At 36.6% G+C, this 576716-nt stretch overlaps 1 protein-coding gene across 1 annotated transcript; it reads left to right on the top strand.

Annotated features, from left to right (window-relative positions):
- Positions 1–151760: 151760 nt before the first annotated feature.
- Positions 151761–573099, top strand: LOC150084465 (cell adhesion molecule Dscam1-like). Its single transcript, XM_090376247.1, has 28 exons — positions 151761–152171; positions 153366–153689; positions 265227–265388; positions 282112–282258; positions 299518–299811; positions 323000–323269; positions 346969–347379; positions 350863–351024; positions 376532–376822; positions 379829–379948; positions 381301–381306; positions 392735–392908; positions 399858–400005; positions 407430–407578; positions 419357–419488; positions 457469–457645; positions 466533–466603; positions 469997–470234; positions 470366–470464; positions 491574–491759; positions 495764–496057; positions 505698–505868; positions 524780–525006; positions 539023–539083; positions 550901–551021; positions 555673–555791; positions 568460–568580; positions 573054–573099. The coding sequence occupies exons 1-27, from the start codon at positions 152135–152137 to the stop codon at positions 568507–568509; spliced, it is 4641 nt and encodes a 1546-aa protein (XP_090232373.1). The 5' UTR covers positions 151761–152134; the 3' UTR covers positions 568510–568580; positions 573054–573099.
- Positions 573100–576716: the final 3617 nt, after the last annotated feature.

The following is a 576716-nucleotide window of genomic DNA, read 5'->3' as shown; positions in this document are numbered from 1 at the left end:
GCATTTCCTCCAAATAAGTCCATGTGAAATTATTAAATGAGATTATATTTAATAATGTCATTTAATAATTCCACAGCTAATAGAGGTAGAAGGGGGGGGGGGGGTAGTGAATTCTAAGATTCTAGTCGCTGAACCAGTTAATGAATCTGTTTCATTGAATTTCTATAATTTATATTTTAGCAAAATCATTTTGTATGAATGATTCCAAAGATATTCCGAATGAGTGTAAGCAGAAGTGATTTTATTTCACTAACACCCTTTTGTAATCATTGTGAAGATCACTAGTGATGGCCATTGAACTCAACTGAGCTTGAAAAACCTCGATTAGGAAATTAGGAAACACCGATTGGGAACCGTGTAGGTCATACTTCTTAATTTTTGGGATCGCGTTCCTTTATCGGACCATTTTCTTGACAAAACGTTCGGATTGGTTGAAATTTACTTTTACCCTCCTGGAATTTAAGTAAATGAAAACTCGTTTTATTTAATGGTTAAGCTATTAAATTACGTTTAATGACTATAGAGTATTAACAGTAAATTTAATCATCTGTTTTTTGTTTTTTTTTTTACTTCAATTGTATACATGCCATTTAATTTTATTATTTATTTATATTTTTTTTTTATTTTCCCTATATAATCAATAAAAGTAAAAAGGCCAGTGCCTTTTTACTTTTATTGGACCTGAAAATTATCCCCATTCTACAGTTTGTCGTGACATTTTCAAACTCGTTTATTTAACATTCCTTGACAGGTGAAGAATGTAACTTAGTTTTTGTACGTAGAACTCATCGTGGCAGACGATCTACAGGCAAAAGCAACTAAACAACAGGAATCCCACGCAATTTTTTTTCTTGTCGACAAAGAACAGCCTGACCTGTTACTTCTGTGGAGTTCTAATGGAATCCCATTGGGCATGTCCTGGTGTCCGCTTTTGATGGATCACCCAAAGAAAGCAGGCGCTGCCTACTTCTCGTTTATCAACTGGTTGTGTGATGAAAACACGAAGTAACAGCATCGCACTGACTGGTGAGATAGTTTCGAAACCATCGGTGATTTATTCGGCGGCATTAGCGACATTCAATAATTTAAATGTTAATTCAACTTAAGGTCATTGTGAACTGAACGGAAGAAATACATGCAGTTTAGGAATGACATTCTTTTTATTTGGAATTGCATCCTTTTAGTTCCTCAATAATTTTATAATTTTTAAACTGCGTTCCACGTTTTAATCAAATTTCAAATTACTTGCCTTCGAGACCTATGCGCCCTCTCCACACTTTTCTTTTTATTTAGCAGAAATCACTTATTTCTTAGTTCAGTGAATGAAAGACGAGATAGTGTTCTGATTGTAGAGCTCACAGGAAATTAATATTTTTTATAAGAATGCTCTCTAGAGATCGCTACTTGCAAATGGGTTTAAATATCGATTCTTTGTCGGGTTAATCAGGGCGAAAAGCTATGGTAAGTATCAAAGCAGGAAAGGAGCTACTTTTTCGAGGTAGAGGAATTTATTCGATATTACTGAAGAGAGAGGGAACTGATTAAACAGGAAAAGAAATTCGAACTAAAGGAACGGAAGTTGATTATCCCGTATATACTAAGCCTTTCGGATTAGCATATAAATCTTCCAAATTATAGTAAAGTCAGAGAAGGTTGGTTTTAAATTGTCAGATTGATTCCGCATTGTAATTCATTATCAAGCACTGCATTCAGGATGCTGAGAATCAAGCCAGGTTAGAATACTATTAGGATTGTAACGATATTGAGCCTGTTAATTTCGGTAGCAACTATTTCCTAAACAGCAGACCGAACAGTTTCAAAAGGGATTAGAAATGTGAAAGTCAGTAATTACAAGCAAATTCCGGGCTGTTTTCTTTTTAAAAAAACCATTAACGCAATGATTGCCAGTCTTATCCCGGATTAGGGGGAAATTCACTAAAAGATGACAATTAGTGATCGGTTTACAATAATAATAAATCAGTTTTATTAGCATTATTTGCTCGGTATAGCCATCAGATCGAGGGTGGGTATTTGCATTGTATTAGAAAAACAGAGTACTATTTGCAGTGCAATGGACAAATATAGTGAAATTTACAAGTGAAATAATTTATATTGTGAAATTTACAAGTAAACCAATTATTAGTATTAGTGATGGCATGGTGCAAGAAAGCCTATGGCTTATGCTGCCGCAGCCAAAAAAAATCCGAACAAAACAATGATAAAAACAAAAAAAAAGAAATCCTAACAAAACAATGATAAAAACAAAAAAAAAAAAATAATAATAATAATAATTAATAAAAAAAAAAGGAAATTAAACCTATCACCCTATGCGCTTCCCTTACCCAAAAGTATTATCCAGATGACCTTTGAATTTCCCCAAACTGTCGGCCTCTACCACCCATGAAGGCAACTTATTCCTGTAATTTATAACTCGCTGGCTAAAATAAAACTTCCTGCAGTCCAATCTAAACATTCCCCCCCCCATAACTTGAATTTATGTCCCCTAGTTCTAGAATAATTTATAATCTTGAAAATTTCGTCCTCATTCATTTTACCGATGCCTCTCAGAGCCTTAAACACCTCAATCAAATCTCCTCTAAGGTGTCTAGTTTCCAAATTCTGCAACCCACATATTCGAAGTCTTTCTTCATAAGGACGCCCTTTTTGCCGATCTCACCAGGCGAGTTACCCGTCTTTGCACCCTTTCAAAAAGCTCGATGTCTTTCTTTAGGTGCGGTCTCCATACTTGAACATAGTATTCCAATTGTGGTCTAACATAAGCCTTATATAATGGGATTATCACGTCCCTATCTCTACTTGCAAAAGTTCGATAGATCATCGATAGGACACCATGGGCCTTCCTTGCAACCTGTTTACAATACTCAGAGAATTTCATGTCTGACCGTATCGTAACACCCAAGTCCCTTTCCTCCAGCACTGGGTTTAGTTGAACTCCACCAAGTGAATAAGTTTTTTTGGGATTACTGTTTCCCAGGTGTAATACCTTACACTTTGTTGGATTAAAGCATAGCTGTCATTTTTCTGACCATTCCTGAAGTCTATCTAGGTCTCTCTGAAGAAGCTCAGCTTGACAGTGTTCATTAATTACTCTACCAATTTTAACATCATCTGCAAATTTAGACGTCACGCCCTCTATCCCTTCATCAATGTCGTTTATGAAAATTAAAAACAACAGTGGTCCTAATACTGATCTTTCGGGAACCCCACTTCTTACATCAACCCAATCTGAGGAATAGCCATTTATCGCAAACCTCTGCCTCCTGCCCTGAAGCCATCTTTCTATCCATCTAAGAATTTTCCGAGTGATTCCAACCTGTTCCAGCTTATAAAGCAAACGCTCATGTGGGACTGAATCAAAAGCTTTGCTGAAGTCTGAATAAACAATGTCGAAATTATTCCTCAAATCCAGCTCGTGAGTGATCCTTTCGAAATAGCGAACCAGACTTGTTAAACACGATTTTCCCTTTACAAAACCATGCTGAGTATCCTTGAGAATTTCAATTCGATCTAAATGATCCTGAATTCCACCCTTGATCATTGCCTCCATGATTTTCCCTATTACTGAAGTCAGACTAACAGGTCGATAATTTCCAACTTCACTTTTAGAACCGCCCTTATGTATGGGAGGTACATTTGCACTTTTCCAATCCAAGGGAATCTCCATAGAGTCTAGTGATGCTCGCATAATTAGCCTCAATGGTTCAATGCACTCGCTTGCCGCCTCCCTTAAGATTATAGGGTATATTCTATCAACTCCAGGAGCCTTACTGGTCTGTAGGCGCGAAGGTTTTTTTCATTAAATAATCTTGCGAAATTTCAATATCATTAATTACATATTTTTTTAACTTCGCTCCCACAATTTCCCATTGCCAAAAAAGGTTTTTCATTTGTAAATATCGATGCAAAATAACTGAGTTCATCTGCAACGGCAGCTGGTGTATTTAATACTATCCCCTTTCCCTTACGTAAAGGTCCGATCTGGTTTGACCTGCTCTTCTTGGCATTTATATATGTGAAGAATTCTTTATCCCCCCTCTTTGCTAGTGATTTCTCATAAACTGCCTTTGGCTGTCGAACCTTTTCTGTGGCTTTATTACACATCACCTTGTAGCTGTTATAAGCTTCAGTACTTTTTATTGCTCTGTAACCTTTCCATGCCACCTTTTTCTGTTCAAGTAATGTGGCAACTTCACTATTCATCCAACTTGGAACCCTCCCCGTGGAGTATTTTTTTTTTTTTTTTTTTTTTAATGGTATATACGCATTCAAGGCATCTGTGATTAATGTTTTAAAAGCGTACCACAGTTCAAATGTATTCATTTTCTGCACGATATCTACCCAGTTAATAGAGGCCATGTAGTAAAGGCAAAGGAATGGGTTTTAATTTCAGATTAGGAAATTAAAACCCATTCCTTTGCCTTTTACTTCTGCTACCTCTCTCGTCATCATCCACCGTAGAACTCCGTGATCACTTGCTGCTACTGGTTCCTCTACTGTCAGCCCTGTTATGTCATCTGATTCATGTGTGATAATGAGGTCTAGGATATTCTTTTCTCTAGTACTTTCCCTGACATGTTGATACAAATAACAGTCATCTAGTTGATTTAAAAATTGTTCCCCATGTCGAGTTTCCTTCCCATTTACTCCAATCAATTAGAGGCAAATTGAAATCACCGATAATAAGGCATTGACGCTTACTTGCCCATTCCATTTGCATGTAGAGGCTTTTGTCGTAACCTTCACAATCACCTAGTCTGTAGATTACTCCTACTCGCATTATACCTTTGTTTCCAACTATCTCACACCATACAGACTCTATACTATCATGTGAAATATCTGAATCCGGGAAAGCTATCGTCACATTCAGGCTGCTTCTGATAAGAAGCATTACCCCACCACCCCTTCTATCTACCCTATCCTTCCTAAATACATTATACAAGCCGTACTGAAACTCACCATCCCCAATTTACGGGTGGCACCACGTCTCTGTAAGCCCTATTATGTCCACGTTACTTGTTTTAACCAACAGTTCGAATTCGCTCATTTTATTGACGACACTTCTAACGTTACTGTATAAACAATTAAGATTTACTGTTCTAGTATATTTAACAACCCTAACACAACCCTTGAAGTTTTTTAGGCTCTCTTCCCTGATATTAGCTACCCTCTCACGTGAAACGTTTCTGCCCCCAGAACATCTAGATAATATGTCCAGTTGGGGTAACAGATAAGAACTCTTAAGGTATGTGCAAGAGTTACTTTGACCAATATTATCAGATAAACGCGTGTCAATTATAGCTATAAATATGGATATTCGTTTCGTGATTTAACTTAATGTCAGGCTAAATCAGTCTTTTTAGTACATTATTATGATTTGTAACCGTTTATCTACAAAGTTCGCCCTTCGATTTGATTATTCATGAGATTATTGAAATGCTATAGGAGAATCTCAACATGGTAAAGAAAATCATGTCTGTTTAAACCTCTCGATTGCAGTTATTTGTTGGCTGAGAGTGGGAGAACTGTGAGGCGTATAAATCTCTTAATAAATCAATTAAGTGAATCTCTCAATATATATCTTAGTGTACTTGCATCATTTATACACAGCCAATTATAGATTAGCAGGTACCTACCCACTCACCGAAGAAGGGCCATATAGCCCTGAAACGGTGCCATCTTGGGTGGTGGTATCCACCTAGAATAAGTAACAACAGTCTTCTCCTTCAGGTGAAGCGTTACTTATTCGAAGTAGTGCAATGTCGGGGCAACTCGTCGTGAAGGTATTCACGACGAGTATGAGATAAAACTTAAACGATGCCGCTATTGCAAATTTGCTAATCTATAATTGGCTGTGTATAAATGATGCAAGTGCACTAAAATATACATAATCTAACTCTTTCGCAGCTTGAGGCATCAGCCCTTAATGCGTTAGTGAATCCTTAATTAAGTGAATTTAATAAGTAACGAAAAAAACCAGACACCTATTATTATTTTGTCATTATTTTGAATTTTCAGTGTTAAAGAAGACAATCGTCATTCACATATAAATTATATTCTTAAATAAATTTAATGAGAAGTTTTCGCTTCTTTCCGTTAGGACCTTGTGAAATCTGAGAATAATACAGCAAAGTTGAAAGCACAAAATCCGCTGAAATCCTCGAGCAGGTCAGATTTTGTTGCCACCATAGCTAGATTGAACCAGATTGATTCAAATTACAACATTCAGATATTCTTTTCTGATTTATCCAATAAAATGATATGCTTAAAATACTCTTAAAACGAGTTCATTTTCTTTAAATTGCTTATTCTGTTTCTTACAATATGACAAGTTGTCTCTCTTATCATTTTCTTCCAGAAAATCGATAAAATTTAGTAACTGATGTTACATTAATTGACTTAGATCGGTGAAACCAGAACTTTTAAGTGATATGCACAGACTTCTCTTATATTGAACTTATTACTTCCAAAACCTTGAAGCGCCAAATGTAGCTCGTTTAAGTTTCCGACAATTAATACTCGAGTATCTATTTCACAAAGCCTTGCTTCCTTTCTGAAATGATCACCAAACAGACTAGTGCCTCTATGAAAAGCTACACATCTCGTTTGAGATCAGAAAACCTTTTTTTCATAGCATCTCCCATAGGACAAACCGACGGATCTGATGATGAGAACAAATATATAATTTACGAAATAATCTACAATTCAAGCGATATCTTGGTAAATTAATAACTTTAACAGTTTCATTCGGGTTTCTGCAAAATTACGTAATTTTTCCGAACACGAGTGCTTGTCTGAGAATTATAGTGATCTCGACTAATTGGACTTTATTCTTGCCGACAACTTCTGAAATGCGCCCTGCTCGTAATGGTAGCCCCACCAGAATAAAGAATTACATCGTAACCAACTATCCTGTTCGATATAAAGCCGGTCCAATAGCTTTTTTCCAGATGTATTTATTTCTGGATCATTTAATATATTGAACAATAAAATATATTCCGAACCAAGGAACAGAACCAACAATTATTTTATTTTCAATATCATATTGAAAAAATATATTCGATCGAAATACCTTTTATATTTGATTAAAGATCAGACGCATTCGGTATCTGCATTTCTTCTCTGAAATGCTATTATATATCTGAAATGTGGATTGGATTACCAGCTACTGCACCGGATTTTGCAGTATATTAATTTTCTCTGAAAATAAGAAAAGAATATATGTGAATATTCATGGTGTTTCAATGGAAACTTATGCATTTGTAAAGTTCAGTAACACAGAATTCATAGAATTTGTTCACAAGGAATTCCTTAAGGTTACATACTAATTCTTAAGTTTATAAATAAATATTTTTGTAAAATGTTAAATGGATTTGAAAAGTACCTCTAAATATATCATAACAAATTTTACTGGAGGTGGGAAAGAATGGAACTTACCGCGGCATGTTCGTTTCGTTTATATGTAAATAGCATGTAATTACTGAGGAGTGTGTGGCAAGCTGTGCATATTTCTGTAAATTCACCAACGTCCTAATCTTAGTTGGTAACACCTTTGCCCTTTAAATGGAAAGACTAGATTCCCATTATCGATTGCAACAACATTTTCTTGCTTTTCAATTACTGAGCCAGGCGTTAATAATAATATCCATGTAATAGCTGTATCTCAGGTATTAGTATCCTATTATTAATATTAGTTAATATTAATTAATATTATTAATATATTCATTAACAGTAATATCTCAGGCATTATAGTAATATTTCTACTCGCATTTCACAAAAAAAAAAAAAAAAAAAAAAAAAAAACACGCACGCTTTCACACGCGCCAAATTTTCCCTCAAATCCTGCACTAATCTAATCACTCCAGCATAACCAAGAACTATGATATCCGCTTCTTTACCCAACCAAAGTTAATGCAAACTACAAAGTGCACCTATTTTTGATTGCATCTTTCATTTGCATCGGACTATTTTATATGTGAGATCCTAGCAGCGACATCTAGAGCTACACATTTCCTTGTATTAGTTAATTCTCTTTCGTGTCTTCTTTATTGTTACACGTAGCGAACCTCAGTGTTTTGTAGCATCGATTTTCTTTATAAAGTTCTCGGACTACACTAATTTGTGTGGACGACACCCTGTGCTTCTCTAATTAATCGCATCGCATTAATGAATTTTTTGCGCTGGATGGTTCTGTTGAATTGCTCGATGCATTTATTTATATCGATCTGCATTGAAAATGAAAAATTATAAACTAAAAGCAGTGTTAAATTATAAACTAAAAACTAGAACATAGTTTTATTTTTCTCTTTTAATGTCGAATCCAGTCAAATGAATAATATGACAGAAATTATGTTCTAAGCTGTGACAAGAAATAAGCGTTATTTTATTTTCTCTCAAGAAAAGATTAAAGGTGGACACTGTTTTGTTCGCATGAACTCACCTATGTCTAAAGCAGAACAAGCTGAAAAAAAAACGCTGATATTAAAGAACAGTTGTACATATTTCCACCGATGAAGATTCTGTAATCTTGAATAAGCGGCGAGTCTAAAATGAGATCGTAATTTTCGACATCAGAACACTCGAAAATCTACCACGAGAAATCGAGAGCAAGCTTGTTTCATCACGCGAGGGCGATTAATTTCACTATAAAAGGATGCGTTGTGGGAGAATGTGATGCAATTTGAGAATATATTATTACATCAAGGATTTCAGACGATAAAAATGGCCGAAATGATTATTCCTAAGCGTGGCACAAGTGTTTCCTGTATGTGACATGTGGGGCATTTTTCATTATTAATGCCGAACGGAGATTGCTGGTTTGAAAAACACGAAGTTGCAAGGCAGGTGAACTTCGGTCATATTAAATTTTAGTGTCTAACAAAATTGCATAATACTCTTGCACACATAAATTTAAAAATATACGAAGAGTATCACGAAGTAGTTCTGGAATTGATCAAACTCCGTATGTTACGGAACAATACAATTTAAAGACTGAACGGCTCATTGATAAAATACGAATTAGATATTAAAAAAAAAAAAAAATCACTGTTTTAACCATGTAGCGTTTGTGCCTCGCAGGTACTAATATGTGAATTCATGTTTTTATTTTTGAGAGTACAGCTGGTATGTTGGCAGCTTGCCGTTATATTATTTATTTATTATTATTTTTTTTAACATGGTGATGCTCTCACTTTAAAAACGCTTCGGCGTTTTAATGGATTTGTTAAACAAAGCGTGTATCTAGCGGACAGATGTTCGAGTCCTAACGAAATGATAGTGCATCTTTTTTTTTTTTTTTTTTTTTTTTTTTACTCATAGAGTAGCCCAAACACGTTTTAATAGTTCAGCTGTGCCTTCGTAATACAGCGTCTGACGAGGAATATTTATAAAGGCCTTAATTTCAAACCCATCGACCTCAGGGGGAAGTTACTACCGTCTTCACAAGTGACTGAGTTATCAGATGAAGATGCAAGATTATTTCATTTCGCAACAAATTAGCTTCATTTTCTGAAACTAATCCCTCATGGTTTGAGCTTTCCTAACTAATATAAACAGTGCATACCAAGCTTAACGCCTATTTCGCTAGCGTTACAACCAGGGCGCGACATTTTCACGCCATCTCTGAACTGCCTCATGTATTTGTGACTGCAAGTAAAAGTATATATATATAAAAAATAGCTCATTTACAAAGTCCCTATATATTTTTGTCCAGTCGAATTGGCGACAAACAACCTGTGGGAAAATTCTGTTGTGAAAAGAGGTAAATGGTATTTAGAGCTATCCCAATAAATTAAACAGAAGATAAATGATTCTTTAATTAAGAGAAATACATAATTATTATCAAGTAAAAATTTTAATAAAAGTGAAAAAGATGGCACTTATGTGGCTTTATTTCGCTAAACTTTTTATTATTTTATTATTATTATTATTTTTTTTGAAAACCAGGGTATATTAGTAGGATTTCAGAAGATCTTTTTAGCCGAGAATATGGCATTCAGGTTTTAACTAATATTATGACAGTTTTTTTTTTTTTTTTTTTCAAGAATACAATAGTGATTCTTTTTTTTTTTTTTTTAATTCGCATTAGGCAAGTGCACAGTTAGATATAATCAGCTGCTTAAACATCAGTTTACTCCGCTGGTGTTGTTTTAAAGTCAAGTTATTGGAAACAGCTGGTGATTCGTACGAAGTTCAACTGAAAGCTGCGTAGCTGTGATTATTGATGTATCTGTAATGTTTTGCTAGCAGAGCCATTCGCTTATTGAGAGAAAACATTCGGCGGTTGGGATGAAAAACGATGCTTAGCCTCTTCCCAAGAGCAGGGCTCAAAAGCCAATGGAACACGCATTTCATTATGCGCCAAGTGCTATTCCTAAAATATTTCTCTTTGAAGTGTATAGTTCCCGTCCCGTTTTAATTTGACTTAATCTCGTATAAGAACTTAGCTAATTTATTCCTTTTTTTTTTTAATTTCCACCGGTGTATCTTACGCATTAAACACTGCTTTACAGTTAGCGAGAGAAATATTTTAGGAATAGCATCATCATATCATATTATGATATGATGATGCTATTCCTAAAATATTTGCTTTACCAGCAATTGGTATTTTTCTTTGGGTACTTTTTCTATGTCTGATCCACAGTTATTATGTATTCCAAGAATACTTTTCCTTCGTTTTCATATTGCTGTACGTGGTGCAGCCAAAATCCTGTTCTGAAACGTTGAGACATTTGGGAATTCACTTTCTACACTGCAGTTTGTCATGGATGTGTAGACGCTCCTAATATTCTTATCATATCTTCAGCTTCGTACACCGATCCATCCTGATGTTTTTGTTGCCAACAGCATTAGGGCGGATTGGCGTTTCAAAATGGAAACGCAAGACCGATACGATATTACGGTGCACATAGGATACACATGTATGTAGACATGTATAATATCTTGTGTAGGACAGCACCTGAACGTTAGTTGATCTCCGCTTTGGTACACTGTGATGGATACAGAACTCTGTAAAAGGCCAGAAATGTGTGCAGTGTGTGTGTTATGTTTAGTTGTTTCTGGCCTCTTTGTCACCAGGCAGGCGATCACCTGGAAAGCCTGCCCAATGTTGGTCTACACCACGGGGAGGTGAGCCACAACTGCGCATGTGCTGTGACGGACCTCGACTAGCTCATGGGTCTATTATTCCCTGTGTGTACTGTATTGCACAAATCCCGCACCCACCAGAGGTAGTGCTATACCGGTGGGTGCACATACGGCTGGAATGTGCCGGCTTCGCTTTCGGATTGTGCTATCCTGAAACACTACCAGACTCATGGACGGACCATGAATATAAACGCCGTGCTGTAAGACTAACAATAAAAAATATAATAAACACTAATAATAAAAGAATAAAGATACAAATCAGAAATAATTATAAAGAAAGACAATAAAATAAAAGAACATATACAAAAATGTAGAAAAGAAAGTAGCTTAGCAATGTGCTTTCCTCCTCACGTAGATAACTATCCAGTTGTCGAATAAAATTGCCCAAGCAGTAAGGCTGAACTAAGATCCAAGAAGTCGTTTCCTTCGTTTTCATATTCCAGTAATCAACAACTCGCTAGCTAAAAGAACTTCCTGCAGTCCAATCTAAACCTCTTCTCCCGCAATTTGAATCAATGGTTTGTTTGATATTTTGGAATCATTTATAACAGTAAAATTTCACTTTCATCCATTTTACTTCCCCCTCTCAGAACCTTATAGATCACAGTCAGATCTCCTCTATGGTGCCTGGTTGCCAAACTCTGTAACCCACATAAGTACTGCCACCTGCCTATATTGAGCATGTTGTTAATTACATCGAAAATTAAATAGGAAATGTTATTAATACAGTACGTAGTCTATACTGTATATAGGTACTATGGCAGGAACTATTAATGAACTGTAATAGTGTACGCAAAATGAATAAGAACGACACATTGGTACAAAAAGGAGGAAAGTCCGATCTAGAGCAACAGCGCATAGTTGGGGCTGATTCATATGTGAAATCTCGTGGGAATAGGCTGTCACAACAATGTAGTCGAAGGATTTAAGGTGGGCTCTATAAACCTTATTGGTGCGTTAGGTTTGCTCTCCTACTTAGGCATTGATTGAGATGCATAAAAGAGCTGGCATCAAGTGCGTTTGGATAGTAAAGGTGATAAATGTAGATTTAAGGTTTTTCTTGACTCTTCATCTGCATTAGTGGCCCCTCAGTTTCTGTCCTCCATAAGTATGTTGGGCTTTTGAGCAGGAAAAAAAATTAGATTTAGAATGTATAGTATGTAGGGATGGGATAACGGGTTCAAATGGACAAAATGATTATAGTTGATTCCTTGCATGCGCATGGCAGAGTAAAAAGATCAAACGGATGGAACGATACTAGGGATACTATGTTTACAGCTTGCGTTTCCTTAAAAGCACATCCTCTTGTGGAATATAGAATTACGGAGAGTGCAAACAAGTTCTCATTTAACGATAGTGGTAATAATGAAGCAGAAGTAGGATGTGAAAAATCTGATAAATCAGAACTAACAGGCGGGATCTATTGAAACAGATTCCATTCCATTGAATCAGGATCATATGCCTCAGTTTTACACGAAGCGGAGACAGGAATGTGAATAGTCTGCGAAATCAGAACTAACAGAATCTAAACCTATTACATCAGATATTGCTGCATTGGAATTACGGTCGCATGATTTGGTTTTACAGTGTTTTGACTGGATCTAATGAACTGAAGTCTATTGTCGATTTACCGAAACCGATCGATGTATTTCTTGACAGGTGCTCATCTGCCTGGCAGGGGTGGTCTCTAACTGAGCTTGCTCCTCGCTGAAGTGATTTTTGTTATGCGTAGAAAGAATTAAGATTTAAGGGAATGGACAATGGGCTTAAAATGAAACATCTTAGAACTAATAGTATTAAGCTGGATCTTATTGCAGTTTTACATTCGCTGAATTCTATGTACATTGAATATGGACATATTTTAGAAGAGTTAAAGTGCCTGAACATAATGCTCTACCGTATGATAATTCACTGGATTCTAAGGATTTATATGCTCTTCCTCTGAATAGGTGTATTGAGTACATTGCACGATAATATGTTAGTTTTCTTGAATAGTGCTGAATTTGATGCGAGCAGTTACATGTATAATGGTTTGTTGAGCAGATAGAACTTACTGATGTGGTTTCCCTCTCGGTTGTTCCAATTTGAGAGGAATCGTAACTTAGACAGTGCGCACGATCAACACGTAAATTGTGTGAATGGTAATATAAATCTGCGTTCTGAAGGCGAAATAGGATATTCCATGCGCAAATTGGATATTAAAAACTTTCAGAGCTTAGAGCTGGTGCAAGCAGATGTAAAATGCAGACCGACTATTCAAAACTGCTTGCAACTCAAGCTGGACAACAATCCTTGGTTAAAAAGACATATTCAATCATGGTGGCTTCATCTTCTACAATGGCTGTGGACAGATTTCTGCAACGTGTTTGAGGCTCAAAGATTCCATTAAATCGCGTTTAGAGTGCCTGGAGCATTCCAATGAGATTCTTCCTGATTCTTTAAAGAAGTGCAAGACAATTCTTCGTCGCATTCTGTTCGAAGCATTTTTGTCCATCGTTCCAGAAGGAGCTACAGTTGTTCAGAAGCGGAACAGACACTTTAGTTTTTGCTTTAGGATGCATGGACCTACTGATTTGCTGATGCTTCTGTTCTGCTGAATTCGTTTACCTCCCCTACTTCTTTCTTCTTCTGCTCTTTTCTCTTTCCTGTTCTTTTCTTTATTTTGTATTATCAGTACGAAAATAGTGGATCCCTGGCTGCTTCCACGTGCCAGGGATGGTAACCAACCAGTGGCAGTGTATGCTTGATATCTGTACATTATTGTAAATAGGTGGGCGGGGTTGCCTGGAAAGCCGGCTGGGACCGTCTAGTCTAATGAATAAAAAAAGTTTAAAAAATATCCTTCTTAAATACATTGTGCAGACCATAGTGAAACTCATCATCCCATGTTTCTAGGTGAAACCACATTTCTGTTAGCCCAGTTATGTCCGCTTTAGTTGTCCCAAGCTTTCGAGCCCCTTTATTTTTGATAAATTTCACTTCCCCCCCCCCAAGTTCCAGAACTAATGCAAATAAACAGCTTTGACCTATAATTTAGCTGTTGTTCTTATTTGGTTTTTAGGAGCATTAGCAACTAAGGCCATATTACTCCGGGAATATGCCGTGGTCATTCCCTGACCTTTCCGTATATGGTGGTGACGGGTTCCAACCCCGGTCTAATCAAGAAGCGTGTGCTACGCACTGCTGCTCCTTCCCACCCGGCTACGGAGGCGCCCTATAATTTAGCAAAGAATATACATACTTTTATAAATTAATGTATACGTCAATACATATAATCTCAAAGAAATAAAATACGAATATCAGAAATAAATGAAAATCGCTTCATATCTGGATTAGTAGGATTGGTTTGTCCATATTTCGATTAAAAAAAAAGTACTTCATGAAAAGAAGTGTTCCCCGGGAGGGGGAGCGTGCCCCACACTTTCGAAACCCAAGGAGTGGATCCCTGGCTGTCTCCACGTGCCAGAGATGGTAACCATTAAACATCTCATCAGACAGAGAATAAACTGCCCAACCATTAATATCCGTACACCTCACCGGTGGCCTGGTCCTATTTAATAATCACGTGCCAGAAACATCTATGTGCTCATAGGCCTTCGGGAAGACAGCAGTACGATTGTTAATGCAAAGTCGATAGAATTAACAGACTTCAGGGCCGAATGATAGCAATGTGCTACACAAGCAGTCGGTCTGTAATCGACATTTCATGGTCGGTGATTGGTAAGAGAACTGGTGCTGAAACCATTAGGAAACGACCCGGAAAATTTCTGAAGCTGACGAAGAATCGTTCCCTGGGAACGCAGGTCGACATTGTCGCAGTTGACACAAGCCCTCAGCGAGACGAGTGGGACACGTGTTAGCACCAGTACTTCTATGACCTAACCAAGAAATCGAATTCGCTCATTTAATTGACAACACTCCTGACATTACTGTAGAGAGTTCAGACTAAGCGTTCTTCTATATTTCACTGTCTGGCATATTCCTTGTGGTTATTTAAGCTTGTTTCCCTACCATGAACATTTCATTCATTTGAAACATTCCTTTCGACTATCATTATGAATCATGACAACATGCAACTTTTCCTTTGAAGTGATTCGAAAATCAAAATTTGACTTCGCTTTTACCTACAGTACTGTATAGTCTGGGTGTTGCCTCGTCTGATTATTACCTTTTGGACTTGCCCAAAAAGATTAACTGAGAGCCGATTTTAAAATAATGAAGGGCGAAAAACGGTGAATACTTGACTTCAGACGAAACTGGATGCGTTCTACTAAGACAGAATCAAGACGACAGCGGATAGATGTAATAAATGTTTGGAGAAGCAAGAAGATTACGTCTAGATGGAATTCAGAAATAAATTGCAAAATAATAACTTCGCTATAGGCACGAACGTGGTAATATCACTTAAACTTAAGAAAACAGTAAAGCGGTAACAAATTCAGCAAATTTCATGTAGAATAACACCTTTACAAGTTCAACCTTATCTTCAACAGGAATATACTGTATTTGTTACTTGGTTTAGTGTTTTCTTTTATGAATAATTTTCATTTACTTTTTGATGTTCCTTCGCATAAGGTTAATGTGAGAGAAGTTTGTCATGAAAACATCTTGATTTTAGTAACAGCTACATAAATTGCGTTTAATTTAAAAGCATTGTATGTATCTAGTCATAACCTGAATTAAAATAATTTAATTTCCTAACTAACTTGTTTGAATTGTTACATAAAAGTATTTCTTCTCCTTTTGAAAGCGTTCGTAGGTTTGCTGCATAAACAAACTCATTCATTTTAGTATTTTAGGAGGATGCTCATCATTTATTTCCTTTGAATATGCTGATCTTTTTATTTCGTCTAAATCGGATCTCGCTCATCACCGAAGATGCATTACTCTACGTCGGTCGATAATACTATGACAAACAGATTGCTTTCTTGTAAGTTATAGTCGTATAGAAATGTTCTGATTACCTCAATGCATTTTACATGAAAATAGTTTTCTTCTGTTATATTGTCCTTCAGGGTGCAGATAGTAAATAGGCCGGTCTGTACTTATACGATAGTCGAGTAGACCACCCTATTATACATTATTGAAGTTCAATGCTGCCTTGTACATTTTGCGTTCTTTAATTTCCTCAATCGTGTTTCTTTGATAACATTTACAATCTTAGAAATTCGAAGTTTTTTTTTTGGAAAGAAATCCCGTTGAATGAATGATTTTTTTTTTCCTTTGGCACAATATATTGAACAAATCCATCCCATTTTATTTCATTTCTAATATTATTTATATACCTAACTATTGCATTGTTTTCCGCATATTTAATTATTTTTAAAGTTATGATTGAAATACGTTGGAAGGTTTACGCTTTATTTATTTATTATTTTTTTTAACTTTTTAATAGTTGAACCGTGCACAGTTGGAACGATCTCTGTCGCTTTGTACCTCGTTAATTGTATTCTCCGAAAGGACCAAAATTATTCAGATAATCTAAATTGTAAACTGCATAAATACTCGTTTTTCAACATTTATGAAAATAATAATGAAATTTGTCATCTTTAGTCTCGATATTCTTGAATTAAACACCGAGTTTAACTCAAGTTTAATACACTTGAGTTAAACACCGAGATCTTTCAGATCCGTTGACTTTTACGAATAAATCCGTGTAATTTTAAAATGCTACCCAGACACCAGCTTTTTCACGCTGTACACCTTTTTAATTTCGTAAAGTAGAGCAAAAACATGTAAAATGTTTGAAAAATTTCCACTTCCTTTAACCTGTATTCCCAAAGTAACTTTTTTGACTAATAATTCTTCGTAGATCGTGTTTACTCTTTTTCTTCTTTCCACAGAGCTTCCGTAGTAAAAGTCACATTTTCCACATCATTTCGCGTTGTACTTGTGTGTGTGTTTGGCGACACGCCAGCTACAAAAGGTTTAATAACCGATAGTTTACTTTTCTTCCAGGAGGAGAAGTAGATGTTTTACATTACCCTTCTGCATACTTGAAAAAAAAAAATAAGAGAAATGGATTAATTTTTCATCTACTCATGCAGTTCGTATTTTCGTTTAGACACGGGAATTTCAGAAGCCGTTTGGCGTCTTTTCTTAACGTCTTTCCTTTTCTTTGGACAGTCTGCCCAATGGGGATACTACTATTTTTTCTTAATGATTTTCTTCAAATTTAATGAGATGCGATGTAGAATTTTGATATCCGAAATTTTTCGCTATATAGTTATTTTAAATGGAATTTTTCTGTCATCTCCTTTTCATGAATATGAATAAACGTAAATAGATTATAAATACTAGTATTAGTGAACAAAAAAAGAATGACATCGCGGGGCCACAAGGTATAATAAATTTTCTTCGAAAACTGTTTGATGGACACGCCTTAGGTGTCTCGGGAACTTAATGTCTGGATCATCTTTTGTTCGTTTGCTATGTTGGATGTTTTCATATAGGATGGTTTTTTTTTTCTTTCAGGCGTTTTTTTTTTTTTTTTTTTGAAGTACTAACAACAATTTTATATTATTGTAGCGATACCAGAGCCTATTGCTCATATCCTTATCGTGTATTTCTCTGTAAAGGTGTTCCCATGTTGATTTTCATGTTGTGCGAGTTGAAAAGCCCCACGTCCTCCACCTGCAATCTAAGTATAGCCCCGATTGAAGAGAACTCTAGACGTTCCTTCATTATTCGACGGAAATCGAATCTAGACCTCTCAGAACTGGTGGCAAACAGCAATGTATCTTTCTGAATAGTCTTCCACGGAAGACTAAAGGCAGTCGATTCCGAAGTGATTAAATAGTCTGTCCACCTGGTGGATTCTTGTGAGATTGAATGTATCTGATGTCTTGATTTATTTAATGTTTATCTGATGTCTTGATTTATTTGATGTTTATCTGATGTCTTGATTTATTTCAAGATATGAGCTTACGAGTATGTGTCACTTTAGCCACTTTGATTCATAGTTTTCACTGGTTTGATTTTGAGGTTTTGAATGGAAAGTCGAGTTTTTGAGGGCATTATCTAAAGGTACAAAATCCTGTGGAATTTCTTGACTTCGGATTGAGGGGCACGCATCGAGATTTCATAACAGGGCATCGCATGTAGTTTATAGTATAATTATTTATTTATTAATTTTTTTGATACTTTTCGATTAATTTTCTTTTTTTTTTATGATTAGATATTTCGTATAACATGGGCATAAAATTTGTACCAAACACAATACCTGAAGAAGAAAGAATCAGCCGGTGAGGGGGATAGAATAGTTATCATTATCTTGTATGGGATCTACTGTTGGCACACTAACACAGTTCAGGCCAGGAATGTCCCCCGAAAGCATCTTCATTGTCGGATTTGTGAGTTTCATCTCAATAATCTGTGTTTCAAGCAGAGGAAGATTGAAGGTCGTGGCTAAAGCAGTTATGTTTCTCCGAGTTGTGAAATATCATTTTGCGGAAACTCAACGGATGAGCCACAATTGTGTATTCCACGGACCACAACGATATGCACTGTTTTACAAATACATTTGTGAATAATGTGTAAGTCCTTTTTGGCTCGCCATCGAAGACGTTTGGTATGTAACGCCCAATGATAGTGATGAAATTCGAATTGGATCACTATCATCGAGTGCAAAGTCTTCAGCACCTGAGGAATAGTTACGAAATGAGTAGCTTAGACTTGTAGAGGTATCTATAAAAGTCCGCTAAGGTGTCATTGCTGATAAGTGTCAGATGTTTTCAATGTATGCTAAGTAATTCACTGGCTACAGTTAATTCGACGGTGTTGGCGATCAAGGCTTATTCCTCTAGTATATATATTTTTTTCATTCTTCTAATGAATTCACTGTGACGATCATAGTAATCGCTAATAGTTACTCACGAACATGGCTTAGGAACACGAATTGCGCGCCAAATAAACTAAGGCTATGAGGTATCACTATGCGAGTATTGTGTGTAGTAAAAATAGCAGAGGCTTCTTTTTAATAACTCGCCTCACTATCTTTTTGGGTTAAATGATCATAAAAATATAAATAAAAGAATTAAAACCCACCAGAAGTATTACGTTAGTTCAAAAACCCGACCTTTATCATCCGAAAATGCATTCCAGATGAAAAAATATCCTTCCTTGTTTTTAAAACCTAAATAAAACTGATTGTGAACTAAACTTTATTTCTTTAACTACGTACTCTGGAAGAGACTACGCCATTTAAGATCTTATTGCAATAAGAAAAACTACTGCTTTTTGAGTTTTAGCTTATTTTCAATTGTTGTTTACTGGAGAAAATAGAATGGTGGATTTACGCAATTGTTAAAGATTCGTTGCGTAATTTATATTTATTATTAAGATAACTGTACTATTTAATTTTTTTGTGGGGGGGGGGGGTATGCACTACTTTTACATGCGTGAAAAGTTCGGTTTGTCCTCTTTCATTTGTAAAACTTTGTGATAATATGCGTGTGTGGTTGATGCATCAGTACGACCGTATTGCACAGATGCTGATTCAATATATTTTGCTTGGCAGGTATCCTCCAAATTTGTCACACAGACAATGTTTAAGTCATTTATTTCACAGTGAACTTCAATGGAATTTATAAAAAAAAAAAAAAAAAAAAGTCAGTTTTTGAATAACATGAAAATATAATTTTTTTATCTGTATATGACGGAAAATGGCCTTAATTTTGTTTGCCCTGGAACCGCGGTAAGGTAGGGTTATCGTTTTGTTGTAGTGTTTAATAATGGGACGAAATTCTGTACTAAAATTCTGTACTAATTCTGTACGTATTGTAGATAACGGTCTAAATCGTCTTTTGACGCATAATATTTCATTGCACTGTGTATTTGTGTTTTTAGAACAGTATTTTTAACGCGATAGGGACAATGAGAACTATGAGGAATGAACTAGCTTGAATGAGTAGGTTTCTACAAATAAAAATAAAGTTTTCTTGTCTTTCAATGGTTGAGTTTTAAAAAATACACTATTTTCTTCTATTTTAGATGTGTGTATTTATCTGGGATGGAATGTGTTGAACTATTTTTTATTTTTATTTATTATTTTTTTAATCAGTGAAAGCTTTAATCAGTGGTGAATGATTCACCACATCCGTAGAATGGGCAAACGTCGTTCCTAAACACCGATATTTACCAGTGGCATTTATTACCACTGTTAAATTAAAAAAAAAAAAAAAAAATATATATATATATATATATATATAGAATATCATTAGAAAAAGTAAATCAATCCAATAATAAGAATACCATCAAGGACTTAAGAAAACGCAAAAAAAAAAAAAAAAAAAAAAAAAAAATTATTATTATTATTATCGCTTTTTACCGACAATCTAGATGACTTCAACTGGGGCCAACCACCCAGAATGAAGGCAAAAAACGACAAGAAGTTCTCTGTTTCTGTGATGATCAATATATGCTAAGTAATTTAAATCTAAACCAAATATAAACCAGTATAGGCCGAACATAAATCGAATATAAATAAATCGAATGAAGATAATTAATTAAGAAAAATTTTGAAATATTAGAATCAAAGGTAAGAAATATAAGTAAAATATAAATGTAAGCATATATTAATCATCGTTGACCCGACAGAGAACGTAATTTAAGGATTAAAACAAGATTAAATATATAATACATACTACATATTGACCGTATCTAGGACATAATGTAATAGTCGTCAAAATAATATGTGGTGCCCCCTATGTGATGGATACGGTAAAAATAAATAATTAAATTAAATTAACGCATAGAGAAACATGTAGATAGTAAGAAGAAAAACTAAAGGAGTAGGAATAATAGAACCTGAACTCCACAAAGGCGAAAATTAGTGGTATAGATAAGAAATAGTTTCTCCTACGTCCTCGGATTGCCCTAATAATTTCGGAGAAATAAAAATAAAGAGTGTAGGACAGCTTAAAGGCATTACAAGATATAAGTTGTGGCTCGGGTATGCCCGGGATCGCAAACCCGTTCCTATAGTAGGACCCTGAGCTGAATTTGCATGTTATCTCAGCGTGAATTTAAGTAAATTAAATGAATTTAACTATATGTATTAAAAAAAAAAAAAAATGATACACTGTAATTTGCAAGCCGGTGGGTACAAGTTTTCTACGCCGTAAGACACCAAGAATGCAAAGTGTATCCTATTTACATATATACATGGCACTAAATATAACGATTTTATTGAAAATTATATTGAAACGATAGGTTCAGAAAACAAATTTTTGAAATTAATTATGCTAATTGCTTTCCTGAAGTGATAATTGCTAATTGCTTTCCTGAAGTCGTTTTTCTAGTTTTTCTTCTTACTATCTGCATGTTTCTCTTTGCGTTAATTTAATTTAATTATTTATTTTTACCGTATCCATCACATAGGGGGCACCACATATTATTTTGACGACTATTACATTATGTCCTAGATACGGTCAAATGTAGTATGTATTATATATTTAATCTTGTTTTAATCCTTAAATTACGTTCTCTGTCGGGTCAACGATGATTAATATATGCTTACATTTATATTTTACTTATATTTCTTACCTTTGATTCTAATATTTCAAAATTTTTCTTAATTAATTATCTTCATTCGATTTATTTATATTCGATTTATGTTCGGCCTATACTGGTTTATATTTGGTTTAGATTTAAATTACTTAGCATATATTGATCATCACAGAAACAGAGAACTTCTTGTCGTTTTTTGCCTTCATTCTGGGTGGTTGGCCCCAGTTGAAGTCATCTAGATTGTCGGTAAAAAGCGATAATAATAATAATAATTTTTTTTTTTTTTTTTTTTTTTTTTGCGTTTTCTTAAGTCCTTGATGGTATTCTTATTATTGGATTGATTTACTTTTTCTAATGATATTCTGTAGACATTGTGGGTGTATTGCATGATTGCTTGCAACTGCATTAACCCATAAATATTAGTTATTGTCTTTTAACTTTCTTGCTTTGCTTTATTTCTTGCTTTCCTTTTATAACTATTAATATATATATATATATATATATATATATATATATCTCAGCCCGTGTACACTCCACTAGGTTTCTATATTATTTCTTGTAATTAATGTCTATAATACTGTGCGTCATTTGAACCAAGTAAATGCTCTTGGCTGAATGTTTTGAACAGCAGACAGACCAGCATTCTCTGACTATTCTTCCATAACCCGTGCTTATGCTGGAATTGAGTTCCTGAGGGCCTCTCTCCAAAATTTTAGCCTATTTGGAAATAGAAGGTACAGATCACGTTTGTGTTATTTCTTGGGCTTATTTTACACCTGATGCTAGTAAAAGATTTTTCAACATACCAAATAAATTAATTCTTAAAAATGTGATTTTATAATTTAAAATAATTAATGCAGATGGCACTTAGAAAAAAAATACAACTTTAAGCAGTTTTATGAATTTTAGCTAAAATATTTACTATAGTGTAAATTGATATATTACTTGAAAAGAACTGTGCTAACAACTGCCTTTCAGTAGCACAGTTTTTTTTACAGAAAAAAAAAATGGTAATTTTTGCCTCTATACGATTCTCAGGCGCCGATATTTTTGTATGCTTCTGTGATGTAACGCTTGATCAGCCTTGGCCGATTTAGAAAAGTTAAACACTTGGTTACTAACCATACGTCTTTACCACTTGACTTTCAGCATGCCTTCCATAAAATAGTTATTTTCAGAGTTTTCTATTCTTCCTTCTAGTATTTTCTTTGGACTTGCTCGCACCCTTAAAACCATTTGCTCTCGTATTTGCAGATCTGAAAGTTGGAGAGAATGTCACACGATAGCAGCATAAACAAATAGCTAGCAAACGTGTTATCTATATAGATTAGACAACTCCGCGAGAGGGTCATGCAAAAATATCATTCTAAAGACTGCAACAGCAATAACAGCACAAGTGCAGAATGAATATTTCATGCTGCGCAAAGCCTTGTGCGATTATGTTCTGCTATCTGAAAAATATGCACTTAGCCTGAGTGCGTCTGGAAAGAACAAACGATGCATGAGATTATTACGAGGTATCACATTCGCAGCGAAGGTCGATTCAATTTCATTTTTCTGATAATTCTCAATAAAATCTTGTACGGTAAAACCACGTTATCTTCTGCAAGTTTCTCAAAAGAACTTGAAAGGAAACCAGCCCCAATGGAAATTCCATTAATATTAAAAATACAGAGTAATGTCCCTTGTTAGTCTAGATTAAAATCAAACTGAAGTGTTTTGCACCTAGGAAAAACGATCACCCCCCTCAACTCTCCCACATAACTTATCTTTCACGTGCAGTGTCGTCATCAGTTTTTCTTTGAATTGTACTGCAGATAGTCCTTTCTATTTAAATGAGTGTTTCGGGCACCACGTTTCCTTTATTTGTAGAACAGCGACACCACAATGACAACTGTTTCGACAGCACTGTCTTTTATTAGAACTAGCAATGTTTTCCTAAGCGTAAATTTCTGAAATTTAGTTATTTGGATATTTTAAACAGTGTGGTAAGGAAATTAACGACATCAGAAGCATTGCTTTTATTTATACATTTAATAACTTGAAAAAAAATATATTTATTTATTTTTTTATTTCATTTCCAATTTAGCGAAATTAATTATGAAGTTCTCTTCATATTTTTCTAACCTCACGTGACTTTATTATAACGTTTTAATAATAAAGAAGTTGTTAGCAAAGTTACAGTAATAAGGCCACTTTTTCTAGAGACCCTGAATAAAATTGCCTTTACAATATCATAGATCTCCTCGGTTAGAGGTGTGGGTGAGAGCTTCCCCGCAACTGATATAACGTTTCGTTACTTAGATTAAGGCCTAGCTATTTTGTTATGCAAGAATCTTGAGAGGAAGTCGTGCTTGATCATTCTGTTAAGATTACTATATGTAGTCATCAAACAGTTGAATCCAGATAACAATTTTGACATTGTTTATCTTTATATAGCAAAAGCATTACTTTAAATCTTTTAATATTGGCTCTCATGGATGTCTGCTATATAAAATAGAAATTGCAGTTATTGGTAATATCCCACGCTGAATCGCAGGCGGGATAAAAGGTTGTCATAAATGATCACTCTTCAGAGTGGACCAGCGTAACAAGTCTGGTCCTTCAGGGATTGACGTTGGGTCTCCTATTTCTAATTTTCATAAATGAAATTGACGAGGGTGTATACAAAGTAAACTGTCAAAGTTTGCTAATGAATTGAAAGTGGTTAACAATTCCGGCCAGATCATGTTGCTTCAAAAGGTCTTGGATCAGTTAAATGTGTAGTCCGAAAAATGACAGCTTATAAATGTAAGGCTAGAGATTTGAGGAACAGAAATGACACATAAGCTAGGCGAAAGAAGCTAAAAGTGGTTCAAGACGAAAAAGAATTAATTGTTATCATTCAGTCTGTTATGAAATTTTCTATGCAGTGTAAACAGGTGACTGGGAAAGCACAGGGCGTTCTGTCCATAGTTTATGGTCCTTTGATAGTAAGGAGGAGATCATTATCCCTCTATACAAGGTTAGACCACATTTTAAGTATCATAATCAAGCCTAGCCGTACCTGAGGAAAAAAAAATTAAAAATATGAAAATCGCTACACATGTGAACAACAGCTTATAATGCTAGTTGTAAAACGTTGTCTGCAACGTTTTACAACTAGCATTGTAAAAGGGGGGAAATCTGATTCAGGTGCACTACGAACGGTTGAGTAAAATGAATCAAAATGGTCTGCTCTCCCTCGTACGCGAGACATGAACCAGTGGCAAATTTAAAATCTTGGGAAATAACCAAAGACTAGACTAATCAAGTTCACATATAGGTAGCAGGTAGTCGAAACATTGGAATAAATTGCCTTAAAATGTGTGGGAAGGAATTTTTGCTAATGCAGGAAAAGTCCGCATCCTTGCATTTGGCCTTACTAATACCATTCTGCTTTCAACTTATTTAGTTTTCTCAAGTAATGTAGCCATCCTTTTATCAGGTATGGTAAGGTTGATTAGATTACTCTGTTCCCAGAAAGTATAACAGGACTGGGTGGCAAAATTTCCCCACTTTAACACAATTTTCCCAGCTGTTTGTAGTCAGTCTTTTGAATGTCCCCTTCCTATTAGGAGATATTTCCAGTGTAATAACACGTTCTCATTCTTTGATATTTTATAACCATCTTCCATCATAATGTCCTCCTCGGTCGCCCTCTTCTTCACGATCTTTCTGTTTGCCCTGCGTAATTCTTTCCATTCTATTTCCTGCTGAAAGCCTCGAAATATGTTTTGCACCTAGGCAAAAGACCTTACATGTCAACCAACACTGCGGTTGGTATCTCCTCTTTACTTTGCTCAAACACATTACACTGTGCAGCATAGCAGGACTCGCTATCGATCTATAAAACATTCTTGTAGGTTTCACTGTCACCTTTCGGTCGCACAATACCACACCTACTTCATACACTCAGAACGCTCGTCGCTAGCAATCAGTATGTATAATCACCGTCTTCCCCAAACTGCGTGGAAAAGACCCGAGTTGGAATCCCGTCAAAGACGCGAGGAATTTTTATGCGTCGTATTCACAATGTGGCCAAGTTAGTCGGCCTCAGGAAGGAAGGGGCAGCATTTTTTCCCCCCTGGAAACTCGGGTTTTCGTCCCGCAAACAGTAAATTGATCACAGAACACGTGCAATTTACTAACATTATTATTATCAGTTTATTAATCAAACACCCCTGTACAGAAGTTATCTAGGAGGGTGTGTCATACATACATCGAACATAACTTATTAGATAGGTACACATATAGTTACATATGTGTAGCTATAGTGTAACACATGTGTTACATATGTGTAGCTACATACAATAAAATATCAGAAAATACATAAATAAATAAGAATAACTACAGTCATTTTACACCTGAATTGAATGTCATAATCATTCTTCTGAACGGAATATCGTCAGTCTTATAAGAGTCTTTTGAAGACACTATAAAACATGCATTTCAGTTTTTGGTTTCATGGGCTTTTGAAGTATACGTGGTAATATGGCCTAAGTTCCCGATGCGTCCAAAATAACAAAAGCATTCACTCAGATCTAGTTTTTATCGTTATCCTCATCACTTCTTCAGAAATGAAGTTAGCACCTGAATCTAGCCAGTCTTAGTTTCTGTTGAATCTGCTCTGCTGAGAAACCATCGCCCACTGCTTAAAATGCTGAGCACTGCACGCCCCGACTGGTGAAATCATTATAAATTTCTTCGTTAAGTTTTAGCAAGATTTTACAGCGAGATCTCATTTACGCTTCACTGCCATAATCCCAGATTTCTTTCGATCTTAGTTACTTGGACCGTCTTATTGTAACTTCTATAAAGTTACGATAAGAATGGCGATTATGTTATTGTATCGTAGTTTTTTCACCAACGAAGTTATGACGTGTTTCTTTACAGTTAACACAGTTTTATGATTTGTTATACTCTTTTCTAATACGTTAGGAAATAATATTATTCAAGTGTGTTATCTTTATTTCCTTTTTGTTTTGCTCAGGATTTTAATTTAGTATTTTTAAGGGATTTCATAAATTATGCACCGTATTGTTTTAGGGAAAAAATGTTTAATGAGTTTTGAAACTACTTATTTCATTTGCATTCTAGCCTAACAAAGTAAAGATTACGTTATTTATTAGTTCCTTTATGTGGAGGCACGTCTTGCAGAGATTGCAGATAGAGCGCATTTCATGTTATAAAGATTAGTTCTATCGATTTTCTTTTAATTTTTGTTCCAATATCCACACTTATCGATTTTATGCTGCTCTGCTAACACTTGATATTGGCAGATAGTAGAAGATAAGATAACTGATGCTTTGCTTTACTTCTATTGGTCAGAAGCTTCCAAGTAACTTTAATTACGATCAGTAAATAAAGTATCTCTGTTGGCACGACAACCTTCCTTGAGGAGAAGAAAGCAGTGCCTCCCAACTTTCCGTTCATGCGATTCTTCAAACGCAGTCAGTCTTATTCCTTTCACAAACATTCATCTCTCTTATGTGGGCGTGTATTAAGATTCCATAAAAACGACCTTGTTTTTCCTCATATCTGTAAATGAGCTGTTCAGTTTAAAAGATTACCTAAAGGAAATTTGTATGGTAAACACAATAACAGATTCCCAATGGTTCAGATGCTACATTATCGAATTGGTAAGGCTTAGTGCATAATCTAACGATACTCCGTATTTCTAATTAGTGTTAGTCAGAAAGTGCTTAGGAAATAATCCCTTTTCCCTAGTTGTTAGAGGATCAGTTACAATGTGGAGTACCTAATTGTGTTTCGACATGCAGTAAATCAACTGGACATTATTCTAAGCGGAAAGCAAGTATTTTTCAAATAATAACTTTGCACTAGTATCGGTGCACGAATTATTATTATTAATATCCATATGATAAAAAGAAAAAAATAAGTTCCCGAGTAACCCTGAGAGAGAGAGAGAGAGAGAGAGAGAGAGAGAGAGAGAGAGAGAGAGAGAGAGAGAGAGAGAGAGAGAGAGAGAGAGAGAGAGAGAGAGAGAGAGAGAGAGAGAGTCAAAAGTAGAAGGGAATCACCAAGAAAGAGAAGAATGATGATATCCAGCTCAGGACCCTGGGTGTGCTAAGCCCATACTCATCAGATGTGAGCCCCCAGGGTATGTAAAATCTTTTCCAAAAATAAATTATAATTAACGCTTTAATAAAATACCGAATTATGTGGAATAAGTATAGAATTTCGCTTACAGGTCGATTTTCATTGAAATATGTCTTTCCAGACGGAATCATATATAATTTAACTTTCATGAAAATTCTCAACACTTTAATCATAATCATTTAAATGATAACTAGGGGACTTCGCCCCCTGCTCGCTGCGCTCGTTTCTTTTGATAAAATAAAATAAAAAAATTACAGAAACTTTCGACACTGTCTGTTCCTCAGCTATGAATACATAAATACGTTACATATGGAAATCAAGAATTGCACCGCGTGGTCATGCTACATAAAGCGCGTGCACGAGGTTTATCTAGCATGATTATACTAAAACAGAAGCTTGTTTTACCATAGTAAAAGCTTCTGTTAGGTATTCGCATCTTTCTCCCATTGGCTGACTTAATATCACTAGGAGGAAAATTATTTTAATGTATAGAAAGATTTAAAACCATAAGTTAATTAGCATTTATTATGTAAAAGAGATTGAAATTATACTATTTTTATTGTATTTTGCTGGAGAACCACTGAATTCAGTGTCTCGTCACAGACGTAATATCAATAGCCAGATAATTCCTAATACTGTTTGCAACTGAGTGGTATGACGTAGTAGAAGACAAAAGAGAAACGCCAATCAGTAAGCGGAGTTATAATTCGCTTAATTTGAAATGAAAACTTGTACGTTTAGTTCACTTAAAGCCGAAAATGCTGCTGGACCAGTTTGAACGGAATTGGTACAATGAAATCACTCTACGGACTTTGGAATGCGAAACACGGGGGAGAGAGAAAGAGGGCGCTTTTTGGGAATGTAATCATTCATCAGTGTGCATTAAAAACTTTTATCCATTCCTAATATTTTTTTAAATATACTTAAACCAGTTCATTGTTACTCAGATATATAGTTGTCTGCTTTTCTTAAGGATGGCTTTTACAGGTTTTAATGAAATTATACATAATCACTTTATAGCAAAAGGAATTTGTTCTGTTATATTCGTCTAGTAAATAAATCAACAATAAAAACAACATATAAATAAAATTTTAAAAATACAAATATGTTCAAATAAGCACGGAATCTATGCGTTCCATAGTTGCTTGTGCGATAGTGCCGATATTCTTACTGAATCTTGTTCTGTATTCATAAAGCTGTTGCGAGGTCTTAAAGTTCTTTTCCAGTCGACTGAACCACCATCTAAACAGATAAAGAAACCGAAATGTGGATATCTAGTGCACGCGGAAGAAATACGTTGATTGCCTTCGGCGACGCATACAATGAAGGTCGTTAAGTGACCAAATTGAAACAACTAAAATAACTCATATAATATCAGCCAACGGTTGGTAAAGGGTTTTTTTTTTTTTTTTTAATTCTCCTTGATAAGAAACTGAATATGTTAAATTACATTACGATTTTATGATAATAAATACGCTATTTAATGGCGAGTTTCCTCTCGGGGCTATAGTAAGCAGATTTAAAGATTTATCCAACAGAAAACTAATTTTGTCGCTGACATACAATCAATTATCACTGAATTATGACCACACCATCCATAATCGACTGTGAAACATAGCTGGCCTTATAAAAAAGCCGAACAGCTTCCTACGCTAGAGCGCAGTGGTGATTTGCATCTGGCCGTGCATGTCAAAGTGAGAAAGTAGCAATTATGGGATGTAGTAAAGATATCAAAAAGGACAGAGTTGCGAGAGCTCATGCGTCTTGTGCGTCCATATCGGAAACGGCACGTCTTGTCGGTTGCTCCTGGCCTAGTGTAGTTATGGCGGACAAAGAATGGTGTCAAACCACCTCCCGCCGACAGAACTGTAAAGGATTACGTAAGGCGGATATTCGCGGCGAACCAAAGTTGCAGCGGAGTGTTGCGCTCAACGGCAGGTCACTGTGCGACAGCTGACATCGTAATACCATATGGGGGAATGCAAGAACAATATCCGAAATAACGATGCACCGCACAATCAGAAGTATGGGATTATATTGTGCTTATATTCAAGTGACATTTCACTACTCGGGACGGAACATTCTCTCCACTAAAACGTCTGTTAGTCTACTTTTTAAAGTGATCTGAACGTTTAAACAGCCCTTTAATGGAGACCGTACGTTTTGTTGCCATTTTATTAGGTACACCTACCTAGTAGCGTGTTGAGCCTCCTTTAGCCTTCAAAACTGCCTGAATTTGTCTAGGCATGGATTGAACATGATGCTGAAAACGTTGTGCACGAATGGAGTACCATGCAGACATGAGTGTGTCACGCAGTTCCTTGAGATTCGACGGAGGTGTAGCTAACCTGCAGCGAACAGCCCTTTCCAGCTCATCCCAAAAATGCTCAATAGGATTGAGATCCAGGAACTAAAATTCCTGGAACCATTCCGTAGTGATTCGGGCTTTGTGCACCGGCGTCTCGAAGTAACTATTTGACTGCGGATAAACTGGCAACATGAACGGATGCACTTGGTCAGCAACGTTGTTTTGGTACTATGTGGCATTCAGACGTGAATCTCTTGGTATCAGTGGACCCAACGTGTGTCAAAAGATTCCCCGCACAATGACTGCCCCACCGCCTTGCACAGTCGTCGTCAGACATGACGGGTCCATGGATTCATGGACCATTCGCCAAATTCTGAGCCTTCCATCAACACGATGTACCAGGAATTTCGACTCATCAGACCATGCAACTGTTTTACGATCCTCGATAGTCCGGTGCTGGTGTTGCTGTGCCCACAAGAGGCGTGCCATCTTGTTTTTCGTTTATAATAAAGGTACGCAAGTGACTGTCGGCTGTTGTAGCCCATTCGCGACAAAGTGCGACTAGTGGTCCGTTGCGATATTTTGTTATGTGCACCAAAGTTGTATTCTGACGTGACGTGCGGCATTGTGGCCGGTATGTTTGCTAGCACAATTCTAGCCATGCTCCTCTGACCTCTTACATCAACAAGGAAGTATCCTGCTTCTTTAGAAGTACTTTCTGTAGAAGTATCCTGCTTCTACAGAAAGTACTTCTAATGAAGAAAAATCTGATAATCCCCCTATGCCTCTCCTTAAAGAAATGAACTGTTCTAAACTGACGGATTCAAATACTAGCGATAACTTGGAGTGTACGGCCGAAGACACTATGCTATCTACTACAGAAATAGATCCCAAGCTTAATGTCCCCAAGACTACAAACACCGAAATTGGAAACCCGACCTGTGAGGATGTTCACTCAGCATACGAAGCCATGTCAAAACTAAAAAAAAAAACATCGTCGGCTTTTTAACGCGTGATTCGAACAAAGTGACTAAGTCAGCTATTAACTTCATTCTAGACAAGTGGGTCAACTTGATGACTATAGCCACTGCCATCCTAATCGAAAATGAGCGTCCAAAGGTTCGTTCAGACGAACTACAAACACGTGGAAACCTTTATGGCAATTTCATGAAAAACGCAAATGCGAAACAAGTTTCTCCTCCTTTTGCACAGATTCTTAAAAAAGATATTTCTTCTGCCTCTACTAACCAAAGATATCACAGTTCTATCACTGTCCATAATGAAACTACATACATTGATTATCCTTCAAAGGAAAAGCAGAACCTGTTAATACTGAGAGCTTGCGACCAATGCAAGCTAAATACAAGTCAGGAAATTAAAGACACTGAAACATTAAAACATGTAAAAAGTAGTGAGCTTCATCACTCCAAATGTTGTTCCATGGCCAAATGATATCCATTCTCATTCGCGCCAGAAATTGAAGTGCGTATGTGAAGCGAATATCTGCATCACCATGCTTTAGTTGCAGTAGTATGTGCATCTTGTAAGGATAGTACCGCAACACCTGACGCATTACTAGCTTACTGTTGAATACGGCATGTCCACTTCACGAGAAACAGCTGGCACACTTGGGCTACCACATGGAGATTGACTTGATAAATCCACGATAGCCATAGCCACATCTTCAACACAAGAGGAGTCCACTCGTTTTCGACCTCTACCTGGTTGAATACCAAGATGTCCTGTCGCTTCAAATTTTGCAATCATTTTGCGACAGCACAAACACTCATAGGTCCAGGTGGGTCTTATGCGCTTCTGACGCCGAAATTCTCTTATAGCCTACAGCAACTACCTGCATAGTTGCTGTTCTGATAGTACAGCTTCACTAATAGCGCCTTTTCCCGCAACGTCGTTGGCATTGCTGCGTAGTGCAGGCCAAACATCTACAGTATGATTTTGAAGAGACTGCTTTGCTTTTATACAGTGCAGTAGAGCTGAGCAGTGGCGCTGTGACAATAACTTGCGATTATGAAAATAACGTAAGCTATTTGCATAATCGTAACTAAGATAGTTACGCGCCATACAGTGACAAATTTTGTAACTATTTTTTTCAATTAATGGCGAGCGCATTCTTTATTGTACCTGTTGTCCAAATTTCTCTTCAGTACAAGCCTTAGAACTCGCTCCAGAGCCCTCTACATAGGGATACTTTAATTTTAACAACCCTGTATATATATTTTGGATATTTCGTTTATTACGTCTTATATATTCTTAACTGAAATATTTTGCTATATTGCTTAACTGAAAAATTTTTCGAGAATGATATCTCTTCTAGTAAAATAGCTGTCCTGTGGTGAAAATCCTCTACTAAACTGATAACTAAATAAATTTTCTATTTATACTCAGGGTCACCACATACGTTCAAGTTCACAAGGTAGAGAAAAAGACCGCATTTAGCCGTCACATGAGATTGACCTACGGTCATTCAAACATGTGTGCTTCTGTACCATCGCGCTTGAATACTCAGCTACGGTCGCATCGGGAACCCTAAAGCTTAAATAGCACTGTAAGATGTAGCTCTTACAAATATAATATAAATATCTATTTAGCTAAAATAAATCCAGGAAGGGCTATGGAAAGGTAGTATTAAGTTTACAAATAGTAAGTATTAAGATAGTATATTTAGTTTTAATGTAAATAAGGTTAAAGTTTGAAGAAACACTGGATTTGTGGATGGGAAAGTTATATACGTGTGTGTATAAATAGTGGCTAAATGGAAACAAGTAATTTCGAGTAATATAAAAGAGCGAACAGGGATAGCAGTCAGCACTAGGAAGGGGGTGCCGTTTGCGAACAGGCGAATAAAGGATTGCTGAGGGCAAGAACAATAGGACTGTGAAACTGGATTATGAAGCGCCTCTTTTGATCTAAGCCTAAGATAGTTTCATTGGAAAGAATTTAATCGAAATGTTTAATCCGAAAAAAAAAATCACCTTTAAAAACCACAGTCGTGACTTATAAGATGTCTTTGCACAAAAATAAATACCCTTCCTCCCAATACGGTATACAAAAATATCAAACAACCATGGCAATGAATAATTAAGTCCGACACTGATGTATGCTGCCCTCAAACATAATTTCCAAGCAAAGTTTTAGCCAAGTCCGTTTATCAATTAAAAACTTTTTAAAAATTCTTCAATAAAACGTCGTACTACTAATATTTCGCTGTACGTAAACATTATGCCATTCGGAGAGATAGTGAAAAATAACATAACAGTGAAAGTTCGGAGGAACTTGGGACTTCGAAATGATGGCTCTGTTTTCTCAGAGGGCTGCTTGTTATCTCTCGTAAATAACGTCGCTGTGAACTTAATGATACCACTTTATCTTCATTACTAAAGGTTTTCGTATCTCACCGAGAGAGAGAGCCGGTAGCTGTATGTCTGCTTCAAAGAAAGCATATATCTTAACCATTGTTAAATAGAACTGATTAGATGTGTTAGTCGAAATCTTAGGTGTTTACTGTTTCCGTCATCAGAAAAGAGCATGCTTATTTATGCAGCATTAAAACATTTAGCGAAGGAAATAAGGGACTGTCGTGTAGGTATTATCAGAAAGCAAATCCATAACAGCATCACGAGAAGAGACTAAAAATCATCAGCCAAAAAAATAGTGGTTCGCTCAGTCCTCCGATGTCAAGAAGGGCAAACAACGCTGTTGAAGGGATTTTCAAAATGATCTAAGCGAACACTCCTTACAAGGAGCGCTGATATATTTAACGCATAACCAAATAAAGCTTTTTATTAATGTAATTTCTGTGCATGCTACATTTGACTTTTTTTTTTCTCTTTGTTTAGTCATTAACTAAATTAAATTTTTAAAAATTCTGTTAGAAACGAAAAACTAGAAAACGCTCAAAAAAAAAAAAAAAAAAAAAAAAAGCAGCAATTATTTGAGTCTTCTGGAGGACAGCAAAACAGAAACGATGTGGTATCACACTAAGAGTTATTGAGCGTTAAATAAATATCACATTAAAACAGGTATACCCATTCAGTATTCTAAGTAGAGACGGCTTCATTTTTTTAGAATTATTTTCGCAACCTCCACATTGCACGTGACTTGTCTAATCGAGATTATCATTCTTATATATGAAATACAAGTTAAGACAGTTGATTTGTTTAAATAGGAAGCTTATTTATTTAAACACATTTCACTACGTCAATCTGATCAATAAATAATATAAAATGTACTGTTTGGGGCATTAATTGTATGGTGTGTGAAGATATACTTGAGAGGAATTACAATCTTAATGTGCAAATGAGCAAAAATTCTCGTAAGTTATGCTTAACTACTTAGTTTAATTAACTAATTTCTTCTGAGTCCAGACATATCACGACTGCTGAACCCTGTAAGGGTTAGAGAATGTAACTAGAATGGTTCTATGCATGTGTCCAAATAGGTTCTGAAAACCTTGAGTATTGCGTGTTTAAATTAATTTAGTTTAAGGAATTTGTGCTGATGTAACTATTACATTTCAATCAACTAATTACTTAAACATAGTGAAGTGTTACTTATTCGAGGTAGTGCAATATCATGGCAACTCGTTGTGAAGGTATTCACAATATGAGATATGGTTAATGATGCAAATTTATATCTATTTAAGTAGTTGGCTGTGTACTGAAATGATGCAATTGCACTAATTTTTACATTAAACATGATTTACATTAGTCTGTGTTCATTTCTACATTAAGTAATAAATTGTAATTACAGTAATTTTAAAGTGCCTATTAATTTGACTTCAACTTACTAAATACCTTAAGGGTTATCTCTTCTAAAACCTTACTAAGATTTCGACTCGATTCTGAAGCTCCTAGCCGACCGGGCTAGCCGAGTGGGTAAAGTACCTGCCCGGCAACCCAAAGGTCGCGGGTTCGATTCCCGCCTCGGGCTTGGATCAAAGTACTGCAAAAACCTTGGGAGGTGCAATATGGCCACAGAAGCCGATGCGCCAACAACTACCAAATCAAAAATCAATCTGAAGCTCCTGTTTACAAGACAGTGTCTTGAACCCCTAAACAAGAACCCGCTAGGTATTGCGCCAGGAGCATTCCATATAATTTGAACTGATGGAGTCTTTATACAGAGTTCCGCGATCCTCCGTTGCGTCTTAAGAGGAACGTTTTCGCCCGAGCTATGCTGTCAAGATCAAATGCAAATATCCAGTCATCAATATTTCTGGTTTGCGAAATGTATGTTGTATGCACCAAAATGGCAAAATCTGTACAGAAATTGTCTAACATTCAATCGACCAGCAGTTATACAACTTCAAAAATTCTCTCTTTGACATCGGGATTGTACAAAGCCATCTCCTTTTCTCTGACGTTCCAGAGTGCAATATTTCCATCTTGTGACTTACATTTCCAAATGTGGAGGAAACGATGGCCCTCTTTTAGAAAAGCATGCAGCTCAGTTTCCTCATTACTCTCAGATATACACAGATGTATCCAAAATTGATTTCAAAGTTGGAACTGCAGCAGTTTCTCCAGCTCTACCGTTTCTCAAGAACTTCCAAGAGAATGCAGTATTTATACCACCTCTATGCAGTATAGATGGGCATAAACCAAATACAGCTTGAATACTTTTTACTTTGTCTTATATTAGTCTTTTTGTGTAATCTTTTCTCTATAGCAGGGAGCTTCTAGTCTACACCTTTTCATGCAACATTTCAAACCACACTCCAATGGACTTCCAAAAAAAACCCAAATCGTTAAATGTTGCTATATTCGTGGGAAATCAAGGGAGATTTAGCAGAGTAATCGTGCAGCTAAGGATACAACTTTTTTTTTTCAATCTTCAGAGTTCCATACAGCAATTACTAGCTCATTATAAAAATAGTTACAAAGAGCAATGGCAACGGATCTTGCACGATCAAACCTTCAACAAGCTATTTCAAACTAAACAAGTCCTTCAACTCTGGAAATAAAATATTAATTTAAATAGATATGAAAAAGTAATCCTTACCCGACTTCGAAACTGATACACTCCTTTGACTTATTCTGTCTGTTCAAATCAGTAGTCCATCACAGTGCATCAACTGCCAAGTATCATTCTTTGTCCGGCAAGTACCTCTTGACTGTCCACTTTTCTCAAGAGAGATCCTGACCGACTTCCATTTATCTTATAGAACTCATGATCCACGTCGTACAGTTAATTTTAGGTAATAGGTACAAAGTAGCTAACGTTTTTCTCTCTCTTTCTGCTATTGATAAAGTATTACAATTAATATTGAACACGACTACAAGAAATTCATAGATTATTTCTAGATGAATCACTGCGCAAATACCGTCAAGAATCTAATTTACCAGCAGACATCAATAATTCAGCCTATTCATAATTAGTGGCGCAACACAGCCCCAGCAGCAGTTGAAAAACCTCTAAATAACAAGTGCAAAGATTTTTGGCATCGAGAAATAATTATTACGTGCATCATTAAGGTCATCGCAAATTATGTACAGCGTTGTACCTGGACCACCCTTGGTTACAGAACAGAAATATGGCCAGGTTCTCACAAGCCAAATATACAAAATCCCTGCTCTCTCGAATATGGTGTCCTAAGATACATCGCAAATTAATTTTTCTTCGCAATATCCTGGAAGCGAATATACCAAAACCTCAAGCCCTTGTATCTTCTAACAAAACAGGTGAATATATTGTTTGTAATTCTGTTGTGTAAACTGCTCTGAAGTGATTGTCTTGCCCAATATCATAACATCAATCACTGAAACACCTTACAGAGAAAATGCGAGATCCGGAAAATTTCACATCACAAAATTGGACTCCAACAATGGGGCCGATTATTTTCCAACTCAACACTTCAACTAATTAATGAAATATAATCATTTACTAGAAATTTCACTAGCAAAGCCCATAGAATTGAAATCGTCGACCAAATCCAAAGCTGCTTTACGGTTAAGCCCTCACATCCTAAGCCTTGACTTGATAAACCTGTCAACCAAATGTGAGTTTCATGCGAAATGGAAATAAATTGCCAACGTGCATAGGTCAGGAGATTCGGAAACTTGCTAACTTGCAGATGATCATTTTTCCTTTCTTTAATACGTCGCAGAATTGTATTAAATCTTATTTTAAAATGTAGCTACGTATAAAATATTCCTTTAAATTCTCTATGTATGTACCAAATATTGATTCATTCGTTACTTTTGCTATTCATGTTTCTGGTATTCGTTGTTTGTGTGTTCATGTTTTATTTATTTCTTACCCTAGCTACTAAACCACAATGGACTTATCTGTGTCCTCAACAATAAATGATTATATTTATCCAGTTAGACCATCCAAAGACTAATTACATTCCAGATGACCATTTCAGTCAGTCTTCTTATTATTCAATAGTAATTCTCCTAATAGAGAAGTGCTACGTATTTTTATATAATACTGGGAAGACCCGTTTCTCGCAGTTCTTTTGCCATTCTGGAAAGTTACATATCATTTTGACGTCAGGAAAGGAGTTTAAGGTAATGATTTCCAGACAATGGGTAGAAAACAGTTCCTACTAAAGAAAATGACTAAGTAATAAACCGAAGCAGACCAAGATAGGCAACCGTTTAATCACCTATACCTACTCTATTCCCAAGACATTTGTAGTCTGTGACAATCAAGCATTACCTTTACCATTCATAAGTATTATTATTTAAAGAAATTGATTTCCTTGGTAGAGCATTCTACAGAACATAAAGACAAAAGCATATCACAGCATAAAACAAAAATTTTTAATTTAATGAATTCACTAGTAGATGTTAGTTCATATTCAAATCAAGATAACTTATAATTCGAGGTATTTGCTTTGCATAAAATTTTGTCAAAGCTGAAAAATCTGATCTGTATATGATTTCTTTAATAACAGCTGATATTATTGTTTTTTTATTCTTTTAATGCATCAGACTCATCCAGTGTTGGGAGCTGTTTGGTAATTGCATATGACAATAAGAATAAACAGAAAGAATGTTTGTCCGTTTGTATTTGGAACTCCACAGACAATATTAACGTATATTGTAGTAGATTCATCGAAATATTTGTTTTTCGTCCTGCCTGTGCATTTTAAGTTTTGAAAATCATTGGCTTTTTCAATCAAATGCAGAAAGGTACTGCAATACGTCCTTCCTTTAATGGCAAGTATTAATTAAGTCTGTGCAGCTGTCAGTTGTTACACATTTTAAATGGGGAAGAGTAATTAGGCTCTACATCTCCACTCCGGCAAAATTTTACATCTTTGGATCCAATTAGTAAAGAAAAGTAAAATGTGTGAAGCTAGCCCTAAAAGTTTTTAATGAGAGTACTGTTGTTGATTTTGAAATTTGCTCACGGCTGGATAAAAGTTTTCTTAATTGGAAAGACAACTTCTAACATAATGACAAAATGATGAGATATCATAAATTGGGCCCTTCTACGAGAAAGGAGTACATTTAAGGAACTCTGATAACAAACATTTTGAGTGAGTAGATGAATGATGAAATGGTTATTTTCTTTAAGAGTTTAAGAATGAATAATGAAAGGATTACTTTCCTCACATAAATCAAAATATGAAGATACAGTGTACTTCATTTGTATTTATTAAAAATATAGCCACTGTTATTCTAAATATAAATACTGTATATGTTATCCAAAAATGGTGCATATGATTTATTTAATACGAAAGTTACAAATAATCTCAGCATTATTAGTACACGAGTACAAAATCCAATATGAATGAGAATCATGTAGTTTTGTTTTGTTTTTTTTTCTTACTAAACTTCAAGGTAGAAATTTATTATGTCTTTTGTATTAACATTAATACTGAATTGAGAGATAAAAGATGAAATAAAGTGAGGAAATTTAATTATCAATTTAACGAGTAAAAGGAGTGTAAGACACCATATATGGTAGCTCATGTAAAAAAAATATATTGAGAAGCACTTCGATTTGATGTTTTAATTTAGAAAGGTGAACCAACATAAAGATTATCAGTGTTATTGATATTTAACATTTATTTTAAGTCAAAACTTACGCCAAGTTAACCTGATCAATTAAATCGAGGTTTGGAATCGATTGACAAATGTGCAGAAAATTTGCTAAAGTCTGAAATTAGGGCTCTTAAAGCGTCATCTGTATTTCAAGACAATGCTCTTACCAATGACTCTAAATTCCCTGTTTTCAGATAAGTTATTCCTGACAAGATTGATCGCTTTCAAACACTGGGTGTAGGTCGCATTTATAACTGCATGCTTTGTTCTCAATATTCCAAAGTTACCAACAGAAATAAGAGATACAAGATAGCAGCAACTGTCAGATTTCTTAGCAGTATCATTGCCTACTGAAGTATGGAATCCTCTGGCGTGCCACAATAATCATAACCCTATCTCTCAGACAGATTGGTTTCAAATTATATGACAATCCGGTTAAAAATCTTGACTTGGTAGTTTACGATTTGCAAAAAGGACAACTTACTCTATTTAATTAATGATATACAGGAGTACTTTCGTTACATCAGAGTCAGTCGGTATTCTATGACCTACTTGTATTTACCTATGAAGCACAAATTGTCTGTTGCTACCTCATCGCAGTTAAAGTTTAGCTGTCTTTTGAGCATCGAAGTCTGACATGGGTTCACTTTCATCATTGCCATCTCACGCTCTTCTATGTCTTAGTTGAGCTCCTTTATATTGCCTTTTTCAGATATGATTTGTTTTTCCAATTCTTCTCTTCTGCTTGGGAGGTTCCTGTACGTGCTTCCGAAAAGCACTAAGCAGAAACTTGATAATTCCTCTAGTTGATAAAATCCGTTCATTACGCAGATCCGTTACTTATTGCAAGCTCTTTGGCACTCAGGTCCGAAAATTTATATTTAGCTATTTTCGGAAAAAATGCAATTTGGAGAAAAGAAACAGAGAGAACTATTCCGTATATTAATGTAGCGATATCGCTTAAATTAATGAGTACCATTCTTAATAAGTTTTTTTGTAATTTGACTGCTTGAGTTTTTCCATTTGGCAACGTAATTTAAATTTATATTGCTTAATAGTTTGTGTTGTTTAATTAATATATATTTTCTGTAATTCCTTCTGACAGCGGCCGTACAAGATATGTTGTTAAGGGTAACTGATTTATGACTTTACTCGGTGCACTGATGTATAAACTATTTAAGAAAAATGATTATTCTTTTTTGAACTGGTGTTTCGTGTTTCAGTGTGCTGTTTAAACTTTCTCAACTTCTAAAGAATAAGAATCCCTACTTTCACAAATTTGTAAACACATTCCACTTTTGAAATACATATGTGTAAATAATTAGATGGTAGTTTTACCTGATACTGTCAAGACACAAAAAAGGTTTGTTTTTTTTAACATACTTTATTTTGATAACGGAAATACTTTTAGTTCGGTCCGGGTAGGACCTTTTGATTGGTTGCTTTCCCAGTTTAGAATAACATAATATCTAATGCTTCCACAGCGTGTAAAAAGCCAACTTATTATTGAACTCATGGTAATAAGCTTTAATAATTTAGAATGAAGTTAGTAATAATTTAGTAATGAGAATTTAATAGTGAGTATAATGATTAAACAATTGATCAGTTATTTATTTCTAAGTTAGGTTGTCATTTCACCAAATTTATATTAAATTATATTCGTGTAACTTGTCAACCGAATGTTTCATTCACTGGCAATACCGACTTTAGATTATTCTAGTGTCAGGATAATTTATCTGACATTGGCCAATTGCAGAGTTAATCATAAAAAAAAAAAACAATTAGTAAGTAAGTACCTGTATTAAGATTGAATTTATTAACAACGTTTAAGATTAGTGGTGGTTTCATTCTGTTTGACTGGGATACTGCTGAATAATTAACTTCGAAGAATACTGAAATATACATCTGAAACTTAATATTTAGGCAGATTATATTACGCACCATGTGCTTCCATTCGTTTTGTGTTATGAAGTGCTGTTTCATCTCCGACTGTCCAATGTCACGTCACTAGTAATAGTGAAAATTCAAATCGTTTTGTTCTTTGGTCTGGAGTCTACCTCTGGCGTAACTATTTAGCATTAGTATTAGTAGAGGCATATTATGCAAGAAAGCAAGCTTATGCGGCATCAGCCAAAAAAAAAATAAAAAAAACACTCCCATTTCACCCCTCCGTTTGTTCCAAATACCTGTCCAGCTGAGCCTTAAATTTATTTTAACCCGCCTTTAACCCGCTGGTTAAAGGCAAATTTCCGCACATCTATTCTACATCTGTCTTTCCTCACTTTGAATTTATGCCCTCTCAGGTGATTATTCTGAGCAATAGGAAGAATCCCATCGGCAGTGAACATGCTCAAACCATTCGAGGCTTTATACACCTCAATCAGATCACCTCACCGGTGCCTAGTCTCCAGACACTGTAATTTGCAAAACTTAAGCCTTTCTTCGTAAGAGCAACCCTTTGTTCCATTCACTAATCTTGTTGCCCTTCTCTGTACTCGTTCCAGCATCTCTACATCCTTCTTGAAATGAGGCCTCCAGACCTGTATACAGTAATCAAGGTGTGGCCTGACCATTGCCTTATGCAAGGGAATAATCACCTCCTTATCCCTGCTAGAAAAATTCCTGGTTTTCATTGACAAGACACCATGAGCTACTCTTGCAGCCCGTCTGCACTGCTCAGAGAAATTCATATCTGCCTGCACAATTACCCCCACGTCCTTTTCATTCTCTATAACTGTCAGTGTAGTACCACAAATTTGATACATTGCTCTGGGGTTGCTGTTTTCCGTATATAGTACTTTACATTTGTGAATGTTAAATTTCATTTGCCACCTCTCAGCCCATCTGCTCAACCTTTTCAGATCCTACTGCAGCAGCATAGCGTCAGTAGTTTCCTTAACAACCCTGCCAACCTTTGTATCGTCTGAAAACTTGGACATTAAGCTTGATATACCATCATCAATATCATTTATAAATACAGAAAACAATAATGGACCCAACACTGAACTCTGACAGACTCCACTAATAACATTAGTCCACGATGAGCAGTGTCATTGATTACCACTCTGTCTTCTCCCCCTCAACCATCCCTTTATCCATTGCAGCAATTTGTCTCCAGTGCCACACTGCTCCAATTTGTGCAGCAGTCTTCCATGTGCAACAGTATCAAAAGCCTTTCTAAGATCCAAATATATAATACCAAAGTTATTGCCTGCATCCAGTTCTTTTGTGACTGCATCATAGTATCCAATCAAATTGGTCAGGCAAGACTTTCCCTTAAGAAAACCATGCTGTGTCCGAGCTATAACTAAAGTCTTGTCTAGATGATCCTGCAGTGCTTCTTTAACCAGTGCCTCCATTAATTTTCGTGGGACAGAAGTTAAACTCACAGGTCTATAATTACTTGTGTCAGCCTTTGATCCTCCTTTGTGAATTGGGGTCATATTTGCGCATCTCCAGTCTATGGGTACCTCCCCTGAGTCCAAAGAAGCACTCATAATTATGGCTAAGGGTTTGCTTACTTCCTTTGCTGCCTCCTTTAATATAACTGGATAGATCTCATCCACCCAGGGCGCCTTTTTTATGTTTATCCTCAACAATTTCTCCTCCACTTTCCTCTCAGTTATTACAAAATCATCTAACTCGCTGCCAGAGTTCACTTCACCTCTGGTATTCCCCTTCCTGAATAACTCCATGTGTGAATGTAGATACAAAATACTCGTTTAGTTTGTTAGCCACCTGGCAGGATCCTCAACTGTTGAGCCATCAATATCCAGTGGATCAATCTGATTCATCCCTTTCCTTCTAGAGTTTACATAGCTAAAACTCTTTTCTGTTTTTCTTTGCATCCTTTGCGAAGGATTTCTCATAATCTGCCTTTGCCTGCCTAATCTCTTTTGTGACTTGGTTACAGTCAGCTTATATCTATCATAGGCTTCCATGTCACCCATTAATTTCTATGTATTCCATGCATTTGTATTCTCTGCCATATGTCTCATTAGTTCATCTGACATCCATTTAGGCCTAAACCTTGAACAATATTTCTTAGTTGGTATGTAAAGCCTAGTAGCTTCCGAGATAAGTTCTTTGAATGCTTCCCATTTTGAATTTGCTGTTGGTAACATCATCAGTTGGTCCCACTGTATAGAATTTTCGAGGGAGTGGAGTTTATTGAACAGTTGTGCAAAGGAGCTAAGACCCTTAAGTGTCCATATACACCGTCTGTAAACTGTGGGCATTCCCTTCCAGTGTTTTTTTTTAACTAACGCAGTTGTAAAATTAAAATACTTTTTTAAAGTTTCTTGTCTTTCCAACGAGAAGCAATGTACTTTAGCTCATTCAGTGGGAATTGTATGTTGGCCTTTCTTCTTATGTGGAAAATGCCTCCCCTCCGTTTTCTTGGACAGTTCAGTAAATTTATATATCTACCATACCTCATTCTTCTTCATATACATAAATTGTTGCTGGCACGTACACACACAACCGGCAATGAACAGTTCATAGCTGGCGCCTCCTTAGCCAGGTGGGAAGGAGCAACAGTGCGTAGCACACGCTTCTTGATTAGACCGGGGTTCGAGCCCGTCGCCACCAAATACGGAGGATGCGGAAAGGTCAGGGAATGATCACCGCATATCCCGGAGCAATATGGCCTTAGCTGCTAATGCTCCTAAAAACCAAACAACCAACAAACAGTTCATAGCTAATAGAACTTTTACTACTGTTTATTTCTGTTGCTGAAATGACATTCATAGCGTACATTTGATTTACGTTCTTTCGATTTGATATATATATATATATTTCATTTTAAAAAAAAGTATAAACAGATTATAACCTAAGTATTTCAATTTACTAGAGCCCAATTAGTAAACCAACTCCTTTTTTTAAAGTTTTTGTTATTCTGACTGAAAATGAAAACTATTAAAACAATAGTAAGTCTACTATCTGGTGATATACCCAATACTTTATATTTGGTGACAGGTGTTGCTCAATGCCAATAATTCTAAATAGCTCATTACTATAATGGAAAATCCAAAACAGGGGAATGGTAGACTTTCCAACCATATGCGTTACCTTAAAAATAAACAGTCTCCATATTACTCTATCGCAATATTTTTACAAGTGTATCAGGTGTAGTGTACTACATATTAGGCAAGTAATTAACGAGAAGGTTTCTGGCATTGTGTTCCCAAGAAAATTTATTTTATTTCCGTGCGTGACGCACGGAAATAAAATAAATTTATTTGTTTTATTTAATAAAATTACGGAAATAAAATAAATAAAACAAAAACGTTTTGTGACTGATCAGGTGACAAACGATCGACGATTTGCTGGCCCCTGATCTAGGACGAAATCCTCGTTTTTGAAACGTAAATAATAAGAGCCTAGGATGTGCACGCACGTTGTTAAATGGCGTTCGTTAGGAAACGCACATTTTTTGCACGAGTCTTTATTTTAAAACCGTATAAAATAAAAATTCATTAAATTTAAGCGAAGCTATATATCCTTACTGAAGGTTAAATGATAATCTAGGTGCATTCCTCATAATGCAACTTCTCTTGTTAATTTTTATTACTTTTAACTCTTCGTTCTGTCAGGTTAAATATCAATGTGCCATTCAATCATCATTTTTATTTTCCCCTCCTACATAATCACGCAAGCTGAAAGAGAATAAACACACAGACCTCCAAAAACTCGAGTAAAGAATGATAAATAGATCCAAAAGATATGATAAAAGATTATCTGTGCACGCTTTCAGAAGTAGAATATCTGCGGGAATTCTTTTGGATTGCAGACTACGAGACTTCACCTTTATATGGATATTGTGGGAATTCTATTTAGAATAACGGTTCATAATAAGAATGAGTAAACATTTGTGAATATATTTTCTGTTATGAAACACTGGGGGTGTCACTGTATTTATATTATATATAAATGTTGTCGTTTCAGCGTGGGTAAGAACAAATATGAATTGCATCTAGGCCAACTTTTACGCTGGAAATTACTTTTACTTGCATATATCATTCAAAATTTCGTTCCTTGTGATACCAGTAAACTGTAATGGAAGTTTTCTTAAGGAGATGCTCCGTTCCCTTGACGAAATGAACTGTTCATCAATATTCCTTGCTGTAGTTTCTTATATATATAATGGAGGAAAGAACTGTAAAATATGAAAGGGTGATTACGATAATGAGAAGTGGGTTACTCGCCCAATTTGCTTTACAATATGTATTTCTCTACGACCTCCGTTTCGGCCATTTGCACAGTCGGCCTCTCTTTTATTAACTGGTGGACTCTTCGGGGTAAATAATAGTCGGAAAATAATTTATGAAGCAGTTCCAGAGCCTCCCTTAACTTGACAGGTAATGAATTATTCCCCAATTTTATACCTACAACGCTAAAATATATTAGGAAACGTTACACATGGTAATGTAGATCGATTTATTTTCACTATCGTACACGAAAAGTTTAATTACTATTTAGGATCCTTGATATTCTATATTTGTATTCAGTTGATATCCATTGGACTATTTATTTGATTTAAACACGCTTCATTTTGTGCAATAGAACGTTGGGAAATTTTGATATAAATTTAATTGAATTTAATATGAAATTCCCAAATGAAATAAGTAATTAGTCACATTATAATTCATTTCTCTAACAGTATTAAAATAACTTATTTGGGCCAGTTGAATATACATATGCAACTACAATATTTTTAATTGCAAGAATAGAAAGACCACAAAATTCTCAATGTGCACGATGTGCACCAGATATTACGGCATCAAACCTTGAAGCCAATATAAATCGAATAATCTGACAAATTATAATCAGTTAAAATATTGTTTTCCCATGCATTTGCAGAAGATGCATATAATTAAGGCGTTTTTCAACACGTTTCTCGCAAGTCGTTCCTGATTTTGGGCCCCGAGTGCCAAGCGATTTTTCTCTGCGACTCATAAAGTGAGCCTTGAAAGCGATATAGTTCTATTTTTGTTGTGCGATTTTCTTCTGTTTTGTTCACTTAAAGTGGTTCTTTGATTAAAACGTCTTACGTAAGAACCCAGAAAGGGAATCTACCTTTCTTTTTTAATATTTATATTAAATACTAACTTACTCTACTAACCTTAATAACCGCTTGGTCACTGGTGGCACTGCTCCTGTCTCCACGTGGCGGGGCCGGTAATCTGGGAGAAGAAAGTCCTCCCAGGGCTAAAACGAGTAAACATGAACACGAATGACTTCCCACGATTAGAGCCAAAGAGTTCTGAACATGAAAACCACGAAACTGATCATGACTTCTCATTGTCGAAAAGATTAAAAAATGATGCAAACAAGCAGCTTACTCCAGCTTTCGTGATCATCCATTCTCTGTCTTCACAACCTGTCAGCAAGCTCTCCCCTTTCATCATACGACGATGCCTTGAAAATGCAGCAGCAGCTCCAAAAATGGTGAAACGTCTTCAGTCTGGTGACTTGCTAATACAGACCTCTCACCCAACACACTCTGCCCTCCTGTTAAAACTTACATCTTTAAGTGGAATTCCAATTCAAGTCACTCCACATAACACCCTGAATTCTTCTAAGGGAGTGATCAGTGAATGGGACCTATTGAACGTTTCCGAGGAAGAAATAATCCAGGAACTAAAGAATCAAAATGTAACTCCGGCCAAGAGAATCATGATACGAAAAGACGGCACCTTAGTCCCAACACGTAGCATAATTTTAACCTTTAGTTCACCGAATCTACCATCCTCAGTCAAAGCAGGCTATTTAAACTGTCGTGTTCGGCCATTTATCCCGAACCCTCTGAGATGCTACAAATGTCAGAAATTTGGCCACTCCCAGACAGCATGCCGTGGAGATGCAACATGTCCAAACTGCGGTTGCAAAACTCATACTCAATCTGAATGCAAGGCACAAATTCCGCAGTGTCCTAATTGCAAGATAAATCATCCAGCTTACTCCAAAGATCATGATCTTTGGAAATTAGGAAAAAAATACAGAAATACAAGACTGAAAATAAAGTATCTTTTCAAGAAGCTAGACGACAAGTAAAATCAAGCATTCCAAAAACCAATTACGCTTCGGCTACCCACAGTCACAAATCAGTAGCATGTCAGACAGAAGTGTCAGTCTCTCCCGACAAATCGATCGCCGACTGGGCTCGATCAGTACTTTCGACTCAGCCTACATCTTAATCACAGTTAGTGGACCAAAGTAATAATAACCCACTCACAGTTCCAACTCAAAACCTAACCCACAGTAAAGTGGCAGAAAAATTGCATAAATCAGATCCTGTGGAGGTGAAACAATCAACAAGCATGGATACTGGATGATATGCCCAACCAAGAAGATTTTCTTGAATTACATGCAGATGGAGATATGGATGATAAAAATGATTCAGGACGCCCTAATTTTCCCAGAAAAGAAAAATCTGGGAAAATTAAACCTGAAATTAAATCTAAACCTGACCGTTATAAACAACACATGCACAAAAAGCAGACAGATTCATCTTCCTCTTACAAAACCAAATAATGTAACATATTATCCAATGGAACTGTAGAGGTCTTCGCAGTAACATAGATGATATACATGAATTAATTCATCACTATAAACCTTTTGCAATGTGCTTGCAAGAAACTAATTTGACATCTCTGGTCTCAGTTTCAATCAAAAATTACACTGTATTCAGGCAAGACAGGGCTGACTCCAATAACGCTCATGGAGGAGTAGCGATACTCGTGGATTCAAGCATCCTCGCCAGACGTATTCCAGTACAAACATCCTTAGAAGCCGTTGCTACGCGTGTTGTTAATGGTATTACTCTGACATTGGTTTCCATTTATCTTCCGCCTAATCAGCAATATACTATTCAGGAACTTGAAGATCTTGTTATGCAGTTACCATCTCCGTTTTGTTTACTAAGAGACTTTAATGCACATCACCCATTATGGGTTCCCGCACCTCAGACAGACGAGGTAAGCTTATCGAAATGCTGATCGATAGACAGAATTTAACATTACTGAACCATGGGTCTCCTACATATGTGCATCTCCCTACGGGCTCAACACCTGCAATAGACCTTTCCATTTGTTCCCCAATCCTCTTTCCAAGTATAGATTGGATATCTCTGAATGATCCTTATAGTAGCGACCATTATCCGTTAATTTACAAAATTCAAACATCCTATTCCTTTCGAACAGAAAGTACAATTAAATGGAAATTTTCAAAGGCTGACTGGGTAAAATACAGATCGCACATCTCATTTGACAACGATATCTTATTAACTATAAACGGCTCAGAGCTAAAGCTCGCTATATCAGATGCGAAGCAAGAAAAGAAACTTGGATTAAATTCGCCTCATCAGTTAATAAAAATACTGATATCAGATTAATCTGGAAAAAAATAAAATGTTTGAACAGTAAATTTCCACCTCTATCCACCCCACTACTAAACTGGAATGGACAAGAGCTCTCTAATCCCACAGATATATCAAATGCACTAGGAATTGTGTTTTCCCTGTTGTCTTCTTCTAACGCTTATGATCAGTCATTTCAAAAACGTAAAACAGTTGTAGAGAAATCCAGACTGAATTACACTGACAATTCTGCTTTATCTTACAATCAACCATTTATCATGCTTGAGCTACAGCAATCACTTACCAACTCAAGAAACAGTGCTCCTGGCCCTGATGGGGGATATGTTATGTAATGCTCCGAAATCTGGATCAAAGATCACTCTCTTCGCTGCTCATATTTTATGATCGATTTTTTTCTGAACATACCTTCCCAGGCTCCTGGAGTCATTCTTATGTACTACCGATTGCAAAACCCGGTAAAGATCATTGTGTTCCTCAAAATTACAGACCGATAACCCTTACCAGCTGTCTCAGCAAAACTCTCGAGAAAATGATATATCGCTGTCTCACTTGGTTCCTCGATTCCCAAAACTTGATAAATAACAACCAATTTGAATTCCGGAAAAACCGATCTTCATTGGATCTCATGATCAAAGCCGAGACAAATATCAGAAATGCTTTCATCAAAAAGGAACATCTCGTCATGGTCTGTCTTGACGTTGAGAAAGCCTTTGACACGACGTGGCGTTTTGGCATCTTAAAGGATCTACATTCTCTTGGCCTGAGAGGTAGTTTACCATATTTTATCCAAAATTTCCTTCAATGGAGATCCTTTCAAGTTCGTTATCGAGGAAACCTCTCTAAAATCTTTATCCAAGAAGAAGGAATTCCACAAGGGTCTGTTCTCAGCGCTACTTTGTTTTCAATGAGAATGAATCATATAATTGAACTCATTCCGAAAACTGTGGATTCATATCTTTTCGCAGACGATCTCTCAATTTCCTGTCATTCTCAAAACATGCATTACATTGAACGCCAACTTCAAATATCAATGAATCGCATCCTGACATGGATGACACAAAATGGTTATAGACTATCCAGCCAGAAATCTATTGCCATTCACTTCTATTCCAGACGCAATATGCATCCTGAACCCGAGCCCCACTTGAATAACCATCCTCTTCCCATAGCTAATTGTATTCGTCTACTAGGATTTTAAAAACTGAACATACTCAGTCTTATCAGCCACAACATGCGGAACAGATCGTTACAGCCTGCTTCATTTATATAGAACCATAATCAGATCACGACTGGACTACGGCGCGCCTGTTTTCGACTCTGCTAGGGAGAGTGCTTTATCTCGCCTCAACCCTATTCAGCTCTCAGAACATCTCCGGTGCAAAGTTTGTATGTTGAAGCTCATGAACCTCCCCTAAATATCAGGAGAAAGATGCTGCTGCTGAACTATGCAACCAAGATCCAAAGCCAGATGATTCATCCTAATTGGTCAATACTTTATAATCCACAGTTTATGACCGTCTATAGAAACAAACCACAGACAGTTCAGCCTGCTGGTATTAGGCTAAAACAACTAGCAGAAGATTGGGATATACGCTTCAATAAAATCTTACAAGATCCTATAGATCCCGACCCTCCATGATCTGTCATCATGCCATCTTGTGACAATTATTACCACCAGTGGGGTAAACACTCTATCAGATATTAACATTTAATAACTACACACAGCGCATACTCAACTTTATCCTGACTTCGCTAAAATTTATACAGATGGATCGAAGTCTGAGAGTGGAACAGGCGCAGCAGTAGTACTCCATGATACTATCATTCCTCTATCTCTCCCAACAGAGTGCAGTAGTTACACGACTGAATTATATGCCATAAAGCTTGCTATAGAAAATATTTATTTTCCATGTGTCAATTCAAAAGAGCTTAATATACACAGACTCGCAGAGTTCCTTATTAGCCTTGCAAAACAACTCCCCATCTACTCACCCTCTATTAAAGCTCATTAGAACAGAGTTGATATGTCTGAGAGAGCATCAACAAAAGGTTATTTTCTGCTGGATACCTGCATACTGGAATACCAGGAAATGAAATTGCGGATGATGCTGCTGCCAAACATCCATCGAGAACAGCCCCAACGAATTCCCTAGTACCACCGTTCGCAGATTATAAAATGAAGATCCGAAGTATATGTAAGGTCGGTGGACTCTACAATGGCAAGCGCAAAATCATAATAAACTTTTCCAAATTAAACCTGTACCAAAATTATGGGCTTCCAGCCTCATTGCAAGCAGACAAGAAGTAGTGATTCTAGCCAGAGCCAGAATCGGCCATACTCATTTAACTCATCTGTTCCTCCTGTCAGGGAATGATCCTCCTCAGTGTAACCATTGTCAAACGCCATTCACAGTCAAACACATACTTCTGGAATGTACTCTTTATAATAATATTCGACTAGTGTCATTCAGTTCTCTGGTAAGCTTAAAGGAACCTTTGTCACTTAGCCATATCATAGGCGAAAAATCAAATCTCGCAGAATTCTTCTCCTTCCTAAAACGAATAGGGCTGTATAGCCGTTTCTAACTGCTTTTACATGAACCAACACGGGCAGTATGAACCACTTTTCTAAGTGCAATATGGCCTAGGTAGCCATTGCACTTAAAATCAAATCCCATCAACAACAACAATCCTGGTTTCGACCTACTGGTATCTGCTATTCAAAATCAGTTAACATAAAATACCTTATAATCGTCCTCATTAAAAAAATATCAGAATTTCAGTCTGTTTCATGAACTGGAAACGAACTGCAATACAAAATGCAAAGGGAGACGAAGTGAACGAATAATACTCATCGAAAGGAAATATTTTTATTACGGCTTTCCGATATCTTTCTTCCGCACCAGGATTTTATTTCACAAATGTTCCAAATGAGGCTGGAACATAAGCTTTATTATCTGAATTCATCCATGAATTTCTTAGCTGAGCAAATATGCAATTAAGATTCATCCTTGCATATTGAAAGAACAAAATAAGCATATTTTCCAAGTATAGTAATAAATATTACAATAATATAATAGAATTTAAGTTTTAAATTATTTTATGCTGTTTTTTTTTTTTTTTTTTGAGGAGTGCGACTATTGGGATAAGAATTTTCTTGAATATATGACGTCAGTAAAGGAAAATGTTTTCCAGTACATGAATTAAATTTACGCCGTAGAGGCCAAATGATTTCGAAATTTTTGATACTGATGCCGAATGACGTAGTGCTAGTCTTTTAAGATAGACGCAGTTACACAAATGTACACTGGTGTGCAAAATTTAAGGACCAGTCACGTTTTCACCTGTAGCTTCTCATAGGAGTGGCCTGGATATGGGAAGGGCATACCAAAGGAACCTCGTGAGGTACAGAAATGATGAAGGAAACAACACCGACACGACAACAGAAACAAAACGGTACAGAGGGACTTTGTTCAAAAATGACAACATAACACTGCCTGCCGTGACAGATGGCATCACTGCCAAAGATGGAACAAAGGAAAGAGGTGGTCCTCAGTAGAAGATATGGCCACCCCTAATGTCGATTCAGGCTTTGCACCGCCTGTCAATACTTAGAACAATGTTGTTGATAATTTCTTGCGGTAACATTGTCCATTCCTCTGTCAGCGCCATCATCAGCTGGTGAACATTTTCTGGTGTGTGTGGACGTACCTCTAGGCGTCTTCCCAGAACGTCCAATATGTGTTCGATGGGATTTAGATCGCTGGAACACGCAGGCCAATCCATACGAACAATATCCTCACTTTCCAAAAGCATGCCACAGCTGCAGGGCGATGAGGTGTGACGTTATCATCCATAAACACGAACTCGGGGCCAATGGCGCCTCGGAACAGACGCACATGGTGAAGGATTACCTCAGTACAGTAGCACCGGTTACAGTACCACCTTCTAGTATCTGTAGTTGTGTACGTCCATCCAAGATAATGCGGCGCCTCCGTAGCCGAGTGGGCAGGAGCAGCAGTGCATAGCACACGCTTCTTGATTAGAGTTCGGTTCGAGCCCGTGATCACCAAATACGGAGGATGCGGAAAGGTCAGGGAATGACCCCCGCATATCCCGGAGCAATATGGCCTTAGTTGCTAATGCTCCTAAAAACCAAATAACAAACAAACGCAAACGAAGCTAGTGCCTCCCCACTCGAGACCACCTCAACCGCCATATCGATCCCTTTCAGTGATGTTTATGGGGTGATACTGTGTGCCAACCTCCCGCCAGATTAGCTGACGTCCAGAATCGCTGCTGAGACTGAATCTACTCTCATCAGTAAAGAATACCTTAAGTAAAGATTTTATGGTTGTAACCTTTAGAAATAGTGTTGGTCCTTAAGTTTGCACACCAGTGTATGTAGGAAATTTGTTCGAACGAGCACGGTTAGTCGGTTTGGGAAGATATATGGCGTGTGGTTTCCTTGTCGGCGTTTTTGTATTTTTGCAGATGTTTGTTCAGTAAGCCAGCAAAGCGAATTTAGTGAGCTTCTTGGAAAGACTTTCTCAAGGGGCCACAAGAAAATTTGCTCCTAGAAGCTATTTGTAACATCTTTATACATGCAATATGAAAACAGTTCTCTTCAAAGAACACGAACAACATACCTACGCCTCTACCCCTTCGGGCCTTGGAAAAGTGATTGATTACTAACTGAAACAGTTAGTAATTGTGTATGTCCATATAGCTTCCCGAATGCAAAGACAAAGATGCACACGATTTCGGAACGTTGCGGCGGTTGCTTTAAAACTTACGAAACATTTTGACTGTACGTACTGCTCAGGTGCTTATTGTTTCACAAACGCTTGATACAAGTGGCGGCCACCGGCTAATATTACATATCGTTATTAATAAATAAATAATCGATGCAAAGAACGATATCACCAATATTTCCGGAAAAAAAAAACCTAAATTCTCTTTCGATCTCAACCTTAGTTTTCTGACAGTGTACAAAGCTGAAATCTGCTTTATCATAAAATATTGCTCTGATATTTGGAGTTGTGCCATTAAAACCTTTATCAAACTGCTAGGCTCTATTCAAAAGAATGAAGTCAGCTAATTAACGACCAGTCTCTTACGAATTCTCTCCTCTCTCTATTACATAAACGTTCAGTTTCCGATGTTTGTCATTTATACGGGCATTATTCTTTGGAAATGGGCCCTGGATTTCCATCGTATTCTTCCAGACCATCCGAATACATAACTCCAAACTCGCTGAATTAACCTCTCATTTCTTCGCCACCCTAGTGGTTTATGTGTGTGTGTTTAGAGAACTTTCATTTATCCCGAAAATTAGTCTAGAGATATTCAAGTCTATTGCCGACAAGGAAAAATTCAATCCACACTCGATACTATAGATAATGATACCTTACCTCTTTGGATCACCATAAAGGAAATTCTGTTTAAGTCAAACTTATTTACTGTTGGAATAAATTATCAACCAATCTTGTAGAACTAGAGAACTTATATGAATTTAAGGGTTTGGCAGATATCTAGATGAACTGATACCAGTTGACTTGGATGGATAATTGTAGATACCTTTTTATTTAGCATTAGAGGCATTTGATGCAAGAAAGCAAGCTTATGCAGCATCAGCCAAAAAAAAAAAAAACCCACTTCCACTTCACCCCTCTGTTCGTTCAAAATACCTGTCCAGCTGAGCCTTAAACTTATTTAGGCTACCAACCTCCACCACAAGGAACAGACTTCCATCCCTTGTGGTGGAGGTTGATAGCCTAAATAAGTTTAAGGCTCAGCTGGACAGGTATTTTGAACGAACAGAGGGGTGAAGTGGAAGTGGGTTTTTTTTTTTTTTTTTTGGCTGATGCTGCATAAGCTTGCTTTCTTGCATCAAATGCCTCTACTAATGCTAAATAAAACGGTATCTACAATTATCCATCCAATTCAACTGGTATCAGTTCATCTAGATATCTGCCAAACCCTTAAATTCATATAAGTTCTCTAGTTCTACAAGATTGGTTGATAATTTATTCCAACAGTAAATAAGTTTGACTTAAACAGAATTTTGTCATGTTTAATATGCAATTATTATTATTTTTAAATTTAAGTGCATTTCCTCCAATTTTTATCATCTCTGAAATAAAAAAGAAAACAGATAACCCATTCTTCAACTCGGTTCTTAATTCTATAAATAACATATCCGCACGCAGATGTTTGTTTGGCGTAGAGATTATGCAACCCACAAAACTGAATTACTGTATACTGAATGTACAAGGATATTGATGCTCTCTCTAATTCCAATTGCTGCACTTCGCAGCGCTTTTCTCAGCTGATGCACATCCTGCTTTTAAAGAAGGCTGCAAACCTGCACCAGTATACAGTATCCAAGGTGCAACCTTAATGATGATGATCTTAATTCAATGTTTAAAGAAAATGACAATAATAAAGAGAAAAATTAAGCTCAGAAACCTATACGGTATCCACTGAAAGGACAGAATTCACGGAAAACTTGGTTCCTGGGCGACGCACGCTATCACTCCTCTCGCTAGTGCACGAACTGACCTCTTGGCAGGTATATAGGTTCACTGCATTGACGTAGACAATGATGCGATGTCAGTATTATTATTTTTATTATTATTATTATTATTATTATTATCTGTTTATTTCCATAAGGAAACCACCCCGGGACGGCAAAGTGCCAGGAGGGTGCTAAGTACATATCAGGGTACGAGATACTACGTGCAGTGGGTTACATATACTGAACACGTAGTCTCGTCCCGAAATATTATATACACATTTTATGTTTAATACATACAGTATTTACACATTTATGATTGTGTACAAACATTATACAGCTCATATATTTACAATTCATTAATAATTCCACATATAACTTACATATTAACATAACTGTTACAGAAGGTATATTTTTACAGTCAACAGATTATTATTGTTCTTAAAGCAGAAAGCTTCACTTTTATTCACAATTCTTTAGTACTTTGCGGCCGATTCATATTTCGGTAAGTCTGTACGAATCCTGGAAGATCTCTTTCCGGTATGTTGCATCCTCACACAGTTTTTCGGCATCTATCTGTAGTGAGTTAAATATTCTCGCTGCATTTGATGGGAAGAATCTTTGCAGGCTACTAAGATTGTTCAGGACTGAACGCAGTGGATTATTTAGTTCTCCGCAACGTCTAGCAGTGGCACGCGGTTTAACTAGAATATTATCCAGGACTGGAGCATCCACTCTGCCTGTGAGCATTTGTGCGAGAGTGTGTATGTTCCTGTTAATTGTCCGCTGCATCCAGGGTGTGATGTTAAGGTTTGAGTAGAGAATGGCCCTTGAGATAGTAAAAGGGTGGCCAGCAACTCTGTTAAGCCATCGCAAGAACCAGTACTCGATCCCAAGGACGGACTTATAATGTGAATCTGGAGCTGAAGACCAGATTTGCGAGGCATACATTGCAATTGGCAGGACACACATTAAAATGTACTTGGTCGCTAGCTGAGGATCCCTAATTCCTACCAGTTCCTGCCTAGTAGCCCATAAAGCGGCGAATATTTTTGTCTTCATATGGGCGAAGTGTTGAGCAAAGGTGAGTCTGTCATCCCACTTAAGACCCAGGTCCAGGTGAGAGTGCACTTTTTCCACACTAGACCCGTTCACAGAGATTGAGATGTCATTTTTATTCTGCTTGTAACTTATGGTCATTTGGGCAGACTTCTGTGCATTAATACGGAGCCCGATGCAATGTATGGATAAATTTGCGATGTATGGATTTGCGAATTTGCGATGTATGCGATGTATGGATAAATGCCGTGAGTTAACCAACTTTGAAAGATGGATGATAGTCGGTGCCCGATGCATGCATTACTCTATCGCGCAGGTAGCACAGAAATTGCATTATCCACGTTCGACAGTATCAAGAGTGTATCGGGAATACGCCATTTCCCGAATAACATCTCATCATGGGCGGAGAAAGGTAGTGGACGAACGTGGCCGTCGACGTCTGTCTCGCATTGTTTCAGCCAACCGGAGAGCGACAGTGGCACAAATCAACGAGAGCAATGCCAAAAAATGTCTCCACCATGACCATCAGGCCATCATTAGCCGCAATAATAAATAAATAAATAAATAAATTTTCTGTTTATACTCCGGGACGACCAAACGGTCAGAGGAGTTCACAAGATAGAATATAAGAAACAGCACCGTATTCAGCAGTCACGGGTTTGAACCCCGGTCACTCAAGGCACGTGTACGTATGCACCCGCGCGCCTGACCACTAGGCTACGGCGGCATAGATTATGGGAGCTGCCGACCCACCAGAGTACCATTGATAACACCACCACACAGGACCCTACGCCTCAACTGGAGAAAGAACAGTGGCACTGGACCTTGGATGATTGGAGACGGGTCTCCTGACCCGATGGGTCCCGTTTCTAGCTATTTCGAGCAGACGAGAGGGTGCGTATCTGGCAGAAACCGCACGAAGCTATGTACCCATCATGTCAACAAGGAACTGTTCGGGCAGGTAGACGGTGGGTAATGGTCTGGGCGTGTTCAACTGACACACATTGGGCCCGCTGGTACATCTAGCCCCATCTCTGAACGGTCGAGGTTGTGTCCATCCTTGCAGACAATCTGCATCCCTTCAGGGTCATCGTGTATTCACAGGGCAATGGAATCTTCCAGCAGGACAATGCGCCTCCCCACAGCCGTGGTGACTAGACTATGTTTCGAAGAGCATTCAGCAGATTTTACTACCATGGAATGGCCTCCCGTTTCCCGGACAGGAACTCCGTGGAGCATATTTGGTATGCTGTGGAAAGGTCCGTTCGAGCTTTTGATCCTCCACCCAGGAATGCGATGCAATTATGGACAGCTTTGCAGCAAGCATGGATAGAAATACTTGTAGAAGACTTTCGCGAACTAATGGACTCAATGTCACGCCTCCTTGTGACTGCCCTTAATCAGGTGAAAGGTGGGCATACCGGTTACTAGGTAAGTATCCCATGATTTCTGTCCACTCAGTGTATATACTGACCTAATATCTGATAATTTGGTGAAACTTTATTACTGGTGAATATCGAAAGAAATAAGGTTTTATCAAGTTTATAGATATCGTAAAGTTCCTTACGTTCGTTACTCCCCAAATAATAAAATAATTACGGATTACTATTTCTCAAATGTGGAACTTTACGGGTTACAGCATTATAACTGCTGCTATTCTGCAGAACAAAAAAGTATTTATGTAACATTTTGATAATAGAGAGAGAGAAAAAAAGGTAAGACAGTGGAGAATTAAACGGGAATGCTTTGTACATCCACTGCATAATTTTAAATGTGTGAGAGACGTGAAAAGTTAAGGATAAATCCCATTTTTGTGGAATTAATACTTTATCTTTATTGATTGTCGTAATAGAAATAACCAAATTTAAAGCCGTCGGCTAGGAAGCCCAAATATTTTTCAGTAATCTCACATAATCTTGTTAAAAGTCTAGAGGAATGGAGAGCTGAAAACCAGTATTTTCCGATCTTTTTTATATCACCCTTAATGCAAAATCGATCAATGTTAAAAAAGGAAAAAAATAATAATAATCCCGGTGTGAAAACGTACTAAAATTCTTCATCTCTATAACAGGATTTAAGACAACAGAAAGAAAGAAAAAAAAAATCATTGCTATCTAGCTGTGAAATCATATGAAATTAAATGCAAGCTTATTGGTTGCTTCCAACTTGACCGAAATCAATCACCCTAATATGTTAAAATAATAAGAAATAGAAAATACATGCGGATATAGACCCAGTTGGTTGAATAATTTTTAGAGTTGTGCACATTATACTTTTTAAATCTATTATCTAGTTATACTTCTCAAAAAAAAAAAAAAAAAAAAAGACGGCTATTCGAATATAAGTATCTCTGTATATCAGAAACCCTAACTCAATTACGATACCAAATTACCGAAAATATCAGGTCAAATGGATTTACAAACATTACAAAATACAATGAATGGATTGCAGTAATTTCATTTCAGAACTTAATTTAGCTAAAATCAACAATTTTTATAATTTTTAAATTTAAAAATGGAAAAAAATTGAATCTCATTCTGAAGTAAGCTTTCCAGATAGTTCAAGATAACTGAATTATGACCCCATCGCTATTATTGATCGTCCTGGTTTGAACTTACCCCTTAAAAGCGAAGCTTTATCGAACTATTAAGGCTTCCTCGATGGAAACACTTAACCATCGTCCTAAGATGACGGGTGACTGCCGGACTGATAGATGATAGGATCTCACCTGCGTTAGGCGTGCTACACAATTTAGCCTTAAAACTAGCATGGATTCTAAGGAATAACCACACCGTAATAAATAAACCATAAAATATGACCGTAAGATAATATTATGAGAGTAACACGCGGTGACAGCATCACATTTAAATCTTTACCTTAAATTTAAGGGAAAATATATTGATCTCTTAGAAAGATGAACTTCAGAAATATTTTGCACGAGACGAAAACCATCCTGTGGAAAATATGACATGGAAAGTAATTTGTATTTAAGGGGTATGTCTTAATTGATTAATCGATCAGTTTGTTTTATACAAGTTACAAAAACACCACTCTTAAATTTAATTACCATAATTTTTGATTTGGTTTCTTTGATTTTTATTTATTTTTTTTTCTGCAAAAAAAGTGAAGTTAAATACATTTTTATTATAAAATAAAATGGTAGAAGATTTTTATAATGTTTTAATTTTATTTCATATTACAGACCGGTACACAATACGTATAACGTAGAAATATTTCTAAAATACTTGTAATTTATAAAAATTAAAGGTTACGTGTCCGATATCCTCATCGAAATAGTCCCATTAGCGAATCGAACTATGAATTTATTCTGCTACGTAGTAATATTTTATAACTATTGTCGCTTCAAGAGTGGCGTTTTTATTAATCATTCTTCAAATTGTTATGATTAAGTTTTGTTGGAATATGCTGTTCTCTTATGAACTAGTGCTGGCGTTCCGTCTGTGCGGCAATATTAAAATGTTTTATTAATGCGAAGGGAAAACCGTTGCCTACAAGGAGACATAGATTGACGTCAGACTGCAACGAGGGCTGATGTATATTTAAGTGATGCACGTGCACTTAATTTCCTAAATCCAAATGAAAAGTTACATTTCATACAGTGACATATAATATTACTGTGATCTCTTAATTCGTAAACATTATTTTAAAATCTTAATGCATATGCAGATAAGGCAAACGGTGCGCTTAAGTTGAAAATTACATTGGATACGTGGATTCAACGTAATTTTTAGCAACGATTTTCGTCAAGAATTAGCTTTCCGTTTCTGTATATTCGCTTGCCATATAATAAAATTTAAATTCCATAAATATAATGTAAAACGAATAAAGATGATGCTACTCCTACAACCATTTTTTTAAAAGAATTACCTTTTTATATTAATTTCACGTAATACCATATTTTATTTTAAATCATTTATGTTCAAAATTAATTTCATTTTTAATTATAATGAGCTTTTAAGCTAAGATTCTAATTTTTAAAGGTTTAGTCTTGTTAGCTAAGTGATTAAAATTTCGTGTCAGGCGGAGTGATAATCAGCATGTACACGGATTCCTCACCAACCGTTGTGGTTGAAACATTTCTGAAAAACTTGCGGAATTTTGGCCAAACCTCGGTTATTGATGATTCAATGAATAATAATTATGCCTATCAGATAGTAAACTATGCTTATAAAATGTATTTAAGCTGGCCTTGATATTGCAGTACTCTAAATAAACAGCACTGCTCCAATGGAGAAGTATATCACATTTTATTTAAAGTGTATGCTACTACTTAGACCCAGGCTTCATTCCTCTTTGGGAACTCATCTGTGGGCAGGTAGTCATTGTAAAGACTCGGACAGTCAATTAAGAGATATGTTTTTCTCTAAGTATCTTTGAGCAATCATAGTTTTATAATAGCTGGGTACAAAGAGAGACCAAATTACTTTTCCATTTATACAATAAATTCGAATTTTTTAATAAAAATATAAAAATATTTTCATATTTTTAAGATAAAATACTTTCAAGAGTACAGTATTTAATACACAACAATATTAATCTGCAATTATTTTACCATAAGGTAAAATAATTGAAAATTAATATTGTTGTGTATTAAATACTGTACTTTTGAAAGTCTTGACAAAAACCGGTCCAAAATATGTATTTCAGATCAATCATTGGAATGCATAACGACTTTTCACGGATTATTTCAGTTTCGCATTTTTGCGAGTTCCGTTAATCCAATGTATGAAATTAAACAACAACAAAAAAAATAATAATAAATAAATAAATCGATCATGCATATTTATATTGAATTCAACTTTCTTTTTGTGCTATAATAAAAGGAAATAAAATTTTTCATCATAATATTTACTTGACGTTTTAGTAATTTTGTGCAAAAAAAATAATCTGGACCTTGATGGGGTACAATTTTATTAACGAGCTGAGAAGAAAATTAATTGATTAACTCTGATGTGTATGGTACTGATTAACTGATTAGTGTATCACTGAGAGAGCAGAACGTAAATAAATCCTGAAACTGTGCCGTGCTGTACGCAGTATCAAGGCGAATTTACAGAGGTGCACTGATAACGTTGCACCACAGTGCTACAAGACCGCTGGAGGCACCCGGAACAACGCAGTTACCGTTGATCCAGAGCTACAGCAGCCTAATTTTTAAGCCCTTTAAAAATATGTGTAACAGGGGTCCCAGACTACTAAAGTCCGCATTGTCCACTAGGTGCTCGTAGGTAGTGCAGTGATTATAATCACCATCCTCTCACATAAGTGGAAAAGGCTTTGACTCAAAATCTTGTCAGTGACTCGAGTAATTTTTATGGATGGACTTCTTTTGCAACGTGGCTGAGTTAGTTTGTCTGAGGTGAGGTTCGTGTGGATTTTTCGTCCAGCAAGCTGACGAAGAATACCTGTAGTACACTGATGTCTCTTTTCCTTAGTTGCTTTGGCTTTAAACACGCAGGTTATCGCCCATTATACCGCCCAAGTGATCTACGCGAGGTGGAAAGAATAATAATAATGTTTTTATTCTCATTAATCAAAATTTGTTTAATGACCGAGTAAAAAAAAAAAACAACCGAAAACTGTAGATTGCAAAATTTTGGTGTACAGAATATTAAACCGTCTTCTCTCAAATCCGTCCTTGCGAAGGGGTTCCTGTTTACATAGATGGTATAAAGTCTGTATTTTAGGCTTTGATCATCATTTAATATTAGCCATCTTTGAATCATAAGTAGCTTATTTTCTAACTATACATTGATAATAAAGTGTTATATTATGAATTCGTGTTTTTTTTTACTGCTAAATACGCAGTAACAATATTTTTGTTATATAATTTCAATAAATTCTACCAAGTTTTTGTCACAAGTTTCAACAGGTAAATGAGGCTCCTTTGCGAGATTTCGTCTGAATCCACAAGGATAAGGGTAGAATTGGAGATTTTATTTTATTAACAACAAGATACACAACAGGTAACCATTAACAGTGTATCTGAAAGCATAATAATGAACACAATGGATAACAATAATATGAAATCCAACAGGAAGATAAACATTGATATAGATTTAAAAATTAAAATCATATGTACAAAAGAGGATTTCATTAAGTTAAGTTAACCGGTAAAATAAATAATAAATTGATTAGTTAGAGAATAGAAAAAATATTTAAAAAACAATAATAAACTACAATAATTAAATGAGAGCTAGTCACTTCTCTTGATGAAGAGGTACTCCTCTTCATCAAGAGAAGAGGCAAACTTGTGGATAGAGTTCATCAGTGATTGGGAGTTGTCAAAGAAGTGAATGACAGAGTCATGTGCTGATTCTGTTCAGTGGACAGAACTTCATAAAGTCCGTAGTGGTAGAGTCAAGGCGAAACAGTGTAAGGTTCCTAACTTGTCTACAAGGAGCATTGGAGTTGATTTTACTAAGGATATCAGATGCTTCGTAAGTTCCAGTGATTACTTTGGCTAGAAGGGTGATGTCAGCAATAACTCTTTTGGTGCACAGAGGCCTCAGATGAAAGTAATCACATAGCGATTCATATTATGCTCAGTGATAAAATAGAGGATTATGGAACGTAAGGTAACGGACAAAATTTTTTTGGACTGCTTCAATTTTGTTAATTAAAGTTTTCGTGTGAGGATTCCAGATGGGTGAGCTGAATTCAAGGATTGGGAGAATTATGGTTTATAAAGGATGACAGCATATCTGTAGTTTTTGAACTTCTAGGTGTTCCGTTTAATAAATTCCAGTGTTTTGAATGTTTTGCTGGTGATTTTAAGGACATGGGCATCGAATTTAGCACTGCTGGAGAAGAGAATCCTCAAGTCGTTAACTTGGTCACACCTTTCGATGATCATAGAGTTAATAGCGTACTCCGTATTTACTTTGCACTTCGAGGGGTTAGTAGACAATCCATTCAGAGATAGCCACAGAGAGAATTTGAGGGTGAATTGAAGCTGTTGAGAATCCGTTGTCTCCTTCACTGCTGAGTAGATCTTAAGATCATCTGCATAGAGAGAAACTTGAACATTGGAGGTGCAGATGAAAGAAGGAAGATCATTTATGAAAACAATGAAAAGTAGAGGACCTAGGGGAGAGCCTTGAGGTACTCCACTTAGTGGTATAAAACGGTCTGAGTTCACTTGATTGATGATAACGCTCAAGGAACGATGCGTAATATGAAGCCATGAAGGCAAATGGTCACGGATACCATATAGCTTAAGTTTTTCCATAAGTTGTTCGTGCGGGACTTGATCAAATGCCTTAGATATATCTGTGTAGACTGCATCAACTTGAAGGTTGATGCAGTCTACACAGATATATCTAAGGACTTCAGAGGTGTATTGCCAGAAAGGAAGCAAATTTGTGACTACTGACTTTTCACTGTTGGTTCTGATCAATGAAAGGCCTGAAGAATTCGAAGAGATGTTTGTTTACTGCTGTGTCGAACAGTTTAGCCAGACTGTTTTGCAACGCTATGGGTCTGTAATCAGTTATATCATTTTTATCGCCTTTCTTGAAAACTGGAAATATATTGACCTGCTTAAAGTGCTTAGGATACTTCCCCTGCCTGAGAGACAAGTTGAAGATACGTAGTATGAGGGGTTTTAAGGTAGCGACAATCATTTTCAAATATAAGCTAGGAATGTTATCTGGTCCTCTAGTATAGTCATTTCTCGTGCTTTTTAATGCTGACTTTAAATCTTAATCTGTGATAAAGATGTTGATGAGAATATCATGTTTAACAGGTGTACAGTCAGGAAATGAGAAAGTCTCAATGTATCGTTTGTTTGGATTCTGGAAAAAATGTTTGCCAAACTCTTGAGCATAGATGAATATGCTCAACCTATAAGGATAAAATTCAAGAATATTTTGAACAATACTCCTTGAGAATATTGATTAATTATATCACCGCTCCCAGGATTTCCAACTTGGGGGACAACCATGTCACCTTTTTAAATAGGAGTAATCCATATCTCATTTAAAGGGCTCTTTTGCCATTTCACTCTACCTTCAGGGACTGACATTCTCTCACTGTCACTCCATAGAACGCATTACTGGTTATGAATTAATCTCATATTGGAGTTGTAGAAATTTACAGATACACCTTGGCGATCTCAATAAGAAATATTTTGCCTCCATTGTTGAATACGTTTATCTTGAAGTAGTATGCAAGTTGTGATATGCATAGCATGTTTCGTTGCATGTTCGCAAAGTTTCGTTGTAAAAAAAAATGAACTTTTACATAACCTGTATTCTTGATCTCCATAGCAAATATTTCTGTAGTGTAGCCTACAATACTTTACAGTGCAGAAATGTGAACATCAGCCTCTGCGATTTCACTACAACATCCACAGTCAGCTGAATCCTTGTTATTGACATAGCTACTATACAAACATGGGCTCCAGCCGATGCTATGTACCTCGGATATAATAAAAGCTTTCTCATATATATATATATATACACACACACACACACACACACACACATACACACTCGGTGATCACTGAATTGTGACCACCCCATTCGCAATGGACTATGCCGCATAGCTCGCAGTATAAAAAGGCGAACAGCATTGTAGGGAAGAGCAGTGGTTATTTGCATGTGGTTGTGCAATTCAAAGTGATAAAGTAGTAGTTATGGGACGTAGTAATGAAATCACGGACTTTCAAAAGGCATGATTATGGAACCTCATGAGTCGGGTGCTTCCAAATCGCAAACAGCACATTTTGTCGTTTGCTGATGTCCCGCTGTGGTTAATGTTTGTGTGTCTGTCAGCGGTAACAGCGGTCCCCCACAAAAGGTGAACAAAGAATGGTGCCGAATGAGTCAAACCTTCCGCCTACAGAACTGTAAACGATTACGCAAGGTAGATGTTGAAGGGTGCAGCACGTTGTACGGGCTCAACGGGATGTCGCTGTGCAACAGTTTACGTCACAATGCAATATGGGGAATGCAAGAAAAATATCCCAAATGATGATGTTCTGCACCCTCAGATATATGGGATTCCACAGCAGACGACGACAACGACCCAAGAGACACCCTCTCCTCAGCGTTCATCATCGTCCACGGCGAATGCTGTGGTGTCGAAGACACGCTTGTTAGACCCTGGAGGACTGGGAATGGGCACACTGGTCGGATGAGTCCAAATACCTGGTGCAATAAGCTGACGGACGCTTTCATGTGTTGCGAAAACAACACGAGTGCATGGACGCATTGTACAATGAAATGGTTTTCGTGTGTGAGAACAACGTGGAATAAGATGATCCTTGCATTTCTGTACGCTGCAGCGGATACTTCCATTCCAATATTTTGTGAGTAAAACGGAGAACTTCTCTTCAGCTGCGGCAACCATGACGGAAGAAGACAGGTGAAATTATTCAAGAGGGCTAATGCAAGGACTTTTTCACTAACCATTTTTCTTGGCAGAGATCAAATCCACGTTATATAAACTATAGAATTTCAATATCCTATGATGGAGCGGCACATGAAGTGCAAAATTTCAGTGTATTATAATGGAGCATTTGTAATTATATGTACAATATGTAAATAGCGGCGTGGGTGCCAGGAAAGACTGCTGGGACCGCCTAATACAATAAATAAATAAATAAATAAAATATGCATGCTGCCCACTATCCCGGCAGTTGGCGAAGGTTGCTTGATATGGGGCTTGTTTTCTGAAAAGAACTAAGAGGGCTCTTGGTGGACCAACATTTCACTAGTGAGGTCTACCGGCAGCTCTTATGAGATTATGTGCACCCTGCCATGTTGCATTGGCGCCTCTGTAGCCAGGTGGGAAGGAGCAACAGTGCGTAGCACACGCTTCTTGATTAAACCGGGGTTCGAGCCCGTCACCACCAAATACGGAGGATGCGGAAAGGTCAGGGAATGATCACCGCATATTCCGGGAGCAATATGGCCTTAGTTGCTAATGCTCCTAAAAACCAAATAACCAACCATGTTGCATTTTTTCTGAAACAGAACGGGGATCTTCCAAGACGTTGCGTTGTCGGACCCGCACTCTGCACAAGTAGTTTGAGGAACACAGTGAAGATATCATCCATCTTGATTGGCCTCCAAATTCACTTGACCTCAATTCAATTGAACACTTGTGAGATGTTCTGGAACGGGAACTGAGGAGTATAGAGACGTGTAACCGTCATCTATTTCGACACTGTGTAAAGACTTGCAGGCAGCTTAGCTGCAGATCCCTACGGACATTTTTAGATATCTAGTGGAGTCAATGGCTAGGAGAGTAGCGGCTATATATATATACTGCGAAGTGATATTCAAATAACATAGTGTTGTTTGATATAGAAATATATACATACTGTATTGGTTGTACAGAAAAAAAATATATATCTATTTCTGTACAACGATATATATGCGCCCGCCTGTGCCTGTATATTGTGTGTGTATACAGTATTACTTTACAGTAATAACGATTTATTTGTAATAGAAGTTAACGGTTGGCAATCATGTTAAAATGTACAAGGTGTTGCTTCGCATATCACTGTTCACGCGTGCTGATGGGAAAATATCGATAGTTGAGCAGTATACCTGCAATACTGCATCTTGTTTGATTTCCTAATAATATTTAATGACGTCTGATGGATAGGGTGCTGTATTTTGTTTTTATGCAAAATATGGAATTGTTAATGAGATTATTAAATAATAAACAAGTATATACTTTTGAAAGTAAAATATAATCATAGATTATTGTTTTAATGGAACCATCGAATGAAATTAAAAGGAAATCTAAAATATATACAAAAGTTCATAAATGCTGATTATATTTAAACAGCACTTTCAGCTTGGTATTTTCTAGGGTTTTTTTTTTTTATTTTTAAAAGTGTTAATAGCATGACTGTTACGCGAAATGCTGATTGCGTGTTCCACACCTCCGAATTGTTTTGTTATTCGATGTAGTAGGACATAGCGTGAGTACAACGATGGCAATATTCCTTTTTTTTTTTCACCTGACTATTGATGTTTTATAACAGTTTCTGTTTGTTTGTCCGCGACGTCAAGATTTTATAAGCTGGAAAACGATTTTTATCTTTTTCTGTCAATTAATTTCTCAATTAATTAAAATATTCTTCTGAGTTATTAGCAATCTATATGAAATGCATCAGACAATTCCTGTGTTAATTCTGGTGGTGGTGCTCACCAGAATTAACAGAGGGATTCTCTGATGGAAAATGAACTCAAGGTCTGGATTTTTATGGACATGAGTACATTTTACCTCATTGAAGGTTCGTAACAATATTGGCGCATCCACCAATCTTTTTTTAACATTGTGCTTACAGATATACATCGGATACTTCGCTCTTCGACATTGCTAAATATTGTTGCCCAGAACTATTTCCTGGATTGTTACCAACAAGTTTTAGGAATTCTAGAAAAACAAAACAATATAATGATCGCTGACAAAATATGACAGAAAACTACGCAAGTTTTACTTTCGAAGTCCGCGTACGCTTCGGTTTTCAATAATACCATGCAAAGTGAAGTTGACGTGTACTGCATTCACATATTCAGAAATTTGTGAAGCCAAATGTGGAATTACGAGTAGGAAGGAAAGGAATAAATCCGAGGTGCGCATATTTTTTGGCCAATAAGGAGTCGGCTAGGTAAGTAGAAATGTTTAAGGAAGAGGTATAGCAAGGTAGACGTGGCTTATATGTCAGCTCCATCCAAGAACATTGTTGCATGCTTTTTTCTCCTGCAAGAGTTGTGTGTTGTTTTTTTTTCCTCCCTTGAAACTCTGAGTTTCCGGGAGAAAAAAAAAAAACTCTTGCCTCAGACGACTAACTCATCCACTTCGTGAAAAAAGACCCAAAAAATTTCCTTGCGTCACTGACGCGATTCGAACTCGGGTCTTTCCCACCTGGTATGCGATGATTATAGAGAACGATGATTATGCCAACTGTGCTGGAACTGCACATCAAAAACATACGCTGATATCGATTATAGAAAATAATGGAAAAGACAACTCTATCCGCTCCAGGAGGATAATTACAGCACACTAGTGACTCGGCGGCAATGGATATACATTAATGTACTAAAAGCAAATTTGATCAAATGCCAGTGACGCGAGGAATTTTTTTTTTTTTTTTTTTTTTCCCAAAACTTCAGTTAGCTGGTCTCAGGACAGGGGAGTATGTTTTTTTTATTTTTTCTTCCCCTCTTTCCCGGAAACTCAGGTTTTTCGTCCAGCAAACAAGCAAATCGACTGCAGAACACCTACAACTAACAGACATAATATGCACGGTGCAATGTTCTAAATCGCTCATGTGCTTGAAATAGTACATTTTATGGACACTTTTTTTCCCATAGATCTCTTGTAGCAAACGTTGGTCTGCTGTTCAATCCGGATCTCCATTAATTATGTCATTTTTTATATTTTTGTTTGAGCTATTTTCGTTTTTTCTTTCAGTATATTAGTTAACAGCAGCTCGTGTGTAATTCAGATTCCTTTGTCAAGTATTCACAAATTACTTCACTGTATTAATTAAGGAATTATTAATTTTTAATACTTGAACTTACCCAATCTAACAACAGAGGAGTTTTAAAAATTGATTGTAAATTGAAAAACCATTTTATGTCCAAATTTTATGGGGTTAAGAGGTATATTTTTCAAGAAATGCTTAAATTAATATATAATAAGCAATGTTTGAATAACTAAAGGAATTCAGTTTGGATTATAACTAAACGTCTGAAGTAGAGTTAGTCGTAAATAGTTAAATATTAAATTAAATTTGAGGTTCCTATTTTCATGCAATCATAATTCATGATCGAATAGCGTAGCGTTTGTTGTTTCTATTTTGGGCTTACAATTTCTCCTTAAAATAACAGTAAAAAGTGACTTTTAATTCATTATTTTAATTAAAGTTTCCTATTTCTTACCTATGGTTTGTTTTGCAGGAAGATGTTGAGCTTTTAATGGGGGCGTTCTTAGTCATCACCTACAAAATACGAGCCTATAGCAGGAGATTAGGATTCATCGACGTTATGATTTAGGTAAGCACTTAGTATGGAATGCATTTAGATTACCTTCCACTAATTTTATTATTTTACACATGACTTTCTCTCCAGACTTCTGAAAACAACAACAAAAAAGCAGTTGATTCTTTTTTCATCTACTTCCTCCATTTCAGCCAAGAAATGTTCGCAAGGAATGGGAAGTTCTTATTATTATTGCTAATGATTCATTTCTTTTTACTGCGAAGTACTTAAATAATTTAAGCAGAATTTCAGATGTTGGGTAAAACTCTATCTTTGTTAAGAAAAAGTAGCCCTTTTTTTTTTTCTTTCATCGTTACGACGATTTATCTTCACGAAAGGTGGTTGCGCCAAGTTGACTTGGATGATTCATTAGGAAGAATTTCAGTAACATGGAAATGTTAGTTGAAGAAACATACGTACTTCGTTATTTATTTTTCTTTTAGTTGTGCTCTTCTGTTTTTTCTTTTAAAAGTTTTGCGCATACGCTGTTTTAATAATTAAAATTTCTAAGATACATTTCAATTATCCGGGACCATTATTAATGTTTTAAATCAAACATGTATGCAGTTTCAGAAGTAATTTTATGCCCGGAGGGGTATTTTTACTGAATGAATTGCCAATTGATGCTAATGATGCGCAAGCCTGTATGCTCTACTTTGTTCAAATTATGCAGGATTATAGATCATCTAAATTAATTTTATGCATAATTAAATTAATAGTACTTAGCAGATAAGTAGTCAGTTCAACAAAAATATGTACTATCTTTAGGCATTAATTTATGTATTAGTTTAACAAATAATTTTAGCGTTCTCAAAACCTAAACCTAACTGCTAAATTGGTACTAGTAAAAATGTGGAAGGAAGATTTATTTAAAAGGTATGTGTACATTTTCTCTGTATCAATATTAGCTATTCGGTGCAATTAATTTTTATCACCGTAAGAAAGTATCTGACAGCTTATTAATTTTCTTGAAATGTTTAAAGTCATAATCCCAAAATTAATCTGACTATATAACTCCCAAAATTAGTCTTTTGGCTATATATGCAGATAACAGTTCAAGTGTTTGCTGATTCTGATCTACGTAACGTCATAAATACTTTGTTTTGCTCTTTTATCCGACAAGATCATTTTAGTGACTAAGCAAAGAATAGTTAGCCTACCGGATATCTCTTCTTTTGTGCAAGTGCGCAGTGCATTTCTGCGACTGTCCTCTGGTAAATTGTATGTTAAAATTCCTTGAATTACGTGGGAATAATATTTCTGCTAATTAGATCTGAAATGTCATTTCAGATTACATTTTCACAATTAACAGAAATTGAATTACTACACAGCCGTTGTGGTTACTATTATTTCAAATAAGCAATTTGGATTATTGCTACGTAACAACCTTATTCAACCTAACACAAATATTAATTTATCATCAAAATATGAAACAGTTGCAACTAATCGCTTAATACTCTCTTCCGTTCCAACAGCCTTCCATGGTAAATTGTAAATAAAAGCTGTTTATAGGTAACATAGATCATAAATTAATCTGTTCTTCCCAGCAGACACTGGCTCTAACAATCAGCCTCCGTGTTGTTTTGCATTAAAATAGCACCAAATGAGATCTTCTTCATAATATCTGTTCTTCTCTTTTGATTTGCGAGCTGCTATCTCAGTTGCACAGTCTGTATTACTAAAAGTATTATTGTTGCCGTGGTATATTTACTTTTTTCACGTAACACTGAAAGTATTTTTGACAAAAAGAATACTTTCAGTGATGCACTGAAAGAAATAATAATAACATATATCTTGATTACATAAAAAGCACAGCTTCGATTTCTGCCTTCGATATCATTTCAATTTGATTCGAGTGTGGATCTTCTATTTTTAATTTTGCTGACGATAATTATATTACACTTAAGTTTTTAAAATGAGCTCTCTGCAGAACAACCCAATGGTAGAATAGTTTTCCTTTTCTTCCGGCTGCTTAAATGTTGATTCGCAGGTCATTCTGCAGTCCATAATGTAAGAAACTTTCCGTTTATACTCCGGTACTAGCTCTAGGTTAGAGTAGTTTACAGTTAATTAACTGTATTCAGCAGAATGGTGGTCTTTATGGACGGTGGTCTTCATGAAACATGCGCTATTGCTTTCCCGCCCTTGACCACTTTGTATCTGAAACCCAAAAAAATTAAAATTGCCTCTGATTTCTGGTAAAAATATGTTTTACTTATATTTTCTTCCAGATAATCAAAACACAATTTCATAATCCCACTAGGATTTCCCATTTGAAATACCCAGCAAACATATTAGACAAACTTACCATTTTGCCTGACTGACAACTTTGTCTTGTCAACTTCCATAATTAAAGTGTAATTAATAGTTGCCTGTTAAGATACCTCAGATCAAAATTCATCTGTTTTTTTTTTTAACCAACAGCCCCGTTCTCTTACTTTCTTGTTAATTTAAATTACAGTAGAACCAAATGGAATGATCTTTCTGATTCCTGTCCCTCTTTACCTTGATTAAACTGATGTCTCGTATCTCGTCTTAATAATAACACAGATCGCAACTTCCACATAATTTTTCTTAAAATAAACCTATGTCATTCATGAATATTCGGTATCGAAAAAACTGTTTTCTCTTTCGTTATTTTATTTCAATTTAGAAGATTAGTACAAATCATACCTTAAATAGAATACTGCTCTGAGATACCTCACCGACTCTCCTCAGCCGTGTTACTAAAGAAGAGTCGAGTTAATTAATGTTCACCAGGCGATATTTTCATAAGTATTTTCTTTCGAACTGGTATTTGTAATTTCACCATTATCTCTTTTTATTAGACCAATTAGAACTCTTATAGAAACCAGTTATCATCCGTTATTTGTTTAATTGTCAACCAAATGTGCGAATAATTCATTCCCTCCACTTAAAAAAAAGTGAACTTTTTATTGGTAACCATTCCTGTGTAAATATTCAGCTATTCAAAAAGAAACATTTAAAACTTAAAAACGAGACGTAGTTCCGACTTTGATTAACGGAAAATAAGACAAATTCTATGCAACGTATTAATTGATACGTAAATTTAATTTCTGATATCTTTTGAAAATAAGACCTGACATTTTAAGAGAACTTATTTGTGGCTTTGAAATCATAGAAAACTTGACCGTAATTTGTATTTTTCTTAACAGTATTCGTATTATACGTAATCTTAATTTTATATTCTCTTTAACCATTCTATGAAATTAAATTTTTTTGGGGAGTTTAAACATTTTGCTTCCTTTTCTTAAATTATCTATTTTCATAAAAAAAAACCTTCTTATACAATACAGTATCGTGTGTTGCATGTAATATTTATGCTGATGTTAAATTCGTTATTTAAAGTTATACATAGGGTAGTACAATAGAGAATCGCGTTATCAATTGAACCGTGCATTTCGTCTTTTGAGGATATGCAATTTTTTGGTTAATCGTCTAAGATAACTCGGATCGGTACCAAAATGAGTCTTTCAATAGCGATATCTATTATTAAATAATAATTATGTATAATGAGAATGAAATCAACAAACTGTAATCACTTTACATAATTACTTTTCCAGAGAAATGAAAGAAATATTCGCGGGTGCGTTTATCTAGTTGAAAGTTGAGCAGAATGGTTTCAGAAAACTATTTCAAGTATTAAAGTGCTTGCTAACCTGTCCTTAAGAAGCACTTGTCTTTTTCGCAATAATAAGTGTAAGAAAATTAGATCCACTGGGTTTTAAGGGGCAGAAATTAGTTAATTTAGATTTCGCACAATGATGTTAATAATGCGTGCATTGATGCATGAATCATTATGCGTAAAATGCAGTTATTGTTCTCTTAAGTAGTACATTTAAACTTAATTGAATTGTTTAGCAAGTATTTGAGCTCTTTATTAAGTTGCAACTGAATGACAAGTTCGCACAAAGAGGAAACGATAATAAAACGAAGTAATGCAAGTTTATTGGATTATGTCTTTTTGATGCAAGAGTTTTATTATGATACGTTTTTGTAATTACTTATTGAATGACTTTTTTTTTCATATTTCGTGATAATTATATTCTGCTCGCAATGCGCTAGTCAATATTCGCTCTTAAAAACATCGTTTAGACAGAAAATTAAAATAATTTTTGAATATCCAAAGCGAATTTGAATATTCAAATTTTTGAATATCCAAATATATCTCAGCAAATATACTGTAAACGAACTTGTACTTCCTTCATTTATAATTGTTTCCGTTCAAAATATACATCCGTGAATTCACTTAGAATTGAACCATAGCATGAGAAGTGGTAATTTACCACATTGAAGAGAACAGCAGGAAAATTTTATTTTCCAGAATAAGCATAAGTGTAAAAATAGAACTTTGCGTGCCCGAACAGAGCAAGTACATCTTAGTAAATATAAACAAACTCCTACCTTCCTCAATTCATGTTGCTTAACAATAGAGAGATTTATCTCGATTTTTTTTTTTCTGTAACGTAATTTAAAATATGATAAAACAAATGGGTTCTAGACAAAGTAAGCTGGGCACGCGAACCCCTGCATCCCTACTTTGAGTTTTTAAAATAAAAAAATACTTAAAGAAATAAATTCACCATAACCTTTCCTGAGTTCAAAATATCCATTCGTAAATTTTTCAGCGATTTTTTTCAAATCAAACAGGAGTATTCGCAATAAATAAGCTTCATTCGCCTTGTCCTATTACCGCCATTGTAATAATTTTGATGATGTGTCTAATTATATTCTTTTTTGCCAATCCCCAAAACTGTGATATCTACAATGCTAAGTTTACTCGCCTGTCGTAGAGATAATCCTTTTTAGAGAATTCTCAACTAAGCCTAATAAGTTTCTGCTAATAAATGAATTTTCCTGTAGCAGGTCAATTATATGGCGTACTTTTTGTTTGTGGCGGCTCTAAACCAAAATCTTACTTATCAAGCTTGAATTATAAAACAAACTTATATATATAAACAGACAACAGCTTCAAATTATATCTGCATGTGTCTGTCCTGCTGTTGGTATTAATTGTAATTGTATACCAGTGATGTTTGTGCGGGTCAAGTTTTCGGGAAACGGTTGTAACTAAGAAACAGAAGCCATTTCGGAAATGGAATTACTATATTACGATTTGCTAGAATTCCTGATTGTCCTGAGTTATAACCTTAATACCGAGAGTACGTTCTGACGCTGCTCAGAAGCAGGTCATCCTGTTGTCAATATTGTTACACATCATGAAATTCCTGTTGACCAAATTCCCTGAAGGCACTTTGAAATAGCTGCTCTCGCATTGTCCAATTGTGCAGGTAGCTGTATTGTAGGCACTTAGTTTTATGTCGATAAGTTGCTTAAAATTGCAAACGGATTTTGTACAGAACGAATTCTGTATGTTAATACAGTAATATAACGATGAAAGATTTGCAAAAAGGTTTTCGACAGAACAGGATGCAAACTTTTCTATAAGAGAAGATATTCTGCGTGCTGTAAAAATTGGTAATGCTTTTGATTATTCATTTTGATTATTTTAATTAAATAAGATGAGCTCGCTGAGCCCTTCCTTGTACATAAAATTTGAAGGCAGTTCATTATATGATGTAGAAACTGAAATCCTCGATGATTTCTCCATTTGTGGATCAAACAGAATCATGCCATAAATTTATGTTAAAACGTCACTTAACAATCGCTAAGATTAATTTAAAATTACTGTATTGACGAGAATTATTATTATTGAAGTTGAGGAGAATTAAAAATTCATAAATATCCACATCAACTACAGTTTTAAAGGAGTCAGTTTCCTGTCCGTTGAATGCAAACGTAAGCAGGATGGTCTATACTTTATCAAGGAAAAAAAAGGTTCGAAACAAGATTGTATGAATAGGTGTGGGTGAAAAAAATACGTTAGTTGAAGAAACATTTATGTAGATTATAAAAGTTAATACTTGAATTCCGTGTCAGATTAACCTGGTTCAGAATAATGGTGCTACTATGAAAAACACACGACATTATGCTGCTTATTAATGATATTTATAAATATTATTATATAAATAAATAGCATGTAACGGTATTTTTTTCCTTTTTGCCAATTAATTTCATTTATAATGTAAAACTCCTGGCAATGTCGCCGTGTTGAGTATTATTGTTTCTAGTACATGTCCTGTACTTATTAGCAATAAAGAATTTATTTATATTTAAATAATCATCATTTTATATTTTTTTTCTGTAATTTTATAGACTTACTGAACATTTAAACAAAACGTAATGAATTGGTATTGGAAGGCAAAAAGAAAGAATTAAAGTTAGAAAGCAGATGAAACGAGCTTATAGCGAATGGCATGCTTATCAATTTTAAAACAGTTCTTAATATAGTCCTCACATGTTCCACAAAGCAGGTATAATTGCCGCCCTTCCACAACAGGTGGAAACAGTCCCAGTTCGAATCCCGTAATGACACAAGCTTTTGTAGGCGAGAGTGCAGTTTTATGATACACAATCGTTTGGTTCAAACCGCGTAAATGCTAAATACAGTTAATGAATGCATTGTTAAAGTAATTAATTCATTATTATTAATACTTTATTAATATGTTGTTTAAGTAATAAATTAAAGTAATCGCTTCATAGAATAAAAATGCATGGGATGAATATAAATTATCCACTGAAAATAAATAACAGTAGTCTTCTCTACTAGAGAAGCGTTATTTATTTGAAGTAGTGCAATACCAGCTATCTCGTTGTGAAGGCATCCACAATATGAAATACTATTAAAACGATGCCTTTTACACTAATTAGTTCAAATTTATGGGTAAACTATGGCGTATCTACACCAATATTATATAGTTAATATAAATTATCAGGTGACACAGAAGCTTATGGCAGGTATAAACTGGTCTGAAATCAAGTCATAAAGGAGGTGAGACAAGCGAGGGCAGATTACGAGAAATCTTTGGCGAAGGATGCAAGGAAAACAGCAAATACTTTTTTTACTTATGCAACCATTGAAAGAAGGGATGAATCAAATTTGTCCACTTGATATCGATGGTTCGACTGCTGATGCCTGCTCAGGTTACTGACAAACTGAATGAGTATTTTGCGTCTACATTCACACATGAGGAATTCTTTAGGGAAGGGGATGCCAGAAGTTTATCAAACTCTAGCAGAGCTGAATGATTGTAATAACTGTGAGTAAAGTGAAATGGAAATTTAAGTTAATCATAAGAGAGGGATCTGGGGTTGATGGGGTCTAGCCAGTTATATTAAGTGAGTCAGTGAAGGAAGTAAGCAAACCATTCATCATAATTATGAGGGCATCCTTGGATTCAGGGGAGGTCCCCACTTACTGGAGATGTGCGAATGTATCCCCAATTAACAAAGGTAGAGCAAAGAGTGACACGGGTAATTACAGACTTCTTAATTTAACTTCTCTTCCAGGGAAAATAATGGAGTCTGTGGTAAAAGAATAATGCAGGATCATCTAGACAAGGCTGCAATTGTACTTCAGACACAGCATGGGTTTGTTAAGGAAAAATCTTGTCTAACTAATTTTATTGGATAATACGATGTGATCACAAAGGAACTGGATGCAAAAAATAATTTGAATATCATATACTTGGAATTTAGGAAAGCTTTTGATACTGTTGCAAAATTGGAGCAGTATGGCATTAAGGACAAGTTGCTGCTAAGGATAAAGGGATGGTCGAGCCAGAGAAGTAGGAGTGGTAATCAATGGACATTGCTCTTCGTAGACTAATGTATTTGTAGAGTGCCCCCCCCCCCGGATTCCATGCCGGCATTTGTTGTTTTCTATATTTATCGATGAAAGCATATCAGGTTTAATGTCCAAGTGTACAGATGATACAAAGCTTGGTAAATGACATGAATGATGGTATGCTACTGCAACAAGATGTAGAATTGACATTTTGACAAACATTGACAAATGCATATGGGTAGATGGAGTAACTTAGCAACTATATGGTGCTATACTGAGGGTAGTGGAAAATGAAAAAAACCTGGGGGTAATTGTGCAGTCGGATATGAGGTTCTCTGAGCAATAGAGACGGGCTGCCAGGATAGCTCATGGGATCTTGCCAATGATATACAGGAACTGCGTTAGCAGGGTTAAGGAGGAGATTATCCCCTTGCAGAAGACAATGGTAAGATTACACCTAGAGTACTGCATACAGGTTTGGAGTCCTCATTTTAGTAACGATTGTAGAGCTACTGAAATGAGTGCAGGATAGGGCAACGAGGTGGTGAGAAGAATAAAGGGGGTTCTCTTACCAGGAAAAGCTTCTGTTCTGCAAATCGTTGCGTTTGGAGACTAGGCAAATGCGAGGCGATCTGATTGGAGTGTTTAAGGCTTTGAAGGGATTGAGAAAGCTCAATGCTGATGGGGATTCTTCCTCTTGCCCAGACTACACACATATATGAGGGAGCACAAATTCAAATTGAGAAAGGACGGTTGCAGAATAAATGTGCGGCAGTTTACCTTTAGCCAGGGAGTTTTGTTTGCTGGAACAAACTTCCATCTGTTGTTGTGGAAGTTGTTAATTGAATTCAGTAATGAACTAGACAAACTATTGGAAGGAACGAATAATAGGTGAAATGGGAGGTGACTTTTTTATGATGCTACATAAGCTTTCTTTCTTGCATCATTTGTCATTGTTAATGCTAATTGCAAACTCCACTGACTGAAGTAGTCTTGCTGAAACAAAGAACTTAACTTTATATATATTTTTTTAAAATTTGGATAGAATTAGTTGTAAAGGCTTTTAATTGGAGAAAGAGTATGTTAATTATTTATTGCAATCTGAAATTTAAAAAAAATATATGAAACTTAGTGCAGTAAAATTAAAATATTAGTTTCTTAATTTATATTCAACCTTGAGAATAAGTTTAAAGGAGCTGTATTAGGTTGTTTTTGTTGAAATGGGGATTAACGACACAAGGGCTACTTGAGGCCAAATTGTGTCTGTTCATTGTTTTTTTATAGGAAACATAAGTTGTATTAGGGAGTATTGAATTATATAAAGGATGTTCCATCTAACTTTATATCAATTAAATCGTTGTTCGAAGGGATTAAGGAGTGTCAATTTGGTACTTCCCCAAATTTTTGAAGCGTTTTACATAACAGAACGTAAATGAAATCAAGTTGAATACATCAAATTGTGTTTAATCATTATTAGTCATTGTTTTAAATATAACTGGCATATATAATTCTCGATTTATGTGCTTGCCAGCTCTATGGTATTATAAAGGCAGAAAGACAAAAAATAGATAGTGATTGAGTCCCCTAATAATGCATCAATTTAGAGAAATATTAGAAAGCAGGAAGTTGCTAGGCAGTGAGAGTCTGCATACTAAATTAAAATGTACTGCTTTCGATATTTACTTGTCGTCCTTTTGTTCTTTCTTATTAATAATTAAATAATGTAAGTTTTTTTCTGTAATTATAGGAAATATTTTGCATTTTAAGGTAACGTTCTTATCCTAAATGTTAATTTCCACTGTATTATATTCAGAGCAAGATTGATAAGTAACGAATATGGTTTCAGGAGATACCAAAATTGTTTCGCTTCAATAATTTATTTAAACAATAAATATAGGAAAGTAATTATAAATTATTTTTAATTCTTGAAATATATATGGAAAAAAAATTTAACACTTATTAAGAATGTCCCTAAAATTAATTAGAATATAACGTTCGGTGAAATTTCTGTTGAGTACCGAACTTATATCAGTCTGGAGATACTGCAAAAGAATAAATTATGGTATATTTAACAAATTAATCAATAATTAATTATTCTTTAGGTAGATTTGCACGTTAGTTTTAAAAAAATAAATAAATTTAGTCGTTTTTCATTAGTTTGCAGTAGTGGATGGACTAAATTGGGACCTTACAGAAACAGCATGTCATTGTTTTGCACATACACTTATTTATTTTCATTAACTTCCAGCTTCATTGAGGGACGGAATTTTATCTAATCCCTTAGATAAGAAGACACATTTAAAGTTTAACAATACAATACTGTTTCCTCGATTAGCGTTTTTTCAAATCGTTATTGCCATCCTGCGCAAAGAAGCAGTACCAAAGCATCTTTCATCACCAGCAATCCTCTCAACACTAAGTTATCAAAAATAATTGATATGCATTTCTTATTTAATTAAACTTTAACAAAATGAAAATATCGGCAGGCATTAAAAAGTAAATAAAATATAAGTACATGTGAAAATTCTCCTACATAGATTTTTGTGTAAATAAGGATTAATTAAGAAGAGTAGTTTAGTTTATTCGGAAAATACGAGCACAAAATCCTGAATTTGCCGTACTTAAAATTTCAGTGTTTAGTCCACCTTTGACACCACAGATAATAACTAGCATTAAATACCTTTCCTTCGTCCTTCGCATTTTATTTTTCTGAACCTTTAATCATGGGAGAAATTTAATCTTAATTTATTTCCTTTTTATAGTGGGCATCAAGTCGGCTTCATTCGGAACTCGCATGCATCTGTTTATGGTGAAAAGTTTTAGTACATTTGTCAGATGGCACTGAACTTCATATATTTTTGTCCACCTTTTCTTGACCAAGTCTAGAAATTTCAGTTTCATCATTCCTTGTTCAGAGTTTGGGGACTAAAATCAAATTATTGAACACCCGAATAAATTTTAGACTTCAGTGGTTTCGTGAAAGAATATCAGTTCCAAATTTTAAACATTCGCATAGAAAATTCTCTATACATAACAATTGGCAAGTCAGAAATAAGTGGATGTGTCATTCACGCGTAGAGAAGGATGGTGAAAGGTAATGAGAATGACGCGAATAGAAATTTTGGTAAACAAAAGATTTTTGTGTTGAATTTAGTTCAATACCGCGATATGCTTTTCACACTAGGCGTAGAAAGAGCGATGTTCAAAATTCAACACTGCTACTGTCCTGAAAATGATCATGCCTCTAACAGGAGCCAAATACCTTCATTAAGGTTTAGGGAGATTCTAAACATAACCGTTATTTTGCTTAAAAAGTACCAGAAATGGGAAAAATATTTAATAATTTTAAAGTTATATCTATTGTAATCAATACATGGGATAGAACCTTATACAAGATTTTTTTTTTATTCCGTTACAAAAAGGGCTGCTTCGAATCCAAGGGATTTTCGATGGTTCCATAGTCAATGCAATAAAACTTGTTTGTACACCACTCCTTTTATTTCTGGTGAACTCTGTATCCATTCGCCATATTCTGATTCGGTTTATATTTGTATATTTGTTTATATTTGTTTATATTTGTATAGCATGCAAAATAAATTGCTGAACATTTTTTGAACTAGGTGCAATCTTATAAGGGAGACAGTATTTAGAAATAAACTATTGTCAAGGGTGTGTACGGTTTTGAAAACATACTTAGATATGAAATATAACTACGGAGTGAGCACTTAATTCTCGAAATTAGTTTATATCAATTTAAACGGATATTCTTAATAGAATATGCATTTTGCTTGATTTCAGTTAATCATAAATTTCAACTATAAAAAATTATGTTATTTCTCTAAACCAGTTCACAAATGGAAAGAAGAGCCAATTTATCAACTATCACAAAAGAATTACAGTGTATCCACGTAATTGCGGAAATTTAACGTCCAACTGCGGTTAAAATTCTCCAGTTTTGTAATAAACTTTGCAACAAGCAGGTAGCTCAGCGAGCAGCTGAGCTACATGCTTGTTGCAAAGGTAGCTTGTTCCAACTCAGCGAGCAGCTGCAAGAGTTTATGAAAAATATATTAACACAGTTGCATATTCATTAAATAAGGAGAGTTACATTTTACAATTCAAAGCCCCCCATTATACATAATAAACAAATTTATTCCAATATCTTCATGAAAGCGATTTTGCCTTTCGTGAGACTGAACTAACACCGTTAGTAAGAGAAATAATAAGTTATTACTCTATCAGGAGTTACAGATTAATAAGTATTTATATATTATTGTAACCTATCTACACGAATAATGCAATAATTTTGTATTAAATGTTTTGCTATTCTTCTTGCGAAAAAATTTAAACAATACCTAAGCACCCCGTCAAAAAATTATTCACCTGTGTAATTTAATGTGCAATCCCTCCTTCAGCACGAATCAGTTAAAAATGTGCTTTTGTTGGCAGGAATTCAACTAGAAACCCTTAAACAGTTTACCTATATTATGCCATTCCGTAAACAATCATTAAAGTTTCGTGAATGCTGTTGTAGTGGTTTCACTTTCCGTTAAACATAGTCCCATATAAGATATAGTCTCTATAAGATTTAAACCTGATGATTTCTCGTATCATTTTAAAAAGGTAAAGATATTGTAAACCAGAAAGTTGTCATCCTGGAATACAGGAGTACCGAAATCATGAGTATCCCTTAAATGTATGTTCAGCAACGACTACAACCTGATTATCCAAAATATTTCTATAGCCAGCCTGATTCATCCGAGTTGGCATATTCAGAAGAGAACAGTTCATAACAAGCTTAGAAGGTATACATGCTCACATATGTTATATATCCTAAATTGTGTTATAGCCCAAATGATCCTATTGAGTACAAAGACGAGCTGTGCAAAGAAATAGAATGATCACAGTGCATTGATGTGGGATTTACTTAAAGATGTAACTACCATCAAGAGTAAAGGAAAGGATTTTTATTTTCTTAAAGGTGGTGAAGAGAGTGGTCTCAAAAAGATTTTTAAATTCTGTAGAGTGGGACCAACTGATGAAGTTACTAACGGCTACCCCTAAACGGGAACCATTCAAGGGAATAATCATTGATACTACTAGGCTCGTCATACTAACTAAGAAATACTGTTCAAAGCTTGGTCCATTTAGGTCCAAGCTTTGAACAGTATTTCTTAGTTAGTATGACGAGCCTAGTAGTTTCTATGTTTATTCCCTTGAATGGTTCCCATTTAGAGATAGCCGTTAGTTTCATGTAAATTACCAGATGATACAGAAGCCTGTGGAAGATACATAAACTAGTAACTATATAATATCGGTGTTTAGATACACCATAAACACTCTTAAAAAACTACAAAGTAGTTGTTGTGGGCATCATTTGCTCTTTCTCATATTGTGCTCTGCCTTCACGACGAGTTGCCATGATACTGCGCTACCTCAAATAAGTAACGCTTCACTAATAGAGAAGACTATTGTTACTTATTCTCAGTGAGTACCACCACCCAGACATGTTTCAAGGCTATTTGTATATGTGTGGGATAATAGCTCTACTATCCACTTGTCCCTATTAGACTTAGAAAGCAAAAAAGGTAGAGGGAAAGTAATAGTAGGAGTGGAAGAGGAAAAAGAAACATGTAGAAGAATGAAAGGGACTAACTCCTTCAACTCACACCACTCAAAAACTCATAAACTCCTCGAATAGGTAACGCTTCCCCAGTAGAGAAGACTGTTGTTACCCATTCTCGGAAACTCCGTGAACACCAGGCTCCCCAGACATGTTTCAAGGCTATTGGCCTATCATCAGTGGGTGGGCAGGTACCCTAGTATTGCAGATATGACGACCCAGTTGTGAAGTTAATCGCACAATATGATAGATGCCAAAAGGTGTATAAGATAATATTTATCTTATACACCTTTTATCTTTATTTATTTATCTTTAATCTAATATTTATCTTTAAATATTATCTTATATTTAAAGCCCACCCACCCACTGATGATAGGCCAATAGCCTTGAAACATGTCTGGGGAGCCTGGTGTTCACGGAGTTTCCGAGAATGGGTAACAACAGTCTTCTCTACTGGGGAAGCGTTACCTATTCGAGGAGTTTGAGTTTTTGAGTGGTGTGAGTTGAAGGAGTTAGTCCCTTTCATTCTTCTACATGTTTCTGTTTCCTCTTCCACTCCTATTATTACTTTCCCTCTACCTTTTTTGCTTTCTAAGTCTAATAGGGACAAGTGGATAGTAGAGCTATTATCCCACACATATACAAATAGCCTTGAAACATGTCTGGGTGGTGGTACTCACTGAGAATAAGTAACAATAGTCTTCTCTATTAGTGAAGCGTTACTTATTTGAGGTAGTGCAGTATCATGGCAACTCGTCGTGAAGGCAGAGCACAATATGAGAAAGAGCAAATGATGCCCACAACAACTACTTTGTAGTTTTTTAAGAGTGTTTATGGTGTATCTAAACACCGACATTATAAAGATATTAAAGTCTTAAAGTATTATGCCAAGTGCATTTAATTATTTTAAATAAACTAGTAACGAATGGGCCTGGTGTACTGGGGTCCATGGTTGAGAAAATAAAATAGATACGTACAATGATAACCCAGTTTAATGTAATACAGTATAATAAAATATATAATAATAAGTAGCAGGTCTGCTACTTATTATTATATATTTTATTATATTACATTAAACTGGGTTATCATTGTACGTATCTATTTTTTTTCTCATACATAAACTAGTCTGGAACAAGTCACATAGGAAGTTAGGCAAGCTAAGGAAGATTTAGAAATATTTGACAAAGGATGCAAAGAAAAACAGTAAAGGCGTCTTTACTTATGGGAGAAATTGGATGGATTACTAGAAAGGAAATGAATTACATTGACCTACTTGATGTTTATGGTTCAACTTTTCATGATCCTGCTCAGGTTGCTGACAAACTGAATAAGTATTTTGCATCTACACATTCACACATGAGGAATTCATTAGAGAAGTGGATGCGAGTAGTTTATAAAACTCTAACAAGGAGCTAATAACTGAGAGGAAAGCGAAAGAGAAATTTCTGAAGTTAAACTAAAATAAGAAAGGAACCTAGGGTGGTGGGATCTGGTCAATTATATCAAGGGAAGCAGCAAAAGAGGTAAGCAAATTGTCAGCCACAATTATAAGAACATTCTTGGATTCAGGGAAAGTCCCCGTGGACTGGATATGTGCAAATGTGTCCCAAATTCACAAAGGGGGAATCAAAGGGTGACATTAATAATTACAGACCTGTATGCTTAAATTCTGTTACAGGGAAAATGATGGGATCAGTGGTGAAGTAATGCAGGAACGTATAGACAGGAGTGCAGTTATACTTCTTTAGTTATACATAGTTTAGTTATACGTATTATTATTATTATTATTATTAATGGCCATATGGTACAAGGAAGCCTGAGGCTTATGCTGCACCAGCGAAAAAAAAAAAAAAAAAAATTCCCAAGTTACCCCCTGAGAGAGAGAGAGAGAGAGAGAGAGAGAGAAGTAGAAAGGAATCACCAAGAATATAGACAGGAGTGCAGTTATACTCAAGGGAGAAAATCTTGTGCGACGAATTTGATTAGATACTATGATGCAGTCACAAAGGAACTGAATGCAAAAAATATTTTAATATCATACTTGGATTTCAGGAAAGCTTTTGATACTGTTGTACATACATTGTGAAAGACTACTGTACGAAATGGAATGGGGCCGAGTGGTATTACGAGCAAGTGACTGCTATGTGGATAAAGGGATAGTTTATTGGGAGAAGACAACTGGTAACCCATGCATCAAGATTATATATCTATTCATCATATATGAAATGGCAAATGTTAATACAGTTCAATAGTGTTATACACTTACTATATTTCCAGTTCTTGGTTATATAAGGACCATATCTCAGGTGGTGGTGTAAAACCCTTATGATTTCTTTGATTATTTTCCACCTTAAAAATGGCAAGCCGTCCTTAGAACCCACACACACACACTCTCTCTCTCTCTCTCTCTCTCTCTCTCTGAGTTGTTGCCATGATGCTATAGATAAAAACAAATTTTTGCGATCAATCACTTTTCAGCACATTGAAACCGTTTCTGTTATTAAAAATTACTATGTTAAACGTTAAATTGAAGTGGCATGACTGCCATTTAAAACTGAAATAATGACAATTCTGTACTTCTCTTTCTTTCAGTTATGATTGCATCTGTGGCATTAGAAAAACCAGTTTAAAAAAAAAATTCATGGTACTCAAAGATACTTTGAAGATTTCAGTCTTGGAATTAAATTTACGGTGCACGATAATGTAAAAATGCATCCTATTTTAACTCCTAAATATGATAGGTAGGATTACGTTTGATACTGGAGGACTTTTTTTCATGAAAACATTGCACATGCAATTATATTTCAATTAATTCTCAAGTATGATAAAAATTATCGCATTTCATCTGACATTACAACTGACAATTCGAATATCACAAAAATGAATGAAGAAAAAAAAAATCTTTAATTATTGTAAGCTGAAAATAATGAGAGCAGAAAACCTGATTACGCTTCCAAGGCTGTTAACGAAACAGACAGCAATCAAAACCAATAAGTGTACTTTCTCAGTTAAAATAAAAAAAACTAATAAAACTAAAACTACTGCAATTATGCATTTTAATGGATTTACATAATGGATGAACTGAAAATAGGAACGTTAACTTAAATAGTCCAAACTTTCCCTAATTATTCTTATAAAAAATTTGGTTAATTTTAGATTAGGTTCAAGCTAGAGCTTTTTTTTTTCATAATATTTTTTTAAAGTTTGTTAGCTGATAAAAACTGTTATTAAAAAATGCCTACCTGAGACGCATTTAGTTCAGTCATTTATAACGGACTGTACTTCGAAGAATGAGTGTATCAATACGTTTGAAATGTTCAGCTCTAGCTTTCCTAAAGTAGTTGGTTAACAAAATGTAATTGACCGTATTTTTGACATAACAGTAGTACATCAAGAGCAACAAACTCCTTAGGGTGTTACTTAATTATTGTGCATATTTGTTAGCATTATCCCAGAATCACTGAATGATTCGAGGAAGCATTCTGCCATTTGCCAAATCAGTAATTTTTTTTACCATCGCAGAAAAATGACGTCCAATTACGTTTTCACCTCACTATACTTTTCTCCCTGGCCGTCTTGTGTGGTAATTTATTCCACTTATCTATATCAGGCTGCCCAAAGATAAATTACATGAAATTCAGCCTTCTCTTATTCCCTGATATTTTATATCTGTGTTCCCTGGTGGTTGTCTCAAATATCAGTGAAATAGTGATGCCTAACCAGTGATTCGAGTCATCTAGTTGAATGACCCCTATCATTGATCGCAGCCACATTTCCTAATTGTCATTGCGAATATCGACAGGCGACACACCATTGCTCTATTTTCTGAAAACTTACCAGATCCAATTACGTACATCTTAAGCTTCAAAGTATATGAATAAATCCAACAAGTTTGCCAACCGTTCGGGTTGCAAACTTGTTGGATTTTTGCCAGTTGCAGATTTTTTCTTGTAGATAGAAGTGGTAGATTGACTATCACTTAGTGTTGAAAACTTCTGATCTTTTTCAGCCTGGTTCTTAGTTCGTTATAACTGTTTTCCATGATACTCACTGTAGATGCTGGTATATCCCGATTAAGTGAATGTTAGCATTAAAATTCGAAAAGGTAACGAAAAGGTTACCTTTTCGTTACCTTACCACGAAAAGTGAAAAATCATTTTGTTTTTACTCATTTAATATTAAAAAAATGTTAATGTTAAGCCTAAGCCAAACAATCCCACTTTAAAATGATTACTGAATATCACAAAGATGGTGGGTTGAAACTTCATATTGCTTTAAACTTGGAGAACATCTACTGCAGAGTAATTGACCCATGCGAATATGTGAAACTGAAGACAATCCGATTTTTGAGAGGAGGAGATCACCTGACAACATTAAATCTAACTCCGTTATATATATTTATATATAATTTGCTTGTGTTCGTTCCTCTGTCCGTGACGCTCTTTGAACTTGAATAATTCAATGACTACACGCGATTTTGATCTGATTTCTTTTACAAAAGGTTTTATTTAGCAATAAAACTGAAATAAAAAAAAATTCCAATCGATTTTTAAATCCCAAGAATTGATTTAATTCCCAGTGAAAGTAACTTGCCACTTTCTTTGAAGAAAAGAATGTCTTAGCTTTCATCGTCACAATCAACAAAGCTCACGGTCAGACTTTGAAACAAAGTTGGAAAGTCCGATCGTGAGATTTGTTGCGAGATATGGAGTTTTGATTCCTGGACATCTTTACTTAGAAGTTTTCAGTTCGTGATAATTTTCGTGCAATAATTGCAATTTTTTTAAAGGATGATATAGTTATACATGTAAAAAATTATCAAATTGCATTTTTAGTCATTTTATTACCCGAGTCCATCCCACTGACAACTGAAGCTAGTAGCGAAGAGAGCCGAGGGAGAACTTACTTTGATATTAATCTTTACTTCTCAGAAAAAATGGCGAAATATTCTCCAAGCATATTTCAGTTGAGAAGGAATTTGATCCTGCTGCCGTACATCTTGAAATATATATTTTTTCTTTATTTAAAGAAGGCGGTCGCAGCCATCATTCCTGGCAACCCCACCATCTATCCCAATGAGCACAACATAGTGGGAGTGCTGTGGCTCGGGGGTAAACTGAGGGGGCGATTCTCCAATGCATTACAGCCTAAAAAAATGTGCAACTTCTGAAATGTTTGCAGATCGTCTAGAACAAGAGATGCTTCAACTTGGTGTTCTGATGGGAGTCTGAAGCGTAGGAAAGATGCTTTCTAAGGAATTAAAATTGGGCCTGTCAAGCTATCGACTGCCAAACTGAACACTAGAGCTCACCTTTGTGCTTCAGATATCACAGCGGCAATCTCAGTGAAACGGAAAATATGTTGTGCAATAAGACCAGGGCATGTCTGCCAGGGGAAAAAGTAGATGATGCTGTAGAGTAGATATCATTTTGCTGTAGCAGAGAAGATTTTTCATACATTAAGAATCTGCGGGTAAAAGATGCACTGGGTGGCAGAGAACATAGTGTTGAATTTAATTAAAGACAACTACTGTCAAAGGTAAAGAGAAAGGCTTTTGCTTTAGTAAGAGTGACTTGACAAATCCATGCTGAAATCGCAGCATGGATTTGTCAAGGGACGATCTTATCTAACCAATCTGATAGGTTATTATTATGCAGTTACCAAGGAACTGGAGGCAAAAAATAATTTTGACATTATATGCTTGGATTTCAAGAAGACTTTTGATACTGCTGTACAAACTGAAGAAATGTGGAATTAAGGACAAGTAACTGCTAAATTGTGATCATAAGCCATGATCCCAAAGAATTAGAGGAAAATCTGAATCAATTATGCTGAGTTAGTAAGGATTTCGGACTTAAGATGAATATGGCTAAAACAAAAGTAATGATGAACAAGTATGCCACAGAAAGGAATATAATTATTGAAGGCGCAGAAATTTAAAAGGTGGATTCATATACCTATCTAGGACAAGTCATTAGTTATAATGATAAGTGGTTGGAAGGCAAGAGAAGTTCGGATGGAGATCATTCAGGAAATATAGTCATATACTGAGAATTAATATCCCAATTTGTCTGAAACATAAAATAATGAACCAATCTATACATCTCACCATGATGTATGGAAGTGAAACTTGGGCACTCACCAAAAGAATGGAAGAGAGGCTGGAAACTACACAGCGAAGAATGGAGCGAATTATATTAGGAATCAGACTGTTAGATAAGAATGGATTAGGCAGCAAACACAAAGGACATTCTTTTCAAAACTAAAGAACTTAAATGGACTTGGGCAGCTCATATAGCTCGAAGACATGATGAGAGATTAACTAAAAAAATAACAGGATGGTACTCAAGAGGAGCTAAAAGAAAATCTAGAAGACACGGAGATGGATAGATAATTCACGAATTCGTGGGTAGTAAATGGATGGCCATTGCACAAAACAGAAGCAGAAACTGTAAAGTTGCTAGAGAGGCCTTCATCCTGCAGTTGGATTGAAAACGGCTAATAATGATGATGATGAACTGCTACGGATAATGGGATGGTTAAGTGGGAGAAGACAGAGTGGTTATCAATGGGCACTACTCTTCGTTGACTAATATTATTAGTTGAGTTCCCTAAAGTTCAGTGGGTACATTGTTTTCAATATTTATCAATGATAATGATGAAGGTATATCAGGTTAATATCTATGTTTGCATAATATACAAAGGTTTCAGCATGGTTAATGACAATCATCAGGGTGAGGTCCTGCAACAAGATCTAGGAAAATTGAGTCGATGGGATGAGAAATAGCACTTGAAGTTTAACGTTGACAAATGCAAGGTAGCAGTAACCCCAGAGTAACTTATCAATTGAGTGGTACTATACTCAGGGTAGTAAAGAAGAAGAAAGACCTGGGGTAATTGAGCAGTCAGACCTGAAGTTCTCTGAGCAGTGCAGACATGTGTCTGAAGAGTTCATGGGGGTTTTGTCAATGATATACAGAAATTTTGCTAGCAGGGAATAAGGAGGTGATTATTCCTTTGTATAAGGCCATGGTTAAGCCATATCTTGAGTTACTGCATACAGGTCTGTAGGCCTCTCTATAGGAAGGATTTAGTTCTCGAGGTGAAACGAGTGCAGATAAAGGCAACCAAATTGGCGAAGGGAACGAAAGGGGATGCTTTTACCTATAAAGGCTTCAGTTCTGCAAATTGCAGCGTTTCGAGACCAGGCACTAGCGGGAATATCTGATGTAAGTGTTTAAAGCCTTGAATGTTAATGTTATTCTTCCACTTGCTGGGACTTCACACGAGGGGGCATAAATTGAAGTTGAGGAAGGGTGGTTGAAAGAAAGATGTGCAGAAGCTTGCCTTCATCCAGCGGGTGGTTGACTGTTGGAACAGGCTTCCATCTGTTGTTGTGTAAGTGGATAGGTTGAATAAATTCAAAGGAGAACTAGACAAATTATTGGAAGTCACGGATAACCGGACTGTTTTTTTTTTTTTTTTTTGGTGGGGGGCTGATGCTTCCTATAAGCTTGCATTATTTGCCACTGCACAGGTAATTTATAACATAGCATATACTACTGCTAGTTGGTTTATTATTCCTGGCACATCGAGACGGCCAAGATCGACTGCCAGCGTGCTGATAACATAATTCAAAGTATTTTATTAAACTTTTGCAGGCTTCAGGGTTTCCCCTATCCGCCGTGCTAATAACATAATATCCTCAGTTTGGTGGGTATATTAGTTCATATTTCAATAAAACAGCATATACATTATCAATATAATACCCCCAGTTTGGAGATATGCCAGTTAATTAGTTCATATATCAATTAAACAGCTGTGTCACACTAAAGCTCATCATGAATCTGCTGGTCTTGATTAGAGAAGAAGTCTCTTTCACGAATAAGTATTTAACTGCTTCATCTCACCGCAGAAATTCGACTTTGAATGCTCTACATAAAATCACAATCAGGATAAGTCAATAACTTTGTTACCACAATAGCAAAACTAGCTTATGTACCCATCACATAGTAATGATGAAGCTGTAATCAAGAATAGCACTACTCGGGAAATGGAATCCAATACATATTCAAGTTCATGCGGTAATAGAATGAACAGGGGATGTAGCATTCCCTGTTCATTCTGTTCTAGCATCCTTCCATTAACTACTAAAGAATACGCAGCTCAGTAGCACACCAGTCCGAACTAACATCTTCAAGAATCAAAGCAACGATTCGCTATTCAAATCTTTCAGAGCATCGTGCATTATTAATTAAAAATGATTCAAGGAATCAGATTAGAGAGAGAGAATCTTTATTGCAAAAACATTTGGTCGTAGCTGGTTAAAAAAGTGTTGCAATTTCTCTTCACGGCCAAAAGGCCAGGGGTTTACCGATAAGAGGAATTAAATAACATAAGACATTAAAGAATAAAACAAGATGACATTAAATAATAGAGGGCGCCGTTAATTTCCATAAGACATTAAGGTAATGAGAACTGGCATTAAACAAATGACATTACAAAGATGGCATACCATGAGATTTATAACATTAAACTTAAATAAACCAAATGACAACTGATGCACATACGATTTATATTAGTGATTATTGTCCTCACAGTTCATGGGAGAGAGCAGCAAGAGCAGTGTCAGGCTCATTTTCCGTTATGCTCATTAGTTAATTCACAGGGATCTCCAAGTGATGAAGGGTATGCTGTCTTTTCACCTGCACATTCCCTCTAATAATTTTTCTAGCCCCTCCTTAAATTTATTCAGACTATTCACAAACTATTCATCAGTAATGTTCCAACAATGAAATACTCTGTCCAAAATAAATTTACGCACCCATGTCGCAACCGTCATTTTGAGGTTAAATTTATGCCCCCTTGTGTGTGTGTGTGTGTCGTCCGAGCAACAGCTAGGATGCCATTAACATTTAATTTACTCAATCCATTTACGTTCCTCTACTCTTCAATCAGTTTCCCCCTAAGGTTCCTAGTTCCAAGACTGCAATTTGTAGAAATTGAATCTTTCTTCTTAAGGGTTCAGTTTTGTGTCCCTTACTTAATATTACTGCTCTTCTTTCTTCCTAAAATGGGGCCTCCGGTCTTCAATCACAGCAATGTCCCTGTCGTAAACATTCATGTATATCATTGAAACCCCATGAACTGTTCGAGCAACCTGTCTGCACCGTTCAAAGAACTTCATGTTGGACTGTGGAATTACGTCCTCTACACTACATCTGTCCTTATTAGAGAATATATTTCCGGTTTCCCTTATGATTGGATCTCTTAGTAACACAACCTGCTCTTAATTAGAACATTCTGTAATGGATGATTTAGTTCTAGAGCTGGATTCAGGAGACATCGCCCTGTATAGAATTAGACTAGACACTTGATTTCTCTAGTTTGATTTTGCTTTAGATATCAACTGTTCTCCTTAGAGGCCTAAGAGCACATCAAGTTGTTCTGCACTCTCTACACCTAGCATAAATGAATTACCATCATCTATGGGATGCATACGTACAACACATTGAGAGTACAAACAAAAATGGCGGAATTCACAGATAAACTACTGCTGATGGTTCTTTCATCAGTAATGACATTTTGACATGTAATGCTTACCTTTTATAGTTGAAGCCATATTTATCTTTAAACAGAAAACAAGAAAAAATATGGGAATAGAGCCCCAAGAATTAAATTGAAAGTACACAGTTATTACAACATACTGATGAAAATTAAAATTATACGAGTTATATCAAGATAAGTACATTTATTTATGAGTCGCTTATTCAAACATTAGTTGCAAAATATTCCACATTGCGATGCATAACATCGTGTCTAAAAGTGGTGTTGTGCAGCACTTACGAAATCATCATGCGCAGTAAAATTAGAAATTAAATTTGTGTTGGGTATTAAACAATTATGCTTATCATTTAAATTTTATAAGGGTAGCAATGCATAGAACTATTTCGCCAGGTTCTGTCACTCCATACTGAGCAACACGATCACTAGGTTTATCGTAGTTGGGAGGGGAGGCGATATGGTCACTGGATGTTATGAGCTGCATATCATGAAGAATGCTTGGTCCTCTTCTGCCACTGCAGGATATCAGCAAACGATAAATAATACGTTTATGTATGTCGCAGTTGAAGAAGAATCTGCACAAGAACCAAAATTAGACGTACATTCGAGGAGAAACATTTTTGTATATTTGTCGCCCAATTTTCATTCAGTCTAACAGTTGGCTTCCAAGTGATCTAGAAGCAAGTATAGTCTTTCTTTACAGCACATTCATCGGGTAATTCATGTTAATGGTGTAAGTGCGCCTCAGAAGTGAAGGATGAGGTCCAAAGCCCATCTGCAATAAACAATCGCACACTACCATCGACCATGTGACACAAAAAACACCTTTTGTAACCGCTTAATTGTGTTTGGATCCTTTAATAATAAAAATATTTTAATACCTTTAGTATTTTAATACCTATTGATTTTGCTCTCCCTTCAAACATACAGTGTGTGAGTACTGTAGTATAATGCCTGGGTTCGACGGACATGAATTTCCCCACTGGAGGCTCCGATTTTTAATTACGGAAACGTGCATGTTAACCGATGGAAGAATATGTACAATTTGGAAACAATGTTTCTTCGTGATCTTATATTCTGGGGTGCTTTTACTACCATATTTAACCCGAATTCCTTTCGTTAAAAATGTCACCTCTTAAAAAAACTTACTGATGCTTTCCCACTATTCATTTGCCCCAAATTTCTGTATGTTTTGATTATTGAATTATTTAAGAAAAATGTTGTGTACAAATAAAAGTACATGAATAAAATGACCGAGATCACTCAATTCCAAAAATGTCAATTTTTGGTGGACTCAAGTTTAGCAGAGGCTTCGTTGACTAAAACTGCTGATTTAGTGTATCCACAGGAACAGTGTGGAAAGTGATGCCTACATTCACAAAGTGCTGAAAAACAAAATCTGATAGGCAGAATTGTGACAGAAAATTGAAGCTGACTGAAAGAGACTGTAGGACACTGAACAGGATTGTAGAACGAAAACATAAAAATACTACCTCAAAAATAACTGCAGAGTTATTTATGGCAGAGCGGCTAATGCCAAGTCACTCGTTACTGATGATAAAGCCAGAAAGAGGATGCAACAGCGTAAGGAACAAAAAAAATTGGACACTTGATGATTGGAAACGTTAGTTTCACATGAATTAGCATCCACACTTTTTCCAACATCAGGGAGAGTTAACGTTTGGTGAATGCCAAAGGAAGTGCATCATCCATCCTGACTGTTGTGCAACGCCAGACAAGTAAGTGGATCAACAATGGTTTAGACAGTAATATCTTTATTATTCAACTTCATCCCATGGCGAAACATTGTTACCCACAAATGATGCCATATTTCAAGATGATAATGCTCTAATGCACACAGCCAGATGTGTTCAATCATGGTTTTGAGGAGCATGAAACTGAGAGTTGGAACAATCACCAGACTTAAACGTTATTGAGCCACCTTGGGCATATTTGGAGATGAGAGTGAAAAAACATATTTCCTCCACCTTCGTTGCTCGCGGAGCTTGAAACGTTTCTGCGTGAAAAATAGTACAATATTCCTCTAAAAATAGTTCAAGATTTATTTGATTTATTCCATACAGAATACAAGCTATTTTAAAAGAAAAGGATGGCCCAACACCATATAAAAGAGAATACCTGTAACTATAACAGGTGTTTCCTTTATTTTGCGCATCCCTGTATATATTAGATCCAGTAAATTATATATTCACTTCCTCAATAAGTGAACTAAATATCGACTAAATCATCGAAACTGCTGAAAAATGTTATTGATATAACAGCACAACTAATTTGGAATTTTCTGTATGGGCATTAATTTTTCTTTAGTTGCTTTTTTCATTGCCTTTTTAATGATCCTTGTGGCTGAAACATTACTGTTGTTCGAATAGCGCGCTTCGTTCTGTAAATCTCAATTGAATTGTAACGGCATTTCAGAGGGGGTGGTGGCTAGAAATGGTTAAGCATACATATACCTTGAACCTAAAGACGATTAAAATGCTTAGGACAACTCGTTCAGTTGCATACATTAGAGGATCAAGAAAGCATACGAGAGAAAAATCACTAGAAAGCATTTACGAAGTTGTAAGATATGCTTGAAAGTAACCAAAGGAATTGGTTAATTTCAAGCCAACAAGCAGGGAAAGAGGAGTGGAATCAGTTATTGCTGTGCAGTAAATTTTCAAATGTTCATCAGATGTTTCCAGAAAACTAAATAGGAATTAGAGCTCTGTGAACATTGCTTTCGAGGATTGATGATTGCCAGTTTTGTTGCATATCATTATCTAATCTCGTATGTTTCACGCTGGTTAAATAGGCATATATGATCTAAAAATGAGGGACCAATACAGTTGGCGTGGGACTTGGTTATTTAGTCCGGATTGACTCATTGTATCTGAACTTCGTTACGATAAAATAGCAAAGAGAAACTTAAATCCTTATACTGTGTTGTTCCAAATATTCAGCAACAGGTAAATACTGATGAAACTGTTTATATATATGATGGTGTCTGCAGTACTTCTTGATTAAATTTCCAGGTTCCGCTCATCGTTTGGTTGAAATAAGTAATATTCAAATTTAATGCCTGCCGACAGTAAATAATTACATTTGAACGTTCAGAATGAGTTGCCATTTTCTGCATAATGCTTAGAATTAGTTATTGGTGCATATATATGGATGGATTGAAAAGACAATTTTCAGTTTCTGTAATTAATATGTATGTGCATGTTGACATCTGAGTAACATTAATATTAGTAGTAGCAACTAATGCATGGAAACAGAGCTTTTATTTCAACAGCATAAGAATGATGTGTGTAAACATGTAAGCTACGTATGTTGTTGTTTTTTTAATTTCATATGTTTGTTTAATTCAATATGAAGACTCATTAAAAATTTGGATGGAGTATTCAGGGAATTGACATTACGGTTTGAGTTTCTCAGGTGGAGGGTCATAACTGAATGGCCACTCATAATTCTTAGAGCTGACATTTTGGTGCGCATAGCTGACAACTTTTGACTTTCGAAAAGCTGGAGATTGAGTGCTTGTAGGCAAAAGGAAAACAGAAGATTCTTTCCAAAAGAGGGGAGAAAAACGGAACATTTTTTTTTATTCTGCACTAGAAATTAAATTTCACTGACAAAATACACATTTTAAATGACAGCAATAGTTTTGTTTAACAGCTTAGTATTCTTTTAAACATCACCCTGCCTCACATTTTTCTTTCTTTAGATTTCTGTTTGTATTGTCTGTTATGGTATCAACTGATAATGATTGCTTCAAGAAAGATTTAGGCTCTAGTTGTTATTGCTTTTTTTTTTTTTTTTTGGCAATAATGGCCATAATACGCGGAGCAGACTTTGGACATCTGCAGAAATGTTGGATCAAAGTTTTGTTTGTAAAAATGGCACTGCTGTTCACACTAGTGCTGTTCACACAATTTTTTTCATTTTCGGCTGGCACTGAAATAAAACCCAAACAAACAGCTGTTCGCACTTTGCTGTCAATAGCATTTCCAAAATTACACAAGAAAGAGAAGGCTGAATACCCCCGCTTTCCTTTGTTTTCACCTGGTGAAATATTCGCTGACACTCAGCATTTCTATGAATAATTATAAAAATGCCAAGAATGACTTGAGATAATTTATCTTTCATCCATTACCAAAGACTACTGTACGTAGTTTATTTCTTCTTGCATAATAGCATCTAACAGATTCTCATTGGAATTGCTAGAACTGATCCTTAAATATCTATTTCTTTATCCTCAATTATATTTGAGAAATACTGTAAACTTTTTTTGTGAAATCGTTTAGTTTCAGTTCGTTTCAAAAAACCTATTCTCCGAATAGCGTTACTGGATGACGAATTGATTCTCCAAATGTCATTATACATTTAAATGGTTTCCACTGAAATATAAACGTGGTCTGTATCTGAAAACAGATTGGGAAACACCGTTGTATACAATTTAGCCGCATTTCCTGTAAGTTTCTCTATATTCCAGCTTAACATAAATGTATTCGTCGCTCGTTGTAAACCTACGAGAAATCCTGTGTACTTGACGCGGTTTATGCTGTACGCATTCTGGCCACATGCTTTCATTTTATACGCCCTAATAAAATGAAATTGCTATATTTCTTATAGGTCCTAGCATGTTCAAACGGCGTTGGTTGTGCACCACCTGTAATACAAATTTTATCTGTAACATATCTCGAATGGCTTAGTGCCTGTCCCGGTTAGGTTTAGTTTTTGATTTTCGTTAATCGACCATTAAACGTAAAAATAAATTTATTTTCTTAACTCGAATTCTGAAATTTTTAGGAATTCCAAATATAAAGTAATGCATGAAAATATCTCTTTTTTCCATCTGCCTTAAGCAAATTTTCTTTAACTGACGAAATGTTAAATAATAACGGTAATTAAAAACATACATACTAAAAAGCAATTCCCTGTCACTCGAAAGTAACGCAAATGAAATACAAAAAAGAGAACTTGCTACGAAACCGTATTCTCAATATGTAATGTTAGTAAGGAAGAAAATTAACTTATAAATGGCCCATTTTTATTTTACGTTAATAACAATTCAAAGATATGAAATGATGAAAAAATAGGGAACTCGTACTTGAGGGAGAGAAATGCAGAAAAGATGATAAAGGTTAAAAAAAAAGTTTCAAAATTTGACTTAAAAATTTATTGACTTTTATTTTTCTATAAAAAAACTTATCGCATTTTTATTTCCTGTGCTCTCCTTTAATGTAATTTTCCTCTGATAGTAATATCCATGAATTATCATATTTCCTAATTTTCGGCAACTGTTCTTATCTTTGTCTACTTCTTTTAGGAGTTGTGAAATCTTTGTCTCCTTCATATCAGATGGAGCAGATTGATCAGATAGTGACGTAATTAATCATCAGTTTTTGTTTAAATTTTTTAAAAGTTGAACCCAAATCCGATAATTTAATAACAGAATTCGTAATTTTTCGTGTACCATAGAGCTTGTCTTTTGGAAATTAGTATTTTATTAATGTAATTCTTCCATCCAGTAATATAAATGATTTTTGGAATAAGTGTCTTTATTCTTGCTTTACTCATTTTCTTACACTTTTCGCAAGTCATATTAACCAAAGTTGTTCACCAAGAATAATTAAACAAAGCGAATAAAACATTTTAATCCAGAGCTCCAATAACGTAGGACAGTAAAATCGTAAAAAATTAGCTACGGAAACCATTATGCACCACAAATACATCAAGAGGAAACAGTTTTATGCTAATGTAGCTTGAAAAGATGAGGTGAAATACTTGTTACAGCCTTAAATTCACCTTGACAACGTTTCTGGATTCTTGTTACCAGGCTGACGAAATTGCAGCTGTAGAGGTCTAAATCACTTATCACACCTAACACATCATTTTTTAATTAGAAATTTTATTTAGGAAAGCTACTCATATTATAGGTTTATGCTAACTATTTCTCTCATTTCCAATTCGATTACCCAAATTCTTAATACGTAACATCGCTCATCATAGCTTCAGCCTACCTCTCTGGTACCTCTTCTCTATTGACTGTGTCTTGTTGGATAATATTAACACGTTCTTCACTAACATCGCCTATATTTGGTATGAAAATAATCCAATTGAAGTGCAACTAGTGAAGTTTGATTGAAATTCTGCATCTAATTTTGTCGTAATTTTCAATCCATTTGTCAACTAGTTATTAGTAATTTTCATTAAGTGTTACCAAGAGGCTTGTGTTACCTAGAAGAAATCACTACAGGACGAAATGACTGCCGGGCATTTTGCTCACTATCAGTCATTTTATCTTCCAGTTCTTGTGAAGCCAACATCTGCTGAACTTTGAACCACTGAACATAGCACCTTTCGCTTCGGCATCCGACAATTTCGTAAACATGAATTGTTGTATGCTTGAAGATGTCACCTTGAGTACTCAATGCTTTAACAAATTATTTAACTAGTCCAAGCTTATTATCGAGTGGTGGAAGCATTGGTGTTTCTTGTAACCAAGGATTGTTTGCTACATTGTCGCCAGGCTATAAATCGGTTCTAGCAGACCAATTTGTTCTCCTGTAGTGTTGGTCCCTTTCTATCGCAGAGGATAGCTTAGTGATATCATCTTGCAAATCCGAAGAAATTCCACCACTTTAAGTCCTCAGACATCTTATTTTACAGACGTCCTCATAGACATCTTGCTGTATAGGAATCAAAAGAGATATGAAATGATAATATAAATGGATCAGTTTCAATTTTTACATTTTATACAAGGGTAAAGATATGACGGAGTAATATCCCCCCCCCCAATAAAAGTCCGGAACTGTGATTCGTTTATATAACTGATACCGTTATGTAACTGAAATCGTAGTTACCAACTTTTGCATGTGTTGGTCCCTTAAATATATAATCTTTTATAAGTACTAAACATAACCTAAAGTTTATAATTTAAAAGTTGTATAAAAGTTTATTTCATACTTGTCAATGCCTTCTGTACAACTCATGGATTCCTTTCCCTGTAACATACCCATTAACGAACTCATTTATTGTTAATGGATCGCAAACGAAGATTTTTCACTGATTATGACATTTACACTGATTACATGACATTATTTATATTGTATTCTTCAATAAAAGTAAAATCGGTTATTGCTAAAGCTTCTTTAGCAGAACAATTCACTAAGAGAAAATGGCCGATTTTTCCTTGTAGTTATGAAGTTCGAGCCCTCTATTTAGATTTGTGTGTTTCACTATTCAATAGAAACTGGATCGAGTATCCATATGGTGGAAATGATTATACTAAACCTTTGGCTTCTTCTGTAATCAGTTCGCTTACTTGCACAAAGATATAACCCTGCCGACCATCTCGGACATCAATTAACGATCTAACCGGCAGTGATTGTCTGTAGCTGTACCGAGTTTTACTTTGTGAAGTCCTTTAAAAAAAATAACCGAAAAAACATGTAATTGACCCTTTTGGTTTAATTTTCTTTAACACTAATCCGAATCTAACGGCACAGAATGATGTCATATATACTCTTCATAGTAAAATGGCAGTTTTTTACTGTATCTAAAAAGAGTGATAGAAAGAATCTGGAGCTTACAATAAAGTATGGTGGATTCACTTAAAGGTTAATAAAAAGTTAACCATTTCGTTTTTTTTTTTTTTTTTAATTCTGGCTATGCGTTCAATGTTAACCAATTTATTTATTTGTTCTGCTTATAGGATAAAAATAAATAAAATGTTGAATATGCCATGCCTACTATCAGCATTAGTAGCAGGAGTATTTCCCAATTTTAAATCAATCAACGATAATACCACAACTCAAATCTAACTGATATTTAATTCTCTTTTAATAAACAGGTAATGGTTATACCGTTAATAATTAACTGTGTTCTACTAAACAGTAGTGTTTGGTGAATTTGAAGGTTGGGAAAAGAGAAAATACATCTTCGTTTATCAAGGAAGAAGATGACTTAATTTTAATAACGTTCATCCACTGAGTTATTCGACATTCATTAATTCAAACTGTGAATGGATGTCGTCTAACTGAGGCGTATGTTCATATTGTTTTGGAGGAACGGTTTGGAATTGCATAATTTAATTCAGAACAACAATGTTAAGAAAAATCTACAAAACAGTGTTAAGAAACATGCTCCAATTTGTACAGCAACCTTGTCAACGATATATAGGAATTTTTCTAGCAGGGATAAGGAGGTGATTATCCCCTTGTCAACGGTCAGGCCACACCTTGAGTACTGCATACAAGTATGGAGGCCTCATTTTAGGAAGGATGTAGAGCTGCTGGAACGAGTACAGAGAAAGGTAACAAGATTAATGAATGGAACATAGGGTTGCTCTTATGAAGAAAGGCTTAAGTTTTGCAAATTACTGTCTGGAGACTAGATGGAACAAACTTCGATCTGTCGTTGTGGAAGTTGATAGCTTAAATGAATCCAAGTCAGAACTAGACAAACATTGGAGAGAATGGATGGGTGAAATGAGAAGTTTTTGTTTTTTTTCTGATGCTGTATAAGCTTGCATTTATATGCCTCTACTAATGCTAATCTTTAGAAAAGATATAGCATATATAAGTTAATGTGTATTCACGTGAGTTCATAAGAGAGAAAACATCAATTAAGCTGACTATCCAAATTTCGATAGATAAGAAGTTTCTGGAACCTATTACAGACCAGCAGCTGGAATTGTATTTCAGCTGCTGGCGTGTATGGATTCTGCTAGCAGATTTGTAAATTTCACGGAGTCAGCAGCTATTTAGAAGAAAAGTGAAGAAAACCCATTTTTTTATTCAAATGAACCAGTATTTGTAATATGCTTATGCCAAGAAGTACTGAAATTCAGGTTTTAACCTAGTACAAATCTCTTTAAGAAATCTGAGTTTTGTTAATGAGCATGAAAACAGCAGAATCCTTTTTTCGCTTCAAATAAGACAGGTCTGGATTTTAGTTTAAGATTGAAGTTAAATATAATTTCCAACCCATTGGTGATAAACATTTATGCAATCTATGAGGAATGTCGAGACGTTGTAGCTGTTTACGCAGAGAAGGTTTTATCAAGCTAGAAAGTAGAATGTAATGCACTGTCAACAGTAAAGTTATGGATAATTTCCAGTTAATATAAGATCATTAATACACAGGAGGGGAGAGTAGGTGAAAGAACAGAGCCTTAACTAACTACAGCATAAGAAGTTAGAAAACCGTGTCAGATTCCATCAAATGCAGTGAGAATTTAAAGAGACTAAGGCGCATTTAGGGCTAGAGCCTCAAGCTGCGAACAAATTTAGACTATGTATATAAAGTGCTTAGCATCATAATACACAGCCATTTCTGAATAAACAGAAAATTTTTAAGGTGGCATCGTTTTAGGTTATATCTCATATTGTGAATGCCTTCACAACGAGTTGCCATGATATTGCACTACTTCGAATAAGTAACGCTTCACCTAAGGAGAAGACTAGTGTTACTTATTCTCAGATAGGTACCACCACCCAGACAGCACTGTTTCAGGGCTATTTGGCCCTTCGTCAGTGAGTGGGTAGGTACCCAAGTGATGCAATGATGGCAAAAACAGTTATGAAGTATAGCTCCACAACAGTGCTGTCTGGGTGGTGGTACCTATCTGAGAATAAGTAACACTAGTCTTCTCCTTAGGTGAAGCGTTACTTATTCGAAGTAGTGCAATATCATGGCAACTCGTTGTGAAGGCATTCACAATATGAGATATAACCTAAAACGATGCCACCTTAAAAATTTTCTGTTTATTCAGAAATGGCTGTGTATTATGATGCTAAGCACTTTATATACATAGTCTGAATTTAAAGAGAGAAACTGACTCTCTAACCACAACAAAAAGAGACCTTAGAATGGGAGCCTGTTTAAAAAAAACATAGGCTAAATTTGATGAAAGGTCTCAAACATGTCTACGGCAAGATTGTACACCAGCTGATCAAGATGTCGTCTAATCGTAAGCAATAGTTTTGGTCCTGTGAATTACATAGCAACCGGTCTGCGAAAGCTGTGTCCTGGAAATGTAAGCAAACTTAGTGAGTTCAGTATTGCGTCTCCGCTGATTCACAGCAGATGATCCTAAGTAAATCGATGCTGTGTTACTAGTATGTGATGGCAGCATACCAACAGTTTCAAGAACCTCGAACGTTTTTTTTTTTAATTTATAGTACATTAATTTGTTTACTTAAAATGTGGCCTTGCAGAATAAGGTTGTGAGGAGGTAACATGAATTTAAAAGAAAGGAAATTTATCACGCTAGAGTACCCTCAACCAAATTTACTTTTACGTAAACAAATTGATTTAAATTAAATTAATTTAAGTAAACAAATTAAACTTTTCATGAACTGCTATATTATAAGGTTTATGCCATGGTTACATTTAAGTGTGGCTTCAGTCTTGTACTTATCCACGTTTGTGAATAAGCATCTTTAACAAGCTCTTCATTTAACGAAATTGTCCTTTAAATTCTTGATAGTTTTTGTACTTTTTACCAGGTATATGTGCAAAGTATCTTTAAAAATGAACAAGCAAGTATTTGCAGGTCACTCACTTCAAACTAATAGCTTATTATAGATTCTTATTACCACAATTCACACACGACATACCCACAGGATTTAACATACAAGTAGTATTGCTTTCAATACGATCTCTCTGGGCCCTTTGAGAAGATGGGAACTTCGTCACTCTCTTCTCGGGAGAACAACACGGTTTCTAAAGAGCAGTTCTGTAATTACAAATCTAAATTTGTCCTTAAAATGTGTTACTGAAGTAGCCGACAGAGTCCAGCAAGTAATTTTCATTTGTGATTTGCAAAGTGCCTCTGATAATGATATAGTCATAATGTTTTAATCAGTAAACTGTGCATCTGTGGAATCCAGCACCGTACACTAACTAGGAATCTTCCCAGAATCCTCCCTGTAGTCGCCATATATTGGGCATAGTAATCAATCTTTCCCTCCACCCACTAGCAAAGTTTTCTGGCTGCTCTCAGGGAGACCAACAGTATCTCTTGAACACATTGCTTTGACTTGATTTTCATACCTACATTTTAATATGTATATAATAATTTTAATGGTATAAGTAGCCCTTTTGAACCTATTCCACTGGACGTCTGAGAATGGACTCCAATTAACGCAGTTGCTAAGTGCTCAAGCTATCGCTTTCTTCTTCTTTCCAGGGAACAACTGACTCTTATTATTTTGGCTTAAACGAGTACAAATTACAGTCTGAAGCATATGAACCATTAGTAAGCCGAAAAAATATTTTCTCACCTAGTTTATCAGACCGTCAGAGTTACAACCCATACTTCCTTTACTCACACCTGTATGCTAGCTAGGACAACAAAAACGAGATCTGGTTTCATGTAACAGCACATATGCAAGATATTAATTATTCGAAGTGATTCACCTCCATTACCGCAGTGAACTCTTTCTTCCCCCCCCCTCCCATTTATTTAGTGAGTTTGATCAACGACTTAGAGTGATCGGTGTAACCTGCTCAACAGGATATCATTGGATTATAAGATTTAATAATATTGACTCCCCCCTTTTTTTCATTGAAAAGCATTATTTATTGAAATGTACGTGGTATTATTCTGTCTTTCTCCTCCTCTACTGTGACGTATTAATCTCTCACTCTCTCTCAGTCAAAGGCATGATATTAACTTATAAAAGCCTTTTCATATATACTATAATACTGGTGGATAAGATTAAGGTATAGGCGTTTACACATTTTCAAAATCTAACAAATTTTGCATTTTCGATTAACTAACTGTTGCAATGATACATTTGCAATCGTTCACATATGCAAACGTGGGTAATGATAAATACACAGTGGCCCTTGGTTTGGTTACTCAGATGAATACCGGATGATATTTTTGCTCCGCTCCTGTGTCATTTCCCCGATTGCTCTGAATCACTCAGATACTCTGAGTGATTCAGATACTCTGAGTGATTCAGATACTCTGAATATCTGAATCACTCAGATACTCTGAGTGATTCAGAGCAACCAGCAGAATTAAAGCCGTGAATCACATGTGGAAGTAGGAAGGTCTCGTCGGGGGGGGGGGGGGGGGAATTGGTCGGCAAAATAAAAAAATATTCTTTCGCTTCCTGTTCAAATTCAGTGATTGTTGTAGATTTGACATTTCTGAATTCAGATATAATAACCATATGGCTATATAACACCCATGGGGTTCAAGCCCATGATTGCTAAATACGGACGATCTGCCAACCCGCACTGGACTAGTGTGGCCGATTATAACCATTTCCATCAACATGAATTGTCGAGGAAGCTTCCATCCTGCAGTGGATTGATAATGGCTGCAGTTTTTTTTAAGCCGATGACAGACAGAAGGTGCAAGCTTTTTCACAGAAGGTGCACGGTTTTTCAGCCCACCCAATATGAAATTCGGCCTATAATCACACATGTATAGAGACAACACATGACAGTATGACCTAAAGTTGCTGCTGTATACCATAAAAACAACCACCTGTATTGCAGTTTTGTCATTTATACTCCACCAATCAGTGTCAAATCACACGAGTTTACCATTTCACAGAGCGATTTAGATTTGAGTTTCCGAACAGTTACCAAATTGTTAAAGAAAAGGCATTCCTTTTAATACGATTAAAATCAAAAGAGACTACGTTACTAAAGACAAATTGGACGTTTTTCGTGAAAATATGGAATATAGTCATTTCTCACGTTATAACATTACAGAAATATTTGTAAATCATCTGTTTGTATGCATAATTCTATCATAATTCGCTGTTTCCTATTTTAACTTCTCAGTTTTTCTAATAATTTCATCCATAATAAAAGTGCAGGGATAGATTTATGAATCATTTTGCCTTTTTTACTTTATGTAATTGGGACATTTTTAGATAATGTGTTTTCACTTTTGACTAGTGTTAAAATTGCAAACACTATAATTTTCCGTATCAAATTTTTCTTTATTCTAATAAGGTTTTAACGTATGTTTCTTAGCACTAGTAGTGCCATATTTATGCAAGAAACCAAGCTTATATAGCATCAGCAAAAAAAAAAAAAAATTCTTTTGAAGAAATACAGTGACACTATAAAAGCCAGAAGAGTGTTGCATATGACGTGTTCTGTTGGGTTTTGTTATGCTAAGACTTTTAGCCCTGGTGGAACCTTACGTTGCCCGTACACACCGGTAGGAGGTAGCCAGACTGCCCATTATTCTCCGGCTGGTCTCTTCCAGGGTCGCCTGACCTTCCTGGATGGAGACCAAGTTAAAAAAAAAAAAAAAAAAAAAAAAAACAGACAGAGAATGTGTGAGCAGTACAGAGTGTAACACAAGAGGGAGATGTATATGAAGGCAGCCCCTAGTTAAAAGTGAACATAAACTCCACTAGGCGAAAAAGGAAAGCGAATAACGCTAGGGAGGGGGAAGAAAAGGCACACTTCGGGGATCCTCGGTATGATTGCCTTTGGTGTGAATTTAAGCCAGGGATCCTATCCAGTCCAGAGACTTGGTTAGCAACATCCCACCCTAGGAAACAGGGTTAGCAGAGATAAGACGATACAGTGAGAGGCAGGTCCAAGGGCGAGGATAGTTCGGTAGGTGTACATTCAGGTGAGTCAGATCAAGAAACTTTTCGGTAAGCTTTCATCGCCGTTGTTTTGGTTTGATGTGCGAGCGAGCAGGGTTTCTCTCCGTTCAAAAATATTCTGCGCAGAACGGGAGAAGGTTTTCTAGCGATGTATATCATTGATGTAGATATACACGTATCCTCGATGGATACCTTAAATTTCTGTAAAAAGGGTGCATCGGTGATCCTCGTAGCTGGGGCAATTATAAACGATGTGGTTCCAGTTTTAAGGCTGGCCATAGTGACAGAGTGGATCCTGAATGATTCCCATTGATTCTAATTTATCCTTGAAGCAGCCGTGACCACCGGTTATCAAGAATGTAGTGTGGAGATCAAGAGAGAAGCAAGACGGATATTTGGGGAAGACTTGGCTGATGTTTGGAATAATTTTTTTTTTTTTTTTTTTTTTGGCATTTCGTAGTTTCGAGCCATCGGTTTTGCAAGGTCTGTTTGTGGTACAGCGAAAGGCGCTTTTTCTCTGCTTTGGTATCGTTGCCGGAGTTGCAGGTGCATCCCAGGAAGGAAGCAGGAAGACCCTTCGATAGATGTTAGTGGAGTGGCTGATGTGTGACCAGATCCAAGGGAAGAACACCGGGGTACTAACCGTGCAGTAATCACGTGCGATTATTAGCATGATGGATCTCTGTATCGATGCTAGATTTCTCTGGGTACTGATTATTATTGTGCAAGTGTACCAGATCCCAGCTGCATAAGCCACCAGCGGAGTGGAGAGAGCCTTGTATAAGAGGGCAAGAGAGCGGTTGTTCAGTCCCCGACCCCTACTACTAACACGAACTTCCAGAGCTGTATAATTCCTGACTTTGTGTATTGTTGTTGTTCATCAGTTTATTCAACAAACACCCCTGTACAGAAATTATCTAGGAGGGTGGCTCATACATACATCCAACTAAACTTATTAGAGTGTAACATAGGATAAAATATCAGCAAATACATAAGATATATAAATATAGAGTAAAAATTATATAGACATAGAAATCATACATTCGTAGAAAAATTACAAAATTACAAAACAATATACATACATAGAAAAATGACATCGTCATTTACACTACGAATTGGTCCTCATTGTCATTCCCTGAACAAGAGGAATACCCTCAGTCCTAAAAGAGTATTTTGGAAATATAATACATCGTTCATTTAAGATTTTTATGAGTTCCAGGGCACTTGAAGTCTTTCTTGAATTACATTCTTCATCATATTTGTAGTTCCGTATACAGATCCGCTGCAATGAGATTCCTGTAATTTTTCTCATGGCAGTACCTGTCCGGGTCTATTTTGAGGTCTCTAAAGAACTCCAGAGTATTGGCAGGAAACATCCGCCTTAATCCGTCCATGTTATCGAGAACGCTTCGGAGACTATGAAGGTTGTGGAAGCGGGCTCCAGGGCGGGGCCTTACTACAAGATTTTCAATTTGAGGGGCATCTAAACTCCCAGTCATAAATTGTGCCAGAGTGCAGATGTTTCGTATTATGATCATCTGAATCCACGGAACTGTGTTCAAGTTTGCGTACAGTATGGATTTCGAAATTGTGAAGGGCTTGCCGGCAATCCTATTTAACCACCGGAGCAACCAGTATTCCAGGCTGAGAAAATTCCTAATATAAGTATTTGGAGCAGAGGACCAAATTGTCGAAGCATATAAGGATATAGGAACGATACATCTTTGGATATATTGGGTCACTAGTTGCTGGTTTCGAATCACAGTTATTTCCTGTCGTATAGCCCATACGGCAGCAAGAGTTTTTGATCTCGTGTTCTGAAAGTGCCTTTGGAAGGTAAAGCCTTCGTCCCACGTCACTCCTAGGTCGGTGTAAGAGTTGACTTTTTTTAACCTGTGCTCCATTAATAGATAATCTGATTTGATTTTTTATCTTCTTATTAGTTATTGTCATTTGTGCTGACTTGTCTGAATTTAGCCATAAACCGTTTTGGCGTAGGTATGTCTCCAGTTCATACAGCTTAGCGTTGGCATGGAAATTGACGTCGGACACCAGAGATCCTTCGTTAGAGACAACAAAATATTTTGTATCATCGGCGTAGGAAATAAAATTCTGATTCCGTGCCAGAAAAGATTCCAGGGCGGCACAGAACAGCAAAGCTGATAAGACACCTCCCTGAGGGATGTCCCAAGTGAGGGCGAATTCTGCACGGAATTCTTGGTGTTGTACAATTAGGTGCCTTGGCTTCAAAATGGTCTTGATGATCTGTAATAGTTTGCCCTCAATGCGGAAACAAACATGTTTTCAAGTGCAGGTAACGACACATTATCGAAAGTTGCCTTTATATCAAGGAATATGATGTCAATTTCGGCTTTTTCATTTAATGCGTGCTGCATTCTGAAGAGCGTCTCCAACAGATTAGTAGTAGTGGATCCTCTAGGTACTACGGTATGGAGATGCCTGTGCGCAAAACACTGTTAAAGCAGGAAGGATGACTTTTTTCAAAAAGTTTTAAAAGAGAACAACTGATGGATATAGGTCGAAAGTCTGAAGAGGCCTTAGGGTTCTTCTTTTTTGGCACCGGCCGCACAAAGTAGTGATTCCATCTGTTGGGGAGGACTCTCACGATGTTTTGGAAAATGTGCAACAGCACATCAACAATATAGGCACTGCATATTTTTAAAATAAAGATAGGAAACCGTCGGGGTCGATCGTAGATTTGGTAGGCAAGGAATTAATGGCATTAATTGAGATCTTCTCTAGCAATAGTGACTGTGGATAAAGCATTCTCACAAACGCCTCCTCTGGTGTAAGTAGTGATGAGGTCGGAAGGACAGTTTATAGTCTCCAATGACTCTAAGGTGCTTTAACTGGGTAACTAGCTTTATCGTAGAACTGTGGTCTGGTTGGCCCTAGTTCACCTTTAAGCCGGATGGATTGAGTTTTGTTCGCAGTTGGTCCCACTGTATAGAATTTTTAAAAGCCAAACGGCTTTAAATTCTATACAATTCTATACTATGGTTTGAGCCAACCATAGCCACCTTTACGAAAGCAAAAACCCTTACCTTTATCCCTGATGGTAGTTACATCTTTAAATAAACCCTACATCATTACACTGTAATCACTGCCACCTAGTGGTTCCTTTATCTGCAGATTCTTAATGCATGAATAATCACTGCTGATAATGAGATGAAGTGTATTACTCCCTTTGGTTGCTTCTCGAACATGCTGTAGAAAACAGTCATCCAATAAAGTCCTCCAATCTGAATAGTAAAAATCCTCTATTACAAGACATTCTGATTTACTGGCCTACTCTATTTCTCTGTACAGTTATTAATTATACCAATCAGCGTCATTAAGCCTATAACACACTCCTACTTTCATTTTTGCTTTCATTTATCACACCAAACTGATTCAACATTGCACTAGCCGTCGAAGTCAACTAAATTCACAGCCTTAGATTTTCTTTGCGAACTAACAGCATAACACCTCCTCCCTTCTTATCCTGTCTGTTATTTGTTATTGTTATTTGTTTTTAGGAGCATTAGCAACTAAGGCCATATTGCTCCGTGGATATGCGGTGGTCATTCCCTGACCTTTCCGCATCCTCTGTATTTGGTGGCTCGAACCCCGGTCTAATCAAGAAGCGTGTGTTACGCACTGCTACTCCTGCCCACTTGGCTACGGAGGCGCCCCCTGTCTGTCCTTTCTGTACATATTGTACTCCTCAAATTCTAAATTCCTTATATCTGTGTGAAACCACGTCTCGGATATCCCAACAATATCTGCTTTTGATATCCTGATTAGCACGTCATTGATATATTGGTATTCTGGCATTGATATATTGGTAAAGTTAATGCTGTAAGTAATTACTGTAGAATTCGTGTTCGATTTTGGTACTAAGGGGCTCATTAGTTCCTTAAGATTTTATATGCTTCATAATCTTATTCCTTTTGTTTGTTTGGAAATATGTTGTGTAGATTTTCTTCTTGTCTTCAGTCATTTATTTTATCTCCTAATCACAATTTCCAATTTCTGCTTTTACTGTTTTCTTGATGTTTTTATTCTTAATTCTTTTTTGCTGCTTCTGTTGTTTTTCAACCTACTCCATCTTTCTTAAAAATCACTTTCATTCTCTTCTTGTGTTTATACCTTTTTGGCCAATCTATTTTTAATACAGTATTTTTGTTGTCATCATTGAACAGTTCTCATCTGAATTTTACAGTAATATTTTTATTTGTATCTTAAATTTTTAGCGGTCTGGTGATTAAATCTAATTATGCCCCTAATTTAGAAGGGTGTGATCACTTCCAATTTATGTTGCCTGCTATACTTTTATACGAAATAATTTCCTTTGGTTGTTATGTTTCTTTTAGTTATCAGATAATCAGTTGATATGATGCATTGCCTCGAGTATTCTGGAGTTCAACTTTGTGGGCGAAGAACGTGTTCTTAATCCAAAGTTCGTTTTCGCACAAAACTACAGTAAGATCTCCATTCTTGTGTCTTGTCTCTTCACTGAATTTTTATAGATTCCAGGTATGGGCATATCACCAGTTCATGTCCCAGCAATTATAATATGTTCTTTTTCATTTTATCTGTTATTAAGTATTTACTTTTGTCTATCATTTCTTGCAGGTTCATAATATAGTTTTTCTATTTCACATTGTAGTTTTCTTCCTTCTGGAGCATTGACGCTAATAACATCCTTTGGCAATCCTTTTCTTAAATACTATTACTTTTTTTTTTAAAAACACATGCATATTCAACTATAGTTTCTTTTAAACTTTCGTGAATGAAAATTCCAACACTTTCCTTACCATGTTCAGTCGTTCACCCTATCCATCTTTATATTTCTAAATGTTTTTCCCTTTTTTCTTTGTTTTCAAGACTGCAGAAATCTTTATTTTATATTTTTAAAGTACTGATGTGTTTCCTTGCCATTAACTGCTGGCCGCCATAGCTGAGGGGCCAAAGGTATGTGGGCTTGAGCTGACCACGGATCAAACATGTGTAACTGTTGAAATACATTTCTGTTCATGTACTCATTTTGTGAACTCCTGTGACCACTGTGGCCGTCTCGGAGGATGAATAGAATTTCGTTTTAGCGGCCACTGTAGTCAAGTGCGAGGATAGAGAAGTTCACCTATTTGAGTGTGACAGTAATTCAAGCCCCACACACTATTGAATACAGTGATAGTCTTGTATTTCTCTATTTTGAAATCTTACATGGTCGCACTGGAGTGTAAACAGAATTTATCTATCATCATTTCATCTGACATTTACCCAGTTTTTTTTTTCATCCTATATTCCGTTTCTATTTTCCAGTTTGTATCAGATAGTCTACTATCTTGCTGTTCTTCTGATTGGATCTTTGAGTATTTAAGATTCTATATCGTAGAGGTAGGTTACTGGCCCTTCTTTGATGAATAATAATAAAGACATAATTTTGTGCTGCAATTTCAGCTGAAATTTTATTGGTAATGGTTTCTTTTTCTTAGTTTATCTAAGAAAAAAGAGTCCGAGGAAAAGGAAACCAAAACTGAAAAGTGACAGCAAGGGTGGCTTGAAGAATCAAGTCATAGCTGTAAAACTCTTGGAAAGGAGAAGATTGACGACGGTGGGGAGAATAAGATTAGTGTAAAGCAAATAACTGACGAGGATTGGGAGAATGTTGTGTTTGAGGTAGCGTTTGAGAACAGCCACCTTTCTGCTACAGATCGTGCTTGTGATGAGTTAGATCACAAGCTGTTGACTTTTAGGTGGAGCATAGTTATAGAAATAACCAAACGAGATATTTTAGAAAATACTCCTCATTACAGGGCAAATGAAATGACGTGCACTGCCAAAACCTCAACACTAGAAGTATGATAAGATGGAAACTGTTTCACACAAGTGAGTCGTGGCGTTAGAGCGAGTGCAACGGAATGCGGAAATGAATATGAAACTCGTGCAAGATGAGAGCTGCATATCATGCGATAGTAAATTGGAATCTTATTTTGTTGTTGGGGAATAACTCTCACTGGAAGACAAAACATCACAATTTCAGGTTCTACTCGTGTAGTTGGTAGTAAACCTGACTTTGTACAGAATGAAAACAATCCAGAGTCGGACGATATCACTCAAGGAGTAGCACATGAACACACAAATCGGGATTTTTGCAATCGCGTAGAGGCGAATCAGGACCAAATTGAGGGTATTCCTACGTTTAAACATGGCCAAGTTTTGTTTATGCTCTGTGACGGAGGTCACTGGACTGCTTCGCGGTAGCATACAGCAATTTATTTCTATTTGATGAAGGAAATAGACTAAATCGCAGGGCTGTAGCAGAAATCCCTTCAAGGTGAACTTGAAAACACGGCAATTGAACTGAGAGCGCATAATGAGTGCCTGAAGGAAAAAGCGTCGTGTTTGGAGCGAATGGTTGAGAAACATCAAACTCAAATAAGAGAATTATAGAGAGGGCGATCAGCGGAACAAAATGAATTGCGGTTTACAAAGGCATAGTGATGCGTCCTTTATAGTGATGTGGTCAAGGGCTTTGGGAACAATACTATTAAAAAGAATCCTGGGACAAATTCAGGAGACAATACTCTAGAAAATAATTATCTATTGAGGAACAAGGAGATAAATTGCCCATGCTCTTGTTATTAAGACTTAGGATCATTGTCACCTTAAATGTTCAGAAAGCTGTCAGCAAAGCGTTGACAATATGATAAAGTTTATAAAAATAACGTAAGGTGAATAAACGGCGGAGAATGATATCGTTTTGGAGTTAGAAAATGAAGATGACATTGGTCCGATGAAACAGAATGAGAAAATAAAGCGGGGATTCTCTTTACAAAACCAAGAAGACCAGGACCAAAATTAAGTCTATGATGTGGAAGAGACTTAAATAAGGACTATTTCAAATGACCTCTACGAATGCAAGTTAAGTTACATGAAGGTGACAAAGCTGAAAATGGAAAGCGAAATGTTAATCCCCTTCAACAACTTTAATAAAGTTAAAACAGGTAGAAATTGGGTAATGGAGGTGTCAGGGCGTGTCTACAACTATTTATTACGTTAAGTATGGATATACGTAGCAATAATGTGCTACAGAGTAAATCCATTTCATCTCGTACCCATCTGCATCAATTGCCAATCATTCGGGAACACTTAGAAAACATGTAGACGTCGTTAACCCGTCTGCAGTCATTGCACTAAGAAGGGGACATTCATACCGTAACTGGCCTAATATTCGCAAACCGCCCTAATGTGCGAATTGTATATCGAGGGAGAATTGATCTAGCCACTCGGTTAGAGGTAAAAACTGTCCGGAATATGAAAAGACGCGGAAACTTATAATTGAACGGATTACTCCTTATACAATAATGCATCAGTGGAATAAACCTATGATTGGACTTAGGAAGATGCAGCATATTGGTTTAATCTCAATCTCCATGCAACTTACCTTATGGCTGGGCATGGTTCCTTTTTGAAAAGTTAAGGGAATTTGGTATCACCGAGAGTTCTCTATATACTTGCGTATTCTCGAAAGGTTGGAACCATGTTTTCTGTGAATGTGTTGAGCCTTGTGACTTGAGGGGACAATTAATCAAAGAAGCTCCTAAGTTCCAATCCCTTACTCCTGAATGTGAATAACTGTTTGTTCAGTACAAAAGCAGATTTTACGCACTTCGAAAATTTTCAGTCCAACTATTCAGAAAAAGGAGGATCGTGTTGCAGTTGGAGAAGCATGAGTCAGATACTGAATGACAGTTAAAAAGGACTTGAAAGGGTCATGACACATTAGAACTGATTATTATTATAGTAGACAGGGTGGACGCAGGATGAGTGGTACCGTTCTCATTATGGGTGGGAGTCTACCCTGCGAACTACGGCTTCTAAGGAACCTCATGATACATTCTACAGATGCCTCTTTCACTAAGAAGTGCTTCAAAGCAGTTGTTGAGGAGATGGTTGACGTTTTTTCGGACATACATCCATCGGAGAAATTGAGGTTCCAGTGGAGGGTTACACCATCACGATGAGCCTGTTGGATTGCATTGTGTGTTTACTTCCTCGATGGATGATGCTGTGGTGTTATTGTGATTCCAGTGACTGTACGTGGAGACTGATTGAGGTATTCCCCTCTACTCTTAACTGTTGTACTGTTGGTACTGTTCAAGTTTGAGGAAAAGTTGACTTCTTCATTGTGACCATAATTCCTGGTTTAGACCTATACCTCCTGGATTGGACTTCTCATTTTGATATTTTAATATTGGAACTACAAGTGTCAATTGAATCCTTGGAGATCATCACAACCTTATGTTGATACTTTATCGTGTCTAATACCTTCATGGTATTGCATTATGATATGGACATTACATTGAGAACGAATTGATCCTCTACGAAGTATCTGAGTTAATTGTACAGAATTGTAAGTAGATTGCGGGGTTGCCAGGAAAGATGGCCAAACCACATTTTACAATAATAAAAAATAAAGTGTGGACGTCAGTCCAGAAAGCACTGTATTGTATGGTTAAAAAAAATAAAAAGTTTCAACCTCCATATGAGACCTGCTCGGCGTCGGTGGCTCAGACTATCTCTGAGAGAATCATTATGTTTTGCTTGTATTAATCTTGAAGGAAGAATTTTAGCATTAGTAGAGGCATTTGATGCAAGAAAGCAAGCTTATGCAGCATCAGCCAAAAAAAAATAAAGTAAAAAAAATAAATAAAAAATACCACTTCCACTTCACCCCTCTGTTCGTTCGAAATACCTGTCCAGCTGAGCCTTAAACTTATTTAGGCTATCAACTTCCACGACAAGGGATGGAAGTCTGTTCCACCTACCAACCACCCGCTGGCTAAAGGCAAATTTCCGCACATCTATCCTACATCTGTCTTTCCTCAATTTGAACTTATGCCCTCTCAGGTGATTATTCTGAGCAAGAGGAAGAATCCCATCAGCATTGAGCATGTTCAAACCATTCAAGGCTTTGTACATCTCTATCAGATCTCCTCGCTGTTGCCTAGTCTCCAGACACTGTAATTCGCAAAACTTAAGCCTTTCTACGTAAGAGCACCCCTTTGTTCCATTCACTAATCTTTTTGCTCTTCTCTGTACTCGTTCCAGCAGCTCTACATCCTCCTTGAAATGAGTCCTCCAGGCCTAGAGTACTGTATACAGTACTCTAGGTGTGGCCTGACCATTGCCTTATACAAGGGAATAATCACTTCCTTATCCCTGCTAGAAAAATTCCTATATATCATTGACAATACACCAAGAGCTACTCTTGCAGCCCGTCTGCACTGGTCAGAGAACTTCATATCTGCCTGCACAACCACCCCCAGGTCCCTTTCATTCTCTACCACTGTCAGTGTAGTACCACAGAGTTGATACGTTGCTCTGGGGTTGCTGTTTCCCGTATGTAGTACTTTACATTTGTCGATGTTAAACTTCATTTGCCACCTCTCAGCCCATCTGCTCAACCTTTCCAGATCCTGTTGCAGCAGTATACTATCAGTAGTGTCCTTGACAACCCTGCCAACCTTCGTATCGTCTGCAAACTTGGACATTAAGCTTGATATACCATCATCAATATCATTTATAAATACAGAGAACAATAAAGGACCCAATACTGAACCCTGAGGGACTCCACTAATAACATTAGTCCACGATGAGCAGTGTCCATTGATTACTACTCTCTGCCTTCTTCTCCTCAACCACCCCTTTATCCATAGCAGCAATTTGCCTCCAATGCCACATTGCTCCAATTTGTGCAGCAGTTTTCTATGTGCAACAGTATCAAAAGCCTTTCTAAGATCCAAGTATATAATATCAAAATTATTCCCTGCATCCAGTTCTTTTGTGACTGCATCATAGTATCCAATCAAATTGGTCAGGCAAGACTTCCCCTTAACAAAACCATGCTGTGTCCGAGCTATAACTGAAGTCTTGTCTAGATGATCCTGCAGTGCTTCTTTAACCAGTGCCTCCATTAATTTTCCGGGAACAGAAGTTAAACTCACAGGTCTATAATTACTTGTGTCAGCCTTTGATCCTCCCTTGTGAATTGGGGTCACATTTGCACATCTCCAGTCCATGGGTACCTCCCCTGAGTCCAAGGAAGCTCTCATAATTATGGCTAAGGGTTTGCTTACTTCCTTTGCTGCCTCCTTTAATATAACTGGATAGATTCCATCCACCCCAGGTGCCTTTCTTGTGTTCATCTTCAACAATTTCTCCTCCACTTTACTCTCAGTTATTATGGTGTATTCAACTCTAGCTTACTGCTAGAGTTGAATATACCTCTGGCATTCCCCTCGCTGAATAACTCCCCATGTGTGAATGTCGATGCAAAATATTCATTTAGTTTGTTAGCTACCTGAGCAGGGTCATCAACAGTTGACCCATCGATATCAAGTGGACCAATCTGATTCATCCCCTTCCTTCTAGAGTTTACATAAGTAAAGAACTCTTTGCTGTTTTTCTTTGCATCCCTTGCCAAGGATCTCTCGTAATCTGCCTTCGCCTGCCTAACCTTCTTTGTAACTTGGTTACAGATCAACTTGTATCTATCATAGGCTTCTGTGTCACGTGTTAATTTGTATGTATCCCATGCATTTTTATTCTCTGCCATATGTCTCATTAGTTCATCTGTCATCCACTTAGGCCTAAACCTTGAACAATATTTCTTAGTTGGTATGTAAAGCCTAGTAGCTTGCAAGATAAGTTCTTTGAATGCTTCCCATTTTGAATTTGCTGTTGGTAACATCATCAGTTGGTCCCACTGTATAGAATTTAAATACTGTCTCAGTCCATCGTAGTCACCTTTACGAAAGTAATACCCCTTCCCTTTACCCCTTCCCTTTACCCCTAATGGTAGTTACTTCTTTGAGTAACTCCCACTTCAGAACACTGTGATCACTGCGACCTAGTGGTTCATTTATCTGCAGATTCTTAATGCATGAAGAATCACTGCTGATAATCAAATCAAGAGTATTACTCCCTCTAGTTGCCTCCCGAACATGCTGATGTAGAAAATAATCATCCGATAAATCCACAAAAGCCTTGCTAGTGTGTGAATGATCAGCCCCCAAATTTCAGTCAATATCTGGGAAATTAAAATCCCCCATTATAAGACTCTCTGATTTACTGGCCCACTCTATTTCTCTGTACAGTTTCTTATTATACTCATCAGAGTCATTAAGTTTATAGCACACTCCTACTCTCAATTTTGATCTCCCAATGCTTATGTCACACCAAACTGACTCGACACTGCACTGTCCAGCGATGTCGATTGGCTTCACTTCCTTGGATTTTATGTGTTTCTTAACTAATAGCATAACCCCTCCTCCCTTCCTTTCCTATGTATCCTTGTTGTACACATTGTACTCCCCAAATTCCAGTTCTGCATTCCTTATATCTGTGTGACACCACGTCTCTGAAATCCAAACAATATCTGCCTTTGATGTTTTGAGCAATAACTCAAATTCATCAAATTTATTTACTAAACTCCTAGCATTGGTGTACACGCAAGTATACATGCACCTGCTCTTCCTCTTAGCCACCCTAACACAACCCATGTGTTTACTTGTACCCCCATGATTCCCAGCAGTCTCTGTAATATCCTGCATCTTATTTTCCAGGCTGCTGCTCATTCCAATAGAAGCAGTGCAAGAATCACTTTCACCTCTGCCAGTGGCTACTGTTAATCTATTATTCCTTGTATCCCCCCAATCTAGCAGTTTTCCGACCCACCTAACACTGCCTCGATAGCATCAGCAAACATTCTTGCACCCTTTCTATTTAAGTGTATCCCATCCCTGTAGAAGCAGTCTCTCCTGTTAACAAGTACAGACCAGGCTGAAAAAAATTGAACCCCTTGAGCCCTGCACAATCTTTCCATGGCCGAATTGATCGACAGGGCTCTCATCATATACTCCCTCCTATCGTGTGTGGGCAGAATTGCAGACACTTTCAAATTCAACCCTAATTCACGGCTTTTTTTTTCATCAGTGACCTGTACTTGTTAAGTAATTCCGCCAGTCTCCTACTCTTAATATCATTAGTAGTTAAATTTTGTTGTGTAGGTAAAATGGTTCTTGTAAGGCAAAAACGCCAGTAGGTTTTTCAATAGTAATTTGGCGAAGTTCGTCCGCTACGAATCTTGCTTTATGTGAGTACGCCAATTTGAACGTTGTTAACTGTTAATACAAAAGGAGACTGAGTTAAAAGTTTTATATGGTGTATCTCGTAGCTGGTGTGATTCTTAGTATTTTCCAAGGCTTTTAAATATTTTGAACGAGTCGGATCTCTTATTTAGTGCATAAATCGGTTTTTTTTTTTTTTTTTTTTTTAACTTTACAAATGCAATACTGAGGTCGTCGTTACTTTTTGGGACAATAAATAAATATTCATTTATTGCAAATACAACAAGCCCATCACAGCACATGGCTAGCTAGGCGCAGGTAATAACACCAAGGGAATGACATAAAATAATCGAATATATGTACATAGCAGATTTCATACAGACATTAACAATGACTAGAAATTATAGTTACGAGTTAAAAAAGAATTTTCAGAACAGGATATTTGGCTTTCAGTTGCAGTTACTGGGTTGGATTATTTTTCTTCATTTTAACGGAGATCTGACTCCTGTAGGCTTCAGAGTTGATTAACCTGTTGCAATCAATGTTGTGATGATTTACGAGGTGAATGTTATGCCCTGTTTAGCGCGCCGGCACGATGAACTTTGTCAATAGTTGAGTTGTATATTCATAACTAATGCAAGGGTTGCACTTGGTTACAACAGCTCTTGGTAATACTTTATATGCTACCATTGGCCGAGTTTGTCAGTTTTCAGTGGGGTTCGCATGCTTTCTTCCCGGTCTCCTTTTCTGGAAACTCCGATTTTTCATCCTGTGAGACAAGTATACATCTGATCTGAAATACAGAATTTGTGGCCGTGACATAGTCCTACTTCAGTGTTTCCTGCCACAACCAGCAGTTACAACCTTAACGGCTTTTTAAACTATAAAATGGAAAAAAAAACCAACGGTTACGGTAACACGAAACAGTTTTAATACGTCTTTATATTTTTATGTTTATAACGATTTTTTTTATTTTGAGGAAAATTATTTTTTATGAAAGCTTTGAATATTATCGTACTTATTTTTAAATAAACTACGACAATATTCAAATATTAAAATAAATATACTCAATGTTATACTTTATATTAAAATAATATAATTAATCTAACTGACGCGCTGATATCTTGCTGATATACGGCGTGAATTAACTTTATGGTTTCCCGATTGTAAAAATTAGAAAGTTAATTCAATTGTCAAGTTAATCGAGCAGAAGCATTATTTCATGTTCATAAAACATTTAGGATTTTCAAATTATGGAGTTAAAACTGGAGCAAAATATCACAACCTGAATATTTACATTAATTACAAATATTAAATAATCAATAAAATATTATTTGATATTCAGTCTTTAAATATAAAATTATTTGCCAAAGCTGAATTGGAATGGAATTCCTTATGCCCTTATCCTTGCACGAGTCGCCGCTTTCTGATTGCGCATCAATCATTTGACGCTGATGGTCAAGTGGGATTGATGCCACTACTCTTTACTAAGCATGTTTGCTCAAAAAAAAAAAAAAAAAAAAACGCATTCCTTCCAAGAGAATGAACTGCCGTTAAACACGTTGTCCCGGAATGTGTCCAATGTAAATTAAACGTTGGTTGTATATATTTATGATATATCGAGAAAAAGAATGTTTTTCCCCCCTGTTATCTTACAACTCGCGGCTATAAAACTGCCAAAATCAGGAAACAAAAGCCTGACCGTACATGTTTACAATGTATGAAACAGCCTGTGCATTTTTTTGCAATATATTTCAAACTGTAGGTTGAAGAAAATTCACAACAGCATTATTTAAAAGAGCCATTTAGAGGTAAAGAGCATGAGCAGTGTTACAGTTGTATAAATTTATTATAATCTTTGTGTCCAAGAAATGAATAACCTTTGCGCACATTTACTGCACCGTTTCAGGTATTCTCTAGGCAACCAACTTACTTCCTAACGCAAGGTACCCATCCAGGAATTTCATGATAAATGAAAGGACTTAGATGCAACGAAGACGCTGCCAAGACGTCTGAAATCCAGCAGTAATCACCCCAGCGACAGCTCTTCTTTTCTCCGGCACTATTACGGAGGAGAAGGCTTAGTGGTACAGAGGTTCCGTCTGACGCTTGGCAGGCGAATGTGTTACAGGGATTAAAGAATGGGCTAAATAAAGAAGTACAAGCCCAAGGTTCGATAAACGACACCTGCTGTTTGTTCGGAACAATATACCACCGGGCTTCACTTCTCTGTTTATCTCTCGTTCTATCATTCTGTGTGTTTGCATTTATTGATCCCATGCCCTGTCCTTTGCTGTTCAGTGATACATGGTTGAAATCGAGACAGTTTTCTTTCTTATGTTGAAGAAATCTTACCTGGAATAAAAGTCAGTTTTCATCAGTAGGCGAGATCTTTATTTAATCCGGAGATTATGTTTTGATTAACTTACATTCTTATTGGATAATATAAATCTGAAATAAACAAATCAGAGTAATCATACATAGATTTTATTCTTAATGGTTGAGATTGTTATAACTGTTTTTAAAATTAATATTCGTATTAATGCATAATAACGGGGATCAAACAGCATAATTCAATCTTTCTATGGACATATTTCAGTTAAAAATTTCAATTTCTTTTAATTCTTCAAACAGATCGAAGGTACAAGGCAACAGATTTGAATTGTCCTTCAGCATTTATACAAATTTGTTGTCTCATTTTTCATTAGGGCCGTGTGTGGTTTAAGTCGAAGGTCTGACGCAGACAAGTGGCAGTAATATATTCTTTAAATACAAAATTTGTACCTGCTATAAATATCCTTACATATAACAAGTGTTTGGTGGATTGCATGAGCGGTATACGTTCGATTGATGAATTCAAATTGAGGTTATGGAAATAATGCTGCAACTAACTCTTTTTAAAAGTATAGTAGCACAATGAAATGAATGTCCTGATGCCCTCGGAGAGTATTTTTAAATGAATAATTCTTCTTCGTGCCTTGGTCGATTTGGACTTCGCATTTCAAAGTTCCGAAAATTCAGGAAATCATGGGTAGGTTTCAAAATGAGCGTTTCAAAATGAGTTCTGCGCAACCTTGGGGTTCTATATGCTTTTTAATAAGAGGGAAGCAGGATTCGAAATGAAAAATTTTACAAAATGGAACGCTCTTGAACGAAATCCCATATTTTTAATAATCAAGTACACATGATGAATCGTAAAGGCGTTCCAATGTCTTCCCCATTCATTTAAATCCAGCTGAAAGATGATTTTACGATTTTTTTTTTGTTTTTTATGTGTGCATCGAATTTAATGGGCCGTTCCTCCCCCACACCAATTCTTCCTTTGTAAATAAAAGTTTCTAAATGCATTTCTACAATCTTCATTTTATTTCTTTTCCTGCAACATGTTATTTTTGACTTACTTTATTATGCATTTATTTATTTATGTTATGATTTTTCAACGTCTTCCTGGAAATCCTATGTTTTTGCGATGCAAATGAAAGTGCTCTACAAATTACCTTTATTTTTTAATTTAATTTGCACCCATGCATTTCTGTTTTTAAATATATTACGGTCCAGCGGTTAAAAAAATAAATTAAATCTGGAGTAAAGGACAGTGCGTTTTTATTCTGGCTCAATAAGCCGTTATCGTCAAAACAAAAAAAATGCCTTGGTTGTTCTTTCCTCGGTGCCCTCATGGATAGCGCAATAGCGATGACCGTGGCTCCTCTCCACCGTGCTGAAGAGGTCATTAAAAAAAGTATAAGTTCCACCCCGTATCGACAAGATACAATATTTATGTATCTGTTAAAAAAAACATCGGTCGAATTTAATAGTCCTTTTTTTTTCTCCCCAATTCTCGCTTTGAAAATAAGTTTCTAAATTCATTCCTACAATCCTGGCCTCGAGTGCCAAGCGATAGTGATAAGCGATTTTCTTACTGTGATTATAGAGTGCTCTCTAAAGTGATAGTTTTGATTCTTTTCTAGTGTGCTTATTCTTTTGTTTACTTGAAGTAGTTCTGCACTTTAGAGGTTAGAGGTAAGAATCAATAAAGTAAATTCACCTTTCTTTTCTTAGTCTTTATATTTATTATTAACCAACGCTACTAATTTAAACAACCGGTTGGTCACTGGTGGCACAGCTCTCCTTCCTCCACGTGGTTGGGCCTGTAACCTGGGGGATAAACCAACCCTCAGGGCTAAAAGGAGCAGAAATGGAAACAAATGACTCTCCACGTTTAGAGCCAAAGAGCTCTCAACCAGCCGACCGGGCTAGCCGGGTGGGTAAAGTTCCTGTCTGGCAACCCGAAGGTCGCGGGTTCAAATCCCGCCTCGGGCTTCGATCAAAGTCTTGCAAAAAACCTTGGGAGGTGCACTATGGCCACAGAAGCTGATGCGCCAACAACTTCCAAAAAAAAAAAAAAAAAAAAAAACTCTCAACCAATTGACAACCATGACACTGACCATGACTTCTCTCTCTCGAAGAGAATGAAAAAAGACACTGGCAGATAGACAGGAATTACCAGCATTCCTGATAATACATTCTCTGTCAACACAACCTCTGAGCAAGCTCTCTCCGTTAATCATTCAGAGATGCCTCGAACATGCCACCGGTACACCAGAAATGGTGAAACGCCTCCAATCTGGAGATTTATTGATAGAGACCACCACCAATCATCGACACTCTGAACTATTATTATGTCTGATATCCTTGAGTGGAATCCCAGTTCAAATCACACCACATAGCATCCTCAATTCTTCAAAGGGAGTGATAACTAAATGGGATTTATTGAACGTTCCTGAAGATGAAATAGTCCAGGAACTTAAAGATCAAAAAGGATCATGATCCGAAAAGATGGCAGTTTAGTCCCTACCCAGAGTATAATTTTAACTTTCAGTTCTCCAAACGTATCAGCTTCAGTCAAGGCAGGATATTTAAACTGTCGCGTTCGGCCATATATCCCGAACCCCCCTGAGATGTTTTAAATTCCAGTAATTTGGCCATTCTCAGAGAGCATGCTGTGGAAACGCAACGCATGCAAACTGTGGGTGTAAAACTCATACACAAACAGAATGTAAGGCACAATGTCCTCATTGCAAAGGCAACCATCCGGCATACTCCAAAGACTGTGACCTCTGGAAGTTGGGGGGAAAAATACAAACATATAAAATTTAAAATAAAGTTTCCTACCAAGAGGCAAGAAAAGTAAAATTAAGTACACCAAAATGCACTTATGCTTCTGTCACTTATAGTCACCATTCAGTAGCATGGACACTTCAGACGGAAGTGTCCATCCATCCAGAAACATCGATCTCAGACTGGGCTCGATCAGTCCTCTCGATCTAGTATCCATCTCCACCAAAGGTAGTAGAACAATGCAGTAATGCACCTCTGACCGTTCCATCCCAGAGACTTCCCCATTGTCAAGCAGCGAGGAATTTGCAAAAATCAGATCCAGTTAAAATGAAGCAATATCACCTATCAAGCATGGACACAGATGATACCACCAACTCATAAGATCTGCTTGAAATACATGCAGATGGTGATATATGGAAGAAAGCAATGACTCAGGACGCCCAAATTTTTCAAAAAAAAAAAAAGAAAAATCAAAACTCGACAGATATAAACAACAACTCACAAAAAGCAGACAGACTCTTCTTCTGCTCACAAACCCAAATAATGGAACAAATCATGTAATGGAATTTCAGTGGTTTTCACAGCAATATTGATGATATCGATGAACTAATTCACCGTTACAATCATGTTACCATATGCTTACAAGAAACGGATTTAACAACAAAAATATCCGTTTTCGTCAAAAATTATACTTTCTTCAGACAATATCGATCTTATACTAACAGCCCCAATGGAGGAGTAGCCGTACTTGTGGACTCACGAGTCCCTTCCAGATGCACTCCATTGCAAACACAATTGTAAACTGTTGCCACACGTGTTTATTAGGAGATTTTAATGGACATCATACATTATGGGGTTCTCCGGTCGCAGACTTACGTAGTGAGCTTAATGAAATGCTACTTGACAGAGAATTTGACACTATTGAATACTGGCTTACCCACTTACATCCATTTTTCTACTGGGTCAACCAGTGCAACAGATCTCTCAATTTGCTCTCCGATCCTCTTCCTAACTATAGAGTGGGCAGTACATGACAATCCTCTAAATCTGTAATATTCAAACCACCCATTCCAAACAAACTCAAACAAAAACAAAACGGAAAATTTCCAAAAAAACTGGACATAATTTACCAGCCATTTATCATTTGATGATGACATCAGAATCTTCTGCTATTAACACTGTCACCGATCATATCACAATGCATATACTAACAGCTGCAATAGCCACCATCCGACAGTCTCAAATAAGAAACGATCGAAATACCAATCACTGGAGGAATGGTGATTGTAACAAAGCGAAAGGAGAATAAAATGCAGCATGGAACACATTGGAATAAAATGCAGCATGGAATATCCCACCACTGCCAACCTTATTAACTTCAAGCGACTGAGAGCCAAAGCTCTTTATGAAGGCGAAAAAAGACTCATGGATAAAATTTGGCTCCTCAATCAACAAAGATACCGATACCTGAATAATCTGGGATAACAAAATAAAGAAGCTAAACGGTAAATAGCATATGTTACCTTCTATCATTGTTAATTGGAATGGGAAGGAGATCTCATCCGCTGAGTAAATTGCCAATGTCTTAGGAGAACGGTGTTATATGAACTGTCCGCCTCAACTGCATATCAACCGTCTTTTCAAAAAATTAAAGCTGTCGCTGAGAAAAGGAAACTGAACTTCAAAGCTACATGTTCTTTACCCTATAACCAACCACTCACAATATCTGAACTGGAAGAATCTATATATACCTCAAGAAATAGCTCTCCAAACTGATGGAATCTACAACGTAATGCTTCAACACCTCAATCAGAAAGCACTATCTTCACTGCTAAACTTTTACAATAGGATATTCTCCGACCATATTTTCCCCACTTCCTGGCTACATTCTTATGTAATAGCCATACCTAAACCTGGAAAAGATCATTCGATTCCTAACTAGACCAATTTCCCTAAGGTGCCTCCGTAGCCAGGTGGGAAGGAGCAGCAGTGCGTAGCACACGCTTCTTGATTAGACCGGGGTTCGAGCCCGTCACCACCAAATACTGAAGATGCGGAAAGGTAAGGGAATGACCACCGCATATCCCGGAGCAATATGGCCTTAGTTGCTAATGCTCCTAAAAACCAAATAACAAACAAACAATTTCTCTAACCAGCTGCCTGAGTAAGACTTTGGGAAAAATGTTCACCGTCGACTCACCTGGTACCTTGAATCCCAAAACATAATCAGTTTGGCTTTCGGAAGAATAGATCTTCTCTAGACCTCATGACAAAAGCCGAATCAAACATAAGAAATGCATTCGTCAGAAATCAACATCTCGTCATGATATGCCTCGATATAGAAAAGGCATTTGATACGATATGGCGTGTTAAGAGCTCTCCATTCTATTCATATGAGAGGCCATTTACCGTATTTTATTCAAAGCTTCCTTCGGCACAAGTCTTTCCAAGGTAGGCTTTATGTCAAATATACATACAAGAGGGAGTCCCACAAGGCTTTGTTCTTAGCGCCACTCTGTTTGCAATAAGAAAAAACAACATCACAAATAGCATTCTAAACATCGTCAATGCGTATCTCTATGGAGATAATATCCTGCCATTCCCAGAATATGAACTATATTGAGAGGAATCTACAAATATCCATTAGTAAAATTGAATTATGGATGGCACAAAATGGATACAAACTGTCAAGCCACAAATCTACAGCCATACATTTCTGCACCAAGCGCAGAATGCATCCTGAACCTGAGTTGCACTTGGCCAACCATCCTCTACCAATTGTGAACAGTATTCACCTCCTAGGGCTAATTTTTGATAAGAAATTAAACTTCCAGGAGGAGCACATCAAATATCGAAGTACCACTTGCACAAAGAAAATGAATATACTCCGGATTATATCTAGTACATCTTGGGGTGCAGATCGTTATACTCTGCTCCACTTATATAAGTCCAAATTAGATCTCGACTAGATTACGGAGCACCTGTATATGACTCAGCTAGGGAGAACACCTTTGCCCATCGAACATTCTTCTCTTAGGATAGCCCTAGGTGCATACAGAACATCACCAGTTCAAAGTCTTTGTTCCGGCTCACGAACCTCCACTTAGCATCAGAAGAAAGATGTTAATGAACACCTCAGTTAAAATTAAAAGCCTGCCTACTCACCCTATTAAGCCACTACTGCATGATCCACAGTTGAAAACTCAATATGCAAATAAACCCAGAAGAATTCGGCCTATTGGTATCAGACTGCGGAATCTAACAGAAATCTGGAAAATTCAGCTTGATAATATCCTCAAAGAATCAAAAGATCCAGCTTCCCCGTGGACTCCCTTCACACTTTCTTCTGATGAATACTTTGAGCAATGGAGTAGTGGTTCTATAGCAAATATTAACATCCAGCAACTGCATTTTGCTCATACACAAAAGTAACCCCACTTTACCAAGATCTGTACTGATGGTTCAAAGTCTGACAATCGGGTGGGTACACTGCTGTCTTCCCTAATGCTACTACAGTATTTCAATTTCACTTCAAGCGGAATGCAGAGGTTATACTGCTGAGCTCCATGCCATTAAGCTTGCTTTGAAAAACAACTCACTGCTATCAATAAATAAAAGCTTAATATATGCTGATTCACAGAGTGCTCTTTTAGCTATGAAAAACACTTCCTCACTTAACAATCCTTTGTTAAAGCTCATAAGACATAAGGTGATGTCTACATGAGCATCGGCAAACTTATCTTCTCTTGGATCACTGGCCACAGTGGTATTCCAGGAAATGAATGTGCAGATGATGCTGTAAAGCATCCTTCCAACATAACCTCAACAAATGATCTAGTCCCATATCCTGATTATGTATACAATATACGAAGAACTTCTATGGAACAATGGACACTTCTGTGGAAAACTCAAACAAATAACAAGCTATTTCAAATGAAATCTGAACCACAATTAATGGACTTCTAGCCTTCGTAAAAATAGAAAAGATGAAGTAATCTTAGCCAGAACTCGAATAGATCACACTCACCTCACACATCTATATCTGCTTACAGGAAATGATCCTCTTCAGTGAATACACTGCTTGCAACCACTTACAGAATAAACATATACTTCTTCTAGCTTGTTCAACAGCGCCCGACGAACGTCTTTTAGTTTGATTTCAGATCAACAACAATCTTCCTCTCTTAATAGCATCATAGGAAAAGAAGCAAATCTCTCTGAATTCTTTCACTATTTAAAACAAATTCAAATATATGACCGTTTATAACTGCTGCCCAAGCAGTTTTTTTATGTAAAGTCAATTTATTTGAGAGGTGCGATATGGTACTTGCTGCATAAAACACCTCAACAAACAGAACTTACAATCCTCATTTTATTTCTTCTACTATAACATGTTGTTTTTGACTTATTGTACTAAAACTCTATATTTGTACTTAATTTGTAAAAATTTACATTTATTCTATGAAAATTCAAACATGTTTCACCTAAATATAAAATATTTTACGGGTATTGAATTAATGATAATTACATGTGCAGAGTAAAAATGAGTACAACTGCATTATCATCTAGCAATTCCTAAACTTATGAACTATGCATACTATGAATTATTTGTACAAAAATGAAAGCGTTTTGAATTTAACTTTTGTTTTTTTTTTTTTTTAATATCTCTCAAAGTGGTCTACATTATTATGCCGTTTTGAGGGCAAGCCTCTCTAGTTACCAACTCAAGTGTCATGGTACCACTTGTAGAACCTAATATTTTCTACTAGCAGAGGTGAACAATCTTTGGTGTAAAATTATTTACAAAACTTCTCTAAGATACACAAGACTGGTAACTGAGGCTTGTCACATATCTTTCCGTGCATGAAAGCTGGAGTTGCTACCTGTGAGTTAGAAACACTGATGCAACTAATATTCAGGTCTCACTTGTGAATCAAATGGATCGAATTTCGCAAAATACTGTGGCAACCATATCCTCTGCTTGCGCTTTTACGATAGTAGGACTATAAACAACTCTGAGTGTACCAGATTTTCGAGGTGCGGCGTCCACATCACACAGAGCAATCGCCACTTCGAGCTTTCAATAGGCAACGTCCTCTGTGTCACCAGGCAATACTAGCTTGCGAATGGCTCATAAACCTGTTCAGTAGCACCACATTGCTTATTTTGAAGGCTTTACGTTGTGAAAAACCTAAGTTTATTCTCCAGAGAAAAACTTCACAAACTCTCCCATCCATCTCTTTCCCAAGTAGTGTGAATACAGAAATCGCTGTTAAGACTACATTATGTCAACGAGCTGAATATATTTTTGCTGTGTATGCCGTATCCAAAAATGTCTTTAATTAATACAACGTATTCCCTTCTGCTTTTAATTTATCTACTCGGTGCATTATAAATAATAAAACAAAAGTTTATTTGAGAAAATATATTTATCCCAAAAACTGCCTAATTTATACATATACATATTCTCTGTTTATATACATATATACATATGGAATATATACATATTCTCTGTTTCAAACCTGTGATATCTCTTGTAATGTGTGCAAAGGGTCATTTAATTTTTCTGATGGAGTCACAATTATTGGTTAATTCATACACCACTCACCTCAGGTGCCCGTATTATTAAACCTACGATTCATTTTGCTTTAAAGATGGTACTTGTACATATATTCCATCTGATAATCCATGTCAGATACTTCCTAATCTGAAATCTCCTCTGGCTTAACTTCCCTTTATCCCATTCTCTAAAATTCATGTGTTGTGTCTGCCTTTTCCGAACTCTACATAACGCTTTGAACTTTGGACTTTCTTTCGTTGAAAGTCGACTTTTTCCAGTGTATACTTCCTAACAGGTAGATAATTTTACTTGGTGATTTAAATGTTTGGAATCCCAGCTGACTTCATTTTTTTTTTTTTTTTAGTTAAATGTACCCAGCTGGTCTCCAATAGTGTCTCTCCCTCCACCCCTTTGGCCTTTCTTAGCCTCGTGTCGCGTCGCATTTCAAGAATGCGAAATGGGAGGGTCTTTGTTGTTATGTTACGTTGTTATTTAGGAGCATTAGCAACTAAGGCCATATTGCTCTGGGGATATGCGGTGGTGATTCCCTGACCTTTCCGCATCCTCCGTATTTGGTGGTCACTGGCTCGAACCCCGGTTTAATCAAGAAGCTTGTGCTACGCACTGCCGCTTCTGCCCACCTGGCTACGGAGGCGCCCTTTTGGTGGATCATTGTGATTTCTCTCTTTTTCTCCTCCTTGGCTGGAAAACTATTTTTAATATTCCTGATCTAATGTTTCCTCATTGTATCAGCGAAATTGTTCTTGTAGAGACGAAAGTTTTTAATTCACATTCCACCACATCACACAATCTTGTCCTTCGGTTTTACAATAAACACATTAAGACTGTTTAAGATAAAAATGCAGCATATAACAGTTGTCTGTACCCAAATATACAGCTTCATTTTCCACCTAAACCGAAGCGCTCATCTGTTCTAAAACAATTGTCAATCGATCAAAATTCAATTTTTAACCGGCTAAGGGTAGAACACTTCCTTCTTGTCCATGTGGTAGTTGTCTTCTGGTATCTACCAAAGACATTGGGCTCAAACTTCTGTCCATCTGTACTTCCACCTCTGTTATAAACAATGGTTCTATAACATCCTCAGCTAAAAATAAAACTGACTAATTAGCATTAGAACTTTTTTTTCCAACTTTTGTACGATAATCTTGTTAAATCACCTGCTACCATATCAAACACTCTCCACTCGATGCTTCTCTGGTAGAAGAATGTTAAGAATTCTTAACAATTTTTATATGCCAATAAAGCTTCGAGTCCTGATGACATTTCTTCACTTGATCTCCAGGCTGTGCTCATGGGCTTAACCCATACTTGTGTCACCTTTCATACACTTTATTAATCCACTGGCGTTTTCTCTTCTGCGTAGAAATTTGCTCGCATCCAGCGAGTTCCTAAAAAGGATGACAGGTTCCTCCCTTTCAGTTAATCTCCCATGCACTTATCTCTGATCTTTTGAAGTAATGGAGAGATACATCAACCGCCAACTTTTCACTATCTCTAAATCTTCTCATTAATGATCTCTACTATGGATTCCATCTGTGCCCAATCACTGGTGACACATTGGCAGACATTAATCTATTTGGATAAATTCGTTAGAGAAATATGGTGAAATTCAAGATGTTGATCTTGGCACCTCTAAGGCCGAAAGGTCTTCTAAAGGTCGTGATTTGTGAAAATGGCTTCGAAACACGCTCCCATCTTATGAATTGCCATCTGTTTCTTTTTTTTTCCATTCATAACTTTAACTAGTTTTCTCTGACCACTTTTTGCCGATGAAGGTAGATGGCTCTGTCTTCTAACTTCCCAACTAATGATGATGTTCCCGAAAGGTTCAGTTTCTTTTCCTGCTCTTTTCTTTTTACATATTAACGACCTTCCACTGACCAAAAATACTTCCTTTTATACCGTTTTACAGGTAATTCCCCCAATGGGACGAAAATCTTCCTGAAACTCAGTCCTGCCTTAATTATTGCAAAAAGAAAAAATCTACTACTACATTCTCATCTTTGATGATACTCAGATTTCCAGACAACATGACATATCTCTATTGTGGATTACCCTGACTCAGAAACTGAGTTCTCATTTTCGCTCTCCAGTTACTTTGTTTCTAAACAGCTACTGATTCTGTACAAATCACCCCTACCATTAAATATTATCCCAAGTAACAGGTGTTTTTCCCCAAATTTTCTCAAGCTTCTAAGACTGTTCAAAAGAGGTATCGGATTAATTTATGACTTGTCTCTTACGAAATCTCTCCACTCTGTCACATAGAAGTTCAGTTTCTCCTGCATTCCTTTTCTACAGATACTTCCATGGACACAGTTCTTTTGAATTGGAATGTAATTTCTCAGTTCTTTTCCAAACCAACCTCCGTTCATTGATCAATTCCAAACTCATAGAATCAACTTTTTTCTCTTCCTTAATTAATCCCTTTTACCTTTCTCTGTTCTCTGCAACAACCTTTGCTCACATACATTTGCTGTAAATTACAATCTATAGAAATCCATGTCTACCGTCAACAAGTATGTTCTGTCTATTCAGTCTTTAATCCAACCACGATCCTAAGTACCATGGGTTTAAATACTTTAGGGTTTCATAACTAAAAAAAAAAAATACTTTACATTATTTTTCCTATTATATCTAGCGGGAAAGATAGAAATGTTTCACCATAGGTCAGGGATTCTTAACTTTTTGTGCGGTCGCCTTCATTCGCCTTTTTCACCTCACCTTCTTTTATCCTACTTTTAAAAATTTTAAATGAAATATATATGATCAAATTATTCAATTTTGGAACAGCCGTGTTATTTTAAACCATATGCTGTAAGATTAGGTGTAAGGACACTTCTCCTTGTCATAGCTGACATTACAAACTGAAAATATTTACTTTATGATCAGCTAATTGAAAGACGTACTACTATACAGAAACTTAGGTAAGCTAATTAAAGAAAAAAGGTACTCTCATCTTTATAGCAGCATTATGTTTTTTTCCAAGGAACTCTGGTGTTTATCTGTCTAGCTGAAGCTTGTTTGTTTTTCTGGTTGTAGGATTTTAGACGCGTCAGCGACTTAGGCCATACTGCATCGTATATACAATTATTACGTCTATAAATTGCATGTGTTCTCTGGTCAAATTGCCTGTTTATCAGACGAAAACCAAAGTTAAGTTTCGGGAGAAAAAGCCACGCTACCTTCGCTTAAAACCAGCTAATTCAGCCACGTTGTGGAAAAGCTCCATAAAAATTCCTGACATCATCGATTTGGTTTCAACTAAGGTCTTTCCAACGCAGTATGGGAAGAACGGCGATTATACAAATTTGTATAAACTGTGCTACCGCGAGAGCCTTTAGCTCAGCAAGCGAATCATAGGATATACGCAATTTATAGACAATATACTGAGCTTAATAGGTATAGTTATCTTGCCGCTGATCAAGTGTTATCAGATAGTGGACAATGCAAAATTAAGTCGATTTTGGGTCGTCAGCATGCAGTTGTAATTCGTGAACAATTAACGTTGACATGATGCGGGTGTTACCACGGTTCTGTTAACAGAACCGTGGTAATACCCGGAAGTATGGAATGATGAGTTTCTCTATGTAATTACAATGTATTCACAAAAGTTATAAAAGATAAACGGTTGGTGGGGTCATGCTTATCAAAAGCAGTCTGAGCGCGACAAAATAGTAGAAATCTTTATTGCAATAATAATAATAATGGTAATACAATGGATACATTGCAATAAGCCCTTCACGGCCACAAGGCCAGGGGTTAACAGTGATATTACAATATGTAAGAAAGGAAATTAATAAATTAAATATAAAATACATATATGAACGAATCAAAAGTAAATGGAGCTCAACACTCAAAGTATAACACAATTATAAACATCACAATGAACAGATAATATACAGGTGGAAAATTACAAGGCTCGTTGGTAAGCCATCCTCATGTCGCATTTCTGGATTGCGGCGTTAAGGCGAGCTTCAAGGAGCAGAATCAGGGACGGGGAAGTACAATTTAAGGATGCGGCGTCTATACTCCTTATCACTAGAAAACTTATTAAGGTCAGCATCCAAAGACTGGGCACATGGAAGTAGCTGATATGGCAGAAACCTATCGGATAGGTGGAGACGGCTGAGATGTGGGCATAGAGCTGGAGTCGCTCTGAGGGAAGGCTGAGGGACTCTCCAAGAGCACAGGTCCCAGAATGATGGTGCCGAGATCTTTCCAGTAATCATTTTTACAGTTGTGGTAAGGCATTTCACCTTAATCAGCGTGGGAAGCCTGTGAATTTTTATCAAACTGGCCATTTCAGTTGTCCTTAACTGTGGAGGAAGTTTATGTTTGTTTATGACCCATTTTAAGAGCCAAAACTCAGTAGAAAAGAGTGGTCGAATTGTGCTAGGGGCGGCAGATGCCCATACTTCTGCAGCATATAGAAGCGGAGAGTATACCGTGCTTTTTATATATCTTCTGGTGATCGTTACTTCATTAATGTAATGCAAATGCTGTTTGGCCATCCATCGGAGTCGAGCTGCCTGGGTGAGCAGCTTTTCCATGTGGTTACCAAAGCAGAGCTTAGGATCAAAAACAACCCCCAAATCAGTATGTTTCTTGACGATGGGAATAGGGGAATTGCATAGTATTGGCTGAATATAGGAAGGCGTTTTCTTTAACGAGAATATCATAAATTCAGACTTTTCTGGATGTATTTTTAGTCCAAACTGGTTGAGGTAGTTTGCAAATTCCAGAAGTATATTGTTAATTGATGCTGTTATCACAAGAAGATCATCATGTGGAGAAATCAGTGTGAGGAGCTTCATATCATCAGCATAGCATAGAGTATCATGCCTGGACTCAACAAGCGGCGAGATGAGCGCTGTAAATAAGAGGCCGGATAAGACACCACCCTGTGGCACACCTGAAGAGACACATCGCTCGTATGTTTGGCCGTGGACAGTAAGCCGAATTATTCTATTTTGAAGGAGTGAGGTGAGGAACTGTAGGGTGTCTCCCTTGATTTGATAATGGTCTGAAAGTAGCTTCAGCATTGCAGGAACATTTATTGAGTCAAATGCTGCTTCGAGGTCTACATAAGTGACTGCAAGCTCTGCATGAGATTCAAACGCAGAGAGGATAGAGCTGGTGGTGGCTAAGAGATTAGTCACAGTGGATCTATAAGGAAGAGAGTAGTGGATTTGATGAGGCTGATGTGGAAGAAGTTGTTTAGTTAAAATGGGGAGAAGTATCTTCTCTAGGAGTTTTAGAAGACTTGAGGCATTGGAGATTGGCCGGTAGTGCTTAAGAAGAGTAGGTGATTGAATTTTTGGTATAGGCTTCACAAGGTAGATGTTCCATTGCTGGGGAAAGAAATTACTTGACAAAATAGCATTAAAAATAGTTTGAAGGGGACCCAAAATGTATGAGCTAAGACATTTAATAATGAATTGGGGTATTTCATCTGCACCTGCCTTAGCAGAAGCCGGTGTAGAATTTATGGCAGAAATAAGCTGTTCCCTGGAAATTGATACTGCAGAAAGCGTGTCGGGGGGGATTTCAGTTGTTGGTGTCTCAAGATGAGGACATTGTTCCGAGTTCGAGGCAAATCTGGATATAAAGTCTAGCCACTGGTTAGGTTCAAGTTTTTGTGGGAAATCAGAAGGCCGTTCAAAGTAGGGGGTTTTTCCTCTACGAAGGGTGGTGTCCATATAATTCTTAATTGCTTGAGATTTCAGCCTGTTGAATGTTGCACGGGATCTAGAGTAGGCTATCCTGTCTTGAACACTTTGCGACTGCTTCCACATTTTGTGGAGTTGCTGTTTTAATTTGAAGCTCATATTAAGATGGGGAGTCCACCATGCTCTGGACCGAGGCATAATAGAAATTCTCTTTGATGCTGCAAATGTCGCAATCGTCTTAAGCCAATTAGTAAGCAGATTTACTGCAATTTCAAGATCACAGTTTTCAAGGACTGACCACGGGATGGCAGAGGCAGCCTCAACACATTTAGCAATGCTCAAAAATCTGGGACTAACTATTACTCTGGTGTTAATTGAATTCACAACATTGAAGTTTGGAGCAGGTATCTGTAAAATAACAATAATTGGCTTGTGGTCCGAATTAAAATAAGTCTCTGGCATGTAATCAGGTGTGCAAGGAAAAGAAGCAAGGATGAGATCTAGTTGATTGTTACCTCTGGTCGGGAGGTCATTAATCATTTGTAACCCAGTACAAGATAGGTTTGACAGGAGCATTTGCTGAAGGTTAGCTAGTTGGGGAGGAAGATTAAAGTCTCCACAGACAAAGTGCAAAGCTGAAGGATGAAGCTGGTTAATGATCCAGTTTGATATTTCATGGATGGCGTCATATGAAGGTGCTGGGGGTATATATATGGCAATTACATCTATAAGAACGCTATTGTAGCTGAGAGTAACAGCGAGAGCTTCATATGCTGTTGTTTTGCTAGATACTTGATGAACTAGTGAGGCCTGTGAGCTCTTAAAGAAAATGGCAACGCCGCCTCCTCTTTGGTCAACTCTGGAAGTAAACGCTGATTTATACCCAGCTGGAGTACAAGATGTGAAAAATTCTTGGTCTTTATCAAGCCAGGTTTCTGTAACACAGAGAATATCGATATCACTAGCGAGCAAGATTTGATCAATGATATCCAGTTTGTTGCGGAGGCTTCTAACATTCTGGTACAAGACTCTGATTATGCAAGTTTTTTGGATCTTTTTAAGGCATGTGTCTCTAATATTTTTATTCAAGGCAGGCTTTCTAGTTTGTCGATTCGTGACCCACGTTGGGATGAGCATTCCCGAACTGTTATTTATTGGTGGTTGAAGGCTGATGGTACCAATTTTTTGATGCCGCTGTTTGTCACCACTTGTATAATTTTGAATTATGCTGCGCACATTTTGAGAAATTGCCCGGAATGTGGGGCATTCATGCTTGTTCCCTTTCAGCGTTGATTGCTATCGAGGAGGGTGAATTTTCGAATTTACGCGTGCTGGTATATTGTGAGTCAGAAGTAAAGTTAAAAAGAAAGTGGGAGTAATCTGCAGACCAGAACATTATGATGAGAGTGAACGAACAAGCGTAAATCGTCCATTAATGTAAACCGTCTTATCACGGCGATTTCAATTTCCCACTAATTATCGGAATCAAGTTTTTTTTGCTCAGGGTGAAACTCACTATGAGGAACGAAACCTTTAAGTCAACTAGATTACTGTTATTTTTATAAGGATGTTAAGGAAAATACAAGGGGAAAAGATTATCCTAGATTTCATCATTACTCATGAACCAGATGATAATCATAGGGCTGTCAATACTGGGGCCATTAGCAGGAAGTGATCATGGAGTTCTATGTTGGTTGATGATGAGAGAGGTTAACAGTTGTTAAAGGCAAATGATTGGGTTTTGGTTTCAGGAAAGGAGATTGTCAGGTAAAGGTGCTACATGACTTCTATCAACTAGGAATCAGCTCACATTGCGTACATCCTATGATTATTACATTATAATTATACTATACTTTTAAAGATATAGTCACAGAAATCTTGAATGCGTGTATACCATTAATCAAATACATCATGAGGAGGATTCCAAGATTAATGAATTAGTTAGTTTAATAGAGCATCAACGGCTAGTATGGAAAATTTGCTAAGTGTAAAACGTACTGACGACTTAAATAGCCACAAATTGATCTGTAATGGTATTAGAAAAGGTTAGGCTGACTAGGAGAGCGGGGATGAGGAGTTTTCACCTATGTGAACACAAAGTAGAGAAAAACAAGTCAGATTGGACCATTGTGTAATGGGTGTGGTAAAGCCTTAAATAATACAGCCGATGTTGCGGATGAATTGAACAGATACTTTGCATCGTTATATACAAAAGAAAGACCCTTCATGGTGAGGAGAAACTGTGTGAGTGAAGCTTGTAAGCATTAAATTTGTGATATTGAAATTTTAGTTACTGTGTATTAGAAAAACGAGCCTAAATATGCCATCAACTTTAGGCGAGAATCTCCTAAAGTTGATGGCATATAGTAATTTGAATGAAGTCGCAAGGAAGTGCACTTGAACCATTAAGGTTGATCATTACGACGTCACTGGACTCAAGAGATTCCCTTGGATTGGAAAAGTGCCAAAGTATCACAAATACATAACAGCGGTTCTAAGGGTGAAGTGGGTAACTACCGACCCTTCGCTTTTGCTGCAGAGGTAGGAAAAATCATGGCAATGATCAAGAGTGTATTACAGAATCATTTAGATAGAAATGGAATTCCGAAGGAGAAAGAGCATGGTTTATCAGGTTGGGTATTTTGACAGTCACTCATGAGCTGGATGTAAGAAATAATTTCAATAATGTGCAATTTGGTTTCCGCAAAGCATTTGAATCTGTACTGCAAGACATGTTACTGTATAAGCTGAAACATGCTGGAATCACGGGGAAATTTTTAGATGGCTCGAAGGATGTCTGTAGGGTAGGAGGCAGTGGGATTTGCTCAATTGTTATTCTTCGGATTGGGCTAACTTAAGAAGTAGGGTTCCTTTCCCAACGAACGGTGCTGCCACTACAGCTTCTTTTGATTTTTCTAAATTACATCGATGGAAGGAGCAATCAAAATTTGCAAATGAGATCGTTAGGGTAATTAATGATCAGCGCAAACCTAGGGCTTAGACTTATGCTGCACTAGCCAAACTTCTTAAAGGCGACTTAGACTATAATGATGGCCATAAACATTTTTCTATGTTTTAATGCAGCCAAATGCAAGAGCTACACTCTTGGAGAATCGAAACCCCAAAATAAATTTCACATTTGGGGAGGGGGAGTTAACTAAAAATATAAGTTCTAAGAACTTAAATAAAAAAAAATATAAAAATACAAGAAAAATGAATTTGGAGCCTTGAGAACTGTAGACAAGCGGCGAGGAATACCCATGGTGTCCAGTCAGTGATTTATCGACCTTATGGAGACAGGGAGGTCATAATCCCACTGTGTAAGGGTACACTTGGAATACCATATTCAAGTATGGAGACCGCACCTGCAAAGACATCGAATTTGTTAAAAGGGTCCAGATGATCAAGGCGCTTGGTGAGGTTGACAAAGGGCTCCATATGAGGAAAGACTTAGAATTGTGGGCTACAGAGCTTGGAACGTATTATTTATTATTTTTTTTATTTGGCTAGTACAGCATAAGTCTAGGCCCCTAGGGCTTCCTTGCACTGTATTACGGCTTATATGAAAAGAAAATTCATACAAAATTATATTTAAGGATTATTATATTATATATCGACCAAAATCATGTGGACTTGTTTATTCTGAAACTTCTTGACTAATGAATAACTGAGTACCCCTAAGTTTTATTTCTTCAGCCGCACTTAATTTTAATTTATTTATAAAATGGCGCCTCCGCAGCCAGGTGGGCAGGAGCAGCAGTGCGTAGCACACGCTTCTTGACAGACCGGGGTTCGAGCCCGTGACCACCAAATACGGAGGATGCGGAAAGGTCAGAGAATGACCACCGCATATCCCCGGAACAATATGGCCTTAGTTGCTAATGCTCCTAAAAACCAAATAACAAACAAACAAACAATTAAAAAAAAAAAGTAAAATAATAATACATAACTAAACTTCAACATAGGAGTAATGCGTTTTGAAATAAGAATTAACGCACTATAATTATAACACGGTATATAAATACATATCAGAAATTAAGACCAAAATGAACTTTCAAAAAAAGGAATAATTTGAATTTAAAGTCGCATAGATATTACAAAACGTTATGTACTATTTTTTATTTATGAGCTTTAATTAAAGCAAGTTCAATTCGTAACAGTTCTGTGGACGTTTATGGCGAATGTGTTCTTCAGAACAGGGAGTACAGAAATATAGCGGTTATGCAGCTGTAGTTTGGAGTGGCTCACCATGCTAGCACGCTGCTATAGTAATGTCAGTGAATGTTGAAACTATGAATTAATTAGCAGAGTGCATCTACTTGGCTTTTTTTGGCTTTGGAGAATTCCCTGCAAGCTGTTTGCGATCCTGACTGTTAACCTTGTTAAGAAGTCATCTCCACTTTCAGGCACTATTTTCTTCGTCTCCAACTAGAACTCTAAACGCTCAGGATTTTTTCTCTCTCTCTCCGCTGACATCAGCATCCTTGAGACCAATGTCGCACAGACACGGCTTGTGGCAAGTGGTCGTGCATATATGATTACTCTAGTATGAATACTATCCATAGTTAATACTCATAATTATCAGAAAAATCTCTTAAAGTCATGAGGCACGCATTATTTACTGTAACAGCATCCTCACTGATAGCACGGTGGTTACAAATGTTGCTCTCCCGCACCACACAGAAAAGGTATTTTTTATTTTATTTTTTTTAATACATAGTGGGTAAGTTGGTCGGCGAAGGTTGCCCGATTTCATCTCTCGGAAACTTGGTTGTATATCCCAGCAAACAAACAAATATAACAAGTTACAGGCTTCATGCACTAATCCTTAATTCCCAGGCACTCGAACTGTAGCAGTAGCAGCATGATATTTAATTTGGCTACGGCAAGGCATTTGAGCACTTGAACAACTAGCGTTGGTTATTGTCTCGCGACCTTCACATTGTTTAAATCACTGTCTAGACGTGTACTATAGGAAGAAATTCCTCCAATCATCGATTCCCGGAGATGACTGGAGGAATTTCTAAGCCCTCAAGTTGTGTAGCATCACTGTCAATAAAGGTGAATAACTTAAAGTTCATTCATCTTTTTTATATTTCCTGAGAACTCTGATCTCAACCATTCGAAACCATGGTGTTGTCAATCCTATTGCCATTCATTATGTAGTTATATTCAAAATAATTTTGTTTTTCTGTATGATATTTAAAATAGTTTAACTGTACTCCATTATTTTACTAACTTCCTCGTCGTTTTTAATGAAATAATTACTTTTAGTCGACAATATTTGGCAGATGATCTTTTCTCAACTAAGCTTTTCTTTTTGGAAATAGGATGAGAATTTTTACAGCCCATGACAATATCAGCAGTCAAATAGCTTAATCTGACTTGGCTAGAAATTTTAGGGGATTGCTTGTGATGTTTGATATTGTTATAAGAGTTCCAACATTCATGAATTTTTGAATTACTTCAATATATTTTATAATAAATAGAAGGTAAACTTTCTAATATATTTTTGAAGAGTATAGGTAACATAGCATATATCTCGACATCGGTTTAAACAGATGCTTATCTTGTCGTTATATAAATACGTAAATGTGTAAAGATATGCAATGCAACGATATATTCAGTACAAGATAATAACAGTAGTACCTGAGTCGAAGTTAAATTGCAGCGAAGCAGAAAAGCGCTACAAACACAAAGTATGTAGTAAAAAATGAATTAAGCGCGTTTTCTTATTATGAAGAACAAACAACAACTTGTTTAATCTAGATATAAAAGAGTAACTGTAGATATTAGGGATTAACAATATTTCCGATAGGCGAGCAAGTTTGGAACAAGGACGAATTCGCCTGGTAACATATCGAAAGTACTGGGATTATTCACGCTGAATTGGAGAAGTTCCATCATGTGTTGAAAAGGACATTCTTAATTATGATATCGCAACCACTGAAGTAAGGGAAAGTTCACCCAGCCATGATGTGCCTAATTAGTGAGGCACGCACCTGCATAACTAATTACTCAAACTAACGCAACAAATCATCAGAGAACATTTTGCATTGTACTGTAAACCTGAATGCTGCATTTCTGTATTATACGCCGACCATTTCAACTATTAATTAGTGATTCTGTAGTCAAGGGTAGCAACCGAACAAAACTTAATTTTTCAGTCCCGCTATCATAAATTTGATAATATTCCTCATTTTATGCAAAAATATCTTGCGACCCAAGAACCTCTTCTCTACTCTTCTCGTAAGCTTCTCCTCTTCTCGCTTGCCGATCACGGAAATCTTCAGGAACGTAATCGTAGCGACCGGTGAATTTGTTTGTGTTCTTAATATCTCTTAAGTAGTTTATGTACTAGTACATATTCGTTCCTCTTCGATACGGCCATAATGGCTAAGGTGGTGAGCTGTTGCACACTTTCATTATACTGCTTCGGTATACGAAACCCTCATCACTGTACTTATTCCTCTTTGTAATAGCAATTTCATAGTCAGCTTTCACATATGAGTCCCTGGTCAACTGCCAGTTGAAGTGATTTATATTTGCCGTAGTGTTCTTGGTCGGCTGATATTTATACTCGTTCAATGACATTTTTTTTTTTTTTAATTTGTTAATTCATCTGTTCTTCGGTTATTCATTTGGATAAAGCCTTAACAGAAACTTTGTAAAATTATATTAAAATTATAATATATTCAAGCTAGATAATGTATGTAGTGCGTTATGTTTCAGTTTTGTTACTTGAATAAACTGAAGTTTTATTATAATTAATAGAAGTCAAAATTTATAAGTTGTTTTCACTTCACTCACTGCATACATTTAATAATAACCATAAAGCAATTCTCCCACAACGTTTAATGATAACCACAAAGCAATTCTCCCACAACGTTTAATAATATTCTTACTTGTTTCCTGGATGATTTTTACAAATTGAAATGCAACATGTATTTCCCGGATCTGCTACGATTTGCTCGAATCAGTTCGGCGAGTGAAGGAGGAATTCTTAGACGACTTCAACTTGGTCGGACTGTAGCTAGGTTATCTCAGGTAGAGAGAATCGGATTTTCAGCCGACCAACATGCAAATCAGCCTGTCAATAAAACGTGAGAAAACGATGTGATCTAGCGTGCTATGAACAATGTAATCGATTCGCCAAAATTTGTCCATTTAATAGCAACACTGGATTCAATTACTTACAGCTAAACAACACGTCAGAGGAAACGGAGTAGTGTGCATTAAACACAGTTAAGGTATATGTGACGATGATACTGATTAATACTGTAGTCCGCGATTTCTAGTCATTATAGGTTACTAAATCAATATTTAAAATACAAGAGCTTCTCATTAATCAGTATCACAAAGTTTTAATTATATCTTTAACGTGATAATTTTTGATATTATTACTATTTAGATCATTATTGAAAACAAGTAAATCACAGAATTTTGAGCATTCTTCCTGGGAGGTTAGTTATTAGATTTAATTAATACGTAAGCTGCTCTCAGTGATAAGATTTTTTTTCCATTTTCCGTTCATTTCATCCAATTTTTTTTTTAGCAATAGTAGAAGATAAGAAAAGGAATACCCACAGCTGGGTGTGATGTATTTATATAGATATGTTTCTTTATATAAACAACGAGAACATATGAAATCGTTAACTCCCCCACACACACACTCATTCAAAATTGCTTAAAATATCCTGATTGAGAATTACTTTCGTGCCATAACGTGGTGTTTTCTCAGCTTAGTGACAAAAGTAATTAAGTTATTTCCAAGAAGTAACTCAGTTATCCTTTGGACAACTGCTTATTAATTGCACATTAAAAGTTTACCTAGCTGTCATGTTCAGCTCATTATTTTCCAATCTTCTAATTGCATCAGTTTTATTTAAGGTTTACCCTTTCAGTATTTTTATCTTAATTCTTATGCGCAGGATTTAATTGGTCCAAAATGCCACTTTTCTAGCCATCTCAACAAGAAACATATCAACCACACTCCAATGCAATCACAAACAAATTCCGTGCCCACACAGGTGTACCATCAACAGTGGAACCAAGGGTATTCCCATTATACCATCTTTTGAAATATCTGATGGTCACAAGAGTCACATTATTATCTCTAATAATAAATTCTGTAAGGTTTTAATCTGAATAATTGCTTCTGCACCAGTTTTGCTCAAGATCTCCTTAGGATAGTATTGATTATTAAAGAAACATGTATACTTTCTATCCCGGTGCTTGAAAGGAACAGCCTTTAACTACCACCGCGTAGCCATCCCCTTCTCACATCTTTCTTAGAAAGGTATAATTTTGGGATTTTTTTTTTAAATCGATGGAATATTAATATTTATCTTCACCGTCATTTTTCAGCCCTGCAAACTACGTACAAAATAAAATCCCGCAACGCTGTATTCCTAAGAGACAGATGAAATAGAGTACAAACAAATAAATTTTAAAATCAAAATAAGAAATTACAACCCAACGTTTGTGCAATGTACAGAACAATGTAATAAACTTTCTCCATTATCCTAATGATTTTTCTAATAGATTGCTTTTTAATATCCTTAAACATCGTTTTCAACTCGGAAACACCTTTTGGTTAGAACGATTACCTGGTAAACCTTTATTAGAATCAGCCAGTTTTGACTGATGGATATAAAACATTAAATCAGTGCATGTTTTCACTCTTCTACTAATAGAAAGAGAAATGTACAACACCTCCAACATTTATCAAAATGAAGTACTTAAATTGCGCCGTACGAATTCATATACTAAACCCTCTGAGGTGATTTATATGCCAAATTATGGTCACTCAAACGACCAGTAGCGGTACACCTGCCTGTGTGATATGCGGCTCAAAAGATCACAGCTCCTAAATCTGTGTAGAGTAATGCCCCCACATATTTCCGGTGATGCCAATGCTAGAAGCAGGAAAAATACATCCAGAAACGTCATGGGGATTTGAATATATATATACACTGGTGTGCAAAACTTAATGACCAACACTATTTCTAAAGGTCACAACCAAAAAATCAAACGAAACAGCCTGTGGAGATTTGCATAACTGTGGCCGTTCAGTAGAAAGCTGGTGCGCATGCAAAAATTTGAATCGTGATGAGAGGGCTCAAATAAACAGATAAAAGCAGCACTTCAGTAGTTATGTGCAAATTACCGAATGGTGAGCACGATTGTTACAGACTTTCGATTGGTTTTATACAGTGCTACAGACAACGAAATGGCCAGTATACAACATCTGGATGACTTTAGCCGGGCTCGAATAATTGGGAAGGTCGAAGTGCGCGGAGTGTGGCTGCAGAGTTCGGTATCGCCCATAGCATCGTCTCACGTGCGTGGTTGGCTTTCAGAACGACAGGTACAGCTGTTCGAAGGAACAGTGGTGGTCGTCCACGAAAAACAACGCCCGTGATGGCCGCTATATACTCCTACAGGCCAAGAGGGGCCGACACCAGACAATAGGATCCATTGCAAACTAGCCGCACAGGAGGCAAGATATCGCAGTTTACTGTGACCAGGCGACAAACAGTCCACAAACGTGGACTGTTTGCCCGACGGCCAGTACGCTGTGTCCCTTTAACATTTTCCCATCTGTGACACCGTTTACAGTGGTGCATCGAATACAAGGACTGGAGAGCAACGCAATGGGGTAAGCTACTCTTTACTGATTAGAGTAGATTCAATTTCAGCAGCGATTCTGGATGTCAGCTAATCTGACGAGAGTTTGGCACACGGTATCACCCCGCAAACATCACTGAAAGGGATCGATATGGCAGTCGAGGTGTTCTCGTCAGGGGAGGCGTTCTCTTGGATGGACGTACACAACTCCAGATACTGTGCGTCTGTTCCGAGGTGCCATTGGCCCCAAGTTCGTGTTTATGGATGATAACGCCACACCCCGATCGCGCTGCAGCTGTTGATATGCTTTTGGAAAGTGAGGACATTATTCGTATGGATTGGCTTGCACGTTCCACCGATCTAAATCCCATCGCAAACATATACGGGACGCTCTGGGGAGAGCTTAACGGCACATCCACACCCACCAGAAAATGCTCACCAGCTGAAGACGATGCTGACAGAGGAATGGACGATGTTACCGCAAGAACTTATCAACAACATTGTTCTAAGTATGGACAGGTGGTGCAAAGCCTGCTTCGACATTAGGGGTGGCCATAACTCCTACTAAGGACCCCCTCTTCCCTTTGTTCTATCTTCGGCAGTGATGCATCTGTGTCATGGCAGCCAGTGCTATGTTGCCATTTTTGAATAAAGTCCCTCTGTACTGTTTTGTTTCCGTTGTTACGTCGGTGTTGTTTCCTTCATTTCTGTTCCTCACTAATTTCCTTTGGTATTCTTTTCCCATATCCAGGCCACTCCTATGAGAAGTTACAGGTGAAAACCCGACTAGTCCTGGCGCCTCCGTAGCCAGGTGGGCAGGAGCAGCAGTGCGTAGCACACGCTTCTTGATTAGAGCGGGGTTCGAGCCTGTGACCACCAAATACGGAGGATGCGGATAGGTCAGGGAATGACCACCGCATATCCCCGGAGTAATATGGCCTTAGTTGCTAATGCTCCTAAAACCCAAATAACAACAACAACGATTACTTCTTTGAGGTCCCCGTCGATGGCTATGCAAACACAGCGTACTTCCAGAACTACGTGCGCCCAGTTGGTAGCAAATTTCTATACCACTGGGACACACTAATAACTATACACCAACAGAATCAATTGCTCTTCATTCACGACAGCTACTGAATCCTAAACACATGGTAAAAAAATAAGACCAAGCAGTAGTTATACCTCCATCAATTACAAGTACTCCCTCTGTCTCGACATAAATCAGCAAGGAGAAATCTCTGAACTGTTTTGGTTAGGAAGAAATGGACGTATTAGATAAAGAATCAGCAGAGGCGCCAGTCCTGAAACTCGTTGTGCAGCAAGATACGGATACAGGCCGTCGTTCCGAGGTAAAAAAAAAATATGAAGCAGACAAATCAAAAGGCCATCGAAATTTGACAGAAGAATCCACCCAACCTAAATAATGGCGAAGTTGTATGGTGGAAATATTCGTGAACTACGTCGTGATATGAATGAGGTCAAAGCTTCCTTATACGATTATGAGCCAGGCTGCCAACTCTTAACGTCTTTTTATGTATACTTACAGGGGAGGCATAAAATCAATCGAAAACATGTCATATGAAACTATTAGATGAAACACCACATGGAAGATTTGCTATTGTTATATGAAACACAGGAATATTATAAATTTCAGTGATTGCCTAATTTGTAACAGTTTGTGGTAGGCAGGTCACCAGCTCTTGACTTGATTGCTCTTGACTTTTCCCTTTTGGAACAATGAGAAACAAACTTCGTTGCATGAAGAACAGTGGAAATGGGAGATGGAAAGCAGTAGGTTACTTCTTATATTACAGAAAAGTTAAAATATAAAAATTTCTTTGATTTGTGCCACCTTTCGATGAGCTGTACAGTTATACTATACAGCTCTTTGAAAGGTGGAATAAATCAACGATTTTGTTTAAAATTAAAACAAATACTTTACACTATATTAAGAATCACAAGACAATTATTCTTTATTCTCTTCACGCAGTATTCAAAGTAAAAATAGTGCATCACCGAAAGTATGTTTTACAGGAGTGTAGATTCATGCGTAAAGCAATCTTGTTGCTTTAAAAATTGAAGGCCCTCCCAACTAAAATCAAGTTGTCTGTATAGCGAGTAAACTCTGGGAAAAAATCAAACATTTACGCTTTTCCGCACTTTTTGTCCCATTGAATGGTATGAAGAGACCATCCCTTTTGTTTTGTAAATGTGTTGGCTGAAACCACTAGATGACCTTAATTTACGTTACACCATTAAAACAGAATTTTAAGGAAAAAATGAGACAAGGAATATTAGGGTCATGATGGGGTACTAAACCATCAGAATCACGAAAAACGAACGTGTTTTATATTCAGTCTGCGTTATAATATAAAGGTGATCGCCCATAAAAAAAAAGTCTTAATATGTAGCATCAGATAGCAGAAGAGTATTGTGAAAGGCTGAGCTACTAACCTCCCAAAAGAGAAGTTCACCTGCCTACCTATGGGGAGAAGCAAGATAATCGCCCTTATGCGTTTCTCTTCTTACTGTCTCATCGAAGCAAGTGACAAGTGCTAGTGATTATTTATGCCTCAGAAACACATTGTGACCCTCTGATAAGCGGATATGGCGCCTTCCAGTTTGTGGTGACTCATTATCGCGGAAATATATGTTCCCCATAGTCTCCGTAATACGGTGCTATATTTCATTGCCTTGCGATGAATACACGAGCATATGTGCTCTGTATATAAATGCACTTCTCTGTGCAGTCGAAATGATGCCTGTGTTCTTGAAGAAAGATGATCGCATACAATACATCAAAAGTTTCAAACGGAGGAGCAGAATAATTCTGTATTTTTAATGGACAAATAGAATGTGTGCGTTCCATTATTAACAGTAATCGCTGTAGTTTTACCTCCTCTGCTCTTATATGGCCGAATTGGGGAAGAAACATACGAAATTTATTTAACAACAAACTTCCGGTTGTTATTAAAGTTAAGAAGCATAAAATAGTTTTCATATAAAAACTTTATATGAAACCTTGAAAGAAAATTTAACGATAAAAGTTAGGATAATTGCATACAACATTTATATCAATTTTCCGTTTCCGTCAACATTTATATCAATTTTCCGTTTCCGTCAACATTTAATGGCAACATTTTTATATTTTATTTTAAAATATGCTCACTTCATGGTTTATTTTCTTGCTGTCCTATTCCAATTTGGTTTTCCGCATATTCATCGATTTTCTACACAAAACTTGAGTTTCCATTAGTGTACAATGGAAGGCTTCAGGCACTTCATGGTTTATCCTTTTAGATAAATGAAGCATTTTACGCCTACTCTTCTCTAGGCGGAAAAAAAGTCAAAGAAGTATTCGCTACTCAGAGGTCATTCATTATGCATTTCAGTTTACCCCATTCTCATGTGATTGAACAACCAGATTTCAAATATCACCGGTACAGTATGCATTGTCATTCCCACCGAAGCGGAACTTATGAATAATAAAGCTTATTTCCATTCACTCATCAAATCACTCATCACGCCCAGCTGACTTAGATCGGAAAGGTACGAAACTGAATTCTGAACAGAAAGAAATATTAAGACAGATGATTTCGTTAGAAATGCATGAATTGTTTAATAATAAAATTGATATAAACTAGTTAAATTATATATATATATATATATATATATATATATATATAGTATGCATGAATAGGAAATGTAAAGAAAAAGGAAAAACAGGAATTTCACCTGAATGCGCAAAGCTGCAAAAACAGGATACAAAAGTATATGGATGAAATTAGAAAGAATTAATAGAAAATACAAAAATTCTTTCTAATTTCATCTATATATATATAGATATAATATATGCAAACGGACTACATGCGATAAATATAAACAATAAAAGTAGGGTTTAATAGTGGATGATGGAATCCGTACAAATGGAATTGCGAGTGGATCTGATTCATCGGTTCTGATTGGATTTTATTACAGATGATCTTCAGATATGGAAATTCAGGGCAATGCATCTGTAATGCTACTAAATAACACTGACTCGAATCTACAAAACGCGTTTATTATAGACAGGGCACACTGAAAATCCGGAGGAGTAGAGGGTATTGTTAGGATATTTGGGATTATTATATAGCGTTATAATCACAATGACTAGATCCAGGTTTTATTCGGCCTGCAGCATCTGAGTAAGAATAAACCTGTTTTCATGTCTGAAATCACAATTTGTCGGCCATAAAGATAGAGAGGGGCAGTTCCACTAGCAAATGACCCAAGCTTCAGATGGTCTGATTTCGCAGATACTCGTGTTGACGATAATGACCTAGCTAAGTCATTCCGGATGTGAATACTCTACGGCATATGCTGTTCACAAATTAAATTTGAAACTCTGTGGGGAACCTGAGCTCATGCGCCATCCATTTTGGTGTTATTTTAATGAATGCTATCCACTTTGTCAGGTGGAGAATATTTAAATATATACGCACTTTAGAGAACTCTGTATTCATGCCGCGTACCCGTTAACATTAAACATTACAACCCATTAATTGCCAATCGTAGAAAAAATTATTCCTATCTTTCACGCTCGGAAAAATCCTTTCCTTATTTTTAAATTATATTTAGTGATATTTTTGTTAGAAAGCTGAGATTTAATTGTTACATGGATATACTTTCCAGTCGTGCAGTATGTCTTAAGTGAAATAAGACAGCATCTACATCTATTGCGGATAAAGTCACAACAATTATACAGTATTCACTGAATATACCCACCTGATTTATGCAGCAAAGATCTGGACGTCAGTAGCACCCACGATTAATGTTTCTGGCTCCTCAACTGTGAAAACCGGAAACATGGGATCCCACTCCTCGTCCATACCACAGCTATGACCTTGGAAATCCATAGCCTCCTCTCCCTCATTCTTTAGATTTTTATTAAAAAAAAAAGTTATTTTAAAAGGTCAGTAATGTATTTTTATACATAACTTTACAAATAAATAAAGAAAAATTAGCGGAAATAACTTTCACTAAAAAGAAAATAAAGAACCACATTCCTGCCATAATAAATGCTTCTGAAACCAGGAAGGTTTCTCATCACAAAGATCTCGTGTTAACATGGGACAAAAACCTAGCATTCCTCCCTCATTTCATGGACTCAAGAAACAAGTACTTCTCTGCCATGTGGGCCATTCGGAAAGGTTTTGTAATGCAAATTTAATCGTTCAGTATGTCCACAAATGTATCGTCCCACTTATGTACGCATCAGTGATTTAGTCATCTTCCCCTCCCTCCTACCTGAAACTCTTGGATAATGCCATAATAAATGCTTCTGAAACCAGGAAGGTTTCTCATCACAAAGATCTCGTGTTAACATGGGACAAAAACCTAGCATTCCTCCCTCATTTCATGGACTCAAGAAACAAGTACTTCTCTGCCATGTGGGCCATTCGGAAAGGTTTTGTAATGCAAATTTAATCGTTCAGTATGTCCACAAATGTATCGTCCCACTTATTATGTACGCATCAGTGATTTAGTCATCTTCCCCTCCCTCCTACCTGAAACTCTTGGATTAGAATACTGGTACCTGCGATAGTTGACCTCGGCCACGAGGAAGCCCTTCACAATCTCCAAGGCGGTACTGTTCTCAAATTTGAACATCCCACCGTGGAAACATTCCATCGTTAAACGGAATATTATAACCCTTATTCAGCTGTTTACGCACACTTTGGATGCCCACGGCATTGACAACATCTTATGCGACAGGAAAAGAAGAGACCAAAATTACAACTTTATACAGAAACGTACTTCAAAGCCTAACATGTATTTCATACATGTTCCCCTCCATTGTCATCAATTTCTGCGACATCCTTCAAAGAGACTTGAAAGTAAAATGTTTTGAATACAGAAAACAAATCCTAGTCGAAACCCTCTCTGCGGTTCAATTATGACGCAGCACGAGCGATTGCATGGTTGATTACCACTACAAACCAGAAACCCCACGTCGTCTACTGACAGGGTTAACTCGGAATGCTGTTTTCTTCCTGGGATGTGCCAATGTCCACTTTTTGTGATGGAGTTCAAAATGGACCTCAGACTTTTTCCTACTAATCGCATTCATCAATTTCTGTTCATTTTTATATAATTAATTTGATCTAATTTACTGTTGTTGTTATACATTTATTTTTCTTTTGTTTGTTCGCATAAATCTCATATTTTATTATTGTTATACACTTAATTATTTACTAATGATTATAAGACTGAAGATCAATACTCGTAGAGTATTTATCTTCAGTCTTATAATCAGTATTGTAATTACTGACTTGTCAGTAATGTAAACGCCCACTAGCACTATATTGTCTAGGGGTGAGATTATAATCTCCAACTGAATAAATAAATAAATAATAAAACTTTACAGTATTTTTAAAACTGATAAGATATGGCAAAAGCCACAGACAAAAATTTCTTCATTGTATATTCCTCCAGTTTTTTTTTTTGGGTTTTTTTTAAATTCGATATGGTGGAAATTTAACTCAATGTTTCAAAAGCCTAATTGAATAATCTAAGATACTTATGTTGAATTCCCTAATTATAAATTAAAAGTAATGAGCAAAATGCAATACATTTTATGGAAAATAATACATTGAGAATAAGCTATAAACGAGATTTACCATTTAAGTAGACTTTCAGTAAATTTTATTATGATCCGTGTCTGTTTATTTCCTTTTTATACAGCTATTGATTTAATCATGAGAACATTGCTGGTTATTTTCATATTTAACGTTATTTTAGAAGTAACTAATGCTTTTTTCGCCAGCTTTAAAACACATGTGAAACAACTGTCTATAATGTTTGTTGAAAATATAAATAGTTTCTCTTTAAATGAAGACTGAAGTAATTAAATAATTCGCCTAGGACAATAGGAATTCATAAAACAAATGTGTCGTCAACTTAGAACAGGAATTAAAAAACTGCAAGTTTCGAAATAAACTGTAAAAAGAAATATACTATAAAAAGACTCAACTTTTTATAGAAAATAATTTGCATAAGAAAAGTAGCATTCACAGAATAAGACGAGAGCTGGACTACGAGTATTTATCAATCGGCATTGCAGCCACATCTTTATCAAACATTGAAGACGAATGTGCTAAATAGTGTTGCTTGATAAAGATGTGCTAAAATGCTCATTGATAAATACTTGCCATTGCTTAAATAACATATCCGCAAAATTACAGATAATGTTTACAAAATATGCTTTTACGAAAGATGTTTTTACGTTTCACATTTTATCGTGAAATGAGAGAAAATCTGAAAGCTAAAAATATTCTAAAAAGGAGCTGAAAATTAACTTTATCGTGTCATATTTCTCAAAAAAAAAAGAGGTAAAAATAAGACCTGCAGAAAGGGAAAATAACTAAACTAAAAGGATTGAAATACGTTTTGTTTTCTAAAATATCGAATTACCTATAAAAATCAACCCGATGGTTTCTTTTTTTTTTTGAAATATATATAAAAACGATACAAGACTGCGCTTACTTTTTATCTCTACGCATAAATATATTTATTATTTAATAAAAATTCGATACCCTCCTCGTCTTCGTTACTTTTTTTTTCCCCCTCGTGCTCTGCTCCAACTGAGACAAAGCTGCATTCGTTTCCATGGCAATAAGGACGTCTTGATTACTTGGTGATATCTCTATGCAAGTGAAAAAAAAAAAAAAAAAAAAAAAAAAGCAAACTTCACTCGAATGAGCAAAGTGTCGTTAGCACAAAAAAAAAAAAAAAGAAAAAGGGTAATTCTGCAGTTCTTTTAAGTAAAAGCGAGGGAGAGTGCATTGTGCCACGGGTCGTGTAAAGCATGTAGTGCGCGCATTTCTTATGACATCTTCGCTCCCGTGTACTCTGGGAAAATTTGAATTTCCCGTTTTATTTTGCCAGGACGTGTGACAGACACAGGCCAATAAGCTGTGACACGTGCGGTTTCTCCGCTAGCAGAGCGATGAGATCTTTGTTAGGTAGTTCACATGACCGATATTTGTGCATTTTTACCGTGACGTAACAACGGAATGCCCTATCGAGGCCAGAAAATGTAAGACACAGATAGAGAGAAGCGCAGTTCGAGGGAAGTCGGATCACAGTGCGGAAGAGTGCCGCGCTAGACGGACCGCAAGAATATATTGACCACACATCTCCCGTGCGCCTCTCTCTCTCTCGAAACGTGACGAGGTTTCTGAAAGCCTGTCTGCGAAAGCTTTGTTTGCTCTAGCTTCGATTCGCTGTTGTGACCCGAATACGAAGTTGATCTTAAAAGGCTACTTAAACACCCTGTCACCACGGATAGAAGGCACTGTTTTCTTAGAGCGGTACAGACAACGGGAGGCAGCAATGAGTGTCTTGGTCTTATTCCTGATCACTATCGGAGGTAAGCGCGTTGTAATCTAATCTAACTGATTATAACTTGTGTGAGAGCCAAAACCTTTTCCTCTGTAGTTGTGATGTGAAGCGTATTTTAAAGAGCGGAGATTTATGATCACGTCTTAAACAGTAAATGAGGTTTGAACGTAATAGCGTATTAAGTTGTAATATTGCAGTTGGAGAGCGTCGAGTTAAGGGCGAGTTTTCTGTTATCATTTCTCGGAAATTGCACGTGGTTTTAGGATGACTCGTAGCGAGCTTGAAGGGGCGCAGTAAGCTGTGCGATGCATTTTGCATTGTTATTCTTTTATATGTACGCAGCCAGTTAACTAATGAATATAATTGCTAATAACAATTTAAAATAAATACTAGAATCTGCTTCACTTTGTGAAAGAATTGGTGATTATTTATTTAGATATTAGATACTTAGTAAGTCAGGAACTTTCAGAGGACAATAAGCAAAAATCTACAGCTGTTCCCGAAGAAAAAATTCTGATTGTTTTAAATATGTCTTTAATCTAGTTTGAAGCACATCTGCATGGATTGTTTAAATCAATATTTTTCGCTTCTGTTTTTTTATGTCATTTTGGTATTATTAAAAACGCATTTCATGGTTGTTATTGAGCATCAAAATATTGTAAAAAAATTGCGGAATTAAATGTGGAATATATTTTAGTATAAAATGCCAGTTAGAAAACTTTAGCGTGTTAAAATTAAACTAGTTGCTATATTTAGTTACTACTATTTTAAACATTAAGTATTATTCACCTCTGGCAATACGCATTACTTTAAGAACGGAATATAGTCAAATTTCTTACTGTTAACTCTGTTTAATATCAATACTTACGTAGAGTTACGCTATTTATAATTATAACCGTCTATAATTTGAATGACCACAACACATGTTCTAAATTTTCTAACTTAGCTATTAATGTAATGATTTTTCTAAATGTTTGCATATTTACTGTATATTATTATAGTGGGTTGTATTGTTGAAAAATGCTGCCTTTTTGCATTGAGGCATTGTTTTTTTTTCTGTGAATTCGTTAAATGAAATTCATCAGAATATGAAAAGTCCCTTCTTCCCCCCCCCCCAGGTCTACAGTTTTAAATGTAATTTAATTATGCTAAAAACTGATCTTCGCAGCGTGATCTTTATTTTTTTTAACCGCTTAACTGTCGGTTTTTTTTCTTCTTGCAGCAAAATGCAGAGGGGAAGACGATACAACTAGTCTGTCTTTCATTCAGGAACCTCCAGTTAGTGTGGACTTTACGAACACCACAGGGACTGTGATTCCATGTAGAGCCGGTGGAAATCCCTTGCCAACAATTTCGTGGATTACTCAAGAAAACGAGGTTGTGACTGATGTTTCTTCACTTAGGTACGTTCGAAATGACGGCTCTCTGGTCTTTCTGCCATTTCAAGCGGACGCCTACCGCCCCGATGTACACGCTACTGTCTATCGTTGTGTTGCGTCAAGCACGTTGGGATCTATTGGTAGCAGAGACGTGCATGTGAGAGCAGGTGAGTAATTACATATACCTGTCTGTGTGTGGATTTCGTATATTAAAGTAACGTGTATTTCCTTAACCATTTATTTTCCAAAGGAATCTCTGAACAGTATACTTATTGCTTCGGAGGAATGGCACAAAAATACTTACTGAAGATAAAGACATGTCTATTTTTATGTTATTGGAAGTGCCGGCGCTTCTTAAAACATAAAATTCGGGCCGTAATAACTCACGTAAATATCTGACAGAGACGATCGTTTTGTTTTTACGAAGAAGTGATCAATTCCTTTGGTAACAAGGGCAAATATTGGATATCTGACATTGTTATCAGACTCAGTATAGCGAGAAATTCCAATATACTATGGCCGCTACCTCCAGTAGCAGAAAAGCTGTACGAGCGAAGCTTTATAAGCAAACCTGAATTGTAGACATCAAATATCTATAAACAACCCTTTAAACATCACTTTTCAGTCGGAAGAAAGTGATATTTCATTTTTGTTTTTTTTTTTTGTTTTTTTTTTTAAATTCTATATGAACTTCTACGGATCAACTGCTTAAAGGTTTTTCTACTTCAGTGGTTCTCCGCATATCATCTCTGCTACTGTTAAAGCCAATATTTTTAAAAAGAATGGTAATGGTTATAAAAACTCAACCGAAGTGTTTGCGATATGTTTAAAGCTACTTTCGAACGTACCTTAGATGTCTAAATCTCACTATTATTCACGTGGTTGTCATAACTGGATGTTATGTGGCCGTTTTATTCTTCTCACATAGAGCTAGGAAGATTCAAGGTACGTGACCATTAGAAAGATGCCATCGACACGTGACTGTTTTATACTATATTTATATTTAAGCATGAAAAAGACTTACGATGGCAACAACTATTTTTATACCTCAAAAATGGGGACCAGCGGTAACTGTAAATTGGACCGGCCAAAGGGAAGGCTGAACTAGATGTTGAAGGGGTCGATAACTGAACTGAAATAGAATTTTAGTAGAAATGCTAAAATTTCAATTATGAATTGACTTTAAATACCAAAAATATGAAACTATTAAATAAAATAAAACTAGAGGTTGCAGACTTCTCTTTTTCTTTCGTAAAGATTCTACCTTTCCGATTGCCAACTACATGTTTTGTAGATGTTGTTGGCGCGCCTTCTGCTTATCTTTGTGCATAGAGAAAACTTCACTATACCAAAATACGCCATATTCTTTGTCACTGTGGGCTACTCAAGATGGATAAATTTAGTACCAGCATAAGCAACCACCTAAAATTCCTGTCAGTGTCATTGCCTGAATCACACGATGATTCCATCAGTTTGTTGAGTTGGAAAATTATGCACTTCTGCGCTATACTGTCATTCCATCAAGTCTAGAAACTTTAATCTCTTTGGTGAGTGTTTGAGAACTACTGATATCTGTACCAATTACATTAAAGAATAAGTAAGTGTTTGGTGTTAACGGAGATTGCTATTTCTCTGAATTTTCGAGCATGAATATGATAATTTTATGTTTAGTTCTGATATTAATGCATTAGGATGGTAAGAAGACAATATAAAATTTGTCCATTTCATAAATTGGTTTATGTAATGAAAACTAATTTAAAGGGAAAACTAATTTAAAGGGTATACTATCGATTTTGGGGGAACAGCCATTTACTCTGTTACCGTATGACATACATACACCCTAGAGGAGTGTCACAATAGTAGTTTACGCGTTTCCGGATATGTGATTTAGTATATCGCGAAAAATAAAATTTTTTAAAATGAATACATTTACAGTTGTTGATAAAACCAGAAGAGAGAGTAATACATGCACACTGACGGAAGAGCATAATGGAATTGATGCTTCGTTTATATATGTCATCACATTACAAAATATAAAAAAGCACTGTGGCAGGAGAATACTTTTCCTGATCGCATGCCATATTTCGATATCTGGAAATATTTCCCAAGTGAGTTTTGGTTCACATTTGTTAAATCGTTTGATCATAGCTACGACCATCTAATAACAAAACATCCTACCTCGTACCAATATTTATGTTTAATTGACAGAAGCTGCACAATGTTTTTGAGTAACTCAGAAAGAATTTTACACGAAGCCTCTTCATACATATCTTGTGAAAGGACTTTTCCACAAAACAAAATAAACTCCACTAATCGATTGGCCTGTCAAAATTCCCAGCGAGGAAATTAAGATCTGGTTGGGTTAACCAGGACCTTGTTGTTCTCGGGAATTTTTGGTGTATTCGTTACTGAGGCCATAGTGCTCCAGCTGCTATAGTACTTTCGTCCATACAGTTTATTATTATGTACGTGTGTGGTCATCGGCCGATTTGCGTATTCTGACTAAAAAAAAAAACTAAGAATAACCCGGTGTGGTGGGGGGAACTTTATTCCCTTCGCCTAAATTGATCAATACCGAAAGGAGGAGAAGAAAAGGGGAAGAACTGCATTATCCCTATATCCGATTGATACTTTCAACTAAAATTGCTACACAATGAATAAGTTCTTTATGAAATCCCATTCTGAAATCGAAAGTAGGACATATCGTAGTTTTATTTAGTTTTTTGTTTTTTTTTTTTTTTTTTTTGCAATAAGACCACACAGTTAGAGGACACACAATTTACAAACTTGGTGGTGAAGAGAAATTACCAATAATCTGTTACTTTTCGAGGATGCAGGAAAATTTCTCTTGTGTGGTTGTCACTGATCAATCATAAAAAAACACCACCGCCATATCAGAATAGAATTATAAATAGTGATACTTATTATTACTATGGATTTATAATAATTAAAAGTTTATATCTTTTCTTGAAAATATTAAAAGAATACTTCTGTATACTTGCAATGTAAAAAAAAAAAGTGTGAAATTGATTCTGTTATTCTTAGTTGTTAAATTTCCTTAGAAAGCATCTTATTAATTTCTTAAGGGAATACATTGTGATTTACCTAGGCGTAAAAATCCAGCGACAGAATACGCAGGGGACAACTTTTCGATGGAACATAATATATTGCATTAAACCCCATTTTATATTAAAAAAATACGTCATATGTGCATTACTATAAAACTACAATATAACAAAATTATTTGAATATGCAGTGCTGTTTATGTCATGACAGAATAGAAAAGAAATTGTATCAGCCAGAAAGGTTTAATTAAATCAGCAGAAACGAAACAAACGATGACAACAAATACGTTTAATATTTGCTAGCGTAGTTTAAAATTGTATGGCATATTCGTGGAGAGGAAACAAATAAATCTACTGTGAATGCCAAATCCAGTAAAAAATTAACGTATGGATTTGAAAATGGCCGTGATGTTTTAAAATAATTCGAAGAACTCAGAATTGTATATGAAATGACATCAAAATAAGCGGCGACTGTCCACACAGAGCTGGAATGAAGGCTTGCCTTCAAAATAACTTATAAAGGATGAAAAAAATATATTGCACCTTCTGGAAAACACAATAGGAACTTGTTAGATTGCAAAATCATGAATACGTCACGAAATATTTAAAATTAGGATAGAGTACTGAGATGGCGGAACCGGATTTAGAGACAAGTTGTTTATCACTTTAGCCAATAATTTGCTCATGGTTACCAGTTTGATTAGAGGAAAGATGGATGTACCTGAAATTAATGAGATAATTTAATGCCGAGTCGCTGGAAATAGAATTCGCACAAGCTTACTGTACCTATTGAATAATATGTTCCCTGGAAACACACTAATTTCTTTAAACATCCTGTGAAATAACCCGGTCAATAAAGTATATTTAAAAAAGCCTTGGAAACCACCTTCTTGAAAACCAGCTTGTAATGATATAACTGAATACTAAAGACAACTCTGCTAAAGCAAAGTTGAGTACAGTACAATGCAGTGTGATAATACTGAAAGAGAACAAACATACTGTAAACAGTAAACGTAGAACACAGTCGAAATAGGTTTTGGTAATTGAAAAAATATTACTGTAATTGATATATTTTGAGTGCAAGCGCTGATTATATTTATATTTTCCATGCTACGCGCTGCACATATGACGGTATTCGAGTGGTCAGTGTGTAAAATATAAATAAATATGCATTTATGGCAAATACAGAAAGCTCATCACAGCACTAGGCTAGGGGCATAAATTCAGTACAAAGGAGATAAATATTAAACAAATACATAGCAGAATTTATATATACATTAACAATGTACATGAATTATAATGATAATATATATATATACACACAAACACATAAATCGCAAAATATCACATCTGGCTCTCGGATGCAGTTACTGTATACTTAGGGCAAGGAATTTCTTGATGGTAACTTAAGCAGCACCGGACCAGATTTCGGATGCTTAAGCCAGAATGGGTAGGATGCATCTCTGAACATAATTTTTTTTTAATCTTGAATCGCTGCTGTCTTGTTTTATTAGCCATTTTGCTTTTTTTGTCAAAGCCAACTCCTAGGTCTCGTGAGCATATACATTTGGAATTGAAATATCTGCAATTTTAATTTCTATGTGGTTTGCTTTTTTCTGTAAGGAATAAGTTATTTGAGCAGATTTGTTTGCATTTATAGTCAGATTGAGATTCTTCATATACTTGATGTTTCCACACATCGGTATATTCGCATCATGGCTAACCTTGGAAACGTCATCACAGGATTTGGAAATAATAAACAACTTTAAATCATTGGAATAAGCCAGCAGGTTTGGATATTCTTGTAGATGTGGTTCTAGAGATGCTAAAAATATAGTACTAGAGAGAACACCTCCTTGAGGAATGGCTGTTGTAGTTGTGACGAGAATATTATTGGTATTAATGGGGAAGAGGAGATGTCTGTGATTTAGACTGTACTGTAGATATGATATAACCATTGTGTCAATGAGGAAACGATTTTTTAGTATTTCAATGGCTTTCTTGTGATCAATGTTGTCGAAAGCACCTTTGATGTCTAAGTAAAAGACATCACATTGTGCTTCATCCTGAAACAGTTTGGATGCGCAGAATGATGCTTGTTGTTGTTGTGGAACGCCCTCTAGGACCAAAATGCATGTTGACAGGTGCATTAGCGAAGATCGCATCCTGAAGATATGGCAGCATGGTCTTATCAATTAACTATATGTAGATTTGCATCGCGTAATACGGTAATATTCTTTTAGTCTATAATTTAAGCTTCTCTGTCTCCATCGTCCTGAGCAAATGAGCGAAAGTATAAAAAAAAAATGTAATTTGAACTTTTTAGGCCAGCATCAACACCTGCTGGCGGATAAATTGTATACGTACTGAATAACTGGTTATTGAAACTGTATACAATTGTAACTAGTGCACAAAAACTGCATAAATTGTCTTTAACCAGAGTCCAGATAACAAATATAAGTGCTTTTCGCTTTCTATTTCCGTTTCCATCATTCTTTTAGAAACCCAGTTTCAACGGAACTCCAATATACAGGGTGACTATAAAGTATTCTCCTGACTATGAAGCTCCATTAAAATTTTATTGTAAGAGATATTGTAAAACGGTTTGCTGCACTTAATAAACCAACTCGAAGATTTCTTTATTACACAACACCTTTGGTAGTACGCAAAATTTCATTACTGTAGCCGATGTCATTCCAAGCATCACCTGAGAAATGAAAGTCACCTCCTGTCTGTTCGATCTGATCTGGTCTTTTAACTCTGTGACGTTAACTTTTTTGCATACACCTTGTCATTTTACGTAGCCGCATACAAAGAAATCCAAAGAGGTGATATCCAGGGGCCATGGAATGGGACATTCCCGGCTGATCCCTCGATTAGGAATTTGAATTTTTTTTTTTTTTTTTTTTTATGGAAGATATCGTGCACATACAAGCTGCACTGTAGTGGTGCCCCATCTTGCTGATAAAACACATGCGGCTGCATATTTTCTGGCTGAGGTACAGAATACAATTCGAGCATATCTAAGCAATTTTCGGAGTGCACGGTGTTTTCGTGGAAGAAAAATGGCCCAATCGCCTGACTGAACAATAGTGCCCACTACACGTTTACCCTGGGACTATCACGATCTGAGTGGGGATTATCAGATCCCCATATGTGAAAATTGTGTCTGATAACTTTACATGTGGTGGAATGTCGCTTAATCACAGAAAACGATATTTTCCAGAAAGTTCTCATCTTCACCTATACGGTTGAGAATGTGAACAGTGAAGTCCTCTCGTTTTTTTGCCGTATGGCATAATTTCTAGGACGATTTGCATGAAGTTTCAATCTTTTGCGAATCACCTTGTGCATTGTTGCCTGCAGTATTTACAGCTGAAGTATTACCTAGTGGATAGTTTGTAGTACTTCGGTTAAACACTTATTGAATTTCCGAAATTATATCTACAGATACACTAGTCCTACATGCTCCTTTATTCTGCAGCACACTGCTGGTTTCTTGAAACTGTTTAAAGAAACCGGCAGTGTTCATCAATTGATGATTCCGTAGGTGGATCTTTCTGGAATTCCATTGAAAACGTCTTCTTACAATCAATACAGATTTGTACCCCACAACTATAACACGGACATTACTTTCTCCTGCACTGCCGCCATTTTATTGCTGTACTATCGCAGTGCTTGTTGGGATGAAGATGACACCCGTATGAGAAAAAATTCATTTAGTTGCTTTGATAACTGAAGCAAAGTATTTTAATCGCGCTTCATAATCATGTGAAAAATTTATTGGCACCCTGTGTGTACTCCAATTTATATACTATATATATATATATATATATATATATATATATATATTGTAGTACACACGCACATGTATATATAACAGTAATATATATTCATACATTAATTAAATAAAAAATATCCGTAACGGAACATTTTTGGAAACACTACACTTGGATCCTTTGGAGTACCTCAGAGTTTCGCGGAACATAGTTTTTGAAGTGAAACTTCTTTAGGCGCGCTCCGGGCAATTTTCACATGGGAATAACTTGCGCTCTTGGATTGACAAAAAACGAAACGAAAATGCGAGAGTAGTCATAAGTAAACGTATTACAGGCACTCTGAACAGGCAACTATCGTACTAGACTAAATGCTCCGTTCCCTTGTGATCACCAAAGTTAAGCAGCGTTAGACCTGGTTAGTAATTTGGAGGGTAACCATCTGGGAATACCCGGCCTTTCTTTTGTTAACCTGTGGAAAATATTCTTCCGAATTTCACGTTTCACTGAATTTTGTCAATTGGTAAGGTAATAAGTGTAAATCTGTGCTATGTATCTTTACTTTTATAGCCTGCGGATAATATATCTCCTATTTTTGCTTATTAGAATTGCCGTTAATAGAATTAAAATTCAATTCCTAAACGTGATCACAGTGACCGGCGTTTACTACATATCGTATAGTGAACGGTATTTTTTTTTTATGGAGTGTCCATCGTAAACTGATTTATTATTATTATCATCAGCCATATGGTGCAAGGAAGTCTGAGGCTTATGCTGCACCAGCAAAAAAAAAAAAAAAAAAAAAAAAAAATTCTGAGTTACCCAGAGAGAGAGAGAGAGAGGTGTCACCAAGAAAGAGAAGAATGATGATATTCAGCTGAGGACTCTGGTTGTACCAAGCCATAAGCACCAGATGTTGAGCCCCTATAAATTAGAGATCCACTGCAGTGAGCGTTGTAAGGCGTATAGCGCACTTACATGTGCAATGAGTCCGTGGACTGACAAAAATCGCTAAGAATATACGTCACGAAATAATTCATCCCACCACGATCGTACCCCTCCGTACCAGGCATGAGCGACGCATGACCCAATCAGTACCCCTACTGATTGCGTCATGTTATTTCTTTCGTCATTCTCCACCGTATTTAATAAGAACAAAAAGCCGGAGAAGGTCCATTCACATCTTCAGAGCCTTACATCTCCCCAGAAATGTTAAAGTTAATTTGGAAGAAGTCATGGAAGTTGATACTGCAAATGAAAACGAATCAGTCCTCGAAGCCCAGTCGTAAACGAAAAGCGAAGAAGCCAAAACCGACTGCCAGAAATACTCCATCAAATCGTTCAACCTGTAGCGGGCGTAATGCACAGCAGGGGCAGCAACAGGATTTTAAAAAATACTGAAGCATCCACGCACATTCCTGGATAATGATTTCGGTTCAGTCTGTTCCGTGTGGGATCGGCTTTGGTTCAAGAACGATGTGAAGATTGTAGCAGCTCGAGGTGACGCTCTTCTTCAAACAGTATTTCCAAATGAGGATGTAACCACCTGATCTTTGAGCAAATCTTCTGCTTAATGGATGCCGTATCCCATTTAGTTTTTTTATGCAAAATTCAAAAGAAAATGAATGGGCAAGGTCTGCGATTGTAGCCACAAATAAGGTTTAAAAACTAGCAATAGCAGGTGCAATGAATCCATTTTTAGCTTCATCGGGCGAATTACTCTTCGTACTGAGAAATTACCAAATTTGAAACAGTTAAATATATAAATGAACGCACTTGTATAGCACACTCTGGTGTATACACTCAGATCATTGATGTACGCAGTAAAAAGATGGGGAAGATTTGTTGCGAGACAGATAAATATGAAATTTTCAGAAGTTTCGGTGGTAATTATTATAAGCTGCGACAGTACGATGGACTTGTGTACTTTCTTAAGATAGTTCGCATGGCCTCAGCATATTTTGACGTCGAAAGGAGCATGATACAATGTGTATATTTGTGATTCTATAGGATACGAGGAACACAGGACTACTTAGACATCTACCCAAGTGCGTACAAAACTTCGTTTGTAAAAACCTACCTATCAAGAACTTATAAACAAAAGAAAGGAGTGCTGCAGTGATAGTCTTGATATGAATCTTGATAGCCACATAGTTTGCTCTCAGTATCAATAACATCACTCATAACTTTTCACCCACAATGTCAAATGCAATGCATGGGAATTATTTCAATATATCCTCCCGAAAAAAATAAAAAAAAAAAAAAAAACAATTACAATGTACATCAACAATATTAATACATGGGCCCAAAAATGGATTTAGAATCGTGCATAAGACAATTTGCAAACCTCTGAGAAAAAAAAAATTCTACAACACAAAGACAATCCCAACCATCTAATCCAGTACTAAATCAGACAGCAGGTAATCGACGTAGGAAAAAAGAAAAAGCATGTTTTTTTTTTTCCTGAATTCCAGAATCAGGAATATCACGAAATTAAATAGCCGACAGAACAACAAAAATAGCTATAAACTTATCAGAGAGACAGTTCTCTTAATACCGTCTAGTCATTACAAATCAGTAAAAAAAAAAAGTCATAGTCATAATCAGCGTCCAACAACTGTTGCAAACCCACACGAATCAATCTTTTTCAGATAAAACCAAAAATAAAATTGAACGCTAGGCGACTAGCTCTCGAAAAGTTAAGTATTAATCTTTTTTTACGAGACTGAGGGTTGGTCATATTTGTATCACACATGCCTTCTTGCTAAACTGAAGGTCCCTATGGTTCCAGAGCTGTAAAACAGTCTAACCAATTAAGCGCATATTAGTGGAACGCTCAGCATACGAAGGCAAAGAAAAATGATCTTTGCTTTCTGCTACAGAGAACACCACAATGCATGATACTAAAAAATATTCTGGACAGTTGAGAACTAACATAACAGATTTCATACACCAAAATCAATTTATATCAAAATGTAATTTTATTGTCTATAGGCTACAAAATTCCGTTGGATACAGATGTATTTTATATATATATATTGGATATTTCCATATTGGATCCGATTTTAGCTTTAGTAAGTAATGAAAAGAATCATCTTCAAAAGAATCACATACAGACGCCTTATCCTAATACGCCTATAAATTATTAAAAAGTCATTACACTAACAATTTCTTCCTGAACTCAACTGCTGAAATCTGACCCTTCTCTTTAGGTAAAACACTCGCATTGTTTACATAATTACGAGATATCTGAAATAAGTTGCTTGTTTGTGCAAACAATTCAGGCTCATTATCTTTTCTGAAAGGCGCGTATGCTACATCTATCGAAATAACTATATGGCGTGATAAGTTTCAATGTTGGCGGACTGCCATTAAATTGCGTATTATCAAAATTATGTGAGTGAATCGCATTGAAATCTGCTGACAGAATATCACTTCCGAGCTTCCCTATGTATTACCGAGTGCTCTGAATGCATTCATTCATGATGATGAAAGGACACTACACAAATCGTAGCGGACGTGGTTGAGAAGGTAATTGGAAAAAAGTTATTAAATCACGATTTTTTTTACTCATTGTTATGTAAATACTTCGCATATGGCATGCTTATTATTATCTTTATTTTATTCTAAGAGACACCCACTTACGGCTATAGACTAGGGGGAGGGTGCACATTCAGATATACAAATATAAGTTTTTAAAATAATTAAATGCACATGGCATAATACTTTAAGAGTTTAGTATCTATATAATATCGGTGTTTAGATACACCATAGACACTCTTAAAAAAACTACTTTGTAGTTTTTTTAAGAGCCTACCCACTGATGATAGGCCAATAGCCTTGAAACATGTCTGGGTGGTGGTACTCACTGAGAATAAGTAACAATAGTCTTCTCTATTAGTGAAGCGTTACTTATTCGAGGTAGTGCAGTATCATGGCAACTCGTCGTGAAGGCAGAGCACAATATGAGAAAGAGCAAATGATGCCCACAACAACTACTTTGTAGTTTTTTTAAGAGTGTCTATGGTGTATCTAAACACCGATATTATACAAATATAAGTTATACATATAATTATCCACTTATAATCTATACATATCATAAAAATACTATGTCTTAATAAGTTATACAAATTATACATTGTCTAATTACATTATATATAGCATTGCCTTATTTATATATGACAGGCAGATAGATAGCATAAGCATAATCTGTACGTTTACAAGAAATAAAAAAAAAAAATGTAAAGAATGTTCACATCTACACGACTTATTAACAAAAAGATAACAGGAGTGCCAAGTTGGATGCTATATTCCTGCCGAAACTTTTATGCCATTTGTTCTGTCAGTATAGCTTCACTCTTCGAAGTAGCGGCATCCATAATGATTTAGCACGTTTAAAAATAACAAGCAGGCCCAACGTAGCCTGGAAGAGAGTGCACATGCGTTTGAATGGACCGTGGTTCAGTCTCGCTTGACTGTTAACGATTGCAATCTCCGTCGAAATAAGTTATAAACTCCTCGGGCCTAGCGATCGTGCCCCTCAATACGAAGAGAATATATACGCCTCAAAGTAGCCGGGCGGTTAATATGGAAGTGAAGCACGTGTTCAAGTTTAACTTTTAAGAGTACATTCGACTACTAAATACGAGTAATGGTCGAATTCGTTGTGAAAGTGATTAGTTGTAAACTGCTCTTCGGTTGTCTCGCACAGTTGCGGTCCTTAGTAGACCTGTACAAGCGTTCCTGCGCAGGAACGCTTGTACAGGTCTACTGGAGTGCGTAGATGATAAAACTGCACAGTTATTTTGACCTGCACAGGCGACTGGAGGAAATATGAAAAATCATTCGATTTGCCTGAAACGGAGTGGCCTGTGCAGGCGAAACGGAGCGTGTGTAGTGACGTGGCAGGCGCACTGCCAGATTAGGGGATTTCCCTATTCGACTATCATTAATAATTCCATAAATTCTATGAAAAAAAATTCACTATTAATTTTGTCGCCGATTAATAAAAAATCTTCCTGGATTAGAAGTAAATTTTAACTTTGAATATCAGAGTGTCAATAAATATAATTTATAATAACAGCAATAATAAAATTCATTACTATATTATTTTATTAAATTTTAATAAATCTGGGAGATTTTTCTGAGAATTTCGCTAAAATTATTGTCGAAAATTTAAGATCTTCGTAACTTCTTCCAGTTGCAAGAAATCTCAGAGTTGCAGTTAATCTCTCGTGCGATGAAATGGCCAGCCTCATAACAGTATCGTTTTTTTTTTTTTTTTTTTTTTAATTACTGGAGTAACTAATGAAAGAAGCTCTAAATAAGTTTCTTCATTCATCCACAAATAATTATGCCAATCTTTAGGGGCCAACTGCAATTTACTTAACAAGTTCACGTGTGAATAAACTTCTTTTTTTTTTTTTTCAACCATTCTTTGCACAATATATTACGTTTTATTTTACGTTTAAAACTCTTCGTTGCAAATATTAAACCAACTATTGCTAAAACGTCGTCTGTCGATGCCATGGTCAGCCGACTGAATGAATGGTGACAGGTGTGGATGCACTATGGGCGTCCGGTAGACCCGTACACGCGTGCCTGCGTAGGCGTAACTGACAGGTTTACCTGAACGCGGTAGCGGCCTTAATCCAGCAACGGTGCTACCCTACTGCTTAATTTTGCTGCTTTCAATAAAAAGTATAATGCAGTTGCAAAACAAAAGTCAGAGGACGTGCAGTAATGAACCAGTATCTATTAATGATCTCTACTTTTGATCTTCAAAATGGATCAAGCAAACTAAATGCTGATGACATTCTTCCTCTTTTCAATTTAAACATCAATTTAAATTGAGAAAGGCAGATGTGTGAAAGTGTTCCTTTAGCTAGAATTGATTGCCAAAATAACTTTTCTAGTGTTGTGTTCCTTGAAAGTGGGTAGGTTGAATAAATTTACGGAATAGACAAATTGTTGGAAGGAATGGACAGAAGTAGATAGTTTTTTTTTTCCTTTTTGCCGATACTGTATAAGTTTGCTTCTTTGCGTCATTTGACGCTACTTAAAAAAAAAATCTAAGTTAGAAATGTGTAACCACGAGAGAAAATATTCTTTCTTTGCTCAGTTAAGTTTTCCTAATTGAAGGACGTGAGTTATGACTTTTCTTGCCGCAATGCCCTTTCAGGTGCTCAGAAAATGTTCTAGTTCCATATAACACATACATCTGTGACGAATGTGGCCAAAAATTGTGTTCCGCGGAATCGCACGTTATCAGCGATATTATTTCATTAAAGATACTGTAATACGTTTATGGATATAAATGTAATTTGCTTCAGACGTCTGGGTTACATTGAACCGAAACTACTGCACTAATAATAATAATTACATGCTGCTACGAAAACCCATGTGGAATTCTAAAGAGATTACATACTTCTCTACAATTAAAAATAATTAGGGCGGACGGATGACAACTGCAAGGACAGTGATAGATGTTGCAAGCTACTATATGAACTTTGTGTTTATCGTCCAAGCTGATTACGAAGAATTTCGATAGCAATCCACGTCTAATACAATTATGATTTGTCTAGCTGAAAGGAAACAACAGTAGTCTCCTGATATGAAATTAAAGAAAAACATTTTCTCGTAAAATATTAGAAAAGATTTTGGCTTAATAATGCTGTTGTTAAAGAGAAAACGTAGACAGTAGTCTTGATCATAGAATCCATGATGATTATTTCATTACTTATATCAACTAGTATAATACGTTGTACAATATTTTTAAACAAATGACTGCTTAGAGATATACATTCCACTAATCCAGATTGCTTTGTATTTAATAAATATTTGAATAACGAATTTTTCTTTTATAATTTTTTATCTCATTTGAAAAGTTCCAGTTGACAAAATTTATTTTAAACTCGCAACAAGATTACTTAAAGTAATAGAAATAAACATTCATATGATTGAGCAGCCATTAAGCGCATAAAATTAAATTCACAAATGGAAATATACAGTGGTAATGTGAAGTAACTGATTTATCTTGAGATATTTAATATACCGAAACAATTTTGGTCCGAAATCTCTCATTTGAAACAGAAATATAAATACGAAAGAGAGTAGGCAGAACTGATTAGTCAGAGCCAATATTCGGTCCTATGAAAAAAAAAAAAAAAAAAAAAAAACACCGACCTTATCAGCAAATAGTCGTTAAGTCCCAGGCTGATACATAACTCATCAAGAATATTTGATGTTCAGCGAGGTAAAAACGCTCTCCTGCGCTCAGTACGATTTACTGAAGATAACAGAAGTACATGGTGCATAAATAAATCTCATCATAATTGAAACGTACCGTGGCTTACAGAATGAAAGCGCATTTATTGAAAGTACCTAGAAGTAACAGTTATCTAAATGTAATTAAATGAAAGCCCTAGAATGAAGAGGAAATTTATATAATAAAGGATATTTATTACTGCGAGTTGATACATTTTATTTGTGCAGAATCGAGTATGAAAGAAATGACGCTCCAGATTATTACATATTTTGCTGCTCAAAGAGCAAAAAATAAATTGTTAAAACTTAGGAAAAGATCACGTAAACATGGTTAATTCCAACAAATAGAATTCCATCTAAATATTAGCAGATCTTAAATCCCGTTTTATATATAAACAAGGAATTTTTTAATAAAATACACTTATTTCGTAAGGCATCTTTTAAGACTGAGATTTCATTTTCTCCCCCTGGGTTTCAATGGATTTTCAGAACAAATGAGCAGATATTCCATTTCAACAGCGGAATGATATTGATTCGCAATACTACCCAGCCCAATTATTGTACCCTTAAAAAGAAGCGTTTTAATCAACTTAGTTCGATGCGTTATAGGCGAAACCTCTAGTAAAGTTTCTATCGCGAGACTACAACATTCAACTTTCCTTCTAATGTTTAAATAATATTGCAGAACTGTGAAAACTTTGTTCTAGAAAGCAAAGTTATAAAAGTTTTTCTGTGTTTGTTCGGGCATCATTTCATACGGCTGAACTTCGTATGGCTTATTTCACGTGTAATCAAGAAAAGAAACCGACGCGAAGTCAAATCAAGTCGCAGTAAATCTTGACAGTACACCAAGCAATTTCCTCGATGACGTAAAATGGAAATTTCTACTCATATTTGATACGTCCTGCCGCTTTGGGAGAGAGGAAATATTTCTCTCTCTTTTGTATATATAACAAGACTTTCACTAAGTTGTGAAATTTTATTCATGAAGCTTGAGTTTCGGTTGCGACTACTCATGATTTAGATTCTGGTTTACTTCAACTTATCCCGTACTGAAGAGGGAGATGGAAGGAAATCATCGCAGGAATACAGATAACATTTTGAATTAGTAAACCCAGTAAATTGTAAAAAAAAGTTAAAAGTAATGCGCTCATTTTATTACATTCCAGTGGCGTTCGATTTTATTTACCTAAATTAATTGAAATTTTACAGTTTCTATTATTAATAGAAGGGAAAAGTAAATAGTGTGTTAAGTAATACATAAAACCACAGTAATTCTTTTTGATACAACTGCATATGTGTACCTCAAATAACTCATTTGACGTTTTTTTGTTAAGTGAACATTACCTGTAGCTTAATAAAAAAAATTAATAATAATTCTATACATTTCACGAATCTTCTCTGATTAATTTAACAAATAGCAAAAAATTTACATTTTTTTTTTTTATTGATAACAAAGAACGACCTCTACAAAAGACGCAATTACTTTATGCACTATGCTTAAACCGATATATATATATTTTTTATTCTGAGCATCTATCATATTACCCATTCATTCCTGTAAATTGTGAATTCCATTCACATCATTACAAACATAATGTACAGCGCTTCAAATTTTTAAAGTGAATATTCATCTATTGAATTTGTATATGATTTTGTATTTGAATCCATATATATATGAACACACAATTTTTTTCATACCTAACGTGATATTTATTAAAAAATAATAATAAAATAATAATTTTCTGTTTATACTCCGGAACGACCACACAGTCAGAGGAGTTCACAAGGTAGAAAGAATACAAGAAACATCACCGTATTCAGCAGTCACGGGCTTGAACAATTGCTAATTTCTATTTAAAGTATTGAAAGGAAGCAAAGTTAAAAAATATAATAATTGCAAATTTCTATTTAATAGTAGTAGTAGTGTGAGAGAGCAAGGAAGCAAAATTTATACAGCATCAGCTAAAACACAATTCACATTATGAGAATAGCGTTTAAAGGTGAAATCATTTAATTAGTTACTTGGTATCCTCAAAATTAAAACTTCCTTGCGTTCAGGCTTCCTTCGTGGCAGACAGGCTTAAGTTCATTTTTTTAGCCCTCTGATCTTTTTCTTTCCGTGGCGGACTGGCATTCTTTCTTTTCTTGGCTCACATCTCTTCACAACCCTATACACAAGTGTAGTCTCTTACACGACATAACTTCGTAGGTACAGCTTTCAATTACTTTAGCAGGAACGCCGATCACTCTATTACTGCCTTCCGATGTCCTACAAGGCTTCTTCTCTCTTCTTGGCTCACATATCTGCACAACTGGCCATTTCTCAACGTGCCGGATCATAAGACTCAAGTGTAGGCTCTTACTCGACAAAACTTCGGAGATACAGCTAGCGATTATGTTGCCAAGGACGCCGATTACCATATCTTCCGATGCCAGACAAGGCTTTCTTTTTCTCACGTTTTTTTTGTTTTTTTTTTTCTTCATCTTTCTACCACGAGATGTGGTAGAAACTCCGACCACCAAAAAGCCTACTTCAACCCGGAAACTCACGACCTTACCCCTTAGGCCACAGAAGTCAGATACAGTGGTCAATTGCTCCCCCCCTCCGAACATTTCTTTTTCCCTCAAGTTTGGAACGTGCCTGCCCAAGGGCTCGCAATCAATCCCCATACTCAGTTTAATTTTTCATTCCTTCCTATTTGCTAAACCATCTCACTACAGCCGTCTCCCTAGCGCACAACTCAACCCTTCTCTAGAAATTTCTTTTTTTTTTTTTTTTTTTTTTTCACACGGCAGTATGGCCCTCTCATGTTTGCCGGTCACCTCCAAAACACTGTTTCGTGTTCAAACCTCTGCTAAATATGGCCAACTTCCCAAAATATCAGCCGCCCTGACGCCGTTTTCCTTTAACGCAAACACTGCACTTTCCATTTCCTGTTTATTTCCTGACAGTGGCTTAGATCAAAAGAGACTCTTCGTAATCCAGTTTCACAGTCCTATTGTTCTTGCCCTCAGAAACCCTTTTCTCCAATGGCACCCCTTCTCTAGTGCTGACCGCTGTCCCCTTACTCGAAATTACTTGTTTCCATTCAGCCGCTATTTAACATATGCGTCTATAACTTTCCCATCCCCAAATCCAGTGTTTCTTCAAACTTTTTTAGGATTCTTAAGAAAAATTTTGAGCAAAGCTCTTTTCCACGATCTAGGTAATTCATCACTTCGTAGGCACGAATTAAACAAAATTAATATTCAAGCTTGTACAATTTCCTACACTCTTTTAATAACTACTTCTCTTCTATCATTCCCAAGCGCATGGATTTTATTGCGCATTCGACCTCTTCCAGAGAGAACGGAGCCTCTTCAATCAATCCTTGTGTAATTAGAATTTAAATGTACAATGTCAATTTGTTCCGGTGACATATTAGTCTTGATGTATAATTACATCTAATATTCTATCTATAGTAGAAGACCAAGGTAGGGTCTTTGACCTTCCGCAGTTTTTGACAGAAGTGAAAACCTCCCCTGTGGAATCTTTTTGGTCAAAAGCTTGTAAATAAGTCCCCAGGGATCACTATTTCCCTGGGTGCTAATTAAACTCTCCCAAGAAGCTCTTTTTTGTTTGCGAATCTCATTATCATAATTTCGTCTTGGTCTTGCTAGTATCTACTTTGTAAAACCATCGATTCAACTACGATGGCTTTCTCTTCTCCCTGTGGAATTCTACTCATTCTGTTAAGCTGTTTTAAATCAGTTAATGTAAAAGACTACCATAGAACATGATATGGTTTGCGCTTTCTAAATTTCATTGAGGCTTCACAAGCCTGTATAATAGTGTTCTGCATAAATTCAACTTGATATTCCAAAGGAAGAGATTCAATAATACCCATCTATTCAGGAGTAAACGTTTCTTTTATTACCTTGTCAAAGACCTGCCACTTTGCAGACCTAGTATGAAAACGAGGCACATCAATAGTATTACGATCTAGAACGAGAAACATCTCTCATAGTAAACTTGATAGCGTTATGGTCACTTGTTACCCAATCAGTTTTAACCTGCCAATCAGAGATCCTTTGGGCCAATGATAGTGTTGCCAAGGAGACATCTATAAATGATTGTCGACGTGTGGTAACAAAAGTCGGTGGATGTCCATGTGTGTTAAGAATTTTTAGACGATGTGACTTGGTTACTTCCTCCAAAAGTTACCCATTTTAAATTTGTTCGTTGAGCATTCCACAATGTTCACCACTGCAGGGTAAATCAGCTGGAGAAACCCTTGTGATATCATTCTGGGTTGCCATGGTTGGATTATTTGTTCAGGTTGTTCGATTTTGGACATTGGTTGATCCTGTAAAGCTCTCACGGCGGAATCAATATAGTTCACAAATGGTTGAATAGAATCATTGTTGGGCGCATTGACAGCATATCGACATAAGATAAAACTTCCCGAATCAGCCTTCAACGCAGGCACAGACTGCGTGCGCAGAGCAAAGACTTGAAATCCGATTAACAGTTAAATTAGGGTCAGCGATGACAATAGTTGCCGAAATTATCCTTCTTGCATTACCGCCAGGAGCGGATTAAGGTCGGTTGAGACCCCAGGCGCAGACGAAAATATTGGGTCCCTTAAAAAAAAAAGAGAGAGACAGGGAAAATAAAAATACATGTTAACCATTTTTTAAAATAAATAAAAAATATTATGTACTATTAATGTTTTATTTCAAATAAATTTGAATATAATATATGTATAATAATTAATAATAACATAATAATAATCACAAAGTTTTGAACTAATATGTTCAACTAATGTTGGAGTTTTGCGTGGGCCCTTCAGAAGTCGGGGCCCAGGGCGCGCGCCCGGTGCTCCCGCCGTTAAATCCGCCTCTGATTACCGCCAGTACCAGTAATGTCCGGATTAGATTGTAAGACTCTATATCGCATAGGTAAACTTTTTACTAATCCCTTATAGGAGTAAGGTTCCTGTGAGACCATGATATGAATAGAGTGATCAAGAACAATTGTGGTCAGGTCATTCATAACTGCAATCGCACGTTGACGGTTAAGTTGGACAAAATTTTATTGTTTTAAATTTGTAGTGCTTGTGTTGGAACTGATTGAAGGCGTATTATTCATAACTAGTTTTAGATCTGATAATCTTCAACGCTTTTATATATTCTTGGCATTTAGAACCTTCATATAAATGAGCATAGTTCTTTTTCCTCCGCTTACAGTTCGGACAGGCGCCTCCGTAGCCAGGTGGGAAGGAGCAGCAGTGCGTAGCACACGCTTCTTGATTAGACCGGGGTTCGAGCCCGTCACCACCAAATACGGAGGATGCGGAAAGGTCAAGGAATGACCACCGCATATCCCGGAGCAATATGGTCTTAGTTGCTAATACTCCTAAAAACTAATTAACTAACTAACTAACAGTTCGGACATTCTGGGGGTTTGTCTTGATTCTGGCAATCTGCAATATTGCCAACCTGAACAACCGCAGTGACCACACGTTTGAGCTTCTTGGACACACGTCCTAGCTGAATGGCCGTATCCATTCAGCTAGGATGTTCAGAAAAGCTTTCCTAATATCCCTGCAGACCTCGAATATCCAATTTACCGTTGACCGATTTGGTTTAGGACGTGTTCAAAACCTAGGTTTTACTTGCGCCTGTACCACCTCTGAGGTAAATCGATAATCCCAAAAATTTTTGTGAAATAAATCATCTAATACATGTATATCTTCAATTTTAACCTCCTTGTGTATGTCATACATAACAATTGTGGGACCTAGTTTCTTGGGTGTCTCAGATTTGAGACCACAATCTTGCAATTTTGAACACTTTCTTATCAAGATTCTGCAAAATTGAAGTCTCAATAAGTATCCCATTAGATCGAATCTTTCTTATGTATTTGATTTTTACATCCTCGATGTCCGACGCCAATTTGGTTTTAACCTCCTGCCTAACCTCTTCGCTGGTGGTAAAGGCACTGCCCTCCCGAGCCTTAATAAGTATAATATGTTGCTGTGGCACAGCTTCACTGATCCAGTGAAGTCTGTGCCAGTCCTCGGCGTAGCAACATGTGATGGAGTGTAGATTTTTGCTGCTTGTGCGTATGAGAAATTAGGAGCAGCCAAGGTAGTTCGCAAAGACACTGAAGATCTACCTAGAATTCCTTGTATCTTGCTCAGTTGGTGTTCTCTTTCTCAAGTTTGGCATTTAGCCGCTCCTTTCATTCTCCATGATAACTTTGGTTAATTATTGCTCCATTGCTGTCCAAGTTGTTTGTGATAACCGTCTTGGTCAGTCTACCACGTTAGAAATAATCTTAAACAAATGTCAATGTAATGCAAAAACTTGGTCTTTACATGATCCAAGATATTGCAATGTCGGAAATTGGTCTAATTCAGCGGTTCCCTTCCTTTTGACTCCCGAACCACTTTCAATGAAATATTTTTTTTTATCGCGAACCCCTTTCAACATAATATTTTTAATGCAAACCACTAAGCCTATATTCTCTGAAATCGTATAATATTTCTGAATTTTTATTATAAAATATTTCCAGTACTACGTTTTTATAAGTGACATTACATAATAATAAATATTATCATTAAATATTATTTATAGTTTGTAAAGCAGTTATTAATAAATCCAAACTATATTTCGAACAGGCTAAGAATAGAAAACTTGCTTTTAGTCCAAATGGTAGCTGAGCATTCTGGTCTCTGCCAAAGCATTTGGCCGCAATTTTTGCCCATCTGTTCCCACCTCTGACAAAACCATCAGCCACATCAGCCAAAAACAAAGCTGACCTGCTAGAATCCTATTTTCCTTCCAACTCATGTATTGAGCACACTCCATTTTATGCCTCCAGTGGGCTTCCGTCAAAAGGATGTCAGAAGGATTTTGATGAATCTGATGCTAACAAAACTCCAGGTGCTGTTGGCATTTCTCCACTTGTTCTCTAAACCTGCGCTCCTGAACTTACCCCTGTTTTGTGTCGTCTTTTTTCACTTTCTTATTCCTATTATTACTACTATTATTTTACTAACTTTCTTATTCCAAAGGTGTTTTCTTCTGCTTGGAAATTTGCTCATATCCAGCCAGTTCCTAAAAAGGGAGACATCCCTTCCATCCAATTATCGTCCCATTGCAATTACTTCTCTTTCTAAAGTAATGGAGAAATCAATGAACCGCCAACTCTTAAACTACCTTGAAACCTTCCGTCTGATCAACGATCGCCAGTATGGATTCCGTCAGTGTCGTTCCACTGGTGATATTCTTTCTTATGTTACCCATCTATTGAAAAAGTCAGTGAAAAAGTTAGGTGAAACTCAAACAATTTCTCTTGACATTTCAAAGGTTTCGGTCGTGTTTGGCAAGAAGGCCTTCTAAATAAGCTTCCATCCTCTGATTTGCCAGCTGTTCTTTGTAACGGGGTATCCAGTTTTCTTTCTAACCGCTCACTGCAGATGATGATAGACGGCTCTATCTTCTAACTTGTCCACTAATGCTGGTATTCCCCAAGGTTCAGTCCTTTCTCCTGCTCTTTTCTCTTGTATATTAAAGACCTTCTTCCATTGATCGGAAATTCTATGCATAGTTTTGCTGTCGATAGCTCATTGCATTCCAACTTCCAGTTTGAGAAACCTTGCCCTGCTCGAACAGCTTCAACTTCTCGAGTATCCACTGACAAATCCTTAAATGCTGATCTCCAGATAATTGTACAGTAGGGCAAAGATAACTTAATTTCAATCCTTCTAAAACTCAGTCCTGTCTTATATCTCGCAAAAAGGATTCTTCTGCTCCTATACTTATCTTCGATGACGCTACGATTTCTGGGCAAGATCTTGGGGATTACCCTGACTTCTAATCTCTCTTGGCATAAAGCACATTCAAATATTGCTTCCTCTGCATCTAATAAACTGGGTTTTCTCTTTCGCTCTCGGCGTTACTTTTCTTCCAAACAGCTGTTCACTCTGTACAAATCACAAATTCTCCCTACCATGGAACATTGTTCCCACATCTGGAGTGGTGCCCCCAAAACCTCGCTCATGCTTCTAGATTTCATTCAAAAGAGGGCAGTTAGGCTAATTTATGTCTCATTTCTCGCAGTCTCTCCACTCTGTCTCATAGACTTTCTGTCGCATGCCTTTTTTATAGATACTTGCATGGGCACTGTTCTTCTGAATTGGCTTCTATAATTCCTGTTCTCTCTTTCAAAGCAGTACGAACACGTGCCGCAACCAGTCAACATCATTTTGCTGTCCAAGTTCAAACTCACAGAACCAAATTTTAACGTTTCTCGTTTATTCTTTCAACTGCCGTTTTCTTGAACAACCTTCCGTCATGCGTATTTCCTGAAAATTGCAATCTACAGAAGTTCATGTTTAATGTCAACAAGTATTTTCTTTCAACTTTTCAACCCATTCACGATACTTAGTACTGTAAGATCTAAAAAAAAAGTATGTATACATAACAATGGTCCTTGAGAACGAAAAAAAAAAATAGTATGGAAAACATATTTAACATTGTATACTGTAAGATAGTAAACTAATTATAAGGAATTATGTGAGATGTGGTTTCTTTCTTTGGCAATTTTTACTTTTTATTTAATTTTATTTTACTTTATTGTTTATTATTAGTAATATTTTGTAGTTTACAATTGTAAATCTAAGCAAGCGCCATTACAGAATTTTTATTGCGAACCACCGGTTGGAAACCGGTGGTTCGCATCTAATGTATCTACAGAGTCTGTGACTGTTATAGCATCCAGGGAATCCTGAGACCGAGTTGAAATCATGTTCGAGACCTAGTTGATATCACTGGGGTTCAATCCGGGCAACTCCACCCTAGGAACGCCCAATTCTGAGGAAAAATCTGTGTCCTGAACAACTTATGAATGTAATGGTGGAATATTGTCCACCAAATTGTCTAAATCATCTGAATCCATTTTATTCTTATTGTTCGTCTAATTTTAAGATTTTTAACATTTTCTTCTGGATTTTTATTTCTAAGCTGAAATAAACAATTACCTAAATCTAAGGCGGCGCTGTGTTCCAAACTGGCAAAGTTCAGTTTTCCCTCCAACTCTTTTGGAGTGAAGAAGCTATGACAGCCATAATACTCAACCTAATAAACATAATTAAAAATAATATTTACAACGTTCACTGATATTTTCTCAATGGTTCAACCAATTTTGAAACCCAATATACGACAAGAAAGAGAAAATTATTCTTTCTGTGGTGTTTTATATTTCTTTTTCTACTGGACAGTCAGGGGTTTGTAACAATCCTAAGTTTGAAATAATATTTATTCAAATGCTGTCAACCATTACAAACAGTATAATAATGGCTGCCCTATGTAAACCCATGGAAGAAGTTTTCCTTTGTAGTCTATGGCACAATGTTTGTTTTCAATAACGTTCAGAAAACCACAAATCAAATTTCTTACTAATCCCTGCTAGAATCGCGGTGAAACCTACCTCTATGTACTCGCCATCCCTAAAGAGATCCAATGGTATCCTATTTGCAAAATTAATCCAAGCGTATCCATAGTAATAAGCGCACAATATTAGGAGCACTATATTAACATATATAAGAAAGCCAACGGGCGCTCTTAGCTAAGGACATTTCGTAATCTGTTTAAGCATGTCTAATCTCCTGGTTAACTTTATTACAGGCCAATTTATATTTGCTGTTGTATTTAGGGTCCGCTGACAATTTATAATTATCCCGTGCGTCTTTATTCTACAACACTCATCAACTTTTTCTGTTATCCATTTTGATCTGTACCTTAAAAAATGGATGAATTTTGATTTTAATGGCGCAAAGACGACGAAGGTTATAATGTGCAAGGACAACCTCTTAAAAAATACACCTGTTGGTAAACATTACAACAAATACGGTGGGTTGATTCAGCCTTTTGATAACGATTTTGACATTAATCCTGCTTGTGACGTATGGCAGCAATGTAATTTTTTTTCCCACAGGCACAGTCCCAAACCTTATGAACAGTTGTAGAAGTTGTTTTAATGTCGACATGCCTCGAAAATTGGACCCATGGTTGGAAGATTACATAACCGCACTTTCCGAAGAAGACTACAGTTATGCGAAAATTATTGATAGGTGCAAGTCGAAAAATTTTAGTCCATTGAAGTTCGGTATCCATAAGGTTTTGAATGGTAAGGGAAAATTCCGCAAAGTTTCTGCAAGTGGACGGAAAACACCGAAGAAACTGCAACCTGCTCTAAGTCGAACGAGGAAGGTAGTACGAAAAGTGCAGTCGCTCGTTGTCGGTGAAAATCCAAACACCCAAAGAGCTATAGTATCACGTGTGAGAACATCCCAGTCAACCGTTTGTCGCATAATCAACGAAAATTTGCAACTGGAGAAGAAGCACAAGGCCCTCGTACACCACCTTGGAGCAAGGCACGTTGCAGAGCGGCGGATCAATGTTCGAAAACTCTACGAAAAATATTTGGGAGCTGAAAGGTGTAGATTCGTAGCAACATTGGACGAAGCGTGGATGTACCTCTCCTATTGCAAAAAAAAAATTTGGGCAATTTATTACCGTACACAGGATGACAAGGAATTTCCAACATGGGCGCATTAGTGCACGGAAAGTTTTGGCCGAGGTTTTATGGTTGTAGCCGGTTTTTGTTATAATGACGAATTTGAGTTGCGTAGAGTCGCTAAAAACGTGAAAGTCAACTCAGTGTATTACCAGACTGAAGTTCTACAGCTGTTGTTTGAACGTGAAATACCCACATTGTACAGTTCTGACGCTGAAAAAGTGGCGCCTCCGTAGCCAGGTGGGCAGGAGCAGCAGTGCGTAGCACACGCTTCTTGTTTAGACCGGGGTTCGAGCCCGTGACTACCAAATACGGAGGTTGCGGAAAGGTCAGCGAATGACCACCGCATATCCCCGGTGCAATATGGTCTTAGTTGCTAATGCTCCTAAAAACCAAACAACAAGCTGAAAAGGTCTTGGTGCACCAGAATAAGGCATCCAGCCACAGTCACGTTCCACTCGTGCTTTTTTGCTTAGAATGGAAGCGGTGACAGGTATTCGTTCAATCCTGTTTGAAGATATACCTGTTAATCACCTGACGCTGCACCCATTCGGACTTTTGAAAAGAGCTCTTGGAAACCGCCGCCTCAGAACTGTTGAAAGTTTGTGGAAAGTCTGCCAGCAGGAACGGGACAAGATTGACTTGGCAGTTTTGCACCCGACTTTACTTCAATAGAAATTGTGATGCCGTGCTGATAGTTCATGAGCAGGGAAAACAAATAGAACAAAACCGGTGATGGCGGCTCGGAGTAGTTTTAAAGGATTGTCAATATTGTTATCAAAAGGCTGAATCAACTCTCCGTAAACCTGCTGGTCCTTAAACATTTCCATTCAGTATTTGTATTTGCTTATATAACCACCGAAGTTCCACCGAAAAAAAAACTTATAGAACTAAGACTATTTTAAGCCCCCTTGCAGAAACAGGAACTCACCCTCTTGAGTGCATTTACTTGTTTAAATAGAGATCACTTCAGTCTCTTATTATGATCACTCTTCGCCGATGGTTGCATTTTTTAAGATTCTCAATATCTGATGGATCGTTACTTGACACCGAAGTCGAGAATATTTCTTTCCCATGTTAATCTAAAAAAGCAGTCATCCACCTCTGAAATCCCTGACCAAACCACAGATATGAAAATCTTGAATAAATAAAATCTGGTAATTATATATTTTGATTTGTTTGTTTATTCTATTGTCCTGTAAAAATTCCATTAAATAATCGCAATCGTCTCTCCTATAACTAACTCCCCTCATATTTGTTTCCCAGTGCTTATATTGCACCATAGTGGTTCAATATAATTATAAACTGGATATGCTGTAATTTATATGCTTGAAAATTAAAATGGCACCTTCTGATATTCCTATGGTATTTGCATTTGTTGACTTAACTACCACCTCAAATTCATAATATTAATGTACAAACACTTGAGGGCCCTCATTTTAATTTTCGTTGCAACTGACACATCCCATATAGTTGCTACAGAACGTATATAACACGTCCCATTTATTCCTTTCTCCAGTAATTTCACTTCCCAATTTAACTCCCATTAATTTAAGACAGCATTGCTTTCGGTACATTTTTCCACCATCAGAAAACTCTTTTCTGAGGCATTATGCGAAAACTCTTCAGGTTTACAAGCTTAAATTTTGCCTGTGTCATCAGATAATCGTATACCGTTCACCAGTTTCCCTGACTTCAAGTCTTCTCGATGATATTGACAAAGAGACCTTTCTACCAGCCGACTATGTTCAAGTGTATTTCGTCTCTACAAAATAGTCCTACTTACTATTTAAGGCCATTCTAAAAATAGTGTTCTCTACAAAACTCTTGCAGAGTTCCCTTAAGTCCTGAGTTAATCCACGAGATATTATCCAGTTACCATGTGTTGGTCAAAACTGCAAACATTTATTCTGATCAAACTCACGGCATTTATTCAACATATCATTGGTTCTTGTGCAATTAATGATATTAGTTCCCACATGAATAATAATGTTCTCTTTACTTCCCTTAAAACTAAATACCTGTATACTAAATATATATATATTAAAACTAAATACCTGTATACTATACATATATATGTTACTAAGTTTAATGGGGGTTTTTTTTTCTGAAATAGGAATAGTTGTCGGTTGTTGTTGTTATTTGGTTTTTAGGAGCTTTAGCAACTAAGGCCATATTGCTCCGGAATATGCAGTGGTCATTCCTTGACCTTTCCGCATCCTCCGTATTTGGTGGTGACGGGCTCGAACCCCGGTCTAATCAAGAAGCGTGTTGCTCCTTCCCACCTGGCTACGGAGGTGCCTAGTTGTCGGTGTGAATTGTATATTTAAACTTTGTTGTTGATACAAACAACTGACTTGATAAAAGAGAATTCAGCCCTTAATTTTCAAGATGTCCCTGAACCTATCGCTTCAATTACCCTTAATAACTTCTTGAGTTTTTAAACTATGTTTAGCTGGAGAGATAATTGATTTCCTTCTACTTATATCTTCTGATTATCCATGCTAAATTAGGCTTCCAGTTCGATATCACACGTCTAATTGCGTTTTGATTAACTTCTCAAGTTCATTGTAATTACCTTAAACTTAATAAAAACTCTTTCTTCTTTCAGTTTTCCCAGCTGATTATGTACGTTTAGTGCTGGAATGAATGAGGTCACTGGTCTCACTGGTCTTTGTCAAGTAACAAATAATGCGCGATTAACGTAAAATATCTTTTTTGAACTGAAATAATGTATGTTTGGGAATACACTTTTAAATAGAGCTTTATTCTTTTGAAATAAATTGGTAGAAAATGTTTTATTCTATTGTTTGTTCATATTCTTTATGATTTTGCTTGAATTGTTATTCATATTGCTATTGCTTTTGGAAATAATCAGTCGTTTCTTTGTTCTGGTAAGGACCATAATATGAGACAAGACCCGAATGATGCACTAGTGGAACCCTAAGAAAATCCGCAGAAAATTAAAATATTCTTGCACGTCTGGCTTTCATACAAATGTGATTATTTTTGTGAATCCATCCTTACAATCTCTATCATTTTAAATCCCATTTAATGCTGCAAAGATGCGTGTATAGTTGTACTGTACTTCTTTAATTGTACTTTGGAAGTCGTTCCCAAAAGACAAGGTCCAAGAAGACGTCTCCCAACCTGTCTAGTTATATAATAGTAGTTTAGTTAAAGTTTTAAATTGCATGCAATTTACCACTTGTATTTTAATTTAATTTTTGGCAAACGTTCCTCCTTCGCAAGAGAAATTCGACTATGAGGGAGGCTACAAAACTTTCCTCCTCTTTGTATCGCTAGTATCTGTTTCCCCATAAAATTCTGGTGAGTGAATGCGTAGCCCGAGTGGTCAAGAGAGGGAGTGCAGTAGCACTCGCTCTTTGAGTAGATCTGGGTTCATGCCCCTGACTGCTAAATACGGTCGATCTGCCAAGTCGCACTGAATCAGCGTGGCACATTATGGTCCATTTCCCAGAACATAAATCGTTGAGGAGGCTCCCATCCTGCAGTGAATTGATGGCTGCAGTTTACCTTTTTTTTTACCCCCCCCTTAAATCATTAGTCATACTTTGAATTTTACTGAACTAATGATGAAAGTTTACTCGTTTCAAATACTAGATCTTTTAAACTTATGAAGTGTGCAGCAAATTTAATCAAGCAATAACGCCTGATTATTTCGGAAATTACAAAAAATATTTAACCGTTGACTAAAATATTTTTTATCGACGTGAATTAATAATAGCAGATTCCGAGACCAAATGGTGAGATAAAAGTTTACAATCTTACTTTAATTTATTAATCTATTCTGTGAATATGTATTTAAAATAACTTTGCTTGATTACGCCTGTAGGCGAAATGGCCAGAAATACTATTCTAATTCTTGTGTTCTTTTCTGCACATAAAGTGTTCTGTATTAAAAATAAATGCGCTTCTAATCATACTTAGAATTTTACTAAGAATATTATCGAATATTTTCACATGGTATAATTTTGTTCGTTTATTTTCCGTTAATATGTTTTGTTATTTATTACTTATTCAAAATATTTAACCTAAAATAATATACTATACCTCTGCTAATGAGTTTTTGCTATGAATCAAAAAATGGTATATTTTTAAATTCATTCTCTAGGTTCTGTTTTCGCAATATTCTTCGTCTATCTTTTCCTCTTAGAAGAAAAGAACACTTATTATTTTGCACATCGACGATACATACTTCTAAACAGAAATAATCTATTGCGGGACTTAATGTAATGAGAGGTTATGGGCTGTTACTATGTTACTATGTCTTCAGGGAGGATGTGATAGAACCCATAATTAAATAGTATGAAATTTTATTCTCTAAACTAAACGCATAATACATATATGCACAACAGCATAATACCAATAGTTATTTGTACACAAGAATACTTTGGTTTGTAATAATGTTTAAACGGCCGCTAGAAATTTCACACTAAAGAAAACTAAAAAAAATTGTTCAAACAAAAAAAAAATGTCTCTTAAATATATATACTTAAATAAATGTGAACTCATTCTTGCTTGGTGACTTAATTTCTGTTCATTTAGATGACTAAAAAGTATGTACCAAAAGCTTTTATGGAATTGTTCTTCTGTAAAAGTCGTTATATTCTGGGCGTAATAACTGAATCCACTTGGCTCAATCCTACGGAAATGTAGTAAGGCGCCCATGAAGTATTTTTGATCACAGTCAGTTTATTCATGTCCTAGTTTCCGCGCTGAGAATTAAATATAAAACGATCCGTTAAATGCATTATTGATATATTTATAATTAGAAAATAAACTGTTCTGCCCATTTGCTCATTCTAATAACATCTTAAGATTACATGTAAATTAGTGCAAGTTCATCATTTCTATACGCAGCCAACTACTAACAACTAGGAAATGACATCATTTAAGTACATCTCATATTGTGAATACCTTCACAACGAGTTACTATGATATTGGATTACCTCGAATAAGTAACCATTCACCAGTGGAGAAGACTACTGTTACTTACTCTCGGCGGATACCAACAGCCAGACGGCACCGTTTCGGAGCTTGTAAAAACAAAATAAAAATAATTAATAATAAAATAAGCGGTGAAATCTGTACTTCCCAGAAGGTAACGTAACCCAGCAACCTTTCTTCGTGTCATGTTTTTGGGTCCTTTTCTTCTGAAGTTGCCGATCGATATGCAGTATAAATATTGCCTTAATCCCCCTCCACCTTATGTTTACATTTCCTTTATCATTTTAGCTTGGTGTATGAAGGTTGTATTTGGTGAGGTTGTCTCTTACATCGCAGTTTTATTGCTTCTTTTGGATAAACCTTGGAGGTTACCTCTAAGTTTACTGCGAGACTAATACAGTTTATTAAAACTACGAGCCTTGCTGCTGTGAAAAAGATTATCAGATTATGCCTGAAAATGAGTAAAGAAGTCCTCTATTCAACTGAACTGCTCTGAATCCACTGCAGGCATTGCGTGGATAGGGAGGGGCGAACTTTTGCATCAAGCGGTATGAGAAAACCGATCATGACGTTAAATTCACGAAAGAAAGGGTTTGAACTGCTGTAATATTAACTTTACAAACTCTGTGTCAGCTGTCTCCATTAATATCAACTGCAACAACTCTTTGTATCAATATAGAAGCAAATATGAAACTGGAATAAAGCAGAATTGTATATCCATAAATCAAATTATTCTAATTATTGTGAAATTGGAAACTCCGGTTTGAGTGAGTTTTAACAGAAATATTGAAGTTATCTGGAGGAACATTGCAAGACTTTTGTGCAGAAAACGATACTTCTCGATGCCTACTTAAACCGCTGTGTGTATACAATTGGTGCGCTGTCTAATGAAATGACGAGTTAATAACAAAGGGTGTGTGCCGAGAAAGCGAAGGATGATGTAACATAATATATCAGAGAAAGCTTGTCAGGTGATTGAATAATGGTTAGCATCAGAGAATCTGGTAAGAAGAGAGGTTATATGGACGTCAAAATTATTAATCAATAAAGTTACTACTGAAATGCAAAGTATCTCATTACAGAATAACAGCAGTTTGAAGCTCATCAGCCTAAAACTATGAAGCGGAAGAATAAGTTATCATATTTTATTCTCATAGTACTTCTAATTTATCCAAATGGACAATGTAGAGCATATCACGTTTACCTTTCAAGCCTGAAGTTTGATACATGCTAATGAAAATTAATAAAAGCTATAGTAATCACAACTGGTTCCTCATAATCACTAGAAGTCTAAAGATACTTCGTAGGGGGTTTGCAGAATCGTTGTCCTACTTAAAGTTTAGTGAATAGTTAAACGCGGATTTTTATTTCTAAATATTGGTTGTTTCAGTTTGATTTATTTGTAGTTTATTTTTGTTTTACATTTTCCGATTTGCTGGGATACACTGAGTAATAGTATTCGAGATACTTTTATTTCGATCCTCCATGTCAAAATAAGGTTGCTACATTATTCAACAAGTTAAAAGAAATTAAAAGTAGTGGTTATTAGTTCATTAGTGTTCATTCAACGTTTGGGATTAAGTTTAAAAGTATTCACTCTATAGAAAGTTGATTACACTTCACAGTTACAAACAATACGCATTGCAATAAAAACAAAAGAAATGAGATCTATAATATACAGTTATAATAATTGTATTGTTCACTCAATTCCTGTATCCCACTAATGTTTAAGCATTGGCAGTTTATTTGATGGGAGAATAATAGAACATATTAATAAACCGCCTTCTATGGAAGGCGGCATAAAATGAAATGTAAATGAAATACAGTTTATTTTTACGAAAATTCGGAATTCTGTTTTAATCAGACAAAGCATCATAGTGTCAGCAAACAACTTATGTAGTTAACTCTTGTCACATTTTATAAATACATAAGTTTTAGAGTATTTAACTTATATGATGCTTGAGGTGAAGCACAGAACATTCTGATAACATTACACTGAATAATGATTGAAATTTAAAATTGAAATAAAAAATAAACATGTTCAGAATATGCAAGAAAGAGTTGAGTAATTGTTGAAATTCTTTCAGATTTTGAAATTTGAAGGAAGGGAAACTATAATTTCGTATCTTAGTATTTATTGAATTTTCGTTTTGCATGATCGGAATAGCTTAATATTTTTTTTTTTGAAATTTTAAATTTCAATCATTATTTAGTTTAATTTTATTAGTATATCATTAAATTAAGCTAAATCATTATTTAGTTTAATTTTGTATAAGATAAGTATGCGAACATTTTCCTCTTAAAAAAAAAAAAATATATATATATATATATATATATGTAGATTAGCTACGATTTTTCTTGGTTGACTGACGTAAGGATGTCCTCTATGATAAAAATGGGAATTCGAATTCTTGCTAAATACCGTGGATGCACCAGGACAAAGAAGGCTCTTAAGCTTTCTTTTGTTTCAACTCTCTACAGATAAAGAAGGATGCGTTTTTTAATTGACGAATACATTTCTTTTTCTTTTAAGGGGGAAGAATAAATGCTACCAAAGCTTTACATTATATTTTAAGGCCTTGCAAATCAGGTTTGCTGCCATCTTCGTTGCAGGTATATCATATCATATTTGGAGAGATAGAGTATAGAAATTAACTTACGATATCCGTAAGGATGAACTTGCATTTCAAATATGGGAGGAGCTGTTGAACTTGTGCAGTGAAGGCGAAGTCTTAAGTAAGGGCAGTAAGAAAATCTTTGTCACACTTGAATGCCTTACGTGGTATTTTGTCGTATGTGTTATAATAGTTAATTACTATGATAAAACTGGTACTTGACTGATGGGAATAGCGTAACTATCCGTTAATCTAGTTTGGCAATAATTACTAATACTTTGCTATTCGCTATACTTTTTAAGCCTGTCATCTATTGAAGTGAACCACAAAGGCAAATATATGTTATCATATTCTTCATGCCATTGTATGATATTTTTTTAATTATTATGTTGACGGCTTCCATGCGTAACTGAGACTCTTATAAATGTATTATGTCTGTACAAGTGTGTGAACCGGCCAATATGCATATTGCGTGGGCTGAAAAAAAAAACTTAACTCAAGGGAGAACCCTATTCCCTCCGCTTCAGATCAGCTAAATACAGCCTCGATCGGAGACGACTTCAGATATTTCACCAGTGATCCACCAGAATGGAACACGCACCTTCTTTTCCAAACGAGTGGCAAAACCAGTATACTGTCACGGAGGACTACAGCGTATGAAATATGGGCTATCAGCAAATATTATTTATATATTGTGAGGTGAATTAGTTTAGTTCCCTAGGTTTACAAACTAATTTATTGACGCCTGAAAATGGGGGCGCCTACGTAGCCAGGTGGGAAGGAGCAGCAGTGCGTAGCACACGCTTCTTGATTAGACCGGGGTTCGAGCCCGTCACCACCAAATACGGAGGATGCGGAAAGGTCATTCAGGGAATGACCACCGCATATCCCGGAGCAATATGGCCTTAGTTGCTAATGCTCCTAAAAACCAAATAATAACAACAATAACAATAACCTGAAAATGGGATTTTATTTTCTATCGTGCTTGATTAAATTCATCCCCAAATGGTTTCTGGAACTTTTTGATAAATGAAAGTTCAGTCCATTAAAATAACATTACAATTGACAAGAAAATGCACTAAGAAAATATGCTGCTGGCCATGCTCCGGGCGCTGCAGGACAGTGTCTGCTGCTCTGCAAGTCCTTGCTGGAGTCTTACCACTAGACCTGCATGTCATCTTCAAAGGACTATGCTATCGTCCAAAGCACACAATTCCTGGCGAGATTCTCGTGCAACTTGGAATCTGGAATGAACTTATCAGTGTATGGCAATCACGATGGTATTCCAGTACTACTGGTCAAGTCACCCGCTCTTTTGTTCCTGTAATTACCTTCACTCTCAACAAGAACGTCCGCCAATGGTTTTCTCCCAGCTTAATAACATCGTATATGCTTACTGGGCACGGCTCCATAAACTCCAAACTATTTCAATTTGGCTTGTCCGACACCAATCTCTGCTTGTGTGGTGCTGAGGAAACCTGGACGCACATTCTGTATCGCTGCAGCCTGTACCATGACGACAGATCTACTACAAACTGCTGTCAACAACTTCTCTGAAGGAAATGAAATGGCACTGACTGAAAATTCTCAATCGGTCTCAGCTCTAAAACAATTCTGCCCTGCTGTTTTCACCAAAAGAAAGCAACTTTTCTCAAATCTATCAACAACAAGGAACCAACCCAACACCTGTAATGTCTATCGATATCTCTTAAAACTGATATCACCTGCCATCTCCTTTTTTTTTTTAGCTGGTCCCCCAGTTTGGGCAGCTGTGGGTACGGGATTAGTTAGCACCCACTGGTATAGCACTCCCACCAGAGGGTGCGGTTTTCGTTCTTCCTAGGACAGAAAAAGACTGCTCTCTTGTGATTCCTGTGCCACAATTTATACTGATGTGATTTGCATTGTAAACCCGTACAGGTTTGTTACACTTATGACAGTGTAATTAACATGATTATGTATATAATTGTATATCTATGTATGTCATTGTGTATAATATGTATGTACATAGCGGATTTTCCAGTTTCTGGGTAGGGGCCGCTTGTTGTTTTTGTTAATAAAGAATGACTTTATACTTCTCACACAAACCTACACCAATCACATTTCTGGCCCTTTTACAGTTGATTCTGTTCTTCACAGCGATACGAGGGGCATTTGTACAGATGCTCTATGTACCGCCCTTTATATATACACATGTCCAATTACTTTAGAGCACATTCATCTGATCCTGAGTATCCGTTTTTCTTTTTTTTTTCCAAACTTATTCAAATAGTTTAATGAACTATCGGAATCCACCAAAGGAAAAAAGGTTCAATGAATTCAAATAGTGCATGCATTCGAATCCAAAGAGGTCTTCAATTTGAATAAAAGCTGCTCCCCACTCCTCCTGCACTCTGTCATAATTATATGGTATCCACTTGTCTTAGAAGTCTTTTGCCCTTCTTATACATTTAATAGCTTTTTATTGCTAATGCCATTCTTTGCATAGTTTTTTACTTCAGTTTTAAATGGTATCATTTTCAGAACACGTTAATGGCAAATTTGATTTGAACAGTGTCATTCTTATTGAGGAAAATATAAACGCTACCTTGCGTTATTATATTTAGCATTCCGTATTTCTATTTCTTCCGTACCTTTGTTCCATCCTAAATCTGCTTTGTTCCATCCTTTTTTGCCTACCACCTGACACTTTCATTGCTGATCAGCGTAGCGTTCTGGGAGTTAACCACCGAGATTCTGTGCCTGTTTGCTTGGCACAAGCTTATCCAACTGATTAAATAGTGCCACGCGAAGCGATGTTCGAATATTCCGTCTGTTTTGCTCTTTGGCTTTCATTAAATACAGAGTATAGGAGATTTAAGACTCCTCGTGTGGAAAGAAAAGGAGCAGCCTCCAAAAGGCGGGTTAAGTTGTATCACTTTTCAAATAGATACCATCTGCTATCACTTATTATACCATATTCTCTTCTTTCCGACTCATAAGCTGTTTGCTTTCATTTTATTGTGTTTTCTACTAATTTATTTCCACTCCTCTGATCACTGTAAGACGGTATACAGGAATTACTGGATTCTACACTGATTCCAAATAGCATCAGTAGCGCTGGTTAAATTATAAATGTCGGGGTCTTCTCGACCTACATCTAAATGGAAGTATTGAAATTAACTCCAGTTATTAATACATTTCGGCCCATTGTGCATATCACCATATTTACTATGTAACAACGCCATTAATAGCGTGTGCTTCAGAATGCATTCTAAAGTAAAATCACACCCACATTCGCACTGCACCCTACATTGAAGGAATTATTTTAATTATTCCTTTGCTCTGTAAAGTAGGCAGTGTATAACTAGAAATTTTAATGACTTCTTATTCTCCAGTAGCTGATTCTCTGGTGAACGGTTTTTGACAAGGATTTGACAAGTTTTTAGTAACTTATTTACCTAATCCTTACAAACAACTTCCTTTGCACAAGGCATTATAAACTTCTCAATAGCCAATGCCTCTTTGGTTATGCTGTGCAAATAGGTATTTGAAAAGCCGCTTCAGCGTTGCCTGATTGCTAACAGATCTTCCTAATTTGTAGTACAGTTTAAATTAGTCTTTATTTTCATTTTTTATTAGTTGATGACGCTGTGGATTTTGATTGGGCTGACAATTATTTATGACCTTGACTGTCTTCTGTAAACTACAGTATACTCTCAGCTTTTATATGTTGCAGAGGTATTAGCATCCCTGCCCCTAGCACAATCAAGCCACTTTTTATGCTGAGTTTTGGCTCTTAAAATGGGCCATAAACAAACAAACTTCCTGCACAGCTAAGGACAACTGAAATGGCGAGTTTGATTCAAATTCATAGGCTCCCCACGCTGATTAGGTTCCTGCCTTTTTAGTTACTTTCATATGCCCAGTCCTTGGATGCTGACCTTAATAAGTTCACTTGTGATAGGGAATACAAACGCCACATCCTTGAATTGTACTTCCCTGTGTCTGATCCATCTCCTCGAAGCTCGTCTTAATGCCGCAAGCCAACGATACCATCTGATATGAAGACAGCACACTAACTTTTCAGTATAACAGTGAGTAATGATGAACTACTTCTGTTAAGTGCAAAGAAAATTGCTTGTCTTATATTACTACACGAAGTTATTTGTTTCTGCCAATACATTCTTTATATATATATATATATATATTTATTTTTTTTTTTATGAAAACCCCAAACACGAAAGGTATCAAAATCCTTAGTACTTAGTACCGTGCATGGGTTGAAGGAGAAGTATGGGGGGGGGGGGGGGATGCCGGAAACTTTGCTCCAGAGACTAAACATGGGTTTCACCACTTCAAGCCTCCAATAAGCAAAGTGGTGGTATTTCACCGGTTGATGAACTGTAAATAACTGCATTATACTTTGTTTTGAGCTGTACTTCCACATGTATTTCGTTCTGTTTGATAATAAGTGCACTCAAAATCCTGAAAAGTGCAGGAACTGTATTTAGAGTGAAAAAATCTTGGGTGGCTGTTGACTGTCCTGTAAAAATAATGCAAAAATGGGCCGATTTTTCTATGAAAAAACCTTTTTGCAGAGACAACATGACCTCGATTATGAGCGCTAGATGGATTTCATTACTAGGATTTTCTGGATTACGATCCTGCCTCAGCATATCTCATCACATCCCCTCAACACAATCAGGAATAAACGGTAAGAGATCCTGAAAGCAGTGAATGCTCTTCAACTAGCAGCCATCTTTGGAGTGGTTAGTGTACTCAGTTCGTTATTTAATATTTAAGCTTGTTCATTCTGGATGTATTTACATCGATAACGAATAGAGCATTGGAAACGCATTATTTCACATATCTTTGGTCAAGCCCTTTCCCCAGAAACAACCAGTCAAGACAACCAGGACTACAGTCCCATTTTTGAAAATTCCAGTCTACTAAAACTTCTCAAGAAAGTACTACTGCCAGCTGTCTCGTCTAAAATCATGAAGCCTTAACCTCCACAGATAGATTACGCCAGCGACTTCCAAAGTACTGGAGTATAAGGACCCCTTGAAAAATCAAAAAAAAAAAAAAAAAAAAAATTGTGTGTGTGTGTGTCAGCGACACTGGGTTTTCTGTAAAGAAAATTTAAAAATTTATGTGTGCAACGACTCAACTTTATTCTTATATTACATAGATATATACACCGATGAACCAAAACATTATGACCACCTACCTAATATGATGTTGGTCCGCTACGTGCAGCCAAAATAACTCGTAACCGGCGAGGCATGGACGCTACAAGATTTGTAAATGTCTTTTTGTATGCAGCAGATCGCTTAACTCATGTAACGTCCATGGGTGAGACGCCGCAGATCGGAGTTGCTGGTACAACGCAAACCACAGATGCTCGATGGGATTGATGTCTGGGAAATTTGGAGGCCAGGGCAATCCCGTACGTTCCGCACCCTACTGAAGTCCTAAATCCAACCCACATTTCGAAAATCTGACTGCAATTCACAAAAAATTCCAGATTCTGAGGTGTGTAAGACGGGTGTTAGCACAATATTTAAGACACATTTATTTATAAAAATTTACAAACTTTGATGAACATTATATACTAAACTTCTTTATTGCTGCTAAATACGGTACATGTACTAGTGACAATAATTCTCATCACGGCGACATGGCCAGGAGTTTTACATTATATATGTCGGTAGCCATATGTGATTAATTGGCAAAAATTACAGTTACATGGGAAATTGAGTTGCACAAAATTAAACATGTAAAAATTAAATTATAATAATAGGAAAATATAAAGAGGAATTGAACGTCGTAACCCAGTTTGGAGGAATTTATCCCAGTCCCACAGATGTAATCCACTCGAGGAGCATGTGACGGTATTTGTAGTCGGTAGCCATTTTCTGTAAGTTGACTCCAAGACGGAGCAGTGCCTGAATTTTAGGAAGTGCCTGGGCAGGTAGGAACTGACTACACAGTTTCAACCGGTTGTATTTGAGAAGTAGTGTGGGGTCTGGCCTCAAGAATGGCATAGGATTGTGCCACTGACAGAAATCCCAGAGGATTGGGGCGTTTATCACTCCTGTGTACATTTTTTACTGAAGTCATTAAACGCCGGTTGTCAATTAACCTCGGGAGCCTGGATACACTTAGCTATTCTGCCATGTCAGTTGTTCTCAACTGAGGGGGTCGGCGATGCTTATTTGTGGCGCACTTCAGGGTCCAGTATTCACACAAGAACACCGGTTTCTGAGGTGAGGGCGACGCAGATGCCAAAATTTCAGCAGCATATAAAATAACCGGATAAACAGTGGTTTGAAGATATCTGGTAGTGGTTGCGGCATCGTTGGAATGAAATAAGTGTAGCTTTGTTCTCTAGCGTAGGGTGTTAAATCGCTTCCGGAGGTATTCTGCGTTAACATTAAATTTCAGCTTCGGATCAAAATAGACACCAAGATCCTTATGGCAGGTAACCACTGGGATGAGAGTACCCAAAACTGATGGTTGAATTACTTTTGGTTGTTGTTTCAATGAGTAAATCATTATTGCAGATTTTGAAGGGCTAAGGTTTAATCCAAACATCTTCAAGTAAGTTGCAAGAGCGCTCAAGTTCCCTGTGATTGAAGAAACATAAACGAAACAAATAATTCATACAAGCATACCAATTTCCATATATTTGAACCATACTACAGTACAATACACTACCTCTTTCTCATCAACTATTCTCAATTTGCAAATTAATAACATGAGTTTGAATCAGTTGTGTGCTACTTAATATGAATACCCAATGATTACTCAATCATTCTCTGCCATTGCCAATCTTTATCACTATCATCAGTAAAACTCATTTTAACTCTTATTACTTTATTAGATCTCTTAGCTTTTAACCCAAGAAATTTATTACAACTAGTATCCTTTTACATCAGTAATGTTTACTACAAATAACTCATTCTACCTTAATTACTGTCTAGTTATAATCTTAGTCATCACTCTTTACTCTTGAGGTTTCTCTATTAATAAAATTTCTTTCTCTTTGCACCTCAGCTGGTATGTTATCTTGTGTTGGGACCTGGCCTAAATTAATGACATAGGTTAACATATCCTTACAATACTACTCCTATAAATGTAATTTCTTAATTCATTCATTTATACTATTACTTGCTTTTTATTATCCCTCTATCACCCTTACATTATTTCATAATCATTAACATTCATAAATTATCTCAACCTTAGTAACTAAATTGCCTAATACAACAGGAATGTTCCTTTTTAAAAAGGACTATCACCCAATTCCTTGCAGAGCTAGGTTGAGCCATTGAGTTCAGGATTCAAGAAAAAAAACAGGAACAGATTTACATTCCGAAATGGCCGCTATTTCCAATTACCTTGTGCTCAGGCGTCCTTCATGGCAGACGGGTTTTCTTCCATTTCTTGGGCATACTGCCTTCCGATGAAGGACCAGACTTTCTTTCTTGCACGTTAACCTTAAACTTCACCATCGCCATCACTGCCTGGTCCGATGCCGGACCAGACTTTCTTTCCCTCACAATTCTTTTTTCTTTTTCATCTTGCTACCACGAGATGTGAACTCTGACCACCAAAAATTCTACTCCCACTTCAACCCGCAAACTCACGACCCTTTCGACCACAGAAGTCAAATACAGAATCGACACTTTCTCAAATTACTCTTCCCACAAGGACTTCAACCAATTCCCATCTGCTTAATTTTTCATTCCTTCCTATTTGCTAAAACAGCTCACTCCAGCTGTCTCCCTAGCGCACAAACCAAACCCTTCTCTAGAATTTTTTTTTTTTTTTTCACACGGAATTATGACCCTTTCATGTTTGTCGGTAACCACCAAAACATTCATTTTTGTTTTCACACCTTCTCTCTAAATATGGCCAACTTATCCAAAATTCAGTCATCCTGACGGCTTTTTCGTTTGACGCGAACACTGGACGTCCATTGTTTTCCTGTTTACTTTCTAACGGTGCTTTAGATCAAATGAGATGCTTCGTATTCCCGTTTCACGGTCCTATAGTTCTTGCCCTCAGCAACCTTTTCATACCTGTTCTGAAATGGCACCCTCTACCTAGCCTTGCTGTCCCTGTTTGCTCTCTTGTATTATTTAAATTACTTTTTTTACCTTTAGCCGCTATCTTATTTCACACGTCTAAATCTGTCCATTCCTAAATATAGTGTTTCTTCAAACTTTAACCATATTTACATTAACACTAAATATCCAATCTTAATATTTACTATCTTTAAATTAATACTCGGGCATTAATGCTAATTTTCACTTTCCATCACCCTTCCTGGATTTATTTTAGCTAAAACAAATATTTCTATTTTAATTTATAAGATCTACATCGTACAGCGATGTAGATCTTACGTATTCTGCTGAAAGACGGCACCGCCAGAGGGGAAGACCGTTGCCATGAATGGGTGTACCTGGTCGGCAATGATGTTTAGGTAAAAGTGTGAAGTGTATTTAGGATCAAACGGTTCCAGGGCTTTCCTCCATCTCTGCGTAGTTTGCATTGTACAGTGATACAGCACTCTGTAAAGGCCGCAGATTTAAAAGTGTATGGATAATGTTTAAGTGTGGTGTTTTGTACTGTTGTTCCTCTGGCCATTTAGCCGCCAAACCTCTGCTGAGGCCCGACGTTGCAACTTCGGGTTCCAATTAACCTTACACCTTCTCTTACTGTTGTTCCTCTGGCCATTTAGCTGCCAAACCTCTGCTGAGGCCCGACGTTGCAACTTCGGGCCTCAGCAGAGCCCACTCTTTCCCCGTGGAAGCACATCAGGTACCCAATATTCTAAGTTCACTATGGCAGGTCCTGCCACCTAGTTTCCTGAGATATCAGTGGCTAGGACCTAAAAAAATGATATTTGTTATATGCTCGATTGCGGGGGGGACAGCACTAGATGTAAACGAGGCCGAGTAGTTGTGAACCACCCCACGTCAAAATTTAACCCCAAACCGTTTGGTTTGGGGCTAAATTTTGACTTGGGGTGGTACGATTGGTTGCAGGTAGAGAGGGGGGAGACTGAAGTCTGGGAGGAGAAAGGTAGGAAGAATAGGGTCAATAGTGGAGACAACCCCAGTGAAAATCAGTGTGGCATGCTCATGCCCCACCAGAGGAAAAATAGGGGGGGTGGCGGGAGGGGATGGGACCTCCCCTTCACCGGGTGGCAGGAAAGTGGTGAGCCCAGCAAGGGAGCCGGCTCAGGAGGTCGCCAATATGGCACAAAGCAGCATGTATACTGCACGTTGCATTAAAAATGAAGTTATTCTTCACTGCTGCCATTTGCAGAGAGTAAATGGCAAATGGCATTTACGGAGAGTAAACTCTTCATGGTATCTTGATCAGTTGTTGCCAGGCAGAGTCTAGATTCCGCTCTTGACTGGTTGTTAAGTTGTACACAGTTTTGTGAGGTGGTGATGTCATTTGGTGCGGCTGCCAATTGTGGAAAGTTCTCTCCATTGCGATTTGGTAAGGTTCTTTCCAGCCGGGTCTATGTTTGGCTCTTTATCTAGTTTACAAATATTCGTAATACTGTTTGTTGGTCAGCACTTGCTAGATAACATCGTCGTCAGTGTTTGTCACGCCTAGGTTAGTATGAAGGCATGTATCTGTGTTTTAGTCAGTTCAGGTTGTCAGTGAGGTGATTTCCCTCTGTTTTTTTTCAGGTAGTTTAGTATCATCCTTCGAGCAGTCTTGCAGGAAGGAGAGTATTTGGGCTGATTTTTCACTGCTTATGATTGAAGCTCTAGAAGGTTCTTCTTCTGCAGAAGATGACTTGCACGTACTTCGTCGGCGCCTTCTAGCTGTGTTCCTCCTCTAGTAATTGGTGCTTCTGGTTGAGTGACACATATTGTATTTCTGTAATCAAGCGGCAGCGTAGATCCTAATAATTCGCAGTGGTGCATCAGATGCTCCCATGTTTGTCTGTCCACAGTGACAGAGCGGTTTATTACTGAGGCTGAAGTAAGTCACTTTTGGAGGGTGGCCAGTGAGCAGACAGGCGAGCAGTAATCTTGGTGATAGCCAGTGTTGGTATTTTGGGTATATTACATGAATCTGTAGTATAAATTTCCGAACTATTGAGCCCTTTGTAAAGTTCTCTCAGCGTGTTTGCCTGATTTGCTGTACGTGTGTAATTAGCCTCTTTTTCTTTGATTTCATCTGTCAAGACTATTGTAAAATTTTTGCAGGTGGCAGTTGTGCCCATGGAGAGGAGGCGGAGAAGACCACAACGGATTATTTCCAGGACCCCACGAGTGCTTGAAGTGCATAGGTGTTTACCGTGTTGCAAGCTCTGAGATGGTAAGGATGTAGCGGTTTGTTGCTATAGTTGCTTTGTGGTACGATACTCCCTCTGCATATAAGTCAATTGGCAGAAAGACAGCTTTGTTTTAGAGGGCGAGAGTTTTCTTTCTTAGGCTCCATTCTTTATGGGTGACTCTTGCAAAGAGAGATGAGTACTTCCTGATTTTGTTGCATATATAGTTGATATTGGACGTGAAAGATAGGTGCATGTCTAAGATGATACCAAGGTGTTTAAGCTCAGTTTTTAGCTTGATCGTGGTGCCCTGAACTTTTATTAGTGGAAGTCTCCTGATGTCTAGATCTCTCTCGAAGTAATATGGAGTTTGTTTTTGTTGGGCAAATCAAAATCATTGTTAAATGATTTTAGATTGCCCATTTTTGCAGAATGGTGAGCACCTGGTTTGCGGTGGTTTCTAGCTGGGTCCTGTTGTCTTCAGCGAGCATCAGAATAAGGTCATCGACATACGCTTCAGACTTTACGTCCCCAAGGTCTAGATTTAGGAAGCCATCCAGGACCACGTTCCATAGGTGCAGGCCCAGGATGGAGCCTTGTCGGCATCCTCTGTGGACTGGTCTGGATATGGAGCTGTACAGGGGTTCAACTCTGAGTGATCTGTTGTTCAGGTAGGTTCTGATGAGCCTACCAGGCTAGTCGGGTGGGTAAAATGCCTGCCTGGCAACCCAAAAGTCGTGGGTTCGAATCCCGCCTTGTGCTTCGATCAAAGTACTGCAAAAACCTTGGGAGGTGCATTATGGCCACAGAAGCTGATGCGCCAACAACTAGCCAAAAAAAAAAAAAGGTGCTGATGCACTTATAAAAGTTGGTTGGCAGGTTAGCCTCCCGGAATCTGCCGAGGATGCTTGGCCACCATAGGGTGTCAAACGTCCCAGCAAAATCGACCGCGATGATGAGGAAATATTTCCTGTTTGTTGTTGTAGCAGTTCCGATGATGTTTTATAGGGCATCCTTGTTGAGTATCCCTTGCAAAAGCCAAACTGGTTTGGAGATTGTAATCCTGAGTTTGCATAGTATTGCTCGATTCTGTTTTTCAGGAGATATTCTAGAAGTTTGCTGAGCAGAGTTAAGAGCACTATGGTAGAAGCCCGGGAGGTAATGTGGCTTAGTTGGGTTTTTGAGTACCTGTCGAAGTGTTGTCTCCCTCCAGGTGTGGGGGAAGTAACCATCTTTTAATGGTGTTAGGTAGGTGGTAGACGTCAGAATGCCCGTCACATGGATGACTGGACCCAGGGTATCCCAGCAGAACTTTGCCAAAAGCATGACACCGTCACCACTAGCTTGTTTTTTTCCCATGGTGCATCTAGGTGCCATCACTTCTCCAGGTAAACGACGCACGCGTACCTGGCCATCCACATAGTGCAACAGGAAACGTGATTCATTGGACCAGACAACCTTCTTCCAATCACTCAAGGTCCAGTTTCCATGCTCGCGTGCCAATTGGAGGCACTGTATCCGGTGAACTGTGGTTAGCATGGGCACTCGGAGCGGCCTGTGGCTACACAGCTCAATTTTCAGGAGGGTTCGATGTGCTGTGACACAGTACTCCCGTCACCAGCATTCCAGCAAGTTGTGCCACAGTCGCCCTTCTGTTGCCACATACCATCCGGGAGAGCCTTTGCTCACCTCGAGCATTGATGAGCATGGTCATCAGACACCTTGCTGGTGGTTCGTGGGTCTTCCTTCCTCGGACCACTTTCGATAAGTACTAACCACGGATGACCGTTAGTATCCCACCAGCCGTGCTGTTTCGGATTTACTCTGACCCAGTCGTCTGGCCATTACAATTTGGCCTTTGTCAAACTCTAAGTCCGCTGCCTTTCCCATTTGAAGAACAAGCGTAACACTGATTAATGGATGCCGCCTCCGTAGCCAGGTGGGAAGGAACAGCAGTGCGTAGCACACACTTCTTGATTAGACCGGGGTTCGAGCCCGTCACCACCAAATACGGAGGATGCGGCAAGGTCAAGGGAATGACCACCGCATATTCCCAGAACAATATGGCCTTAGTTGCTAATGCTCCTAAAAACCAAATAACAAACAATAACAAACTGATTAATGGAGCTCACTATCAGATTTTTTTATACCTTGTCCTGATCCGTGCACGCATCGGCAGTTTCTTCAATTTACATAACGACTCTCTGGTTATAATGTTTTGGCTCATTAGTGTATAATAATAATTTATGATCAGTTTACTAGACATAGTACGGATAATTTGAAATATGTATGCAAATAAAACTAAAAAATATATAAAAAAATAAAATAAATTACATATATAAAAATATATATACCAAAGATTCGCTTCAGTCTGCAAATAACAGAACAACTCTGCAAGCTGTTTTCTTTTAAGCTGACTGCATCAACGATTCATAAGCTCCTAAGTGTAAAAACGCCCGCTAGTGGTGGGAACTGAATGCGCTCTGTTAGGAAGCGACTTGTATTCATACTAATCGTATCGAAAATAAATAATGTTATATAAAGCTCGTTGTGATTCTATCATAATATTTTTCGGAAAATAAACGCATACGCCGACCCCAGCTTGAGAAACGCTGGACTACGCGATCACAGGAAAATCAACCACCACTAACTTTGTTGTAACTACCAATACTGTACTGCCGGCATTTCATCAATAATGCGAGCTTGCATTTACTTTACCTTGATCTTCATGCTGTCTGCGATGCCATGAACATTCAATCTCTTCTATAGACGGTGAAGTTTTTCATGGTTACCTGTTATGATTCCTGAAACCCTTCTTATGAAGAGGGCAATCATAGCAAAGAACAAAACCATCCAGTGCATACTAACTATACTGGGCCCCGAAGATAGGCTTCTGTTTGGCACTTTATTCTCAGTAGCAATAATTCTATTTGTGAGGTCGTCCTTGCATCTTAACTTATGCTGACCACTTAAAAAAATATTTACTACCATAAGTCTCAATGAAGCAGAGTCTAATAATGTATCATCAATACTGAACACAAGCTCAAAATATCTCAATATCTACCTTTCACAGTTCAGCCTAAAGATCAATCCTAAAAATCAACTCAAATTGCAATGTTCTACAATCTTAAATTATTTTATTGAAGACTGTTCCACTAGGAATATAAACAGTCATACTGATCTTGGAATGATCTTTCACACTAAATTACCATTCCATCTAAAAAAGGGATTCCCTCAAAGAATGAACCGCTGCAGGTGGCTCTTCAAGAACCAGCTCCCTCATGTCAACAGCTGCAAATTTGTACGAAACTACCCCTGCACTAGCATGTACACAGCTATACTGCCCAGAAATCGCCAATCACCCTAAAGAAGATCTGTGCTGTGGAGTACTGGATTCCCTCATGGGCAACAGTGAAACGTAAGTAGTCATCACGGAAAACTAACAATGCAAAAATAAAATCAATGTGAATGATTCGGCCGAAGCAAACTAAAGAACAACGATTTAGTATTCACTGAAAAAATGCTCTCAGGAACCAATAGTGATCCTAACATATAGAACTTCTGTTCCTGCCGTATCGCTCCTCCCCAACGCTTTAAGCAGAAACAAACAGACTTGTGCTTTTTGACCGATTTCTGCCTGCGCAACATCGTAATAGAATTCAGCAGTTGGATTGCGACTTCCGTGTGTTTTTCTCCAAAGTGTAGGAGGTCTATCCCTTATGAGGACACAGAAGACTAAACGAATTTTTTTCATCTAAATTTTCTTGTTTATCTCCCCTTCCGACTATAATGGGGTGTACAGATATAACCTTTCAGTTGAATAGCCTGTACTTCTAACCAAATAAACCACCTCTCCTTGTGTAATTCACAGAGCATAATAATTATATTTTCAGCTATAGACCATATTTGGCTTTTTCATTAAGTATAAGGATCAAAAATTCAATAACTTTCTGGACTTCTCCCTATCCAGCAGGATGGTTAATGTGCAATAATCAGGGTATGCAATTGAAGTTTAACATCAACAAGTGGAAGGTACTACATGTGGTTAGACGTGTGGTTAATCCCAGAATAATGTAACAACTGGTTTCATACAACGTTGAGGGTAGTGGAGAATGAAAAAACCCAGGTGCAGTAGGCATGAAGTTTTCTGAGAGTGTAGACAAGCTGCCTGGACTGTTCATGGGATTTTGTCAATGACATACAGAGATTAGGAGCTGATTATTACGTTCTATAAGTCAATTTTAATACCACATCCTGAGTACTTCATAAAAAATCTGGACTACTGATTTTAGGAAGGATGTTGATATGTTGGAACGGGTGCAGAGAGTAGTAACAAGAGAACAAGCACAGAGAAGGCAACGAGATTGGTGTTGGGAACAAATGGGTTCTCTTACCAAGAAAGGCTTCAGTACTGCAAATTGCAGCGTCTGGAGACTAAATACCTGCAAGGAGATCTGATTGAGGAGTTTAAGGCTTTGAATGGATTAAGTAAGTTAAATTCTGATGAAATCTTTCTTCTTACTCAGACTATGCAGTGGAGGGGGAAAATTGAGGAAGGTTAGTTGCAGGATAGATGTGCGAGTAGTGTTAATTGTCGGAACATTGATGTTGTGGAAGTGTAAGATATAAAATCTTACAAGAAAATATTTTATACACAGGAGAGATTAATTAAAAGTAAAGCTTCTGATATAACAATGTGGGGCGGCGAAACCTTACCAGTCACAAATATTATTTAAGATAATGGGTCACTCGCTAGGGATTAAATTAGACAAGGTTACAAGAAGGGATGGGCAAGCTTGAGAAAGGGTAGTAGCAGACGGGTTACGCTTCAACTCCCAGCACACGGGAATAAACAAAAACAACGGGAACGGGTAGCAGCCGCTGTTGGTGTATATGTGTGAAAGGGGTAATAGCTCTGGAAAACAATAGTGCAGTGTACCGTATTGTCAGAACATTCCTTTGATTGGTAACACACGGAGACGAGACGGGAAGTGGACACTTGACAAATGTACGGATTAGAATTAAAACTGGCGTCTGGCTGCCGGTGATAGCAAGTTTTGGGATCTTGTGGAGTAAAGGTGCTAAAAGTATAACCAGAGAGTGGTGGAAATGGCGGCAGACTTCAAAGCGGCAGTCTGCCTGGGAAATTTACAAATTTATTAAAATAAGAGGTTGGATCGAGCACGAAAGGGACAGCATGGGAAAGGATAACATGGGCAAATAGGGCAGAGAGAAAGATTTGATAAAATGAGAAGATTGGTTAAGACCCAGAACGAAGGGCGGTCCGTAATGAAAGAAACAAAATGGGAGAGAGTGGGACACAGAGTTGAGTTTTTGGACGGTGTTAGGGAAAAAATGAGTTAGAAAGGGAGACAAAGTTGAGATATTTGTCGGTGTTAGTGAAAATGGTTTAGTGCGAGACAAAGTTAAGATGGAGTAGTAAGTTGTGTAGGGTTAGATAAGTCCTGTCCTGTCAGCCAGTTGAGAAAGACCTGACAAAGTTAAGATGGAGTAGTGAAGGGTTAGATAAGTTTAAGTATAGTCAGTAACTTAAGAAAAGTTAGATGAGTTTCATGATAGAAGAGAACAGTCGAGTAATCCGTCATAGGAAGGCAAGGGTAGGGGCCCGTATGCAAATGAGTGAAGTGTAAGGAGAAATAAGCCTTGTCCGTAATCGGAAGGTAGTGAAAGTGACCAGCGTGAAAATAAGTAGTGTAAGGAGAGAAATAACCCTAGTCCATCATCTGGAGGCAGTGATAAAGGCCAAGGAAAGAAATAACTGTAGTCCATCATCTGAAGGCAGTGATAAATGCGCAGATAAGTGAGCTGAAAAGGTAAAGTTGTAATCCCGAGCCCGCCAGAATAGCTGAACCGAAGGCTAAGTAGCAGTATCGAAGACCAGCCCATAAATTCCTAAGAGACTCAGTGATGCCCTATCCAGATGTAGACTACAGCCCATTGAGAAACGAAAAGCCCTAAAATGAATGCCCTTGGCAAAAGATGATGACAGTCCCAAACAAGGAGCGGAAGGCCCAAAGCAGAGAAGTCCGATTCGTAAAATTAAGTAAGTGACTAGTTATAGTATTCTCCCTCACAAGTAAAGGACTGTAGGAAACCTGGCATCCAATTAAGGAGAACGTTTAGAATGATACTGTGAGATTTATATATGTACAAAATATATACCTAACGTAGAGATGTTAGATAATAGTTGTAGTTTGACAGGTATAACTACATAAATTGAGAAAAGAACTAAAGGGGAGGAAACGGGTGCTTAATGATAGTTATCGTTTTGATTAATGTATGTAGAAAGGTGAAGGAGAGAAATTTGATATGTGTTATTAGTTATTGTCTAACATATATGTATGATAAATTTTGGAAGGGAAGGGTAGAGAAATACAGAGAAAAGAATAGCCTTCTGAATGTAGCTAACCCTTGGGACAAGCATTAGTCCAGAAATTGATGTTAAATGTACGATTTATCTTGATTAGAGAAAGTTTGTGAAATTATATTCTCCAAGGCAGAAAGGGGCTCTAAATAAATCAGAAGTTAAGAGTGAAATTCCTAAATCAAGTTATAAGGTAAGAATTTGACTTACATAGGAGAAAGGGTGTTAACTAAACCTCTTAAGTATTTATTGTTCATGTGTGAAGAAGGAAGAAACTATACCAAGTTTTCTGTAAGGATATTAAGTTTGTTGTGTAGAAAGAAATAACCCTTCTGGTGTAAACCCAATGTACTAAATTGCATATATATCTGATGCTACATAGGCAAATTTGAATAATATTAGTATGTGCTTGAGTTTTGATCACTTTATCATGTTGTATATATATATATGTAAATAAACTATGTTATTTATTAATTAGTAAGTTTGTCATTCTTGAACACTCAGCCTTTCCGAAGGGAATGATATACTAATTTTTAAAGTTCCATTGAACTTGAATTCTCCTGTGAATCCAAAGTCAGATGTGTAAGTGGCGGTATAAGATAAAAGGTCTATATATCTATTAGGGAACAAAACACAGAATATTTAATATTAATATTAAATAAATTCACAAAAAAAAGAAGTAAAGACATTTTTCCAACCCCCCCCCCCCCACAGAAGTGAATATTTAATTAAATGTAAGGATAGTAGAAAAATTTTTAAAGGGGTCGGACAGGTGATGTGGGAAATAATATATTTTTTTTCTCTTCTGATGCAATATAGGCCTGCTTTCTTACATCATATTCCACTACTAACACTATCCAAAAAGAAAATTTGCCTTAATGAAAATTAAGTGGATATCGTGTACCTTGATTATTATCAAAATAGTTATGTGAAATTTACTTTTACAAGTTATTATTACATTTTCTATTATTTTCTACAAGTTATTATTACTCTCTGCTTCGCTGTATATTTTCCGATTACATTTCAACATAACTGTAAGCCCATTGAGTTTTTTGTTCATGAAATCCTTTAATGTAGACCGTAACACATTTACGCGTTGGAATCTGCAACGAGTAGTTTCAGTCACTATAGACATTTCACAAGTGGATGGTCCTTCTTCAGCTTTATTTCGAGTCGCTGTCCAGCAGTAATTAGCAATAAACCAAAATCTAATTTCCTATAGAGGACAACTTAATAATTCGCGCTACCTCTGAATATTTGGATTTCAAGAAAGTTTCGTTGGTTAAGAAAGAAGCAGCATGAATTTTAAAATAGCTGGAAAAACATCTAACAGTAACACAAACAAATCCGTGCCGGTGACTTTCTCGAAAGAAATAACGTTGACAGACATCCCTGTGTGCATTAGAGTATCAATTATTAAAGAATGTCATGCATCGTAGAGCAGTAGGATACGCTTCGAATACATGGAGACGATATACTACGCTTCCGAGTTTGTCTATAAAACAAGAAGCCATCAGGTGTTGGGAGCGTGGATCCTCTCTTCAATATTCCAAGAAATGTGTCGTTCCTATAGTAGGGTAAGCTTCATCACCTAATCGAATATCTGAAGTGCGACCTAAGTCTGGAAAATCGTGTAATGAGATAGCTAAACTGGGCCGCTTGCAACCAGAATTCTAGGATATTGATATTTTGGCATAGCTAAATTGGGTTTCTAGGAAATTAGGACATAAAAAAACCTGAGCACATTACACTTTACAGGTTTCAAATGTTGAACCTTAATCTTGTAATCCAACTTGCTATCCGTATGCTGTATTCCCCGATAATAGACAACGCCATCACAACGGCTAGGCGAAGACAGGAAGATACTGCTGCTCTGAACTGGGAGCTGCATCGCTGGCACTTTCCTAATTAACATAAATGGCCTTCACAACAACCCAAAAACTGATTCTAAGAAGTTATACTGTGGCAGAAGTTGTAAAGTTGGAACTGAATTAATATTGTTTTCAGTAATCGAGCTGCACTGATTGAAAAGAGCTGGTATTCAACGAACAGTAGGCGTTTGGAAATATATGGAAACCACAACAGGCCAGCAGGGCTCAACATGACAGAAAACATGTGGGTAGTAACCAATGTACTCATAATATTCCTTAATTACTACTTGCATTGTCGCTTGAGTCTAATTAATTCATTGAGCTCCCAAGGTATCACCAATTCACAATGAAAAAGAAAAAACCACACGCAGAATAATACGGTGCATGAGTCTGCATGTAGTTGAATACCGTTCATTAGTAAATAATAGTGTTATTTACAACAATTATTTTTGTTCACTTTGTACGCAGTTATAGTAACTTGCCTTCTATTTATTAAGTGAATACTATATGCAACATGCGCCATTATGCTGTTAGCAAGCAGCGCAAGGTTATGGGATTCTCCTTTTTATAGGCATTATACACTGGGGGGAGGGGTAATTACAATACACTTTGCCTATACAATTATGAAAATAATTCAAGATAAATGTAAAAAAAATAATGTGGCGGATATGCTACATAAGTAAAGGTACAAGACTCATTTATCAAATTAATTAAAACTGTTTTAATGAAAAACTAGTAAATGAAAGCTTTTCTTAAAGTTTATTTGATTGGCATTACATATTTCACAAGGTGTGGGTTGTAAGTTCTATACTTTCTCATATCTCTCCTGGATACATAATATTCGTCGAAAATGAAATTATTCATCTCAGATTTCTGAGTGGCATCGTATCTCAATAAGACCAACTACATCACTGTTAGCTAACTTGACTGAAAGATTATACTCATTTAACTTGTTTATAATAATCCTAGCATCGTATGGACTAAATTAGTTTGCACTTTTTTGTTTTTACACCATGTTACACCAATTTTAGTTACTTAAGTGTTTTTAACGTGTGGTCTTCGACGGTTTATGTTAACACACAAGAACTCTTCGAGAAGATGGAAGTGTAATTTTGTTCCAAGCTACTGACCTGAATCAATCGTGTGCCTTACTTACCTCACTTCCTCCTGAACTGACAGTTCCTTGAAACCTTAAGGAGTCGTCAATGGCATTAGGAAATACCCACGCATCTCCTCTGTTTAAGAGAAATGCCATATTTACAAAATTATTACGTCTACCATTTAAGGTCGGCTGTGCTGAGAAATCCCACCCCACCTCCAGTTAGCCCTGTAGCATCCCTTAAGCCTAGAGTTAGACAAGGCTTTCATCCAATGACACCAATATGTTCCCTGTTTCCCTTATAAGTCTATCCCAATTAAAACTACCTCCAGCGGAACCAGAACATTGTGTACAGATTAATCCATTTGTTGCCTCGGATTCAGGAATAAGTTTCCCGTGATAATATTAACTACTTCAGTCTCAGATGAGCACATAAATTGAATTTTCTTCAAGAAATCCACACAGTTCCTCAGAGAATCGATCATGTCTGGGAGTATATCGAATTTTGAATTCAGTTGCTCGCACTGCCGACAGCTTGCACAAAGAAATTATTCTCTCTCTCTCTCTCGTAGCAAAAGCACCGCACACATGAATACATGAGTGCAAGATAAATGGCTAGCTCACAAGACAATCACCGCTTGCAATTCTGCCATAAGATAATTAACCATTTTGGTTAATTACCTTATGCATAATAACATATGTATAATACATTAAACATTACAATATATGTATATATAATGTATATTAAAATATATGTATAATACATTATTACGTAATTACCATGTACATATACGTTATCATTCGAGTTTATTCTGTAATGTATATTATTGAAAACTGATACCGTTCAGTACATTAAAATTGTACAAGAAAATTCTTACTTACGACTAAGTATTTCCAATCAAAATGAACAGCGGATATAGGTAAGATGATTTAGTTTATTGCCAAAATGAACTAACCTTGTGATTAGGACTTCTGAAACTGTCTATTATAATTTAGAACACTATAACTGACTACACTGAGTGGACAGAAATCATGGGATGCCTAGTTAGTAACGGGTAGGCTCACCTTTCGCCCGGATAAGGGCAGTCGCATGACGAGGCATTGAGTCCACTAGTTCACGAAAGCGTTCCACAGGTATTTCTATCCATGCTTGCTGCACCGCTGTCAAAAATCCCGTCTCATTCCTGGATGGAAGATCCAAAGCTCTAACGGACCTTTCCATAGATCTCAAATATGCTCCACGGGGAGGCCATTCCCTGCTGGTAAAATCTGCGGAATGCTCTTCAAACCATGTTCTAGTCACCACAGCTCTGTAGGGAGGCGCATTGTCCTGCTGAAAAAGTCCATTGTTCCGTGGGTGCACGATGATCATGAAGGGATGCAGATGGTCTGCAAGGATGAACACCTAACCTGGACCGTTCAGAGATGCGTCTAGACGTACCAGAGGTCCCAACGTGTGCCAGTTGAACACGCCCCAGACCATTACCCACCGTCTACCTGTACCTGCCTGAACAGTTCCTTGTTGACATGACGGGTGCACAGCTTCGTGCGGTTTCTGCCAGATACGCACCCTCCCCTCCCCTCAAAATAACTGGAAACGGGACTCGTCAGACCAGGAGAGACGCGTCTCCAATCATCCAAGGTCCAGTGCCGATGTTCTTTCGTCCAGTTATGGCGTAGAGTCCTGTGTCATGGTGTTCGCAATAGACTCTGGTAAGTCGGCGACTCCCATAACTTATTGCGGCTAATGATCGCCTGATGGTCTTGTTGGAGACGTTTCTGGCACCTCCCTCGTCGAAGTCTGTAGTGATTTGTGCCACTGTCGCTCTCCAGTTGGCTGAAACAATGCGAGACAGATGTCGACGGCCACGTTCATCCACCACCTTTCTCTGCCCACAGCGCTGTCAACGATGAGATGTTATTCCCGAAACGGTGTATGCCCGAAACAGTCTTGATACTGTCGAACGGGAATAGTGCAATTTCTGTGCCACCTCCACGATAGAGTAACCCATGAGTCGGACACCCACTATCATCCCTCTTTCAAAGTCTGTTAACTTATGATGGTTATCCATACTGACATCGAATTACCGTCTACGCGAATGCAATGTACCTATGCATAAATACCTGCCAAGCGGTGGGTTCGTCCACTATCGAAAGAGGTCACTGCGTCGCATTTCCCAGGAACCCTGTATCCCACGAATTACAAGTTACGAAATTCTTTCCGAAATATCCATAACAAACAATGCGGGTTTGGGCAAGGCTTGAAAGGGCGTAGCAGACGGATAAGGTGATATAGAGAAAGTGTCGAGGAGGGTACGAGAAAATCTAAGTAAGCGAAAATTATAAGAAAAAGAACAAAAATTGGATTTCGACATGTATTGAGGGGAGGGAGAGTATTTTAAGCGATGCAACTGAAGTGAAAGTGACGTGCAGGAGACCAAGGAGAAGAAGGAAAATTAAAATGTTGCATAATTTGATAGATGCTGATGAATATCGTGGGCTGAAGAAGTAGGCTAGAGAGGGAGTGAGATGCAGCTGAGTTCTGACTGTCGTGGATCTGCCAGATTTTCGCAAAAAGTTCTATTAGTCGTTACTAGTGACATTGATCCGCCACCTGCAACTGGGACATGCAACAGTGTAATAAAAAGCTGGCTTGGCTATCGAATCATTTGTGAGTGACACTAGGAATTAGAATAGTTAATCATTAAAGGAAACTACTGGGGAAACCCTATTCACCACCATTCAGTTTGACTAACTTTTGGCTATGCAACTTTCGAATAACGTCTACATTGATCACAGTGACAACACATGAAAGTAAGAGCTTCACGCCATGCTATGTGTTGCCATGTGATGTTTTACAATGAAAACTTGCCTCTACTCTTGCATACCACGAGAACAACAGATGTATACGCATTCTGTAATACCTATATACGTTTTACGTTCATCTAGCATAGTAGCTATCATCATTCTCATATTTTCTCCATTTCCCAATGAACCTTTATTCGATATATTTCATACAGTGGTCGATTCATCGATTTTGGGGAGGGGGATTCTTTATGGAACCCGAGAATATCCTGGCCTAAACACACATCCGCAATGATGTTTGCTTTATCCTATTTTGCATCCTTGTAATGATATACTTATCAAATATGAATGCTTTTTATCAATATATTCTCTGTACTGTACTGATCTGTTGGAGTAAGTGAAGTTTATTGCCGGATTTCTCCTAAGTAGTGCGAATCAGTTTGCTAGAGTGGAAATGAAATATAAGAGCAAACGATTTTATTATTATTTCTTTTTTATGTCAGAATTGAATCCTTCGTGACAGTGGTTTCATCCCTTTCCACCGATAGAGAAGTCTGAATGAGAGTCCCATAGAATGGAGGAATTTTTAAATGCTTCTTCAATCGGATATACGGTTAACCAATCTCATGGGGAGGTAGTATGGTTTCCCCTTGAGTTATTCAGTGTTTTTTTAGCCCGCATAATATTCAAATCAACTCGTGAACACACTGCGTTCAGACATAATACAAAACGGCGCAATATATATAGCAGTGACCCTGATCCATAATTCATGTTATTGTAATTCAGTCTTATCTAATCTAATTCTTAATTTCTTCCCCCTATAGCATATAACTTCTCTATTGCATTATTCTTGATGATTTTATATATATAGTCGCTGATGCACCTAAAACTCAAAAAGAAGTGTCAAGCTTTTAAGCCTTTTTAGGTTCCGAAAATATAGCAACACATTGATGTCCCATTACTTCTGAACGTTTCTCATACTGTGGCTTTTCGAAACCAATAAGTGACTTGATTTTAAATCATTTGTACAAAGATGCTTCCATTGGGAAAAATGGTAATAGCCGTTGAGAGGTCATCATTACGTTACTTCTACCGTTTTATCAAATCACGAAACTAATTCGTGGAAACCAGATAAAGTACGTAATTCAGCCGATAAACAAAACTTTTTAGTTTCATTAAAAAAAGTTTGTTTACTTTGATTTTGAAAAGATGAAAAAGTTTTTACCAATCAACATTCTTTAGCAGTCTACAAAAGCTTTTAAATCCATTTCTATTAAGATGTGTTAAATAATTAATCGCTACACAACCATAATTATATTTATTATCACTTATCAGTTTTAATATAATTCATTCCAATTAAACAGTGCTGCTCCGAGTTATATATAAATTTTTGTTACCTTTCCAAAATCCGATTTCTCAAGTAAAATTTGGCATCTCGTCCACTTACTTGGAATTGTGGTATTTTCAGTTTACGTAATCCCATAAATGGTACAAATAAAAGCATTGATAAGTATGTATGCAGTACACCAGACCTGTATACCTTATCTTGAGTACCGCATACAGATCTGGAGGCCTCACTTTAGGAAGGATGTGGAGCTGCTGGAGCGAGTACAGAGAAGGGCAGCGAGATTGGTGATGGGAACAAAGGGGTGCTCTCACCAAGAAAGGTTTTAGTTGTGCAAATTGCATCGTCTGGAGACTAGGCACCTGCGAGTTGATCAGGGTGAGATGAGATGTCTAAGGCTTTGAATGGATTGCTCAATTTTGCTCAGACTACACACATGGTGGGGGTGGGGGCACAAATTCAAATTGAATTCTCTATTTTCCTAGACGAATGCTATTATATAACTACCAAAAGAGCAGGGAACGGATAGTAAATGTTCCACGATGGTATGATTAGGTCAGTTCGAACTAATGTTGGTACAGTTTAGCCTATTAATATTATAGAATATATAAAACAATAGAGAAAACGATAGGAATAGGCATGGATTACTCAGCTTTTGTTGAAATATTTTTAGTGTGTGTTTTTCTCAGGTGCTCTTCTCTTATCTAAATATTTTCAGAAAATCAAGGGACTTGCTCCCTTACGATATTTTTTTAGAAAGCAGTAGAAATAAATCTATAAGCACGTTTGGCATATTTTCCCTTTCTTTTCTACCAGAACAGCTGCATATTAAAGACTGTCAACTTTTTTTTTTTTTTTTTTTTAAGTGTAATGAAAAATACGAATGAGTCCTTTGAGACATAGAAGTTAAAGATATCTTTCCAAGACTACCGTTAGGAAAGAGTCAGAGCATATGTGCATGGCGTGTCTTTGCTCTACTAACAGAATGATCAAACCGCATGTTCATAGCTCAGCAGGGAATTCCTTTGAGAAGCAATGTCGCAGTATCACAGGATTTATTATAACCTTACTCTCGTGTTATTATTTCATGGTATCTTTATGGCTGTGGACAGAGCAAAGCTTAATCACATCAAACATAAAAAGTCAGCCAGCACAGCCTGTAGTACATAAAGGGGATACAGCATACCATTGAACATACATATTGCTTGCTTAAAAAGATTGGCATGTTACTACAATTTTGACATTTATAACACAGGAATTTTTCATTTCCTGAGAGTTACTACAATATTTATTCAATTATTAGTTCGTCTTTAAGAATTTCGATTTTTTATTGTAAAGATTTTTTTAGCAAATAGTTTTTTTTTTTTTTTTATATGTTAAGGGTCGAACTTCCATATTGCACAGCACACTCGGAGAAAAAATATTTATGATTCTGCTATTGCATGAACAGATTAGGCATTACGGTCGCCTTTCGACATTGATTTAGTTTCTTCTTCTGCAGATAATAATTGTTCTTATTTGTTGTATGACTCATGGCTGCAATGCACTAAAGATATTCGGAATATTTTCATCCTGCTTTCCAGAAACGGAAATTAGCTTATGCAATCACTTCGTTTATGTGCCCGACACCTCCACCACTCGATAAATTACTATTTCACGTCCGATTCATAAGAGGTTTATGGCATATGTGTGAGGATCTTTTGATGCTTTTGATGTGAGGATGCTTTTGATATTATTTAACAGAATGAATGTTAAGTGTTTCATCAGTCCATGTGGATACTTCTCTTTGAGACACCCAGAACGAAGAACCGTTTTTTATTTTTAAACTCTCAATTTTTTGTAAATTTATTTTCTGAGTTGTAATTTATTTATCCCCTCTAGCTTGCACGCCGTACAAGGGGCGATTGTAATTATCAGTAATTCAAGAAAATGGGTTTTCTATGTGGCAACCACCGTATTTCAAGATGGTGGGTCGCAGTGAAAAATTCTTATATATTTCAGGATCCTCACACATATGCCATAAACCTCTTATGAATCGGACGTGAAATAGTAATTTATCGAATGTCAAGCAAATAAGCCTCTCAATATCTTTCCCCTCTCCTCCTTGTATTGTCTAGTTAAACGAAGGAATAGATATAAATCCGATGTAAAACGGATTCGGAGTTTTGACTTCAGTAATTCATTCTTTTGCTTAAGATGTAGTTTCTTGTCATATCATTAAAATTTGTTTAGGATGACACTTCAACTTCCATATCTCATTGCACGTACGCCAATAGAAATAACATTCGATTCGATTTTTTCATGTGTCCATTTACAAAATATGTGCATTTTTACACGAATTCGTCAAATTTATGCAGAAAATAATGTTTATTTTTATTTACCAAGCACTACAGGATATAAATTAGGTACTTAGATCAATATATCAGTAAACCTATATCCTGTCTTAAGAGTTTCAAATTCATGTAGAAAGAATGTCAGTCTTTGAAGAAAACATGAAATTATCCCTGCAAATTGCTTTATCTTTCCAACTCATCTGAACCTGGCGCGTCTCTCCATTTATTTTCTGTAAGATGACCCAGTGGAGGGGGGGGTCAAAACTTTTCCTTCTTTGGCATTAATTGGGGGTGGGGCTTTTGTGTGAAATACAATAATATATTTTCATATATTATATATATTGTCTAGTGACGCAGATATAAAGAAAAAACGAATTGAAAATAAAAAGTCGCATTAAAATTGAGAATACTTAAATAAATAAATACGTATGTCCAGTAAAAAAAATTTAATACACATTTAATTATAAACGGTTTGTAGCTTTCAAGGCTAACGGACCTCTTTGCCAGCAAATACTAATAGAATGGAGACGTTAGAAACAAACCTTGCTGAGACTGACCATTTATCTGGTCAGTCTCAGCAAGGCGAATCGATCTGTCGTGCTCTGCAAGGCGGTCTTGAAGGCGTCTCGAGGTCTCCCCTATGTTGCGGCTGTTACAATCTTTGTAGATTGTGCGGTATCCTACACCGCTGCGCAAGAGAGGGCCGACTGGAGTCTTCACGCTGGAAACCAGAGTGAAATATAAAATTTCAAGGATAAAAAAAATTAACTATTTTTCTTAGGGAATAACGAAATACATGTATAATCTTTATAAATTTAGGCAACATTTTAATAATAATGGATTATGCAGAAATTCAATCAGTTTCTCTAACGTAATAATATTGAAGGTATTAATATTAAATTTAATAATATTAAAGCTCGCTGCTTCGTTTTTGCCGCAATTGTAACTTAGCATGCAGATGACGAGCTGTATAACTAGTTATGAGGGCGGCGAAAAACTTTGGAGTTCAATCTATTATTTATAAATAAATAAATATTCATTTGTTGCAAATACAGCAAGCCCATCACAGCACTAGGCTAGGAGCATAAATTCAGTACAAAGGAGACAAATATAAAAACAAATACATAGCATATTTTATATATACATTAACAATGAATATGAATTATAATGATAAAAAAAATATATATACATATATATTGGAGAACATCACATTTGGTTCTCGGAGGCAGTTATTGGGTTGCAGGCAGGTAGCTGTTTTTATTTCTCACCATTTGATTGGAAATCTGACTCCTGTAGGCTTCAGATTTGAGAAACTCTTGCAATCAATGTCGTGATAATTTATGAGGTGAAGGGATGCATTAGGAAAATCCTCTCCATTTGTTTTAGTCTGGAGAGTTTGGATTTGAATTGTTATTGGTTTCGTGAATTTCCTCTGATGGTGGGAGCTATGATGGCTAAGTTTAGTGAATCGCTTGCAGAGGTGATTAACTTTGCAAGAAGAATGACTCCAGACTCGTTGATCATCTGTTGCAGCGACTTTGTTTTTAAGTTTTCATAAAGCTGTTGCCTGCATATTGTATGGGGAAAATGAAGTTTACTGTTCAGCCATCTAAGAACCCAATACTCTAGGGCGAGGAATTTCTGGTCTGGTCAAGGACCAGACCAGATTTCGGAGGCAGAATGACAGAATGGGAAAAATTTCGGAGGCAGAATGGGAAAAATGCATCTCTGAACATGGTTTATGACTGTTTTTTCTATCTTGAATCGCTGCTATTTCTTGCTTGATTAGCCATTTTGCTTTTTAAATTTTTTTAGCAACATATAAAAAAGTAAAGTGCAGCCATTATCAACCCACTGCAGGATGGAAGCCTCCTCAACAATTCATGCTGAGGGAAATGGACCATAATCTGCCACGCTGGTCCAATGCGGGTTGGCAGATCGACCGTATTCAGCAGTCAGGGGCTTGAACCCCGGTCTACTCAAAGAGCGTGTGCTACTGCACTCCCGCTCCTGCCCACTCGGCTACGGAGGCCGTCTATAGCAACATATACATAGTGAGAATTAAAGGAAAGAATTTTGTCAAAAACAACTCCTAGGTCTTTGTGAGCATATACATTTGGAATTGAAACATCTGCAATTTTAATTTCTATGTGGTTTGGTTGTTTCTGTAAGGAATAAGTTATTTGAGCAGCTCTGGTTGCATTTACAGTCAGATTGAGATTCTTCAGACAATTGATGATTCCGCGCATCGGTAAATTCGCATCATGGCTAACCTTGGAAATGTCATCACAAGATTTGGAAATAATAAACAACTTTGTAGAGATGCTGAAAATATAGTACTGGAGAGAACACCTCCTTCAGGAATGCCTGTTGTGGTTGTGACGAGAATATTATTGGTATTAATCATATATGATTTTTTTAGTATTTCAATGGCTTTCTTGTGATCAATGTTGTCGAAAGCACCTTTGATATCTAAGTAAAAGACAATCGCATTGTGCTTTATCTTGAAACGCAGTTTGGATGCGCACAATGGTGTCAGCTAGGCTTGTTGTTGTTGTGGAGCGTCCTCTAGGACCAAAATGCAAGTTGACAGCTGCATTAGCGAAGATCGCATCCTGAAATATGGCAGAATGATCTTATCAATAATTTTAGCGATTACTGACGCTACAGCAATTGGACGATAGCTTATATGGTTATTACTACTAGCCTGTTTTGGAATCAGGGTAATTCTAAAAGTGTTCCATAGTCTTGGAAGGAATATCTAGGAAATGCGCCTGGAAATAACATGAACTAAAGAATCAATGATGAATGCACTGGACATTTTAATAATAAAACAAGGGATGCCGTCAGGGCCTTCACAACTATCAATTCGTAATTGGTTAATAATTTTCTGAACTGCATTGTTTGTTTACAAACTGCTTGATTATCAGGGCTTGACTCGGAAGCATTTTATGTTCGCACGCTATTTGTGTGTTTATAAGAATTGAATTTTTTAAATCTGTTTTACATATGTTCAGTGCAGATGTCAAAATTGCATGTTTCCATATTGAATTTTATCCATTCCAAAGCCTGGTCATGCTGCAAAGTAGCTCTTGTTTTTGAAGAAAGTGCTCTTTTATTATGCTTGAGCCTGACCATTAAATGACTTTTGTACGCTTGATTTTTTTTGAGCTGAAACAATGCTCTACTCTTTTTATACTTTATGTATGTTGATGAAGTGCCGTGCTTCTTCCACTGCCTGTGGTGTTTTTGTTTCCTTTTAAAGTATGGTTTTACATGGGATTTGAACCACGGTTTGGATCGAAAAGGAAGTCTTACGAGTTTGAATGCCAACTCTGTTTTTAATTGATTCAACCATTTTATTAGTAGAAAACGTTGTGTCCTGAATAGGAATATTTTTGAGAGAATGCCATGGGAAATATTTCAAGATCTATTAAAACTTTTCTTTTTGAAGGAATTTAATTGATTATATTCTTCCGGTGATTTCCAGAGGGGGCGAGGATTCACACAACAAATTGCTGCTTTCTGTTCTATACTTTTGTGGTCATATCTAAATGCAAAGTTGCTGCTACTTTTTCTTGAAGTTGAAGATTAGAGTAAACAAGATCAAGCGCTTGATTACCTCTTGTAACAGGGATGTTGATTTTTTTACCTCCTAGAAGTAATGAGTCGGACAGCAACTTCATTTGTAAATTATATTTGGGCAAGGGGAGATTAAAATTGCCCATTATAATTATGTTAGATTGAGACTTATGAACAGTGGTGATCCAGGTTATTACTTCTTTAATAATATCATCAGTAGGTCCAGGCGTAATATAAATATTATACATTTGAAGCAGTGAATCTTTAACTTAGATCAGAAGAGAAATTCCTTCAAAGTTGTAGGAACAGGAGTTGCAGATGTTAATAACTTTAATGTTGGATTTTAAAATAATTGCTGACCCTCCACCTCTTCGATTAAACCTAGATGTCATGTATGGCGTGTAGTTGAGTTTTTTCCGGCAGTATGAAAACATTCTGAAGAGGTTCCTGCATCCATGTTTCTACTAAACAAATTATGTCATGAGATTCTTGAACCAAAAGTGCTATAAGCATAAACAGTTTATTTTTTACACATCTTACATTCTGAAGAAAAACGCTGAGATGACATAGGTGTTAGAAGGATGTTTGCAAGTATTAGGAAGAAGGATTCATGGACTATGATGCGAACCCAGACTGGTATTCTCTAGCTACGCAGACGATTCAACAGATTGAGAGTTAGACGTTAACTTCTCACTAGAGTTGTTGAAAGAACCTAGAATAGTTCCATAAAATGGCATGACGAGTAGACCATTCGGCCAGATATCAAACTTTAGATACTTTTGAAGGTTACAATCCTTTAGCCCAATTCTGAAGGATGCATATGTTTGTTTTTATCTTGAAAGCACTGTTCTAATAGTAAAAAGATCAGCTCTAATAGTTGCCGATCCATCTGCTGAAAGGTAGTATTGGGATCTAATCTGCTATCAAAAATATTATTACTTCTAAACATCGGACGATTTCTAATTTTAATACAAGACTGCATATTTCTTGTTTCTATTATGCTACCATATCTTTTTTTTTCCTCAGGGAACCTTGAAACTTGGGGAGTTTGAAGGCAAGCTATTATGGGTAGGCAATTCAGGATTAGGATCAGATGGTTCATTTTGACACTACACGTACATACTGCCAGGTTTCTGTTGATTGCTAATTGTGGTGGGTATCAGTTGCATGCCTGTGTCAACAATACGTTTCGAGGATAGACGATTCTGCCCTCGGAGAGAATGAGTGATAGAACTAGATTTGATACATGGCGCTGATGTTGATTCTGGAACAAATTCTTCAGCACCTGGACAGAGGACTGGATCTGCAGCAACTTGATGAACATAAGAATGGCGAGGTATTGGAGGGCTCTCAACCATTACCTTTATGTCAAGAAGTATATGGTAGAATTTACATTGTTGATCTTCTATTCGAAAAAGATGCATGCGGTTTAATATCATCATTCTCTCTAAATTGTTTTCTCAGCATTTGTTCCGGGGTAATCCAATCTGCCCGATACTTATCTAAGGAACATGTCTGTGCACAATTTTACAAAAATGTCATTTAAAAAGCACTTATAAATTACTATAAAGCAGGAGTTAAATTACAGACGTCTAACACCTAGGCCACCTAGCGATATATTTACATATATAAATAACATTTCTAAATTCAGGTGTTCAAAAGTTCAGTTTGTGAAATACAAACAAATAATAATAGACAAAGTCAGAGAACATATTTTCATGTATGGCAGTTTTAAATGCATCCTTGTACAAGTCCGTATGAATATCTTTTAATGTACTTCTAAAATAAAGACTTTCTCAAGGATAAAAAAAAATCAAACTATTTTTTCTTAGGGAATACATGTATAATCTTTATAAATTTACGCAACATTTTAATAATGGATTGTGGAAAAATTCAATCAATTTCTCTAACGCCATAATATTAAAGCTCGCTGTTTCGTTTTTGCCGCAATTGTAACTTAGCATGCAGATGACGAGCTGTATGACTAGTTATGAGGGCGGCGAAAAACTTTGGAGTCCACTCTATTATTTATAAATAAATAAATAAATATTCATTTATTGCAAATACAGCAAGCCCATCAGCACTAGGCTAGGGACATAAATTCAGTATAAAGGAGACAAATATAAAAACAAATACATAGCATATTCTATATATACATTAACAATGAATATGAATTATAATGATAAAAATATATTGCAGAACATCGCATTTGGCTGTCGGATGCAGTTACTGGGTTACAGGCAGGCAGCTATTTTTTTTTTTTTTTTTTTTTTTTTTTTCTCATCAAAACTTTGGAGTTCAATCTATTATTTATAGGCTTCAGTAACTTACTGCTGTTGGAAGAGATTAATCATGCATTTACTCAAAGCATACATTTTTTCTAGCTGAATTTACATTGGGCATTTTCAGTCTCTCTTCGCCCTCAGCTGGCCTAAAGTGGCCTTAAACTGGTCATCGACTCACAAGCGCCACATGGCCAGCCATATAGCTGTAATTTTTAAGAGCAGTTGGTATTAAATTATGCAGGTTACTGAATAAACGATAGCACTAAAAGAGAGAAATGTTACGCTGCTCTTTTTTTATTTTATTTTATATATTATTGTTATTTTTATTTGTTTTTTTTTTGTCGCATGTGCCGAATTGTAAAGTGTCGAATTTACAATTTCCCGTATTTGCTATACTTTCAGAAAGAGAGAGGCTCATTTTTAAATTAATTGATTGTAGCACAGAGACTAGACGTGTTTGCGCCTAAAGCAAGACATCGAGGTGTTCACACTTGTAAATAAACAACACTGCGCCAAAAGCGGTTTCATTGCTTTCCTTTGGCCGTGTCCCGCTATCGCGCCTTGATTCTGATTATCTTTCACTTGGTAACAGTTAAGGTGAGTGTAACATGTAAACTAATCTGCATTCATTTTTCGTCGTTTATAATTTTATGCGCCTGAGCTTTTTCAATGTGATTTTCTCTTCGCTGCTGACGGCCATTTGATTCACTGTGCTGAACTGAAAACCACTTCCGCTAGTAAGATATGCTTTAATGACTTGGTTAAAACTTACTGATTGTGAAGATAATATTAGCTTTTGCGGGCTGTTGCAGATAAGAACTTATGAATATATAAACTCGGCCATTCTACTTCTACCAAAAATTTAATAGCATAGTGGCAGTATGTAGTGCAAAGTGCCTTAAGGAATTAAATAATTTGCACTTATTTCAGTTTCCCTTTCTGTTGCTAATGTGTGATCCCAAATGGCTAATCCACACTCACTGCACCGATTGTTCATGCGATAGATTCAGTTGCCTACGAACAGGCAGTTGCCATAGAGTGTATGTAATTCAATAGTCTTGATTATATGACGAAATGATTCAGTGATGCTGTCTTTGATTTCCGCATCGCAAATGAGAACTTAGTCCTCTTGAGACATAGTAATAATTAAAGGGGACCAAGCTGACGGATAGAAAAGGTGATGAAATATACAGTAAACTAATTTAGAGGTAAGCCAGACGTGCTTGTTTACGATGAAAGTTGTTCTTTAGTTGGAGGCAGCATCGTATCTTAAGCTCTTTCCATCATTGGACTCATTACAAGAGTGGCACAAGAGGTCATTGCCCGTTCTGGCCAGTGGGTAGTGTAATGGCCACCCCTTTCGATTAGCCTAGGGAGGTTCGAGTTCGATTCATTGTTAGCTGTTTCAAACAGAACACAATTGTTCTTTATGAACAGCCTGTACAATATTCTCTTCAATTTAATTAAATGGATACTTAAGTATCGCCTTTGAAGAAGGATAAGAAAAGGAGGGAGTCTGCCTACTGTTTGCTTATAAAGAGCGGCCAATCGTTTAATACTCCGTGAAGTACTATTTAGCTATCCCCGTTTTTATTGGTGTTTCCAAATTAAGTACATCGAAACTGAATTTCTTCTGGAATCTTGTAAACAGGTGCTGGAAATAGACTATTCCTTCAACCCCCAAATTCCAGAGCTATTGTAACAGCCTATAATGGAGTTATTGGAAGTTGGATCTGTAAGACTAAATAAATAATAAAATTTTTGTATTTTTGAAATTTTAAACAGACAGGGTTAGGCAAATTGCTGATGTTTCCACAGTTGTTTGTTTGAGGTAGAGCGCGGATTGGCTGCCAATAGGGGGGGGGGGGCAGTTCATACTAAAACAGAACAATAGAAGTGTCAGTTGGAGACGGTTCTGTTTACTTGTAAATATAACTGACGCAGCACACAGGTATGGCCGTAAAGATAAGTTGGGAAGGAAAAAGGCACCATCCCAAAATTGCTCCTTAAAATTAAGTGCATGAATCAAGAAAATGCGTAGTTACGGCAAAGATGAAGGGAAAATAAGAGTTAAGAATTGACTGCGAAGAGAAAACGCCCTGCCAGAAACAGTCTGTGCTTAGGGGAGAAAATCAGCTGTGACTCTGGTAAGGGAAGACATCTTAAAGTTCGGTAGATACAAAGTGATGCAGTTGTAAACTGACTTTGCGGCGCCGTTATAAACTGAAGGGCGGCTAGGTCGGGCGAAGAGCGTAGATTAAGGGATTAAAAGAGAGTGGCCATTAAGTAAAGTAACTGATGGCAGCAGCTCCGAAAAGAACATGGGTATTTCTGTGGAAAGATGGCTTGTTCATACAGAAAGTTCCCAAGACAAAGAGGAAACACCATAGCGAATAAAAATGAAGAAAGAGAAATTGATGGTGATTGGTCAAGGAAAGGAAGTAGAGGGATGTACAAAAAAGGAGAACCACAGAGAGGGGAGAGTGAGCCAGATTTTTGGAGGTGTGTGAGAGATTTTTTGGGGGACGGAGATTTTTTGGAAATGGGAGTGAGAACAAGGCCAGTGCAATTTACTCGGTAATTAATAAAAGTAAAGCGATGGGAAAGGTTAAGAAACAAAATGTTATGAGAAGTGCAAGTGCTTAGGTGTAAAGTGTGGAGAAGCGAAGATAGTTGCTAGAAAGTCTAAATGAATGGCTAGAGGAGTGTTCCAGAAACAAAAGCCTTGTATTAAAGGAGAGAACCAGCGAAGAATGGTCCAGAGCGACTCCAGAGATGTACGCCTAGTGGACCAGTAAGCCAGACCAATGAAGACAACCGCTTGAAAGAAATCAAGAGCCAGGAACCCTATCAAGGCAGTGGGAAGAAAGGTAAAGAGAAAGTAAGTCCTGGAATTTTGATTATGTTAACTGATAGGCAATGAATAGGACTGTTAGGTCGAGGTGAACTACTTTATTTAAAAAAAAGGGGAACAGTGGTAGATAGTGAGTGTGAGATAGTAAGTTATCTAGCTGATGTAAAAGCATGTGTTGTGGGGGGTGGAATTTAAAGGATGATTGTTTACATTTTATTATTGTTTTTATTTTTATTTCGTTTTTGTTCCCTATTATGTGTTTGGCCACTTTATTCTTATTTCCCCCACTTACGCATCTGACTTTACTTCCTAGGAGAATTGCAGATTCAAGGGAACTTCTCTGTTATTTATAATTCCCTTCGGAAAGGCTGAGTGTTCAGGAATAACAACTCACAAATTAACAAACAACAAAGTTTATTTACATATATATATATACAACATAATATACAATTGAATAAAAAACATGTAATATGCATACAAGGTTAAGTCAAGGATACCTTGCATGTATTATTCTTATATTAACAATTAATATGCTATTTTCATCATTATAATCTGTGTTCTCGCCATTCTGTTACAATACACTAAAGACTAATCTTAACTTTCCTAAAGTCTCTATTTGTTATTAGTCTTTCAGTTAGATCAACAATTCTCTATTAATACAAACACTATATTCAATTATCTATCCTTAGAATATTCAAATATTCTCATATAAAATTTACTATATTCAATTATCTATCTTTAGAACATTCCAAGATTCTCACTATAAATTTTATTATCCTTCTAACATATTATAATCATTTGAACAACTATTTAATCTATTACTTATCTTTCGTTTCTCTTGCATTTTACAATAACCTTTTTGAATTAATTAAACTCTGTTAGTATATATAATTTACTTCAGAGATAATTTATCAATCAATTTACTTCTAGTGCTATCCTTTTTTCATTAATTAATCACTATACTGTTTCACTTACAGTAATTACTATTATCCTTTTTCTTTCCTTTGCTTTCCGGGGCGGTTCCAAGCTTTCCTGGCTCTCAGGGTACCTTCTGGGGATCTCTTTCATCAGCTACACATGAATTTGCTACAGATGATTTTTTAGGAACTCTTTGCTGCACTGGGATTGGCGTTCTTTCTCCACCTTATTAAAACCTATCACAAGGAAAACTCATAGGGCATCTCACACTAACTCCTACTCCTCTCCACTTTATTAAAACTTATCACAAGGAAAAACTCATAGGGTGCTACCCTCGTTTTTCCGCTCCACCTATTAAGAACTTTTTCAAGAAGAAAACTTCCCCAGGGCGCTACCCTTCTCCTTTCCCACCACGTCCAAACACTCAACTGTTAACTCACACATATTTCCTACTACAACAAAACCCACAACTGTCCATGTTACTAACTCATTTTATTTATCTCGACGAAAATCTCGATTGCTGTGTCCGCTGACTATTTCATTTTCCCTATCACCAACAAAACTCAACTTAGAATCCCACTAACCCATTTTCATAAAACTCACATAAACTCAACTGTGGTTTCTCTCCAGTTTTCCTGCTCACTCACTTTTTGTTCATCTCAATTTCTGTACTGCCTACATATGTCATTTACGTCCAGTTTTCAGTTTATCCAATCTTACTCATTTTATCAACTTCCACTCTCTTCTTATTCGCTAATTTTTATCTTTCTCACTCTGATTTCTTGTTGCTCGATCTAACTTCTTATTTTAAGAAATTTGTAAAATTTCTCAGGCTGTCAGTACCTTTGAAGTCAGCCGCTAATAGTTATACTGTAGCAGACTAATTTCCCACGATCTAAAAACTTGCCATCACCGACAGCCAGAGCCAGACTTCCATCTAATTCCCAGCATTGTTCCGTATTTTACTGTCCAGGTGTAACCGATTAAAGAAATGTCCCGACAGCACATGGTCCACCGCGCTATTGTTTACCAGAGTTGACACCTTTTTCTCATAACAGTTGCAACCAGTTTCCATTGTTTTGGATGCTCCTGTGCGCTGGGAACAGAAGTACACCCCTTCCTTGCCATTAGCCTTTGTCAAGCTTAACGCTGACCTTCATAAACGTTGTCTAATTTAATCCTTGCCAGTGACCTTAGTAATATTCTTAACTTGTAATGTTCCGCTCCCCATATTGCCATAATATAAGTTTTACTTTAAATAAATCTCACTCTTCCACAAAATATTATATTTGTAAGATTTTACATCTTACAGTGTGAAGTAATGTATTTGATGTTATTGTCATTAACAAATAGTGCTCTATAATGTAATTGTGTGTGTGCGTGTGTGGATTGCGAAGCACTTCTAAGAGGTTGATTAAAACAGGGGATAACAATATACCATATGCATGTGGAAGAAAGGATAGAAAAAATATAAGATAATTATACATGTATGTGGAAGTAGAGATTATATGAGAGATTATCCATATGTATTACTGTGAAGGAGCATGAATTGAATGATGGTATATGCTAGTTAATTTAGTATTTTCTATTGCTCATATTTTTTAGATGGTTATAAATGCATGGGAAGGAAAGAAGTATATGAGAGCATTATGATTATACAGAGTAGAAGAAAGGAGTGGGTGATTGAATATTTTAGATTAATTTAGTTTGTATATTCCATATGATTCTAACAGAGCAATAAACTTTGTTGATAATAAAAATGTATCATCATTCAAAAGAAATACACACCGGCCTTGTTCTGGTTGGGAGAAAATAAAAGAAAACTTCCTAATCGGGAATCTTCTGATACTAGGTAAATGAAAGGTAAATAAAATAATTCAGCGGTCAGATAGCTTGTGCACTTTGGAGAATTTGAGGTACCAGATGTTCTTCTTAAAAAATTATAACAACCCCAATTTGGGTTCCAAAGTATAGGGGTATTAGAAAAGCTAAAAATTAAAAAAAAAAACTCGATTCCCACAGGTCTATCTCTTTTAAATAGAGCGGCCACCTAATTCTGGAAAATCATTTCCAACTCCTGATTTAAAAATTACCGTATGCAAAAAATTAAAAAGATTTTGAGGCATTATACGTTCATTTGGTCAATTTCAAAAAGAGGGGGCTATTTCGGGTGGGAAACTATTTTATTTTAGTTCTTTCTTTCTTTCTTTTTCTTTTTTTTTTATTAAACCATGCTTTCTTTCCGAGGTTTTCAATCTGTTCCATTTTTTTTATAGTTCGAGCAGTGGAATTTTACACTATAATGTAATGGTGTTGGCTAACTCTGTAATAAAATTGCAATGTACAGTAATATTCCGTTGATTATTTATACATAGGTTTTTCTTTAAAAAGGCGCATTTCTGAGTAACAAATCGTATATGTACCTTGTACGCACGAAAGATGTTTTATGTGTAAACGACTTTGACGACACTAAATTTCAAACAGCTAGAATCGAAGTCATGAACGATGCAATTTATTCTCACGCCCGCTACTTATTCTACCGAATCAATGTTGGTCGTGATAAATCGGATAAATACGCCTGCTACTTACTCTGCCGAATCAACGTTTTCAAGTGGTTAGGTCAATAGCCTAATTACCCATTTGATTGCAGCCATTTGTTGAATAGTATAATTGCAACAATACAAGTACTGTATTTGTATTGTTACAATCATGTTGCTCGCTCTGTCATGCTTTGTCGCAAATTACATATGCAGCGCTAACGAGATCTGCAAGAAACGACAGTATCCACGCATAATACGCTATCGAAACTGACTTGGCTCAGGATCTCAACGAGTACAAGCTCGAGATGGTAACGCTGCACATTTCATTTCCCAATGGGGAAATAAAGATACCGTCAGAGATGAAATATATCAAGATCTACGATGACAATGAAGAGCTCATACTAGATCGTAAATTGTATGAATCGGACTTGAACATTCGCAAAACGATTAAAATATATAAGACGATGTGTCAACACAACGACGACGGTGACTCTGATGAAGCATGCGGTAATGACCTGCATAGCACTGTAACGCGACTGCGAGAAGAAGAACCCTTTCGTTCGTACAATCATCCAAACAGCAAGATGAATGTGGATCTGAAGCTCGCCATGCTCAACCGACTCAGCGCAAATGCAAAGAAACGCGAAAACTATGACCAACGAGGACTTCTGCAACTTAATGAGGATGGTCAATGACAAGCAAAAGAATCTACTCATACATGTAATTTGGAGTCTGTTATCTTCCAATCGCGAGCTGATTCAAATATTCTTGACCGGCCCAGCTGGTTGCGAAAAAACGTTTATGATTCACTTCTTGATGGAAATACACAACCACTTCAGCAATACGGACGGATATTATAACGTCTACATTACACGCGCTTCAACTGGTAAGGCTGAAGAGCATATAATTTAAAAATCTTGGATGTGCTCAGAAGCTGGTTTATGCCAGCTCTGAGCACATCCAAGCTCACCTCCCCTGATTCTTTGCGCGATCTCCTCTCCCGACTCCGTTTTTCTTTGTTATGAAACGAAAATTACGTCAAATCATGACATATTGGTTTTACTACTGTCCGAAATTTAACAGGTGCCACTAAAAGATGTTTAAACAACCAAAAGACACACGTAAGTAGTGAAATAACACTATTAGTTTACTGGGTATTGAACTATGTTCTCATAAACATTAGTTGTTAAAAAATACTACTTAAAGGAGGTTTGATCCGCACTCAACTACAAGTGATCTATTAAACGACGTTTCAACCGGACTTTAAGGATTGTTATCAAGGCTGTTGAACTTCCATTACTAACTTCAATTCGAAATGCATAATTAAAGTATATGACGATCCGGATGATCAGTCCTTCTTGCCTGAGTGAATTTATCAGTTGCCATCTCCTTGGAAATGCATAGGTTGTTTTTGAGGATTTTCTTGTATTGACTAATTTTGATCATATTGCACTGTGTGATAGCTATGATATCTGCGATTTAAGCAGAGCTCCGATTGAAGTGGCCTTGAAGCTTCCATCCAGTCTCCTACGGGATTCAAACTCAGACGCCATCGAACGAATTCCAAGTGGATGAAAATGAATTCGAATCCCATAAATAGCGGAAGTCGCTCGTTAACATATCATCAATCAAGGTCGAAGTCCTAGATTTCTCCTCAGAATTTTCTCCTGTTTTTTTCATCCTATAAATACAAAACCGGCCATAATATGTGAACGATATAAGGGATACATTTCATTTGCCTTGGCACTCACCCAAAGAAGCCTATACGGAGGTGATTAGTACCATTAAATTTAAATATACAAACTGTTTTAAATATAGCTATTTGAATTTATTTAAACTAAAAACTGTTATTATTTAGGAGAAAATTAATCGCTGTTTACTAATAAAATCTCTCACAAAGAGCCATATGAACTATACTTTGTCTTCATGTCTAGTAAAGCATCAACCACCTTTCTATATAGGCGTTCCTTTTTCTAACACGGCATCTGACAGCTAAGACCAAACTGATGACAAAGAAATGTACGATATTATTAAGTGTCGTCCACGACTGCATAAATTGATGGGCCTGTTCCTTGGGGAATACTTGGCTCTCCCAGTAATATGTTTTGGCAAAAACCCACCACTATTATTCATATTTTAAAGATAGCGTAGTGGTTTTATTACACGGTTCTCGTCAATTCATAATTTACTTCCTGAAATCAGATTAATGGCTTTATCTCATATCTTTATCAATGGCTTTGTCCTGTGGAGACATTGCGATATGCAGGCCTCCTCTGCCAATGCGGATCCCACTTAAGATCTACATATCAAAGTGCAAGTTATTTTTCACAAAAGAGTAGGGAGATAAATGGAGTCAGACAACAATAGTTCCTCGACAACAGATTCCAGAAATACCTCCCAGTTCTCTAATATTTAAACGGAAGAATGCCAGAAATTCAGATAAAACGAGATGGAAAGGACATATTTTAAGCAGCAACTTCTGAAAAGGAATCAGAAGTCAGGTCTCCATTGAAAATTTTACGTATTCACAAAGTCTTGACGTGAGTTTGGTGTAAGATGAACTTTATTAAAATGAAATTTACTGGACAATTAGCTAACAGAGAAATAGAGAATAGTGGAATAATTGTTTGCTTCTTATCCCTTTCTCCTCCATATCCAGAGCACAATAAAAATGATTTATTCAAATGTAAGCACAACCTCTTATTAGATTTCCTCACATACCAGCATGTTGGGAAGGCTGTGTTATAAACCGAAGAATGCACCACATCGTGGTGCTTTCTTGAGTTTATAATACGACGCGCACTCCGCAGAATAGCTATTTATACCCGTAATATAGCCTCAGAATCCCTCTCTTTTCACAATGGCGTTCCGTAGGTTATTTATGAAGAATGCATCATCAATATGCGTATACCAAAATAGATTTACTGACGTCATCCAGGCTAGTTATCGTCATTTGCTTCACGAACCTTTCAAATGCATCCGAATTATGACAGATTTTAAAACGCATCATAAACTTCTTATAGCGTAGAAGACTAGACAGTACCTAATATCAGTTCTTTCTTTTGCTCTCGCTGTACCAATGACCTAGAAATATATATTTAAACCTTATGTGAAGATCACTTGAAAAATAAAAGATATCTGTATATTTTCTAAAAAAAATTCATCATTCTGTAAATGAAGTCAGTTAGTATTTACAGAATCAGTTTGACAATTTAAATTAGTAATTAATTTGCACAAAGACTGGTTGGGGAACACTTGCTATTATCGAGTATCCTACTTTTTCACAATGTATTTAATTTTGATTTGGTTTCAAAATAATTTTGTTTGTTCAGTAAAAGCGGGATAATTGAGTCTTGCTATAATATGCTGATGTACAATAACCATTGAGTATTACCACAATATGCTGAAATATGGTATGGAGCAGAGCTTCACACTAAATATCTTATTAAATTCTTTCCAGTTGAACCGGGCGGAAATAGAATATGTTGCCATATACACTATCCCTAAATACAATTGCAGTTTAAGTAAATTTTCTTCACTTTTCTCCCTTCCCATATTTTTTGATTCAAATCGAAAAATAAGAAAATATATAAATACTCATTTCACTTCCAATAATGCAGAAAAGACTCAAGGTCATATAGCTATGAGCAGAAAGACAAAATCGAACTTAAACAGTAACATTGTTCCACAGGAGTTCGTTTGCTGGACATAATTCTTCAAATGGAAATTAAGGCAATCAACTCTTACTATTATTCATCATTCAATGTGTAAAATAAAGTTTCCGGGCAAGTTCATTTACTAATATTGATGTTCCAGAAAACAGCTGTGTTTTACATGATCGACTAGTGGTTTATATATTAGGACAACAATCTCGTGTTCTCAAGATCTATTCTGAAACGTGGAGAATAGATTCGCAACATCAAAATCGGCGTTGTGTTTATTCATTCTAAAATCCTCCAATTAGTTAGACCTCAGAATGTCGCAGAACTATGGCTCTTTTACTATAAGACTGGTGGTGTGTGTAACGTGTAGAAAGAGAATGGCTAAGAGGCAAGGATGATTAAACAAAACATGGTTTATTAACTATAGCATACAAACAGGTGTAAAATAAAATGGTTATATACTTTTATATAATTATTATAAGAGCTCTATCTCTTATCAGAAGGTATACAAACGATACAAGGCTAATGATACATGTGTATAAACATGTCTGTGTTCTTCATGTGATCTTCAGTTGGCACTGCTGCCCGTACTCTCTGAAGCCAACAATCATCCTGCAGTTCGAGTATCTGGGTGCATGTGTAAGTGTACTATACAGGTTTAACAGTCATAACTTATGGTATTCCATTAATACAAATGGATCTTGCTATTCTTAAACTAATTTCTAAGTGTTGTAAAATAGATGCTACCTTAGTGAGTGTTCCTATGAGGAGGGTTGTTTGTCAGTGGACTCTATTAAATAAAGAGTTATGTATTAACGTCCGACACTTTCATTCTATTAACTATCGTGTTGCAAATATAGGGTGAAACTTACCAGAACAAACTTCGCAATGTTCAGGAATAGACGTCTAGGAACAGGAGCCAGCAGCAAAAGATTCTCAAGACGTTTTTACGAAATAGTCTCAAGAAAAAGAAGTGCTTCGCTCAGGACAAGACTCTTAATCTCTCTCTGTATCTTTCTCCCTCTTCCTGATCTTTACGTTCTGTCCGTCCGTCCTTCTCACCGTCCGTTTTCTCTTTTTCTCCGATCTCCATATATATATATATATGTCCTCCCTTTTAGAGTTTCCAATGCTTCTGTTGGTCAAAAGGCTAATTTCGTGGGGAAAAGAAAATCCCAGGGACCGTTATTTTGGAGACCTGACGCAGTAAAAAATGGAATTTATGAGGAGAAAGAGGGACTTCATCTGCATGGGGTGGAATTTCCAGACTGCCCAGCGATAGACACTAGATCTAAAGTCCGTTCGTTCCTACTCAAGGAATTTCCAGACAACAATCACCCCGTAGTTATAAGGTTCAGATTTCGCCCTGAAGTATGCTTCTTAATTGACATTACTCTCTTTTCTCCGACGAAAGTCATATACTTTCTCACCGTTTTTATAAATATTATATCCACGATGTTCATCCGATCCAATCGAGTAACGATCTCTTGCTGTGAATCAGTCGGACTCATAAAGATGGAATAGTGTTTCAACTGCTGTTTTTCCTAGCGCGGCTTCAACGGGCGTATGCTAAAAAAAAGAGTCTTCTACATGGAGTGAATATCACTACAAGTAACATAGTGGCAAACGTATAAGGTGTCTTGGTGAAGTAACAGCCCTCAAAGGCAAATGAAAAGAAAAATGAAGACATTTTTACAATATATCGGTTGTTCTTCTTTTTGAAAATGAAACAGAAAGACAAGAAACAGTTGGGACATGCTTGTGTAAGAAAGGGGATTATCAGTGCAATAAAATTAAAATTCAAAATTATCATTTAACGGTACCAAAGCTTATCGCTCATATCTTTAAGGCTAGGAATCAACTGCCGACTTTAATCGAGCAACTGTTTAGTTCCTTGGATGACAGGCATTGTCTTATGTGAGAGTGCACAGAGTGACTTTTTTTTTTTTCTGGAAGCTAAAAGGATACGACGTGTTCTATCGGTGTGACAACGTAATTGCATGAAATGGGTTGCACATGTTGGAATATATTCACGCGCACTGGTGTTCAAAGCTCGCTGCGTATATAGTGGTGTTTATATCACAAAGCCATCCCTGTTGTAATTATTTTGTGAGATGGAAAGAAGACCAGCTCTGTATAAAAAATAATAAAAAAAAATAAATAGAAACTAATTCGGAAAATTTTTGAATAATGTTCCTGAATAGTAACTTATTTTAGAGTAATAATTTTAAGTAAAAATAAAATTTGTTTCGTGCAAAACAAAGTAAAGCCCATACAATTCGTGTGTTATAAATAACCGATGTTGGTTGTACTGTACTTTACACAATATATGCGAAAGCACCTTAGAAGGAAGGGACTCTGAAATCTTAAGTGTGGGAGAAATGTGGCCCACTAATTAGTCATCAAGTCTCTCTCCTTCACTTTAGGTTTGAGTTAAGCTGTTGGGGGTGGGGCAGTTATCATCTAGAATCTAACCTTGCATACTGCCCTGATCTGACAATAGGATTTTGTGTTCCTAACGTTTTACTTGGAACTTAGTAGAAACATAAGGAAGCAGTTCTTTCAATCGGGTTAAAATGGTATTAATTAAAGCTCAATACATGGATTTTAACCTGTTAATTATTTTCTTTTAAAGCATCTAGATCTGGGAGATTGTAAAATGGCTTTCCCATTATAACACAACGCGACCTGAGATCTGACATATACATATATTTTTAAAAAGTAGCATGCGTTACTACAGACCAAATTTCAGTTCCATGTGTTAAAAATGGTTAAGGTTGAAACACACTATCACTTCACGTGATTTCACTGTTTAGTGAAAACTGTGAAATCGGTCGTAGGAGACACATTCACGTCACGTTACATATGTATTGTTCTCTTTGGGAAAACTGAATTGCTACAGTTCATCCTCTTCTTCAGATTTTGAAGAAGATTTAGAAAGTTTTTAGTTTACAGTTAGGGTTCAGTACCGTTCGAAAAATAGTGACCAATGTGTGCTTGTGACGCCATTTGTCATAAGTTAGAACACAAAATGCCAGAACCAAGCGAAAGAGTTTTGAAAAAAATCAGCAGCTAAATACAAGAAACTACGGAATTTTACAAATTTTATTGCCGACATAGATGGAAAACATAAATATTCAGCGCCCAATTAATGCAAGCTCAACCTTTTACAATTATAAGAGAACTCATTCTGTAGTGCTGTTAGCACTTGTAAATCCTGAATATAAATCCAGCCATATGAACCTACATCAATTTATGTAGGTTCATATGGCAAAAATAGCGATGGAAATGTTTTTTCAAACTCAAACTTTGGAAAAAAACGAATCGAATCTATGTTCCTGCTGCAACTCCATTATTTGAAAATCGTGAGCCACGGTGGCATGTTATTGTACGAGATGAAGCATTTGCATTATAAACGTACTTGCTTCGGCCCTATAGCCGACATAATTCAGGACGAGATGAGGCTAAGAAAATTTTCAATTATCGATTGTCCAAGAGCTAGACGAGTAGTAGAAAATGTTTTTGGGCATTCTAACTGCTCGTTAGAGATTATTTCGTAGGCCTTCCAAAGGTACGGCCTCAAACAGGTGACAAGGTGGTGCTTGTTGCGTGCTGCCTTCACAATATGTTATGCAAAGAAAGTGAAATGCCTGCCGAAAAAGAACATTTACCACTTAATTCTATCACTCACCTACAGGCGCAATTTGCCTCATTAGTGTTTTTATTAAGAAGTACCCCTTGTGCCTGTCATTATGCATTCAGTATAAGTGATCTATAGATGAGATTGCGTTTTAGCATTAATTCGTGTACCCGTGGGATATATTTCCCGCCGAGACAATATTTGCATGATTATTTGATTGTTTCCAGAGGTGGAGAGTGTTAAGTAACTCTACTCCCACTGATAGTGACTGAGATCTATCGATTTTCGACTTGATTAATTAAGGAGACAAATTCTAAGAAAATACAGTACTGTTCCTAATTAAACATTGCAAATTAATGCGTATCATTATAATACTGAAAAAAATATATAAATGGCATTGGCACTAACCATGCTGGCGCTTTCAGGAAAGTATAATTAACACGCAAAAGAAACTGTGCAACCTAGAATCTGCTTAGCATCTCCCTTTCATTTGTATCTGATTACATAGTCACCCTTGTGATGTTCGCCAGTGTTTATTACCTAGACAACTGCGTATTTTTTTTTTTATTCATGAAGTTTTCTACTTTCTTTAAAATACTTTTCGCTCGCATCTAATTATGGAAAGGACAGACTAAACCCCTTGTCTAACAGAATGAACCACATTTTAACAGACAGGTACTGTCTGATGTCCTTAGTTATCAAGTTTCTTGTCATGAGGGGTCTAACAAAGAAGATAAAGCATGTTGTTCGTGTTTCTTGTATTCCCTATACCTTATTGGTACACTTTTATATCGTCAAAAAAAAAAAAAAAAAAAAAGTTTTAAAATTTATGCGCTATGGGGCAGTTAGCTTAAAATGGATTTATCATCCTCGAAGTCTTTTATCCTAATTGTTCTGAATATTATCAACAAGATCGCGTAATAGCTTTTATTCTTTAAGTTGATAACATTTAAGTAAAAATAGCGGTCTGCCTTCTTCATTATCAAACTAGCAAAGAAATGTTTCTTTCATTCTTATATTGCTCGCTCGCTCTTATTCTGAATTTTGACCTCTAAATTAGGAAATATGTTCAAAAGCTCAGATATGTGCTTAAAAAGTTCTCATCACCCTCAGTTTTCAAATATCGTAGGTTAATGACCGAAAACCAAAACCTGTAGTTGGTTTAATCATCTTTTCCATCTATTTTTTTTTTTTTTTTTTTTTCTGGAACATTTATGAGATTTTCAGAGCTTTCAAGAAGATTTCGGAACGTTCTGGAATATTGTTACGTGCTGAAGAAAGGTCGGGATGTTTTTCTGTAAAGTTCTAGAACTTTCGATGGAATTCTTTAGAAACATTGTGAGCGTCTAGAAACTTGTCTATTGGCATATATACGAGTGGTTTCAGCACAAAGCAAGCATTTTCGTATTTCAAAAAGTGTTTCAGACACCGAGTGGCAAACAAAATGAATAAGTATTTTAGCGAATTAGTGTTTGTAAACAAGTGTTGTGCGCATTAGTGTAAATTGTGAACTGTGTTTAAATTAGAAATAAAAATCTGAAATTTCTTGATTGTGTTCTTTTGCGCGCGTACTTCAACCGTACATGAAATATGTCGCGTTCTTGCCGAAATAAGCCTGAAAGCTTTTGCTACATTTGTGGATAAGTAGTATTAAAATCGCAGCCGAAGCCACTGTCACCAATTGTGAGAAAAGCCTATAAACTCTATTTTGGATGTGAAGTCGGAGATCAAGATAAAGTATGGGCACCAAAGATTTCTTGTAGCCCATGTTCAAGAACATAAAGAGGTTGCCTCTGAGGTAGTCATAAATCTTTGCCTTTTGCTGTTCCAGTGATATGGCGAGAACTACCAGACTACAAAAACCATTGTTACTTTTGCCTGTCCAATATTTCTGTTTTTTCTAGGAAATCTAAACATAGAGTAGAGTAGAGTATTCCAACATACCTTATGCTACAAGGCCAGTTCCTCACGATGATGCAATGCCAAGGCCACCAGAAACTAATGGATTTGACTCTGATTCAGGATCGGAAAAGGAGTCTCCAGAAGATGCAGAAGGCAAAACGAGTGCAGATCCAAACTTTTCAATTCTTGATACTACAAAACCGCATCTAATCACTCAAGCGGAATTGAACGATTTGGTCAGAGATTTTTATCTCTCCAAAACCAAGGCTCGATTACTGATCACAGCTTTAGCAGTGGAATCTTCTTGAAAAGGGTGTAAAGGTGTCTTTCTACAGGAAGAGGCAATCTAACATAACGACCTATTACTCTATGTATGGTTCTTTTTGGTTTTTTGTAACAATGTCCAGGAATTAATGAAAGAGTTACATCTGGAGCATGTCGTCCCCGAGCAGTGAAGGCTTTTCATTGATTCATCGAAGGTCAGTTTGAAACTCCACAATGGAAATAAGTATCTATCTATCTATCTATCTATACCACTGCCCCATGCAATTCACGTGAAGAAATCGTACGAGAACCTACAGGTTCTTGTTGTGAAAAAAAATATGCTATCAAGAAAAAAAAAAAAAAAAAAATACAATATCTGTGCCGACCTAAAAGTGGTAGCTTTGCTGACTGGGTTGCTAGGTGGATGCACTAAATACTGTTTTTTTTTTTTTTTTTAAGGGAGTGGAACAGCCGAGAGGAGGATTGCCACTACATGATAAAAAAAAAAAAAAAAAAAAAAATGGCCAGACCGTTGAGAAACTACACTACGCCAGAAAATTGTTGCACATCCTCATTTGGTGATAAGTCAAAAATCGATTTACCCCATTGCACATCATGTAGGTTTGATAAAAAAAATATTTGTGACCGCAATGGACAAAAAAGAAAAAAAGGAGGATTTCTCTATTTGAGGCCAAAAGTTTCCTTGATTCGGTGAGACCAAGATAAGAGGAAAATTTTGGTGGTCCTCAAATCAAACTGCTATTCTGTAGCATATAATCTATTCCGAGACCATATGCTACAGAAATAAGAGCCTGGGAGGCATTCCGAAATGTCTGCCGGAACTTTTTAGGCAATGAGAAATCACAAATTTACAGTGAAATTGTGGATTAGCTATCCACAATGTACAGAGAGTGGGGATGCAACATGTCGTTACAGCTTCATTTCCTACATTCCCATTTAGACTTTTTTTCCTGAAAATTTGGGAGCGGTCTCTGATAAACACAGCGAAATGTTTCAGGATATTGGGAAATAGATATCAGCAAAAATGGAGTCCAAATATGTTGGCAGACTACTGTTGGAATCTCCTACAGGAGTCACCAATTGACCATTATAAAAGGCAAAAAAAGACACAATAAATGTTTTTGTTATGAGATAAACATTTTGGTAAATATAATACGGTTAATAGACCCATTGTTCAAAATTTATTACTATATGTAACATTTTCTTAAAATATATGAAATCTTTTTTTACTAGAAACCCTAGTTTTTGACTTTAATTCCTTCTTCCTTAAACTTGGTGGGGTGAGTGTATAGCAATATGTTTGTCATATTTGAACTCAGCAACGTCAAATCTACAATAATCACTTTGAATTTTAAAAGGGTGCGATTTTTTTCCCCCAACTAGTGATATCAATCGTCATAGTGGTTAATGAGTTCTCCCCAAATATGAGGAATCTCAAAAGGCTCTAGCATTCAAGTAATTTCCTTTAAATGTTTCCGTCAACAACCATAACAAAAGTGAAGTGCCCATGAATTATCTCAGTCGTCCATAAGCATTACAAACTATGCTTCTTACGCATTGATGAAATTTAGTGCTGTCTTGTGCTTGACCTGTCGATTAGTGTAATATTCCCATACATAGGACTGTGGAAAGAACTTAAGTCTTAACAATTTGCAACCAAATAAAATTGCATTTTATATACATTTCTGTTCTCCATGAGATATCACTCAGCGGTGGCCTTGTCACTCATTGAGAGATATATATGGTCCTGTCCCGTTGAAGGCTGCAGGAATGCTTAAAGGCCTCTTCACTCCGAGCTGCAGTTATCCGATCTCAGGCCGAAGAAAAAGGATTTTCAACCAGCACGGCATGCAAATAGGTTAGTGAACACACTCGTAGAGACATTATTATACGGTAAAAAAAAGTATGCGCCGGAGTGCCATAAAAGCTAATGCACAATGACCTAAGTAGCCGACAGACGAAAAATTATTTGTGTAACAAACAGAAAACTTGTTAAACATATAAATGTGTAAATGGTTTCGAATATTGTGGCTTTACGGAAAACCAGAGTCAAAATAGTGCGCAAATTAAATGAAACCAACAGAACGAATTTGTTATTACATAGTGTAATATATCTCTAGTCTTTAGCCTATAAAAATCACAATTATAATCCTATATATAAAATTTTAGCTTACCGTCTTTATACCTAAGTTGTAAAATAAAACTTGTAATGAGTTTTGCTGTAAATTAAGTACTGATCATTCATTTACGTTATTCTTTGCGACGCTTGAACATTTTGAATTTTTATGATTTCTTATGTGGCATCCTTTGAGTGCTTTCAAATAGCCTCCACTGTAGAAAACGTCTATCTGTTTTTATATTCTCCAATAAATTATTTCTTTGTTTTAAATTAGTGGGTCAGTCAAATTATTGTGGCTGGTCGCCTGTTCATCCATGCAGGATCATAGTTGCTGACTAACTATTGATGAAATTTGTTTAACTATCACTGGAATATCCGAAAAAAAAATTAAAAAACCGTGGGTAAGTATATCACTGCAGGAATTCGCCATAAATTCCAAAAAAAGATGACCGATTTGTATTATTTCTTTTTTTTTCAGATTGGATGAAACCAAAAGAAATGGCGCAAAATACTCAATTACGTTTTGATGAAAGAAAGGCGATTCTTGAATGGCTGGATATTTGAAAATGTCGTAGAGGTTCAGCGTGCATGGGAAAGACAATATGGAACAAGGGCACCTACTCGTCTAACAGTAACTGCCAATATCAATAAGACACGCAATGGGAGGAAAAGGACATCAAGAAGTATCGAAAACATTGAAGCTGTCAGGAATGCATATGAACGTTCACCACAGTCTCGTCAACAGCAGTGTTCACGAGAACTGCAAATAAGTCTATCGATTGTTATAGAAATCTGAAAATAAATTTGAAACCTTTTATACCTCGATTACTGCATGCTATAGAAAGATGACCTAGATCGACGAAAACAATTTTGTGAGTAGTATTGTCATAAAAATGGTGGAATCGACGCTTTGAGAACGCAATTGTATGGTCATACGAAGCCATGGGTACGTGAATCGTCACAACTGCGTTTTCTGGGAAAGTGAAAATCCTCACCTCACCTCAGGCAGATGTTATCCTGCTAGGAATAACTGTGTTGGAGGAAAATACCCTCTCACGGGATTATCGGATATTACAGATTCAATGGCACTGGGGAGACTTATCTTGGAATGTTAAGGAATTATGCAGTAACCCAATATTAGAAGCAGCATGTTTTCAGGCTGGTGCACCGTCATATTTCCATATTGCCCTCTGTGACTTATCTGGACAGGAAATTTTATGAACAGATAGTTCGCAGTGGGGTGGGAGGAGGTGCTTTTGAATATTCTCCAAAGCCTCCGGACTCTTGGATTTTTTTTTTTTTTTGCATGTGGAAACCTTAAAGATAAATTGCGCTCAAAACATTGGAGGATTCTGCGAATGGCGATACAGTAGAAAGCATGCAGAGTTTCAACTGACTTGTGTACCGCTGTATGTAGGAGTGTTGAAAAAAAAAAAAAAAAAGATATGGATTATGCATACGTGCCTAATGGCATTTTGAACATCTTAAATTAGTTTTCTTTTTGCCTTTGTTTTCTATTTAAAGTAATAGAAACCAGACATGATTAATTTTTTTTTTAAATAAAGTATTTAAATAAACATTACTCGGAAAAATTAACAGAAAACGTAGAAAACTCGTCGCTTCCTGCGATGAAGCGGGACAAAATTTGGTACGGTGGTGTGCAATACCAAATTGAGCGAGTAACTTCGGACAGGTAAAAGGGGCATTTATAGAAGTTGTATAAGAATTACCAAAAAGGTCACATTACAAAAATCGATACAAGATGCTCGAAAACATGGTTACATGACATCAGTGGGGGTATGATCCCCTCCAACGGCTAAACAGGCCTGACAGTGGCGAACCATGCTCGATATAAGGGTATAAGATTCTGCAGCAAGAAATCCCATTCTTCCACCAGTGCAGACCGTAGCTCACCATGTAACCGAAGAATTCACTGTCGGCGTGCAATGCGATGCCCAAGGGTGCCCCACACATGTTCGATCGGATTTGAGTCTGATGATCGTGCTGGCCACGGCGGTCGTTTGATATCTTCAGTTTAAAGATATTCCTCCACCACTTGAGTAGGGGCGTTATTGTGCATGAAGAGAAAATCTTGGCGAATTGCACTCCTAAAATGTCGCACATAGCGTTCTAGGGTCTGTTCTCTATACCTCTGTGCCCCTAAAAAAACATGGAGAGGTTCATCTCATTAATCCATTGATCATTTTTCCGCCGCACACGAGAACACCGCCTCCACCTTATGTGTCACTTTCTCTGATGTTAGAAGGATGGTACCGCACTCCTCGTTGTGTACGGATGAAATAACGTCTACAATCTGTTTGCAGGCTAAAACGGGACTCACAAGAGAACAGAACTGCACCTTATTTGTCAGGGCTCTTAGTCACATGCTCATGGCACAAGTTTCGACGAGCTCGTCTGCTCTATTTGGGTTTAATCGGATACAAATGAGTAGAGTCAATTTGTATTGAGACTTCATAACACAATCCATTTGGAAATGTTTTCACCTGTGGTCGCAGCAACCTCAAGAGACAGTTGATGACAGGACATCATAGTGTTCCGTCTTGCTGTAAGAGCAAGACGGAACACTATGATGAACCGGAACAGATAGCGGTCTGTTCTGGTTGACGTGGCCTTCGGGTGATAATGGCGAGTTCTTTTTGTAACGGTTCCTGTCCCTTGAAACTGCTTCCATTGTGTTGAGACGACACTGCGTGGCACATTAAGTCAAAGTGCCACCTCCGCCAGCGACTGCCAGGCTTCAAGTCGTCCAACCGCCACCATCTCAAAGAATCGTCTAAACGACGATGATTTGCCATTCTGAGTACTGGAGATGTGGCTATTTCACTGAGCAAGCCAAAAAACTGGAATTAAGTGATTTGGTCGCAACCCTTGTTTTTATTATTCATAGGCATGAATAATTTGCATAATGTATAGCTATGTAAGGTGGTAGCTCGATTTCTATTGAATACTCAAAATTTGCATGCCAGGATGCCTATTATATCAAATATTCACCTTCGGGGACACTGTTCACAATAAAATATGCATGAAAAATATTTGGTTCTGTTAATTTTGTCGAGCAGTGTATTATCAGATCACAAATTACAGATTGTTAAAGTATGTGTACATAATTCTGGCTCATCTTGTATTTAGACCTCTTTGCAAATTTCCTTTGTAAAGAATAAAATAAACAAAGCCCTAACTTATTTTACCAGATACTGAACTATAACAGAGTTTGAATTTATAAACAAGTTATTTCTATTTTTCCATTTCCAAGCATCTTGAAAGAATTCATCAAACCCTCAAGAGAGAGGTACTCATGTACATTATATAAAGAGCGTCCCTCTTATGAAAAGAGATGAATGATTTTTGTACGCAGGACCCGTATATTTCGATATTGAAGCCTTTCTTTAAATTCAGATAATGTTGCTTAATGGAGTTCCTGATAGTTTTAATGGTCAAGAAGATGGGACTGAAAGTCTTAGGAAATCCGAAGAAAGCTATCGGATTTCCATTAGAGACCTCACGTGGAGATGGGAGCGTTTCTTTACATTTTCCTTATATTCGTAATGGACTTGACATGCAGTCTATTCTTGAATCCTTTCTTAGTTTTTTTTTTTTTTTAATTCTTCTTTTTGAAAGGTTAGAAGAGCGTAGAGAATTTTATATTCCCAGTTTCGCTTTCGCAGATTTCCCTAAATACTCTTACTCGGTTATTCTGACAGCACGCGTAGATCATGTGGAAAGATCAGTGGTCGAAAACCGCAAACGTGGTTGTAATTAAGATAACTTCATTGCGAAAGTAATGTAAGAAAACAGTGTAATAACTTGTATTTAAAATATAGAGCATACTGATTCGCATCTCAGTACACGCGTGTACTGAGATGTATTCAGCGTACATTAAATATGACCTCTGCATTTAAAGCTGTGAATATTTCTTTTCCGCTTATCATTTTGGTGATACATTCGCGTTTTGTAATCCAGGGGTCATACGTGTAAGCTTTTCAATAAGTTTTTCGTTGCTGTATACTTTTTTTAATTTCTGCAATTTCATTTATTCCAGTGTGTGTGGGCACGGACAGGCGCGCGCTTAATTGCAGTATGTGAATTGCATGTAATTTGACAGTTAAACTAAATAATAATAAAGATGTATATCTTGACTAGGCCCAATACCAAAACAACTGAACTGAACTGAACGACTATAATGTTAGCATCATCATTAAGTATAGAGAGGAGATATTCGAAAGAAAGGAATATTAATTGTATTGGAAAACAGTGATAAGTTATGTAGTGCTGCATATAGCAATTGGCAGGATATCTGAAAGGGAAAGGAAATATCAGTTAATTACAATAAAACAATAAATAATCACGTGAAAATAAGGGGCACATATACTAAATGGTAATATTCATATTGTACTTAGGTTAACTATGGTAAAACTTTTAAATATATATATATATATATATATACTACCATTAAATATTGACAAAAGTTAAATTATAATAAAATAAATAAATAAATAATTGGGCATTCATTAGAGGCAGCGACTCGCAATTCCTCCATAAGAAGCCGAAATATATTTTAAATTAAATAAAACATAAGCCAGTAGTATGGCAAAAACTGTAAAGCGAAAATTAACATAAAAATAATCAAATAAACGAACGAACGGAAAAGAAGAACAAAAGTTAGACATAAATAATAGCCCAGAAACCCCTATATAATTTCGAACTTTAAATCCAATTAACATGACGTATATAAAATTTAGAATAATGCCAATTACATTTAATTTAGCGGTTCGCCCCCCCTCCCCGAGAGGTACCTGTTCCAAAAGACGTGAAATCTCAACAAAAAAGGGAGTTGAAAGAACTACTAAAAGATAACAAAATCAGATTAAATTAAAATAAAATAAAATAGACTGACCATTATGTCCCATATTGACAGAGGACCACGAGGACAATAATGGTCATGGAATCGCTGCATTTCAATCGCTATACAAATCGTCGCAATGGTGAAAAGATCGAAGTACCAAATCATCCTTCCTCCTCCGATCGAGCTCCCAATGCAGAGGATTTGCACGGCGGTGGTCCTTTATGCAGCGAAAAATAAATTATAGAACAGACAGCACTCTAAAGCAGAGCCACACCACTGACATACTATAAGCTGAATCAGCTTATATAGAAGATTCCATGACCATTATTGGCCTCGTGGTCCCCTGTCGATATGGGGCATAATGGTCAGTCTATTTTATTTTATTTTAATTTATTCTGATTTTGTTATCTTTTAGTAGTTCCTTCAACCCCCTTTTTTGGTGGGATTTCACGTCTTTTGGAACTGGTACCTCTCGGGGGGGGGGGGGGGAACCGCTAAATTAAATGTAATTGGCATTATTCTAAATTTTATATACGTCATGTTAAATGGATTTAAAGTTCGAAATTATATAGGGGTTTCTGGGCTATTATTTATGTCTAACTTTTATTCTTCTTTTCCGTTCGTTCGTTTATTTGATTATTTTTATATAATTACTTACATTAGTAATTATATATATATATATATAAATATATATATATAATTACTAATGTAAGAATATAATTGGTACTATACAGGTACTCAAAGTGTGTTAAAATATTGGCATAAAAGTACTAAGCGGACCAAAAGAATACCCTATAAATAAACCGACCTATAAAATAATGCGGCCCGAAAATACGCAAATCAGCCTCAGAACACTCTAGTAAATTCATAAGATACAGGATAACAATCAGAAACAGATAGCCTTGCTAATTATTGGTGGGATATATTGAATGATGTTAGCCCTCGAAAAAGTGCTATTCAATGTATCCGATTATCAATAATTAGCTACATAATCATTATTTTATATTTTTATTTTATCGCTAATTATATGTTTATTTATAGGGTATAGCAAATCCGTAAATCCATACAAATAACGAAGGCTTATTTTTCTCCTTCGCAACTGTTATTCATATGGATTTACGGAGAACACCATTTTTAATAAATATATTTTTTACCAAGTTAACTGCTGTACATTATGAATATCAACATTTAGTAATCGTGTACTCGGTACTTTTTACTGTTATTCCAAAATAATTACTATTCCTTTCTTTCAAACAATTCTTTTTCAACAAGAAAAATAATGGTCGTATGGCAAGATAACTTTACCTAAACTGATTATACAGAAACAATGGTTAAATCAGTCCCGTTTCATATCACGAAATAAACTTAAGAATGCAACTTTTTATCAAAAATGGTTATGACCTCCGTGGGAATTGAGTAAGTTCCGTATTCCTCCGCTAGTTACTCGTTTATGCAAGACTCGGTTCGAATCTCGTCGACGCCCGGTTGAATATCTAAACGCTTCTTCAGTTAAAGTAAAGTCAGTCGATTTTAGGGGGTGGGAATACGGTTCTCTCTGCCCGAAAATACGCAAATCAGCCTCAGAACACTCTAGTAAATTCATAAGATACAGGAATTCACGGCAAGGCGTTAGTAATTTCAACAATTACGTGATAATTTGCATCATTCTTAACATCAATTTAAATAGTCACTTTTTTTTTTTTTTTTTTATTCTGCACAAGAAGATATACGTAGACTTGGTACTGGTTATAAATTGATCAAACACTAATGCTAAGATGAAATCTTCATCTTAGCATTAGTGTTTGATTTCTAACGTTACTTTAATTAACGCTAACCATCAGAGTTAGTGATTAGAGGTGTAAAATTTGCAAACAAGAAAGTTGAGCGGTTCTTGTTAGTTCGCAAGCATAAAAGTATGGAAATAATTCAGCATCGAAACTTAAATTCTAACTTATTCGATTTCAATTTCAGCCAGCATATTTTTTGTTTGTTCCTTTGTTATATCGCCGTATGATAATTTCGTAGGATCTAATATAGAATGCAGTTTAGCGTACGTATTAAATTGAAAGCGAAGTAACTATTCCAACAATATTTCAGATTACAGTGTCGTGCAAACTGTATTTCATTATAACTACTACTTTAGTAGTTGCCATGATTAAAATTAATTACGGTTTTGTTAAATAGCTATTGCTTATAACAGTTATTAAATATATATATATATATATATATATATACACACACACACAATACTTTATATTAAATCCTTACTATAAATCATATTTGAACTGATGTTGTTGATGGATTCAATAAGTACTTCGCATCGGTCTTTGCTGGCTGAGGTGAGATTGTGCGAGTGACGCTGAGACATCCGAAATTAGTAACCGAAACTATCGAGCCTAAAAGCAAGCAAGGCTCCTGAAGTAGCCCGTGACCACCAAATACGGGGGATGCGGAAAGGTCAGGGAATGACCACCGCATATCCCCGGAGCAATATGGCCTTAGTTGCTAATGCTCCTAAAACCCAAATAACAACAACAGCTCCTGAAGTTGGTGTATACAAGTAACTTTGCGGAACGAGGTCAGAGTTTATTGAACAATTGAGGTTAATTATGAAAGCATCTTTGGATTGGAGAAGCGCCAACTTATCGCCAGTACATAAAAGCGGTTCTAAGAGTGAAATTGATAACTACAGGACGGGTTAGTCTGATTTCAGTGGTAGGGAAAAATTTTAGAAGCTATGGCTCCAATCCAGGGACATTTAGATAGAAAAGGCATTCTGAAGTACAGAGGGGAAAATGTTAAGAGAAATTCATGTTTGACTAACCTGATAAGCTATTTTCGCATAGTTACTCATGAACTAGATGTAGGTAACAATTTCGATATAGTTTATTTGGATTTTAGCAAGACATTTGATTCAGTTCATGATGAGAGGTTTCTGTATAAGCTGGAACATGTTGGGATTACTGGAAAAAGATTCTAAGATGGATTGCGATTAATAGATATTCTTCAGATTGGTGTAATGTCAGAAGTGGGGTCAAATGCGGATCGTTTCTTGGATCACTGTTATTTCTGATTTTCATAAACAACATCGACGAAAGAATAAATGGCGTGATGTCAAAGTTTGTAGACGACGTAAACATTGCGAGAGTCGTTAATGATCAGTGCTAAGCAGTGTTCCTTCAGAATGACTTGAGAAGGTTTCAAGAATGGTCAGAAAAGTACAGCTGTCTTTTAATGCAGCAAAATGCAAATTTGGGGAATAGCAACCCCAAAATAACTTGTACTCTTGTTAGGGTTGAATTAAATAGGGTAGAGGAAGAAAGGGATCTGGGAATTACGATACGAACAATATAAACTTTCTTGAGAATTGTAAACAGACTGCCAGGAAAGTCCGTGTCCTATCGATGATTTATGGAACAATATCCTATAAAGATAGGGAGGTCGTAATCCCACTGTATAAGACAATTGTAAGACCGCATTTGGAATCTGAAAAAAAATATATATTAAAAAGTCAAAAGACGAGCAATTCTCATGGTGAGATCGGCAAAAGGGCGACAATACGAGGAAAGACTTCGATTATGGGAGTGCAGAGAGTGATAACGAGGAACCTTAGTGGGGATCTGATTGAGGTTTATAGGGTTCTGGCAGGGTTTAGAAAATGAATGAAGGCGGAATTTTCATTGTAGTAAAGAATTACAGACATAGGAGCCATAAATTCAAATTACAGGGGAAGAGGTTTAGACAATTGTAAAAAGTTTTCCTTTAGCCAGGCGATTTGTTGATTATGGAAAAAAGTTTGTTTTCGCAGGTAGTGAAGGCTGATAGTTTGAAGAAATTTTAAAGGCCTATCGGATACCTAACTACGTGAAAAGAAAAGCGCATAATTTTTTATTTTCTTATCTACTCTTTTTGGCCGTTGCCTGTGGTTTCCTTGCACTATACGGCTAATACTAATTCAAAATTATAAGTAAACAATTATCATCATGCATAATAAGTAATCTAACATAAATAATATACATATTTATTCAAAGTGGAAAGCTATTTCAAAGTCATCATCATTGTTCTGCAATGCTGCTGACTTTGATGATGGCAACACCATATTTCTCAATCCTCAGCCTTCTTTGTCATTTCCAAAAATTCAATGCTCCCTCTCACTTCATCTATCATAGTTTTTCTCCATCTACCTCTAGGCTTCTTCCCCTCAAATTTTCCCTCCATTACATCCTTCATTAGCCCTTCACCTCGCCAATATATATCTAATACAATTTCTCTTCTGTTCTCTGGTTATCAGTCAACCATTTCTTCTCACCCACCCTTCTTAAATTTCCTTATTTCTAAATTCATGGATTCAGCTTATGTTTTCCAACCTCCTCCATACCCACACCTCAGTGCTTTCAGCAATCTTTCAGGATCTTTCATTCTCAGTGTCCACATCTCTGCTTCATAAAGCTTAATACCACACATCGTACCAATCTTTTCCTTAAACTAGTTCCTAATCTCCCACATATTCTTTGCTTTTCAAATTTTTTTACCATTGCTATTCTATTCTTCTGCTGCTCCTTTGCCCATTAGACCTCCCAAATACTCGCTCGCTGTATATACTCACTCAGCTGTTCTATTCTCTCTCTTCCTATTTCTATTCCCACTGTCATAACTTTTTTTTTCTAAATATTTATTCTCATTTGCAAGTCTAAACTTTCCTTTTGCGTAAAAACCACTTTCTGCAATCCTTCCTCAAAATCTGCCACCAGCGTCATGTTATCTATAAATCTAACACTTTCAAGAACTTTTTCCCCATTTCACCCTATACAGTTCTCCCCATTCATATTTTCTCTACTAAACGAGCCCCTTTAGCCATTTTTCCTATATATATATATATATATATATATATAAATACAAACATAGGGTGTCTCAAAAATACATGGCATAACTTCAGGGATGAGTTCCTGATATGTATACAATAAAAATATTTTATATCAACATAGTTCCGGAAATGGTTGGTTTCCGAGTTTTGAAGGTCTGTCTATGACACTTAACTGTTCACATCACCTTATAGTAATTGTTCAAAATGTCTACCTTCTGCTTGAATACAGGCCTCACATCGACGTCTCATGGACTTGCGAAGACGATGCCAAACTCCTGGCATCGTCTTAATTTGTTAATCAGTAGATTATTAATTCAAGATTATTGACTATTGCAATGCGACTCTAGATGTTGAGCTGCAAAACGTAGGCAATTTATTTCAACAATTCGAAGGTCTGTGGGTAATTGGACAAAATCTCTCAAAATCAAATGAAACTGCATCTCAATAGAGTTTCAAACAACCCGCAGCGTAAAACATTACAGAATCGACAGGTTTTTTTCTTTTTTTTTTTGTATTATTAATTCTGTAATATCTTTATCGATTCGGCGTTTTGAATCTTGCACAAAATCTTCAACTTGTTTAGAATCCTATGGACCTTTCAGGATTTGACAGATGAACAAATAAAAGCCTCAGCACAAAAATTACAACAGAAATATACTAAGGATATTTCACACGAAATGCGCAATGAACTGGTTTTTATGAAGAAAATTTACACAACAAACTTTAGTTCAAAAACAACTCCAGAGAACTTGCTACAAAACATAGAAACTAATCTGAGTTGTTTCCAAATTTCTCTATAACTCTTGGAATATTTTTGAGTTAACCCCCCCCCCCTCTTTTGCTTCTGCTGAAAGAACTTTTAGCATCATGAAGAGAGGAATTTTAACATATGATAAAGGAATTTTTCAAATATAATAAAGGAATTTTTCCAATATAATAAAGGAAGTTGCAAAAAGTAGAACCCTAAAACATTTTTAAAATAATTTAATTCCTTTCAAATTTTGATTCGGGTAATGTTATTCGGTTCGTCAAATTATTTCTCAAATAAATGCAAATTAAATGGAAATTGTGAGGTATTGTAGTAAAAAAAAAAAATATATATATATATATATATATATTATTAATGTGGCCCTACATTTGTGACTGTCACGGGCCCACCTCTTCCTATCATTACACTTTCAGTGAACCTCTTCGTACCCTAACTGTTACTTTTTGAATTCATTATAATTTGTACTAATTATTCTTCTGGTCTTCCAGTTCACTACTGTACAGTTTCTAAACTGTACATTACTGAATACCTTTCCAGGATATTCAGTAATGTTATCCAATCTACCAGATCAAAAGCCTTCTCTAAATCTATACAACATATGCATTGTTTCCTTCCAGATATCTTTCTGTCAACATTCTCATCACACCCATTGCATCCATTGTTCCCCTACTACAATCAAAGTGCCCTCCCACATTTTTCCTCCTTCCTTCCTTATTATTATATAATCATCCTTCTATTTAATATTCTTAGCTTTATCTTTGCTGAATGTGATAACAAACGGGTAGTTCTTTTAAATTTTTTTACATTTCACTGCATGGATTTTCTTTTTGCCGTAGTCTAAAATATTTTGTTCGTTTATCCCATTCTCATACCTACATACTTCTGTTAATTCCCTTAAGTCCACTTTCCCCCAGTAATCCTATAAACTCCACTGGACTTCCATCTGTATCTATTGCTTTACTTCCTTTCATTTTCTTTAGTCCTGCCTGAGGTAACCTATAATTATTACATACTACACCCATTTCTCTGGTTTTCTTAGTACCTTCCCATTCCTTCCCTCTATAACAGCCTAGCTTCACCCGTTTTTCTCCATGCTCACGTTCCTTATTCGCTCATATATTAAATCATTTTCTAATCCTTACCAATACTTCTGATTCCTTATAAACCTGTCCCACTATCCCTCCTTTATTTTATATCTTAAGCTTCTAAGCTTATTGTTAATCTTTTTTTATATCTCATCCTGCTTGTCTTCGGTATTAGCCTTCTTCATTTCCTCCTTTCTGCATTTCTCTTATATCCTCTGTCACCCGTGGTTTCCTAGATCTTCCTCCCTAAATTGAAATACTTCACTTTTTATATTAAAATAATCAAAAAATTTTAGTTTAAATCAGTTAATAAAAAAATAAGAATAACAGTTTTAGAAATATGTTTTTTTTTGTTTTTTTTTTAACTTTTTTAAAACAATACATGTGCCAGTCGTTTAACTGGAAAGCCTGAGTCCTTATCTGTAGCAAACCACTAAGTTACTATTTTTAGGATATTGAGCTGCTATATTTCGCTTCTGGTACACGATCCATCCATGTACTCCGAAAGAGCTAAGTTCGGGAAGGAGAGGGCGCTGAATATTTCTAGTATTTTCTTTATATTCGTAAAACTCACTAATGTACTTTCACAAAACCGACAGAAAGTAACCTCAGAATTTGTGTATTGGTTACTGATGTGAAAGAAATGACAAGAAAACCCAACCAAGTAAATAAAAGTAACTTTAGACTACATAGTGTTTCGTTTCTAACAAAATACGGAAGATACCCTCCAGCAATGAGAGCACAACAATACAAATGGCCCTCAGTCCCCAGCAGCTTTCACTCTCCCTCTTACGGCAGCGAGAGGATCAGAGTGGAAGCAGAGGGTGCTAAGAATCTCTGGGTACGACCAGGCTGCCATGCACGGAAATTGAACTTGGCCTGTTATAACGTACGATCACTCATCGGTGAAGACAGGATATTAGAGCTGGAAAAGGAATTAGAAAATGTGAATTGGAATATCATCGGTTTGGCTGAAACAAGAAGAAGAAATGAATCACTTATAAGTTTATCAAGTGGAAATCTGTTGTACACCAATGGAAACAGTGAAAGGAGTGAAGGTGGAGTTGGGTTTCTGGTCCATAAAGATTTTAAAAACATTTTGGAATTCAAAAGTACATCACCAAGGGTGTCAAGACTAATACTCAAGATTTCTAAGAGGTACAAGCTAAAGATTATAATGATTTATGCACCAACATCGAGCCATGATGATGAAGAGGTTGAAGAAATGTACACTGAAATTGAGTCTTCTAGATGAGCAGAAAACCCACTACACTATTATTATGGGGGACTTCAATGCTAAGGTTGGAAAGAGGCAAAACAGCGCAGAAAGAGGAACTATAGGAAATTTTGGAATTGGTGAAAGAAATAAAAGAGGTGAAAGACTTGTGGAATTTGCAGAATCTCAAGGAATGTCAGTAATGAACACTTTTTTCAAGAAAAGGGTGAACAGAAAGTGGACATGGAAGAGTCCAAATGGATTAACAACTAATGAAATCGACTTCATCCTCACTAACAGAAGATATATTGTGAATGATGTTACCGTCCTGAATAAGGTAAATGTTGGAAGTGATCACAGAATGGTAAGATGTACGCTTGATATAGATGTAGGAAAGGAAAGGAAAAAACTGACTCGAGTAAATAATACAAAGGTCTTTGAAATAGCAGAGGAGGAGAAAAAGCAGTATGTACTGGAACTTAAGAACAAGTTTGAGCTTCTGCAGACTGCTCAGGACCAAGATATCGACGAGGAATATTACAACTTTCTGAAAGTGATAAAGCCCAAGAAACCTATAGGGAAACAGAAATCCAAAGAAGAAAAAATTAGTCAAGAAACACTTGTCATGATGAACCAAAGACGACAAATGAAGAGCAAGAAAAACACTGACAGGGTGAAAATTGAGTATACTGAGTTATGCAAAGCCATTAGGAAGAGACTCAGAGAGGACATAAGAAGATTTAACACAAGAAAAGTAGAACAAGCATTAAGGGAAAACAAAGGATTTAAATCAGCAGCCATGAGCAGTAATACAGCAAGACAAATGATACTGAAACTGAAGAATAGCGATGGTGTACTTATAAACAGCAGAGAAGGCATAATTCAAATAGCAGAAGACTACTATAGAGAATTATACAAGGAGCAAGGGAATGATAACAGCAGTGGGGAAGATGGATTGCAAAGTAGCAACACATACGATATACCCGATATTCTTCCTGATGAGGTAGAACATGCATTGAAGAAAAAGAAGAATCGGAAAGCCCCGGGGGAAGATGAAGTTACTGTAGAGTTGTTAAAATTGGGAGGAAGAGACATAACACAAAAACTGGCAAGGCTCTTCACAAAGTGCATTAGAAAAGGTGTGATGCCTAATCAGTGGAATAATGCAATCATAGTTTTGCTGCATAAGAAAGGAGATAAATCAGAAATTGGAAATTATAGACCAATTAGCTTGTTATCCCATATCTACAAGTTGTTCACAAGGGTCATTACTAACAGATTAGAAAGAATACTTGATGAGAATCAACCGAAAGAGCAAGCTGGCTTTAGGACAGGATTCTCAACTATGGATCACCTTCACGTAATATCACAGCTAATGGAGAAAGCAAATGAATATAAAACACCATTATGCCTGGCTTTTGTGGATTATGAAAAGGCATTTGACTCCATACAGCATAAGGCAATGTTTCGGGCACTGGAAAGACAAGGCATAGATACTCCATATATTATGATTTTGAAGAAAATATATGAGAGTGCTACATCCTTTATTAGACTAGACAAAGACAGTAGCAAATTTAAAATCGAGAAAGGAGTTCGACAAGGAGACACAATATCTCCGAAGCTGTTTACTGCTGCCCTTGAGGAAGCTTTCAGAAGATTAGACTGGTCGCAGAAAGGAGTCAATGTGAACGGAGAGTACCTAAACCATTTACGATTTGCAGATGACATTGTGGTCATAAGCCACGATCCCAAAGAATTAGAGGAACATCTTAATCAGTTATGCACAGTCAGTAAGGATTTTGGACTAAAGATGAATATGGCTAAAACAAAAGTAATGATGAACAAGTATGCCACGGAAAGGGAAATAATGATTGAAGGAGCAGTAATTGAAAAGGTGGAGTCATATACTTATCTGGGACAAGTTATTAGCTGTAATAATGATAAATGGCTGGAAGTCAAGAGAAGAATAAATTTTGGATGGATAGCATTCAGGAAATATAGTCACATACTGAAGAGCAATATCCCAGTTTGTCTGAAACGTAAAATAATGAATCAATGTATACTCCCCACCATGACTTATGGTAGTGAAACTTGGGCACTCACCAAAAGAATGGAAGAGAAGCTAAGAACTACACAGCGAAGAATGGAACGAATTATATTGGGAATCAGACTGTTAGATAAGAAGAGAAACACATGGATTAGGCAGCAAACTCAAGTAAAGGACATTCGTATCAAAACTAAAGAACTAAAATGGTCTTGGGCAGGATACATAGCTCGAAGACATGATGACAGATGGACTAAGAAAATAACAGAATGGTACCCAAGAGGAGCTAGAAGAAAACCCGGAAGACAAAGGCGGAGATGGATACATGAAATTCATGAGTTTTTGAGTAGTAAATGGATGGCCAGTGCTCAAAACAGAAGGAACTGGAAAGTTGCTGGAGAGGCCTTCATCCTGCAGTGGATTGAAAATGGCTGATGATGATTCAAGATAACTCAAAACATTAAGTTAGAGGTTCGTCAGCCACTATAGCTATTTCTTGCTGGCCATAAGGATTCGACACGTTATTGAAGGCCTTCAGTACAACAGTTGAAATAACCATAAAGTCTCTCCCCTCGGAGTTACCAGGAGAAGGCTGTGGACAATATCCAAGGAAATGCAATATCACATTTTCAATGTGGATATGTGCTGACTTAATAACAATGTTTTACGCGAGGATGCCCGACTTTTAAATGTAATTGTAACTTTCATCTCTTTGAATACCATTATTGCATTGAGTCAAATATAAAAATAGCTATCCCGCACCCACTCCACCCATGGGATAGAATTGGACCTCACATTTTAGTAGGAAATTACTAGTTTGAATAAATCATATAACCCAAGTAATTTCTAAGTCTATTTTGAAAAAAAAAAAAAAAAAACTTCACATGAATTCCTCAAAAGAATATGTAGTTAAATCCTGCTTAATATTTTAATTTTTAAAAAATTTAAAACGATAAAATGTCTCTGAATCTTGCGGATTTGCACCTATCAAATTCCAGATGAAAGAGATCAATCATTTTAGCATCAAGAGATTGTGGTGTTTTGTCTCATGCGTCATTGTCTGCCAATATGGGAAACAAACCTGTAGATTATAGTGTATATTTGTCCTCTTACTTTGTTTTACATTGAATATACGGAAAATTATCGCATTGCATACGCTTTAGTGTACATACAGTCTTTAAATTTATGAATTCTGTTCTGTTTTTTCACGTATCTATATTGTTTTCGCCATGATAGATCATTCAGCGTAGTCTTAAGACTTCAAGAAGCGGGTCAACAGCCTCTTCATTGCAAAATATATCCTTCCACAATAATTGTTGTCTAAAGCTGCATATGTGGTCCCCTGTTCATAAATGAACAGCTATTATACAGTATACCAGTATTTAGTTACCTTTTATATATATTGCAGCATCTGGTCTCAGCTTACTTTTGTGCAACGCTTTTGCGAATTAGATGGTCTTACAAGATTTTTCCTGCACCAACGCCTTATAAATCCGTAATGTACAAAACTTACTGAAAACTAGTAAGACACAGCGGAAGCAGACAATGTACGAGATTTAAGCAATATCCTGGATTTTAGCTAGTTGCCTCCTGCAGATTTTTGGAAACTCTGCTTTCCGATATCCGCACCCTTCGTTGTATATATACTGAGTGATCACTGATCACTTAATTATGACCTCCTACCTAATACCGTGTTGGGCCACATTCTGAATGGATAACAGCTGCTGTTTGCCTACAAATTTACTCAACTACAGGGCTGAAGACTTCCATAGGGATATGCTGCCTGCAAGGCTTTTTTCAACTTCGGAATAGATTACAGTTGTGTATCTATACGCCTCACTACCTGTTGGAAAACAACCTACAGGTGTTCAATTGGTTGGGGTCAGACAAATTTTGAGGCCAATCACGATGGGTGATATCTTAAGTGGTTCGTTGAGACTTTTCAAGAAGTGGGTCAACAGCCTCTTCATTGCAAAATGGACATCGGGCCTGCACGGGGCATTATCAGCTTGGAAGATCCTGTTTCTGTCCTTAAAAAAATGAAACATGGCAGGGCGCATATCACCTAAAAGCTGCCGATAGATTTCACCACTGAAATGTTGTTCCATACGCACCAGCGGTCGTAGTTCTTGCCACAAAAACATGCCACATATTAAGCAACCACTGCACCTGGATAATGGGCGAACACGAAGGTTTCTTTCGGCGTGTTGTACCAGATATTTGGATTCATCCGACCAGCACACTTATTTCCAGTGTTCCAGTGTTCAATCAGCGTGCTGACACCACAGCATTCGCTGTAGACTATGATCAACGGTGAGGGGAGGGAGTCTCTTGCCGAGGGGGGTCGTCGTCGTCTGTTGTGAAAACCCATTCTTCTGAGGATGCGGCGCATCGTCATTTGGAATATTTTTCTTGCATTCCCTATTATTGTATTGCGATGTCAACTGTCACACAGTGATCTGCAGTAGAGCCCATACAAGCGCTGAACCCTTCGCTCACCACGAACATGCACCTTGCGTAATCCTTTAAAATTCTGTCATTGGGAGGTAGTTTGACCCGTTCGACACCATTCTTTGTACATCTTAACCACAGTGGGCCTTGAGCAACCGACAAGACGTGCCGTTTCCGATATGGAAGCACTTGACGCACGCGCTCCCACAATCATGCCCTTTTGAAACTCCGTGATATCTTTACTACGTCCCATGACTACTACTTTATCACTTTGACTTGTACGATCAGATTCAAATATCCAATGTTACCGATGCTGTTCGGCTTTTTATACTGAGCTATGCGGATGGGATAGTCATTCAGTGATCACTGAGGGTAAATATATCCCAGTTCATCATTGTCTTATACAGGGTTATTCAAAATGAAGTCCGGGATTTGAAATGTTTGAATTCGACCATTTTTCTGGTTTCCTGGTCGAATTTCCAACAATGAATGATGGAGACATTTCAACAGCAGCAGCCAAGTTTCAGAAGATTTACTCAGATGACATCGAGCCTGGGTTTGAAATGTTTGAAACCCTGGACTTCATTTTGAATTGTATAAGTAGAATGATTGACCTTTTCTAAGAGATACATCTCACGCTGCCTTAATTCAGCTGAATAATCAGCACAATAGCATATCGCCATAGAATCGGTTTGGATGCATAAAACTTCTACCGGCCGTTAAGTTGGCAGGTTAAAACTGACGTCATGTATCTGTACTTTGGTATCCATAAACTTATATCAGTCACACGAAACCCTTGACAATTAAATAAGTTAATTTTGTGGGGGGGAAATTTTCGTCTTGATTATTGGACGTCATGGCGGTTGTGCAGAAAATATTTTCTGCGCAATTATTTTCATATTTTCATAAATATAAAATGATCAAATGTAGTGCATGAAACCTTTGTGATGAAATGCTTGCAAACATTCTTTATTTTATATAATTAATTTTAATTATAAAATTAAAATTGTATAAAATTAATGTTAATATCTCGTTTTACGAGCTTTAAGTATAATGAATAAGAATATTTGACATCATATATTGATTCACAAACGGAAACTCGATATCATGAACTTAGGCACTTTTTTTTTTTTTTTTTTTTTTTTTCGTAAAATGCATGTTACTGTTATGGTATTTTAATTTCTTGTTAGCTGAGCACTTGAAGTTTTTCCCTGATAACTTGATAAGTATTGTAAAAGCACAGCTTTATGCCAACCAAGATATTTCAGTAAAGAAATGTAACAGAAATTCCCAAATCCGGCATGTTCATTTCCAGAATGAAACTGCATGGACAGTTTTATCCCTTATTTACTATTTTGTATACGATTCACGATAATTAAAACATTTATACCAAGTAATATTTAATAAATAAGCATGTTACTAGAATAGGGAATTTTTTATCATTGCTGAATCATTAAAATTATGTTCTAAGTACTTGTCGGTTTAAATGTGAATACAAACAAGTCCACATTTCAAAATATAAGTGCACTGTACCAATGAAATCAAATTTATTTGCATTTTTTTCACATCATAACACTCTAAATATGAAAACCGACACACTGTTATATTCGTACTCCTCAGAACTCATACAAATGAAAAAAAACATTAACAAAACTATTTTTTCGCAAAATCAGAATGCAGTCAAATTCTCTGAGGACCAAGTGGAGAGTGTAACCAAACGCCAGAGTAATCAAAGGTAATCTAAGAATTTTGAAGTGCAAAGAAACAGGTTTAAGTCGCAAAAATAACCTTTTCTTGGCGGAGTAAATATTGATCTGTTGTTTGTAATCGGAAACTTTTTCGACGTGCAAACTGCTTTTTCTCCATTGCAGCGAACAACATAGTATGAACTCAGTAATGTAGTTTTAACTCTTTAAAACGCTACTGGACCTTGACCAATCCTGATACTGCATTAGTTCCGTAAGTATAGTTGTTTGTACCTTGAGATAGATTTTACTACTGTAGGAAATCGCATTTTCGTGCGTTAAGAATTATCTGCTAAGAAGTTATTCTCACGCCTTCCAGCAAAACCATGTGTTTCTAGCTGCCTTTTTGTTTTTTGGACCCTCTATGACTTTTCATTTGGATCAAGTAAGAAGCCTCTCTGCTTCATTCTCTGACTTTTTTAAAGTCACATACGAAAGAGCGCTCTCAGCTGTGACATCTGGTATTCAGATGTCACAGCAGAGAGCTTGATGCCTGTCTTGTGATAGTCTGTAACGATCTCGTTTTTTTTTTTGTTCGATTAACCCCTCGTTCTTTCTTATCATCCACTTCTACATCTTTCTTTTGTCGCACTTCTTCACTGAAACAAATGAATTTGAAGCTTCACTTGAATATTTTACATAACTCTTATCCAAAACCATATAGTTTCCTCTCCAGTTAGTCAAATAAATACAGTACTGTACTTTGATCTGCTGTAATCCTCTCTCTTCAAACTGAAGTTCTCACCTTTTCCTATGACCACAGAAATCTGTTTTTACACTGTATTTTTACATTGTGATCTCCTGTCCACATTGTATTATAAACAAATAAGATGAGTTGTTTTAAGACATGTTATAGAAATTTATAAACCAGACAGAAATTGCGAATTTATATTTTAACATCATTTTAAAGGTTCTTGAAGAGAATATTGCTCTTTCACCACGTGTCGATTAGACGGATCATTTATTCTCATGACTTCTGACCATAATGAAATTATTCTTCTCCCTCTCTCTGGATAGCACAATTTCACCATTAGTCCTATTATACCAGTATTTGATTAAACAATGCAATACTTATACTATTTATTTACAATAATCCTGCATTACTATATAGGCAAATTATTATTCTTTTGGCTTTTTACAACTCTAATACATCCCTTTTAGTTGCCTAAACACGTTTTTCCGACGGTACATGGCTGGTTGTGGTATTTTGCACCTATTTCAGTGTTTCGGTTTGTGTATAAAGTAATTACAGATCGAACAGATACTCACAGGAAGGGTGCAAGTGTTATTTTGGCTAATATCACTATCCTACCTCATTCCTGTGACTCTTCACAATTAGTAGTATCTCTGAACCTTTAAATCCACCTCAATGACATTAAAACTCTTGAACCACTTCTGCTCAAAGGAATTCCACCTTTACAGAATTAATTTCTATTAAATAGGTGTAGTATTTGCAGGTCTCCAACTTCCACTAATGGGAAGAAATGAGCGTGGTTAAAAAACTTGGAAAGCCGCTCAAAACATTTCTCTAGTCCCATTACAACTATCAATCCGCCTCTGCAGCAGAAGTTTCAAATTACACTTGACGCCTTTTGACTAACAGTAAAAAAACCTGAACTGTATTATCCTTGTGATATAATGCGATTCAGTTTCTAATATTTTGGCGTGATTAGTGCAAAGGCCAATCGTCAAGTCTTTTAATCAGTTTTTATATATAGGTGAAACTCTGCTAAACTGTATTATAATTGAATTATATGTGTTGTAACTTATCTCTGTTATAATTTGGGGATACACATAATAAATTTATTATAATTTAGATATATATATGTAATAATATTTTTTATAATTCAGATATACACAATATTTACTTATAAAACAGATTTTGAGAACAACACTGGTGTAATAAAAAGAATATACGTACTCATAATTGTTTCAATGTGAAGGCTTTTGTTTTCATAAATTTGCAGTTTAAAAGCAACCGAAATCTAAGAACTCACCTTTGAGTTAATAAAGGAAAAATTCATTGTTTCTCAAAGGTGAAAGGTAATAGCTAAATCAATAACAAAATTTCAATTTCGTTAAATGCATATACAGTATAGCATACGGGTATCCTTCAACGTATTCTGTGCACCTGCCGTCATCCAAATTTTACATCTCAGCGAAAGTACACGTTTAACAATCTGTGCTATCATTAAGCCATAATTATTGAATATTTAATATGGACAATAAACTGTAACTCTCCAAGCACCAAATAGTTTTGCATAAAAAATAAGGGAAGAACATAAACAAATAAGATGAGTTATTTTAAGACGTTTTAGGAATTTATAAACCAGACAGAAATTGCGAATTTATATTTTAACATTGTTTTAAAGGTTCCTGAAGAGAGTCATCTCTCTTTCACCATGTGGCGATTAGAGGGATCATTTATTCTCATGTTTCAGCATTGGTTGTAACAAATAAAATGTACTTTCTTGAGAGCTTCGGGAAATCTTCTGTTTTCTTGATCTCTTTTTCTCGATAGAAGCGACACTATGATGCACTGTTCGCCCATGAATTTTTCAACGACGGCGATGTTCCGATACGGAGAAGTGGAAAGAAACACATAAAGGCGCTTGAAATACAACTTTTCTATATGCTTGTTCCTTTATCAGAGAAATGACACTTAAATTGTGGCCATCGATGTGGAGTGAGTAAAGGGCAGAAGAAAAATGACTTCCGCAGAAAGCGAAAAAACTTGTCCGCGGATTTTATATTTACGCAGCACTCCAGACTGCCGTTGTAAGCTTCGGATAGAAATTAATTCTGTGTATGTGGCCTAAGCAGAAAAGAGGGTTTTTTTTTTTTCTTCAAATAAATCGTTTATGCAATTTATGCATTAATACTAATTCCATATTAGTTTTAATATGTCATATAACAATAAACGTAATTTTCATACGAGCATCACTAGCGATCCTTCCATAAATCTCCCAATACATTTCACCAACATTTACTTGGAACAGTGCTTATGAAATTCTTTCGGAGAGCCTGACTAAAATGAAGCGATTTGCATATATAACTTCACTATTTTGTATTCCATTCACCGAAAATATTTTTCGCCTCACATTTTGTACACCTACATTATTATGAAGTGGCATTGCAATCCATATTAAGCCCATCTCATTTAACCTAGAAAACAGCAACAAAACGTATTTTATTAAAATAATAAACTTAATTCTTGAGATATATGCTATTCATAAGTAATAAATTCTACGAATGTTTTATTCTTTATGAATAAAAAATACATGACACAACTTTCTTAAGTATTTCTTAGGAATAAATATAATTATTTATAATCTTATTTGTGAATCATTATTCATTACTAACATTCTGTAAAAAATTTAAAATACATTTTTTTCTTTCGCTGTCAACTTCCCTCTCCCAATCACTGGAATGAATTTAGAAGACGAAATTGTATCGAGATTACTTACCCCAACGTGGTTCCTTTATTTTAAACAACTTCCACGTTGTTTCATCATGACATTTCTATTCAAAGTCATATATTTATACGACTACATTCTCTTATAATAGTTCTGTGTTGTCTTCTGACATTTTAAGTTCATAAAGCATCAGGCTGAATATATGAAATATTTTGACTGGACCTTCAGTTTAGAGCACTTTTTTTAGAGACTATACAGTACTAACAATCCGTACGAATAATCTGTCAGGAATAATAATCCCATTTATCAACATGCAGCCTTAAAGAGGTTGATTTCGCCAAAGTTCTAATCAGAATTACTGCCGGCCATTTTTTTTCTGCGAAATGTGCTGAAACGAGCTTTTCTTTTTTTTCATATAAATGGTAGTCATTTACGAAGAAATAAATGAAAGTCACTGTCTACTCTGCCCCCTTCTCCTTGGAGATCTATGGGTCTGCCTCATATTTTTTTCCTCCTTGAAAGGACCTTTTATCCATTTCAAAGCAATCAGTTCCACACTAGAGAAATATCTAATATTTAGCCCATTCCGTTTCTAATACTAAAATCTGTGATCACCAACAAATCCCCCCCCCTTGGCTAAAGGCAAACTTCCGCACATCTTGAACCGTTCTTCCTCAATTTAAATTTGTCCCCCCTCTTGTTTGGTCTGAGTAAGAGGAAGATTCCATCAATATTAAGAATCCATCATTCAAAGCCTTACATCTTAAGAATTAATATTTAGCCCATTCCATTTTTATATTAAATCCTATGGGTCACCAACAAATTTCCCCCCCTCCAAAAAAAGGTGCTATCAGGTAGCTAGTCTCTAAAAAAAGCTGCCATTTGCCTTTGTTGGTAGGAGCGCCTCCTGTATTCTGCTGACCATTCGCGTTGCCCTTCTCTGTACTCATTCCAGCAGCTTCACGTCCTTAAAAATGAGGCCTGCAGTATGCAGTACTCAAAATTCGTCCTGAGCAAAATTCCTGTAAAATCATTGATTACCATCATTGTATACCATGGGAGAAATTCATTCGCCCATGGGCTGTCTTGGCAGCCTGTCTTCTTTTCTCAGAAAACTTCATATCTGACTGCACAGTTACCCTCAGTTCTTTTTCATTTTCCACTATCCTGAGTGTAGTTCCACGCAGTTGATACGTTACTCTGGGGTTACTGCGACCTCTATCAATGTTAAACTTCAGTTGCCATTTCTTAGCCCATCTGCCTAACTTTTCTAGATCCATCATATTGCAGTAGCATCTGCCATTACAGTCATTAACCACCCTGCCAACCTTTGTATCATCTGCAAATTTCGATATTAAAGCTGACATGCCTTCATCAATATCACTGATAAATTTAGAAAACAACAATGAGCCCAAAACAAAATCCTGGAAAATGGCGATTGTTCTGTATTTTTAGAAAAAGAATATCTTTATTGCAAACATTCAGTTGCAAATCTAAAAAAAAATGATTGGTGATGCCAATGCCCTTCACGGCGAGAAGGCCAGTGGTTTTCAAAATAACAGATCCGTTTTAATTTATTTTAATGAAATTATAATAAGTTCACCATAATAAATAATTAAAATTATACTAATAATGAAAATTACAGAGAGAAGTTATTAACTGCAAATAAAAAAATGCAGGCACAACTTAAAAATGGTATAATAAGTACCTAGGTGGGAAACTCAAAAATCTTTCCCTCTTTCCTGTCACATAAAACTTGAGAAGTAGGTATCGCTTTGCTTTCCAGGTTCACTTAGCGTGACTGGAATCTCAGGGAAAGGACCCTGCAATTACTTTAGAAGGTGGTATTGCAGAACCTTATCTTACTACAAATAGCTCGTGTCCGTCTAGCAACTGCGGGACAAACTTTATTTGGACCTACATATCTAATAGTGTGACCTCTCCAATGCAGCTAACAAAAATATTCCCGCTAAAGTCTTTGAAATGCTCCCAACCTCAACACGAGAAAAGAGAAGAATATGGAGTGAATTGGAGCTCAATTGGTAAAACAGATTGGAGGAAAACGATACTAGAAATGTTACTGGTGGGAGGGAAATTCATTCCTCCAGTGAATTTTGTTTGATAAACCCGAGTGAAATGGTTCTACCCTAATCTACACACAATTTTTCAAATTACCGTTCATAGCCCACCAAACAGAAAACTAGGCAACTTAGACATTTCTGATAAACGTTTTGTACCTGTGGTGAAGAGGATGACTGAAATCACTCTGTATCATTGCCCAATTTATGTGTATCTACGATATCAATTAAATCTGCAACTTGGTGCGTCAACAGTTGTACCAGAAACAAGAATTCAACAGCAAAGGAAACTTTGGAAAGCTCTCTTCAGTTTGCTTAAATGCCGTCTTTCTTCTAACAAAAAACAATTAGCGACTAATGCATAAGTATCCCCCCCTTACAGGGGAGGAACCAACGTGACTGCTGCTACATTTTCTTCTATAGCAGCGTTTCCCAAAGTGGGATCCGCGGACCCGTGGAGGTCCGTAGAACAGTTTCAGGGAGTCCGCGAAACGTTCAGAAGGTAACGTTTCTTCTTAAAAAATATACTGATGAATCACAACGAACTTCGTCATAGAACATTACTTACTTTCGATAAGATTATTGTATCTAATTGTATGCATATTTCAAATTATTCATTCTATGAATAGCAGATCGATGATAAATAAAGTTATTATTATGTATCTGTATAAAAATAAGAATAAAGTTGAGTTGTTTCACACATTAAACTTTGAATTTTCTTTTTAGAAAACCCAGTGTTCATACTGGGTTTTCTCTTTTGAATGGGACCACAAACTTGTTTTGATTTTTGAAGGGGTCCGTAAATCTCAATCGTTTGGGAACCGCTGTTCTATAGGAACAATGCAACACACCCAACGAACTTTTCCTCTTCAACCCCTGGAACAACGCCAAGCGTTTCCCAAGAGGGAAACGCATGGGAAACCTCAAAGGTAAAGGTACCTAATAAAGTGCCACTCAATGTAGGTTAACCACTCAGGATAAGAAGAGGCGCAAGTTGAGTACTGATGAACAGAGTGCTGTACCGTACAGTTTCGAATGCCAAATTTATACAGTTCAGAAGGCACACATATTTTAATTAAATGACAATTTCAGTTGGTTTTGCGTTTTCAGAATGATTTGGCTTGATAAATATAGTAATACTGCACTGTACTTAAGATAATGCGCTTGATACAATTTGCCTGGTTATTTTCACCAAACTAAACTTTGCATCCATAAAGAGAGCGAGATATCAATTATTTTATTGTTTTTTAAGTGGATATACCCCATTTTAACAAAACTATTCCGAGACCAAATGTTAAATTTCCTCTGTATTTTAATGCGTTTCATTTGTTTTTTAGAGGATTTCTGCTCTGAATTCTTGCCGTTCACCATTGAATCTCGAGTTGATTAATATTTTTTGATGAATTGTAAATTGGATAATTTTAGTGAAAATAAAATGTAAATGAAAAGAAAATCTTGTAGTGATTGGATTTTTTTAATAAATAATAAACTCTCTCTAGTTAAATGTCTTTATTTTCAGTTTTGGCAATAACGAATCAGTGACTGTATTGCTCTACAGAGAGCAAATGACAAAACCAGTTATGGAATTATTTCTCACGCATTATTTCCCCTCTTAATTGCTTTTAAGTAACTTTTATTGTGTTCCACAGAAAGAGAAATGATCGCCGTTGGGGATTTGCATAATGAATTAAAAAAAATGTAATACGAAATGTTAAATAGTTGCTAATAATGTTTTGTTTTTAAATTAGATGGCTGCGTGTAAAAATGAATGTTATTTTATATAGCGAATAAAAAGAAATGAAAAGCAATATGATAAAATGTTATTAAAGTATTGAAAGTGTTCTAGTATCATGTATTTTAATGAGTTTTACTTCTAAATAATCACAATTTCTGAATATGGTTATTTTATACAATTTGTTTAGCATAATTAAGAATAAATATTTACAAATTAGCCGTTAGAGATAGCTTGCAAATAATCTGGACTGCATACTGAAAGATCAGAGTCAAGTAATTTTATTATGCAGTTATTCAGCCTTCAGTTATGTTTTAAGGGTGTATTTTTAACTGCTCATAAAAATGAACATTTTTTGGAACAATGTAGTCAAATTTATTATTTATTCCTTTTTGTTTAAAACGGTGTGGTCTCGATTTAATAACGAATATTGCATTTAAAAGAACTATCAAAAGTTTTCTCATTTGAAATGCTGATACGCTGATGGCCAAAAAAGCTCTTGCAAACTTACCCTTTCTTTAGATGGTCTCTTCTTTAATCTGAATGGATTTACAGGATCTTCTTTTCGCTTGAAAACTCTGAGCGAAAATAAAAATGAGTTGGAACGACTTATACACTGGAGGTAAGAAAATTGCTTCCTACTAAGAAACGGAAATCGAAGCGTCTTTCTTTCACTCATTCTTCCGGACCAGAGAGGTCGTGTTGCTCGAGCTAAATGTTTACGATAACAAATTAAAGGCTTCACGTCTGTTAAAGGAAAATGCGAAAGTTAGTTTCGCTGTCAGTTTCTCTCATAAACCCAAATTATAAAAAAGAAAATCACAGAAAAAAATCATAAATATATTCTGATAAATATTTATTACTTGGCGCAAGTCGGAGTGCGCAATTCTTTTCTGTACCAGAGGTAATTTAATAGCAGAGGTCAGATGTGACCTTACTGCATACATTTTGTATTAAATGAAAAATATAGTTTCCGCTGTTATAAATAGCAATCTTTCAGTTTATAATTAATGTTATAGCAAAAATTCGTACCAAAGCATTTGAGAAGGGTATTAAATTGCCTACGTATTTTTATGCAAAAAGGAAAATGTGTTAACGAGTCAGATAATCTAATCTTGCGAATTTCTTATACTTGTAAAAAAAATACTTGTTTTATTATTTGGAAATCAGTATTTCTTTCTTTAAAATGCCTTTGCTATCAATATAAATGATAATAATAAATGAATAAATTCAAATTTCGAATTGTTACTTTAACGGCGCCAGAACTCGCAGCTCGTATTTTCTCTGTAGAAGTGCACGTTCAATAACTCAAGGAGGGGGGAACCGTGATGATTTAAGTTTGGTAAAATGTTTTATTGATTATTAGGATGTACACAACTTTGTTCACAATCCAAATTTAAACAACGAGTTTCCTAGGACTCCATAATAAGAGTAACTTTATATCATTCCTCGTATAGGACTGATACTAATTTCTGTAATTAGTGCATAACACTTTTTGGCGCCTCCGTAGCCAGGTGGGAAGGAGCAGCACACGCTTCTTGATTAGACCGGGGTTCGAGCCCGTCACCACCAAATACGGAGAATGTGGAAGGTCAGGAATGACCACCGCATATTCACCGAGCAATATGGCCTTAGTTGCTAATGCTCCTAAAAAAAAAACCAAATAACCAAACCAAGCATAACACTTCAAACAGTAACCCACCAAGTTTCGTGCGTTAGCCCGTAGACAAATTAGCCATTAGAAACAGCTTGAAAATAAAATGCACTGCGTACTAAAATATTAGAGGCAAGTAATTTTATTATCCAGTTATTCAGCCTTCATATTTTAATTTAAATATGTATTTAAGTAAAGTCTTTTCAGTAAAGTCTTCTTTTAATTACCTGTCCTGGATTCAACAAAATTGTGTGAATGAGAAAAGATGGGCAAAATCAGTCGCCGTGAATTCAACCAATGTTGGGAAGAAAAAAAAAAAAAAAAAAAAAAACACGGACTAAAGCCAAAAGTAATTAATGAGAATATAGTTCCATTGGGCGAGAATGCCCCTTCGTATTCCGCAATTAAAAAGTGGATGGCAGAATTTAAACGAGGGAGGGCCTAGAGATGATGACCAATGCCGTGGAACACCTTCGACATCCGCCACTCCAAAAGTTGTTGACAGTGTGCATGATCTGGTGATGAGTGATCGATTAGTGACAGTTCGGTACATTGCCAGCATCTCATCTGGACTTGTGTACCACTTAATTAATAACAAAGGTTCTCGCAATTAAAAAGATTTCAGCATGATGGGTTCCAAAGTTATTAACAAGATTAAAAACGCACAAGAGTTGTGAAGTCAAGTGAACATTTGCATAGTTTCAAACAGGTCCAGCAAGGTTTGAGACCATGTATGAGACGCGGGAACATCAGTTTCAGCCAGAGACAAACGAGCAGTCCAAACAGGTAAACAGTTCTCTCCCTTCAAAGAAAGCCAATTTGATTCGTTCTTTTTGCAAAGCGATAGCATTATATATATATATAGCGTTTGCGTGAAAACATCAAAGACAAACGCCGAGAAAATACTGAGAAAAGCAGTATTGTTCCACCAGGACATCGCAACTGTTCACAAGTCTACCATTGCCACAGCGGCACTGTATGAATGTTCGAAATCTTGTACCATCCCCATATTCTCCAAATCTAGCATTATCATTTCAAAAATGCATTCTTGAAGGCCCAAGAGAAAATTTTCTTCGCAGCTGGAATCAACGCATTTCAGCATCGGTGGCAAAAAGTGGTTTGACTCCAAAGGGGACTATGTTGAAAAGTAACATATTACCAGAGTTCTGAAATGCACTCTTCATACTCAAGCCACGAACTTTTCAGACACTCCTCGTATCTTGAAATGAGATAAAAACAACAAACATGAGAGCACTACCAATTGCCCTGTGTTTACATTCTGAATCCAACGCAAGTTTCACTTTTAGTTTAGTCCGTTAATTTTGCTTCGAAAGTTTTCGTTTTTTTATGATTGAGTATAAGATGTATTCACTTGTTGTAAAATTACAAGTGAGCGAATTTGAAATGGAGCAATATTTTGGAGTTTAGATAGAAATATCAACAGAAATAATGAAATAAAATGCAATCATTTATTCATTAATGACTTAATTATTTAATGTTGAAATTATTTACACATTTTATATAAAGCAATGGCCCAATAATCATTAGCATTTTATTGATAACATCATTTCTGCGAAATTTTATAATGATATTACTTCTCTTTATTTTAGTTGTCTTGCAACATTATGATATCAGAGTACTCGACGAGTTTGTTTTAAGGGGAAATATTGCTGTTCTGCACTGCCAGATCCCAAGTTACGTTAGTGAATATGTGAAAGTAACATCGTGGGAAAGAAGTGATGGTTTTGTTATTACTCCAGGAACAATAAGTGGTAATTCTTTAAAAATGTGCAATCTTTTATTTTTTATTAAGGAAGGTAGTTGATCTAAATTTACTTACATATAATTGTCTTAACATACAAATATGAATTTTAGTGACACTTTTATTTCATTATCAAATTAATGTTGGACAAATGACGAAGGGAAAGTGAGACTGACAGCCAACTTTGACTCGTTAAGCAACTGATTGCGTTTTATCAAGTATGAATGCGAAGATACAGCTATCGAACTAGAGCGAATGTGATGAAAGATGGTGGTGGGGGGGAAATTCAAGAAGTATAGTCAATATCCCTATAATCACCCCATATAAGGAGGAAACAAACAGGTTTGGTCAGTCAAACTTATGAGAGAGAGAGGGTGGGGACATCCTTATGGCAGCGTAGTTGGATAAATGTTATAGGCGTAGCAATATGCACGTTGCAATAGCCCATCACTGAACTTTGTTCAGAGACTAGCATTTCAATATGGAATGTCCCCTTTAACTTAAAAAAAAAAAAAAAAAAAAAACGAAATAAATTAAAACTAGAGAATACGGTAAAGTAATATATGAAAGAAAGAAAGGTTAGATGGCAACTGTAAAATCTGACGGATTCAGATATGAGTCTTTATCATGCGCATCGGCCTGAATTTACGGAGCCTAGAGGACCTGTTCAGTAAAACTCGGATACAAGGAGCAGTGCTAGGCAGTTATTCGACCAAACTGCATTCAGAAACGTTTGGTGCACGAACCTTGCAACAAATTAACTGAGGATATAAGTGATGAACATCTTGCCCTCAGCCGGCGATCACGGGATATTCTTCGTCTAGGTACTCAATCCTGACCAAACCTACTGAAGTCAACATCCATATTGTGGACCCACGACAACAGCTGTTTTGGTCGAAGAGGTGAAGGCGTACTTGAAGAGGAAAAGTTTTAGAGCTAACTAGATAGGTTCTCTGGGATCCATCGGGCACAATTACCCCAGACGGAGAAAGGAGACTAGCAAGAAGTTCGCAGTTAACAGTAGTCGCCTTTCTTCGGAAGAACATTTAAGTATAATTCGTTTAAATCCGGCGAGGCAGAGTTTCAGGGACCCGTTGAAATTTTAAACCGGCACAGTCAACAATATGAAAGTTTCAGAGAAATGGCAGAGTAAATTTAAATAATCAAAAGCAAAATTAAGGGCCACAAACAACAGAACGAATCTCACTACTACCTATCTTCCTACTACCTTCACCTTAAGGGAAACTCAGTCAGTTAAGAATTATTATAATCTTCCCAATTACTCGCCTCTGTCTTTACATTGCGATAGAATGTACTGTCTTTACATTCTATCGCAAGGCGTGAATTTTATCATTTCTTTGCGGCCTAATACAACCCATGAGTGGTAGACGTTTTTGACATTGCAGATATTATGCTGTTTGACAGCAAACCATAGTTCCGTCTTTTCGACTGCGTTACTGTACAAAATGTTTATCTCCCTGTGAGCAGAGAGAGAAAAAAAAAATATGCTACACATTAAAATCCCTTTCATTAACAGGAAATTACTCTCTGCTTCAGACGTTACGAGACATGTGCTTTCTGTTTCATGGAAATAGTAAAGAAAGCAACTCAATATTATTTAGGAATTTATGAGACCTTACACAGGATAAGATTAAATTAGCTTCGCTTTGTGTTGTATTCTATCCAAGTCAAATTAATAAAGTCTGCCTGATTCTTAGATGAGCCTCTCCTGATTTTTCTCTTTTGGAGGGATGCACAAAGTTTTTCCTACAGATCTATATACTTCTAACGAAGTACTGTCGTAGCTGTTGCTCTTAATTTTAATTATCTCATTGGAGCGTGAAGAGATCAAAAGTTATATAAAGCTTATTTTGTTTTTCTCATAGATCACCAACAATTCGAGTTTTACTGTTTTTAACAATATTTTACAGTATCATGAAGCACTTTAAATTATATACTACTCTGCCAAAAATATTCTGCTATCAGAAGGAATTATTTTTTGCTTTCAGCCCTATATTTAAAAATATAAATAAGACAATTTTGTTAATAATTTTCTGTTTAATTAAACTGTATAAAGTTATTTATCAGCAATATTAAAAACTTTATCGAACACTTGCCCCAATGATCTCAGATATACTTTGCTGCTAATGCTATAATGCGGTTTGATTATATGGTTATAACTAAGTATCTTGATTGTAAACACGTTTATAGATTACTAAATGTGTATTTTACAGAACATTAATTACGTTTCTTACTGCTATGTATTTTTGGATTGTAGACTCTACGATGTAGAGTACTACTGTTGACAGTTTTTCAAATAAAAGTTTGCATAAGAATAAGAAAGCCTTATTGATGTCAGTATGTTTACTAAAAGAATGCAATAGATTTGATTTTATCGGTATCTATAAAAAAAAGTATAATAATCGCTGTTGCTACAATTAGATTTTCACATTACAGCTATCAGTGGAAGTTAGCTTTCCTGGAGAACATCTACGCATTCAGATTTAAGGAGTCTACAGGAATTCTTTTTTAAAAAAAAATCAATATAGCGTGATATATCATACTCTCTATGCCTCTCCTTGAAATTTTGGGACTTTTATTAAGTAGAGTAATGCATAGAATAATGCTTAAAAATGAAAGTAAATAAATACTTAAAGAATATTAAAATGTTGTGTATACGATAATACTAGAGCAGAACATTTGCAATCCATTCAGTTGTACAATTCCGTGAGGAGTTCCTAGGAACATAAAATTCATGTAGTTAAAATGTGAACTGCAAATATCGGGTAGTTCATCTATGATTGATAGTCTCTTTTTATTCCAGATAGCATGTTTTTCATTTGCATAAAAGCGAAAACTGCATACTACATAAATTGTTTGAAGTTGTTTAGGATTGTTTTAAGGAATAGTTTCGTTGTAGAAACCCATCTGTATTCCTTTGGTTGTAGAGTAGATATAAATAAATCACCGCATCACAGTAGATTGGATGCGTATGTTCTGTAAAATTCGAAAATCCTGTATATTCTGGATTAAACAACCGTACTTCAGTGGTAGAGTTTACTGTTTGGAAAGCGCACTTAATGTAGTCGCATGTTTCCCTTATTGCCGAATTATACAAATATACATGAGGTATCGCAATCTTCTCACGCAAGGGTACCATTATCTTCTGTGTTACTGGCGAGCTACATGGTGCTGGAAGAATAGATATTGCACTTCGAAATGACCTCTTTCACAAGCAGAAAGAAAATTGATTTGGGAATTTCTTGAAACTTGGGTATTTATTATTGTCGCTAGTCAGCTATCTATCGATAAGAATTTCACTTTCGAATAACAAATGGGTCACTAGAAATTATACAGTTTGTTGTAAAAATCCAGTACTTTGTTTTTGTGATGTCACTATATTAGAACAGGAAATTCTCATGTATTGCTATGAATATCATATTCTTTACATATAATTTAATGCTGCACTTTTATTAACTGCTGTTTCAATCTTAAAGATTGGAGCAGCAGCTAACTACAACTTATACAACGTAACAACAAAAAATATATGAAGTTTTTAATAAATATTTCTCCTATATAAAAAGGTACGTTAAACAAATTTTTATCACGGTTGTTGCGCTACATATCCATTCCAATGTTCCTGAATGCCTTTATGAAGGTACATATTTTTGGACGTTATAAAATGCTACTCTGAATGGCGTGTGTACTGTATTTCGATGGAGAAAGAATTTTTATGGTTTCTGTATATATTTAATGGTTTTTCGAAATGTATTGAATTATTGCTCCATAGCTTAGCTGGATTAGTCTCCTGATAAGCAACTAACATAAACCTTTCTTCCTAAGATAAAGTTTTTCATTCATCACTAGGATACTGTGGCGTAGCAGGCACCTATAAAAGTTGTAGAAATTGTTCTGCAACAGTTCCTAAATATTCTGTGTAATATCGATAAAAACATTAAAACCTATGTTAAAAAGTAACTACAACCTTATAAACTAAAAATTATAGTAAGATACACACACAATTCTACCAGTCTGCGTAGTAAAGTGGTCATTAAGTCTCACTAAATCGACATTAAAGCTATTTTCAAATTGTTCATTAAAATAACAGTGAAAAAAACTTCTGCAGCCTTCCAATGCACAGAATTCATTTAATGTAATCTTCTGGCTGATCTGATTAGTAACCTGCTTAATACAGTTAATTGTATTAAGCAAGTTACCAATGTGTTTTCCCTCTTTTCTTTTAAGAGTGGGCAATCTAAATGACATTGCCCTCTTTGAAAAGGTTGAACACATTTAGCGGATTTGATTCAGCCTTGTGAGAAAAGAAACGAAAAAATAACTATTCATGTAAAAGTTACAAATAGCTACTAATTAAATAAATCCTAATATTAACAATGCCTAAAATAAGATAAAAATATTAATTTAGCACGTCAAATTAGGAAGATAACTACAATGAAACCCAATCCTACCGTTTTCAAAAATTAATGCATTAGAGATTTGAATATTTGGTGTAACCCAAGCAGTTGCTCTTGACATGTTTGAGTCTATTGATAATAGAATTTGGCGTAAAGGTTTTCTAAACAAGCTTTCATCTTATGCGTCGCCGATTTTATTTTCCCAATTGGATATCCAGTTTTCTCCCTGATCGTTCGCTTCGACTGATGACAGATGAATCTCGGTCTTCGACAACTTTACGCACTAATGCTGGTGTTCCACAAGATTTATTTCTTTTTCCTACTCTGTTCCTCTTGTATATTAATGAACTTCTTCCAATGACTGGAAACGCAATCCATAGTTTTCTTGATGATACCACATTGCATTCCACCTTCCAGTTTCAGAGATCCTTATCCTGCACATGCAGCCGCCTCAACCTCTCGAATAACCACCACCAATTCACGCTGATCTCCAGAATTCTCCAATGGGGCAAAGAAACCTTAGTTAACTTCAGTTTTCCGAAAACACGCACTCGAGTATGCAAGGGGAAACGTCTCCACTGCCCCTGTCGTCACCTTAGATGACACTCAGATTTCTAGAAGGGTCATATCGCTGTCACGAATTATCCTAGAATTCTAATCTCTCTTGGTATAACTAGGAAATCACAAATATTGCTTCCTCTGCATAAAAACGGAGTTTCTTTTTCAGTCATAGTTTCACTTGTTTCTAAACAGCTACCTACACTCTACGAATCTGCTTCTACCATGGAATACTGTTTCTATACTGGAGTGATGCCCCAAAACTTCTCTCAGGAATCTTGACTCTATTCTAAGGACGGCACTCAGATTAATTAATGAACTGTGTCTTACAAAGTTTTCTGCTGCATTCCTTTCTATGGATATTTCCATGGGTACTGTTTCTGTATATAGTTTATTATTATAAATCATAAAATTACTTAATAAATATGATATATACACACAGAGTATTATAAAATGACAGCTATCATGAGGCTCAAGAGCACTGCTTCCGATTTCTATTCTGCAGCAGCATGTAGAAGATTTCTACATTGCGATCTGCTATATGTTCCAGGAAAAAAGAAAGGAGCCCACCGTAACTCCTTGTGCGCACTTTTTTATACCATACACAAATTCGTTACTAGGGCACAAGTATGGATGTACCACATCACTTCTGAGAAATTTTTAAATTTACAGTGTTTATTTTGTTGAAAATTTCGCCTCGTACTTTCTCTCTGAGGTACAAAGAAAGGTATACAGATATTAAAAATGCGGTTTTCCGAATTTTTAATATCTAGACATCTATAACAGCATCCAGAGAAATCTTACAAAACTACAAAATTTAACTTCACAAAACAAATGAAGGATCCTTTTCTGAGGTCTACTGTTTCCTATGGTTTAACACACTGGACTTACAAATGTTTACAGTCTACATTTACATCTGAGGGCTATAAAAATTAAGAGATACATTTACAGATCTGTGCATAACAGATCTTTAAATCACCAGTATTCAGCGAATCAGATAAAGAATCCCTACACTTTGTATTGAATTCTTTTTTTGAACGGATTGCAACTCGTGAAACGTTCATTATTAACTTGTAAGATCTGCCATACTGCTATATTCCAGATGATGGTACGGTAACTTTAGAACGTTTCTAAAGTTACTCTTATTTGGAACTCCATGCTCCTATTAAAGCCCATTTCACTGATTTAATAAAAGTATAAATTACAATTTAATAATTGCGAATTAACCTAATGGTTTTCTTTAAGTTAACATATTCGACGCAACCAAACTTCCTTGTAACTTTCAAGGGGAATTATTGTACAAACTGATAAACTTTAAGTGGGTGTTATTTGGTATACCTTACTTATGTAATTAAATGCTTCAACAAAAGCTCCTATAATGAAATCTCTCTCCAATCTCTCATTTTTATTTTCCTTTTTATATTTCAGTTTTCCAACTGTGTAATATTCCAAAATCATTTTTGAAAATTACACAGTTGCTAAGAGAGATCACGCTTCTCTTTCAAAGGAGGCCCGTGCCTTTCGTCAAGCTATTTGAAATCTCAAGATATTCATGTCCATTTTTCTTCTGTTGCCACATAGTGTTCGAATTATCACTTGGAGCTTTCCTTCTCATCTGCAATCAGTTTGTTACTCTGACATTTTGAGAATCTTTTCGTTTCGCTGTTTTTTGTTCCCTGTGTGAGTGAGAAATTAGTGCCGAGTGCAACACAGTTACAACATTTTTCATGTTGTAACAAGACAGGCAGTTATCATGAACACCTGTTAGGACAGAAAGCATATTTAATGACTTACATTCCACGGGTTATGTTGATGGAACAATACAGAAAGCAGTTTATTCATGTACAACTAATCGATTTTTTTCTGCGAAGCACGATTAAATCATTTTACATACGGCACAAAAGCAATTAATCTGAGTTATCAAAAAATAGAATTTGGACAGCTCAATCACCAGCATTCTCTACAATGGCACAAACAGACGATTTACTTGTAACTGTTTCTACTGTTATAAAAGATAAGCTTTCCTGTCAGAGTAACCTGTCTTCCTTGTCTCCCACGCACGTTTCTTATTTGAATCACAATCCGTATATGATTAGCAATATGCTGAAATTTCAAAAATGAAGAGAACATTTTCGTAATAAATAAATAATCATTTTGTCACTGAAAAGTGCGGACAAGCCCTTAAAGACCCTGAAGGCTACGAGCAATAAGTTACTATCAACGAAATGGTTATTTAAGGTAACTTTGATATATTGGATACTGGCTGATGGGGTAGATTATTTACTAGTGCAAGTTCTAAGTTTTTCATTTCTTTCTGTTGATGATGTGCTTTATGCTGTTTATGAGCACCTCGGAAATTCTGTTTATAAGCATGCCAATGATTTGTTTTCAATATGCTTTGCTGCTTAGGTACTTAAAACAGTCAATCTTGAAGTTATACTTTATAAGCGCTGAGCCTGTCCATTTATTCTTGCGATATGTCTTCTTAAAAGAAGATAACTACATAAATTATGCATAGCAGGAGCATAGGAACATTTGACTGATATCTGGTGTGTTGATTGTATTGTTGTGTGGCATGAAACTTTTGTTTCGAAGATGATGCCAAGTTAATGTAAGATGCGACATATTTTTGTCTTGTCGGCTCCTGTGTTATTATTCATTTGTAGGCAATTTAAGATTTAACTGTTTATTTATTTACCTGTCAAATTTGAGTTGGCTTGCAGTTTTGTGTGAAAAACCTCTTGTTGCAGTTGCCTGGTATATCTAGGCTTGTGATTTTATATCATAATTTTAATGTTTTGACTGAATAAGTTAGGTTTTTGTTATTAATGTGTTAAGCACCAAAACCAAAAAAGGGTACCAGGCGTCAGTATTTTGTATCTGTAATTGAGTATTCTTCGGTAAGTTTGCTAGACGAGAAACCCGAATTTAAGGGAGAAAAATCCATACAGCCCTCACCTGAGACAGATTAACCTAGCCGTGTTGTGAAAAAAGTCCATTAATTACTCTTGCCAAGCTTCAGAGTCAATTTTTTGCACACCTGATATGGGAAGACTGGTATAACCTCTATGCCACTCACGAGGTTTAAGTAACGAGTTTGTTTTTTTCATATTCTGCAACTGTTTTAGACACAGTACATATTTATTTTTTTTATGAAAACCCAAGCACGAGAGATATTAGAACCTATAGTAATTAATACTGCACAACAGTTGAAGGTTGAGAAGATGAAAGAAGATACTTGTTGCCATTAGACTTGAATTTCTGTAGATTGTAAATTTCAGGAAATAGGTATGAAGGGAAGTTGAAGGAATAAATCAGGAAGAAGAAAATTTGGGTCTGTGACTTTGAAGTTGGACAATAAAAGGATGTTGACTGGATGTGACACGTCTTAGATCTGCTTTGGAAGAGGGAGCGGGAATTATAGAAGCCAGTTCAGAAGAACAGTTGTTGTTCATTTTGGCGCAAGGGCTGCTTAGACCATTTGCGCTAATCAGTGATATGAAAGTTATCATTGGTGACTATTATGGAAACAGTCAAAGACGATAATATAATTTTATTCGTTTAAGAAAGCAGAATACCTCTAAGGGATTAGCATCGTTGCCTATGATATGAGAGAGTTTTAAAAGTTCTTTTAGATTTGGAAGGAAGCTGAATAAGCACTGCCGAGAATGTTTGTACAGAGTGCATTCAACAAGAATGTGCTTCATTGTGAGCTGATGGTTGCATTAAAAACACTGTGGCTGATCATTTCCTGTGAGGATAAATAGGTGAGTAAACTGGCTGTGACCGATTCGTGCTCTGGCTAAGATTATTTCTTCCTTTCTGTTAGTACGGAAACTAGAGGTCCATAATTGTGGTTCTGGTTTTATTTGCAATAACTTATTATCCGTTTGAGCTTGCCATAGAAGTGTCCATTGTTCCTTCGTATCATAGAGTTTATCATAGGTCTGCAATCAACATATGGAACACAAAAATCTGAAGATGCTGGGTTAGATGGATGTTTCGCGGCATAGTCTGCGCATTCGTTTCCTGGGATCCATCACAGAAGAACAGTGCCCATGGAAGTATTTATAGGAAAGGCATGCGGCAGAAATAGAACGTCTAGGATACTGAGTGCGGAGAGGACTCTGTTAGAGATGTGTCATTAATTATCCTAACTGCCCTCTTTTGAACAGAATATAGAAGCCCGTGAGACAGGTTCTGTGGGTACCGCCCCAGATGTAGAAAGAATATTCCATGGTAGGGCGGATTTGCAGAGAGTGAACAGCTGTTTGGAAGAAAACTAACGCCGAGAGCGAAAGAGAGAACCCAACTTTTAGATGCCGATGAAGCAGTATTTGTAATGTGCTTATGCCAAGAGAGATTAGAACCCAATAGAGATATATGATCTTGGCCAGAAATCAGAGTGTCATCGAAGATGAGCAGATGAATCTTTTTTTCTTTTGTGAGATATAAGACAGGACTAAGTTTTAGAAGGATTTAAATCTACTAAATTGTCTTTGCCCCACTGAAGAATTATCTGGAGATCAGCATTTAAGGAATTGGTAGTGGTATATTCATTAAGTTGAAGCTGTTTGTGCAGGACAAGGTTTTTCTCAAACTGGAAGGTGGAATGCAATGTGCTATCATTAGCAAAACTATACATAGGATTTACGGTCGATGGAAGAATGTCGCTAATATACTAGAGGAAAAGAGTGGGAGAAGAACTTAACCTTGGGGACACCAGAATTAGTGGAGAAGTTAGAGGGTAGAGTGCCATCTACCATGACCCTCAATGAGCGGTGAGAGAGAAAGCTGGATACCCGATTACAAAAAAACAGTTTGCAAACTTTAAGATGGAAGCTTATTTAGAAGAACCTTATGCCAAACACGATCAAAAGCCTTTAAAATGTCAAGAGCAACTGCTTAAGTTTCACCAAACGTTTCCATTGAATTTGTCCATAGATGGGTAACATAAGCTGTGATGTAACTGGTGATGGGTAACATCACCAGTGGATCAACACTGACTGACGGAATCATTCTGGCGATCCTTGATAAGATGGAAGGTTTCTAGATAGTTTGAGTTGGTGGTTAATTGAGTTCTCCATTCATTTAGAAAGAATAGCATTAGTAAAATAATGAGAAGTATACCTCAATATAGTGCGTAGAACACTTCCGTATGATACCCTCCAGAAATTAAAACGAAAAAATCGACACCTTACGGTACATTAGAGTAAAATATAAATAATTAATCAATTTAACACAATTCAAAACAATTAAAAATCGAATTAACGCAATTAAAAGAATCTAACGAAAATATTCAAAACGATTTTCCTTCCTGAAGCTGACAACGCTTTTCGACCGTATGTCGTGATCACAGGAATGAAAATTACCGAATCGGGTTAAACCTGATACTTAAATAGAGATTATTTGTCTTCGCGCATGCGCGTAAAGGTCCACGCATCGGAGATCAATGTTCGGCGGCCATATTTTATCTCCGATGCGTGGAATAAGAAAGTGAAAAATGGCGACAGAGAACTGTATTACGCTCAGTAGCACAGGTTTTGAGAACAAATGGCGAAATACCATCAGAACCTGCAGATTCTCTCGAAGGTTTTCGAAATCCTTCTGACATTCTTTTGACAGAAGACAAGAGGAAGCATTGAATAGAGTGTATTAGGAATGGTAGGAGGTGGTTTACCAAGATCATCAATACACTAGTTAGAAGAAAAGTAAGGTACTATCAAGTCAGTTTTGTCGTTGGCTGAGCACTTCCTCGTTCATTTCACAAATACCCCAATGATAACGTTAGTTGAAGAAGAGCAGCGCTCATTAATAACCACCCTCTGTCTTCTGCCACCCTACCATCCCTTTGTTCAGAGCAGTAACTTAACCTTAATACCACATTGCTGCAATTTATACAGCAGCCTTTTGTATGCAATAGTATCAAAAGCTTCACTTAAATCTAAGTAGATATGTAAAAATTTATTTTTGCACCCATTTACTTTGTTATTTGGCGCCTCCGTACCCAGGTGGGAAGGAGCAGCAGCAACAGTGCGTAGCACACGTTTCTTGATTAGACCGGGGTTCGAGCCCGTCACCACCAAATACGGAGGATGCGGAAAGGTCAGGGAATGACCACCACATATACCGGAGCAATATGGCCTTAATTGCTAATGCTCCTAAAAAAACAAAATAACAAAACCAAACTTTGTTATTTCTTCATAATAGCTAATTAAATTGGCCAGACAAGATATGCACCCAAAAAAAAAAAACATCCAGCCATATAACTGCATTTCTCTCAAGGTTGCCCTTTATTACTTAATTATCAATTAACTTTACTGTTTTTCCAGGTTGTGGGGCGCAATATGTCTGTAAATTGCATGTGTTCTGTGATCAGTTTGTTGGAAGGAAAACCGAGTTAAAAAAAAGAAAAGCATTCTACCCTAGCCTGAGATGGACTAACTCAGCTACCTTGTGGAAAAGCCCATAAAAATTACTCGCGTAAATTATGGGATTCGAACTCGGGTCTTTTCCACCGGGTGTGAGGAGGACGGTGAGTATACCAACCGTGCTACCCACGAAGGCTTTTCACTGGAACCGAACGCGAAAAAATTTGTGTTCGAAAGGCGACTCATTAAATGAGCATGCGCAATTTTAACTTTCGGCTGTTATACTGAGTGAGGCAGCATTTGTCAGTTTTACTGACAATTTTACTGAATAGTTAGTCAAGTTTTTAATTTCAGATTTGGATATTTGGCATATACCAAAGGATATTTGGCATATCCCATATTTTCAGCTGTGAAAATTAGAGGCATTAAAAAAGCAAAATTCGACAATTTCGTTAATGCAAATAATCTTTCTGTGTGCGATATCTTAAATTTGGTTTTGAACATTAATCTTCCTCATCCCCACCTGTGCTTTCTTCTCTGCTTGCATTATGATAACTTCGCTTTTATCTTGGCTTATCCCGGTATTCTTATGTTAATTTAGAACCCATATTTCGAAAACTGCCCCCGCTGAATATGACTGCTTGTATATACCCATTTGAAATGGTCATTTGTCACCGAAAGGCTATTAGTCAAGGTATCATGGATGCCTTCTCAGAGGTCGAAAGGAGTTAATGCTGCGTGTTTTTATTCATAAGTTTTCTAATAAATTTTCTCCCTTTCATTTTATTGATATCAATTTTCATCATTAAAAAAATTTAACGTACAGCGTTTTATAGTTACTTTCAAAGTGTTAGTTCAATATTCCCTGGTGAAAGTAATGTTTGAAAGTTGCTAACATTCATATAAAGATCTGGTTGACATATTAACATGTTCTCATGAAAATAATCGGTCCAATTTACTTTGTAGATTTTTCTAATTAAAATGGCTTTATTTTGCACAATTTCATGTTAAGTGCCATAGCGGTGTCCTAATAGAAAATAATTTGAGATAGTTGTGATACCGGAGACTCTGGCCTCCATCCACATTCTGGGACGAGTTTCAGTTTTGACATAATGCTTCAGGAATCGTACTGATACAGGTTTATTTAGTAAATGCATATCTTCGAGTGACCATGTAATAATCTTGGTAGCGTTTGTTTCAACAGTTTCACCTGTCTAACGTTAATTTGGCGAACAGTTTAGTTTAAGTACAAATTAAAAACAATAGGGACCTCTACATTTCATAGATTGCATATTAATGTGAGCGTATTACGTTTCGATGCACACTATCCCAATTCTTTTGTTAATAATTATTGTTCATCGAAGGAAGAACGTTTATCTGATCCGTTGCTAAGAAAATTTATCCCATGCATAATTGGGTACAGTGTCGATATTTCATTAATACGATTTCACTATGGTGATACCTTAAACAAGTTATTTCTAACAGGTGTCTTCAGGTCTGCCACAGTGTCGACCACTTTTTTCTTTCTACACTACCACTAACCGTCACCCAAGTAAGAGTAAGGCGTTTTTCAGCAGTTTCCTTACAGCGTAAAGTCCGATGGATGAAAATAAACAAAATGCGTTTAATATTTCTTGCAATGCACTTACTTGCCTTTGTTCGAAATAAAATTATTCAATTACGTCGAGTGATCGCAAACCTCAGATACGCATTCTGTACTACCAATAGTTATCTATTTAACTTTTAATATTGCGAAGTATGTATACTAACATATAAAAAATTAATCCAAGAAAAGTTAAGATGATTTTGTGTAAGTACTCCTGTTTCATAGACATTTCAATCTGTTCTTGTCAGAATTTGCAGGCGAATATAAATTTCCTAAAGCATTTGAAGCGCAAAAAAATTGCAGTCGATATTGAGAGAAACTTAAAATCTCCATAAACACTGTACCCATGAGAATATAGATTTTAATGTATAGCTAAGTGTATTTATTAATATTGCATAGCAAATCCTGGAAAAAATCAATATAAATCCATGCATATAAAATAAATCTTTTTCCTGTATACTGCTGTTACCTATGTGACTAATATCCTGTCAGAATTCGTAAGTAGTATCAGGCACTTGATTGATGATCTAAAGCGATTTGACTGATGTATTTTTCTATATAATTCTTCAAACTGACACCGATTCAGCAGTGGTAATGCTTTCTTAGAAGTAAATCTTTTAGTTAACCGGTAGCTTTAGAATAGACGAGGCTATTTCAGAAACATTATACAATTGTGAGTAGTATGATGCACTCATTTTTTCATTGCCTGGCATCTACTTTCTTTCTTAATGTATTTATAAGACCATTATTATGAAGAGATATTTTATACAGCGAAGCACAATGGTTTTCAATAATATAAAAAAGTTACTGTACAGGTTTTATAGAAAATTTTATATTTTATGCTACTTATAGTAATTTTATAGTGTTATCTGTTAATCTTAAAAAAAGGAGAAGGATTATTTTAGGAACGATTAGAATTATCACTTGATATTAGACGTCTTTGGACTCCGTTCACCTTTTGAGTTATGAAAATCTGATAAGTATGTAAATACCCACAGTTTACAACCTTAATTTTAAAATGAACATGATACAGATGTGAAATTGATATGACAGTTGAGAAATAATACCCACGATAGTTAATGACCCAACATTTAGTACAGAAAAATAACAAAAAACAAATTTTGCCCCTAAATAATCGAACCATTTTGTTATTACCCTACGCTAAGCATTTGCATAAGAAGCTTTACTTTGCACTAATGCTCAAGATGGATATTTAACTTTTCAAGAACTGAAAAGTTACTAATAACTTACTAAAACAGTAGCATAATGCAAATTAATAATCTACTTGTATTTCTTTTATCCAGATAAACACACTATTCATGTCTATAAATACTCTATCTGTATAAGTCTATAAATACCTTTATTGGCCTCTCTGGTTAAGGTTGAATGTGTCGCTTATTTTTATTTATTTATTCGTAAATGCTACAAGATATATTCACTTTCCATCATCTTTATGGTTTTAGATTTCTTTTATAATATTTCTCAGTTATCGTTTTTAACTTATAGTAGTAATAAGTTCAGAGTAAATAATATATTTTATCTACTATAATATTACATAATGTAATATAATTATAAAATATTTTTAAATTACAGAGAATGTCCTTAGAAATTCCAATTCTCTCTCTCTCTCTCTCTCCATAAACCTTGGACCTCAAAATACCAATATCTGTTTTTTCATATGCAGACTGTCTTCATTTATGACAGAATGGAATACAGTCTATCCATTCCATTCTGTCATAAATGAATATAAATAAGAGACCTAAGAAGTTCGATGGAAACTTAAAGCTTTAAAGAAAACATTTGTTTGTTTATTAACTGTTAGCAGCCTTATGCGACTAAATCTTGTATGTTCTTCTCTAAATGAATAATTATTTGGGAAACCGCATTGTAATCCAAAAAAAAAAAATCTATCTATGCGTAATTATTTCTCAGTATTCATCATTTCTTTCGCAATGGGTAGCCGAGGTGTTTCGGTGCATTCAACTTCCTCTTCTGTAACAAAAGTTTCACTGAAACAAACTCGCATTTTCTCCTCCAGCTTCACCTGCACGTACGTTGTTCAAGATCTCTGTTATCAATAAAGGTGATGTCTGGACTTCACTTTCAGTTCACTCCGCAAAAAAAAAAAAAAACCGTAGTTCGGTACATTAATTTCAGTTATTGCTCTGTTCCAGCAAATCAGTTGTTCGTTTTTTCTCTCTCTTCGAGATCATAAATATACTTCATGTCAAGGAAGGAAAAAAAAATACACATACGCTTTATCATAAGTATATGATTTTGAAATTCGTTTTGTATAAAAATATTATCATAGAAGGAAATGCATATATTTTTCAAGGGATATAGAAAATAAAAGTTCAGATGAAATATTGCAACGGTGAAAAGCATTAGTCGTATTCCAAGAAGCGAACAATCATTAAAATAATTAAGTAAATATTAAAAGCATCTTGTTCAAGAAGTACTCTGAGTCATTTCCTATTTTTCACATTCTACCTTGCACAAATAACTGTAGAAAGTTGTTCAACGCATATATTAAGAAGGAACGTGTTAGGTCACATCACTCGTCGGATATTTAAAGTACGTAGTGGAAAGAAAAGGGGCTACTTACTGGCCGTATACACTCGATCATGCACAACTGTCTAGTCTTCAAAAAATTAAAAAATTATGAATTAATGACTCCATGAGTTAATTAATGTTTTGAAAGCGCGCTACTTGATGTGAGGCGCCTCCGTAGCCAGGTGAGAAGGAGCAGCAGTGCGTAGCAGGCGCTTCTTGATTAGACCGGGGTTCGAGCCCGTCACCACCAAATACGGAGGATGCGGAAAGGTCAGGGAATGACCACCGCATATACTGGAGCAATATGGCCTTAGTTGCTAATGCTCCTAAAAACCAAATAACAAACAACAAGCTACTTGATGTAAAACAAGTAAAAGTTTCATCTCCTTATCAGAAAACCTCTTTCCAACGTTGTATATAAAATGTGCTTAACCGAAATATTTTAAATACAGTCTACAGTTTGCTTTTATAAGTTAACCACTAGATAATCATTGTAAGAAGTTTGAACTATTTGATGTGTGGTACAAAATCCCAACATATGATCATATGGAAACCTTCTGAATTAGAAATGCTGATTCCAATTTTTGTTTTACCAAATTTACTGATGAACTGAAGTCCAATCATTACAGGATCCTATATAAGCTTTAATTTAGAGTCCAACGTACTAGAGAGAGCTGCAAATTTGCAGTTTATTTCTATAAGAGGAGAACTTTTACTGACTTCGGAGAATTAGATTTACATTAAAAAGAAAGTTTTTTTCGCTTTTAACTAAGTAATGATTTATCTTCCGAGCTGTACTTTCATTTTACTCTTGCTATCCAAATTCTTATTTTAATGGTGCCTCCGTGGGCAGGAGCAGCAGTGCGTAGCACACTTCTTGATTAGACCGGGGTTCGAGCCCGTGCTCACAAAATACGGAGGGTGCGGAAAGGTCAGGGAATGACCACCGCATATCCCCGGAGCATTATGGCCTTAGTTGCTAATGCTCCTAAAAACCAAATAACAATCTTATTTTAATCAGCTTGGTACTCCACCAAACACCAGTCACACCAAGTATTACAGCAAGTCGTAAAACTGTATTTACTACAAAGTTGTCATCTAATATATTAGTGAAATATTTCAGCTAAATCACTTAAAATGATCTTCTACTATAACATAGCTGCTAATTTTGATATGATCACTTAGATTGGCTGCCAGATATTTTTTATATAAAAATGATATTCTCTCCAGGGAAGTACGGAATTCTAGACACCGGTGACCTCTACATTCATGATGTATTGGAACGAGATAGTGCGTACACTTTCCGATGTCATACGGAAAACAAGCTTTCTAAGGAAAAGAGAACCAGTTCTAATTTTTCCAAATTGTTTGTTACAGGTGAGTAACTCTTCTGATTTCAAAATAGTCAAGCATACAGAATTTAAAAGCAAGAAAAGAATATGTAAATCTCAGAGCAAAAGTTCAGTTTTTGTTGTTTTAATTAAACTGAAAAGTAACTTCCCATTATCTCTGTGTGTCTCTAATATGTTATTTTCTTAGAACAACTTTAACATTTTTTTGTTTAATACATTGAATTCTGGGAGGTTGATAAATAATTGTTCCTTTTCCCTTCCTTCACCTGATTATACTCTTATCAGTGTATAACAAATTGGCATATTCGCTACTGTCACAACATAATGTGAACGAGAAATCTTAATTAACAGAAACAGCAAAGCTTTAAACAAGAAGAATCATAATAATAAAAAAAAAGTTAATGGAAACTACAATGACATTAGCCAAGGTGACACAACTTATTCAAGGAAGCGTTGCCTATGTGGAAATTCCTAAAACCCTTGCATTTCTACGAAAACAGCAAAACGACCAGAGGTATCCCAATGCAGTTGATAAAGACAGAATCAACAAAGACAAGCCCTTAAATAAGTTAGCCTGATAACCAAGAAACAAAGTAACCGAAAAGACGAAATCTAATTTCCATGGAAACCGGAGCCAACCTATAGCTATGCATCGTATATTATCGGAAATATGCGATATAAAAATCTATTAACTAAAATTAAAATACACTACAGAATTAATGTCAGGTAATAAAGGTATATTTAAAAACTAAACACAAGGAAAATTCAAAAGACAGAAAAAGGAAATTAACTTAAACTAAATTTCCTGCATACTACTACTAATAATAAAATATATTCTTTTATAAATAAATATTAATAAAAAATAAATAAAAATTTTATTATTTTATAAATAAAACGTATGTATAGCTTAGCTTAATTTTCAGCACTCACCGCTTAGCTGGTGGAGAATTTTACCACATACGTAGTGGTTATAGAATTCTAATAACTTACAGGGATTATGGGTTTAAAACTAAGTTATGGGCTATAAAAAATTTTTTAAGAAAGGAAAGTGCACCTTCCATTCTATGGTTGCCTAATTAAATTAAATTAAATTAAATTAAATGAAGAAAAATGGAAGCTAATAGTCGCGCACGAGCGACTTTCGAAATTCCTCGTCTTCAGTTAGCTATAGTGGGGGGGAAGAGGGATCGAAATTCGTCTTCAGTTAGCTATAGTGGGGGGGGAATAAAATATATGCGACTTTCATTCCCATTTGTTGAGCAGTTCTCAATCGTTAATAATTATGCTTCTTTTCTTGGGACGTTTTCAGCTTAGGAATTTAATTCCCGGATATACCAGAGTAAATCGTTTACCTTCATAGTGGAGTGGTTAAGGAAGAATTGGTTTTCTTCCCATAATTTTTCTTGTTTCTTCATTCGTTTAACATCAAATTAAGTTTGGCTTTTGCAAGCTTACCTTTAAAGTAGCATTTCTCTCTCTTCCTGCATACTATGAATTAATACCTCATTTTCCTTAGACGACGGCGCATGTCTGCCGAACACAGCCGTTACATCTTTCTGGGTTGAAATTTCTATAATATTCTATGAATTATTTAGGAGGCAAGGAACTGTAGGTTCTTATCGCACAAAACAGGTAAACCGACTATAGAATATACCCAATTTTCATGTATAATACGTTTCCTCATGATGAATGGATATATTTAATGTTTCCTACGTAATATATTCACTTTTCTCTATATTCTGAAAAGATATATTTAAAATTATAATATACGTAGCTTTCATTCAGTAAACTTTAATATTACCAAGTGTTAAGTTTCTAGGCACTTATTCTAAATAGTTCAGAACAACAACAGGGGCTCGGCACACCCTGCGTCCTGAGCTGAATATCATCTTTCTTGGTGACTCTTCTCTCTCTCTGGGTAATTCATATTTTTTTTTTTTTTTTTTTTTTTTTTTTTTTTGGCAGGTGCAGCATAAGCCTCGGGCTTCCTTGCGCCGTATGGCTAATGATAATAAATCATAAAAGTAATGTTATTACAATACGGACTGTACATTTGCCTGATTCACAGTTGTAGGATATACAAGTTCGTCAACATTTCTTGTTTGGATTACCATAAATGAAATATAGAATACTTCAACGCTTCATTACGAGAGCACGTATACACATGCAGTTTTTTTTTTTTTTTTTTTTTTTCCATTTCTATTAAAAAGTGGCCCCTATCCAGAAACTGGATCCGCTACACACACCTTAGCTATTCCAGTAGATACAGATAACAGAGTGTACTAAAATGAAATGCTGAAAAGACTCTTCAGCTGAATTTTAATCCAGCTGAACATCTTTAAGAGAGGTACTCTATCTAACGAATACAGTACCTCTCTTATAGATGCTAATTTTATTACTGCTTGCCTCCGAAAATTATCGAGGAAACATTCGATAAATTAATTATGTTAATATGTATTCTTAGGTGTCACAATATTCCTAACGTCCTCCGAGGATTTCACCACTCTTAACTTTCTTTTCCTCATATGCTCCGACTAGATTCAGTTCCACCTCCAGGCAGATCATACCAAAATGGAAGGAGGGAAATGCTTATTTTATAAAGATATTTCTATCATATCAACAATAAGAATAGTGTTTGTTTAGTAAAACATTTTAAAGAATGTTTTTGACAAAAGCTAAACTTAAAAGTGTAAAAGGCACGATGTAAGAATATATAGGATGATTTATAAGAATGTTGCCACTGTAATAAAGTGTGTTTAGGGTGGAAAGGCACCAGGGGTTTCCCCCATCTCCGCGTAGTTTACATTGTGGTGTGATACAGTTCACTGTAAAGGCCAGAGATTTAAAAGTATATAGATCTTGAGGTGTGTGATGTCGTGTACCAGTGTTTTTCTGGCCATTTAGCCGGCAGACCCCTGCTGAGGCCCGACGTTGCCCACACTTCGCCCCGTGGAGGCAGACCAGGTACCCAGTTGTTGTAGTTTACTCTGGCAGGTCCTGCCACCTAGTTTCCTGAGATTTCAGTGGCTAGTTTCCTAAAAAAAAAAAAAAAAAATATGAACTGTAATTCTTTTTATACGCAATTGCACATATAATTCGAATAAGAAAAAGTGTCGCCACTCAATGTGTGAACTATTAGCATCAATACACCTTTCAAATCGCTAGATTGTGGCATTTAATACAGCTGCGCACATTTCATCCGGAATATTGTCGATAACATGGAAAGTCTATCCTTTAAATCATTGAGATTACGAGTTTTTGCTCATATACCTATCCTTGATCATACCCCACAAACAAAAATCACATGGAGCAAGGCCAGACGACCTTGGGAGCCAGATGCAGCACTATCAATAATCCATCGACGTCCAAAAGTGGTGTCCAGGCGGTGTCGGCAAAATGTGAAGGAGTGGTGTCCTGATTCAAATATTCCTGCGCAAACATGCAGAGGTCGTTCATTAGCGGCATTTTCTTGCAACATGTTGAGGTAATTATCAGCATTCACTGTGTCTGCCTAGAAGTACGATCCAATCACTTACTTGCAAATAACACTGGACTAAACGTTCACCTTGGGTGATGCCCTCAATTCATCTACATAATGAGGGTTTTCTAGTCCCTAAATGACACTTTTGTCGGTACACTTTCTAACAGACAAGTAAATTTTGCTCATCTAAGAAGGCAATGTTACGTCAGTGTTTTGTATTTAAAAGAAAAATTCTTACCACTTCACACGATTCATTTTATCGTCTTTTATAGAGTGAATGAAGAATTTGTATGTGATATTACGGCACAAGCGTAATTCCTCAGCTACAATTGCCCTTGCTGTCGTATACGACAAATCTGTTTCAGGCCTTAGTGGATTTTGTAAATGTTTCGAACAGTGGCCGTCTTTGACAACCGCTGCGTGGGGTATCAACTACAGCTCCAGTGGACACAAACGTTTTGCTGATTCTACGAATAGTATGTGGGAAGCCTTCTCAAAGTTAGTCGCAAATATCCTCTGCACCCTTGTAGGAGATAAGTAAATTCAACCTAAATTCAAAGGTCATCTGGATAGTACCTTCGGGTCAGGGAAGGGCATAGGATGATAGGTTTAATTTCCTTTTCTTTTATTAATTATTATTATTTATTTATTATTATTTTTTTATCATTGTTTTATTCGTTTTTTTTTTTTTTTTTTTTGGCTGGTGCAGCATGAGCCATAGGCTTTCTTGCACCATGCGGCCATTACTAATACTAGAAAATAACTAGTGTGCCACCGGTGCAAGTATTCACTGCATGCTGTTTAACTTGTGCTGCATTTCTGAAATGGTAATTTGCAGTAAGCATAGGAGAACGTGCAACTTGCCAGTAAGGCCGTTTATATCCATCCGAGACACTCGGAATGAAGGCACATTTTTTATAATTAATACTTGTTGCATTGTTTGTAAACAGCTCTCTACTGTGTTAGCGTGTATTTTTAATTAATTTCTAATAAAAATAATTATAATAAATATAGATATTAGAATTTTATGTTATTAAGTTCTGTTTAAACTCTGGCATGCCCGCAGAGGAGTTTACACTTATCCATTTTGACAAGAATATGATAATAATAATAAAATTATTTATTCATAGAAATGTAGGACACGATTCCCGCTACAGGCAACCAGAGGAATCTTACAATTAACTGGACACATTACATTCAGTATATACAAAACTACGTGGGTACACAGCGAATACGTAGTGCAATATACACAGCTAATATTGCAATAAACGTATTTTATAGTTATTATAATAGATTGATTATACAGAGCTTATATTCCATTACAGTACATGGATTTTATAGTTATTATATACAAGCTGAAACACATTGAGGCAGTCTGGAGACTTTCAATGGGAGTTATTCCGCTGACAATTGCAGAAATGCTGACTGCACTTCATTATGGATTTGCGCTTTTCTTCTCTGTAGACAGAATCTCTGGACCACACATCCAAATCAATGTTTGCGGAGTTCAGCGCGCCGATGATGCTGTTCGGAAAGTGCCGCTTGAAGGTCGAGAGCTTCTGCAGGTTAGAACAGAGCACTGGACGGTTTCTGAGGATCTACCAGGGATTTTCCATCCTACGATTTCCCAGATATTAACGAAGTCAAGAGCAGCCGAGCACAGATTAAGGGCCATTGTGAGCTTCCTCGCATATGCCAGGTGCTGGGCCGGGGTCTATTTCAGATTTACGCGGGGCTGTGATTTTGATAGGTGAGCCCACTTGTTGGCCCACTTCAGAACCCAGAATTCCAGACACCAGAGTATCTTCAGGCTTGATATAGGAGCAGCCGACCAAACTTGAATACCATAACTGATGATAGAACTAAACAGTAGAGGGGAAATTTTCTGACTGTTTCCTTGTTGTGCGCTCTACAGAAATCAAGTTTCATACCCCAGAAAGCCCGTAATGCTCTTGAACGCAGTTGCTAGATTTGTTCCTTATACGTTAGATTTTCGTCCATTACCACTCCTAAGAGTTTTACGGAATGAGTGGCGACGAGAACATGCCCCGCAATGGAGGGCTGCAGAGAGGCTGCTGGATTGAGGTCTGCTTGTACTCTAGGTGAGAAGATGATATATTTGGATTTTTCAGGGTTTATTTTAAGCCCAAAATAGGTAGCGTACTCACAGAAAGAGGAGAGATATTTGTTCAGGATGATAGAATTCGATAATTTCTCTGCCTGGTCTGGTGAGGTGTTAGATGGGCTTGAGAGGTAGCATACAATGTCGTCGGTGTAGGCAATAAACTCAGATATTTCATTCATTAGCGGAATAAATATCGCTAAAAAAGCAGTGCCGACAACGATTCACCTTGCGGTTTACCGACTTCCACCTGTTTTGTGATGCAGTTATTCCCTTGCTGGAAGGAAAGGCACCTCTTGGTCAGCAAATTTCTGAGGAACTTCGAGACATTACCCGTGTAACCGTAGTACCTCTCCAGGAGGCACATAAGTGGCTTAACTTGCACTGAGCCAAAGGCCGCTTTCAGATCAAGAAAAACAGAATGCATAACATAGCCTTGCTCCCAGGCTTGAAGGGTTTTCAAATTCAGAGCCTGTATGCATGTTATCGGCGATCTTTGTGAGAGCGCGTAATGTGTATGCTGAGGTCTCTTTAGGCGCCTCCGTAGCCAGGTGGAGAGGAGCAGTAGTGCGTAGAACACGCTTCTTGATTAGACCGGGGTTCGAGCCCGTGACCACCAAATACAGAGGATACGAAAAGGTCAAGGAATGATCACCGCATATCCCCGGAGCAATATGGCCTTAGTTGCTAATGCTCCTAAAAAACCAAACAACAACAACAACTGAGGTCTCGGAAAGGATCTGATTGGCAACCACTTTAAACAAGCACTTCTCCAGGCATTTGAGAAAAGGAGGAGATTGAAATAGGCCTATAATCAGCAGCAGAGGTCGGATTTTGCACCTTTGGAATTGGGATGACTCCCTGTTGTAAAATTCTGTTAAACAACTTTGTCAGCTCATCGCTGATGAAGTAGGAGGCAGCTTTAAGGCAAAAGGTGGGAATAGAGTCACTTCCCATTGATTTCTTATTGGACAGGACATTGATGGCTTTGATTAGCTCCTCTTCGCCAATTGTCACGTTAGTGAGATTAGTTATGTCGTAGTGTGCACTGTTCCAGGGGGAATCCGCACCTGCACTGTCTGTTTTGACGAACCGGGTTACATGATCGCACCATTCGGCCAGGTCTAACGATTCTGCTGACCGGATGTGATTGGCCGACGAGGATCGCTGGCCACACGCTGTCCTCTTCTCCATGAACGAGTTTATAGCCTGCTTCTTGGTTTTCTGGAAACTGTATCTGGTTATTGACTACGCTGAGTATGAACTTTCTGTGGGTGATCTCTTGAATTCGGCATGTAGCCGTTGTTTTCTTTAAACTGGTGCATAAGGATGCTGGATCACCACGGCTTCGAGTGTGGGCAGATGACGGAAACTCTTGACTTGGCCACTCTAGCAATGAAAGACAACCATTTCTGAAGCCAAAACGCAGCTTCCTCTATATCGATTACACTGAGAGTTCGCCAGAGGTAGCGCCTATAGAGATCCATTGCTGTTTCAATTTTTAGGTATTTTGGATCATATACAGCTTTCCTGTTTTTTTTCAATCGAGTTCGATTGGTTTGGTTGGTTATAGCATTCTTTCAACAGGATGAGAGAAGCTTCAATTGGCCTGTGGTCGGAGGGAAATGCCGAATTAGAACTGATTACAGCTTCAACGCTACCATGGCTGGAAAAGATTCTCTGTAATGTGGCTTCTCCATGAGAGGCGGGGGGGGGGGGAACACAGATGCAATGGATGTTGAGACTCGACAGATCCGAAATTAACTGATTGAGGAGCTTTGATGCAGCTGTCAGGGGCAGGGTGAAGTCTCCGAGAATTATTACTTTCTGGTTGCACTTGATAGAGGTCAGTAGCCAAGAAGAAAAATTAGTAATGCATTGGTCTGCAACCGGTGGAGGTAAGTAAACTGCACATACTAGCAACTGTAGTCCATCGCCTAGATAGTAGCCTAATGCAGCCTCAAAATCGTTACCAGAGTATGCACAAGCTTTGATCAGAGGGAACTGTTGCCTTTGGCAGATTAAGACTCCCCCCCTCCTTTCCTATCTTTCTTGTTCTCCAGAATAGATTGATAACCGATGTTGGTGGCGATATGTCCATTTCATCCCGAAGCCAGGTTTCAATAAGGATAAAGTCATAATCCGCACTTAGAACAAGCTCAGGGCACTGAGCTTGTTCTTCAGGCTCCTGATGTTCTGCATGAAGAATTTCACATGTTTATCGTTGACTGGCTTGATCTAGCTTAAGTTTCTAGGGTTCCTTTCCCTGAGGATGGTGGCTGATTGGAGGTGGATTCCTCTTGAGCAGGGTGAAGCACTAGGACCCATCCTACTTGTAATGTGCACTTGTATCTGGTTATCACACTTGACGAGATGATTGCAGGATTTAGTCAGCACAGTGGCTGTTCTTCTTTCATCAGATTGAAAGGTACAGTCTGGTTTGCTACCTAGCTATGCAGAGAGATGCACCCTGTCCACCTCTGGTCTCGAGATAGCATGTACCCCTGCCTGCACATTATGGTCGCAGAAAGATCGCATCACCAGGAGACCTGCAGGCCAGATATCTGTGTTTAGATGCCTTTCTATATTGGGATCGTTGATCTTGATCCGGAAAGAGGCATAGCTTGGCTGCCTGGTGGGAACCCTGATGGTGGGGGTACCGGGTATGTCTAGCTGCTTCAGAAGGGTTTCAATTTGTTCCACCATTGTTTCCGGGGATAGACGACTTATAAATATGCTGGATGGTTTAGACCTCCTTTCCTCTACGTTGCACGATTTTAATACCTAGTGGGTTAGCATTAGAACCAATAACTGCATCACGATTCTGATCTGCTCGGCTGACAAAGGTTTCTTTACTAAGACTGGCCTTGACTTGCTTTGGAGGCACATTACTTCTGCTTACTGCTGATTTCTTCCCCCCATGTTTTCGCAATTTCCGGAGCAGGGAATGAAGGCGAAAGGATTTGTGTGGGGTGGCAATGAAGGTCCTTAATTTATATATATATATGTGTTTGTAAATATGTCATTACTCTTCTTTGAAGTTTATTTTGAATATGTATGATAATAATGCTTTATTAAATATTTCTTATTTGTTCTGTTCCCTTATAACTATAGACCTCTATTCCTTACACCCCCACGTACACATCTGACTTTACTTCCTAGGAGAATTCCAGATTCGTGGGAACTTCTCAATTGTGTATAATCGGAAAGGCTGAGTGTTCAGGAATTACAAACAACACACACATTAATATATAACATGACAAAGTTTATTTACACTTATATTTATACAACATAATATACAATTGAATAAAAAAACATATAATATGCATACAAGGTTAAGTCAAGGATACCTTGCATATATTATTCTTATATTAACAATCAATATGCTATTTTCATCATTATACTCTGTGTTCTCGCCATTCTGTTACAATACACTGAAGACCAATCTTAACTTTCCTAAAGTCTCTATTTGTTATTAGTCTTTCAGTTGGACCAACAATTTTTCTTTAATACAAACACTATATTCCATTATCTATCCTTAGAACATTCAAGATTCTCACTATAAACTTTATTATCCTTCTAACATATTATAATCATTTGAACAACAATTTAATCTATTACTTATCTTTCGTTTCTCTTGCATTTTACAATAACCTTCTTGAATTAATTAAACTCTGTTACTATATATATATAATTTACTTAAGAGATAATTTATCTATCAAGTTCCTTCTAGTGCTATCTCTGTTTTTCATTAATTAATCACTATACTGTTTCACTAACAGTCCTTGTTAACTTACAGTACTTAATAATATATCGCCTACTTCTATCTTTTTTCTTTTCGTTTCCGGGGAGGTTCCAAGCTTTCCTGGCTCTCAGGGTACCTTCTGGGGATCTCTTTCATCAGCTATACCTGAATTTGCTACAGATGATTTTTAGGAACTCTTTGCTGCACTGGGACTGGCGTTCTTTCTCCACCTTATTCGGGCTACCATCCATTCGCTGCTTCCTTCCTTCTCATAGAGCTATTAATTTCGCATTTTCGCTCCTTTCTCTCGAGCTACTGATTCTGCGGATTTCGTTCCCTTTCTCTCCACTTTATTAAAACTTATCACAAGGAAAAACTCATAGAGCATCTCACACTAACTCCTTCTCCACTCCACTTTATTAAAACTTATCACAAGGAAAAACTCATAGGGTGCTACCCTCGTTTTTCCGCTCCACGTATTAAGAACTCTTTCAAGAAGAAAACTTCCCACGGCGCTACACTACTCTTTTCCCACCACGACCAAACACTCCACTGTTAACTGACACATATTTCCTACCACAACAGAACCCTCAACTGTCCATGTTACTAACTCATTTTACTTATCTCGACGAAAATCTCGACTGCTGTGTCCGCTGACTCTTTCATTTTCCCTAGCACCAACAAAAACTCAACTTAGAATCCCACTAACTCATTTTCCTCAACACCCACATAACTCAACTCGGGGATCTGTGTCTGCCACTCACATTTTCTAACACGACAAAAACTCAACTGTCCGTCCTAACTCACTTTCCCAAACACCGACGAGAATCTAAACTTTGTCTCCCCCTAACTCATTTCCATAAACACCCACATAACTCAACTCGGGGATCTGTCTGCTCTCCACCTTATTAAAAACACCTTCTCAAAAAAGACACCTCACAGACTCACTTTTTGTTCATCTCAATTTCTGTACCACCTACATATGTCAAAATCGCCCTATTTTTCAGTTTAACCAATTTTACTCATTTTATCAACTTTCTCTCTCTTCTTATTTGCCCATTTTATTTTCTCAAGCTGATTCCTTGTTGTTCGATCTAACTTCTTATTTTAATAATTTGTAAACTTTCTCAGGCTGTCTGTACCTTTGAAGTCAGCTGCTTATAGTTATACTGTAGCAGACTAATTTCCCACGATCTAAAAACTTGCCATCACCGACAGCACATGGTCCACCGCGCCATTGTTTTCCAGAGTTGACACCTTCTACTAATAGCAGTAGCTACTGGTTTCTATTGTTTTGGTTTGCCTGTGTGAGCTGAGAGTCGGAGGGTACCTAGCTTGCTAATAGCTTTTCACTTACCGCTCCCCTTGTATAGACGTTGTCTAATTTAATCCCTTGGGTGATCTTAGTAATATTCTTGACGTATGGTTTTGCTCCCCCATATTGCCATATTATAAGTTTTACTTTAAACTAATCTCCCTCCTCCACAAAATATTATATTTGTAAGATTTTACATTTTACAGATAACTGCTCTGTTGGGGGAACGCACGATGCGAGGAGTCAGAAATAATTTGTTTCTAGTGTACAACATTTTGCATAGGTAAGGAGTCTATATCCTGGATGGGCTTACTGATGGATCCAGCAGCAAGGACACATAATGGTGCATAGAATGTTGTAGGTCTTCCAACCTATGTATTGACTCTCTTAGGGTTGTATTATCTGTGCAGAGTTTTCTCAGAATATTTTCAAATAAGGTAAACCTCTCGCCCATTTTACTACAATTCTGACACATGCACTTCTCATGCTTCTCTAGGACCTGATCAGTTTGCGCCTGAGCGTCTCGGCGTATTAGAACTGTGGCGTAGTCGGACACGCTTGCATTAGTAGAGGCATATGATGCAAGAAAGCAAACTTATGCAGCATCAGCCAAAAAAAAAAAAAAAACTTCCACTTCTCCCCTCCGTTCGTCGAAATACCTGTCCAGCTGAGCCTTAAATTTATTTAGGCTATCAACTTCCACAACAAGGGATGGAAATCTGTTCCACCAACCAACTACCCGCTGGCTAAAGGCAAATTTCCGCACATCTATCCTACAGCTGTCTTTCCTCAATTTGAATTTATGCCCTCTCAGGTGATTATTCTGAGCAAGAGGTAGAATCCCATCAGCATTGAGCATGCTCAAACCATTCAAGGCTTTATACACCTCTAGCAGATCACCTCGCCGGTGCCTAGTCTCCAGACACTGTAATTTGCAAAACTTAAGCCTTTGTTCTATTCACTAATCTTGTTGCCCTTCTCTGTACTCGTTCCAGCAGCTCTACATCCGTCTTGAATTGAGGCCTCCAGACCTGTACACAGTACTCAAGCTGTGGCCTAACCATTGCCTTATACAAGGGAATAATCACCTCCTTATCCCTGCTAGAAAAATTCCTGTATATCATTGACAAGACACCATGAGCTACTCTTGCAGCCCGTCTGCACTGCTCAGAGAACTTCATATCTGCCTGCACAATTACCCTCAGGTCCTTTTCATTCTCTATCACTGTCAGTGTAGTACGACAGAGTTGATACGTTGCTCTGGGTTGCTGTTTCTCTTATGTAGTACTTTACATTTGTCAATATTAAACTTCATTTGTCACCTCTCAGCCCATCTGCTTAACCTTTCCAGATCCTGTTGCAGCTCCTTGCTGTTTTCCTTTGCATCCTTTGCCAAAGATTTCTCATAATCTGCCTTTGCCTGCCTAACCTCCTTTGTGACTTGATTACAGACTGGTTTATACCTGCCATAGGCTTCTGTACCACCTGATACTTTTTATGTCCTTAACAACCCTGCCAATCTTTGTATCGTCTGCAAACATGGACATTAAGCTTGATATACCATTAGCAATGTTATTTATAAATACAGAAAACAATAATGGACCCAACACTGAAAACCTGAGGGAATCCACTAATAACATTCGTCCACGATCAGCAGTGTCCATTGATTACCACTCTGTCTTCTCCCCCTCAACCACCCCTTTATCCAGAGCAGCAATTTGCCTCCAATGTCACACTGCTCCAATTTGTGTAGCAGTCTGCCATGTTCAACAGTATCAAAAGCCTTTCTAAAGTCCAAGTATATAATATCAAAGTTATTCCCTGTATCCAGTTCTTTTGTGACTGCATCATAGTATCCAATCAAATTGGTCAGGCAACACTTTCTCTTAACAAAACCATGCTGTGTCCGAGCTATAACTGAAGTCTTGTCTAGATGATCCTGCAGTGCTTCTTTAACCAGAGCCTCCATTAATTTTCCTGGAATAGGGTCACCTAATTGCATTAGGGGACCTGCAGTCAACTTCGCTGGAGTAGCCCGCTGGCGATGGATGTGGGGAGGGGGAGACGCCTTGCCTTTGATTCAGTGGCGTTCACTTTGTGCCCACGGCATGCAGGACATTGCCATCGTGATCGCCTCTTGGCTGAGGCGCGAGCTAAGTTTTTTTAAAAGACAACAGGTCTCACAAAAACAAGCCTACACTAAGTTTTTTTAAAAGACAACAGGTCTCACAAAAACAAGCCTACTGGAGCCACTGCACTTGATCCAGCAACTTGCGAATTGTGAGCATTTTCTGCACGTTTCAGATTTCTTCTGCACCATGTCGAAGGGTATAGTAAGGCCTAACTTCGTGGAAAGAATAAAAGTTTAGAATACAGTACTTACTTTATGACGTATGCTGAGAGACACTTCACCCTACGAAGAGATTATAACCCCTTCCTGACCTTCGCAGTGGTCGCAGACGGTAAAGACGGTAATGAGTAAGCAAATTCTTCCAAGCTATAGGAATGGCGAGCTTCCGCAGCAGTAAGTGCCTGATTCGATTTAACCAACAAGATTGTTAGAATGTACAGAACTTGAAGATTTTGACCTCGGAAGACATAAAAACACTTGCCCTTTGCCCTGGTACGTGTGTAAAACTAATTATTAACTTATATTTAAAAACACAACCGATTATTAGGAGCACTTGAACCAACTATGCCGAGTTCGCGGACTATGCGAACTCGGCAACGACTATGCCGAGTTCGCGCACGCGCATCATGATCGTTAATTGTATTTAGTAATCACATGGGCTTAAACCACAGTCAACTCAAACGCTTTTACTACTGCACTAGCGCATCTGTAGCGAGGTGGGAAGGAGCAGCAATGCATAGCACACGCTTCTTGATTAGACCGGGGTTCGAGCCCGTCACCACCAAATACGGAGGATGCGGAAAGGTCAGGGAATGACCACCGCATATCCCCTGAGCAATATGGCCTTAGTTGCTAATGCTCCTAAAAACTAAATAACAAACAACAATAAACACTACTCCACTCTAGCCTAGAGCTGGCCATTCGGCTACATCAGGCCTTTTATGGCTGTATACAAGTGTACATAACTTCTCGATTTGAATCTGGAGGGCACTGGGGAGGTGCAAAACCGAGGGTCCGGATATGCATAATATTTTTAACATAATTTCTTATTGTGATCTCTGAAAACATTAAAATGAATATATATTTTCTAGTTAAACGGCCTCCTCAAAACATATACCATTTGGACGATCTCTAGATTCGACAGCTCCGTTTAACCGCCAAATAAAATCTCTCCTTGTGGCCACCATACAGTTCAAGGGCATGGAAAGATGCTTCTGATGCGGCCGTTTGGAGCAGAGATAATTGAACGCCCTAACATAGGGCGTTCTACTTGCTAGGCAATAGAATAAGCTTCTCTCCTCCCTTCCCATCTTCTTTCTGTAATAGCATGTCTAGTAAGAGGTTATTGTGAAGTTAGACAGTTGAACTGGGAAAATTAAAGTAGCCGCCATAAGAGATATACTAAGAAAACGTAAGGGCCCGTTTTCTGCAGAATAAGACATAATGGATACTGTGAGATGTAAAATCCTACCTTTTTTGGATTTCGAATTGAGATTTAAAGTGATACCCTCTTAATTGAGAATATCGATTTGCAAGCCCTTGACGAAGGGCTTGCAAATCGTGTGAACAAGTTGAAAGTGATTTACTGACTTAGTCAAAATAATCGTTTCTTTCTGCATGTTTACAATCGATCTGGTACAGACCAGTGTATGGTGAATACAATGTGAGGCAGGGGATTCAGCAAACAAGCAGCGCAGGATGGCATTCTTGTCATGGTCTGGGGGAGTCTTCCTGGCCTGTTATCCAAGCAAAAGTATCATCTGACATTTGTTGACTATTGTTTTTGATGATGCTCTCAGTTTCCTACATGTTCAGTATGTGAAAGAAAAGGCTAAATTGTTCCTGAGCCGAATCAAACAGATAACAAGACAAGACTGGGGTCTTAGAGGTCAAACCTTACGACTTCACTATAATTGTGTGTTTTTGTCGATAATTTCTTATGGAGCTGGTGCATGGGGCTTTAGAGCCAATAAAGTTGCTGTAGTAAAGCAACTGTTACAAGCGCAGAGGGCTTCCCTCCTGACCATGTCAAGAGCTTGTCGAACTACCTCCACCATGGCTCTTCAGGTTTTGCTTGGGAAACTACCTGTCCATTTTGAAGTTCAGTACCGCTACCTTAAGTATCACCTTTTGAAGAAAATACCATTGACCTATGATAACATCCAATTAGATCTAAGTGCTCCCATTAAGACTGAAGACAAGATTAAGGCAAATTTTTATTGCAAAATAGCAGCAGGAGTGGTCTTCATCTGATATTGGTGCAGTCACAAGGGACTTTCTGCCTGTAGCAAGTGAAATTAAAAAGGAGGAGTTAAAGTGGTTTTCGCCGGGCTTATATGGTATGTTTATATTAACTGGCCACGGAAGTATAAATAGTAAACTTCACAAACTTTGACTTTCACCAACAACATCTTGTTTGTGTAGCCAGGAAGAAACTGTTAACCATATTCTTCATCAATGTCATTATTATAACGATCTTCGACGTGACCTATTTAGTGTAGTTCCTAACTTGGACTCCAGCAACAATAAAATTCTGGTTGAGTCTCAGACAGCTTTTAACGCTATGAATGTGTTTGCTTCTCGTGCATTTAAAAGAAGAACCGAAATTAGGTCCTAGTTTTACTGTTCCTGCGATTTCTTGGATCCTTTATTGGATTAGGAAAGAAATATCTCTCATTTTTGATTGGATTCTATATTTGCAACTGATTAGTATCATTAAGTGCTACACTATACTTTCCTGGATTTTATAATAGACTTGTTCTTGATGTGGAACTGTTTTCAGCAGAATAGGTATTTATTGTATAAGGAATTTTGCTCTACTCATCGAGATACTATTTGGCCTTTAGCGTTTCATAGTTTTTGGAATTAATATTTCTTTGTGAGTGAATACCACTGTGACATTTCATATTACAGACTTTTCCTAGTAACTCTGTTATTAACTATCTTGGACGATTATCTTAGACTTTTTGGGCTCTCTTAGAGTTTGTATTTAGGCAAGAACTTTTTAAAACATAATTTTGAACCCTCCCTAATGTGATCTCATCTAGGATTTGGACATGTATATTATTTTTGCGTTAACCCTGAGACAATTTTATTTATTGGGCCAGGTTATGGTACTACCCTGGCATTACATTGGACGAATCTGTACATAGTGTATATTCTGCTGTGTTCCTGAAGAAGAGAGGATATTGCACATAGTGTCTTTCTGTGGAGCTTTTCAGAATTCGTGGAATTTGCTTTCACTGTGTTTTTTGTTAGAAGATCAATTATTTCTTCAACAACTGAAGACGTTCTGCCTACAAGGGGTTAGGCAAACTGTAAATTAAGATGTTTTGCTGATCCTAGTTCCTAGGATGGGATTTTCCATGAGATAGGTCTCCATGGTTAGAGAAGTTAGTCCACTTCTTCCTACTTTATTCTTGCTTTACTTCTTCTCACTTCTAACTATTGGAGAGTCCATCTGTTGATTCTCCTCTATTCTGTCCATTTACCTCCCCAGATCCCAGACTTCTCCCTCTGTATTCCTCTTCATTCTCTTTTTCGGGCACTCTCAGGTGTTATGCCCTGGGCTTGCCCAGCAGGAGATAATTGATCCTGGCCGCCTCCACGTGGCGGGGATGGGGGGGTGAGACGTAGTGACCAGGTGTTACTGCTTCTTACCTGCTAAGAGCCAGGCACCGGCCGATAACATAACAACAGAACACATCATAACACTTACACGTCCAACACACTGCATACAATTGGCCGGTTTTGGCATAAGCTTCAACACAAGAAGTACAATAGCGGCTTATGGGGGAAACCCTGGGATCCGCCACAACAACACATGAATATCCCTGAATATCCCCCCTGTGAAATCTTGCGGAGATGGGGGGAACCCCTGGTTCCTCTGTACCTTAAACACTTTACATCTGACTATTGTTAGAACAAGTGCAGTTGGCGTTCCTCTTGTATTCAGAGGCGCCTCCGTAGCCAGGTGGGAAGGAGCAGCAGTGCGTAGCACACTCTTCTTGATTAGACCGGGGTTCGAGCCCGTCACCACCAAATATGGAGGATGCGGAAAGGTCAGGGAATGACCACCGCATATCCCGGAGCAATATGGCCTTAGTTGCTAATGCTCCTAAAAACCAAATAACAACAACATCTTGTATTCAGACAACACAGCACACCATACCAGAAAATAAACTTGTGCTGGTATAGTTTACAGAACGGAATATTTGACTCTCCTCCCTTGCTCTGCTAAATGACTCAGATGTTATACTCGCCGAGCATCAATGAGATGAACTGTGCCACGTTTGTGGTATTTTTGGGAAACTCTGCAGGCAGTGCCATTTCAGATACGTTTAGTAATTCTCTGATCTCCATGCCACTCTGTTGGATCCCTTAGCCTTGTCACATTCGCATGGTATTCGTATGTCAATGATTACTCTGCCTATTTTTTAAATTAATTTTTCGTCATATTGACATGATGCTTTCTGTTCGTGCTTTTATAGCTCCTGATGTGTCCCAACCGCCAAGAATTACAAGAAGAAGTGGACGAAGGATAACTAGCGAAAAGGAACAAGTCACGCTAGTGTGCATCGCTCAAGGATACCCAGTGCCAACCTATAGATGGTACAAAATGCAAGACACCCTTTTGATTCTACCAGAAAATGATCAACGTGTTAGGCCAAATGATGGTATTCTGTTCATTCAGAGCGTCGTGAGGTCGGACAGTGGAAAATATGTTTGCGTCGTTGGTAACAATATTGGGGAGGACAAAGCCACCAATGAGCTAATTGTTGAAGGTAAGAATTTTACTATTAAATTATCGTAATAGCTCTTTAAGGTATATTTTCTCAAGCTCGAGACTTGATAGTTAATACAGAACACCTAGTAAACGGTTATAAAATGATGACTATTGTTCAATCATTAGTAAACCTATTGTCATTCCCATACAGTTGTTTCGGTGTTTCTTGTCACTTTGTAACTAAGTTGCTAATCATAACAGAAGACCAGTAATTAAAACACTGTCTTAAACATCTTTTATACAAATTGGACACAACCATTTGACCCCAGGTAAACAGCAAAATCTCATTGAAAATAAAAAGGGGAGGGAGAACATATCAAACCGAAATCATTAAAGACAGTGTAGTCGCCTGATTTTAGTGCTCTTCGTTTTTAGGTATTTCTATTAAGCTTTTCTGTAAAGTTTAATTAATAATTTAGTATGGTTGGATTCATCATTAAGAGCTGAACAAGAGGATATATCACTCAAATACTGGATTTGCACAGGTAATATATTATTTGTATTGTAAGATGAAAATAGGGCGTTCTACTAGCTGAGCACATTAATTACCAACAACAACAATAACTTTCAGGATATATCGCTGTCGGGATAAACCCCTTGGGATTAACCACGTGTGCTGGCTACGTAAGTAGACAACTAAGAAGCAAGGCGAGCGCTCCAAGTAATCTTAAGACAACGCAGCAAGCAATAATGGTCAAACAATGCACCACCCACAGTTGGCACAATAATCCCTTAATCACCGAGAACACTAAGTACTGGAAAGTTTTAAAGTGCACTATGATGCGCAAATTATGGGGCGCGACACCCAAAAGGGGTCGCGGCAATTTTTAAATAAAATTAGTTATTGTGTACATAAAAGCTTAGAAAAACTTGTTGGCATTACTTTTTAAATACTGTATGTGTAGAGACCTTACTACTCGAACGAAGTCTGAGATACGAATTAACCTTATTGCCACTCTATTTTTTTAGGTTGGTTTCACGTGTGATGCAGGTGGCTTTCTTAATTATTTTCCTTGTGGGTAAACGCCTTAATTTGATCCCTGGCTATATTATTATTATTATTATTATTATTATTATCAGTTTATTTCCTAAGAAACCTTGGGTCATCCCGGGACGGCTCTGTGCCAGAAGGATGTGAATACAGACTAAGGTGCGAGGAACACAATGTACAATAAACAAGGGTACATTCGTGCTCGACCCGAGACTTTTACAGGGTTAAATAAACAATAATGTAAAAAATATACAGTAATATACATGATTACATGAAAACAGAAAGTCTTTGCCATATACAAATAGGCAAGTTAAAAAAAAAAAAAAAAAAAGGCTGTCCAGGAGAAGGGGAGTATTATAAGTTCATAATCTGGTAACAGTTCTTGAGGGTTTCCTTCCTGTAGGGCTTGTCTTCACAGAACCTATCAGGGTGGATCCTAAATATATGAACACACAGAAAGCAGTTGACTAGTGTGACTTCTCAGTACTACTCAAATGCTGAACCGTAATCCTTTTAGCTCTTAATTCGTTTTTTCTACAGCAAAAACTTCTTAAATTGCCCAAAGGCCAGAGGTACGAATATGCGGCGGCAGTAAATAGCAAGTCTGTTGCACGTACGCTTTATTCTGCTTCATAATTCGGTGCTTTCACGTCAACTTGGATGCGTTTTTCATTCTTCTGCTACTTTTTATATTATCGTTGTTTTTTAGAAGAAAAACATTTTACCATGGACAATTGGGTAATCAGAACAAAACGGTCGAGGAGCGACGACAATTATGTTGCTACAGATACTTCAGAAGCTGAAAGAGTAAATGTATCATGAAAATTTGGACACCAACATTATTTCAAGTGTAGTGCAATCACCAATTTCTGGTAGAGAGCCATCATATTTCAAATCAAAAAGAATAGAAAATATTAAGAGGAGTTTTTTTTTTTAAGTACGGCTTCACTTAGTGTTTTTGATGATGAGCAACATCCTTTATGAGTAATATGTTACGAAAAACTGGCTAAAGAAAACATAAAACCTATTAAATGAAAAAGACGCTTACATACGAAACATCCAGAGATAATGAAAAATACTGAATCCTTTTCAAAAAAACAATCCGACAACCATACAAGGTCTGAAATCTTTCATGAAGTAACATAAGCTTTAAAAGAGAATCGTTGGAATTTTCATACCGTATTTAATAAAAAAAAAAAAATTAAATCACATCTATTGCTGAATCTCTTCTTCACCCTGCTGCTATAAAAATGATTTCAATTATGCATGGAGAAAAGTATAGTAACAATTTAAATACAATTCCTCTTTCCAGTGACAGTCTTGCAGCGTATTGCAGTTATCGCGAGTAACAAAATTCAGTTTATTAAATCGATTGAGAGAAAGTGTGCAATTTTTTCAATAGAGTTAGATGAATTCAGAGAAATTTAAAATCTTGTTAATTTTAACTTTAAATTTAAACTTATTGTATACGTGAGATACTGCTAGGAGGGATACTTTTAGAGAATTTTCTATTTTGCAAAGCTTTGGAAGGAAGAACGATGGGCGAGAAGATTTTTGATGTTATAAATATTTTCTTTCAAACAAATAATTTAATGTGGAACAATTGCTTTGCGATTTGTACTGATGGTGCGGCTGCATTAAAAATATAAAATAAAGGTTTAGAAGGCAAGTAAAGGAAATTGCTCCAAATATAGTTTTGAATCATTGCATTCTACAGTACATAGGAAAGCATTAGTAGCAAAGGAAATGCAAACGGATTTTCACGAAGTATTAAAAACCGCGATAAGTGTGATCAACTTTATTAAAAAGTAGAAGCTTAAACAACAGACTTCTCACAATGCCCCTCGACGTGGGCACCTGTACGTGGTGAGGAGACCTCCCAGTGACGCTGCTGGACTTCCAGAATAGCATCACTGGGATCCGGCGTGTTTGCCGTGCGCTGCGACCCGTGGAAATTCGGAAAGGGGGATCCTGGAGGGGCCCAGCTTCAATACACCACTTTGGCCCCTGCTTCGACAAGACGGGTGGTCCTGGAAGGCCCGGCTAGGATCAATCGGCTAGTACGCTCGCCTGCGAGGGTCAACCGTGTCAATGCCACGCCCCTACCCGCATGGTCCGAGGGACAGGATTCAGGCTGGCGGCGGTGCGGGTATAGTGTCTGGGTAGCCCTGGCGTTCCACTCCCGAGCGCTTTTATTGCATGCCGGGTAGTGGGCGTCCCTTTGGGCTCCGTGGTGGGTGGGGAGCCCGGGCACTGAACAATATAAAAAACTCAATGAATCCTGATAAACTTATCTCTTCAGGGGCCCCAACCCGGTCCCTATCTGCAAACAGAGACGAAGACACAGATAGTATTATTAGTACAAAGAGGCAGCGAACTGAAGTACCATCGGGGCCTGTTCCAAGGTTCCTAATTATACACTCCACCGGGGAAAAACCGATTGGTAAAATGTCGCCCTTTTTTTATTCAAAAAGGGTTAGATGGATTAGCAGGTTCACCCAAATCAGTTAAGAGGCTTCGTTCTGGGGCTCTCTTGATTGAATCTAAAAATGACAGGCAATCAGAACATCTCCTCCGAGTAACATCAATCGGAGGAATACCTATAACAGTGACACCACACAGAACACTCAATTCATCGAGAGGTATCATTTCGGAGTGGGACCTTCTCGACGTAACCGAGGAGGAAATCTGCTCCGAATTAAAACCATAGGGAGTTATTGCCGTCAAGAGAATTACTGCCCGAAGGCATGGAAAAATTGTTAAAACCAGGAGCGTTATCCTGACTTTTAACTCTCCTAAACCTCCTGACGATATTAAAGCTGGATACATCAATTGTTCAGTGCGTCCATACATTCCGAACCCTTTACGGTGTTTTAAATGCCAGAAGTCCTTGCATGCGCTCGATGCGGTGCGAAGGACCACGAAACAACAGCATGTTCAGCCGCAAAACCCACCTGTATTAACTGTGAAGGCGAACACCCGGCCTACTCACGAGCATGCCAGAGGTGGAAAGAACAAAAAGAAATTCAACGGCTGAAAGCAGAGCTAAATATATCATACCAGGAGGCAAGGAAATCGGTGAAACCCCTGAATATCAACAAACCTACCTACACCCAGAAGGTAGCAGGGAGATGTTCCGCCGGAACTCAGACGGACATGACCATTCCTCCAAAGGAGTCTTTCACTCCCATCGCGCGTTATCTCTTAAGTTCTCAAAAACCTGCACAGAAAAACCAATCAGCTGCCACTCCTATATCAGTACCTCCTAATGCTCCACAAGTAACAAAGGTAATTATGAAAGAAAAGAATAAGATAGGAGAAGGCTCGCCTACTACCCAAGAAAACATGGATGTCGAGCAGAAGGAGGTACCCGAAGATTCAGTCTTGGAACTCTTTGCGGAGGAAGAAATGGACACGGGACAGCGTTCATTCTTCCACAAAAAAGATAAACCTATGACTGATAAAAGTAAGCCCTTAGCACCTCGGAAGCCGCCTGATGGACCCACCAAGCCAAAATAATGGCTAAATTCCTACAATGGAATTGTCGTTTATTCCGGCGAAATATTGATGACATCAAGGCCCTCCTGCAAAAGCACGAGGCAGTTTGCTTTTGCTTGCAGGAGACGTATCTAAAGGCAAATGATGATCCCACCATGCACAACATCACAATTTTTCGAAAGGACAAAATTGCTGATGGCTCTGCCCATGGGGGAGTGGCTATCCTTGTGGGTAACCAGACTCCAGTGCAGCCCTTGCTAATTACAACTACCATAGAAGCTGTTGCAATTCGCCTTACGGTGGGATTTTTGCCACCTGGGATTTGCCACCTGGGACTGACATCTCCCAGGAAGACCTTGATGATCTTCTAACGCAGTTGCCTCCCCCTTTCTTACTTCTCGGGGTTTTAACGGACATAACACCCTGTGGGTTAGTGCTAACATCAACGGAAGGGGACCAGTCATAGAGCGTATGCTCAATGACAATGACCTTTCCCTTCTAAATACTGGAACAAACACCTTCTTCCACATGCCTACCCGTACTTTTTCTGCCATTGATCTTTCTATCTGCTCCCCTTCTCTACTCCCTTCACTCACTTGGGAAGTGGAGGAGAATACATACGGAAGTGATCACTTCCCTGTGATAACCTTGTTACACAGTGGGAGCCCATGTCTTCCTTTTAGGTTACCACGGTGGAAGTTTGATCACGGTGATTGGAATGCCTTCCAACATCAGGCAAATTTCGACCTCAGTACAGTCAGTCGGGAGCCTATCAGTGACGCAGTAAAGTACATCACAGAAATCATTGTCCAAGCAGCTGCTAATGCTGTCCCAAAAACATCTGCCCGGTTTCCACCATTTCCCAAACCTTGGTGGAATTTACAATGCATAACAGCAAAAAAGGCTCAAAACAAAGCGTGGGGGATATTTCGCCGATATCCTACCACGAACAACCTTATAGCCTTCAAACGTGCACGAGGCAAAGCACGCTATATCCGTCGTCAGAGTCAAAAGGAATCGTGGATCCATTTTACATCATCTATTAACCAGTCTACCAACTCTAAGGTAGTCTGGGATAAAATCCGGAAAATGAAGGGGAAATATACATCCCACCCTTCTTCAATCCTAGATTATAATGGTTGCACTATTGCAGATCCAACTGCAATAGCCAATGCTCTTGGGGAAACATTCTCTAACATCTCCGCAACATCCTCGTACTCCCCAGAGTTCCTGTTCCTGAAACATAAACTGGAAAAACAAGCACTTAATTTTAAGTCCAAGGGCCTCTATCCCTACAACGGGGCGTTCACTATAGAGGAACTGAAAAGATCTCTCACTCTTTCCAAAGCAAGTGCTTTTGGACCAGATGGCATCCATTATGAAATGATTAAACATCTTTCACCAAAATCTATGGATTGTCTGCTCCTTCTGTATAATAGAATCTTTATTGAAGGGCAGTTTCCGGGCTCCTGGCGAAAGGCAATCGTTCTTGCCTTTCCTAAGCCAGGAAAGATCCAAAAGTCACCACCAATTATCGTCCTATTGCTCTGACTAGCTGTCTGTGCAAAATCCTGGAGAGAATGGTTAATTCTCGTTTAATATGGTATTTAGAATCAAATGACCTTCTCTCCAGCATCCAATGCGGCTTCCGAAGGAACCGGTCCACTTTGGACCATCTTATTAGATTGGAAGCATCCATCCGGGATGCTTTCTTAAATCGCGAACACTTGGTGTCGGTGTTCTTTGACATGGAGAAAGCGTATGACACAACTTGGAAATTTGGCATCTTAAAAGATCTGCATAGCCTTGGTCTTAGGGGCAACTCCCAATTTTTATTAAAAACTTTTTAGCCAATCGATCTTTCCAAGTTCGCGTGGTATCCTGGCTCTCTCCTTCCTTCAGTCAAGAGGAGGGAGTACCACAAGGATCAGTATTATGTGTCATGCTTTTCGCCATCAAAATAAATTCAATCACAGAACAACTTCCTCCAACTGTAAACAGTGCCCTCTATGTTGATGACTTTAGCATTTTTTGTCAGTCGTGCAACATGAGGGTTATTGAAAGACAACTGCAGAAAGCCATTGATAATCTGAATTCCTGGGCACTTGCTAATGGCTTCAGGTTCTTGCCGGAGAAGACCGTTTGCGTACACTTTTGTCGTAAGCGTAATCTTCATCCTGAACCCGAATTAAGGCTCGGACAATATGTTATTCCAGTAGCAGCGAACATAAAATTCTTGAGACTCATATTCGATAAAAAAACTGACCTTTTTGGATCATATCCGTCAACTCCGCACAAAGTGCACACGTGGGCTTAATATTCTCTGCTCGCTCTCCTCTACATCTTGGGGAGCAGACCGATGTATCCTTCTTCGGCTTTACCGTGCACTTGTGCGATCCAAACTAGATTATGGGTCCCAGGTATATTCCTCAGCCAGAGACAGTGTCCTGCGATGGCTGGACCCCGTCCATCATCAGGCCCTACGTATTGCTACTGGAGCATATTGCACATCTCCTGTCCAGAGCTTATACGTCGAAGCAAACGAACCACCGTTATCGCTTCGACGTAAGCAGTTGTCTTTAAAGTACGCTGTAAAAGTGAAATCCCTGCCAGATCATTCTACGTGGCCATTCGTTTTTGAGCCACGATGGGAAAATTTATACAATACCCGCAAGATTGCCAATCGTCCTTTTGGTATTCGTCTCCAAGAGCTACTCAAAGAACTTAATATCAAGGTAGACAAGGTTGCCCAAACACCAAAGCAACCCTTTCCACCCTGGCATGCTCATGTCCCGGCATGTGACTTGTCTCTTAGAAATTGGGGAAAGTCGGACACTCCATCATCTGTCTACCTGCAGCTTCATTCAGCACACCGAACTGAATATTCCGACTTCGCGCCAGTCTACACAGACGGTTCGAAGTCGGAATCATATGTGGGATCTGCTGCTGTCTTTACAGACAGCACTACATCGGAGCAGGTTCCCTCTGAATGCAGCATATTTACTGCAGAGCTGCAGGCTATAGAGTTAGCCTTGGATCACATTAGTGAATGCCAATACCAACGGTTCATTTTATATTCCGACTCTCTCAGCATGTTACAGGCCTTAATATATGTGAGATATAATCCTCATCCAGTTCTGTCTAGTATCCAGCAGAAGATTCACTTCCTCCGTGAACGTGAATATGATATCCGCTTCTGCTGGATTCCCAGCCACATTGGGATTACCGGAAATGATTTGGCTGACACCGCAGCCAAATCAGCAATTCCCAATTGATCAGAAAAACATTCTCTGATCAATTGGGAATTGCTGATCATTCTGACCAAAAAATCAGAAAATACATTCCCCAATGGCAGGATTCGTGAATAGACAGACTGCGAATAAATTATATCGTATAAAGCCTGTTATTGAACCGTGGCAGTCTAGTCTGCGCAGGAAACGTAAGGAGGAAGTTGTTCTTGCCTGGACCCGCATAGGACATAGTCATTTGACACATTCTTTTTGCTGAGGGCTGATGACCCTCCTATGTGTGTGTCCTGTGGCACAATTTTATCAATTAGACACCTTTTAATTGACTGTCCAGATTTTAGCAATATCCGTCTTACCGCTTTTAACCATCTGACTGAGCCGTATACACTCAGTCAGATTTTATCCGACAATGACAACGTGTCAGCTGTTTTTAGCTATTTTAAATCAATAAAAGTTTTTAATTGTATTTAATTTATGTTATTGTTACGTCTTTATTGATTTATTTTTTATAATAATCTTTGTTATTATATATCTGGACATGGGGGCCTTACTAATTAGGTCACCGAGAATTTAAATTTTTTTAAATATTACCTAGTCTTGGCGCATTATAGCCTCAGTTGCTAATGCGCCAAAAAAAAAATCCAAACAAACAAACAAACAAACATCTCACAATGCTTTGTAATTAAATGGGATGAAACGCTTCTTCTTATATACGATAGTGGTCGTTGTCCAGTCGTCAAGTGTTGTTGTGACGTCTTTTTGATCTCAAACACGAAGCTTTATTGTTTTAATCGGATAAAAATCAGAACCTTGCTCAATTGTTTACAAATTAAAAATGGCTTGGAAAACTCAGTTCCCTTGCTGATATATTTGTAAAACTTAATTTAGGTCTTCAAGAACAGGGAACAAATATATTAATACTCAGTGATAAAATATAAACTTTCCAAGGGAAGCTTAATCTTTGGAAAAATGAATTTGAGCGTAATAATACTGAAAATTTCCCATGTTTTTCTGATTTTGTTATATTTGACAATGATATTGACATTTTACAATTATTGATATCATTGCCACCCACCTAACAATGCTAATTAAGAATTTTTTCAAATGATTTCATGTATCTCCTGGAAAAAAAATTATTGGATTCGGGATCCCTTTACTTTTGATATTTCTTCATGTCCCAGAATTGCCATTGAACAAAAGGAAGATCTTATCGACCTGTAGTCTGACGAAGTATTACGTGGTCTTGTCAAAATTACTTGTGAAAAATTTTGGCTTTTTCTTCGAGAGGAGTATCCAGAAATATCGAAAATGCGATACAAACATTGCTACCTTTCAGGTCTATATATTTCTGTGCGGTTGTTTTCTCAACATCAACAGCTATAAAAACAAAAAAGCGTTCCTGACTTGATCCAGATGTCATGGGAGATGACATTTGGCGCACTTTCAAATATTGCACCAAATATTATCGGTTATCCAGGCTCGTCCTTCTCATTGTTTTGTTTTGTTTTGTTTTGTAATTGTTCGCTTTTTATTGTTTTGCAATCTTAATTGAAGAATAAGAATTTGATCAGTATTCGAATAAAATTTTCTCCTACATAATTTATGAAATGACATTTTTCTTCTCTGGTCATCAGGGTTTACATTGAAGGATCAAGAAATCATACCGGGTCAATTAAAATGTAAAATTTGTGGAGATAATAAAGAAACGATTATTAAATGCATTTAATGCCTCGGGCTGATCTGTAATTTAATTCTTGTACCAAAATAAACCTTACTGAATTGCCCATTGCTAAAAGAAAGCTTTTTATTTGTGATCAGTGTAAAGAAAATACAAAACAACTTCCTGTAAAGCGCCAGACGAAGCTCGGATTCAAGAACCACAAAATAAACATCCTGGAAGTCTAACGGATATCGATTCTGATACTCCTGAGAGTGATCACACGTTTGAAATAATTTCATAAATGAATGAAGAAATGAACGAATCACTGGATGATGATAATAATTTTACACAAGTCCCGCTGAGCACTCAAGATTACTTAGACCTAGTCCTATCCGGCCGGATAGGACTAGGATTAGGAAATCAGTATGCATTCTCTGAATAAAAGCATGCAAACTGAAAGTTTAAGCAATGCCGGGAGTAATCAAGCACAGCTAATATCAAATACAGAATTCTCGAACACAAGAAAAGCCCCTGAACAACTCTCAGCAGCAATGGAAAATATTGCTTTGAATTCTGACGGACGTTCCAGAAAATCTATTACTATTAATATATTTTTTTTCCACAGATATATCTAAGGCATTTGATAAAGTACCGCAGGAACAACTTCCGGAAAAATTTAAGCTGTGTGGTTTCCGTAACTCTGCTTTCACGGCTACGGAGCTATATTACGCATCGTTCCTTGAGCGTTATCATCAATCAAGTGAACTCAGACCATTTTATACCAATAAGTGGAGTACCTTAAGGCTCACCCCTAGGTTCTCTACTTTTCATGGTTATCATAAATGATCTTCCTTCTTTCCTCTGCACCTCCAATGTTCAAGTGCAGATGATCTTAATATGTACTCAGCAGTGAAGAAAATTACCGATTCTCAGCAGTTTCAATGCGTCCTCAATAAATTTTCCCTGTGGCTATCTCTGAATGTCTTGTCTGCTAACCCCTCGAAGTATAAAGTAATCTCTTTCTCATCCTGTAGATCTCCCAACTAATAAATACGGAGTACACTATTAACTCTGTGACCAAGTTAACGACTTGTGGATTCTCTTCTCCAGCAGTGCTAAATTTGATGCCCATGTCCTTTAAATCACCAGCAAAGCATTCAAAACACTGGGATTTATCAAACGGAACACCTATAAGTTCAAAAACTACAGATATGCTGTTATCCTTTATAAAACTATTGTTCTGCCAAACATTGAATTCGGCTCACCAATCTGGAATCATCACACAAAGAGTATAATTAACAGAAGACTATAATACAAAGACTACTATAATAATTAGAGGATAATAATTAACAAAATTTAAGCAGTCCAAAAAAATTTTGTCCGTTACCTTACGTTCCGTAATCCTTCTTTTATCGGACAGTGTACTATGAATCGCTGTGTGATTACTTTTACTGAGGCCCTTTGCACTAGAAAGGTTATTTGCTGACGTCACCCTTCTAGCCAAAATAATCACAGAACTTATGAAGCATCTGATATCCTTAGGAAAATCAACTTCAATGCTCCTTGTAGACACATAAGGAACCTTACATTCTTTCGCCTTGACTCTGCTACCATTGACTTCATGAAGTTCAGTCCATTGAACAGGATCAGCAAATCGTCAAATGACTCTCTCATTGACTTTTTTGACAACTCCGATCACTGATGAACTCCATTCACAAGTTTGCCTCTTCTCTTGAACTGCAAATTGACTAGCTCTCATCTGATTATTTGTAGTTTGCTAGTATTATTTGTTTTACTATTTTCTATTATCTAATTAATTTATTTATTATTCGTTTTACCAGTAACTTAACGCATACCGCACCGCTTTTGTACATATGATTTTACACACACATAGGTTAGTGAAAAAGCATCATTTTTACGTAGCCAACTACCAAAGTAGTTAAATTAATTAATTAAATTGGCATCGTTTTGGTTATATCTCATATTGTGAATACCTTCACAACGAGTTGCCATGGTATTGCACTGGGTGGTGGTATCCGCTGAGAATAAATAGCAGTAGTCTTCTCCACTAGTGAAGTGTTATTTATTCGAGGTAGTACAATACAGTGGCAACTCGTTGTGAAGGCATTCACAATATGAGATATAACCAAAACGATGCCAATTTAATTAATTAATTTAATTAATTAAATTGGCAACGGCATTGGCAAAGCCATATACTTTGGTATATGGCTACGTTAATATGATGCTTTTGCACTAACCTACATGTTAGTCATTCTACCTCGTAGCATGTCAGGCCTTTACCCTCATATATTTTATAACATATAATTTTAATATTTGAATCTATATCAATGTTTATCTTATTGTTGGATTCATTATTGTTATCAACTCTGTTCATTTTTCTGCTCTCAGATGCACTGCTAGTGGTTACCTGTTGTCCCTTGTTATTAATAAAATAAAAAAAAAACAAATTAGAATAACTTAAAAATCTAAAACCAAAACTAAAACCTTAACGAAGCAGTAATATACGTCATTGTTCAGAAAGAGCTCTTTCCCCCCCCACCCTGTTTACTTTTGATGATATTTTGCAGTTTACCTGGAGTCAAATGGTTGTGCCCAGTTTGTATAAAAGTAGATGCCTCAAATAGTCTTCTTTTTATATACTCGTTTTATACTTACCTCCTCACTGACAATTTGACAAGAAACTCCTAAACATGTGTGGAAGTGGAAATAAGTTTACGTATGGTTAGCCAATAGTCATCTTTCTATAGCCTGGCTCATTTTCAGCGGGTTTCGAACTTGATGTTACGCCCAATGTGTATACTTTTAGTTGACAAACAGCACTTTATGCATTTTATTTAAATAAATTTTCGTATGAAGTTTGGTTTTTCAGATGAATGTTAAAACAATTATAGGAGAAAATAACTGTAGTTTTATAATAATGGTGTAGCAGTGTATAATATTAATAAATATAGATCTATGCATTATGTTGTAGAATTTTATGTATTTCTGTTTTGTTAGTGAGGATGCTCCAGTTACTTTAATTAAGAATTTAAGACAGAATCAATTTACTACTTAAAGATGTTCCTACAAATTTTCCTATTTATACTGTTTTATCTAATTTGTTACTATGTTACAAAATTGTATGTTGTGCCAATTTTCCCCTTTATTTAATTTACTCTTATGAACAAGGCAAACAATGACTTCTATAAGCCACCGTCGCATTTCATTACGATGTACACCTTCTATCTAAGCGGATGTTTAGGGATGATACTATTAAATGTTTAAATTTGATAAGAACGAAAAATAAATAAAGAAACAAGTATTCTAAAAAAATCCACTTTTCAGTTTACCTAATTGTAGAATAACACAAACCATTCAGGAGGTGCATGCTGTATTGCTACGGCACGGCGGTTAAACGCTACCGTTGGTAATGTAATGTCCGATTTCGTAAACGAACTCAGTCAACCATGACATGCTCCTTGGTTTAGGGCAGTTGTTGTGAGATCCGGTCTCTTTGTCATACCAGTGTTCCGATAAACTCGAGCTGCAAGACGATCCAAATAAAACTGTGCTTTAGGATTTTATTTGTTAACATTGTCTTAAAGGCGAATTTTCCTTCCCTTTTATTTTCTTTTGTTCTGAACTCCCATCTATGCTATGGAGTTGGTAAAATTTAGGGGTAATATTTCTAAAATTTTGTTCCTATAATTTTTTCAGGTGGAGGATTAGGGCTTACGGCCTATTCCACTAATGTAGTGAATAGGCCATAGGACCTAATCATACGGTGCAGCAGCTTAATTTTTCAGTGGATTTATTAATAAACGTATGAATTGCTATTATCAGAAATTGACAGGCATCGCTGGTTCAAAATGAATTCGAATATTCGTATATTCGAATTCATTATTACGAATAATATTCATTGTATAATTACGAATATTATTAGTAGTAGATTTAATAGTGACATGTGTTACGTTAAAAAGTTCATACATCCATCAAGTTTAATTTTATATTACTTAAATTTAAATATATTATGTCCTTCAGGTAAATTGATAGTAAAATTGGCTTAAATGATAGTCATAAATGTAAAAAAAAAATAAATAAATGAATTCTAAGAGTTGTAATTCAATTCTGAGAGTTTAGTGATATCACAGAACTCACATCGAAGTGCATTTTAAACTGGCTTAAATTATAAATTGGCTAAAATAACATTTCAGATTTAAAGTAGGATGTTCTGGTAAACAATCTAATTTTAAACGTTAGGATCAGAGTGCATAAGTTAAATATATTATTTTTAATATAGTATATTATTTTTCTTAGCCGTTTTGTTGCATCGGCTTCTCAGAGTTTATTCTAATTTATTACTATGAGAACTCACAAGATGTCTTTTTCAATGAAACGATTTGGGCGTCACTGCCCACATAGGATAAGCTCCCACCTATAATTATAACGGTACATCCCGCGCCAACCTGTCGAAATATTGAAATCGGTTCTAATGATCAGCCAACCTTGTTGTTTCCCGATCCGATCAGCCACAAGATTTCATCACACGATGCAACAATTAATTTCCTTGCTCCTCTATTTGTGACAAGATTAACCGTCTTCGAAATACCTGAACATCAAATTCTGGGAAGGATTTGAAATCTGTCTGTTTCTGCCAGAAGTTGTTCACATCCAGAATTCAACCTATGTAGATTCGACTACCCTGCTGTCAATTCCTGCCTAGGATCAGAGTACTCATAACAGTCATATAATATGTCACCAAGTTTCATATTTCCCACAGACGCAGGAAGAACAGTCCACAATACCTAACTCATGTAACTTTGCAAAAATGATCCATGTCCTGTCAAGAAGGTGGTGTGTGAATTTGGACTAAACTATCTGGACCAAGATATACCATTAATATTTACAAGCTGTTGTTGTTATTTGGTTTTTAGGAGTATTAGCAACTAAGGCCATATTGCTCCGAGGATATGCGGTGGTCATTCCCTGACCTTTCCGCATCCTCCGTATTTGGTGGTCACAGGCTCGAACCCCGGTCTAATCAAGAAGCGTGTGCTACGCATTGCCGCTCCTGCCCACCTGGCTACGGAGGCGCCCTATATTTACAAGCAGATGGAATTTATTTGCAATGTGACCCGTAGTACTATCATTTCAGGCGTCTCCGTAGCCAGGTGGGCAGGAGCAGTGCGTAGCACACGCTTCTTGATTAGACCGGGGTTCGAGTCCGTGACCACCAAATACGGAGGATGCGGAAAGGTCAGGGAATGACCACCGTATATCGTCGGAGCAATATGGCCTTAGTTGCTAATGCTCCTAAAACCCAAATAACAAACAACAAACTATCATTTCATCTCTCCTGTCATTTACCAACCAAGAGAGCCCAGATATGGTTCTCTTCTTTATCACCACTCAAGGACATTCCATGAGTTCTTGCTTCCTTTTCCCCCTCTAGTGATGTCCTTTCAAGATCTCCACTCGGAGCCCACATTTTTCAAAGTTTATATAAGTGACCTTCGAAGTTACGTAACCACGCGACAACTGCACCTGGCACCTTTTGCTGACTTTGATAAATTGTAGTACTCTACCATCTTGAATTCCGCAAATCAACTATAACTTCAGCATTATGTAAACATTACATCAGTGGACAGTTTCGAATGGCTTATCTGTTAATCCTTCAAAGAGCCAATTCATTTTCTACTGAACTTCCAGAAGATCAAGTCCCAAACTAAACCACGAGTGCTCCTTCAATTAGCCCCAAATTCAAAAGTGTAATCACGTTAACTACTGTAGGCGTTATTTATTATTATTATTATTTTTTTTTTTTTTTGGTAGATATTGCTTGTTACTGGCTGAACAAATGCAAGTCACACAAGCATTACCGTGTAATGTCTACTGTTTTACTTTATTTTAAATCTGTTAGGACAGGGAACACTCCATGTCCTTTCAGTATACAGAGTAGGGTGAAACAAAATTTACTCCCGAGACACGTTAATATCAAAGAACATTTTAATATAATACTATTGTTAGGTCTAAATCATACATATCACCTTATAAGACAAAATACTCATCAGTTAACACATTCACATAAAGTACAGTCTCCCTGAGTAACATGAACATTTCTACCTCTACACTTTGCAAGCGGGGTATTCACAGTTATTAAAAATTACTAGTACATACCAAATACAATTCAAACTGCATATCCTGGAAAAACACCTGCAATCTCAATATTAAACACTTCTCTTTAAAGAGTTAATATTTTATCCTTTACAATAGTCTTATGAACACATTATTTCTCGGGGACACTAAATGCCTTCAGGGAGTTCCAGTTTAAAATTCAGAGCGGAGGACATTATAAAGGAAAATAAAGGAATAAAAGTTCCTCCCAAATTAATCTGTCCTGGATATCACCGCTCGCCTCTGATGTTATAGGATCTTATTTTCATGTTCCTTTTCCTCGAAAACCCTTTCTCAAGCAACCTTCGGCTTTGTTTCCCAGCTAGCCTGGCGCCTCCGTAGCCAGGTGGGAAGGAGCAGCAGTGCGCAGCACACGCTTCTTGATTAGACCGGGGTACGAGCCCGTTACCACCAAATACGGAGGATGCGGAAAGGTCAAGGAATGACCACCGCATATCCCGGAGCAATATGGCCTTAGTTGCTAATGCTCCTAAAAACCAACAAAACAACCCAGCTAGCCGTTTTCCCTTCCTCACAATTTTTAAGCCACTACTCAAAAAAACTTCCACACGTACAACCCTATACACAACTCCTTCACTACATACCACGCGACACCTCTACACAACGAAAAAAGGCAAAAGACACCTCAAATTCGTGCCCTTGTCCTTATATATCTCTACACCGTTCCCTTCCCCCCCCCCCTCCTTAATTTTCTCTAATCGTTTTTCGAGGAAAGCGGTCTTGACCTACTCTGGGTCAAAGTTCTCTTTCTTTGCTGGGAATTTCTCCTTGCCTTTACGCACCTTCTTAAATCATTTATTACCCGTTCCTGTTTTTAATCAATTAAATATTTCCTAAATCAAACTGTAATCGGATATAATATTCCAATGTTATATGTATATATATATATTTATTTTTTTTTTCCATTACTACTAAGTCCAAGATTATACTACCTTGACATCCCAGTTTTCTAGACGGTGCTACCATTCAAAGCAACAATCATTCCCATCCTGGAGTTCGGATCAGTAGAGTGTAAAGGAATGAGTATGCCAAAATCAGTTCAACAGTTGAACGAAATTCTATAATGTACTTTGCTTCCAGAAATCCAATCTCTTACCTCACACAGCCTTGTATGAATCACTCTGCCTACGATGCATCATTTCTCTCATAAGTTCGACACAGACTTTTCTGATAATCCTACAGAGGGTTATAAAGAATACTGTGAATACTGTTATAAAGAATACTGCTAGTGAAGCATATGAACTTCGGTAGCTTTTTTTTTTAACCCTGATAAATCCTGTACAATTTACCTAAAGTTATTTATTGTTATTATCTGTCATTGTGTTGCAGTTATTGCATATGCACTATAATTGAATCCTCTGTTGCGCATGGCTTGTAAACAACAACAAAAAAAATGCGATTATCAAAGTTGGCCATTATGAACTTGTAGTAAATCTTCGCTACCAATAAACGCTCCTTTCGAATCAGATAACAAAGAGGTTAACATCATCACCGAATAACAAACGATATCACATTTACTCTGCTTAAACTTAACTAATAGTCCACCATTGTGCGAGAGTACTTTACATCTTGCGTCAGCTGGCGAAAAAGCAGATTACCTAACAATGAGATGGCACACCACCATCGATAGCATATACATTAGCGGTATTAAAACTTTCTTGCAAAGAATTCTTCCCGCATGCGACAATATACACTGCGATTTACTTAAGTAACTTCGAGAGAAGAGCCTTCTTTACATCCGAAGGCTTCATTACCGCCGGCATGCACAAGTGCAACCAACGTGAAAAACACTATCGCAGATTCTTTATTTAAAAAAGAGCGAAAACGGATTTGAAAGTAAAAAAAGAAAGTTGGTCTTTGTAAACAGTGTGTTCGGCAGAGAATATACTTAAAACGATTATAATTTCGCTTGTCGTTAACGTTACAGCATGGTATATTTTTAAAGTTACTTGTCCGTTTTGTAAAAATATTTAGCTCACATAAACTAAGTGTCTCCCCACCGGGTTGTCTTTTTTTATGAATTTTAGTTAGTATTAGTCCTGGCAAATGACAGCAAACTTATGAAGCATGAGAAAAGGGGGAAAATGTTCCCACTTCTCTTCTTCATCCCCTCTAATAATTAAAATTTGTCTGGTTCTTTCTTGTTTTCAATTTATTCAAACAACCAACTTGCACAACAACAGTTGTAATTTCGTTCCCACTATCAACTACCCGCTGGCTGAAGGCTAACTTCCGCATATCCATCCTGCAACCATTCTTTCTCAGTTTGAATTTCTACCCCCATCATGTGCAGTCTGAGCAAGAGAAAAGAAATTGCCATCGGACTGAGCTTGCTCAACCCATTCAAAGCATTAAACACCTCGGTCAAATCACCTGGTCGGTGCCTCGTCTCCAGACGCTGCGATTTGCAGAGCTTGAACCCTTTTGTTCCCTCACCAATCACCAGTGTGGGGAAGAGAGTGTGGTACAACACTCTCTACCCTTCATGACAGCCTTTCTCACATTTTCATAGAATGCTGTCCAAAAATACCGACGCCAAAGTGTGATGAAAGCTTTAATGACCCTCATCAGAGCAGCCGTTTTATGGTAATTTTCTGACGGTTGCATTTGAATGCGTAATAAATGTAATAAAACACTTGCAAGAGAGTAAAACTGCATGGCTACGATATTATCATTAGTGTGAATTACTTCTGGGAACGAAAGTAGTGAAGTTAATTTAGTATATCTCCTTTTAGAGATCAGAATATTTAGTTGAGTGTAATAGGGTTGTACAGTATCATGACTTTAGTGCCACATTTTAATCTTAATTGTGTTAATTAGGTAAATTGTTTAGTACTGTATATGTTAGCTAATCAAACCAGTTAGCCCAACAATAACAAGTTACAATAAGGGGTACTGCAAGCTAATCTTAGTAATTGTCAGGAGTCTGTGTGACAGCCTTACCTGCGATTGGAAGTGTATCTTTGAAATTAATTGGTTGGAAGTTTGAATGCTTTGCGCGTTGAAAGATTAGTTTGGATAGGTCACGTTTTTGTTTTATCTCAGCTAAGTTGCTTAACCGTTCATTAGATTATGTAACGCTTGGTTGTTTAATATAGTTAGGGAAGGACATTACGTGTTTTTCCATTATGATTAATTACTGCATTTAATAACCACTCATATACCACGGGAAATTAATAAGATAGTTTATTAAGCCAAACGCCCACTATACATTTAAGGTGACGTTTCAAGCATCTTACCGATACCCATCATCAGACCATGCTGTTAGGGGTAGAAAAATAGAGGTGGGTTACAAATTTGAATTATATTACAATTATTATTAATTGGGAATTTCAAGTCTAAGATATTATATTTGAATTACCGGTATAACGGAATACAGATATTAAATTAAGTAAATCCAAAAATACATAAAGATTAAATTCTTAACCTGCTGACACACTCCTACTTGCCGATGTTGCCAGAAACCTCATTTGCATAAAGGCAAGGGATGCTGCCAACTGATGGTAGCACCCCTGTTTTTGTATTTAATTAATTTAATATCTGTTTTCTATTTTATAACGGTAATTCAACCTTAATATTTTAGGCTTAAAATTCCCAATTAATAATTATTGTAATATAATTGAAATTTGCAACCCTTTCTTTTTTTTCTACCCCTAACAGCATGGTTTGATAATTGGTATCGGTAAAACGCCACCTAAAATATATAGTGGTTTGGACGATTAGCTTAATAAACTGTATTAATAATTTCACATGTTATATGAGTGGTTATTAAATATAGTAATTAAGCTCGGTTGCTTTATTTTTGCATTAAATTGGATACGTGTTTTGTTCCCCTCAAATAATCAAATCTTTTATTAAGCATAGTAAGGTTTCAGCATTGTTTAGAAAATGTGCTACGATGAAATTCATAACACGTCACAAGTGAAGCATGATATCCGTGCTCAGACTTTCATCCAGTCAGGTTCGTTATAACCACTTCCTATTTTTAATACTTAATTGGTTGAATGTTTATGTTGCAGTACGCGGATTATTCAAGAAGTCTGAATTATCCTCGAAACGCTGACGTGTGACACCAACATGATCAGAAATCACATGGCGTAGACAAGTTTAAAAGGCGGCAACAGTAATTTTTGAAGTGTACGTGAATGAGAAACTTTATTAAGCTGGACAGAGAAGTGTAAGTGAGTGCTGCAGGTGTTCTGAGCTTTTGGATTGAAATTGTACAACGTGGCGAGCAAATAATGCTTCCCTGACTGCAAAAGCATTTGAGTAAAGTACATTACCCTATCTTACTGTGGCTAGCTGTGTGGGTCAAGTCCTTTCGATTGGATGGAAAAATGATTGTGCATGGCAAACTCTGTGCATTGGTCCGTCTATTAATGTGCAGCTCATTATTCCGATAGTGTTGTTAATAGGCGACGTACAGTGTGGAAAATGACTGTTCAAACTTTGATAATTTCCTCAAGTTTTCGCAATTACTCAGGGGTCAATGCTTTCTGACAACAGATATTGCAAGTGCCCTCGCGACTATAAGATCGCTTTGTGTGCACGTGTGATAGCTATATTTCTACTACATTTATTAACAACGCTCTTATAATGAAAGTTATTAAAGTATTAAGCCAGAAAGAGTTTCATTATTTCACTTAGTTTTACTCCTATTCAGTGTACCGTGTAAAGACGGTTTATATTTAAAGACTAGTTTACACTGCAGGTATTTGCAATATTGGTTTGCCTTCAAAGAAGTAAAATTGCAATTTCTTTTCTCCCTGCTTCATCAGAGGCTTAAAAGATTTTCTTGTGATTTTCCGAAGTCTAACGATGTATTTAATGAAAATTTCATATTACCTTCGAAAGTGGATAAATCTCTTGCTAAACGAGGTTCAGGGAGAAGCTTGTGGGAATAAATATTTTCAGTTACCTGAGAGCTAGGGTGAGTTCTGAAGCTGTTATATTATAATGGCTTGTACGTGCCTGTGCAATATTTATCGAAATCAATCGCGATCTTGTTTACAGTTTTGTATTCTTTACAGGTAACATTTTAGTGCTACAGCTTCTTTTCTAATTTACCGTCTAGGGCGTTATTAGACGTCGTTTTGCTCCTTCTGTTATATATTCTTTGTATTTATTTAAGATTCCCCTGAGTTAGACCTGCGTGTCCTGAGCTTCAAAAGAAGTGTAAAATCCTTTGCATAGATTGTGTTTTCACATTTTAAGCCCCAGGGTGTTGTCAAGTTCAGATCTTGAGACGTAAGTGAGTGAAGCATCCCACAGTTAGGTATCAGAAGACCAGCAAATATTCGCGCGTAGTAGGCTTTTGATATGAGATTTGGCGCTCGAATAGTTTGGGTTATCGTTGTTATTTTGATACTCTTAATATTTTCCTGTAACATTTTGCTATACTAGTATTGATTTGCTTCATGTGCTCTCTTGGGTTCTTCCGCAATTCTTCTCTTGACAACAGATCTCCAATTCGATTTCCTGTTGCTCTTTCTTCAAATCTGTACTCGGGTAATATAACTATGGATGTGCTTTACAGTCAGAAACTGAAATGTTGCATGTTAGTGATCTTATTATTCGTAGTTTTTATCGAAAAAAGTATTTAAGACTTGGAAATAATATCAATCCATAATAATAAAATGATAATGACAAAAGTTAAATGTTTAAGGTATATCTTATTATTTCCGGATAATATAGATCATTATTTTTATTGTAACTCCAGCTACTACTGGCTTTAAATAAAAGCAGCATTGCATATTCATGTTGTATACTAGTCGGATTACTTGCCGCATTTATCCGATACGATAACTTCTTGGTTTACACCCTGAATGCCGGGTCTTCACACTTTGGCAATTACTTCCATTTCCCCCTCCTTTGCTGTTTATACCATAAATATAAAGCATTTTTACGCACAGTCTCATGGACTGTGAAAAGAGAATTAATATTATTAGTGACACTTTAATAGTCGCATTTAAAATCCATAACCAAAGGTTCAGTTTTCTTTATTCTGGAACTATCAGAAGAAATAATTGACCTGCTTTTAGTATTATTTCTCGACGTTACCCAGAATGTCATACCAGTAAAACGTGCAAATCGTTTTGTTCAGCTGATTTTCTGTTTTTCCTCCCAGATAAAATAACACAATGGCCTCTCATATAATTCATGTATTAATGTTCCATAGTTCCTTTGCCTCTTTTCTTATTGCAGCGCGTGTAAGATCTGCTGCGTTGTGCACATTCGGTGGAACTGATATGGATATAACTTTAGCCTGTCCTTTCCCCATACGTCTTTATGCTTTTAATATTGTTTCCCCATTAAATTCTGGTTTTAGAAGTTTTTGTTAACAAGAAATTTCCTTAAGCAAGAAACTTAATCAAGATTGGTTTCATTCTGTAATTTGAACTGGGTTTGAATTGTACATAACTTTTGAGAACACAGTCTTACGTATACAAACGAAATTCTTGTCCTAATTTTCAACAAAATCATTTCACGTCTTAATTCGACTCGGCCTTCCACAACTGCACTCTATCGGATTGCCTAAAAAAGACAGCCTTGTTAGAGAACCATCTTCTCAAAACTTAATTACGTCAACAGTGGACTCAGTTGGCAACATTAATAAACAGATTATAATATTATTGAACTCTGTAATGCAGGCATGTACAATACCTGCATATAGTAGCCTACTCTAGACTTATTTATTCATTCACATGTTCTGTCAAAATAATAGTGATATTCAAACAAGGTGAGGATTGCTGTGAACTGCTTAAGTAATATTCCCATGTGACATAAAAGCCGACACTATTTGATATTTATATGGCGTCACGCTACTTTTATGAAGGAAAGTAACTTCCCATTATTAAAAAAAAAGTTTAATCGGACAGGAATAAAACACCCAAACATCCTTAGTTCCCTACACAGCAAAACATCACTTGGAAATTTTCTACAATGCGTAATTTAATGGCGGCTGGATTCAGTGAAACATCACTGCCGCTGGTAATTTGCAGTTTTTGAAATACATTGGTTCGAACTTAACTTTACCAACAATGCATATTAGTGAATGAGTACTTTTCCAAAATTGAGTTTGTTTTCCTCTCCATGAGAGTATAGTAGTTTCGGCACTTGTCACTCGTTTGGAAGAGGTGTGAGTTCGATTCCCGTCGATTACGTGAGGAATTTCTTAAGTTGTCAGCAATCGAGGCTGTAGTTAGGCGATCTCAGGAGGAAGGAGTAGAGCCCTAGATGATAATTTTTGCTTGGCAGCCTTTAACATAATAAAATACATATTTTTATCTTTCTCATTTTCCTTTTGCTCGCGCACATTAAAAGTAAATAACTGTTGTACTTTGAAAATATTTTTTACTAGTTTAGAAAGCCGTTTTTATATGTTGGCAACAAAAGTTTAATTTGCATTAATTAAGTTCGCGGTGATCGTGTTACAAAACATTTGAACTTTTCTTTTTCGTATTTATGAAATTTATAATCAAATGATTAATAATTGGAATTCTCTTCCACAGTTCATCAAAAGCATGAGATAGTATTAACTACATTACATAAAAATTGTATTTTATTATTTCAAATGATGTTATCTGTTTTACAGAGTTGTTGAACATCACAATCAGCCCCAGCGAGTTACGAACAGAGGTTGGGAGAGCAGCAACTTTCAATTGTTCGGTCAGTGGAGGTCATGTGGGATCTCTTGCATGGAAAAAAGATATGCACTTTTTATCTCCTAGTTCCAGGCTCAGCTTTCCGACTCCTACTGTCCTGCACATTCGTCAAGTAAAGCGACAAGATGCGGGAATATATCAGTGCTTTGTATACAGGGATCTGCAGTCTGCTCAGGCCTCATCCCGACTAATTACCGGAGGTACGTGTGACCAATACAGTATATTGTTTACGATGATTAGCAAACATTCTTGTTACCATCATTTGATTGGGTTAACCAGTTTGTAACTTTTACAGCAAGGGTACTACTGGATTCCTATTAGCGCAATTTAAATCTTCAAAGCTACCGATTCGTCAGTAAGACTGTATTATTCCCATTAATCACTTCTAGTGTTTTCTTTTGTTTAGTATATTAAAAATAATTAGACAGAACTACTATAAAATATGCGTTTTGTATGAATTTTGACGCATGCTTACATTAATGATTTTCTAATTGACATATTTGTATCTTTATATTTTAATGGAACAACTTAGATTTTTATTTATTTTATTTTTTTATTAATATTAGGAAGGTTCAAGTAATGAATTTTGTGAAATTAAAACGCCATACTTGTGGGAATTAATAAACTAATGCGTTAGTTTATTAATTCCCACAAGTATGTAGCTGATCGCCTGTTCTCAAATATACCATATAACTAACCAGCAAGTTGGCCTACTTTGCTGGTGGACAATATGCGACGAGATCACGCAAGTGGGAGCAAACTCAACCCTCCGAACGGGATTCTATTTTGACTTGCCCTATAGATAATTTTGGATAGACTCAAAAGGTGGTTTCAATATGACAATACTGAGTCTCAGAGGCCGTTAACTGGGCGTGCTCAGTTATGTTAAGATTTCCTAATAAATAATAATTTTGGTCAGCTAAGCTGATTTAACTTACTCCTGATGTCCAAAGGGTTCTTAATCTTTAAATAATGAGATTCAGTCTTGTAGTATAGAGCGAATATTATTATTCGTAGAACACTTTGTTTGCTACACAACGTTTCATATCATACACTGCGCGTGGATTATTTCTGATTATCTCATCATCTGACATACCCCTAAATAAAATAGTCACAGGTTTAAATCGCGCCAGAGGTAACGAAAACTTTCACAGGGAAGATCAGGGAATTTATTTTAGAGTACGCCGTTTATAAATGTTTCCTTAAAAAAATAAAAATATCCAACGCCATTTCTGCTGTCTGTGTCATCTTGTTGGAACGAAGCTTCAGTAATATCAACTTCATTACCCACGAGTAAAGGAATAAAACCATTTTCGAAAATATCGAATTATGTGAAAAGCGACACGTTAGCGATGCCGCAGCGTGCTTCGACAATTGTATCAAGGAAGGGAATAAAAGCAAATGCAAAATAATGTCAAGAGTATTGCCAATAAAATGGATGAATCTCAGTTACTGATTAAGGATGGATGCTCATGTAATAAGGCTAGCTGGAACTTTGTGTCATATTTGATATATGAGAAGATGAGTTTAATTTTGGGACGTGCGCTGAATATAGAGAGGGTGGGCAGAAACAAGAGGAGGAAGTTATCCTTTCTATAAGAAGTAGCATGAGAGTGATACTCGTAATATCGTATTTTGATTTGCAACAATTTCATGAGAGCATAGAATATGCTCGATGTGAAATAATCAAGTGATAAAGGAAAGTTGATAGTTGGCGTGCTACAGACGGCATGATAGCGATAAGATTCTGTGTAACGTGAATAGGCAAGCTTATTATTTAAACTTATAATTTCAGCTTATTGAAATTATAAGTTGATTGAAAATCAAAAAAAAATCATTGATTGAAAATCAAAATCATGGGCTTAACCTTTGAAATAAATTTTTAGTCATGGTAGTGACTTATATGTATTAAAGTGTCACGAATATCCTGTTACCGTAATCACTAGCCAGTTGAGTGATATTACAAATATGACTGTACAAGAACCATTAGCGTAGAGTGGCTATAGTGTCCTGAAGTGAAGAGTAGCATTTTGGTAGCCATAAGAAAAGCCAAAAGTTTTAATTTTAGGAAAGGGGATTGGTAAATCAAAAGAGCCTATTAGAGTCAATAAATTGTGTAAAAGGAAAAGCGTGTGAAAGTATAGTTGAAATTCTTGACAACCATGAGTGCACTCATTTCACTAAGGAGGTAAGTACCACACGTGGAAGCCAAGATGGATTGATTTAACAAATCAAGTGGAATAAACCGAATTTGTCAATAATGTTCGTCCGGATTTCCACTACATCGGGTGCGCGTATGGCTAGACACCCAGCACGTCCTTCATGCTTGTGGTTTTGTTGGCATGTTACGTAAAATGAATTCTAAACAATATTTAATTTTTTACATAATTTCCATTTTTGTAATACTCTTTCACAATGAAAACTTTCTGACACATATATTGTCATTACGTTTGGTTTTAAAGCTGCCAACATAAATTCCACATGAACTTAGTGTCTTTAAAGTTTCTATTCCGAGAATCCAGTTATTAGAAAAATAGTGCGAGCCAAAATTCAGGTCCTGTGCTTAATATGATGTGAAAAAATTACTGAACTTCACTTAATGACCTGAGCTAAACATCCATTTCGAGAGCACCACGTGGTGAGTACAAGTAAACCTATCGCGTTGCGGAACAAAAGCTTGGCCAGGTCACTAAGTGATTTAATATGTTTACGAGATGACAGACATCAGCCGTAGCGCATTATTCACATGTCAGTCAAAAAAAAAAAAAAAAATTGAATATTGCGGGTAAATTAATTTTTAGAGAATATAAATCGTAATAAGTAAACGACTATCTACTTAAAAAGATGTATAATTCATGTACTTGGGTTCAAAATGTCCGCCATTTTGGGCCTCACAAAAACTGTAGTTTTTTTATGATGTTTTGACAAAGAAACATTCCTAATTACTGACAGTGATTCCCATCCTGGGATAATTAGATGCTGAACATCCACGGTGCTTAACATGTAAACTCTTTCTTTGACGTGCCCCCAGCTCACAGAAAATAAATTAAAGGCAAATCTGATTTAACACATTCAGAAAAACGCTCATTGATGGTACTATAAGCAGTGATTTTTTTTTTTTTTTGTATCGGAAAAATACGGGTGATTATTAGCAGAGTGAGAGATTGTAGGAGGGGAGGGGAGAAGAGCGTCCTACATGAAAAATACATCTTTTAAATTTACTTTGATTGGAGTAGTTGAACTTCATTAATTTTAACATGGCCAGCTAGCTTCCATCTGTGACCACCGTGTCAACAAAAAAGAACGGGTCAAAAATATCTAATGGTCCATAAACGGGCAATTACGCCTATTTACTAAATGAGATAACGGAGTAATTTGAATGAGGACTCATCAGACCATACAGTTTGGCCATTCTTGGCTATTTTTTGCAGTTTATTTGTATGTTTCTGCACAATCTGGGATCAGCATCATCTTCATCAAGGGCTTGTACAAATGTTTGATGAAAAATTTTAAAAACCTTTATAATCATGAGACTAATCTTGAAAATTTCTAGCCCGAGAAATTGGCTTCTTTGTGACTTTCTGGAACTTTCTCCAAAGTTTTTTTTTTTTTTTTGGCGAAGGTAAAGAAAGCCTGCACGAGAAGCACGCAAATGTTCGATGAAATTTACCGGTAAAAGTACTTTGCCGTAACGGCATTTGTATTGTTGCTCGCTCAGTAAACATACAGTGGGTGTTATCGGTCTGGAGTAGAAGTTGAAACCCTCTCGAAGTGGAGGAGGTTATTTTTTCTTGTCTTCAGCGGCAACCCATCTGGCTAATTGCGCTAGGTGATCTAATACAAATGATAAAATTACTGGTACGCCAAATTTATAAATATTTATATTTATTCTTAAACATATTTTGTGAATACTGACAGTTGTTATTAAAATGGTTCGATGAATAAAAAATGCCAACCTTGTACTTAACAAAATTACATTACTTATAGCGTATTATAAATTATAGTCTATTCCTTTCTGGACAACCCCCCCCCCCCCACACCACTACTTTCCGTGTTCAAACTTTATTTGCATGATAAGTTTGCACTGAGAATAGGCAGCCAATAATCTTATAGCCGTATACACCTTCCTGTTCAGTTTTAGACTTGGCTAGTACCATCTTCAGGGCATGTCTCTAATATGAGCTCACATTAGGGACAACATAAATAAATAAAACATCGGAAAGGCCGATTATAACGAAAATGGTAGCCAATATCAGTTCTAAATAATATTATTATATTTTTATAAGTGATACTTTTCACATCCAACTGGCTTTCCAGCTATATCAAAAATGCATCTTTTAATTGGAACATGTGATTTTTCGTGACTACTGAATAGTCAGTGTTAAGGTTAGGCGACTGCTATGCGTTGCATCAGACGGTATATTCAGACTGCAGAGGCTAGGAGAATATATAACATAATAATGGGACTCCAGTGTAAATTAAGCCGATATTGTTTTCCTTGTACTTTCTAAAGAATAGGCTTTTTAAATCTAACACATTCTTCCCGTCTCTAGCACTCCTCTAGTCCACGATATCCATCAGACTATAAGATCATCCTGTATTCTAATCCTTCTGTTTCCTCTTTGTCTTTTTCCCATTATTTACGTTTCCCTTAATAACCTTGCCAGTTTTTCCTTCTTTTCCTAATAGCTTTATCGTTATTCGATTTTCTCCTACTCTTCTCGATACCTTTTCATTTCTAATCATAGCTGCCCATTTCGCCATATCAAGCCTCCTCCACACCCACATTTTCCAAGATTCACTTCTAATATCCTTCATTTTTAGTACCTATATCTCAGCCCCATGAATCGTGACACTCCATACAAAACATTTATGTAACAATTTCCTTAACTTTACATCCATTCTCTGTGTAAACACCTGCTTCCTCTTCCAAAATGCTATCCTATCCATTGCAAATCTGGTTCTAACTTTGACTATGTGGGGGGGGGGAAGGATATTAACACTTTCATGAATTTCCATTATGATATCTTCTCAAATGTATCATCAATTTTTCTTTGGGATCACACTCAATTTCCACATTCAACTTTCTTATACAATCCTTCCTTCTTATATAGCAATATTAATCACAAAACCTCCTCTGGCTAAATTACCATGATACAATTGAAACCATCCTATTAACTAGCTTTATCATAATTATCTGGTTCATACCAGCACTAAATAAAAAAAACTTTCTGACTTGGTCACCATAGTACAACTGGATTATCATATATGACAGTATTTACTTTAATTATCCCTTTTAATTTTCCCGTCTATATGAGCTACTTTACTTCTATTCATTCATATGTAATTTGACCATCTCCATATATTCTCCGTTCATTACTATGTTCTAACACCACAACTATACTCATCTACATGTACATACATATATCTTAAGTGTATAATTCCCCAATATGACCTTCCCCTATAATTCTCTTATTATTCCCTATAGTCCTTATAATTTAAAGAGTGCTTATGTTAACTTGGCACTTACTTCTAATTTCTGGCGGGATGTCTCCGTTAGGGCCTTCTATCTTTTCCTCATTCACGGCTGCTATCTTCTGCCATCCAGCGCAATATCTTATGGCTTCCAGGGGAATATGTACGGCATTCAGGACTGCTACTCAGCTTTCGGGATCTGCTACTCTTCCTGTCAGAACCGCTACTTTCTGTTCCGGGGTTGCTACTCTGCCTTTACGGGCTATTTCAGGGTATTATCGCCTTCCTCGATGGACTTGGTCATCTAAGTGAATATTCTTCTCTCATTCTCACTGTTTACTGAACTCCCCTTAATTACCCCTTACACGTTCATCCCTTAATTTCTCACTCCCTTACATTTCCGATAACCTCACTTCGACTATTTCCGTCGACTATCTCCTCACTATATTTCACTCAACTCACATTTTTTTCCTGATAAATTCCCATTTTTTCCGCGCTCTCTCTCTTTTAGTTCCCCTAACTCTACACTGTCCCCTCAAGCCTGGCACGCCTTCCCCAAGGATTCCAACCAATCCTCCCCCTACTGTCTAAATTTACGTTCCGTTTCATTTGCTAACACCTTTCTCCCAGGCTGTCTCCCTAGCGCGCAAACCAACCTCTTTTTCGAAAATTCTTATTTTGTTCTCACTGGCAGCATGACCCTTTGATGTCCACCGGCAACCTCCACAAACACTCATTTTATTTTCTCACCTTTCTTTCTAACAGTATCCGAAACTCAGATATCAGTCAGCCTGACGCCTCTTAACTTGAAACGAACACTGGACGAGCACTCCCTTCCTGTTTTGGTCTGACAGCGTTACAGATCAAAGGAGGCGCTTTGTCTAATCCCGTCTCCCGTCCTATTGTTTGTTCTCAAGCAACCCTTTTCACGCCTATTCTCAAATGGCACCCCCCTTTACATAGTCATGCTGTCCCTGTTTGCTCTCTTATATTATGGGAATTGATAGTTTATCCCTTTGCTACCATTCGTAATTCTCACGCTTAAATTATCCCATCTCTAAATCTAACCTTCTATTTTAATCTTACTTTGAAAAAACAAAAACAAATATTTTTATTATAATTAATTTATAAGATTCTACATCTTACAACTACTACTCTCATCGTTCGACTTGGCAAACTGCCAATATATCTGTATTTATTCTTTTGTAATATTCTTTTATCATCAGTTTTAATAATTCTTTCATTTTCAGCTACCAAAATAATTTTAGTTTTATCAGAATTTATTTTCATCTCACGACTTCCATTAGGTCATCCTAACAAAATCTGTTTTCCCCATTTCCTCTGTATGAGATAGTTGTGACATGTCATCTTCAAATCTCACTATCTAATCCCCTATCTTTATATACATAGTCTGTTTTTTTGTCGAGATAAGCTATAATCCTATATCCAATGGATTTAAAAAAAAAAAACGTTTTTTAATTTCTCTTACACCCAAAAGTTATGAGGAAGATTGTACAAGAAGGTATAAACTTAATTCTTAAGTTGCGTGCACACTTAGTAAAATGAACAGGTACTGCCTTATTCGTTTATAAATAATGTAGTGCCTAAGGTTAATTTTTAACTAGTAAAAAAGATAGAATTAGAGGAAGATAAACCAATATCACTGGCCTCTAGCTCTTTCCTGAAAACTATTTTTTCTTGAAAACACATCGTTGAAGATTTTTAACGCCATATGACAGCGGTAATACTGTTTCTAATAAAAAGAAAGTGGACATGTTTTTTTATCTTACGTGTGGTGGCTCCTGATATCACAATGATGATTCTGTGAAGTTGTGTGAAATGGCCAGAAATGAGAATAGCGTTTTGTTTGTTCAGTTGTTTATGGCCACTTTCCTATCAAGAAACTTCTACTAAGCAGGTAAGACCAATGAGATCTGGCACTCGTAAGAAGGCAGAGGTTTAATTTATAATTTGTGTATCAGTCCGATGTCCAACAAAACGACTTAGCCTTAAGAGAGCTATGCCCAGTGATTAAATGTACGTCTTAGGGGGAACGTAATATTAGGAATGGGATTTTTTAGGATTTTTTTTTCTAGGTTCAATTATTCATTATTAAAATTCAATTATTCATTGAATTTGCAATAAAGTTAATTCCAACAGCGAGTGTTTACTGTCCTGATATCAATGTATTTATGTTCATAAACTGAGAAGGAATATTTTTCTTATTTTTAATCGAGATTTTTAAAAGTATGCAGTGATCTCTTTCTCTATATCTATCTTCGTGCAGAAAGTCATTGCTTAATGTGAGATGCAAAGATTGTTTTCTCGCTAAATTACGGAAACTATAATGGAAGAGAATTTAGTAACTCCTTTGAGCATATAAATATTTTTAAATACATATTTTACAAACAAGCAATTTAATCCCTGAAACGGATGTTTATTTTCAGTCTAGACGGTCTACACTAACGTATTTCATGATATTACGTTTGCTCGCATTTAGAGATGAAAATCGGGCTATTTTAACCGAAGAGGTAATTCAAAAATAAATGTAATTTTTCACTAAACGATAATGCAATTGTAACGAAATAAAAGTTTTGTTTTTTTTTAATACTGGCAATGCGTGAAATCTCTCCTTCCTACATAACCCAATTAGGTGGTTGGCGTTGCAAAGTAAATTTTATCTGCACTATGTAAAACTGTCATATGCATTAATATTGGATAACATAATGAGATTAAATTACTAATCCTAAGCAAAAAACTAGAGCGGTAGCCATTTTAACCAATAACAGACTGTCATTACCCATTATAAAATTAGAAGACAATATGGAACCACCTTCATGTTACCTTCCATTTGTTACCCATATATTACTAGTTTCATATTTTAATATAATGCGTATAGTAAAGTAATATCTCAATAATAATTTAGGAATAATCGCTCTCTAGGTGACTCTTTTCCTTTACTATCAAACGATTAAGAAATTATAGTAGCCTGGTAATTCGCTGTACTGCGATGCATGAAAATGTTTACTCGCTGCTTTCATTTTGCAAGTAAGATTCTGATTGTAATTCTGCTGATTTTGCAAGTATCTATTCATTTAAACGGTTTTGGTAATTAAATAGCCTGATCTCCTTTTTACAAGATCCGTCCATTTTACTAATTTGACTCCGTAAAACAGCTTTGCTTTATAAAGGTACCAAATGGTCCGCCAGTTATTAAAAAAATAATAAATAAATACGTGCAAATATAGCAGTATTACGTGACGACTTAGTTTCTCAGTTTCTGTATAAAATTGCGAACTGTATAGAACTGTTTACTTTTTTTTTTGCCTACGCCTGGAATAAAGGCTATTTTAAATGAATGATAAATTTATACCCAAGAAACGAAGCTTTACCTGTAGAGTACATCAGATTTTGAAGCATTCAATTACAAGTTAATAGAGGACCAATGACTTTGTATTAGTGTTTTGCAATCTAAAACTGAAATCAGTGATTGAGAACGATTTCATGAACCAGTGTAAAGAATTGCTGTTATTGCTTCACTGTAAGATTGTATTGCGAATACCGTTGTTATTGAACTTAGTTAAAACCACGCCTATTCATTGTCGATAAACATAAAATTGGATTGGATTTCTCAACGGTCACACTTATTGTGGTCGTCCAATATCCACACTTAAGCTTTTCCTTGGGGCTTTTGAGCAGGAAAATCTCTAACCGTCCCTACAAGATGCATTTCTTAATAAGGAAATCCGAAATAAATGAGACTATTGAATGATGGTCGGCAGTTATCTTTTTCAGCGGCAAGAAGTTAACCAACGTATAAGTTTATTGGATATTCTGCATGTAACTGGCATCCGCCAAGAATAAGTTGTGAAGGGTTACTTATTCGAGCTAGTGCAATATCAGGCAACTCATTGTGAAGGTATTCACAATATGAGATATACTTAAATATGCCACTTTGTAACTGCTTAGTAGTTCGATGCGTGTAGACGTGATGCCATTGCACAAGGGAAAAAATGTTAGGACAAGAGAAATTAAAACTTTCATTTAATTGTGAATAGAATTACTCGCAGGCGTCTGTGTTTGCGCCTCAAGCTGTTGCGTAATTTTGCTGTCCAAATATCAGCAGGAAGCAATGAATCCTCTTAATTAAATATACTTGTATGTTTCTACTAATTTATCGAATAATAATTAATCAAACTTATCCAACTTCTCATGGATCGGTCTGATTTCGCTTTAATCAAAAGCAAGTACGCTCTCTGGGGGTTGGGAATGGCGAATCCAATTGAAAACTTGTAAGAAGGAAACTGCATTGAACAAACGGGTTCAAAACGCAGTAAATTTTACAGTTTATGAAAATTATGAAGTTAAAATAGACACATGCGCAAGTATGTATGTGTGTATAATTGCGTTCGTTGTTCAATAAAATTTTTTTTTTTTTGATTGAATTTCATTATAGTTGAGGTCAAAAGGAATAAGGAAGAGTTTACTATAATTTTAGTGAAAATGATGAAAAGCATGCTGCAGTATTAACTTTCATTTATAAGGTATATTCGGGTCAAATGGCACCTGGGGTTTCTCCCATCTCCGCGTATGCACATTGTATCGGAAACAGAACACTGTCAAGCCAGAGATTTAAAAGTGTGTGGATCGTGGGTTGTGTACGATGTTGTGCCCATTGTTCCTCTGGCTTATTGGCCGCCGGGCCCCTATTGGGAACCGACGTTGCCCATGGCTAGCCAGGTGTTACAAGTAAGTGATAATACTCTGGCAGGTCCTGCCACCTACTTTCCTGGGATTTCAGTGGCAAGAACCTAAAAAAAAAAAAAAAAAAAAAAAAGGTTGAAGCGATCGCGGTTGATTTAGGTAAGGTTTTGTTAAAGAGCGCTGTGAGGGGTTGTACGCTGAAAAACAAGTTCTGGGAGCCTAAAATGTCAGGCAAAATTTTGTTGTAATTTAAGTTTGGACGTGTGGGACGAACGCTGTGTAAAATAAAGTATTGGGAGGGAAGGCTGAAGACTGGGGGTTGTAGTAGGAAGAAGGGGGTCGATAGTGAAGGTGAACCCCGTTTTTTTTTTTTTTTTTTTTTTTTCTTCAGTGGGGCATGCCCATATGAAAATTTGGGGAAGCGAGAAGAGAGGTACCTCTCCTCCCGCCCGGGGCAGTTGGAAGGAAAGATCCACTCAAGGGAGAGCGGATTAAGAATCGCTAAGAGGCCGTCTCTATATAAAGGCCACCATAGTAATCCATGTCCAGGTTTTGTCCATTTGGGGGGGGGGGGACTTGGAAATCCCGTCCGAGAGTCGATAGTAGTGAGGTTAGGTTCGGAGATAGTCCAGTGTTCCATGGGAAAAACAAAATTCTGTACTTGGATCCATTGCTGGAGTTTTCGTTGGTGGAGTGGGCCATTTGTTCCTTCAGGAGCAGAGATCCTGTCTGTGCCTTCCTTTGGGACAAAGTCCCACCTTTGCTTTCATATTGTGATTTTTAAAATGGTTTATTGTTTAGTCTTTGGAGGAGAGACCAGAGGGAGCCCATCCCTGCATGTTTGACATCAGACACCAGTAGACGTTTGTCTGTTCCGTTGTGACGTTCATGGGATTAGGGGTCCCATGTTAGGGTCCTCGTATATGGAGAGTCCTTTGTGTTGGTATTCACTGTTGGTATTGTGCTCTGTCCTCAGTTCTGATGCACTGTGGTAATATAAGCCAAGATTATGGCGGTGGGGAGGGTCCTTAATAAACACAAATACTGTTAAAACATTTAATATTCTTTTAATCTTTATTTAAATAATAATAATTTAATTTTAATCTCATTCACAGACTTGACAAAAGCTTATGACTTCATAGACATTCCTAAAATGAAATAGAAATCATTGAAATGTAGAATAAGGAAGGGATAAATCAGATGTATACGTATACATCATAACAGAAATAGACCTTTCCTGTTGCTGTTGCTCCTATCGTTTTGGCTGCCGACTCTTGTAAGATGTAGTTAATCTGTTTTTACCTTGCAGGTATTCGCAATTTATTCCATTGTAATTACACTTGACAGGGCTATCAAATACGCTTGCCTATATTTCATTATGGTGCGGAGTATTTCTGCTATAACTAGTAGTGTACATAATCCGATTAATTAATAACTTTTTCGTTCTTTTTAGATGTTCAGTTTTATCAATACTGCCTCATATCAGTAACTGTTTTATACCCTAGGAATACCGCCCTAAAATGTAGGTACATTAACAATATATATTCCGCATCTTATAAATAATTTCAATATCCGTTTAATTTTTGAGTTTCGTTATTGTTGATTTTGTAATTTACATATTTTACAGAAAAATTTCCAAAGAATAAGCAATATTCACTTTGTTAATTCCTTATTTATTTTAAAAAATACAAGCAGTAATTTAACCTTTTGTTAACCGCCGTATCCATCTTTCTCCTTAAGAAAATATTGCACCCATTTTTTTTTTTTTCTGCCTTATTTTCATAATCCTCGTACGTGTCAGTCGAAAGGTTGGTATTTTGTTCCTTCTATTCTTTGTGCACATTCGCTCTCCTGTCAGAGAACTCCTTAGTGATATTAAAAGATGGTTTCATTACTGAATTTCGCAGCTGTCAGTGTTTAGTTTATCAACTAAATCGTCTTGTTTGAAATTTAATAATATTAACAATATGAAATTAAATTGAATTTAGCTAATAAAGAAACATGTATTCTAAACTGTTGAACATTATCGTACATTTCAACCTTACTACCGTGTCATCTCTGATCAGCTTGCTAGTATTTAAGTGTATTAAGATTACTTGATCAAGTTCTTGAACCACTGATGTGAGAGGTTGAGGTAAAATCTGATTTTTCTTTGTTTCTTCCTTAATATGGTAAGCTCTTTATCTGTAATCTTTAAAAACTGTAGGAGTCATCTGCGCTTTCTTGTTGTGCCAAGTACGGCTTTGCCTAAACACCTTTCTTTTTTACGCAATTGTAATATCCCTCAGCTTAACTCGTAAGCGTTTAATTTAATTTGTAAATTTCTTTTCGCTTAAAATATAAGTCTTGAATTATCAATACGAAGATCATTTCTTCATTCTTTAAGTTTCTGGACAAATTCTACAATGCATTTTTTAGTTTTTCTCTTCATATTTTTGTAGTATTAGCATGCACAGCTTTTAGATTAACGGCAAAGAATTCAAAACGCCAAGTTATCGCAGCCTCTAAATGTTTGTCATCAGTTAGTGAATACAAGTACAGTATATACAATGCAAACAGCCCACTTCAACTGCCAATCGAAAAGCTCCTTTTTGTGTTTGCCTTCAACCTCAAAAAATTAAAAATACTGATTGGTTAATACGCCACATTTCACAGATGCATACTAGTTATCCATACTCTCAACTCATGCTCACTGTAGTCACTTTACTAAGTTCGTAACCACATTGAATACAAAAAAGAAGTTACTGATGAGATTTTAGACTAGGTCTCACGCGTTTCTTTCCATGAAATATTATGAACACATTATATATTGTCCTTCATTGGCGTCCAAATGTTACAATAACACAGGAGTGTACAGAGACTGTCTCCGCTGTACTAGAAGAATTCGATTAGTTAAATTGAGTACAAGTAACCTAGCAGCGCATTTTTTCGTATTGTTTTAAAATTTGAAAACAGTGGCTAGTTTCAAATAAAGGAATTTCGCTTAAATTGTTACCTTGAGCCAAAATTGTCAAGTCGAGCAAGTCAAGGGAGTACATTATTGATTATCGTGGTTTCAAGCAATTTATGTGATGAGGCTCCTTAAGAAAAGTCCGAAGTTCATGAATTAATGATTTTCTATTAGAAGCCCTTGCGTTGTTTTACCAAACGCCCGAAAAGAAGTCACTGTCACAAAGAGGGCATCCGTTGTTGTTGGCGGCTAACCACCAACTTGGCCAAATAGATAGGAGTTTCATGCATTAACAGAAAACGCTTGATTAATCATTTATCTCCGTCTGGTCATTGATAAGATTTAAGACAGATGTAGCCAATATGCCACAGCGCTTGCTTTCTTCTGAGAAATAAAAGAAGGAAAAATAGCTATGGTTATCGGATACGATGATCCATTTCAAGAGAACAGTCCTGTTGCAATCAGTTATCCTAAGATGGTCTGTATAGGCAACAAAGTTTTACCGCCCTTATAGATATCCAGAAGCTGAACAAAGTCCACTGATGTAGAGCCCCTGTGGGAACAACACGAGGAAATACGATTGCCGTCATTCTATTCGGAAATGTAGCAGCTGGCTAATTGGGTACAGACAAGTGGCTTCGACATGAAAAGGATTCTCTTAAAACAAACACAAAATAATTATATTCATCAGCTTTTTTTTCCACTTTTTCTATTAAACTGTGTTTTGTTAACAATGCTCTTTATATTAATTTGATTATCACGGTTCGTTATTTTACAAGAAATAGCTTTTTACTGAAAATGAATGCAAGTTCCAGAATGTGATACAGTTTACAACGATAATAATCGCGGTGTAACATAGAATAGAATATTTAATTACAGCATGATATACATACAATTAGTCCCTTCATGACAATGGTGGTGCCAGGGGTTTACAATACATATTTACAAAAGAGATACACATGAGACAAACATATGTTATATCAGATTATTGGAAGGCAATAAAGCACAGTTCTACATTTTCAGTTCAAGGATTCCCTTCCTGTATTTTTTATTGTTGAACACTTCTTAGGGCGCCTCCGTAGCCAGGTGGACAGGAGCAGCAGTGAGTAGCACACGCTTCTTGATTAGACCGGGGTTCGAGCCCGTGACCACCAAATACGGAGGATGCGGAAAGGTCAGGGAATGACCACTGCATATCACTGGAGCAATATGGCCTTAGTTGCTAATGCTCCTAAAAACCAAATAACAACAATCACTTCTTTGAGGTCCCTGTCGATGGCTTGCGGTGAGGGCAGCATTTGCTTTGGCAGGAATCTGCCGGTTAGTACTAGCCGGTTATGGTTTGCTAGCAGATGTGCTGAAGACCGGCGATAAGGGGGAGGAATGCGCCAAGAGCAGTGATCCCAGACGTTCGTGTCTGTAATTTTACCTGTGGCCATCTTGATGGTGAACAGCAGCCTTCTTTCCCCGATGTTGGATCAGAGCCTGTGCAGTTGAAGGGCATCTGCTAACTGCGTTGATCTTGAGAACTGTGGGTGGTGAAGTTTGGCGTTAGCCCATTTTAGAAGCCAGAATTCGGCAGAGAATATCCTTTTAATGTTGTATTCGGCAGCCGAGGCCCATATCTCCGAAGCATACAGTATTGTCGGGTATAGGTTTGATACGATGTATCTTTTTACCAGGTGTGGGTCGGTGGTGTGGAGCAGCTGTTGTTTGGCAACCCAGCCTAGTGAATTCAGCCTCGACTGTATGATATGATCGTTGAAAGATAGTTTGGAGTCGAAAACGACCCCCAGATCTCTGTGCGTTTGAACTTGGAACTGAGGAGCCGTTAAGCGCAGGCTCCAACGTTGTTGGGTTGCCCTTTAGTGAATAAATGATTTGTGCCGATTTTAGGGGGTAGTATTTGATAGTTACGTTTGTTATGGTGACATAACAAACGTAACTATCAAATGTTATTGTCGTCAATAAAATGAGCGAATTCGAACTGCTGGTTAAAACAAGTAACGCGGACATAATAGGGCTTACAGAGACGTGGTGCCACCCGGAAATTGGCGATGATGAGTTTCAGTACGGCTTGTATAATGTATTTAGGAAGGATAGGTTAGATAGAAGGGGTGGTGGGGTAATGCTTCTTATCAGAAGCAGCCTGAGTGCGACGATAGCTTTCCCGGATTCAGACGTTTCACATGCTAGTACAGAGTCTGTATGGTGTGAGATAGTTGGAAACAAAGGTATAATGCGAGTAGGAGTAATCTACAGACCAGGTGATTGTGAAGATTATGACAAAAGCCTCTACATGCAAATGGAATGGGCAAGTAAGCGTCAATGCCTTATTATGGGTGATTTCAATCTGCCTCTAATTGATTGGAGTAAATGGGAAGGAAACTCGACATGGGGAACAAAATTTTTAAATCAACTAGATGACTGTTATTTGTATCAACATGTCAGGGAAAGTACTAGAGAAAAGAATATCCTAGACCTCATCATCACACATGAATCAGATGACATAACAGGGCTGACAGTAGAGGAACCAGTAGCAGGAAGTGATCACGGAGTTCTACGGTGGATGATGACGAGAGAGGAAGCAGAAGTAAAAGGCAAAGGAATGGGTTTTAATTTCAGAAAAGGAAATTACGATGCCTTAAGGTACTACATGGCCTCTATTAACTGGGTAGATATCGCGCAGAGAATGAATACAATTGAACTGTGGTACGCTTTTAAAACATTAATCACAGATGCCTTGAATGCGTATATACCATTAAAAAAATACTCCACGAGAAGGGTTCCAAGTTGGATGAATAGTGAAGTTGCCACATTACTTGAGCAGAAAAAGGTGGCATGGAAAAGTTACAGAGCAATAAAAAGTACTGAAGCCTATAACAGCTACAAGGTGATGTGTAATAGAGCCACAGAAAAGGTTCGACAGGCAAAGGCAGTTTATGAGAAATCACTAGCAAACAGAGCAAAGAGGGGGGATAAAGAATTCTTCACATATATAAATGCCAAGAAGAGCAGGACAAACCAGATCGGACCTTTATGTAAGGGAAAGGGGATAGTAATAAATACACCAGCTGCCGTTGCAGATGAACTCAACAGTTATTTTGCATCGATATTTACAAATGAAAAGCCTTTTGTGGCAAAGGGAAATTGTGGGAGCGAAGTTAAAAAATATGTAATTAATGATATTGAAATTTCGCAAGATTATTTAATGAAAAAACTTTCGAGCCTACAGACCAGTAAGGCTCCTGGAGTTGATGGAATATACCCTATAATCTTAAGAGAGGCGGCAAGCGAGTGCATTGAACCATTGAGGCTAATTATGCGAGCATCATTAGACTCTGGGGAGATTCCCTTGGATTGGAAAAGTGCAAATGTATCTCCCATACATAAGGGTGGCTCTAAAAGTGAAGTTGGAAATTATCGACCTGTCAGTCTGACTTCACTTCAGTAGTAGGGAAAATCATGGAGGCAATGATCAAGGGTGGAATTCAGGATCATTTGGATCGAATTGAAATTCTCAAGGATACTCAGCATGGTTTCGTAAAGGGAAAATCATGTTTAACAAATCTGGTTCGCTATTTCGAAAGGGTCACTCACGAGCTGGATTTAGGGAATAATTTCGACATTGTTTATTTAGATTTCAGCAAAGCTTTTGACTCAGTCCCACATGAGCGGTTGCTTTATAAGCTGGAACAGGTTGGAATCACTGGGAAAATCCTTAGATGGATAGAAGGATGGCTTCAGGGCAGGAGGCAGAGGGTTGTGATAAATGGCTATTCCTCAGATTGGGTTGATGTAAGAAGTGGGGTTCCCCAAGGATCAGTATTAGGACCACTGTTGTTTTTAATTTTCATAAACGACATTGATGAAGGGATAGAGGGCGTGATGTCTAAATTTGCAGATGATGTTAAAATTGGTAGAGTAGTTAATGATCACTGTCAAGCTGAGCTTCTTCAGAGAGACCTAGATAGACTTCAGGAATGGTCAGAAAAATGGCAGCTGTGCTTTAATCCAACAAAGTGTAAGGTATTACACCTGGGAAACAGTAATCCCAAAATAACTTATTCACTTGGTGGAGTTCAACTAAAGCCAGTACTGGAGGAAAGGGACTTGGGTGTTACGATACGGTCAGACATGAAATTCTCTGAGCATTGTAAACAGGTTGCAAGGAAGGCCCATGGTGTCCTATCAATGATCTATCGAACTTTTGCAAGTAGAGATAGGGACGTGATAATCCCATTATATAAGGCTTATGTTAGACCACACTTGGAATACTGTGTTCAAGTATGGAGACCGCACCTGAAGAAAGACATCGAGCTTCTTGAAAGGGTGCAAAGAAGGGTAACTCGCCTGGTGAGATCGGCAAAAGGGCGTCCTTATGAAGAAAGACTTCGAATATGTGGGTTGCAGAGTTTGGAAACTAGACACCTTAGAGGAGATTTGATTGAGGTGTTTAAGGCTCTGAGAGGCATCAGTAAAATGAATGAGGACAAAATTTTCAAGATTACAAATGATGCTAGAACTAGGGGACATAAATTCAAGTTACGGGGGGAAATGTTTAGATTGGATTGCAGGAAGTTCTATTTTAGCCAGCGAGTTATAAATTACTGGAATAAGTTGCCTTCATGGGTGGCAGAGGCCGACAGTTTGGGGAAATTCAAAGGTCATCTGGATAGTACTTTCGGGTAAGGGAAGCACATAGGATGATAGGTTTAATTTCCTTTTTATTTATTTTTTATTTTATTAATTATTATTATTTAGTTATTTATTTATTTATTTATTTTTTTGTTTTTATCATTGTTTTGTTCGAATTTATATATTTTTTTATTTATTTATTTATTTATTTTTTTTTTTTTTTGGCTGGTGCAGCATAAGCCATAGGCTTTCTTGCACCATGCGGCCGTTACTAATACTAATACTAATAAACGTTATCGAAAGTTTAAGCCTCTGTGAAATGACCCGTACGTTGAATAATGAACAGGGGTATTTATTTTTATTTGAAATGGTGCTGCAGGTCGTTGTTATTTGTGTCTGAATACGAGAATGAAGCATTTTGTGGAAAACTTAGTTTCTCTTTGCTATGTTCACAACGCCTCCGTAGCCGAGTGGGCAAGAGCGGGAGTGCAGTAGCACACGCTCTTTGAGTAGACCGGGGTTCAAGCCCCTGACTGCTGAATACGGTCGATCTGCCAACCCGCACTGGACCAGCGTGGCAGATTATGGTCCATTTCCCTCAGCATGAATTGTTGAGGAGGCTTCCATCCTGCAGTGGGTTGATAATGGCTGCACTTTACTTTTTTTTACTTTTTATGTTCACAACTGGGGATTTTCCCAACCCTAAGTTTAAACGAAGCTAGACACCAGTAACCTTACACAAGTATAACATAAAACATAACGCTGCAAGACTAAATTTGACGTGTGGCTAGTAAAGCTTGAAACATTAAAAACATAAGACAATTTATAAAAAATTAGAAATTAGAACAAATACTAATGGATAACGTGTTATTAATGAATGCAACAGAGTTATTGAATGTAATGAGAGAAAAGTTTGTATTTTTATAGGCATGTGCATCAAGAACTTTACGAGAGAAAATAAATATCTAGGTCACATCGCAAACATCTCTCATTCACGTGTAACAAAATCTTAGCAGGTCAGGCTTCCGAGATAAATATATTAGCATATAGACAGAAAACATGCATTAAAAGCTAGGGTCGTGCGTTTTCATAACGCACTCGTAAGCCCCAACTGCAGATAGCTTTTGACGATGGAGAAGACCGGAAACTGGTAACTACGACTACACGGGGGCCTGATCAGTGGCGGCTGGCTATAAAGTGCCATTGAGCCATGGCACTGTCACAATAACATTGAAAAATGTAAATGCAGTTTTGCATTTATTACTGATTTATAATTATTTTGTTTATTTCATATTCTTTATATTTGAAGAACGAATGAACATGCCTAAGTAAGACTAGCTCGAGATTCTAAACTTTTGTTAGTGTTTATTCGTAATGAATAAGGTCATTCATTAAAATAAAATCTTTTTTTCGCTATAGACAAATACTGTTCTAAAGAAAACAAAATTATATCATTATTATTTTATTTTGACACTACCAGTTGAAATGATAGTATAATCACAAAATATGTACTTGATGCAAGGAATTTTATCATTTTGTGGAAGAGTCTTAACACTCAGTTATGTTGAGTTGTCTTTTCTATTTTTATAAATGACTTTTTCCAACTCTATTTTTAAATCAGCTGTTATTAGTTCAAATACCCTTTAAAAATATCATAATGGTGCCTACCCTTAGTCAACGGTGATCACGGTTATAACGCCTAATACAGATGTTTAATATGGAGAATTATCAACTCCTGACAGCCACTGAACTCTTTCAATGGATCCTCATAAGTTTATCTGAATAATGATAAGGCATTGTACTACTAAATGCCACTGCTCTACATGATCTGATTTCAGAACATTTCATGTTCTGAGAGGAGACAACGCAATCCCAGTTCGTGTACCTTAAGCGTCCTGGGCATGTTCACTTGAATTCAGATATCTGATGGGATACCCCATTCTAAGAATATATTCCGATACCGTCTTTGGACCAGTCGCGACTCCAAAGGTGGTCTTCTCATCAGCAAGCCAGACTACAAACTCCTCTGACCGTTTGGTCGTCCCGGAGTATAAACAGAAAATTTATTATTTATTTATTACCATCAGATGGGAATAGAATATACACCGTGATTAGTCTGATACTGCCCCCCCCAAAACACACACATTCCTGAAACATTCAGTATATGGATTGCCCTGAAACTGTCATTAGTGTAGCTGCTGAATGCTACAGAGTACGTAGCCTCGCCGCCATCTTTTTATTATTATTATTATTAAAATCAGTTTATTTCCCAAGAAACCTTGGGTCACCCCGGGACGGCTCTGTGCCAGAAGGGTGTGAATACAGACTAAGGTGCGAGGAACACAATATACAATAAACAAGGGTACATTCGTGCTCAACCCGAGACTTTTACAGGGTTAAATAAACAATAATGTACAAAATATACAGTAATATACATGATTACATGAAAACAGAAAGTCTTTGCCATATACAAATAGGCAAGTTAAAAATAAAAAAAATAAAAAATAATAAAAAAAAAAGTCTGTCCAGGAGAAGGGGAGTATTATAAGTTCATAATCTGGTAACAGTTCTTGAGGATTTCCTTCCTGTAGGGCTTGTCTTCACAGTATCTATCAGGGTGGATCCTAAATTTATTGAAGATCCGAAGACAATTGGCTGGAAACATGTTCCTCAGGGAATCAATGTTTGACAGAGTAAGACGTAGAGGGAGACAGGAGTCGGGGTGCTTCCCTCTTGCCCTCCTCGGGCCAGAGATTAATGCGGATACTGATGGAGCATCAATTCGCCTCGTTATAAGCCGTGCAAGCGTGAGAACATTTTTTGTCATGATGATATGTCTCCAAGGAGGGTCTCCCAGGATCTTCCTGTAGCGTCTCACTCTTAGGAAAATATAGCTGTTATCCTGAGCTATCAATTGGTGAACTTGACTTCGCCCAATGCTATCTTAACTTTGAAATTGCAGTTCTTGATGCATTAAGGCTCTAGCGATCTTAGATACGTTGCTGTACTGCGGTAGATAAGAAATTTGTGGTATTGTTGTAGCGCAGAGAGAGAGAAAATCTTTCATTGTCCCACCTTCAATTGTGACATTAACAAATTAAATGAAATAACATCAAGTGACACAAGACATTAATAAGACGACACAATGACTTCCATACCGGCATTAGGGTACATAAAAATTATATTAAATAAATACTGGTGTAACGTAACATTTAGATTAAATTAACAAAATGACACTTAAGTCTCGATTTTCGTCTTCGCAACTTGTGGGAGATAACAGCATGAACAGAGGCAGTTGATGCACACACACGCTGCCTCCTTTCCCGGTATTCTCAGTAATTAATCAGAGCATTAAAGTGGCGAGTGCAGTGCATGTTGGCTTGGATGCCACGGGAGAAGGTTTTTCATTTTGCAGACTGTCCGGACAGTCACTGAGTATTCGAGGGAAGCTGGGGTGAATTTGCATGTTGCTAGATTGCTTCCAGGACGCCCTCTGTCTATGCTGAGTGATTCGAGGGCATGGGATGCGTGGGATCCAGAATCCTCTTCCTATAGTGTCGGTTAACAGCAAATTTCTCTAAGTCGGCATCGACGCCCTGGATTCTTCCGAGCATCTGGTAGGTTAGGAAGCGATCTGATAAGTGGAGGCGTGAGTGAAGAGGGCAAATTGGTGGGGTGGCTCGGAGCTGGGCAGGTGGAATCCTCCAGCCATAGAGATCCCAGAATGAAGATGTGATAAGACCAGACCGGCCAGCATCTTTATCGTGATTACCAGTCTCCTTTGTTCAATGAGAGAGGGCAGTCTGGGAATTCCCAGGGCCAGGGCCATTTCAGTCGTATGGGCTTGGGGTGATATCCTGTGTTTGTAATTACCCATTTGAGGAGCCAGTACTCTGCTGCCCAGATGGATTTGTGTTCGTGGGTACTGCCGACGCCAGATTTCTGCTGCATCAAGTTGCGAGGGGTATATGATGGTCCTGACATATTTTGTTGCAGTAACCTTGTCTGAGACGTAATGAAGGTGCTGCTTCGCTCTCCATTTCAGGTGCGCCGCTCGTCTGATGAGTTTTTTGATATGATGGTTAAATGTCAGCTTTGTATCAAAAACAACTCCCAAATCTAAATTATGTGAAAGAGAAAGTATGGATACTGCATCAATATTTGGCGAGATGGTTGTGGGCTCTTTCTTCAAGGAGTAGAACATGCACGTAGACTTTGCTGGGTTGATATTAAGGCTAAATTGTTTGAGGTAGCCTACTAGTGCGAGGAGCACACTGTTAATTTCCTCTTTGATCATATTTGGGTCTGCATTTGTTTGGATTGTGGTCAGCATTTTTAAATCGTCAGCATAAGAAAATATATTTGGTCTCTGGATTATAAAAGGGGAGATAATGGCAGTAAAGAGGAGGTTGAAGAGGACTCCCCCTTGTAGTACTCCTGTAGATATTTGCTTAGTATAGCTTTTGTCAAAATTATGGAGTATGATTGTATGGTTCTGAAGGAGTGATGAGAGGAAATGCAATGCAATGTCACCTATGGAGTAGTGGTCTTCAAGAAGTCGTAGGAGGGCAGGTACTTGAACGGCATCAAATGGTGCTTCGATGTAGGTTATAATGAGTTCTTCTTTCCTCTCAAAAGCTGTAAGGATGTTGTGGGTGGTGGCAAGGAGATTGGTAATGGTGGACCTGTTTGGTAGTGATGAATGAATTTGGGGTGGAGCATCTGGAAGTATGTGAGCTGTTAGAGTTGGCAATAGGGTCGTTTATAGTAGTTTCAGGAGACGTGAGGAATTGGAGAGGGGTCTGAAGTGTTTAATGATGGCGTTCTTATTTTCAGGTGCGGCCTTACCAAATAGACATTCCATTGATGGGGAAAGGTGTGTTTGGTTAGTACTGCATACTCGTATAGCCTTCTCGATTTGTAAAAAAAAAATGTTAAAATCGTATTCTGAAATCATATTCGGATTTGCTATATTAAACGGATTTCGAGCAGTACTGTATATATTTTTTTAATATTCTATTTTGTCAGTTTATTATATATACTCCGATTGCGTACTAAACACAATTAGGACGCTCCATACTCAATTATGATTATTTGTAATTAGGTATGATAATTACAAAATGCATAAATTGAGGAACTTCACTATAATTTAACAAATATATTAATCTTATTATAATATTATACTGCATTTATTCCTATTAACTTAAAGTGCTATTTTTCGAATCCAGTTTATAATATAAAATATATGCGAAGACAAAACATTAACACACTTTGAGCATGTACTATTCATTTTAAATTATTCATCCACTGTTTTAAATACATTCGATTCAAGGACGACTTTAGACCAATATTTTTTAACCTTTATTGAGTAGTAGAACGCTTTGGAAATGAGTTACAAATTGGAGGAACACCGTATATCGATTTTTATTTAGCGGAACAGTTTGGAGAACACCAGTTGAATAAATTACAACCTGTAACATAAGTTTTTAATAGCCTGGCCTCGGGTCATTACAGCTTGTGCTGTCTTTTATATTTAATCTGCTTCTCGCTTTCAGCTGGATTTTTCCTGAACATTTCACGCAGTACTAATATAATTTTAATAAGTTTACAGTTATTTGCTTTTACCAAACATTTTACAAAAAAACCTTTTTTACAAAACATTTTAATTTACAACCTCTTCAGCATTAAAACTTATCAAATTAAAATATTTTAACCTAAAGCTAAATTTTAATTACCAGAGTTTTCCTTGCCTACCTTAATTAATAACGCTGGCTTTGTTTTTGTTTTTCAGCCCTTTAAGCATAAATTAATTAAATATTTTATAATTAATATATATTACTGTAAAGGAAGACACTTCTGCTTCTGCACACAAACCCCTCCTTCACGATAATAATTAACACTCCTCTGAGTCTCTTGACCGTGAGACCGTCCAGGATATAAACATAAAATTTATTTTTATCTTTTTTTACACCTTTTTAACCCATCATATAATATATATTTCTAAAGTATGAATGTATAATTGTCAATATTTAAAACAATAAGCAGAATTGCGATTATGGGGAAGTTAATTGTTCTTAATGTTTGCGAGATTCTCTGGCGTATGCATTCATTTTTGTTTTATTTCTTTTGCAGATCTCCATCCAGAAATAAAACTATCATTTGTCGAGAAAACTGTTCACCCAGGTGCATTTGTATCCTTTATGTGTATTGCTAATGGCAGCCCTTCCCCAAAAGTTACTTGGATGTTAGATCGCTTATGGAAACTGTCCACCAGACCAGGATTGTCTATTAGCAGTTACAACACTGACGATGGTGACGTAAGGAGTTACGCAAATTTCTCCTCAGTGGATGTTCGTGATAGTGGAGTATACAGCTGCACTGCAACTAATTACGTTGGAAAAGCAGCACATTCCCGTCGTCTGAATGTTTTTGGACAACTGTATATCCGCACCCTCAGCGATCAATCGGCGTTAGCAGGAGAGAGTTTTGGAATTCAGTGCCCTTTCGGTGGATATCCATTCCATAGCATTCTGTGGAAGAAAGGTATAGACATTCAAATAGTTCCTTGAGCAACCAAACGCTCAAACTAAGTAATATAATATAAATAGCATTCCTCGGTTACTAAATGTTGTGAGTTTTATCTTAGGCATTTAAATACAGCTTACCAAGGTGGTCAGTAGTCCTTCACTTTTTACTTTTATTCAGCCCGAGACCGTGATCTCCGAACAATATGCTCATGAGGCATACATTAGGATACAAAGTGTGGGAAGGAAAGGGGTGTAATTAAGCAATTTTATTTATCAATAAAATTGCTTAATTACATAAATTAATTGCTCAATATTGCCCCGAAGGTGGCAACTGTTGTCTATACATATGTTAAGTCATCTAAAGTTTACTATTGCAAACAAATGTGCCCATTAACTTCATATCTTAAAACATCCAAAAACTTATCTTTTAACTGTGTACAATTATTACTTTAACTCTTAATTCCTTGTAGTCCTAAAATACCCATACTTGTTATTCTTCATTTTCATAACTCATTTCTGCTCATATTACCTCTATACACATTTCATTCACATAGTAGTAATCAACATTACATTGTTACGGTGGCTGAAATCCTCAGGAATTTCAATAACTTTCTCCTCCATGCTTTTTCTTGCATCTTCTAACTCATTGCGCCCCTAATCACCCAGCGAAGTCTTGCCGCCTTCTGTATGGTAGGACAGTGCCTTTCCACCCTTGGCTCAAAGGGAGCTTCCTTTTGTGCACCCCAGTGAGCTGCAGGAAAGCTGCGTCTTCAGGTTTGCGAACAACTCAAATTTTTGTAAGAAAAAAATTCGGTTCAGTTCTGGATTCGCAATGGCTCTTTCCCTAAAACAAATAAAATACAACTACAAGACCTAAGTTTAGATTATTATAAAAGTGTATAAATCACAGATTAGTCTAGGCAAATTTACAACACACTTACACATGGACAGTTGTACTAATAGTTTCATGTACATAATCATTCACAGTTATATTCGACACTATTATCTCGCATGAAGGAAGACAATTCCTAACGCATTATGATCTTAATTCTGAAACATTTCGGTAGGATGTAACTGATGCTATAGGTGGCAAGGCCTTGTTCTTCACCATCACAAAATGCGAGAGACCTGGACACTCAAAGTAAAAGGAGGGAGAATATAACTTATTTTAGACTGACTAGAAATAAATTTGGTAATACATTACGCTTACTAATTTGTTCCTATCACTAAATAAAGATTTCTTTAATTAGTTAGTTTTAAATTATTAGAATAAGGTTAGTTTTTTTTTTTTTTTTTTTTTTTTTTTGATAAATTCGTCAACACTAGATTAACGGCATAGTGAGTGAGTTATCAGTAACCAATCAGTGTGAATAACGTTAATATACAACATTAAGAAATATAAATAAAACTACGGTCTCAGTTGCTGATGATTCAAAAGGGCAATTATAGGATTTCCCGTATACGTTCATCCCGATTTAATTGCATTCTTTCCATTTGCATTATCACCGGTATTCACTCTGCTATACTTCCGATCATAGCACTAAATCGAGTGAACTCGCCGCAAATTTGCTTCATCTCCCGTCGTCCTATTCCGACTTGCTCACAGCGACTTCGGTAGGTCACCGGATAAAAAGGATCTGCCTCCGGAGAGCGCGAACATGCGGCCTTCCCAATGCATAGGCTCCTTATGGATTCTTCTTCTCTCTCTCTGTCTCTCGTGTACCACCTTTCAAATACGAAGATTTTGTTGATTAAGGTGGACACATCGTTGGGATCCAACCATTTAACTGATGCTTTAATTTATGAGCAGCTAGTGAGCTTAGGTGACAGCCAGTTTCCAGATGATGATGTATTGTTCTTTTCCGAACTGTAGATTTTATTCCTTTACGAGGCAATTCTGGACAGTATTTTAAAAGCTAACTGAGAGTACTCCACAAGGGTCAAGCGGCTCATACAGTGGCCCAGCGAAGTTGCCCACACTTTGAAATGTACGATGCAGTTTTCGAAGCCTTTTTATACTAAGAAAAATGAAACAAGTTAAGACAGACAATTTTTATGGTTAAATACGCACCGATTTGCTTAATAATTAAAATAAATCGCATTTATTGAAAGAATAATCGAAATCGAAATTCGTTCACCGAATTTTAATTCCCTCGACGTCAAGGATCTTGACAATATTATTCACACTCCAGTATTTTGAGCATTATACATCGATTTGGCCAGTTCTGTTCCTAATTTTATCTGGGGATTTTAACAGTTATGTCTTTCCGGAGCATTTCCTGGAACTCAGAACAAAGCCTTTCCCTTCACGACAGAATTCTACACATGTTCCATTACATCTCTCTCTCTCTCTCTCTCTCTCTCTCTCAGTTGAGTAATAAGCTTCACTCCTAGCTAGCACGCTTACATCACTCCTGCAGTACACTGCTCTCCAAACACCTTCCATCACTTTTCGCTCGCCATATTCATTTTTCGTGCAAAAATACTTATTTTCCCTTCGAACTTCTTCCCTCCTCCTAGTTATAATTTAATCCAGTCACACCATTATTTCTCAAAAAAACTCCATATTCCCATACGACAGCGAATTTTAATGTAATCTCAATCTTTGTTCCCTTCATCGGCTTCCTTCAACCCTCCAGGTGAAACTGTCTCTGAAACAGCTAAATTCCAAATGCATTACCCAAACCACCTTAAGTGGCGGCGTTCTAAAGTAGTAGCGTATGTTAAGATTGTCCTGCTGCCTAACATCCTTAAGTGCTTTTTAACTTGTACATTCTTAACCTTATTCTTCCCACTCTTAAGATTTTAAACTTCTCCATTCCGTTTCTTGTTAGTTGTTTATTTCATAAATTTAATCCTAACGTTACTTTTCCACACCTACCCCATACAGGGTTTATTTCTCTTATTTATTAAGTACAATACAATACAATCAATCTTTCCTTTATTTTTATAGATATACATATATTGACTAAGAGTAATATCTGAAAGACCGTCTTACAAAACAAATAGTTAACAAGTATACAATTTAAACATAGCTAATAATAGTTTACATTCACAAGAAGAAACACTGCTGATTATATGGATATTGACCATAAGAAAGATTATAATAATATGTTTATTTTAATGATAAGTTTATAATATGAGGGTATTCCTAGACGAATTAAAACGATAACAGTTTTATTCCTTCTAAAATGAAATATGATTGATTTTCCCTCATCTTAGAATTTTAAGAACTCGATTGTTTTTATTCTCCCAGTTTCATTAGTTACCCTCCCCTCGTTGGCTGATATTTAAATGTACTTAGCCAAACTCTAGCTGAATCTCTTTTTTCTATTGAATTAATAACATTTATTCAAGTAGAATGTATTTAACCATGCATCAAAAGAATTTTTATAATGTATGAGCATTTTGAAATTCATTATTTAATATATATATATATATATATATATATATATATATATATTTCAATTCTATTATCTGATGTACATTATTCTTGCAGATGGAAGACGGTTACCGCTTAATCAACGTCATAAAGTTTTCCCGAATGGAACTATGGTGATTTTTAACGTTCAAAGGTCTCAAGACGATGGGCAGTACACATGTGAAGTGCTCAATACTCAAGGAATGTCCGTCCAGCGTACATTCAAGATAATAGTGAGAGGTTTGAATAGCTCGCATTGCACCGTTACAAATGTTTTAAAATAGCTTGAGAATTTAAATCCTTAGAACTGAATACCAAAATAATAGTCACGCTACTTTAAGAGTATAACCGTTTAATTTTAGTTTAATTATTGTTATTTATAGCAAATAAAATTATGTGCAGCTATCTTTTTTAAACAATTCTATGGTTCATTTCATACTGGATTATCAACACAGATGTTGCACGTTCTCTTATTGACCTCCAGAAATAAATACTTTGAGAGTGCCTGTATTCCGGTTTTGCTTTGCTAGGAGGAGAAAATTGACACAAACTGTTTGCAAATTGGAATAGTCAAGATTTTATTAAAATGACTAAAATGAAAACAAGAGCAAAAAATTAAATTTTACGTAGAGTACTGAGATCACATTTTATTTAACACAAGGTAAAATCAAGTTCATAGATAGGAAGTGCACTTGAGAGTTACAATTTTAGCATTTATTTAAAAATGATAAATGTGCCCTTGTAGTCGGTTGACGTTGGCTGTAGCTGTTCAATGCGCAAGTTCAAAATATGTTCAGAATTTAGTTGTGCGTTAAAAAAAGAATTAAATTAATAAATTACAGAACTGTATGATATTTTTGAAAGTCTAAATACAAAAGAAACAAACGTGGCTAATTCTTGATCTGCTTAACTGTATATACATAATATAAAATATTTTGTATAATATTGAAGATAATATAGAAGGAAATTCAAGCAGACAATACCAAGCTGGATTTAAAGAAACGCATGTGATATAAATATATATAAAAAAATATATATATATATATACATAAAACTTATCGTTGTCTACCCACAATCTAGATGACTTCAACTGGGACCAACCACCCAGACTGAAGGCAAAAAACGACAAGGAGTTCTCTTCTGTAATGATCAATATCTGCTAATATATATAAAAATACATAAAGTAATTTTAATCTAAACCAATTAAAGGTAGTTAAATTTTTTTTGAATCAAAAGGAAGATATTATAAATGTAAGCATATATTGAACATCGTTGACCCGACAGAGAACGTAATTTAATAATTAAAATAAAGTATAAATTAAAATAAAGTATAAAAATTAAAGTAAAGTATAAGGCATATCTACCGTATCCGGGACATAATGTAACAACTAGTCGTTATGAAATAATAATCCGTCTAGTGAGTATATAAAAATAAATAAATAATTAATTAAAGTTAAGTTAACGCAAAGAGAAACATGCAGATAGTAAGAAGAATAAAAACTAATAGAGTTTATATATATATATATAAACTCTATTAGTTAACTTAACTTTAATTAATTAATTAATTATTTATTTATTTTTATATACTCACTAGACGGATTATTATTTCATAACGACTAGTTGTTACATTATGTCCTGGATACTGTAGATATGCCTTGTACTTTACATTTATTATTAAATTACGTTCTCTGTCAGGTCAACGATGTTCAATACATGCTTACATTTATAATATCTTCCTTTAATTGGTTTAGATTCAATGGACCCAGCTGAATTAATCTAGATTGTGGGTAGACAACGATAAGTTTTATGTGTGTGTGTATATATATATATATATATATATATATATTTATATTTATATCCCTTGCGTTTCTTTAAATCCAGCTTGGTATTGACCGCTTGAATTACCTTCTATATTATTATCTTCAATATTATACAAAATATTTTATACAGATTATGGTCGTAATGCATAATTGCTCCAGCAACTTCATTGGCCCATAAGTATTAGTTACAGCTTGTTACAATTTATTAACTTTCTTTCCATATATATATATATATGTGTAAAAGAAACCCTTGCGTTATGAAGGTTTTCAAAATATTATGCAAATACCAACAAAAATTATAACTAACAGGTATGAACTCAGTATGAGTCGCTGTTACGGAGTTCGAAAGAGACATACATGATTATCGGTTGTTCGCATTGGTGTGCACTAACGCAGACTGTTTCGGGTCCATGTGAAAAAAGTGAAGACTGGTGGTGATTGAACAGTTTGAGATTGAATCCAGTAAGGGGGCGGGAACTGACAGATGGAGAGAGGTAAAGCTAAAAAAAAGGTAGTTATATTAACCGGAAAGATGTCCTTTGTGAGAGTATAGTGGTTTCACCACGTGTAACTCGTTTGCAGAGGTTTGGGACTGAATTCCGCCGGCGACTTCAGGAATGTTTAAAAGCCACTTTAGTCCATCGTAAGCGGGCAGAATAGGATTTTTCAGTCTGTGCAGAGATAAGACATCGACGCAATATCACCTAAGCAGCTAATGCGCCATGAAACCCACAAGATTATACAAACTGACATCGAAACTACAGATGTCAATAGCACCGTTGATAGATGCGGTTCACTATTCATATTAAGTTGCATGGGCCTGGTTTTCATGGTAGTGTTGCATATTAAGTTGCATATGCCTGGTTTTCATGGTAGTGTTGCATCTTAAGTCTAACATAGTCTCAACAAGACAATTCAAAACGGAGTGGTACGCTGTTTATCATTCGTAAATTCTAGAATACCGAAAGAGGCCTTGTGTAGCACGCAATAGCAGTGGGACAGGCGGAATACTTATTTATTACACCCAAGTAGCATCTTTAGTGTGCAACATGATAGAAAACTAAAATATTCATTTCAGATGACTATATTGTAAACATTTTAAGTATTGTAAATAATAATCATGGGAAATGAACATTGGCTGTTTCTTCTTTAAAGAACCTGTGTTAAAAATGCATTTATTTTTAACCGTATTGGTACATTCTTAGAGAGCACAAGGGCCTCATACTTTTTTGCTGCACTGTATCTGTCATACGATATTTACCTCGCCGGAGAAGGCAGAATTACTTTCGCTTTCGCATGGGAGCAGAGCCGCACCCACGAAATTCCAAAACCACCGTCCGACGCCTGCCGTACGTTATTTACTCGTTCGGAGCGGGCAAGCGTATTGTTGACGAAAAACAGGGGAGTTAGATTTTCGGAGAACACTACTAGTATTGTGTTTGATTCAGGCATCAGCAGAGTGTTTATTATTTCATAGTTTCTTGTGTCGGAGTAGACGATTTTATGTCCGTTTTGGCTTTTGTGCGAACCTCATACAAACATGTAATTCTTTCAACGACTTTCATAAATCGGATTTTCGGTTGAGTCTGAACGCTGTAAAAATACAGTTCCCCAGATGTTTTTCCGCTTGACGAAACTAACTAGAAGGGAAATAGGGGGGAAGGAAGTTCGGTTAACAGTTAGGGTGTGGGAATAGTTGAAGTCGGAGTTCGAGGTAGTTGGAGCCGAGCCTTGGACAGTGAGAGTTGGTCGGTGAAAGAGCTGTGACTTGTAAGGGCAGTTAGCGGAGTTTGAGTTAGGATTTTGTTAAGATAGAGAGCCGTCGCAATGATAATCTTTTTTAGATTGTGAAGAAAATATTCTTAAGAAGGGGAAACGAAAAGTCGGAAGAAGAAGAAGGCAAAAAACTCGTTAATGAGATATAGGAAGGAATCGAGATGAACTACTGTCCGGTAACTACAGTTCCTGAGGCGATGCTGAATTATTCGGGTAAGTTAACCCTCGTTATTTAATTATAAACAGAACTTAATTGCGCTAAGTCGAACATACTTCCATCCCCCCCTTTTATATATTTTTTATGTGCTTAAAGACATCGATCCTCACGCACACTCATACTTTGATGAGAGTTTTGTTATTTTACTTAGCATTTCATATTTAATAGATACTGTAACTTGTACATGAATACCGGACGTTATTTAATTAGAATTAATTATAATTAAATATTAAAACTGAATAATCCTAATTAACATTAAAACTGAATATTATAATTAAATAGTAAGACTGAATATTAATCATGGCCTACAATCTTACATGTTCCACCAATGTGGTGTAATATTCGTCAGCTACGCGATGTATGAACGCACTTTGGCTGTCGATTGTTCATGAAGAACATAACAATTTGCAAACCCACACCATTATTAATTAATCCGTTGGTTACCTAAATATGTAAAGGTATAAAAGCTCAAGGCTATTTTACTAAAGACTTATACACTGTTTTGTCTAACTGTATTTTGTAACGATTTAGTATGTTTAATAAACCATGTTTTGTTTGCTAATTTTTGCCTATTGATTACTCTCTGATGACACATGATTTCTTTGAATGGATTACTGATAAAGAACTGTTAAGGCGGCGCTTTTGATTCTAATCAAATAGAAAGGAGTCAAAGGTGAAAATAATCACAACGCGATCTTGATGTTGCAGATTTGCTCAACGTCCATCTGAGTAAGTTTTTAGAACACGGGATTTGTCCTAACTAACTACTAGACGATTACATGAAAGCCAGGGTTCTCCGGATATAAATATTAGTGTAACTCTTGCAAAGAACATTTATTCCTAACTGACACATCACACCATAACTGAGAATTGTTGGTACACTAGCAAGTTTATACTACAACGGAGAAAAGACCTGCGCAACACTGTTGCCAATTGTGACCAGGATGAAGTGCGTCCTTGCGGGATGAAAAACCCGATTTATATGAATGCCCGTAAATGATTCTGATGGTTGTAGACTGAGGAAAGTACTTCTAATAGAAAGGATTGGGACAGCACTGATTTTTGTGTGTACAGAGACTAGTCATAGGCATTTTTTTTTACAGCAGTACAAATAACACAGACGTCTCCAGGAACACTCATTTGAACAACAGGCAGCAACTTGTAATGTTTTAAACTAGAAAATTTATCAAAAATTAAGATTAAAATGAGTTGCTACATGTTGTAACACCTTTTGCTTTAGAATTGCTGATTATTAACAATATATTTCTGTTTCAGCTCAACGGAAAGGTAGGTTTTACACCATTTTGGGGGACATTAATTTTACACAGACACTAATTAAGTCAAAATGGAGGGACAGAGCCCACAAACCTCAGGTATAGAAAATTCTGTTCCACCTTTTGGAACCCAGGAGACACAACCCCCTCCCGAAATGGGCAGACCTTATTTGGCAAATATTGCTGGTTATTTGGGATTAGTGCCAGTTTTCTCCGGCAAAGTAGATGAAGGTCCGTCTGTTCAATATTTTTTTGAAATGCTAGAAAGTGTAGGACAATTAGCACTCTGGGGAAATTGCGAATTAATAGCTGTCTGTAAGTCCAAAGTTCGCTCTCTTGCTGCAGAATTCCTCGCAAATTCTGTAGACTTACGTAAAGAAAAAGATTATAGTGTGTTTAAAAATGCATTTTTGGCTCAGTTCGAAAAAACGGAACCTAGTGTGACATGTCTACATAATTTTTCACATGCTGTACAATTGCCTAATGAGACCGTAGCAAATTTTGCTACGAGGGTTAAAAATTTGGCCCGTTTAGCGTTTCAAACGCAAAGTGAGTCGCCAGAGGCATTATCAATATTAGATCAGGCAATGCTGGCTCAATTTCTCAGGGGCGTTTCAAATAAGATCAGGAGGCTGGTCCTTTCACAAAATCCTCTCACCTTCACACAAGCAATTACAGTGGCGAAACGAGAGGAAACCAACGAGCTTATTACAGAAACAAAACACAGGTCAATTAATGGCATGTATTGTCAGAATAACAGTGATGGAGAAATATGGGACCAACAAGAAAACTATCTTAAAGAAATCATTAAGCCATTACAGGACCAGATAAAAGACCTACAGCAATTGCTACATACACTAGCTGTAAATAATATTACACATAATAATTTAAAAACACAAAGCGCAGATAATAACAGGTATCATCCAAGCCAAAGTTTTAATACGGAAACTTATGCATTCCCCCCTTTCTGCGATCGCGTAGCGTTCCCCATAAGGCACTCACAGTCAGGAAGGGCGCTGCTAGGAGACGCTACGAATGAGGTCAACGACCACGAGTACCGACGCTATGGAGAACCGAATTATGACCGGAAGCATGGGTTACCGAATCACATAGACGCTAGGGAGCAGGGACAGAATCGTTTTGCTGGCTGCGGCCGTTCAAGCAATCGCCGGCCGGCACTGAATTTTTCTCCTTCTCGGCATGATTGGCGCTCGACGCGCGAATACACTGCAGTGCCAAAAAATGGGACAGCCTATGTTAATGGAAAGAGCAGTAATTTTAATAGAAATAGAGATACATTAACAGATAAAATCTATAATAACAATCGAAATAGGGATAATATGAGCTCATTTACAAGGGAAAGAAGGGGAACACCCAGAGATGAATGTACCTTTGATCAAACTCAGCACAGATCTATTTTGGGAAGATCACCAAATCATGTAGACTATAGGCAAAATGGGGAGAGGTATTTATGACAAAGAAGGAACATGGTGCGAAACGGAAGGAACTTCCAACGCAATAAAACCGCTTCCCCTCGCCAGAATTTCCATAGATTCGATAAATCTTATGCCTATCAGAGAAATATACAACATGGGGTGTATATATTAAATAATGATGCCAAACTGCCGCTAATTAATGGGTACGTTCAAGGCATCCCAGCCAAGTTTTTGGTGGACACGGGAGCAAGTGTATCGCTTTTAAGCACAGACTTATTTAAAAAAATTAGGCATGATAGCTCCTTGAATCCCAGACGTCCAGATTTAACTGTAACTGGAGTCTCAGGTTATGTGGTTCCAATACATACAGAAATTACAGTAAATTTTAAGTTAGATCAGGCGACTTTTCGGGATAAGATTTTGGTAGCTTCAGGAAATTTTAAGGACCAGTACGATGTAATCTTAGGATTAAATATTTTAAGGCGATTTTCGTTTACATTAGACTTGGGTAAGGGAATTATACACTCTGCCCCTTTGAACATTTGCTTAAGGGAAGAGGGTAGCGAGGAGCAAGGCGTAAGAGACCAGTATTTGAATTTAAAACCATCGGTAGCTAAATTAACTTCCAAACATTTGATCCCCGCCTCATCAGAAAAAGTAGTAACGGCTGTTTGTAACCATCTTGCTGCTTCTGCCGAACAGTTAGTGTTGACAGAACCTAACTCTAACTTAGGTCGTGATGACCTAGCAGTCAAATGCTCAATAGACAGATTAGGTCCAGATGGCAGAGTGTCTGTTCTTGTAGCCAATCTGACTAATGAAACCCTCCACCTTCCCAAAGGGATGAATATTGCTAGTCTTGAGGGTGTTAGGGATAATACAGTTGTTTTTACAGGTGAGGAAGCTAATGAGAAAACTACAGCTCCGGTGACTTTGCAAGACTTTGACCTCGATCACTTGACAGATGATCAAAGGCATAAACTGTCCGATTTGTTATATGAGTATAGAGATATTTTCGCTAAATCACTAGCTCAGTTAGGAAACTCGAAGGTGTTAAAGCATAGGATTAGACTGACTGATAATGTACCGGTGAAGCAGACAGCCTATAGAATTCCATATTTGTTAAAAGATGAAGTTCGAAGGCAGGTAAATGAACTATTGGAATCAAACATCATACAACCAAGCCATTCCCCATATGCAGCGCCAATAGTTCTAGTCAAAAAGCCTGATTCGAGTTATAAGATATGCGTGGACTTTCGAAAATTAAATGCTAAAATTCTTTCTGATAATTATTCTCTCCCTAATGTCAGTGAAGTACTCCATCATCTCGCACAAGCGCGTTATTTTACTTCTCTTGATTTAAGAAGTGGATTCCAGCAAATTGAGGTGCACCCAGGTGATCGTCACAAAACTGCCTTCACTACTGGAGAATCCTTATGAGTTTTCTCGATTACCGCATGGATTAAAGAATGGATTTTCGTCGCTCTTGAAAGCCTTATCATTAGTGCTTCATGGACTCGGAGAAGAATCGATTTTCGCTTACCTTGAACACATAATTATTGCATCGCCCAACCTTAATGAGCATCTCTTGAAGCTGCAAAAGGTTTTCCAGCGTCTGAGAGAATACGACCTTAAGCTAAAACCTAAGAAATGTGAGTTCCTAAAAGAACAATTAAAATACCTTGGGCATTTAATCAATTCTGAAGGTATTCGTCCCGATCCAGACCAGGTGGCTGCTGTTCGAGATGCAGTTCCCCCAAGAACTGCGAAACAAGTGCGATCTTTTCTAGGAATGGCAGGATTTTACAGGAAATTTATTCCAAATTTTTCAGAGATTGCGAGACCTCTAACAAATTTGACGAAGAAAGAAACACCATTCGTCTGGAACAGCTCAACGCAGCAGGCTTTTGACCAGTTAAAGACTGTTCTGACCACCCCACCTTTGTTGGTCTACCCTGACTTTTCCCGACCTTTCGTGGTATCTGCTGATGCATCTTCATATTGTGTCGCAGCATGCTTAGAAGTACAGATAGATGAGAATTCTAGACAGCCAGTAGCTTATGCGTCTAGACTGTTAAAAAAGTCAGAATTGAACTACAGTACTACTGAGAAAGAAGCCTTGGCTATAATCTTTGCAGTCATGCAATTTAAACCTTTTCTAGTGTCAAATCACTTTACACTAATAACTGATCATCAACCATTGAGTTTTTTGCTTAATTTAAAGAACCCATCGCCTAGATTAGCCCGCTGGAGCATGTTGTTGCAAGAATACGATTTTCAAATTGTCTACCGCCCTGGTCGAGTTCATTCAAATGCAGATTTCCTTTCTAGACCTGTGTTAGAGGAAGATGAGTCACAGAAAAAGCACAGGAAACAAAGAAATATGAAGGTAGTCGCTCCAATATCAACAGAGGCAAATCAGGAACCAGTGATTTTTCCTCAAAATCAAACCAGAACTTTGATCAAAACTCTACAGAGAGAAGATCCGATCTTGCGGAAATTAATCGAAGCGCTAGAAGGAACACTCCAGGCATCAACAAGAGTGCCAGATTCCTTTTATATGAGTAATGATGGATTATTGTACCACTATACTCTGTCTGGCTCTGGAAACACCCGAGAAGACCCAAATGAACAGTTAGTCGTTCCAGAAGGTCTAAAGGGGGAAATTTTAAAATCATGCCATGACGATTTACTTTCTGGAGGCCATTTAGGGTTACAGAAGACACTGGAAAAAGTTAAAAGGGACTTTTTCTGGTCAGGCATGTACGCAGACATCCGGAATTATCTTGAATCTTGCCCATCTTGCATGGAACGAAAAGGTTATAATCCTAAAGCTAAAGCGGCTCTGATGAGAGTCCCAGTCGAAAACGCCCCTTGGGTGAGGGTGTCTTTAGATATTTTGGGACCTCTCCCAATGACACTGAAAGGAAACAAGTATTTGCTGTTGGCAGTTGACAACTTTACTCGTTATGCCGAAGTGGTCCCACTGCAGACTCAAAAAGCGGATGAAGTTGCTACAGCCTTTATTAATAATGTAATCGCTAGGCATGGAATTCCTAAGTACATTCTTACAGACCAAGGCACAAATTTCATGTCTTCATTGTTACAACAAGTGTGTGAGAAGTTGAACATTCACCAAATTCATACGTCCCGATATCATCCTCAAACAAATGCCAAAGTAGAACGTTTAAATCGCACCTTAGCAAATATTTTGTCACATGTCATAAATGAGGCTCAAACAGACTGGGACGAAATGACACCACTGGCGATAGCTGTGTACCATGCAGCAACCCATAGTGCTACTCAGGAATCGCCCAATTTCTTAATCTATGGTAGAGATTTAGTGTTACCATCTGACCTATGGAATGGAAAAACCAGACGGAGCTATGCCTCGTTAGAAAACTACTCAGAACAAATGTGTGCACGTCTCCAAAGGACTTATGAGATTGTGTCTCAACATTTGGAAGAGGCTGTACAGAAACAAGAAGAATGCAGAACTGCTGTGGCAGTAGATAAAAATATTCGTGTTGGAAGTTTAGTTTACCTGTTCACACCTAAGATAAAGACAGGTACTACGAAGAAACTGGCCCGATTAAGCTCAGGTCCATACCGGGTAATTAATCAAACCTCTTTGGTCAATTATGAAATACAAAACCTGTATAACCCAAAGGACAGGCAGATAGTGCATGTGGATCGGTTGACAAAGTTTGTCGATCGGAAAGTTTTTCCCGAGCTTAGAATAGAAGAGGAAGAAGAGCCCGAAGATAATGAATCACTGGATCAAACATGTACAGAGACAGTGCCGAAGGAAACTTGGATCTTTGATGAGCCCATATTAGAAGAATGTGCGTTGATTCCACCAATACACCCCAGACCTGTGAGACTACAACCAGATAGAACGGTGAGTTTGCCTGTATCAATCCCATTGTCTTCTCTCCCATCGAGGAATCAGTGGAGGACAGAGCCGTCTGGAAGTTCAGATAGAATTACACAGGTACCCACCCAGTCTCACACATACAACTTACGTAGCCGTGTGACTCACCCCCCTCCTGTGGTGTCTAGTATCTCTCCACCACAAAATGAAGTGGTGCCCGAGTCAGTTCCAGTTAGAAGAGATGAGGCAGAACAAAATTATCCTACCATAGGAACAGAGAATCAGAGGAGTGAACCTCCAGATCAAAATAGTGAAGAACAGAGAACTGCAGACCCAGATGAACAGCCAAGTATGGTGGATAGGACCTTTCAGTGGATGCTAGGAGCGCCACTGGCAGCGAGGTTAAACCGAAGAGTTGAAGGCGAAGGATTTGATTGGGCGGGTGCACTTAGAGATGCTTGGAGAGATTAAGAAAAAAAAAAAAAAGAGAGAAATTGTAAGATAGAAACCCTGAAGAATGAAAGAGCAGTGTGGGAGGAGGCTCACTATTGTGTTTCCTCTGTCTTGAAGGAACAGGACAATTTTTCTTTGTTGGAACAGGAGAGGCACATGAGAGTGACATTTCTTTTCTGTATTTATATGTAGTGTAATTGGCAGGCCTTATGTATATGTCAGAGGCTAGCAGCCGAATCGTATTGGCTAGCAGAGTTGGATCGTAGATTGTTAGGAACCCACCAGTTATTTTCTACAGAATGTGTTTGATGCCACCAATGTAAACGTGGATCAGGTTAGACACAGTGGGACATGTGTTGACTGGTGAGCAAGCCCAGTTTTCACCATATGGAAAAGGTTACCTTAATGAGAAAAAAAAAGGGGATAAGCGAAGTTATGGCAAACAAAGGATCAAAGAACGTAACCATAGAGGTGAAGATATTGATCATTTTTGTTGGATTCTGGCAGTATGTTTTATCAGCAGTTGTGTAAATGGATGGAGCAACAAGCACAGAGTATTGAATGATGATGGTGGAAACACAGGAAAGAGAAAAAAAAAAACCTAAATTCCATGTGAAGTAAGAATCATTATCCGAAAAAAAAAGAAAAAGGGGAGTAAAAGGAGATTAGCACTACAGCTTCTGATCAAATATGACCAGTGATGGAATATTTCTATTGAACAGACATTATTATTTTTTTTTGCACAAACATATCAAGTTTATAAAATTATACAGGATTAAATGCAGAGAGGAAGGGTGCATTTTGTCTAGGGCATGGCCAGTAAGCCCCTGGTTACTTTTGTTTTCTCTCTCTCTCATTGCATAGCTAAAATTTAAGTTCAGGTGATTGGATCCAGAGAAAAAAAAAAATCATATTTGGTTCTTTCATTTTGGGGACGAGGTGAAGCAATTGTCCTGGGAACGGCTGGTTCCACCCAGGTACTACTTGTTTTGTCTTTTTCCTGAAGAAAAGACTAAAGGAAAAGAAGGTAACATCTGAATTTCAAGGTCTACACTTGGGATCCATCTCCCTGTGCTATTTTGGAAAAAAAAAAAAAAACAAAACACCTCTCAGTTTTACTCTCAGATAAGGATGTGAAACAACACGAATCAGATTTCTAGTTCCATAATTAAATTTTTTTTTCAAATAAAGTTTACCTACTATTGAGAACTCCATCATGGATGAAATTAAGGGAGTGATTGATATCATATGAATGTAGATAAGTCAATATAGAACAAACACATAGTTAATATCAACTATAATGAAAAGGAAATGGAAACAAGTCTGCTGAGTATTGTACTCATGTTCGTGCCTTCAAGATTCTAGACTGCTGACGAATAAAACACTGTGTTAATTAGGAAAATCAGGGGCGATTTTTCAAAATAAGAGAATGGTTTCTAAGTTTTTTTTGGGATGGGAATCTTGTTAGTTTTCCGTGCATGACATGTGTTGTTTTGCAAATAAATTGAGTGATTCGTTTCTGAAATGAAATGTAAGGAAATCGAGAAAGTGACATTTGAGGTTGTGAGTGAGAACAGGAAGTGTGAATGAAATGAGTAAATGAGAAGTGTAAATGATCTAAGATATCCCTCTTCTGTGATTCAAAATAATACGAGAAGACGTAAATGAAACAAATCTTTTGACTGAAAGGGAAGAGTGAGGAGAGAAAGAGTGAATAAATGGAATTATTCTCCTTGCTTGTGTTTTTTTTTCTCTCTTCCCACTTGCAGTTACATCAACATTATTAGTCAGGAATGTGTTAAATTTTGTGACCAAACTGAGAGCCTTCCTCCTCACACGGATGCTGTGACTGTGGAGAGCTATGGCATACAAAGATGTGGGCCAAGTTGTTGTCCATGCAAAACCATTGAAGACCTTGGTGCTCAGTCGGCCCAAGAAAACCCCGGCAGATTGTTAATCATCCCCTTCAACAACAGGTTGTTTGTTGATATCCTGTGGTTTAGAGGTGAAGAAGATGCACCCTCAGCAAAGGAGATTCTCATAAATTGGATGTGACAATCAGTACATGGTTTCAGTTCAAGAGCAAGGAGCTCTCAACTTCTTGACCCTCTGGGTCATGGATCGACCTGATTGCTATGCCGTGCTAGTCAATTCTCACCAAAGGGGTTGAAAAGCACAATTCCTACAGGAGACCCTTCCCTTTAGAACAGTAGTAGACATAAGGGACTTCTCCTTGCCCAGATAAGGAACTATTACCATTACCAAGAGACAACCCTTTCTTGTGTCCTTGGAAACGCTTGGTGGAGCACTGTGCAGTGCACTCAACCAATACCTCCATTCAGTAGCTTGAGTTTAAAGGACTAGTGAAGTTGGAGAAGGCTACTGACCAGATTGAATGTTGAGATAAATAAGGACTGATATATTACTGTCAGATGTTCATGTTGAACAATTACATAATATGTTTTCATAATAATCACAGTTTGTAACCAGTTTATGTTACTGCAGTATTGAATTATCATGTATGTAATCTTAGCTCTATATATATATATTAGACATATATAACCATTGAATGTCAGACATTAGTATTGTACAATTTCTGAACAGGTGTAGAAGTGACTGACAGAAGTGCAACATCTGTCAGAAGTATTTATGCACTGATTATTATTATACTGCATAAATAGTTATATAATCTCAGGTACAATTACTTATCAATTACTTATCAATTAATCTAATACCTTACTCTTTATTTCTTTTATATTTTTGTGGATGTAGCCATTGTAATTGTTGGTTCCTTAAGCATTTTTTTTTGTATTAAACCCTGACTATGTATTGTAAGGGATGGCTAATCTACGTTCAATTTAGCTTAAATATATAATTACACAAAGGTTGAAATAACATTATATATACAATGTACTGTCTTGGTTGTTAATTGTCATAGATGTGAATTCTGTTTTGTGTTAGATATACATCATATTTTGTAAACAATATTAGAAACAAGGACAGATATTAATACTTTTGTACTTCTATTTGTTTCATGTCATGTTACTGCATCGAATGGTGATGGATGTCACACATCACCTACATCCTTCATGTTCCAGAGGAGATGAACTCTTACCGATTCTTCAGATAATGAAAGATAGTTTCTCCAATACGACAGAACTTTGATGGTCCAGAACCAACAATAGTGAACAAAAAGAACATCCTACAGCACAATCAATAAACAGAAATGAGTAAAACCAAGAGACACTGTCATAATTCTCCAAGAACACTTACCACTTTTTACTGTGTTAATTTTTTTTTGCTGCAAAGATTGTTGTTGTTGTCTCTCCAACCAGGTAAGGTTGTCATGTGCAAAAGTGTAAAAACATGAACAGTAATTATCCTCAGACAACAATATTTATGTATTGTACACTATGTGTTGAACACATTGTTATATTTGACACCTTTTGTTTAATTTAGGTTAATTTGATTATGTAAGAGGAAAGATGTCTGATTTTCCCCCCCTAAAGGCCCCATGCTCAATCTTTGAGTTTGTGTAATGCTTTAAATTTTGAGCATGTGAAATTTTCTTTTCACTTGCGCAAAATCTACTGGTGGCGCGGAGGGGTGTTAAAAATGCATTTATTTTTAACCGTATTGGTACATTCTTAGAGAGCACAAGGGCCTCATACTTTTTTGCTGCACTGTATCTGTCATACGATATTTACCTCGCCGGAGAAGGCAGAATTACTTTCGCTTTCGCATGGGAGCAGAGCCGCACCCACGAAATTCCAAAACCACCGTCCGACGCCTGCCGTACGTTATTTACTCGTTCGGAGCGGGCAAGCGTATTGTTGACGAAAAACAGGGGAGTTAGATTTTCGGAGAACACTACTAGTATTGTGTTTGATTCAGGCATCAGCAGAGTGTTTATTATTTCATAGTTTCTTGTGTCGGAGTAGACGATTTTATGTCCGTTTTGGCTTTTGTGCGAACCTCATACAAACATGTAATTCTTTCAACGACTTTCATAAATCGGATTTTCGGTTGAGTCTGAACGCTGTAAAAATACAGTTCCCCAGATGTTTTTCCGCTTGACGAAACTAACTAGAAGGGAAATAGGGGGGAAGGAAGTTCGGTTAACAGTTAGGGTGTGGGAATAGTTGAAGTCGGAGTTCGAGGTAGTTGGAGCCGAGCCTTGGACAGTGAGAGTTGGTCGGTGAAAGAGCTGTGACTTGTAAGGGCAGTTAGCGGAGTTTGAGTTAGGATTTTGTTAAGATAGAGAGCCGTCGCAATGATAATCTTTTTTAGATTGTGAAGAAAATATTCTTAAGAAGGGGAAACGAAAAGTCGGAAGAAGAAGAAGGCAAAAAACTCGTTAATGAGATATAGGAAGGAATCGAGATGAACTACTGTCCGGTAACTACAGTTCCTGAGGCGATGCTGAATTATTCGGGTAAGTTAACCCTCGTTATTTAATTATAAACAGAACTTAATTGCGCTAAGTCGAACATACTTCCATCCCCCCCTTTTATATATTTTTTATGTGCTTAAAGACATCGATCCTCACGCACACTCATACTTTGATGAGAGTTTTGTTATTTTACTTAGCATTTCATATTTAATAGATACTGTAACTTGTACATGAATACCGGACGTTATTTAATTAGAATTAATTATAATTAAATATTAAAACTGAATAATCCTAATTAACATTAAAACTGAATATTATAATTAAATAGTAAGACTGAATATTAATCATGGCCTACAATCTTACATGTTCCACCAATGTGGTGTAATATTCGTCAGCTACGCGATGTATGAACGCACTTTGGCTGTCGATTGTTCATGAAGAACATAACAATTTGCAAACCCACACCATTATTAATTAATCCGTTGGTTACCTAAATATGTAAAGGTATAAAAGCTCAAGGCTATTTTACTAAAGACTTATACACTGTTTTGTCTAACTGTATTTTGTAACGATTTAGTATGTTTAATAAACCATGTTTTGTTTGCTAATTTTTGCCTATTGATTACTCTCTGATGACACATGATTTCTTTGAATGGATTACTGATAAAGAACTGTTAAGGCGGCGCTTTTGATTCTAATCAAATAGAAAGGAGTCAAAGGTGAAAATAATCACAACGCGATCTTGATGTTGCAGATTTGCTCAACGTCCATCTGAGTAAGTTTTTAGAACACGGGATTTGTCCTAACTAACTACTAGACGATTACATGAAAGCCAGGGTTCTCCGGATATAAATATTAGTGTAACTCTTGCAAAGAACATTTATTCCTAACTGACACATCACACCATAACTGAGAATTGTTGGTACACTAGCAAGTTTATACTACAACGGAGAAAAGACCTGTGCAACACCTGTTTATCTTGATCCTGTGATATATATATAGCTTCGGCCACTTGAGGTCAATGATAGATTTAATTCTTTTATATCTGGACTCAAATTTCACTCTAATGCTAAAAAGGAGACTTTCAATAACATCATGCCGATTCCCCTACCTTTCCGATTTGAAAAACATTTCAAAATTTATCACCTGCTAAAAATAGACACAAAAATCTATCCTGCAAATGGCTTTTTAATATTACAGTAAGTAACAAAATCTGAGGGCTAGTGTTCTTTAACCTATTTCATTTTCTAAGCAATCTTGATTATAACGCTCTCAAATTTATGACAGAAAGAGGTAGGTGCAAAGTTTATTCGGCCTGAGTACCGCAGAAATAATCATTACGGATTGAGCGATTAAAGCACAAAATATTTTCGCCCATTGAGTAACGAATGAAAGAATTGTTGACACAATTTCAGACTTCAAATATTTTATTGTCACCTTCCAGGCAGGTGTGATCACTTGCGGTGGCTGTTGTGATGTATCAGCGTACTTATTACTGATGATATCCAATTTTTATGATGATGAGGCGCCTCCGTAGCCAGGTGGGAAGGAGCAGCAGTGTGTAGCACACGCTTCTTGATTAGACCGTGGTTCGAGCCAAATACGGATAAGGCGGAAAGATCAGGGAATGACCACCGCATATACCCGGAGCAATATGGTCTTAGTTGCTAATGCTCCAAATAACAACAACAATTCAATTTCCAATTTTTATGAAATCAAGCTAGTATATACGAGGGTGGTTCAATAAAGAATCGCCCTGACCTAGCTGCAGAGGTACTAGTCTGTTGATTCTTGGCACAGGTTTTAGTCCTCTACATAGCCACCATGCAGATTTACACATTTTTCCCATCGATGGATGAGGCTACGGATACCGTTTTTTTTTTTTGTAGAAGTGGTGATGTTGGCCTTTGAACCATGACTCTGTTGCAGAAATGAATGTCTCGTCGTCAGGGAAGTGGATCCTCCGAAGAAATTATTTGAGGGACGGAAACAAGAAGTTCAATGGTGCAAGATTGGTTGAGTAGGCTGGGTGGGGCAGTATATCCACATGTGGCCGCTTGTGTTGTTGAAATTTCAGAAGTGTGAACTGGAGCATTGTCTTGAAGCATTCTTACACCTTTAGACAGCATACCACGCCTACATGTTTTGATTTTCTCCCGTAATTTTGTGAGTAAGTTGGCATAATAGGCACCTGTAATTTTTCTATCTTTCGGCAGGTAATCAGTCATTATTACGCCTTTCTCATCCCAAAACACTGTCAGCAAGACCTTTCCTGCTGACCCTTTGGACCCTTGCCTTCTTGGGGTGGGGGGGACATGATATCGCCATTCCATGGACTGCTTTTTTACTTTCAGGGTTGAAATGGTGTATCCGACTTTCATCCTGAGTGATTAGACGAGAGAAAAAATCTTTTTCATTTTTTGGCACAGGGCTAGCAACTCTTGTGATTTCTGTTGTCGATCAGCTTTCTGGAAACGAGTCAATAATCGGGGAATCCATCTTGCACTCAATTTCCGTAAATGAAGTTGGTCATGAAGGACTGTTTCAACAGAGCCCACACTAATCTTCACCTCCTGGGACAATTCACGCACAGATATCCGGCGATCTTCCATGATTAACGACTCCACTTTTCTGATCGTGCTGTCATCAATGGCTAAATGGAGACGATCTGGAATGAGATCAGATTCTACCGATGTCAGACCACAGTGCCAGTGCTTCACAATCCCATAGAATGGGGCTTCATCCTTATATACAGTAGTCATCTCCTCTTGGATTTCTTTAGGAGATATACCCTTAAAGAACAGATACCGGATTAGAGCTCTGGCTTCAACTTTGTCCATGGTGCTACTTCGTCACACGTTAAGCTCTGTAAGAGAAAAACAAATTAGGACACAGGGCTGAACTTTTACACCTTTAGTACAGAGATATGTATGATGCTACACACAAAATATCATGACTCTGCGATATGTGGAAGTAGGTGAGGGCGATTATTTATTTTTTTTATCTTTACTTTGTTTCTTTTTTAAATAGAAAATTTTAATACAGTATATTTCAGTGGTTACTTAGAACAGTGGTGTAAATGTTGCCACCAAATCCCACAGTTTTGGGGCTGGCTTCAGAAAACGAAACATATCGTTAAAATGCTAATTAACTCATTTAAAACTTTTACATTGGCCCAAAAAATATCGTACTGGCCCGATGATTTAAGATTAACATTTTGAGATTGGCAGAAGTCCACAATTGTCTTCCAGAGAAAAAGATAGTTGGGATGCATTGATTTATTTACAATAAGAAATTATTGTATCTCTGCGAAATTCAAAATTCGAAATTTCTTTAAAATATTTAATTATAAAAAAAAAAAAGGAAAGAAAGAATAGTTCGGTTACAAAATCTTTAAAAGTCACCACTTGTCAACTTATATTTGTACTGAAACTTAATATAAGCTCATTGACTTGCTCCGCAAATCCGGACGAAAAAGAAAATTTCGAAGTCCAAAAGACTCCATTTCGGTATCCTTCCTGCTTCTTTCTGACATAGAAATTTCAATTTCTCTCCCAAGTGAAAAAATTGATTGAACGTTTCCTCAGCCTACGTACCGTACTTCCGAATGATAAAGAACATTGCCGTAAGCTGCTTCGATCGAAACGAGAAATTCTTTAAATTGTCTCTGATTCAATCCGTTCCATCGTTTGAAGTTTAAGACTGATATTACTCTTTCCATTTCTTCAAAATGGAATATATTTTGAAGAAATTATTAAGGTCTGTTGGCGAATAATGCAAAACAGCAGTAATTGTTTCTTCGTTTTAGTTTCCTGCATTTTATCGTTAATTTTCCCAGTTAAACTTGTATCATTCCACATGCTCATGCTGACTGGAATACAGTCAGCATGAGCTGATTTGAGTATTAATTTTCTTGAACATTCAAATATTGTAGTGTGCTTTATATTATGGTAATATATAACACCATATTCATTCAGGAGACAATGAACGTTACAGTGTATACATGAAAGGTGTTTCATCCAGGAAGCATCGTTGAAATCTCAAAAACATCACTCGGTTTCCACCATTTCCAAAATGATGGAGCACAGTGTGTGTGCACAGAAAGAAATACATAAAACAAGGCTTTGTGGATATTCTGAAGACATTCCTCTGCCAGGAATATTATAGTCTTTAAAGGATCAGATACAAATGAAACGAAAAAAGTCCGCAAATATGAAGAAAATTATCTTAAACTGGGACTGGCGATGAGATAGAGCCTATTCCATTATGTATGATTTGTTAGGAAACATTCAAATGAACACTTTTGGCATCTACTACTGTCGAAAAATTCTACAGGAAAAACTTGTAGAATTCTTCAACAGTAGGTGCAAAGATCTCTAAAACTTCCAGACAATAATGTGGTGTGTAACAGAAGGTGAAAGTATGAAAGTTTTTGAAGCCTCATATGGTGTGGCGCTCTCAATAAGATGTAGAAATGATTGGCGAGACATTAGTAAAACCTGCAGCCAAAATAATGCAGCGCAAGTGATGATGGGATACAAACAAGCTAAGCTATAGATCGTGTTCCCCTCTCGAATAACACCTGTAGATTGTAGAATCCTAGATATGGCCGAAAATATAAAGCAGATATTGTTACGAGTTCGACAGAGCCGTTGCTACGCAATGCAACCTGATGAATCCACTGATATTGTCAATTTTGCTAATCATTTATTGTTTGTCAGATACAAGCTAAATAACGAAGTCCAAGATGACATTTTGTAACACATGCAACGGGGAAAGTTATTTTAAAGTTATTGATGGCTTTATCGAAGACAATGACTTGGATTGGAGACGCTGTGTTGGAATAAGCACGGATGGCGCAAGAGCTATTGGTTCGAAGAATAAAGTTGTACGTATTCAAGCTGTTGCTCCAGATGCAAAATTCACACATTATTTTTACATAGGGGAGCACTCGCCGCCCAGAACACGCATGCATGCAGATCTAAAAAAAAAAAAAAAAAAAAAAGTGCTTGATGAAGCTGTTAATTACCAATTTTGTGAAAATGCCCGGTCTTTTTCTCAGCTGAGAAAAAAGGCGGGCATTTTGTGATGAGATGCGAAATGACCATACACGACTCCTATTTCACGCTGAAGAGTGATGGTTTTCGTGAGGAAAAGTTCTCAATCGTCTGTTTGAGCTGCGAGAACGTAATTTTTTTAGACGAAACCTTTAACCTGCCGTATACATGACTGTAACTGACTATGTAAATTAGCACTGCAGGTATCTTTGCTCACTTTAACAATCTCTATCAATCCTTGAAAAGGAAACTCATATTTATATTCCATGTTCAAGAAAAATTAAGCGCCATGATCACAACATTGAAACTGTGGCATAAACGTCTTAGGGCCACTACAAACCTTCAGGTAAACCTGTTAGGTATGCCTGTACAGGTCTACTGGACGCCCGTGGTGCATCCACACGCTCCGGTAAGCCCTGTCACCATTCATTCAATGGGCTGACCATGGCAATATTTGCAACGAAATGTTTTAAAGGTAAAATAAAACGTGTGTATGGTACAAAGAATGGTTGAAAAACAAAGTTTATTCGCATGTCAACTCATTAAGTGAATTGCAGTAATTCTCAGAAAAATCCGCCAGATTTATTAAAATTTAATAAAATAATATAGTAATGAATTTTATTTTTGCTGTTATAAATTATATTTATTGACACTGTTATATTAAAAGTTAAAATTTACTTCTAATCCAAGCAAATTTTTTATTAATCGGCGACAAAATTAATAGTAAATATTTTTTCATAGAATTGAAGTAATTATTATCGATAGTCGAATAGGGAAATCCCCCAATCTGGCAGTGCGCCTGCCACGTCGCTACACACGCTCCGGTTTGCCTGCACAGGCCACCCCTGTTCAAGAAAATCGAATGAGTTTTCTTATTTCCTCCGGTCGCCTGTGCAGGTCAAAATAACTGTGCAGTTTTATCATCTACACGCTCCGGTAGACCTGAACAGGCGTGCTTGCGCAGGCATACCTGAAGGTGTGTAGCGGCCATTAGTCGTGGTGAATTAGATTCCTTTTCATGACTTCATAATAAATTTGGCTAACGAACTTGATAGCGATGTGTTGGAAACGGTGAAACAACATTTCGAAAGTTTGCAAAAAGATCTTTTAAGTATTTTCCTGAATCGCACAGCGCCTTTGAATGGAAAAGGAACTCATTCATTATCGTTGTTAAAACATTGCCAATAACCACTCAAATTCAGAAGAAAAACAGCTGACTTCAAATGGCTTTCTGAAAACCAAGTTTGAGCAGAATACACCGATATTATTTTGGTTGGTTGTTAGTTCTGAATATCTAGATCTATCGGACAAAACTGTTAAGCATCGTTTGCCCTTCCCCACTTCGTATTTTTGCGAAGTCTGTTTCTCTGCTCTGATTGGCCTAAAAAAAAAAAAAAAAAAAAAACGAAACCGTCTTATTAAAGTGGAGCCCCATCCACCATGCAAATCATAAACATCGACCCAGATATCCCCTCACTAGTATCTGATCACAAACATTTCCATCCCTCCCATTTCCTACTGAAAATTTCAATACCAAAATAGTAAGTATTAACATGAGAACTTTAATTTCAGAATGGTATGAATCCACCATATTTTTCTACGCTGTCATGTTAGAATGTGTGTGTTGATTTTTATTATTGCTTCCATTTTTTAAATTATTATTTCTGTATGTATATAGTATCTATGTATAGCTGTTATTATATAGTAATAAATGAGGACCATATATTGCACTATATTTGCTGTAGTCTAGATAAAATAGTATTATTAAAATTACCCTCAAATTATCTGTACCCGAGAAGGAGTATGCGATTATTGGAAACATTCGCTGAGGCATCTGCTGAAATGCACAACTCCACTAATTTCGGTCTTTAAACAAAAATATGAACAGCCATTAAAACATTCCCGAAAACGGCCATTCACTTTCAGGAACTTAAAAAAGTGTAGCTCCCCTCCGCCAGGTGGGTGCCATTGGATCAGACAATCTCTTATAATATAATTAAGTACTTAAATCAAAATCTATAAATTAACTGTTTTTATTGTGTCAAAATAAATAAACAAATTACAGTTATGAAAATAGGCTTCGTCGGCATTTGGATCACGTTAACCAAGTGAAACCAAAAACGTAAAGAAATCAAATAAATTCCAAGTTTAAAATTAATAAAATTCGTGTTCTTCACTCAGTGAAGAAGCGAAAGCATTATAACCATTACGAGGCGCCCTTCTGTACATAACATATCCTTTTTAAATAAAATCCATGACGTATATATTTTATTACCGAAAGAAACACTTTTTGCAACATTTTCATTCTCGTTATTCAACAAAATAAAATATTTTGGCTCAATTGTTATCCTAATTGTTCACTAGATGGCACCACATTTATAGCTGCTATGTAAAATATACTTCAGACAAATCATAATTAAATTTCTTGAAATTATGCTCCTTACTGTAATTACCCAACTTTTCGAACATCTCACATACATCAACCTGTGAAAAGTATAGTAACAGGTATAAATTGAAAACAAAACGTGTATTTCATCGAAACTGTAATGAAATTTTGGACCCCAACCGTTTTAATGTGTAGCAGACAGCTAAATTTCGCATTTAAAATCATTATTTAACTCCAGAATTGGAGAGTTTCACGTTTTTTCTTGTCATGATATTTATTTGGTCATTTAAAATACGCTCTGTGCAATTTACAGCCTTAAAAAATAATGCGCTAAATTCACTCTCATGTGTTAAATGTGAAAATGGCAATTCTAAATTTCAAAAGGTTTTGAGGAAATCTAGTTACAAATTTGCCTCAGTTAGTACATTGTCATTTTGAAAAATATCTAACAAAGTTAAATTCGTAAAATTCATTCTTGAAGCTTCATTTTAAGATAAAAAAATAAAATAAACAGTGGGTGGGGTAACCGGAACATCTTTTTTCTTTAACAGCACCGTACACGATAATTAAACAAAACCATTCTCCTCTTGTATAGGATTTAATAGCTAGGATAATTACATGTGTTTTCCTTAAGCGTTTTTGGAACATATAAAATAGGTGGGACCGATTTCGTGAATTTTCTCGTATCGGTTGAATATAATTACGAGATTATGAATTTTGGTCATATTTGCTGGTGTTAAGGGATTTTCACAAACGGTTTTAGTCCAAAACGCCTGAAAACGTAGCTCGCATCACGAGGCTACCATGAAATTTCATTTTTGAAGAGATTCTTCATATCTTAAATTCGATTTAAGGCATTAGTATCAGTAGTGACAAGTGGTGCAAGAAAGCCAGCTTATACAGCATCAGCTAAAAAAAAAAAAAACTTCCCATATCACCTGTTCATCCTCTCTAACAGTTTGTTTAGTTATGCCGTGAATTTATGCAAACTACCTACTACTAAAACAGCAGATGAAAGTTTGTTTTAACAATTAACTGGCCGCTGGCTGATGACAAAATTGCGCATATTTATCTTGCTGCTATTCTTCTTCAATGACTTTATGCTCCTTTGACTTTATGCGTAGCCTGAATAAGAGGAAGGATTCTATCAGCTTATTCAATCCATTCAGAGTCTTCACAATAAATCTTTTCGCAGGTCTTCAGATGCCGCAATTTGCAGAACTGAGCCTTTCTTTGTAAAACCATCCTTTTGTTGACTTCACCAATCTCGCTGCCCTCCTGGGCACTTCTTCCAGGAACACTACATCTTTCCTGAAATGAGGTCTCCAGACAAGTGCATTACTCAAGAACCATTGTCTTATACAACGGAATAATCACCACCTTACCCCTGGTAACAAAATTCCTGTATATCATTGACAAAACCCCATGAGCTTCTCTAGGCAGCCTGTCTGTACTGCTCAGAGAACTGCATATCTCATTGCGCATTTACCCCAGCTCTTTTTCATTCTCCACTACCCTCAGTGTGGTACCTCGCATTTGGTACATTTGAAAGAAAAAATGGGATTACTGCTATCCATATGCAGTACCTTGTATTTGTCAATGTTAAACTTCAATTTCCACTTCTCAGCCCATCTGCCTAATTCATCTACATCTTGTTGCAGTCGCATACCCCGATTACTCTCATTAACCACCCTGCCAACTTATTTCGTATCATCTGAAAACTTAAACATTGGGACTGATATGCTTTTATCACTATCATTAAAAAAATACCAAAAACAACAATGGGAACAACACTCAACCCCGGGAACTCCACTAATAACATATGTCCAAGAACAGCAGTGCCCATTGAAAACTGTCTTATGTGCAACAGTATCAAAAGCTTTTCTGAAATATAGGTATATATGATATCAAATTTTTTTGCATCTAAGTTTTACTGTTTCACTGTGTCATAGTATGCAGAGTATGAGGGCAACTCTAGGCTCCTTGGAAGAAAATCCTAACGTTCATTCTTCCATGAACCATTCTTAACATTAATTCTTGTTTCGCGTTGGTTACTATTTTATGTGGAGATTATACATACATGTTATGTTACTATTTTAAAGGTCACTGGAACCTTTCGCTCATATCCGTCTTTGTCTGTAGGAAGGTGTGTTCACGGAGAAACCCTACCCTTTTTACCTGAGATTTACTAACAGCAGCTTCAATTGAAAGGTTCTAGAAATCACTGCAATCACCGACTGGATCCGAGCCTCTCTTGCAACGAGTGGCAGACTTGTCGGGACTGTACAGTACTGATTTACCATAATAGAGTGCTTCATATTAACTGTGTTGCTATTGACGTCCATTCTGTGGATGCGCGGACATCAAAGTAATCGCCATCTTCATGATATTGTGATTCCAGTTTGAGAATTATTTTGCATATGTGAGCTTTACATTGTAATATCATCCTCGATGATCAGAATATTATTATCCAGTGACACATATCTGTATAATGATATGCACCGAAACCTAACCAGAAATTTTTCCAGTGAGCGCAACTCTGTGGAAGTTCATCTGATCTCCACACTGAGACAGTATAAGATGCTACTGCTTTCTCTCCTTGTCCAAGCGCACCTTTAAATCTGGGCTTATTGTATATTTAGTCGATTTACTTCGCTAATATTTGAAAAAAAAAACTAAAAGATAAAAATCCAACATTTATCTTCACTTGTTTCTGTTTGTATATCGATTCATTAATTTTCTAATTAATATTCAACCTCGCTGTCCTTGTTATTTTTAGGGATTCTTGTATTTTTCTACACCGTGCTGCAAAAGGCAGAACGAATATAGCTACATCGTTATAAATTTACATTGCACCTATAAACTTTAGATATTGAAGAATATTCCCTTCATATATAGGAAAAAAGAGTAAATCTGTGTTTACTGTATTTAAAACTACTTTCATCATGAATTGGTAAAGTTATCACAACTATAGAGTTCCTCTTAAATTTCAAGGATGATATATTTACAGCTGTTGTTTATAGTCACGAATTAATCTTCAGTATTCTGTCAATTATTTTAGCTGGTCCAAAGATTGCCCCTTTTACTTTCCAAGATGATTTACACGAAGGAATGAGAACTGCTGTAACTTGCATCGTGGTTGCTGGTGATGGTCCTTTAACCACAAAGTGGCTGAAAGATGGAAGGCAACTCTCCGAGCAAGACAAAGAAATTTCCATAATTTATGACGAAGCTGGTTTCATTTCCACAATGACCATCAAGACGCTTGCATATCGTCATAACGGTAACTATTCTTGCGTGTCCACTAACGACGTAGCCACAGGATCCTTCAGTGCTTCACTAACTGTGAAAGGTAAGATGGCTGATTTTAAATGCAAATTAATCCTAACTCAAGAAGTATTCCCACATTCGGTAATTAATCAACTGATTATTACACTAGTTGGAAATTAAAAGTATAAGCATATGTGTTATTATTAGCCATATGGTGCAATATTTACCTCCACAATGTTATATATGTAAAACGATTCAAAGAAAATTTCTCTGTACAGTCAGTACTTTTAATTAGTTTATTTTGTTATCACTTTTAGCTTAGTGTTTTATCCCACACTGAATCCAAATCGACATATGGGGACTCACTTTTACAGATATAAATTAGGGGAAAAAATTACAACCATATGAACCGAAGCACTAGAAAAAAGTAGTCGAGCCAATTAATTGAAAACCAAAACCATCTTGGCACTTTTGAGTTTTCTCCCGCATCGCCTACTCATAAATGTACAGTCCTCTCACATAGTTCTTTTTTTTTTCCGACTCCCATAATAGTAAATCAAGAATAGCTATTATGGGTAGGGTATGCATAAATAATATTAGAAAAGCAAATAATCCTGAATTTTTTTTTTTTTTTTTTTGTACTCCGGAAGAATGACCTAATTTTGGCTGGTTATCAAATTTCAAACAAAAATTTCGAATTCGGCTACTTCAGCGATCCTCTCCATCTTGGCTATGTATTTGCGTATGATGCAACCTAGAATTACTGCAACGCACTTCCACTATAATGACAAGAATTCGTGTTGAAAGTAAATGGTTTTTCATTAATACATTTTTCGCCGCATATTGCAGAGATTCTGCCCATTCTTCCTCCACTGTTAAATTTAACTGAATAAATGAGTTGAAAACAGATCTTTATGGTCTGTTGGTCTTAACAGTAATCCTTTTTTGCTCTCCAATAATTTCTGATGTATCATAACCTCTGCGATAAAGTTATCTGACGTTTGTTCCCTCTGACTCCGTTAAATAAAATAATTTTAATCCATAAAAATAAAAACTGTTATGACAAAAGTCATTCATTATTTATATTGCTGTTATTATTACAAGGGATGATTCTTTAGTTGGGTAACTTTTTTGCTGTAAATCGGACATATATAGATACAGCAAAGTGAAATTCGATTTATAGTTGTTTTGTACATTTATTTAAACGGCCGTTCACTAAAGGTACTGAAAAAAATATATTCTCCTATCCTCAGATAGGGACATAAGCAATCGGTGTCATAGGTTCTATACAGCAAGCTGAAATATTATTTTTTTTTCTGTTTATACTCCGGGACGACCAAACGGTCAGAGGATTTCACAAGACAGACAGAATACAAGAAACAGCATATTACATATCTTATGTAATGACATTAACATACTCCATATTTTTGTGCCATAATTTCTTCAGAGTTCTGCGATTGTTTATGAAAACTTGATTTCTCAAGAAATAAGTCAGGCAGTCTGATTGGTGTTGTTGCGCCCACAGTTCGTCCAAAATTATTCGGTCTACGAAAGAAATTCTGCCATTAGCAGAGAAGAAACATCCTATTCAAAGTAGCCTTCAAACAAATGACAAAGGTAGTAACATCCTATTCAAAGTAGCCTTCAAATGTAGCTCTTCGAAGATGACAACGTAGCTTAGCGATTACTATCTTCTTAAAAACATAGTCTCCTTAATGTAGTAGCGTGACACCAAGCCCAGAACCCAATCTTTTTCTAACGCAGTAGCTTCTCCTACAGTATATGCGTATTTTCGGTTGTTCATATACGCTTGTTTTGACTATTGGCGAATCCATTTAGATGAAACCAAGCCACATGTTAAAAGTACCCCATCGAAAATGTCCAACCCAAGAAGCGTGTCTTTTAAGTTCTAATTTAGATGGGCTATTCGCTTTCTTTTATGGAATTCTTTACTTAAGTTTCCATAATGCACTGGATAATTAAAGAAAATACATGAACTAAGTTCTGGTTAATAATATAATACCTATCACGGCGTGGTATTATATATCATACCAGGCAAAAAAAATGTTCTGTTCATACTTCGCCACGACTACTTAATTTAGAGACGTTTACATCCTCTCAACCAATTAGATATAATTGAATTATATCTAATTGGTTGAGAGGATCTAACGTCTCTTGTATGCCCTTGTCTGGCGTCCCGCCTACTCTTGAAATCCATGTGCTAACCTTATCGCAGAAACGGCAGCATATGGATTTCAAGAGTAGGCGGGACGCCAGACAAGGGCATACAGGAGATAAGTTAGATCCTCGCAACCAATTATATATAATTTAATGCACACTACGTAGAGACATCTGGGGTGGGAAGCAGGTACAGGCTTTGAACAATGGAATGAGATGATTCTTGAATAACAACATTGGCGCATATCCGCTTACAGTCAGCGTTCAGCTTGTGAAAGAATTCCGCGGTGTTGAGGGAACATTCTTTCAAGGCACTTTAGTCTGAATACTTAGGACTGAGGATGCCAGTTATTATTCTTGAGTGATGTAGGACTCATTTGGCGTGATAGCATCTTTGTAATTCTTAGGACTTCAATCCTTGAGAGTAGCCTAGCGAGAGTGACAATGCTTGTTTTGATCAGATGAATCTGCCAACGAGTACATTCAGGAAGATGTGAAGGAGGCTCCTGGAGATGGAAAAATGCTTTCCCAGAATGCGGTTGAGTTACTGCAAGATACAGGAGTATTCTGAAAGTCCAACTTAAAAAATGCCTTGTACATTATACCTCATAGGTATTATTTGCCATGTACTGTTCTCTCCAAACGGTGAAAAAATTTAAGTTCTTATATAAATATTATAGGATGTTACGCTAAATGAAACTAATGTTTTGTAAACCCCTGGCACCACCATGCCGTGACGGGACTAATTGTATGTCTATCATTGCTGCATTTAAAGATTCTATTCTATTCTATAATGTGCAAATATAAATTGATTAAATTATCACTAAAACAAGTTAGTAGATTATCAATTATTTAATAGTATCGAAATGTAATTTTAATATTGCGTATTATATTTCATTTGATGTTTCAGTTCCTCCAAGATGGTTGATAGAACCAAAAGACACATCTGCGGTAGCGGGAAGGCAAGCAGTGATCGACTGCCAAGCAGAAGGTGTGCCCCAACCTACTGTACGTTGGAAAGTTGCAACAGGTGAAAATTATCAACATTTTCGATTTATTCAACATCAGACACTTGTATTCTTGGAAATTAACCATAAAAATACCTTCTTTCCATGGACATTTAAACAATTTTTGAAAATTTTAGTGTACTTGTAGAAATTTATGAAAATAACTGTGAAAATGATTTTTATGATAACTTATAAAAATAACTTTGCGATTCTTCTTGAACAGGGAGATGTGATATTTTCTGGTTTTTATATACTCTAAAGGCTGCAGTAACACTATTGCTGTTCTTGTAATAAAGTTCAATTAATGCAAATAATTATTATAATAAGTTATGAATTTAACTTTGAATTTGTAGAAAAGCCCTTATAAATACTATTTTAGTCATGGATGCTGCTTCTTAAATTACATTAAATTGCCTTGGTTATAAGACATGTAGACATAGATGGTAATAATAATAATAAGCAAGTTAAAAATACTACAAAACATTAACTGGACACTTACCATTAACAGACTTGGGTAATCTCAAAATTTTATTTAAAAATAAAATCCATTCTTCGGTTTTTATTTGTTGAAAATAAATTAATAACTTAGTTCTACCTACGGTTAAACTTTAATGTTGAAAACGATTTCGTGTTTTTATTCGTTTATTGAAATGATTATTGGAAATAAAGGATGAGTATACTATATGTGGGATCTGTTAATAAAAATATTCATTTCGTTGCATTGTTCTTCGCAAAATTTCATAACTCCGTTGACTGTATATTTAGATTTTAAAAAAACTGGGGGTGCTGCAGTTACGCAGTGCCTACCAACGAGCCGCCCCTGGTCAGGAATGAACTGCTGCTGCGAAATGAAAAACGAGAAGAACCACAGCTGGCGGTATTCGCTATATGTGTAGCAAAAGTTATAGCCATACGTATAGTATTCGTTATACGTAGCATTCTTACGTTTGGAACTTCAGGCAACCCCCGTATAACACGATACTTACAACAAGGAATCAATTTTTAAATTGCGCCACAACGGGTATTTAAATAGGACGGCTTCGCTCTAACACGGTAAGAGAATTGCGGCAAACCTTGCATAACACGGTATTTTTAAATTTTTATGTTGGGTGTAAATAAATTTTTCAACATTTTCATTCTTTGTGAATCTCCGCTGTTGTTGACTCGCTAGTCGTCAAGCAAAAAAAAAAAAAAAAAAAAATTCGGCGAATCACCGTGTTAGGTTCTGTGCTATTGCACTTGTGCTTGTTTGAGACCATAAAAATTTGACTTCGAAGCGTGCAGTTCGTTACTTTTAAAGTTTTTGTAAGGTTATTTTGGTTTTCATTTGATCGTTTATAAATTTTTCCGGGTATTATAAAACTTTGATCTTAAGAACCGTGTTGGAATTATTTCTTTGTTGTGAATTTAATTCCAGCCCTAAATTATAAGCCTAAGGAAAGTAAATAAGCACAACCCAAAAGACACTTTATTTCTCTAGAATCAAATATGCAAATTTTGGATCGTCTTGAAAAGGTAGCATAGGTTGTCAAAAGCTTAAATTTAATTGAAGTAACAATCCGGACCATGAAAAATTAACAGAAAACTATAACTGCTGTTGCTGCAGGATCTTTCATTTCCGCAAATATGGCAGCTCGTCCACAAGCACCTATAATTGAGAAAATGGAAAAAGCACTCAGTATTTGGATTGACGATAGCAGCAAAAACGGATCCCATTAGACAGCAATGTAATTAAACAAAAGGCACTAAAAATTTATAACCATTTAAAAGAAAATCGAGAATCTTCTGTTAATCCATAGTTTGTTGGCAGTAAAGGTTGGTTTCGGAGATTTTAAAAACCGCTTCTCGTTACATGGCATAAGGTGCCTCCGTGGGCAGGAGCAGCAGTGCGTAGTGTGTGTGTGTGGGGGGGGGGATAATGGAGAAGTTCTTATTTTATATATACATATTTCTTTACTTTTCTTTAAATTTTATTTTGAATAAGTATAATAATAATGCTTTATTAAATATTTCTTATTTGTTCTGTTCCCTTATAACTATATAGACCTCTATTCCTTACACCCCCACGTACACATCTGACTTTGCTTCACAGGAGAATTCCAGATTCATGGGAACTTCTCAATTGTGTATAATTCCCTTCGGAAAGGCTGAGTGTTCAGGAATGTCAAAAGCACACGTTAATAAACAACAAAGTTTATTTACATATATATATATACAACATAATATACAATTGAATAAAAAACGGGTAATATGCATACAAGGTTAAGTCAAGGATACCTTGCATAAATTATTCTTATTCCTGTTTCCCTTCACTAACTAGCTAATCTGAGTTGACCACTTCATTCTTCTTGCCCTAACTAACTAACTAACACTTATATTAACAATCAATATGCTACTTTCATCATTATACTCTGTGTTCTCACCATTCTGTTACAGTACACTGAAGACCAATCATAACTTTCCTAAAGTCTCTATTTGTTATTAGTCTTTCAGATGAACCAACAATTCTTCATCAGTTATCTATCCCTAAACCATATTCAAAGTTTCTTATATAAACCTATTATCTGTCCTTAAAACATAATCAAACTTATTATATAAACCTTACTACCCTTCTAACATATTATAATCATTTGAACAACAATTTAATCTATTACTCATCCTTCGTTTTCCTTTTATTTTACAATAACTTTTTTTAATTAATCACTATACTGTTTCACTAACAGTCCTTGTTAACTTACAGTACTTAATAATATCTCACCTACTTCTATCTTTTTTCTTTACTTTCCGGGGAGGTTCCAAGCTTTCCATTTGCCTCTCTGAGGATCTCCTTCATCTGCTACACCTGCATTTTCTACAGATAATTTTTTGGAACTCTTTGCTGCACTGGGACTGGCGTTCTTTCTCCACCTTATTCGGGCTACCATCTATTCGCTGCTTCCTTCCTTCTCATCGAGCTACTAATTCCGCATTTTCGCTCCTTCTCTCGAGTTACTAATTCTGCGGATTTCGCTCCCTTTTTCTCCACCTTATTAAAACCTATCACAAGGAAAACTCATAGGGCATCTCACACTAACTCCTTCTCCACTCCACTTTATTAAAACTTATCACAAGGAAAAACTCATAGGGTGCTACCCTCGTTTTCCCGCTCCACCTATTAAGAATTCTTTCAAGAGGAAAACTTCCCAGGGCGCAACCCTTCTCTTTCCACCTTGACCAAACACTCCACTGTTAACTGACACATATTTCCTACCACAACAGAACCCTCAACTGTCCATGTTACTAACTCATTTTACTTATATCGACGAAAATCTCGACTGCTTTGTCCGCTGACTATTTCATTTTCCCTAGCACCAACAAAAAACTCAACTTAGAATCTCACTAACCCATTTCCATAAACACCCACATGAATCTCAACTTTGGGTTCTGACTCTTCTCACACATAAATAAAAACTTCAACTGTGTTCTTTACTATCCCATTTTCCGAAACACCGACAAGAATCTCAACTTTGGGTTCTGACTCTACTCACATTTTATAACACGACAAAAAACACTCAACTGTCTGTCCTAACTCATTTTCCCAAACGCCGACGAGAATCTAAACTTTGTCTTCCCCTAACTCATTTTCATAAACACCCACATGAATCTCAACTTTGGGTTCTGACTTTAACTCATCTTCGCAAAACACTCCCAAATTCTCAACTGTGTGTCCTCTCTCTCTCCCTGTTCACTCGCTTTTTTTCATCTCAATTACGTGCCGCCCCTTTGTCTCAGGGTCACCCTTGTTCTGAGTCTTAACCAATCTTTCTCATTTTATCAACTTCCACTCTCTTCTTATTTGCCCGTTTTTTTTTCTCAAGCTGATTCCTTATTGCTCTATCTAACTTCTTATTTTAAGAAGTTTGTAAAATTTCTCAGGCTGTCTGTACCTTTGAAGTCAGTCGCTTATAGTTATACTTTAGCAGACTAATTTCCCACGATCTATAAAACTTGCCATCACTGCCAGCCAGACTTAAATCTAATTCCCAGCATTTGTTCCGTTTTTACTGCCTGTCTCATCTCCAGTTGTCACCGATTAAAGAAATGTCCCGACAGCACATGGTCCTCCGCGCCATTGTTTACTAGAGTTAACACCTTCTACTAATAGCAGTAGCTACTCGTTTCTATTGTTTTGGTTTGTCTGTGTGAGCTGGGAGTCGAAGCCTACCTAGGTTGCTAATAGCTTTTCACTTACCGCACCCCTTGTATAGACGTTGTCTAATTTAATCCCTTGCGAGTGACCTTAGTAATATTCTTGACTTCTAGGGTTTCGCTCCCCCATATTGCCATATTATAAGTTTTACTTTAAATAAATCTCACTTTTCTATAAAATAATATATTTGTAAGATTTTACATCTGACAGTAGCACACGCTTCTTGATTAGACCGGGGTTCGAGCCCGTGATTACTGGTAGAAAAAGAGGCTGGCGAAACGGATTTGATGGAAATGGCATCGGAGGAAATTGTAATAAATGGTTGAGATTCTCATATCATAAAATGGCCAATACCTGTATGGTAATAATACAAAATTAATTCAATAATTTTAAAGATATCATTGAACCTAGCTTGTAAAGGTTCAACACATCAAGTTACACGTACAGTAAGTTCTGGTTCGCTTTCCAATGAAACTGGGATAGAATTAAGATTGAATATTGTTGAATGTGAAAAAGAAATTCCAAATGGCGTTGGATAACAAAGTTTTTTTTGGCTTACAATGCAAAAATGAGAGAATACAATTTTTATTTTCTTTCAATGAAAGGACAGCTAGTTGACCCTCAAGTGATTTTCAATACTGGGGATACCAAAGACTACAAACATAATTTTTAGTATTCCTATCATCCATTAGTGCAACTGCTCGTACAACTCCAATTTCATCTGTTTGATTAATCCAGAATGATGAATATGCATACATATCTTCTGAAACTTTTGTCCAAACACGTAGCTGAACTATCGTATTAGACACTATTTTTTCTTGCATTGTTTCTTTTAGTTATGTTAATTTTCTTTCAGAAAAAGAAGCTGCATCTTTAGAACCAAAGATATCATTACTTGAAAAACCATACTTAACCTTGAATACCTTCTTTCATATAACACCATCATAAACAAGACTAATACAGCAATCATAACTAAACTCAGCTGAATATATTTCTTCATCTTGGAATTTAGATTTTACAAACCAGGTTAGCTTTTGGTATAGCTATCACTGCTCCTTGTACCAGACATATTAAACGAGTACCCATTTCCAATGATATGACACAGATTCTCAGCTAATGTTCTAAAATATCAATGCTTTCAAGTACAGCCCATTGCAAAATTGTTTTAAAGTCACGCTTTCGTCAAATTGTCTTGAATTTACTAAATAAGTTGCTAAAAACAGTGTAAGCATCGTTCTAATACATTTTGAAAACAATATTTTTACCAATTGAGGCATCGGAGATAAACCAAATCAATTCAGAGGATGATAGCGCAGATGATTCTGAAGGTCCAAATTTTGTGGTAAAAGAATGCGGGAAGACAAACTTAGCCGAGCAATTAGAATCTTATTTCTTGACTGCATATTCTTCCACAGAAAAGAGCACAAAGTTCAAAAGGGAGATTCAAAAATGCTTAGCTCCATACCATAAAATTTACAAAGATCTATCAAGCGAAAGAAAACAAAGCCAGATTATTGATTTTTTAAAGAGAGCACACGAATTCTAGATGCTGCAGAAGAAAGTTCAGAAGGTGAAGATATTCTGTAACAGAGAAAACATTCTCGTTTGATTGTGCTTAGCAGCGGTAGAAAATTAAATGAATGTACATTATGTGACATATATGTATCACAGTTTGTAAGACGTCTGTTCAGTTATTATTATTTTTAATGAAAATCGAGTTTCAGACTGTTATAATAAAATGGTGTATTTTTGTTAGCTTTTATAACATAACCCACCGTGTGTGTGTTTGTGTGTGTGTCCTGATATGAAGGGTGGCTCCTAGACATAAGCCCATCTCCACCTATTAGAGAGAGAGAGAGAGAGAGAGATAATGAGAGATAATCTTTAATGCCCTTCACGGCCAAAAAGCCAGGGGTTTACATTTTTACAGCCTCCCGAAACTTCCGGGAAAATAGAACAATTAATTTACAAAAACAGGTAATTTTACAAATGAAAACATATTTTGATACAAAGGAGAGAACTCCTTACGAGAGTTAGGTCTGATAGGTCTGATTGAGCTGGCTTAACATCGAGATAAGAGCACCAGCTCAATCAGACAGGAACGGATGCAAGGTACACATGTCATTGCTGATTAGTCCTACTAGACATAATTTTTTTCCTGTAAGTCCGGTCAACAGCGAATTTGTTCGGTTCGACGTCAAGTGCCTGGGTTTGCTTGAACATCTGCTGAGGGAGGAACCTGTCCGAGAGATGGAGTCGCGCTGAGCTATTACTCCTGTAATAGCTCAGAACCTTTGCAGAACAGGCCTGAAAAAAGAGTATTATGTAAGGCCATTTCGCCATCAGGGACTAACCAACACCTGGATCAACCGTTCTCTGTATTTGCTATAATGCACAAATCCCGAACCTACCGGATGTAGTGCTATACTGGTAGGTGCCAGCAATCCTGCCCTCAAGGCTTCCCAGACTTGGAGGCCAGCGAAAAATAAATAAATAAAATTTTAAAAAATTCCAACTAGGAACAATGTATACTTGTTGAAACAAAAGCAACATTATACAATTATTTACATGTAAATAGCAAATACATACATACACTTAGAATGACATTAACATTTAGATTATCTCCACTTTGGATATCCAGGAGCGGAAGATCAACTCGCACTGTAAACCAAAAACATCCTAGGAAGATGACGGTACATGAAGCGTTCTGCGGTCAAATGTGCAGCACTTCCATTAATTGGGATCCTGCAATCGATTTCTTAACTCCTGTCTTCTTTAAGAAACTTTGACTGAGAATTCCTGAAGCGAAGCAAAGCAAAGATGTCCCACCTCTGAACCAAGACAGCTAAATTATTCTCCGTGAGGTTTGGTAACCTATTTAATAATTTCTGCCTGTCTGAAGTATACAGTCCGCATTCAAGGATGACATGCCTTCAAGATTCAACCTCACCGCACGAACAGTAGGACTCGGGTTCTAATCCTCTTCCAAATAGTTTGGTCCTTAAGCCATGTCCAGTGATTAAGTAACTCGTGGCCATGGTGGGAGCAAACCAAGAAGACACCCTCTTATCTACTGCAAAGCTTACGGCTGGAATGAACCCTCTTGTAATGGTTCCATACTCACTCAGATCCCAACTTTGCTGCCAGCAATTCACAAACTCACCCCAAATTCTACGTTTTTTCTTCTTCGTGTTATTATTTGGATTAGAGGTGATATTCAGTATTTGTAACGGCCTTTCCTTCTTTAAGTTATATACAATACCTCGGAAAATAATGTGTAAATCCAAGGGGATGGTACCTGCAATAACCTGTAAGGCATTTGTCGACACTGTCCTGGGAGCGCGTATAACTGTAAGCAGCATTGTACGTTGCTGGAACAGAAGATTAGCTTTAGTTGTAACCTTGGTAGCAGCTGCAAACCAAATACCAGCACCATAAACTACAATGGGAAGAATTATCATCTTGTAGTACAATTCCAGAGTTTTTTTTGGATAAACCCCATTCCTTGTGGGAAATTCTAACAACTGCAGCTACGAACTTTTTGATTTTTTTCATTGATTTTAGTGACATCTACATGAAACATAAGATAATCATCTAAAGTTAAACCCAAATACTTGGTGTTCTGTACATATGGAATTTGAGTACTATACAGGGTTAACTTTGGCGGCCTTCCATAATCGAAATGGTGTTTAAACACCATGAAATTGGTCTTGGTGACAAAAATCTTTAGTTTATTTTAACCCGCCAATGCCACTAAATTATTCAAAACTGACTGAATTTTTTGTTCGAGAATTTGTCTTGATCCTCCCTGCACTGCCACCACCGAGTCATCTGCATATGCAACTTTGATGGACTCATCGCTATCCTTCTTGAGCCACTGGTCTAGCACTGCATTCTAGAAGAGAGGTCCCAAGACTGAACCCGAGGGCATCCTCTTGGAACGGTAGTTGTGTATGATAAATGCTTTGCACATACTTTAATATGTCGGTGCTTAAAGTAGTACTGGTCCCATATAACACGATTTCGCACTACACGAGATCTTGTAAGAGCCTAACTATAGTACCATAGTGTTAGGGTCAGGTGCCACTTGTGGTTTCCCACATTTACGCCATACGTACGCTGTGAAGAAATACAGTACTACTGTAAATGCCAGAAAAGTGTTGTGCATTGAATGTGTAGTAATATTGGATTGTGTCCTGGTATTTGGCCGCAGGGCCCCTGGTAAGACCCCACGTTGCCCGCACACACCACTAGGAAGGTAGGCAGGCTGCTCATTATTCTCTGACAGCTCTCCGTCAGAGTCGCCTGAGTGTCTTGAACGGAGACCAATTGAAAAAAAAAATAAGGTAGAGTGCGGTAGTACAGGGTGTACGGAAGAAGAGGGGGATGAAAATAAACGTAAGGGGATGTAGGTGAAGGCATCCCCTAAATTGATGGTGGAGCGTTGGCCCCACCAGGCGAAAAGGGTGATAACCCCAGAAGGGTAGCAAAGCCACGCAGCTAGAGTGCAGAGTGTGATCGACATTTGGCGGTCGAGTGGTATAGACTACCTGAACCTACCCAGCCATGTGGCTGGGTTAGCAGGTAATCCTACCCTGGATGTTCAAGAGTTACCAAGTCGATGTTGGTAAAAAGTTCGAGTAGAGATTTTATTTACGATTTGGGCAAGTCCAGGCACAGGACTTTGTACCTTGGGTTGGTTGTAGAGTCCTGCGCCTAGCAAAGTGGTTCTATGCTCATTCCGTTAGTAATTTGTAGTATTGTTCTTCAGAAATGAACAGGTGCTCTTGACTTTGAGGTATTGCTGGAGTTTGGTTTGTAGTATTCCTTGAAGATAAATTGGACTGTTATAAAGAAGATGGTCCCAATCTTCAATTTCTCCACGTATACAGTAGGGATTATTCATGATTCCCAGTGTAGTCAACTTATGATTTATAGAGCCATGTCCAGTTATAATGTATATACAGTAGATGCCTGGAGAGAACCAAGGCGGCGACTTTGGATAAAAACGTTCGATGTCTGGGATGAATTTCTTAGTTATTAGGCCCTTTTCCGGCTCTCCCCATCATGTCTGCCAGATTTGTAGTAGCATGGCAGCTAGTTTCTTCTTTTCTTGCTTACAGTCATTGTGGGTGTCGATAGTATGTCCAAAGATGGTAACTGGGATGCCCCTTTGACAAGCAGTAGTGCAATACTCGAGGGATAACCTCCAAGTCAAGGGGGGAGGACACCCGCCAGAACATGGAGGGTCGGAAAGCTTACTGTGCAGCAGGCCCCTGGTAATGGTGAGCAAGATACTTCGCTAAATTGTTTCTAGTTTGCGTGCATTGCGAACAGTTATTGCTCTATGGTACCAAATCCCGGATCCGTATGTAATAGCAGGGAAGAATATAACTACGGGGGGGTTACCTGTAATAATTCTACCAATGATAGGAACTGATTCTGATTCCATTGATTTCGGTTCCAAAATGAATCGCTTTGAAACAACACGTCCGGTATGTCGCTGTCGTAGCATCGTGACTTGCAAACAAAAGGGTTTTGCTAGTCACAATATGTTCATAATCATCTCAATGGGTGAGAAATAAAGTGTATGTGTAGGCGAAAGAACGATGGAACATGTGTAGAGCCTATCAATAATTCATGTACGATGATGATGCCCGCCAGACGCATTTCCTACACTTTCCCTCCACTAGCTGAAATTAGCAATGAGCAAATGTCACATGAGTCGTGCTACGAATGCTTTAGTTCTACAGTCTACAACTGGGAAAGTGTACCGGTCTCACGAATTGGTTTACGTTTTGCATAGCGATGACATGTGCTTTGTTTCCAACGCTGCAGTGCATTGTATCACTGAACCGTTGGCCTATCACCAACGGTTCTAAACTTGATCATGTGTTGAACGAGGTTAAGTGGGGTATAAGACTTGTAGATCTACCACTGGGTACTGTGGAACTCTCGCCTAGAAAAATAGCTGGCTATATTTTTCTTGGTGTTTTATAATCTGGAAGCATCCATGCTTTCGTGTGTTCGCATCTTTGCCTTCGCCTGAAGAAATCCAGTATGCCATTAGGTGGAGAGTCATATATCAGTTCCCACCAATTGTACAATACATACGACACAAAATTTGTAGAAGGAATATATATATATATATCGCTTAGGTATGCTGCCCAAATTTTCCAACTGCTAATTGTTGCCAGCACTCGTTTACGCAGTTCACCTCGCATGACCACCATATTGGACATTCTTTATTAATTTTTGTATGTACTAACGGTTTTCGACTAAAGAAAGACACCTATGCCGGAAAACTATCAATGTATGTTTATTTTATCTATCTTAAAGTTTAATAAACTGTTCTAAGTTTTAAGAAGTGTCAAAATGGCTGAATAGTGTGTAAGAACTTTGAGAAAATGTAGAAGAAATGCTATTGAAACATTAGAGGAGAGATCTAAGAGGCCGAAACTAGACTCTACGGAGACGGACAGAAAACATTGAAGAAAGAGAAGCAAGATTGGAAATGAGAAGACGCCGTTGGGCTAGTCAAATAGAAGTACGTACCGGATGCGAATAATCAACAAGCTGTAATTAATGTGGAAGAACATGGCATAGGAAATGTGTTACAACTGTGAGTATTGCAATGCAAAATATTGGCGACGTGAGTTAAACACATCAAATAAATACACTAAATGCTGTCATGATGGAAAGGTTTCACTTTACCCACTGTCTGAGACACCTACTCTATTACGAGAGCTGCTTACAGTGGATACACGCGAAGCAATTAAACAGAGAACATATACGAGAATACAACTCGGCAATGGCGTTCGCATCAATGGGCGCAGGGATTAAATCGCCGCCTGGAATTGGCCCATACTGTTTTAGAATACACGGCGAGATTTACCATTTGGTCTCATCGCTATATCCAAACAAGGAAAATAAGCCAGGATATGGATAACTTTATGTTTTCGATTAGGCTGAAGTAACAATAAAACTGCTTGAAAAATAATCAAACCAAGGTTGTATGGCCGAATTAATGCAATAATTGGACGAGTCGGTTAAGAGACGATATAATGCATATCCAAAACGGAGGTTGCTGCAATATTTGTTGGAGAACACGGGAAACCATATGCAAATAGAGACATAAGCATATATCTTACCGGTGACTGCCGTAAAATTATATCACCGCTAAACAAGAATGGTGAAGGCCGAAGGATCTAGATTAAACTATTTATGCCATAATCAGAAAGATTGCGTATGTTATGCACATCTAGTTTTAAATAAAATGTTAAAGTAATTAATTGTGTTATAATCCAAATGTATAAACACCAGCTACGTATTTGAGCCGTAGAATAATTAAACACTACGCAATTCACATAAATGCTACAAAATATATTTTACTGCCATTCTTCATAAGGGAAATGTATGCAAAACCCTCTTGTATAACAGTTTTTTGGGAAAATAAAAACTTATACCAAAATTTTCTTCTGCAACGAAAGTGATTAACTGACTTTGTAGTGTTGTTCCTCTACGAAGGAACAAAAATAATTGCTCAATTAACCAGAATAACTTTCCTGCATGTACTGCCCATTACTAATCAATTTACATTTCTCATAATTATTCCAGCCCTACTTAAGTTTAAAGAAATTTAAGTTTTTTTTTTGCTTATCAAACAAGTTGCAGTAGCTTTTTCTCGTTTATCTCACGTCTTCCAGTTTTTCCTTGCATATTTAGATATGCAGAGTGGGTTGCAATTTATTCTCCAACAGAAAAAAATATCAAAGTTTTAGTCTCAGGGTTTCTAAGTAGTTTTCAAAATAGTTTAATCCTAGCTTATAAAACTCGTACAACTTCGCGATTTAAAATACTTTAATCGCGCCTCTGAGAATTAAAAAGCGATTTAAAGAATCATTATGTTTTATGTCCAGAGTGTGAAAACTTTCAGTTATTTCTAGTTTTAAAATAGCGATATATGAATCACAAAACTTAAAGTAAATGCACGGGCAATAAAACATTCCACATATTCAAAGTATAAATACATGTATCCACGTACTAGCTTGCAACTAGACTTAAACAGGTGCTCTTGTTTGGCAGAAAACACTTTCGAATAATAGTATATCGAACTCAGTACTACTCATTGTTGATTGAAGACTTTTCAATTAAGAAAAATTTCCCATTGATTTATTATACCCATTTCTTTGTTATTTTTTAGCAAGGGGTGGGGTGGAGAAACAGAAGTTAATTAATGAAGCTTCTAGTAATGCAATGCCAATTTCAAATTAACTGTTTGTTATCAGCTTGATTTATAACAAGCATCCCTGTACATCTTTATTTATATTAAATAACATTCTATCTATGGATTGATAGAAAGTTATTTAATATAAATAAAGTACCAATTATGCACATTTTTAACTTCTGACTTGCATCCAGCAGCTGAAATAGAAGCTCACTTATTAGTTCCTTTGCAATTTTAAAACTGTTATATCGATACTACTTAATTCTTTCGAAAGGTTTGCATTTTTCATCAAATCAAATGAATTGAGCCATATGCATTAAATTTCTTTATGATATTTCCATTGATAAATGTTTTAATTGTGAATTTTTAAAATTAACTGTAATGAATTTTTAGGTTCTACACCAGAACAGTACAAGACAATTGTGAGTAGTTCTCGCATCCATATCCTTGTTAACGGCTCCTTAATAATTAGAAGTATAGAGGAATTCGATGGAGGATATTATCTTTGTGAAGCGAGCAATAGTGTTGGAGCAGGCCTTAGCACTGTCGTCACACTGAGCGTACAAAGTAAGCCTTATTTATTTTTTATTATTATTGTGCTTTATTTTCTTATTTTAAATATATTCATACACAAAAGTTAAACGTTAAATTTATACGTTTTTAGGAATCACTAGCTGTCGAGATCTCATTAAAATTGTTTAAACGCCTGTAGATAAACTCAAAAGAAAAAAAAGAAAGAAAGAAATACAGGAAATGTGCATACAATAAAATAATGACTCATGAAAATCGTACAACTTTCGAATGATGAATAGTGTTATATTAGGTATTGTCAAGAAGATTTTCAGGAAGATACCATCATCTCTGAAGCAAGATTTATCACACATAAAGCATCTCACACACCCTCCACAGTGTTTAGATCTTGGATTCCGACAGCTCAATCCTAAGATATCTTCGCTTTCCCAAAATTCACCAATCAACGGAGCATTGTGTAAAATGACTTCTCTAAAATGTAATTAAGGACCACTCTTATCGAGCGGTCTAGATCTGCCTTCGATATGGGTTTAGTACTCCGTACAAGTTTGACGTGCCGATATTTTTCCCTTATGTTAGGTTATCAGCGTTGTTTTCCAGTCGTAAACGTGTCACCTTCAGGGGTACACTTTCGGACACTTGCAATTGTATATCTGTTTCCAAATGTGGTTGCCCCATCCCAATCACTGATAATAGTTCAGATGGTATCTCCTTGCTAAGTTGCACAGCCCTATAAAAGAAACCTATAAAATAAATATATATCATTCTCTGCCTAGCACGAATAAAAATGAACAATACCGTTCAATCAGGGATGTTAAATTTATATGTTGCTGGCTTGTTATACAAATTTTATGTTAAAAGAGCACGAGGAAATTTATATTTGATATTTCTCCATATGAACGAGTAAATAAATATTCATTTATTGCAAATACAGCAAGCCCATCACAGCACATGGTAAGGGGCAGGTAAAAATACAAAGGAAATGACATAAAATAATCGAGTATATGTACATAGCAGATTTTATATAGATATTAACAATGGCTAGGAATTTTAGTTATGAATTTAAAAAAATTTCAGAACAGTACATTTGGCTTTCAGTTGCAATTACTGGATTGGATTATTTTTCTTCGTTTTATCGGAGATCTGACTCCTGTAGGCTTCAGAGTTGATTAACCTGTTGCAATCAATTCTGTCCATTTGTTTGAGCCTGAAGAGGTTGGATTTGAATCGCTGGTTTCTTGAATTTTCCCTGTTGGGGGCAGCTATTATATTGACTAAGTTTGGTGAATCGCATGCAGAGGTGATTAACTTCGCAAGAAGCATGACTCCAGACTCGTTGATCATCTGTTGCAGAGGCTTTGTTTTTAGGTTTTTATAAAGCTGTTGCCTGGATATTGTATGGGGAAAACGAAGCTTACTATTGAGCCATCTAAGAACCCAATATTCTAGGTCAAGGAATTTATTGACGGTTACTTGAGGAGCACCAGACCAGATTTCGGAAGCATAGGACAGAATGGGAAAGATGCATCTTTGAACATGCTTAATGACTGTTTTTCTGTCTTGAATCGCTGCTGTTTCTTGTTTGATTAACCATTTTGATTTTTGAATTTTTTGAGCAACATATAAATAGTGGGCATTAAAGGAGAGATTTTTATCAAAAACAACTCCAAGGTCTTTGTGAGCGTAAACATTTGGGATTGGGACATCTGCAATTTTTATTTCTATGTGGTTGGGTTGTTTCTGAAGGGAATAAGTAATTTGAGCAGATTTGCTTGCATTTATATTCATATTGAGATCTTTCAGGTACTCGATGATTTCACAAATCTGTGAATTCGCATCATTGATAACTTTGCGAATATCATCACTGGCTTTGGAGATTATAAATAACTTTAAATGATCGGCATATGCCAGTAGATTTGGATTTTCTTGGAGAAGTGGTTGAAGAGATGCTGAAAATATCGTACTGGAGAGAACGGCTCCTTGGGGAATGCCTGTTGAGGTTGCGACGAGAATATTGTCAGTACTAGTGGAGAAAAGGAGAAGTCTGCGTTTTAGGCTGTATTGAAGATAGGAAATAATCATTGTGTCAACGAGAAAATTATTTTTTAGTATTTGAAAAGCTTTTTTGAGATCGATGTTGTCGAAAGCACCTTTGATGTCAAAATAAAATACATCGCATTGTGCCTTATCTTGAAACGCAGTTTGGATGCGTACAATGGTGTCAGCTAGGCTTGTTGTTGTGGAGCGCCCTCTATGATCAAAATGCATATTGACAGGTGCATTAGCGAAGATTGCATGTTGAAGATATGGGAGCATGATTTTTTTTCAATAATTTTAGTAATTATTGACGAAACAGCAATTGGTCGATGGCCGGGATGTATATTCCGCTGTCTTGAAACTGAAAATCATAACTTTAAACATTTGCTAAAGTGTGTTGTTTTTTGTTTTTCTGTGGTTTACCATATTACAAGTCGAGCAAAAATGAATAAACGAAAACCAGTAAGCTGCACACCGTAATTGTGTTTCATTCAATATGGAACGGTGCATAGTCCATTCGAAGTAATATTTACGTGCTGCTTCAGATAGACACGATCCCCAAAGGGAAATGCAGTATGAGACACGAACTGGTGTAAATGCATTACAAGAGAAAGAATGGTCATCTTGACTAATGCAGACCTCAGAACTATATGAATAATAATAGATTGATTGAGTTATTTGGTTGGCTGTGTACAAGAAGACACAGTTATTTAGCCTAAACTAAAATGCTGAACGAATCCTCACACGAAGTCACTTGGAATGAAAAAGGGAGCACGCATTTAAACTAAGAGGGAATAATTGTAGGGTAATGACTGAAAATTTTCTTTTAATGAAAAAGTGATATTTGGAATAAACAAACAACCAGTCTTGTGGAAGTAGGGAGCTTATCTAAATTTAAAGGAGGATTGGACAAACTTAAAAGATACAGTGAAATTAATTGACAGTATAGTAAGAGCACTGGTTACTTTTTTCTTCTTGGAAAAGGGTATAAAATGTTAATTCCTTGCATCAATTTAGTAATGATACTTGGTTATACTTCTCTAAGCATTTCGAGGAATAAAAAAATAAGGAAAATTATGATCGATTTATTTAACTTTTAATTGTCAGAAAAGAAGTATTGAAAGCTGGTGGTTGTAAAATTTTAATATTCTTGCTTTTTAATCGTAAAACTCTTAGTTGTTTTAAATTGTTTTTAGTCCTTGAGGATGTCACAGACATTCTCTCAGATATGCCAGACAAGCTGCACTGGCTACCTGGGAGTCTAAAACGCTGATGGAACTGATATTCGGGTGACATTCAAGTCAAGTAGACCCAATTTCGGCGAAGTCCGGATGGTCTGTGGCAGCCAAATCCTCTGCTTGCACCTTCACGATGGTGGGAGTGTTGGTAATCCTGGGTATAACCTCCATACACAAGCACACTGTGGGTGAATACCCAGATATGAGCCAACGTAAGCAGGAGTCGAGGTGTGGCGCCCACACCACATGGAGGAATGCCGCCCTTCTGTGTTACCAGGCAATACTAGGTGGTAGAAGACTCTCATTAACCGGTGCAATACCACCACTTTGCTTATTTGGAGGCTTGAAGTGGTGGAACCTATGTTTAGTCTCCAGAGCTAAGTTCCGGTCAACTCTTCCCCATCTCCACTATCATACAGTATGACTGATGCCTTTTGAGGTTATGATGAACATCGTGACGAGATCCAATCTTCCTTACATTTCGAGGGTACAGCTCTAAAACGGTATTCGCAGGCCGGCCAATAGTTAGTACACCAGACCAAACCTATTGGTAATTCCTCTCTTTGCAACTCGACTTTCTCCATCCAACTTTCCTAACAGTGAGGTAATTTTCCTTGGTGATTTTAATATTCACAATTGCAGCTGCTTTCCGTTTTCTAGTCACACCGACCCAGCTGGTCTAGATGCTGAAGCTTTTGCAATTTCTAATGACTTGTACAGATTGTACTTTAACCTACGGCGCCTCCGTAGCCAGGTGAGCAGGAGCAACAGTGCATAGCACACGCTTCTTGATTAGACCTGGGTTCGAGCCCGTGACCACCAAATACGGAGGATGCCGAAAGGTCAGGAATGACCACCGCATATACCCGGAGCAATATGGCCTTAGTTGCTAATGCTCCTAAAAACCAAATAACAACAACTTTAACCTACAAGAATCCCTGACAATACTAACCATACAGCCAACACGCTTGATCTTTTTCTCACAAACAACCGTTCTAAGTATACGGTCAAAGGGAGTGGTCCTTTAGGTACCTCAGATCACAACTTGGTGATTGTCTCTTCTCCAATGGAGCCTTTATCTCATGACTATTCCCAAACTCGTATTGTTTGCCCTTACAAGAATGCAAAATTGGATGACCAGCAGATTTCTTTTTATTGGTCGGACTACTGTTTCAAAACTTATGATGTCAACATTTGCTCTGATCGTGTCAGCGATATTATTCTTGTAGGAATGGAATCCCATATTCCAAACTCCACTTTAAAATCTCGTCCTTTATCTAAACCTTGGTTTTCCAATAAATGTGCTAAGTCTGTTCAAGAGACGAACATTGCATATCGTAATTGGCTTGTTTCCAATTCTTAAGATTCATTTTCTGACTACACCAAAGCTCGCAACAATTGCAAAGCAGTCATTAATCAGTCCAAACTAGATTTTTACCAGGCTAAGAATAAAAAGCTTGTTTCTTGCCTAATGGTAGCCGAGCATTCTGGTCTCTTGCCAAAGCTATAGGCCGCAACTTTTGCCCATCTCTACTCCCACCTCTGTCAAAACCAGATGGTTCTGTTGTCACTTCAACCAAGGATAAAGCTGATCTGCTAGCAGCCCATTTTTCTTCCAACCCACGTATTAATGATTTCGGTAAAACACCTCCCACCATTCCCAACACGTTCCATTCAATGCCTCCTGTGGTCTTCCGTCTAAAGAATGTCAAAAGAATTTTGATAAATCTCGATGATAAGAAAGCTCCAGGTCCTGATGGTATTTCTCCGCTTGTTCTCAAAACCTGTGCTCCTGAACTTACTCCTGTTCTCTGCCGCCTTTTTTCACTTTCTTATTCCAAAGGTGTTTTTCCTTCTGCTTGTAAATTTGCTCATATCCAGCCAGTTCCTAAAAACGGTGACAAGTCACTCTCATCCAATTATCGTTGTTGTTGTTATTTGGTTTTTAGGAGCATTAGCAACTAAGGTCATATTGTTCCGGGGATACGCGGTGGTCATTCCCTGACCTTTCCGCATCCTCCGTATTTGGAGGTCACGGTCTCGAACCCCGGTCTAATCAAGAAGCGTGTGCTACGCACTGCTGCTCCTTCCCACCTGGCTACGGAGGCGCCTCATCATCATAAAAATTGGATATCATCAGTAATAAGTACGGTGATACATCACAACAGCCACCGCTGTTGTGATGTATCACTCGCTATTTCGGCAGAAGTAGCAAGGTGGGCTTACGGTTTGCCAACTGTTTTTTGTAATTAGTTATCCAGTTTTCTCTCTGATCGCTCACTGAGGGTGCTGGTAGATGGCTCTCTGTCTTCTAACTTCTCCACTACTACTGGTAACCCCCAAGGTTCAGTTCTTTCCCCCACTCTTTTCCTCTTGTATATTGATGACCTTCTTCCATTGACTGGAAATCCTATCCATAGTTTTGCCGATGATAGCACATTGCATTTCGCTTTCCATTTTGAAAATCCTTGCCCTGCTGAATCAGCTTCAACTTCTCGAATATCCGCCACCAATTCCTCCTTAAATGCCGATCTCCAGGTAATTCTCCAGTGGGGCAAAGACAACTTAGTTGATTTCAATCCTTCTAAAACTCAGTCTTGTCTTATATCTAGCAAAAAGGATTCTTCTATTCCTATGCTTATCTTTGGTGACACTCCGATTTCTGGTCAAAATGATATATCTCTTTTGGGGATTACCCTGACTTGTAATCTCTCTTGGCACAAGCACATTACAAATATTGCTTCTTCTGCATCTAAAAAACTTGGTTTTCTCTTTTGCTTTCGGCGTTACTTTTCTTACAAACAGCTGTTCACTCTGTATAAATCGCAAATCCGCCCTACCATGGAATATTGTTCCCACAGCTGGGGTGTGCCCCCAAAATCTCTCCGAGACTTTTTGATTCCGTTCAGAAGAGGGCGGTTTGGTTAATTAATGACTCATCTTTAACAAAGTCTCTCCGCTCTCTATCTCATAGACGTACTGTTTCTGCTGCATGCCTTTTCTACAGATACTTCCATGGGCACTGTTCTTGTGAATTGGCTGTTCTTATATAATTTCCGCGCTCTCTTTTAAAACAGTCCGAACACGTACCGCCACCAGCCAACTCCCATTTACTGTCCAACTTCAAATTCACAGAACCAACTTTTCATCGTCCTCGTTTATTCATTTAACTGCCTTTTCTGGAATAACTTTCCTTCTTACGTATTTCCTGAAAATTACAGTCTACAGAAGTTCAAGTATAATGTCAACAAATATCTTCGGATTGTGTTATGATCGTATCTATTCCTAATTAGGTCTGAAGTTACAGATGTAGGCATTGTTATTTCTGCTTTAACAACAGTATTATTCTTGCTATTTTATGTCAATCACTAATCTGCGACTCTTCATGTGCATGCTTGAAGAATATGACAAGAACGGCTTAATTTATTCTATGAATAGACCTGTAGTGCTCTATGATATAGTGCTGATGTTTCTCATTGATTTGAGAAATGATTGCTTAAGCTTATTAAGATTAAATAATGTGAATATTCAACAAAGAAAAGCTTAAGTACTTCACGAAATGAAATATGTAGTTTAATGAAATATTTGATTTCATTTAGACCAAAAATAAGAGATGGTATTAAGTGTATTCATTCAATTCACAGTAAGTTTTGGTTAATATCTTTTTCTCTCTCTCTCTCTTTTTTGATAAACTAAATTTTCTGTTTCAGGTGGACCACAGTTCGAAACTAAATTCAGAGTGGAAACCGCGAAAAAAGGTGGTAAACACATCACGAGATGCAAAGCGAAAGGAGACAAGCCAATATCATTTTCATGGAAGAAAAACGGTGCTTTGATTGATTCGACTCTAGATTCAAGGTAAGATTGAGAACTCCTGTTTTACAAGAATAGAAAAAGTATCGAATTTACTGCGAAATTTCGAAATATTGTTTTAAGCGTGTTCTGATTTTCTGTTGATGGTTCTTCAAAAAAGGAGGGAAGGGTGTTTTTCCAGAACTGAATGGGTGGAAAATTCAGATGCTTTTGATCATTTTGCAGATGCGGACGTTGTCAAGCTATCAAATTAGGCAGACCGCCAAAGAATAATGGACACGGTATTTCATACTGATCTTGTGTACGCCGATAAAAGCTACCTTCGCGGGGCATCGAGCCACAATATTTCGAGATTTTAGTATTTCAGATGGGGATACTTTATGCAACAAGGTGAAATATCCTTGTAATACTAATAATAAATGATAAATAATAATAAATATACTAGGCTACGTTGGTCTTCAACTCATCAGAACAGCTAGTAATGTTAATGATAATATGTCTAAAAAGTTTCCAAATAACATCTAATTTCACCATACCGAATTTGTACAATATTGAAATCAAGACCTTTTCTGTGCGAAAACAGCTATTATCTTTTATGTACTTTAAAAAAAAAAAGTTTTTTTTTTGCTTAGTTGTTTTGCATGTTTTTTCCCTTACGCTGTGTTCTAAAGCCGCCAAAGAATCTCCCTGTTGCAGCAGTCCTCTCGCATAGATGCAATTCTAAGAGTGTCTAGCACTTCCATCACAGCTGTATTTGATGGATCAGTAGCAGCTTCTTCCTCTTTTGTTTCATATTTCTTGTTTCTAAGTTAGACGCCTATTTCATTGGTATTGGCGCAGGAATACTAGATTAAAGAGTAGCTTTCTCTTACCCGTTCCTGTCCAGTTGCACGTAACGATGGCTGTTATTCTTTCTTTGCTCACCTGGGCTCCATATAGTTTTTTATTTGAGAGCACGAGACCATAGGTCGGGAGGTCACGGTAATAGACTCCAGTTTCATCTAAATTATAGATGTCCTTTGTATTGCTCATGGCTGTTAGGCCAAACATTGCGTAACCATGCTGCCCTGACTTTGCCAAGGTTTTTTTTTTTTTTTTTTTTTTTTTTTCCTACTGAATCATTTGGCGCTGAAACTATCGATGAATTCACTGTATTGTCGATTAAATGTTTCTTGCATATCCAGTTAGGCAAGGAATAAAGCTTTTGTTTTTTCGAGGAACAGTAGTCCGGAAATTGACGTGCTTAGGTGTATCAACGAAATAGGCTTCGTCGATATCTTCTCTGGTTGATTATCCTTGTAATTTCCTGCTCGGATTAGCAATTTCCTATAAACTGATCCATGAGTGCTTCCGGAATTGTTTTGATTCGCGACACTTTCGACTGGGTCCTTCTGTTTTTGTGATATCACTAGGTAAAGATAAAATGTTTAAAATGTGTTTTAACTTGTGCATTGAGTGTTCTTTATTCAAGGAAGTGCAACTGACTATAAGCTACAGGCAGCTGCTTTACAACACAACCTTGTTACAACATGTACTTATAACGTGGAAACATTATATATTACATTGTATTCGTGTCTATGTGTGGGAAGCATTTTCAAGAACCAGCAAATTGGAAAACTGTTGGTTAGTGTATACTGTAATTAAAAACATAGAAAAATTAAGCGTTGTCTATCTTTAGAGAAAAATTTAGCCAGTACGTTCGTAAAAGTAAAAATATACATTGACTGCAAAATGTAGCATAAATGTTGTCTTGAATGTGAAGAATAAAGAAAAAACATATTTTTCGAAAAACAACTATTTAATTTTTAAATATACCGTAATTAACCATTTTTAACGCTATTTAATTAACCGTTACAAAATGCGTTAGAATATGCGAAATTCGGCTCAGTTGGGAATTCGAAAAAGCGTTACGCAATTAACCGGACAAATTTGTAATAGGAACATGACAAACGGTTTTCGAATTTAACCCTTTATCGGGCACGTTAGAAGCATAATATTAGCAGCACGCTGGTTGACATTTTCCACCATTGCTATGTTTGGAATAAAGGCACAGTTCAAATAATTCGGAATTGTTCACATTTTTCCTTTATTTTCAAGCTATTGTGAAATCTATTTTTTATATAGAAAGTACTAAAACGTGGGTTTACTGTGTGTCTGCGGTACCCACGCATATACACAGACATATATATATATATATCCTTTACAGCAGCAGAACAGCAAATAACGTCGAACTGATTAAAATTAAACAACAAAAAAGGCTGTGGAAAATCCAGGGTTATTTTTCTTAAATACTGAGCGTTCTTTTTTTTTTTTTTTTTTCTCTGAAAGATATCCGTAAACCAAAGAAATGCTCCATTAAGGAGGTTGATTCTATACTATGGGTTCTATTTAATAACGCATAAAGTAGTTTCATGTTTAGTAATGCGCATAATGAGCTTCACTTTATTGTCGTTATAAAAATGGCTTCGAGAATGCTGCTGATAAATAATATGTAAATATGTAACTCATAACTTGCATATTTATATTCTACTTTACAAAGAATTGCATGATCACTCTCTCGAACATGTCTGCTTAATAAATATTAAAAAGATATCTTAATAATAAATTCAACCAGCAGGTGTTCACGCCATGTAATGAGTACATTATTGGTGGATTCCCTTTTCTGGAATTCTCTAAATCGCCCAACTTAATTCATTTGAAAGAAAATTCTTCTTGGATAATATCTATCATATTAATTGCAATATCTGTAATGTAATTGTATTCTATGTAACAGCTATGGTTTCTCTTGTAATTCATCCATAATTTCTGTGTTCCGAAATTGATCTGTAAACTATTGTATATACTTCACGGCTGAAAAAAATTAACAGAACAGAATGTTTTATATGAATATTTTATAATTAAAAATTTAACGTGTATCAGAAGGCGAATATTTGATCTAATAGGCATGCAAATTACGACTATCCAATGGAAAGCAATCTACCACCTTACAGAGCTGCACATTACACAAATTATTCAGTCCATAAAATAAAAAAAAATAAAAAAACAGGCTGCGACCACACCACTTTTTTCCTGTGTTTTTTTTTTTTTTTTTTTTTGCTTGCTCAGTGGGATAGCCACATGTCCAGTAATCAGGATGGCAAGTCATCGTCGTTTAGACTCTAACCATCTCTGGTTCAGGTTTGATTAAATAAAATAATAAAAATTACTCGGGCCTTTCCCTCCACACAGCTCCATTATATTTCCAAACCGCTTGATTCACCTCCCTACTCGCATTTGTGAAGCCATGGTTAAATATTTTGATGATACAGTCGAGTTCATAGCCACAGTGTCGACCTGGAAGCTGCATCGAACAAAGTGAACATCAAAACCCATTAAATTATTAGTAGGGCACTGTCACATATGTCGAGGTGCTAAGCCAACTACATTCTCAAGCGGTTTACTAAAGCGAGAGTGACATGTTCAAGAGAATATATCCATTCGACCGTTATTGAATATATAGTAATTTTTTTTAACTGTAACAACAACATAATTATATTTGATAAAGTACGCCTCAAAATTCGCTTTATTTTTCAAGTGACTCGAGCCCAAAAAGGTTGAGAACAACCATTCGAGTGCGTGACTCAGAAGTGTCACGTACCGTCACAACTCAGACTACTGAACATGGCAGGACGATCAGCATAACCGGGTCACTTTGCTAATCAACAGAACATTATGATTATTATAAAACTCTTGGTAATCATCATCAGGCTGCTAACATTTGGATTGTTTTAAATCATCCTGTTTATATTGTCAGAAATGTCGGTATAGCTGCTGCCACTCATTTCAACCGTAAAAACACAACGCGATGGCATAGTGTTTTGTGCAAGGCACCACATACGGTGGTACTTTGCAGAATTACAGAATCTCTGTAAAAGCCAGAGTGTGGTGTCTGGTTTGTGACAGAGTAGTTCTGTCTCTGGCTGCTTGGCCGCAGGGTCCCTAAGGGTACCCCGCGTTGCCCGCTACCACCACTGGGAGGTGACCCAGGCTGGCCTCCGCCAGGGTTGCCTGAGCTTCCTGACGGAGACCAAGTAATAAAAATAAAATAAAAATAAAATAAATAAAATAATAGATAAAAAAAAAAGAGAGCTAGAAGAGAGGATTAAAAGGGGAATGAATTTTGGTGGATTGACGGGAGAATTAATCCACCCTAGTTTAGGCGAAGTATAGGAAAGGGTGTGGGTTTAAAAGTTACAGGAGACAGGCGCCCCTTTGTAATTGCCAATGGCATACGGCCTGTAGAACCCACACCTAGATCGGTGCCAGCAGTATATCCTACCCATTTCGGGTTTGCAATGCCTTTTAAATCCCGCACTCCGAGGAGTACCAGCATCTTGCACCTTGGATGGTGCCTGCAATAAATGCTACCCTATTCGGGTTAGCATGGTCATGTTTGTGTTTTTCTGGGGGGGATAGAGAGTTATCACACACCGGTCTGGTTTAGTTCTTGGGCTCTGAGTTCTGCAATCTTAGCTCGTCTAAGTGCAAATGTTTCCTGCGCGTAGGTGGTTAATGCCTTATAGATACCTTCTTCGAGTATCGGGCGCCTCCGTAGCCAGGTGGGAAGAAGCAGCAGTGCGTAACACACGCTTCTTGATTAGACCGTGGTTCGAGCCCGTCACCACCAAATACTGAGGATGCGGAAAGATCAGGGAATGATCACCACATATTCTCGGAGCAATATGACCTTAGTTGCTAATGCTCCTAAAAACCAAATAACAACAACAACTTCGAGTATCAGAGTGAATTCTTGATTGCGATGGTTCCTTTGTATTGTGGTGAGGAATTTAAGCCTAATTTTGTCGTAGCTGGGGCACTCATACATGAGGTGCCCCCAGGACTCCTCTTCGTCGCAGTGGCAACGTGGATCATTCTCGATTCCCATGGCCGTCAGTTTTTGTTGGAAAGATCCATGCCCGATGATGATAAAGATCGCATGCAGGCCAGGCGAAAACCAGGATGGAGGTTCTGGTGAGTTGAACTTATAGATGGAAGGAATCGTTTTGTGATGCCATATCCCTTGTAGATGTTGGATTATCCGTTGTCTTTCCTGCCTGGGGCCGTTTGTGGTGTCAAGTTGAAAATGAAGAAATTGGGCTGGAACTCCCTTCCTTAAATGATAAAAAAGTTCTTTGTTAACCACTTCTAAGTATAGTGGCTGGTATCCAGTTAATACCTGCAGAGCAAGGATGCTGACAATGCGGCACGCCCTGCAAATTGAAAGGAGCATGAACCTCTGGATTGAATCCAGCTTACGTTTGTTTCTTGCTAGGATGGCTTTTCGGCACCATAACAGAAAATTGGCACGTATACCGCTTGGTAGATGAGAGTAAGGGCCTTGTGTTTCAACCCCAGTCTGCCCTGCTGACCCGCTTTATCATAGCAGTGTACCTTTGAATTTTGTTGGCTAGATACTTTAGGTGGTGGTGGAAGGTAAGCCCCGAGTCTAAGAAGATACCTAGCAGCTTGACTTCAGTGTGCAGTCGTATGGGTGTAAAGTTTAATTTTATTGTAGGCGGTGTTGTGATTTGTAGCCTGCCTTTAAGGACTATGGATTTTGTTTTCCTTCCTGAAATGGTAAGGTTGTACAGGACTGCACAGTTCTGGAGTTTCACCAGTGCTCCATTTTCCATTGTCTCCAGGGTTGCCATGGTATTAGCACATACCAAAAGGACAAGATAGTCCGCGAAGACCAAGGGCAGAACTGGTCCAGGACAATAGACCAGAGAAACGGTCCAAGCCCTGCGGACAGCCTCGATCGATGTACCTAGTCACTGTCTGGAATCTAATGGTAACTTGGACTTTTCTACCTTAAGCTGTTGTATAGGTTGTTAGAAATATTTGATTGCCGAAGCCTCAGAAGAACACTGGGCCACCATAGTCAATCAAAGGCCCCAGCGAAGTCTACCATGATTGCAAGGGAAGGGAGTACTTAAAGGCTGTGTGGGTTGCTTGAGTGATTAATCTGTTGATGGCATCTTCTGTGCTGCAACCTGCTTTGAATCCAAATTGCTTGTCACCTGAAAGTTTTTGTTCTTCATGTTTGGTGGTTAAGCTAAATAGGAGTAGGCGTTCTTGTAACTTGGCCATTACAGAGAGCAAGGCAATCGGGCGGTAGGAGGTTGGAATAATTTGTGGTGTCTTGTCGGAAATTTTCAATATAAATTTCAGGGTTGCAGTTTTCCAGGATGTTGGAAAGGTGCCTTCTGTCAGGCATCTACGCGATGGACTGTGTACTTGCAGAATTTCTGTTTTATACTATCATATACGATCATATTCCCTATCTGAGAAGAAAAAAATTAAATGGTGGGGGAATGCGCCAATTAATTTTTTAATGAGCAAAAAACATAACGGGCAAAAATTTCCATTATTTATTTTATGTATGCCCTTCCTTGGTAATGAATGATCAAGCTAACCAATGGTAAGGTTTGTTGGAGTAATATTTCATTTAATCATAAAATTAACGTATGCGCTAGTGCCACGGCATCACTTCTGAGGTACTTAAATTATTTGATCAACAAAGTTTGAATATATTGTACACAATGCATCTCATATTGTAAAATAAGCCCGGAACATGCACTGGAAAGCGTTCATTTCTCCCCTCTGAGATCTATTAATTTCAATCTCGAGTGATAAGTTTCTTAAAAATCCTCTATTCACCTGTCAGGATTTCAATCAAGACCTCTACGAACACGTGACGACTGGCATGTTTAGAGTATCAAAGAAAACATTCTCGGCACTGGCCCGATTTTATATATGTAGGGTGTGACCGTCATCTGCTTCCTATAAATGGAGAAGGAAAGTGATTTACTACGCATATACAGAAGTTAATAAATAAAGCATGCGTTATTACCAAATATTATTACAACCGTTTTCGATACGTTTAAAGTCCATACGGTCATCACAGATATTCGCGATAGCTGCAACCATTAAAATAGATATATTTAAATGAATTACATAAATCAGCCGTAGTGGTTCCACCCAAATTAAAAATAAAGCCCTTTTTAATATATTTTATATTTTAATAATAATATTTTAATAATATAATGTCATCAAAGTTATTGTTAGCTTGCTGTAGAGCAGTTTATATTAATAGTTATTCAAGTTGGCTCCCTGATTGTTATTATATTTATTCGTTTCTTTTTACCAATTTGGTTTTCTTTCCTCGTAATGGCAATTTAGTTATTTTATCGAAGTAATCAGAGAGTACTCTAAGGTCTTTAATGAAAAATCATAGACAGCAACGTCATTTTAAATAAAGAAATTCTTAATTTAATCGGATAATAGATGAGAGGGAGCATCATAACAAGTTTTATACTAGAAGTTGAAATATGCCAATAGATTCCAATATTTCTAAAGAAGCAATTATCTTAATCCTCAGATAAATTGGAAAGAAACCACATAAAATAACAATTGTCTCTTACAACCAGGTATTCGCTTACTAAAGAAGAAATTGAGGATGGCGAAATTGCTAAGTTAACAATCGACAAAGTAGAGAGAAGAGACTCCTCGTTGTACAGCTGTGTGGCAAAAAATAATTATGGAGGAGATGTGTTGAATATTCAGCTTACAGTCCAAGGTAAGATGATTTAATAATTATGTTCGCAAACTCAAAATTGATTTAAAATTTATTTTGCTGCTTCTAAATTATACCTTAAACTAGCACCTACCTCTTGAAACCGTTTTCATAATTGCTCTCCTTTTAATAAATACTCCCTCCTTTCCATCATGGTTAAATTGCTTTTCACGTATAAAACTTCCCTGGTATCCCATTAATCCAATATTAGGAAACTTCGAAACTTAAAGGACTTTAAAAAGTACTTTGTGAAGTAAAGGACAACTGTGTAACAGAATCTCTTTAAGCGTTTACAGTATGTTTATTTATTTTTCTTACATTTTTTTACAATCTATAAGAAATTTAGAACAGCATTTCCCAACCTGTGGTTTGCATTTTTTAAGTGATGCGAGGAAATTTCTGATAGGTGCGCAAAAGTCATAAAGGGAAAAAAATAGTATTATATCCTTTATATATTAAATTTAGTATCTGTTTACATTTCCTTATTAAACGTTAGTTTTATTTAACCCTGGAAATCAGAAAGCATTCTAATTAGATTTTGATATCCGAAATTTGCTTTTTGAGTCCTATCTGGCACAGAAGTAAATATCTTAGACAGTTAAGTACAGCATACCTAAGCAAATTGACGTATTCTAAACGGTTAGAAGTCAAATCGTCAAAGTATTCGTTTTAGTGGCAACAGAAAATTAATTATCTAATATCAGCGAACTGCAGAAAGAAAGCAGATACATCTTGCATCAAAAATTACGCCTTAGTTTTCTTCTACGAGTGTTGTTTTCTGTGATGCGTTATTATGCATTCGTAGTGTGCAGTTTATTATGCATTCGTAGTGTGACTGGGCGTCAACTTGTCCGAGACGAGGAAGCTGTCCATCGTTCCATCGGAATGGTCCCAGGACCGAACCCTGCGGGCAGCCCCGGTGGATGCTTCTAGAGAGGGTCTGATAGGACGCATACGTTACTATGGATCTGTTAGATATGTAGTTCTGTAACCTCTGGTAGATGTTGCTTTAATGATTTGCCTCTCTAAGTCTGACCAGGACGCTCGACCACCAAAGGGAGTCAAACGCACCGGCGAAGTCTACAGAAATCACGAAGTATTTCTGTAGACTTCGCCGTTGCAGTTCTCAACCTGCTCAGGAAGTGCTTGTGGGCGTCTACGGCAGAGTGAACCCTTCGAAAGCCGAACTGGTTGGGCGTCGTTAGTCCTGCAGTATTGTAGTGGTGTTGGAGACGAGCATGCAATAGGCTTGCTGACCACCGATAGCAAAGCCTATAAGAGTCTGGGAGGATAGGTGGTTTGGAAGGATTTTTTAGGATAAGTTTGATATTGGCGACCTTCCATGGTATTGTAAAAGCTCCTGCCTGGAGGCATTTGTAAAGATTTAGCATCAGGTCAGGGGCGTGTTCCACTGTCTTTTTAACAAGTTCCGGTTCTAGCAGATCCGGTCCTGGGCATTTATTTCCTCTGATAGTTGATGCTTCTGCAATTAGCTCCTCCTTGGTCGCTGCCAAGTTTCCTGCTTGCAGTGACGTATCTGCACGGTGTAGGCATTTCTTGCCCCTCTCTACTGCTCCCGTAGGGCCTCCACTTCTGCAAACGGCCAAGATCTTCTGGCCCTTTTAAATGCCTTGCGTTGGATCTGGGTCTCCTTTCTAAGGTGCTGCAGGAATCAAAAACTCCGCTCTGTTATACTTATTTCGGATGTTTTTATTTGTATTCTGAAATGAGTCCAAATCTTTGGATTGCTCGCCACTACGCCTGCGAGAATGAAAGCAACAGCCCTCTGTTCGAACTTCCGGCCATTGCGCTTTGCACTCAATCTTTAAACTTTTTTTCAAAGACAGTTACAATTGTACCCGGTTTGAATTCACAGCCAGTGTCATTGCAAAGTTCCACATTTTTTTAAATAGCAGTCTATATAAGTTATTTCCTTTTTATCGTGCAGCAAAGAAAATAAAAGTGGCATGTTAATGGCCGTTGAAGTAGCCATATACGGCATACTGGAAAGAGCTGGCTAAAACGCGTGCACTGTAATCGAATCTCCCGTCCATATATACAATTTCGGCTTTGCAAAAAACATTTAAATTATACTTGCACGTAAAAATTGTTCACGGCATTAACCACAAGAAAAGCCTTGGTTTTATTTTCGTTTCTTGTAGTAGGTTGTTGTACGCTTGTCAAATCCTTCTTACGACGTTCATTGTATATATTTCTTTTCACGTATTTTAAGTCCATTGTTTATAAGTCAATATATATTCATCAAGAGTTGCGGATGACGTAAAACCGCATATGTATCCAAAGCCGTAATAATTTTTTTTATACTTCATAACCATGATACTTTTGTTTTATCTCCATGTTTCATATTTATTTCTGGTCCAGAATGACGGACTTTTCTTTGTATATCTGGCCCAAACCATTTCACTTCGTCAATCTGAATTTACGTACTCACACGTTCTGTACTCACATACAGGAATAAAAGAAGTGGGGGGGTAGGAATGTGACTATTCTACAATCAGTCTATCCTCACCCTTAAGAACATCATATCCAGTAAATCAGATGATTACGAGGAGCCCTACGCATTGCTTAAATTGAGGTCCATTTCCATTGAAGTCATTGTCGTCTACATCTCTTAATCCTACACCAGAAACAATGCAAGAGGTGACCAACTGAATCCTCCACCACCACCACACTTCATCAGCGAAATGCAGTGCTGACCAGACGCAACTTCCACTATCAATGGAATGTTTATCTTTTAAGGCCAAATCCGAAAATAAGAACGCCATCATTGGAGAAACGCTTCAGACACATGTCCATTTCCTCCTGTCTCATGAAACTACAAGAAAGGATCCTCCTTCCAACTCTAATAACTCACATACTTCCAGATACTCCACCACAAATTCATAGGTCCACCATTACCAATCTCCTTTGCCACCACCCACAGCATCCTTACAGCATTTGAGAGAAAGGAAGAATTCTTCATAACCCTACCTCGACATCGAAGCAGCTTTTGATGCCGTTCAAGTACCTGCCCTCCACCGACTGATTGAAGACCACTACTGAAGAGGCGAGAATGCATTGCACTTCCTCTCATCACTCCTTCTCAACCGTACTATCATACTCCATTATTTAAAAAAAAAAAAAAAAAAAAAAAAACCTATTCCAAACTAATATCTACAGGCGTACCAAAAGGAGAGTCATCTCTGGCCAACTCTTTACTGCCATTATCTCCCATTTTATAAGCAAGAGATTTGATGTCTTACGTGGATGATTTAAAAATACGGACCACCATCCAAGCGAACGCAGACCCCCTCTAGGATCACAGAGGAAATTAACAGTGTGCTCCTCGCACTAGCGGGCAACCTGAAACAATTTGGCCTTACCATTAACCCAGCAAAGTATAAGTGCATGCTCTACTGCTTGAAGAAAAAAACAATCATCTTACCCAACATCAATGGAGTTTTCATCCCAACTGTTCCATATCATTTATATTTAGGGATTGACTTTGACACAACTGAGATTTAACCACCGTATTGACAAACTCATCAGTCGTGCAGCTCACCTGAAATGGAGAGCTAAACAACATCTGCATTACGTCTCAGACAGAGTTACAGCAAAAAAATATGTCAGGACCATTATATACTTCCCGCTACTTTATGCAGCTGAAATCTGGGCGTCAGCAGCACCTACGATCAAAAAACCAATTTGGGCAGCTGAATATTGGCTCTTCAAATGGGTAACCTACAAGCATAGGTTACCATCCCATGTTCATAAGACTGAAATGGCCCAGGCCCCGCCGCCTCCGTAGCCAGGTGGGCAGGAGCAGCAGTGCGTAGCACACGCTGCTTGATTAGACCGGGGTTCGAGCCCGTGCCCACCAAATATGGAGGATGGGGTGGGTGGCTCAGAGCCACCCCAACTATTTTCCCTTTTCATTCACGCCTCCACTTAGATCGTTTCCTATCATACCAGATGCTCTGACGAATCCAGAGCATCAATGCTCTAAAACTTGCTGTCAACCGAAGATAAAGATGTGGGATACTACATCTGCCAATCGCCAAAACCCTTAACTAAAACAGGGGATGGCTACCTCAGGAGACGTGGCGCCATCATCTCTTGACAAAGCGTTACAACCAACCGCAACCGTCTAGACAGAAGAGAAACTGCCGCGGTTGCGCCCAGTAAGGAATAATCTACGTTGGTCCATACAGTATGCACAAGGAAACGCCTTCCTTCTTCACATCCAAAGACAGCATACCCTTCATCATCACTTGGAGATCCCTGTGAATTAACTAATGAGCATAATGGAAAATGAGCCTGGCTCAGCTCTTGCTGCTTTCTCCCATGAACTTTGAGGACAATAGTCACTACTGTAAATCGTATAGGTATCAGTTCTCATTTGATTTATTTAAGTTTAATGTTCTAAATTTCATCGTACGCCCTTTTCGAAATGTAATTTGTTTAATGCCAGTTCTTTGTCACCTTAATGTCTTATGTAATTAAAGGCACCCTCTATCATTTAATGTCATCTTGTTCTGTTCTTTAACGGCTTATGTTATTTAATGTTTTTTAGTACCTCTTATCTGTAAAGTCCTGACCTTTTTTGTCGTGAATGGAAAGTTCAACACCATTTAACCTTGTAACCAGTTACAATCAAATGTTGTTGCAATAAAGATTCCCTCTCTCTGAATTAATGGCCTGGTCAAGCAAAAGCCAATTTCCTACAACTACGCAGTTGCACTCATGCGCGGTTGATGGATGACTTCTAGCGAGTGTGTCACCAATACCAGGTAACTTGCCTTTGATGTTTTTGCACTTGACCTTTTGCCGTTACATATTGTGAACCTCATTGGCGCGTTAATTTCTGAAATGGCCAAAATACCTCAAGTTGTGATTGCAGTCAAAAGCAAAAGAAGATTTCACTCAAAATGCATGCGCTTCCGTAATTTTTTGAGCATTCACGATCAGGAGCTCACAAGATAGAATATAGGAAACAGCAACATATTTAGTAGTCGTAGCACAAACTTTTAATCCTCGCCCCTGATCACTCGGCAGCGACGGCATATGATCGCTCTTAGCAGCGTAATCGATATCAAATTTAATTTGGGACTAAATACAAGAGGAAAAGAAACTGCTCTGCGGTTTCTATACGATCAATTTCCGAATTGCAAGATTTTAATGCAAATTTCGACAACCTAACCTTAATATAATAACACTGTTGTGTACAGTTATGTTACAAAAAATAGAGGCACAATATGGCCTTAGCAGCCCTTGTGCCATTAAACAACATACCAACAGAAAAAAAAAATAATAAAATAGCTAAAGTATGAAGCGAAAATAAAACAAAGTTGGCGAACTTCGAATAGCTGTCTAATATTTAGACAGCTATTCGTCTAAATACGAATGCAGATGCATTAACTATATGATAGTAATAGCAATATAGTGCAAGGAAGCCCCAGGCATTTGCTGCACTGGCCGGGGAAAAAAACTGAGTAGATAATAAAATACAAATCATTTGCTTCTCTCTTCACATAGGTAACTACCCATTTGACCTTAGAATGTATTCAAACTCTCAGCCACAATTACCTGTGAAAGAAACCTGTTCCAGCAATTAATGACTCGCTGGCTGAAAGTTCCCTCAGCATGAATTGTCGAGGAGGCTTCCATCCTGCAGTGGGTTGATAATGGCTGCAGTTTTTTTTTCTTTTTGGCTAAAAGTAAACTTCCACAATCTAGTCTAAACATTTTCCCCTGTAATTTCAATTTGTGCCCTCTGAGTGCTGGAATTCTCTAATACCGGTGAAAATTCCAGCTTCATTCGTTGTACTAGCTCCTGTCAGAGTCTTATAAACCTCAATCAGATCATCTCTGAGGTGTGTAGTTGCCAAGCTCTGTAGCTCGCATATTCGGAGTCTTTCCTCATATGGTCGCCATTTTGCCGAGCTCACCATGCGAGTTGCCCCTTCATGAAGTACAATCTCTTCAACACAGTATTCCAAATGTGATCTTACAATTGCCTTGTACAGTGGGATTATGACCTCCATATCTCTACAGGAAAATGTTCGATAAATCATCGATAGAGAACACCATGAGCTCTCCTAGCTGCCTGTTTACACTGCTCAGAAAACTTCATATCTGTCCATATTATAACTCCCAGATCCCTTTCTTCCTCTACTGTTTTTAATTCAACCTCACCAAATGTAACTAGAATTTATTTTTGGGTTGTTGTTCCTCAAGTGCATTTCGACCTTGCATTTCGCTGCATTAAAACGTAGCTGCCACCTTTCTGACCATTCTTTCAATCTGATCAAGTTATCCTGTAGGAGCGTTGTAGCCACCGCAGCGTGGTTTGCAGTGGCTACACGTAAATGGATCTGTCTTGAACTACAGACTTTGTCGATTGTAGTTTTTTTTTCCCTCTTCTGGCACTTAGCTTCATTTGGAATTCAGTTAGCGTAGAAGGTTTTTTTTTTTAATATCGGATTGTGCGTTCAAATAATTACATCTGATTGGACATGGTATTGTTTAATCGTTTTAATTTAATTTTATTAATAATTTCATTTTATTCATACTGCTTTAGTAAGAAGCTTGTGTAAATTAATATGAAATTCCTTCTGTTCTACACCTTTTTTTAATAAATTTCTAAAATATTGAAAAATTCATTAGGCACGGTGTTGCAAAAAAATTGACACCCCAAATTGCATGAAGTAGATTTTTGCTTTCTTTTTTCTTCTCTTTGGAGACATGTTTATTTATTTAATTTGGATTTCTGATCTTCCAGTTTGCAGTATTTTTCCTTGCATACCCCCACAATTGAAGTCATATTATCATATTAGTGAATTTCTTTTATGCTGATAACTTATAATTTAAGAATGACTGTATATTAAACCTTGGGATATATGAGATGGTCATTGAACAGTTATCCTTAGAGAAAATTTACACGACAGTCGCTAAATGTCATACGAATTCTAATACAGTCAAAATATTAACTGGAACAATTCTGCTCCAAATTTTTGCGCGATGGAATATTACAAAATCTCACCTTAGACTGATAGAAATTAAAATCTGATAACCTAATCATTTTAGCGAAGGAGTTTCTCCTTTATGACATTTTTAATGTCGTCTTGGCCGTCGACACTGTCTTCAGTGTGCCCTACGATACTAAACTGAGTCCACTTATACTCGAACTATTCGCCTTAATCTCTCCAAATAACTGATGAGGGACAATTGAATAGTTGCCCCTCATCAGTTATTATATTGGAAAAATTAACCACGAAGGATGCTAGTGCATGAGATAACCCAGTACTGGAGGGGACGGTTTCAAATAGGTATCTCAATCAAGAACATTAAGGTGTTTTAAGGTCTTTGTTAAATACACATTTTTATAGTGATACTATGAAATACTAAACATTTGATATTTATAATGTGTGTTAAATGCAAAAACTTTGGAAGGTGCATTATGGCCACAGAAGCTGATGCACTAACAAAAAAAAAAAAAAAAAAAAAAAAGTGTGTTTTGACTATGAAACATTAAAACATTGATATTTTGTACATGATTTAATTCTATTATATTTTCCTATATTTGCATATTTACTATGTGATTCACGAAATATTCAATTCCTATGAAATAATTAAAGCTTTGATATTTTGCTGTGAAGTTTATCCTTTAGTAGATTGCGGAGTCGATATACAGTAATTAAATATTCACACAGCAAACCCGTATGTATCTCTGCCTGAACCGCTGGTTCTGTAAATAGTCACCGATCATGGCTTTCCTCTGGACGGAAGGGCCAGACACTTAACAGATGAGTTTAGAAAACCTTTTCCACCCTAAGGAGTTCTGAAACAAGGTTATATTTGCATTTATAGTCTCTCTATCTATGCAGAGATGCAATTTCACTAACTCAGGTATAGAGATCAGAAGTATTAATTGTGGTACAGGAACCAGAAGACAGCAGTCTTTTTTTCTGTACTAGGAAGAACGAAAACCGCACCCACTGGAGGTAGTGCTGTACCAATGGGTGTTAGCTAATCCTGTATCCACAGCTGTCCAAACTGGGGTACTTGCTTAAAAAAAAAGTAGATGGCAGGCGATATCAGTTTTAAGAAATATCGATAGACATTGCAGGTGTTGGGTTGGTTCCTTGTTGTTGATATGTTGATAAACTTGAGAAGAGTTGCTTTCTTTTAGTGAAAACAGCAGAGCAAAAACTGTTGTAGAGCTGAGAACGATTGAGAATTTTCAGTCAGCGCCACTTCATTTCCTTCAGAGAAGTTGCTGACAGCAGCTTGTAGTGTAGATCTGTTATCGTGGTACAGGCTCCAGAGATAAAGAATGTGCGTCCAGGTTTCCTCAACACCACACAAGCAAAGATTGGTGTCAGACAAGCCAAATTGAAATAGTTTGAAGTTGATGGAGCCGTGCCCAGTAAGTATATACGATGTTGTTAGGCTGGGAGAAAACCATTGCCGGACGTTCTTGTTGAGAGGGAAGGTAACTGCAGGAACAAAAGAGCTGGTGACTTGACCAGTAGTACTGGAATCCCATCGTGATTGCCACACACTGATAAGTTCATTCCAGATTTTCCGTTTCTCGTCTTTGATGTTAGCAGTTAAGTTGCATGAGATGCCGAGAATCTCGCCGGGAACTCCCTGCTTTAGACGATAGCATAGTCCTTTGAAGATTACATGCAGGTCTAGTGGTAAGACTCCAGCAAAGACCTGCAGAGGACACTGTCCAGCAGGCCCGGAGCATGGCAAGCAGCATAATCCGTTGAATGGAGATGAGCTTGGAACGGAGTTTAACGTTGACGGCTCTATGAAACCAGACTCCCGAAGCATATGTTGTTATTGGTACGAATACTGCTGTATAATATAATAAGAGAGTCTTCCCATTTAGTCCCCAGTCCGATTTGAAAATTCGGATAACTGCTGCAGTGAACTTCTTAATCTTCGAGGCGAGGTGATTAATATGAGAGGAGAAGGTTAACCTGTCATCTACAATTACGCCAAGATGATGTTTTAATTCAGGAACAAAAGGGATTTGCTTTCCGTCTATCTTTATATTTGGAGGTCTTCTGTAATCTAACTAGTTCTTAAAAGCCATCAGTTTTGTTTTTGTAGCAGATATTCGCAGTTTATGTATACTTGACCACTTGATTAGCTCAGAAAGAGTTATATTGGCTGATTGTTCTAGTTGAAGACGCGATCGACCTGGAATTAGAAGAACCAAATCATAGGCGAAGGCAGAGATATTGTCAGGTTTTTGCGTGAACCAGCTGTTCAAAACTATGTTCCAGAAGAGGGGTCCCATAACTGATCCCTGGGGGCATCCTCTTGAGATGGTCCTTGAGAGAGACTGCTGTTTTGAGATTACTTGAATGAGCCTATTTTGGAAGTAGCTTCTAATAACTTGGAACAGTTGCTGAGAGCACTTGGCTTTGGTAAGACGATTGAGAGCGCTCTCCCATCAGAGGGAATCCAAAGCTCCCTCGAAGTCAATGAATATGGTCATTTCACTAACTCAGGTATAAATATCTGTGATTTATTAATCTTATTGATTCTCACAATTAATCTTTCCTATCTTGTGCGCACAACTCATGCTTTTTTTTACAACGCTGTTATATTCTACCCATGATAAATCCTTCTAAGAAGTACACACTCCAAACCAGGTAAATGAAATCCAACAAAAGTAAAGATCGTGACGAGACTATTATCTGTTCTGATTTCGAAATGCAACACTCAACAGAGGACGAAACTTGGACTCAAATCAAAAATAACATCTCCAGAATATTAACTGTAATATCTTCGAGTGCATGTTTCGAACTTACATGCTGCATTATTGTTTCAACTCTCATGATGGTCATTTGCAGCCTCTTCATCTACATCTTATTTCATTTTAGTCATACCGTTATTTAATGCAAACCGAAATTGGTTGGCTCGTAGAAAAATCCAGCAATTTTTACCAATCCGATTTTCGTTCAGAGGAATCACTAGTTGCATTCTTTTGGGGAGTACCATTTCTATTCCCTTCGGAAACCCGAACAATTCGTCAAGATTTTTTTTTTTTTTAAGTATCCTTTCTCAGCATTGCGTACTCAGGGTATAAACATCATTTTATAAACATTTTATAAAGTTTATAAACATTCATCACTTTCTCGTATGCATGCTGAGAAAGTGATGAATGTTTATAAATAAAAATGAATATTTCTTTATAGAAAAATTCTAAAACAAGGTGTTCTCACCCCAAAAAAAAAAAAAAAAAAAACAATACACTTAGTACACAGGATCATTGATATTATTGTTGTAAACTTGTAATGAGCCAGGTATACAGGCTCATTAGTTTGAAGGTTAAGGTTGCAAATATCCCTTAACTCTTTCTTCTAATCCGAATGAATTTTCAATAATTTTGGGTATTCAGTACCATTTCTAGTACTGGGTGCCTCATATTGTCTGCATACCTTGATTATAGTGGAAGCCTTGAAATCAATGAATAATGATCAAATTCTGCTTACAATATTCTGTCTTAAATGAAACCTGAGAAAGAATACAGAAACGAGGGATCATTCCTTTAATTAAGGTATGAAAGTAAACAAATACATCCATATTAATTCTTGCTAATTAATCATTTCAGACCGAGAGAAAACACAAGTGCAGTATAGTGATTTAACATTATAGTAATCGAACAAATGCTTGCTTCGATTTTTCTTTTTGTTGTTTGACACACACACGCGCGCGCGTCTGATTTTAACACATCACGTATATAAAAAATATTGGAAATGTTAGGTTATTGATGTATTTATACTGTATAATGACGCTGTTTCTCTTCTTTTCGAAATGATTTGATTGACGAAAATCAAAAGTAATTGCTGTTGTGCCTGATGTAGCCGAATGGTTGAAGAACTAGAGTGCACACGCTCTTTAAGCGGATCGTGGCTCAAAGACCGCATTACTGATAAATACGATTAACGATTGTGTTCATGATTTGCTGTAAACTCCTCTGGCCTGGTGGTTGTTCCGGAATATAAACACGAACATTTTAATATCAGTTAGAATGTAATGAAACCAAAATATATGTAAGACTATTAATTTTCAATGTGAATTATGTGGAACATTTATGATTAGAAAATGATAGTGGGCGAGGTTTAGTCCACTACATGATAGACAGTTTGCAACTGTTTTCATTATCAGTTAATCTTGGAGAATCATTTGAAGGAGACATTTAATTTATGTTCAATTGGAATTTCAATGGTCGTGTTTGTTCTGACTGGTGTGAAAATAAGATAAAAGGTCCATAAAATGGCAATGCGATTATCGAATAAACTATTATCCCTGGCCACGAAACAATAAGGCAGTCTCCTAGACAATATAATGTAAAATCTATAATTTCATACCATTTTTGGCAATTTCAAATGTATTTCTTATATCACTTGCCATGGGATGGATGCATTAGGAAGAAGACAGTTGCTTTGAGATTTATAAATTGCACGATGCTTTACCAAATGGTTGTAATTATCATTATCTTCTTTTTTTTTTTTTTAGATAAATCGTGAATTAACTCACCTTCTGCTGGCACTTTCATGAGGTTCACCAAATCCCATTATTTATAAAATCGAAATAGCTGCAATATTGAGAATTATTAAGAAAACAACTCTTTCTAGACTAATGGCTCCTTTGAAGAAGTAATTTGGGTTTAACCATTTTATGTATTTTGAATTAATGTGATTTTTATTAAAATTTTGTTTATCTTAAAATTAACTAATTCTGATTTCGCAATTGCAGATGTACCTGATCCACCAGAACATATTGAAGTCCAAGAAGTTACTAGTAGATCAGTAAAATTTTCATGGTCACTTCCATTTACGGGAAATTCTCCGATAACTGAATTTACTCTACATTGGCGAAGAGCCGAAGGTTAGTGTTTATATTTTCTCATATATAGTTACAATAATGTCCGTACGGATTGAAATATTGCCTTTTCCGTTTGCCCCAGGAAATCAGTGAAAATTTCTCTTTCATTCATTTTACTACCCTCCCTCTCAGAGCCTTATACACCTTGATCACGTCTTTAAATTGTTTGGTTGCCAAACTCTGTAGTCCACATAATCGAAGTCTTCCCTCGCACTGTCGCCGTTTTGCAGATCTCACCATGCGAATTGCCCACTTTTGGACGCTTTCAAGGAGCTCAATGTCTTTTTTTTTTTTTTTATATCAGGTCTCCAACCTTGGACACTAGTTTAAATTACTCGAGAACGACCACATTTGCCCACTGCATCATAAATTGATTGATTTCTCTGGTCCTGTTTTTCCAGACGAAAAACCAGAGTTTACTGGAGAAAAACCCTGCCATTTTCGCCTGAGACACCGAATCAGCCACGAGTGAAGAAATGCCCCTATGTTCTTGGTGTCATTGACGGAATTAGAATCCGTGCTTTTTCCACCAGATTGGGGAGGACGGTGATTATAATCACTGTGCTACTGAAGATTCAAAGGGGTGATAATTTTGGGGTCTAACGGCACGAGAGATTTACCCCATCACCGCCCTTTGTACCGATATAAAGATTATCTCCCTTATTGAATTGTGTCGCCTTTTTTGGGACTACATACGCAAAATAAATAATTTCTTTCGCCTTCCAGTATTATTTATTCGCCTCCCAAAAAAGGTTTAATTAGTTAATTTTGACTGCTGTAAAAACATTGGTAAATTCATGGCATATGCCTACTATTTGTGCAAGTTGCCCAATTAAAAACGAAATAAAATGCAGAAGATAATCATAGCGAGTCAATATTTATTTTACTCTTTAGGTGTGTTTGCAAATGCGGAACCGTATTAACTTCAACGTATCCGTTCGCATGTAAGAACTTTCACTTGGAATTTAACGTTGCTGACCCACTTCAAATTTCATTAGAATTGAAGATATGGAAATCCAATAGTTTTTATATATTTTTTGCGTTTTTTTTATTCATTCATTCACTCATTAACTGTTATATTCAACGGACTTTTATTAAATTTCACATGGTCGTGCAAATAAGGCGTGCGCTGAATGCGATGCGCCCAGGTCCCCAAATATGGCAGCAACAAAATAAAGGGGGTATGGCCCCACTGGACCGATAATGCACCCGATCCCCCAAATATCATTGCACCCTGAAATTCAATAACGCATCTTTTTAGAATTCTATAAGAATAAATGAACTAAAATACTTATTTTAAGAAAAAAATCTAAAGGCAATGAATGGTACCTGAATGCGCACATTACCTGACCCGCGTTTGTTTTGAGCTAGCAGATCAATATTTTTGGTCTTAATTAAGCATTTCATGAGTATTTAATATTTTCTTCATTCTGAACTATTTATTTAAACGAAGCGCTTTACACACTGATGGATGTTTCCATTGAAGCGGGTTTAAACAGATTTATAAGACGTTTAAAACAAATCTTGTTAATGGAACATTTTGCTTTTAAATAACCATGCATAAATTAACAGAACACCAGCGCTAAATGCTAATTCTCTATACTACAACGCGACCATGATTGCCCTTGGGGCAAATGCTAATCTATATGACAAAAGAAAGGAAGTAGTTAGGAACAGCCAATGCACAACCAAGAATTGTAGCAGCTCGCGTTTAATCCCTGAAGATAACACAGTGCGATTTACTGACGTAGTTAAAGCAGATTACCTTATTAGATGATTAACATGGAGTATTCAACAAGTTAATTGAATTGCCTTGCTTAAGTGTTTCTTTAAACTTTTATTAGAATTCCCGCTTAAATATTTATAAAGATTATTGTACTAAGAAATTTACAAAATCACAAATATATGTGGATGCCCGTTTATACAGCATTTTATTTGTGTGCATATAATGGCAAGTTGAAGCTAACATTTACTTTCATTTTATGAAAACGGTTTTCTCCCTTTTGAATCCACAACCAGGGAGAAAACAGTTTTAACAACTCCAGGCTAGGCTCTCGGGGGTGTGTGTGTGGGATGGAAATGATTAGCGAGAAGAACATTGAGAAATCTACCACAAATTATTAAATTTGTTTGTTAAGACAACAAACAAATTTAATAAACACACACATTAGTATACACATGTTACTGAATGGAATATGTACACCAATTACATAAATTATACCACCTTTAAATATCTCTTTACATTCACACAAAATTCTCTCTCCGTTTAGCTACATATCATCAGTATTCAGATATCAGAATATAAAAGAAATGTCTCCTGACAGTCCTTATAGTAAAGTCTTGTGCAGTTTTCTTATTGGCTGTTTCACTCAAAAACTACACTAGCTTTAATTCTCATATACATAGTTATATTTATTTTCATACATAAATATGAGTATATCTATCATGGTGCAAGTGTATCATTAAATTTATACATCGCAATTAATCAGAAATAATTATTGTTGTACCAGTATAAACAATAGCTGACCAGGCTAGTCCCCTGTATAAATTTGGCGCATTTCAAATTGTAACTATAATTCTATATGTTAATTATAATTTAGTTAATTAAGAAGTGTTTTCTTTGATTTCCCCATTTCAGAAATCTCCCTTAATTATCACGCAAACAGTAAAAATGAACGATCATGTATGCATAATCTTAAAGATTTTTTTTAATTTTTCTCGATAAAAATTTGTTTGAATTTCTCGCGTGAATTCTGCACACTTACCGAAGCGAATCGAGTTAGAGCGAGAAGTGAGCATCATGCATAGTGCTTTGCTCCGAAGGTGCCTCTATACTTGAATGCTGCGTTGTTATCGAGAAGAAAAAAGAAAAAAAAAAAAAAAAAAATATATATATATATATATACAGTATATCGCAAGCGTTTCTTAGTATAAGAAACATAACCCCAAGGTTTGCAACAATCACTACCTTTCTTTAATGTGATTTGCATCTACTAACAAAAATTCAAGCAATTTCGTGTATTGGATCCGTAATCCACATTGGGAACATGAAAAACTGATGCCACCACAATGAGATTTCGATAAAAAATAAAGAAGTCTGCGTTTTGGGCAAAAATATTGGTACAGCACGTTTTTTGTAATGTATATTTTCCTGAAATTTCAAGATATTTTCTTGAAAATATCTTGAAAAACTGGTATCGAGCAAACTTCGCACTCATCGTTGTGCACGAAAAAGAAAAACGAATTTTTTTTGAAATTTGTATTGATGTACTTCAATATTTCCTTGATAAGCATTTGATGTAATCACAAAATTTCAAGGGAAAATTCTTTTTTTTTTGTTATGACAGACGCCAAAAAAAATATCAATTCATCAAGTGTCTTATACTGCTGTGACTGTTAGGAAGGCTTTATTTCATGTTCTAAGCTGCAATAAAAAGAAATATCCTGTTGAAAAATCGATTTAATTTTTTTCTCCAATTAAAAAAAAAACATTTAATATGGGAACTATAACTTGAGAAACGGTTGTTTCACACAGTGAATGCTGTCTAGATGTCCGTAATTACCGCTTATCAACTTTTTTTTACTGCACACTACCTTCAGATCACTTGCCAATGTACTCTTTGGGAATATTGGAAGTACTTGTATTATCATCTACTAAAAGCAGAAAACGTTCTCCACTCCCACATAATTACGAATTACTTTTAATAAAAGAAAGGATTACTATTGGCTGTTTTCCCTCGCAAGGAACCTCCCGGATTTATTGCTTCTGTGCAATGCAAGAACTAAGTGAGGCAGTCCCGGATTTATCAAAAAAGCCGTTAAAGAAAAGAAAATGTGCATTTAGCCAGGAATTGGAAAAAAGAATTTCCCTTCGTAAATACCATTCATTGACGTTCAGTGCAACAAATGCAATGGTGTGTATCTTCTCTATTTGAAATGGGAAGGAATGATATCCAAAGACACGTTGCTTCAGATAAGCATAAAGGGCATGAATTTTGCCGCTTCCTCTTCTAGATTGTTCTAAATTGCTCAAAACTTGTTGTGTTTGCCAGGAACAAACGCTCCAACTGAAAAGGTGCTTTCATTAATAAGCTCTGAGTAAGCTTTGGACATCAGAAAAAACAGTAATGAAGATGGATACAGTAAACGTTGTATCCACATTGACTTAAGCAATAATTCTACATTGATAAAACAAATCCATTTGGCTCAAAATCATTGATATTTTTAAATGTACGATTTTATTGATTCGTTATTAGATTATTTTTTTTATTCAACCAACTTGAATAAACGGTTTTCTAATTTGACTTACAATTTCTGAATATATTTATACTACAACTATCTCTAAGTATTGCAATTAGTACAATTTCTGTGTACTCTCTTTGTTCTAAGCAGTTACATGCGTTAGTGTCCTTTTAAGGAAAGTGTCCATGTCCTGCATTAGCCTCTTAAGAAATTATAATATGTCCCGCATTGGCTACTTAAAAATCTGGCTGCTGTAAGTGTATTGGATATTTTCAAAGAGGTAGGTTTTCCTGTTTAATAAATAATGATAAAAAGTTGCTTATCAGTGATGTTGAACGGGGGGGAAATGATGTCAGCATCCCATAATGACAGCGACTTTTCTGAAGAACTTTTTTAACACCACAGCAGCACTGAAATGGAAGGCAGTAAGGCAATGACGCTAGTGAGGAAACACGGATGTTTATATTTTATGGGATAAAACCACTGTACTGAGAAGTTGCCCCTCATTAGTTTTTATATTGGAGAAATTAACCACAAAAGATGCCAGTGCAGGAGAGCCTAGTTGAGGGTAATTAAGCTTCATGGGTCTAATTAGTCCCAGTGGGAAGAGAGTGATTAAGTTGTGGGATAACTCAGTACCGGAGGTGATGGTTTCAAATAGGTATCTCAATCAAGAACATTAAGATGTGTTAAGGTATTTGTTAAATACACATTTTTATAGTGATACTGTGAAATATTAAACATTTGATATTTGTAATGTGTGTTTTCACTATGAAATATTAAAACATCCATATTTTGTGCATGATTTAATTCTCTTAAATATTCCTATCCTTGCATATTTACTGTGTGATTTATCCTTCGAAATATTCAATTACCATGAAGTAATTAAACCTGTGATATTATGCTGTGAAGTAATTAATTAATCCTTTGATATTATACTGAAATAATAATTATCTACGTAATATACTTACAACACTTTATTCTCAACTCATGCAGTGTATTTTACAGTGTGTCGAAATATTCATTTACCTGATATTTCATTCTATTAAATTTTCCAATACTTGTATATTTTCTGTATGTGATTTATCCTTTGAAATATTATATTACTTATTACGAAGTACACATATGATATTATATTGTGAAGTAATTAGTACTTGGATATTACACCGAAACAATAATTATCTATGTAATATGCTTACTACAAAATTCTTAACCAATGTAGTATATTTTACTGTGTAAAATGAAATTACCTGATATTTGATACTATGAAGTATATCAATACTTGTATATTTTACTAGGTCTAATTTTATCCTATTAAATTTTCCTTTCAATATCCAATTATTTCATATGAAATAGTTATCGATGATAACTATTTGATAGGTGTGTAAACTTTATTAATTCTATACAGTAACAATTCATTCCATGTTAATTCTTAAATTTTTATTCACTTTAATCTTAAAGTGGATTTTTTAAAAATATATTAATGGGTCAATAACCACACAAATTCAAACTAAAGTCTTTTGTTGAAATCGACTCCTATTTTACACGCTTAGAGACTTGAGTTGTTTGCCCATTTCTTATTTAGATTCCTCTCAGTTGGTCTGTAAAATGCAATTCTTTTGGTTTTTTCCATGTTTCGTTTCTGTTATTATTTTGCCAATCTAAAGTTGCATGACTGTTTTCTGTTTCTACTCTTAATTCTGAGATTATCAGTAAAATCTCTCTTGCTCTGCCCTTGATAATTTTCAATACTATGAAACAATAATTATCTAAGTAATAATACACAGACAACATGTCTAATGTAGAACTAGACTTCATTGTATATTTAATATGTTGACAGATGACAACATGTATGACAAAGTGTTTGTTTTGTTTGTATAAGTACATTGAAAAGTTCAAAAACATTGCTTTTCACACTTACTTTGATACTTAGTTTCCACACTTAACACGGGTTTCAGTAAAATGCAGACTTCTCTGCAGTGGTGCGTTATTCTATAGGAGGAAAAAGACAGCCTAGGGCCCCAAAATCAGTTTAGAAGGCTCATTGCTGTTTTTTACTAATATTTTAAGTGATTTTTATCGGAAACTGAACTTTCTATCTGCCAAGGTCAATGAACTTTAATTGAAGATTAATTTGAAAATTACGTTTATTTTTTTCAAAAATGGTTTTACTGATTTTGATGAAATTTTATATTTAGTTCTTATGTCATATAATTTGTTTTGCTGTCACAATAAAATGAAATTGAAAATGTTCTTTATTAATTTTTTTCTTTAGATGGGGACCCCCAAGTTCCATTTTGCCTTGGGCCCCATGAAGGTATAGATGGGACCCCCAAATTCTATTTTGCCTTGGACCCCATGAAAGTATAACACACCACTGCATCTCTGCTAATACGTCTTGCTCTCATCAGCGTTTTTTGAATAAAGAATAGTCACCTCTGTACATCTTAGAACTTTCCAAACCCACCACTCATGGTAATTATGACCCTGCATGAACACGTGCCCCACACCTGTTAATGTATATTATATTTGAATTTTTATGGATCCATGAGGTTCTATACAAGCAAACTTGTCCCCTCCTGTTAGTCTAAGTTATTTACACGGAGGCGCCACTCAGCTAGAAAGCCGCTTGGCTACTTCAGTATCACAACCCTCTTTTGAAAAGGGCATATCAGAGTGTGCTTCATGTATTGAAAGATCTCACTTCTGCTAGAGACTGATTTCTTTCCTTAGTGTTGAAAAATATTGCAATCATTAGATGACTTGTTCTTAGGTTGAACTCTTGAAGTAGAACAAATGAAGCTTCTGAAGTCCATAGAGGCAAAATTTGTATTTTGCAAAGACCATCAATATGTTGAGGTAAGCAATTTTTAACTAAACTCTTTCTAGTTAGTACTTATTTGTATTTTAATGAAAAAGTTCGATTTTTCTGAAATCTGAATTTACTCTTTCTAGATTTCCGAGATATCAGCTGTTACAGGTCCTTCTTTGCCTCAAACTCCTAATAATGTAAGTCGACTTAGTAAAATTCTTTTGAGGGAATCTTTAGTTTAAAATTTTTCTGACTAGGTGTTACTTATTTACTTTATTTTTTCCCCCTTCTTCAGTCTGGTGTTATGTGGGGTAGAGAGAGAGAGGCCTTTTGATGAATTTTATGAGATACAAACTGTGGTTAAACACTACTCAAAGAAATATCAAACCAAATTTATGACCCTTGAAACAGGGTATCACAACTTAGGCCAATTGGAGGAGGGTGTGAAAACTTTTTCAAATTGTTTAAAGAAATTCTTTCGGAAATCGTAGACAAACTTAATAGGGTGATTTCTCTTAAGTATCAGCACACGTAAAAGTAATGATTTATGATGTTAAAAGTATTAGTTATGATAAAAATTTGCTGTGTTATGTTTATTTATATATATATATATATATCAACGTCACACAGCAACTGGTGTTTTAAATTGACAAATTGGTGCTGTATATTTGGCATTAATATTATTGTAATAGTTATCAATTAAACGTAATATATATGCACATTGTTTTACTTAGGGCATGATCCTATTTATTTTTGGATCTGTTTTACCTGGTGTATATAGCAATTTGCTGTGCTAGCAGTAGCTGGTTTACCATTTTTTTTATTAATGTTAAATCCTAATTTTGCTAGTTAAATACTAAATTTTAATTTGTATGATCATATAGATAAAGACTATGTTGAAAAAAAAAAAACAATAAAATAAAAAATAAAAGACCCATTTGAAAAGAAATATAGAAGGGTTAGGGCAGAACTGTCTTAACAGCATTGTTAGGCCCAGGGTAAAGCACTGGGGCCCCACTCACTCATTAAAAGGTATAAAAATGTAAACGGTCAATAAAATTAAACCTTTAGATTTATTGCTAATTTCAACAAAATCAATGTTTAAATATATAAAAAAAAAAACATGATGTGAAGCGAGGATTAATCAACAGAAACTTTTGAACAGTATAATCCTTGAAAAACACACATTTCAACATAAATGATAATTAATTGGTAAACCGTACAGTACGAATTATGATTTTTTTTTATTATTAATCAACACAAATGTTTGTGAAATTTATTTGTTGAGAATTGTTTTATGATTGGATTGAAGTCAATAGTCTTCAGGATATCATTTTCCATGCAAATGAGTGAAAGCCAATTCAAAAGCTTTATAAGTTTCAATTTTGAAAATGAGCGTTCCCTGTACAGTTGGTCACCATCATGCACATGAACACTGAGTGCGATTTCAACATTTGGAAACACAGATTTCAAATTGCCCAAAATTAGTTTGCTGTACAACGCAGAGAGAGAGTCTCATTTTTCATCAAGAACCATGTAGTGCTTGAGATGCTTGCATTAATTTAGAAGGTCACCATAATCAAGGTCTTTATCATGCATATTAGCCAGATGAAATCATATGCTCACACTTTTTGTTTAGATCATCAGAACCCAATTGTTCTTAATTGCCCGAAGAAGGAAAACAGATTTCCAATCCATGAATAAGCTTCTGCACGTTTTGACAGATCAGCGTTCAAAGAGTCCAGAACAGGGAAGAATGTTTCCATCTTAAATTTTTCACTTTTGTTTATAAATATCTCTTCTCCTGTTCTATCATGCCTACTAAGTCATACACTTCACTTTCGTTCCCGTTTCTTCACACCTCTATAATCCGAATCTGGACACCTACTCCTGGCCTCGGTTCATATTCACTAAATTTGTTTCTAATTTCCTGAAGATAAGTTTTCAGACTCAAGAAGATTCTTGGCAACAAGTATGTCCACATCTTTAGACTGCAGGAACTTACTTGTTTTTTAAATCTTTTGAGAATGTCGTTCCAGAAATTGTCAGAAAGATCGTTTCCATGTTCTCCATTCTCTCACTTAATTCTTCTGCCTCTCGCCTTGTGTTTCACTTCATGGTTAGTGTCAGCTGATAAATAATCCAGTGCATCTTTAATTTTTTCGAAACTTTCATGCACACCATCAAAATGTGATGACCATCTTGTGTCAGATGACTACAGCTTAACCACATGATCTTTTAAAGATGATGATAGAACATTCCATTGGTGTGTAGAAACCGAGAAAAAGGAATACAAACACTGAAAAAAGTCTAAGAAGGAGACAATCTGTAGATAATATTCAGCCACTTTTACTCCCACCAAGTTCAGGGTGTGTCCAGCACAGGGGACATAGATGGCCAACTCATTCAGTTGACGGATCCGTGCTTGCAATCCAGTATAGCGTTCAGACATATTTGAGGCATTCTCGTACGATTGACTACGGCAGTTTGATAGCAGAATTTTGTTCTCATTCACAAAATTCTGAATTCTTTGCTCCATGAGAAAAGATGGGGACGAACTTGAGGAAACGCTCAACAGGCTCACATCCGCGAATGTACCGGACTGTAAATGTCAGTTGATCAATGTGCGCGATGTCTAGAGTGGAATCCACACTAATTGAACAGTAATTTGACTCTTTTATTTCTTATGGCACATTTAAATGGCACAAAGAACATGTTGTTCCATTAAATCGATAAATTCCTCACAAATGTTTGCCGATAGGTAGGATGGGTTCTCCTTTCCAGCATTTTCTTAAAGTTTGAGATGCTCTTTCAAAAAAGGGTCAAATTCACTCAACAGTTCTAGAATAGCTAAAACGTTTAAATTTTTTGTCGAACCAATAGTTTCATTCTCTCCACGAAATGCCTGGGATGATTTTACATATGTTCGATTATGTATAAGTGCATTAACTCTTAAAAATAACATTAGCATCCCATTTATGAGATGTAATTAATAATGGCTGTTTTTATACTGGAGAAATCACAGCGAATTTTAGGATATCGCAACATTGAGGATGTAATTATATCTAATAGTGGCAGTGCTCCCTGAGATACAAGCAAAAATATCATCTTTAAAGGTCCCGAATTAGCAAAACAAGAAGAAATAAACACAAGAAATGTGTAAAAGAATTATACAGAACAATGTGCATTTTAATTTGGTTGTCTGCAAAAGGTTTATTTGGAAGCAATTATTGCTGCAACTTATGTTTTAAAATGTTCACCTCCAAAACACTAGTGCTACATGCTTGGCTATTTATTTGCACCAGATGCTTATCTCTCTCAGTCCACAAAAAAAAACCTTGAATTTCTATGATGTAACCTCTGCAGTCATTAATTTCGTGGAAATATAAATCTGACTTCACATTCCAGTAATAATAACTGCATGGATGGAATTTAATAGATGCCTCACATATCAAGTGACATTCTACTAAAAATAGTCAAAATTATATTGCAAATGTGAACGCCCTCCTCAACTATGTTCTGTTCTTAAAGCCCAAAGAACCAAAACACACACACACACACGCTTTAATGATTTATTTTGATACTGAAACGATTCTTCTTAATGGAGAGCGTATACTTGTTTTATGTGTAGAAGCAAGAGCATTGTAAGCTCTGGCTTACTGATATTATTATTATTTTAAGGTAGTTTTAATAAATCTACTATCCAAATTCTCAATTAATAATATTCGAAGTATTTTTGAGGAAATACAAGGACATCGAGGAAACAAAAGAGAATGTATACAAAGGAAAATTTACCCTATCTGGACTGGATGAGTCTCAGATTTTCTGTATTCAGCTTTCTACAAGCCATGTAGAACAAATTAGCTGCAGAAAAACAAAAGAGGGTTAATCTGTAAGTCTATGGGAAGGCTAGGGACACTGAAAAGCTGAGCTCTGGGAAAAACAAAATGAATCAAGAAAATAAGAGATTAGCCAAGCGAATGCGGGAACTCTATCTTCTTAAAAAGGGGTATCCGAGTCAGCAAGGGGAATTTTTTGGTATGGTGTTGAAGATAGTCGGCTGGGGAATGTGTTGTGAGTGTAAATAGTTTTCTTCGTCGGGGAAATAGTTTTTTTTGGGGAAGAGTTGGGCCGGCCCAGGCCCGCCCTCATAACAGGAAAAATGTTTGTATTGATTGATTTATTATAAACTCCACTGATTTTGATAGTCGTGCCGGAGTATAAACAAGAACATTTTATTTTTTTTTTACATTTGAAGGAAGTTGAGAAAAGCACTCCAGAAAAGCTGATAGAGGAAGTAAGAAATCAGCTGAGGAGCAAAGAGCGGGTAAAATTCCCAAAAAATTCCAGTATTGATCATGGAGACTCCAACTTAAAGGGAAAGTCTGCAGGAGAAGGCAGGAATATGGAAAGGAACTGTAAGTAGAATTTTGCTTTATCCAATACCACCACCATTAACTGAAAAACAGTAATGAGTATTCAAATAGAAAGTCTCCTAATGGCATTCAGTCTTTCTGGAGAACTAATAAGTTACATGTGTGGGAATTTTAGAGGACAGAATTCAAGAATATTTTAGGAGGGAGTTGCTGTCCAAGATAGATGATTGTTAGTAGTAATTCCAGAGACTAAACCAGAACTGGTATCTTTTATTGAAAAATATTGTATGTGAAGAGTTGTTAATTATATAGTTTGATCGCGCATATGTATAATATGAATGGCTAAGAAAAATAGAAATAGTTAAATCTACTGAGTGATATTCAGACTGGTGAATCTTTTAGGGTTTGTATACGAAATGGCCAGCTGTGACAGGTTATGAATGTTACATTTATGGATGTAAAAAAAAAAAAGATTGTTACGTAAGGAGGTTTATATATATATCAGTTTTATACATGTATGGAATGCTTTTTATGGATGCAATTATAAGTATATGCCATGTTTTATTAAACTTTTCCTTTTTCCCATAAATAAGTTTTCTTAATAGTCAGGTTTGCTTCACTTTACACGACTCCCTCAAACCTGGAATTTCTGAAAGTCAGAGGCTCTAGGGTTATATACAGGGTGTTTCAAAATGGTTAATAATTTAAAGGTGAAAAGTACAAACTAAAATAAGCAAAAGAGTCCCAGTGAACATCGGAATTCAAATTAACCGTTTTCGAGATAATGCACATTTTCTATTAAGATCCGCCACTGACTATGGGAGCACTAGTTTAGCGAAAAGCTGTGAATCCTTTGCTAAGAGTGGTTTTATTAAACATAAGATAATACATTTTTAACACCCTTTCCTCACCATCAGGTGTTATGCTTCTGGGCCTACCTGCTCGTACTCCATGTGCGAAGCGCCCATGTACCCTCATGAATGTGCACCTGTTGGGCTGCCTTCGGCGGAGAAATGCTTCTTTGTACAAACGCAGTCTTGAGTGCACTGTTGTTGGCTTTACCATACATGAAGTGCATGTCCCCATACTCTTCGTTGCTGTAACCTCTTTCCATGTTGACTAACCTGTGACAAGTACTAGTATACCTGTTACGTCCCAGAGCATTGAGAGAGGGGAAACGGAGAGAATGAGCATAACCTAACCTAAACAAACAAGTCAGTGATGGATCCCAACTCTGTATAATTCACCTTGTCAGTGGTGGATCCTAACTAGAAATGTGAAATATCTCGAAAACGATTCACTTAAAGACCCATATTTACTAGGATTTTTTTGCATATTGTAGTCTGTACAGTTCACCTTGAAATTATTGACCATCACTTTTGAAACACCCTGTATAAATTAAAGATTTTTTTAAAAAAATAAACTTAAGGAATATGAGAATAAAAATAGTAAGGACTCTTTTTGGATACGTTAAGTAGGGTAGCCTTCACATAATATTTAATTGTGAGTGCCTCATAATGAAGTTAACTTTTTTTTTTTAGTTTGAAAGCTAGATAGCCCACTTTAACACACTAAAATAAAATAAACAAAAAGAGAAATCCCCACCCCACCATACAGTATGTTTATGAAGCGAAAAACTGCATAACTGATTTTTTGAATGAAACCTTTGGAGTAATAGACCATCTCTACAAAAAGATTATTTCGTGGTACCCCTTCATAATCTATCTGACATGCTTCAACTTACATCTCTAAGAATAGGATATTTCTTGCATAGCTTTCATGCTGTTTGAACTGATCATCATAAAGGATCTATTCCTAATGTGAAATATTTCAACCCAAGTATATTTGACAGTCAAAAGGTCATGCAGAGTTTGAGGATTGGTAAGGAGAAAATACACGAAATCTATGATTTGAAAGATGAATTTGTTGCTTATACAATCGATGATGTTAGAGTGCTCAGAGAAGGCTGTACCAAGTTTCGAAGTCTTCTCATCAGTGTAGCTGGTGTTGAGCTTTTTTAATCAGGACATTACAGTTGCAAGCGCCTGCAGTTGATTGCTAAAAATTTTTAACTGAAAAATCTATGACAATTCTACTGCCAGGTGGCTATGTGGGGAACAATATCCAGAGTCAAATGGCTCTTGTATGGATCTAATGGCTGGAAAAAACCCAAAATATAAATCGCACTTAGACATTCTCATTCAATGGGGAGACAAATTAAGAATAAGACTCTAATATGTTGACAGCATTGACATTGTGTGTGAATTTTATGGATGCTATAAAATTCTTTCTTGAATGCTATAAATGTTTTAGACCTAATGTTATGCAAAACATAAGAAATTTTACTATGAGTGCGCCACTTGCAAAAACTCTTAATAGAGAAGCATATCTGAAAAGTATGGGTTATGAGCTGGAAACCGCATGGACATGACAATTTGGCATGTAGAAGAAGGATGATATGGCAATTAAGTCGGTAGAAACCTTTAAAACAGCACAGCAGAGCCACTCACTCTATGCAAAGCATTACAAGGAGGCACATTCACTTGCTTTAAACTATATCATAAGGTTTCAAGTGGTGATGAAATATGCTTTGTCAACTTTTGTTCATTATGTCCTTACATATACAAATATATGGTATATCCCATTTTCCCCAAATAATTCTCATAATTCTTACGTCCTTGGAGCATATTTTGGTATTGTGCGAACCCAGGTGTTAGCTCAGAGAAAATGTTTATTCCTTTATTTCCAGTACAATAGATGGAAAGTTAATATTTTCTCTGTGTGGTGCCTGCACAAAACAACAAATTTGCACCATAATCATGCAGACAGGAGATTTTCTGCCTTTTGGATTACCCCAGAAATATAGTTTGCACTAGATAAAGGATACAAAGTCCTAGAATATTTTGAAGTTTGGCATTTTCAGAATTAATCCTTTAGAAAAAGAGAAGGCATTACACTATCAAAGTGTAATCGAATTATGACAAACTATGAAGTTACTTCAAATTATGATAAACCCTGCCTGAATATCACTCACAAAATTGTCTTAATTCTCTTTGGGGAGGCTAGTGATGTATACTGCTTGCTTTAACATTACTGTTTGCTCCACATATGAAAGTATTGTTAGTTTATATTTCTCAATAACGCTAAAGTTATAATACCAGATTCATAACTTGACAATATTATGGTGGCTTACTCTACTGTAGAAAGGTATGACGTTATTGGCTCGTTTGTTCTGGACTATGAATGTATTAAGCTGTATAGTGATATGGATATGTTAAAAGAATATTTACTTTGATGTAACATTGACAGCGTAATTTATACATATAAACCCGGTGAACACTGTGCTCCTAAAGGTCCTTCACTGGGAAACTTACTTGTGAGTTAAGTTTAAATGACAATACAGTATAGTAGAATTCTCTGGTCCTAAATCACATTTATATACAACAAAGAATGGAAAAACAGTCACTAAATGCAAAAAGGCATTACTGTAAATTCCGAAAAACAGCAAACTTATTAACCTGTGAGCTATGACAGACACTGCTAAAGATGAACATGTGAATGGTAAAGCAGATGTTCTCTTCTCTATAAAGTGAGATAAATGCACCTGTAAGCTACTAGAAAGTCACATTACAAAAAAATATTTGGTTTACATATACTAGAGTTACAGGTGAAGCTACATGTACAAACTCTTATTGACAAACAAGTAATTTTCCTCTATAAAAAATAACGTTAACGCCTGAATTTGCAGGTGCACCCAGGGTGAGCAAAATCACTGGTAGATATTTATAAAGATGCGATAAGCAGATCATTTTCATACCTGCTACTTCATTTAAAACGACATTTGCTGAATCACTTCATCTGTGATGTGCGTTTTTACTTGAAAGGCACTATATATTCCCTAACTATCTAGACTATCTAGACTATGTATTCCCTCATGTGTGAAAAAATCTGAAAATCTACTGATTTATTCAATTTTTGTCTGAAGCCAGTGTAACGAAAGCTACAGCAGTAGTAAAAGAAGCCTCTCCTTTACAAACCACCACACTCTAAAGTTTGTAACAACCTTCTTTTGTGCTGTAAAGTGATCGAGACCCGCTCAACTCGAGACAACTTGTCAAATTGTCTGTCCAACATGTCTACTTAAAGAATGACTGGAACTACATAACTGCAACTACTCAGTGAGTGGAAGGGGAATGCAAACAGAGCATCCTTGGACTCAGGGGCGGTCCCCACGGACTGGAGATGTTCAAATGTATCCCCAGTTCACAAAAGGGGATCGAAGGGTGACACGAGTAATTACAGACCAGTTAATTTAACTTCTGTTCCGGGTAAAATAATGGAGTCAATGGTTAAAGATGCATTGCAGGATCATCTAGACAAGACTGTAGCAATAATTCAGACACAGCATGGGTTTGTTTAAGGGAAAGTCTTGTCTCACAAATTTGATAGGATATTATGATGTGGTTACAAAGGAACTGGATATAAAAAATAATTTTGATATATTTAGATTTCAGGAAAGGTTTTGACACTGTTGCGCATGGAAGACTATTGTACAAATTGGAGCAGAATGGTTTAAGGGCAAGTTGCTACAATGGATAAAAGGATGGTTGAGTGGGAGAAGACAGAGGGTGGTAATTAATGGGTGCTGCCCTTCGTGGACTAATGTTATTAGCGGAGTCCCACAGGGTTCGTCGTTGGGTCCTCTGTTTTTTTGTATATTTATCAGTGATATTGATGAAGGTATATCAGGCTTAGTGTCGAAGTTTGCAAATGATACAAAGGTTAGCAGGGTTGTTAATGACTGTAATGGCAGTGTGCTACTGAAACAGGATCTAGATAATTTGGGCAGATGGGCTGAGAAGTGGCAACTGAAGTTTAACCTTGACGAAGCCGACTGGGCTAGCCGGGTGAGTAAAGTGACTGCCTGGCAACCTAAAGGTCGCGAGTTCGAATCCCGCCTCGGGCTTGGATCAGAGTACTGCAAAATACCTTGGGAGGTGCATTATGGCCACAGAAGCCGATGCGCCAACAACTAACTAAAAAAATAAATAAAATAATCTTGACAAATGCAAAGTACTGCATATGGGTAGAAGTAACCCTAGAGAAACGTACCAAATGTGTTGTACTACACTTAAGGTGGTAGAAAATGAAAAAGACCTGGGAGTAATTGTGCAGTCAGATATGAAGTTTTCTGAGCAATGCTGCCAGGGCAAGTCATGGGGTTTTGTCAATGATATATAGGAATTTTGCTAGCAGGGAAAAGGAGGTGATTGTCCCTCTGTATAAGGGAATGGTCAGGCCACGCCTTGAGTACTGCGTACAGGTCTGGAGGCCTCATTTTAGGAAGGATGTAGATTTGCTTGAGCGTGCACAGAGAAGGGCAACAAGATTGGTGAGGGGAATGAAGGAATCCTCTTACCAAGAGAGGCTTAAGTTCTGCAAATTGCAGTGGCTGGAGACTAGGCACCTGCGCGGTGATCTGATTGAGGTGTATAAGGCCTTGAATGGGTTGAGCACGCTGAATTTTGATGGAATCCTTCCGCTTGTTCAGATTACGAACCTAAGGAGGCATAAATTCAAATTAAGAAAAGACAGATGTAGAATAGATGTGCGGAAATTTGCCTTTATCCAGCTGGTGGTTAATTGCTGGAACAAACTAACTTCCATCTGTCGCTGTGGAAGTTGATAAGCTAAATAAATTTAAGGAGTAACTGGACAGGCATTTGGAGTGAATGGTGTGTGTGTTTTTTTTTTTGGCTGATGCTGCATAAGCTCATACACTTGCTTTCTTGCATCACATGCCATTACTACTACAGTTAACCCGTGTCGAAAATAAAGTGATATCAGTATATTACTTAGATATTGTTTCATAGTATTGTATAATTATTGTTTCATAGTCTTGTGTATTTATCAAGGCAGAGCACAAGAAATTTTAATAATATTTCAGATTAAAAGTACAAACAGAAAATAGACAAGAAACTTTAGATTGGAATATAAATAAGAAATGAGGGAATAATACCCCCCAAGAGTGTAAATATGAGATCATTTCAATAAAAGACAGTTTAAATTTGTGTGTGGTTATTGACCATTGAAATATTTTTATTTACTTTAAATTTAAGATTTAACATGTAATATGAGTAGTTACATTACAGAAGAAACATTACACAGCTATCAAACAGAATATATCAATGACTATTTCATAGTAATTAATTGAATTTTTCAAAGGTTGAATAACACGCAGTAGAATTAACAAATACATTGGAATATTTCATTGTATCAAATATCACAAAATTCAATATTTGAAGGTCGTCATGCACAGTAAAATACATTACATAAAGTGTTGAGAATAAAGTGTTTTACGTATATTGCATAAATAATTATTATTTCAGTACAATGTCAAAAGTTTAATTACTATATAGTAAGTAACTTAATATTTCAAATGAAAAATCACAGACAGTAAAGTATTGGAAAATAGTACAGACACAAGTATTGGAAAATTTAACAGAATGAATTCACACACAGATCGAGGGTTTCAAGGGTTTAATATTTCATAGTCAAAACACAAAAGGTAAAATTATCAAAGGTTTGATAAATTATCATATTTATTGACATGTGCTTCAAACATACACACTTCAATCTGACAAGACACCTTAATGTCCTTGGCAAGATTCCTGTTCAAAACCGTCCCCTCAAGTACTGCTGTCACCCCACAGTACTTAATTACTACCTCCCATCCCCACAACTTAATTACCCCTGCTTCACTGGGACTAATTCAACCCATTCAGATTAAGTATCCTTAATTTTGATTTTGAATGATGGCAGGGCCATGCAGGGGATTACGTCAGGAGCGTTCTAACCCCCTGCTCCAACAAGTGAAGGGAAACCTTTTGAACTTTCGTTCCAGTATGTGAACTATGTGACTAGAGATTTACAGAGGATTAAGGGTGAATTATATTGGTACAGCATTGAAAACAATTATATTTTTTATGAAACTATTATAAGTGAAGTAATTTTACCTACACGAGTAAAAGGTCAGTTGGTTGGATAATGTCTGGAGACTAGGCACCTGCGAGGTGATCTGATTGAGGTCTATAAGGCCTTAAATAGTTTGAGTAAGCTCAGTGATTCTTGCTCTTTCTCAGATTACTTCCCTGAGGGGACATAAATTCAAATTGAGGAAAGACAATTGTAGAATAGATGTGCGGAAATTTGTCTTTAGCCAGTGGCAGTTTGATTGTTTGAACAAACTTCCATCTGTCGTAGTGGAGGTTGACAATTTTCTGGCACGTTTGCTTTCCAAAGTTTTGCAAACATAAGTCTTACAAATGCATTTTCGTTAGTGAATATAGGATGGGAAATAAGGCACTTAATGATTAAAGATGTAAAAGACCATATTTCTGTTAGTGAAAACAGGCTTTCCAAAATGCATTTAGGATATTAGAGTAAGAACTGTCAGTCAGCTGGGAGGGGGCGTGAGGATTAAATTTTTGCAAGCGTTAGAAATGTTGAAACAAAGGAAAATGCATTAGTCATACAAAAATATTTGTTAGCAAGAATAAAGTTGGAACTAGTGCACTTAAAGAATAAGAGAGTAAACCAATGTATTTTGGAAGACAAACAGCCATCAGAAATCTTAGTAGGAGTAAGCCAGGTGATATGGCACTCAAGGAAAGAAGATATGACAAAATAATTAATATGGAAGTAGACTAAACAAAGGAGTGGAGTCTTTTGAATTCTTAAGAGTGGGGAGTAAGATATAAGCACAGAAAGAAAGGGTGAGTTTAGGAAAGCTCTCAAGGGCAGGTAGTAAGCAGAACAATAATCCTTAAAATGCAATGCAACTAGGGGTGCAACACAGTTTAAGAATTTGAAGTTAGGTGTGTAGTTGTTTCTAGATATGGGTCAGCAGGTGTCGATATTCCGATGAATGTTTTCCGACCTGGGAAAGAAACATGCTAGACTAGAAACTTAGCATAATTATGGTATGGACGTATGGGAAAACTGCATTTGGAATGCAATTACGCGACTGGGTAAAGTTATGGCTAGTAAGGTGGGAATATGTAAATTGAGAGAAAAATAAATAGTTTGCATGCGAAATTGTGTGAATGAGGTGTGTGGTGAGCACTAAGTAGAATTTCGCTGAAAAGAAGTAAATGTCATGTAAGTGAATAAGGGAGAAAAAGAACAGTGTGGCAGTTTGAGTGTCCCATCAAAAGGAAAGGCTTTACCACACCTCAGAAGAAGAGTCCCAACATAGGCAACAATGTCGCAAAAGAATAGACGGCGCTTAAAGTACCTTCGAACGGCCGGCCTTACAGGAAGCAGAGGGAACAGGCATGCAAATTAGATCTGTGCTTTCTACAGCGCGTTGGACGACGTTAGCTGGAGTTCAACGCCTGCTGACGCCGTTGGAGGCATCGAAAGCGCCAGCAACTGGGTGTTTACATTGCCTGAGGAGAAATTCTACCCGTGGATGGCCTTCATCGTTCATTTGTTGTTATTTGGAGAAGTCTGTTTGACACAGAGAAATTTATTTGTGAGGTGAAAAAGAGTCCTGTCTTGTACAACATGGCATTAAAGGATTATGCCAACAAAGAAATAAAGGCGAAGTCTGGGATTGAAATTGTTAAAGAAATGTTTCCAAACTGGGATGAACTATGTAATGCTCAGAAGAATCAGAAAGGTAAGTTCTGAACCTTATATTTATTGTAAATATATTACTTTTATTTTAGTACTGTTTCATTGGTTAACAAAGTAAAAGTTAGTTCACTTGTATAGACAATTTATTGTTAGATTCCTCTGGTTATCTGTGTACGGAATCACAAATGTATATATTTTAAGTTAATAAAGAGAATTATTATTATTAAATAAAATGAAAATAGTAATCGACGGAAACTGCCGAATAATATCCACTGCAACAGTAGAACTAATGTCGGCGTTAACACAAAACGAATTTGTAACCTTTTGTTTCAATCATATCTTCGGTGTCTTTCTGTAGGTGTCTCAGATAGAAAGTGGACCCTGGCATGCTTCCTTGTGGCCAAGGATGGGGTTCAGGGGGTATGGGACCCCTGGCTGTGAAGTCGCCAGCTGCCGGCACTCAACACAATTCACATACTTTACACACCTACGTACACACACTTTCTGGTCTTTGCTTTTTGAGATGCTACAGCAGTATATAGGAGAATCCCTGGAGACCGCAATTAAACAAGTACACTTTGACCTTGTATCTGATATAATTTTATAATCGTTTTCTCTCTCGCACACATTTTTTACCCCAAAAAGTATAGTGAAAGGAAACAGTTAAAATGCAACGTACAGCGTCGTTACGAGCATGAAAGACAGAGAAAAAAAATTCATGCAACTGTTTCTTGGCATAAAAAACATAACCGTAAGAATTGCAATCAATTGTTTTTGAAGAAAAAAACAAACATTGTACTTCCCTTTTGCAATGCTTTTTGCATCTATTAACACAAAATCAAGGAAATGCACACTAGAAACGGGAAAAAGTGGTGTAAAACGGATAACACCAACAAACGCACACGTGCGCATTTGATAAAATTAACGTTTCTTTTTATTGTAATTGTTTCTAGGGAACAATAGCGGTACAGCATGTTTTCTGGATGTATATTTGATCTTTTAACGAAATTTAAAGAGAATATTTCTATTGATAGTTGCGTTATAAACTTCGGAAACTGTTGTCCTCCCATGGACATTGGTAAAATCAAACCACACTAATCCTTTTTTGCACGGAAAGTAATCCATTACAGTGTGGGTAGTGGAGAATGTTTTCTGATTGAAAAGAATGGAAAGTACTTGTCGATATTCCATCTGGAAATAATGTCAAATGGTGGGAAGACAGTAACAATAGGTGTTTTGTTCTGAAAAGTCCCGTGCGATAAAATCAAATAGGAAGTTACCCTTTATGTAACCGAAAGTAATTCCCTTCAACTCTGAATAAGAATAGTGGGTAATAATAGAGTAATTTTACAAAAAAAAGAAAACATTTCAGAAATATTTCCGTTAGCGGAAGTTGGCCTATCGGTACAACGCATAAAGCATAGGTGTAAACATCGATATGGTAGGATGTGGGCGGAGTTCAAAATTAAAAACATCTGAATAGACGAAGCAAAGTAGCAAATAGAAAGACGTTTAAAGTTAGTCAACGTTAATTTAAGCCCTCTGTCACACCACCCCCTGGAAAGTGTGTTGGCGTGTTCAAATGTATCTTTTTCTTTTCACTAATTAACATTTTTGTTAATTAATTAAAAAATTAACATTCTAGATTTTTTCCATTAACATTAGAAATTCAACAAAACTGTATCGACATTTTGTAAAATAAAAAAAAAATAATAAAAAAAAAAAAGTCTCGCGAATCTTTGCTGTGTGTTTCAAAATTCTGGATTAGAAATAGGGAGGTTATAAATGTTTGAATTAAATAACAGTTAAATAAACCAGAACTGAGAAAAACAATGGCCCATACTAGTGAAGGAGTGGTTATTTGCAAACAATGAGAAAGGGTTTACTTAGAGGTATGAGGTATATTGAGGGTCTAGCGGCTCCTGGGATTTCTCCCATCTCCGCGAATGTTCTATGTATCGGTGACAGTACCCTGTCAAAGCCAGAGATTTGGAAGTGTGTGGGTCATGAGTAGTGTTATATGTTGTGCCCATTGTTTATCCGGCTTATTGGCCGCCAGGCCCATAATGGGACCCGACGTTGCCCGACCCCGCCACGTGGAGGCTAGCCGGGTGTTACCATTGAGTCAATTGTACTCTGGCAGATCCTGCCACTTACTTTCCTGAGATTTTAGTGGCTAGGACCTAAAATAAAATTGGAACGACCGCGGTTGATTTTAGTTCACTTACATTGAAGCGCTAATATGGGGTTTGACGCTGAAGGCCTGTTTCTGAAGTGCCTAAAAGGTTGGGCGAAATTTTTTTGGTGTATTTTAAATTTGGACGTGTAGGGCTATACACTGTGAAAGAAAAAGTGCTGGGAGGGGACAGTGAAGGTTGGGGGGTGAAATAGGAAGAAGAGGGTCGATAGGGTAGGTGACCCCCAGTTATTCAGTGAAGCATGCCCATGCCCCACCAGAGGGAAGGAATGGTGTGGCAGGGAAGAGAGGAGACAGCAAGCCGTCACCTCCCTCCCCTGCCGGGTGTGGGAGTAAAAGAATTGCACTGCACAAGAGAGTGCAGAGCCTTGAGCCAATATGGCTCCGTCAAGGCAGCAACTTGGAGTTTCTCTATCTTCGTCGGTCTTCTCTGTCATCGGTAGCCTTTAGTATCCAGATTTCTCCTCAGCTATGAACACTGGTCATGTCTGTTGTTAGTCTGTTATCAATGGCTGTGGTTCTCTTCATCATGGGAAGATCTGCATCTCCATATTCTTGCGATCGCTGGTTTTGGATGATTAGTAGTGAGCAGGTTCCTGAGGGAGGTTCTCCTTGAGTCCTCTTCACGCGTGTTCTGCTTCTCTTTTTATTTATTTATTTATTTTATTTTATTTTATTTTTATCTTCTTCTTCTGCAGAAGGCTATCAGTGTTTTACGCCTACCAAATAGTTTTTGGGCATATTCCTTTAGCTCCCTATATTCCTCTAGTGAGTCCAATAGATGTGATTCCAAGTTCTTGGGGAGGTAGTGTATTGTAGTGATCAGTCTGCACCTGAGGTCCTCATAATGGGTGCAGTCGTACATAATGTGCTCCCAGCACTCAAGCTCCCCACAGGCACAGCTCGGACCACCTCAATCCCCAGCGCTGTCAGCTTGGCTTTAAAGGCCCCGTGACCAGTCAGTAAATAAATAGGTGGTGTATAATCCAGGTTGAAACCAAGTTGGGGGACTGGGATACATCCTGTCGATGTTCGGAATGAATTTCCTGGTGATATTTCCCTTATTTGAATTGGCCCAGTGCTCCTGCCAAACTTGCATCAGGTGTTTTTGCAGTCTTGTCTTTTCATTTTTTTGTGGTGCATTAACGTCCACAGTATAGCCACGGTATGTACAAGGTATTCCTTTCTCTATGTGGTAGTTCATTCCCCTGCGCGTGATCTCTAAGAGTGGGAGACAATAGAACCATGAAATACAGCCACAAAGGGCATTTCAAGCAAGCTGCACAGCTGGAAGAAAGCAAAACAGGAAGCGCGACGGGACAATCTGGCATTCCCATCGAAAGCCACGGCAAATGTGATAACATAGGTAAAGGTTGACACTTGTAACAAGACAGTGTAATCATGAAAATTGCTAGTTTTGGTAGCACACAGCATGCATGAAAGGGTTGTAATGTAGGGATGTGACATTAACAAGAAAATCACAAGAGAGGGGTTTGGTTTGTTGCACAAAGAGGGAGACAGTTGTACTAAATCTTGCAAATAGGAAGGAATGAGAGATTAAGTATACTAAGGGTTTGATTGAGATCCTTGTGGGAATGGTTCCAAATTTCAGAGAATCTGTCCTTAATATCTTCATAAATACTTGTTGCTTTGCTTGAATGGTCATTAGACTCAGGAGCACTCGCTTCTCAATCTGATTTTCCATCCATATTATTAACAGCTGTTCCGTCTTCGAGATAGCACCTGAATGTTGTTTTGTGATCTCTGTTGATCTTAAGTGCATTGATCCTTTGATATGTTCTTTTATACGCGCCCTGGCCTTTAAAATAATATTCATTGTTGAAGCAGTGAGACGTAATTCCATTGCAATAGATGACAAACTTTGTCCTGCTTCGTACTTCTTAATCATCTTCATTTCAAAATCAATTTTGTTTCGTTTCCTGGTACTACCACTACTTGCACTTTTCGTTAGTCACTTTCTCTTCATCATTGTAATACATAAATTGGAATGAAGAGAAGTTTCTGAAAATTTGTTTTTTATATGATTGAAGATTTTAGTGATGGGGGAACGCATTTCACCTGTGAGGGGGGGTATATTTTAATCTGTATGAATGCCTATATTCTTATTTGAACCTTTTCCTTATTCTCCTTTCCTTACCCCACCTTCTGCATATCGTATACCTCACAGAAGAAATCGGGTTCTTGGGAATTTCTACATTAAGTATATTCTTCCTTCGGATTGGGTTGTGTTCAGAATGACAAGTCATAACTTCATTAAAGCTATATACAAATCTTTATTACACATATATACAGGACAAGAAATTAAGAATAATTATGCACATATTATAACATGGTAACACCACAAATATAACACATTGTATGAACTAATTGGTTATGTAAATTTTCATTCATGTACATCACTTATTTAGCACAATGATATTAAAACTTTCATGAATTTCCATTATGATAACTTCTTTAATGTATCATCAATTTTTCTTTGGGATCACACTCAATTTCCACATTCAACTTTCTTATACAATCCTTCCTTCTTACATAGCAATATTAACCACAAAACCTCCTCTGGCTAAATTACCATGATACAACTGAAACCATCCTATTAACTAGCTTTTATCTTAATTATCTGGTTCATACCAGCACTAAACAAAAAAACTTTCTGACCTGGTCACCACAGTACAACTGGATTATCATATATGACAGTATTTACCTTAATTATCCCTTTCAATTTTCTCGTCTATATTAGCTACTTTACTTCTATTAATTCATATGTAATTTGACCATCTCCATATATTCTCCGTTCATTACTATGTTCTAACACCACAACTGAACTCATGCACATACATATATCTTAGTGCATAATTCCCCAATATGACCTTCCCCTATAATTCTCTTATTATTCCCTATAGTCCTTATAATTTAAAGAGTGCTTATGTTAACTACGCACTACTTCTAATTTCTGGCGGGATGTCTTCGTTAGGGCCTTTTATCCTTTCCTCATTCAGGGCTGCTATCTTCTGCCTTCCAGGGAAATATCGTACCGCATTCAGGACTGCCACTCAGCTTTCGGGATCTGCTACTCTGCCTGTCAGGACCGCTACTTTCTGTTCCGGGGTTGCTACTTTGACTTTCAAGACAATTTCAGGGTATTATCACCTTCCTCGGTGGACTTGGTCATCTGTATGAATCTTCTTCTCTCATTCTCACTGCTTACCAAACTCCCCTTAACTACCCCTTGCACGTTCATCCCTTCTTTCTCACTCTCTTACAGTTCGGATAACCTCACTTCGACTTTTTCCGTCGACTATCTCCTCACTATATTTCACTCAACTCTTACATTATTTTTCCGATAAATTCTCTTCTTTTCAGCGCGTTCTCTCTTTTTGTTCCCAGAACTCTACACTTCCCCCTCAAGCCTGGCATGCATCCCCCAGGGACTCCAACCAATCATCCCCTTACAGTTTAAATCCATGTTCTGTTTCGTTTCATTCGCCAACACCTTTCTCCCAGGCTGTCTCCCCAGCCTGCATACCAACCTTCTTTTCGAACATTCTTATTCCTTTCCCACAGGCAGCATGACCCTTTGATGTCCCCTGGCAACCTCCACAAACACTCATTTTATTATCGCACCTTTCGTACTAACAGTATCAGAAACTCAGATATCAGTCAGCCTGACGCCGGTTTTAATTTGAAAGAACACTGGACGAGCACTCCCTTCCTGTTTCGGTCTGACGGTGTTGTAGATCAAAGGAGGCTTCGTCTAATCCCGTCTCCCGTCCTATTGTTCGTTCTCGAGCAACCGTTTTCACGCCTATTCTCAAATGGCACCCCTTTACCTAGTCCTGCTGTCTCTGTTTGCTCTTTTGTATTATGGGAATTGATAGTTTACCCCTTTGCTACCATTCCTAATTCTCAGGCTTAAATTATCCCATCTCTGAATCTAACGTTCTTCTATTTTAATCTTACTTTGAGGAAAAACCAAATATTTTTAGTTTAATCAATTTGCAAGAATCTACCTCTTACAACTATAATAGCGTAAAAACCCACACAACTGCAGTTATTGGTATTAGCGCAAATGCAATAAAATCGAGTTTACTACCCGTTTATGATTAGATGCACTAACAGAAAAGCTCAATAAACCGGAAAGTGCAAATTATTTTAATTATTTTATGGTAGTGACCTCCAAAAATGCATTTTATAAAAATATCACAAAGGCGCTCGAAATTGATTCTTATAGCGGAACATATAATAACGATCAAAGATAGTGCAATTTCTGTAATAAACATGACCTTTTAGAGAGATAAATAGCTTAGTAATATAGAGAATTTTTGAACTTCCAAGGACTTGGAACGAATTACAAAAATAAATAAAAAAAATTGTTTTTGGGTTCACATTACGATATTTTCATGATACCTCCTACTAATTTATTCCTACAGGATGCAAAATACATTCTCACGATTTTTTTTTTTTTTTAAGTGTAGCAGAACATTGAGGTCAATATAGAAATAGTATGAAAAAGAAAAAATATATATATATTATATATAAATTATTATTATTACATCATCTGTTATGTTTTAAGTTTACTAAACATAGAAACTTTGTCAAAATAGAAATAGTGAGATAAATTGTTTATAATAACATGTATTAGATATATCAAGTATTGTAATTTTATAATAATTTGGTATATTTACTAAGTATAAGTTTCTGAAACTTCAAAAAATTCAGCTGATGAGCCACAAAGATAACCTAGAAATAATCTGAATTAAAAATAGAATAAAGCTAATGTGCCTTGAAAAAGTAGGAGACAAAGTTAAGATAATGAAAATAATAGTAATATGGGTAATGAAAATGGTAATGCAAAGGTGAACATAGAGAAATAATACGACAGGCAGTAAATTAGATTAAAGTGATAATGTAAACCCGTGGCTTATGGCCATGAAGGGAGTTGTGTACAGCAATATGTGTTCTGTATACTATATAAAATACTATATCTTCTTCTATATAAAATCATTTAAAGCGGAAAAAAATTGAAGTGTAGAGATATTCATACATAAATTAAGACAAAGGATATGGACAAGGTAGGAATGTTTGTATTTTCTACCGCTAGGTGGCGCTATGTTTCATTGTTTTTGATCATTAGATGGTGCCACATGTTTTTATTTTTCTCACTAGATGGCATTAGTAGTATTTTTGAAAATTTATTTTTCAATTTTATTTTTTCCTGAGGTTGGCTTGCTTGCTGGCTCTTGGCTTTTTCTCGTGGCTGATGGGTCCCTTGGTAGTTTCAGGTTAGAGGTGATATTTGAATGTAGCAGTCGTGAGATCAAAAGCAAAATGTCCTTGTTTAATAGGGTCACCTTGTGAATTGCAGGATTTGGTTGCTGTCGAGGTCCCCTTCCTGTCTGCTTCACAGACTAGTTAGGGGCCCCATTCAGGGCACTGCCATCTTGTTTGTAGTAATTAGAATTTTCACAAAAGCAGTTAGTGTTCCTCTCATCTGTTGGTTGAAATCTGAAAAAAAATCTGACTTATGTTTGTGGCCATTAAACTTAGAATTTTCACAAAAACCATTGTTGTTTCTCTGTGGCTCCATCTGTTGGTTGAAAGCTGAAAAAATCTGACTTATACAAATCTGTGCTTGAATCCTTCCCAAGAATAAAGTCAGTCATTAAATTTAGAATTTTCCCAAGAACAATTAAAGTGTACAGGTAACCCTCGCTATTCGCGGGGGTTACGTTCCTGAGAAATGCCGCGAATACCGAAAACGCGAATACTGAGTTATGGCTCCCATAGTAATAAAGGGGTTCCGTTCCAAAGTATGAAATATATAAGAAAAACTAGTCTAAAATTTTGTCTATGTATGTATTATATGTACCTTCATAATATGACTATATACATAGACAGTACATAGTGAAATGCAAGCATATGGCATCGAAATGAAAATAAGAAACAATTTAATATTAAATGTAATATTTATTAGAAATTTCAAACAAATCTTTCAAACCAGCGTCTTTGCTAGCTAAAAAACCTATCCCGCCAGTGCTATCACCAGTTTCGCTAAAGCGTTGATAAGGAGTTTTGCGTTTTCACGAATGATGAGTGAATTTAACGGAATTTTATTTTGAGTTCGGTCTTCTATCCACAGATTTAAAGCTTTTTCCATTTTTTCTAATTTAACATCACGAGTTACAGAGCAAATTTTTGAAGCAATTAGCGCGTTTTCACGGACACTACGGCGGATTTTTTCTTCCGATTTCTTGATTGATCGTACCGTTGACTCATTGATTTTATAATGTTTTGCCACTGAGGAATTAGAAATTTTATCTAATAACTCAATTTTATTCGCTAATGTCATCACCTTCTTTGATATTTTCACATTTCTCTTGTTATTCGTAGTGATATTTTTGTAGGGGTTAGAAAGAACTTGTCCACAACAAAGTCACTTTCTTCCGTTAACACACTCGAAAAAGTCTGTTTTTCACCGCAAAACGGTAGATTTATCACTTTTGTAAGCATATCAATTTATAAATTGATAAATTTATTCAATTTATAAGCATATAAATTAAAAGCAAACGACGAAACCTTCCATAACAAGCGCATAACACATATTGAACAAGGATTAGCGAGAAACATTCACGCTCGCGATTTTGTCACCCCTCTCCCCCCACCCACTGAGCGCTGTTTTGACCGGGAAAGATAATTTTAGCCACGTCCATGTTTTTTTATGGCGGAAAATATTCACGGCGCTTTAAAATTCACATTTTTTAGGTTTCATTTTATATTAAATCGGCGATCGCGAATACGCGAAACCGCGAATACAGATACCGCGAATAGCGGGGGTTTACTGTATATTTAATTTCCCTTCGTGGCTCCATCTGTTGGTAGTAGTTGCAAACTGAAAAAAAATCCAAAAGTTTGAATCATTAAATGTTTAACTAGTTGGTATTCTGAATGACAATTAAGTGTAATCTGTCTTGTGCAAATTTGAATGCTTTTTCCAGTTTGAGATTGTGATTTAGCCATTTAAATTCGCTTTTAGTTGTTTAGCATTTGAATAAATAAAGTTTATATATTTAATCCCCAACATGAAACGACTTAAAATGGGAATTTTCCAAGTTTAATTTTGAGTTTATTAGCCATTAATTTTTAAGTTGTTCATTGAACAGTACTTATCTTAAGAAATAAAGAACCACAGACACTGATAAAATTTACAAAATAGCTAATTAAAAGTAATTAATCAATAGTAGTTAAGCTAAAATAATGAATGACAAGCGCTTTAATTTTTTTTACAAAATAATTCATTAAAAGGAGAAAACAATACCGATAAATTTAAAGACAAAGAGAGTTAGTTCTGTTGTCTACAGACTATTCAGCGTCTGTAGGCAACAGAACTAGTTCCTGGCACAAAAGATTAATTGGAACGGTAGCTGCAAGTGAAATTGAAAACCGCTGTCGCCGGATAATTGAGATCTCGAGTTGTTTTCTAAAGATTGAAATTAGACACTGACATTGTTTTTAAATCAACAGTTAAAATTAAGTGGTTTTTTTTTTTTTTTTTATATCAGCAGCTATTTTAGTGATTTAATAAATAATAGTTATTCTAAAATAATGAATTGCAAACACTGTTCAATTTTACAAAATTATCTTTTTTCAACTAGAAAACATAACCGATTAATCAAATAAACATGCAACTTTACCTAGTCATTTATTTATATTAGAACTGGCTCCTGGTACGATAGATTAATTAGAACAGTAGTTGCCAGTGAAATCAATCATCTGAATCATATTGACCGGCGGAGGGGCACCACGAACTTACGGAAGTTGAACTCTGTAATCTTGAAATGATACTGCTCCCCACTCCTCCAACAAAGAATCAAAATAAAATGTGTGCTCTTCAGTAATGGATACAAGTTAACTGTCATCGTTTGAATCAAAATAACCTCTTCTGATTTCATTGTAGTTTGTCGAAACACTTGAATTGGGAGCAATTCAACTTAGAATTATCCCCAAGAACTGAAAAGACCAATGTGTTTGCAGTATCAAATATTTCACTTATAATTATGTTCAAAAATTAACTAATCTTCTGATTTCTCCATCTATCGGTACAGCTGGAAAGCTTCAAAAAAATCTGACATGTGCATATCTCCTATTGTGCATAATTATCACCAATAAGTGTGTTTCAAAAAAAAAAAAAAAAAAAAAACACTGCATCTGAACCATTAAATGCGTAACTTTGAGATTAATAGTTATTAAAGTTATTAAATCGACAGTAAAAAATTAAACCATCTTATCAGCAGCTAATTTAGAATATTTTTTTGTCAATCAATAAGAGCTATCTTAAAATTATGAACTGCAAACACTACTAAATCAGAATAATTTATTTCAACAAGAAAACATTACCGATTAATCGAAAAACATACGACAATATGCGTCATCTGTTGAAATAACAACTCCTGGTATGCGAAATTAATTGGAACAGTGGTCGCTAGTGAAACCGAAAATCGGGTTCTGATGGATAATTCATATCTCGAGCTGTCTTCTTTAGAAGGATCTGAGGGAGGATCTGTTGATACCAACAAGCCCGATGAGGATATATCTGTGTACAACTTTGCAGTCATCGGCTGAATGAAAATAATCTCGAGATTGCATTCCGAATGAACAATAAAACGAAAAGACCAAATGAAAAAATCGCTTCTTTTAACCATTAGTTGTGGATTTAAATGATCAGTGACACAAGCCAGTGAGTTCACTAGAATTAGCTTATAATCTGTGCACTTGCAGTTTGTGTTTAGAATACTTCTGTGCTGAAAGTATGCTGTGTCTTCCGGGAAAAAATGTCTTGCATAACGCGAGATCTTTTTGCCCACTGTTTCTCAGGTAAAAAACTGATGTGACACATCCTTCATTCTGAACTCTTGAGAATGTTTGAGGGAAGGCGGACTTACTGTGGGTGTCTCCACCTGTCACTAACTGCGTTTTTCTACATATGTTGCTAATTTTTAATCCAACAACGCACATTTATATGCTTACCTCCCTGAGTGCAGCGTTTTTAGAATTCTAGTTGGTAACATTTATCACTTAACGAATAGATATTTATTGTATACCCAGTATAAAATGAAATATAAGTACAATTTCAGTTCAGTAGCTTTCGGAACTCGTGTCCCTTTATCAACTGACAAATTTGAATACATTACAAGCAAAGTGTGGCACGTTACTCATTCGTCATTGTTGTAGCACGGACGTGTGCTGCCTTGCGCCAGTGATCATCCATCAATAAAACGGTTGTCTCCAGGATTGGATGTATACGCATGCCTTTCTGGCGATTTAATGCCTTAGGGTTGTTTATTATGTTTAGTGACTCTAGCCATAGGCGGTGGCGAAAGTGTCGCGCGTGGTCCACTATCTCAAAGTCGCGCTTGGGGTCAAGATCGTGGTTGGTAGCCCAAAAATGTTCTGCAAGCGCGGACTGGTCAGTTTCGGCAAGCCGGATTGCTCTGTCGTGTTCCGTGAGGCGATCCTGGAGACGTCTCGATGTCTCACCTACGTAGCAACTGTTACAGGCCCTACAGGTGATACGGTACACTACATTGCTGCGTAAGACAGGTGTGACAGGGGTCTTCACACTGGAGACAAGTGAACGTAAGTTCCTACCTGGTAATTGCACACATTTGATGTTGTAACTTCTCAGGATCTTCGAGATACGTCCTGACACTCCTGGATAGTACGGAATGTAGGCGGATGATATGCCGACTTGCTTCGGAGGTCTTGGGTTGGAAGTAAGTTCTTGTGCCTGTAACAAGCATCTGTTTAGTACATGGGATGGATAACCGCATCTGGTTAGGTCCGCCTTCACACGGGAGATCTCGTTACGTCTAATTGTGTCGGTGCTGGAATGGCTCCAGGCCCTGGAGAACAGGGTGCGGGCAGTGCTATTGAGATGGCTTGGAGCGTGGCCGGACCGTAGTTGGTGAATTGACCGCACCACATGGGTTTGCGGTATACTGAGGTCTCTAGATGTGGGCCTACGCGATGCACTAGCACGTCCAGAAACGGGAGCGAACCGTCCACCTCTGATTCTACGGTAAACTTGATGAAATTGGATAGAGAGTTGAGGTATTCTAGTAGTACCGTTTCAGAACCACGTGGTATTATGGTAAAAATATCGTCGACGTATCTACACCACGTTGTAATAGGTGTAGGTGGGTTCTGGTGTATCTGCTTCTCCAGATCTTCCATGGCGATGTTAGCTACTACGGAACTGACAGGGGCACCCATAGCAGTGCCATGTACTTGTTTGTAGAGTGCATGGAGTTTGTAGAGTGTCAGGACGTATCTCGAAGATCCTGAGAAGTTACAACATCAAATGTGTGCAATTACCAGGTAGGAACTTACGTTCACTTGTCTCCAGTGTGAAGACCCCTGTCACACCTGTCTTACGCAGCAATGTAGTGTACCGTATCACCTGTAGGGCCTGTAACAGTTGCTACGTAGGTGAGACATCGAGACGTCTCCAGGATCGCCTCACGGAACACGACAGAGCAATCCGGCTTGCCGAAACTGACCAGTCCGCGCTTGCAGAACATTTTTGGGCTACCAACCACGATCTTGACCCCAAGCGCGACTTTGAGATAGTGGACCACGCGCGACACTTTCGCCACCGCCTATGGCTAGAGTCACTAAACATAATAAACAACCCTAAGGCATTAAATCGCCAGAAAGGCATGCGTATACATCCAATCCTGGAGACAACCGTTTTATTGATGGATGATCACTGGCGCAAGGCAGCACACGTCCGTGCTACAACAATGACGAATGAGTAACGTGCCACACTTTGCTTGTAATGTATTCAAATTTGTCAGTTGATAAAGGGACACGAGTTCCGAAAGCTACTGAACTGAAATTGTACTTATATTTCATTTTATACTGGGTATACAATAAATATCTATTCGTTAAACTATGGACCCCAGTACTCCAGGCCCATTTGTCACTATTTATCACTTAGTTTTACTTTTAATCGCTATTAGGGATAAAAAGCATAGTTAATTGGAAACAATAACCATACAAATTATTTTCAAGCTAACCGGACCGAATGCCCATTCATATTGTCACAAAAGCTAATCATCTAGTCAGCAGAAAACACATTCGTTTTTCAGGATCCGCTTATTTTAATTTTTTGAAGAGGAAGAATAAATTTTGTGCTTCGACATTGTTCACAATTGACAGTTTCAGAAATGTATCAAACAGGTTGCCTGAAGGACACATTGCAGTTACTGCTTTTCTACGCGATTTTTGATATAAAAAGAACGCACTTCCATGCCGACTCTTCTAACCTTCGCCCACTTCCCCCCTCTCTCATAAAACTTTACTTTAAATCTAGAGCTTTTTCCTTGCATTAGTTTCAGCGAGCTAGATGTCGCAGTCTTGGGGTCCTAAAACACATAAAGTGGGAGTGCTAGCAGACAAGAGAATTCATCTCGCGCAGAAATTTGAAAGTTCTCTATACATAAAACAGTTTATAGCAAGAATTCAGCTTATATTTGGCCCGAACTCGGTCACTTTACTCAAGAGAGAGAGCAAGAAAAAGTTCTCCTTCGTCAGGTTGCTCTTTTATACAGCCGAAAATGATCTACCACTGATTGTTAAGGGAATGCGCGTTCCTGCATGAAAGAAAATAAAAACAAGTTCTGGCTTTGACTCCCAAATGTGCGCATACTTCGACAATATCAAGAAAACATCAAGACAGGGAAAAGTTTGGAAGGCGTGTGTGTGAACTCTTCGCGAAATAAATAGAAATCGCCTTCCCCACACCCCCTCATAAAAGGGGAACAACAAAAAAAAAAAAAAAAAAAAAAATCATTTGCTGCTTGGATTGCATTCTACCGCTCAACAGTAAATACAGCTAGTTAATGTAGCATATATTTGCTAAAACTCATTCGCTCGCCTGTGATCCAGCGAACAAGGACATTAAAATCCGAGTTTGATTCCCTCCAGAAAAGAGAAACCTTTCATGTTAACATTTTCATGGCATCTTAATCTCATATGCTAGCTGATAATAGCTTTAAATATTTCTCAGTTTTTGTAAACAACTCAATCATTTGAAAATAAAAACTAGAATTTCAAGTTGCATTTAAACTCGTTGCTGGGTTAGCTAGTCGCAGAACAAGTGTAATTCTTTTCTCTTGTCATTTTGCTCCCAAAAACCCAACTTTGCTCCTCATTTTCATTGAAATGGCATCAGATGAAGGAATTCACTTTCGGTAACTCCTCTCACTCAAAATATCTTGTGAATAATGAAGCCCAGCTTTCGAAAGATTAATCTAAAAGGAAAGTCCATGTAGCTTACTGGTTTTTTTTTTTTTTTTTCAGGATTTCTTTAACTGCCTGTCGCTAATGCAACACCAAACTATGTTCCACCCCATTGCTCATTACATCTCCACTTACCATTACTGATTCCATTACATACTTCTAGGATAGGTTAAGGATGGATTTTATAATGGGAGGAAGGTTGTAACCACTTTCAGCCTTGTCAAATAATTTATAATACTAGAAATCGATTTTAATTTCTAGTATTTTCTAGGCAAAATATTATTCTGTATTATTGTGAACTCCGAAATGCAATCAGAAAGAGATCGAATTAAAAAAAAAATCAAAATAAAATAAAATAAGAAAACAAAATAAAACATTGTATTATCATTAGCCATATGGTGCAAGGAAGCCCTAGGCAGTTTCCACCGGCTAAAAATAATAAAATAAATAATTAAATATAGATGCTAATAGATAAAAATAAAATAAAACATACTCCCTATTTTATTACCCCTTCCTCACGTAGACTTAAGTTTTCTTAAAATTCAGGATCCATGCTTTAGTTATACATAGTGGCAACTCATTCCGGTAATTAACACCTCGCTGGTGTCGATTACCGGAACGAGTTGCCGGTTAAAAAATGAAATAAATAAAATCCTGAAATCCGGCCTAAATCTCTCTTCCCCTGTAATTTGAATTTTATGGTCCCTAGTTACATAATCATAATAACAGTGAATTCAGTATTCTATTTCTATCTAAATGATTATATATTCTACTCTTGAATCATTACCTCCATGATTTTCCTACAATGATGTCAGAGTCGCTGATCAGTAGCTACTCACTTCTCTGTTAGAATCGCTTTTATGTATTGGGGACACATTGGCACTTCTCTAATTCAAGGAAATCTCTCCAAAGTCCCGTCACACTCTAATATTTAAGCTTATTGGTTCAATGCACTTTTCAACTCATAGAATTATTGGGTACGTACCACCAACTCTAAAAGCTCTATTCGCCTTTAAGCTATAAAAGTTTTCTACTAAATAATCTGAAATGTCAGTATCGATCTTTCATAGGTATTCCAGATGAAGCTGGAAAACATTTCATGCTTTCCAGCTTCACTCGCTCAGCGTCGCCATGAATTGTTTTTCATCATCAACGTCGACTGGCTTATCCCAGCTGAAGTTCGGATAATCCAGAATCAGTTCGTACCGCACAGCAGTACTGTCTGATTCGTTTTCTTCTTTGTGTTCATATCCATCATGAAAATCTTGTCGGGCTCTTTGCTCTCTTAGTCAGTGCTTTCTCATGCCCAGTGTTTGCTACTTTTTAACTTTTCTGTGATTCTGTTAAATAAATAAATTTTCTGTTTATACTCGGGGACGACTACGTCAGAGGAATTCACAAGATAGAGAATACAAGAAACAGCACTGTATTTAGCAGTCACGGACTTGAGCTCCGGTCACTCAAGGCACGTGTACTTATGAACACTCGGCTACGGCAGCCTTTACTGATAAACTTATAACTGTTCTAGACTTCAGTACGTTTATCGCTCTGTAACTTTTCCATATCATTCTTTTTCTACTTTATTAAAGTGACAGTCTGCGCGGGTAGCCCAATGGTAACGTTACCGTCCTCCCCACACCGGGTGGAAAAGGCACGAGTTCGAATACTGTCGATGACGCGAGGAAGTTTAATGGGCTTTTTTCACTCCATGACTGAGTTAGTCGGTCTCAGACGTAGATAGCAAGGTTTCCACCCCCAGAAATTGGGGTTTTTCATCCAGAAAAATCGACAAATCGACCATAGAACACACAATTAACAGGCATAAGACACACAGCACGGCAGATGAATTTAATTATTCGTGTGGCCTAAAAATAATAGTTTCTTAGTAGTAGTTATTAAACTGGCACACTACACAACTTATATACATGACCAGATATGGCGAAAGCCTCTTCACATGATGTATAAAAGCGGCTAATCGGGGAAACCATGGGGTCAGCAACAACACTTGAATCCCCCTTGAATTCCTTTGGCTAGTTCATTATTCATCCGTCTTTCAATCCTCTTCGTGCAGTATTCCTAAAGATATATACGCATTCACGGCTTCTGTGGCTATAGCTTTAAAGTTATATCATAATTATAATGTATTCGCGCTCTGTGAACTACCTTCCCAGTTGATAGAAGCCATGTAGCACCTTAAGCTGTCATAATCTCCTTTCCTGAAATTAATTCCCCTTCCTTTGCCTTTAACAGCTGCTACCTCTCACCTCATCATGCAACATGGAACTCTGTGATCACTCCCAGCTAATGTTGCTGTACTGGCATCTGGTTTATCGATGATAATGTGTTATGTCATGGTTGTATCAAAAAGCCTATTGAACTGGAGAGTGCGTTTACAATTTTTGACTCTTACAAATCGAAATGTTAAAAATATTTTTTATTAACTTTAAGTTACACCTTCATATAGGCAATTCTAAAAATCTTCGAGAGGTTATGTTCTTTAAACTTGTTGTGGCATCTTAAATAAATGAGGTATTTTTCCCATATTTTATTATGTAACCACTTATCTTCATATATGCCTATTTCAAAGGAAGAATGTAACTGATTCATAACGCCCTTGTGAATTGGAGCATAACATTGAAATAATTAACCCCTTATTTCAGGCATTATTATAATAATGTCTGAAATAAGGCAAATGATATACTTTAAGAGAGAACAAAAAAAATTTCTCATCCTGAATAATTTAATAGCACCGAAAGTGGAAGTATCAAGGATTAAATAGCACATAGTTTATGTTGAAGTACAAGAGCACAAAAGTACTTTCCACTTTTTGAAATATTACAAATCCCGGGTGAAGAAAGTTTTCGTTTTGCCCCAACTTATCTTATGTTCAGACCTTCTATTTTTACCGTGTTCTAGAAAATCAGTTGAACAGTGCTACTTTAAATTGCAAACTCATTTTTTTTCAATAAAGTTAATTTATGTTTAAATATAAGCTTAATCGATTTAAAATCGCCATTTATTTTTATGACTGATTTTGCCTGATATCGAATCTGTTTTTTTCGAAACATCTGCTGCATGTCGGGAAATCTTCGTTTGTCTGCTTCATGCATTTTTACCTCTGTATTAGCCGATATGTATATAAAACACAATGCTGCAGCTGCTGGTATACTACTACCTGATGTTGTACGCTCGTGATACTTTCGCCTGGTGAAAGAGTACAGCGCAGTTGAAGAGCCAACTGATTTAGAAAGTAGTAATAGAAAACTATCATTCTTAACAATCACGACTTCTCCATAACAGAGAAATGCTCACATAATATTCATGATTTCTAATATTTTACAAATAATACTAGTACAGTATGTGTATACTATTATATACTTACTTTTATTTTACAGGGCGAGGCATTAAGGACGAGTCTAGTATCAATCAGCTGTCAGTCTCTGGAAGAGAATCATCAGCAATTGTCAGAGGGCTAAGACAGTTAACAACGTATTACTTTAAAATGAAGTCTTCTAATGTTCTTGGCGACAGTGAATACAGTTCTGAGGTACTTGTGACCACCTTAGAAGAGCGTAGGTATAGAAACTTACATGTTTTAATGCACGGCTAGAAAATTATTCGTAATATATTATAGACGCTAGTAGTTAATAAGTACATATGGTAATTATAGGATGAATAAAAGGTTCCGGCCGATAATTTTATTTAATTTAAATACAGATTTCGAAAACCTTAAGATAGCATTAACCTTTAAGAGTATGACTAAGTACACTGCTAATTAATCATTATGAACATTATGTTGAATAATCATAGTATTTGTCTGTCAGATATCCTTCAATAGACCTCTTGACACGCTTTGGTGTGACTTATAGAAAACTAGCCCAAAATATTTCATACAATTCTTATTTTGTTCTGAATTTTCAGAACATAAACTAAATATTTAAATACAACATATAAGAGAAAAGCTGCAGGCTCAAAATTTTTGAAGCTCGAAGGCTATTAAATTGAACCTTTCCATCCAAACCAATTATTTTCTGAATTGTCGAACAGCTGGTGAGCGTTTAACAAAGTATAACAAATCAAAAACAGATTTTGATTTGTTATACTTAGATTTAAATTTAGAATTGCTTTTGATTCGGTTAACTAATTTATTTGTACAGTATTTATTGGTTTTGCCTTTGGCATATCTTTGCCTTGGGTGAGTTCTGTTTGTTGGATTATTGTTGCTTGTAATTAATCGTCTCTTTGTATTTTGTATATATGTTTCTGCATTTCTTCTGGTTGACTATTTCTGTTAATTTCTTGGTTGACTGGTTTTTCAGCTAAAATTGTAATTACTTATTTTGTAAATATTGTATATTTTACTCTCTGCTTATGCAGTGTAATTTGTTAATATGTTAACTGCTATGTTTTCATATCGGTGACATAAGTATTTATTATTTATCTTAATTTATTCTTTTAAGTGGCTATCTAATAGCCACTTGTACATTACCTATGTTCTTTCCTTGAGACTTTTCTTTCTCCCCTTGTCGGTGCAGGTTGGGCTTCCTTCCCGGCTAGGGGAATCTTTCTTTCAAAATTACAAGCCTTCGGGCTTCAAAATTTTACCTCTTCAAGCTCTCTCGCGTGTTAGATTTTCCAACTAGTGTTTTCCTCTTTCCTATTTCTTCTTTTTCCTGAGAGAGTGTTTTGCTCTCTTTTCTTCTTCTACTTTCTTTTCTCCCACTTTCTCCTCCCCATTCCTTATTTATTATAACCGGGATTCCACTTGTTGGAATCCCACTTAGTGTAATTCAGATAGTTCCTGGAGCGCCTCCATGTGGCTAGGGACGGGAGTCGGGATGCAGATAGCTTGCTCCCTGCCTTCCGGCTGCTAAGACTCCAGGGCTGGCAAACAACAACCATCACAACACACACATATGCTTACACACACACTCTTGCCGGATATAAATAACCTACAGATGCTACAGCAGTATATTGGGGTAACCCTGAAGGCCGCAATCAATACAAGAATACCTTGTCCCTTTCACCTTTAAATTATTGACCATCATTTTTGAAACACATTGTATGTATATATATAATTATTATTATAATATGCATGTGTGTTCTTCTGATGAAAGTTTGTAGGGAGGGGAAATTATACAAAAAATGTTATTACTTGTATGTTGTTTTTGTTGAGTTTATTTTGTTGTGTTTTGGCTTCCACCCTACTGAAGTCTCAAGCAACCCATAAAACGGAAATCTGACTGCAATTCACAGAAAACTCTAGATTCTAGGATGTGTAAAGCGGGTGTTAGCAGAACATTAAAGACACATTTTTTTCGATAAATTTACAAACCTTTAATGAACATTATATACAGCATTTACATAAAAAAAAAACAAACTACATATATACATGCATACCCATTTCCATTTATTTGAACCATACTACAGTACAATACACTACCTGTCTCTCTCATCAACTATTCTCAATTTACAAATTATTAATATCAATTGTATCTTACTTAATATGAATCATCAATGATTACTCAATCATTCCATTACAGTTTTATCTCTTCCATTACAGTTTTATCACTTACATCAGTAAAACTCATTTCAGCTCTTATTACTCTTTTGTATATTTGTTTCTAGGCTTTAATCAGTTGTAACACATGAAAGGTATTACAACTGGTATCCTCTTACCTCAGTAATGTTCACTATAAATCCCTCATTCTACCTTAATTACTCTCTAGTCATCATCTTAGTCATCCCTCTTTACTCATGAGGTTTCTCTATTAATAAAATTTCTTTCTCTTTACACCTCAGCTGGTAATGTTATCTTGTATTGGCTCCTGGCCTATAATGATATAGGTTAACATATTCTTGCAGTACTACCCCTATAAATATAATTTCTTTATATTTACCACCCTTACATTATTTCATAATCATTAACATTCATAACAAATTATCTCAACTTTAGTAACTAACTTGCCTAATACAACAGGAATGTCATTTTTTTAAAAAGACTATCACTAAATTCCTTATGAGTCCTTGAGTTCAGGATTCGAGAGAAAAAAGAAAAAAACAGGAACAGACCTACGTTCCGGAATGGCCGCTACTTCCCTCAGCAACCCTTTCACGCCTGTTCCCAAATGGCACCCCTCTACCTAGTCCTGCTGTCCCTGTTAGCTCTCTTACATTATTCAATATTACTTGTTTCCATTTAGCCTCTATTTTAATTCCCACGCCTAAAACTGTCCATTACTAAATCCAGTGTCCTTCCAACTTTAACCTTATTTGCATTAAAACTAAATATCCAATCTTAATACTTACTATCTTTAACTTAATACTCGGGTATTAATGCTAATTCTCACTTTCCATCGCCCTTCCTGGATTTATTTTAGCAAAACAAATATTTCTATTTTCATTTGTAAGATCTTACAAGTTTAACTAACATTCATCTATTTCTATTTGCACTGATGCTTTCTGTCTCCTTCACACTTTCCTTCTCCTGTCAGACGAAACACTAAAATTACTTCAAGCGCAAATTCAATTGCTATATTATTTTCTTGCATTAGTTAATAAAATATTAAGTATTAATTAACTATTAGTTTAACTTTTAAAAAAAAACTAATTAATTTTAATTTGACTTAATTTAAAACTATAAAACTAATTAAATTATTAATTTTGATTTTTGATGGCAGATGCAAGGAATGCTACATAAGCCTTGCATCGTTCTGCAATTTTTATACAACTATATGTGCAGGTAAGCAAGAACTACCTCTAATCGGTGTCCCACGTAGTGCGCCACCCATTATTATATTCATTTTAAATATATTACCCTACACGCTCATCCAGAGAAGTTAATATGCATTTTTTTTACTATTTCATGATTGAAATTAATATTGAGTTCATGGAAAAGAAAATATCAAGACGATTTCTAGCTTGGCCAAAGAAGTACAGTATAAAAACAATATACATTCATTCTTCATTCCATAAGGCAATGAAAACGTGTCGTTTTTATACCACAAAATCTGCAGCAGGTACTTGAACCGTTTTCAACAATATTAAAATTTCAACGATGTTAAAATAATATCTTGGCTTTTTCTTCATTCCAAGAAATGAAAATTTAGTCTTTTTTTTTTTTCTGGTTCTAGTTGCATGTGTGCTATTTCTTTTTTTTACAGCTGTTTTTTCCTTTCCTGTTTATATGCATCGAAATCTTAATGAACAGTAAAATAAAAAGCAATATATAATTTATTTATTGTTTTGGTAAATTAACATTCCGCTATTTTTCTTAAAAGATTATTGCTGTGTGGGTTCACTTCTTTAAAGTAATTGCATCATTATTATTTTTTTCTAATTTCGTAATGGGAAATCATATTCAAAAGACTCAGTTTTGAAGTATGCATGACATTTCGGTTGCCGTTTCTTTGATGAAAAGATTAAAATATGTGAAACTAAATTAATATAATTAATTGGTTGCCTGATGTTGCTGCACAGATAAGCCCTTTAAATTGCGTAGTGAACAAATAGCAAACGATGCGTGCCGTGGCATTGCTTATTTAAACTATTTTAAACTAAATTATGGATAAGATGGGAAATTGAATTAAACATTTGACTGAATCATTTTTTCTCTACTAATTAATGTGAATAATAATCGCTCAGTAATTGCTAAACAATTGTAACATATCATACGAATAAAGTAATATAATTTTATATCACATAAAATATATTTCGCATAAGTTCATTCCATTGTTATAAACATAATTTAATTTAATTTAATTTATATGTATAAATTATTTTCATTCGTCTGTTCATCAGAATGATGTCATTTAGTAATTAGTAATTCAGCCCATAAAAGAGGAAACAGTTAAATTTATTCTTTAATTGTAAATTTTGTTGCAATTAATACTGAATAATATTATATCCGAACTGTGAACTGAAAGTAATATGATAAAGCTTGTTTACTTTGTTTGGCGGCTTTGTTTATTTTGATTGCCGATGTCCTTTTGAAGACAAGTGTTGATAAATCCCACTAGATGGCGCCAAGTGCCAGTGGATGCGAATGAAAGTTAATTATTGTACCTGTGCTGCTAAAATTGTCCTGAATTGTCCATTGTACGTGCGATATTTTGATTTTTTTTTTTTTAATCGTGTTCCATTAACTGTTGTGTTAGGTAAAATGATTGTCTTCAATCAAGAATACTAAATACTCTTTATTTTCATGCATCGAATGTTATTAAATTTACTTTTTCCACTCTCATTTGAGAGTGGAAAAAGGCAGGCAGAAAGAAAGACATTTTTTGAATGGCAGTACTAACGAATGGTTCTGATGCAGTTATAGAATATTGAGCATTCAATGTTGTTAGGCACTGTTAAAAATGTACTTTAACATTAATCTGTGCTCTTAAACTATAGACTATTAACTTAATAGTCCATAATTTAATCCCATAGAGTAACAGAACTGAAATATAAACACTGGCGTAGCCAGGATTTTTTTGTCAACAGGTACATTCACAAAAAAGGCATCAATTGCCTAATGCTATAAAGCGCTACAATACCAGATTTCGGCGTCATGGGGGTACAATGTACCTGCTGACCCTACCCCTGTAGTATGGTACGCTACTGAATAGGGCGCCTCCGTATCCAGGTGGGAAGGAACAGCGGTGCGTAGCACACGCTTCTTGATTAGACCGGGGTTCGAGCCCGTCACCACCAAATACTGAGGATGCGAAAAGGTCAGGGAATGACCACCGCATATTCCCGGAGCAATATGGCCTTAGTTGCTAATGCTCCTAAAAACCAAATAACCAACCAACAGCTACTGAATATAAATTACATACAGCCGACTGAGCTCATGTGAAGTTTCTACATTTCGTTCATATCTGACTCATAACGTGAACTAAATACTTTGTTTGGCCATAAATATCATCTGAATTATTTTTGACAGGAATCCGAAAGTGATTTATATATATTATTATTATTTTTTTTTTTCCCCTTCATAAGTAATTGGAACCCAGAAATCAGTCTCTTTTTATCGACCGATCTTTCTTCCTCTTTGGTCCACCTACTCTCTTTCTGCCTGCTTTACCGTACTGTACGTAGTACTTTACCTAATCCTTAGCATTAAATTAAGAATTAAAAAATACACCATATTACTGCCAACTAAGGCAACACGATTAAAGAAGCGCGAAGAGAGAGAGAGAGAGAAAAAAAAACTCGCAATAAGCGCCTTTATTGCGAAAGATAAGATTCAGTAAAGACTAAAATTTACCATCTACAAAAGATGTTGACGTTATTACCAATAAATCATCGCATTCATCAGTGAGCACAATGTTGAAAGAAAATGCTCAAACTGGTGTTTCTGCAACTATTTTTAAAAATTGCAGTTAATTTTTCAAATTAACTCTGCACAATGCAAAAAAAAAAAAGTTAGTAGTAGTGGCATGTGATGCAAGAAAGCAAATGTATGAGCTTATGCAGCATCAGCCAAAAAAAAAAAAAAAAAAAAATCACACCATTCCCTCCAAATGCCTGTCCAATTCCTCCTTAAATTTATTCAACCTATCAACTTCCACAACGACAGATGGAAGTTTGTTCCAGCAATTAATCTCCCACTGGCTAAAGGAAAATTTCCGCACATCTATTCTACATCTGTCCTTTCTTAATTTGAATTTATGCCCCCTTAGATTCGTAATCTGAACAAGTGGAAGGATCCCATCAGAATTCAGCGTGCTCAACCCATTCAAGGCCTTATATACCTCAATCAGATCACCGCGCAGGTGCCTAGTCTCCAGCCACTGCAATTTGCAGAACTTAAGCCTCTCTTGGTAAGAGGATCCCTTCATTCCCCTCACCAATCTTGTTGCCCTTCTCTGTACACGCTCAAGTAAATCTACATCCTTCCTAAAATGAGGCTTCCAGACCTGTACGCAGTACTCAAGCCGTGGCCATTGCCTTATACAGAGGGACAATCACCTCCTTTTCCCTGCTAGCAAAATTACTATATATCATTGACAAAACCCCATGACCTGCCCTGGCAACCTGTCTGCATTGCTCAGAAAACTTCATATCTGCCTGCACAATTACTCCCAGGTCTATTTCATTTTCTACCACCTTAAGTGTAGTACCACACAGTTGGTACGTTTCTCTGGGGTCACTTCTACCCATATGCAGTAATTTGCATTTGTCAAGGTTAAACTTCAGTTGCCACTTCTTAGCCCATCTGCCCAAATTATCTAGATCCTGTTGCAGTAGCACACTGCCATTACTGTCATTAACAACCCTGCCAACCTTTGTATCATCTGCAAACTTCGACATTAAGCCTGATATACCTTCATCAATATCATTGATAATATACAAAACAACAGTGGACCTAACACCGAACCCTGTGGGACTCCACTAATAACATTAGTCCAAGAAGAGCAGCACCCATTGATTACCACCCTCTGTCTTCTAGCACCTAACCATCCTTTTATCCATTGTAGCAACTTACCCTTAATACCATTCTGCTCCAATTTGTACAATAGTCTTCCATTCGCAACAGTGTCAAAAGCTTTCCTGAAATCCAAATATATGATATCAAAATTATTTTTTACATCCAGTTCCTTTGTAACCACATCATAATATCCTATCAAATTTGTCAGACAAGACGTTCCCTTAACAAACCCATGCTGTGTCTGATTTATTGCTGCATAAAGATGCATTGCAGGATCTAGATGATCCTGCAATGCATCTTTAACCAATGACTCCATTATTTTACCCGGAACAGAAGTTAAACTAACTGGTCTGTAATTACTCGTGTCACCCTTCGATCCCCCTTTGTGAATTGGGGATACATTTGCACATCTCCAGTCCGTGGGAACCTCCCCTGAGTCCAAGGATGCTCTCATAATTATGGCTAAGGGTTTGCTTAGTTGCTTTGCCGCCTCCTTTAATATAACTGTATAGATCCCATCCACCCCAGGTGCTTTTCTTACGTTTAACTTCAACAATTTCTCTTCCACTTTGCTCTCAGTTATTACAAAATCATTAAGTATCTTGCTACAATTTGATAACCTTCTGCAATTTTCAAACCTTAATAATTCCTCACGTGTGAATGTAGATGCAAAATACTCATTCAGTTTGTTTGCTATCTGAGCAGGATCATCAACAGTCGAACCATCGATGTCAAGTGGACCAATCAGATTCATCCCCTTCCTTTTAGAGTTTATAAAAGTAAAGAAATCCTTGCTGTTTTTCTTAGCATCTTTTGCCAAGGATTTCTCGTAATCTGCCTTCGCCTGCCAAACCTCCTTTGTCACCTGATTACAGACTCGCTTATATCGGCCATAGGCTTCTGAGTCGCTTGATAATTTATATGCATCCCATGCATTTTCTTCTCTGTTACGAGTCTCATAGTTCATTTGACAACCATTTAGGCCTAAACATTGAACAATATTTCTTAATAGGTATGAACCTTTTAGGAGCTTCCACGATTAATTCCTTGAATGCTTCCCACTTAGAATTTACTGTTGGTAACATCGTCAGTTGATCCCACTGTACAGAATTTAAAAACTGTCGGAGACCACTGTACTCGCCTTTACTGAAGCAAAAACCCTTTCCTTTACCCCTGATGGTAATTAATTCTTTAAGTAAATCCCACGTCAGCACACTGTGATCACTGCCACCTAGTGGTTCTTTTATCTGCAAATTCCTAATACATGAATGATCACTACTGATAATCAGATCAAGAGTATTACTTTCTCTGGTTGCCTCTCGAACATGCTGCTGCAGAAAATAATCATCCAATAAATCCACAAAAGTCTGACTAGTGTGTGAGTGCCCAACCCACAAGTTCCAGTCAATATCTGGGAAGTTAAAATCCCCCATTATAAGACATTCCGATTTACTAGCCCACTCTATTTCTCTGTACAATTGTTCATTGTACTCATTCGAGTCATTAGAAATTCATGTCGCCATTTTCCAACCCTTAAACAGAAGTAGTAGGTAAGGTACTGGAAATAACTACCGTGCATATGTACGCTATATATTCTCGAGATGTTATAAGACGTGCATCTTCTGTTGCGTAGCTTCGGAAAACGGTATCGGAATGAATAAGGGCAAATCATGTTTTCGAGGTGACACTGCATGAAGATGGCAGTGAATAGCGAACAGATCGCTTCCCCGGCAAAGTGTCACCGCTTCTTAATAGAAATGAGATTACGATTCCATTAAGACTCGTAGCTAGAGTTGAAGAACAAATATAACACACCTCATCTGAGGAGAAACGGAAGGTAACTTTTACGTTTGTATTTTTGTTTGAATACCGTACGAAAACATTCCATGACTAACGCACGTTAAAAATTCTGGATTGTTGACGCTATTTTTCCAATGCGGAAACTAATTTTAATGAGCTATTAAAACCTAAAATAAAAGTAGATGAAATATGGCATGCAAAATGTCTCTTATTTTTTCTACAAATTATATATTACATTACAGCACCTCGTGAGACGCCTAGGAATGTTAAAGCGGCAGCCGCTTCTTCAAATGTGATAAACATATCTTGGCAGGTAAGTGAAAAAAAATTGTTTATTTTTCATTAAATGTGCAAAGACTGTTTTAATAAATAAAATTTTTCAATTTCTGGATTAAGAAATTTTATAGCAGTTCACATCCTTCTCTAGTTGAATATTAATCCCAACAAAACACAGTATGAGTATTGTATGTTAAAATATATTATACAGCTGTCACCTTCACATATTTGCTTCCAGGATTTTATAATAAACAAAATTAAGTAAAATACTGTAGGCCAATTGACTAGCATCAAGATCTTTAGTTAGTAGCCGTCAGCAGTAGTGAGGTTGTATAACTAGTACAGACAGTATATTCAAATAATAAGAGATAAATTTTAAAAAAAATGATAAAATAACTGTGACGCATTGCAGTTATGTTACTACTGCAACATATCTGTAAGAAGAATAGTTAATTATTTATTTCTGAGTTACTGGAAATGGCATAATAAAATCATTACAATATTTATATGTTTATCCCTCAAATATAGAGTATTTCTTAATAAATCTGATAGTGACCACACTAATAAAAAATAAAAAACTTTGATATCACGTTATCGATTTTAAAGTTTTACATACGAAGTACAACTTGTTAACACTGCGAATATAATACTGTCATGCTACACCCACTGGCCAAAAAAAAAAAAAAAAAAAAAAATTAGAAACCCTTATTCAGTATCTAGTAGGACTGCCTATTGCCCGAATAAAAGCTTGTATACGTCACTGCATGGATTCCACAAGGTGTCTGGGTTTTCTATTTCCAGATATCACCATCAGTGTATTTATCACTGCAAAGCATAAACTGCCCATTCCATCATACCCCAGATATCCTCAATCGGATTCAGATCTGACGAATTAGGCAGCCAGGGTAAACGGTAGAAATCTTACGAACGTTCCTCGATCCATTCAGATACAGTTTCTGCATGATGGATAGTCATCCTGTCTTGAAAGAATCCATCGCAATCCCGCTAAAAATGATGAGTTTTATGGTGAAATTGATCCGATACGACAGAAATACATATATATATATACTGGATGAAACTAACTATATAAAGGTACATAGCCCGTACCAACAGAACATAATTCGATACCACCTCCGGCCATTGATAGACACGAGACAGTCTGGATGCATGACTTCGCGAAGTTCACGCCACACTTTCACTCTATCATTGGTGAAAAAAGTGTAAATCGAATTTCGTCAGACCATATAATATTTTTTTTTTCTTCCACTTGTTGCACAATCCAGTCTTGGTGTTGGCGGAACCACTACAGTTGAACCTTTCGTTTTTTTTTTTTTTTATTTCGGTTGTAAACGGGTCTTTCGTTGGCTAAATTAAATTTTTCAGTTATTTCATACACACTAGGCCTTCTATCCTGATTCACAGTCGCCTTATATTCTTGGAGTATCGACTTTTTTTTGTCTCCTTTCTTCCTTTTAGAGTTGCATTCTCTTTCCATTTTCCACTCATTGTAATGGTTGCTTTTCGACACACTAATGATTTTCGTTGTTTTCTCAATAGTGTACCCTGCCAAACGTTATCCAGCAATAACACCTTTCTGAAAATCGGGAAGATCACCGGTCTTGCCCATGACGGAGTCGATTAAGAAACCTCATTAAAGTGTACGGTATTTATCTGATACCATGGGACTTAAGGTCAAACATGTGACAACTTATTTGCATATTGCACGTTTGACGCCAGTTGCAAAGGATTTCTAATTTTTTTGGCCAGTCAGTGTATGGATCTGAATGCATCCGTCATGCGCACGTATGAGCATCTTATTAATCTAACGTAACTTCACGGACGCATTTATGTAATTATTAATTCTGTCATTCCGGAACGCCAAAAAATTTGGCACAGCTGTTTTATTTATACAACGAATCCTCAAAATAATTATAATTTTTTTTTTTTTAATACTTTAAAAATAGTCTACAACTGTATTGTTTACAAAACTGCCTGTGAAAGTGAGCATGGCCTACTACTAGCAGCATTTTAATTTTTTGTAAATCGATCTGATACTGCTTTCTTCAGGCAATTTGCTTGTGTGAGATAGAAATCACGAGTTAAGGAAATCTCCTGCCTATTTTCGCCCTCTAAGAAATTATGAAAAATCCACCAGGCTGCTGATTTCTCCATAACAATCTCTGCAGCAAACAAACGTAGTTTTATGTTTCTCCTTTGTTATAATGAACAGCCAATACACAGTGCTCAAATAACATAGTTCCGATCTCCAGCCCCTCAAACATTCAGATTGGTCTTCACCATGTAGACAGCATATATATGTCAACTTTAAGGGTCTAGCTTTAAGTTATAATAATCTATCTGTTTACTCTGTATTGTTTACAGTAAATCCCTTTTTACAATCGCTTTTTAAAATGCAAGCGCATCAATAGAGTGCAGACTATAGTCAATAAGTGAAACCTGTACTTGGGAAACCTAAGATTTGAATATGCACGCTATATCTGTGTTGTGCACGATAATGTACATCCTTCTCTGAAGCTCATCTTGTTGCATGTATATTTTTTTCACGGTAATAGTTGTCTGTTGAGAGAAATTTTAGCACTCTGTCGTCTTATTTATGTCATCCTTTGTTTTGACATACAATGACTAACGATTTGTTATCCTTATATTATAAGGTCATGCAAGTATTCTGACTGTTTTCTGTTGTTTTAGCCAATAGCGGTATGTTTTGGTGTAATTGTGTCGTAAGATGTAACGAGATCAGCCATTCAGACGAGTAGTTGGAAAATTGGTAACTATTATAAAGCCGTGGTACATTCAGAAAACAATTTAGTTTCAGAACGACGGCAATTAAGACAACGACAGTAATGAAAGCATAATGATAATCTTATAATTTTAAGAGTTTTGCGCTGAAAATGCATAAATTAACTAAATATTTAATAAATAAAATAAATCAATATAAATTAAATAAAATTAAAGCTCGAACTTAAAAGTGATAAAATAGTGATCGATATTTAGATTAACAAACTTAAAAGATACTTTGAATAGACGGAACCTAAATTAAAGTTAGAAGTCAGACTATATTAGAACAAGAAAAACGAATTATTAGCTAATCGGTTCACTTATCAGCTGAGAGTTGTACCAAATCTATAATCGAACATTGCTTATTACTACAATGGCTTTCACTTCATCTGTCCATATTTTCAGATATAAAAACACCAGAAAAATGATATTAGGTGTGTTGATGGTTAATTTGTAGTACAAAAAGTGCACATCATAAATCTCCCCCCCCTTTCCTGGTGCACACGCGTGTGTGAGTAATGTGCATTACTTACTGATCACCCCTTGTACTACCAAATAAGAACAGTATATATATCTTTTAAGTTACCCAAATTAAATTGTAAATACCAAAAGCATACATATTTTTAAACAGGAACCAGCGATTACAGATGACGTTGGTCGAATAGACGGATACTACGTTGGTTACAAAATTCACGGATCGTCAACACCTTACATCTTCAAAACAGTAGAAATTTCAGAGTCCTCCAAGTATGAAGTGCAGCTCAGTAGTCTTAATCGGTCCACTGAGTACAGTATTGTAGTTCAAGCGTTCAACACCAGAGGCGCTGGCCCACCGTCTGATGAAGTCCTAGTGCAGACCTTACAATACGGTATTTAGCTGTTATTTTTTTATAATAATCATTTATTTACATATTTTGGCAATTTTATTCATTATTATTTATAGCAAAGAAGATTAAACTTCCTTAACAATATGGTGACTGTCTGTCTTTCGTTATTTCAGATCGTCCTGGAGTACCGGTCATCAAAACATTCTTTACAACGTCGAATACAATCAAGTTATCCTGGGAACAGGGCAGCTTTCATACAGCACCAGTTTCAGGTATTTGTATGATTGCCGTTAAATCGTTTAAAATCATATTCATACAACTAATATAACAATAAAACTGAAGTTTACTTTTTATATGCAGATACGTATTGATTTTTAATCATTATTCTGAAATAAATTTAATACTATGAGTTTGTCAATTTACTGATAATTTAAATAATTTTAAAAAAATTATAAAATATTGTAATTTATCAAACTTATAATACAATAAAATTACTGTATTAAGACTTTGTCTTTTACCTCCACTACACTTCGAAAGATTCCAATTTTGCGAGTGTGCCAAAGCTAACTTTAACAGTGTATAAACAACGGTATTTCAACATATCCAAAATAATAGTATAAAATACTACATTGCTTTGCCAATGGCTCAACTTCTCTCACTGCTGTTGAGTAATTCTTATCACATGTCGACTTTAGTACTCCAATATGCTTTGGATAATGAGTAGTTAATTCTGTCATGTGTATTGTTTGACAGTTTCCATGGTAGGACAAATAAAGATTATTTATTTAAATAAATTTTCTCTTCATACTCCACGACTGCCACTTAAGATCAGGGGAGTTTACAAGATGGAGGCTAAAATAACATTACTGTAATCAGCAGTAACATCAGCTCCAGCCTCGGTCAACTCAAACGTGTATATTAATGTTCCCTGGGCTACATTATCGGAGTAGCTTTAAAAATCTCGTACGTAAGTTGCTGACTTTTTGGCATCATCGATGTCTTGCAGTTTCACTTAGTCTTCGTTTGAATAAAGTTATTTCTTAGTCTGTTGAACTGCATTTTATTCTTTTTAAGGTTAACTAGTATTAATTTGTGTAACATGGCTATGTTTACGATCATGAGTTCCCAGTCCTCAGGGGCTATTGTTGTATAACATCACGATATTATTTTTTTATTATTACGCAAAAGAACATTTCTATAGGACCTAAAATGCACAATAAAAATCAAATTGTAGAATAGAAAAGATTTAAATTATATTATGTATAATAATAATAACAGAGGAGGACGTACTAGCAACGATTTATTTTACTCGTGAATAGCCTGTAAGATGGCGCCTCCATAGCCAGGTGGGCAGGAGGAGCAGTGCGTAGCACACGCTTCTTGATTAGACCGGGGTTCGAGCCCGTGACCACCGGAGCAATATGGCCTTAGTTGCTAATGCTCCTAAAAACCAAACAACAACAACAGCCTGTAAGAGATGACTAATCTAGAAAGTTTGTCTGACTGTCTCTCTGGTCATACCGATTTACTAGGATACCACTGGAGCTAGAGTAATTGAATTTTGCAAGGCCTCCTCTTTCATGGAGACTGTTCGAGCTTTCCCCTGTTTTAGGTACTTTATTCCCTCCCTCAAAAATCTACTGTAATATTAATTATTCTAGAAATTATCCAAAGGGTTCATGAAAGTAGTTTATTGGAGTGTTTTACAAAGCGATATGCCGTTCTGGTAACGTGGAATTACATTAATTATTGAATTTTCCAAAAAAAATTCGGATGTTTTAGCTGGTATCTAATAAGCAGAAAAGAAATAAGATTACCTTTCCGTCTGTTTTTCAATTTTGACACTACAAAATCCAGTGTAACAGAATTTTTTTTACCTCTGTGACATCGCAGTTATAGATTCAGATCTATTCAGATTATTTTGGTAAAGTGTTCAATCAAAATATTTTTTAAATCTATAAAACATTTTATCTAAATTTTTTGACTCATATATAAAATTATTCGAAGTCATTTCCATAACACCCTGTCCGAAGGTATATTTCATAAAGTCTACAAGTCACTTGCGAAGTAATGATGTATCTCTGAGCTGACTAGTTAAATGTAATTAATCTAGCCTAAATACTATTTAGATATATGGTTTAATGAACAAACAGCAATATAACAAACCAAAATGCCTTTACATTAGAATCATTAGTTTTAAAATATCATAACGATGTACAGAAGCGAACTGATGTTGCATCTGCTGAAACAAACTCCGTTTCTTATTCCTATCCAATTCTTCCTTTAATTTTTTACAAACTCTCCGCTTCCGTCCTTGCTGCGTAATTCCAACGTCCAAAGGTATATTTCATTAAGTCTAGAAGTCTCATAGCCTCTGTTCTCCCTTAAGGTTTTATAGTTGTGCCCTCTGGTGTTTGCCCTCACTTACCAGCAACAATATTCCTCCCTCGTTCATTTTAGCAATATTCATGTGAATGCCATTTACACTTCAATGAAATCCCCCCTTCCTCCCAAGGTGGCTAGTTGCTAAGCTTTGCAGACCACATCTTCTGAGTTGTTTCTCCCACAGATATTACTTAGTATTCTTCACCAGTCTAATTACTCTTCTTTTCACATTCTCTAGACGTTCTTTATATCTAGACGTTCTATAGCTTTCCCCAACCTGGATACAGTATTATAACTGTGGGTGCATCATTGTCTTATAGAGAGGAAATCGACCTATCTAATTGCAAAATTCTGATATATAATAGATAAAACCCATACACCCTTCTTGCCACCTGTTTACACTATGTTGAACTTCATGTCTTTCCCATCTTAGATATCCTTCAATTCCTTTTCCGTAATCGATAAACTCAGATAATTAATTCACATAAGCAAATAAAAGTTTAAATTATGAAGAATTGTAGAAATGTCAGCATTATTGCTGTTATTCAGTAACACTCTCTGTTGAAACTTGAACAAATTATATTATCCACAGTTACTTTTGCAGGTTTATTACTGGATGTTGAGAGCAATAAAAACGTTAATTCTCTCAATGAATTGAGGTATATCTGCTTTTTTTATGTTACTAAATTCCTGAGACAAATGTAATTCTAGAATTTTTATACAAATACTTTAGTTTTAAACAAAAGTGACAACACTAATCAACATGCTTCAATAATCGCATACATACTTATATTATTTATACTATTTCTGTGATTTCTCTCTGCTCCCAGGGCCCTGCAAAGGCTATAATAATGTTGGGAGCCCGGATGCAAAAAGGGTTAAGGGGCCTCGTTTATTTATGACTTTGGTGGCTCCTTCGATTGGGTGCCCTGGTATGTTGCATCCAATGCACCCCCATTTGTGCGACCCTGTCTGCCTCAACAAATTAAAGAACTGTGTTATGCTAGCATGTTGCAATTATGAAAGGACATCACTACGATCTTATAATAAAGCAAGTTAAGAACAGAACCCAGCGTAAGTGAACGCGAAATACTACGTTGTGTGTGTATTAAAAATATTGAACCTGTAATCAAAGAACTAGCTTCCAACATTCTACAGGACATCTGCGAAAATATCTTTGAGTATATTAAACTTCCTCCAAAATTATTTTATTCTCAAATTAAAGATATGAGTAATCATTATTGCTCAATAAAACAAAATGAGCATTTCATTAAATGTTGATAATAACACAGCTCAGTTCAATACTCGAATTTTATTTCAGTTTGATTATTAGTATGTAATACCTTTTTATGGACTGCATTACTTTGTAAAACTTAGTGGTCGACTATTCTCGGTGTAGTAATTTCGTGAAGGTGTCATGCCCTTGTCTGCGATTCCTATACTAATCGCTGTTAGTATAGGAATTCGACTTCCCTCAACCGAAATCCACACCATGGTGACAAAGCAATTAAGCTACCCAATTTCATAATTAAAAATTAACCTTTTAAGTTTAATTCTTACAGTTCTGTTAAATTTTTGCAGTTCTGTCCCACATTGGCCTTGGGGTTACCCTAAAGGCCAGTGTCAGCATCCGACCTTATGCCAGCTAGGTAAAGCTACAGCTGGTGTCAGCTTGGATAACCATGCGGCCCCTGAGGGCCTGCATCAGTCTGTCCGATGAAGAGGCTAAGATAGGATATACAATTAATAATAACTTTCGTTCACTTAATATTCACGCAATTTTGCTTTTTATAGTTTTTTCTTACACTTTCTGTTTTATTTTACATATTAGATTAGATATCGATCAGTGCGTTTCAACAGGTGTCTTTTACGTAGAAAAGATTTGACTTACTCCGCCATACCTCTACATTTCATATAGAAAAGCGTGCTCGGGGGTTGGCGAGCAGAAGGTGGAGTCCCTAGTTATCTATTAAAATCCTTAACGTTAGATGTCACAGTCCTTTCTCAGCGGTGCAAATTGCGTTTGCAAATGCACAGGGACTGCAACATTTTTACCTCATTTATCTTGAGAGCTTATGTCTGTACAGCACTGACTTATCGTTAAAGTACATTGAAAGCCTGGAAATTCTATAAAGAAAATTTCTTGGAATGACTTTGAGCCTATATTTGATACCTCCAAAAGGATTCGCCTCTGTTGAGGCAGTTTAAGGAAATTGGTAGCCTTCTCGATTTTCGAAAATGTCATGCTGGCTGCAAATATAAAAACTCACGTCTGACAGCAACTGGACAGATATCAGAGAGGAGTTCCACAAAAGCATACAAGTTCTTTCACAGAAACCACATGCAAGCTCTAGCATAGTGAGGAAAATCTACCGTTTTCCCTTATCAGCGTTCGCTGTTATATAACATTTAACCGCATTTGTAGAGACGGTCAGAAAAGGGAACAATATTTTTTTTTCATAACTTACGGAATAGTGAGCCAGATATTTTAAATGTCGTGTATTTGCCAATACACCTAATATAAATAAATGAAATATTTTTACTATTTATATTGCAGAACATCCAACATCATAAAGTCAGAGTAATTCATTAGACAGAGAGAATTTAGCAGCAAAGTGGCCCAGAACTGCGGTAATTCAAACCGCTTGTACTACCATAACCTTCAGTTTGACCACTCAATTATGTTTTTTTGGCAATCATGTTATTAAAAATGAAATTCGGGTGATAAACCAAACCTGATATCTGAGTACAGGAACTGATTATTTTTTTCTAAAACAGATTATTTTTTTTTTTCTTTTGAAAACTATTTAAGGAACATAACTACTGTGTGCAATCAATAGTTCCTATGATTATCAAATAGTTATTTAGTAATAACTATTTGATAATAACGATACCCTTACCAAAAAAGAGAATTTCGGAATTACGAGATGTTCAGAATGAGAACTGTCGAGAATAGGCGTATATATATATGTGTGTGTGTATAAGTAGTATAGAAAATAGGAATTCTAGAACAAATGTACGCTTTTACAAACGCAAAAGAAAAAAAAAATAGATGATTTAAGAAACATCCCCTTTAGGAAAATGAATGATTTTAAAATCATTCATGTTCCTAAAATAAACTGCTAAAATAGAAAAAAAAAAATTATTTACATTTTAATAAAATATAAAAGTTGCAACGTTCTCTCTCTCACACACACACACACACACACACGCGCACGCACACAATATTTTATTTGAAACTCTGAAATAAATTCCCAGTTTAACTTATCTGCATGTTCTGTAATAAACTCTTCAGAGATAGCTTGATGTTCAGGTATTATATTCCAGTCAATATTTTCATGAAATTCTTCCGTAAAGCGTTCTGAACATTTTTGTTTGTTTTTTTTTTTTAAATAATATTCCAATTGAGATAATCCTTGTTGACTAACTACGTGTTCAGAGAGAGTAGAACCTCTAGACACTTCATCCCGTTATTAGATTTAAAAGAATAGTCTTCAGGAATTTTCGTTTAATTAATAACTATTTTTCCAATTAAATAACGATTGCCTTTTTACTTAATAATTAAAGTTTTCCTTCCTTTTCAGATAAAATTAAACACTATAATCGAAAGTTTTCATAATTTTTTTTAAAATTTCCACTGAAATAAAACTTCTATAGATTTGATGTTTACATAATTGGAGTTTTCATTGGCGTCAAAATGTATTATTGGATTTTGAATTGAAAATAATCAACAACTACCCCTTTATCATAACACATCTTTTATTTCTGCAGCCAAAAAACTTGTATATAATCTTAAATAATAATTTTCTTCTAAATTTTTCATAAGGATATCTTTTTCCTGACCTCAGTAGAACACGATTCTAAATTCAAATGATCAAAAATCATATTGTTTTGGTTTTCATTTTCAGACCTACCTGATTTCTGAACATGAAAATCTGAGAGGGTGATTTCTCTGTATTAGGAACTAATCAATTACCTCCTTCATTATTCATTACGTTAAACAAATAAACATTACCACACTCCCATAACAAGTTAACAGTTTCTCCTAATATATTTTTAATTTACTTTCTGTGGTTGATGAGGGTTTCTAATCGTTTTCTGTAGTAATTAATGTTTTCATCTGAATTTATATCTAATTTCAAATCTGATTCCAACTCATGTGAAAACTTTTTTGGCATCTCTGCAAAACCAGAAAAAAATTTATTGAGTGGTAACCAAAAACATAAGGCATACTTTTTTTTTTTTTTTTTTTTTGTTAATTATAGTTATTTACAGAATTCTTCATTGAAATTTTCATTTATTTTTATTTTTGAGGCTATTTGTGCAACCGTCAAGTCTTTAGATTGATCAGTAGTACAATTAAATCTATTGAAATCTAAAGTATTTGAGGTATCAGGATACCAAAACATATTAGTAGCGCTACATCTGCAATAATCATCTGAAAAACTCGCTATATTTTCAACTAATATTTAATACCAACATATGTGATATCAGCCATAGTTTTATTGTTTATGATAATTTGTATCCTTAAAAAAGATATTAAATCCATTATTTTCTAATGTTACAATTTCATTTTCATTAACTGTAGTATTATGGTTTAGTATATATGCTTGTATATGAAAATACCCCCAAGAAGGAAAACCTACTTATCAAAATCGTGCATAAAAATTACATATTTTGCAAGATTTTTAATTCTATAACTATAACAGGAATTCTATAACAGGAATTCTATAACTAACTGAATGAAAGAGTTCAAAGAAACAGGTTCCGTCAATGATAAACCACGATCTGAAAGCCCAAGGATGGGTTGTTAATAGTGAGAGTTATTTGTAAATGCTGTAGAATTACTTTATTCCTGAACTAACACGCTTAAGACTTATAGGCGACACAGTGTTTCAGCAAGATGGCTCACCTTGTCACTTTGCTCTCAGTGTTAGGCAGTTTCTGAATGTCCTAAGATTGGATGAGGTAGACCGATCTCTTGGCCACCACGTTTCCTAGATTTTAGCCCATTGAATTATTTTTCTATGGGGACGTGTTAAGACTAGTGTTTAATCAACAAAACTTCCCTCTTTAGACTGTCTTCGAACTAGGATAACTAATGTGATTCAGGGTATTACTCAAAATCAACTGCAAAACGTATTTGTAGAACTTCATAATCGTATCTCAGTTTGTATACGTAATGACGGTGGACATATTGAGAATTAACAATAACAAGAATAAATTCTTTCCCTTAACCATTTTACAGATTGATTTCGTCATGTATAGAACGGAAGTTATAAAAATTTAAAACCGCACAAGCACTTTATAATGACCTCGTATGTATACTCGAGTCGTGTATATATATATAAAAGAGTTATTCGTATTCCAATTAAAATTAAACAAAGCCAAGATCGTTAGAGGAGAGTTATTTTTTTATTCTGAATTTTGACACTTCAAAAGAAACTTTAAACCGATGAGGTGGTCTTCTTGATGTACATAAATAGTAGTTTCAGAGTACCCTTAGTATCCTATACCGGCTTACAGCTGAGAACTATTTGCAATTAGTTGTAATTAATTGTCGTTTGTTTTCCAGTCTAGATATTTCATCAAAGTAAAAGCATTCATTAATTTAAAAGCAATTGCTGTGTTAAAATTGGTGAACAGTAACATCACTGAATTATTTTAAATCTCTTCGAGAAAAGATATTTAAAACTCATCCGATCTCTGGGAGATGCAGATGAAGAAGATATAAATTAGTGTACTACATTTAAGTTATAGATCTTATTTGAATTTTTGATATAAATCTAGAGATCAGATTGATTAATTTGATCCCCGTCTGAAATTATAAACTATATAAAAGATGTTTATCTCTTACATAATGTTTATTGCCTTCAGTAATGTAGCAATTATTACACACTTGACAATTCTCCATGGGCCATAGGCAAGGATGTACATCGATTACACTGTCAACAAAAATTAAACTTGTTTTTTTTCATCAACGATGTAAACACATTTTCTTAAATCAATTTTGCGTGATGATTTGAAATATTTTGTTGGTTTTTTTTTTCTTAGTCCGTGAAGTTTTCTTAAAGCGAATGCTGATAATATCAGTTCAAGTAAATTAAGCCCATTTCATTACAAAAGACATGCTACTGGTTACAATTACATTATTACTTTTTCAGCTTAAATCCAATATACAATTTACACACATACGAGGGGTATCAGAAAGTTCGTACCCTTACCTAGAAATAATAGCCCTAGAAAGGTGAAACTACACAGGAACTTTAATTCTTTTCTATGTGTACTCTCCATGTATAGTAACACGTTTCTCCCATCTATGGTTCAGTTGTTTAATGCCTGGATCATAGAAGTCCGCACTTTTTTTTTTTCTTTGCCTAAAATCACGATTCCACTTCATTGATGACTTCCTGAGACGAATCAAAGCCACTGCTTTGACATGTTTTTAGTCTCCGGATCACACTGGTACACCCAGCATTCGTCATTTGACACCAACAGATCAAAAAAGTTCTCAACATCCGCATTACACAAATCCAACAGTTGGCGAGAACATTGCATTCGACATTGCTTTTGCAAAGGCGTCAGCAATCTTGGAACCCATCGTGCGGAGACCTTAGACATGTGCAGGTGGTCATGTAAAATACTGTGGGCAGACCCATAACTAATTCCACTACATTTGCCATGAAATGAATTGTCACGTCTGTCACTAAGCACCAGCTGCTCAATCTTTGCAACCGTCTCACTATCAGTAGATGTTGATGGCCTTCCTTCTCTTGGCTCGTAAAAAACTTGTACGACCGCAATGGAATACCGATTTCCACTTTTTAAGTGTCATAGGATGGACAATTCTGCCCATACACAGCTTTCATTTCTTCGTCAATTTCCTGAACTTTCTTTCCCTGGAAATGCAGGAACTTGATCACTGCTCGATACTCCATTTGTCAACCATAGCGTCTTTCCTCAGATTCAGGGCTGCACCTCTGGTGTTTGATCACTTACGGGGATGAAATTTCACATGTTAGTTATTGAATACGTAGACAACTTATATTAAAAATGGCATCTTCCTACTGATGTTTTTTTATCTAGGTCAGGGTACGAACATTTTGAAATCCCCTCGTAGTAAAATAACACAGTACGCTATTATTTTAACTATGTTGCACGAATGATTTCTTTTGGTACACTTTGTCCGGAATTTCGCTTAACAATATCCAGCACGTTCCAAAACTTTGCTAAAGATTTCCTATTGGCTTAATTTCTTGATGGAAGGGTTCGCCCTGCTCGTCACTCACCGATCCAAGGTTTGCGGGAAAGAAGACTAAATGCCAATGCAAGAAATGGGTTTTCAGCGACATACGACATCCCGCTTCTTTATATAGCGTCTATATATTCTTTATACTGACTCCGACCACTTTAATAACAAAGCTGATATTAAATTGCTTTACCAAATAATTACATGGAGCCACATTTCACCTGAACAGCAAAATATGATACACTTTCATTGGCAGCAGTCCATAACAAAGGGTGTCTTCAAGCGTCTTCATGTTTCCTAGCGTGGCAATTCTTTAAAACCTCGTTATCTAATAATTCCAGATGAGTCAACGGGAAGCCAGTATTCAACTGTTTGGTATTTGAGGCAGCAGATTTCATTTGTGTTCAGGACTATGGGGCGAATGAGGGTGTACGTATTTGACTGACTTTTTAGGTTCCCTCACATGAAGTAGATGATGCTTGACCTGCTATTTCAGATGACTCATCTTAATGTGCAATGTTTCAAAGCTGAGCATGGAGGTGAAGTTTTGTGTCAAAGAAAATAACTGTCTGTATGCTAACTTACAATTGGCATTGGTGTGCCTTTATCACACAACAATAGTTTAAGTGGCTGTAATTTTCGTGATAAATCATAAGAGTTGATGATCAAGTTATTGGCCAGATAATCTGCAAGATTTTGCATTTAAAGCCTGAGAAAGTTTACAGTGATATTATTAAAAGGCTCAAGAGTAGAAGATTTTAATGTCAGGTACTTAGCAGGGTGCATTTCTGTTAACGGAAAAAGGGACCACCATAGTTATAAATAAAAACCAGGAGAGGGCTCCTTTGAGAAGCACCATTGTTGATCTGTCTAGCGAAAGACTTGTTACTTAAATATGAAGTATTCTATATGAGAGCAGACATCTGACCAGAGTATGTAGGATGTTTTCTTCATTATATCTGACAGAGTATGCAGGATGCTTTATTCATTATATCAAAGGTTTCACTGGGTGGAGCGGAAAAGAAACATTTACTGAATAAAATGCTGCTTTAAACATTAAGAAAGAGCCACTGCTCTTTCTTATGAACGATATTAAAAACCAATTAGGATAAAAACAAATCGTTAGTTATGAATGAGCAATTCCGGATTACATAACGAATTTATAGTGGAGCAGGAGGTAAGATCTGGGCTGTCAAAATTGTAACGGGCATTTCTTCTCGTTTAAGGAGAGACAATACTTTCGAAATTGGCTTCAAGTGATACTTGGTTCGGCATTTTAGTCTTTGTAACCAGGATAACTAGGTAGATGCTTCAAAGTGGTGGGAAATAATTCTCCGAAACAAACTTGTTAAAATGTGAAACAGTGGGTCCAGGATGCAGGAATAAACATCTAATGATGAACTTTGTAATAACCTTCAGTGGCATTTAGTGAAAGACTTTTGGTGCCTTTATTTAATTGTTTTTTTTTTTTTTTAATTTAAATATGAGCATCTGTTAGAATATCAGGATCAGAATGATTCGGAAAAGGAATGGGATTCACACAGTTTTGTTAGCATGGTATCATGTAATATGCAGGAGTACTCTTGTAATATGTAGGAGTATTCCACGTAATTAAATCCATTCCGGTGTGTATTTAATTATGAGTGAAAACCATCTATCAGTGTAGGTTATGTTGCTTTTTCCTTATTCAGCGTTGTGTGACGATACTAGTTGATGCCGATAGACTTCTCACAGCGGTCTCCCCCCCCTCCCACCATTCGGCTGATAAGGGAAAATACTGAGCATGATAGTTTTTAGTGATTAGACTTTTGTGATTAGATTTTTCTGTTTCTAGTGATTAGGCAAGGATGCACTCCAGATGATCTGAGTTTTTCTGGATGTTTAATCACCTACAACAATCCTATCTGTACGTGGTTCGACAATCAATTCGTGGCCCCGGCTAGACTACTTTGGTTGAGAATTGGTGTTATACAGATTACGATATCTATCAAACAATTATATGAAAACAGAGTGAAGCTGCAGCAATCAAAAACTTAAGTCTGGTTTGTGCTGTGCTTTATGTAAGTGAAGTGATCAGGACTGCCACTCCACCGACGCCTCTAGAAGACAGATTCATATATTGCTGCTGTAGCAATGAAAATGGATTGTTCATCATTTTAGAGCCATGTTTCAGAAAGCCATATAATATCATTCTTTTTTGTTTAGAAGAATTTATTGGTGTCCATTTTATTTCGTATACTCCTACAACCTTGATACTTTCTGATAAGTATTATTTGCAATAGGTAGGGTGAGGTATCTTGGACCTTAGAGCTCTTGGAGAGGAGACAGACAAAATTAAATTCATTCTGCATTAGAATGGGGCTTGTAAGTCATTATGTTCAGATGCCTGATTCAGTAGGGTTTATTGGCCCATAGCACGGCACGGCTAGCATCCCTTACGGGAAAAGTTCTGATCTGAGCAAAGGTAGTGTTTTATATTAGTCTGTTAAATTTATCTTCCTTTTAAAAAAAAAACTGTTAAATTTATCTTCCCTACCCAAAGAATAGTTTCACGATACATCTAGCCCATAGGTACTAATCCATTCTCGCCTTTCCATGATCTCAAATGAAATACATATCAAAATAAATTCTTTTATACTTTGTTTAACGGCTTTTCTGCAATTCTGAAGAAAAATAGTCGTTCGCTCATGCTCAGTGTCCCACTGAATTTTTGTATAAGTATTTAATTACTATAATTTATCAGATGCCATCGCCAGCTTAATTATAGTACCGTGGGGCCAAGGGTTTCTATCTCGTGCTATCTTAGTACACGTGCGAGTACCTTCGGAATCTATCAAAATGACACATTCGAGAGAGTTAATGTCGAGTTTCATCTCTTTCAAATTAATTTTAAAAATTTCAGTAAGGTAATCGATAGTGTCATTAGATTCTGTGTCAGTCTAGGAAGAAAAAAAAAATGTACGAGTCAGGACTGGAAGTCAATTGAAAAGCATGAAATTAGGCTTTTCTTAACTCTGTTAGACGCGAATATACTTTTTTTTTTTCATTACCTTGAACAAAAGGGGATTTTTGTCACTCACCATCAAGACACTGTTACACAATTTACTGTAGTCGTTTAATAACAGTTCTTGAACTGTTTTAATATTTTTATTATTAATTCTTAAGGATTTTCAATTAACTATGCTTTAGTTTGGCTATAGGTCGCTGTTTTGGCATATTATCAATGTGAAGCATAAATTTGTAGTGTGTTCAGAGGCTGACAGGGAGATTCATTTGATTTTCACATAAGTTTAAAGTGTGCCATAAACAAGCAAATCCATATATTTTGCAATAATCTAACTGAAAATAACAAAAATATAGTAATTTCCGTGTCGCTGTGCTACTGTTTTGAAATATAGACAGTCTTATCTAATTTATTTATGCTTTTGTTATAAATATAATTTATGTAAAATTGCATTGCATAATATAAATTTGTTAGTGGTATGTTATTTTCAGAGATATTTATGTTATACAGTTTCTATCGAATAATACCAAGTTTTTCCTAATTCTTTTAGGTTGTAATAGTAATATATTACGAGTATATACACATAAATAACGGGTATTTTAGGCCAAGCCAGGATTATAAATTTGAATCCAAACTCGAAGACCTAAAGATTACGTTTCATGTACATTCTCGATCAACAAAAGGATGGAAGAAAATGATGCCAAAAGATACATAAAATACTGTATATATATATAAAAATATAACGCATGCAACAGCTATTTATGAGACAAACTGGGCGAAAAGCTATTATATGCCTTGACAGTTCTACTGTTCAGGTCATGATTACATTCAAATTCATGCAGATGCCATTAGTGCCTAATGGCTACATTACTACATTAGGGAGGTACCCTTCTACATTAAAGAAAATGGGTAATATGAGGAAAAAACGGCTCGTAATGAGCAATGCCAAAATAAAGAAACGGTATGAACTGAACCCCCCCCTCCTCCTCCACATTGAGCAATTTTCAATAGTTCCGTTAAATGTGTTCCTAACAGGGTAAAGAATTAATGTCCAATCATTGACAGCAATGACTACACTTTTAATTGCCTATCTTTATCATTCACTCCTTTTCTGCTACTAGGCAACTCGGTTGTTGCCACTTTTCTAGAAATTAAATCAGACTTAAGAAGTCGACTATATCATCACCTAAGTAACATCAAACTATTAAATATAAGTACATACAAATAATTTGCGTTAAGAACGATAATAAAATGCATACTCTACTTGTGAAATTTATTTGCATATTGATATTTAGAGAAACACGAAGAAAGGCGTATTACTCTTAGCTGAATAATTATTATTACATCAGTAAATTAATAACATAGCTACAAGCTTAAACCAAATAAATCCTCTTCAATGACCGCTAGAAACAAGCCAGATGGAGAAAAGAGGGTAGATCTGAGTATGCACGAGAAACCCCTTTCATATATGAACAGAAGGTACAAGCATTGCGTTCAACTCTCAATTCTACAAGATGAGACCGTGATAAATGGTTGATATGTATACCTTCACAACCCCAGGAACAGAAACCTGAATCTGCAATAATCTCGTTACTTGGAAGTAAGCAACGTATGTTGCACGCCATTATAAGCACCATGACTAAATCCACTCCTGGAAAATCGTTTCTCGGCTTCAGTATTTTTTCTCTTTTCTGTCCCGAGTCGTTCTAACCGAAGAAGTCCCACTGTATCACTCCTTCTCTCATTCTATTTCTGTTGTAGTATTTCTTTTCTTTTTTTCTTTTTGTTATAACATGACCCTGGTTTCGTATAATTAAAATTTAAAACAACCTGTTGTCAGTTCTGAGGGCAATATAGCAACCCATGACCCTCAGCTTGTTTTACACTTTTCTTTCACACTTTTCTTTCTAATGAGCATAGCATTACTTCCTTTTTTAAATATCTGTAATTCTCCAAACTTTCTTTTTTTTTTCTAATAGCACAGTCTGATATAATGTTTAATCGTTTATTCGATGACATTAATCAGTCAGTTCTGTTAAATTTAATTTACATAATATATGTCATTATTGATTTATACCTTTTACTCTATAGCTGGAGCAGTTTGTTCAGCATATATACAGTATACATGAATATTGCAAGCAACTACGTTCGGTTGTTTTAATTTCAATAATGATTATGGGGGTGATAACGTTGTGATCTTTAAGCGATACACTAAAATGTTTCTTAGTAACATCGGCTATTCATAATCCTTCCATTCCCTTCCCCCCCCCCCCCCAAGAAAAAAAAAAACAACCCACTAAGTAAGCAACAAGAAGAAAATCCAAACAAGCCAGATGGAGAAAAGAGGGTAGATCTGAGTATGCACGAGAAACCCCTTTCATATATGAACAGAAGGTACAAACATTGCGTTCAACTCTCAATTCTACAAGATGAGACCGTGATAAATGGTTGATATGTATACCTTCACAAAACATAGTTACTCAACTGTTTTAATTGGAACTTTAGAATTTGCGACTGGATCTTTGTTCCCACCGAAATTATAAGGGAATATGACGTGTTTTTATGCCTGTTATCTCAGTTTCAAGTTACGTATTCTGGAAAACTAAATGGAAACGAGGTGGATAATTCTTGACTTAACTCTGAATTGTCATAACGTATCTTATTCTTAACAATATGAACACAACTAAGTTCTCATTTCAACGTCACAGCACCCGTGTCACAAAGCGCCGTTAGTGCAGCGATAATTTCAGGAGAATAATATGAAGAACTGCCGCCATGTCCAGCCTGCAGCGAAGATCTTAATCGAAAGGAACAACTTTGGGATCTTTCAAAACAACAATTAAGAGTCGGAACAAGGCATCAGCATTCAAGCAGAGAAGTTGCCGCAGAATTACTCTAGTAATCGGAGAAAAGTTTCCATATATATGGTAGGCGTAAAGAGACCAGTTTTTATATATAAAAATTTTGCAGGACGTCTCCTCCAAGACGGTTACCGATGCCATTTAAAACCAGTGTGTCTTATTTCAAACTCTTAATAATTGTGGTTTTTTTTAATCCAGATATTTTACTCTATTTGGTGTCCCATTTGGACTTGCAGGTTCTTAGTACGCAAAGATAAAAAAAAAAAAAATAGCACCGCTCTCAATTGACTGTTGCTCCTTCTCGATACCATCGGTAACTTGCTAAAATTCCAAATCTGAATTCATGAGCATTCCCTTTGCACTGATCAAACTGATTTTTAAATTCAACTTTCTATAGGATCTATGGGAAAAAATCCATGCTCTGCCATCCCAATCCAAGTATGACACTACCTGTTTCATTTATTGCGCATTCTTATCCTTTGGCCTTAGTTAGCACAGGTTATGATTACGATTGGGCGGCTGCTGTCGGATAGAAAGTTATCTTTACAGTGAGTGCACTTTCCTTCTTTTTGTTGGTTTCGCCTGTTTCAGCAAAATTGCTATGCGCATTTATATTTATTAAAAGTAACAAGTACTATTAAGATAAATAGTTAATCATATCATATTATTTTGTATCTCTATATCACCATATCAATTCCATATTTACTAGAAATGCAGGAAAAATAAATAAATTTAACATGAAACTTATTTGTATGAAATTGATGACTGTTTTATCCTTCTCTGTTATACTGATGAAAATCATTTTTTTCGTGTAAAACATAGTTCTTTGTTTATAGAGTTAATTATTATTATCTTAAACCTAAGCGGTACACATGTCTAAATTAATTAATGAGTTTGCCCTTTCCATACACGTCTTATTAATATTTTTTTCATTTATGTTGTTAAGTGTAGTGTAAATCGATGCTCAAAGAATTTGTTCTAGAAATAAACAATATAGCAAAATATATCGAAAAAATGGAATAGGTGGTTCATATTTAGCGCATTACTTTTATATTTCTTAACCAAACTACAAATTTAGCTTTGTCTTCTCAAATATGCACGGAAATCCAGCGTAATGAAATAAACAATTAGATAAATACAACACGTTCAAGAGAAATTTTAAGCGCCCATGATTAACGTACTACATGGCCAAAATTAAACCAAACCCATTTCCCTCTTTCTATTATGCAAAGTGCTCATCGAAAAAACTTCAAAATATTCAGATAAATATTAAACCTCTCAGTAATAACATTAAAAGATCATAATCTGTAGGCCTCTTTCAGAATAGAAGCTGCATAGTTGACTCTGGAAGACTTCCGAATTAAGGCATTACTCCCCACAAATTTTCATTTTCTGCCTTAAGAAACGCAGAATTCTTAAATTTGAAATAAGAGTATTAATTGGAAGTTCTAGATGGATGTAGTTGAGCGATTGCTCTGAAAGAAGTGGCTGTAGTACGGCGGTCAAATCATTTTTTAGATTTGGATTCTAATGAACAGGATCTGTTTATAACATGCCCCGATCTGGACAGGCAGGTAATCTATCTCAAAAAATAATATCGATCTGATATGGAATGTCATTGAAGAGAATCCTAGAATGTCAGTTCTAGGATTCGCTTCATTACAAAGGCTGCGAATACCCAATCCAGCTGTGCACGTAGTATTTCGGTCAAAGTTAGGCAAATGTGAAGAAGTTGGTTCTCCCTGATCCACTTTGACAGTCAGCGACCAACTTTAACAGATACTGTCAAAGGCTGTGTGTTCAAATTGGTCGCTGACTGTTGCAGCCAAAAATCTTAGCATGAAAAGGTTATGTGCCAAGATGATATAAAAAAGAAGACTCCATAATGGTTCTAATATGTTATTTGTTCCCAAGAGTAAACATTTTCCTGAAAGGAATTAATTTTGCGTCACCATCAGCTATCCAGAGAACTATGACTAAACGAAATAAAATTACCGAAAACGACTTATAAGGGTGCTTAGAAGCATTGCAGGAAACGTTGGTGATTACGAGGACAATAAGTTTAAAGAAACTAATATTGGTAATTTTTCAATAAAATTTTTACTTAATCCTGGAATTTTAAGTGTAAGTGTCAGACCTCTCTGCTTTGTCTTCCAGATCTTAACGCTAAAACTGAAGAATACAATGCGTTGAAATCTCAAAATGTGATAAAACTGATTCATTAAGCATCGATCACTATATTTTAAAAGAAATTGTTTGCCCCTGTGAAATAGCTAAGAATACGTTTTGGATGTACGCTGATGGAGGAGTTTTAATTGTGTGTTTATTTATTTTTTAAATCGAAAGTCAGTATAGTTGCTTTCCTGTTCTACTCACTTGTTTTGCAGGGCGGTACCATTTCCCGTTTAAACCGAAGGTGCCCCGCAATTTAAGAAGAAAAACTCAACTCTTGATTCCAAATAATCTAAACGCTCTTTATTGGAACTTCCTAGCGACTTGGTAGGCACATGGCAGTAGTCTAGTTTCCAGAAATTCATAATCACTTCATTCTAGTAATGGAGATCAAAATACTATACAGCAGAATTAACAGCATCATCTTGCTATAATTTTTAAGGATCCATTGCCGATAAATGTATAGACCGTTTCATTTTTTAATATATAAATTTTTCATTATTTGGTACATTTCAGTTTACTGTATTTATTTCCAATTAGTCATGGAGTATCATCAGCAGCCTTTTGACTGCTGTATATTGTAATCATTTCGCCATACTTCGCTGGTTAAACATACTAAATTGGCAATAATCGTTAGTGTAAAATTTAAATCACATCTGCAGTATTACTGGCTTTTGAAAAGTTAGGAAAATTATTCAAACCAATTTTAGTAAACACTGCTAATTGGCCCTAATGTATTAAAGTTAAATGTAACAATAAAAACAATTTCCTCTTTATTAAACTAATAAATCTTTGCTGAGTATTGCGGAATTTTTATTGAGCAATTTCTAACTTGGTAAAATAAGAGCTAGGAGCTTTTATATGTATTATAAACGTTGGTCAATATTCTCAAAATATTGATAATTCAAAATAATATAGTATTTTATAAAAATGCAAAAATAATATTTATGGATATGTTTAAAAAAAAAACAAAAAAAAACTGAAAATCGAAGTACATGAATTGATCCTTGGTTAGGGATAAAAACTGAAAATTCCAAAAGTTACAGGGAGAACTGCATGTGATCTGCGAGTATAGAATTTTGCAATGTTATCTGTACATTATATGAGATGTGGATCATAATGAAATTGCTCGAATTTCATTAAGTTGGTTTGGATTTGTTTCAATAGTAACAAATTATATATATATATATTTTTTTTGGGTAAAATACATATTTGGTTTATTTCTAGTATTAAGAAAATAAGAGCTTGTTCGAAATAACAGAAGTTATTATTTTTCGAATAAAAACTTAATTTAAATGAGGGAAATTTGATTAACTAATTTATCGTACTGATTTAGCAAAATGAAAAGCTGTAAATTGCGTATATCGCAGTTCTTAAAGTATAATTGCAGTAGTTAAAGATCTTTTCAAAGATACGGAGACCATCTCCGTACCTTTAGTCATTGGTCGATAATTTTAGGATTTCAGTCTTCATTGCTCATTGGTTTCTACTTATCATAACCGACAGCTACCACAAATCAGACTTTGAGCGAAAAATTTACAAGTTATTTTTTTTTTATTTATCCCTTTTTATATAACCCAGCTGTATTTTAGAACATGACGTTCCTAAATACTAAATTAAAAGCTGACAACCAACTAATGGTGACGAAACAAAAATTGTACACGGCAGTATTCGCTAGCGGTCAAGAAACTTAATTATCAGATTGTTCACTTATACACGAGTATTTCATTACAGCTTTGCTTTTCTCCATGGTATTAGATTGTGGAAAGTTGCTATCTCTAACACCCATTTGTATGCTTTTCCTTTTCGAATGTCTGAGCTTTGCGACTCTAAATTCCACTATTCTAGAGAGTGTCAAAGTAACACTTATCTCAATACCCAGCATCAGTAGTTATTAAGGTGGCCTTAAATTGTTCAGTAAGGTGTGTATCATGTTTCGCACTTAATGCATCTTACACGTTGCCGATAAAGGTCATCACGTGGCTAAACCAGTTCATTATTCAACTTAAATTACCACCCTTCATGTCGGCTAATATGCACTTGCATCCTTGTAAATTAAGTACAGTGAACGCTGTACATGTTTACTATCCATTAACTCGATAATTGTATTCTTAATTAAGTGCAATCATTAGCTTTTCACAGCGTACCTGTCGACTTTACCCAAGTTTACACTTTTGGGAGTTTAAAATAAATGCCAAAATCTTTCATTCATTTCCCGTAAAATTTTCTTGTGAATCAATGGAGCAAGTTTTTATCATTATTTTATTCTATGTAAATACGGTATGTGTATAGCACATAGTCGATTGCTTTATTCGCAGTTATCACGAAAAAAAGTTAATAAAGCCAAAAAAAAAAAAATATATATATATATATATATATATATATATATATATATATATATAAAGATAAAAATAATTACAAATGCAAATTTAATTAACAGGTCAGCAGAATGGGTAAGTCAGCGAGATGTGCATACAAAGAAAACTAGTATAAATACTCGTATATAGAAAGTAGAAAACATTTAAGTAGAGGAATAACATTTTATAATGGGTTAAATAAAAGGCTAAAACAGCCGAAACCGAAAGTTGCGAAATATCACTTATAACAATATCAAAAATAATCGAGCACACTTTTCAAATATGAAACAAATAATAATAAACTTGCGTCTTTATTGCTCTAAACTACTATGAGCTGATTTCTCAATAAGTGCCACCGTTGTGCAAATCTATTGCGCTTGCGTGCTGATTGAATAATTTTAGTTGGTTTTGATGCGTTGATTCATTTAACATTTGAAATATAGTGATTCCACCACCATTATTTGTCTTGTGGCCTTCCGCCATGATGGAAGGCCACAAGACAAATAATGGCGGTGGCCTTACGACATGATGGAACTTAGTGATCGCTGTGTTTTAATTTATTTTTATTTAATGTTTTAGGCAAGTTGTTGTGGTCGGTTTTCACCGTCATTATTGCTTTCGCCGTTATCGACTAGTGCCAGCGCAAATTTATTGTAAATTGGCTTCATTCAATTCTGACGAAATGGTGCAGCTTTGAATGGCTTTGTTTAATATAAGCAATCTCAATAAATTAAAAGTGCAATAATCTAAGACCATGATATGCAGAAATTTTTATTCTACTGGTACGTGATTTAGGTTACAATGATCAGTATTTTGCCTAATCACCCACTTTCTACAAAAAGAGAAAGGTTTTATTGTACATGAGTTACTCAGGACACAATTGATTAAATGTAGTGGTCTGTTTCTTATCTCACCAGAAAGAAGGGTAAGTAAACTCTTGGTATTTCACTGGTCTTAATTAGCTTTAGCTAATTAAAAATAACTAGAAATGAAAGAAAGTCCTAATTAAATACGACCGAGCTACTACAACTATTTTTGAATGAGTATGGAACTACCGGTATATTTAAAGAGAAAAAATCATTGATGCTTAATAATTGGAACTGCTTTTAATAAGCTTATGCGTCTGTCTGATGCAGTTGACCATGTTCACGTTGAGGTCAATAAAGAGCACTTTTTATGTAGTCGAATCTTAGTTCACAATCTGATATTCACTGTTCGGTTATTCGGTTTGTTTAGTAAAACCGTGAAAGCTAAGTTCTTCAACTTAGCTTTCACGGTTTTGACACTGAAAAATTAAGAGCATCCTATGTATAGGCTCGAATAAATAATACCCAAGTTATTTTTATTTTTTAGGTTATGTTCTGTACCATAAACGTGACGGATCGCAGTGGGAAGAAACACATTTAGCAGGAGACCGGAATAGTTACACGTATCATGATCTACAGTGTGGAACAACGTATTTTTTCTATTTGGTAGCATTCAACAACGCCGGCAAAGGACAACCAAGTGAAGAAATATCTGCTAGAACGGATGGAGGAGGTAAGAAATGTAGAGTAATTATTGTCTGAAATCTCTTTAAATTGCGACAAATGTTTGAGTAATTCGTTTAATACAACTTAGCAAAGCAGTTCACAAAACAAATGAAATCTAGGCCACGCTACCATGCTTGCAGCAATCAGATAAAAACAACAAAAAAAGTATTCCTGAGAATGGAGATGCACATTTTTATGGCAGTAATAATCAATGCAGATGATGAAAAATCCATGGTGGTCGATGCATTAAGGAAGAAGTTCATGATATAACGCATGTTAGTTGATGAATAACTTGATTTTTTTTGTTTGCCTTACAAATATTTCAAAACAAACGGCAATTCCGTGCCATTCTCCGTATACCACGTTTAGAGACACTGTTATATCACTTTATTTGTATAGATAAACATTGCTTTTAACAATGCCTCAAACAAATTTGCATAAAATTTCAGCGCAATGTGGCCTTAGATCCAAAAGCTCTATATAAATATAGAAACAACAAAAACAGCATAATATTTGTGTATTTTAATTTCTTTATATAATGTACAAACATTTTAAGTCTATTATTTATTCATTCATTCAGTTTAAGAAAATTCAGTTCACTTCGGAACATCATAGACTACTAGAGGGTGCATTATAAATTAATAATCAATACATTTTTGATACAGTACGGTATACCGATGAAACATCGCATTTAACTAACAGATAAACAGCAGTAAATGATTAGAAATAATAAAATGAACAACATATCAAAACAAATTCCGCTTCCTCTCCCGGTGCTAGGATGTGCAAAGATGAGAACCGAGGTTTAGTTTCTTTCGCGTGAACCTTAGAACTGGAGGTATGTTTGCATATTTCTCTTGTACATGTTTTTCTCTTGTTTGTAGATCAGTGCAAGTGCTTTCAAGGTCAATTTGCAGTTGGTTGATAAGTTCGACCGAATATGCAGGAAGCAATCTTCGAGGAGACGTCTGCTGATTCACTTTGGTGCAGAGCCGAGAGGCAGATTTCGACCTGGCGTCTTTGCAATATTTGATTTTTGCAACAACGATGGAAACATAGGGAGGTTGCGCAGCCGGCTTAAAATAGTTTGGCTAATATTACGACGTTTCCTGTGGTGATTGTTTCCAGGAAGGAACACGAAAGTTGGAATGGAGATGTGATGGCGAGAGAGTATACGTATTTTACATTTATTGAGCCATTGAAGGAGTAAATATTCACTTCCCAGGAATTCATTAAGGTTGTGGCTGACGACCAGATTACTTGAGGCATGAGACGCAACAGAGTGTATATACCTTTGTATGTATTTATTATCACAATCTCTGCTTGGTTGAACAGCGTTAATAGATCTTGCGTGGATCCAAATATACCCACTAAAATACCCATGGTGGATGAAGAAATATATAGTACTGTAATTCCATATTTGTTAGACTAACAGACCTATCTGAAACATATATTGAAGCTAATAAGCCTTGTATTTGGAAAAAGCACTCCTGAAGAAAGTTAGTGATTCAACGTTTCAGTTTAACTACTCTGGAAGCGTGAATTTTTTAAGTAAAGGCTGGCATCTTTTGTTAGATGCAGATAATATTAGCAATACACCGAAGTGAGGACAACAACAGACTAATAACAGGAAGTTGCTAATTGTACTGCAGTGATGGCGAGTATTTTGTCCGGAGGCAAGTCCACTAGGAATTTATACAAGCTATGTGCGGTGGTTAAAGTTTATGTATAATAGTTTTCAACAAATATGAAATACCAAGAATATCCATCTGTACAAGAATTAATCATAATATTCAGGCTATTATGTATATTTTCGTCAGCATTCGCTTAATGAACAGTGATATTTTAAATATTCGTTTTATTTTTTGCCTAATCTTAATTATATCCATCTTTCCATTGTCTCACGCAATGCAATTTATATAAAATTTACGACTTTTGCCTTCGTATATTAATTTGATAAATGCTTTTTAAATACGTTTACCTGTGACGGTGAAATTTTCAGTTTTCTAAATAAGGTCATTATTTAAACGCTAAAGTGAACGAGATTAACAGAAAAGACTGGACGATTTTTACTAAAACGTCTCGTATAAAACAAACAACCAGTATTGAAGAAAGTAATAAAAGTTTAATTGTGATTGTAAAACAAATTGCCTCACGAAATTATTAACAATAAATTTCCTGACAGAAATATTGCTTTCATTTTTGCGAAGAAAATGACTTTTCGTGTCATCCAGTTCTGAATAAAATTGATTTACTGACACGCTTAATTAACTGTTAGTGACGCATTGCAAACCAAAAAATGCGTCCATAAAAATCGTAACATTTATTTCTTGAAGAAAAGTTAAACATTCTTTCGATAATTAAAATTCTTCTTCATTATTCACAACTGTGAACAGTGCTGTTTGTTTCATTATCATAACAACATGATTGATTATTCTCTCCTACAATATTTAGCTAGCTGCAGAAAAATAATGTTGTCGATAATTTTGGTGCTTGTTAAAAAAAAACGAAAACAACAATAAAAAAACAGGTTATTCGAGTAGAATAGTAAAAATAAAAATGAATATAGTTGATCTTTCCTCTGCTTGATATATTACGTATATTTTCATGTAATTAAAACAGAAGGCGATTTTCCTTTTTATTTCAGAACAGCGTGTGATTTCGTGTATTTTAAAAAATATGAAATGTCATGTTTTTCTTACAGAAAGTTAGGGGGATCAGTGTAACGCATACAGCCTCGATTGAAGAGGACTTTAGAAATTGCTTCAATCCAGTGGTCGAGGAAATAGAAAAAGGACCTCTCCAAACGAGTGATAAGTGGCAAAAGGACTATAATATCACGGAAAACAGGGATCAGTATAGAATATAACGTTAGTAATCAAATAGAGAAAAGATCTGTGTGACAGGAATCATCGTATAATAAAAGTTGTTGCCACACCGAGTAAACAGAATAAATGAAAACTGGTTTTAATGGTTAAAATAAAAATAAATACAACCGGAAAAAATTTAAAAGTGATAAAATGCATATGAATTAAACTGATAAAAATGAATAAAATTGCACATAAAACAAACAAGATAAAATATACGCTAAAACTGAGGAAAAATTTATAACAGTGTGCTCCGAAAGCTTCCTTTGTGAACTCACTTATGATAATTCAAACTGCCCGAAAAGGCATAAATGCAACCATGTAATCCACACGTGAAATCCTTAGTAATGTTATTGTGCATACTACGTCATGACTACTACATCAGAAGAATTTACAATTAATTATTTTAAAAATGAATAGAATTATTAAACATATTTAGCAGTCGCGTTAACTTAAACCTCATTCCACCCAAACGCGCGTGCACACTGCACACTGGAAATTACCATTCGGCTAAAACTGGCGCTCTAGTTTAATCAGCTTAAGAAAAATCTGACGGGAGACCACCATATCCGTGTGTATTGCTCTTCTCCCAAAATTATGCTTACAATTCATACATGTGGGAAATAACGTGGTACTCGGATGGAATGTTCCTATTTTGATCAATCATTATGAAACAAGGAGGAAGCTGCTCGTATTACAATCACTGTTGGTTGTTATTCGAACTTGCTGTGTTAGCTCCAATACCTAATGCACTACAATATTAAAAAGGAAACCCTCTTGTTATGAATAACGCGTACATATAGCTTTCTTAATGAATAGCTTTGCAATTTGAGGCCAGTTAAAATATCACAACATGGCCATCAACAGTCATTTGAAAAATTTACATTGACATTACGCTATATCATGATACTAAAAGATTTCCTGAACATGTAACAAAATTATTTCTTATTTGCCTGTATTTCAGTGGATAATCTATAACACAAAGTGCAATTATTTTATATTATTTGCTGTATTGTCAAATCACATTGTTAATTTTATGAAGCCAAACCGAGTTGACAATATGAAAAGATTTGTATGAATAATTAAATATTTATATTGATGAATTCCAGAATAATATTTCATTAGAATATTTATTATTTTACAGCTCCTGTTGCTCCTGAGAAAAGGAAGTTACTCACCCTTAATTCAACTTTTGTGAACATCCATTTAAACACTTGGCAAAGTGGAGGTTGCCCAATAACTTTCTTTGTAATCCAGTATAAACCTCGTGGACAGAAAGAATGGACCTTAATGTCGAATAACATAATCCCTGATCAACAGGATCTGATAATATCCGACTTTAGTCCTGGCACGTGGTACTCTCTTTTAATGACAGCTCATAATGAAGCAGGATCGACAGATGCCGAATACATTTTCGCAACTCTGACTCTCGATGGAGGTAATTTTCATTAATTGAATGACTATTGACGATTGATAATTTCGCTGGCTACCAGGGACGGCTTATAACAGGCTTATAATTTGTCCATTTGTCTTGATAGAAAAATAATTGATACTGATTACAGAATGAGGCGCCCCAAATATTCGATTTTATTTCTTTTGACTTTCTAAAGTTCTGTAACGGTTCTTCAGGCCACTAACCATCATTGAGAAGACATTGTAAAATAACCAACGATAAACTTTGTATTTTTGTCGCATTTTAGGCATATCTAAGATAAGCTTTGTCCAACAAAGCTTATTCATTAAATTTTTTTTTATTCGTTTTGACTAATTCGGAATTAAAGAAATACATTGCGAGTAGCTGTTTGGAAATGCCATATACCTAGTTAACTTTCTGTAATAATTTTAACGAAGTATTATAATAAAGAGGTCGTTTATTTTAATACCTACATGTTAAATTTTAATAATTTAGTTTGTTTAAAATCATTTATTTTTATAAATTCTTTATAAAAATAAAGAATAATTTTTAATTCTGATTATTTATTGTTTGCCAAGAGATAACAGCAGAACTCTTCCCTCTTGGCCAACATTTAAAAGTTCACGATTTCAATATTGAAATTGTATTATGAATGCAGGTCTTCATTATTATTAAGCAATATTCTGCAGTTTTATTTTAATGATGAATATGTTTGAAATTGTTGTTGTAAGTGATATTCAGCAACGATTGAGAAATGTACTAGAGAAATTTTGAAATGTAAAACCTAAAATTGGCCTTTCTGGAATTCTGCATTTTTATTCCCTTATCGCGATATTTTTACAATGATTCTTGGTGTGCAAGAGCATCATTGCGTAAATATTTGATTGAGGTATATTAGAGTATAAAAGCTAAAGGAAGGTCGTATGCTTCTATAGCTTATCAATCTTTTTTGCAAAATATACCAATAAAAAAATTAATGAACAGCAAAAACTTTCATATGAATACCTTGTTCAGCAGAATACAGAAATCGAGCATTTCCTTTGAGTTTTGTGTTGCTGATATTTTCTATTTTATCTGAATTTTAGCGATCTCATTCATAAAGCGTACTTGTGACTAAGTGATATGTAAGCTTGTTATTAGAGTTTTGATTAATATTAATCAAATATTCAAAGAACTTTTATTAATATTCACTATTAGTAATTCGCGAATTCATTTTGAGAAAATTGCCTCTTACTTCATTTGGCTAATTTGGGGAAACAGCTATTAAAAAAGAAAGGACCTTTCGGAACTTTTAAAACAGTAACAGCGGTGCCCATACGTTTCTTTCCGTCTACTCATATGGATATCTGGTCAGTGACTGGTACGAGTATATTTGTAGTCAATTTATGGAAGCTTAGTTTGTGTGTCCCCTTCGTCGGAACCCCAACATAGAGCCACTTTTTTTGTAAAAGATATGGCGGTACGCTTTGTTACTCACATCTGGTCATTGCTTATTATCCATAATTAAACAGCGTCTATGGCGATGCGGATTCAAGTCTTCAGAGGTTCTGGTACGTGTTGCTCCTGACGGAAGTCGTATGAAGAAGTCTATAAGATTTCCTCCAAAATGACATGTATGCTGGCAGACGTGTGACAGCAATAAGAACTACTTCGAAGATGGCGTGTCCGCCTTTCACGAAAGGAGGACGTTCGGAAATTTTCATTTCTGCTGCCTGGATGCTCATTACAGGAGATGATATATAGTATGGTATATAATATTATACTTTTCGTTTTTAATAACCTAGACACAATTTATTATTCATTTTATTGGTATCCACAGGAATTTATATTTGTATATCAAACAAAGACATAAGAAAGCCTCTGAACGTAACACAACATTTTATTGCCCATTGAGTTAAAACTTTAAGAGTGTTGTGATTCATAAATGCAAGGCTGTCTAAAACATTTGCTGAAAAGTTTTTCTGATCCTTTATGAAAGATTATCAGTCCACAGATCAAAGTATTTAATGTTCAGTAAGTTTAAAATATCTAGAATGACGTGAGGATAATGCTGCCTGAAAATAGAGAGCTCTTATTTTATTTGAAACACAGAATAGTAAAATGTATTAGGGTCCTTCGATAAATCCAGCCTAAGGTATCTCCGAGATCTGCTTATGGTCTTGAGAATAGGTTGTGGTAAACGATGAACTTTCAGTAATAAGGTTATATTATAACATTAGTATTAGTAGAGGCATACGATGCAAGAAAGCATGCTTATACAGCGTCAGCAAAAAAGAAAAAAAACCTCCCATATCACCCCTCCATTCGTTCCAAATGCCTGTCCAGCTGAGCTTTAAATTTATTTAGGCTATCAACATCCACAACAAAAGATGGAAGTCTGTTCCCCCAATCGACTACCCGCTGGCTAAATGCAAATTTCCGCACATTTATTAAATAAAATTTCTCTTTATACTCTAGCACGACAACCAAGTCAGTAGAGTACAATAAATCGTCAATAGAAATATTTATTCTACAACTGTCTTTCCTCAGTTTGAAACAGTGCCCCCTAAGGTTCTTAATCTGAGCAAGAGGAAGAATCCCAGCAGCATTCAGCTTGCTCAACCCATTCAAGGCCTTATACACCTCAATCAAATCACCTCGCAGGTGCCTACTCTCCAGGCTCTGCAATTTGCAGAACTTAAGCCTTTCTTGGTAAGACAACCCCTGTGTTCCCCCTTCTTTGTACTCGTTCTAGCAACTCTGTATGCTAACTTACCTTAACTTTACTTAACTTACCTTTAATAAACCCATGCTGTGTCTTAACTATTATTCAGTCCTGTCTAGATGATCCTGCAATGCTTCTTTAACCAGTGATTCCATTATTTTCCCGGAACACAAGTTAAACTAACAGGTCTATAGTTACTTGCGTCACCTTTTTAACCCCCTTTGCGAATTGTTGATACATTTGCACACCTTCCAGTCCATGGAGACCTCCCCTGAATCCAATCCAATGAAGCTCTCATTATTTTAGCTAAGGTTTTACTTACTTCCTTTGCTGCTTCCTTTAATATAACTGGATAAATCCCGTCCATCCCAGGTGCCTTTTTTATGTTTAACTTCAACAATTTCTCCTCCACTTTGCTCTCAGTTATTACAAAATCACTTAGTTTATCTAACTCTAACTAATGTATCTGTTAGAGTTAGATAAACTTCTGGCGCTTCTCTCATTGAATAACTCCTCATGTGTGAATGTAGATGCACAGAAGTCTGCCCAAATGACCATAACTTACAAGCAGAATAAAAATGACATCTCGATCTCTGTGAACGGGTCTAGTGTGGAGAAAATGCACTCTGGCCTGGACCTGGGCCTTAAGTGGGATGACAGACTCACCTTTGCTCAACACTTCGCCCATATGAAGACAAAAATATTTGCTGCGTTATGGGCTACTAGACAGGAACTAGTAGGAATTAGGGATCCTCAGATAGCGACCAAGTACATTTTAATGTGTGTCCAGGCAATTGCAATGTATGCCTCGCAAATCTGGTCTTCAGCTCCAGATTCACATTATAAGTCCGTCCTTGGGATCGAGTACTGGTTCTTGCGATGGCTTAACAGAGTTGCTGGCCACCCTTTTACTATCTCAAGGGCCATTCTCTACTCAAACCTTAACATCACACCCTGGATGCAGCGGACAATTAAAAGGAACATACACACTCTCGCACAAATGCTAACAGGCAAGAGTAGATGCTCCAGTCCTGGATAATATTCTAGTCAAACTGCGTGCCACTGCTAGACGTTACGGAGAAGTAAATAATCCACTGCGTACAGTTCTGAACAATCTTAGTAGCCTGCAAAGATTCTTCCCATTAAATGCAGCCAAAATATTTAACTCACTACACATAGATGCCGAAAAACTGTGTGAGGATGCAGCATACCAGAAAGAGATCTTCCAGAATTCGTACAGACTTACCGAAATATGAATCGGCTGCAAAGTACCAAACAATTGTGAGTAAAAGTGAAACTTTCTGCTTTAAGAACAATAATTTGTTGACTGGAAAAATATACCTTCTCTAACAGTTATATAAGTTATATATGGAACTATTAGTGGATTATAAATATATGATTTGTAATATACAGTAATATGATATGTATGTACAGAATCATTAATTATAAATCAACAGGGATTACCTCTATTTTAGATATAGGAAACTTCTTTTCCAACTCTCCTAGTCCAACTGGCTAATAATTCTTGAGGATGGCGATATCAATTTTGTGAACCTGGTGGGACACCTTCCTCACTGTCAGAACAATGAGCGCTCATTGTTGAGACCGCACGGTTTGAACACTACGGTTCTGACAGTGGGGAAGATGTCCCACCAGGTTCACAAAATTGATATCGCCATCCTCAAGAATTATTAGCCAGTTGGACTAGGAGAGTTGGAAAAGAAGTTTCCTATATCTAAAATAAAGGTAATCCCTGTTGATTTATAATATAATAGAATATAGGAATTATCGAGCACTTAATAGCTCTCAATTATCAAAAGAATCATTAATGTGTAAATACTGTATATATTAAACATAAAATTTGTATATAATATTTCGGGACGAGACTACGTGTTCAGTACATGTAATCCACTGCACGTAGTATCTCGTACCCTGATATGTACTTAGCACCCTCCTGGCACTTTGCCGTCCCGGGGTGGTTTCCTTATGGAAATAAACAGATAATAATAATAATGCAAAATGCTCATTCAGTTTATTAGCTACCTGAGCATGATCATGAATAGTCAGCCCATCTATGTTAAGAGGTCCAATCTGATTCTTCCCTTTCCTTCTAGAGTTTACATAAATAAAGAACTCTTTGCTGTGTTTTTTTTTTTTTTTTTTGCTTCCTTTGCCTAAGATTTCTCGTAATCTGCCTTCGCCTGCCTAACCTCCTCTGTGATTTGATTCCAGACTAGTTTATATCTGCCATAGGCTTCTGTGTCACGTAATATTTTACATGCATCCCATACATTTTTCGTCTCTGCCACGAGTCTCGTTAATTCATCTGACATCAGTTTAGGCCTAAACCTTGAACAGTATTTCTTAGTTGGAATGAAAAGCCTAGTAGCCTCCAAAATTAAGGCCCTGAAGGCTTCCCATTTAGAATTCAACGATGGTAACAGCATCAATTGATCCCACTGTATAGAATTTAAAAACTGTCTGAGACCGCTGTAGTCAACTTTACGAAATCAAAAACCCTTCCCTTTAGGCTTGATGGTAGTTACATCTTTAAGTAATTCCCACATCAGTACATTGTGATCACTATCACCCAGTGGTTCCTTTATCTGCAAATTCTGAATGCATGAATAATCACTGCTGATAATGAGATCAAGTGTATTACTCCCTCCGGTTGCCTCTCGAACATGTTGCTCTATAAAACAGTCATCCAATAAATCCACAAAAGTCTTGCTAGTGTGCGAGTGACCAATCCACAAGTTCCAGTCAATATCTGGAAAGATAAAATCCCCCATTATGAGACATTCTGATTTACTGGCCCACTCTTGAAATATTGAAGCCTTATTGAGTATTGAAACCTTATATTCGTATGTTGCTGCTTAGTTGAAAATTTGAAGTTATATATGGCAAATGTAATGAGTTATTCCACTCCACGACCCAGAATTCAAAGCTCTACGGCTTTGACAGCACACTTTGCTGTCAATAGAGGCCAGCGGACAAATTTCAGAGACATAACCAAACGCAGAAATTAAAGAATAGAACAGATTTTCTGAGTTTCCTTAGGAGTTTGGCCGAGGTCAAATTTCAGACCTCAAGATGCCTTAGCTTCTTGGCTCGTAGGTACTAGAACAGCGTTAGATTTCTATCTCGTATTATTCCGAGGAATTTGACTTCCTTAGATTTGACTGGATGAGAATATGTCCATTCAAGTATCGTTCTTGTTAAAAGAATTTTATTCAATATATCATATTTGCAAGTTTGCTTATGCTGTCAGTTCATACTGGCAGCATAAGCAAATAGGCAGAATCGGATAAAAGAATGGCGTATATAGATATGCCGATCCGATGTTAATGGAATAACTATTCGACAGTTTCTCCACATTAACCACCGTATTAGCATTAGTAAAGGCATAAGACACAATGTTCGTAACGTAGTTTCACCGGTAAACTTTTTCGAAATTGTCGTGCTTCCTTTGCCTTTTTTTAATTTTTTTTTTATTAATAAACAATTTATCCACTAGTGCACCAGTGATTCTAAAGAAAAAAGTTCAGGTTTACCCCCTCCACTTCGGGAGGGTTTCAATCTGCCATGGGATTCGATTTCTACTCCTGACCGATAACACCCACCGTCTGTATACCGAGCGCGCAACAATACAAATGCCCTTACGGCAAAGTACTTTTACCGGTAAATTTCATCGAACTTTTGCGTGCTTCTCTTGCAGGCTTTCTTTACCTTCGCCAAAAAAAAAAAAAAAAAAATATATGTATATATAAACTTAACTTATTTATACATTATTAGTTTTTAAAATTATGGTAGTACTTGAGAGCATCAGGTTTGTAGTGACACTAACCAACCCGCTAGTTATATATAAATCTAGCCCTGGAATGGATAGCCTTATATATAACATAGATACATATAAAAACAACAAAATTAATGTAAATTTATAGAAGAATAGAGCCTTTTAGAGAAAGTTGGAGAATTAGAGAATACTGGAGAAATTGGAGAAAATTAGCGAAAACTATCGGGTTGGTTGGGATCACTATAAACCTGATGCTCTCAAGTAGTACCATAATTTTAAAAAGCAATAATGTATAAATAAGTTAAGTACATATATAATCCATGCACGTATAATGTCTAATTGTTACTGTACAATAAGCATTAACGTTGGAGCTAATACCCTCATTTACGCTATTTAATATTTAAAATTAATTGTAATTAGACATAATTCCTATATATATAAATATATTCTCATTTCACCCATCCATTCGTTCCAAATGTTTGTCTCGAATCTATTTAAGCTATCAACTTCTACGACAGATGGAACTTTGTTCCTGCAATCAACCACCCGCTGGCTAAAGGGAAACTTCCGCACATCTATTCTACAACTGTCTTATTTCCATTTATGCCCTCTCAGGCAATTATTCTGAGCAAGAGGAAGAATCCCATCGGCATTGAGCAAGCTCAAACCATTCAAGGCCTTATACACCTCAATCAGATCACCTCGCAGGTGCCTAGTCTCCAGACACTATAATTTACAAAACTTAAACATTTCTTCGTAAACGCAACCCTTTCTTCCATTCACTAATCTTGTTGCCCTTCTCTATACTCGTTCCAGCAATTGTACATCCTTCTTAAAATTAAGCCTCCAGACATGTATACAGTAGTCAAGGTGTGGCCTGACCATTGCCTATTACAATATACATTGCCTTATATATAATCACATCCTTATCCCTGCTAGAAAAATTTCTGTATATCATTGACAAGACACCATGAACTACTCTTGCAGACCAGAAAACTTTCTCAGAAAACTTCAGTCTGCCTGCATAATTACCACCAGGTCCTTTTCATTCTCTACCAACATCAGTTTAGTACCACACAGTTGATACGTTATTCTGGGGTTAGTACTTCTATTTGTAGTACTTACATTTGTCAGTGTTGAACTTCAGTTGCCACCTCTCAGCCCATCTGCTCAACTTTTCTAGATCCTGTTGCAGTAACGTATTGTGATTAGTGTCATTAACAACCCTGCCAACCTTCGTATCATCTGCAAACTTTGACTTTAGAGCCTGATATGTCATCATCAATATCATTAATAACTACAGAAAACAACAATGGACCCAACACTGAACTCTGGGGGAATCCATTAATAACATTAGTCCACGAAAAGGTATGTCCATTGATTACCACTATGTCTTCTCCCACTGAACAATCCCTTTATCCATAGCAGCAATTTGCCTCCAACACCACACTGCTCCCATGTTGCACATGGAAGACTGTCTTCCATGTGCAACAGTATCAAAAGCCTTTCTGAGATCCAAATATATGATATCAAAATTATTCTTTGCATCCAGTTCCTTTGTGACCACATAGTATCCAATCAAATTGGTCAGACAAGATTTCTTCTTAACAAACCCATGCTGTGTCCGAGCTATAACTGAAGTCTTGTCTAGATGATCCCACAGTGCTTCTTTAACCAGTGCCTCCATTAATTTCACTGGAACAGAAGTTAAACTAACATGTCTGTTTTTACTTGTGACGTACTTTGATCCTCCTTTGTGAATTGCGGTTACATTTGCAAATCTCCAGTCCATGGGTTCCTCCCCTGAAGCCAAGGAAACTCTCATAATTATGGCTAAGGGTTTCCTTACTTCCTTTGCTGCCTACTTTCATATAACCTAATAGATCCCATCCACCCCGGGTGCCTTCGTTATGTTTATCTTCAACAATTTCTCTTCCACTTTGCTCTCAGTTATTACAAAATCATCTAGCTTGCTGCCAGAGTTTAATACATTTCTGGCATTCCTTTCCCTGAATAACTCCTCATGTGTGAATGTAGATACAAAATACTCATTTAGTTTGTTAGCGAAATGATCAGGATCATCAACAGTTGAACAATCAATATCAAGTGGACTAATCTGATTCATCACCTTCCTTCTACAGTTTTGTAATTACTTGCGCTTTTCCGTTTTTTAATTTAATTTTAACGTCGGTGTGCCATTTTAACGAGAACAGAGTGTCTTCAATTTACGCGTCCAATGGCATAGCCAGATTAAACAGTCTGGATGAAAATTCTAGTTAAATTTTGCTTTAAATTTCTAAAAACAGCTGAATAATCTATTTCCGTGAAATAGTTTCCATCTTGATAAGAATGAGTTCTTGAAACGATCACAGCATGGATTTGTGAAGAGAAAACCTTGCCTATTAATTACTATGATTAAATTACAAAACAAATACTGGAAACAGTTTCGATATTGTACACACCTAGATTTTAGTAAAACTTTTGATTCGGTTTCCGTGAGCGGCTACTGTGCAAACTGCAATGTGGTGGTATTACCGTGATCTCCAAGTGGACGAGGGGCTGACTAAGTGAAAAGAAACAGAAGATGGTAATTAATTGGCATTCTTCAGAGTGCAATGGAGTCCGTTCACGATTTGAGCCCTACCATCTTGTTTCTGACTTTCCTCAGTAATATTGAATATATTAAGGAAAAGCTGTTGCTGTTAAAGTTTACTGTTGATTTAAGGGTAGGCAGGATAAATAAAAATCGGTGTCAGGTTATGCTGCCTCAAAATAACTTAAATGGAGTACACACAGGGCTGTAGTGGAGGGTATATGGCGTATATCCTCTGGATTTATTTTCTGAGGTGAATAGCTTATACCTCTGGATTTATTTTCTGAGGTGAATAGCTTATACCTCTGGTTTTTCAAAGAATTGAAAAAACATTTTATTAAAATATTTACTAAAATTTAAAAAATAAATTTATTAGAATTTGATTCTTAGGCAATAGTTAGCGTTATTATTTTTATTATGTGTTCGATATATATAAGTAAGTAAATATGCCGTGTGTGTATATAAGTACACTGGTATACCCTGTGGAATTCGATTGATAAGCCTGATATGAACAGTATAACGGTGGATTAAAATGTATTAAAATTTGAATTTACATTTTTCCTTTTAACAGAACCTCCACCACATCCATCTGAAATTACAGGAATACATAGCGACCTTTATCGTCACATGACAGTGACCGTCCCAGTTGTGAGCTCTTCTGTCGTTTTAGTAATCGTTCTTCTCGCACTGTATGTCATAACAAGAAAAAGGGTGTCACAACCAAGGCAGCATACACCTGACGGTACGTAGCATAACTTTAATACCTTATGTAATTAATTGTTTTAGTAACATTTGTGAAACAAGGTAAAAATAAAGCAACCAACTGCAACTTATCGTCCCTGCGACAGAATTTTATGCGAACAGACTCAGGGAGCCTCCATAGCCAGGTGGGCAGGAGCAGCAGTGCGTAGCACACGCTTCTTGATTAGACCGGGGTTCGAGCCCGTGACCCACCAAATATGGAGAATGCGGAAAGGTCAGGGAATGACCACCGCATATCCCCGGAGCAATATGGCCTTAGTTGCTAATGCTCCTAAAAACCAAATAACAACAGCGAACAGACTCAGGATAGTGGACTGCAGTTCAATATCGAACTTAAGCCTGAGTGACGTTGCTGCTGAGTCTTTCATGATAAACACATTTACTGTCTTCTGCGAGATAACTATGAATTAATCTGAATATATGAATAACCATTCATTCCTCCAGTGGATTGTATTATGCTTTAAATGCAAGGTGCTATAGTGTAAAAAATTTAAAAACAGAAATTTGTATAATGAGCTTTTATATGACCTCATTATATTTTTCTAACCCTTTTACTAAAATTATTTATTTAGTTATTTTACCTAATTTTATGTCAGTTTAATTTATACACTAAATGCAACTGAATGTTTAATCTACCCGTCATGTTTGTTAATTCCTGGCTGTAAACGTCTCTGTTAAATCCCTAGCCATCCAAGCTCTGTAGAATCATTTTTACGCTGCCGAAATCATATTTATATGTTTGAAAATATCGTTGTCTGACCAGTATAAATGACATTTCTGTGGGGACTTCAAAATGCTCGGGTTTCTTCTGGATTCTCAAGATTGTTTCGCATATGTCCGTCTTCTCATCACCTCTGGGACAACAGTGCAGACACCAACAGCACTATACGAGAAGAGAATTTCTACCAAAAATGAGTAGCAGCAATATAGTAAATAATCGCTTGGTTATAAGAAAGTAAGTCTTGCTTCACCACTCCATATCAAGCAGGGACTTGTTAAACAGCTTGTTAAAGCTTTGGATCTTCAAGATAACACCTTCAGGAATATACAGTGTGTTTCCAAATTTATCTGATACAAAAATGAAAAGCATCATTTATTGGTCCCCACGTTTGCAGACCTTGGCTTCACAAGGAATGAAAGAGAAAATTACTGATGTTGAGCTAAATTCCTTGCAGTCGTTTCGCCTTGTAGTGAATTGATAACATTAGAAGTAAACTGGCTTTCTTGGTAACATTAGAAGTGAACATTACAAAAAAAAATTTGTAATTTTTAAAAATAAAAATAATTTTCCTTAGATATTTATTTATTTAAATTTTAAATGGTTTTAAATGAAATTCTATGATTAAAATACAATACAGTGCTGCTTAAATGACACCATAGAATTAAAATTGCTCTGTGACAATTAATTTTTACATAATTTGGCCTTCTGAGATCATGAGTAGGTGTAGAAAAGCTTACATATATGGTTACGGATTGAATTACCGAGAGCTTAATGTTTCTCAATGAAGTATGACTAGTCGCATTTAAAATGAAAATGCTTTGAAAGCAAAATATAGAGATCCGGTGAAATAAATTCACCTCAACAAGCTATTCTGAAAAATCCATGGTATAAGTAATTGATCCATGAGAGAGAGAGAGAGAGAGAGACTACGGGCCGTACAGGGAGTGCAAAATTCAGAAAAGACGGCTATTTTGGTCATAGGCTTCCTCCACAATTACTTTTCCAAAAATGTAAAGTGGGATATGTGTGTTTGATAATTAATATCATAAAAAAGCCTTATTAGTTATTGCGTGTACGTCTATTTCTAAAACAGAGAGGCATCTTCTAAAGTTACTTGGTTGTATTCTTCGACCCGACGTTCGCTTCCCGATGAACTGTTGAGTTTATCTGGTAACAAACGTTAGATTGAAGATTGTATTCCCCTGAATAACTTTTTTCCCTCTACTCCACCCCACTCCTCCTTTTTTACAGAAGGAATTAAATCAGAGTAGTTATTGTTAGCAGTGGGAATGAAAGCACTTCAACTGGAATGATTATCAGGGGCTGGTTTCTTTCATAATGTCCGTACTTACAGCCAATAGCGAAACTAAAGCAGCTGTTTCATGTGGAGAAAATGTGATGCGCTCATTAAATTTGTTTTTTATTAGAAACGATTGGATGATTTAATGCTATTCCCCCCTACAGAAGCCATTTTTCCATTCCCCTAGTAACATTCAGTCTTTTATAAAACTTACGTTTACACAGAACTAATCTCTCTAAATGCTGTAGTTATGCCAAATTTAATGTTGACTACGGTCCGTGTCATACGTTGCTAAACATCGTTTTTTCCCACATTACTGTAGTTTAATTTTTGGTGTGCATGGAAAATAGTAATGAAAAGAAAGAATATTGCTTTGTGTCACTAGAAAAAAAAAATCTAAAATAAAAAAGACAAAGCACCTAATTAAAGAGTACAGTTTAATTAAAGTTGAAATTGCATTATTAATAGAAAAACACTGTACTTGACATTTATTGCCCATAATATTTCAAGCAACGTTATAGTAATTATGTGCTGCAATAATAAAATTTCATTTATGATTTATTGAGAACATTCAAAAGGAATATTTTTATTACGCGACCAGCTGGTACACAAAGTAGTGGAAGAAGAGCACACCATTAAAAGAATTTAGTTGTTAAATATATATGAAAAATTAGATACAGGAATATTATACAGTCAGAAATCCAGAATCGTAGAGAAATACTTGACTGAGTTATGAACAACCCATTCATTTTGGTATGCTGTGTAGAAGGTGTGTAATCTTTGGCTCCGTTTCCTCTTTCTGGCCTCTTGGGCGCATGCGCCAAGCGAATTTGTGATCAAATGTCTTTGCCAGTCAATTTGCGCTCCCTCTTGAATCGTATCCGTGTTTAAGGCATTATAGTAATACTCAATTAAATAATCCCCAGTAAAGAAATCACTTTACTAGATTAGGAGGAAAGTAACCATCTTTCTTTCTTTTATATTTTATTAATAACCTCCTACCGCTTGGGCACGAAGGTGGCACCGCTCATGTCTCCAAGTGGAGGAGCTGATAACACGGAGGGATAAAGCTCTTCCCTCCAGGGAAAAATGGAGCAAAACAGTACCCCAAACCCAGACATCCACTGCGTGCACAAATCAAACCCTGACAGGGAAAAAAAAAGGAGAGGTGTTCTGTGGCCGCAAAATGTCAAAAGAGTGACGTAGACAGAATTCGAACTCCAACATTCCTAATCATTTACTCAACTCTAGGACAACCTGTTGGAAAACTCTTTCCAATTCTAGCACACAAATGCCTAGAAAGTACAATAGGTACCCCCAAAGACAGCTCGTCATTTAAGATCAGGAGATTTATTGGTTGACTTTAATACTGCTCGACAGTCACAACTACAAAATCTAAAAAAAAAAAAAATGGTAGAATTGTTACCGTTTCACCATGCGTTTCCCTGAATACATCAAGATGTGTGCTCACTGAAGGGACCTTGTCAATATCTCAGATGAAGAGCTGAAACAAGAACTGAGATCAAGGAGTCGTCACTGTAAGACGAACTATGACAAAGAAGAATGTTATACTAGTTCCCACTCGGAATATAAACCTTACTTTTTTGACTATTCAAAACAATCAACAATAATCAAAGCAGGATTCATTAACGGCCATATTAAAGTCTACGTTCTAAATCCCTTGCGCTGCTACAAGTGCCAGAAGTTTGGACACTCAGGGATTCTGTAGAGGAGCAGATGCTTCTTCCACATGTGGATCCACTGCGCACAGTATACCGACGGCACAGCCACAATATCAAATTGATTTTACTGCAAAGAAGCAAATCCAGCGAATTCCGAGGTGTGTCCCCTCCCCGCTGAAAAAGTGCAAAAGAAAAAAATACAAAAATAAGGAAAAAAGATACAAAACTAAACACAATGTAACCTACCAATTGGTACGTTACATTGTGCCCAAGTAACAACAGGACATATATCAATTGCTGTCCAAACACAGGTAACAATACTATCAAGTAAATCACTACCCGAGTGGGAAAGGTCAATATTGGCTGCCATACCAATACACCAAACGACAAGAAAAACTGAAGCTGAAATTACTCTACAACTAGATGCCGTTCTACAGCAGAATGCTACAGTATCTGTTATTCCTGATGCAACCCAAACAGACTGTATGGAGTTAGAAGATAGTGCCTACCAAGATGGCCACCTTCTAGAAATGTTCACTGACGAGGAAATGAGTACGGTGGAAACCATGCTATCCAAAAAACGGAAAGCTATAAACCTTCAGCTCCTCCTCGAAAGAAATCGAGGGTTCCACTAAACCAAAAGAATGCTTACCTTCTTGCAGTGGAACTGTAGAGGCTATCATAATAATATGACTGGCATCACCTCCCACAATATGACCCTATCGCCTTGTGTCTACAGAAAACCAATCTAACTCCACACAACTGTTTGCCTCTGGAACTACATAAAATTCATTGTCAAGATCATGTTGCACGCAATCCGAATAATCGGAGAAATGGAGGGGTAGCGTTGATAATCAACTCTCAGATACCCTAAAACCAATCACGCTAAAAACAAACCCCGAGGCAGTTGCAGCATGAGTCAACTTAAAATTGATTTTATTATAGTCTTGTTATACTTGCCCCTAACCAAAATATAAGCTATGCAGACTTAGAAGAATTACTGGTGTCACTGCATGTTAGGGTACCTGAAAACTCATCATTCGGTATGAGAAAATTAAAACATGAGCAAACTATCGAAAATTGACTTGGAAAACACAATCTAATAACTTACAACAATGGAGCGCATATTTATACGTGTATTCATACAGGATCTATTTCAACTGTCAATGTTATCTCTATGCTCAGCAACCATATATATATATATATATATATATATATATATATTTTTTTTTTTTTTTTTTTTTGGATGAATTGTTCATAGCAATCCACTAGGTAGCGACCATTACCCTGTGGTATGCCGCATTGATACACGCATTGGTCACTTTGTTGGCTGAATTACCAAATGGAACTTTTCCAAAGCTAAATGGGATGTATACAAGCATCTAACAATACTGGAAGAAAAGCAGGCCCAACAGACTTTCCTAAACTTGGCTGTAGAATATATATCTAATCTAACTACAGGCAAAAGACCATGCGATTCCAAAACAATCCACGAAAATATCGGCACGCTCAAAGGTGTGGGGAATAATGAATGCTGTGCAGCTAAAAAAGAGAATAGAGCATGGAACATCTTCAGGAAATTCTCAAGGACTGTGAAACTTATTTGCTTTAAACAGGCTCGGGCAAAAGCAAAACGTATTAAGCAGACCAAAAAAAGGGTAGAACGGGGATGTTTCGCTTCCACAATTACAAAGATCACAAAAATGCAAACGATATGGGCCAAAATACAAGGAATGTACTCAAAACACACATGCACCTTCCCATGCTTACTGTTAAGCCACAAAACTTAGAGAAGATTGAAAATACTTTAGGCAAATCGTTTGGAAATTTCAACTACAACAACCCACCCGTCCCACTTTCAGGCACACAAAGCAAAAGCTGGAAAACATTTGATCAATTTTGAATCAGCATACAGTCTCCCCTTGACAATGTCAGAATTGCACCATGTTCAAGCCTCCACCGAGCTCAGTGCTGCTGGACCAGTTGGAATATGCATGTATCATGATAGCACAACTTACTTAACCAGTCTTCTTAACACTGTTACTTCTCTACAACAGAATATTCAGAGAAAATAGTTCCCCGGACAAATTGGAAGAGTTTTTTCTGAAGACAGGAAAAGATCCTGCAATATTACCGACCTACTGCACTCACCAGATATATGAGCGCAAGGTCATTGGAAAAATGATCAATGCCGGACTAATCTGGTTTTTAGTTCAAAATTACATCTTAAATGCAGCTTTCGGGAAGGCAAACCAACTCTTGACCTATTGATTAGGACAGAAATAACCATCCATGATGCCTTTGTACGAAAATAACACCTTGCTATGGTTCTCTTTGACATTGAAAAAGCCTTTGAAACGGTGTGGAAATATGGCATAATGCGAAACATATATGATTTGGGAATGCGCAGGCATCTGCTACAGTTTCAGTTCCTACTTCTCCACTCATTTCAAGTTCAACCACTTCTCTTCCAATTTTGTCCAGGAAGAAGGATCCCACAGGGTTCAGTGCTAAGTTTCACCCTATTTAACATAACATTTAACATAATACTGAATTCAATAATACAAGGCTACTGGGATACAAAATACCGTTGTATCCCAGTAGACTTTTATGGTGAGAGGATGGTTTGGGATGCAGGTTAGGCTTCTGTATGAAGCCTAACCTACACGCACACCCGGAAAAATCTAGAAAATCAAATCAACCCAGTGGTTCCTAGAACCCGCTTTCTTTGTGTAGTTTCTTTGATCAAAAACATAAATTCCTTGAATATATTAAAGCACTCAGAATTATCTGACTTAAGAAACTAAACATTTTTAGTGTGCTATCTGGAACAACGTGGGAGCCAAGTTATATTTAATGCATCTATTTAACATTTCTATATTTAATGTATTAATACCGTCACGTTACTCTACAGTCTATAACCCCGCTAGACCAAGTGCTTTAAGTTGACTTGATCCTGTACACCAGAGCTTATATACTGAAGCAAATGAAACCTTCTTGCATCTACGCAGACAAATGCTTTTGTTAAACTACGCAGCAAAACTCAATGCAACCAAACCACCGAACTTGGGATGGACTTTTCTCTCCCAAATGGAAAAACCTTTACAGAACTTGCCCATCTACAAACCAATCAACAGGCATGTGCCTTCATTCGTTGTTCACTGACTGGCAACTTGACTTTGGTAAGATACAATCTGCTCCCTCTCGTACAATCCCACCTTTGACGAACGCCCGCTGTGTAACCTTTCATTCACAGCATGGGGAAAAGACACCTTATCCCAACAGAATATACTGCAAATTCTTGCCGTATTGAGAATCAATATGCACAGTACATAACAATCTAGGGATGGATCTAAAACTGAGAGTCATTTTGGTGCAGCAGTGTTATCTCCCAACATTACCATAGCTAAGAAACTAGCAATCGAATGTAGCAGAACTACAGAACTCTGTGCTATTCACGTAGCCTTAAATTTCACACTATCAACAAAAATAATGCACAGTGTTATATATAAAGATTCCATTAGCGTTATTCAAGCTATGCATCTGAATATGAACGTATCAGAACAAATAAATTCTCCTTTATTGGATTCGTGGTCACATTAGGACGGCTGGAAATGAATGTGCTGTTATAGACTAATCATTTAGTGCACCTACAGTGGCCTCAGGTTCATTATAAAGTCATGCCTTGGGAATGATTTTGGAAGCTTTCAAACGGGAATGATTTTGGAAGCTCATGCTTTGAGTGTTTCCATACCGGAAACGACCCGACTATGGTTGCTCACAGCCTACTATGGTTAAAGTACACAAAGAAAGGTGTCGAATGGGTCAAATAACCGCCTGCCGACAGAACTGTAACGGATCACACAAGGTGGATGTTAGTCGGAGTAGATGACGCAAGTGTCATCTAATTCGACACTCTGTTCCGATCTGCAGCCATGCTGCCTGCAGAGCGGATCCCTACAGAGGTCTTCCGACATCAAGTGGAGTCAGTGCCTAGGCAAATAGCCGCTGTTATCCATGCGAACGTTTGCCAACACGGTATTGGTAGGTGGTCATAATTCAGTGGTTACTCTCTCTCTCTCTCTCTCTATATATATATATATATATATATATATATATATATATATATATATATAGCTTGTGCACCTCTGCAATCATATACATGTACTTCAAATTAGTTTGCAACTAATAATATTCAATAAGAATATTATAATTAACAGTATTTAACAGTCACGTGAGCATGAATCACAGTCAAATGCATAGACAATTGCACTGCCTCGTTGACTACTCGGCGACATCACACCAACATGACTTTAAATAAAATACAGTATTTGGTATGCGCACAGAAAGTTGGAGTTTTATGCTATCGGGAGCAACAGCTTTGTTCATCGTACACCAAGTGACTAAATAGCCGGATTAATTAACACCATCGCATTTTCTCTCATGTTCTGTGGACCTAATCTTGTCTAACCTTAGCATATCAAGTAAAGGTTAAGTTTTAAGTTACCATCATTGTTTGGTAATGAAAAAAAAAAAAAAAAAAAAACACAATCTTCAATGCGTTATATTTTATTGTCCTTGTTGTCATAGGGACGGTTTTTTCGCTCTAGTGATAACGATAGTATGGTTCAGCTTATTTTTCAATTTATTAACTTACGTTGTTATCGACAAGTAGACCTAAAATATCGTTATTAATAGAATAACATCACTGATGAGGTGCATCTGCTATTTAAAATAATAATAAGGCACCACTAATACAGCTGTTTTGGGTCTTTGCTGGCCCCTAATCAGGACCAGTAAAGATCCCGTGGAGAAGACTATTTTCACCAATTCTTTTTCACTGGTGAATCGTTGCTTATTCGACGTAGTGCATTATCAGTCAACTTGTTGTGAAGCATAATATGAGATATGATAAAAACAATGCCATTTTTACCAATTCGGTTATTCATTTACGTAAAAAACATGATGCTATTGCACTAAGCTTACGTTAAGTGAATTTTCCGTAGGTTGAGGCTATAGCCCTTTCAAATTCTTTCAGTCTATACTGATATACCATCTGGCGTTTCTCTTATTGTGAAGTTTTACTTCATAACTGGATTGTCACTTATTGCAACACCAGGGTACCTACCCACCCACCGATGATAGGCCAAAAGCCTTGAAACGGCCATCTGGGCGGTGGTATCCACTGAGAATAAGTAACAATAGTCTTTTACACTGGTGAAGCGTTGCTTATTCGAGGTACTGCAATATCAGGTAACTTAAAAAAGTATTCACAATATGAGATATGATAAAAACTTCAATTCGGTGATTCACTTACGTAAAAACATGATGCTATTGCACTAACCTTTATGTTAAGGAAAAGAATTTAATGTTTTGGATTGAATACGTTTTCATAAAATGCAAAACGCTAGCTTCAGAATTTCGGAAAAATATATTTATATAACGGAAATGCGAAATTTATTTGTATTTTGACTTCTAGTATTTTACACGATAAACTATTGGATTGTAGAGTGAATAATAGAAAGAAAAAAAAAATAATATTTTTAGCACGAAATACGTTTGTTGAAAAACCCTTTCAGGTGCAGGACCTGTAAAAACAGGCTGACAGAGATAAACTTGCGTTTTATAGCTGGAAATGAAATATTCATGCACAGCAAAAAATCATATACGAGTCTTATATATCAAAAGCTGACTTCTTTTCGTGCATTCCTGCTACACTCATCCTAATGGAGAAAAGAACGGACGTGACTAAAGTTGTAATACGCGCTCTGTTCCATATGGCATTCTAAGATGTCTTTTCCTTTTTTTTAACTTGCAGCTACTGAGTCTATAAACTTTAGATATGCCAACTGTGCTATAACATGCACAGAAGCAGGTAATGCGAATATTTGCCGAAGAAGAAAAGCATAGAGTATCATAATGTAGGTTATTTAAACACATGCATGAAAACCGCTTGTATAACGTTCTACAAGATAGAAGTTCTGAAAATGAAAAAAAAAAAAAAAGATGGAAACTTTTAAATGTCAACAGAAGTGAATATTTTCCTATAAATATTAAGATAAGAATCTGATGTTACTATTTGTGGAAATGCGAATAGCATTAGCATTAGTAGAGGCATTTGATGCAAGAAAGCAAGCTTATGCAGCATTAACCAAAAAAAAAAAAAAAAGTAAAATAAATAAATAAAAAATAACCACTTCCACTTCACCCCTCTGTTCGTTCGAAATACCTGTCCAGCTGAGCCTTAAACTTATTTAGGCTATCAACTTCCACGAAAAGGGATGGAAGTCTGTTCCTCCTACCAACCACCCGCTGGCTAAAGGCAAATTTCCGCACATCTATCCTACATCTGTCTTTCCTCAATTTGAATTTATGCCCTCTCAGGTGATTATTCTGAGCAAGAGGAAGAATCCCATCAGCATTGAGCATGCTCAAACCATTCAAGGCTTTGTACACCTCTATCAGATCACCTCGCTGGTGCCTAGTCTCCAGACAATGTAATTCGCAAAACTTAAGCCTTTCTTCGTAAGAGCAGCCCTTTGTTCCATTCACTAATCTTGTTGCCCTTCTCTGTACTCGTTCCAGCAGCTCTACATCCTTCTTGAAATGAGGCCTCCAGGCCTGTATACAGTACTCTAGGTGTGGCCTGACTATTGCCTTATACAAGGGAATAATCACCTCCTTATCCCTGCTAGAAAAATTGCTATATATCATTGACAATACACCATGAGCTACTCTTGCAGCCCGTCTGCACTGCTCAGAGAACTTCATATCTGCCTGCACAACCACCCCCAGGTCCCTTTCATTCTCTACCACTGTCAGTGTAGTACCACAGAGTTGATACGTTGCTCCGGGGTTACTGTTTCCCATATGTAGTACTTTAAATTTGTCAATGTTAAACTTCATTTGCCACCTCTCAGCCCATCTGCTCAACCTTTCCAGATCCTGTTGCAGCAGCGCAGTGTCCTTGACAACCCTGCCAACCTTCGTATCGTCTGCAAACTTGGACATTAAGCTTGATATACCATCATCAGTATCATTTATAAATACAGAAAACAAAGGACCCAATACTGAACCCTAAGGGACTCCACTAATAACATTAGTCCACGATGAGCAGTGTCCATTGATTACCACTCTCTGTCTTCTCCCACTCAACCACCCCTTTATCCATAGCAGCAATTTGCCTCCAATGCCACACTGCTCCAATTTGTGCAGCAGTCTTCCATGTGCAACAGTATCAAAAGCCTTTCTAAGATCCAAGTATATAATATCAAAGTTATTCCCTGCATCCAGTTCTTTTGTGACTGCATCATAGTATCCAATCAAATTGGTCAGGCAAGACTTCCCCTTAACAAAACCATGCTGTGTCCGAGCTATAACTGAAGTCTTGTCTAGATGATCCTGCAGTGCTTCTTTAACCAGTGCCTCCATTAATTTTCCGGGAACAGAAGTTAAACTCACAGGTCTAAAATTACTTGTGTCAGCCTTTGATCCTCCTTTGTGAATTGGGGTCACATTTGCACATCTCCAGTCCATGGGTACCTCCCCTGAGTCCAAGGAAGCTCTCATAATTATGGCTAAGGCTTTGCTTACTTCCTTTGCTGCCTCCTTTAATATAACTGGATAGATCCCATCCACCCCGGGTGCCTTTCTTGTGTTTATCTTCAACAATTTCGCCTCCACTTTACTCTGTTATTACAAGATTCTCTAGCTTACTGCTAGAGTTGAATACACCTCTGGCATTCCCCTCGCTGAATAACTCCTCATGCGTGAATGTCGATGCAAAATATTCATTTTGCATCGACATTCAGCTGACATTCAGTATGATTCAGCTAGAGGATATAATAAGCAATTTGTACTGTATTTAAATTCTAAACCATATGCCATACATGTTTATAAAGGATTATTATTTTATTTACACAAGCGCAGTGGCGTATCCAGATATCATCATAATGGGGGGCTGCGCATGGCAACCAGGATTTCGAGTTTTTTTTTTTAGAACGCCTACTGCATTCTGTTTTTTAATTTCAAATTTTTGGTAAAGGGGGATATGCCCTCTCTACCCACCCCTGAATACGCCCCTGCACAAGCGTATGATATACAAATTTAACCTAATATCCAGCTATTATCAAAAATAACAATTACAGGGAGAAGAACTAACTTAACTCTAAAATGTTAGAACGATCGACAGTTACTGTCCTCAGAAAAGTCTCTAATACTGTACAAGGTTGGATACAGTATGGCCAAGGAATCGTTTGGTTGATGGTATATGATACAGGAAGACTAAGTGTATTTTGCAATATAAATAGTGGCATCATAAAAAATCCACATAATTTCGCAATAGTCTAAGGTATTCAAGGTTCTGGTAGAATGAAGCAGAAAGAAGCAGGACAACCTGGCGATGTTAAAATTAAGAACTTCCTTCCGAAGTCACCAAAATAATTCAAACCCAAATATTTCAGAAGAAAGACAAGTAGCGTAGCCACTATTCCTCTACCTCCGTGGATAACGTTCAGTTGATCTGTACTGTCAGCTGTTAAGGATAGCGCTGTGAATTACTTCCAAGAGTTTTGACTGAAACCTTCGACAATAAAGAGTGTTACAGATATTCATTTTCCTTTCAGTTATTGCTATTGCTGTATGAGTTACTTCAGGACAGGATATTGGCTGTGCCACTTTGAGAACTTTTTGAGTGTCTCCCGGTTTACCTAACTCAAATGGTGATACAAAGCATGTAATCCCGCACATAGAAAAACCAGACACCCTAGGATTACAGACAAAAATCACTGAAGCATTCTATACTTCTACAATGATTCAAAACATTACGACTATTTACTTATTCAAAATTTACGATGTCGAGGTACTAATATATAAAATACATTAAATAAGCATCAGTTTCCTTTACTTTTTTATAACAAATGTGTGTTTTCAAGTGAACACTTGAAAATTAATGGGTATTTATATCATATGTATTGATATTAAGTTTACATGAAAGTGCACTCCATTAAAAATGAATTTAATTAATGAAATGAAAATAATTTAATTATTGAATAAAATACGTTTCATTAATTATTTGGGGTGCAATATCTACTCTTTCTTAAGGAAAGGCTTAGTTAATTCTAACCAAAAATTACAAAAAAGACATAACAAATACTGTCCATTTAGCATTTATTTTTGTATTGGAATTATCACTCTAAATTGGTAATCTTAACAAATATATGCGGTATTATATTCTACCGATGCGCACATTACTGTTGCCCTTTAAATTTATTCAGTCGAAATTTCAAAACGTGTTTTAAGATGCTAATTTATCATAACGTTTGTTTAACATATCATGAATTAAAAAAAAAGGTTACTAAAATTAATAAGCACGACAAGTGTGAAATTTATTTGAATTTACCGGCTCCTGTAGTTATTTTTAAAGTTTCCTTCTAGTGCGTCATAAGTTCCACTCCAGAGTGAATGTGTACTGAAACAACTGTTGAGGTACAATATCAAACGCAAATGTTTCTGTCATTGATGGATTCGTGGTTCTAGTGAGGCAATGATCCAGATATGCGCTTCTGCTTTACTGAGCAGAATTAAAAGGTTTACTGTTTGTTGAAGTGAAACACGTCGCTAGTAAAGTTATAATGTCATAAACTTGGTCTCATTAATCATATTTTCGTGCTAAGAACTTCCAAAGTTTGAAAAGATGCATGTAAAAGTAATAAAAGCAATAAGTGGTTAAGCAAATTGTATCTCTGCATTATTATGCATATGTTATATGTTAAGTGCTTTTCGAGCAGACCGCTGACTCCGTTACAGTACATTAGCACTTATCTCCCAAACACTACAGATAAGAAAGAATAGGTCCCCCCCCCGCAGAAGTCACTGAAGTGAAACGATGTAGGAAGGATTTTAAATATCGGTCATTGTCTAATAATTTACTATGTTGGTAGTGCAATGATTATTAGGGTACACAATAAAATCAACGTGACAGAAATTATTATTTTTGCTACCCACATGGTTCTTTAAAATTTTAGTGAAGCAGTAAAATGACATTATTTTCACATTATAGAAAATTATGATACTGTAAAATCCGCTTATCTTAGAGGACCTGCTAGGTAAAGCTGTTGTCACTAATTTTTCCTTTCTGTTATTCGGAATTTTTACTTAAGTAGTCTGAACAAAGTTATTCTCATTAATTTTAAGCTGCTTGTAATTTATTAGCTACTTTAGGGGTGGACGTTATCCAAGCACTTACCCAGCTTTTTATATAGCATAATTTCAAAAATTCGTGAATTCAATTATTCCATTGATATGCCTCCTACAGTAAGAGAAAAAGGAATTCGTCATATTGTATTTTAATCTTGGGAAATTTGTAAACAATTTGTGCGTATTGTCAATAATATAAGTTAAACGTATAGCATCATGTCGAAACAGAGTCCTACAAATAGTAAATTTAATCATCGCAATTTAACGATTACACTTTGCGAAGTTGAACTAAAGCCAGTAGTTGAGGAAAGGGACTTGGGTATTGTGATATGGTCAGATATGAAGGTCTCCGAGCATTGTAGACTGCCACTTGATTTGCAGTTAGTGTTTAGAAGCTGATCCTTTTATTTGAGAAGAGGTATAAAATCCAAGTTGCTGGACATCGAAATTAACACTATAAATGGCTTGAGAAACGGAAAAAAGAGGATTTCGGAGCTCCTTTTACAAAAATGGCAAAACAGTAGGAATATTAAACCAGATTAAAACAATCTGGTTTAATATAAACGAAATCTACGTTGTACATTCTTACTATCATGTCACGGATCATTTTTTTGCTAAACTGAATTAAATTGTTTGGAATATGCTGATTTGTGTTTGGATTTACTGAATAATGTTGATAATGTAACTCGTCTGGTGGATGGGATTTGAGCCATTACTTGTTAAAACAAGGAAAAATTTTATTGTCTTTCAAAATTTTGCAAATTCCGTGAAAAGGAATATACTTTTGCAATTGGAAGAGTTAAGGTTGAATAATGGATGCGTTGGTGAACTGCACCCTCTTCTTTACATGGAGCAGCATGTTATTTTTTATACAGTAACAGAGAAAATTCTTTGCAGAGGTGGATAGGATGTTGGTACTCTGTTTCCTTAATGGGTGGGTGTCCACTTCTGCTCCTGCCAACGCAGTTGGCAAGAAGCCTTAGTTATTTTTCTTGGATTTCATCCAGCAGTAACACCTTCTTCCAGCTTGGTTTTGCTGGTTAATATGAATAACTTCTGTTGAGCTCTCTGGCTGGTGGTAGATGACAGTTCGTTGAACTCTTCGTCTTTTGGAGAATACCGGCGCTGATCAGTCTCTAGGATGTGATGCTTGTGCTCACTGTGAAAGTGTCTCTTCATCAATTTCTGTTGTAGCCTACCTGCCAGGTTGTTGTGCTGTAGCTGAGGGGATGACCATTGCACAGTACAGACGATTTGTACTGTGAATGTGAAATTTGTATTGTTAATAATTGTATACTGTACTGTACTATTTCTATATGTATGGCCGATTTGCCAGATTTTTTTTTTTGGCTAGGGGCCGCTTTACTCAATAAATGAATGAATGGTTGCAAGGAGGGCCCATGGTGTCCTATCGATGATTTATCGAACAATCGCTAGTAGAGATAAGGAGGTCATAATCCCATTATATGAGGCTATTGTTAGACCACACTTGGAATACTGTGTTCAAGTATGACGACCGCAACTAAAGGCGACTCCGTAGCCAGGTGGGAAGGAGCAGCAGTGCGTAGCACACGCTTCTTGATTAGACCGGGGTTCGAGCCAGTCACCACCAAATACGGAGGATGTGGAAAGGTCAGGGAATGACCACCGCATATCCCGGAGCAATATGGCCTTAGTTGCTAATGCTCCTAAAAACCAAATAACAACAACAACGACCGCAACTAAAGAAAGACGTTGTGCTTCTGGAAAGGGTCAAAAGGCGGGTAACTCGCCTAGTGAGATCGGAAAAAGGGCATCCATATGAGGAATGCCTTCGAATATGTGGGTTGCAGAGCTTGTAAACTAAGCACCTTAGAGAAGACTTGATTGAGGTGTTCAAGGCTCTGAGAGGCAGCATAAGCAAAATGAATAAGGACGAAATTTTCACGGCTAAAAATGATTTTAGAACCAGGGGTCATAATTTCAAATAAGGGGGGGGCGTGTTTAGACTGGATCGCAGGAAGTTTTATTGTAGCCAGCGAGTTTTAAATTACTGGAATAAGTTACCTACATGGGTGGTAGAGGCTGACAGTCGTCTGGGGAAATTCAAAGGTCAGCTGGATAATTACCTAAGGGAGGAGGTAAATGCATAGGTTGTCAATTTCCTTTTCTCTTATTAATTTTTATTATTTTTTTAAAAATTTTCTTCTTATTATTATTCATTTGTTTTTATTCTTAATTTATTTTATGTATTTTTTGTTATTTTATTTTATTATTATTTATTTTTTATTTTATTTATTTTTTTTTTTTTTTGGCTGGTGCAGCATAAGCCATATGCTTCCTTGCACCATATGGCCATTAGAAGAAAATCTTTATTGTACGGTAAAGATACAATAATGTGCCCGCCACAGCCAGGAGGCCAGGGGCTTGACAATGATATAGAAATATAAAAATATGTACAGTATAAAAATTTGTGCAGTATAAAAGATTACATAACAATTAAAAACGTAGCATTAGCCATTCAATAGATATGAGTATGTACATAGTTGTGAGGCAGACAGTACACCAAGGTATGTGCACGTTCATATGTACAAAGCACATATTTAAGCATATTCACACAAGTCAGAAAATTTCACAGTGCCACATTATTGTTCGGTATTGCATTTTCTTGTGAAGACAGTTCATTGATTTGCCTGCGACGTGCCGATATGCGCCTCATAGGAGATAGCAGATGGAGATATCAGTATGAATCGACATCAGGGGCCAAACAAAAGGGGAACAAGTTCGGCCAACGAGCGCCTGTAATTGCGATCAGAAGCGAATTTCTGGAGGTCAACTCCGATCATTAGCAGGGCTTGTACTGTAGGAAGTACTTGTCCAGGTAGGAATCTGTCACTGATCTTCAGCCTGTTCCGTTGTAGCTGAAGAAGAGGGGTGGCTCGTAAGGACGGAAGTGGAACATACCACTGGCATATATCCCAGAAGTCAGGGGAGTTGATTTTGCCAACCAGCAGTTTGACTGTGGTCACAGTTCTCCTCATGCTGATTATTTGAGGCAGCCGCGGGATTTGGAGTTGGTCGGCCATGCTGGTGGTCCTCTGCTGAGGGGGGAGTCGATGTTTGTGGGTTGCTCACTTCAATATCCAGTATTCACTGGCGAAGATGGGCTTCATGAGAGAAGGTACTGCGGATGCCCATATTTCAGAGGCATACAGAAAGGTAGGATACACAATGGTTTCCAGATATCTGATTGTGGTTCTTGCGTCTGTGTTATGAAGAAGATGTTGACGGGCAATCCAGCGCATTCGGTTGATCTTGGTAGAACACATTCGATGTGACAGTTGAACCTAAGGTTTGGGTCGAAGGTTACACCGAGATCTTTGTGTTTAGTAACACTTGGAATAACTGCACCCTGCAGTGAGGGTTGTATGGATGTGGGACACTTCTTCAGAGAAAAAACCATAATAACGGATTTTTGGGGGTTCAGTTTGAGACCGAAATGGTTGAGATGGCTAGAGAAAGCTGTGATCTTATTACAGATTTCCGATGTGATCACTCCCCTGTCGGCTGATGGTGGTATTTCCGTTAGGAACTTTATATCGTCGGCGTAGGTAATGACATCATCTCTGTTACACACAAACGGAATAAGGAGGGCGGTAAAAAGTAACCCCGATAAAAATACTAATTATCATAAAGATAGTACAAAGAAATGTATACTGTGCATATTCCTTGTAAGTGTGTGGTAACAAGGTATATACATAGTATTCTTATTTTAAAGTACATGCTCATTAAACACAGTATTATATTCATTGAAATCACCGTACCCACATTTTTAAAATCTGTCTTTGAAGCAACATGGCCTGTCTCGGATTGTTAGCAACCTTTCCGCATTCAAATTATCAGCCCTCTTTGACAGGCTACCAAGGTAAGCTGTTAGGGATTTCTGATGAATTCCAAATCAGAAATTCCTAATAGCCTGATCAATATTGTTAAATACCCTTTACCACTGCAGGAGGGAAGGGTGTTTAACAATATGGGTCAGGCCATGTTGCTTTAAAGAAACTTGGATAGGTTGCATATATGGCACTAAAGTTAAACGCTTCTAAATGTAAGGTTATATATTTCGAGAACAGGAATCCTGCAGTCACTAGGGGAAAAGAAGCCAGAAATGGGAAGAAGAAAATGACTTAGATGACATGAAATTTTCCATGCAGTGTAAACAGTCGGCTACGAAGGTACATGACGGCCCGTTTATGATTTCTAGGTCCTTTGCTAGCAGGGAGAAGGACCTCACTGTCTCTCTTTAAAAGGCGATGATAAAACCACGTTCGGATAATTGTATTCAGGTCTGTAAACTGCACCTGAAAAATCTGTAGAACTTCTGGAGAGATTCAGATAAAGACAACCGTATTGGTGAAAAGTGAAAAGCTTTGCATATATGAAACAGCTTAGAAAGTGAGAACCAAACATCTAAGAGAAGATCTATTTGAGGTGTATAAGGTGTCAAAGAGATATGGATTGAGGAGGGGAGTGTCTAATTCTTTGTGGACGAGACACGAACCAGAGGACAAATATAAAATCTCAGGGAATAACAGAAAATTGGATCTCGTGAATTTCCCCGACGGGCAGCTGGGTTTTCGAACATTGTAATAAGCGGTCTCCAACGTGGTGAGTATGAAAAAAGTTTAAAGCAGAATTGGATGATTACTTTGTCGAAATGGTAACAGTGTGAACATTGTTTTATTTCAATTATTATTATTTTATTTTATTTTTCCTTGTGCAAGGAAACTTCGCTTCTTTGCATCATTCAGCCTTACTAAATACTGATACTGTTAATTATCAGAAATTTTGAGAACTGTGGGGTATGGAACTTTTAAGAAATATTTGACAAAAAAATTATATGAAGCTATAGAATATATTTTATTACCCATATTTTCTAATATTTCATGTAAAGCGTTGTGTATTTTTAATATACAATGTGATATTTAAATTTATAATATACTTTGTGCTAGGTGCAGATAACACTCAGCCAGTGAAAGGAGAAAACATGTCGCTTTCTGTAACATCGGACCACACTCAAGATCCAGTATATATCGCTGCACCATATGACAATAACAGAAGCTCCATGTATCACAGGGAACAAGGCTCATCGTACAGAATCCCTCATGTGGAAAATTTAGCATTGTTTGAAAAGACTCGTAGTGAATATAATTATGACATTCCTTATCCTGCTAGGCAGGTACGTACAGTTATTGTAGATTACTTAAAGAAACGAAACTAATTATTCGCTTTAAAGAGATTCTAATTGCATTAATAAAGCAAATATCTTATCTTAAACCATTTAAGGTATTACTGAAATGGGTTGCTAATTTTAAACTTAGATACGAAGGAAGGAGAGTCAGCAGAAACTTTTTCAAGCAGAACAAAGATTCTAGAACTACACGCTATAACTGCGCGTGAGATGCTACAAAAGAGCAGGATGCTCTGGGTATATCATATCTTAATATACTTAAAGAAGCTAATTAATATAACTGGAGCAATATAACTCTTGGTATATTAAAGGTTGGTAAGTTACTTTAGACAACAGCTTGAAAATACAGCATTTATAATTTTGACGCGACTCAACGTCATTTTCCGTGCCGTAACTGAGTATTCCTGTGCCCAGTGCAAAATACTTCTAAATATGTGGCCTCTTTCCAATTATAGACTGCCTCTACGATTACAGACGAGTGCAAACCAGATGCTGGATCTATTATTCCACAATCTTCCACACCTAGGTCTGACCACTGAACACCACAGCTTCCCCTCCGATCACTCTCCCATCACGTTTGAGTTTAACGTCACTGTCAACTCAAACACTGATGAAACTCTCAAGATTTTGTTATTTGGTTTTTTTTTTTTAGGAGCATTAGCAACTAAGGCCATATTGCTCCGGGATATGCGGTGGTCATTCCTTGACCTTTCCGCATCCTCCGTATTTGGTGGTGACGGGCTCGAACCCCGGTCTAATCAAGAAGCGTGTGCTACGCGCTGCTGCTCCTTCCCACCTGGCTACGGAGGCGCCTAACTCTCAAGAACCAGAAGATTACCAAAACAGTATTCTCCATCAAATATTTAAACCCAGAGATCATCCTTGCGCGTCTCATAGAAATAAACTGGAAGGATCTACAACAGGAATCAATAGACACTGCTACATCTAACCTGGCTAACCAGCTGCTTGAAATTGCCTCCCAAGGAGCTTCCAAACAATTAAAACTCTCTGATAGATCCAATACATGGTTCAATGCCGAAGTCCAAATAGCATTCAAGAGGAAACAAAAAGCATTCAGAATATGGAAAAAGTACCATAACTCAGCTGACTACCAGATGTACAAGAAAGAGCGGGCAACCTTCCTCAAATGTAAACGAAATGCAATCCGGCAGCTGGCACTCAACAGAATAAACCGCTCGAAACGTATTACATCCAAATGCAACAAAGATTTCCATATCGATGAGAAGGTATTTCAGGAATGGGTATCTTCGACTTTCAACGAGTTACCATTAGACCCAAAAACCCCAAACCTAAGTGATTTCATCGTGCACTCCAGACAGCCCCTTTCAACTATAACGCTAACAAAACAACAACTTATAAATACCATCAATAGACTTCCTAATAAATCTACAATTGGTCCTGACGGCTTCCCTCTCTTCATGGCCCCTCAACGTGGGCACCTGTACGTGGTGAGGGGACCTCCCAGTGATGCTGCTGGGTTTCCAGATTAGCATCACTGGGATCTAACGCCCATACCTTGGTTCCAGGGTTACATCTTTGGAATCCGGCGTGTGCAGCCGTGCGCCGCGACCCGTGGAAGCGGAAAGGGGGATCCTGGTGGTTGAGGGGCCCAGCCTTAATACACCACTTTGGCCCCTGCTTCGACAAGACGGGCGGTCCCGGACCGGCTCGACTGGGATCAATCGGCGGGTGGTTCTATACTGCTAGGGTCAACTGCGTTCCAATAAGTCTCCCTCCCTTTGGTCCTGGGACGGGATAAAGACTTATTGGTAACGTGGGTATGGTGTTCTAAGCGAACTCGGCGTCCCATTCGTGTACGCAGTACCTGCTAGTTCACGGGTGGGCGCCCCCTCGTAGGGCTCCGTGGTGGGTGAGGTACTTAGGCATCAGACATTTTTTCTTTACTCTCATGAGTAATTTAAATCCTTCTTCTGGGGCCCCAACAAGGCCCCTACCTAATCGATCGTTAGATGAGAGTGAAAGTAATTCAGCTAAAAGAGCCAGAACTGAGGAGAAAACAACATCTGTGACACCTCTTTTCCTCATTCTCCATTCCACCGGAGAGCAGTCACTTGGGAAAATGTCACCCTTCTTCATCCAGAAAGGATTAGAAGGGATGGCAGGTTCACCCAAATCCGTAAAACGGCTGCGTTCTGGAGATATTCTAATAGAAGCATCAAATGTAAATCAAGCTGAAAAGTTTTTGAAAGCCACATCTATAGGGGGAATACCAATCATCACAACCCCTCACAAAACTTTGAACTCTTCAAGAGGTGTGATATCAGAGTGGGATCTTCTTCACGTTTCTGAAGAAGAGATCTGCTCTGAATTAAAAGAACAAGGAGTAACAGCTGTCAAGCGAATATCCATGCGTAAGGATGGGAATCTTGTCCCTACCCGAGTTCTCATCCTAACATTCAACACCCCAAGGCCTCCAAGTTCCATCAAGGCAGGGTACTTAAACTGCCCAGTGAGGATTTACGTTCCAAACCCACTGAGGTGTTTTAAATGTCAAAAGTACGGCCACTCACAAACAGCTTGTCGTGGTAACCCTGCCTGTGCTCGATGTGGTGCTAAAGATCACGAGAGCAAGGAATGTATAGCTCCTAAGCCTAACTGTATTAACTGCCAAGGAGAGCACCCTGCATACTCTCGAGCATGCCAGCGGTGGAAGGACGAAAAGGAGATACAAAAGTTAAAAACGGAGCTAAACATCTCCTACCCAGAGGCCAGAAAACGCATACAACCAATAAACAGCGGAAAGCCTTCATATGCTCAGAAGGTTTCTGCGAAGTGCACTATCGGTACACAAACAGATATGACTATACCACCAAGAGAGTCATTCACGCCGATTACACGCTATTTATTGAGTTCACAAAAGCCCACCACAAAAACACAATCAGCTGCTACTCCAATATCCGTACCTCCTAGTGCTCCACCACTAACAAAACCAAGTGGTAAAAAAGAGCAACCAAAATTAACAGAATCAATGGATGTAGTGGACAAGGAGGTACCGGACGATTCAGTCTTGCAACTCTTCGTGGAGGAAGAAATGGACACCGGACAGCGTCCATTCTTCCCCAAAAAAGATAAAGCCAAGACTGATAAAAGTAAGCCCTCAGCACCTCGGAAGCCGCCTGATGGACCCACCAAGCCAAAATAATGGCTAAATTCCTACAATGGAATTGTCGTGGATTCCGGCGAAATACAGATGACATCAAGGCCCTCCTGCAAAAGCATGAGCCAGTTTGCTTTTGCTTGCAGGAGACATATCTAAAGGCAAATGATGATCCCACCATGCATAACATCACAATCTTTCGTAAGGATAGAATTGCGGATGGTCCTGCTCATGGAGGAGTGGCTATCCTTGTGAGTAATCAGACCCCAGTTCAGCCTTTGCTAATTACAACCAGCATAGAGGCTGTTGCAATTCGCCTTACAGTGGGTTTTCTATTAACGGTCTGCTCTATTTATTTGCCACCTGGGACTGACATCTCCCAGGAAGACCTTGATGATCTTCTAACGCAGTTGCCACCCCCTTTCTTACTTCTTGGGGATTTTAATGGACATAACACCCTGTGGGGTAGTGCTAACATCAATGGAAGGGGACGGGTCATAGAGCGTATGCTCAATGACAATGCCCTTTCCCTTCTAAATACTGGAACAAACACCTTCTTCCATATGCCTACCCGTACTTTTTCTGCCATTGATCTCTCTATCTGCTCCCCTTCTCTACTCCCATCACTCACTTGGGAAGTGGAGGAGAATCCATACGGAAGTGATCACTTCCCTGTGATAACCTTGTTACACAGTGGGAGACCATGTCTTCCTTTTAGGTTACCACGGTGGAAGTTTGATCAGGCTGACTGGAATGCCTTCCAACATCAGGCAAATTTTGAACTCAGTACAGTCAGTCAGGAGCCTATCAATGACGCAGTAACGTACATCACAGAAATCATTGTCCAAGCAGCTGCGAATGCTGTTCCAAAAACATCTGCCCGGTTTCCACCATTTCCCAAACCTTGGTGGAATTCACAATGCACAGCAGCAAAAAAGGCTCAAAACAAAGCGTGGGGGATATTCCGTCGATATCCTACCACTTGTAATCTAATAGCCTTCAAGCGTGCACGAGCCAAAGCACGCTACATTCGCCGTCAGAGTCAAAAGGAATCATGGATCCGTTTTACATCATCTATTAACCAGGCTACCAATTCTAAGGTAGTCTGGGATAAAATCCGGAAAATGAAGGGAAAATATACATCCCACCCTTCTTCAATCCTAGATTATAATGGATGCGCTATTGCAGATCCAACTGCAATAGCCAATGCTCTTGGGGAAACATTCTCTAACATCTCCGCAACATCTTCGAATTCCCCAGAGTTCCTGGTCCTGAAACATAAAATCGAAAAGCAGGCACTTAATTTCAAGTCCAAGGGCCTCTATCCCTACAACGGGGCATTCACTATGCAGGAACTGAAGAGAGCCCTCACTCTTTCTAATGCAAGTGCTGTTGGACCAGATGGCATCCATTATGAAATGATTAAACGGCTTTCACCAAAATCTATGGATTATCTGCTCCTTCTTTATAACAGAATCTTTATTGAAGGGCAGTTTCCGGACTCCTGGCGGAAGGCAATCGTCTTTGCTTTTCCTAAGCCAGGAAAGGATCCAAAAGTCACCACCAATTATCGTCCTATAGCTCTGACTAGCTGTCTGTGCAAAATCCTGGAGAGAATGGTTAATTCTCGTTTAATATGGTACTTAGAAACAAATGACCTTCTCTCCAACATCCAGTGCGGCTTCCGAAGGAACCGGTCCACTTTGGACCATCTTATTAGATTGGAAACATCCATCCGGGATGCTTTCCTAAAACGCGAACACTTGGTGTCGGTGTTCTTTGACATGGAGAAAGCGTATGACACAACTTGGAGATTTGGCATCATAAAAGATCTGCATAGCCTTGGTCTTAGGGGACGACTCCCCATTTTTATTGAAAACTTTTTAGCCGATCGATCTTTCCAAGTTCGTGTGGGATCCTCACTCTCTCGTTCCTTTAGCCAAGAGGAGGGAGTACCACAGGGATCAGTTTTAAGTGTCACGCTTTTCGCCATCAAAGTAAATTCCATCACAGAACAACTTCCTCCAACCGTAAACGGTGCCCTCTATGTTGATGACTTTAGCATATTTTGTCAGTCATGCAACATGAGGGTTATTGAAAGACAACTGCAGAAAGCCATTGATCGCCTCAACTCCTGGGCACTTGAAAATGGTTTCAGGTTCTCGCCGGAGAAGACCGTTTGCGTACACTTTTGTCGTAAGCGTAATCTTCATCCTGAACCTGAATTAAGGCTCGGACAAAATGCTATTCCAGTTGCGGCGGATACAAAATTTCTGGGACTCGTATTTGATAAAAAGTTGACCTTTCTTGATCACATTCGTCAACTCCGCACCAAGTGCACAAGAGGGCTAAATATCCTCCGCTCTCTCTCCTCTACATCTTGGGGAGCAGACCGATGTACCCTCCTTCGGCTTTACCGTGCACTTGTGCGATCCAGACTAGATTACGGGTCCCTGGTATACAATTCGGCCAGAGACAGTGTACTTCGTTGGCTGGATCCTGTCCATCATCTGGCACTCCGTACCGCTATTGGAGCATATCGAACATCTCCAGTCCAGAGCTTATACGTCGAAGCAAACGAACCGCCGTTATCGCTTCGTCGTAAGCAGTTGTCTCTAAACTACGTTTTCAAACTGAAATCCCTGCCAGACCATCCTACGTGGCTATCCGTTTTTGAGCCACGATGGGAAAATTTGTATAACACACGTAAGACTGCCAACCGACCTTTTGGTATTCGTGTCCAAGAGCTGCTCAAAGAATTTAATATCAAGGTAGACAAGGTTGCCCAAACACCGAAGCAACCCCTTCCACCCTGGCATGCTCATTTCCCGGCATGTGACTTGTCACTTAGAAATTGGGGAAAGTCGGACACTCCATCGTCTGTCTACCTGCAGCTTTATTCAGCACACCGAACTGAATATTCCGACTTCGCGCCAGTTTACACAGACGGCTCGAAGTCGGAATCATATGTGGGATCTGCTGCTGTCTTTACAGACAGCATTACATCAGAGCAGATTCCCTCTGAATGCAGCATATTTACTGCAGAGCTGCTCGCTATAGAGTTAGCCTTGGATCACATTAGTAAATGCGAATACCAACGGTTCATTTTGTATACCGACGCTCTCAGCGTGTTACAGGCTTTAATATCTGTGAGATATAATTCTCATCCAGTTCTGTCTAGCATTCAGCAGAAGATTCACTTCCTCCGAGAACGTGAATATGATATCCGCTTCTGCTGGATTCCCAGCCACATTGGGATTAAGGGAAATGATTTGGCTGACAATGCAGCCAAATCAGCAGTTCCCAATAATAATCGCTGCCTGTCAGTCCCTTATACAGACTGCAGGCGAATAATACACGAAAAGATACACTCCCAATGGCAGGATTCGTGGAATAGACAGACTGTGAATAAATTATATCTTATAAAGCCTTTAATTGAACCGTGGCAGTCTAGTCTGCGCAGGAATCGTAAAGAGGAAGTTGTTCTCGCCCGGACCCGCATAGGACATAGTCATTTGACTCATTCGTTTTTGCTGAGGGCTGATGACCCTCCTATGTGTGAGTCCTGTGGCACAATTTTATCAATTAGACACATTTTAGTTGACTGTCCAGATTTTAGCAATATCCGTTTTACCGCTTTTAACCATCTGACTGAGCCGTATACACTCAGTCAGATTTTATCTGACAATGACAATGTGTCTGCTATTTTTAGCTTTTTGAAAGCAATAAACGTTTTTAATCGTATTTAAAATTCATGTTATTATTATTTCGTTTATTGATTTATCATTGTAATTAGATCTGGACACGGTGGCCTAATTAATTAGGTCACTGAGATGTTAAATTTTTATATATTACCTGGTCTTGGCGCATTATAGCCTTAGATGCTAATGCGCCAATAAAACCAAACCAAACCAAACCAAACCTCTCTTCATGGTTAAAGTGTGTAGTGCCTTCATTGTGGAGCCCCTTCTTGTAATCTTTAACCGCATATTGAAATCCGGATCAATCCCGACAATGTGGAATCACTACAGGGTACAACCCATACCCAAAAGAAGAAACCCAAAGGAACCTAAGGACTTGAGACCGATCTCAGTGGGTTGCTCTCTATTAAAAGTGTTTGAGAAAGCTATCTTATCAGCACTGATCGCCCAATGCTTCTCTCATAGACCGAAACATCTGCACACCGTTATCCCCAAAAGATCTACATATACAAACCTACTGGATACCCTATTTAAAATTCAAACTGCTCTCAACAGTAAATCTCAGCTAGACGTCATCTTCCTGGATATTTCATCTGCTTATGATAAGCTCTCAATTCCCGCTCTCATCAACATTCTGGAAAAGTACTTTGGCATTACTGGAAGCCTGCTAAAAACCATCAACCGCATCCTTACACCAAGACAACTCATCATCAGCTATAAATCCTTCCAACAGGAGTGCAGTATAACGAGAGGAGTACCACAGGGAGGTGTCCTATCCTGTGTACTGTTCGCCGCTGCCCTTGAACCCTTCCTCGCAAGGTATACTGATTTCTCATCGTATGCAGACGACCTCAAATTATACATAACGTCTAAAGAAGCTGAACAAACTCACCTGACCAATCAGCGAGTCTCCGTCCTGATCGACAGCCTTGTAGCATATCTACTGCAAATAGGTCTGGAAATAAATGCATCAAAGTCAGCTCAACTTACCTTTACAAAAAAGAGAATAAAAAATGACATCACAGCCTATCACAACGGAGTGCAGATAAGGAAAGTGAAGTCTCACACCGACCTCGGCTTGACTTGGGATGAGGGCCTCACTTTTCAGACCCACTTCTCGACCATGAAAACTAAGACTTTCTCGGCGATGTGGGCAATTCGACAAGAGCTGACGGGGTTACTGAACGTAGATGTAGTCGGAGGATACGTTCAGCGATGCCTACAACCTATCGCATTGTATGCATCACCAATCTGGTCTTCTGCCCCGACATCGTACATAAATAGATTCCTCGCAGTTGAGTACTGGGTAATGCGATGGATGAACAGGGTCACGGGCAATGCTTTCACCATCTCCAGGGCTGTGTTATATACCAACTTAAATATGACTCCCTGGAGAGTTCACATTGCATCCAGGAATATTCTTCTTCTTTCTCAGATGCTTACCGGTGTGATTGACGCCCCCAGTCTTCGAGGACTTATCTCTACTCCACGTGCTGGACGCAGTAATGACAGTCCCTACTTACCTTTGCATTCTAAACTATCCAACCTGTGCTGTCTGAAGAACTTCTTCCCAAACAACGCAGTGAACCTTTTCAACTCATTGACAATAGACCCTGTGAAATACTCCGAAAGCAAGCAGTACAGAGTGAAGAGCATCTCAGAAGCGCACTGCTTACTTCAACTATAATCTTGACAATGAGTGAACTTGTAAACAATATTGTAAATATACGCACTTGTGTAAATATTGTAAATAATTGTAATCGTGCATTTTTGTACACTCTTCTTATATTGTAAATACTGTAAATAATTGTAATTTTTGCTTTTTGTACACCCTTCTTATATTGTATATAATTGCAATTCTTGCATTTTGTACACCCTTCTAGCCGGTCGGCTGTGTATAAGGGGTGAAAGCAAACACTTGCTTTTTTAATAAACGGATTTTAATAATAATAATAATATTTGAATGTGTCCCACCGACTTTGTTGGGGATGGGGCAAAACTGTCCCCTCCATTGTTGTGGCACAAATATTTATGATAAAATTGTTTGGTGGCTTCATGTTCAGAACACATAACGGAACAGAAAAATGTGACTATGCAATGAATGATAGTGCATAACCCATATATACTGCTCATTGTCAATTTAGACGCCATGTTACCGCACTTTGTACATATATCAAGGAATTTTTGTTCATCCTTCAGATTAGTTCAATTTTAATGACACTAGTCTATAAATGAAACAATTCCAGTACGTTACTTTCCATTCACTGAATTCTGAAATGGTAATTTAAAATTGAATATAGTTTGATTCACTATTTCCAGCTTTTCACCCTTTTCCCTTCTAATTCAAAGCAGAAAATAAATTTTTCATACACTTGATCCCATTTCTTTTCATTATAGCAATTACTTTTATTAAAAAGCAGCACGGTGTGCAACATTTCTTTTTAGGCTACATCAAATATCATTATTTATATTGTTCGAGGTAATATTACTTATACTAAAATCTCATGATAAATTATTCACATTAGCATTCAATGTGCACTGAGTGACCGCTTCATTAGGTACACCCAGCTAATAGTGAGTAGGTCCCCATTCAGCCATCAGAAAAGTCGTTTTATGTTGCCGAAACTGTGTCGCAGGGGTGTTGGTCAACGTGGTCATGATTTCTTCCTACTGTTGATATAAATTGGATGTTTGTGGAGCGTTATTCCAAGAGCTCGTTCCATCTCGTCACGCTGGTGCTCAATTGGATTGAGATCTGTTGAGTTGGAAGGCCGTTTCCATAGGCTGAATTCACCTTATGCCCCCGGAACTAATTGTATACCATTCTGGCATGGCGCATTATCCAGTTGGAAGAACCCATTCGCATATGTGTATACGCACTGAAGGAATGCACCTTGTTAGAAAGAATTTCCAGAAAACCTGTTGCATCTGACTGACACTCCACTGGTATCACAGAAACCCAATGTGAAAACACTTCCCACGTCATTACTATCTAGCCTTCACTGTTAACACCTGGCGCAGAATGTGGGTCCATGGACTGTACATTTTCATCATATCTAGTCCTCCAGTGTGAAACGCTGGAACTCTCCGCCGAGGAATACATCAGACCACGTAACATTTCTCCAATTGTTCGCTCTCCAGCGTTAGTGACTCTGAACGCACTGTAGGCGATCTTTTTTTTTTTTTTAACAGGAGTGGAACCCGATTTGGTTATCGGCTGCGATATCCCATTCTTGACCAGCATAATGAGTTCTACCTTCTGAAAAGGCTCTTTGATTACCCCTGTTGTGCTGGGTTGTTATTTGACTGCATATATCCATTCCGTTACCCTGCAGAAGTGTGGTTGGCCTCGCGCGTCATCGCACTGTTTCCGACCACAGGATCGCCATTTGGATCAATCTCTTTTTACCTCTGAAACACAGTCGTAATTGGGGGTAAAAATCCCAGCAGAATTGTAGTTTTCGAAATACTGATTACCATCACATCTGTCGCCCCCACATATTTTTTACAAAATCTTATAATATATAAAAAAAAACTTCATTAAAAACTTCTAATCCTAAATAATTTTCTAATAGATCCTTATATGTTTTAAAAAAACATTATTGCTAAATATTTCAAATCAACCACCCTATTTAAAGAACGCTTGGCTGGCTCGAAGACTTGTTCTTCAACAAATCTTATGCCTTAGTGGCATTATAAGACAGTTAAATTTAACACAGCTACTCAAAAGGGGGCAGCTTGCTGCGATGAGCTAGGCTAAGTGACCAGTCATCCAACACAACACTATGATATATTTACACCACTACACTCAATAGTTTTTATATGTACGGTATCTACACACCATAAACGCGGAATTGCCATAGTTTGGTAGGGCCATATACACAGACAAATAAAAAAAAAAAATATATATATATATATATATATATACTCAAATGGAAGGAGCTCTCGGCAGCCATAATCCACTTAAAAAAGGAAAAAAAAACCGAATTTCAATCGGAGAAATACTGTTTATGAAAATACTGCTCTATGTTTTTTTAATATACTAAGCGTTCCATGCTAAAAACTGGCATCTCTGCCATAACATACAATACCGTATTAAGGTATTGTATGTTATACGAATAGGATAATAAGGACATACGAATCCACTTATACAGTATATTTTATATATATATATATAAAACACAGATCCAGTTAATCCAGTCAAGTAAAAGACGCTCAGGATTACAACCCCATCAGATAGGAAGTTCACTAAAACTCAAGCATTTATAAAATATTCACATTGATGAAGTTCATTCTTAATGAAGATGTCACCACAAAGAATACACGTTAGCTGACTTATAATCGGTTCGTGATAATAACATGACTCAATGCAGCATTTCTTCAAATTTAAGGATCGATGAGTCTACAAAATAGCCAGCTAATAACCACTCTCTATAGAATCGATCATGATATATTTTTATGCCATCTGAATCACTGATATGGATATCGAGTGAAAGCGCTTTAGAGCGAAGCTGTTTGGTATACCGTTTTATATGTGAGTTGTTTCTAGACACAATGCTACGAGTTTTAACCATACCACAGCTTAGTACTCTTCTCCATTCCATTGTGCGGATGTGCCTATGAAATGTTGAAGGCAACCTATGCTCTTCTTAAAGTTCGGTGATCCCTCAGTCTGGCCATCCAATATCAGCTTTCTGATTTTAGATCTCACGAGACGTTCTAATTATTTCCTACGCGTGAACTGAAGATTTGTTTTAATGTACTTAGGCAGCCACCGTTCTTATCTTATACTTTTAAAAAATTTTTCATTAAGCCCTGTTTCATCAGGATGTGAAAGCCATAGCGTTTTGATTAGGTCTGCCTTTGTTTTTTTTTTAAATTTTTACTCTTGATATTTTTGGAACCATGTGTCTGGATGGATGGATGGCTACACCATCTTTCGATTCTGATTTATCTATCTCATTCACACAAAAGCAGATCATTTTGAAATCATACTGCTGATCAACCAACATGCATAACTTTAAGGTCTCCACATACAAACAATTCGTGTCTATTACATTTAATAGATCTTTATGCTGCATAATTTATGCCCAATTGTTCGGTTTTATCATCAGCTGTGGTTGATAGGCTATAAAACAAACTTGGTTTCAAATTTATGCTGTGAAATCGGACATTTTTGTGTAGCATAATTATATTTTCTGACGTGTGGCTTTTTTCAAGCGTGTCATTGGTTCGCCAAAGTATTTTTATTTGAGGAAAGTTATAAAAGTTTTCATGAAATGCATATTTGAAATGCGTAAATACGTTGCCCTCTAACAGCATGATGGATACATAAAGCTTGCAGGCCTCCATAGTCGAGTGATCAAACAGAACGTACCAAATGTGCACACGCTTTGAGACGTGGTTCAAGCCGCATCACTACTAAATGCGATATGATGTTCTTGTATTCACTCAATTTCAGCCTCTCTGACCTTATATGATCGTTTTGGATTATAAACATAAATTTCTTGTTTATTTTTACTTATGAACCCTTGGCGCCATATTAATGAAAGTCTGAAATTAGGAAAAGAAAAAGAGGCAGTAAATTTCACAGTAAGGAAAACATAATATATTAACAATTTGCATAAATTAACAATTTGCAGGAAAGGCTTTACAATATAAAGTAAAGAAAAAGTAAAGGTTTTTTTATTATTGTTTTTCTCACAAATGCATATGCTATGTATAAGCTGAATTTAAAAAAATGATACGCACATTTTTTAAATATCGTTTTAAGAGTGTATGAGTGTATTCTATATAACGAAAAATCGTAGAACATACCATAATTTCGAATTGAATAGAAAAGACCTGACCATTATGCCCCCTCTCGTCAGTGGACCAAGAGGCCATAATAGTCAGGGAACCACTGCATTTCGAACGCTAAACAAACCCATGCCACCACAGAATGATACTAAGATCAAACTGCCGATGCAATAGATTTGCATAACGATGGTCCATATGCAGCGTCGAAATAATAGGATAGAAAAAGTAATACTCACGTGGAAGAAACCATACGACTGAACAGACAAAGCAACCGCTAAACTTATCTATATCTGGAAATAGATTGGGCTATCTTTTCTATTCAATTCGATATTATGGTATGTTCTACAATTTTTCGTTTATTTTTACTTATTTCTGTATTGTTGGTAAAATGCATTTATATATTGTGAAATTTCACTTAATTCGAAAACATGTGCTTAGCAAAGTGGGCGCCGTTAAATTTCTTTCAATTTGAACTCTATCTTCTAAATTATTTAAGAATGTTTCTCCAACAGTACCCTATTCTTCATTTTATATGTTAAATTCATCTTCACGCTACTGGTTTGCCACGCTTCTGGTATACTGTTTATTTTATTTTATTTTATTTTTACATTTTATTAAATACAAGCAACATGTTGTGGTTTTTGCATATTTGTTGGCACTGATGTCTGATCTACCAGCTTTATTTTTTATTTTCATTTAATTTTTCACTTATTTTCGCAGTGTGATATTCGATTCATTTGGATTTAATTTGAATTATATATATTTGTAGAGTTTGATGTATATCATTTCTAGTATAATATATGTTGACAAAAGAGAGAGAGAGAGAGAGAGAGAGAGAGAGAGAGAGAGAGAGAGAGAGAGAGAGAGAGAGAGAGATCATTCCCAATGGGTTAAATAAGCATAACTATTATGTTAATAGAGGAATCGAATGATTCACCTCCTCTTAGTGATTTTTATACGTTTTAAGTGTTAAAATTTTAAATTGTCCTTAAAACTGAGTTGCAAAACATTAAGAGAAATCACGTTCAAGAAAAAGTGAAACAGAAAGTCACTATGACTAGAAAATCTACTTTTTTATGTTTTACAGCTTAATATTTATGTAGATTTTAATTATTTTAACCACCGATTCCAAGATTCTTGAATACCTTTAGGCAACGGCCGCAAACATTTTGTTCCTCTATTAGCGTATAGAAACCTTTATGCTTTGTCAGGGAAGTGAATTGTTTTTTTTTTTTTGTTTTTATTGCTTACTATCGTCAATTACAACAACCACTTTTAAAAATTCATATTATTAATAATAATAAAAATTTTTAAATTTATATATACCTCATCCGAGAAAGAGATTAACAGTACGTTATATTTCAGACAGAAAAGAGGTGCAGTCCATATGAGTCAGTAGGTGTATACCGTCCATCTAGCCAGAGAGGTAAGTCAATTACTAAAAAGTGTTACTCTCGAAATTATATTTCAGTTAGTTCGCTGATAGAGTAGGTTAAATTCTTCTTATGATGCATTAATTCCCTTAAAAATCCTTACTGCTTAGTATTTTTCTTTGAAATTCTTAGTCAGCACTGATTTTATCTATTTTCGAGTCGGAAGTAACTATTGAACAATGAATTTCTTTTAGCTTATACCCTAGGATCTGTCTCCACCACAAAATGAACAAATTGGCCATCGTATTAGTGGTGGATGTGCTTTGGATTATTTTACATTTTTACAGATTTTACAAATAGGTTATTTTTATATAAAAATACTTAAAAATATCTACGACCTCCTGTCTAGCACAGATGGCTGCAAACTGGATTTCTTATATATTAAACTAGGTTTAACTTGCACTATTTTGAGTTAGTCATGCAGCTAGTTTCGGTGGTTTTTTTCTCTGTTTTCCACCAAAAGCAATCGGTAATCATATTGACATTCCAACCCCTTTGGTACCTTTCTTCAATTTCTTTTATATGCTGATGGAAAACGACCACTGGCACTGCATAAAAATGCGATCCTCATGATATCTTTCCCCCCACGCTCTTTACTTCTACTATCTACATTTTTTGGGAAATAGTTGTAATGAGAATGCAAGAAGCGAACCTTAACAGACATTGCAAGCAAGGTTTCTAAACTTTTCCATGTCACTCAAGATCATCTCATAATACGGGTACTATTTCCAAAAAAATTTCCTACTACATTTTTAAAGTCAAGCCAAACATCGCTTTCGGGTTTCTTCATAGATTCTTCAAATACAGCGTTTAGCAGCAGTTTTGTGATCTGAGCTCCAGCAAAAATTCTTGCTTTGATTTTTTTTTCCGTATATAAGTATATAAATGGGAATTTAGTGAAAATGTACTTGAAACAATTTCCTTCTTTATTAGGGCTTGAACGAACTGTTTCAACGTTGCTTTATATACAGAGGAGGTAAGGGTACTTTTGTTTTGATCTTCTAGTAACTCGTCTTTAACGTTCCTTGAAACTGGAGGAAGACTGTCTTGGCAGCCACACTTTCCTTTCCCAATATTCACTTCTTGCTCGACTATCCAAGTCACAAAGAAAGAAAGACACTTTTGTGTAACCAAGTTTTTAGTGAGAGTAGCAGACTAATAACTTCAAAATCTCCGTACACTAGCTAACCATGATCTTTCTACTGATTTTCTTTTTCAAAAACACCTTAGCATTTTTCGCAGTTTTCTTTTAAGAGTGGCGAATGGGCTACAAGAATGGATATATGCTTGTGTTCATTATGAAGGAGATCGACTTTGCTTCAATGAGTCAATAACTAGAGTCCACTCGGTAGAAAATTCCAGAAAGTTTATAACCACAGGAACGTTGCTGCAAAATATTAGTGGGTCTTCTTCGGAAAAATGGGGAACCAATTATTTTTTATCGTGTTTATATAATGAAAGGAATGTTCCTCGAGCCAACAGTGTCTTAGACTTAAGCCTTGACCGAGAAGCTATGCGCAACCTTTTGGGTAGATTTAAATCTCTCACGGAATCGTCGAGTTCACTTTGGGTAAACACATCTGGTCCAGACTTGTTATTTCTACGTCACAATAGTTTATATCATTCTCCATATCCCGAATATTAGATTCGGGATCTGATGACAAGAAAAACTGGTGGAAGTGGTTACCGGTAGTTCAGGTTCATAGGATATTGGCATTACAGCTCAAGGAATGTTACTGGAATACACAGTGCTTGTCCTCCACATTATAACCTGCTAAATTTACGGAATGTAGCAGTCATTAATATGATCTCGAAGTTCCCTCCACAACATGGAAATAGCAAATGTCATGGCTTTGTTTTTACCACATTTCCATAATCACAAGCTCACTACACAGCACAGCACACTTTATAAGGTGGCCCAACTTTAATGTTGATCACTTAATTTAATTCCAAAATATCCAGCGTGTATAATTTTCACAAATGATGTTATATTGTTTCATTTCGCTGAAGCACAGTTACCGCCGCAAATGTCAAAAAGTATATTTGGATTTTTCACGCAACCTCGAGTTGTCATTGTCAAAGACAGAATATGAAAATCACGTTACAAGTAGATACCAGTTAGCACGACTGAATGCTGAAGAAACACTTCGCAGGTTTATACAGCTACTTGAAAAAACGTAGTTGTATAAACCTCTTAAGTTTTATATAGTAACCTGGACATGTCTAAACACTGCTAGGCAGAACTATACCTGTCAGTCACAAAGGTAGTAGTAAACATACACGTATAGATGGAATGTGTGTTATAAGAAAACAATTCATACTCTTTATAAAAAAAAAACAAAAAACTATACCGTGACTGGTAAAAACGGATTTTTAGAATTAGCACTAGATCTACACCCAGCTACGCAATAAATTTCGGAAACATCAAAATCTATGCATAGCAGTGCAATTATTATTTAATTTTATAATTATTTATAGAAAAAAAAAAAAAGAGTTTCGAACACGTCTTTCTTTAGCTGCTGAGCAAACAAAAATAAGTAATTTTGATTACTTAATTACGCCTTACTTTACCTTTCCTCCGAAACATTTAATGAGCATCTGTGATTTCCATGGCTAATTTAATCTATTAATATGAGTTGCACTACTGGCGTGATGGATGACATTTGGCATACCTCTTCAGATCTCCAACACTGAGGAACTAAATATGCAGGAGTTCGAGAACTCATTAACTCAAATTTTTTATCACCTCTTCTCCAAAGAGCGGTCGAGCACCTCAGCCTCTCTTCACAGATGCCTTCCACTTTGAAGCATGTTTACTGATAAGTTGACTGTTCATGTGAAGGAAAACTTCTTTCGAATAGATACCATCTGAAATAATGACTCGTTTGATTCATAAATCAAAGAGCCAGCGTACAGTTTCTTTTGCTTTTCAGCTCCTGGCGACAAGCGATTTGTGACTGAGCGATTTCTCTGTTTTTTGAATTGAGATTTTCTAGGGCGATTACAAGTTCTTTTTAAGTTTCTGCTTTTATTAAATCTTATTTGATAGCAACTCTTCTTTCAAAGAGTATCTGAAGAGAGCATTACAGTTACCTTTCTCTATCATTTTTCATAGTTTATGTAATAACCCATGCAAATATTCACTTGGTCACACAGGTCGCTGCACTGCTCCTACCTCCTCATTGCTTGGACAGAAAGAGCCAGTCCCAAGGCTAAAAAGAACAAATTATATCTTCAGGCATTTTCTCCAGTGGAGCCGACAGCGACAACATTTAAAATCCTAAGAGATTGAAAAGAGAAATGCGTAAACAAGAAATGCCGCCACGATATCTCCTTATTCGTTCCTTAACAAATGTACCCAGGAACAAACTTTCTGCATTTCTTTTTTCGAAATATTTAGAAAATGCTGCTGGCCGCTTAAAGCAGGTAAATACTTGAATTAAGAAAGCTACTTGTAGAAACGCTGACACAAAAGCATGCAGAAGCTCTGCTTAAACTTTCATCCTTTAATGGCATTCCCGGCAAAGTCACCTCTCACGCCACTCTAAACACTTTAAAGAGAGTCAACAGCAAATTGGGACCGATTAAATGTGTCGTAGGAAGGAATAGTAGACAAGCCTTAAGAACAAAAGGTCACACGCAAAAAGATGGCGAGCATTAATTAATCGTAATTACTTTCGATAAGTCGACTCTAATTATAACAATAAAAGCAGGTTACGTATTGTGTCATATTCATCCATATATGCAAAACAAATGCTGCACTGTTAGTGCCAAAAGTTTTGCCAATCACAAACAACATGTCGGAACGACGAAATTTGTACCGACCGGATTGCGAGCTTTAATTTCAAGAAAGGCTTTAAAATATCCAGCTCTAATCGAACTTATTCAGAGTGGGTTAAAAATTGTTTGGTTATTGGTTAAAATTTGGGCTTAAGGGAATTAACAGAATTATGTAGGTTAATGTTATGAGCAAGGCAACAGCCAGAAGATTTTAAGCCTGACTACAGTAATGATACCAATATAAAAGCAAAGCGACGAAACATGTAGTGAAATGTAAAGATTTTTGAACTATATGTTTGGTCCAGCATGCGGCTAAGAACTAAGATATTCCTTAAGTGCAAAAGGACACTTTGGTTTTGTGATGGTGACAAGTTCTCTCGTGGTAAGAAACTGCCATGGAGTATTTGTCTCCATTATGTATATATTTGCAATTCGGAAATAAACATAATTATACCAACGAGCGCTTTATTATATTAAAACAAAATGCAGAAAAGACTTCCCATTGGATAGAATGGATTAAATTATCGAATATATCTAAAATGTGAGAAGAGGAATGAAAGACGAAAAGAATGATTAGTAGATAATATTGGGACAAAAATAATAGTTAGGGTAGGGCAAGGTGAAGAAGAAGTGTAGATAAGATGTATGGGGTGAAGATGAGAGGGAAAATGAGAGTGTTAGATTTGCAGATGATATGGCACTGGTGGTTGTGAGGAAGGATTGCAAAAATTGTTTAATAACTTAAAAGAAAACTGATAGGTTTACGATGAAAATAAACAGTGAGTAGACAAAGGTTATGAACGTGGAAGAGAAATGATTGAAATAGCAGGAGAGAGAATAGAATATCCGAGAGAGAGAGAGAGAGAGAGTATATGTAGGATAGGTATTTTGGAAAGCCTAATGGTGAAAGAAGTTTAGGGCATCAGAAAACTAAGAACAACAATAGCGATTGGGTAAAAAAATCTTTTGGGAAATAAAGAAAAATGTTATGTAGGAGAGGAGAAATTGGTTTAAGGAAAAGATTGGTATGATATCTGGTATAGAGCAGAGATAAGGACGTTGAGAATCGAGGATATTAAAAAATTAGAAAGCTTGGAGATAGTCGTGGACCAAGATGGAAAAACAAAAGGATTGATAAAGTGAGAAATGATGAATTTTTGAGAAGTTGGGCAAAAAAAAAATGTTTGATAGAAGAAATTGGATTGGATATGTGTTGTGAATTAAGGAATTGATGGAGTAATAAGGGAAAATTTCAAAGTAATAAGGGAAAAGTTGAGGTGAAGATGCTCAGAGGAGGATTAAAGGTAAACTGTGACTGATGGATTGAGAGAGAATGGTGGATATTACCAGATAAAGAGGAAGGCTGAGGATAGAACAATATGGAGAAGTAGTTAAGTGTATGCTTGGACCTGCTCTTGGAAGAACGCTGATGATGATAATAAATAAATACAAATTGTAAGTTCCATTCTTAATCCCCTTTTTGAGAATAAATTCTTTTGCATTTCCCACCAAAAATGATGTTTCATTTTAATCGAAACTAACTTTTCTGGGAATAAAGCTTTTTAAAAATTGGCAGATCTTTTCTAATTCTGTCATTAATAATAATGATTTCGTTTGGCATCAAGTGAAACCATGTAACTTACACAGCCCAATTCATTAATCCCCTCTATTCCTGCTTTATTGTTATTGTGACAATTCTCTGAATAGCTCATCATTTTTGTAGGAAAAATAAAGATATATTTATGAGAAGAAATAATTATGAATCTGTACAAAGAGATTGTGTTCTTTCTTACTAACGTTCGTCAGATCACTAAAGAACTTGGTTAATAATTCACTTCGCCTGATCAGAAAAGACTAAACAGTGATTAAGTTACCAAGTCGGCATTCTGCTAGATTAATGTTATTTAACCTTCATATTTTTCAGAAAAATCATTTTTACCTGCAGGCAGTTCCTGGTATACCAGTGGTGTTGCATTTGCGACATAACAAAAATACCTGTAAACCTTATTTTATATGGACATTGCGTAAGCAGCCTTCAAAAAAAAAAAAAAAAAAAAAAAAAAAAAATGTTGCGAAACTTTGTTTGGAAATTAGTACCTGAAAAATTTGGTGCGACTATGCTGGAACCAAAACTAACATTGATTATTAGCGCCATACGAATGCATATTCTTTGCATAAAAGCTTCTTGATGTCTTCAGAAAATGTGTCATTAAAGGTAGTTGTTGGTGTCGATATACACAAGGTTTTCTCATTCCATGGATGTCACATAAGAGACATTTGTGAGAATAGTTGGATGTTAAAGGACCACTAATTAAATAGTTTATTGGCTCTGATGTTACCGGAAAAGAATATTGAAGCGTTCTTCTGGCGTGAAGTTCCCAAAAGGAATGCAGTACAAGACAATCTGACCTTTTATCGCTAATGAATCTGCTTCAGCAACATGTCACTCCTTTTGTTAAGTGGAATAATTTATTACTTCCACAGTTTTAGTCGGTATTTCCTTTTTGCGTTAAATTATTATAATGACTTGCTTTGCTGTGATTAAAAAGAAATTATAAATCGTACAAAACCTAGGAGTAATATAAACAGATGTAAAGCAGTTGAAATGAAAAGTCAACAATGAAAATTAATAAGAGTTTAGCTAGTGGAATATCTGAATGGTAGTGAAGTATTAAATTATTATAAAACACTGATTTCGATTGGAAAGAACTAAATGAATTAAGCACTTTACGTGGCAATAAATTACATTGAAAGAAACGTTCATGCAGAATTCCTGTTCAAATACAAAACAAACATTTTACGCCGCATGTTAATCATAAACACTGATAACATGTTGAAGGATATCCGCTTAAGGCATTCTTTCAAAAATGAAGAATTAAAAAGAAAACAATTTCAAAGTAATATTAAGGATTGCAAAATATCTACAATTACGGTTATTTTCAAGTTTATGCTATCTGAGGAATAGTTAAGGAGCTGCCGCTGGAAAAAAAAAATTCATCAATTTCATGAAATTAATTAGAATAAATCCATTTTCTTAATGTACTGAAGGAACATCCCGCGTTATTGGTATTGCAGTAGAAATATCAACAACACCTAATAATGAACGCATTTGCAGGAACACCTTTGCGCCCTTTGTTTTTGTAAAGTTGTCTGTTTCAAAATTCTTAGTTTCACAGCGTGCGTGCTTTACATGTGTTGTCTCATTAATCTCCCCCCTTTGTATGTGAGCATGCGTCGCTCAAATGTGATTAATGATCTCATCGTAAACTGTGTTGCTTCACCGCATCCATTTCGTCCATCTGTTCTTCAAGAATGGTAACTTTGGATAGAGTCAGAGCAAATTACGCAAGCACAGGATGTTTTCTTTATGTTTTCACTTCGTTCAATTAATATAGAAGTAGACTGGGTTCCTTCAGGTTGGTAGAAGATATTTCCGATCAATTTCCTCAGAAAGTTTCCAAAGTTTATTCAGTCCCTTTTCATATCTGCCATGAGTAGATAACATCTAATCGAAGGTGTATATTATGACTGAGATGTATTTAAAGCAAGAGTCGAAATGATTCTTATAACATAAATGATTTTAATTAAATTTATTATGCAATTTCTTTTTAATATCGTTTCATTAAACAGACAAAAATTAAACAGTATTCAATATATAATTTCATACTCATTAGTGGATTTTTCATTTGAACTCATTAATCTTTGTTTTTTAATACTTTTAAAAAGATTACTTTCAAATTACCGTTGGTTAGCTATCTATGAGAAACCAAAATTGAATGTTTTCCCTTAATTTTTGTCATGTATTTGCAGACATATGTTCATTACTGTGTAGAAATTTTCCGAATTTTTATGATTAAGTGAAAAAATAAGACATGACGCCATAACATACTTGCATTGATAGTCTCCTGCTATTGTTTCATTTATGAGAATACTCTAAAATTATTATGATATCTTTGATTTTCAAAAAAGCCAATTGAATAATATCAGGATAAGAATAGACATATAAGCAGATTTATTTGAATTGCGATTTCGAACAATGCATTTAAGTTACTCTTAAGGTTTTGTTCTCATATGAATAGTATATATTTTTGAAATAAATGAATTATTCTAATTGTGAGAGTATATCAAAAAAGTCGCCACCTTTTTACTGACGAACTTCCTGCATTACATCAAATAAAACTTTCAGTATCCGGGTGTATCTTTAGATATCAATTACTTTTTCACATAATTATCCCATTTATCTATATAGTCGCTTGTCATAGCATAGTCATTTTTTTAAACCAATGGGTAAAAAATGCGACACGTTGCCTAAGCTGCCCTTTCACCGCATGTAGATCGTCGTCCTCATTGTATTGAAGTCCTTGTCTTAAAAGTTACAGGCAGCAATTCGCCAGAAACAACCAATGCACAGCCTCATGTGATGCTCTAAATCCAGGACCTCCTGAGAACCTTGGACTGAGAGGTTCTTGACCGAACATACCAAACCTTGCCCTTCCCAATAGCCTATCTTCAACAGTTTGTGAAAACATGGCTTACTCAGTAGAATGCAACTTTCTGCATCTGCTGTATAGGAAAAAATTGACTGAATGTAGTGATAACTTCCTGAACAAACTGAACGATTATGTGTATACCTTTATTTGTTCGATACAATAAAAAAGATCTATGGAAAAAGGTGGGAAACATTTTTGTTTGATACATCTTCGGTTAAACTTGATCCATTACATTCACGTATAATACGTCTCATACAATTTAACATCAAAATTTTCCATCAAAAGTGCATTGAACAAATTTAAACTATGAAGACGCGTTTTGGAGAATTAAAAATTCTTCGTCGCAAAAATATCACTAATTTCACAATCAACTCGAAATCCTTTCCAAAAAGGATAAAAACAAACTTATATAAAATAAACAATAAGGTAAATAAATCATGTCATAAGTTAAGTAAATATGTTTGTAGAAGAACAGCAACTTGCCTTCAGTTAGGTCACAAGGCCCATAAGTCTAATCAGTGAAATCTGACTAAAACAACGAAATTCGACTACCAGTTGGGCGAGACATGAGACGAAAAGAAAATACATTCCATTCTCTTCAAAGCACAGCATTTTATAATATAATAATTTGAGGTAAAATCAAACGAAAAATATCAGTGTTAAGTGTATTTGGAATGAATTATTTATCGGAGTAAAAAAATCTCGTATTCAGCCAGACGTAATATTTGTTCAGACATCGTTCAAAAGGAATGTATTAATGGACTGTAGTGGAATCAAGCGAATGAAATAAAACAGCATTGCTATGCTTTAGATACCCAGCATCATAGGTATAAATAAAAGATGAGATGATCAAATGAAATTCTAGAATATTTATTTATTTATAATCCATACTAAGCAGGTAGGCAATTCCCAATAATGGTGAGCAATAGATAAATACGGAAATACCAAGTACATGATAAAGAATGAAATACCAAGTACATAATATATACAAAAAAGAGAGGATGAGCAAGATTTGGCAAAACACACACACAGAAAAGGAAAATGGTAGGAGGGAGAATATTATGTAGTGGGAATCGATTAGCTGATCTAGAAATTGGAAAGAACTTATCGTCATCTGAAGCATAACTTTTACTTCTCTAAGAGAATCTAAAAACAAAACCGCTTTCGGAAATCAAGAAAAATAATTTTACCGAGTTTATATGAAAAATAAGTGTTCGGTTTTAGTGAGCAGGAAATAATATCTAGAAAACAGGTTGGAGTATTGATCACTGCTAAATACAAATTCATCGTGTACCTTAATATGAGAGCTTTAATAACTTTTAAATGTTGAATCAAATGAATGGAGATTAGTGTTGGGGTTCCACACAGATACACTGAAATCACGTATAGGAAGAATTTTGGCTCTTTATGAGGAAGGAAGAGGGGAAAAGTAAATAGGTTGAATGAAGCAAAGTTGTTTGGAAAACTGTGCCATGTTTTCATATGAAAACATTTGAGACGTGTGATCTGAAAGGCAGTTTGAAGCTAATGTAACTTCTAAACCTACGACTGCAAAGGCACACTGGACAAGATGAGGGCCGGCATAGTAATCAGAAAAATGAAAAAAAAAAAAAAAATCCGTGGCCGGCTTCGATAAGCTAAACTGATTCTGGAACGTTTACAATGAGCAAAACAAGGACAATTAGTTGTTGTCTAGACTAGTCGTCAAAGAGAACGAGCATATGCTGAAGATGTGTATGGCTACTAAGAGAAAAGTTTGAGGAGAAAAATTGCCATTATACACAAACCACAAAATAAGAACCAGGATGCCAAAAGTGAGGGAAGATAGTTTATGTAATAATTGAAAGTAGATGCATTTTGCGGAACGGAATTCCAGTGAGAGCAGCATTAAAGAGGAAGTGATTTGGATAGTGATAACGCAATGGTCTTTGGAAGAATAGAAAACCAATTTAATTAAAGGGTCTCAAATGCTGTACTAATGCAATCTATTGATCAACACTGTGAATAACAGCAAAATAAAAATCTCTGGAAAAAAAAAAAAAAAAAAAATAGTTACTTGAAAGAACAGCAAGACCGAAATATTTTATTTCTAGAATATATTTTCGATTCAGAATTTACACCAATAATTAATAATTTTATATTTCGCATTAACGTCATCAGAAAGCTGTTATATGATGTACCTACTGTTAAGCAGACAAAAATATTTTCGTTCAAAAATAAATCCACTGAGGACCAGCGGAAAGATAAATTGGATTGGAAAAGAAAACTGCGCAAAGCCTATCAAGTTGACTATTGTAGGATTACGCTATGATAATCAGTAAATTTTAGAACACGGCTATGCTGTTGCCTATACTTAAAGGGATTTCAAGAAACCTCCTGAGTCACTTTGTTTTCCATTGTATGACTTCTGTTTGAAGATTCCAGGCTGTCTCTTTTTTTTAAAAAAAAGAAATATCAAAAAATGTATTCTGCTTACAAGACTTTTCGCGAGTAATATGCAGCATATTGTAATATATAAGACCATAGGATTCATTCTGAACTTTCTAGAAGTGCATATGATGCCAAAAGATTATTAGGGATAAAGAAAAGATAATGGAGAAGCTCGATGGTGTTTTAGTGAAATGTAGTCACATCCAAGCCTTTAAAGTGCCACTCAAACTATATCCTGATTATTAATTACTATTTATTTGCTATATTCAAGGCTGAAAAATGCAGTGAGAGATAACAGAAATAGTTAGTTATTATGGAAAATAGAAATTAAGCAGAGAAGCTTTGTCGTTATTTATTTTTTTTTAACAATTTTACCACTGTTAGATTCTAAACAAAGAGGTTTTTAAATGTGTCGTTCTGCATTAATGAAATTTTGGTGGAAATGTTCAATGGCCTCATGGCCGACGGAATTATAGTGTTATTCTTTCGAACTCCTCTAACGAGATTTTCAAAATATACCAAATTGATTTTATAGGTTGAGTTTAATGTTGCCTCGCCATTATCGTATTAAGGATACTTCATGATCAAAAATTCTTACTTTAACTGACAAATGAAATAGTTAGAAGGTAGCAGCAAAAACCAGATGATACCATATTTTGAAGAAAAAAAAAAGACGTCGTCAACTAGAAGAATAAAGACAAAAAACTATTTTAAAATTTAAAGGAAAGGAATGGGCTGCAGAGAAGTGTGCTGCCTACGGTTACATCGACTGATTAAGAAAAGAAACAAATTATTATGACCATGAAGAGAACAGGCGAATAATTAGTTAAAAGAATTGCCAATATAGAAATAAAAAAGGGAAACTATTAAAGTAGGATAGTAAGAGAAGTAGAAATTACAAAAGGGAAAGCTGTGTGAAGTAGAAAAGCGTTATCAGAATAATGATTGAGAGATAAAACTAGAGTTACCTGTTTCATTTGATGGAAAGAATTAGTGTGATTTCTGTACATTGAGAATGAAGAGTATAATTTTAAGGTTATTCAAATTAACAATCTGTCGATAATATTAGTGTCATTATTGCTGTCACATAATGATTTCATTTCTTTTTAGCTTATAACTTAGGAAGTGGACAAAGATATTCTAGAAAAGAAGAAATAAGATATGAAATACCCGATAGGCAAAGCATAGTGAAAAGTGAAGTGACTCGATTATGGAGAGAAGAAGGAGATGGGTATGGAATTGTAGATTGAATAATATCTAGTGTGATCTAAATTAATAATAAAGTTAGAAGTTGCTTCGAGCTGTTTCCGTTTTGTTATATTAATTTCCAGAACGAATTACACGTTAACTTCCATCGTAATCGAAAAATAAATATTTGTGCTGGGATTGTATTAATGTCAGTTTTTATTTTAGCTGGGAAGAAACTGAAGAGCTAGACTCATCATATACGTTTCTATATAGATTATATGTAAATGGAGAATTTATTTCAAGATATATTCTCATTTTGGTTGTTGCTTTGAAATTAAATGAGTGGAATACAAATGATATTTTAAAACTATAAAATGACGCCATGTGTTTTGTTTATGAATGAATACCCACAATTAAAATGTAGCAAAGGATAATCGCCACTGCATGTATTTAACCACTTATAAGAAGTATGAAGTAAAACAAAAAAGTGTAAATTGTTTCTTATTACGGAAATAACAGAATTCTATTATCAGAATTCTATTATCAGAAAAATGTTAAATCTGAAAATAACTTGATCCCAAAATGCACTTGAAGACGAGTTTTTAAAAATGATAAAATATGATTTATAATGAAACAGTTTTATATCTAGCTTGAAACAAGGTTGCTCACATGAATCGCACCTCTGGATTTTGATAAATACCATATTAACCGCGTCCGAGAATCGCTTTTATACGTCCTTACTGTACCTTTCCCAAATGTACAGTAAGGAAATGATGTCACATATTCAATACAGCCTTGTGCAAAAAAATTTTGTCAAGAAATCTCATGCTGCTTAGTAGAAATGATTTTACATACTGTAAAGTAGAAATGATTTTAACTGATTTTATGAAGAGAAAACTTTCACAAGATAAAAACATTCACAAGAAAAACTGTTTTCATGACCAAATGAAAAAAGTTCACTTGCCTGAAAGAAGCTTGATTACCAGTTGCCTACAAACAGCAAAAGAACTGTTCGATAACAGTGATAAGAACGACAATTTGTATTTACCATCGGTTTAGATTTCTAATGGCCCCAAGCCTTGAAATAGTATCGACGAAAATGTTTTCTACTTTAATAAAAATGGAGCTTACGAATATTTTTAATTTGATTTGATCTATTAAAATAGAATTTTTTTTAATACTTATCCTGTTTTATTAGATCAAACAGATTACAAGCAGAAGGACACATTTAGATTCTTAAGATAAAGACATACTTAAGAATAAATTGTTTTAGATTATAAGACTGAAAATACTGAGCACCATGTATTCTAGGCTGGAAAATAATTGAGCTTATTGAAGCAAAGGAAAAGTTGACTTCAAAATTTGCATTACAATTTATGCTAATTTTATACTACATTTCAAAATTCCCTATAGAGATCGTTTTACCTAATCTTAAAGATTTTTGAACTTCAATTAAATAAACAAGTTAATTAGTTCAACTTCAAATAACAAACCTTAAAATTTCAACCTTATTAGATTTCCAAATAACTTAAGAGTGGCGATTAGCGTCCTTCCCCATGGGTGTTTTCGTAAAACACCAATTTTACGAAAATAAACATTTATCTGACTGTCAACAGTGACCTACCAGGCATTAAGAATCCCCAGATAAAGGAATTCCAGATCACTGGGCAGCAGTGATTTTACTATATTCATGTAAGATTTACTTAAAGATACTACTCTTGGGTGAAGAGCTGTTGTTTTTGTAAAGGTGAATACAATGGCCTGTATTCGTATAGAAAAATGCATGAGATGATTATTTACCAATAGGAAACACAGAAATTTATAGTAAGTACAAATTAATTTTCAATGAAGTCACTAAGGGGGTTGGGCAAGCTAAGGCAGATGTCTTTGGCTAAGAGGTAAAAGAAAGTAGCAAAGAACTCTTTGCTTATGTTAACACCAGAAGGAAAGGGATGAGCCACATTAGCCCAAAAGGCATAAATAGAATGATATTCCTATTCAGAATACTGAAAAACTGACGGAGAAAAACAGGAGAAAAGAAAAAGTAAGTATCTACACCTGATATCGTGTTCGAATTTCAGAAGTCTACTCGTGTCTCATTTTCCGCTGAACTTAAATCTCTCCATTTCCACAATGATGATGTTTTAAATGAAACAATTTCGTCCCCCCCCCGTAATCCAGCCATTGTTCCGCAGAGTCCAATCTCCGTGGTTAAAAGTTACACAGATCTCGGGGACTCTTGACCTCAAACTAAAATTCAAATCTAATATTAAGCATTTGCTAATCAGGATCTCTTGTATGCATTGACGCATCCAAATGTTCGTGATGTTACAACAAAGAAATCCGGTGAGATTGGCAAAAGGGCGTCCATATGAAAAAAGACTGAATATGTGGGTTGCACAGCTTGGAAATTAGGCACCTTAGAGGTGACTTGATTGAAGTGTTCAAGGCTCTGAGAGGCAAAAGTAAATGAATGAGGACGAAATGTTCACGGTTATAAATAATTCTAGAACTAGAAACCATAAATTCAAGTTACAGGGAGAGATGTTTAGACTGGATTGCAAGAAGTTTTATTGTAGCCAGCGGGTTATAAATTACTAGAATAAGTTACCTACATGGGTGGTGGAGTCTGACAGTTTGGGGAAATTCAAAGGTCAGCTGGATAATTATTTCTATTTCCTTTTCTTTTATTATTTATTTTATTTTATTATTTTACTATATTTTCTTTATTTATGTATTTATTTATTTTTTTACCCTGGGCAGCATAAGTCTTGGGCTTCCTTGCACCATATGGCCATTACTAATACTAAAAGAGATAAATCACGACCATTATCTATTCCACAGTATTCTGTTCTGCTGAAATTTGGGCATTTGCAGCGTGCACTAGAATTAAGCGACTTTGTTATAGTTGAGTTTTGGGTTCTGAAGTAAGTTACCTTTAAACTTCATCTCCCTTCTCAGCTGCATACAACAGACATGGTTCAATCACTTCAAGTTCCACGTCTCTCAACAGTCATTGACACCAGACACCCAATTTATTACCACCAAACTTCTCACTGGAATGATTTTTTGAAAATGTGTCGCAGGCAATTTCACAGCAACCGCTTCGGTCGTCCCAGGAACTCCATCTTAATCTCCAACGTCTCCATCTGTCTAATAGATTTCTACCATCACAAATATTCCCATTTGCTCATTTCTTGAATGCCGACTTCACAAAATGTTTCACAGACAAAGTGTAAAGGCGAAAAATCCTTCAGCAGGTCTTCCCTGTCTAAACATCACTGTGGTGGAATGGAATAGCTGGGAACCTCCGCCCACTGCGAAGTTAATTTTTCTGGTTTTTGTAACTACCACGTTTATGGCTGAAACAATCATATGCGACCTTTTGTTTTTCAAAGGCCGCACAAGATTGACAAACATGACTATTTTTTTAAATTTATTTTAATTGTTTAATATATTTGTTTTAATAAGTATATAGCTCTTATATAAAAGAGCAATCTTGGATTCACAGGAGATCCTCATAGGCAGGGAATGTGCAAATGTCTCTCATACTCATAAAAGGTGATAAAAGGGCGAAATGAGTAATTACAGGCCTCTAAACCTGACTTTTTCCCTAGGAAAGTAACGCAATCAGTGGTTAAAGAAATATTACAAAAGCATCTTGACAGGAAGGCTGCCGTACGAAAATCACAGCATGGATTTGTTAAGGGAAGATATTGCGTGACCACTCTGATTATTTACTATGAAAAATAAAATAATTGGAGGAGAAACTTTAGGCATTGTATACTTAGACTTCAGTAAAGCTTTTGACACTGATCCTCGCAAAAGATTGCTGTGCAAATTGGAGCAGTGCGGCGCTGGAGGGCAAGTCACTGCTGTGGATGAAGAGATGGTTGCGAGAAATTCTTATTTATCTTTTCGCCCCAGCATGCAGTAGCCAATCTCATTGGAGAGCGTAGGCTTTTCCCCTCTTAATTATACAAGGTTTTTCAGCCGCATAGCATGTAAATTTCCTCGTTAATTCACACTTGAACGGATACAATATGCTAGCAAGACCTGACCTACGATTCCGACGATTCATCAAACCCAAAATAGTTTGGGATTTTAAAGATTTAATGTTTAATAATTGTGAGGTAAGGATCCGTTTTCATGTATCCTCATTACATATGTATAAATAAAAAAAAAAATCAAAGCCACGTGATCTCCCATTTTAATAATTTTAGTAAGTCTTATGAAAAAGTTATTGAATAGATAGCAATAGTATATTTGCCATTTATTGTTCGACAGTTATCCATTCCCAGTACCTCTGGTATACTGATGAGCTTGAACGGTTTGTCGTATCCTCCTTTTAAATACTTGCTGATATTAAGCCACCCTAACAATGATACCAGTCATAATCTGATACAGGTCTGTTAGATTGAGTGATGACCAACATATATATATATCAAATTGGTAGCAAAAATATGGATGTTGTGAGAATTTTTGTTCTGAAGCTTCAACTTACCGGAAAAGGATGGTAATCTGTACATTTATTCATTTTTGTTACTAAATTACGCTATACATATTTATGTCACCCTGATATAAATTAACAGATTTAACTGACTGTACATGAGATTTTCTAAATTTTCTGGCACTTAAGTCACATTTCTGTTTGCTTTTGTTTCTTTAAGAATAATCAAATTAATAATTTTCAGGAATTCAAGCACCGAGTCGGACAACGAAGACTTAGTGTATTCCCTCCACTCCACACCATCAATTAAAGCTGTTAGGGATGATGGCAGAGAGTGTTCAGAAACAGAATGCGACAGACTTTGTAAGTACAGATTTTTCTCCCATCAAAATGATTATATAAAGTTTAAATTTCATAGTATTTATTTATAGGATGATTCAAACGAAAACTGCCAAAAAAAAAAAAAAAAATACACAAACGTTTTCAATCAAAGTTAAACGTAACCTATTTTAATCTTCAGTTTAGTCTGTATTACTTTCCGTTTTCTACACTTCCTCGATCACTGAACCAGTGATCGGAGTAATTCGTGCATCTTCGCCTTATCTGCTTCAACTTTCAATCAGAGAAACAAATATATTTACTCAATTTGAAGTATACGACTTCAACCCTTTGCGGAAGTGTTACTGGTCTTGTTGGTGGGATCCCCCTCCGAGTGTTTATTTCCTTGTTCAGTAAAGGTGAACAAGAACACAGCACGAAGTCTGCTTGGTACAGAATTGAAAGTAATAATCAAATGTAGAAAGAGTGATAAAAGAGCGTGCTTTATGGTCGTAATTCCGAATAATAGATGTCGAGATTGGTTTGCCGTTGCTCTTTACATGTTTCAGTATACTAGCTAGCATTAATGATTAATTTCATCCGTTTACAGTTTTCATTTGAATTAGCTTCATAACATTCAAATATAATATTAGAATAGAAGGAAGGATGAAGAAAAGCACAATTCCTAACACCAACATGCACAAAAGAGCAATGTGAGAGTGCAGAAAGTAATATTCAGTGCGAAGTATTATCACTGTTTGCACTTTCTTTTCGTATCCAGACACCGGACAAAATTAGTCAACTGCGTATTTTTATAATTAATAATGTGTAACCCCCTCAATAATTACGTAATGAATTCTATTTGGTATGGATTAAGCTAGACGCTTAAATAATTCATATCAGTATTAGACTATTCTGAAAGCAATTAATCCGTTAATTCATTCAGGTAGGCATTCAAAATAGTCCCATGAATTTTCCTTCTCCGTAGAAATTTAAATCTAATGACCTCGCTGGCCAATCTGAATGTCCTGCCATTCCCTCACGTTCCAGGTTCTAGTTTAAAAGTGTAGGCGTGTAAACCGGACAATTGCTACTCCGGAAAACATGAGTGTCGAAATCATAATTTTTCTCAAATACCAACACATTTTAATCATTCCGAATATTTCTATAACCAGCCTGATTCATCCTATTGGTATTTCAAGTAAGGGGCACACGTCATAATATTTAATAAAAAAAAAAATCTCCAAAGCGTCACTGACTCACTACCAGCTTGTGCAACACCTTGCATACAGTTGGCTGAACTGCCTTGTTGCTTCTCTTGTGAATTCATCGTCTCGTATCATTTGAGTATATGCAAAATTTGGATAGGCCAAACCACATCACAGTTTTCTGTTGTCATCAACAGTCTGTTTTTTCCCCCTTTTTTTCCCAATTACTAGCTAGTATGAGCTAAAAGAACTTTTTTAATTCTTTCATGAGCAACTGTGAGCATTTGTCTTTTTTCAGGTACCTTCTACTTCGCACCCATGTTCAAATATGTTCACAATGTTCTCTTAGATCTCAACTAATGAGGTCCTCGGTTAATCGTTTTCAGCAGTTCTTGTATTGATTTAAATCGTTTTTGTTTACTAGACGCAATATTCATCTCCGATCATGATCACTTAGCATAGATTTGCGGGAAATTTCTGGTTGATTTCTGGCTGACACTGTTAATTTCTGAGAAACCAGCAAATTCAGATATTTCTTTAGCAGGATATCCTTTTAGATCTGCAGAATTATCTTTTCTTTTTGCGATTCATTCACATCTTTCGTGGTGAAACCCTTTTGTCTTCAGTTACAGCTGATGCACCTGTAAATAGAGAAAATGGATTAACCTCATACTCTGATTTCAGTGCTGTATGCAAATAAAACACACGTGCTCAGTATATTAATTATGTGCCCTAAATATCGCAAGTGACTAATCTTTCCCCCCCCCCATGTCTTTATATGTGTCTGTGCGTAGTCTCTGTTTACATAAAAAAATTTTGATGTAAACAAGAATATTTGAATTTAAAATTACAATTGACTGATGTGAGACAAGTATGATTCATGTGTTATTTAAATACTGTACTACGTATAAGTATAGTGCAAAAGCATCAATAATACATAGCCAAATCTGAATGAACAGAATGTTAGCAAAACGGCATCGTTTTAAGTTATATCTCATATTGTGAATACCTTCACAATGAGTTGCCATGATATTGCACTACTTCGAATAAGTAACGCTTCACCTGAGGAGAAGACTAATGTTACTTATTATCAGATGGATACGTTTCAGGGCTATTTTGTATTTGTGTGGGATAATAACTCGACTATCCAGTTGTTCCTATTAGACTTAGAAAAGCAAAAAGGTAGATGGAAAGTAATAGTAGGAGTGGAAGAGGAAAATAAACGGTGTAGAAGAATGAAAGGGACAGTAACTCCTTCAACTCACACCACTCAAACTCCTCGAATAGGCAACGCTTCCCCAGTGGAGCAGACTGTTGTTACCTATTCTTGGAAACTCCGGACATCATCAGGCTCCCCGTGGCGGCACCGTTTCAGGGCTATTTGGCCCTTCTTCGGAGGGTGGGTAGGTACCCGAGTGATGCAATGATGGCAAAACAGTTATGAAGTATAACTCCACAATATGAGCGATGCCTGATGGTGTAGCATGTGTTTAGACTATAAAGCGTTTAGGGCTAAAGCCTCAAGCTATGGAAAACTCTAGTTTAGACATAGTCTAAACTAGAGTTTTCTAAACTAGACTTTTCTCTAAACTAGAGAAAAGTCTAGTTTAGACATAGTCTAAACTAGACTTTTCCCACCCACCGAAGAAGGGCCACATAGTCCTGAAACGGTGACTCGGGTACCTATCCACCCACCGAAGAAGGGCCAAATAGCCCTGAAACGGCACCAGGGGGAACCTGATGATGTCCGGAGTTTCGAAGAATAGGTAACAACAGTCTTCTCCACTGGGGAAGCATTGCATATTCGAGGAGTTTGAGTTTTTGAGTGGTGTGAGTTGAAGGAGTTACTGTCCCTTTCATTCTCTACACCGTTTCTTTTCCTCTTCCACTCCTACTGTTACTTTCCCTTGGGGGGGGGGTTAATGTTGTATATATATATATATATATATAATTTATATTTAGATTTATTCCCCTATTTATTACTCCCCACTTGTGTGTCTGACTTTCAACTTCACAGAAGACTTCAGGTTTTGGGGGGGGGGGAAACTTCTAGATGTATATTATTCCCTTCGGATGGGCTCGTGTCCAGTACAACAAATAATTACACAAATATTATACATAAAAACAAGTTTATTATGCATATTTACAGTTAAATCATAACAAATCTCATTAAGAATAGAATTTCACTGTTTCAACACCAAGGTACTTACAACATATCCAGTCTCTTCCTATCTAACAGGCTCCTTTACAGACTTTTTTTTTTATCTCACCTTTCTCATTACGCATACACAGGTTAAATAGTTACACTCTTTATATGCTCGCCTTATTTCTGCTCCTGTTACAACACAATCAAATCATACCTCATAGGTGTCAATAACATTTTTTATCATTAAAGTTAAATATATCATTGATCATATTACTTTTATGTATCATCATAACTACCAATTTATTCTTTAATTCCCTATTCCTCTTTCTTATATATTTCTTTAACCATTGTCAGTTACAGAACTTGATCACCAAAATACAATGTTACATTCAAACACACCTTTAAGGGTTGGCAATATACATAAATTTTATCTCCACACATTTAATATTTCTATTTTTACTACAATTCCTTCCGTTCACTTTCTCATCTACATTACTATCCTCCTTATTCCAAATTACTGCCTAAACCAACCATAATTGCTTTAGAGTAGATTTTGCTCCTATTTGGTTCACCTATCTAATCTTATCTTTATCATTAAATTCCCCAATATCGTATTACAGTCCTTTCACTAGTATTTCACTTACAGTATTTTCAAAATAACTTTCTCTTATCATTGAATTCCCCAAATATCGCACTACAGTCCTTTCTCTAGCAGTTAACTTACAGTATTCTCAAATTAACTTTCACTTACTTAATTTCTATGGTCAGGTGTCTTCATAAGGGCCTTCTATCCTATCCTTATCCAGAGCTGCTATCTTCCGCCATCCAGGGCAACATCTTACAGCTTCCAGGGCGGGCATCATCATATGGCGTTCGCAACTGCTACTCCGCTTTCAGGATCTGCTACTTTGCCTGTAAGGACGGCTACCTTCTGTTCCAGGGTTGTTACTTTGCCTTTCATGACTATTTCAGGATGTTATCGCCTTCCTCGGTGGACTGGGTCTTCTAAGGGAATCTTCCTTTCTCATTCTCACTGTTTGCAGAACTCCCTTTAACTACCCCCTTCACGTTCATCTCCTAATTTCTCACTCACTACATTACTGATAACCTCACTTCGATTTTTTCGTCGGCTATTTCTTCATCTTTCAAGCAACTCTTCCCGACTCACCCTTTCACTAGCACCGCTCAAAAAATTCTCCCCTCTCCTTCTCTTCCTTTTTCACTCTCTCTCCTCTTGTGTCCGTATCCATCCACAATTTTCTTCCGGAGTTTTCCACGCGTCCCCACAGTGTTTTCTTCCAATCACTCTTTTCTTTTTCATTTTTCTCTTTTCATTTGTTGGAAGGCCTAGTTCAGCCTGCCACGTAGCACGTGATTCTTTATACCCCTTTCTTTACAACCTGATGACATCCGTCGTGTTCTTTGATGTCGGCCGAATACTCCAAAACAACTCTTCCTGTCTCATAACAGCTTGTCTCTATTGCACTCAAAAAAACCACAAAACGTGACACTGGATACCATAGCGTCTATTTTTAGAAACTAGTGTGTGTGCTGTTCAGAATACGTTTCCGGTGTGTGACCCCTCATAAACCTTAAGTTGTTTGTTTGCTATAGACCCCATGCAGGTTTGCCATAGTTTATCCTTGTATATACCCTAGTATAAGGGAAGTTAAGGCTGGACACTGCCCTCATTTCTACTGCTATTTAATTTTTATAACTCCTTCCAGAATAATTCTTATTTCTGTTTGCGATGTTACCACCTTATTCTACTAGCTGCAGGATCCAAAAAAAAAGGAAAAACCCATTTCTAAAGTCTTTATAAAAAAAATTTATTTATTTATTTTATTTTGTTTTTTTCCTTTTATGTAAGATTTTCGGATCTTACACCCTCTACCTTTTTGCTTTTCTAAGTCTAATAATGACAAGTGGATAGTCGAGTTATTATCCCACACATATACAAAATAGCCCTGAAACGGTGCCGTCTATGTGGTCGTATCCATCTGAGAATAAGTAACATTAGTCTTCTCTTCAGGTGGAGCGTTACTTATTCGAAGTAGTGCAATATCATGGCAACTCATTGTGAAGGTATTCACAATATGAGATATAACTTAAAACGATGCTGTTTTGCTAACATTCTGTTAATTCAGATTTGGCTATGTATTATTCACGCTTTTGCACTATACTTATACATAGTCTAGACTTTTCCATAGCTTTGAGGCTTTAGCCCTAAACGCTTTATAGTTTAAATACCGTACATATTTTTATCTTTGAACTAGCGATTTCTTTTTATATTTGACTTTGTAAATTAAATTTTACAAAATGAATTGTATGCATAATGAGGCTGACGCATACTTTGAATCTTTTTGTTTTCCGAGTAGCCCATGTGAAATCCATTACAGTATATCTGAAGTGGGTCATTATCAATAAAATTGAGATTCAGAGAGACATTCTCCCTAATTAGATGCAATCATTATTTCGCCCAACAGTAATTCTTCTTGGTTCGGTGTAATTTACTTGCCATGTATGTGAAAGTTAGTATATCATTATAGCTGTCAGCTAAGTTGAATTTTTCACTGATAATAACTGCATTATTAAATTGCCCTCCAATCGATTTATCAAAATGTTCGTTTAATCTTTTTAAAAGAAGATACAGTAACAGCTGTGTACGCCCTCCGTGACAGTATAATAGTTTTGTCATTTGTCACTCGTTTGGAGCGGGCTGGTTTCGAATCCCTTCGGAAAATGGAAGAATTTTTAAAGGCCTCTTCGATCGTCAGTGGAGTCGGTCGGTAAATGTACAAATATTGCAGTGTTTTTTCCGTAATAAATACTGTAGTTATGGAAAAAATTTCATTATTTTTAATAAATTAAAAAATTAATGAAACCCACCATTCGACCTCCTACTCCAAAGACAGAAATATTCATTTCGGTAATTTCTGTGTAACACAAGCTGTTATCAGTATGCTCTTTCGAATCTGTATTCACTAATAAAAGTGCACCTCGGTCCTTTGACAACTGTGTTCCATCCTTAGGTCGAGTCAGCCGATTGGGCCCACTCGGGTGCCACTCCTTTTTTTTTTTTAAAGACTATTAATTGGCGCTGAGTTAGCGGATCATTTGAGAAATTGTTTAGGCGCAAACTGCTTTTACTTTTCTAGTGCACTATTGAACGTTGTGTAGCAAAGACCTTGGAATTTGACAAAATAAAGGAGGTTTAAGAGAGAAAAGCAAGAAAGTTTAGGCTTTAAGTATAAATATAAACTTTAAAGTTACGAACTAAATGCTTCTTTGTACAAGAAGACAAGAGCCATCAACATGTACATACTTATGTGTATGCTTACAATAATTGTCCATTGCAAAAGTAGTCCGTCATGCACGTTTCATGAAAAATGACACAAATTGCTCAAAAATTTTCAATAAGAATATAAAATGTCTATAATAGGTTTCCTGCAAAACCACTCCGAATAGGACCCACACTTCTTAGATCCGATTCCTGCTGTCGTAATTATGAAGCTATAAACACAACTTAATAATTATGACGTATGGTAAAGTCAACAAGTCGTAAACACAATTTGTTGGCTTTACCGGAGAATAAGAAACTTGTTTTTAATGGTAACAAAAGAGTACATCTGGTTTAATCGAAGTGAAGTGAGATTTGCTAATTATATAATTAGCAAATCTCACTTATTTAAACCTATTTATCCCGCTTCTTTGCACAATAATTCCTTCGAACAGTTTAGTTTCTCGTAATCATAATTTTCTCCCATAAAGTGAACTTATTACTAACAATTTAGCATATGTTATTTTGGTTCGCAAAAACATTTTGGTAGGAAGAGCATTTTGATGTTCCAAATGATTACAATGCTTGGTTACGGGTTTAAGCGAGGATTTATTTATTTATTTATTATTTTTATTAAAGATTAGTTTCTTAACCACATTTCGTTCTTAAATTTTGTAATTTCAGTGTTTTGTCCCCTCAGTTATCCTTACTGTTGGCCCTACGATTTTTAATTTTAATAGTTTTTAAAGAGTTCCGAAGTGGATATATGGAGTGAATTTACGCGATTGAACGAGATTAATAAACACCTCTGTTACTGGACATGCAAGTGCTTAATATGTAATCCTCCTTCCATCTTCTCCTCACTTAGCATATCAGAACTGAACTATTTTTCAGTTCTTTCGGATATGCTAAGGGAGGCGATCTCTGGCTGCAACACGCACACATGGCGAGATTGAGGCTTACCCTGTCACCAAAATAATGAGGTTAACAGTTCAAGATAATTTACGATGAAGCTGTGCATTGCTCTGGTCAGAAATTACCGTAGAGAGTATCAACTGAAACTCATATCTAGTAGTCATACTTTTTTCAGTTAATTAGCTGCTCGGGGGTGAGCCTCAAAATTGCATTAATACCTCGATCCAGCAGTATTTATTTCATTATTCAACTCGTAACAACATATGCCGAGTAGCAATGACATCACGTTGATTACCAATGATGCAAAGGTGTTCTGGTCGTTTAGTGGGATTTGTTAATGCCGCACAGAAAATAAATGGGTTTTGCAGCCTGTATGCCCCTAATATTTATTATCACGGCTCAAAGTAAAGGGTTGGACAAAAGTCGCGTAGGGTTTTGCCATTTTTGTTTTTTTTTTTTTTCAAAATTGAGCGGATAAAAACACAAAAATTAAAACGTTGATTAATTTAATGTAAATTATTATTAAAACTAATTCTGAAAAATTACGTCACTTAAGTGACTCCCATTTTCAGCTTCATGAAGACCTAGTACTCTTTTGAGTGGATTTAACCTTACATTTCTCAAACATTAGGTTCTAAACCGTGAATTTTCTTACGGATGTTGTTTTTAAATGCCTCTATGGTTGCATGTTTGTTCACATAAATTCAGATTTCTTCATACGTTCCTTGAGATAGTCCCAAAGGAAGAAATTTGGGGCTGATAAATCAGGCGAAAGTGGAGGTAAATTAAATGAAGAATTTTTTGAGCTTATGCGGTCTCCAAAAAATTGATTTTATAAGGTCCGTAGGTGCCATACCCACACACTGCTCCTTCGAGCAGCGCGTGTATGCTGTTGCACAATCTTGTTAGAACCACATTGTTCAATTGCCTACAAGCTCTGGACATAATAAATTTCTAACCATGGCTCAATATCGATTGCCATTTACGTTGACAGCAGCACCATCTTCGTTCTTGAAAATGTAAGGACTAGTGATTCTTTCGGACGTAATACCACAATAAACTGTATAAAAAATTTGTGTATTTGTCGCTGGATTACTGAAACCCCAGAATCTGAAGTTTTACTTATTGACAAAACCATTTAAATGAAAACGAGCGTCAATCATTATCAGTTAGAGAATGAATTCGTCGTTTTCTCTAACCAATTCTTGAAAAGCAACGCCATATGGTAAGTGCTGATTCCGATCTGTTGGCTTCAAATCATTCACAAATTGCAGCTTATATAGGAATAGGTGTAAAGAGCTTCTCAAAATGGCTCAAGATGGCAAATAGCACAATCCGAGAATTCAAATCATTCACAAATTGCAGCTTATATAGGAATAGGTGTAAAGAGCTTCTCAAAATGGCTCAAGATGGCAAATAGCACAATCCGAGAATTTGAGAGCTACCTGGATTGCATCGGGCTCCGTATTAATGCACAGAAGTCTGCCCAAATGACCATAAGTTACAAGCAGAATAAAAATGACATCTCAATCTTTGTGAACGGGTCTAGTGTGGAAAAAGTGCACTCTCACCTGGACCTGGGTCTTAAGTGGGATGACAGACTCACCTTTGCTCAACACTTCGCCCATATGAAGACAAAAATATTCGCCGCTTTATGGGCTAGGCAGGAACTGGTAGGAATTAGGGATCCTCAGCTAGCGACCAAGTACATTTTAATGTGTGTCCTGCCAATTGCAATGTATGCCTCGCAAATCTGGTCTTCAGCTCCAGATTCACATTATAAGTCCGTCCTTGGGATCGAGTACTGGTTCTTGCGATGGCTTAGCAGAGTTGCTGGCCACCCTTTTACTATCTCAAGGGCCATTCTCTACTCAAACCTTAACATCACACCCTGGATGCAGCGGACAATTAACAGGAACATACACACTCTCGCACAAATGCTCACAGGCAGAGTGGATGCTCCAGTCCTGGATAATATTCTAGTTAAACCGCGTGCCACTGCTAGACGTTGCGGAGAACTAAATAATCCACTGCGTTCAGTCCTGAACAATCTTAGTAGCCTGCAAAGATTCTTCCCATCAAATACAGCGAAAATATTTAACTCACTACAGATAGATGCCGAAAAACTGTGTGAGGATGCAGCATACCGGAAAGAGATCTTCCAGGATTCGTACAGACTTACTGAAATATGAATCGGCTGCAAAGTACTAAAGAATTGTGAATAAAAGTGAAGCTTTAAGAACAATAATAATCTGTTGACTGTAAAAATATACCTTCTATAACAGTTATGTTAATATGTAAGTTATATGTGGAATTATTAGTGAATTGTAAATATATGAGCTGTAGAATGTATGTACAGAATCATCAATGTGTAAATACTGTATATATTAAACATAAAATGTGTATATAATATTTCGGGACGAGACTACGTGTTCAGTATATGTAACCCACTGCACGTAGTATCTCGTACCCTGATATGTACTTAGCACCCTCCTGGCACTTTGCCGTCCCGGGGTGGTTTCCTTATGGAAATAAACAGATAATAATAATAAAAATACGCATTAGTGATGTTCTTGGCAATTCCGCCTGAGATACTCGTTTTCTGGTGGAATCTTGTGGGTCTTATTCGAAGCTCCACGTACGGCTTTTTAATGGTGTTCCGCTTCGTGGCAAATCACCTACAGATCCCGGTTTTTAGAGTCGTGCAGCGAGACGACGAATCATGGATTCTGATATAGCTTTATAATATCTTTGAGCGAGTTTGCAAAACAAAAATTGAATGATCAGTGTACGTTGCTCAACTGTGTAAGTCTCCATTATTAAATTCCAAGGACTTCATCTGCAACAACAACAAAAAAAAACCTATTATAGAAAAAAAGTTACAAATTTTTAAAACCCCTTCTCAACTTTTGGTCCACCCTATACAATTGCGACTATCTGTAAAAGTGAATGTCACTTTTTAATGTTTCACGAAGATAATGTTATACAGTTGGATTAAAATGACTTAAATAGCTTAAACAAAAGATAAATGTAGCAATTATGTCCTTCCTTACACATCTTAAACATATTAGCAACCGCTGGTCGGCCCTTGCATATTTCGTATGATGAACTGACAAGTTTTAATCACGAAAATTTGAAACATTAGCGTAATTACTCTGATTAAGTTTTGTAGTTATCAAACAGTAGTACTTATTTCTGATTAAAATACTAGAGTTTAATTTGAATCCAAATTGCAGTGTCACTTTTCTATGAGATAATTTGAGACACAAGCTTAGTTCATTCTACTCACCCCAAATAACACAAAAAAAAAAAATGGCGTTAGGAAATGCAGTACGAGCGTATCCTTCGCAATAATTCATTTATTAATTTTATATTATGCAGAGCACATAAACACAGTGGCAATTACATTTTAATCGATTATAATCAAGCAGAAACCAACTTAACCATAAAATATCTAAAAGTTGTGTATAGTGGAACTCAATTTATCTGTTTTGTGATGTGAAAAACTAACGTACACTTTGCTTCCTTTGCTTGAATCAAATCAAATGCAATAATGTACGTTCAATGGATTTAAAAAAAAAAAGCTGAAAGTTGTCTTAGCGCTTGACTTTATTAGAGTCAATATAATTTATCACTTTATATATTGGGAAGCCCCCGTAGCTGAGTGGTCGGGAGCGCAGTAGTACACGCTCCTTGAGTAGACCGAGGTTCAAGCCCCTGACTGCTAAATACGGTCGATCTGCCGACCCGCACTGGACCAGCATGGCAGATTATGGTCCATTTTCCCTCAGCATGAATTGTTGAGGAGGCTTCCATCCTGCGGCGCCTCCGTAGCCAGGTGGGAAGGAGCAGCAGTGCGTAGCACACGCTTCTTGATTAGACCGGGGTTCGAGTCCGTCACTACCAAATACGGAGGATGCGGAAAGGTCAGGGAATGACCACCACATATCCCGGAGCAATATGGCCTTAGTTGCTAATGCTCCTTAAAACCAAAATAACAATAACAAACACGCTTCCATCCTGCAGTGGGTTGATAATGGCTGCAGTTTTATATTGGAAAGTTAATAACGGCCATGCATAGTGTTCATTGCCTTAATGTGGACCATAATAAAACATCAGCCTAAGAACAACCTCCTTTCAAACCAGAGTTTTATCGAAGTAGTTGTATCTCAGATTACTGGAAATGGTCGAATTTGTAGCTACCTCTACCTGCAACGAGGTTTATCTATAGGGAATTTTGGATGAAAGAAAAGTTGCTACCTAATCAATTAGTAAAAATCCAAAACAAGAAAGAAAGATACATGTAATCTATTTAAATGAAGACAGCGATTCAAAAATATCTGAAAATGATGCAGATTTATCAGCAGGAATTAAAAACGACAACTGATTAAATGCGGAAAATTGCTCCATGAAACAGTACAACGGAAGGGTAAGCAACTTGTGTGGAAGAAAGAATATTAAAAATAAAAACATAATAGAAGCGAGCGACTACCTTTACACTGCTTTCTGATTCATTCATCAGAGAAGATGATAAGCCTATAATCTTATTACCTCAGAGTAATGCGTAAAAATCATGTAGCTATTAATCGAAAATGGCACCCATTTCGCACGACATTTCGATGACTAATATAAGCTGCATATCATCGTAAGCGGGAGGGGACATGACGACCAGGTTTTTTATTTTAAGATAGACCTAGGAACACTTATACGCATGGTTAAGGGGACGTATACCCGTGAATATAAACACGCTAAGCCTCAAGTTAATTCTATATGTAAATCAAAGGTTTGCTTATCGTCGCACATTGCTTGACAAGAATGCTTGGTGCTGTTTGCTTCGTGTTATATTTTCATGAACACATGTAATTGCTTTTATTTTCTCGAACTTCAGGCAGTTTTATGTAACTATAAATTACTTTATTTTCTTTTCATTTCAAAGTGATAACTAAATGTAGCAAGAATTTTACACTGAATTGCAACGAAGTTTGAAAAAATAAACTGACTTGTTTTCCAAAATTTACCTCAGAACCATTTTTACCAAGTACCATACTGGATAAGGTACATAGAGCCATTTATGAGAAATTCGTGTGTATGAGTGAGCAAGTGTGTGTGTGATACATATTATTTTTCCTGCTGTCAGAGAATAAATTGTGATATTTATTTCTAGGGATTGTGAGGCCTTCTATAAAGAACTATATATCCGTACAGAGTTCTTGATCGTTCAGCACATTCCAGTCATGTCGAAGTAATACTTTATGAACGTACGATATTTCATCTTTATGGAACTGGTCAGTATTCCCTAATCTCAGATGATTACACTTATTATTTTTTAAAGTTAATTCCATTGTGTTAATATAAATGTAGGCTTGTTCCGGGGGTGCCCACTCATGTGGAAATAAAAAGATGTTAATAATAATAATTATATCACATATATAGCATCATATTACATGTAACGAAGTGACTTTTATGAAGCTTAAAAATTAAAACCCCTGTTATCCGACATCTAGTGGTCTTTAGGAATGCCGGTTAGATGAGAATTACTCTTATTGGTGTTTACATTTTTTTTATTAAAAGTAATGAGAAGTTACATAGTTTCTTAGTCACACCAGTGTATATGCTATACTTTTTTTCTTTTGATTTAATTAAAAATATTTCTTTTTACGCGCTTATCACTGTGATTTCTTTTATCATAAATTGTTAAAAAAACCAAGATCAGTTACTCCTCATAAGCCCATTACGAGTTTCGTCTTTTTTCCAGTCTTCTGTAAATATCCATTTTCGGTTTTAAGGTTAATACAACATGACAACTTTTTAACTTTTCTGATATCTTTTGGATACCACAACCGTAGGGATGAGTTATGCATATAACGGGATACATTTGTTTGCCTAAGTAACCAATATTTTGTTTGATACAGTTCGATTAAATAGGACGGACTTCCTGGCTTTGGTGATCACTTTTTAACGTAAAGTAAACAATAAATACAGTACAGTGTTTTAACTAAAATAAAGTTAATTTTAATATAAATTGTTTCCTTGTTTAACATCGCTTTTATTTAATGTATTTAATTACATTTAATTAGTGTTGTAAAATGCATATATTTATTTAATTACTTGTCTCTTGATAATGACCAGGTAAGTGGTGCAACCGTCCATTTTTTAATACATGAGGTTTAAAATGTGCTATTTGTATGAACTTTCGATGTGGATGGCTAGGCTTTTACTGTATACAATCAGTTTCTACATAAATTCTTGACAGCGTGTAACACTAACTGTAAAACATTGCTAGAAATGTTTTGTTTATCTATTTATCGTTTTATTTATCTATCGTTTTATTTATTTGGTTTATTTATCTTTTTATTACTATGACAAGTTTAGACGTTTTTATCCAAAAAATTGATAAACTTAGCAATTCTGTTTGATTTTCGCTTACGTATATGCTCATTGGTTAAATATCGAACCATATATATCTTAACGAAACAGTATTAAAAAAACATGTGAGGCATGTACTCATTATCCGTTACAGCTGGACTGTAACAGGGACAGATTCTCTTGAATTAAAAAGCTTGGTGGTTGTACAAAGTTCTCACAAGCTGCGTAATTGTTGTTGTTGTTTTTTGGCGCAAGGGCTACTATGACCAAATTGCGCCCAGCTGCGTAATACAAAAACGACCTTGAAGCCCAGTACTGCTAACTCTTATATCAGAAATTACTGAAATAAGTATTCTTCACATGAAAAAAAGTCTGTCATTAAAATATTTAGTAATAGTAAAGGAAAATTATGCAAGAAGAAAGCAAGCTTATATAGCATCAGCAAAAAAAAAACAGTTCATCCAAGAATTTGTCTAGTTTTCCTATGAATTTATTCAGCACATCCACTTCCACAACAACAGATGGAAGCCTGTTCCAACAATAAACCACCCACTGGCTGAAGGCGAATTTCCGCACATCTATCCTGCAACCATCCTTCCTCAACTTGAATTTATGTCTCTTCATGTGTGTAGTATCAGCAAGTGTGAAGAATGCTATTAGCGTTCAGCTTACTCATCCATTCAAAGCTTTAAACACCTCAGTCAGATTTCCCCGCACGTGAGTGGTCTCGAGGCGCTGCAATTTGCATAACTGAACGCTTTCTAGGTAAGAGCACCCTTTTGTTCTCTCCACCCATCTGGTTGCCCTTCTCTGCACCCGTTCCAGCAGATCTATATCCGTCCTGAAGTGAGGCCACCAGACCCAGTACTGTATTTAGGTATCATCTTAAGTGAGAGCATGACGACCTGGTTTATGAGCGTTTTTTTAAGATAGATCCAGAAATGCATGCACTAATACGCATGATTAAGGGGGGCATATGCCCCTCTGCCCACCTCTGAATACTCCCATGACCAGACCTGTATACAGTACTCAAGATGCGGCCTAACCATAGCCTTATCCAAAGGGGAAATCAACCCCCTCACCCCTGCTAGCAAAGTTTCTGTATATCATTGACCGTTTACATACAGTTTCTGTATATCCCATGAGCTGTCCTATCCTGCCAGCATGTCTGCACTGTTCAGAGAATTTCATGTCTGTCTGCACAATTATCTCCAGGTCTTTTTCATTCTTCACTATTTTGAGTGTAATACCACACAGTTGATAAGTTACTCTGGGATTATTGCTACCCATGCGCAGTATCTTGCATTTGTCAATGCTAGACTTGAACTGCCATTTCTCAGCCGATCAATCCAATTTTCATAGATCTTGTTGCAGTAGTTTACCCTGATGACTGTCATTAACCACACTGCCAACCTTTATATCATCTTCAAATTTCGTCATTAAAGATAGATGCCTTCATCAGTATCTGGGAAACTCCACTAATAGCATTAGCCATGAAGAGCAACGCCTATTAATATCCAATCTTTGTGTTCTTCCACTCAACCATCCTGTTATCCATAGCGGCAACTTGCCCTTAATACCACATCGCTCCAGTTTGTATAGCAGTCTTTTTTTTTTTAATGTGCAACAATATCAAAAGCCTTCCTGAAATAAAGTATGCGATGCCAAATTATTTTTTTGCATCCAGTTCCTTCGTCACTGAATCATACTAACCTATCAGATTAGACAATACGCCCCTTGACAAATCTGTGATTTGTTTGCAGTATAATTGCATGCCTGTCGAAATGGTTCTGCATTCTTTCTCTCTCTAACCAGTGATTCCATTACTTTACCTGGAACAGATGTTAAGCTAACAGGTCTGTAATTACCCATGTCTCCTTTTGATCCCCTTTTATAAATTGGGGATATATTCGCACTTCTCAAGTCGATAGGGAACTCCTCTCAATCCAAGGATGCTCTCACAATTATAACCAAGGGTTTGCTTACCTCCTTTTCTGTCTCTCTTAACGTAAAGGATAGATTTACAACCGGCCCAGGTACCTTTTTTATGTCCATCCTCAACAATTTCTAATCCACTTTTCTTTTAGTTATCACAAAGTCATTTAGCTCTTCGTTAGAGTTTGATAGACTTTTGGCATCCCCTACCCTAAAGAATTCATCATGTGTGAATGTAGATGCAAATTATCTATTCAATTTGTCTGCAACCTAAGCAGGGTCAACAACAGTTAACCCATAAACATCAAGTAGACCAATGTGATTCAACCCCTTCCTTCTATTGTTAATATAAACATTGAAAAGTTTGCTGTTTTTCTTTGCCAGAAACTTCTCATAATCTGCCTAGTTTGCTTGACATCCTTTGTGACTTGATCACAGACTAATTTATATCTACCATCGGCTTCTGTATCACCTGATAATTTATATGCATTCCATGCCCTTTTCTTCTCTGCCACGTATCTCAATAGTTCATCTGACATCCATTTAGATCTAGGCCTTGAACAGTATTTCTTGTATTTCTTCAAAGTATTTCTTTGTTGGTATGTAAAGCCTAGTAGCGTATGAAAACCATGTAAAAGAAACATGGTTTCTTTTACATTACTGAAAATTTAAACATTGTTCTCGATGTAGTAGTACAGGTTTACTTTTCTTTTCGTCAAAATGGAGTAATTTAAATCATAGCTCTTCTATTGAAAATGTGATTTATGTGAGCTTGTGCTGATTTATTTGAGTTCCTTTTCGTTATAAGGTATAAACGAAATTCTGTTTATAAGACGTACATTCAGAAAGTTTTCCGTTCAACTAAAAAAATGTTAGGGATTACAGGAATTATTAATTTATTCATTGTTTTCAACGTATCCTTGAACTTGGTGGCTATTTATTTCATCATTGAAAAACTGTTTATGAAACAGCAATAACCATTTAGCGACCTCCATTAAAACGATTAAAAGAATTCCCTTGAAGTAGGTGACAAATTTCGTTTCCTACTTTGAGTGACAAGTTTTTGTTACACAGCTACGTTATTATGGTAAAATTAATGCCTCAGTTTTTATGCAGTCTTTTCAAAACAAACGGTGAGATAAAAAATAAACAAAAAGAAGTTTCCTTGGTGCTTGTAATTTTTCATTTCGTGCTGATCCGATGTTTATCTTCGAAATGATAAATTCAAGAACAATGCTATTATCATTCCGTCCATTCAATAAAAAAAAAAAATAATAAATAAATAAAAAAAAACTGTGCCGAGATAAGCATTATCCTTTTGAAATGTTCATATGCCAAATTGCACTTTCTGAATGCACATCCCAAAATAACGTTTTTTTTTTAATTAAAAAAATAAGCCTTACTCTTCCAAATAATAACGTTACTAACATTTACTTCTATTTTCTTTTCACCGGCAGTTTTCTGAGGAGGACTGAACGAGTAATGAAGAAAGTTATCGACTAGAAGCCTGATTATTTCTGTAAAGATAAAACATTGTTCAGCTATTTGTTTTAAAAAAAATAAAAATACTGTTGTTACAATTTATAATTCCTTATAAATTAACATCATCAAACAGTCTACCTAAATGAATTCTTTGTCCAAAATGTGAAATACTTGGGCTCACGGATGTATACTTATTTTTATAGGGTGTTTAGTGTCAAACGGCACCAGGGATTTCCCCCATCTAAGCAATTCCAGTTGACAATAGGTTCAGAAAACATGTAATCTATTATTTAGAATTTTTCTTAAACTGAACGTCCAACATTCATATTCAGGTTGTCTACACAGAATTGAAGATATTCTGAAGATATTATGAATGACCTGTTCAGCCATCAGTAGTACAGATTATGCTTTCTCTTATGGGGTCATTAAAATTCAATCTGAACCTCATTATATAAAATTCATATATAAATACATATATAAACATATAATCAGAAACATTTATATATAAAGTCATAATGCTTTAAAATTCTTTCATTTCTATTTGGACACCCTGTATATTCTGGACGAATTATGCATTTTCCGAAAACTTCCCTCACACTCTTTTACTAACTTCGACAAAGGTATGCTACTCAAAGGCCCAGAAGTTACATGAAGAAATCATATTTCCAAAAAAAAAATAACTGTATCCCTTTTTTCTTTCGTTTCCCAGCGGCCTTCTATATATATTCATTGATCAGTGATGCAGCCAAAACACAATCCATTGTGCAGAAAATGGATAAGGGCCTAGCAAACACTGAAGCTGAAAGACTGTCATAATTTCGCGACTTACGAGTTTGGGAACATTTATTTCAAGGGAAAATTAATCGTTAAAAACCAGCATGCTTAAAAGCAGTTTGTTATTTTAAGTATCTCCCAGCATGCTTAAAAACTCTGCCATTCTGTTGCTTGGTATTTCCCTTACAATGATTACGGTTGCTGGGTGTTGTAAGCGCAACATCCAGCAACAGAAAGAAAATGAAGGGCCAAAAACTCCAAACAATAGATAATGATTACCACCATCTAGACATGAAGTTCTGGAGATTCCAAAGCCATCTCATCTAACCATTTTCTCATTGGTTAGATGAGATAATCATTGCAGCAATAAAATAATGAAAGGCAGTACATAGGCAGAAAACCAAGTGCTTTAGTTTCATAATTACAATAGAACGGATAATCCAATTAATCTTATCATAAAGTCTTGCTGGATGTACCATCAGTATTAACTGGGGTACAGTATTTTTAAGGGTTTAAAGAGCTGACTTGGTTTTCACATAGCGTTAAATTTGGTAATCAAAAAGAAACCACCGTCTTTAATTTGAAAAAAATATAGAGCCAGATAAGCCGATTGGCTATAATCTCTGTAAAAACCGGAAATGGAAATCAAAACAAAACAGCCATATCGAAATCATAACGATACAGAAAAACAAATTAAACAGAACAGAAAATTTTTAAAAACTGTATAAAAATTAATACTATGTCTGCAATTTTAATTAAACATTAATTAAGTGGTTAGAGATCAGTAGACGAGTGCATTTCATTCTAACTCACATCGGTAAATCTAAACTGCTTACAAGAAATAAACACTATCAGTTCTTTGGATTATATAGATTTGGAATTCTGACAGTTAAGCTGTGGACAAGACTTAACAGCCATCTAATTCTACAAAATATTTACAAATTCAATCATATACAAAACAATTAAAATTTGTTTCGCACTCGAACTTGAAGGATCAGATAAGAAACACAAAAAGGCCTACCATTTAAGTATCCAGCAGAAGAATTAGTTGTTGGAATGATGCAAGGAAGCAAGCATATATTGCATTAGCTAAAAAGATAAATTTATGTTTCATATCACCTGTCCATACCTCCTAAAAATTTGCCAAGTTTTTTGAAGTTATTCAAACTACCCATTTCCATAATACCAGATGGAAGTTTGTCGCAACAATCAAGTACTGACTGGCCGAAAGCAAATTTCCACACATCCATATTGCAGCTATATTTGCTCAAGCAGGACCGTTAAACACCTCAATCAGATATCCACCCAGGTGCCTAGTCTCCAGACATACATATTTGCAGAACTGGACTAATTTCTGTCAAGAGTATCCCCCCCCCCCACTAATCTCCAACTGTTCTAATAGATGTACATCCTTCCCTAAAATGCTGACCATTGCTTTGTACAGTGGACTAATCACCTCCTTATCTCTGCTTTCAAAATTTGTGCACAATTGACAAAACCCCCCTGCGATATCCCAGCAGTCCGTCTCAACTGTTCAGAGAACTTCATGTCTAAGTGCACAATCACTCAGAAAATAATGTCATACATGATACTTTCTTACAACATATATGAATAGCTGTAATCCTTGAATAACTTATGAATTATGTGGTACCAGCCTGAGGATAGTGGAAAGTTATTCTGAGATTAGTACTATCCATATACGATATTAAATTCACTTATCAACCCATCTGCCTAATTTTCGAGATCTTGTTTCAATAGCATGCAATGATTACTCCCATTAACCACTCTGCCATGCTTCATTATAATCGGAAAACTTAGACATTAATGTTCCTCCAACAATATCATTTATAAATATAGAAAGAACAATGAGTCCAGTACCCTGGGAACTCCACCATATTAGTTCAAAAAAGAGCAGTGCCCATTGATAACCACTCTTTTTCCTATTGAACCATCTCTTATTGTATAGCAGTAAGTTTCCCCTAATGCCACATTGCTTCAATTTATGCAGCAGTATTTTACGTTGAACAGTTAATTCAAGAGGGAACAAACCACTTCTAGAACTGAATCTATGAGTACATAAATCTAATGAAATTAGTAAGTTGTTATCACTTACTAATTTGGCGAAATAAATAAATTTTCCGTTTATACTCCGGTATGGTCCCATAGGGTCAGAGGAGTTGGCAAAGTGCAGTGAATACAAGAATGTAATCGTATTTAGCAGTCGCGTGCATTTGTTGTACCCTTGCGTTTGACCACTTGGCTCCATGCCAAATTTTGATTTGTTGGAATGGATGCAGAGAACAGCAATGAAATTAACATTACAGAATCTGGAAATCGGGTACCTGTGAGGAAATATGATTGAATTATTTATTGCTTTGAATGGATTGAATAAGCAAAATGCTGTTAACATTCTTGCTTATTCTCAGAGAATACGCATAGGAGACATAAATGTAAATTGAAGGAGAATGGTTGTAGGTTAAATGTGGGGAAATTTGGTGTGATATCGGGTAATTGACCTTTGGAACAAACTACAGTCTGGTGCTGTTGAAGTGGATAGTTTGAATGAATTTAAGGAGGAACTAAGTAAGTTATTGGAGAGTTCGGATGGTTATTATTATTTTATTTGATTTATGTATTTATTTATTTGTTTATTTCTTAATTTATTATTATTTTATTATTATTATTTTATTTGATGATTATGTATGTACTTGGTTTCCTGCATTCATTATTTATTTTCTCAGTTATTAATCCAAAGCGCTCTTAGCCCACTAGACTGGTTTTGGAGGCGATTGTTATATATAGCTAAAGTTATTAAACAATAATAAGTAGTTAAGAAGCCATACGTGTTGGTTCCGCCCACTGAA

Source organism: Mastigoproctus giganteus, chromosome 6, assembly GCF_048544385.1.
Source record: "Mastigoproctus giganteus isolate SK-2022 chromosome 6, ASM4854438v1, whole genome shotgun sequence".
Classification (NCBI taxonomy): domain Eukaryota; kingdom Metazoa; phylum Arthropoda; class Arachnida; order Uropygi; family Thelyphonidae; genus Mastigoproctus; species Mastigoproctus giganteus.
This window is presented reverse-complemented; position numbering and strand designations above follow the sequence as displayed.

Coding starts and splice junctions, on each gene's coding strand:
- LOC150084465 (XM_090376247.1), top strand. CDS start 152,135: ATGAGTGTCTTGGTCTTATTCCTGATCACTATCGGAG. Junction 392,909..399,857: donor CGTCACACTGAGCGTACAAA/GTAAGCCTTATT, acceptor TTTCTGTTTCAG/GTGGACCACAGTTCGAAACT. Junction 555,792..568,459: donor AACAGAATGCGACAGACTTT/GTAAGTACAGAT, acceptor ATTTATTTCTAG/GGATTGTGAGGCCTTCTATA.